This window comes from Rana temporaria, chromosome 4, assembly GCF_905171775.1.
Source record: "Rana temporaria chromosome 4, aRanTem1.1, whole genome shotgun sequence".
NCBI lineage: Eukaryota > Metazoa > Chordata > Amphibia > Anura > Ranidae > Rana > Rana temporaria.
In genome coordinates, this window is record NC_053492.1 from 423507149 (window position 1) to 424020360 (window position 513212).

General features: G+C 43.0%; 3 protein-coding genes and 1 non-coding gene across 4 annotated transcripts in view; 1 reads left to right on the forward strand and 3 right to left on the reverse strand.

Moving 5' to 3' along the window:
- Positions 1–49652: 49652 nt before the first annotated feature.
- Positions 49653–88163, forward strand: LBR (lamin B receptor). Its single transcript, XM_040351379.1, has 14 exons — positions 49653–49718; positions 65656–65835; positions 68751–68945; positions 69074–69295; positions 73587–73737; positions 75807–76000; positions 77089–77143; positions 78592–78786; positions 80749–80852; positions 81873–81998; positions 84053–84221; positions 84868–84948; positions 85056–85178; positions 86941–88163. The coding sequence occupies exons 2-14, from the start codon at positions 65671–65673 to the stop codon at positions 87099–87101; spliced, it is 1941 nt and encodes a 646-aa protein (XP_040207313.1). The 5' UTR covers positions 49653–49718; positions 65656–65670; the 3' UTR covers positions 87102–88163.
- Positions 88164–90686: 2523 nt separating this feature from the next.
- Positions 90687–431476, reverse strand: DNAH14 (dynein axonemal heavy chain 14). Its single transcript, XM_040347836.1, is given in 90 exon segments — positions 90687–91496; positions 91626–91772; positions 94246–94385; positions 98132–98277; positions 98577–98689; positions 100449–100645; positions 108114–108295; positions 110732–110931; positions 118039–118236; positions 125729–125956; positions 127949–128051; positions 129886–130096; positions 133553–133709; positions 137896–137972; positions 139252–139461; positions 142026–142218; positions 143266–143684; positions 146068–146312; positions 151031–151152; positions 152043–152273; positions 154252–154467; positions 155870–156010; positions 157540–157635; positions 159124–159255; positions 162468–162627; positions 164030–164124; positions 164756–164881; positions 165039–165147; positions 167142–167323; positions 171125–171334; positions 172179–172253; positions 172255–172316; positions 172319–172340; positions 176546–176581; positions 176583–176632; positions 176635–176743; positions 180397–180483; positions 182471–182644; positions 184241–184411; positions 187716–187883; positions 195130–195270; positions 196349–196477; positions 201618–201796; positions 202801–202880; positions 206742–206874; positions 206978–207118; positions 220405–220521; positions 224695–224924; positions 226759–226873; positions 227828–228080; positions 229776–229993; positions 232767–232869; positions 234344–234523; positions 235697–235816; positions 240346–240435; positions 249060–249231; positions 257908–257987; positions 261716–261902; positions 264836–264904; positions 268352–268497; positions 272264–272317; positions 272412–272643; positions 274957–275207; positions 280004–280091; positions 283249–283323; positions 283409–283527; positions 284934–285038; positions 291728–291899; positions 301083–301204; positions 306068–306313; positions 311859–312049; positions 318209–318611; positions 321171–321512; positions 347036–347383; positions 350458–350624; positions 358222–358325; positions 358799–358862; positions 359885–360140; positions 363031–363127; positions 367153–367397; positions 369576–369707; positions 374342–374480; positions 376376–376438; positions 381557–381669; positions 396021–396188; positions 397085–397212; positions 402852–403036; positions 406490–406617; positions 409565–409714; positions 431364–431476. Coding segments are annotated over 90 exon segments (13926 nt in total). The 5' UTR covers positions 431367–431476; the 3' UTR covers positions 90687–91283.
- Positions 113111–113182, reverse strand: TRNAA-UGC. Its single transcript has one exon. It is a non-coding gene; the product is annotated as a tRNA-Ala (tRNA).
- Positions 431477–473049: 41573 nt separating the features above from the next.
- Positions 473050–513212, reverse strand: part of CNIH3 (cornichon family AMPA receptor auxiliary protein 3) — a 206115-nt gene continuing 165952 nt past the window's right edge. The window contains exon 7 of the mRNA XM_040351380.1: positions 473050–473741. The gene's annotated coding sequence lies outside the window, so the exon portion shown is untranslated. The remainder of the gene's footprint in view (positions 473742–513212) is intronic.

A 513212-nucleotide genomic window follows, 5' to 3' on the forward strand; every position in this document is an offset into this window, starting at 1 on the left:
TATGACCGTCGGAGGCCGATGAAGTAAACAAAGCCGCAATTGCGGCTAGTAAGCATGAGATCGGTGAATTTTTTTTTTTCTTGATCTCATGCTTTCCAGCCTGGAGGAGAGATGTGGGGTCTTATTGACCCTGCATCTCTCCTTAAAGGGGACCTGTCACACACTATTCCTATTACAAGGGATGCAGGGGCGGACTGACCATTGAGTCACTCGGGCACTGCCCGAGGGCCCCATGCCACTAGGGGGCCCCATCCGGGTTGCCAGGCTCGGTAAAACCAGGGACAGTATGTAAAAATCTGTTTTTTTTTAGATCTGTCCCTGATATGTCCGAAAATGACATGCTTTTAATGTGAATATCCCAAGATTTTAGCTGCCCGCCTCTGCACTACCTCCTGGCGTGGTGGCCATCTGTAAGCCAGAGGGGCCCCATAATCTTCTATTGCCCGGGGGCCCCATGAGTTGTCAGTCCGCCCCTGAAGGGATGTTTACATTCCTTGTAATAGGAATAAAAGTGATCAAAAAAAAAAAAAAGTGTTAATAAATAAGTAAAATAAAAAAATGTAATTTAAAACGCCTCTGTCCCCGGTAGCTCGCACCCAGAAGCGAACGCACACGCAAGTCCCGCCCACGTATGTAAACGTCGTTCAAACCACATATGTGAGGTATCGCCGCGTGCATTAGAGCGTGTGCAACAATTCTAGCACTAGACCTCCTCTGTAACCCTAAACTGGTAACCTGTAAATTTTTTCAAAGCGTCTCCTATGGAGATTTTTAAGTCCCGAAGTTTGGCGCCATGAGTATGCGCAATTTTAAAGCATGACATGTTGGGTATCTATTTACTCGGTGTAACATCATCTTTCATATTTTACAAAAAAAATGGGCTAACTTTACTGTTTTGTTGTTTTTTAATTCATGAAACCATTTTTTTTTTTTTAAAAAGGCGTTTGAAAAATGATTGCGCAAATACCATGCAAGATAAAAAGTTGCAATGACCGCCATCTTATTCCCTAGGGTGTCTGCTAAAAAACATATATAGTGTTTGGGGGTTCTGAGTAATTTTCTATCAAAATAATGATGATTTGTACATGTAGGAGAGAAGTGCCAGAATAGGCCTGGTATGGAGGTGGGAATAAAAGCCCAGTATTGAAGGTGTTAAAGAGGCTCTTCAGTCCCCCCCCCCCAAAATAATTCAGTCCACAGCTTCAAATACTATAGCTGTTGATATTAAATAAAAGAGCACTTACCTGTCCAGGGATCCAGCACTGTCCTCAAGTGGGCTGATTCTTCACTGGTCTTTGAGTCCTCGGTACTAAGCGAGGCCAACTGTGACTCCTTGCAGTTTCACTGCTGGCTTCCCAGTGCATATGCACAAGCCACGTTGTGCTTTGTGAATGGTCCGGCAGTCTTCTGGGACCTGTGACGTGACCCAGAAGGCTGTGGACAAAGAAGGAAGGGGCCTACTTGCACTCAAATCGCCTAGGCGATCTGAGCAGAAGTGGGAGCAGGTGCCTGCCAAGTTGATAACCCATTGTGTTTACTATGGATCAGGGCAGCCGCTCAGCACAGGACTCGAGGAAACCAGAAAAGATCACTGTAGTAGCATCAGCTACTACAGGAGTTCGCTCCTTCCACAGGAATTGAATATGTTAATAACAATTGGTCTGAGCTGGGCCAATGTAACTGCAAAAAAAATAAAAAATCCATGCTTGGAGTTAAGCTTGAGGCTTGCCCCCAAATTTCTGCCTACTGCACATTCCTATTGGCCAGTGTGGCTGCCCATTACAGTAATTGGCCAAAGGAAATGTGTGGGGGTGGAATGAAAACTCTGCCACTATGTGAAGGGTTACCACCTAATTTCTGGAATGATATGCTGGCCCAGAAATGATACAATCATGTAAATGCTGGTGCTGCTTGCACAATTCTTGGCTGTGTTACAAATGCCTCTCATCTTGATACAGTTCCGCACACACTGCTCATGTGTAAGGTAAGATCTACAGGATTGGATATATCAGTTTGTAAATGGATAGAAAACTGGCTGAAAGACAGAATTCAGAGAATCGTGGTTAATGATTCTTACTCTGAATGGTCCAATGTTATCAGTGGTGTACCCCAAGGTTCAGTGCTGGGACCCTTACTTTTCAATATATTTATAAATGATATTGGGTCTGAGATCAAAAGTAACATTTCTGTCTTTGCAGATGACACCAAGCTATGCAGTGGAATAACGTCCTTACAGGATGTCGCCAATTTACAAGCCGACCTCGATGCTCTGTCTAATTGGGCGACTGAGTGGCAGATGAGGTTTAATGTTGATAAATGTAAAGTTATGCACTTGGGGGCTAAGAATATGCATACATCATACATGCTAGGGGGAGTACAACTGGGGGGATCTGTAGTGGAGAAGGATCTGGGGGTTTTAGTTGATCATAAGCTCAATAATGGCATGCAATGCCAAGCTGCGGTTTCCAAAGCGAGCAAAGTCCTTTCTTGTATTAAGAGAGGTATGGACCCCAGAGACAGAGATATCATTTTGCCCCTGTACAAATCATTAGTAAGACCTCATCTGGAATATGCAGTTCAGTTTTGGGCACCAGTTCTCAAAAAGGATATCGGAGAACTGGAGAAAGTGCAGAGAAGGGCAACCAAACTGATAAGAGGCATGGAGGAGCTCAGCTATGAGGAGAGATTAGAGGAACTGAATTTATTCACTCTTGAAAAGAGGAGAATTAGGGGGGATATGATCAACATGTACAAATATATGAGGTCCATACAGTGGACTTAGTGTTGACCGTAAAGTGAATAACTCAACACCGAGGACAAGGGGGCATTCTTTACGTCTAGAGGAAAAGAGATTTCACCTCCAAATACGGAAAGGTTTCTTCACAGTAAGAGCTGTGAAAATGTGGAACAGACTCCCTCCAGAGGTGGTTCTGGCCAGCTCAGTAGATTGCTTTAAGAAAGGCCTGGATACTTTCCTAAATGTACATAAAATAATTGAGTACTAAGATTTGTAGGTAAAGTTGATCCAGGGTAAATCCGATTGCCTCTCGGGGGATTTGGAAGACATTTTTTCCCCTGCTGTAGCAAATTGGATCATGCTCTGCTGGGGTTTTTTGCCTTCCTCTGGATCAACTGTGGGTATGGAGTTGGGTGTATGGGATTGTACTGTGTTTTTTATTTTGTTTGTTTATTTTTTGTGGTTGAACTGGATGGACTTGTGTCTTTTTTCAACCTGACTAACTATGTAACTAACTATGTAACTATCTTGCGACCTGTTACAATATTTCAGTCTGATCACTAGGGGAGAAGAAGAAAATGCTTCCTTCTGCTTGCAGCAGACTGATGATAAAGTCCCTGCATTGAAGATCAGGAATGTTCTTTAAAGTGGATGTAAACCCTCTCCTATAGTCAGTGAAGTGAGCGGCCTCCGATGATACACGGAGGTGAAACAAATCTCCCCACCAGGGGCGTGAAGCAAAACGCCCATCGCTCCAAAAAAGTACAGGAGTTTCTTTTTTGGCAGATTACAGGCGTTTTCACTGCTTTTATATTGGTGATTATTAGAGTGGAAGGTGGCTGAATATATTTAACTGTCCTGTGGAATTAATGACATTCTACAATTTTAGATTCCATTTAAAATGTTAGTTCATTCCAAACTTTAGAATAAATCAGTGAAGGGCAGCTTTGGTTCCTGTGCTATTAACTTAGGAACACTTCCTACCATTTTATACTGCAGGATGCTGGCTGGAGGTGATAACTAAACACTTGTTTCCTGAACTTGGCTAGTAGGATAGATGTAAAGGAAATCTATTAAAATTATTTTTTTAGTATAAAAAAGCTTAAAGGTTCACTAAAGGGAAAAAAAATAAGCTGAAATGACTGTTTACAGGGTATAGAGACATAATAGTTAACTGATTCCTTTTAAAAATGATTAAAAATAGATAAAAACCAATCATATAATGTACCTACAGTTTAGTTTCGTTTTTGCTGTTGTTACCTGGTTCTCTGATGTACAGAGCTAGAGAGCCAATAGAGGACAGTGATGCTTTGTAAAACAAAACTGGATTGGTGCTGAGGGGTTTTAGACACACAGTAATCACACCTCCTTGATTAGTCACCACAGTGAGAAATCTCCCAGTACTGTGGTGATCAGGAAACAGACAACCAGGAAGTGTCCAGAACAGAGAGGAATTACAGCAACATCAAAGCAAAAACAAACAATGAGGACATGAAACCAGGACTGCCGTAAGGTAAAGGAAGCTATTTAGCTAAAAAAAATATTTTCCTTTAGTGACCCTTTAATGTATGTTGCTATATTAACTAATTTTACATCTTTAAATGAACCCAGTGGTGCAACTCTGGGCTGAGTTTATCTTTTTGTTTGTCCCCCTTGAAGGATTAAACCTGAGCTGCTCAGGTTGCAATGTTCACTTGAAGCCTGAGCTGTCCCCTGCTATACCTCGTCTTCACCACAAGATGTCCCCAGTCTTCTGGGTTTACTGACACCCAGCTTCACTCAACCCAAAAAACTGAGGAAAGCCTGTTAGTGCAGTGCATGACCTTTCTCCTTTGAGCATGGCACCCTGCACTCACAATGTATTTATTGTAGGGTTGTGCTGTTGTCATCAGGCCAGAAATTCCTTACTCTAGAAGATGGGGACCCAGTGCATAATGTGACCAGTCAAAAGACCTCAGAAAAAGGCAAGTAACAAAATATATAACAAATAGGCTTCATTTGAGGGAGGAATCTGGGAATGAAAGGGAGAGCACTCATCTCAGAGTTGGGCTTTAGAGTATATGTCTAGCCATTACCCAAACTTACACCTAAACCTCATTTTCTCCCTGTAAATCTAGTTATTGCATTCTATTCTTCATTTCAGCCAACAGATGGAGCTATATACAACTTTTTCACAATATTTCAGTATTTCCTTTTTACAAATGATAAAAAAAAAAAAAAAAAAAAAAAAGTCACTTGTTTACATGACTCAATAGCTCCAGCTGAAATCTATGCTCCAAGTGAATAAGATAAGAGCACAAAGGAATTTCATGAATACACTGTAGCAGGAGGCAGTGTATTCATGAAAGGCTGCAGAGTGGTACTATGATAAGGGTCTACAGGCCTGCATGTTTGGGGCTGCATTTCTGAAAATAGATTTTCGAGATTTGGTCAGGATCAATAGTGTTCTCAATGCTGGGAATTACAGGCAGATACTTATCCATCATGCCATACCATCAGGGAGGTGTGTGATTGATCCCAATTTTTTTCTGCAGCAGGACATTGAACCCAAACATACATCCAATGTCATTAAAGTGGAGGTTCACCCTAAAACAATTATATACCATTACATCCAGCATACTTCCGACATGTACAGTATGCTGGTATTTTTATTTATTTTTTTCGCTGTACATACCGTCTTATAGTTCTTTTTCACCCGGCTTCCGGGTTCTCACTCGCGCTGGCAGTAGGCGTTCCTATGAAGAGGCGTAGATGATTGACGTGCGGATAAGGCGCGTTACGCGTTCCGAAAATAGCCGAACTGGGACTCGGCTCTACACGGCTCCTAGTCTGTGCGCAGGCGCCGTATAGAGCCGAGTCCAAGTCCGGCTATTTTCTGAACGCGTGACACGCTTTATCCGCACGTCAATCATCTACACCTCTTCATAGGAACGCCTATTCCCCGCGGGAGTGAGAAAAGAACTATAAGACAGTATGTACAGCGGAAAAAAAAATACCAGCATACTGTAGATGTCGGAAGTATGCTGAATGTAATGGTATATAGATGTTTTTTTTAGGGTGAACCTCCGATTTTAAGAACTGTCTTCGGTGTAAAGAAGAACAAGGAGTCCTGGAAGTGATGATTTGGCCCCCACGGAGCACTGATCTCAACAGCAACAGTCTGGGATTATATGAGGAGACAGAAGGATGTAAGGCAGCCTTTATCCATAGAAGGTGTGTGGTTAGTTCTCCAAGGTGTTTGGAACAACCTACCTGCCAAGTTCAAACACAGTGTGCAAGTGTACCTAGAAGAATGGATGGTGTTTAGAACAGATCTTCTCAACCTTGTCCTCAAGTACCCCCAACAGGCCATGTTTGCAGGTTTTTCTTTATCTTGCACAGGTGCTTTAAATCAGAGTCAATGGCTTGATATTTTGGACAGCTATTTTATCTAAGAGAAATTCCCAAAACATGGCCTGTTAGGGGTACTTGAGGGACAGGGTTGAGAACCATTGGTTTAGAAGACAAAGGGAGGTCACACCAAATATTGATTTGATTTGTATTTCTCTTCTGTTCATTTACTTTCCATTTTGTTAGTTGATAAAAAATAAATTAACGCTTCTATTCCTGAAAGCATTCCTAATTTTCAGCCCAAAACTTTCGCACTGTACTATGTAAATATATTAAAGTTGCTATTGTACCATGAACCTCCCTTCCCCTGATGGCTTTCAATCTGGAAACCAAGCAAGGGCGTAGTCTTCCTTGAATGCTGGAATAACGACGGGTCAGAGCTTTAAGCTCCTCCACCCAAAAAGTATTCTGGCTGTTCACTGATTATTGTCTGAGAGTAAAGATATGAGGATGGCATTTTTATTATGACTGTACAGGACGCTAAGCTGAATGAAACCACCACACATAGAATGCCGATGTGAGCTTTTTTTTCATAGAAAATTTAGGTATTTTTTTTTCATTACTATGATCAGATCTAAAAGATTTTTAATAAATACTTTTTAATAAATATAAAATCTTCATCTAAGTTAAGGTGTTTTTATTTATATATATATATATATATATATATATATATATATATATATATATATATATAGTAGTGAGTGTACAGCTTGTATAACAGTGTACATTTAATGTCCCCTCAAAATAACTCAACACACAGCCATTAATGTCTAAACCGCCGGCAACAAAAGTGAGTACACCCCTAAGTGAAAATGTACAAATTGGGCCCAAAGTGTCATTATTTTGTGTGACCACCATTATTTTCCAGCACTGCCTTAACCCTCTTGGGCATGGAGTTCACCAGAGCTTCACAGGTTGCCACTGAAGTCCTCTTCCACCCCTCCATGACGACATCACCGAGCTGGTGGATGTTCGAGACCCTGCGCTCCTCCACCTTCCATTTGGGGATGCCCCACAGATGCTCAATAGGGTTTAGGTCTGGAGACTGCTTGGCCAGTCCATCAAATTTACCCTCTGCAAGGGGAGGGCCAGGTGTGCCTGGGCACACCCTAATCCTGGGATTGGCAACCTGTCAATAGTGGGCAGGTGACGGGTAAACCGCAATCCTTCCTTGACGAGCCTCAGAACCTAAACAGGAGAGGTGGCGGGAGGTGGAATTTAGTGGAACCAATTCTGTATTTTCCTCCTGCAGCAGCTGAAAGTAGGCTTCTCCTCCCTTTTGTCAACATTCAACTGCTACAGGAGAAAAATATAGGGGGGTGGGATTGGTACCAATATATGCCACCCTTCCTTCCCCTGTTACTCTTCCTTCTGTTGCCCGGGTCCCCTATGTGCTCCCTTGCTCCCTTTCATCCCATTGTTTCAGGATAGAGAGCGGTGAAGAGGCCGGTAAATATTTCAAATGCATATGTGTTGGAGCTTTGGGATGCAATAGGCTGCGCACATCTATGACCCTCAGCTTCTTTTGCAAGGCAGTGGTCGTCTAGGATGTGTGTCCTTATGTTGAAATACTGCCCTGCGGCCCAGTCTCCGAAGGGAGTGAATCATGCCCTGCCTCAGTATGTCACAGTACACGTTGGCATTCATGGTTCCCTCGATGATCTGTAGCTCCACAATGCCGGCAGCACTCATGCAGCCCCAGACCATGACACTCCCACCACCATGCTTGACTGTAGGCAAGAAACACTTGTCTTTGTACTCCTCACCTGGTCGCCGCCACACACGCTTGACACCATCTGAACCAAGTAATTTTATCTTGGTCTCATCTTTAGAAGAGGCTTCCTTCTGGGACAACAGCCATGCAGACCAATTAGATTTTTATTTTATTTTTTATTTCGGGGGTTTACAACCACTTTAACAAACTCCTATTTCTCCAGAATAACAAAAGGTAGAAATATGCGTCAAAGTTTGTTACAATCCTTGCAATGTACATAGATCACCCAGAGAGAGCAGAGTTTTTTTTTTATTTTTTTTCAAAAAAGTGGAGTTACTCTTTAAAGTAATTTTTTATCTTTCCATCTATTAAATCGTGTGCCCCTGTTGTTGTTTTATCTTTGGATAGTAAAACATTTTTTTTTCTGCCAGTAAATACCTTATACAGCCCACTTCCTGTTTCTTGTCTGGAAAAAAAGCCTAGGCTTATGACATCATGCACAGCTCTCTCTCTTGTGAGAGTTTGCCGGGGAGGGGGAGGGGGGGTGAGTCATAAGAGGGCCAATGAGAGCTGCAGAGCTGGAGGTATGCCTCTGTGTCTGTGTAAATATAGGAAGTGAACAGGCAGCATCTTCAGCTGCCCACAGTTAAAATGGATGCAGCCAGACTCTGTGGAGGGAAATTTCTGCAGCATATTTGGGAAGTACAGAATCACAATATATATAAAAAAAATATGCAAAGTGGTTGGAGGGAAGCTTCAGAATGGCAAAGATGTTTTTATTACAAATGATGTGAGCAGACTGCAGTTCCTCTTTAATCACTTGCCGACCATATATAGTACATATATGGTGGCAAGGCGGCTCTCCTTTACGTAATTTTGCAGTTCCAGGTCTGGGGCGTGCAAGCGAACGGTCAGTGACCCGCTACTGCTGTAACTGGACATAGCGGGAGCAAACCAGCGGGTCTGGCTGACTCGATGTCCGCCGGGACCTGCCAATTGTTCCAGAGAGAAGCAGAACGGCAGTCTGCCTATGTAAACAAGCCATTCTATCAGTAGGGAAGGTGGTGATTCTGTGTTTATGCTAAGCAGGAACACAGATCTCTGCCTTCCCACCGTACAAGCAACTCCCCCCCCCCCCCTCCACAGTTAGCAAGGACACCCTTGGAACACATTAAACCCTTTAAAACACCCCTGATGTTAACGTTCGTGTTTGTGGCACGGCAATTGTGTAACGTTAGTATGCATGACAAGATCCTGGCACACGCCCTTTTGACAAAAATCAGACGCTCAGTTGGCCCAACAATCGTGCCGTGTGTACGAGGCTTTAGACTCTTACTCCATTACTGAATTCACAGACGGCAAGTACCATGTGAGTCCAGGCACAGGTATCTGGATCTCCTCCTATCTATATAAAATTTTGGGGTGGTAGCGCCATTACTTTTTCTTTGGATATTAACCAAAGTGGGCCGCCCTCAGGGAGGTCAAGGGAATAACTGTAGGTGAAGTTGTCATTTAGGCTCCATGCACACTGTAAGCTAAAAAATGACAGAAAAACGCTGGATGAAAAACGTTTATAATAGCATTTTTGTGCCCGCTTTTAGCAGCAATTAGGAGGCTTTTTTTTCTGCTGACAAATCCCTCACAAAAAAAAAAAAATACCCCCAAATTATTTTTTTTCTGCTCCTGGAAGCTGAAGCTTCAAAAACGCCTCTAGACTAAAAAAGTGTGCATGGACACATAGGATAACACTATTTGCTTCTGGAAGTAGTAAAAAAAAAATTCTCAAGGAGTGTTTTTTTTTAAGCTAGTGTGCATGGAGCTTAAAGCAACTCTTAGGTAGATTCACAAAGAGTTAGGCCGGCTTATCAGTAGATAAGCCGACCTAACTCCGAATCTACGCCGCCGTATGTTTAAGCGTATGCTCAAACAGAGATACGCTTAAACAAAGCTAAGATAGGCCGGCTTGCGCCGTTCTATCTTAGCTTGCAATTTTTCGGATGGCTGCTAGGTGGCGCTTCCATTGCGGCCGGCGTAGATTATGTAAATGAGCTTTTACGCCGATTCCCGAACGTACGCCAGGCCGTCGCAGTCGAATTACGTTGTTTCCGTAAGGCCTTAGGCGGAATCTGGCCCTGTAACTTTAATTTATTTTAGATTAACTTTATTGCTATTACAAGGGATGAACAACCTCCTCCCAGAGCACACTGAGCTATGGACGGTCATCCACCTATGAGGTGGAATAACAATGTTAAAGTATGGCCGCCGTTCCCCCTGCGAGGTTTGAATTTTTTACGTCGTTTGCGTAAGTCGTCCGCGAATCAGGAGTTACGTCGTTTACGTCCACGTCAAAATCAATAGGCCCGTACGGCGTACTTAGCTGCAATGCGCCCTGGGAAATGTAGGCGCCCGGCGCATGCGCAGTGTAAGAAAACGTCAAAAAACGTGAGGTCAAGCCTCATTTCCATACAACACGCCCCCCTCCAAGTCATTTGAATTAGGCGCCCTTACGCCCGCTCGTTTGAGGCTACGCCGCCGTAGATTAGCAGGTAAGTAGATTGAAAATCACTACTAGCCTAGCTAATTTACGGCGGTGTAGCCTAAACAGGCTAGGCTAGGCCGCCCTAAAGTTATTCCAATGTACCTGAATCTACCTATCTGTTTCTAAAATTTAAGTGACAAAAAGTTGCCCATGCAAAAAAATGCTATAGTGTGAGATTGTGTATCATACGTGGTCTATTTGCACTAATTAGATCAAATCCACATCAAAAAAATTACTTTACAAACAAAATATACTTTTTTTTTTTTTTTAGAACACAGCTTTTCACCAAATGACCTGTCCTCTTGCAGCAGAGCAGAATGTTCTAATACTGCAGAGGAAATGGGCTTGGTTAGTCTGGCATGTGGTTGGACTCATTGTTCTGACCTTGTGCCAGAGATGTATGATCGGGATTTGTGCACCAGCCTCAGGAGCTGCACCTGACTCCCATGTGCTGTTCCTCATAAGCGTGAGCTATTTCACAGCTACAAGACTGCCTGTAATGCATTTCTTGGTGCACTGCCATCAAAAAGACACAAGTCAGGAGCACTAGAAAGTCAGCTTTTTCTTTTGTTTTTTGTTGTTTTTTTTTAATGTTTTTTTTGTTTTTAATTTCTGCAAAAAATATAGCAGAAATCCATAAGCGGCATTAGCTTTAGAGCCGGTTCACACTGGAGCAACCCGAAATCCGACGCCCCAAGTTGCCCCAAGTCGCACGGTCGAGAAAATGAATGGAAGTGAATGGGAGCCATCTTAATGTACACTACTGAAGTCGCTCCGACTTCAGAAAAAGGTTCCTGTACTACTTCAATCCGACTTCTAGGCGACCTGTACCCATTGATTTCAATGGAGGTCACCTCCAAGTCAGATACCCGTTCACAGTGAGGCAACTTTACAGGAAGTCGCCCCAGTGTGAAACCTGTTTTAAGGCAAGCTCCTACCTCCCACAGGGCAAATCCACGCCAAATTTTTAATAAAAAACCGGCATGGGTACCCCCAAATCTATACCAGACCCTTATCCGAGCACGCAGTCTGGCCGGTCAGGAAAAGGGGTGGGGGCAGGCGAGCGCCCCCCTCCCTCCTGAGCCATACCAGGCGGCATGCCCTTAACATGGGGGGGTGCTTTGGGGCAGGGGGGTGCCCTGTGGCCCCCCACCCCAAAGCACCTTGTCCCCGTGTTGATGGGGACAAGGGCCTCTTCCTGACAACCCTGGCCGTTGGTTGTCGGGGTCTGCGGGCGGGGGGCGTATCGGAATCTGGGAGCCCCCTTTAATAAGGGGGCCCCCAGATCCTGGCCCCCCACCCTATGTAAATAAGTATGGGTACATCGTACCCCTACCCATTCACCTGGTGGTAGAAAAATGTCAATAAATAAACATTACACAGGTTTTTAAAGTAGTTTTATTAGGCAGCTCCGGGGGTCTTCTCCCGACTTCAGGGGTCTTCCGAATTCTCCCTTCTACCGGACACCCCGCTGTCTTCTTTCAGCTCTTTTACCAGCGGCGGCCCGGTCTTCTCCCTTCTTCCGACTTCGGGGGGTCTTCTTCCGACTTCTCCGCTCTCTTATCCCGCTCGCCGGTTCTTTTTCTCTTCTGCCGGGCAACAACGCTGTCTTCTTTCAGCTCTTTCACCAGCGGGGGCCCGGTCTTCTGCGTCGCCTTTTTCTCTTCTTTGATGTTGACTCGACGCTACATCCCGCTGTAATGCCGGGTGTGCGGCGATTTATATAGGCCTCTTATGACATCAGAGTCCCAGCATGTTCCGGGTGGTGACGTCACCGCAGAAGACCGGGCCCCCGCTGATGAAAGAGCTGAAATAAGACAGTGGTGGTGCCCGGCAGAAGAGAAAAAGAACCGGAGAGTGGGAGAAGAGAGCGGAGAAGTCGGAAGAAGACCAGGCCGCCGCTAAAAGAGCTGAAAGAAGACAGCGGTGGTGTCTGGAAGAAGGGAGAAGTCGGAAGACCCCCGAAGTCGGAAGAAGACCCCTGGAGGTGCCTAATAAACTACTTTAAAAACCTGTGTAGTGTTTTTTTATTGACATTTTTCTACCACCAGGTGAATGGGTAGGGGTACGATGTACCCCATACTCATTCACATAGGGTGGGGGGCCGGCATATGGGGGCCCCCTTATTCTGATAAGCCCCCGCCCGCAGACCCCGACAACCAACAGCCAGGGTTGTCAGGAAGAGGCTCTTGTCCCCAAAGCACCCCCCCATGTTGAGGGCATGCCGCCTGGTACGGCTCAGGAGGGGGGCGCTCGCCCGTTCCCACCCCCTTTCCTGAACGGCCGGAGTGTGTGCTCAGGTAAGGGTATGGTATAAATTTGGGGGTACCCCCACGCTGTTTTTTTGCCATTTCACCGTTTCGCCGTTTTTGGCTTTAATGCCATACCAGACCTAAGGGCCTGGTATGCTCCTAGAGGGGAACCCATGCCGTTTTTTTATTTAAAATTTGGCATCGAGTTCCCCTTCCCGGAGACGACTTCAAGTCGTGTTGTGGGTCGCGTTGTGATTCATACTTAAGTCGTGTTCAAGTTGCCTCCCAAAGTCGTGCTGGAAGTCGTGTTGCCCCTGTGTGAACCGGCTCTTATGGGGGCACTCTTGTGGGCTCGCTATGGGGGCACTCATGTGGGCTCGCTCCCAAGCTGCACTGTGTGTGGCTTGGCAATGCCCCCACTCTTTGCTCACTGGCTGTGATTAACATCTGCTGGAGCCGATGGCTCCCGACGCTGCGTCTGAGCCAATGAGGTGAGAGAAAAGGAGCAATGTTACTGCTCTCATGCACAACACTGGGTCACTGGTACATATAAAGGGGCTGGGTGGGGAGCTGCACACAGAAGGCTTTTTACCTTATTGCAAGTAAGTATGACCCTTTTTTTTTTTTAACAATTGCATGATTCTTTGTAGACGGGAGAAACCTGCAAATAGGTTTTTTCATTCAATGTGCTGATAGCTCAGGTCAGAGCCGCTGTACTAACAATCTGATGATAGTACAGCGATTTCCCTGTGCTTTTGTGTTCTGACAGGGGGACGGCCCCCCGCCAGAACACTCTGGTCAGCTGGACGAGATCTGGTCGGCAGACCTTTCATTGTCATAACCCGAGAAACCATTCTAGGTTATGGCTCCTGTCAGACTGGCTGACATACATTCGGGCAATGTGTATTAGGCTTTAGGTTTTCACTTTAATGCATTCTGAATTTCATTCATTGGTTGATTGAAAGCAGCGCAGCCATTGGCTTGCGCTGCTGTCAATCACATCCAATGATGGGAGCGTGCCCACAAGCACTCAACACAATGCGAGCTCGCATGAAGGTGTTGAGTCCTTGCGGGGGGAGCAGTGACAGCCACGAGGGTCCCCAGAAGACCAGGTTCGGGGGCCACTCTGTGCAAAACGAGCTGCACAGTGGAGGTAAGTATAACCTGTTTGTTATTTAAAAAAAAAAAATTCTTTAGTGATCCTTTAAGCCTCAAGTTTTTTTACCTTAATACATATGCATTAAGGTATAAATCTTTCTGTGTCACGAAGTCCCAGGAGGGGATAATGTGGTTTGAAATAAAGTCACATTTGAACATGTTATGTAGTGGGGTTAACCAGGGGGAGGCTCTGTCAAAACTGGGCAGCCTGATCAGTGCCCATCATTGCAGCCTGATCAGTGCCCATTAATATAGCCTCACCAGTGCAGCCTGATCAGTGCCCATCATTGCAACCTGATCAGTGCCCATCATTGCAACCTGATCAGTGTCCATCATTGAAACCTGATCAGTGCCCATCAATGCAGCCCCGCCAGTGCCCATCAGTGCAGCCTGATCAGTGCCCATAAGTGCAGCCTGGTCTGTGCTCATCAGTGCAGCATGATCAGTGCCTATACAGCCTTACCAGTGCATTGGGTTTTAAAGAGAAGAAAGCCGCCAGATTACACAAAGCAGGATATCCTGACCACCCAGCGGCCGATGTCATACGAAGTCCTACCTCCTGGACCAGCTCCTGTAATAGATGTCACACATCCCGGCAGTGGACCAGTGTGTTGTCTATTTCTATCATAGGAGCAGGTCCAGGAGGCTGGACTTCGTATGACATTGGCTGGGTAAGTTGGAGATATCCGCTGTAATCCCTCGGCGCTCGCCCCCGCTTCCCCTCTGAGGCAGCCCAATGAACCCAAAAGGACCCATGGTAGGACCGGCCCTGGGAGCTCCCCCCTCTGCCTCGGCTCGCAGTACCTGGGTGCCCAGTATCGGCCCTGCAAAGCAGCCACCGGGGGAAGATGGCCTACTGGGAAATTTCCTGCTATCCCTGTAGGCCAGTGTGGCCCTGGTGACAGTGCATATGTTTTTAGCACTGATGACTATATTAGTGTCACTAGTACCCAAAAAGTGTCAGTTAGTGTCAGAATGTTCACCATAATATTGCAGTCATTACTAGTAAAAATAAAAATGAGAAAAAAATATACCATAGTTGGAGACGCTATAACTTTTGTGCAAACCAATAAATACATATTGGCCTAAGATTTTTTTTTTTGTGTTTGTTTTTTATTGGATATGTTCTATAGCAGAAAGTAAAATTTTTATTTTATTTTTTTGTCAAAATTGTCTGGCTTTTTTTGTTTCTAGCGCAAAAAATAAAAACTGCAGAGGTAATCATAAGAAAGAAAGCTCTATTTGTAGGACATCAATTTTATTTGGGTACAGCATTGCATGACTGCGCAATTGTCAAAGTAACGCAGTGCCGTATCACAAAAAATGGCCTGGTCACAAAGTGGGGTAAATCTTCCGGGGGTCAAGTGGTTAAACTGTCTCTACAACAAAATGTCTGTTGTTTTCTGAATTCTGAAATACCCTATGAAATGGAGACATGAATATATTTTGTTTCTGCTTGCTGTGGAACCAGTTGTTTCCCATATTCCAGCCTCCTCTGTACAATGCTGAAGTTTGGTTTTGGTGGAGAACAGTATGTTGTTGTTATGCGGACTAGCCAGAGGGAACATGATTGAAATGCCTTTCTTGTGTGGAAGGATGAACTCTAATCACATAAGTTCCTCAAAGTCTCTGCAGATGGATGAATCTCGGCAGACATCCTGTACAGAGAGAAGTGAAACAGGTTTTTCAAAAACAACGGAGCCTTTGAAAATACTTAGGTCAATTATTGTAGTGAATAGAGTGAAAACATTGCCCTGTTAACACATGTCCTGGCTATGATCACATTTTTCTTTTGTCTGAATATTTATTTAGGTTTTCAAATAGCAGAAGACAAAGAAAGCATTAACCTCTCGAAAAGAATATGTACCGTATTTATCGGCGTATATCGCGCACTTTTTTGCCCTGAAAATCAGGGCAAAATCGTCGGTGCGCGATATACGCCGATACCCGCTTTCCCGCGCCGAGTTTTGAATACTGCGCCGACATATACCGAGCGCAGTACACTCGTGTATAGTCGGCCAGTCTCGGCTTCTTCCGCGGTCACGTCCTGGATGTACAGGACGTGAGCGCGACAGTTGCCGAGCCTGCCCGAGTGTACTGCGCTCGGTATATGCTGGCGCAGTATTCAAAACTCGGCACGGGAAACGAGCGGGGAGGACGCGAGGACGCCGCAGAAGGACGCCGGACCCGCCAAAGAGGACACTGGACCCGCCGAAGAGGACACCGGACCCGCCGAAGAGGACACCAGACCCGCCGCAGAAGGACACCCGAAGCCGCAGAAGGACGCCGGACCCGCCGAAGAGGACACCCGAAGCCGCAGAAGGATGCCGGACCCGACGAGGCCGCCGATGGACGCCGCGCAAGACACCAAAACTGTAAGTGCAAAAATAACTTTTTTTCCACCGGATTGGGGGTCACTTTAGGGGTGCGCGGTATACGCGGGAGCGCGTTATACCGCGATAAATACGGTACATGCTTGACTGAAAAATACACATACGAAGCATCATGTAAGCATAAAACAAATAAAGTTTAGAAAATTAATGTTTAAGAAGAAAAATAGAAGATGACGCCTTCTTTTGTATGACATCATAGTGTGATATCCACCAATATATTAAAAGGTTGGGGACAACATTAGGAGTTAGTGTAGTCTAATGCCGTGTACACACGATCAATTTTCGGGTTGTAAAAAATTTTGTTTTTTAAAAAATTTCATTTAAAATGATCGTGGGCTTCAGAGCATTTTTCGGGGTTCTGAAAAACGACAACATTTTTTTCGAACCTGCTCTATTTTTTAACGACGTTTTAAACAATGTCGTTTTTCGGGTTGTAATAAATGATCGTGTGTGGGCTTTAACGACGTGAAAAACCTGCGCATGCTCAGAAGCAAGTTATGAGACGGGAGCGCTCGTTCTGGTAAAACTACCGTAATGCACATTCATCACGCAAATCGTCTTTTACTAACACGAAATCAGCAAAAGCAGCCCCAAGGGTGGCGTCATCCGCATGGAACTTCCCCTTTAGAGTGCCGTCGTACGTGTTCTACGTCACCGCGCTTTGCTAGAGCATTTTTTTTTTCATGAACGTGTGTGGGCAACTTCGTTTTAATGATGAAGTTGGAAAAAACTGAAAAACGTTGTTTTTTACAAGCCGAAAAATGATCGTGTGTACGCGGCATAAGCCCTTCTGATCTGGGAGTGCAATAAAATGTCAACGCTGTGTGTAAGTTACTGACAGTCAGGGCTCAAGTCCTGCGGGAACGCGTGGGAACGGAGTTCCTGCACTTTTTTCACAGCAGGAACGCAGTTCCCTTTGCAGGACTAGAGCAGCCGAGCCGCCCGAGCCAATCCTTCACTAAGCGGCGATGCCCAGCTCGAGTCACTGTCAGGGGCAGGCGAACCTTAGTAATCCTTTATGTTACTGCCCGCTTCATGTATATGGATTCATTGGGTAGTGTGCGGGTATTCCGTCACTTCCTCGATGCCGCAATGTCTCCTGGGAGCTTTTGTCATTGTTCCCAGGAGACATTGCGGAGGTCTGCCGCGAGTTATTGCGGGATTTAGAAAGAACTTGCGGTTTAGTAATTATGCATATGAGCGTATCATTTTTTTTTTTGGGGTGGGGAAGTGGATCTTTGGTGGGAGTTCCCACACTTTTTTCCCCAGGACTTGACCCCTGCTGACAGTCCACCATACAGTGAGACAGTATTCCCTGATCAACCGGTGCGCTTCTGTGCCATGAATAACAACCCAGAAGTGATATCTGAAATAGGTAGTACAGAGGCAGTGTAGGAGTGAACAGGGAATGCTAGTTCTCTGCATCTCTTTATGGCTGTCACAAAAAAAAAAAAAAAAAACATTAATTTGGCTGTCATTAGATTAGAATGAATAAACAGAACCTGAGCCCCCTTACATTAAATGTCCCTATCTGAGTATCCCCTTATGCCAATTGTCCCCATCAGATTGCCCCCTTACATTAATTGTCCCTTTACATTAGTTGCCCCCATAAGAGTGTGTCCTAACATCAGTTGTCCAGATTATAGTTGTCCCCATCAGTACAGCCAGGGCCGATCCACCCTATAGACTCACTATGCAAGCCGCTTAGGGCCCCGAAAAGCTGCGGAGGGCCCCCAAAATTACTAGAGGCCCCGCCTGGTGAGAAGTCATTTTTGCGGCCCCTCATCCCGTTTCTTAACTCGCTGGCTGCATGGAAGAAGAGGTAAGAAGTCAGCCCCCGCTTCTCACTTTAATGTAAGATGTCTATTCCGACAGCAGCAGCGCCAGAATCCCCCCCCCCTCCCTCTTCTCAACTTTAATGTGTCATTTCATGTTCGGCAGCTCCCCTCCCCCACCGCTTCTCAACTTTAATGTGACATGTCATTTTGCTTAGGGCCCCAGGGAGGTCAGGATCGGCACTGAGTACAGCTGTTGTCCCCCGGCGCACGCCTGTGCGCAGGCGCCAACCAAGGATGCTCAGAATGGCCGCGGGTGCTTCTACAAATGCGCGTGCGTGCACCTGTCACCAGAACTGGTGCCAGTCTGCCTATTTAAACAGAGCTGTGACACTGACTTATTGCTGCTTGGTCTACAGCATTTACCTGAAATCTTGATACCTGTGTGACTCTTGATACCTTCCCGGCTTACTCCCCGACTATGCTCCTGCCTGCTGTTCTGTACCTGATCCGCCTGTCTGTTGTCTACCCGACTCGTCTGACCTTGCTTCCTGCTGTGCATCCCAGCCAGCCATCTGTCAAGTCTGCCAGCCTATCTGCCATCTCACCCTCCTGCTACCAGCCAAATCTGGCCTGCCCCTTGAGTTCCTGGCTACTACCTGCACAGACTTCAGGACTGATCATAGGCACTCTTACTCCGCACTCTTACCCCAGACAGCTGGTCTCACCATCAGCGGGGCCTCAAGCCGGAGCCGTACGAGAGGCCTTCCTCCACACGTCAGGCTCACCCACCAGGTACGTGTGACATCCACTGATTGGGACTCCCAAAAAGTGTGTTAGTGAATGCAAAGTTATGAACGTTCTAAAGCCGCGTACACACGACCGTTTTTCATCATGTGTGTAAATGGTCATTAAAAATGATCGTGTGTAGGTTCCAGAGCATTTTTCATGATGTAAAAAATGTCCATTAAAAATTTAGAACATGCTCTATTTTTTTTTTTTTTTTTACGTTTTTGAAGTTTTTCATGTCACGTCATGAAAAACGGTCGCGTGTAGGCTTTAACGACGTGAAAAAAACGTGCATTCTCAGAAGCAAGTTATGAGGCGCCAGCGCTCCTTCTGGTAAAACTAGCGTTCGTAATGGAGATAGCACATTCGTCACGCCAGGGATGGACTGGCCATTGGGACTACAGGGAGTTTCCCGGTGGGCCGATGGCTTAGTGGGCCGGCTTCAGTGACAGCAGACTGCCGCCCCCCTCCGCTCCTTTGTCTCTCCCTTCCCGCAGCGCTCACCTCCTCTCCCTCCCCGCAGCGCTCAACTGGGGGGAGCAGAGAAGCAGGGGGAAGGGGACAGACAGCTGACTCAACAGCTATGGCCTGGGTGAGTTTCTCACTTCTGCCTACTCTTGTCCCGTAAGGGGGGGGCACCGAACTGATTTTTTCCCCCGGGTGAAATAATGTCTAGCTTCCCCCCTGGTACTGCCTATAATGCCGCGTACACACCATCACTTTATGTGATGAAAAAAAATGACGTTTTTAAAAACGTCACTTTAATTGACTGTGTGTGGGGGAAAACGTCGTTTTATGTCTTGTAAAAAACGATCAAAAAAAATTGAAGCATGCTTCAATTTTATGTGTCGTTTTTCAAAAGTGCACTTTTTACTTCACAGAAATTGACCGTGTGTAGCAAAAAACGTCGTTTTCTAAGACGTTTTGTCATCCACGCATGCCCAGAAGCTAGTTATGAAGCAAGCTTCAATGGTAAAACGTGGTGGAACGTAACCTCACTTTGCAAGATCATTGTGAGAAAACGATGGTGTGTAGGCAACTTCGTCTTTGAAAATTGAAGTTTCAAAAACGTCGTTTTTTACTTCACAGAAAGTGTCGTTTTTTTTCATCACATAAAGTGATGGTGTGTACGCGGCATAAGAGTACCAGTACCAGCCGTTCTACTCTAATAAAGTAGAATGGCTAGTGAAGGGGGAGAGGGGGTTTGGGTGGCCGGGGGGGGGGGTGCGGGAGTTGTCCGGCCGCCATGGGAGAGACCTGTCAAAGTGGGCCAGTCTGGATGAAGTCCAGGGCCAAATTTGTGTCCCAGTCCAGCCCTGCGTCACGCTGTAACAGACTGAAAAGCACGAAGACTGAAAAGCATGAATCGTCTCTCACCAAACTTTTACTAACACAAAATCAGCAAAAGCAGCCCCAAGGGTGGCGCCTTCCGAATGGTACTTCCCCTTTATAGTGCCGTCGTACGTGTTGTATGTCACCGCGCTTTGCTCAAGCACTTTGTTTTTTCTAGACCATTAAAAATGGTCGTGTGTATGCGACATAAGAGTTTAGAGAGTAGGATGTTTATTTCTTGCCAGAGGGGCAAGATGTCAAGGCAAGACCAAAAGATATGATAGAGTGAGCCCCCTTCTAAATTGCATCTGCAATATACTGTAGAGTGCAAGCTATAGAGTGTCCTATTTCTGGTGTATAATACCAAAGTATTGAAATCTTATATACACTTTCTTTACAATGTATATACCGTACATATCACCCTTCTATGGGGCTGGAGCCATAACATCTTCCATACTTCTAAGGGGAAAAAAATTGTCCTAGGGTCTTCTTTCGTAGTCACAAATGATTGGCTCATTTACTGGTTTATTATTTTTTCAATGAAACCTAGAAGAACATTTTGATCCCATTCCCTTCGGTTCATCCCTGTTCACTAAACTTTAGCAATTGTATTGCAATTATGTTGAATGCTGCTACTGGTAAGTGATCATATGACCAAATGCCAAAGCATTGTGTCATGTGATGCCTTTTTAAAGCATAGCTGTGGGCATCATCTTTTTAATAGCTTTAGGGCTTCTGCATTTGATCAAGGCAGCACTTCAATGCATGCTGGATTTTGCCTGATTTGCCTTCAATGCAAACACATTCCAATAGGACCTGCTGCATGGTGAGAAACACAACGCAAAGTTTGTCAAAAGCAGACTCAGAAATGTCATCCACATTTTACCATTATAGTAAGATAAATTGCAAACTGCTGTCACAGCGTCCTCACAGGTAGTATACTGTGAGTAGGGTGACCACGTGTCCCGGATTGACTGGGACAGTCCCACATTTTGCAGGTCTGTCCCAGGTCCCGGGCACCTTCATTCCAGGACAATACAGTGTCCCGGAATGAAGATGACACAATCACCCCCCCCCCCTCTCCTCTATCTTTTGCCCCTCAAAAAGGCAACCACATCGCCGCTTTACTCACTGACAGCAATTGTCCTGGCCGGGAATGCCTGGAGGAGTACAATCCCCACCCCCTGCTTGTGATTGGAGAAATCATAAATCCCACCTCTTGTGTCTAATCACAGCAGGGCAGTGTAAAGCCAGCGTTGGAACAAGGTAAAACAGGTCTCGGCCAGTCACAGCAAGTGCTGTCAGTGAGTAAAGTGGCGATGCGGCTGCCTTTTTTGGGGGCGTGATCAGTTCTTCTGGGTAGAGCGTGCATCCGATGCCCCAGCTGTGCTGTGATTCATTACAGCACAAGCTGATTTTTGGCAAGGGGGTCCCGGAATGGCCATTTGGGAATGTGGTCACGCTAACTGTGAGTGACCATATGTAGATGGCGTAGATGGGGTAGGGACATGTCACCAGTGCCATTGTATTCCATAGAGGCAGTACTGGTGTTGGCAGGTGTAAAGCGGGAGCAATGCTATCTGGGGAAACGGAAAGTCATCTTGTTTTATCAGGAAACCTGATCTTTCTTCAAGGCAGAGGTAAACATCTAAGCTCTGGAACGCTAACAAAGGGATGCTGACCAGAGTTGACCTTTAAGGTACTTTTGAGTGTGTCTGTATGAGCGTTTATTTGCCTTTTTCCTGTTATTAATGGCAAACCATTAAAAGCAAAATACAATAAAAAAAATGCAATTTCAAGAACAAACTGTGGTTCATATCCTTGATTTTATGACATAAAGTTGATTGTTCAAAATGTAAATGTACATTTTTATTTTGATCGGATGTAAATGACAAATTAAATTATTGATATACAGTTGTGCTCATGAGTTTACATACCCTGGCAGAATTTATTATGATATCTTGTTCATTTTTCAGAAAATATGAATGATAACACAAAAACGTTTCTTTCACTCATGGTGTTTGGCTGAAGCCATTTATTATCAATCAAATGACCCTGATCAAAAGTTTACATACCCCAGTTCTTAATACCGTGTATTGCCCCCTTTAACATCAATGACAGCTTGAAGTCTTTTGTGGTATTTGTGGATGAGGCTCTTTATCTTCTCAGATGGTAAAGCTGCCCATTCCTCTTGGCAAAAAGCCTCCAGTTCCTGTAAATTCTTGGGCTGTCTTACATGAACTGCATGTTTGAGATCTCCCCAGAGTGGCTCAATGATATTGAGGTCAGGAGACTGAGATGGCCACTCCAGAACCTTCACTTTATTCTGCTGTAGCAAAGGACAGGTCGACATGGCCTTGTGTTTTGAATCATTGTCATGTTGGAATGTCAAAGTACATCCCATGTGCAGCTTCCTGGCTGATGAATGCAAATGTTCCTCCAGTAACATACTGCATTCATCTTGCTATCAATTTTGATCAAATTTCCTGTGCCTTTTGTAGCTCACACATTCCCAAAACATCAGAGATCCACCTCCGTGTTTTACAGTAAGAATGGTGTACATTTCATCATAGGCCTTGTTCACTCCTCTCCAAATGAAGCATTTATGGTTGTGGCCAAAAAGCAAAATTTTGGTCTCCTCACTCCAAATTACTTTGTGCCAGAAGGTTTAGGGTTGTCTCTGTACTTTTGTGGCATTTGCATAGTAAAGGCTTTCTTCTGGCAACTCAACCATGCAGCCCATCTTAGCTCAAGTGCCTCCTTATTGTGTATTTTGAAACAGCCTAACCACATGTTTTCAGAGAGTCCTGTATTTCACCTGAAGTTATTTGAGGGGTTTTCTTTGCATCCCGAACAATCTTCCTGCCAGTTGTGGCTGAAATTTTAGTTGGTCTACCTGACCGTGGTTTGGTTTCAACAGAACCCCTCATTTTCCACTTCTTGATTAGAGTTTGAACACTGCTGATTGCCATTCTCAATTCCTTGGATATCTTTTTATATCCCTTTCCTGTTTTATACAGTTCATCTACCTTTTCCCGCAGATCCTTTGACAATTCTTTTGCTTTCCCCATGATTCAGAATCCAGAAATGTCAGTGCAGCACTGGATGATAGATGCAAGGATCTGTCAGGAGTCCAGAAACTCAATGACCTTTTATACACGCACACTGATTACAAGCAAACAGATCACAGGTGAGTATGGTTACCTTTAATAACCATTCAAACCCCTTTGTGTCAACTTGTATGCATGTTATCAGGCCAAGTGTGGACATATATAGAGGTAATTGGAGGAGGCCAGTCATTCACTACTTTGGCTCTGACGAAGAGGGTCCTCCCTTGTAATGCATAAGCCATTTTGTGATGCCATCTGGTCCCCCCCACTATCTGGTCCGGGTTGCAGGTTTTTAGAGGCATGGTTCCACTTGCCGATGTACCAACAAGCCTTTTTTTTATCATGTTTGTGAGTATGACTATTGATGTTATATCTTTTTTAATAAAACAATTATTTGGTAATGCACAAGGTTGGTGTGCCCTCCTTTTCTCTTTATATGTATCAGGCCAAAACCACCAGGGTATGTAAACTTTTGATCAGGGTCATTTGGGTAGTTTCTGTTGCCATTATGATTTAAAATCAGTAAACACATGTAACAAGACCCTTGCTCGCTCAGTTCCACTCTCCCGACACTCCTCTGCTGCTATTGAATCAGATTGCAGATCGCAACGTCTGATGGTTCGGTCATACAAGTAGATATGTGCATTCCCGTTCGTACGAATGTTATTTTCGTACGAAAATGTTCATTTTCGTACCCGCAGAATAATGTGTACATACGAAAAAATGTAAGCACCAAAATACGAAAACTACGGGATTACGAATGAGTCGCATAACGAACAACCTCAAATACGAACGAACGATCCGACGAAAATACGACAAAACGAAAACGGCAAAAGAACGAATATGACATCTATAACAAAAGACTTGCATTCTTTATTTTGTTTGAATCTTTGTTCTGTTCGTATTTTGATTTTTCAGTCGTATGTTCATATGACATCTAACAAAAGATTTTCATTCTGTATTTTGTTTGAATCCTTTTTCTGTTTGTATGTTCATATGACATCTTATAACAAAAGATTTGTATTCTGAATTCCTTCTTTCTGTTCGTAATTTGGTTTCAAAATACAGAATGCAAATCTTTTGTTATAAGATGTAATTTTCGTTTTTTTGAATGGGCAGTGAGTGTAGTTAGTGAAGCAGCTTCTCTTTTTTGCTGAGTACAGTAGTACAGTAAAGCCAAATAAACTTTTCTGTGGATTTTCGTCTGAAGGGAGAGATCAGTTGGCTAGACTTTTGAACCTGGAACCCAAAAATGGTTTTCTGATGGAGTTTAAAAACGAACAAACGTTTTTATGTTTGTTGTTAAAAAAGTCTGACCAAGTGTATGGGGCTTAACAATAGTTAATATGGATGAGCCGCGTGTTGAAAGTGCCGCGAATCCCGCGATATATTTACGAAAGTACAAAATGATGAAAATTCACGAAAATTATTGTCTAACAAGTAACGAACATGAATTAAACAGAATAACGAACCATCCCGCATGTACGAAAATAAAACCGTAACCAAAATACGAAACGATCGGAATACGAAAAAATCGCGTCGTACGAAAAACGAACGGGAACGAACAGGAAAACGGGCGTCTTACGAAAAACAAACGGGAACGAACCTATGGAACGATACGAAACAGAACAAAAAAAAACGAAAACATTTTCTGTGCACATGTCTACATACAAGGCTCCGGGATTCGAACTACAGCCATTGTGCCATTCGAAATCCATCAGAACAAACACCAGGCAGGCTGTATGTAAGTTCAAACAGAAAACTATTTTATTGGATGCACACAACACACTTTTATACAGCAGTTTGAACACCTCACCCCCAACAACCACGTTCCTATTGGTCAATTGTAAAGTACATTGTAGTTCTCAATTAGGTCCTCTTAGCCATGCAAATGAGGACTTGAAACAGGGTCAGCAGGGATTGGTCCGATAGCTTGAATAGGAGGACTGCTATGTGTAATGAGACAGAAGCCCCAGGGGGCAATCAAAGTACACAAACAGCCAAACACAGAACAGTGCTTTTCCTCCAGACCATGGAGCCATCTGGAGGGGGGGGGTTAGCCTTAAGACAGGGCAGAAGACCCCCCACTGTTTAACAGATACAAACACTTAAGCATTCCAAGGTCCATGACAATACTCCCCCCTGAGAAACAGTCCAACAGCCACAGTGGGACCCCGAACGGGTCAACTCGAGGATGTTGGAAAAGTAGTCTTAAGGTTCCAGGTCTGTCTGCCGGGATAACCCATCCGCCTTCCTGTTTTGAGGCCCTGGCCCATAATCGGAAGGCAAGAGACTCGTATTCAGTCCTCTCCAAAAGCCTCTGTCGCAGCTAGGTCTGTCACATATCTCCCCTTTCGGCAGGAGACTAACACAGAAGGAGACCTGTTGGGGATCTGGGACAACTGACCAGCATCCCTGTGGTATACAAGTGGAGACTGAAGTCCCATCCACTTGTGGTAGGTGAAAATCCCCCTGCTGCTTGCAAAACAAGGCTGACATCCTCCTGTCTCAGTGCCACATTTTCTGGGGTTGTGTCAGTGAAGACCGAAGTCCCATTCACTACCACAGGGACTCCCTCTTCTGTTAGTTGAGAGCAGAAGCCTGTGGCACTCTGCTCTGTTGCCAGTGATTCAGCTGGGAGTAAAAGCTTTACCACCTCAGCTTGTTGCTGGAGAGAGGGGTCAACTGCCCCGGCTCCCTGGAACCCCACAGTTGTTTCCGGTGCTGGGCAGAGATTGGTAGCACTTTGCCCTGTTGCCAGTACTTGAGCTGGTGATGCATAATCCATAACATCCTCTGAACAGTCCATTAAGTCCATACATTCTGTAATCTGTGGCTGGGGAAATGAGCCAACTGCCCTAGCCCCCTGGAACTCCACATCATCCGCTTCGGCTTTAGGGATGGCAATCTTCAGATTTTTCCACTGCCGATTCATCAGCCAGGATTTCAGAGTTGTCAGCTGATATTTCCTGATAGTCCCAGGCAAAGGGCGCCCCACCCGGCTGCTGAGCAGAGTCTAGCAGCCGTATGTAGGCGATCTCCAGCTCCCATTCCTGAACGGCCAGAAACTCCAAATCTTCCTGTGCCCAGTGCACTTCTGAGACATTCAGTCTTCGCTCTCTGTGCTCCATTATTTCCTCCAAACGCCACTCCCGATCACTCCCAAAGTCAGGGTCCTCGGACAGCCTCCAATACAACAATTCCAGGCCATCATAGTCATAGCCTTCCGTAGGGCTGTCATCCGCTGACCACGGGCACTCTTGGGCTACATACCACCGGAGGGCTCTGTAGCTCTCGTCCAACCGCATCTCTGCCCGGATCAGCCTGCTTAACTCAGCTGTCCACTCCTGCTTCGGTTCCCCCAATAACAGCATTCGTACTTCATACTGTGACCAGTACCTTACATGGATGGAGGGGAGAACTTTTCCCTGGTGTTGCTGCTCGAGAGCTAGCGCTTTCTTCCAGAGTTCGCAGCGGATCGAATCCGACCATCCCAGCAGGACCTCCTCTGATACTGGCCCTCTGTGCTGTATCTGCTTCTCTCGCAACCTCCTTCTAAATTCCTCTTCCATGGTGACTGGTATCTGTACCGCTCCTCTCCTTTCATTTGGTGCTGCTTCTTTAGGCATTGATACCGATTGTCATATTTCTGCCATTCTCTGCTCATGTTGCCGCTCTCGTTCTCTCTCTTGTCGCTCTCGTTCTTTCTCTTGTCTCTCATCCTGCAGCTGGATGTCTCTAATGGCATTCTGTATGGCAGTCTCTGATGGGTTAGCACCATATAATGCCAACCGCTCTCAAACTCGTTGCTGAAACAAGTTTTCAACTGAGACGGGGTCCTTCATCACCATCCCTCTGACCCATCTCGGCTAGCTCACTGATCAGGGTGGCCTTGTTCTTTGTCCCACCGGTCCCTCCACGGCTCTCAAGTAAGTCTTTCAGCGTGGTTCTCCTGCAGGCTGCATAGCTGGTCATTGACTGTGGTGGTTTGGAGTGTCCCAGTAACTGGAGAGCAAATCCCACTGCTGCCAACCAATGTAACAAGACCCTTGCTCGCTCGGTTCCACTCTCCCGACACTCCTCTGCTGCTATTGAATCAGATTGCAGATCGCAACGTCTGATGGTTCGGTCATCCAAGGCTCCGGGATTCGAACTACAGCTATGTGTCGTTCGAAATCCATCAGAACAAACACCAGGCAGGCTGTATGTAAGTTCAAACAGGAAACTATTTTATTGGATGCACACAACACACTTTTATACAGCAGTTTGAACACCTCGCCCCAAACAACTGCTTTCCTATTGGTCAATTGTAAAGTATGGATGAGGACTTGAAACAGGGTCAGCAGGGATTGGTCCGATAGCTTGAATAGGAGGACTGCTATGTGTAATGAGACAGAAGCCCCAGGGGGCAATCAAAGTACACAAACAGCCAAACACAGTGCTTTTCCTCCAGACCATGGAGCCGTCTGGAGGGGGGGGGTAGCCTTAAGACAGGGCAGAAGACCCCCCACTGTGTAACAGATTCAAACACTTCAGCATTCCAAGGTCCATGACAATACTCCTCCCCCCCTGAGAAACAGTCCAACAGCCACAGTGGGACCCCGAACGGGTCAACTCAAGGATGTTGGAAAAGTAGTCTTAAGGTTCCAGGTCTGTCTGCCGGGATAACCCATCCGCCTTCCTGTTTTGAGGCCCTGGCCCATAATCGGAAGGCAAGAGGCTCGCATTCAGTCCTCTCCAAAAGCCTCTGTCGCAGCTAGGTCTGTCACAACACAGTTGATTGATAATAAATGGCTTCAGCCAAACACTAACCATGAGTGAAAGAAATGTTTGTGTTATCATTCATATTCTCTGAAAAATGGCCAAGAAATCATAAATTCTGCCAGGGTATGTAAACTTATGATTACAACTGTATGTGTGGTCATAAATTATTTTAGAATGACATACTGTAATGGTCGGTGACAAGAATCTCTAGCCACAGAATCATTTTTGTTTACTATGCCCCCAGAATAGTAGTACGTGTACAGTATACTATGTGGACATCTGACCATTACATCTACTATTGGGCAAAATGTATGTGGACACCTTTTCAAATAATTGAATTAAAGGCACTGTTAATTGTACAGCATGCAAAAACATTTTAGATAAATGTGTACTTTGTGGCAGTGGTTTGGAGAAGGCCCTTTTCTGTTATAGCAAGACCTCTGGCGGAACATGGTTGTCCCTTGCCCAGGGTGCGTACTTCCCTGCATGCTCTGACGTTCTCATTCTCTGCCCCCTTTTGTCCGCTGTCTACCCATAGTTAGTAGGGAGTTTGTACTGCCCATGTTTGATTATTCACTTATTCACTTTCTTTCTAACATGGTGGGTGGGCAGTTTCACATTTGCAGCGTGCCTTTCCTGAGGGCTATGGGAAGTTGGGGCAAGGGGAGCACGCTGCAACAGCAGTATAATCCCAGTAGAGGGGATGCCGGGATCCATTAGTTGTCCACCATCAATCTGGGATGTGCATATAGTGCTCACAGCATGGTGCCCCCCCCCCATTGTTAGGGTGCTGCGCCAAGGGTTTCTGTCCCTCTTACCCAACCCTTGTCCCAGCCCTGAGTGTGATTGTACCCATGTGTATAAAGCCAGCTCCATAAAGACCTGGTTCAATGAGTTTGATGTGGAGGAACTTGAGTAGCCTGCACAGATTGTTGTGTTCAGCCTTACTGATAAACTTTGGGATAAAATGGAATGAGTTAACATTTCATTTTGTGAAAGTGTGGCATGCTCAAGCGTGGATACTAGTAAATTGATCATGTCTATCCATACACGTTGCCAACCACTCCTCTGCCTCCTTAATCAATTAGTTTAATGTGGAGGAACTTGAGTAACTTGCACAAATTGCTGAGTTCAGCCTTACTAAAAAACGTTGGGATAAAATGGAATGACGATGATGAACCAGGTCCAACATCGGTATCTGATCCCACAAATGCTATTTTGACTGACTCTGCACAAATTTCCTCAGACACCTTTCAAAATCCTGTGGAAAACCTTTCCAGAACAGTAATGCCACGTACAGACGATCGAAAATTCCGACAGCAAAACCGTGGATTTTTTCCGACTGATGTTGGCTCAAACTTGTCTTGCACACACACGGTCGCACAAATGTTGTTCAAAATGCCAAGAACACAGTGACGTACAAGACATACGACGGCTCTATTAAAGGGAAGTACAATACCAGTCGTGTTAGTAGAAGTTTGGTGAGAGACGATTCGCGCTTTTCAGCCTTGTGCTTTTCAGTACGTTACAGCGTGACGAATAGGCCATCTCCATTACGAACGCTAGTTTTACCAGACCGAGCACTTCCGTCTCGTACTTGATTCAGAGCATGCGTGGAATTTTGTCCACACACGATCGGAATTTACGAGAACGGATTTTGTTGTCGGAAAATTTGAGAACCAGCTCTCAAATTTTTGATGTCCGAAATTCCGACAGCAAATATCCGATGGAGCCTACACACGGTCGGAATTTCCGAAAATAAGCTCCCATCGAACATTTGTTGTCATAATTCCGACCGTGTGTACGTGGCAATGTAGTTGTTATAGGGGCTAAAGAAAGTCAACTCATGATTTTGGTATAGGTGTGATAATCAGGTGTTCACAAGCTTGCAACATAGTTTGGGTGTATGTGTGCCTTTAGATAAATGCACTATTCTAGGAGACAATGCTATAATCAGATTCCCTATAAAGTCCTTGGACTTTGTGTACAGCAGTGGATATATGTTCTGTTGGTTCTGCAGCTCATGTTAGCTGAGATTTAGCTTTCATTCAATGTTACCCTAAAATATATGTAGCTAGATTCGGGTAGAGTTAGGTCGGCGTATCAGTAGATACGCTGACCTAACTCAGAATCTGCGCCGACCTATGTTTAAGTGTATTCTCAAACAGAGATACGCTTAAACATATCTAAGATACGACGGCTTGCGCCGTCCTATCTTAGGTTGCAATATTTAGGCTGGCCGCTAGGTGGCGCTTCCATTGCGGTCGGCGTAGAATATGTAAATCAGTAGATACGCCTATTCACGAACGTACGCCCGGCCGCAGCAGTACATTTACGCCATTTACGTAACCCATTAGCAGGCCTAAAGTTATTCCATCAAATAGATGGAATAGTAATGTTAAAGTATGGCTGCCATTCCTGCTTTGAAATTCGAAATTTTTACGTCGTTTGCGTAAGTCGTCCACGAATAGAGATTTACGTCGTTTACTTCCACGTCGAAATCAATAGGCCCGTGCGGCGGACTTAGCCGCAATGCACACTGGGAAATGTAGGCGCCCGGCGCATGCGCAGTTAAAAGAAAACGTCAATCGCATTGGGTGAAGCCTCATCATCATAAAACACGCCCCCTCAGACAAATTTGAATTAGGTGCCCTTACGCCCGCCCGCTTTAGGCTACGCCGCGGTAACTTAGCAGGCAAGTACTTTGAGAATCAAGTACTTGCCTCGCTAACTTACGGCGGCGTAGCCTAAACACGCTAAGCTATGCCGCCTTAAAGTTAAAGCAATCTTGCTGAATCTAGCTAATGGAGACACTAAAGGCAAAATATTCTTGCAAGACTGAAAAACATTCCTTGCAGCCTCTCAGGCATAATCGCTGTAATTCTTTGAGTTGGCAGCCAAATAAGGTAATCTGTAATTTTTTTACTGGAGTAGAAGGTATGCCTGTGATGATGTGACCACATTTCTCCTTGATTTGTCTTGTTGATGAGAGCTCCAGTCTTCTTGAAATAGCTGGCATTTTTCATTAGCTGTTAAAACCCGCTTATGTCTGTGCATCTGCCTGTAGTATAATGCACTTTTTTTTATCTGTAGGTAAATAAATGGACAGAAAGTCAGACATTAGTTTGTCTGTAGATTTTTCAGGTAACACCATTCTAATAATGTACACCCCCCTAGACTGCACCAGAATGATAGTCAATAAATCCTCACCATTTTTGCAGACAAAAGAAACTGTGGATGGGGTGGCAGCATATGGTCTTCCCAAGCTATTTTAATGAAGGTTTTTTTCTCATTGCCAAAATTAATACTATTTTAGTCGACTAAAATACGACCAAAAATAAAACAATTCAGGTGACTAAAATATGACTAAAACTAAAATGGCATTTTCGTCAAAAGACTTTTACTAAAACTAAATTAAAATTTGACGTCAAAATTAGCTTTGTACTACTACATAAAAATAAGTAGCCTCTACTAGGCTGCTGAAAGAAAAGAAAAAGCCTTTTCCTATTAATTTTTATTTATATTTAACATTGGTAACATATTAAGGGAATATGTGCAATGGCATTAGAGCTACAGTTGAACCTCGGATTGCAAGCATAATCCGTTCCAGGAGTATGCCCGTAATCCAAAGTACTCGCATATCAAAGCGAGTTTTCCCATTGAAGTCAATGGAAACGAAAATAATTTGTTGCGCATTGACTTCAATGGGATGCAATACCAAATGCGGCCAGAGGTGGGGGGCGCCAGAGACCACCAAAAATGTCCGAAAAGGCCAGAGGACACTTCGGCTTGTTTCCTGCGCCCCCGTACTTCAGGCCAAATGAGGTACTGCAGACCAATGTTCGGCTTTTCTCGGCTCCTGCGCCCCCGTACCTCAGGCCAAATTAGGTACTGCAGGCCTATTTTTGGATCTGCTCGGCTTCTGCGCCCCCGTACCTCAGGCCAAATAAGGTACTGCAGGCCTATTTTTGGATCTGCTCGGCTTCTGCTCGGCTACCTCAGGCCAAATGAGGTACTGCAGGCCTATTTAACTTGAATTCTGCTCGTCTTGCGAGTCAACACTCGCAAACCGATTCAGAATTTAAAAAAAAAAAAAGTTGCTCGCAAATCAAAACGCTCTCAAACCAAGTTACTCTTAAACCGAGGTTCCACTGTAATAGAGTTTACAGTTTATTTTGTTTTTTTTATATCTTAAAGTTGGACTTCTGTTTGTCAAAAAGCAATATTTGTGTTTGTTTATGAAACTTTTTTAAAGATTGAAAGATTTTATTTATAAAGACGTTGTATATCACAATGGCTGTGTCTGTATTTCATGTTCAAACCTTAATACCATAAATAATAACATGTTATTAGATTTTTACTCCAGGAGTATATAATGAGTTTGGCAATGCTAGAGAAATGTTAAAAAAGGCATTACAATTTAATTAATCCCATTACATTTTAGTCGACTAAAATGTACTGAAGATTTTAGTACTAAAATATAAATAAAACGAAAAGTATTCAGATGACTAAAATACAATTAAAATAGCATTTTTGGTCAAAAGACTATGACTAAAACTAAATCGAAATTTGACGTCAACATTAACACTGGCTCTGAGTCAGACATTTGTGAACACAGCCAAGGACTGCACAGGCTCGAGGATTATATGACTGTGATATATATGAGACAGCTTTTCGGTCTTGGCAGTAGATGGTGATCCTGGATGATGCATAAAGATGGCCTCCCATCCAGATAAAGGCATTGGAGTACTGTGATCTCCGTGAGAAGTAATAAATACTTATGCCGCGTACACACCATCACTTTATGTGATGAAAAAAAACGACTGTGTGTGGGGGAAAACGTCGTTTTATGTCTTGTGAAAAACGACAAAAAAAAAATTGAAGCATGCTTCAATTTTATGTGTCGTTTTTCAAAACGTTGTTTTTTTACTTCACAGAAATTGACCGTGTGTAGCAAAAAACGACGTTTAAAACAACGTTTTTAAACCCGCGCATGCCCAGAAGCTAGTTATGAAGCGAGCTTCAATGGAAAAAAGTGGTGAACGTAACCTCGCTTTGCTAGAGCATTGTGAAAAAACGATGGTGTGTAGGCAACTTCGTCTTTGAAAATTGAAGTTTCAAAAACGTTGTTTTTTACTTCACAGAAAATGTCGTTTTTATTTCATCACATAAAGTGATGGTGTGTACGCGGCATTAGAATTGATGCACTTACACATTATTTTGTATGCATGTGCTCAACATTATAAAAATCTGTTAGGTGCACTTTAAAGAGTATTAAAATGTATGTTGCATTAAAACACTCAACTTCCCAGCTGGGGCAGCATTAAAGTGGAGGTTCACCCTAAAAACGTTTTTTTTACATTAGAGGCAGCATAGTAAGGGCATATATTTTTGGCAGTTTTTTTTTTCTCCGTACATACTTTAATATTCTGATTTGGTCCAGGGCTTCCGCGTTCTGATGACTCCGGGACTGGGCGTTCCTATCCCTGCCTCAGGGCTCCGATGACTGCGGGACTGGGTGTTCCTATCCTTCCGTTCGATGATTGACGGCTTGTAAAACAGGTGACCTGTCGCACAACGCGCGTCACCAGATTTCCGGAAATAGCCGAGCTGCGAGTCGGCACTATACGGTGCCTGCGCCCGCCGTGTAGAGCTGACTGCGCAGGCGCCGTATAGTCCCGACTTGCAGCTCGGCTATTTCCCGACATCTGGTGACGCACGTTGTGCGACAGGTCACCTGTTTCACAAGCCGTCAATCCTCCAACGCAAGGATAGGAACGCCCAGTCCTGCAGTCATCGGAACCCGGAAGCCCTGGAGAAAAACAGAATATAAAGGTATGTACAGAGAAAAAAATAAACGCCGAACGTAAATGCCCTTACTATGCTGGCTCTAATGTGTGTAAAATAAAAAAAACATTTTTTGGGTGAACCCCCGCTTTAACTATTACCTTCCTACAAGCTACTTGGCACAGATGCTGTTCAGGGTAAGCTTTGCATTTTCTGAATAAATGCAAAGTTTTCTTGGATTGGATGCGGTGGAGAGGTGGAGCAATGATGTCACACTCTCTACCTTGTCCAATCAGAGAATGCTACACACTTGTTTTTAGGAAGCTGGGTACAGCACCTAGATGGCTCCTCCCACCAGTCATGATCTGCCTAGAGAATAGAGAAACACAGAGATCCAGTGATGACATCACTGGGGCAACAATAAGGTATGTAATGAAAACAGAAAAGTTTTTAATCCAATAATGTATTTGAATGAATGAAAAAACTTATATAGCGCGGCACATGCGAACTGAATCGCCTCTGGGCGCTGGTTGTTCGTGTCTCAAGACATCAGAAGAGCAGAGTTTTGATCTGTCTTCTGAAAGTCAGGTGGTTTTGCTCCAACCGAATGCTGGTTGGTAAAGCATTCCATAGCCTGGGGCCCTGGAAAGCAAACCTTCTTTCTCCTTTGGACTTGTATTTGGTTTTTGGAACCTTGACCAGATTTTGGTCGGTGGATCGCAGAATGCGGTTGGAATTGTGAGGTTTGATCTTGTCGCATAGATATCGCGGAGCCTTCCCATGGATGCACTTATGTGTCAGGCAGAGTGCTTTGAATGCAATTCTGTCTTTCACTGGCAACCAGTGAAGGGATCTCAGTGAAGGTGAGATTGATTCCCATGATTTTTTCCCAGTCACAAGTCTTGCGGCCGTATTCTGTACGACTTGTAGACGAGCGATTTGGTACTTAGGGAGCCCGAGGTAAAGGGCATTTGCATAGTCCAGTCTGGAATTCACAATTGTTCCCACCACGACTGCTACGTCTTCTTTGGGGATAAATGGAATAAGTCTGCGAAGTAGGCGCATCAAATAGTGCGATCCGCTGACTACTGACCCTATTTGTGCGTCCATTGTCATGAAGGTGTCAAAAGTGACTCCTAGACTTTTGACTTTGGAGCTAGGGGAGATGATTTGTCCCAGAATGGGCGGTGGTATCCAGTTTGTTGCCAGTTGACTCTTCTGACTGGCATGAAACATAAAAAGTTCTGTTTTAGAGCTATTGAGTTTAAGATAACTCTTAGTCATCCAGTTTTCTATTGAAGAGAGACATTTCTCTAATCTGAGATGATGATCCTTTTTGTTGCAGATGCGAAAATACAGTTGCGTGTCGTCTGCATAAGAGTGATAGAGTAGTTCTTGGCTACTGATAATATCAAAAAGAGGACGAAGATAGATGTTGAACAGCACCGGTGATAGGGGGGATCCTTGGGGGACCCCACATGGCACCGTGCGTTTTTCCGATGTGAAAGATCCCAGTTTCACTGTTTGTGATCGGTTTCCAAGAAAAGAGGAAAACCATGGTAAAGCAGCAATTATAACGGTGAACTAAACCAAGCAAAATATGTGAAAATGATAATGCGCTAAATCAACTGATTAAATAAGGTGTCAACACATCAAAATTACTGGAGGAGAAAGACAAATTGATACAAAGAATAAAGTTCCAAATTCTATGTGTAAAACGTCCCTTGTTGCTGTATTCCTGAAGGCAACTCAAAAACACTTTGCCACACACGCACAGTGTGTGAGATATCACCAGCTTGATGATGTAATGATCAAACTTGTCAGGTCAAAAAGTGCTTTCCACCAGGTATTCACGTGCTCAAATATGCAAAGAAAGGGAGACAGAAAAAAGACCGATAGCGTGATACCGTAAATGAAACACTAGCGTCTCACAACACTCTGAACATCACTCACGAATCCTCGATAGTATTAGGCTTCAGCGTGTGTGCATGTAAGCTGCTCAGCTTGTCAGGCTCCTCATCCGGCACCTCCGTGCGTCCCGTCACTCAAGCTCCTCCCCCACGCGTATCGTCACTAGACACGTGACTTAATCATGGATAGACCAAAAATTCCTGATCCCTGAAAGGTGATCGGATCAATCCCTGGATCAAACACTGTTAGATTGTGGAGGGGAAAAGGGTGTCACTGTTGCTGGGGTGTACCAAGATGGCCGCCAGACAAAACACAGGACCCAGGCTAGGGGGGCTAATTCTACCGATCTGGTTGCTGATCGGGGGATGGTGGGGACCTCTAGGGGTGCAGGGGAGATAGTCCTAAGAAATCTGCACTATTTGGTGGCGTGTGCAGGGTGTATGGTCGGCACGCCGGTAGGCCGCGGCTGAAGCCGCGGACTTTCCTGAGGCGCGGCGGCCGCGAAAAGGACCAGGCTGGCGCGGGCGTGTAAAGACGCCGAAAAGCGCCGAAAATTCACCCAGGGGGGGTGGCTGGGGGCCACCACAATCGTGGGTGGCCGTACGGGCGGTGATGCCGAGCGAAAGCGGGGCAGAGAGCCGCAGTGAGGGGCCTGTGTGACGGCTGTCCTGAGAAGGACGGTCGTCAATGGTTCCCCAGGATGGCAGGCCCTGAGAGACAGGGTCTTACCTGCGGAGAAGATGGAGTCCACGTGGAGAGAGGAGCTGATTCCTGGTTCCTGAGAGAGGAGCTGGTTCCTGGTTCCTGAGAGCTGCGGTTTTCCTTGTGCAGCACAAGGTATGCAGAGCCTGCCTAGCTTCTGACTGCCAGGTCTGGGTGAGAGCAGGCTCGTAGTGGAAGGTCCGGAGCGCCCTACTCCACCACTGACACTGACTGACTGACTGACTGACTGACATGTTTTTTTTTTAAAAAGGGGCATGTAGGAACCATGAAAGGCAAATAGAGTAAAACCTTGGTTTGCGAGCATAATTTGTTCCAGAAACATGCTTGTAATCCAAAGCACTTGTAAATCAAAGCATTTTTTTACAGGGTATAAAAGAGAAGAGAGGCACCTCTCAGTGTAGCAATAAGTTGCTAAATGTTGTACCGTCATTAAATGTAACCATATTGCTACACTTAGAGGCTCCTCTCTTCTATTTTATACTCAGTTGTGACATGACGCTACTCTTATATCAAGACATTGCTTGTATATCAAGGCAAAGTTTATTAAAACATTTTGCTTGTCTTGCAAAACGCTCTCAAAACAAGTTACTCTCAAACCAAGGTTTTACTGTATGTAAAATAAAACTTTACATTTTTTAATAAACTTTTTACTAGATTAAAGTTTTTTTTTTATTTTGTATCTGCTTTGAGTTAGTCATCATCTTTTTGATGTACAGGAGAACTCATTGTATGTTAAGTCTACATCAGAGCTACGGTGAGAGGCAGAAAATATGGTGTAACTGCAATATTACTGAAACAGGAAATCTCTTTCTAACGGAAACAGCAGCACAGGCTACAAGCCTCAACTAGCTGTAACTATAAAGGAACACAGTTGCACAGGCTGGTGACTCTATTGCACAAAGTAAATCATTTATGCAAGCACCTGCTATAGGGAAAATATTATTAGCCGCTAGTACACCTAAACCTAGCACTGGATATATAGTACTTTAAAAAAAAGTATTCATACCCCTTGAAATTTTCCACATTTTGTCATGTTACAACCAAAAACAAATGTATTTTATTAGGATTTTATGTGATAAACCAATACAAAGTGGCACATAATTGTGACGTGGAAGGAAAATGATAAATGGTTTTCAATTTTTTTTTACAAATAAATATGTGAAAAGCCGCTCATAATGAGGTAGGGAGCTCTCTACTCTAATAGAACCTCCATGAGCCGCAAAAAAATGGTGTAACTGTTTATATCAGCACCAGTCCACAGGGAAGCTTCCAAATCTATCTCTGAGGGCCAGGGGGATCAAATTGCCATTCTCCAAGAACTTGCCACAACTAGGGTTACCATCGTCGACCCAAGACCCAAAAAAGGCCATGCATTCCCCTGTAGGGAACCACAGGAAGCCATCTATTGGTGTCAGTGGGGACCCAGGGGGAACCAAGGAATACATGGCATTAACGCGGTCCCAGACACGTAAGAAACCAACGTTGAGAACCCTCTGTGTTCCCAGGACAACCAAGGGGCATATGATAGGTTATGGCCCACCAAACTTTTCTCCTACAGTTTGGAACGGGTATGAAAGCACCAGTTTAGAATACTTTGGAGTACTATGGCCCTATAGTAGCTTTGTATGTCCGGGAGGCCTAGACCCCCTCACCCCTTTAGATCTCTAAAGTAAGGACATGGCCAACCATGTTTTTTTATTATGCCCGATCAACATGCTCCGAAATTGGGCGAAGAAGCTTTTAGGGAGAGAAACAGGTAACACCAGCATAAGGAAGAGCACCCTAGGAAGAAAATTCATTTTAACTATATTAACCCGAAGATACTTAATGGAGGATTTAGCCCAAGTAAAAGGGAAGGCCTCCCGCAAGTTAGAGACCAGCGTTTCAGGTAAGATAATAGGCAGTACCTCAGATTTAGTGATTAAGTGATTTTAAAGTTTGAAAGTCGCACAAAATGCTGAAGTTCCTGCATAAGGTTGGGCAGCGAGACAAGGGGTCCATAAGATGAAAGAGAACGTCATCAGAATAAGCTGAGAGTTTGTGTTCAGTGGACCCCACTGTTATGCCCTTAATGTCAGTATTTGCCCAAACTGTCCAGAAAAATGGTTTTGGGACCAGAGAAAAAAGAAGGGGAGAGATGGGACATCCCTGTTTCGTGCCATTCCGTATCGAGAAACCTTAGGGAGAAGAGGCCGTTTACCCAAACCATCGCATTTGGAGTCATATAGAGAGCCATAATCCACTGTAGCATGTGAAGGCCTAAGCCCAGGGCCTTTAAGACCGTTCTGAGGTATGACCAGTCAATCCGGTCAAATGCCTTTTCGGCATCAGTAGACAAAATGAGGTAAGGTAGGGAGTCTTGGCGAGCACTTGCACAATGAATAAGCTGTGTGGCCTGGATGGAGTTATCCCTAGTTGCCTGACCCGATATAAAGCCTGTCTGAGGTGTTTCAAGCGGTTCTCCAAAATGTTTGCAAAATTTTTGAAATCCACTTTGAACAATGGTATCGGACGGTAACTTTGGGGGAGGGTAGGGTCTTTACCCTCTTTTGGGAGCAGCGTGATATGAGCCAACAAGTCTTCAGGTGGAATCGGACTACCATTGGCAAACAAGTTGAAGTACCTACATAAATGATTTAGCTGTAGGAAGAGGAATTTGGCATAGTAGGCTTTGGTGTACCCAACCCGGGCCGTAGCTTTTCCCATTGGGCAAAGACTTTACTGTTGCAGCAATCTCCTGGGGGGACATAGGAGATTAATAGCGTGTAGCTTAGAGGTTTTCTCTGCCGGGGGGCGGGCAATTTTTTCTAAATGATACAGATCTGGTGTGAGAACAACTCCCTGAGATCGGTTTGAGGGCCTCAGCATCACCCTGGTGTTTATGTTTAAGCTCGGCCTGCTGTAGAGCAGGCAGTACTCTCTGATTTGGTGAGTGGGGAGTTACTAAAGAACCATTGGTTATAAAGATGTGTGGGCATCTTGGGTGGGACTGTTGCCTAAAGTGTGTCTCCTGCAGGAACACTATCTGGGCACGTAAGTGTTTCAGTTCTAACCATAGTTTGTTGCACTTGGGTGGGGAGCAGAGACCCCCTACATTATAGGACAGTACCTTAAGTGATGCCATACTAGAAGCCAGGGACCAACAGGTTGCCTATCCTCTCCAGCGAAAGTGAACTAGAGCGACCTAGGATCAAAAACAAAAATAAAGAAAATAAGAAGAGTAACTGTAAAAAACAGGAAGGCAAATTTTTTTAAAACAAACACAATTATAAAAAAAAAGTTCCAAGAGATAGGAGTGAGATGGTCTGAGCGAGATTAGCTCAACAGGGCAGCAGACCCTAACCTCCTCCATGCTGCAGTTCTGCAATTGCACTAAAATAGCCATTAGGTCAGTCAATAGGTCAGGGGTGCAAACTCTTGAAAAGGAGAGAGTCAAGGTCCCACTAAAAGGCAGCAGGTAAGGAGTGCCTAAATGTCATTATTCTCCAGATGTCGGAGAGCTGGGGAAAGCGCATTCGGCCTGTCTCTTGTGACCATGGGATCATCTCTTACCACGGGCAGAATGCCTTGGTTGAGGAAGCGGGGGAATCCGAATATCCGGGGTGCAACGGCAATCTAGAAAATCAACAGGCTCAAGCCCCAGGGTTTGCAGGAAATGAGGGAGATCATCCTTGGTGCGCAGCATAACCCACCAGTAATTTTTGGACACCTGCACTCTGAATGGAAAATGGTAGCTAAGGCCAGCGATTTGAATCGTGGTCAGCAAGGGACGGAGGATTTCCCGCTCTGCTGCCGATGACTGTGTGGGAAGGATTCCAATGATGGTGAGTCTAGTATGATCTTTGTGCCCTGTGAGCAGGCCTGCAAACGCTGTGACATAATCAGGGGAGAATCACCCCTGTAGCTGCTGGTAAAGTTGCGGGCCGGACAGAGCTCAAGAGCGGCATGTCCTCACTTCTCCATAGTCGGACCACTCCCTCCAGGAGCTATGGGCCTGATCCACAAAAGGGATACGCCGGCGTATCTACTGATACGCCGTCGTATCCCTGTTTCTATCTATGGAACTGATCCACAGAATCAGTTTCTCATAGATAGGAAGAAGATCCGACATGTGTAAGGGACTTACACTGTCGGATCTTAGGATGCAGTACCGCAGCCGCCGCTGGGGGCATTTCTCATCGAAATCCAGCGTCGGGTATGCAAATTGGCACTTACGGAGATCCACAAAGCTTTTACGCTTCGTTTTTTCTCCGTAAGTATTAGTTTGCCGTCGCAAAACTAGGGCTGCTTTTACAAGGCGTAAACTGTTTACACCTTGTAAAAGTATACCCTTCTATCCCGCGTCGCTGTCATTTTTTATTTTTTTTTTCCCGCCGCAACTCTTTTTTACGCCCGTCGCGATTCTCAAAACCCGGCGCAACGTAGCGATTCTCAAAGCACGTCGGGAAAATAACGTCGGGAGCATGCGCAGTACGTCCGGCGCGGGAGCGCGCCTAATTTAAATGGGACTCGCCCCATTAGATTAGGCACGCCTTGCGCCGGACGGATTTAAGTTACACCGCTGAAAATTTCTAGGTAAGTGCTTTGTGGATCAGGCACTTAGGTAGAGATTTTGCGGCGGTGTAACTTAAATGGAAAAAGTTAAGTTACGGCGGGTTTTTGTGGATCAGGCCCTATGTTTTTAGCCACACTCCCAATGATATAATGATGTCACACGTCATGTGCTAATTTTTTTTTTCTAAATCAGATGTTTTTTAATTTTTATATGCAAACAACATTAAAGCAATAGAAACAGATTATTCAAACAAAATCACATTAAACCAAACACAACCCAACCGGGGTGGTTTGGTCTCCTGCTAAATGATGCAACGCTGACTTATATTGCAGAAACAGTATTGTCAACCTATGAAAAGAAGAGCAGGCTTAACTTTTTTGTCCACGTTTATACTTTTATTTAGGAAAAATAATCCTATAGGCCAGGTGCTTCATACACCAGCAAGGTCACTAGTAAGTAGGCCTGAACAATGGTTAAGAATTATGAATGTCTGTCTTGTTAAAAAAAAAAAAAAGAATTATGAATGTCTGCCTGCACTGTTTATGGGTGACGATAGGCACACTGCCAAATTGCTACATAATGACACACATAATGAAACATTTCTATCTATGTAACCAGCATGTATCCAGATCACCTTTTGTCAATTGAAGCACAGTAATAAAGCTGTAAACTGTGTTTGCCAGTTACCTGGAATGTTCTCATCAACGACCTTGTTCTTCTGTTTAGTTTGGCAATTGGCATGAGAAGTCTACATCTAGATTTCCCAGATCAGTCAACACTTATGAAACACTTATATAACTTCATATCCAGCTAAGATTATGTGTATGCTGTAGTTATCAAAAGCTTAAAGCATAATTCCTGGAGCAAGGTTAAGGCTCGGGGATTTCGAGTTAAACGTTTTTGGGAAACGTTAAATATTTTTGGTAACATTTCACATTTTACAATTTTATTTTTGCTACCATGCCTACTAGAGGCTTTGCTAACAGATAAGAGAACAGAAATGGGATGTGTGTTAAAAAATCTGCAATTCTGTGTTCTATACAGAATAATATAAATGTATATATGTCAAATGCCTATGTGGTCAAATGTTTGTGGACATCTGACTATCAACCATAATCGCGATAAGTACATGGACACCCCTCCAAATATTTGAGTTCAGGTGATTCCAAAAGATCATTTTAAAGCGGAGTTCGACCCAAAAATGGAACTTCCGCTTTAAGTGATGGGGAGCCCCCATAGGCGTGCGCACAGGGTGTGCCAGGTGTGCCTGGGCACACCCTAATTACCCTGTGCTGCTTGGCTGCAGAGAAAGAGACTGGGGAATCTCTGCCCTCAATCCCTTTCTCTGTCTCAAAGTGGGACATCAGAGGTCTGTTTAGACTTTGATATTTCACCAAAGCCCCCCAATGGGGCTCCTTAAAATTGTTAAAAAAAAATAACAATACAAATATAAAAAACATACATTAAAAAAATTGAATTGTAAAAGATCAAAAATAAAAAAATTTATAAAATAAACTACTGACACCAATATCTGCCCTACTGGCACTGTCCATTACTATCTATTGTATGTATATAATAAGCACGTGCGTTTGAGCTTTGGGGTGCACACCCTAATGCAGTAGGCTGCACACACTTATGGGACCCCCTGACATTCCACATTTGGCATGTAATTTTTTTCTTGCAGCCCTACCCCGGATCCTCGTCATTTGCCTCCTAAGGTAGGGAGGCCTTTTCGTCTGGTTTGGTGCCCCCCCCCCCCCCAAAAAACAATATTCAGCACCAGCCGCCACTGGATCCAAGGTTAGTTTTGGTAAGATCTTGCAAATTTCGTGGATGACAGATTTGTAATAAGAAACCAAAATGCTGACGCAGCTTGACCACGCCACCAAATACACAAACCTCAAGGGCTTGTTCACACCATACGTGCATGAAAACTGATGGGAAAACCGTGCTGGGATTTTTTTTTTTCAATTTCGGGGTGGGGGTTAGGATAGAAGGACTTGGTGGGAGTAATTAAAGATCAACTGCCAGTCTGCCACCTGTTGATACTAAATTATGGATTGTGCTTGCCCGGGAGAAGGACTTGGGTATTAACAAAATGTTGGACAGCTGGCATAAGTGCTACACTCAGCAAAGGAAGCTATCCAGTAACCTTAATGGAACCCTCTCTCCAGTTATTTCACAGGATATATTTAGTAGCAGAAAATATTCACAATGCATTTCCCCAACATCCCTGCCGATTTCAGAGGCTGCCCAGCCACAGGTTCAATCATTCAAGCCTTGGTCACACCAAGATGTCAGTTTTTCTGCACGTGTTCTGCAAGGGAATCTGCCACGTGGAACATCAACACTGATATGAATGGAGCACATAACTGACGCGCATTAAAACTGATGTCGACGTGCAAAAAACTGACTGAAACGCACACAATGATATAAACTGTTACTGAGTGAAATCTGCATTTTCCCATCGGTTTTAATGCACGTATGGTGTGAACAAGCCCTCAATGTTTGTATGCCAACACACATGCCTAAACTTCATCAGTGGAATTAAATAAAGTCCTAACAACTATTCTCAAATGGTAGTTTCCTTAAAGGGGAACTAAACCTCTATTGTTTCCAGCCAAGGAAGTTGCCATCTTGGCCTCTGTTTGATGTTTAACTGCCATGATGAAGGAACTGCTCTGAGGAAGGGGGCTTGTCTCCCGAAACGTGCCAGTTTCTACAGACACACTGGATTGATAGCTGCTATTCGGTCCAATAGCGGCTTTTGAATCCACCCTCTGCCAACACACTGGTGTGAATGGTCCCTAAGGCCCCTTTCACATGGGGTGGATCATTAATGATCCGCCCCGTGAACCTCCGCTTGCTCAGCAGGGATCACTCCGTTGATCCCCGCTGAGCCGGCGGATGACAGGGCGGTCCCCGCACACTGTGCAGGGGACCGCCCTGTCTTTTCTCCGCTCTCCGTCTTCATCCGATCCGCCAGGCAGATGGAAAAGTAGGTTTTTCCTCCGTCACACTTTGGCGGATCGGAGTGGGTCGGATGTCGGCGGGCATGTCACCGCTGACATCCGCGGCTCCATAGAGGAGCACGGAGCGCCCATTCAGGTCGGCAAAATAAACTGTCAGGCGGACCTGAACGGGCCGCCCGTGTGAAAGAGCCCTAAATGATTACATGTATTTATATGCGTTTGAGCAAATGATCATTTCCACCGACCTAGTGGGATTGAACTAAACATTTTTCTGACCATTTTTAACAGCTAGCCAACTCACCACAGTACATTTACTGCAGCAGGGCAGCTTGTACAGACACAATCACATACCTGTATGTCACGACTTTCTTCTGGGTCTGCTTACGCATGTGCGCATGGACCCAGAAGACTGTGCTCCCATTTGCTGCAGCACAAGCTGATCAACAGGTCCCAGCCAATGATTAATGGCTGGCACCCACCGGTGGGAACAGAGAATGAAAGAAGAGAGCCTTGTCTTGGTTTCTTTACACAGTAAACACACTAAACATTGTTAGGCACACATTTAACCCCTTGATCACTCTAAATGTTAATGCCTTCCCAGCCTGTGTCATTAGTACAGTGACAGTGTATATTTTTAGCACTGATCACTGTATTTGTGTCACTGGAGATGTCAGTGGCAGTTAATCAGTTCCCCCCCAGGATAAGTTTGTGTCAGATTGCTTGCCGCACTATAGCAGTCCCTCTATAAGTCGCTGATCACCACCATTCGTAGTTTAAAAAAAAATTACTGTATTTATACCATAATTTGTAGACGCTATAACTTTCATGCAAACCAATCAATATACACTTATTGGGATTTTTTTTTTTACCATAGACATGTAACAGAATACATTTTGGCCAAAATTTATGAAGACATTTTAATTTTTTTTTTTCTGGATATATTTTATAGCAGAAAGTAGAAAATATATATATATATATTTTTTTTCAAAATGTTTGCGTTTATATTGCAAAAAATAAAAAATCTAGTGGTAAACAAATACCACCAAAAGAAAGCTCAATTTGTGTGAAAAAAAATGATATAATTCTCATTTGCATACAGAATTGCATGACGCAATCACCAGTTAAAATAGGGCAGTGCTGAACTGCAAAAACGATCTGGTCATGAGAGGGTAAAGTCTTCTGGAGCGCCAGTGGTTAAAGCCAGTCATTTAGTCGATAAAGCAATAAATCAATTAACGAAAAAGGAATACATTAATAATAATATATATATATATTTTTTTTGCTTTTTACACATAAGGAAAGAACTGACCCTTTGTGTAGCATTGAATAATTGTTTCAGACATCTGAGTAATTACCGTATTTATCGGCGTATACGGCACACTTTTTTGCCCTGAAAATCAGGGCAAAATCGTGGGTGCGCGATATACGCTGATACCCACGCTTTGTTCGAACCACTGCGTCGACATATACCGAGCGCAGTACACTCGGGTATAGTCGGGCAGGCTCGGCTCCTCTCGCGGTCACGTCCTGTACGTCCTTTACGCGAGAGGAGCCGAGCCCGCCCGACTATACCAGAGTGTACTCCGCTCGGTATATGTCGGCGCAGTGGTTCGAACACAGCGCGGGAAGCGGGGATCGAGCGGGGATGGCCGCAGAAGGACGCCGGACCGGACGAGGCCGCCGATGGACGACGGGCAGGACGCGATGGACGACGGGCAAGACACCGATGAGGGGCATCCAAACTGTTAGTATTTTTTTTTTTTCAGGAATCTTCCTTCAAGTTCGGGGGTGCGCGCTATACGCCGGGGCGCGTTATAGCCCGATAAATACGGTAATATGATTAACGTTCAATCATCACAAACATTTTATGTGAGTACAGCAAGCTTTGCTTTGTCTCTTGTAAAAAAAGATTCCCTAACATCTTCTATAAACCAAATACCAACCAAATGGGACTTTAAAGCCTAGTACACACAGGCTGAATGCCGGGCAACATCCGCCAGTTCAATAAAAACTGGCCAACAGTTTTTGAACTGAATTGGCTAGGTAGATGCAGCATCGTACCGATCCTGCATATCTCCCCCGCTGGCTCTACACTGAAATTTGAGCGATCAAAGACCGCTGATCACTCATTTCTCGGGTATGCTCTGAGCACATAGTGGTGACTGTCAGTCGCCGTACTGTGCTCTGCCCACTCAAGGGCTCACTGAAGCGCCAGACTGTGGAGGGGGCAGGAGCTCCTGCCTCAAGCTCTCAGTGGTGTGGTGAGAGGCTGAGCCAGCGGCCATTCAGGAACATGGGAGGGTCCCGACATTATTGTCAGGATCCTTGCAAAACGCGAACTGGCTCTGTGACATCAGGCAATAGCGGACTTTAGCCTGCTGTTGGCTGAATCTGGGTCACAGAAATGCAGAATTAAGTAAACTCCTGTGACCCATGGAAGAAGTATGGCCAAAATAGCTTTGGCCATACCTCTCCTATAAGTATACATTAAATTATTAAAAAAACACATAAATATTATACATTTAGACGTTTACATATTGGGCCCATCAGATTGTATTTATTGGTCACTATGGGCCAGATTCACGTAGGCGAGCGGCGGCGTAACGTATCGTAGATACGTTACACCGCCGCAAGTTTTCATCGCAAGTGCCTGATTCACAGAGCACTTGCAATGAAAACCTACGCTGGCGGTCTCCGACGCAAGGCGGGCCAATTCAAATGGGCGTGTGCCATTTAAATTAGGCGCGCTCCCGCGCCGGACCTACTGCGCATGCTCAGTTTCGCAATTCCCGTCGTGCTTTGCGCGCCGTGACGTCATTTTTTCGAACGGCGACGCACGTAGCGTACTTCCGTATTCCCGGACGTGTTACGCAAACGACGTTAAATTTTAAATTTCGACGCGGGAACGACGGCCATACTTTAAACAGCAATACGTTTGCTGAGTAAAGTTAGGGCAGGTCAAACGACTACTAACTTTTCAACGGGAAACTAGACTAGCAGCGACGTAGCGAACGCGAAAATTCGTCGGGAATCGCCGTAACTCCTAATTTGCATACCCGACGCTGGTTTACGACGCAAACTCCCCCCAGCGGCGGCCGCGGTACTGCATCCTAAGATCCGACAGTGTAAAACAATTACACCTGTCGGATCTTATGGATATCTATGCGTAACTGATTCTATGAATCAGTCGCATAGATAGAAACAGAGATACGATGGCGTATCTCTTTGGTGAATCTGGCCCTTTATTATTACATATCTATACTTGGGAACTCATAGAAACATAAAGCTGTCATAGGTCAACAGATTCCTATGTGATGTAGATGATGATGTAGATGATGGGTCTGGGTTTTGCCTACTTTGCATTTCTTAGAATTTAGCAGATCCCTTTATGATGCATTTGCATTGCAGGCAGAGCCGGTGACACACACAATAGTGTTTTGCATTTAAATGCCTATGTTTGATTACAGATGTATTCTAATAAAAAATATGCAACATTTGGCAACACCCATGTACAGGCAGATCCCTTTATGATGCATTTGCATTGCAGGCTAATAAAGACTTACTTGGGTTTCCGTTTACAAGGCTTAAAAAAAAACTTCATTTTTTTTTCTTTTTTTTTTCATTCAACCAGCAAGGTGAACAAAAAAAAAAAACAGAAAGATCCCTGCATCCACACAGCTATCGACAGGCTACTTGTCACACTTCTGTTACACTCTCTCTCTCTCTCTCTCTCGATCTCTCTCTCTCTCGAAGTGGGCTGTATAAGGTATTTACTGGCAGAAAAAAAAAAGTTTTACTATCCAAAGTTAAAACAGGGAAGAATATTTAATAGATGGAAAGTTGAAAAAATTACTGAAGGTCCGCTTTAAAGCGGAGGTTCACCCTAAAAAAACATCTATGTACCATTACATGCAGCATACGTGCGTCAGCTACAGTATGCTGGTATTTTTTTTTTATCGCTGTACATACCGTTAAATAGTTCATTTTCTTTTCGTCCTCCTGCGGGGAATAGGCGTTCCTATGAAGAGGCGTAGATGATTGACGATTGGAAAAGGCGCGTTAAGCGTTCCGAAAATAGCCGATCCGGGACACGGTGCTATACGGCGCCTGCGCACAGACTAGGAGCTGACTGCGCAGGCGCCGTATATCTAGCCGAGTCTCAGATCGGCTATTTTCGGAACGCGTGGCGCGCCTTTTCTGCACGTCAATCATCTACGCCTCTTCATAGGAACGCCTATTCCCCGCGGGAGGAAGAAAAGAAAATGAACTATATAACGGTATGTACAGCGATAAAAAAAAAAAATACCAGCATACTGTAGCTGACGCAAGTATGCTGCATGTAATGGTACATAGATGTTTTAGGGTGAACCTCCGCTTTAAGGACTGCCCCACGTACAGTACATACATGTTAAGTGCAAAAATCACATATTTCACGTATGTGATTTTTTTTCGGCTCTGAGGTGCGCACGTGCCGCCGGGGCCCCGCTCCCACTGTGATGGGACACAACGGGAGCCAATCAGCGGGTCAGGCAGACAAAACCCGGCGCTCGTTCCGAGAGAGGCAGAACAGCGCTCTTCCTATGTAAACAAATCAGATCACCGTTCTGTGAGAAGGGGAGATAAAGATCTTGTCTTTCTGCTAAGTATTATCACGGATCTCGGTCTTTCTACAGTTAAACCATCCCCCACACAGTAAGAAAGCACTCCCAGGGAACACAGTTAACCCCTTTGATCGCCCCTGATATTAACCCCGTCCCTGCCAGTTTCATTAGTACATTGACCTGATCACTGTAATAATGTTACTGGTCCCAAAAAATATTAAAAGTGTCAGTTAGGTGTCCAATTTGTCCACCGCAATGTCGTAGTGCCGCTAAAAATCGCTAATCGCCACCATTACTAGTAGAAAAAAAAGCCCATAAATAGATCCTATAGATGTAGATGATATAACGTTTGCGGAAACCAATCAATATATGCTTATTAGAATTTTTTTTTTTTACTAAAAATATTTAGAAGAATACGTATTGGTCTAAATTGAAGAATTTATTTATTTATTTATTTATTTATTTATCGGATATGTATTATAGCATAAAGTAAAAAAATATAGTTAAGTACACCATTCTTATCTGAAGTGTTTTTAAAAAATGAATAATAATAATAAATAAATGATATTATATGTGATTTTGTTAAAGAAGGGGAGAAGAAGCAATATTGTTGAAAGAAAAATAAAGGGATGGAAGGATCCCTTGGAGTTTTGGGACTAGTCCGGACTCCAGAGATATATTTTTCGGCTGTTAGTGAATATGTTCGTGTTATTAGTCCTCCTTGCCAGAAGTCTGTTATGTTTGTGAGGTACATTTTATTTTATTATTTATCCTCTGGCTCCTATTTTATACTCATTTCCCCATGTGGGCACATATCTAGAACGACACAACCACTTTTCATGTATTTTAGTGTATTTTGCACGTTTATTGGAGACTTATAAGGTGACTGGGGACTGCGAGGCTGAGTACAGGGCGCTGTGAGGTGAGTTCCCGCCCTTCTCTGCACTCATCAACACCCTGCTCACTTCCCGCCTCCATTTTACTCCTCTCTCTCTCTCGCTCCTCTTTGCCTCAAGCGCCAGACCGCGGGGCGTGGCCAGCCTCTGCCCACAACACCTGCGCCGTCCAATCCTATCCAGGGGCATGTTCCAAATAGCTCCCAGCGACCAATCAGATTCCTTCGCGCCTAGAAACACTTTTGAGAAGTCGCCGAGAACCGGAGTCGGAACCGTTACGGGCGGGGGGCGCTGTGTGGTAACCGGAGCGGGAGGAGCAGGTAATGACCGGGGGGTGAGGGGAAGTGTTATGGCGCCGGGGAGCTAAGCGGTCGTGATCGTTATCTGTCTGGGTGTTTGTTTAGTGTCCGGGGAGGGTCGGGTGTCACTGTGGCATGCCGGGAGATCCGCTCAGGATCCTCTCATAAACTTATTATGGGAAAGTTTTGGATGTGTGTATGTATATGTTTATTACACACACATATGGGGGGGGGGGTTATATATCTTTTCAAAGGTGTATAGCGCGCTGCAGGGGGCAGTAATGGGTGCAAAGCAACTGAGTCTGAAGCTGTCAGTGTCCGAATATTCTCATCACAAGTCCGCTAGAGAGTCAGTATAAAGCTCCAAGGGCGAGGGCCCTTTATCGGTCAGGAAACACCCGATAACAATGTATGAAATATTCAACAATGTATGAAGGGGACAACAATGTATGAAGGGGACAACAATGTATGAAGGGGACAACAATGTATGAAGGGGACAACAATGTATCCGACGAGAAGTAGCAAGATATCACTCCCACCCTATAACAGGTGTAAGAAGAGATACAGCCACCAGGGGGCGCTCACACAGAGGAGGAGTACATGACTACCGTATGGCATCCATCCCATAATAACCCCAACCAGGAAATCATCCCTACACTGTGGGCTCATTTACATCAGTCTCTATATTGGCTCTGATTTTGGATGTGTATTTGTAGTGCTCTCTCGGCCCTGGAAGGTCCCCCTCCCATCACCAGGCCATCTTTATCAATATGGCACTGTGTTACTTTGACAATTGCGTGGTCGTGCGACAACGTACCCAAATAAAATGTACAGCATCTCACAAAAGTGAAATATTTTATTATGTATTTTTATGTGACAACACTGAAGACATTACAATGTACAGTAGTGAGTGTACAGCTTGTATAACAGTGTACATTTTCTGTCCCCGCAAAAAATAACACACAGCCATTAATGTCTAAACCGCTGGCAACAAAAGTGAGTACACCCCTATGTGAAAATGTCCAAATTGGGCCCAAAGTGTCAATATTTTGTGTGACCACCATTATTTTCCAGCACTGCCTTAACTAGAGTTTGATGGATATGGGTTTTCTCTGGCTGATGCCAATATTTAAAAATCGGGTAGGCTGATATATAATGCCGATTTTTGCAGTCGATATTTTAGGCCAATCCTTTTTTTTTTTCCCCCTTCCTCTCATAAACTAAACGCAAATGCTCCACTCCCACCTGATTGGTCCTGTCCCTCTTCTACACACTTGATGTCCTTGGTACAAATGGCACTGGTTGGCACTGGCAGGTGAGGCACTGGTTGGCACTGGCAGGTGAGGCACTGGTTGGCACTGGCAGGTGAGGCACTGGTTGGCACTGGCAGGTGAGACACTGGTTGGCACTGGCAGGTGAGACACTGAGCCAATAGTGTAACTGTATGTAATACTGGCATGTAACTGAATGCAGAGAGAGGAGCTGTCAAAATTCATCGGTGATGTCGGGGTGGGACCCAGCAGCTATCAAACACCAGCCGGGAAAGGGGGCAGGGCCACATGTAGCAGCCTGTCCAAAATCCCATTGGCTGGTGTTTGATAGCTGCCGAGTTCCTCCCACTCACCCCGACATCAATGCTCTATTTTGACAGCTCCTCTCTCTCTCTGCATTCAGTTTACATGTCGGTTTCACACACTCAGTGGCTCTGGCAAGCGCCACGCTGCTCTGCCAAGGGGGTGTGGAGAAGGGAAGAGAAACACTTGTGGGCACGGTCAGTGGTAAATATCGGCCTTACTTGGATAATAATCGGCCGATCTCTAGACGGGTTACTTGTAAAAAAATAAGGTACCTGCTCCCCCCCCCCCCCGAAAGGTGCCACATGTGTCACCGGAGGGGGGGGGGGGAGCAATCTGATAAGGCAGTGGGGTTTCTTAACTCCTGTCCTCAGGACCAATTAAAAGGCCAGATTTTAAATATTACCTTGTGGAGATGCAGAATGGAATACAGCAAATGGTATCACCTGTGATGTTTTTCAGTAATCTTGCAAACCTGGCCTGTTAGTGGGTCCTGATGACAGTATTTGAGAACCACTGTGATAAGCGGAAGTTCCAATTTTTGGTGGAACTCCGCTTTAAGGGCCCATTCACATCAGAAATGCCATGTTTATGGCTGGTTCACACCACAAAACACACCCCAGATCCATTTCGGATGCATTTCTGCATGTGTGTTTTTGATGCAATCCAAGTGTGCTCCTTTTTTTTTCACTGTACTTGTGTCTGGTGCATTTTTGATGGGTTTCAGTGCATTCTGGTGTGATTTTGATGCATTTTACCGCACTCCAGTACCGTGCAGTGCAGGAAAAATTCTGCATGTTCTACTTTCTTTTTTTTTTGTTTCTCTCTCTGGAACTGACTGCACTGTTGTGAACTCTGCTATTGGAAACCACATAACCTACTTTCCATGCATTTTTAAAAAAACGCACAGGGCTGCATATGCACATTTTTTGCATGTGCAGTGACATGCTTTTGATTAGCATTTATTTACGAACATTTTCAGTGCATTCTTCCTAAGCTTGCATTTCCTTTTGAGGGCACTTCTGTCATCTCTTCTTTGGGCTTTTATCTGCAGTGCCTTTCTATGCATTTATAGTGCAGAAAAATGCAGCTTGCTGTACTGTAGTATTTTGTAAACTATGCCCATAGGAGGATAATCTGCTTTTGAATGCCGTTAAAAACGCATGTCTTTGCATCTGGTGTGAATGGGACCTTAGGCCGCTATCGCACTGCCACTTTGCAGATTGGCCGCAGTGTATCCACAGTTTCCCCATTGACATTCCAATATGACCCATGTTTTTTCTGAAAGTGCGCCAAAGATGCAGCAATGCAGGACTTCTGGTGCACTTTCAGAAAACACGCCAAATATGTGGGACATTAATCCTTGGCAAACTGCTTGTACTCTGCACTGCAGGCAAAGCGCAACATTGCTGTGTAAAAGCGGTCTAAGATGTATTTTCGGTGCGTTCTGTGTGGAAAATGCAACATGCAGTAGTTTCTTTTTTTTTGCTTTTTTTAAACCCACATGGAAAGTACTACAGCAGTGTAAACTGCGCTCAGAATGCATTAATTTTCTTGCATATGCATTTTATTGCTGCATCTGGTGTAAAGGACGGTTCACACCAGAATCTCTCAGGAACGTGTTCCCATGTGATTACTGCATCTTCTCCTGCTATTCGATTTTGCAGCCCATTCATTTGTATGGGCAGCATATAGCATCAGGATGCACTAAAAATGCATTTTGCATCGGAAAACGTGGCACCACATCGCAGATCTGGTGTCCACAAACACAAGTGTGTTTTGAATGCAGTGCAGGAAATACACACAGAACACTTTACATTCACTCAGAAAATGCTAATCATTCTCTGAGTGTCACCCGTGCTGAGCGGCCAATTTTCTGTGTGCAGATTAGTTTGAGGCTGAGTAGGATGGGCAGCAGGCGCTGGCATAAGAGCGTGGCTCATGGTGACCCATTCCAAGGAGTCACCACTTCATTGTGGACCCTGCAAACCACCATTCTGCTTGATGCTGAACCACTGTCATCAGGGGCACTGCCAGAGGTGTTGGTTACAATAATACTTCCTGAGGTGGCTTCTGTCAGATATCCAGGATCCCTTCCACATGTGAAAACATGCAGCTACCCAGTGTTTGTGGGACACGGTTTGCATTTACATTTTTTTCAGCCAGTGGGAATCTCCTCCACCCTGCTGGGACATTATTTTCTGATAGGGGCACCCACAGCTGTCAGGATACCCTGATCATTGGCTGCAGCCACTAACCAAGGAAACGGAAGTTGTAAAAACAATTAACTTCTGTCTATCTGGAACAGCCACACGCTGATTTTGCTCTACTGAAAATTTGCTGAGTTTTACTTTCATTCTCTGATGACCGCAAAAAGGATAAATGGATACAATAAATCTCCATAACGGCGGCACAGACAATAATAACCTGACAGATGTTATAACCATTCTCCATTCTATCTCAATCTAAAGAAAATAAAGTTTTGCCTCTAATTAAAGTGGCTGTAAAGGCAGATTTTGTTTTACCTTGCTGCATTCTGTGTAGAAGGGTAAATAACCTACCCTTGGCTTCCCCGGCATTCCCCACCCCCCCTAAATACATACCTGAACCCGATCCATCAGTGTGCACCAGAGCTGAGGCTCTCTGGTCTCTTGCTCCTGGATGGCTTGGATACAGCAACAGGAGCCATTGCCTCCCACTGCTGTTTTTTTTAGAGCCAGTAGGGGGTGGCCCAAGTCCAGCTCTGTGTAAATTGGGCACTCAGAATGGGCTCGGGAGCGAGCATGCATAAGTGACCCCCCTCTCCATAGCAAGTGGCTTGCTATGGGAGGTGAAGCTAAGAGCACCGGGGGGGGGGGGGGGGGAGAGGAGAATCAGGGCTGCTCTGTGCAAAACCAACTGCACAGAGCAGGCAAGTATGGCATGTTTGTTTTAAAAAAAAAACAAAAAACAATCTTTTACTATTTAACTTTGTCACTGTTCTTGATGTAATTTGGATTGTGGATTCTTGGTTTCATGTGTAGTTTTGCTCTAAAAGTGTAAGAAGAGAGGGTCAGACCTACTGATAGTGTTTACTATGGGGTTGATTTACTAAAGGCAAATAGACTGTGCACTTTTAAAAGTGCAGTTGCACTCTGCAAGGGCAGTTGCTCCAGAGCTTGGTAAATGATGGAGAGCTCTGCTGACTTCCATCATCCAATCACATGTCAAAAAATGCTGTTTTTGCATTTTTCCTTGCACATGATTGGATGATGGAAGTCAGCAGAGCTCTCCATCATTTACCAAGCTCTGGAGCAACTGCCCTTGCAGAGTGCAACTGCACTTTCAAAAGTGCACAGTCCATTTGCCTTTAGTAAATCAACCCCTATGTGTTCCTAAAGGATAAGTTCATCTTTGGGAACATGTTCTACCCATTTTTAGAGAGGAACGTGTAACACGTGCCCAGTCCTGCAGCATCTCCCCGATCTGCTGCATCTAGTGACCGCAAACCTGGAATCTTCTCCCCGATCTCGGTGTCACTATTTAAAAAAAAAAAAACACCCAGCTGCGTCATTCATTCATAGAGTTCTGTGAATGGGAAACTGCAAGTACCGACAGCCTTTGCTACTGTTGGCTTGTAGTTCTCAGTGAACTACCAGGGCCCTCTTGAGCTCTCTATGTAGCTCATTGTCTATTCCTACTGGTGTGTATCAGCATGCCGGTATGAGCTGACATATACACTGAAAGTCTGCAGAAGTCCTGTATGGCACCCACCATCTGCTGATCACGGGTGCAATGCATTTTAGGCTCCTATTGAAAAAAAAATTGCACTTTATCTTTCTGCAGTAAAAAAAAAAAGATTTATTTTTATTTTTTTAAAAAGGTCAACTTATCCTTTAACTCAGTGTTCTCCAAACTGTGGCCCTGGGGCCGGATGTGGCCCTTTGCCAGCCCTGACCCGACCCTTGGGGAATGATCCCATCGACTGACACCAACAATGCGGCATAATTCCTTGCACTGACAGCAAAAAGAGGACTCAATTCCTCCCACTGACACAAATGAAAGGGCACAACTCCTCCTACAGACATCAACGATGGGGCACACATCCTTTCATTGGCACCAACGATGGGGCACTAGCCTTCCCACTGACACCAAATATAGGGCATTGTTTACTCCAGCTGGACATCAGGACATTTTCCACTCCCACTATCCTTACTCCGGCCCTCCTAAAGTCTGAAGGACAATAAACCGGCCCTTTGTTTAGAAAGTTTGGAGACCCCTGCTTTAACTGAAAGTACTTTCTATTGCTCGCAGGCTCCTCCAAATCTTCTTTTTTTTTTTTTTTGTTTGTTACTGTAATCTGATTTCCTATAAGCCTAAGTTCACACCTTAGTGTGCTCTTTGCGTCTCGCAAAACGCAGGGAAAAGGCCTGTACACCTTTTCAGAAACCTCAGCCTACATGGGAACCGCACTACCGCTGCGATTTCCAGATTAATGGCACCCACCCGCGTTTTGTGTGGGTGCTTGCAGCTGTGGGTTGAAGTGTGGGTCCCGTAGCGGCTCCCACCCACACAAGTATGAAAGTAGGCCTAGAGGGTGGCTACGTTTGTTTCCCATGGTGTAACTAAGTAGAAACAAGCCACTCTCTCTTACTCCTGAGATGGATGATGGACTGTGGGATTTGTAGCGTGCATAGAGCAGTGCACACAGCAACCAACATAGGCTACTTGTTACAATGAATGGGCGTGAGTGGGAAAATTAGAGTTTTGGTAGCTCAAGAAGGATGTTACAAGGAGGAAAAAAAGCAGTAAAACATTTACATGAATAATAGTTTACTGGGCCATTAAATACTGGATGTGTATGGAGGATTTTTGTAGTATGAGGAGGATATCCTTTAGTGTCACTTTTAAACTTACTTTCATTTTCTTAGAGATGCTTCCAGGTCTGTATGCCAGCTATGACTGCTACAAATGGACCTACTCTTAGGTTTTCATCATCTTTTGGTAATTACTGTAGCTCTAGAGGAAGAAGGTTGGCTGAGTTGTAAGGTAACAATCTGAGGGCATCTGTGCAGAGCGTTCCTCTCCCTAAACATGACCCCTTTCATCAGATTTATGGGGTTCATATTACTTGAGCGCAGGAACAAGTAAATTCTTTAAAGACATATTTAGTAAATGCACACACATAGAAGAAAATGTGTATTTGTTATGCATTTTTGCATCTGAGCCTGCAGAGCATTGCAGCCACGATCAGTGAATCACATGTGCACTGCACTGGTCCCCGCAGACTCGTCTCCCTCCCCCAGGTCTGTATGGAGATATGGACCTGCTGGTGGGTGGATTTACACATTGTGTGCAGTGACAGGCGCTTTACTGCACCGCAAGGACACAGAAAATGTGTTTTCTGTGTGTCCCATTCACAATGCAGGCAGCCTGGAGCTGTGCTGCCTTTTATCGCATTACACTGTACATCAGTGCATTACGCTGCTGTACAGCGACATGAATGAAGTGTACTTTTGTACACTTCAAGTTAAGTTTTACAAAAAAAAAAAAAAAGTCCCTCTGTGGATGTAGCAAATGAGACTCTGCCCCCTTCACCCATCAATGAATGATGTGGCTGTGCAGGTGGGGGTTGGGGTTGGGAAATGTGACCATGTTTTGTGTTGCACCCTAAATATGGATGTAACCTAGTCAGGTGGACTTGGCCTTTACATTTCCTGCTGTTGTGATATTACATTTTGTATAGGTTGTTGTTGCTAGAATTAGCTGTAGATTTGAATAAATAATTGCCATGACTGCCACCTGCGTACTACATGCAAATGATGGTGATAAAAGCTGCCAGTGCAAACAATGACAGCAGTGCTGTGTACACAGTCAGATTAATGTGCATGATATCCGAGGTACATCTCATTTTCTCAGATGCATTTTTATACATCTTAACCTGGCTGCATCAACAAAAAAAATGAGAATAACGTTTATAACCTGGTATGTAGTAAAAAATGACAGCTGATTATTTACTGCAGCTTTATTATATAGCAGTTTGGGGATGCGGTGCGCTTTACTGCGGTCCTTGATGAGAGCAACACATAACCTTCAGTATATGTAATGCTAGAGAAGACTGTCACATTGCAGATGTACCAGAGGAGACTGTGGACATGATACAGGTTTGGTTGGAGACATGTTGCAGAAGAGAAACTTTGGGGGTCATGTTAACTTAAGTCTAGGACAGTTCACTGCTATTTCCCCTTTACAAGTCAATCCTCCCATTATATACTACTGGGAACCACAGGCCACACAGCAAGTACCAAAGGGGCTGCACGTTGGGCATCAGGGGGTATATATCGGAATGACAACTGTCATTGGAGAAAAATGCTTCACTTCCCTTTGAGAATGTCTGGCTTGTATGCTGATGCTGTCTAATAGCTAGATTCCGTAAGAGTAAGGCCGGCGTATCAGTAGATACGCCGACCTAACTCGGAATCTGCGCCGACCTAAGTTTAAGTGTATTCTCAAACAGAGATACACTTAAAGCGGTTGTAAACCCTTGGCTACTTTTTCTATTTTTTAGTTATTCTATTAGCCAAGGTCATTGCAATGCTTATTACATTTATTATTTAAAAAAACGAGGCCCGCAAATACCTGTTGGCTAGCGTTCTTTTTTTCAATGCTTCCGGGTATAGAAATCGCCATTCTAGCTCCTGTTCATTGCTTCTCTTTCTGATGTCACTTCCGCCCTTACTGGGTCTCTGTTAGAAATCTTCCGCATGCATCGTACCGCCGTAACCAAGCCTCGATCTGGATTGCCGTTACCACGGCAACCAATATACTCGCTCAAATGTCTGAGGCTGCAGTGTTGTTCAGTCACACGGGGGGAGGAGTTTTCAGAAACAGGAGGACTGTAACATCGCGAGACTTCTCTTCTGAGGACAGAGGGGAAGCTCGCTCATGGAGCTCGCTCACATTTACTGCCGGAAATGTAGATGAAAACTCGGCAAGCTTCAAATGGCCGGATTTGCGGGGCTACAATGCGCAAGCGCGGTGACGTCATCAAAACGAAAAAAAAATAATTTACAGCTAATGACGGCGGTGAGTAAACTTTCACATGCAGCGATCAGCTGCTTGTGTTATGTGCTAATTTTTTCTATAATGTTGTATCCGAGGGTTTACAACCACTTTAAACCTATCTAAGATACGACGGTTTGCGCCGTCCTATTTTAGGGTGCAATATTTAGGCTGGCCGCTAGGTGGCGCTTCCATTGCGGTCGGCGTAGAATATGTAAATCACTAGATACGCCTATTCACGAACGTACGCCCAGCCGACGCAGTACAGATACGCCGTTTACGTAACGCATTATCAGGCCTAAAGTTATTCCATCAAATAGCTGGAATAGTAATGTTAAGTATGGCCGTCGTTCCCGCAACGAAATTTGAAAATGTTACATCGTTTGCGTAAGTCGTGAATAGGGATTTACGTACACGTCGAAACCAATAGGCCCGTGTGGCGTACCTTGCCGCAATGCACACTGGGATATGTAGGTAGACCGCTCATGGGCCGTTACAAAAAAATGTCAATCACGTCAGGTCAACACAAATTAACATAGAACACGCCCCCTCAGCCTATTTTGAATTAGGCGCCCTTACGCCCGCTTGCTTTAGGCTACGCCGCCGTAACTTAGCAGGCAAGTACTTTGTGAATCATGTACCTGCCTCTCTAACTTATGGCGGCGTAGTGTAAACACGATACACTACGCCGCCGCAAAGTTAGGGCGGGCTATGTGAATCTAGCCCTATGTCTCTGACACCGAACAAGTAAAAAGATGAGGAATTCTGCCACACACTCGTTTACAGCACGCTTGATCACGGTCTGTGACTCAAAAGTACTCAAGTCTAGGGCTGCAACTAACGATTATTTTCATAATCGATTAGTTGGCCGATTATTGTTTCGATTAATCAGATAATAGCCTTAAAAAAAATAATTGCATTTTTAATTTTTTTTGGGCCAATTTGTTGGGCAGATTACAAAACACAAATTGCCGCAAAAACACATTACATGCTTTTCTAAGCAGCTTTTCCATTGAAGTATATTGAACCAAAAAAAAAAAAATGTCACCTTTTGGGTTAAAAAGTCCTTGCCCTTTCCAAATACACAGCAGCTGAAAAAAAATCATGGATGTGAACGTGTCCCATAGGAAAACATGTAAATGAACTGTAGTGTGTTTCTGCAAAAAACAGAGGTGTGAACCCAGGCCTGAGATGTTTAGTAACATAATGGGGTTAAAAAAACAAGTACAAAAAGAGCAAATAATTGCTACTGTAAGGGGTCCATTTTTTTGCTGTGGGACAGTGAAAGTAATATTTACAGTAGCAATTTGCTTTTTTGTTCTATAAAGGGCTAATTTTAGTTTTTTTAACCCCATTATGTTACTGGCCGATTAATCGATTATGAAAATAATCGATTACAATTTTCATAATCGATTAGTTGTTTCGGCCCTAATCAAGTCAAACACAGACAGGAAAATTGTATTTCCAGGAAGCAAACAGCGGGTGACAGCCCCTGCACTTTGTCTCATGACAGTGACTTTAAATGTACATCAATTCTTACTGTGGGCCTTATGTTTGCCTGTCTAAAAGAAGAATTGTTTATCTGTAGCTGCCAGTCCGTTTCCCAATACAGCAATCTCTGGTATCCATATCCTAACCGGTGCACAGAAGTTGTCAGTAACAACTAGGCCTTTTTGGTGGTCACTGGTCTTAAATTCTTTCATGTCTGCATCCTCCTTGACGCTACAAAATACTTGCTGTTTTGTCTTCACTGAAATGTTTTTCTTCATTGATCTAACAAAAGTACTGAGATGCATTGCACTCCCATTCTTGTCCTTAGTTGATTTACGAAGTAGTGCGAAGAGAGCCTCAGAGTTTGAACAATAAGTTGGCTCCCATTGTTTATCTTGGCATGTTCCTTTCTTATTGGACCTTACTCAGTCCATTGACATGAGATGAAAATTGCAGAATCAACAGTTTCTTGACTAGATCAGGCAAGAATGGTGTGTCTTTGTGGTAGATGTCCATCCACTGGCTGAGATTTCATATTTATGGGGTGTTGTACAATGCCCTCTGGAAGGCTGAGGTGTGCCTGAACTTTCAACTGCCCTCTATTGTGTCTTAGAAACCTTAATGTAGGGTTCGACAATCCCGGTTGCCATTGCGACTAGAATTGGCGAACCTGGGGCAGCACAGCTGGGGTATCCTGTGCGCCCCCACCTCCCCGCGATCCTGTCGGGCCGCGCCTGACGGTATTTGAGGCCGCGGCCTTCTGCAGGCCTATGCTCCCTTCTGTGATCTGGTGCCATCTTATGATGGCTGTTGGAATGACCATACAATCACAATGCTAATGGAGCTTTCCCTGTCTGTTTTCACTGCCATCTCCTTCCCTCTAATTAGAACCCCCAAACATTATATATATATTTTTTATTTTAACACCCTAGAGCAGGGATATGCAATTAGCGGACCTCCAGCTGTTGCAGAACTACAAATCCCATGAGCCATTGCAAGCCTCTGACAGCCACAAACTTGATACCCAGAGGCATGATGGGACTTGTAGTTTTGCAACAGCTGGAGGTCCGCTAATTGCTTATCCCTGCCCTAGAGAATAAAATGGCCATCGTTGCAATGCTTTCTGTCGCACCGTATTTGCGCAGCGGTCTTGCAAGCACACATTTTTTGGGGAAAAAATACACTTTTTTTTAATTAAAAAAATAAGACGCCAGTAAAGTTAGCCCAATTTTTATTTTTTTTGTATTGTGAAAGATAATGTTACGCCGAGTAAATTGATACCCAACATGTCACGCTTAAAAATGTCACACTCGTGGGTGGAATGCCGACAAACTTTTACCCTTTACAATCTCCATAGGCGACGTTTAAAAAATTCTACAGATTGCATATTTTCAGTTAGAGGAGGTCTAGGGCTAGAATTATTGCTCTCGCTCTACCAATTGTGGCCATACCTGACGTGTGGTTTGAACACAGCTTTCATATGCTTGCACTTGTCACGTATGCTTCTGCGCGCGAGCTTGGCGGGACGTGGTGTGTTCCTGCGTTAATGTGTTATTGACTTAAGCTTTATTGTCATTGGTGAAATCTAAAATATAACGATAATCGCTAAAGTGCCACTAAAACTTATTGAAAAGTTTCTTCTGAATCCCCAACATTTCTGGATGAGTTGATCTCGAGTCCTCTGCTGCACTTAGTACTGAGTCCTGGTGTAATAACAGAGTTGATAAAAGTGTAGCTGGCCATGCAGTGTTTATTTTTTATTTATTTTATTATTGTTGAGTCTGAAATATTCCTCCATCCACTCTATAAAGCACAGGTGGATGAATCTCCTTAGGGCCCTTTCACACAGGGTGGATCAGTAATGATCCGCCGCGTGAACCTCCCCTTGCTCAGCGGGGATCACTCCGTTTATCCGAGCTGAGCCGGCGGATGACAGGGCGGTCCCCGCACACTGTGCAGGGACCGCCCTGTCTTTTCTCCGCTGTCCCCTATGGGGGGATCGGATGAACACGGACCGTATGTCCATGTTCATCCGATCCGCAGACGGAAGGAAAAATAGGGTTTTCCTCCGTCTGCAGAATCGGAGCATTGCAGAAGCGGGCGAGATCGGATGTTCATCCGCTGACACCCGCAATCTCACAGGGACCAATGTATGTCCCTTTTTCATCCGCACACGGATGGATGAAAAAGCGGACATACGGTCCGCCCGTGTGAAAGGGCCTAATTCTGAAAGCTGGGACTTGGGCTGTCAGCCTACATCAACAGTGTCTCTGTGTGATTGGATGCAGCTGCTGTTCAGATAACAATTTTCTGCCTGCCTCCATGTTGGGCGGGAGAGTGGCTACCAAGCAGGACATTTTGGCTGGTTCATTAGGAGTTGGTCAAAATGTATGTAATAAGTGGCCAGCTTAGAAACCGTTTCCCATTTACAATATTTTAAACCTAGTGGCATCCAATGTTTATTTGTAGTGCACCTGCAAAGTAAATAACGGTTGTTCTTTGCATTCTGAATATAACTGTCATTTGTGTCCAAGCAGTTTCCAGGACGTGATATTTTGTAAAAGCCTTCATATTAAATCACTGACATGTGGTTAAATGAAGTGGGGATTGATTAGCTGTCATGTGCCAGCAGGTTGGATATAAATCAATTATTTTTTTTATTTTAAATCTGCTTTTGTTTTGATTTAAATCATTTTTTTTTCAAATTTATTTTAATAAAATGCTTTTGGAGTAAAAATCTAAAAGGTGGTTTTCTATTTAAGATACATTAATAATTTAGTTTATTCAGCATGAAATGGAGCTTGGTTATGTAGCATTAGGCTGTATATTCTGCAATATTTACATTTTTAGTAAACTCACTCAATGAATCCACGCTCTGCAAGCTGAGATTGCATCAATGCAGTGCAGGTTTTCACACAATTTCACAGTAACCATGAGATAAAACAAAGTTCAGGATGATTCCTTTATCCCAGGGATCTCCAAACTGCGGCCCAAGGGCCAGATGTTGCCCTTTGCTAGCCTTTATGCGGCCCTTGGGGCACTATTCCTCCCACTGATACGAGGCACTATTCCCTCCACTGACACCAACAAGGGGGCGCTATTTCTTCTACTGATATCAATGATAGGATACTATTCCTCCAAATAATAGGGGCCCTACTCCTCCTCCTACTGACCACCAACCCTGAGGCCACATTTATTCTCACCGGTGCTGGGCCCGGACATTTTCTGCCCCCGCTGGCCACAATCAGGCCCTCCTAAGGTCTGAAGGACAATAAAGTGGCCCTTTGTTTGAAAAGTTTGGAGACCCCTGCTTTATCCCATTGTTTTGCAAATCTATGTACACTACAAACCGTATGATTGAATCTGTTCTGATATCGCGGTTTTGCTAACCTGACAGCTTATTTTTCTAAGTAGGGAACATTCATTTTGTTTGCAAATATATTTTTTTTTTTTTTTTTTTTTTTTAAAGTGTATTTTGTGCGTGTACGGAGCCGGACTGTAGGAGTTGGGAGTAGGCAGGCCTCCCCCAGAGGCAATCTGCCACCTTTCTCCATGCCCCGGGTGGCAATGGCGGGTGTGTGAGGGGGTCCTCCCACAAAGCCCGCCCTACCTGCTCCGCTTTGAAGCCCAACGGGGCAGAGGGACTCCCTATAAGGGAGTGAGAGGATCTAGCCCGCTCAACCAGCCCCGTTAGTCCTTTGCCTCTCTTTTTAGAGACCGCGTGGTCAAAGTGCGTGCATGTTAACCCAATTTCGAGTGTGTGTACGTGTAGTGGTTTTTGTGGGAGGGGGGTGGGCGTACTAAGCACAAGCTTACCTCGCATAGCACACCCACCGGGAGCCGGGCTGAGACCACCAAACTCAATTCACATGTAGCCGAGACCGGGATCCGAACCCCTAGCTGCAGAGGTGAATGGCTTGTCAGCGCAGTGCCAATCGCGTTGAGCCACCGCAGCGCCCTTGTTTGCAAATATTAAAGATTCTAATTACCAGCAAGAATAAGTCCTTACATTTAAAGAGCACCTGTCATTTTAGATCCATCATGGCAGCGCCTGTTAGCGGGCATCCACTCACCTGCTGCCACCACGTCCCTCACCTTGTTGTGTCACTGCCGCATCATCAGCCGTCCCATTAAAGTGAATGTGACTGTTGGAAGAGCTGCTGCTGGTCAGAGATGACAGTTGCTCTTTAAAAATTATGATTTAAATCAAGCTATTTTACTAGTGATTTTAATTGACTTAATTAAAATCCTATCCACCCCTGTGTGCCAGTAGGTTGTCAATGTGGTTTTGTGTCATTTTCAGTTAAGATTCACTTTCTCATTTTCAGGAAAATTGATGAACAGTTAAAAAAAAAATTGTGCAACGTTTTTAGTTCTAGCCAAAAGGTTGCATTGTGTGCATGTTGTGTTAAGGAAGCCCATAATGCACCTGCACATTTTATGATTGGCATTTATTACAGAGTTTGTCTACGCTGAGTTTTTTTCCTTTAGTTACTTTCTGGTTCCTTGCCATTCAATTTAGCCCTTGTAGTGTAGAGAACAAATTATTGGTATTTATGGGGTATGGAGGAGCATGTGACTCTCTCCCCTTCCCATCGAGACCAATTTAGTGATTGGCATTGTCGCCTAGAAATGTAGAGAGCCCTCAGCTTTATGTAAGCTCACACTAGAGAGACTTGAAGCTTTGTCACAGCAATACACCTTTAAAATGGTTGTAAGGACTCAAGGATTTTTACCTTAATGCATTACAGTAAAAAAAAACTTGTGTGCAGCTCCCTCCCCCTTATACTTGCCTGAGCCTGATTCAGCAATGTGCGCCAGAGCAATGGGTCTCTTATTTGCTCCTTCTGCTGTCTATCATGGCCAGTGTACCAATGAGAAGAGAGCAGGGATGAGGCCAAGCCACGCTCTGTGTGAATGGAAACCCAGAGCCCGGCTTGAGTTTTTACTATTGGGTTCACTCGGCAGGGGGGAGGAGCCAAAAGAGAATCAGGGCTGCTCTGGGCAAAACCATTGCACAGAACAGGGAAGTATAACATGTTTAAAAAAAAAAATCTTTCCTTTAGAATCACTTTGAAGTGATTTAAAAATGCTTCATGTCATTAGAATGTTAAAGGGGTTGTAAAGACAAAAATATTTTCCTCTTAAATTAAAGTCTGACAGTAGCTGATAAAGTAAAAAGTAATGTTTTGCATTATAACTAGTTTGATACCTGTTGAAATCGAACTGTTTTATTCACCTCCAGCGCTCCTGAATCATTATTCTCACTGACTTCCTGGTTTGCGGTGCGCATTCATTCTTGCTACATCACGGCCTAATGGGAACTACAGTTCCCATTAGGCTTAGCCTCCATGCCTGTGAGGGATAAGAGAGCATCTTCACGCAGGGCTGTAGTCATAGGGAGGGGGTGAGCACATTCTGCTTTCCACCATGCAAAACGGCTCAGATGCTGGTGGAAAGCAAGAAGAGGAGTGACAGAAAATGGCATTTTCAAACCTGAATTACTGTATTTTGGAGGTTAAAAGGAAAAACGAGGTAAGTGATATTTAAATGCTCTAGCTTACAGCAATCAATTGATCTAATAAAAAACGAACCTTTAGTGTTCCTTTAATTCACCTTGTAGCAGAGAACTGGGAATGCACAGGAGCTGTGTGTCCCCCTAGTTCTCACACCTGATAAACTGAAAAAGTATTCCTAATATGATCATCGTTTTCTGAAGCTGCTAAATTTGGTCTGGGCATCAAAAATCTTTGCACTGTAAATGGTTGACATGAAAAATGTGTTCTTTTAACAGTTTGAGTTTTTTTTTCTTTTTTATGGCGTTTGACTTTTTTTTATATTTTCTTTTATAGTTTAATCGCTTCAAAATGGCAAGTCAAAAATTTGACAATGGATCCGCTGTCATGGGCAGATGGCCAGGAAGCAGCCTTTACTATGAAGTACTGATTGTGGTATTTGATCCTGTAACGCAACTTTATACTGTGCGGTATAAAGATGGAACGGAGCTTGATATTAAAGAAAATGATATTAGAGTGAGTATTGGTTTTACTTGGTTACATTATGCAGTGTTAAGTCTGATTTTATTTTTCCAAAGTGTGTGTGTGTGTGTGCAAATATCTTTAAAGCGCTGTACATTTTATTTTTATTTTTCCCCCCCCCCTCATCTGCATTATGTGCTAGTATGCTGCACTATTGCTGTCTGAATACACAGATCACAACTGCAGTGACAGTCAAGCTGCTTTTATCTGACATGGCGGGTGAACACAATTCGAAAGGTAGATCGACTTCTGTTCAACCGCAGTGGCTGCACATGGATCAAAATTTGGCCGGTCCCTACTGAGTCAGCTAAAGTTCGATCCATCTATGGCCAACTTAAAGGATAAGTACAGCCAAAGCTAGTTTGGATGTACTTCTATGAACCACAGGAGTTCTGCACGACTGTGACCCGTTCTCAGCAGACAGCGGGCTGAAGTCACCAAGCTGATCTAGGCTCGGAAAAGATTACGACCATATGGTTGGCATCCGCTCACCTGCCTGGGCTGGCACCATGCTCAGCCTCTCAGTGAGCCACTGAGACCCTGAGCTGGCTGCTCTTGCACCTTTCCACAGCCCAGTGCTCCAGTGAGCATGCGGGGGCAGACAAGCTGGTACAGTCACCAGCCCTCTCCTCGGGGAGCTCTGAGAACCGAGCAATGGGCTGTGCTTCTGATCGCTTGGTCCTCAGTGTTGGAGCCAACGGGGGACAGATGCAGCATCGGACCGATGCTGCATACACATAAGTATTAAAAAAAAAAAAAAAATTATGAAATGCAATACTTCTCTTTAGTCATTTGTAGAGTTACTAAGCAGATAGTAAAAAATGCTTATATAAAAACAAAAAAAAAAGATTTCCATTGGGGTAAAAATGCTGTTTTTTAAATGCGTGTGAGAAATGTCAGAATTGGCCTAGTTTTGAAATGATAATGTAGAGGTCTTACACAAATGGAGGAGGTAAATGTGTTACAGGTTACATACAGCAGGCCTCGACAAAATCCGGGCACCCGATCGCAATTGCGACAAATTATGACCTGGCGCATGGGGAAGCTTAAGCCTGCAGAAGACCACAAAGCCTCAATGGCCGGCGCGGAGCGTGATCGCGGCGGGCCTGTGCCCGCCGGTAATTGAGGCCACGGCTTCTGGGCACAGCGCCGCACGACGGCGCAATTGTCAGCTAAAGCGACGCAGTGCCAAATTGCTAAAAGTGCTCTGATCACGAAGTGGGTAAATCCTTCCGGGGCTGAAGTGGTTAAATACCACCAAAAGAAAGCTCTATTTGTTGGGTGAAAATTAAACCGCAATTAAACCAATGCAGTTTCGTATAGGAAAAAATGGCCTGGTCAGGAAGGGGATGCACCTGCTGAAGTGGTTAATATACATGTCACATACAGAGACAGGTTGGACCAGAGCTGTGAGGCTGGGTTCACACTACTACACTACTTTCATCCTACTTTGCTGTGCTACATTGGTCCTACATTTATCCTACATTGGTCCTACATCCATCTTTCATGAACAGGATACTACTTTGGTCCGACTTTATTGATCCTACTTCAGGCCCATTGAATATCATTGTAGGACCAAAAGTAGTACAGGGAGCATTTTCAAAGTCGGACCGACTTGTGTAGGACGCTACAAGACGCTCTCATAGGGAAACATTGAACACAGAGCAAAGTAGGATAAAAGTAGTGTAGTAGTGTGAACCCAGCCTTAAGGCGTGAGAAGAGGCCAATTATAACAATTGATCCCACAATCAAATGTCGTGGTCCTGTGATATGCCCTGTTCATTCATTAGTTCCGCTTCTTATACATTTAAGCCCTGCCCTTCCTCTCAAAACAAACAGTGGAACTATATATATTCCTGATTCTATCGCTGAGATTGGCCATCCCATCGACCACAAGACTGGGAGATCAGCAATGGCGGGGGGCAAGTTTAGAGCATGTTACACCTAAATTATGGGTGTAATGTGTAACATGCTCCGAAAAGTGAACTTATCCTTTAAGAGGCCTGAGTTGTTCTGGATGCAAGGTTATGCTCAGACAACTTGGAAGTGAAAGGATCAGTACTTATATTTTTGCACATATCCTGGCATCCCGAGGAAGTGACTAAATGGCTCAGAAGCACCTAAACATTAGTTACTGTAACATGCAAACTTCTGTGGTTATCAGTCTGTGAGACCAAGTGTCACATTCCGTGACCATTGGCAGGCCCTGTTGTGAAATGGGACCAAGCACTGTCTTGCTAGCTGAAGTTGATGTTTGCATGCTAGAGCCGCCTAGGTTTAAAGAGGAAGTAAACTCTAAAGAAAAAAAAACAAAAAATACACCCTGCAAGACAAAAGCATAATAAGCTAGTATGCATAGCATAGTAGCTCATTATGAATTACTTACCTGAGATCGATGCCCCTGCAGCGCTTCTCGTTCCCCTCCTCCGTCGCCGCCATCTCTCTTCAGTGTATGGCGGCTCCGGCGATGTGACTGTCCGGAGCCATGATGATGTCTCTCCCGTTCATGCGCGCGGCTGCCGGGGGTGACTGCATGAGTTCATTCATTAACGGCACGCTCAGTGCGCCTGTGCGCGCCGTAGACATCGGTGCTGTATTTTTTTGGAAATGTCTCTTTAACCGTGTAGGTTTAGGAGATTTGTTGCGCCTACAGGTAAGCCTTAATTTAGGCTTACCTGTAGGTCAAAGTGGTCTGTAAGGGTTTATGAGGTTCCCTGTAAGAAGATATTTGGGGGCACCTCTAGGGTTAGGGTGACCTGATACCAGTTTACATGGGTTGACATTAGTACAATTAGAATTGATTGGCCAAGTCTCTGAATATTTTTTCTTTTGTTTAAAGCTCTGCATCCTCCACAATTTGGTACGCTTGGAGTGTTCATTTTCTAACCTTGACTTATTTACTCTTCTAGACCCTGGGTGCTTTCCGAACAAAGAAGAGAAGCTCAGCCTCTCCCTCAAGGCGGAGAAGCCGATCTAGATCACGTTCACCTGCCCGCACAAAGTCACCAGGCCGAACACCAAAGAAAAATCAGCAGTCATCTCCTGTTCCTGTCGACAGAGACAGTCGGAAGGGGGGCTTTTTAAAGGTCCATCTAACACCACTGGTATGGCTTTTTAATGCTCTACAGCTTTTATTCTATTCATAATAGAAAGTCTGTGTTGCTTGCCCAATTCATATTTTTCTTTAGGTGTGAAGGATATTGGCATAACTGACTCACTTCCTTAATTTCAGAGACTGGAAGACTATAGCATTGAAAAGAGCAATGGTGAAGCAGAGGTTATTGGAGAAACGGATCTTCTCGGAGAGTATTTGCGTACTAATGTGGAGAAAGATTACCTTAGGGAACCTTTGCGTAGTAACGTGAAGAGAGAGGATTACTTCAGGGAGTCTCTGCATAGTAACGTGGAGAGAGAGGATTACGTTGAGTCTTTGCATAGTAACGTGGAGAGACAGGTAAGCTGCTGCAGTACATTGCATTTTTCCAGCATGGTTTATCAACTCTAAACGTTTCTACTTTAGGAAGCAGTAGGTTATTTTGTCAGAACTGTTCCTTCTCACCCCCCGCTAGGATAAGGTCACAATGTGCGGTCTTATCTAAGGACAACTTGTGAAAACACTGTCAGGTCCTGAGTATTTCACATTTGAATCTGCACAAGTTATACGTGTCCCCCACTGTTTGAGCCCCATACAATAATATAATATTCGCCTCCTGTATTATGAACAGCTTTCACAAAGACAGGAAGATGGATGAAGTCACCCCAACATGGACGGCTATAGAAAAAAAAAAAAACTCTACAAAAGGTCTTAACCACTTCAATACTGGGCATTTTCACCCCCTTCCTGCCCAGACCAATTTTTAGTTTTCAGCGCTGTCGCACTTTGAATGACAATTGCATGGTTTTACTAGTAATGGCGGCGATCTGCAAATTTTTTTGGTTTTAATATTTTTGTGATTGCGACGGACATATCGTCTGCTTTTGACATATTTTTGGGACTGCTCACATTTATACAGCGATCAGTGCTGTAAATGGGCACTGATTACTGTGTAAATGTGACTGGCAGGGAAGGGGGTTAACACTAGGGGGCGATCAAGGGGTTGATTGTGTGTCCTAGGGAGTGATTTTTAACTGTAGGGGGAGGGGACTCGCAAGGGGAGAAGACGATCGGTGTTCCTCTGTACTGGGAACACAACATCGGTCTCCTCTCACCTGACAGGACGTCACACAGATCCACATCCCTGCTGTGTTCAGGGGCAATCGTGGGTGCGCAGCTGGCATTGTGGCCGCCCGGCACGTGCATCGGGTCCCGAGCGATGCGGCAGGCGCGCCCCCTAGACAGCCGGGAAGCCCAGGATGTCATATGATGCCAGCCCAGGATGGGAGTTCCCTCCTGCGGACGTCGTATGACAATACACGGGTAATGACGTGGTTAAATACTGTCTGGGGCCTCACTCTTCTTGGGAGGCTTGAAGCTTGGCTGTGTAGATTTGCATCTGTTCAGCCCAATAGAATGATTAAAGTTGTTGCCATGCACAGCTGCTCCAGTTTTGATAAATTCCCCTTGTCTGCAATGTTCCTTGCATGCTGTAGTACAGGGGTCTCCAAACATTTCAAACAAAGGGCCAGTTTATTGTTCTTCAGCCTTTAGGAGGGCCGGATTGTGGCCAGCGGGGGCAGAAAAAGCCCCGGACCCAGCATTGGTGAGACTAAATATGGCCTCATAGTTTGCAAACAGTAGGATAAGGAGTAGTGCCCCTATTAGTAGGAGTAATTGTATCTCATCATTGGTATCAGTGGAAGAAAAAGTGCCCCCTTGTTGGAGTCAGTGGGAAGAATCGTGCCTCATATCAGTGGGAGGAATAAAGCCCTGAGGGCCGGATAAAGGCTTGAAAAGGGCTGCATCTGGCCCTCTGGCCGCAGTTTGGAGACCCCTGCTGTAGTATAAGGCTCCTTTCACATGGGCACCTCCATGAATCCCAATCCGCTTGCTCAGCGGGTTATCTCTCCTCTGATCCCCACAGAGCAGATGGATGACGGGTCACAATCCCGCTCTACTCTATGGGACAATTGGATGAAGCTGACCTCCTGATTGTTTCCATCCGAGCCATCTTTGGCAGACAGGATCGGATTAGATGGCGGCGGGTGTTGGCAGACATGCATCCGCCTCTCTGTAGAAGAGACTGGGGGGTCTGAACAGGTCTGCATGAAAAACTGACAAGCGCACCACCAGCAAATTTTCTACCCCCAGGACTCAAGTGGGGAAAAAGACCTGGACCGCCAATTCAACACTACCACAAGGAACCACATACTTGGATTCACACACAAATCTTCCATCTGCTCTAAGACTCAGGAAACCAACTACAAAATTCTATCACGATGGTATAGAACCTCGGTAGTACTACACAAGTTCTTTCCGACAACATCTGATCTATGCTGGCAATGCCAGTCAAATGGACACTAGTACACATTTTTTGGTCTTGCCCCAGAATAACGCACTTTTGGCAGGTGGTCCGCACAATAGTACAAAAATGTACTGACCATACAGTCCCGGACGACCCAGCATTCTTCCTCTTGCATGTGTCGAGCATCCTAGAAACGAATATACAAAACATCTTTGATCCGACATCTACTTGATGCAGCCAAAGCCTGTATCCCACTTCACTGGAAATCCCTGCACCCACCTTCTATTGAGCTGTGGCTCATGAAAGTGGAGGAAATTTAAAAAATGGAGGACCTCGTCCTCGGCTCAAAACAGACAGGAGACATTTTCCAAAACATGGGAACTATGGAACATATTCATATACTCAGATGAAGGTCAGGCCCTGAGAGGAGGTATCCTCCACCTCAATCGTACACGCCATAGTACCCTTAACCAATTCCCCGACTGGCGCGACACACCGTCTCCTGGGAAGACGCTGAACGGGACCTCGTACCACTCCATCCTCGTGGGGACTCCCGCCCCAGCCCCCCCATCCTATATCTATTCTCTGTTTTTCTAATACAATAAAACCATGGATTGCGAGTATAATTAGTTCCAGAAACATGCTCATAATCCAAAGCACTTGTATTTCAAAGTGATTTTCCCCCATAAGAAATAATGTAAACTCCAATCATTAGTTCCACAACCATTTATTCATAAGTCCTTCCGTTTATAGTCCATATTTTTTTTTTTTTCACTTTCACATTTTTTTTTATTCAGTTTTTACATTTTACAACTCTTCAAACATACAACAAACTTAACATTAGTGTATCAAAATGTATAATTATACATGCCTTTACATGCAATCCCCAATAACATATAAAAAAAGAAAATACTTACAGGCTAACACATTAAAACATAATAAGAAAAGCAAAACCCCCTCCCCTCCTCCCTCCCTCACTCCTCTGAACTTTCATCTCCCATCCTATATTTTAACCCCCTTCATTCTATACATCATTCTATATTCTATCTGAATAGTCAAAGAAAATACAGCCAATCCTGGGGTTATTAACCACGGGCCCCAAAGCTTAATATATCCGGTGTACCCCTATTGTGATAGGCCTGTCTTTCTATTAATATTGTCCCATTTACTTGGGAACACCACTCCTCGACTATTGGTACACTGGGGGACATCCATTTTCTGGCTATTAGCTTACGGGCTATGAATAGCAATCTACCGATTGCGGTTACCACTTCCCTTGAATATAGCCCTTCTTTCAGATACCCTAATAAACAGGTTTTCAGATCTAATTCTATCCAAATATATAGTCCATATAAAAAGATTATAGCAATGTGATAAGTTGTGTAACCAAAACATGTCCATCCACAAATGGAAGGCTCCACAAGGGGATTAGAAGCAAAATACAGCAGGAGCTACAGAGCATAAAAGAGAAGAGAGGCGCCTCTAAGTGTAGCAATATGTTGCAAAATGTTGTACCTTCATTAAATGTAACCATATTTCTACACTTGGAGGCGCCACTTCTTTTTTTTTTTTATACTGAGTTGTGACATGACACTACTCTTATATTGTAATCAAGTCAAAATGTATTTAAAAATTTAGCTCATCTTGCAAAACGCTCTCAATCCAAGTTACCCTCAAACCAAGGTTTTACTGTATTTCATTTTCTATTTATTTAGTTTTATTTTTATTACATTTTTATAATAAAACTCCTTTCATGGGGAGAAAAAAACTGTGGGATCGATCCCATGGGACCACTCTACCCCACCATTGTGCCTTGGAGAGTCACACATAGTTCTTCTTCAAGATGGTAGACTCAGTGGCAATACTACAAGCATAGCACAGTTATACCTTTTGAGTTGCAACAGGATGTAAAAGACCCAGAATTTCCATATGACAAAATCATTATTGAATACGGTGTGTAGTTGTGTTACACGTGTCTCGACTGTAAATCACACGTTGCACTTCTGTAGATGTATGTCATTATCTGTATTATGTAACATTGTGGTCCATGTGGACCTCTTTCCCAATATAAATAACTTAAAGGAAAAACTGACAAGCGGACCTGATTGGATCGCCCATGTAAAAGCGGCCTAAACCATACCCTTATTTGGAAACGCCTGAAGTCGATCATTTGGCTGCCCAGGCCTCTAATGTATATTTGCAGTAACTCCGTAGCGTTTAACTTTTTATCTCCATGGTATACATACTTTCTTTTTATCTTTGTCTTTAGCTCTACTTGTGTGTGTGTGTTGTCAATATTTTTATTTTTGAAAAGCTAAAAAAATTTATTTTTATTTATTACAGGAGAAAGTGGTGGAAGAGCTTGTGAGAAGTGAGAGAGTCTTGCGGTATAAGCGTAAAAAAGATGATTACATAGAAAAAGAATCAAACAATATAGAAGTTGTTAAAGCAAAGCCAGTTGAAGAGCCTCGATTGGAGTTTGGAGGTGCAATAGGCAAGTCTTTATTAAAACTGACTTTTTTTCCCCCCAGGGGTCTCCAAACTACGGCCCTCCAGTTGTTCAGAAACTACAATTCCCATCATGCCAAGTCATGTCCGTGAATGTCGGAGTTTTACAATGCCTTATGGCAGTGGTCATCAACCCTGTCCTCAGGCCCACTAACAGGCCAGGTTTTATGTATTACCTTGGGGAGATGCAGACTAGAATACTGCAATCTCTGAGCAGCAAATTATATCACCTGTGATGTATTTCAGTTATCTTGCAAACCTGGCCTGTTAGTGGGCCCTGAGGACAGGGTTGATGACCACTGCCTTATGAGACGTGTAGTTCTGCAACAGCTGGCGGGCCGTAGTTTGGAGATCCCTGCCCTACACCATAAGAATGATCATAGCGGCTGTTCCGCTGCTTGATGATTCTTACGGGCGGCGAAAGTGGATGCCTCCCCCCGCCCTTCCAGCCGCACTCCGGTGCTTCTACCGACTCACTGGCCCCGGTTGTTGATCATAGAGATTTCTGGTGGACGAGATGGTCGCCAGAGTCTTTCTATGATTGTCAGAGGCCGGGCACAATGTTTTATTTTTTTATTTTAGGCTTCCCAGCCTAGAGGAGAGATGTGAGGTCCTATTGACCCCGTATCTCACTGTAAAGAGGTCCTGTCATGTCATATTCCTATTACAAGGGATGGTTACATTCCTTGTAATAGGGATAAAAGTGAACAAAATGTTTTATTTTATTTTTTAAAAGTGTCAAAAAAGTAAAGTAAAGCCCTCATACGCAAGTCCCGCCCACATATGAAAACGGTGTTCAAACCACACACGTGAGGTGTCGCCGTGAGCGTTAGAGCGAGAGAAATAATTCTAGCCCTAGACCTCCTATGTAACTCAAAACATGTAACCAGTAAAAAAAATATAGTGTCGCCTATGTGGATTCTTAAAGTGGAGGTTCACCCTCAAAAAAAATTCTGACATCACATGGAGTCGAGCCATCCTACCGACAGAATGCCAGTGTTTTTTTTTTTTCTCAGCACATACCTCATCACAATTTTCACCCCTCCGGCAATCCCACGGGACTGCGCTTCACAGGTTGCCAAAAAACCCGAACGTCGGTGCAGTTCTATACGGCGCCTGCGCACCGACGTTCGTGGTTCTGTCGGCAACCTGTGACGCGCAGTATGCGCCGTTCGGAAGCCTGTCAATCACAGGCAGTGCTTGGGAACGCCCAGTCCCGCGGGATTGCCGGGGGGTGAAAATCGTGATAACGAGGTATGTGCTGAGGGAAAAAAAAACCAAACACCGGCATTCTGTCGGTAGGATGGCTCGACTCCATGTGATGTCAGAAATTTTTTTGAGGGTGAACCTCCACTTTAAGTACAGAAGTTTGGCGCCATGCCACAAATTTTGCAGGGTGACATGTTGGGTATCTATTTACTTTGGCATAACTTCATCTTTCACATTTATGCAAAAAAATTGGGCTAACTTTACTTTTTTTTTTTTTTTTAAAAGCATGAAACTTTTTTTTTTTTTTTGTTTAAAAAGCATTTGAAAAATTTCTGCACGAAAACCTATTTTCTAGGGTCTCTTAAAAAAAAAAAAAAAAAAAAAAGTTTGGGGGTTCTATGTAATTTTCTAGCAAAAAAAATATGATTTTTACATGTAGGAGTGAAGAGTCAGAATTGGCCTGGATGCAAAGTGGTTAATCGTTCTCCATGTGTGAAATCCCCAAAATGTTTTCCATGTCCTTCTGACTTTCACATAATTGTACCTTGTGTATAAAATGAAAAATTTATTATGACCTGAGGAAATGTTGATGCCAATTTATAAATGGAGGACTTAAGGACCTGCTGACCATTCCATCAGAAAATGCTACCTGCATGGCTGTCAAGGATTTACATTTTTTGGGGTTTTTTCACTTTAATTTCCTGAATGCGTCATATGGACTGTGATTATGAAGTCAGATCTGGCCAGCCAATTAACATTTTCAGATTTAGGTAGCAAACCATAGTAGCCTTCTCTAATAAACCTGTTTCACAAGCTAATTTTTTATTAATTTTTCTTCTTTTTCAGGAACCTTTCTTATGACGCTGTCTTTGCTTCCATTGTTGTCCTATTTGCTGTACCATTGTACTCAGAGGAATGTGTCACTCCTAAGTTTCTACCCTCAATGGTCACTGGCTGAATTGTGGAATCCTACAGTTCTAGGATATTTTACTTTGTGGGTGCTTCTTAATGTAGTATTCTACCTGATCCCCATTGGCAAGGTGAGGACTTTACAATAGTTATGTGAAATTTAGATATGTAAACTTAATGCGGTAGTAATGTCTTTTTGAACTTGCAATCAAGCTTACCTGTAGGTACAATAAATATCCCCTAAACGTACACCGCTTAGGAGATATTCACATCGGCAATCGCAAACGACCTCACCTGCACATGCGCAGTGACACTGCATTCATGGCATGCAGTATGAAGTGGAATGCAGAGCACTGTGCCGCAACGGGTTCCCACGCTCATGCGTGGGAGAGATGTCATTGCGACTCTGGCCATTGAAACGACTGGAGCCCGCAAACACGGGAGGAAGACCAGGTGGAAACGGAAGTGCCAGGAGAGCTGTGACAGCACTGCGCTGGAGGGCTCTGTTTGCAGGGGTGTCTGTCATAATGTGCTAGTATGCGGTGCATTCCAACTTTTGTCTGCATCACATAAAGTAACTAGTATAAAGAGGACCTGAACTCTGGAAGCCAAAAACACAAGCAGACTACAAAGGACCAGTATTGTTGGTCTCCCTGCAGCCTCTTTCTTCTTACTGACTTACTATGCCTTGTTCTGTGTCTGTGTGGCAGTGGTCATCTCGGTAGAGACAGAGATTTGCTTTCTCATGTCAGAGCTGATCACTGTTATATCACCAGTCATTGGTGTGATAAAGAAACCGCACAAGAGTGGTAGGGAAAAATTTATACTGCAGACCCTCAGGTAATGCTTCCTCTCCAGCAAGCAGTGCAATAGTAACATCAGCAAATCTCACTTTAGTTCTAGCAGTCAGAGGCAGCAGTGCCTTAGATGATTTCACACTGAAAATATTCAGCTATGAGGTTCAAGGCACTGACATGCCTGGGCACAGTCACAATTTAGGAAGAGCAATGCTATACTTGTAGGAATTCAAAACAAAAGCTAAATCTTTCAGGGTACTATTTGGCACAATTGCCATTTCTAAATGTTCCCTAGAAAAGAGCAAATCTGTTTACGTTCAGGTCCATTTTAAGATCACTTAAGCCCAGTTTCCAGAGGTGGTGCTGAATAACCGTTTTGCGAACAGTTTTAATTTTATGTTGACTTTTTTTTTTTTTTTTAGATTGCATATGGTGTGCCCCTTCCAAACGGGAAAAGGCTGAAATACAGACTACATGGTAAGGTTCTTGTATTCTTTCCAGTAATTGCGCTTGTCTCCTGATCTCTTATTTTGAGCCTGTGGACCATAGACTTTTGTGTGTATGTATGTGTGTGTGTGTGTGTGTGTGTCATTATATAGAATTCTCATCAAAGGATAGAATTCTCTGGAGCCAGTCGCTGCAGAGCCTTAAGAGTAGAGTTGGTGGCTGTACACGGTTGTTTTGGAAGTTTCTGGCACAAGTTGATTAAGAAGATTTCAGTCATTTATTCATAGACCGTTCTGTTTTTAATGAAACACTGACTGGACTGCATATAAACTCTATTAGCTGGATTCAGGTAGGGTGGCGTAATTTTGACCCGGTGTAGCGTATCGTATTTAGGCTATGCCGCCGTAAGTCAGAGAGGCAAGTGCTGTATTCATAAAGCACTTGCCTCCTAAGTTGTGGCGGCGTAGCGTAAATGGGCCGGCCTAAGCGCCCCTAATTCAAATGAGGAACAGGGGGGCATGTTTTATGTAAATGATTCGTTACATGACATGATTGACGTTTTTAACGAACGGCGCATGCGTGGACATATCCCAGTGTGCATTGCTCCAAAGTACGCGGCAAGGACGTATTGGTTTCGACGTGATCGTAAATTACGTCCAGCCCCATTCACGGACGACTTACGCAAACGGCGTAAAATTTTCAAAATTCGACGCGGGAACGACGTCCATACTTAACATTGGCTAGGCCAACTATTTGTTCGACTAACTTTACGCCTAAAAACGTCTTACGTAAACGGCGTATCTTTACTGCGACAGGCAAGCGCAAATTCATGAATCGGCGTATCTCGCTGATTTACGCATTCTAGGCGTAAATCGGTGTTCACGCCCCTAGTGGCCGGCAGGACTAGACAGCCAAGATACGACGGCGCAGGCCGTCGTATCTTAGCTACATTTAAGTGTAACTGAATTTGAGAATACACTTAAATGTACGACGGCTTAGATTCCGAGTTACGATGGCGTATCTACTGATACGCCGGCTTAACTCTTTGTGAATCTAGCTATATGTATATAGGAATTCAAATTACATATAGGATGTATGAAAAACGATCTTCTAAATGGTAGTATGCTATAGCAAATGACCAGCATTGCATAAACTTGGATCCATGATAAAGAAGTTTAGTAAATGTGTTCTTCATATTTATTTCTGCTTGTTAATAATCCAAAGTTAAGGAGGCATAGACTTTATCTTGTTAATACACGTGCAGCATCACTTACCTGTCTGTGGATCCACAGTCCACATGAATACAAATGGCCCACCAATATTCATGAAGGACAGCCATGTCATAACTGTGCTGCCAGCAAGCTGAGCAAAGTATCAGATCTGAGCAGATCTTTGACAAGCTCTTTATCAAATGTAGTCCTTGGCTCTGGATTTTTTGTATTGGACACAAGTATCTAATGATTGTTTTCTCCTTACAGGACTCCATTGTTTGCTCCTGGTTTCTGTGGTGGTAGCAGCGCTTTTGTATTATCAGATCGATCTGATTTACATATACGAACACCTCCATCAGTTTGCAGCTGCAGCTACTTTATTCTCTGTCGTCGTAAGTGTATATGCATTTGCACGTTCATATAGAGTCCCAAAAGAAGATCTTTCCGAGGCTGGGAAATATGGTAGGTTATTTTTTTGATTTAACAAGCTGGTTTCTAAAGCGCACCCTTTCTTCTTTGGCTTATTAGAGAACATAAACCATAATTCACATTTAAAAGCAATTTACTGAGACTTTATTTTAACTGTCCCCATCTTGTTTTGTACTGCTGTAAGTACATATTGATACTTTTTCAAAGAGAAGAAAAACTTCCAGGTAATTTATAAATCTGTGGTCTGGAGCATGGGCAACCCCTCTTTTGGACTTCCCCTTCCTATCGGGGAGTAATCTCTGCAGGTTTATATAGAAATCCCTGCAAAGGACACTGCATGCTCCACACCACTGCTTAGAAATGTGACATAAAATGCAGGCATCATGTGGAGCAATTTACTGTGGTATTCTATGGATTGCCGTTTCTGATTTCTTATCAATTTGCCTTTTTAATGTTTGTATATGCATATTTACTCTTGTTTTTTTTTTTATATATATATTTCCCAATGTTTATGGCTTAGAAATGTTGTAAAGTGAACCTGTCATGAGAAAAGTATGTGGAAGCTGCCTTTGCTGGTTCTCTTTTAAACAGTTGCCTTTCTGTCTACTTTTGACACATAGCTCAGGACAAGTGTGCTGTAAATGTGTCCCGAAATCTATTTGTTCCAATAAAAAGACTCCGGAAGCACTAAAGCAAAATATTAGCATGACAGGAAATGAACATTCTCAAAGGAGAGGTCAGCAAAGCCAGGCTTCATGCCTTTTATCATGAATCGGTTACTTTGCTATTTCTTTGTATAACTGCTTAAAAGATGCCCAGCAACAGACAGTTATTTAAAGCGGAGGTCTGGCGACAATACTTTTTTTTTTTTGTCATTCTGACACTTTCCCAATCATTAAATACTACTCTTTTTTGGTGTTTTAAATCAGCTGCTTTTCGTTTTTGCAATGAAGATGTTATAAAATCCGAACCTGGCCGTTCCCATCTTGCTTGTGGGCATCTGAAGCCCATTCGATGCATTAGTCAAAAAGCCTTCTGTGCAGCAGCCCCCCTTTTTTCTTCTCTGAGCCCACACATTCCAGTGATGTGCACGCGCACAGCGGCTCCAGCTGCGCTGCCTGTCCTCATTTGATAGATAGCAGCAGTAGCCATTGGCTCCCGCTGCTGTCAATCAAATCCAGTGACTCTGGGCTGAGTCCTGCTGTCTGTATCGATAGATGCAGCAGCGGGATTCAGGAGCGTGCCTGCATGGGTGCCCCCAGGGAAAGTAACTCTCCGTGGGAGCAGGCGATGAAGGGGAGGAGCCAGGAGCGCCGCCAGGGTACCCCAGAAGAAGAGGATCGCGGGCTTCTCTGTGCAAAACCCTTGCACAGAGCAGGTAAATATAACATGTTTAAAAAAATAAGAAAAATGCAACCTTTACAATTACTTTTAGTGCCAGTTCACACTAGCGTGATGCAGGAACCAGCACGATTCCAGTGCTGGCTCTCGTATTGGATAGGACTTGCAGTCAGTTCACACTGCCCTATGTGAACCGCTGCGGGTGTCAGTGCCAATTGTCAAATGGTGTAGGAATCAAATTGCACCCAGTGTGAACCCCCATATCATTTAGGTCAGCGGCTGCAGGAACCGACCTCGTGGAAGACAACTCCTCCATGGACTGGGTTGGGATTGAAACACGAGGCTCTATCCTGAATAGAGAACAATTCCATGTTGGAAGTCTGCTGGTGTGAACCGGAGTATCTGTCTGGTTGTGGCAGACTAGGCGGGGATTCTGAGCTGCCAGCTCGTTCAAAAACCTCTAAAGTAGGTTGAGTGGGAGTAGGTACCCGCTCCCAAAAACAAAACACTCAGTGTTAGAGGAAGAGGAGAAAAAGTGGAAGCTCCCTTTTCAGGTGACGTTCCGCTTTAAATGCTGGAAATTTGTTTTATATTACCGATTTTTATGTTTCATTTGCTTACTGTGACTCAGTCTGACATACTTCCTTATTACAGGCAATTTCCTCTATGGTTTTTTCATGGGCCGAGAACTTAACCCTTGCATCAGGAACTTTGACTTGAAGTATTTTACCGCCATTCAGCCTACATTTATTGGTTGGGTAAGTCATGTTTTGTGTGTGTTTTTTTTACCACTTGATCACCGCAAGATTTATCCCCACTTGCTGACCGGGTCATTTTTTGCAATACGGCACTGCGTTACTTTAACTGTGAATTGTGCGACACTGTACCCAAATGAAATGTGTCCCTTTTTCCCACAAATAATTTTTTTTTTTTGTGTTATTTGATCACCTCTGCGTTTTTGTTTTTTCTTTGCGCTATAAACCAGAAAAGACCAATTTTGAAAATGCAATATTTTTTTACTTTCTGCTAATAAACATATTCTTAAAAAAAATTAAAAAATTAATGAATTTAGGCCAATATGTGTTCTGTTAAAAAAAAAAAAAAAAAAAAATGTTATACTAGTAATGGGGGTGATCAGCGACTTATATTGCAGTGGACAGACGGACAAGTGACACTAATAGTGATCAGTGCTAAAAATGATGCAATGACACTGGCTGGGAAGGGGTTAAACATCAGGGGCAAACAAAGGGTTAGGTGTTTTCCTAGTCTGTGCTTGGTTACTGTGGGAGGTGCTTTTGCTAGGGGAAGACACGGTTCCATGCCTTCCCTCCTGTCAGAACTGCAATCTGCCTTTTTTTTTTTTTTACATAAGCAGACCACCGTTCTGTCTGTGGCTGATGGGTCAGCGGGTGTCGGCTGACATAAAGTCCATGAGCAAGCCACTGGCGTTGCCCCATACCCAAAAGTGTCAGATCATGTGTGTGTGTATATGTGTGTATATATGTATGTAATTGTTGGTGCGGACATTTACCAGTTAGTCAGTCTGGCTACTTATGTTGAAGGAACCAATGTAATATGTGATCGCTTAGCAAAACTTCTACAGAAAGAAATGTGAAGTTCAGTTTCTACATGTCTGGATTGACTGTTTTTATTGAAGTATATTTAGTTTTTCTTTCCTGATATTCTCTGTATTCAGGTTTTAGCATGGTTTAAATGCTATTTTAATGCAGGAGGTCTACATTTATAATTTCATACTGTGATCTTTCATGATTTCCTAGGCTTTGCTCAACTTTATAATGCTTTTAGCTGAAATGAATGTCCAGAAGCTCGACAAGCCTTCCATATCTATGATCCTGGTAAACGTCTTTCAGCTGTTGTATGTCCTTCATGCTCTTTGGAATCAGGTAATTCAAAGTTACTTAACATGATTGCTTTCTTTTCTTTTTAAGATGCATGGTATATGATCGGTTTCTCTTTTGAAGCAAAATGTTGTTGTTTTTTTGGGCGCATCCCCCTGCATTTGGAAACAAACATGTACTTTTTCTCCCCAAGGAAATTCTGGACCATCTTGTTTGCACTCTTCTCCAGTGTTCTGCCCTTACTACTGCATTGGATGGTGTTTTTATTACGATGTGTGAGCACCATTCAGTGCAGTAGTACCATGAACTCAGGTTGGCATAATGAGGTAATTCCACTACCTATGGGCTCATAGGTAGTGAGATGGACACTGGCCTAGAGAAATACCATTTGGTGGAGGAGTAGTTCGGACCTTCTGTTGGGGGTATTGCTATGTTAAAGTGACACGGAGCAATGTCCTTAATACACATTCGAAATACACATCCACTAAATGACACTCTAATCTATTTTCATGAAATCATTTCATACTGTTTTTTTCTTACTCTTTGAAACATCCTCCTTGAGCTACCAAATCTCATGTTTCTCCTCACATTAGTTTTTTTTTTTAGAACAGACAGTGCACGTTAGTTGTGGTCATGTGCACACTACAAATCTCAGTCCATGGTCCCCAGTCCATCTTGGGAGCAAGCAAGAGAGAAGAGCAGCGTTCCTGCATGCAGTGGGTCCATGGATAATGAATGTAGCCACTCTAACAGAATATCAATAAGGTGAAAGCCGGCAACATGGTGTGCTCTTGCAAAGCAAGTGACTTATTTTCTACATGTATAAAAACATGATACAATTGATGCCAGTGCCTTTTCGGCTTTTGCAGCCGCCTTCATAGTATGAGTATGCTATCAAGAAGGCTGAAAAAGCCAAAAGGCGTTGGCATCAACTGTATCATGTTTTTATACATGTAGCAAATAAATCCTTTTCTTTGCAAGAGCATTCCACGTTGACGGCTTTCACCTTATTGATATCCACTACCTTGGGAGATGAACGCCCCAGCCAGAGCACCGGTCTCCACCTCCTGGGTATATAATCGCAGTTGAGATTGGGTAACGCCGCCTACATTTGTCTACCCTCCAACAGGATGTTTCATTACAGCAGCAAAAAAGGAATTTAGGAGGAGGCTTGGAGCAAAAAAAGACAATTGAGTGTTGTCGTATGATATATTCTCAATAAAAATTGTGATGCGAAAAAAATGTAACCCGCCATGCCAGTGATAAACTTGACTAGGTAATGGAACCGCCTCCTACAATGCGTTGTGTGTGCGCCTTGAAGTACCTGCAAACACCTGTTCTGGCCATTTTCCTTCAGATTGGGGAAAGATATTGTGCATGTAGACACCTCCACAGAGATCTAGATAAAGTTCATCTAGTCTGGTGTTTTTTCTTTTGATGTGAATTTACTTAAAGCGGATGTGCCATGGGAACAAAATATTAAAAGTCAGCAGCTACAAATACTGCAGCTGCTGACTTTTAATAATAGGACACTTACCTGTCCTGGAGTCCAGCGCCGATCGCAGCAGAGCACGAGCGATCGCTCGTCACTCTGCTGCTCCCCCCGCCATCCACGCTGAGGGAACCAGGAAGTGAAGCGCTGCGGCTTCACTGCCCGGTTCCCTACGGCGCATGCGCGAGTCGCGCTGCGCCCGCCGATTGGCTCACACGCTGTGTGCTGGGAGCCGAGTGTTCCCAGCACACAACGGGCGACAGACGGGATGTGACGGAATGCCCGTCTTTCGCCCGTATCGTGTGGCCGGAAGTGGGTGCAAATACCTGTCTTTAGACAGGTGTCTGCACCCCCCTCCCCCCTGAAAGGTGTCAAAAGTGACACCGGAGGGGGGGAGGGTTCCGATCAGCGGGACTCCACTTTAGGGTGGAGGACCGCTTTAATTGTTAATGCGTGGCTGGTCTCCTGTTTTAGGTAACTTGCCATTTGCCTCTTATGTACTTGGAGAATAAAGGAGAAAAAAAAACACCACCTGCATCATACTTTACAAAATGTTTGTGTCGCTTACTAATGTGTATATTGATTGATCCTGTGTCCTTGTTTCTAGGAGGGGATCCTAACTTCTTTGGATATTGCCTACGATGGTTTTGGCTTTATGTTGGCATTTGGAGGCTTTGTATGGGTTCCGTTCACATACTCCCTGCAGGCATTGTATCTGGTCAACCATCATGTGGATGTTTGCTATTCAACTGTGGCAGCCATTACTGCTTTGAACAGTAAGTTTCCTTTTATTCTTCTGCATTGCAAGTGCAAACTGCTAAATAGATAACGGGAGCTTTGTACATTTTTCTAAGTGTGTGTGGTGTGTTGTAAGTCAATGCAGAATAGAAAATTGTATGACTGAGCTAATCGGCTTCTAGCCTTTTTTTTTTTTTTTTAAATGGCTAGTACTGCAGTGTCTTTACATTTTTACGAGTTTTTCTTATTTTTTGTTCCTAGTTGAAGAGGGTAGAATATCTGCTATAGTGACATTGACCAAACTCTTGGTTCACAACCAGGAAATGGGGCCTGAATTAGCCCAAATTATTGTCTTTCATTTTTGGTGTAAATCCCCCCCCCCCCCCCCCCAAACAATTCTCGTATGATTGTAGCATTGAGATGCTGTCCTGGCAGACACTTTTGTATGGGCCATGGTCTCCAAGTTGGTCCAAACTATGTTACTAACTAAAGCAGTTGCTGTGTGTGTGTGTGCAGTATAAACTTTATGTAGCGTTCCGGCAGAGGGACGGGGAACTTCCAGCTTTATTCAAACTTTTAAAAGTTTACTAAAACGTGGAGTTAGGCTTTAAGCTGGCATATTTATTATGCATTCATCCATGCCTGGTCAGGCATTTATGGTGTTTTATGCTTGGTTTCATTTAGTTCTCGGATACTTTCTTTTTCGACGTGCAAACAACCAGAAGTTTGCCTTCAGGCAAAATCCAGATGACCCTAAGCTTTCACGTGAGTCCAAATCCCCATCTGTGTGTTTTTTTTATTGGTCTGAATCCAGTGCTTGTTCTCATCCAGATTACATGCAGCTGTGTAAATGTTCTCTTTTCTCTCCCTAGATCTGAAAACAATCCCAACTTCAGCTGGCAGTAAGCTGATTGTGTCTGGGCTTTGGGGATGGGTCCGACACCCAAACTACTTGGGTGATATCATAATGGCCTGGGCCTGGTGTTTGCCTTGTGGTGAGTATTAGTGTGACAGTGTTCAGATATTATAAGTTTGGTTCTTGTGGACAGCATAGATGCTTTATTTTGTAATTCACTGTTTTCAGGTTACATGTATGTATGGTTGGTTAGTACTTTGCTTGCCAAGTTATTTTAGAATTGTTAGTTAATCTAAAGCTAAAACCTGTGTGTTTTGTGGTTTTAGTTTTCCAGTTGGATGGTGAGGCTTGTTTTTGCATGGGCTCCAGTAGCCCATTCATTTGAACGAGTTGCTATCTGTGTTTTCTGCAGGGACTGCCATCATGCAGTTTTACGCACCCAACGCTGCATTTTATGATTGGGGGTACCATTAAGAATTGCACCCCACGCATCTGCAAAAGAGCAGCACATTTTGGTTGTGGAAATGTGGGCAGTTATTAATACTAAACCTAAAAATGTTTTTTTACCTTAATGCAGTGCTTGCATTAAGGTAAAAAGCGTTTTCAGCTTGCCTGTGCCCCGTGTGAAGGAGAAGAGATCAGCGCTGTGCACAGCTGCATCTATTCTCCCATTTTCTTCCTCTTCGCAGGGATTAATGGCTCCATAGACACACAGGTCGGGTGTGAGCATGCAGCGTTTGTTTACATTTTGACCATTGATGTGCTTACAATGGAATATTGCCTCCAGCCCTGCTTGGAGCCTCACACTTTGCTTGAAGATGTCGCAGTAAAACCCTACAGTTCTCACATGTGGCCTGGCCCCAATTAATCCTATGGCTGGTTTGTACTCATGAAGTACAAGTCATTCTGTGGGGTAAGGGGACAGCCATTGAAATTAATGACCTGGATGCAGCTGTGTTGTGCCAGCAGTTTGGACCTCTGGAGTGGGTAAGTATTCTGGATGGGGAAGCTATAAAGGACAACTTCACTAAAAGTGAAGTGAATAGAATCACGTTGGCTGTACTTCTGTGGATCAGTTCGTTCTTTCCCTAATGTGACATGCTTTCAGCAGACATCGGGCTGAAGATCGCTGATGTCACAGAGCTGGTCCAGGCTGGTGAAAGGTCATAATTATATGGTCAGGATCCTCCCCAGCAGCCTGGACCCGGCCCAGCCTCTCTCAGCAAACTGCTCACGGGAGCCACAGCCCAGCACTCAAGTGAGTGTGGGGAGCAGAGAGCCGGTGACTGACAGTCACCAGCTCTCTGCTCACGGAGCTCTGAGAATCCGGGCGATCCATCGGTCATCAGCCAGCATGGGACAGATGCTGCATACACCTAGGTAAGTATGATTCTTTAAAATTAAAATCCTGAACTTCTCCTTTAAGCTCTGTTTCCGTATAAGGCAACTCTGGGCACTTCCACAAACCAATACTTGCATGTCCCAGCATGCCCTAAAGCATGGGTGTCCAACCTGCAGCTTTTCAGCTTTTTCGGAACTACAAGTCCCATCATGCCTTTGCCTTTGGCAGTCATGCTTGTAACTGTTTAGCCTTGAAATGCCTCATGGTACTTGTAGTTTCCCAACAGCTGGAGGCCCACAGGTTGGGCACCCATGCCCTAAAGGGTATCCTAAAGCTAAACATACACATTTGCCAAAACAAGGCCTGTCTAATTGGATACAGTCTCAATGTATTTTTTAGTTGGGCCCTTAAGTAACATAATTTTGATTTAATCTGAAGGCATTTGTACAAATCGAATCTAAAGCAGCTACAGACTTGTAGATCTTGGCAACTAGATTGTATTTCTAATTGTAAATGATATACTGCCAGTAATAGTTGAACCCCTTTTCTTCCTTTCTAGGTTTCACCAGCGTTTTGCCATACTTCTATGGATTCTTCCTTACCGCCCTTCTCATCCACCGAGTGATCAGAGTGGAACAGCAATGTAAAATAAAATACGGCCCTGACTGGCAGAAGTATTGTCAGCACGTCCCATATCGCCTAGTCCCTTACATTTACTAGCAGAGCAACTATTGATTTCACAACTGTTACCATCTTTGGATTTTACTCCGATTTGGTGACAAGTGAAATCTGGTTGGCCATGCAGGCTATTGTAAATGTTTGATATTTTGTATATAATGTTTTAAAGTTATTTTTATGTATGCTATAGCAGTACAGAGGGTTTTACATTTCCCACTGACCAAGGAAAGCTATTTTCTACTGTAAATGTATTTCCCATGCTTTGCATTTTCCGTTAGATTGGCTTGGGTGCACATTAAGGATACCTACAAGGTAATGTGCTTGTTTTTGGAGACATGACCTGGGATGGGCGTTATGTAAACTCTTTAGAGATTCACCCTCGTTATTGTCCTGTGACCAGTGAAACAAGGACTGAAAAAGAAAACTACAAATTAGAGTTTGCACCAGAATAGGAATAAGGGGGAAATCTATCAATGGGCAGCATACTGATCTAAGATGGACTCGCCATTACATTGGAAAGAGATCCTCTCCCTTCCTGGTTTGTTTACAAGACTGGAAATCATGAGATCCCTCTAATGGGGCACAAATGCAATAAAAAAAAGGGGCGTTATCCTTCCCTATTCTAAAAAAAAAAATTGAAAAAAATAAATGGCTTTTAGATGTACTCCAGCCCCCATCCCAACTATATGTTGGTCCTCGGCACATTTAAGAAGTAATATCTAAAAAGTTTTATTACAACTTTGCAAGGATTATGTATGGATGAACATAAATTTTATAGATGTGAATATGTATATATGCTCTCTCCTTGGATGCCAAGTACTTGTGTTTTGGGAAAATGACACACATGGGCTTCTCTTTAAATGAAGTAATATATTAATCTATGGGAGAAAATCACTATTCTCTACTACTAAGCCCTGAGATGTGTTCAGTACATTTGCTGGTATTTTAAGCTGCGTTTGCAGCACCAAGATGCCATGCAAGTCTTCTAAACATCTCATTTACTACACTGCAGATGTCTGTAATGTGAATAAATGCTATCCATTCCCTTCAACGCTGCACTCAGCACAGACCTCTTAGCTACCGACTACCGTAAATATAGAAAAACTTTTTTTTTTTTTTTTTATACTAGAAGTTGTGATTGATGTATTATTACAAGTGGACCCTTTTAGGAGCCAGTGAAAACCATTTTGCAATTGGAGAATACAGCCATTCACTTTTCATGGCTTTACCAAAAAATATCACAGCATCCACCGTACATTAATGTTCAGTTTTGTAGAAGAATGCTTTAGCTGGGGCGGGTATTATTGTTTCAGCTTAAGTCCTGGTTCACACTGGTGCCATACGGGAACCAGTGTGATTCCTGTGCGGGTTTCCGTATCGCATCTCACTCGCAGGCAGGTCACACTGCTCTCTGTAAACTGCTGCGGGTGTCAATGTAAAGTTAATGACACCCCCAAATCAGATTGCAGTGCGAACTGTGAAATCAGACAGGAAACGGATCGCATGAGTCTGAGCACTCATGTGATCTGATTCCAGTGTGGACTAAGAGTCCTGCGCCATTTTGGTGTAATGCGATTTCAGGCATACAGTTTGTATCAGACACCACATGTGATCTGCAGTGTCATTGCACCAGTGTGAACCCAGCCTTACTGCCTCTGGGTTAGTATACACCTTGTGAGGTACAGGGTGGTTGCTTCCAGCTGAGCCTTCATGAGCTCTCAAAGAGCTTGTTAAAAACGTGAAACCTTATTCACCAACCCGATCTGTTGCTGCGTCTCTAATACGCAAATTGTGTAAATAAGACGCTCAGAATTTTTTCCCACAAGTTCTACGATACAATAAATGGTGGTTTGTGGGGAGCCATGCTGTGATTGTGCCCCCCTCCGCCACCAACAGCTGTGACATGCCAAGGAAGAGGTTCATTTAATTTTTTTTACTGTGTGGCTTGTTGGATACAAATAATGCTTAAGACCTTTTCTATGCCAACATGTGATCTTACAACCAAGTATTGTATATTTGTAGAAGTTGTATGTTTTATTGTGAAATGATCGCTTTCTCAGGACTTTTTAAATCTTTTTTTTTAAATCCCATATTTTAAATAGATAACTTATTATGGGTATTTTATAAGATGTGAGATGTAATCCAAAAATGTGTGTATTTATGCTACCTCTGCTATAAAGCTTTCTTGGCATAGCCGTGACTGTTTACAAAATGTATCACAAAGGCGTGAACTAGTCATTGATGTCTTCTGCAGCATTTTGTTTTCAGTTTAGAGTGACGACCACCCTCTGAAGTCACAATTGTTTCTCACACCAGTCCTACGCACAACCCCCAACTGCAGTGTAGAAGGGTGTGCGCTTTTTAGATGTAAATGCAGTGCTGCCATGGGCAGACAAGGTGCTGCCAAACTAGATTTTAAGGGTTATTTTCCTTTGTTTGCAGAGGATTGTGTAGTTTGAGCCTGAAAATTCTCTGCAGTGTTGGCACAGCGATTCCATTTCCCTCTGGTGTTGTAGGTGATATCACAGACAGTGGGGCTGATTTACTAAAGGCAAATATACTGTGCACTTGCTCCAGAGCTTAGTAAATGAGGTAAGGCTTCACCTTGCTGCAAAGAATACCCAATCACAAACTAGGAAAATAAAAAACAGCATTGTTGCTTCATTGGATGATGGCAATCAGCAGAGCTCTCCCTCGTTTGAGATCTTCCCCTCATATGTAGAGCAAATGCATTTGCCATGCACAGTATATTTGCCTTTAGTAAATGAACGTCGGTGTGTGTCATTTGGAGGGCAAACTGGGCCGATCTAGACCCTCGCTTCTCTTTTCTCTCCTCTTTGCACATGCTAATCCACTTTTATGCCCTAATGTGCACCTGGAGGTTGTGAACCTTGGACCAGGCAGCTCAGACCATACATTCTGCAACCAAAAGTACCCTACATTTAGCAGAACATCATCTGCCTGTTGCAATCATGGAATACTCAATTAATGTCCATTCACATCTTTTCAAACGGTAATGCACATAACTTGGTGCCATTTATTTTGAAGGGTACCCTGACTCGCCCGCACTGCTGCCCACCACAACACAAAGGATGGTGTTGATCATAAAAAATGGTGAATATCTTTTTTTTGCCAGTGTTGTGTAGATATTGGCTACCCCATTGCATCACGTGTTAACCATGTGTTAACCATGTGTTTACCAATGCAGCACAGATGTGAATGGACTTTTAATATTTGCTTTATCCGCTGTCTGCATATTGAAGTGTGTTTTTTGTAACATGTGAATACATTGTGTATCATAGTCGTGTTTTTTGTATTCAGATATATATGCTTCTATTTTTGCATTTTTTTTTTTTGTCTTGCACATATTCACATAAACCATTCAATTGTTCTAAGCATTATATTTCTTACAAAATGTACGATAAAATGTTTTAATAAATATTTTGTTTGGACTTTTATCAGTCTTTGTAGAAGTGTTACCTGGTAATTACTGCTTTATGTGATGTATTATGGCAGGGCTCAGGGTGGGTGTTTGCAGGTGTGGGTATGAGGCAGGATAGTGGGCATTTGGCAATGGCTTTGCCATTTTTAAAGATTCAGCAAGTGACAAATGAAACACAATGGTGGTGTGGTAGATGATGCAGTTTAGTTTATGAATTAAAAAGCCATACATTTTTACTTCAATATCATATTTTTGCACAGCATTGCTAGTGTAAATAGTTAACAGGTTATTATGGGAAATTGTAGGGGACAATCCAGAGTAATCTAATGTTTCACTTAGACCCCTTTTACACTTAGGTGTTTTTCTGGTGCTAAAGGGCTAAAAATAGCACCTGAAAAATGCCTCCCCTGCCATCCCAATATGAAAGCCTAAGTGCTTTCACACTGGGGCACTGTGCTGATGGGCACGGTTACCCCGTTGGCCACTAGCGGGGGTTAAAAGCGGCCGAATAGCGCTGCTAAAACAGCGATAAAGCTGTAAAACTAGCGGTGCTTTACTGCTAACGCTGCTCAGTGTGTAAGGGCTCTTAAAGGTTGTGTTGGCTGGCCTGGGTTACCCCCCCCCCATTGCTTCATAGATGCCAACCAGATGACCACCTTAATAGTGGATATGAATAGTGACAGGGTGTAGAAATTGCCCTCCACCAAGACCACTGTTACATTTTTGAGGGAAACCCCCAGACATGTGCTCAAAGTAAAAGGTACACCAGTAAAGGATAACGGTCATTCAGTTATTTGGCAGAGCATGGCCACCCCTCTTTGTATCCAGTGCTCGGCTCTGACCACTGTTGGTATATTCACAGATGTTACGTAATTGGTGGAATGTCCTGTTGAAGATAAAGTTCCAGCACGCAGTGGTGTTCTGTATAATGGACATTCATAAGTGAAGGCTGTGTTGTGTTCATCGGTGCAGCTGCTTGCAATCTCCAGTTCAATCTGTAGATTATTAAAAAAAAAAAAAATCATAATACTGAACTTTTGGATTAAAAAAAATAGAATAAAAGGTACCATGAACAGAGTGCAGTGTTGACCTTTCACAGAAAAATACTGCACAGTCCTGCTTACCATGTGTGGGATGAAATGGATTTGTGGCAGTGGGTAAAATCTTTGCTGATGTTCACACTCCTCCAAGACTTGTGTATCATGGCTCCACCGAGCACTGTCCAGAAAGAGGCCGAATACCAGGACGCCATGTTCAGGTGGATGCAAGCCCTGCAGAAGGCACAGATTGTAAAGTGGGGAATTGGGGGTTCTGATGCTTAAACCCATCATTGGGGGGGGGGGGGGGCAATTCTACATTCCATAATAAAAAGTAGCTCTGGCTGTTGTACTCGCCTCCTCTGTGGTGCTGTCCCCCCACTAACACACTTTCTTGCTGATGCAGCGCTGGTCCTCTACTGGGTTGAATGATACCAGATGTCATTGAAACCTTTCTGTTAGCCCAGAGCAGTAAGGTTCCACCTTCCAGAGCTGTAGTTGTAGGATACTGAGGAGTCAGATGGTGCTGCAGAGCATTTAGGATTTGCATGCCTCTGGAGGGACCTGGAAAAATGTCCATTGAAGGACACCGAAGCCTACTCCTTTGGCATAATACTGCCTCCAACAGAAGGACTGGGCACTGCCAATCTGTAGGATAAGCAGCATGCCCCACTTTATTCTGTTTTGTCTGCAATTGCCCTGTCCCTAAAAACTGATTTAGTAGACTTTCTGGAACTGGCGTCTGGAGCTCCTGCTTATTCATCAGTCAGTCCCCACAAGTGCATTTGCTACCCTGGAGGATTCAGAAATAAAATCTGTCACAGATGCGTGACACATTCTTGATCCCTGGTCTAGCCTGATCTGATTATACTTGGATTGCTGGGCTGGAGTATAGAGGAAATCTTGTATTCATTCATAAAATACAAAGCCTCCTGTGAATGGCTGAGCAGCACTCAACCCAACTTGATTTTGTTCCAGGAACTGGAAGTTTTTCTCCTGCCGATTCTAAAAAGCATCACAAACCGCTTGGAACACTTTCAAGAGAGCCAGCCGCTGGCTGAAAGAAAATAAATAAATACCGGGGTTATGGCCATCTTCAGCCATAATTCCAGTAAATCACTTGCAAAATGCAACATATATATGAACAAATTGCTGTTGGCAAGTGGTTAAAATCATATTCATTTCCACATTTAAATTCTTTCTTGTCTACTTCTGTTAATAAAAGTTTGAAAACGTTGTTTTTTTTTATGTATTTCACACTTTTACCTCCTTGCATAAAGGGACACATCGCACTAAAACCTTCATAACTGAATAGTAAAAAAAAGTCCTGTTCACCATTGTCGTTGACCACTTCCATACCAGGCACTTATACACCCTCCTGCCCAGACCAATTTTCAGCTTTCAGTGCTGTTGCACTTTGAATGACAATTGCGCGGTCATGCTACACTGTACCCAAACTAAATTTGTATCATTTTGTTTCCACAAATGGAGCTTTCTCTTGGTGGTGGTTGATCACCTCTGAGATTTTTATTTTCTGCAAAAAAAATGAAGACCGAAAATTTTGAAAAACAAATGCTTTTTTTTATTGTTTCCGTTGCAAAACTTTGTAAATATGTTTTCTCCTTCACTGATGGGGCGGCACTGATGGGCACCGATGAGGTGGAATTGATGGGCACTAAAATGCAGCACTGATAGGCGGCACAGATGGGCACCGATGAGGTGGAATTGATGGGCACTAATATACAGCACTGATGGGCGGCATGGATGGGCACTGATAGGTGGCACGGATGTACTGTATTTTACTTATGGGTGCCAAACAATGCCTGCCAATCAGTGATGCCTATTGTGGTCACTGATTGGCATCCCTGGTGGCATAGCTGGTGGTGGGTATCCCTGGTGGTCTAGTGTGGGGCATCCTCGGGGGGGCTGTGCTGATAATCGATCAGCACAAACCTCCCCTGTCAGAGGAGCAGCCGATCGGCTCTCCTCTACTCGTGTCTGACAGACGCGAGTGAGGAAAAGCCGATAACCGGCTCTCCTTGTTTACATCGTGATCAGCCGTGATTGGACACGGCTGATCACGTGGTAGAGTCTCCGTCAGAGACTCTTTACCTAGATTGGTGTTGCGGGGTGTCAGACTGACACCCTGCAACAACGATCGCTGCAATGCGCGCCCCAACATCCTGAGGAAGTCATGATGTCCAGTCAGGCTATTGAAACCACTCTACCGCCGTCATTTTGTAATAGGGCGGGCGGCAAGTGGTTAAAGTAAAAACAAATCCTGAATTTTGGGTTGTTCCCAGAAAAGTAATAGAGGGGAAATCTTCCAATGGGGACACTAATTCTAGTGACTTGGGGGTCCCCAAGGAATTTGTAGGGATTTCCTATCACTTCCTGTTTGGCTACAGAACAGGAAGTGAAGGAAAATCTCAACAATGGGAACACAGATGGGGGGGGGGGAATAAATACAAAAAATATATATTTATATAATCTGACAAGGATTATAACCCTCCCTTACAATGCAAATTGAAAAAGATTTTGCCTATAGTTGTACTTCAATATCACAGAAAATATGCATTATAGATATCAGATGTTTTAATTAGTTTAGAGCTGCACCAGGTGCTAATAGTAAACGGCTTCACCTTTCTGTACGGGTGACATTAGGAGGGGACATGCAGGGAAATTCGTTGGTCTAAAGTCTACTTACATTAAAAGCTATTTCGGCGATTCTGTTTGTATCCAGATTGGGAACAGTCGCAACAGGCTGCACATGGTGTTTAAAGGTGAGCGAGTCCACTGATAGACTTCTTTTTCGGGCATAATTTTGTAACACAGCTGTCAGGAATCCTGAGGAAAATAAAGCATAGTGAGTATAAAATTGGGAATAATGGTACTGAGAGACACCGGACACTTAAAGCGGAGTTCCGGCCACAATTTCACTTTTTAAATATAAATAGCCCTGTAATACACAAGTTTAATGTATTCTAGTAAAGTTAGTCTGTAAACTAAGGTCCGTTTTGTTAGGTTGTTACAGCATTTAGACACTTTATAAAATAGAAATTGACTGGGGCCATCTTGAGTGTGGGCATCATGAAGCCAGACTGTATGACTTCCTGGATTTCAGCCTTGCAGATCTCACACATGCTCAGTGCTGCACAAGCAGTGTAATAGGTTTCAGATCAGGTTTCAGCACCTGTACTGTCCAAGTCACATGATTCTTCGAGACTGGGGAGTGCACAGACTCCTGGGAAGTTACACCCACTACATTCCCAGGAGTCTGTGCGGTGTAGGTTAGGAAGCTTAAGCACCTAGGTGCAGGAAGTGGGAAGATTAACTATTCTGCCTAGCAACAACACTTTGAAGGCATCTAAAAAAAAAATATTTTTTCTTAAAGGACTGACATTTTTTAAAACTACTGATGTAATGTTATATTTATGGGTGGAACTCCACTTTAATTAGGTATACCTATTCAATTGCTTGGTAACACAAATTGTTAATCAGCCAATCACATGACAGAAACTCAATGCATTTAGGCATCTGGATGGAGTGAAGATGACTTGCTGAAGTTCAAACCGAACATCACAAAGGGGATTTACAGTGCCTTGTAAAAGTATTCCCTCCAACCCCCCCAAGCATTTTTCGTGCTCTTTGCCTCAACCTGGAATTAATATGGATTGTTTGAGGATTTGCATCATTTAATTTACAGAACATGCCCAGAACTTTGAAGATTTTTTTTTTTATTGCGAAGCAAATAACAAATGGGACAAAATAACAGAAAAAGTCAATGTGCATAACTATTCACCCCCTTAAAGTCAATACTTTGTAAAGCCGGCTATCACAGCTCCAAGTCACTTTGGATAAGTCTCTATGAGCTTACCACTGGAATTTTTGCCCATTTCTCCTGGCAAAACTGCTCCCTTCAAGTTGGATGGTTTGCACTTGTGAACAGCAATCTTTAAGTTTAAGCAATTATTTTCCATTGAGGTCTGGGCTTTGACTAGGCCATTCCAACACATTTACACGTTTCCCCTTAAACCACTCAAGTTTTGCGTTAGCAGTGTGTTTGGGGTCATTGTCCTGCTGGAATGTGAACCTCCGTCCTAGCCTCAAATCACACACAGAGTGGTACAGGTTTTACTCAAGAATATCCCTGTATTTAGCACCATCCAGCTTTCCCTCGACTCTGACAAGTTTCCCGGTCCGACTGCTGAAAAACATCCCCACAGCGTGATGCTGCCATCACCATGTTTCACAGTGGGGATGGTGTTTTTGGGGTGATGTCATGTGTTGGATTTTGCCAGACAGCGTTTTCTTTGGCCAAAAAGTAAAATTTTTGTCTCCTAAGACCAGAGCACCTTCCTCCATACATTTTGGGAATCTCCCACATGCCTTTAGGCAAACTCAAAATGTGCAATTTTGTTTTTTGCTGAAAGGAATGGATTTCTTCTGGCCACTCTGTACATAGGACGACAATAAGCCGTACGCTCCATAGAGCTGGGCTTTATGGCAGATACTCTAGTCTCTGCTGTGGAACTCTGCAGCTCCTCCAGGTTTACATTAGGTCTCTGTGCTGCCTCTCTGATTAATGCCCTCCTTGCCCGGTCCGTGAGTTTTGGTGTGCGACCGTCTCTTGGTAGGTTTGCTGTTGTGCCATGTTCTTTCCATTTGGTTATGATAGATTTGATGGTGCTCCTAGGGATCATCAAAGATTTGGATATTTTTTATAACCGAACCCTGACTTGTACTTCTCAACAACATTGTCTCTTACTTGTTTGGAGAGTTCCTTGGTCTTCATGGCAGTGTTTGGTTAGTGGTGCCTCTTGCTTAGGTGTTGCAGCCTCTGGGGCCTTTCAAAAAGGTGTGTATATGTAATGACAGATCATGTGACACTTAGATTGCACACAGGTGGGCATCATTTCACTAATTATGTGACTTCTGAAGGTAATTGGTTGCACCAGAGCTTTATATGGGTTTCATAACATAGGGGGTGAATACATCCGCACATGCCAATTATCAATTTTTTTATTTCTGAAAAATAGCTTTATTTATATATTTTTCTAATTTTACTTCATGGACTTAGACTATTGTGTTCTGATCCATCACATATAATTCAGGTTAAAAAAAAAAATCAATGAACTAAAGTCTGTAATGTAAAAAAATAGGTAAAAAGCCAAGGTGGGTGAATACTTTTGCAAGGCACTGAATATGTAATGGTTGTTGGTATCAAACAGGCTGGTCTGAGTGTTTTAAAAAAAAAATGCTGATCTGCTGGGATTTTCACACACAACCATCTCTAGGGTTTACAGAGAATGGTCCAAAAAATAGAAAATATTCAGCGAACGAAAGTTGAGTGGACGAAAATGTCTTGTTGATGTCAGAGGAGAATGGGCAGCCTGGTTCGAGATGCTAGAAAGGCAACAGTAACTCAAATAACCACTCGTTACAACCGAGGTATGCAGAATACCATCTCTGAATGCACAACACATCGAAGCTGATGGGCTAAAGCAGCAGAAGACCTCACCGGGTGCCACTCCTATCTGTTAAGAACAGGAAACTGAGGCTACAATTCACACAGGCTCAACAAAATTGGACAATAGAAGATTGGAAAAAACGTGGTTTGATTTGATGAGTCTTGATTTTACCTGCAATATTCAGATGGTAGGGTCAGAATTTGGCATAACCATGAAAGCATGGATCCATCCTGCCTTGTATCAACGGTTCAGGCTGATGGTGTAATGGTGTGGGGGATATTTTCTTGGCACACTTTGGGCCCCTTAGTACCAATTGAGCACAATTTAAACGCCACACCCTACCTGAGTATTGCTACTGACCATGTCCATCTCTTTATGACTACAGTGTACCCATCTTCTGATGGCTCCTTCCAGCGGATAATGCAAATCATCTCACCACTGGTTTCTTGAACTTGACAATGAGGTCACTGTACTCCAATGGCCTCCGCAGTCACAAGGGAGATTTGCAGCAACTGCGTAATGCTATCATGTCACTATGGAACAAGATCTCTGAGGAATGTTCCCAACACCTTGTTGGATCCATGCCACAAAGAATTAAGGCAGTTCTGAGGGGGGTCCAACCTGGTACTAGCAAGGTGTACCCAAATAACATAACAGAGATAACGTTCAGATGTCTATTCCAAAGGGTAATACAATACAAGTCACGCTTTCAGTACACTACAGGAAGTGTTCCTAATGAAAGCGCTAACACACCGTCGCCATCCAGGAGTAGGCAGTAAAAAACCACACAAAGAACAGCGAGCACCAATAAAATTGGAGATGGAGCCTTATTTTATTATTTTTAATTGATATGCTATTAATGTGTCAATCTACCTGAAAGTGATAGTTTATCTACAAAGGGACATGAGCCACCCACTGGTGTTTATATTTCACAGGGATTTTTTTTTTTAAACAAAATAATTCTGTATGAAGATTACAAAAACAACATACAAGTGGATTAAGTAACAAAGTATTCTCTGCCTTTGCCAGGAAAACATTGTACAAAACGGTGCAATGAGCCAGTAGAAAAGGTAAAATGACTTTCTAGTTAAATGATATTTTTGAATTCAGCCACTTGCCTACCTTGGGGGAAGAAGAACGCAGGAATCCAGTAGTTGTACGGCTCCCCTGTGAGGTGTGACCCATTCTCCGGAAGAGTGTCAGAAGTTTGGGATGAATTTGGCCTGGAGTGTTTGAATGTCTCTTTCATCCCCAGCTGCTGACCAAACCTGAAAATAACATAGTACAATTTATCTAAAGTGGAACTTTAGGCTAGAAAATGAAAATGGGCGGACAGGCAGGATTTTTAATGCAGCAGAGACATGCTTTGTCTCTTCTGTATTAAAGCTACTTGCCTGCCTGTGCTTTGTGCTCACTGCACAAATTTGGCAATGCCGAAGCTGATGGAAATCCCACGCGTACGTGGGAGTGACGTCATCTTGGCCTAGCCAATGACAGCGCCCCGCTGGATTCAATAATAGAGGACATTCATCATAGGTTTTGGGGGCCGCCATTTGAAGTCTCTCACCTCTCCTGTACACAATGAATCACATGACTGGACCATGTGGAGAAAAACTCAATTCTCTGTACAAGATCATCTACCCAGGAGCCAAGTAGTTTACAAGATTCGTATGAGCACCGCTGAAACACAATAAATAATACACATTTGTTTTAACATTCAAATAGATTATAGAATTATAATAATGTTTAAAAATCCCTTCCCTAATCACCTACTATCCCATACAGTGACGTAAGGCAAGTAATTAGCACCCCCTAACGTGTGGACTTTTAGGCTTCATGCCCACTAGCAGCTCCAAAACCTCTAGAAAAAACGCTTGATAATTTTTTTTTATATTAGCATTATAATAAAAAACAGCATGCCTCCCAAAATCCATACCAGGCCCCCAGGTCTGGTATGGATTTTGAGGGGAACTCCACGTCAAAAAATTGTAAAAAAATAAATAAAAATATGTAGGGGTCCCACCGCCAAAATCCATACCAGACCCTTATCCGAGCATACAGCCTGGCAGGCCAGTACGGGGGGGGGGGCGAGTGAGTGCCCCCCTCCTGAACCTTACCAGGCCACATGCCCTAAACATAGGGGGCCTCCCCCCCAAAAGCACCTTGTTTCCATGTTGATAGACTGCATGCTTGGATAAGGGTCTGGGTATGGATTGGGCGGGGACCCCCATGCTGTTTTTTTTTCTGAAGCCTTCATTGACGGCAATTATTTTATTTACATTCAGGTGTCAGGGGAGAACCCCGCTGACAGCTGATGACGTATCCATTTTTAAGGACGTGACAGACAGTTTTCCGGCACACTCTTTGACAACCAACTGATTGTTAAGGGCGCTGGCAGCCACTGCTCTATATAAACGCTATCAGTGGCAGTCAGATGAGGCATCGTACCCAGCACACTTGTAACGGCGTGGGACTAATTTCTATGCCCTGCTAATTTTTCACCCAGGACGACCTCCCCGGCTGCCCTCCCCCACTACACCACTGATCCTATGCATGTAAGAGACATACTAAGCTAATGGCATGGTTTAACCAGCGGAACAAAGTTATCTCAAACGCCGTTGCCCTTAGAATATAGTTCGCTGCTATCTACAGTATGTGAATCCTTATCATCAGCAACTGAGAACATAGACACTTTTTAAAGAATATATATAGATATGGCCCAAATTAACCCCTAAGCCTCAGCATGTACCAGCATTTTTTTTTATTTTCCTGTAGAGAGAAATCATTGTTTTTTACACCCTCTTGATATCATCACCAGCCTTGTAACATTCTTAAAGGGGGTGCTGCTGGTGGTTCTGTTCCTACTGTTGTAGGCACACCCCTAGAACTACCTCTCTCAAGCCCTTTTTATACACATATTGAGAGTCAAGGCATCAGCATTATTTTGGGTTTAGGTGGAGTTTTGTAGTCCAGTTCGGACTTTCACAGTAGCAGAGGCAGCATTGTCAGCTTGCTATACTAGCTCACTGGATTTTTGAGAGGATCAGCAGTTTTTGTTTTCTGTACTTGAAGCATATATAAGACTAAACATTGGGAAGTATGAATGTGTTGCAGCATTGCACTCAATATTTTTTTCCTTTACCCAGAAATATGCTTTAAAGCAGTTGTATAGTCTTTTTTTTTTACTTTTACCTACAGGTAAGCCTATAATAAGGCTTACCTGTAGGTAAAAAAAATATATTCCCCTTGCAATGAGCCGCTGAATGCAGCAGCGCATGCACACAGAGGATTCTCGGCTTAAGGCCCAGCAGACGTCGGACCTTGCCGGAAAGAAGTCTCCCTTGTGCATGTTTTTGACTATACAACCGCTTTAAATAAAACCTCTTTGGTGAGTTTGCACATTGTAAAAACCAAGCTGGATGAATCTGCTTGCACTTACCTGCCACAGCTCAGGCACCTTGAGGTTGCCCAGGGAGTTATAGAGCTCCTCCAGGACTTTATTCAGTATAATTTCTCCCCGCACAGCCTGCTGCAGAGCATTGAGTGAGCTGTGCATGACTGACAGTAGATGATTAAACCGATCAATCTCCTGATGGAGAACAGTCAGTAGAGCGGAATTCACCAGAGGGTCATAACCTGCAAACACAATCCCAAACTGTTATTACTGGAAAAATCAAGTTCTCTTGATTTACACAATGTTTTTTATTCTTCTTGTCAGTTTAGGATGATCCGGGTAATATACCAATATAATGGTACAGGAGAATAGACTTTTTGGAGGTTCCCACTCTGGGCTTCATCTTAATTATATCTGAAAATCAAAAGATGTATTTACCCTAAAACCTCAACTGAACCCCTAACTCTAAATTGTGTGCCTATATACAAAATCTCAACTCCGAATCTCTAACCCTAACTCAATCCCTAAACCTAACTTTGATCCTTATGGTAAACCTGAGCAATGCCCATGCAGTAACAGGTTCACTTAATTGCCACCAGTGGCGGCCCGTCCATAGGGACATACATTCATGCATTGTATTGCACGAATGTATGTTATTGTTGGTTGCCAGCTGCCTGGTCTATTCAGATAACCGGACACAGGGCGCCGGTTACCTGAATAACGGCAGCTGGTTGGCTGAGCGGAACTGCCAATCAGAGCCAACGGCTCTGATAGGCTTTCCAAGTACAGCCCTCCGGCTCTTGGATGTCTATCCTCGGAACGCAGCCCCCCTGCATTCCTTTGATAAAACTGACGGCCGTTTCAGCCAATCAGGTTCCCGGATTCTGGTAATCAGGAACCTGATTGGCTGAAGCGCCACCAAGGCGGAGGAAGACATCGAGGGAGGACATGGAAGCTTCAGGTAAGTGCATTTTACAGGGAAAGGGGCAATAATGGGCACAGAGGCGACAAAGAGGACAGAGAATCATTTTTTTAACCATTTGAGGTTTAGATAATCCCCTATTTTAGGAGAGACCCATATGACAATTGGCACAGTGGCAGCGTTTGATGGCATGGCACAGTGGTGACAATTGATGGCACAGCGGCTGCGTTTGATGGCATGGCACAGTGGTGACAATTGATGGCACAGCGGCTGCGTTTGATGGCATGGCACAGTGGTGACAATTGATGGCACAGCGGCTGCGTTTGATGGCATGGCACAGTGGTGACAATTGATGGCACAGCGGCTGCGTTTGATGGCATGGCACAGTGGTGACAATTGATGGCACAGCGACTGCGTTTGATGGCATGGCACAGTGGTGACAATTGATGGCACAGTGGCTGCATTTAATAGGCACAGTGAGGCTGCAAATTTTTTTTTTCCGTTTGCGCCCCCCCCAAAAAATTTGGAGCACCAGCCGCCACTGATTGCGACCCATTCTTTCTGCATATGCTGATCTCATCTCATCTTTGCTCCATGCCACAAAGTTTGGCTGCTCAGAATGAAGAGAAAGAAAAGTATACAATGCATCCAGGTATGGGGGATCATGTGACTCGCTCCCTTTACTCACATGCTGATGCTTGATGATTGGCTGCCCATGCACCCAGCATTGTCACATGGAAGCAGGGAGAGAGACTTATGTAAGCTCCACATCACAACTAAGATCTTACACAGAGCTTACTCTGCTACTAGTGGCCAAATAGAGCAGAGAAGGTGAATATGTGTTGCCAGGGAGAGTGGCACTTACAGTGTACCCAAGCCCAGACTAGGCATTTTATTTATTTATTAAAAAAAATTACATAATCTTAAACAAGTCATCCCTGGCCTCTTTAGCTGCTTGTACTGTGAAGTAATTCATCCTCAAAGATCACAATATTATAAAGTCATAACAGCTTATAAAATACATGTTGTGTGTTTGTGTGCTGTAAGCTTGCCCCCATCATCCGAGTCGTTCTGGCTGGGGGTTAGTCAGCCAGAACAGCTTACTGAGGAGGAACAGGAAGTGAGAAATTCAAACAAAGAAAACAAAAAAAAAAAAAAACTCTTAGAAGGGAAATCGAAGGAAAAGGTAAGTGAACCAACAAAGCACAAGCTTAAAGGAACCTATTTACAAAATAAAAAACAAACCTTTACAACTCCTTTAAAAAATGTCATGTCAATCAGAGTCAGCTATAGTGGGCTATTGCCCATTGCCATCTTACAAAGCAGAGATGCTGCAAGCTCATGAAGGATCCCGACCATATTGTTGGGATCCACCTAACGGCCTTTTATTCACATTGACAGCGGCTTTGAAAGCAAACTTCATCTGAAAACACACGATTTCAAAGCCGCATGTCAGTGCGACTTCGGGAGCGACATGGAAGACATCTGTGCGGCTTCATGCACAGATGTCTATGCAACTTGCACCCGAAAATCGCCAAAAGTAGTGCAAGAACTATGTTTTCAAATCGATGTGGCAACGCAAAGTTGACGGCGCACCGATTTGAAAACAGTGCGATTGCTGGCAATAGGGTGCGACTTGTCAGATGATTTGATTTGACCTGTCAAATCACATGACAAGTTGTTCCAATGTGAACGAGGGCGAATAGGAGAAGTAGAGTGATACAAATGTAGTAGACAATCAAGGTGCAGGTAGATATAGTAAATAGAAAATAAATTGGCCAGCAGATGGCAATATTGCCATTTGTATTGGCATGCTGTTACATGAAGGTGATTTCAAGAGTACCAGTCATAACAGAAACAGAACTGTCACTGCTGACCTCCTTCGGAAATGCTAATTCCTGACAGACATACAGTGGGGAAAATAATTATTTGATCCCCTGCAGATTTTGTAAGTTTGCCCACTTACAAAAAAAATAATGAGTCTATCATTTAAAATACACCTATAATAAAAAAATTATAGAGACAGAAAATCAACCAAAAATGCACAAAAACAGGATACAAATGTTATAAATTGAGTTGCAGTTCAGTGAGTAAAATAAGTACTTGATTCCCAAGCAAAACATGACTTAGTACTTGGTGGAGAAACCCTTGTTGGCAACACAGAGGTAAGACGTTTCTTGTAGATGGTGATCAGGTTTGCGCACATCTCAGGAGGGATTTTGGTCCACTCTTCTTTACAGATCTTTGCTAAATCCTTAAGGTTTCTTGGCTGTCACTTGGCAACTTGAAGTTTCAGCACCCTCTGTAAATTTTCTATAAGATTAAGGTCTGGTGACTGACTAGGCCACTCCTAATGTGCTTCTTCTTGAGCCACTCCTTTGGTGCCTTGGCGATATGTTTTGGGTCATTGTCATGCTGGAAGACCCATCCATGGCCCATCTTCAGTGTTCTGGCTGAAGGTTCCCATCCAAGATTTTACAATACATGGCCCCGTCCATTAGCTTCTCAGTTGGCCTGTACCCTTAGCAGAGAAACAGCACCAAAAGCATCACGTTTCCACCTTCGTGCTTGACTGTAGGCATGGTGCTCATATGGCCATGGTCAGCATTTTTCATCCTCCAAACACAGTGAGTTTAGTTAACGCCAAAGAGCTAAATTATGGTCTCATCTGACCTCAACACTTTCTACCAATCCTTCTCTGAATCATTTAGATGTCCATTGATATGACTGTACATGTGCCTTCTTGAGAAGGGGGACTCGCCATGTTTGGAGGAAGAAAACAGCTGACTATGACTGTAAGAACACCATCCCTACAGTCAAGCACAGAGGTGGAAACATTATGCTTTGGGTTTTTTTTTCTCTGCTAAAGGTACAGGCCGACTTTTCCACATTGAGGGGCCAATGGACAGGGCAATGTATTGTAAAATCTTTACTGAGAACATTCTTCCGTCAGCAGAACACTGAAGTCGTAGATGGGTCTTCCAGCATGACAATACTGCCAAGGCAACAAAGGAGTGGGCCAAGAAGAAGCATATTAACCACTTGCCGCCCACCAATGACGGGTGGTTTCAATATCCTTAATGGACGTCATATGACGTCCTCAGGATATTGAGCCGCTGCGCGCCTCCGGGGGCACGCATCGCGGCAATCGTTGTTGCAGGGTGTCAGTCTGACATCAACACTCCTCTGACAGGGGGGGTTAGCGCTGATCGATTATCAGCGCAGCCCCCCCCCACTGGACCACCAGGGATGCCCACCACAGATGCCACCAGGGATGCCCACCTAGACCACCAGGGAGGACAAACACAAAAAAAGAATGCCAATCAGTGCCCACAATGGATGCCAATCAGTGCCCACAATGGGCATCACTGATTGCCAGGCATTGTTTGGCACGGATTGGCATCCTTTAGTACAACACATACATTAGTGCAACACATTAAAGTGCCCATCTATGCTGCCTATCAGTGCCCATCCATGCCGCCTATCCGTGCCCATCCATGCCGCCCATCCGTGCCTCCTACCTGTGCCCATCCGTGACGCCTATCTGTGCCCATCCGTGACGCCTATCTGTCATCTTTTGCATGGGGGTCAAATACTTATTTTACTCACTGAACTGCAACTTAATTTATAACATTTGTTTTATGTTTTTTTTTTTTTTTACTGGATTTTTGGTTGATATTCTGTCTTTCAAATACACCTATGATAAAACTGATAGATCCTTAATTTCTTTGTAAGTGGGCCAACTGAGCAGGGGATCAAATCATTATTTTCCCCACTGTATAGTGAGCCTCTAATTTCTGAATTACTGACTGGTGTGTATGTTATTCAAAGAAGCCACACATTCTTATCTGCATACTAGTTCTGGCTCAGTGACTCAAAGCCCATGAGAAAGTATTGACGCCCATGAGACAGTATGAGAGTCAGAGGGAGAACTAAAGATTTCCTAAGGCCCCTTTCAGACTGGGGCGGGAGCCGCGGTGGCGGTATAACGCCGCTAAAAATAGCGGTGCTATACCGCCGGGATTGCCGCGGGAATCAGCTGCTAGCGGTATGTAGCGGTATATGTATTAACCCCCGCTAGCGGCCGATAAAGGGTTAATATCGCCCGCGATGCGCCTCTATAGAGGCGCATTGCGGGCGGTATTGCCGCGGTTTCCCATTGTTTTCAATGGGAAGGAGCGGTGAAGGAGCGGTATACACGCCGCTCCTCTCCCGCCAGCCTATTGCCTCAGTGTGAAAGGCCTCGGGCTTTCACATTGAGTCTGCAGTGAAGGAGTTTTTCAGGCGGGATAGCAGCGCTATTTTTAGCGCTGTGCCGCCTAAAAAACTCCTCAATGTGAAAGGGGCCTTATGCCGCGTACACACCATCACTTTATGTGATGAAAAAAAACGACGTTTTAAATCATGAAATAAAACAACGTTTTTGAAACTTCATTTTCAAAAACGACGTTGCCTACACACCATCCTTTTTTCAAAATGCTCTAGCAAAGCGCGGTTACGTTCAGCACTCTTTTCCATTGAAGTTGGCTTCATAACTTGCTTCTGAGCATGCGCGGGTTTTTTTTTGTCGTTTTTCACAAGACATAAAACAACGTTTTCCCCCACACACGGTCATTTTAATTGACGTTTTTCAAAACGTCGTTTTTTTTCATCCCATAAAGTGATGGTGTGTACGCGGCATAAGAGTCATTGCAATCCCTTTTAGCTATAAAACTTTGATGAAGGCGGTTGCTGAGGAGAATTGGCAGGTGTCAAAAATCAGACAAATTATCACCAGCACACTGCTGTAGCAAATGAAGATTAACCATTTATTTGTCACCACAAAATGTGTGTGGTGATGTTTCAAGCAGCAGTGACAGGTAATCATAACAGCGTTTAAATACCCAGCCTGACCAATCCGCTGTAAGGATTACTCAGGCTGGGTATTTAACTTTTCTTGTTGTGTTCACTAATCCCTGCTGCCTGAGGAAGGGGTCCTCAGTGCCCCTGAAACGTCTCCTGTGGTGGTAAATCACAGTTTAATCTTCATTTTACAACAATGGTGTCCAGAAGTAGAGATCACATCATAGCATCCCACATACAGTAAAACCTTGGTTTGATAGTAACTTGGTTTGAGAGCATTTTGCAAGACAAGCAAATATTTTAATACATTTTGCCTTGATATTCAAGCGATGTCTTGATATAAAAGTAGCGTCATGTCACAACTGAGTATAAAATAGAAGAGAGGAGCCTCTAAATGTAGCAATATGGTTACATTTAATGAAGGTACAACATTTAGAAACTCACATGGTTGATGATTAAAGCGGGCACATCTAAGTATGCAGGCATCCGGGGTAAAGCTGTCCACTTAGACCATTCTCCTCACCGCCATTGATGTCGTCCCTTCCACGGGCAGTTCAAGCCTCGCTTTCAGATCGCTCTACTGCAGGGTAGTCTTCCCGGTCACGATTGCAGACTGACAGCGGTGAGAGCCGGTGGTGAGGATGACTGTCTATGTGGATCGCTTTACCCCGGATGCCTGCATACTTAGATGTGCCTCTTTTAATCATCAACCATGTGAGTTTCTAAATGATGTACCTTCATTAAATGTAACCATATTGCTACACTTAGAGGCGTCTCTCTTCTCTTTCATACTGTGTAGCTCCTGCTGGATTTTGCTTCTAATCCCCTTGTGGATGGACATTTTATGGTTACACAACCTGGTCACATTGCTATAATATTTATATGGACTATAAATTGAAGGACTTATGAATAAATGGTTGTGGATAAAATTACTTGAGTTTCCATTATTTCTTATGGGAAAATTTGCTTTGATATACAAGTGCTTTGGATTACAAGCATGTTTCTGGAACAAATTATGCTCGCAATCCGAGGCTTTACTGTATTTCTATGATGACAGGTTTCCTTTAAAGCGGGGGTTCACCCTATGAACGCAAAAAAAAAATTTTTTTTTTCTTCTACCATAAAATCAGGCATTGTAGCGCGAGCTACAGTATGCCTGTCCCGATTTTTTTACCCCCGTACTCACCTTGTACTCGTACATCGAAGATACCGGGGAATGGGCGTGCCTATGGAGACGGAGGATGATTGACGGCCGGCTCTGGCGCGTCACGCTTCTCCGGAAATAGCCGGAATAGGCTTGGCTCTTCACGGCGCCTGCGCATAGCCTGTGCGCAGGCGCCGTGAAGAGCCGAGACCTACTCCGGCTGTCTTCGGGGAGAGTGACGTGCCAGGGCCGGCCGTCAATCATCCTCCCTCTCCATAGGCACGCCCATTCCCCGCGGGAGCCGAAATCTTTATCGTACAGGTACACAGTGAGTACGGGGGTAAAAAAATCGGGACAGGCATACTGTAGCTCGCGCTACAATGCCTGTCTCGATGGAAAAATGATGTAAGTGAGGGTGAACTACCGCTTTAAGTAAGACATACAGCCAAGGACAATAAATCACAGATACACAAATGTTGAACAATCGTGACATTCATCTAATTCAGTATCACAAAAAGCAAAGTGCACTTGAGGAATCTAAACAACCAAATTTAGAAATCATCTTTTATTAATCTGAATAAAATAAACTGAAAATCTAATTGGTTATTATGCATCACTGCTTTTTTTTTTTTTTTTTTTACTGCTACACAGTTATTTATTTCCATATTGACCCATTACATATAGAGGCTCTAGTTTTCTATTTGGTAGTGCTGCACAGTGACTGTGCTTTGCTGCTCCTCTCTGTCTCTGGCCAATGCACAGGTTTCTTTTAAGCGAAAGGGACTTAAGTTGCATATCATACCTTCCATTGATTTCACAAGTCTTTCCCAAGCAGGATCAGTGAACAAGCTGTTGACAGTCATGGCCTTCTCTGATGTAGCTGCTGCCTTGTCCTGCTCTGTCCTTCCTTCCACTGTCACTGGAAGTCTGCTGAGGATACTGGAGGCCAAGTGCAGAACCATCTCATCCCGGCTGCTGTCACCTCTGCTGGACAGTGCACACCATTAGCTAAATCAACACAGCGGATATATAAACTCAAATTACACCAGTTCCCATCTGCTTAAAAGGGGTTGTAAAGGTAAATGATGTTTTTTCACCTTAATGCAACCTATGCATTAAGGTGAAAAAACATCCGACGGAACATCCCCTCGAAAGTCCGGTGCGCGTTCACTCTTCAGTTCCCAGCCTGGCCGTTGATTGGCTAGGCTGGACAAATTGATAGCAGCGCAGCCATTGGCTGGCGCTTCTGTCAATCACAGCGAATGATGCGGCGCGCCGGGGGGCGGGCCCGAGTGATACAGTCGGCAACTATGCCCGCCGCTGTATCACGGGAGCGCGCTCGCAAAAGCTTTCCACCATGTAAGCTCGCTCACATGAAGGTGGAAAGCTTTTGAGAGGAGGAGTTGAGACAGCCGCTTTCAACACATCGACTTCAGGGACAACACATTCACTTGCTGCCTAATATATATCCCACCCACTTTTAGGTGCCATTGTAACCAGATAATCAATGTTATTCACTTTACCTGTCAGAGGTCATAAGTTTACAACTGATTGGTGTATTGTCTAAATACAAGAGACATATGAATTCTTACTTGAATCTTGGAGTGTTTTGTGTATTTCTTCCAGATCTGTGCAGTAATCCAGTGTGAAACTCAACCCTCTGTGCAGGAGCTTCTTGTAATAAAGACCGGTCACTGCTGCTCTCTTTGAGCAGGATGACTGGTCTGGTCTCCGCCCCCTCCTGTAGTCCTCTGCAGGCAGCCTGTGGTGGGAGGAGCCTTCTGTGCCCCTCCCACAGCTCTGATCTCTGCACAGACCATGTACAGCACAGTGATGAAGTAATTTTCACGTTTACAAGGTAATATCTGGGTCTGTAACGGCATTTGGAGCACACAAAGTGCGCCACAAATTCTTTGTGGCCATTGTATAATTTATATATATTCAGCTTTTAATCTTTTTTTTAATTTTTTTGCTCTATAGCTTATGAACTGTAATGACGTATATACCCAGGGGAGGGCTGGTGACACTATCCACAGCCACCGTCCGCCACTACCAAATGCTGTTTTTGCAGAGCAGGAATATGCCTGCTGCTGCTCTGTTAACACAGGTCACGGCCGCTGCTCACCTCCCACTGTGCAGCCGTGCCTGTGTCAGCTCCAAGGTAGATGGCTGCAGAGCTGAGCTATGTCTCGTCTCACACATAGCTCAGCCTCAGCGCACACCAGTGCTGACATCCCCTTCTCTCTCTGCACAGACACGAGGAGAGATAGAGCTCATCTGCTCCTCCTCCTTCTTCTGAGTCTGCCCTGCCCACACTCCCTGGGCATGTGTGGGCACTAGACAGGAAGTTTGAACCCAAAAAAGCATCAGACAGCCTGTCTGCACCTCAATCTCCATCCTGGTAAGCTCACCCTTTCTAGTCTCTCCTGCCTCCCAGTGTATAAAAAGGGGTGCTCTGTGGACTTTTTTAAAGGGGAGGGGGAGGGGGGCAGGCTTTGGTGAGCAGAGACCCTCTTTACACAATAGTCCACAGCATGAACCCTTGAATCAAGTTTCCCAGAACACCCCTTACATCAGATCTGATGTATATGGGGTCTGTGCGGACTCTGATGTAAGGGGGGCCTCTGTGCGGACTCTTGTGATCATGAAAAATCTTAGACTGTTTTCCTCGATCCATCACTTTTCCACGCTCTATGGGCCACTTGACTGGACTTGTCCCCCAGGCCTAAGGCTGCCAGTCCTCCCCTGTATATACCACACTGTAAAGGCAACTGAATAATGGGGAAAACTGCACTACAGGGGTGCCCCATTATCTGAAGTTCCAGCTTGTAGGTAGTTAATATCTTTGGGTGAACCTCTGTGAAAATAGCTTCTGACGAGGACCCGCCCCCTCCTCACTTGTCGATTTAGAAAACTTTTTAGATAATTTTTTACCACATATAACATAATCTGTGAATGCTGCAGAGAATCTTGTGACTCATCAGACTCTCCCCCATTCCTAGATAATGTAACAGTCAGTGTTTAGTCCATGTGAGTCCAATCCTGATATTTGAGTCCACCTAGGAGGTATAGGTGCAGTGTCCAGCCCTGCTGCCTGTAGCTAGTCAAAGTCTATGGCAGGCTAAAATATGCTGCGGCTGGAAGGGGCTGTACCAAGTAGTATTTGTGCTTAGGGCCCTATGCAATCAGGGTCGAATGTCCAGAACGTAGGTATTCCTTACCCTCCTCCTTAACCAGAGCAATTACTTGGATGATGCCAGTGCTGGCCTTTTGTTTCTTTCATTGTGGGGATTTGCTGCAGTATGATCCCTCTCTACTAAATTGTTTTTATTTCTGTCTTGCCATAGAGGACAAAGAAGTTTCCCATTTATAGAATAGCTCTTCATGTATTATACTAGTCAGCCTTTAGTGAATACGAACCTGACTGTTATATATTCTGCGCTGATTCTCGGTTGCATACTGACAATAGTGTCTGTGAAGAGCTGTGCCTGAGAGGTAAGGAACGCTCTTTCTGCGTCGGGGTGCATCCCAAAGATCTGAGGGGTGTCTGTGTCCGGGAGAGAGCTGATATAATCTCGGCACTCCCATAGAGTGGCATTATCCACTATGGTCCGGTATACCTGGAAACAGACACATCTGTTAAAGTACAGTATAAACCCAATCACTAAAATCTTGTATAAGCTTTAACATGTAATGTAACTTCAAAGGTCCATAATCCCCATTGATCCTGCCATGAAGTTCCTTGTGTAGGTACTTCTTGTCAAAGAGTAATGCTCTGTCCCTGTCTCCTAATCATACTCCTGTATTGTTACCCTGTCATATGGGCTTTCAATACAATACACAGGCATTGCCAGTTCACTATCAGGAAAGCTTCAATGAGAAATGCCATTGAGCCACCCGCTGGAGTGCATGTAGACAGAAGGGCCCAGATTCTCGTAGATGGGCGTAAAGCAGCGGCGGCGTAACGTATGTCATTTACGTTACGCCGCCGCAAGTTTTACAGGCAAGTGCTTTATTCACAAGGAACTTGCCTGTAAAGTTGCGGCGGCGTAGCGTAAATCCTCCGGCGCAAACCCGCGTAATTCAAATGAGCCGGGTAGGGGGGCGTAGAGCATTTAAATTAGGCGCGTTCCCGCGCCGAACGTACTGCGCATGCGCCGCCCCTAAAATTTCCCAACGTGCATTGCGCTAAATGACGTCGCAAGGACATCATTGGTTTCGACGAGAACGTAAATGGCATCCAGCCCTATTCACGGACGACTTACGCAAACTACGTACATTTTCAAATTTCAACGCGGGAACGACAGCCATACTTAACATTGGTTGCCCCTCATATAGCAGGGGCAACTTTACGCGTCGCAAATCTTACGTAAACGTTGTAACTTCACTGCGTCGACCGCGTGTACGTTCGGGAATTCGCGTATTTTGCTAATTTGCATACTCGACGGGGAAAACGACGTCGGCGACACCTAGCGGCGAACAAAAAAAATTGCATTTAAGATCCGACAGCGTAAGAGCCTTACGCCTGTCGGATCTAATGCTTATCTATGCGTAACTGATTCTAAGAATCAGTCGCATAGATACGACGGCCCAGATTAGGACTTACGACTGCGTAAATTGCGTTGCGCCGTCGTAAGCCCTGGTCTCTGTAATGAGGCTGCAAGAGATCAGCAGCACTATGATGCAACAAAGGATGAAAAAAGGCAAAAACACGTATTTTTACTAAAAATTGCAATTATTTATGACTCAGTTCTTTATTAATCTAAATGTATTTCAATTAGGGTTTATATCTACAGTATGCACATTATGGCCTGTACTGGACCAAAAAGGTTACATTGATTTAATATGATGTTGTTGTTATTATATAATTTTGATGAGCATGGAATGTCTATGTCCAGCATATTCACAATAAATATTATTTAATTTATTTATTACTATTATTTTGATGAGCATGGAATGTCTATATCGAGCATATTCACAATAATTCTTATTTATTATTATTATTGTTATTATTATTCTAATTATTATCATTTTGACAAGCATGTCATTTCTATGTCCAGCATATATTCACAATAAATATTATTTAAATAATTTATTATTATTTTGATGAGCATGGAATGTTCTATATCGAGCGCATTCACAATAAATGTTATTTATTATTATTATTGTTATTATTCAGATTATTATTATTTTGACAAGCATGTCATCTCTATGTCCAGCATATTCACAATAAATATTATTTAAATAATGTATTATTTTATTTTAATGAGCAAGCCATTTCTATGTCTATAAAGCTGTTGGTAATTGGTATATGACCGCCCTTGATACCAAATACCCCAACTGCACCTGTGAAAATTCATAAATAAAAATAAAATAAAACAAAAAGCTGTCACTTAAAAACACACACACACACACGCATTTCTATGTCTAGCATGTTCAAAATCAATGTTTTTATTTATTATTATTATCAATGATTAAAATTAGCTGATCATCAACAGTTGTTACAATACAATGCCAATATACAATATACTATTTAACTTTTTTTGTTTAAATATGTTTCTAAAATACAGACTACGGGTGACACATTTGATTATCATCTAGATTGAAATTTACAAAATGCAGAAAAGTCAAGAAATCTGTTAATATAATTATTGCTATAACAATGCAAAGATTTTTGTTGCAAAAATAAAGTATTTTTGTACATTAAAATGTCGTTAAGAAAGCCTTTATTTGGTACCTTGAATTAAATGTATCATAGAATGGTTGCAAAAAACAAAAATGTTTTGACAAACAATAAAGTGGAGATGCCGGGGATTGAACCCGGGGCCTCATACATGCAAAGCATGCGCTCTACCACTGAGCTACATCCCCTACTGATAGTCTAGGGCAGCAGACAAGGAGTAGAGTCTGAACAGAGAACAATGACTCACTTCACTGACAGAGGGATTACATCACCGTGGTTGAGCATGCAGTATAAAAGGCCTGTGTTGATACTAGCACAAATCTGTCAGTCTTTATCTCTACTTCCCAGCGAGTGTGATCTCAGTGTTACTAAGAAAATGGTGTTTATTGCAGCCAACTCCCTCTTAGCAATGTATTGTCCTGAGAATGTCAGCATACATTTATACTGCTTTTTCTTTATGCTTACATTTCTGTAGCACCACCCCCGTAGGAGCTGCTGGTTTGAATTTGGGCCTGTCGTTACCTCACTACGTTCATCTTAGGGGTCCTCCTTGAAGAGTTATTCACAAAGGTCTGCACCAACACTTATAGCTGGATTCAGAAAGCTTTACGCCGGCGTATCAGTAGATACGCCGATGTAACTCTGAATCTGCGCCGTCCTAAATTTAAGCGTATTCTGGAAATCAGATACGCTTAAATTAGGCTAAGATATGAGCGGCGTAAGTCTCCTACGCCGTCCTATCTAAGGGTGCAATATTTACGCTGGCCGCTAGGTGGCGCTTCTGTTGAGTTCGGCGTAGAATATGCGAATGACTAGATATGCCGATCCACGAACGTACGTGCGCCCGTCGCAGTAAAGATACGTCGTTTACGTAAGGCGTTTTCCGGCGTAAAGTTATTCCAACAAATAGCTGGCCTAGCCAATGTTAAGTATGGCGTCGAAATTTGAAAATTTTACGTTGTTTGCGTAAGTCGTCCGTAAGTGGGGCTGGACGTAATTTACGTTCACGTCGAAACCAATACGTCCTTGCGGCATACTTTGGAGCAATGCACACTGGGATATGTACACGGACGGCGCATGCGCCGTTCGTAAAAAACGTCAATCACGTCGGGTTTACATAAAACACACCCCCTCATCCTCATTTGAATTAGGCGCACTTACGCCGGCCCCATTTACGATACGCCGCCGTAACTTAGGAGGCAAGTGCTTTGTGAATACAGCACTTGCCTCACTTACTTACGGCGGCGTATCGTAAATACGATACGCTACGCCGCCTCAAAGATACACACAGCTACCTGAATCTAGCTATTAGTCTCTTTTTCCAAGGTTTTATTAAACAAGCTCAGTCAGAGGGATGGAGGGTTAGAGGAGATTAAGGTACCCTGCTTTGCGGATCACGGGTACATTCTTGGATCCAGAGAACAATCCGTTTCCACACTGGATTCAGCAACCACCGGATAGGCCTCTCTCACTGACCTAGCAGCCGGTGCGAAGCTCGTTTAAAAGTCTCTGCCACAGACTTGATGAGTGCCGTCGAGTCGTTGCACAGTCCTCTTTCACAGGACCGTGTAACCACACACACACTTTGCAAAAGTTCCAAAGACACAGCCACACAGTACCAGGATCTTTCATCCAGCCGCAGCACTGTGTGGTAGATTGCCCAGGATGCGTCCTCTAATTGAATCCTCAATTGTTTGGCTTCTTCCCACAGAGAACACAACACAGGACCATCCCTGGACCAGTAGGCCCCAGAAACTCCTGGCCCACTCCTGATGCTCAGTATCGGTCCCGATACTGATACTAGTATCGGTATCGGGACAACCCTAGTATTACCAGACAGCTTTCCCGACCCAAACAAACTGGTACCTCTGGCCAGGATCTCATTAGTAGTAACTGGGGGTTCTACACTAGGTGATGTCTTCCCTGTGTCCATAGCTGTGTAATCAGAAAGAGTAAAGGCCGAAACAACATCATCACTGTTTGTCCATAACAGCTCTTGTGACATAGTCTCAAATAAATCATCATCTCCGGAGACATCTGACAGGGACTCTATCTCCCAATCCCCCAGCTCTTCCGCCGTTAATTAGTTACATACAGTCCCAGGCATGTTTTTCCCCGATCTCTCACCTGTTCCTGTCGTGGACTTCTCAGGAATCAGACTTTCCTTTGGGTCCGGTTCGGGTAGGTCCTTGGGGTAGGCCTCGATCGTGGCCGCGGGAGGCTTTCACGTATCCAACATTCCTTTGGGCAGGTGCAGCGGGAGTAGAAAAAGTTGAGGTAACACCAGCGGCGATATCTGCTGATGACCCTTTCACAGAAGTAACAGCGACTTTCCCCTCGGGAACACTCACGATAGCAGATGTGGCAAGCGTAGGCCTAGCCACTGGATTATATCCAGAAACTTCCTCTGACACATTGCCCGAGGCCCAGTCCACTCTGTAAGCACGAGGTGGCATGGTGGGTTGCTCCACAGCAAAAAGGTACTCCCCGCAACGTAGACACCGAACAAATGGACGGGGGTGAATAGCCAGTCCTTCGCACCTGTTGCACAGCATACCCAATGCTCCCACATCTCCAATTGTGTACAGTACGGACCGCCCATGCGGTTTCAGACGAATGCCAGTATCCGTCAGCACAGTTCCCGGCAGCATGGCACTTGTAGCGGTACCCATGGGAAACATCTTGGGCACCATAGCAGACTGCATTGACAGAACTGAAGACATGGTGGTGTTCCGATTCTCTCCGAGTGTTGGACACACATGCGGCGTCTCACGCGGCAAGCAGGCGGGAACTCCTCCTACTTGTTCCTTCAGTCACATAGCTCGTGGGCTTTCTTGCTTTCTTGGCTCCTCCCACAGCCCAAGTGATCCACAAATTTTAACCCCTCTTTTTCCAGAAAAATAACACAGTCCAAAGCCCTCTGTAGTATAGGCCCCCGATGAACAGCTTACTTGAGTTGCAGTCAGTAACAACAAATCCTGGACGAGCCCCCACGTGTAGCACTACCCCAGTAGGAGCTGCTGGATAATTTTGGGCCTGAACTCTGCCTGTCAACCTCTGGAGTTTGGCTTGATCCCCCCTTGTCACAACTGGACAATAATATGATTGTGGAACCCGAATGACAATAGGGCACCACAATGCTACCACACAATAATAAATGTAGTTAAATATTATTACCTTGGTGTTGGTCGCATGCCACACAGTTGCAATAGACAGAGTCCCACACAAGATATAGCTTAACTAGTGGTAAGGTGTTTACTTGGCATAAAAATAAAACAATGGTTACATAGATAATATTGACTACACACAGCTCCCTGTGAAAGTCAGTGAGAAACAACTGGTTCAGGATTTCTTTGTCATCAGACCCAAATAACATGACCTGGGGGTCAGACCTGAGTGAGTGTATGGTGGAGGAATCGCTCAATGCAATGACATCAGCACTGGGACACCTCTCCACCAAGTCCCACACAACTCGCCCCAAAACAGCAAAGCAACAAAGTGATGCAAACAGTTATACCAAACACATAAATTCACAACTGTAAGCTCCCTCTAGTGAACAGTTAAACTGGTGTGTGTCCGGTCGTAGCACTTCTGAGTGAAGAGTAGAGAAGACCAGTGACTGTTCCTTTAAATGTCAGTTAATCTTCTCCTAGCTCAGTTGGTGCCCTTATCTATTTGTACTCCAATGGACAGGGTGAAGAAAAAAGAATAATCACTTGATGCACTTGTGGTAAAAAATGCTAGTTCTCCCAAGTCCTTGTATCACTCCCAAGGGCAATGTGTCCCTACTTGCAGACGCCAGAAAGTGCAGGTGGAACTATAAAAACCACACTCCTGCGACCCAGTTAACTATGCTGGTAGGCAAATGCCTTCTCACAAAATGAGACCTTGCCTCGCCGGTTTCCTCAGTCCGGAACTTCCCTTCAGTTTTCAGTCTCTCTGTAACACGAGGCCCCTGGTCCTCCGCACGGTCGCTCACTGGGTACTGGTGGATAAGTGACTCTGGATGCTGTGAAGTGTAGACCGGTCCCTCTCTGTGTTTTCTGGGTGGGAACAGTTGCCATTTCTCCTCAAAGCCATCAGAGGGGAAGTTCTGAGTCCCAATGCCCCATATCTCTAACTCTTTTAACTTCTGCACAGCAAGTGTTTAAGGTGCTTGTCATAGAAGTCTCTGTATAGGAGAGTACATAGGACGGACTCTGACATTTTGTAACAAATTCTCCAAGGACAGCACAGAGCTCTGGCCCAATGGTGGCCAGAGGTGACAGGGCAGGAACTTCTAGGTTGCTGAAGCCAGCTTGACTGGATGAGGTAGGCCCTTCCTTTGGGGCCTCTGGGTGTATCACACCAAGTTCCTCCCTTCCACAGATTAGTATAATCTGAATATGCCCTGTTCTATGGAATAGCGCAAAATAAGGATTCCTCTCAGTGGCAATATGAGAGCTTATGAGCGTTTCAGAGTCAGGGAAGGCGTCCATGTTTAAAGCAATACGGCTTTGTTTGCTAAGAGCATACAAGTTTTCCCTGCCCGGATAAGACTTTGGCCATCATTGTATTGTGTTGTATTCATGTATTGTATGTATTTAAATAACCCTGTTGGAAGGGATATCCTTGTATTGTCAGCTTGCTTAGGTGGAGCCGACATTGCTTTTACATCATTTCCTGTTAACATCTTCTTGTGATGGTGACATCACTTCCTGGGGGGATTTTAATAAAAAGGAGCCGTAAGGCTCTCAGCGGGAAGTGATGCTGGGATGCTGAGATGAGAACAGAGCAGTGCGGTGATGTTTCTTGATTTGAATGAATGGGAAAGCGAATGAATGGTGAGTGAATTTTTAACTAAGCTGCATTATATCATTGAGACGAAATGTGTTATTGTTAGAGACACGATATCTGGCTGTGTGCTCTGCGTACAGCCTAATTTCGCTAACATGTGTATCTTTATTTATTTATTTTGCACATTTTTGGAACCAAACTATTAGCTCTTCCATATCTGGATGAATAGAGACTATTCCATGCAGCCTTTATGAACTGTTGAGATTACCTTGTCCTCGGAGAAGGAATAACCATCATGTAACACGGCCGGATTACAGAAGGTGTCCAGGATGCTGAGGAGACACCGGCGGTCCCAAAGATCTGTAACACGGCCTCCATACACCACCTCCCCGGTCAGGTAATGGAGAGCCTTCCAGGGAATCTCACTGCGACCCTCAGTGAGCATCGCCAACATCTGTATAGAGACCTGCAAACAAAGCTAGTGTTATATTACACATAATATAGCTTTATATTAACAAGATGTCCATTGTCATTTTTAGTTTTGGATAGAGTGAAGGGGGGTTAGAACCCCTGTCTCATTTTCAATGCTGCCTGTGCCACCATTAGGGAGATTTACCCTCTCTATTTATCATATTTACAATTATCATCAGAAGTAAAAGAAAATCTCAGATTTTTGGTCGTCTCCACAACAGGAATAGTGGGGACACTAGTTCTGGTAACCCTAGTGAAAACCAAGGATTTCCTCACTGTGCAGGGATTTCCTTCTACTTCCTGCTTTGCCTTAAGTTATTTAACCACGTGCGGACTGCCCACTGCACATATAACTGCAGCAGGGCGTCCCCTCTGTGCCAGATCATGTACCTATGAAAATTTGTTAGAATGAAGCTTAGCCAGTAGAACGGCAATTCCAATATTGACCAATCACATCCCGAATATCCCGTTTATTTATTTTTGTATCTAATAAAAAAAACTTTCAATGTGGAGCCTGCACTTACTGTAAATATATGAACACAAAGAAAGATATTTACTTACCTAATGGCATGAGGATTTTTCCAAAACATTATGCCAATTGCCAAACCACAGGAGTTGTACATCTCCTGACCTGTAGCTGCAATTGTTTTTACGTGGGCAAAACCATTCAAAAACTATGGCAGAAACTTTATCACCATGCAAGACAATGATCCAGATCTACCACTTGGTAGACATGTCTCGCAAACCCATGGCGGTTCTTGTCCAAAGATTGAGGTGCTTGTATTGGACCGAATGCACCCTAGCTCCCGCGGAGGGGACTTTGACAAGCTCCTTCTCCAGCGTGAGCTGAGGTGGATCTCGACCCTAAAGCCACCTCACCTCCAGGCCTCAATCAAGCCTTTAATTTTAAGCCATTCTTACCCGGCTACATCTCAGGTACCTTTGATCCAGAACTTCAGAATTAATTTTCATCCTCCCCCCCCCCCTTTTTTTCCCTTTTTTTTCCTTATTGCTGTCATATTTTGTAAATATGTATTGCTTTGCATCCAAGATATTTGTCCTTGTGATGATATATATATATATAATCAGTGCTTTAACTGGGCCGGAACGCGGCGGTACTCAGTACCGCCACTTCCAAAAATGGCCCTGGAGAGTACCAGCACCTCTCCGAGCGCCCAGTACGTGGGTTTACAGTACCGGAACGCAGCCGGTGGGCTTGTCGAGTTGCGGGCCGGGAATGTGTGTCAGACAGGCAGCGCAGTCACGATAGAAACTGTATGCCGCCCCGCCGGAGCCAACTCACTGCTGCCGAGTGCGCTCCTGGCTCCCTTTCCTCTGTCCTGTCACTCCTGTCCTGTGCGTTTCCTCGACCCCCCCCCCCCCCATGGAGGAGAGTTGGTTCATTCCCCGGCGTGTGCCGCGTGATGTCACGCCGGAGGTGAGAGGTGAGAGGAGGACTCGCGCAGGGAGCTGTGTCGGCGGCAAGGAAAGAAGCCCAAGTCACGAGGAGCCTCAGCTCAGCCTGCGTCTACAGTTCCTAGTGCTGCTACTGTCTGGATCCTGGACTCAGGACTGCAACAGAAGAAAGTAAGAAAATAATTGACTGTATTGGAGGGAGGGGGGGTTGGACTGAGGTGACCATCAGTTTTTTAATAAAAAAATGGCAGAAAAAAATATTTTTGAGTTATTTTGAGCTTGCCTTCTCTAACTAAAAAACCCCCCCATTAATTGCAGCCTCACTGTGCCACCAAACGCAGCCACTGTGCCCATCAAACGCAGCCACTGTGCCATCAATTGTCGCCACTCTGCCCATCACACGCAGCCACTGTGCCACCAAACGCAGCCACTGTGCCATCACATGCAGCCACTGTGCGAACACACGCAGCCACAGTGCCATCAATTGTCGCCACTGTGCCATCACATGCAGCCACTGTGCCAACTCACACTGCCACTGTGTCATCAATTGTCGCCACTGTGCCATCACATGCAGCCACTGTGCCCATCAAACGCAGCCACTGTGCCCATCAAACGCAGCCACTGTGCCATTACACGCAGCCACTGTGCCATCACACGCAGCCACTGTGCCACCACACGCAGCCACTGTGCCACCACACGCAGCCACTGTGCCACCATCAATTGACGCCACTGTGCCCATCTAATGCAGCCACTGTGCCCATCACACGCATCCAAGGGTATTTTCATGTTCAGTATTGGGGGGGGGGGGGGCACCGGCGCCTAATAGAGTACCGGCACCTCTTTTGGCCCACTTAAAGCACTGTATATAATGTATTATATAATCTGAAAGTATATGTATGTTGTAAGACATATGTATTGTATGTTGAACATGCTTCTCTTCTGTTGTCTAACATCATGTTTCTTTATTCTACTCATAGATACTAAAAGACCAATATGGCGACATGCCGTTTGTACAATGATGAATCTGTGCCCTCGATATTGTGGGGATTTCTCTACAATACCAGCCCTCATGTCTGGTTTTTGATTGCACATTTTACGTATTATTTTTTGTTTATTCCTTTTTAAATTATGTTTTTTGTGCACTCTGTCTCTTCAAACCACTGGGCGGCCCTGCCTGGCCGACCGAGACTCCCCGGCACATGGGAGCCTCTGGTGACTTTTGTCTGCTCGAGGCAGCACTCTTCATTGAGTGCATAGGGAGATTTTCGGGCTTTTGAGAGTGTCCCTCTCTTTGGCACGCATGCCTGCGATTCACATCGGACCATGGTTCTTCTGATCCGTCTTGGGTGGTTGCCATGGAGACGCGTCAGTGTTTTGCACGCATGCGTCCTGAGGTTTCCAGTCTGTCAGGCATTCCTGCCCACCTTGTGCTTGCGGTCACGTCGACGTCTGACGTCAATGCGCGGTGCGGCTGGACGCTGCGAGGACCGAGGGTGGCCTATGACGATAGCGGTGACTAAACTTTAGGTATGGGTGAAACAGCCCGAACCATTTATTGGTCCGGGCAACTATTGGCTTCTCCTTTATCCCATCCTTCTTCCCCCTTTTTCTTGGCGCAAATTTTAAAGCCAATTCATTGGCTCAACAACACTTAGTGCTCTATTTAATCATGGCTGTGAGGCTTATACACTGCTTCACAGCCTTGATTTGGGCACAGATGAACTTTTAAATCTAAGGTATGGAAATATGGTGGGTATGCTCTCTAAATATGACAAACAATTTTTCTTTTCTCAATTGGGCTACACAGACCCATGAGATCTGATACATTTTAGTTTACTTTATATTATTTCTCTCCTTCCTATTTGTCTTAGATCACATGCTGGTTTGTCCTATGCTAGCCTTGCGAGCCTTGATCGGCTGTGTTCGGTTCTGCCCGGTGGGAGTCGCTGGTGCTCAATTACTTTAATACCATTCTAATAGGGCCAAACACTGATATGTTTATGGTCCCTAACAGTATGTGCTAGACATCCGGGCTGAATTTCTCTTAATGATCCTACCTTGGTGCCTACCTTGGTCTTCTTACATGCATACAACTCTCTGTTGTGAGATGTGAGTATACATATATATACATTTTTTATTTTATTTTTTTCTGGATGCTCAATATATCAAAATAAGTCATGCTATCTATGAGAGATTTAAAGAAATACATTAATGTATTTATTATTACTTGGATGTTATATATATTGTGAGGGGTTAGCTCGGTAGCGGGGTGTGTGACCCCTTGGATGGGTTCACCACACACTGAATTTATACAGACTGGCAGTCGAAGATGGTTGAAAACAACGTTTTTGGTTTATTTTTCCATCTTGCTGGAAAATAATTGCAAGCATCCAAACAGCATAAACAAAATCAAACATAAAATAAATCCTAGCCACTCTGGGCGTCTACCTTCCACACAGGAACCTATGAAGTCTAACACAGCCTACTGCTGGGTGGACAGTGCTGGTCATACAGCACAAACAATAGTCTTTTGATTTTGTTTCACACAGAAAAAATCAATCCCCTTCTCACCTTCACAGAAGACCTTCTGGCACTGCTCTCCTACTCACACAGCCTTAGGAGTGACACAGCCAATTAGTGGTAATCCTCTGGGCTACTTTATAGAGGCCTTTAATTGCCTCACTCTAAACAGCTGGAGTCTTCCAACGGCTCTTAGCCTTTCTGGCTATTTCTGGCAGCCGACGCCTAATAATGATTGGTGTATTGTCTAACAAGGCAGAAATGTATGTCCCGACTGTGACAACACCCACAGATTTACCCGACTTCCTGTCACAATATCTATTTTCTCTTTCTTAAATAGAAAAAAATCTAAATTAACTGTACACAATCCTGAAGAAGGAGTTACCCATATGCGCTGTAAAATGAATTCAGCCATTTATCTCCGAAACATGTCGGCTTTGGATTAACTCCCATGTATATTGATTTATTTGTCAACATTGGGGTTCTGTCCTGTTGTACTATGGCAATTCTAATTGCATGTTAGTTTTTATGATCACTGTCGATTTTTGTGATATGTTTATTTATTTTTGTATCTAATAAAATATATTTCTATTTTTTATACACTTGTTTGCCATTCCATATTATCATAGTCCAATCCACACAATCCCAGGGGCATGTCCTTCTAATTTTCTCAGATCATGTACCTAGTACGTGGTCTAACACTTCTGGGTCTAAGGCACCACCGCTGACCGGCTTCTGCTGTGATCACACACAGCGGGAGCCCAGCGGCAGGTACCATGGACTCCATGTCCACCGGTACCCACCAATTATACAGTACACAGGTAGAACAGTGATCTACCTAGTAAACTAGGCAGATTGCCGTTTTGTCAGTAGGGAAAGGTATTGATCCTGTGTTGTTGCAAAGTAGCAACATGGATCAATGCCTTTGCCTAGTCAAAGCACCTTCCACACAGTGAGAAAGCACAGGCTAGGCACACAGTTAACCCTTTGATCGCCCCTGATGTTAACCCCTTCCCAGCCAATGTCATTAGTACAGTGATAGTGCATATTTTTCTTTTAGCTCTGATCACTGTATTAGTGTCACTGGTCCTCAAAAAGTGTCACTTAGTGTCCGATTTGTCTGCTGCAATTTTGCAGTCCCGCTATAAGTCCATGATCGCCGCCTTACTAGAAAAAACAAATAAATAAACATATCCTGTAGATTGTAGATGCTATAACTTTTGCGCAAACCAATCAATATAAGCTTATTGTGATTTTTTACCAAAAATATATAGCAGAATACATAGTGGTCTAAATTGATGAAGAAATTCGATTTTTTTTTTTAAATTTATTGGATATGTTTTATAGTAGAAAGTAAAAATTTGTGTTTTTCAAAATTGTTGGTCTTTTTTTGTTTATAGTGCAAAAAATAAAAACTACAGAGGTGATCAAATACCTCAAAAAGAAAGCTCAATTTTTTTTGGTGAAAAAAGAACATACATTTTATTTGGGTAAAGCGTTGCACGCAAAAAATTGCCTTTTCATGAAGGTGGGTAAATCTTCCGGAGGTCAAGTGGTTAACAAAAGCTGCAATAGAGTCCCTGGTATTTCCCACTCCTGTGTGACAACATCAATAAATAAAAAGCTGCAGTGCATATGCTCCTGTCAGGTACAGTGGCCAATTCAAGCACTGCTCCAGGGTGCTGGGTCACCGATAAGAGCATGTCAAGTCCATACAGCCGCAAATGTTTTCCAGGACCGCACATCAATATAGTGAATCACAAAACAAATGATCACAAAATGGCTTCAGCTGGCTCTCCACCCATAAAGAAAGCCCCTCTAACATATTTCACCCATATATGGGTTAATCATAGTAATTAAGCCTTATACGGGTGAAACATGTTGGAGGGGCTTTACTTATGAGTGGAGATCCAGCTGAAGCCATTTAATGTTCATTTGTTTTGTGATACACTATATTGATGTGCGGTCTTGGGAAACATTTATGGCAACATTGTTTTGTAGCTTTGTCTTACTGAAGAGTCATGACAGATTTTTCCCACCATAGGGCACCTCCTACGTCATCAGAAGTTGTCAGAGGCTGCATGAGCTCTCCATTGTCTCTCCAATCAAATAAAATCACAATGCTGACATCACAGGGGGTGAGACATGCTGCAGGAGTAAATACAACTGTGATCATGACACCTCATATTTAAATATTCGATCTCGAGGAACCACTCACCCCACTACCTCTTAACCCCGCCCCCTCTTCCTAATCAATGTAAAGTGGGGGGTACTACATCAGGTGTCCACATTTCTGTCTGGATGAGAACATTTCTCATTGGCTGTTCAGTAGTACTGTCCAGAACACTGCAGTGGCATAATACGGGGTCATGGAGGGGCGGCAACAAAACCAGTTGACAGTCGGCCCAAAGTGCTGATCACCACCCTTTCCCCCGGGGAGAGGCTTCACAGTGGGAAACAAGATGGTGATATGCAATATGTTTTTTTATAGGGTGCCTTTTATTTGATTTTTGTACTGTATTAACATGATAACTTTAAAGTGTAACTCCACTTTTGTTAAGAAAAAATAAAAAAAACATTCCCCTCTGGGTGATCTAGCAGTATAACCAATGTTGTTGCTGTTGGCTTATTGCTCTCTACATTGCTTTTATTCTGTGATTAAATTTTTATCCATGTATGTTGATTTTTTAGATAAAAACCCATATTTTGACCTACACTATATGGAGGCATTTTTACTTTTCATACCCTCCCAGATGAGAGTTCTTTGGCTGTCCAGTTTGGTCATCTGAATTTCAGCTTGGCGGTTACCTACATGATCCTCTGGAGTCGCTTTTAGAGTTCCCTGGGTTTCTTCAATCATTCTAGAGACCTGCCGATTCGGGCAACCTTGCTTGATTGACTCGTTGTCATTGACATTCGAGTCCACCATTTCCGGTAAGAGTACATACTCCTCCCATTGGTTGGATAACATATTATCCCAGATGTTCCACATGTTTGTTTACATCACTGTTACTTATTTATAAGCGACCCCCGAGTAATGTCTGATTGGCTAATATGGGCAACACATACAGAATACTTGTGCCTCGTACACACACCCGCAATTCCCAAAGAGAAAAGTGCGATGTGAGCTTTTTGTCGCAAATTCTGACCGTGTGTATGCTCCATCGCACTTTTTCTGTGAGAATTCCGGCCAAGAAAAGATTGAGAGCAGGATCTCAATTTTCGTGACAGGAAAAATTCCTATCGGGAATCGCGATCGTCTGAATGCAATTACGACGAAAAAAAAAACGTGAATGCTCAGAATCAAGCAGAAGAGCCAAACTGCCTATTGAACTTCATTGATCTCGGCTCGTCGTACGTCACTGCGTTCTTGACGTCCAAGATTAGTGTGACCGTGTGTATGCAAGACAAGTTTCAGACGTTTTCCTGCTGAAAAAAAAAGCAAATTTTTCTCGTCGGAAATCGCGATCGTGTGTACGAGGCATTACAGAAAACAAATGCAGTTTACAGTACTCTAAGTTATGTGTATACAAAAAGGAGAGAGTACAGACCTCCAGGTCAGAAGAAGTAAACTCGTAGGGAATATTCCAGCCCAGTGCCCCGTATTTTCGCCTCTCATTTAACACAGAGTGGAAGAGGCATAGACTGAAGAGCAGCTTTTTCCAGGGCTGTCCATGGTTCTCCTTCTCAAACATCTTCTCCGTTATCAGTCCAGTTCCACTATTGTCAAACGTCTGCAGCAGTTTCCCCTTCAAACCCATAGGGGGCTCTACAGCCATCTACCAGAAAATAGAAGAAACATTAAAGTAAAACGGGAACACCTAAACATGCAGTTGGAATTAATATATGGGAACTATTTAATCTATCAGAATAGTTGTAAATTTGTTCAACCATCTTGTAATTCCGACTCTCCTGTCTCACTGCATAGCCAGCAGGGTGACACCACTGCTCACTACTGTAGCTTTGTAGATACCTGTATTACTTGTGTGCTTTTTGGGCTATAAAAGGTGATCATCAATTTGTTTAAGTCTTGCATGTTCACCTTTATCCTCACTGACATGGGATTTTTACTCTACAGATATGGCAAGAATCCAGAGTATTCCTGCAGCTGGACATGCAGGTGCATGTGGATAATGGTGGCTGCTCACCCCTTATAAAACCCTGACAGGGGTAATTTTATTGCACATTTAGAGATTACCTGCAGTTAGGGACAGAGGATAGTCACTGGATGCAAGCAGCTTTTTTTTTATTATATTCTTTTATTTCCTATTCTATTCTTTTCTATTCTGTTTTATTTTATTATATTCTTTAAAGCAACCTAAGTAGGAATCATCATTGTATTTCACTTTTATACCTTATAATTCAAATACATTTTCAAATTTGAGTTTGGATAAGTTTTGTTGTCATTTATTTCAGATTAGTTGAAATTCGTTAATATTGTGATTCGGATACACCCAGCCCCCAGTTCTTGAAAACATGTTACGCCTCGTACACACGCTCAGACTTCCATCGGACACATCACGGCCGTTGTCCGTGAACTTGTTCTGCATACAGACGGCAGAACATTTTCAACCAACATACATAAAACTACGTGTTTTTTCAGCTCTTTACCTCCACCCTTTGGGCAACTTCTGCTATTGTTGTCTAAAGTTTAGCATTGGTTCGGACAGGGCTTGACAAACTTGCTTGGAATCTAGGAGCCAGCTAAAAAAGTTAGGAGCCAGGAACGCGCCCCGACCCGCCGAGCTTGCGTGCAGAAGCGAACGCATATGTGAGTAGCGCCCGCATATGAAAGCGGTGTTCGCGAGGTATCGCCGCGGTTGGTAGAGCGAGAGCAATAATTCGAGGCCTAGACCTCCTCTGTAAATCAAAACATGCAACCTGTAGAATTTTTTAAACGTCGCCTATGGAGATTTTAAAGGGTAAAAGTTTGTCACCATTCCACGAGCGGACGCAATTTTGAAGCGTGACATGTTGGGTATCAATTTACTCGGCGTAACACTATCTTTCACAATATAAAAAATAAATAAATGGGCTAACGTTACTGGTGTCTTATTTTTTAAATTAAATAAAGTGTATTTTTTTCCAAAAAAGTGCACTTGGAAGACTGCTGCGCAAATACGGTGTGACAGAAAGTATTGCAAGGACCGCCATTTTATTCTCCAGGGTGTTAGAATAAAAAAAATATATAATGTTTGGGGGTTCTAACTAGAGGGAAGGGTTGTGCCAGTGGAATCGAACTTCCCCTTTATAGTGCCGTTGTACGTCACCGCGTTTGAGAACGATGAGATTTTGTCTTGAGTGTGTACGCAAGGAAAGCTTGACAAGATTCTCGACAAGCCTGACAAGGAACTCGTCAAGGAAAACGATGTTTCTTTTACGACGAGTTTCTCGGTCGTGTGTACGAGGCCTGACTGTTACCTTGCTGGATGAATTGTAATATGCTGTTTTGTCCTCTGTGCTGAAGTGTATCTTAGTTTTTTTTTTTTTTTTTTGTATTTTTGTACACATCTAATAAACGCTATTTTTAAAAAAAAAAGAAAAAAAGAAATAGCATACTGGATTGGTGGCTAGTACCGCTGTGCAGCACAGGGTGCATGGAATCACTTCCCAACAGGGACAGAATCTGCATAGGATTTGCATGATCTCTCATGTTTGTGGGGCTCTTCTGTGAGTGCTCCAGTTTCCTCCCTGGCTCTTCCTACACCGGCTCTGACAGGAATGCATTGATGTTGAGCCATCAAGCTGTTTAATGAATAGTACAGTCTCACCTTGAAACCCTTCTGTAGAATGGACACTGGAAACAATCGGTCTGATTTGGAGCTCAGCCACAGTCTAAACTGGGGATCTATAGATTGATTCTGCTGCTCGAATCTGTAAAGAACCCAGCCACAAATCAGTTGAGTGAAGCTAGTCATACATTGTGCTTTTTAAACAAATAAGGTACATAGGTCATACAAATCCATTATGGACGCCAAGCGAACCTAACATTATTAGCATTTGTGCTGAGTAACATATTGGTGTATTTATTACCTCTTATGCTAGCAGTATACTAGGTATTTATTACCTCTCACAGAGATCATTGTACTCCCCCTGACAATGCCTTTATCTGCTTTTCTCTCCAGAAGGACAGAGCCAGGGCCGGACTTACCATTGGGCTTGATTAGGCTCAAGCCCATGGGCCCCTGCCTGTTAAAGTCTCCTTACTTTTTGCTTTAATTATTTCTCCAGCGCATTCGCTTCCCATCCACTGAGTCACGGTATGCTCTGTGTGTGCCGTTTCCAGGGCCGATCCGTCCTATACGCTTGCTACGCAAGCTGCGTAGGGCCCTTGCAATGTACTCGGGCCCCCGCCTCCCCCTCGTGTCCTTCTCCAGACACGTGAAGTAAAAAGGTAGTGCCCGGTGTTCTGCCGAAAACGTTCCCTCGGCAGATAAGGACCCCCCCTCTACTGCGCAGGCGCAGCGTGGCGCTTGCGCAGTTCGAACCTGAACTGAGCCTCCGAAAATAGCCGAACATGTAGAGCTGAGACGGAGTCAGCTCTAGACAGCAAGCCTTGTGCCGCGCCTGCGCAATACTGGGGGAACTTATTCGGCAGAACACCGGAGGCTGTTGAAAGGTAAACCAGTAATTATTGTATAATGAACACTTGTCGCTGCTAGTTGATCGTCGTTTTGTCGCGTTTTTTATTAGGCTGGTCAGATGGTAATTACTAGGACGTGAATCATAGGGGAAAAGGGAATATTTCTGTAATGACTAATGAATGATTTTTAATATTTAGCTCTCGTTTTCCCAAAGACTCCGGTGGGTGCACAAGTGGGCCTTTTGTTTCTTTTCGGACCAAGAAATATTGGTTTGGGATATTTTAACGGCGGCAGAGTCATTGGTGTGCAGGGGGTAGCAAATAGGCGTTAAAGAGCTTGCTATATGTTTAAATGGATAGCTGAATTGATAGATCGATAGATAGATAAATACATATATTTTTATTGTGGTGTAGGATCTGGGCCTGCTGTCCCTCCATCTCTATTTCTCTCTCTCTCTCTTACTTTCTTTCTTTCTCCCTCCATCCCTCATTCATCTCAGACTCTAACCACACCCCCTTCCGAGCACGCCCATTTTAGCCACGCCCACTATTTTGCGTAAACCACCACGCCCATTTTTCATAATGTATAGAAAATAGGGCCCGGAAGTGACTCAAGCACAGGGCCCCCACCACCCTAAGTCCTGCCCTGGACAGAGCTATCTTATTTTAAAGCATCATTATCATCTACATGCTGGACTGAGATATTGGCTCAGAAATGACACAATTCTAAAAATCCTGGTACCTGTGCAGTTTTTTTTGTGTTTACAAAAGTCTGACATAGATTAGCCCTTACCTTGTTACTTGCTAGAGGTACAGTGTACAGCCTAGGTGGTCATCTGGTGAGAGGAGATTGAGGAAATGCTCTCTGCCTGCAGCAAACTGGTGACATCATCCCAGCCTAGACCACGTCACTTGACTGGAGCACTAGGTGGATTTTTACAGATAAATTGTGGAGCATTCAGAAACATGATAGTGTTTCTGTATGTTGTGACACATCAGGAGTTTATTTATGCAAAAGTGTAGTTTGGTCCACTTTAAAGTCCAGTTGATAAGGAGTAATATGAGTACATTTCTTTGAAACTCACACCATACTATAGTGTTATTTGTAATAGTGGATAGACTTACCCCTCCACAATTTCCCTCAGCCTGGGCATAAAGGAAGCAGCGAGGTGGCAGTTTTGCAGGAACACCCAATGTCCTTTCAGCCTCTTGGATTTGTTGATCAGCTCTTCTGCCTTCGCCCCCTGACCACGGCCCAGAGAGATCATGTCCAGGTGCAGCGTGCTCCCTCGGGTCTCCAGTGCCAGGCGCTCCATCTCACCAACCGGGTCACTACCTGTTATGATGTAGTGTGTCAAAGTTACATGCATCCTTCAAGCTACAAACCGAATAAAACCAGGCTGATTTTGTTTTGGATGGAGAAAGAAACGGTTAGACCTTCTGTCAGGCTTGTTTTTATACAGGAGATTTCTCTGTTCTGTCTGCCATGTGTCACCTGCACAGGAAGTGAGGAGAAATCTCCCACACAGGGCGATAGACAACAAAAATGTCACCTAGGATCTCTAAACTATCCTTGATAGTTTAGAAAATGTGTTATTGCTGCCTGTGTCCTTAGTGTGGAGAATTCATCTCACTTGCTGTTCTGTCTGCCATATGCCAAATATGTAAGGGAAAATATCTCCTAAATGGAGATGGCAGAGATAACTACTAGTGAGGGGGTGGGGGACTGACTGGAGTGATGAAAGGGGTAGAGAGCATTATTGGCAATGTTAAGGAGGAAGAGAGCACTACTGGGGGAGGGGAGTCATGTCAAAGGGGTAGAAAGCACTACTGTGGGGGGTGATGTGAAGGGGGCAGTGATGCAAAAGGGGGGAGTGATACGGGGCACTAATCTGGGGGGAGATATGAAGGGGGGCAGTAATGCAGGGGTGATGTGAAGGGGGGCAGTAATGCGGGTGGTGATGTGAAGGAGGGGAAGAGGAGGACACTGCTGTGGAGGGGGGGGGGGTGATGTGAAGGAGGGGAAGAGGAGGACACTACTGGTGGGGGGTGATGTGAAAGGGGGAAGAGGACACCACTGTGGGTGGTAATGAGAAGGGGACCGAGGACACCACTGTGGGGGGGGGGGGTAATGAGAAGGGGGCAGAGGACACTACTGGGGGGGGGGTAATGAGAAGGGGGCAGAGGACACTACTGTGGGGGGGGGGGGTAATGAGAAGGGGCAGAGGACACAGCTATGGGGGGTTGATTTGAAGAGGGATTGGGCACACTACTGTGAAGAGGGGGCTGAGAGCACTAATGTGACAGGGAAACTGTGATTTGAATTGGAGACTGATGTAAAGGGAGGGGATAGACAAGTATGGAGCCGTAGTGAAGCGTAGGTGGAGTACAACATGACAGGGTGTAGGTAACTGGCAGTGGGGAAGAGGTTAAAGGAATGGGGGTGGTCAGTACAGTAGGAGACTTACTGGATTGGAGGATGCAGCAAAGGGGAGGAGTTGGCTGGATTCGTTGGGAGAGAGGAGGAGGGGACGGAGGCGTCAAGGTGGGGTTTGCCTGCAGATTCTGTAAAGCGGATTGGCAGATGGGAATCTAACAGATATAGACTGTATGTTCGTCCTCACTTGTTATGAATATGTTGACTGATGTGGTTATGATATGTCATGTTATGTGTTAGTTGGGGCCTTTTGCTAGGTATTTTCAATTTTGTCATTTCAGATCCCCAAGGATGCCTAGTCTGGATTTTGGGACATTCATTTGTTTTTTGGGGGGCAAGGCGGGCGGATGTCAAGCCCGGGGGTAGACAGCTGGGTTTGCCCAGGGAGGAAGGAAGGGTCAGGTGGATTGGTATCCGGGGCCTGATGTGGCAGAAGGTAGTACCGGAGGTTCACAGGGGCGCAAGCTTAGACCGGGTACCGGACATTTTGGTAATACATGCGGGTGGGAATGACCTGGGCATTCGTCCCATGCGTCAGGTTATTAAGGACATCCAATGGGATTTCCGGCATCTCCGGGCCTCTTTTCCCGACTTAATCATAGTCTGGTCAGATATTGTGGCTCGTATGGCGTGGAGAGAGGCTCGGTCGCTGGAAAGGTTAGATAAGGCCCGTATAAAAGTAAACAGGGAGGTGGGCAGGTTTGTAGTCCAACAGGGGGGGGTGGCAGTTCGCCATCCAGAACTCGAAGTCGAGACCTGGAGGTATTTGAGAGGAGATGGGGTGCATCTCAACCCGATCGGGATCGATCTTTGGGCCCTGGGATTAGAGGAGGGCATCAGGAGGGCTTTTTTCGTTTGGCGGCGGGCACAAGTGTGAGGTGTCTCACTTGTGCCGCAGTGGCGGTGTGTGCCCTGACGTTTTTCTAAAGAGAAGGATGGTTGGGTACAACAGTAGGGGCACGTTTCAGGGATTGAGTCCTCCTCGGTGGTCTGGTGTCAGTCTGGACCACCAGGGAGAAGTGGGTGGGTCTGTGGTCAGCTAGGGTCCTCGAGGCGGTGGTTGCGACTGGGGACATGTTGTTAGCTACGAGGGTACCACAGGCCCAAAAAGAGTGATCAGTGGGTTGTCAGGGGGCTGACAACCAAGGAATGGTAAAAATGTTTATTTAAAATGTTGTTGTTTTATATATTTGGGATTGGGATATATATATATATATTTTTATATATATATACAATTATTTTGGTTATTTTGTTAAATAAAGGCCGAACAGGCCATTTTAATCCAGCAGGTGTCAGTGTGGTCATTTATAGAGAGTTAAGGGGTATATGTATTTGTGTTGGTTGGTGCAGTAAGTTATCCGGCTGCCCTAGTCAAGACAAGTATGGAGCCGTAGTGAAGCGTAGGTGGAGTACAACATGACAGGGTGTAGGTAACTGGCAGTGGGGAAGAGGTTAAAGGAATGGGGGTGGTCAGTACAGTAGGAGACTTACTGGATTGGAGGATGCAGCAAAGGGGAGGAGTTGGCTGGATTCGTTGGGAGAGAGGAGGAGGGGGCAGCAGCAGTCTAGGAGAGGAAGCCTGAAGGGAAAGTCCCGCCCTCCCGCCCTACTTTTAGGAGGTAAGTGGGGGGTTGTTGGTTATGGGGTAGCGGTGTGTGCCCTGACGTTTTTCTAAAGAGAAGGATGGTTGGGTACAACGGTAGGGGCACGTTTCAGGGATTGAGTCCTCCTCGGTGGTCTGGTGTCAGTCTGGACCACCAGGGAGAAGTGGGTGGGTCTGTGGTCAGCTAGGGTCCTCGAGGCGGTGGTTGCGACTGGGGACATGTTGTTAGCTACGAGGGTACCACAGGCCCAAAAAGAGTGATCAGTGGGTTGTCAGGGGGCTGACAACCAAGGAATGGTAAAAATGTTTATTTAAAATGTTGTTGTTTTATATATTTGGGATTGGGATATATATATATATATTTTTATATATATATACAATTATTTTGGTTATTTTGTTAAATAAAGGCCGAACAGGCCATTTTAATCCAGCAGGTGTCAGTGTGGTCATTTATAGAGAGTTAAGGGGTATATGTATTTGTGTTGGTTGGTGCAGTAAGTTATCCGGCTGCCCTAGTCATGGAATATGCAGGGGAGACTGAGGACACTGCTGTAAGAATGAGATTGTGATATAAGAGCAATGGGGCTGTGAAAAATCTGAGTCATCGCAAAAACATGCAATTCAGTCCTTTGCTGGAGGAAAATTTTACTAATCGGCCCCCTTGAATTTTAGTTCAATGCTCCCATTCTAGAATGTTATTTTAATAAATTTTAAGGGAATTATCATAACTGTATAAAAGATGCACTACTCACCAGAAGATAGTATGAAGATAATTGGGGAAGTGTTGTTGGTTTCCTCTAGGGCTTGTTTCAGATTCATTGCACTGCTCTGAACATATTCTTTGCCCATCTTCTCAATAATAAACTCCTGGATGGCGCTGAATAAGCTTTCTGGACGAAGGATCTTGATCTAAACACAGAGATTCAGAAAGGGGCATAGATAATGGGAAAAAATAGCTAGTAGGAGCGGCAGAGAGGGGGTGTGTAATTCAGATTTTTTTTTTTTTTTTTAATTGTGCACCAACTGTCTGAAATTTCCCCAGCCCCTGTTAAAATCCAATCCGGGGACAAAACCGGGACAGTGTCCTTAATCCGGGGTCTGTCCCTTGAAACCGGGGATGTCTGGTCACAGTAACTTAGGAGGGATTTTGACTACCACCTTCTGTGCATGTCATGTTTGCCAAGCGCAGAGCAATAGACCTCAATTCGGGAGAGGTGGCTAACTCTGGAGTAGGGTTTGGAGTCAGAGGCGTCCCTAGGGGGGGACCAGAGGGGGCCCTGACCCCCCCAACATCATGCTGTGCCCCACCATGTGCCCCCCCCCAAAAAAAAATTTTTTTTTTTTTTTTTTTTTTTTGCAATTTTTTTTATTTTGCTCCCCGAGAGGGAGAGCGTCCCCAGTCAGCTCTGCGGGGGATTCCTCCCCCTCCCTGTGCTCGCCGACACTGCATAATGCGAGAGCGCTCACACAACCAGATATTCTAGCCTGGACCGTGTCTAAGTGTGTGCACTGCAGACTGCAGTACACTGTAATCACTGAACTACATTATCTCCATCCCTTCTCTCCCCCCCATTTGTCTCTCTCCCCTCTCCTGTTCTTTCAAAACATTCACAATTTACTCTCACTTTCAGTTAGGCAGGTAATATATGGTGCAAATTTCTTTCCTGCATCCACAGATTGCAGGAAAGAAACTTGCATGATTCCCCCATCAACAGACAGTGGTGACGGGAATATCCCTCCTGCCCAGCAATTATATTCTCCCGACAAACAGTGATTATCACCAGTGGCTATACAGCAACCACTAGTGATAATTATAAGAGAATCTGCTCTTTAATGGTTCAAATCTCAGCAAGTTTCTGCTGAGATTTAAACTGTCTATGGCTGGTCTTAGCTCTTAGGCAGCCCATACATTGATTAGCACTGTGGAGTGTCGGCTTCCTGGCGTGATCGGGCATGTGGGATTTCAAACACACCCGAGCCCATCTCTATTGGTTGTAGACAGTTGAGCTCCCTGCAGGTTGCTTAGCAGTAGTGGACCCTTCTCTGACATGCTGATCGGGATGCAATACAGGTGATGCTCTTAGTCAAATCCTAGTCATAAATATCAGTGATTTTATTGATCAAAGCCCACACTTTACAGGCATAGAGCCCACATGGCTGCTGATCATACGGTTGATTATATTTATGTGGTTGTACTCTTGATGCTTGTAAATACTGTGTTTATTAGATCTGACTGGGAGCATGACCTGGATCACATGCCAATCAGCATGTCAGCAGAGAAGGTTATACAGCATTACTGCTGCTAGGTGACCAGCTGGGGGCTCGGCTCTCTATAACCAATAGTGCCAGCCTTCCCCTGCATGCACCCATAATGTCACCAGCACTAGGCTAATAGACTGCCATCGCTGCCAAGGAGACAGATGCCAGACCAGCGCTGTAAATAGCAGGGACAGCACAGCTGGGGATCCCCACTGTGGCAGAACACCAGGGCCCGGTGGTAAGACAACCTTTGCAACCCTGATAGTTCTCCCACTGCTTTGGACCCTTATATTTTCTTGGTGTGCTGGTGACATATATCTCTTGTTTTCTGCCACCCTGGGGGGCCCCAGTATAGTAGGAAGGGAGCTCACTGCAGAACATGTGAAAGGGCCCATAGTGGGATCGTAGTAAAGGGCCCCAGGATATATATATATATATATATATATATATATATAATTGCATTTTATAGTTGACCCCCCTACTTTTGTCCCTGTCCCCCCATGTGCCCCCCCTAAATATGAAAGCTGGAGACGCCACTGTTTGGAGTCACAATCTAAATAGCATGGGACTGGCTGAAATGTGAATTCTAGAGACCCCCCCCCCCCCCTATTGTCTTGACTTTATTTTAAATATAGAAACTGCCTGGGTCCCAACCTGTCTGCCCCCAATCCCTGATTCTACTTGCTCAGGTCCTAACCTGTTTGGGTCCCCATCCATAGCTATACTAGCCTGTAGGGGACTAACCCTTTATCCTTATGTGCATACTGGGTAGTATACTCAATCTGTAAAGTTTAAAGTGGATGTAAACCCGATTCATGAAATTTCAGCTGGGCACATATATCTGCAGTATTTTGTTATCTCTCTTCAATGAGCTAAGTCCTGTGGTTCTCTCCTGAACTGTTATCAGCCTAACTCCTGACAAATTCTCAGACTTTTTAGACAAACGCAGCCTGAATCTTCTTTTAGGGGAGGTTGCTCAAATATATTAGCAGAACGCAGGTCCTATTACAAAACACCTCTGAGAGTCTCTGCCTATGATGATGTATGCCTTTCCTCCAATCAGCAATGTTAGCTATCTTGGCTGTATGCCCAGACATCACACTCTGGGGGTTATTTATGAAAGGCAAATCCACTTTACACTACAAGTGCAAAGTGCACTTGGAAGTGCAGTTGCTGTAAATCTGAGGGATAGATCTGAAATGAGGGAAAGCTCTGCTGATTTTATCATCCAATCATGTACAAGCTAAAATGCTGTTTTTTATTTTCCTTGCATGTCCCCCTCGGATCTACAGCAACTGCACTTCCAAGTGCACTTTCAGTGCAATTTCAACTGCACTTTGCACTTGAAGTTTGCCCTTGTAGTGCAAAGTGGATTTGCCTTTAGTAAATATCCCCCTCTGTGTTAACCAGGAAGAGAAAATCTAACAAAATCTCAGCTTTCTAAACAGTATAGAAATGTGAAGATAGCAGATATACATGTAAAACCTATGTAGGGAGATTAGTTTCATCCCTGTGTATCATCTCTGTTCACTTCACTGGGTGTATGGAGGGTTTACATTCACTTTAATCTACTGAACGGCTACTGTTTATATGCTTTTCATTGTTCATGCTATCAATGTGCAGTATACTTAATCTGTTAAACTGGATTCACTGAACTGACTACGGCTACTGTTTTAATTGTTCATGTCATCTATGTAGATTGTCGATATTGTACCACTGTTTTTTTCTGTTTTTATTTTGTTCAAAATTAATAAACTTTATGTTAAAAAAAACTAAAAAAAAATTGCACAATTTTATTGAGGTATCCCACATTTCTAAAGGTAAATATAGATCTCAAATAAAAGTGCGATGAGCAGAGACAATTGGCAGAAGCCTTCCTCTCAAGCTTGATGCATAACAACGTCCGTCTGCTCCAAACATACATGCGCTATTATGCTTAGTGCCAGGTTATTTTAGGATTAACAATTGCAAACGGTAAAGATTTTGACACCTGTCCATAAAAAGTGGTTGTAAACTTCATACATGAAATATGAACAAAGCATATCCCTCTATAGTGTGCACTTGTCAATTAAGAGCCCTAAGTATCATTTCTGTCTGCTGCTTCAGCGTGAACCACTTCTGACAAGTTTCCCTGACAAGAAAAAAAAGGTGACAGAGGAGGGATCTCCAGCTGATTGACAGCCTCAGCTCTGTACCTGTGTGCTGTGTAAAGGGGGTGTGTCTCTTCCCTCCAATCAGCTGTCAGAGCTCTCCTTACTGAGCTGTAACTTCAGCTCTACATCCCCTTTTTTTATCATAGCTCAGACAAGCTTTAGAATTCTGGACTTTGAACAGATGTAGAGAAGAGAGGCCTGCAGATACACAAATCCTCCTACATAAGTTGTACCTGTGTATCACCTGAAGATAGTTACTTCACTGGGTACATGTAAGGCCTCGTACACACGATCGGAATTTCCGATGGAAAAAGTCCGACAGACCTTTTCCATCGTAAATTCTGACCGTGTGTATGCCTCATCGGTGAAATTTTATCGGAAATTCTGATGAATTCAATCGGAGATTACATAGGGAACATGTTCTCTTTTCCTCCGATGGAATTTTGTCGGAATTCCGATGTGAATTTGGTCGGGCAAAGGTCCGATCGTGTGTACAGGGCATAAGGATTTGTAGCCACTTTAATCAAACATTCCTAGACAAAAATAATAACCCAACAGAAATTCTATTTCTACAGCGCTGTGTCCAAAACAAAAAAAAAGTTTTATCCGTAGTTTCACTTTAAGGTTACCTATTTATGGGATATGTAACAATTAATTAAAATGATAGATAATTTCATATTTACCAGTATAAGTTTCTGGAATGAAGAAAGCGTCTCCCAGTGAAACCCAATGTCTTCTCTGTCTGAACTTTGCGTCGTACCTGTTGAACACACCAGAAAGTAGTTTTAATCAATAACTAAACAGCTGTGTACAGCTCTGAAAAACTATACTTGTACAAAGAGGAGGATCTAGTGACAGGTGCGTGGCACACAGCAAGAGGGTGGATTGAATCTTCAGGACGGGGACCGAGAGGTTGGTAAACATGTCTCTAATATTTCTTTACTGACCACTACCTTCACTTTCATGAATGAACACAGTGAGTGATCAGTACTGGGCTTCTAAAGTTTCATTGGTTGCAGTGGAGTCTGCCAGATCTCTCCGTTGATATCCGCTGAGCCGGCTGATGACAGGTCTCTCTCTGCTCACTGAGCGGGGAGGGGCTTGTCGAGCGCAGCTGATTACTATGGAGGGATCGGACGAAAACGGACAACATGTCCGTTTTCATCAGATCTCACCTGTTCCGATAGGACGGATGGCGAACGTATCGCCATACGTCTAATTTTAGCGGATCGGATGTCAGTGTTGACATTAGTCGCTCCATAGACTTGCATGGAGCGCACGTTCAGGTCTGCCGAAAAAACTGACAGGCGGACCTGAACGGTCCCTGCCCGTGTGAAAGGGTTTTAATTCTCTTTTTCTAAAATAGCAAACATGTCACACTTGCTGCTCTGTGAAACTGTTTTGCCCTCTGCCTGAGCTCATAGTTCCTCCTGCCTGCATAGCAAGCCACTAGATATGGGGGCTCGATCTCAAGCCTGCGCTGTGTGCGTCTATTGGCACCCCCCCTTTCTATGCTCTCAGGATTTGATTGACAGCAGCGGGAGCCAGTGCCAAGCCTCCTTTAAGAGAGAATAGCAGTGCTGCTGCAGATGGGCACAACGTTGGATCGAGAACAGACTCAGGTAAGTATTTGAGGGGGGTGGGGGGAACGGACTTTGAAAGTTTTTATACCTTAATGCAGAGAATGCATTGAAGTAAAAACATTTTTTAACTTTACAACCACTTTAACATGTTTTCTTGAAAAATACATTTCACAATCAGGAATTACACGATGCTTGAGGTTTAATTTGTTGGATTGCTGTTTTATGCCAACCAAATACAGTGTTTAACATCTCTTTCCTATTAGTTATATTAGTTTCTTTTTTTGTACCTTAATTTTGTTGCTCACACATATTTGCCAACCACATCCCACAGAAGCCTGTGTACATAACTGCTTGCAAAGACCAAACAGAATATTACTTTATATAGCCAGCCTATAACCACAGGACACTTGCTATAATTGGTCATGTACTCCAGCAGGTTGGTGCAGCATTGTTTACCTTCCTGTAACGAGAGGTCCTCTCCTCTGTAGGGGCTCTTGAGGAACTCATACAAGTTGTTGCTGTTGCAGAACTCCTTCCACTGTTGGTCACTGGATAGCAGAGAGTCACAGAGAGTCGAGAACGGATGCAAGTGGTGTGTCAGATACTCACACTGCCTCCAGGTGGAGCCAGAGAGCCAATGTGGGATATCAGGTGCTGCAGAGTCATCTGAAAGAATGGGGAACATCAACTTCAAAAATTGCAGATAAAAACACAGAAAAATCTGGCATTTTAGATTCTTATATCCAGTGTTTTATTTTTCCATAAATTATTTTCTTTTGACTTGCAATGTGCCTCTGAACTTTGACAACTGCAGGAAGAGTCAATGACTTAGAACAGCCCCCTCTCCTCTTCTGGGAGTGTATAATTACTGTCTCTGCTGGCCCAGCTCCCCTGCCCCTTTTTGTAGGTAGCAGGGAAATAGTGACGGGAAATACAATGGCGTGTCACTTGAGTGAGAGGCTACTGGGGCTGATGACATGACATCCAAGATGCCAGGACCCAGCAGTGTTCTCTGGGACATTAGATGTCTACATAAAGGAGGCTTTTATGGGTAAATAACATGCTTAAAATACATGCAATGCACATATATTCTTATGGGAAGATTGTTGTTGAAATTACTGGATTGGCGACAAGGGCTTTCTAGGTTATATATGTTACAATAAATAGCTCACTCCCATATCTTCCTAAACAACACATACAGTACATTTTCAATAGAAAAGGGCAACTGCACAGGCTGTTCAGGGTCCATAGTGGTCACCTACCATAACCATTATACCGGTGTAGGTATTTTAGCACCAACAATTTGATGCTTTGGCCCCGTACACACGGCCGAGGAACTCGACGTGCCAAACACATCGAGTTCCTCGGCGTGTTCAGTCCTGGAGCCGCCGAGGAGCTCGGCGGGCCGAGTTCTCCCATAGAACAACGAGGAAATAGAGAACATGTTCTCTATTTCCTCGCCGAGGTCCTCGTCGGCTTCCTCGGCCGAAAGTGTACACACGGCCGGGTTTCTCGGCAGAATTCAGCTCTGAACCGAGTTTCTGGCTGAATTCTGCCGAGAAACTCGGTCGTGTACACGGGGCCTTTGTCAAAAAACATTTGTTACAATGATTTTTTTGGCATGTGATATGCACTACTAAACCCAAAACCAAAAATATATTTTATTGCAGCTTATTATCTCCTACAAGTATTGACTGAATTTGTTTTCACTTTTAAGCCTAAAATAAACTTTTTCTGCAAGTACAGAAAATACATCATGTGAGCTGAAAAAAAGCACTAAGGATCCTATCTCTATTGTGTAAAATACCAGGAATACATGTTTAAAGTCTAGTCTGCTTATAAACCATGGCTACCCCAATAAATACAGTGGAGAAATTAGTGTAGACATAAAGGGTATTTAGTTACAAGATTATCAGGTGAAGGTAAAACCTGAGAAAAAAAATGCAGCCACCACATCTAATGCCGTGTACACACGATCATTTTTCGGGTTCCAAAAAATTACGTTTTTTAGGCTCTAGAAAAAAACGATGTTTTTTTCAACTTGATCATTAAAACTTGACGAAAAACATACACACGACCGTTTTCCTCGGCAAAAAAGCTCTGCCACCAAGTTTCTTGATGGATTCTGTCGAGGAAAACGGTCGTGTGTACAAGGCCTAAGAATGTCATGGGAAATTAAAAATGTTCGAATTGTCCCCATAAGAGGAGGTGAAGATAATCCTTCTAATGGACCTGCTCCAGTTACAGTCAAAGAAGCTGGCCTTACAGTGTTTTTGGGACAGGAAATTAAGAGAAATCTTCCCAATAGGACACAAATCGCAATGAACACCTGATAGATGTTTTAAACATTCTATCAGGTGTCAAAACTAGAAAAAATATTCAATACAGATACACTTATAGCCAGATTCATAGAGAGTTACGCCGGCGTATCAGCAGATACGCCAACGTAACTCGGAATCTGCGCCGTCGTAAGTTTAAGTGTATGCTCAAACTGAGATACACTTAAACCTATCTAAGATACGACGGCCTGCGCCGTCGTATCTTAGGGTGCAATATTTACGCTGGCCGCTAGGTGGAGCTTCTGTTGAGTTCGGCGTAGAATATGTAAATGACTAGATACGCCGATTCACGAACGTACGTGCGCCCGGCGCAGTAAAGATACGCCGTTTCCGTAAGAGTTACGCCGCGTAAAGATAAAGCTGTCCCCTAGCTGGCCTAGTCAATGTTAAGTATGGCCGTCGTTCCCGCGTCGAAATTTGAAAAACTTACGTTGTTTGCGTAAGTCGTCTGTGAATGGGGCTGGACATCATTTACGTTCACGTCAAAACCAATACGTCCTTGCGGCGTACTTTGGAGCAATGCACACTGGGATATGTACACGGACGGCGCATGCGACGTTCGTAAAAAACATCAATCACGTCGTGTCACCAATCATTTCCATAAAACACGCCCCCCCATCCTCATTTGAATTAGGCGTGCTTACGCCGGCCACATTTACGCTACGCCGCCGTAAGTTAGGAGGCAAGTGCTTTGTGAATACAGTACTTGCCTTTCTGACTTAAGGCGGCGTAGAGTAAATACGATACGCTACGCCACCTTAAAGATGTGGCGTCCTACCTGAATCTGGCTATGTGTTTGTGTGGAGTTTTTTCCTTTAGGTATAATACATCAGGAAGCACATGTAAGAAGTAGTAGATATGTGAAAAGTCAAACATATGATATTCTGGTACCGCTGTCTCCTGTAGGGTCTTTCCTGTACATGAAGTTAGTCAGCAGCACTGAGTTCAGGAAGAAATTCCATTCGGTATGTGGTAGGAACCCCAGAGGACCTGGAAGATCCTCGCTGCCATTCCTCATGATGTTCACCACCAGCAGGAAGGAGAAGCAGAGCTTGTGTTCTGTGAAGAGGGATGATGACACAATCTACAGGAACAAAAACAAAGATTCAAAATTCTCAGTGCTACAAATTCTGAATTTCTGACTCAATAAAAAATGTATTAAACACATTTATATTTGTCTTCTTTCTTATGTAGCTTACTTTGTAAAGCAAGAAATTGACTTACTCAAATATGCAGACCAATTACCTGCCTTGTTTTCCTACACCAAATGTATCCATTGCGTACAGTAGGAAATGTGTTTATTGCCATATGTGACGCAGGTGTTAATAAAGCAGTGGTTCACCCTAAAAACCAAGTTTCTACCATGAAATCCAGCATAGTAGCGTGAGCTACAGTATGCCTTTATTTTATTTTTTTTGCGCCGTACTCACAGTTTACTCCCGTAGTGAAGTTTCAGACTCCCCGCGGGGAATGGGCGTTCCTATGCAGAGGGAAGATGATTGACGGCCGGCTATGGCACGTCACGCTTCCCGAAAATAGCCGGAGTAGGACTCGGCGCTTTACTGCGCTATACGGCGCCTGCGCACAGACTATACAAACCAGCATCATACATACAGTAGGCTGTAGGCATAGACATAAAACATATCCGCTTATAAAAAATAATATAATTTTTTTCTTTAAGTTTGATTAGGTTCTCATATTCGGGTGTCACACAGCTAGTCAGGGGTGGACTGACAACTCATGGGGCCCCCGGGCAATAGAAGATTATGGGGCCCCCGGGCAATAGTAGATTATGGGGCCCCCGGGCTTACAGATGGCCACCACGCCAGGAGACATTGCATAGGCAGGGCAGCTAAAATCTCAGGATTTTCACATCAAAAGCATGTCGGTTTTGGACATATCAGGGACAGATGTAAAAAAAAACACAGATTCTTACATACTGTCCCTGGTTTTATTGAGCCTGGCAACCCTGATGGGGCCCCCTAGTGGCATGGGGCCCTCGGGCAGTGCCCGAGAGTCCCAATGGTCAGTCCGCCCCTGCAGCTAGTCACAACAAATAAGTTCTTCAGGGATGGACATCCTGAATAAGTTTAAGAGGCTTTAAAACACTGCATAATAACCACATGATTACCTTGTAGACATTTCTGGTAAGAGTGTCACAGATATTGTGGAGGTGCCTTTTAATGTCCTTATTTTCTTCATCACTGGATTCCATCTCTATAGACTTTTGCCGGCTCAGTGGGCGGATAGTGCCAGATGAGGACATTAAAGAGACGTGAGTTTGGTTTGTCTTTGAAACATCCATGGATTCCACAAACACCTTGTGGAACCAGTGCAGAGAGAACTGGTACATGTAGTTGAGATGAACAAGGTCGGCCACTACGAAGTACAGCACGGCCCCTCTACAGGCTAAAGGTAGGTAGATACCACGGGCTGCTTCAATGGTTTCCTCTGTTTTCTCAGAAGCCTTCATTCTCTTTATAATGTCCTTGGAAGTCATTTTGGATTTCTGTAGAGTGTCAATGAGGTCCTCATCATCGAGTAGGTGTCCTAGTTAAATAATTGCATCGTTATACTACAGTGGACAGTATTTTGCTATGTAGACATAAAGTTCTAAACCGTATTAAGCTACAAGCAAATATAAATTGTGGGCCTAATAATACTTTATGAAATTTATTTAATTTCCAAATAATACGTTTTACTTCAGGATTTTCCTGTCCAGCACTGTCTGCAGCCCTTCCAGGTTGGCTATAAAAGTCTAAATATGAATAGCTAAGAACATCCCCCTCTCTCCCCCCAAATTACAGTCCCTTGGTCTGCTGATGGGCTGCCCAGGCTTTGGGCATTGCATTGTTGAATCAGAACATTGGGTGTACCTAATACACTATGAGACTTTAGGGCAACTAGAGGCAGCACTTGAAGGACAAAATCTGAAGAAAAAGATACAATCAGCTACTTTTGTTTCAGTTATTTTGTAGTTCCCAAATGTTCAAAGCAACTCACAATAAAAACCCACTAACCTGCTCATATTTACAGCAGTCTATAAGCTCCACCCATATGCCCTTGTGACAAGAAAATCTCTGGCAATGTCTAAGCTTGCTCCCACTCATTCCTATTGGTCTGTCATTATGATGGAATCCCTCACTGGGCAATAGTAATGTGCAGGTGGCAGGGAGCGTTGAAGCTTTCCCCATCAAAAGGGCCTTGGACTGGAGGTGCGATTGGATATAGGCTTGGGGGATGAGATAGGTATTTGAAGAAACCTCTAGGTCAGTTATTCTGACACGGGTTTATTTACTAAAGGCAAATCCACTTTGCACTACAAGTGCACTTGGAAGTGCAGTCACTGTAGATACGAGGGGGACATGCAAGGAAAATAAAAAACAGCATTTTTGCTTGCACATGATTGGATGATAAAATCAGCAGAGCTTCCCCTCATTTCAGAGCTTCCCCTCAGATCTACAACGACTGCACTTCCAAGTGCACTTGTAGTGCAACGTGGGTTTGCCTTTAGTAAATAACTCCCACTATGTTTTTTTTTAAGAAAGGCAAATCCACTTTGCACTACAAGTGTAAACTACAAGTGCAAAGTGCACTTGAAATTACACTGAAAGTGCACTTGGAAGTGCAGTCGCTGCAAATCTGAGGGGTAGATCTAAAACAAGGGGAAGCTCTGCTGATTTTATTATCCAATCATGTGCAAGCTAAAATGCTGTTTTTTTATTTTCCTTGCATGTCCTCCTCAGATCTCCAGCGACTGCACTTCCAAGTGCACTTTCAGTAGTTCAGTTCAGTAGTTTGCAATTGTAGTGCAAAGTGGACTTGCCTTTAGTAAATAACCCCCTATGTTTTTGATGGTGAAAGTAAATCACAGTGCATGAAAGAATCCCACACAAATACAGGAGGATCATACAAACTCAATGAAGATAATGTTGAATGAATGAATGAAAACGTATATAGCGCAACACATGCAAGCTTAATCGCCTCTGGGCGCTCCATCATGTTCTAGCGACAACCAAACCCTGAACCCAGTACTACAAGGGCAGTGCTCTAAACCGCTGATCAATAATGCTGCTGATGGATGGTCAAACATCACTGAAAACGAAGGGCCAGATTCACGAAGAATCGCCCTACGCTGCGGCGGCGTAACGTATTACATTTACGTTACACCGCCGCAAGTTTTCAGCGTAAGTGCTTGATTCACAAAGCACTTGCCTGTAAACTTGCGGCGGCGTAGCGTAAATCCGCCCGGCGCAAGCCCGCCTAATTCAAATGGGGCGGGGACCATTTAAATTAGGCACGTTCCCGCGCCGAACGTACTGCGCATGCTCCGTCCCTAAAATTTCCCGACGTGCATTGCGCTAAATGACGTCGCAAGGACGTCATTGGTTTCGACGTTAACGTAAATGGCGTCCAGCGCCATTCACGGACGACTTACGCAAACGACGTGAAATTTCAAATTTCGACACGGGAACGGCGGCCATACTTAACATTGGCTAGACCACCTAGAGGGCAGCTTTAGTTTTACGTGACGTATCTCTACGGAAACGACGTAAATTTACAGCGGCGGATGTTCGTGAATCGGCGTAACAAGTCATTTGCATATTCTACGCCGACCGCAATGGAATCGCCACCTAGCGGCCGGCCTAGAATTGCAACCTAAGATCCGACGGTGTAAGTCACTTACACCTGTCGGATCTTAGGGCTATCTATGCGTAACCTGATTCTATGAATCAGGCGCATAGATACGACAATCGTATCTCAGAGATACGACGGCGTATCAGGAGATACGCCGTCGTATCTCTTTTGTGAATCTGGCCCTAAATTCTTCTTACAGAACTTGAAAATTAAAGAGATATTTTTACTATGGCTGGTAGGAATTTTTTTTCCATGGCGCAGTTTGATAAATAAACCTTGCTATTGACCATCTTACCTTCTGTTTTCTGCAGTAAAGTGAGTGAGCGTTCCTCCAGATCCCGCAATGTGGATAGATCAGAAGATATATTCTCCAGTAAATTGTTCCTCTGCAGCTCCAGGTGGGGCTGCTCGTGTGTCACCACACTGGACAACAGCTGGTCCTGCAGCCCTTTAAATGTTACTGTAAAGCTGATCACAGTCACCATGATACAAACAGCAGGCAAGAAGTGAGGGCTGGGGTTCTGGGTGGACATGTAGAGCCTAGAACAAGAGAATCATAAATGTTCTATTCATATACACAATATACATTTTTGGAGCCTTTGAGAAAGCCAATTTGGGCACTATGCGTCAGATGGGGAGTAATATCACACTGGTGGAGCTTAGACGCCATTTTGGAGGAGTGCGTTTGCCAATTGTGGAGATATGCCTGTAATACCTTGCTATATGTGAAGGCAACATTTATGTTTTTTTTTTTTATAAAAATGTAATAGTGGTCTGCACTATCCGATATCTATCTTTTCCTTCCTATCAGGTGAGAAGACACTCATAGGATGTGGTGAAGGGCACTTTGATATTTTCATTCAAGTTGAAGTATACATAATATAAAACAAGAAATCAGAAATTGACACTGATTGCACAGAGATTAAAAGTTACAGTGGGTACGGAAAGTATTCAGACCCCCTCTAATTTTTTCACTCTATATTATATTTTAGCCATTTGTTAAAATCATTTAAGTTCATTTTTCCTCATTAATGTACACACAGCACCCCATATTGACAGAAAAACACAGAATTGTTGACATTTTTGCAGATAAAAAAAAAAGAAAAACTGAAATATCACATGGTCCTGAGTATTCAGACCCTTTACTGTGACACTCATATATTTAACCACTTCCTTACTGGGCACGTATACCCCTTCCTGACCAGTTGAAATTTCAGCTTTTGGTACTGCGTCGCTTTAACTGACAATTGCGCGGTCGTGCGACATGGCTCCCAAACAAAATTGGCGTCCTTTTTTTCCCACAAATAGAGCTTTCTTTTGGTGGTATTTGATCACCTCTGCGGTTTTTATTTTTTGCGCCATAAACAAAAAAAGAGCGACAATTTTGAAAAAAAGTCAATATTTTTTACTTGTTACTATAATAAATAGCCCATTTTTAAAAAAATAAAAAAATTCTTCTACATATTTTTGGTAAAAAAAAAAAAATCCTTCTACATATTTTTGGTAAAAAAAAAAAAATCTGGTTTGCGCAAAAGTTATAGCGCTTACAAAATAGGGGACAGAATTATTATTAATTTTTATTATTATTTTTTTTTACTAGTAATGGCGGCGATCTGCGATTTTTTTTGGGACTGCGACGTTATGGGGGACCCATCGGACACTTTTGACACATTTTTGGCGCCATTCACATTTATACTGCGATCAGTGCTATAAAAATGCACCGATTACTGTATAAATGTGACTGGCAGTGAAGGGGTTAACACTAGGGGGCATGGAAGGGGTTAAATGTATTCCCTGGGTGTGTTCTAACTGTGGGGGGAGGGGGGTGACTGGGGGAGGTGACCGATGCTGTGTCCCTATGTACAAGGGACACAGATCGGTCTCCTCTCTCCCTGACAGGACGTGGATCTCTGTGTTTACACACAGAGCTCCACGTCTTGTCCCTGTAGCCAGGCACGCGCATCGGTATCTCAGGAATGCGGCGGGCACGCGCGCGCCGCCGACGGCGCTCGCGCGCCCTCTAGTGGCCTGGAAGAGCGGAGGACGCATATATGCGTCCTGTCAGAGATTTAGAACCACCCTGCGGCCGCACATATTCGTACGGCCGTCGGGAAGTGGTTAACTCAGGTGCTGTCCATTTCTTCTGATCATCCTTGAGATGGTTGTACACCTTCATTTGAGTCCAGCTGTGTTTTATTATACTGATTGGACTTGATTAGGAAAGCCACTCACCTGTCTATATAAGACCTTACAGCTCACAGTGCCAGAGCAAATGAGAATCATGAGGCCAAAAGGAACTGCCTGAAGAGCTCAGAGACAGACTTGTGGCAAGGCACAGATCTGGCCAAGGTTACAAAAAAAATTCTGCTGCACTTAAGGTTCCTAAGAGTACAGTGACCTCCATAATCCTTAAATGGAAGATGTTTGGGACGACCAGAACCCTTCCTAGAGCTGGCCGTCTGGCCAAACTGAGCTATCGGGGGAGAAGAGCCTTGGTGAGAGAGGTAAAGAAGAACCCAAAGTTCACTGTGGCTGAGCTCCAGAGATGCATCCGGGAGATGGGAGAAAGTTGTAGAAAGTCAACCATCACTGCAGCCCTCCACCAGTTGGGGCTTTTGTTAAGACCTGCAGTGGTTAAGGTACTGCGGCCTTCTTTCCGTCCCTCAATCGCCGAGCATAGGGGATTACCGCTACCATAGAAGGTAGAGGGATAGTGGAGATGAATGCAGTTTCCAAGATGAATGTTCCCCCCAAACATGAGCCAAGACTTCATGAAGGGTGTCCAGATCTAGAATAGCTTTATTGAGACTGGAGGTTACTTATATACAGCAAAAGGAATACTTGACATAATCAGATGAACAATGATAATCTCCTCACACATCATCATACAATGGTTTTACTAACGATAGACCTCTAAGGAGACAGACGTCCTGTCTCTGATGTAATCCACATGTGTTAATTACTGGTCAGTTACCCAGACGAGGTGAGATCTTCTCACCTGCTAAACTATAGAAATTCACACAATGAACGCTTCTTGAGAGACAGACGAAAGTTCATTTACATGACACTGCAGACGATATTATCACAGCAAGCTCTGCCTGGGAGATATTGATATCAGTTAAGGAATAAACCAATTATCTCCAGGCAGAGAGCACCCCAAGTTTCCCAAAAGTTGGAACACCCCTTTCCACACAAGGTATCCCTACAATTACATATGCCCTGATAGCTCCGATCTGGGGGACCAACATATCCAAATTTCACCCAGATCGGTCCAGGGGTTCTTAAAAAACAAACAGAACCTATGAGAAAATCCAGAATAAAGTCTATTTTCTTCACAGCTTTATTGAAGAGTGGCCCGACGGTAGCCTCTCCTCAGTGCAAGACACATGAAAGCCTGCATGAAGTTTGCTAAAAAAAACACCCGAAGGACTCCAAGATGGTGAGAAATAAGATTTTCTGGTCTGATGAGACCAAGATAGAACTTTTTGGCCTTATTTTAAAATGGTATGTGTGGAGAAAACCAGGCACTGCTCGTCACCTGTCCAATACAGTGCCAACAGTGAAGCATGGTGGTGGCAGCATCATGCTGTGGGGGTGTTTCTCAGCTGCAGAGACAGGACGACTGGTTGCAATAGAGGGAAAGATGAATGCGGCCAAGTACAGGGATATCTTGGACGAAAACCTTCTCCAGAGTGCTCAGGGCCTCAGACTGGGCCAAAGGTTTACCTTCCAACAAGACAATGACCCTAAGCACACAGCTAAAATAACAAAGGAGTGGCTTCACAACAACTCCGTGACTGTTCTTGAATGGCCCAGCCAGAGCCCTGACTTAAACCCAATTGAGCATCTCTGGAGAGACCTAAAAATGGCTGTCCACCAACGTTTACCATCCAACCTGACAGAACTGGAGATGATCTGCAAGGAGGAATAGCAGAGGATCCCCAAATCCAGGTGTGAAAAACTTGTTGCATCTTTCCCACACAGACTCGTGGCTGTATTAGATCAAAAGGGGGCTTCTACTAAATACTGAGCAAAGTGTCTGAATACTTAGGACCATGTGATATTTTAGGTTTTCTTTTTTTAAAAATCTGCAAAAATGTCAACAAGTCTGTGTTTTTCTGTCAATATGGGGTGCAGTGTGTACATTAATGAGGAAAAAAATGAGAGGTGAGTAGCAATCAAAATAATTTTGATCGATCAAAAAAATTAAAGATTAATCGATGAATTAATAGTTAATTTACACAGCCCTACATTTTATTAAACTACACTGTGGGGTCTACTTTTGAAAAATCAGCATACTGTACATAATCATCCAGTGACTCGGCATGTACATTTGTACTGTGTGAGTTAGGCACAAACAAATGTTGTTTACATTATTTTTCTCTTCTGACAATTTTTTTTTATTTGCAGTGGTAAAATACCACATTATGGACACTAGATGAAGCAGAGGAGCATATAAAATACATCTTTAAAACAAGAGATACAATGTAACAATTCTAGATAGCACTAGACTAGGGGGATTAGCAAATAAATGTAGCAAATTGTTATATATGCTGATTCCCTTGGGCATTTTCTAGAACTGTTACATTGCATCTCTTGTCACAAAGTATTTCCTAGGTTGAGCTCCATCTGGGGTAAGCTCCATCTAGTGGCTGAAATGTGGTATTTTACTACTGTAAATTACAAAAAGGGACATTTGTTCAGAAGAGAAAATAAGCATTTGTTTTGCCTAATTTGCTTAGACTAAATGTGCAAGCAGATTCACTGGATAAATGGCTTAAAAAAAGTTTCAGACACTTTTAAGACTTTTGGTGCCTTGAATGAAATACCAAATGTCACCTTAAGGCTACTCTAGAGGGCAAATATATGTAGAAATATAGGTAGAATTCTATGTTCATACATAGGGAGGTTAAACACAGGAGTGGTGACTGGGTCATTTGGAGTAACCATAGCCTTTAATCTATGATCTGTAGAGATACTTTGCAGGCTACTGTCCCCCAACTCTCTTTTGTTATTGATGTGGGCTAATGCCCGGTTTTGTAGCGCTCTACTACATCTATGTATAGCTTCCAGGCATTCCTGGTGTGCTACCTCCTTGATAGGTTTATGCCTTTAGTGTTGTTTGTTACATCATTTGCTTTATTATGTGAGAAATATGTAGGCTTTACAATTTTTCAATAAAACTTACACTTAAGAAAAAAAAAAAAAAGGCATGGAATCCCAGAATCCTTTAAAGTGGATGAAAAATAACACCTTACCTAAAATTCTGGTTGTACTCGACTTCAGAATCACCTAGTCGTATAAAATCTTGTCCAGCCCGACTGTGAATTTCTTTTCTCAAAACTGACTTTAAACTTGGATCCAAATCTTCTGAAACATCCTAACAAAGCAGAACCTAATTAACGGGTTGTATTTGAATACTAGTAAAAGTATTAATATATACTATTGCTACTAATTATAATTGTATTAACAATACTAAACACTCCTAAACCTTGTGGACCTTCCCAGAAGAGATGAAGCTGTTATAGCTGCAAAGGGAGGGCCAACGCAATATTGAACTCTACCGACTAAGACTGGGATGCCATTAAAGTTCATGTGCGTGTAAAGGCAGGCGTCCCAATACTTTTGGTAATATAATGTATCAGTTCGATAAGTGCATAAAAATGCCTGTTGATCCCGACAGAAATCTTGCGAGTTCCTAACCTGTGCTCTGCCTGTGCTGCACTAAATCTTAAACACTGTTATCAGTTTGGCTTAATTCTCCTATATGGACTACATAACCACTTTCCCTTTGTTATGAGGGAGAGTAGGAGATATTCTGCAGTCATGTCTTAGGATGACAATGCTGCTCCTTCATAAAGACAGTACAGTAATCGACCCTAGGACAGTAAATGTGTTAGTGGCAGGATCACTAACTGAAAATAAATAAATAAATAAAAAAGCCTGAAAAAGAAAACAAATGCAGCCACCACATCTAAAGACTGGTAAAGTGCAATATATTACATTTTTCTTCTGTGGTTTAGATACCATTTGAAAAGGTGCCCTATGTCTGGTTCTGTTGTGTGGTAGAGCTTTGTAAATCTTGGCATCAAATGGACAGGAATACAAGCCTTTCAATTTAACTCATTGATGTCACAATTCCTTCCAAATCTGACCAAATTCCACCCACTGTTTGGCACATAACTTGGCTATATTGTTCAAACAAGTACCCTTTTAACCAGGACAGATAGACACCCCATGAAAGGAGTGTGCTATATATTTATTAAACACCTGTAATAGTATAGGTTCCCCAAGGCGTATGGCATTTTCCAAAGTCTTCATATAGCCGGGGTCGGAAGCCAAAACCTTGCGCAGTTTGTTGCCTTCCATCTGGCGAATCCAGTTATAGGCTTGATCGTGGGGGTCAATAAGTAGAGGCCAGCGCCGACCATTCTTTACAAGTATGGCATTTTCTGTGGAGTACGGGTCCAGAGGTAACCCTTCACTCTGCCACCTCCTCACCTACCAGACACAGAGGGGGAAATCACAGCACTGAGAAAATGAGGGCACTATGGCATTGCATGACAATATTACAACATACAGATATGAAAACGTTACAAAATGGTAGTTACAGTATAGACATTTGGCATCTCCTGTATCTGCTGGCAAACCCTCCCCCCAGACACATTTCCCAACATACCCCTTTATGGCTTAATCTATTACCAGAATTTATCGCTATACCTGACCCCCAGAAGGGCATTACATATCTGGAACAGAAATGTGAAGGTGGAGAATTGAAGACTCGTGATACTCTAAAACAGTGTTTCTCAACTCCAGTCCTCAAGGAGCCCCAACATGTCATGTTTTCAGGATTTCCTTCAGATGAAACAGCCACTGTAATCACTAAGGCAGTGAAACTAATCAAATCACAAAATAATGGAAAGCCTGAAAATATGAGCTGTTGGGGCGCCTTGAGGACTGGAGTTGAGAAACACAGTTTGACCTTCCTAATGTATACCTTTTTAGATACCTTCAATTAAGGCATGCTTTTCAGACACAATTCAAGCAGCAACCAGTAGCCTTATATACCTCTATCCTTGTAGATATACTTGGAGATGACACAGAATATACCCATCTGCTCCTGCGGAGTGCTGGCGGTGCTCAGCAGACCCAGCAGACTTTATTCACATCTTTGGCAATGCCCTCATATTCAAACATATTGGGAAGTTGTAGCTTCAGTAATATACTATGTGACCACTATACGGGTACCCTGGGCTGTGGAAGTATGTTTCCTGGGTCTGGTGGACACTCTGGCCTATTTTAGGGCCTCCAGGACTCTGATAGTTTTTCTTGCATAGAATAATAATAATCCTATTGTGCTTCAATGGAAATCTCCATTGGCACCTTGTGGAAAAATGTAATCAACGCTAGTCTGCCATTATACAAAGCCACTTATTTAGCGAGAGGGTGACCCGAGAAATTCCACAAACTTTTGGACATTTGGGTCCAAGATCCTTCCACTAATACTAACCCTGAACCTACCAGTAAATTAATTTACTTGCAAGGCGCTAAAAAGGTATGGTATGGTATGGTATGGTAGAGAACAAAAACTAATTTCGCACCTCAGAGAACTGTGACGTCCAGCTTATCAGAACAAGGCTCAATATTAACCTTAGTAGCTAATACCCTACAACAGTAATGGCGATCCTTGGCACCCCAGATGTTTTGGAACTACATTTCCCATGATGCTCAGCTACACTGCAGAGTGCAGGAGCATCATGGGAAATGTAGTTCCAAAACATCAGGGGTGCCAAGGTTTGCCATCACTGCCCTACAACATACAAATATCCTCCGTAGCTAATGGAGCTAGCTAAGTTGTTAAGTTTCAGTGGCAATTTTGGCACTTAGGATATGTTTTTTTAATGCTTTTTTTTTTTTTTTTTGTATCGAATTGTATGTGCCGTTCCTGGGTATGCCCAATAGGCTCTGTTTTTGTATCTTAAAATTTTAAACTGAAATAAAAATAATTTTTAAAAGACAAAATCCTCCTACATATGTTGTACCTGGTTATCTGCAATCTTAACTTTTTTACACCCAAATCAAAAAGCAGAATTTATAAAGCTAGACTGAGCTCCCAGAAAACAGGGGATGGGCAACTGAAATTACACACTGCAGAGCTCAGTGAGGAGAGCTCTGAGAACTGATTGAAGGGAAGGGACACACCCCCCATTCACAAAGCTCACAGGAACAGAGCTGAGGCTGTCAGTCACAAACTCTGTGCTGGAGGTCCCTCCCCTGTCACCATTTTTCTCTTGGTGTCAGGAAAACCTGTCAGAAGTGATTCATGCTGAAATAAGAGGAACAAAGCGCCAGACAGAAATTACACTTTGTGTTCTTAATTGAGACAAGTATACACTATCACGGAATGTGCTTTGTTCATATTTAATGTCTGAGGTTTACAATCACTTTTTTACACATAGTGAGAACACATAGACCTTACCTCACTCCTTTCTGCCATTGCTCTAATGACGGAATAATCTTCTGATACTGGTATCTTGTAGTTTTTACAGAATCCCAACCACTGCTCAACCAGCTGTGCCCGATACTCTGATGTAAACATACCACAGTATGCGATAAATGCAGCTGAAACCAGGACATCACCAATGATTCCATCCAGTCGAAGGTCCAGCCTGTCCACCGACTCTTTCCAGCGTACCTATGTAGGGAAGCAGTGCTGTGATCAGGAATAAAACTTAGCCTTCCAATGGCCAAGGCCTCATGCACACTGGATGTTTAATGTTATAAAAAAAGCCAGTAGCTTTGCAGTGAGTTTTTCAACTTTTTTCAATAGAGTTTTTAGCGTTTTTCCGGTTTAGTGTTTTTTACCCTTTTTTTTTAAGATTTTTACCCTTTTTTTAAGATTTTTCAATGTAGCAAAAACATTAAACCAAGGTGAGCAAAGTTTTTGAGCGTTTATTGACATTTATCAGCGTTTTTACAGCTGAAAAACGTCTCTCAGAACCCACTGGTTTTGAGGTTTTTTTACTGCTCAAAAACGCCACTGCCCAAAACTGCTGATAACAGCCTATGTGTGAATGGACACATAGGATAACACGATGGAGAGTGCAATGACTGTAAAAAAAACGTCTATAGTCAAAAACCGTCCGGTGTGCAAGAGGCCTTAAAGTGAACATACGGGAGCTCAATAAAAAGCAGTAGACAACGGCGCGCAGGCGCACTGAGCGTGCCGCTACTAATGGCGATCACTCCGTTAGTGGCGGCTCCCGCATGCATGCGTGGGAGTGACATCAAAGCGGCTCCGGCCAATCACAGCGCCGGAGCCGCGATACCCAGAAGTCACTCCGGGAGACGTGGCGGGGACGGAGGAGGGGAACGAGGGGAGGTGAAGCCTTAATCAATCATCATCTTATATCCCGCCCACATAGTGTTTAGCAATATGAAGACATGAAGGAGAAAGGAAGGAGGGAAAGTGTTATTTACCACTGTGTATACACCCACATGTGTGTCACATGGGCTGTGCAGATAGGAAATACAAGCAAATGAACAGCTTAGTAGGAAACTGGAGCATGTTCAGTAGATGTCAACAGCTGGTCTACATAATCTCAGGCTGCAGTGGGGACACAGATAAGGAGGGAGGGACAGTGAACAGCAAGATCAACTACAATTTTTGCAGTCTACAGTGGATGCAGGGCCATCTTTAATATTGATTGGACCCTGGACAAACATTTATTTGGTTCCTCCTGAATCGACTTATCAACTATTTGCGGGCAGTGTGGGGTCAAGGGCTGCTGCTCTTGGCCCCACAACAATGACTGGGCTTGGGGCAGCTGCCCCCTTTTGCCCTGCATTTTACACAATGTAATATAGCATGTATTGACAATTGTTGATGATTTGGGATTACTGACACTTTAAAAAAAAATAAAAAAATACAAAAAACGTAAACAAATGTTTTAGCTATAGACATACTTTTAGCTAAAGGGGCAAATACAAATATCTTAGGTAATAGGCAAGCCTGAACAATAAAGGACAAAAAATGTTTAGATTCTTGCTTGAGCCCAATTGTGACTGGTTCTCTAAACAATAGTTCTGCATAGTACCTTCTCCTCCTCCAGAGCGGTGATCAGCACTGAGGCCCTTTCCAGGCGTTTGGTGGTGAGCTGTTTCCTGCACGCCAGCTGGTCTTTCTCTGCCACACTGTCATTGTACTGTTTTTGAAGTCTCTGCTGATGTTCTTCAACCTAAAGGGCACCCACAACACATTTATATATATATATAGAGATTAACACCCTCTAAGCATGACAGCCCCGGCGAGGTTAGAGGTTAGCTTCTGAGGGCTTTCTACACCTAGATAGCAAGTTCAGAAATAAAAGTACAAATATCCTTATTATTCTTGTGTAACCTACTAATCCCACCAATCCACCATGTAATGGAAATGTTACAACCATAGCTGCTCACATATGCAGGAATAACAAGGATGTATTTCTGGACAGCCGCACACTTGAACAATAGTTGCCTTTATTTAAAATAGGAACAGCACTACAAGTCACAGCAATCGAACCTCGGACAGCTGGCGCGTTTCACACTATATCTAGTGTTTAGTCTTAGCTATGACTAAACACTAGATATAGTGTGAAACGTGTCAGCTGTCCGAGGTTCGATTGCTGTGACTTGTAGTGCTGTTCCTATTTTAAATAAAGGCAAATATTGTTCAAGAGTGTGGCTGTCCAGAAATACATCCTTGTTATTCCTGCCTTGCTGATTGCATTGCTTGCACCTGGGATCTCTGTGGGGTGGATTATTGCCAAGGTCTCCACCTGGAGCGGCCATCTCTCCTTCCATAGATGCTCACATATATACAGTACAATGGAGAAATGAGACATGCTGGGACTGGAATAGTACTGTCTGCAGGACCACCAGCTGAAAATAAAGGTGATAAATGCCTGGAAAAAGAAAACAAATGTAGCCAGCACTGGTAAGCTGCAATATATTACATATATGCAGGGCCGGTCCTACTATGGGTCCAATGGGTCCAGGCAGCACTTTGAGAGGTGGCGACAGAGGCGGCTCTTTATTTGAACATCTTTTTAATGCATGTGTGTATACTGTGTGTGTGTATACGGCGCGTGTGTTCTGTGCATGCATGTCTGTGTGTATACTGTATGTGTGTATACTGCGTGTGTGTATATTGTGTGTGTGTATATTGTGCGTGCATGTCTGTGTGTATACTGAATGTTTGTATACTGTGTGTATGTATATATACTGTGTGTGTGTGTGTGTATTCTGTGCGTGTCTGTGTGTGTATACTGCGTGTGTGCCTGTGCATACTGTGCGTGCGTGTGTATACTGCATATATGTGTGTGTATATTGTGCGTGCGTGTCTATACTGCATGTGTTTGTGCATACTGTGCGTGTCTGTATAATGTGTGTGTATAATGCGTGTGTCAAATAATGGGTAAGCAGCATGCTCGCCCCCTCCCTTGGGACTACATCCCTGCGGGGAGACGACGCATGTAGGGGGCGAGCACGCTGACCAACCCCCAGCCAGAACGGCTTGGATGATGGGGGCAAGCTTACTGAGGAGAAAAGGGAAGTGAGAAATTCAGACAAAGAAAAAAAAAACATTTAGAAGAGAAATAAAAAAAAAAAAAAAACAGTAAGTGAACCAACAATGCACTAGCTTAAAGGAACCCATTTCGAAAAATAAAAAAACAAACCTTTACAACCTATTTAATGTAGAGAGCCATGATGAAAAAAGATGGCACCTTACCATGGATAAATTGGCCTGTTTCTGTCCAAGTCTTTCCTGGGCCAACTTCAAGGCCTCCTGAGCTTCTGCGACATGACGTTGTTTGGGTATCACCGTCTGGAATAAAATAGGACATGCAAAATGTCAGCAAGGAAAATTGCTGCAATCTGGTTTTTAGTGTGATTATGTAGTGCAACTTGGATACAACTTAAGGTATTTTGGTGTGATTCCAATGTGATTTTGGCCCCATAGAATACGCAATCCTATGGGGCCAAAATCACATTGGAATCACACCAAAATAGTACAGGAACCTTTTCCAAAAATCACACTGTGCTGAATCCCATTTGATGTGAATGGGCACCCATGAAAACAATGTGATTTCCATTGTCATGCAATTCTGTTTGACTCAAGTGGCATCTAGTGTAAATGGAGCCTTAATGCTGAAAGTAGTAAACTAGAACTACAGCAAAAATTTATTTATAGTTTGAATACAGTTGAGTAGGATTTTTCCCTCTATTAGGGCCTTACAGTTGTCTTCTGCATTTAATAATTTCTCTATGAAGCGAACCATCACAGTTTTGGGACATCAAAAGGGTTCAGGAAGTTGGGTTTTCCTATTATGAGACTCTGAGATTCAGGCCCAAGTTAAGGGACAATAGTGAGATTAAGGAACATGGACCCAAGTTATCAAAAACAGTGAGCTACAGGTGGGGAGCACCTAAGTTATGGGACCATAGTGAGGTGCAGGAAGGTGGGCCCAAGTTATGGATAAATAATGAGGTATGGGAGGGTGTTCCCAAGCTATAGGATAATAGTACGGCACAGGAAGGGAGACCAGCTTAGAGAACTATAATGTGGTTCAAGCAGGCTTCCCATGGCAGCTTCCCATGGGGGCACTCGTGCGTGCTCACACCCACGCCCCGCTGCTGTGTCCATTGAAACAGACATTGGGACTCTTCGCCCCCACCTGTCCTTCGTCACTGGCTTTGATTGATAGCACTGGGAGCCAATGGTTCCCGATGCCCCAGCAAAGCCAGCGAGACTCGGAAGTGAGGGGGGAGAAGAGCTGCAGACGTGCATGGCACTGGATCGAATGAGGTCTCAGGTAAGTAAAAGGAATGCAATGAGGTAAAACAAATGTAGGCTTTACAACCACTTTAAGTGCAGACATACCCAATGAATAAATTGTGTAAAAAATCTTGCAGAAAATCCAGCACTGTGAGAGCCGGTTCACACAGGGGCGACTCGTCAGGCGACTTAGCCGCCTGACAAGTCGCGCTCTGTTCTGTACTATGGAACCGTTCTAATAGGAGCCACTAAAGTCGCTCCGACTTAGAAAAAGGTTCCTGTACGATTTTGGGGCGACTTCAGGATGACTTGCATTGACTTCAATACAGAAGTCATTTTGCAAGTCACTTCTGAAGTCGTGTGCAGATCGTCTTGCCGAGTTGCTCGGCAAGTCGTGCCGCCCCTGTGTGAACCGGCTCTGAGGGTCTTGTTATTCATGGACAAACCTAAATTTTGCCATAAAGTTAAAGCTTTACTAAAATTTAAAGACATCCTTTACATTGCTTATTTCATTCTTCTAACTTGTGGTCTGCATACCTTGTGGACTTCATGATAGTGCTCTAGAGCCAGCACCCACTGACAAAGAGAACGGCAGGCCGTGGACACTAAACCAACTTTTTGCGGGTTAAAATCCGGGGTGCTTGTATATTTCTTTAACTGATGGAAAACCTGTAAGTAGATGATAGCAAAACATCATGTGACATAACACCCTTTCGTAATTTAAAGTGGAGTTCCACCCATAAATATAACATTACATCAGTAGTTTTAAAAAAATGTCATTAGTCCTTTACGATTTTTATTTTTTTTTTTAGATGCCTTCAAAGTGTTGTTGCTAGGCAGAATAGTTAATCTTACCACTTCCTGCACCTAGGTGCTTAATGCTTCCTAACCTACACCGCACAGACTCCTGGGAATGTAATGGGTGTAACTTTCCAGGAGTCTGTGCACTCCCCAGTCTCAAAGAATCATGTGACTTGGACAGCACAGGTGCTGAAACCTGATCTGACACTGCTTGTGCAGCACTGAGCATGTGCTAGATCTGCAAGGCTGAAATCCAGGAAGTCATACAGTCTGGCTTCATGATGCCCACACTTAAGATGGCCCCAGTCAATTTCTATTTTATAAAGTGTCTAAATGCTGTAACAACCTAACAAAACGGACCTTAGTTTACAGACTAACTTTACTAGAATACATTAAGCTTGTGTATTACAGGTGTATTTATATTTAGAAAGTGAAATTGTGGCCGGAACTCCGCTTTAAAGGTAAATTATAGATTTTTCTTAGTGAGCAAATATTTGATATGATCGTCGCGATCTTCTGGGTCCTGCTCAGGTTCTTTGTGAGCAGCTGACCCGTTGCACACTGACCAGAGGGAGGTAGGGTTCCATCACTGGACACTAATTTAAAGAATGCTCTGTATTTTTTCAATGAATACCAGGTGTTCTTTGATTGGGTGGTGTAGAATTCATAATTCCACTGCCCCTTCTCTCCACCTTGTTCAATCAGAGAATGCTTTGTATTCACAAAAAGATTACAAGGCTTTGTATGAATGGCACGGTGCTAGGTGAGGCACTTCTGTGGTCAGTTCTCAGTGGGGAAGCAGCTCGAATAAAACCTTAGTAGGATCTGGAAGATCGTGATTGTCACTGTAGTAGTGCGAATACTACAGAAATTTCCAGATTCACCAATGGTCCATTAGGTATACAATGGCCCGGATTCACAAAGCACTTACGCCAACGTATCTCGATGTAAATATGCGCCGGACTCTGTAACCAAGATACGCCTGAAAATAGGCTTCATCCAACCAATGTAACTTTCCTACGCCGGCGTATCGTGGGCGCATATTTACGCTGGCCGCAAGTGGCGCTCCCATTGATTTCCTATTCAAATATGGAAATGAGGGAGATACGTCGATTCACGAACGTACTTGCGCCCGGCGCATAATATACGCGGTTTGCGTAAGTCGTACGTCCGGCATAAAGTTATTCCCTATATATGAGGCGCAACTAATGCTAAGGTATGGACCAGGGAACACAGCCGTCGTATTTTACGTCGTTTGCGCAGTACGTGAATAGAGCTGGGCGTAGGTTACGTTCACGTCGTAGACAGTGATCCGTCGTATCTTAGGGAGTAGTTCCGACGTGATTCTGAGCATGCGCACTGGGATACGTCCACGGGACGGCGCATGCGCCGTTCGTTTTAAGTACTTGTATGGCAGTCGGCCCATCATTTGCATGGGGTCATGCCTCATTAGCATGGCTCACGCCCACTTCCACCTACGACGGCTTACGCCGAGGGAACCCAGCGCAGTTTGGGAGGCAAGTGCTTTGTGAATTTGGTGCTAGCCTCTCTGCGCTGCTTCGGCGTAGCGTATATTAGATACGCTACGCCGGCATAAATATGCGCCAATGTATGTGAATCCGGGCCAATATGTTTACTTACATTGCGCCAAGCTGGACTAATGTAAGTATGCAATTCAAATAATTCCTGGAGTTCAGTTTTTAAAGATATTTTTTGTTGTGACTAGCTCTTACTTGTTTTATTATTGTATAAAATACTATATAGTCACACTACTTAGAGTGGACCCAAATACAAAAAGTCAATATTTGCTATGTTATAGAACATCTACAAGGCTGCATTCACACCTGAGCGTAGGGCGTTCGGTCGTATTTTCGGGCGTTTTTTTCCGCGCGTATTCATGCTTATTTGCGCGTTTGCATACAGCGTCGTGCGACGTTTTTGTACTTCGGCGTTTCTTATTTTAGCCAATAGGAAAAATTATAATCTTTTCATCACTTGTTGCTATGTTGGTAGATTTTTTTTAATCTTCTGCATGGGCGACAAGTTCTATTGATTAAAGCGACGAAACGCCCATAGCAAACGCCCGTTGTCGCGCGATACGCTCAATACGCGCGTTTCCCATTACTTTCTATGGGGAAAAAAAAACGCTCAAACGCCGCTGTCGCGCGATTCGCGCGACAAAAAAGGTCCGGGACTTGTTTGAGCTTCGCGCGACAGGCGTTTGGGCGTTCAGGTGTGAACAGTCACCATAGGGAATAATGTTAATTCTCCCCTCTGGCGTTTATGAGCAGTGCGCTTCAGGCGTAAAAACGCCTAGGTGTGAATGGGGCCTAACTGTACCACGATAAAGCTACATTTTCTCTTGATTTTCTCTTGACAGAACTGTGCCTTGAGTCTACATTTTCTCTTGATTTTCTCTTGACAGAACTGTGCCTTGAGTCTCATAGCTGTTAACCTGCAGTAAGGTTATCTAAGGCATGGCTGTCTGATTTCTAATCTCACCATCTCATCTTTGGAGAAGGATTTGGTGATGCCATGACTGTGTTGCTCTGTTCTCTTTGCTGGAGAGGAATCTGTACCTGAGGACTTGTAGTGTAATAATCTCCCTGCTTTTGCTTTATTCTGTCTGTGGATCTATGCTTCCTCTGCCTCATCTGCTGCTTCTTTATCATTACCCCACAAGTCAGGCTGATCTCTTTTACATAGTTACATATTTTACTTTCTATTTAAAGGAAGCCTGCCATCGAGAAAGATGTAATTTCTGGGGATCCATACTAACATAATTCAAAATATCACCTATATATAACAACTTAGTACAAAATACAAAATTCGGTGTGGGTGGGGCCAATCTATAAACATCTATGCAATGCACAGGTATAAGACAGTAAAGTCATAGTATGGTAAAGAATCCAAGATATCCAAAAACGACATTTAAACCTTTAAATTTCCACTGCCAATTGCTACATTTCACTTTAACTTCACATTTTCACTTTTACATTTTGTAACATGTAATCATTTTACACATTTCTCATTTTTTGGTAAACCAGGATGCAGAGGGGTGTGGCTTTTAATAACAATACCTTCTCTGGCACGCTGTCCTTGTCGAGGTTGACCAGTCTCTTGAGGAACCCCTGGTCTCCAAGGAGTAGCTTGGCTGTGGCCCAATCAGGTTTCTTCTGTAGAAGCACGCACACAGCATTCATGACCGTCAGTACCAGGAATGGAGGATTTGTGTACACCCTGCATGATAGTGTTCAACAGATAGATGACTTTTGTTTTTGTTAATGACAAAGGTTTCATATTTGACTTTTGTTATCTGTCACAATTTTCTGATATCTGTTAGTATTACAAGATAGCTGCTAGCTCATACAACATGCCTGGTTAGAACTAGAACAGGGAACCTTTGGCTTGGGGGAGCCAGGAGGAACAACTGGTAGGGCTGGTGCAAAACCTAATTTTGTTGCCCCCCTCCTGGCTCCACCCCTGAATCCACCCCCTTTGCCCTGCCCATGTATACCCCACCTTTTTAATGAAGCGCCCATCAAATGCTGCCTACCAGCGCCCATCGATGAATGTTTGCTTGCTTACATTCATTCGGGAGTCGGGACACAGACACAGTCCTCCACCGCCGCTCCACCTCTGACACTATGTGTGAATGGAGCGGCGGCTGCCTGCTGATGCTGAGACTTAGTTGCTTGCTGCAAAGCGTAGGAACAACAGTGGCCGGGCGCCCTAGGCGGCTTCCTAGTTTGCCTAGTGGTAGCACTGGCCCTGACAACTGGCTCTTTCATGGCAGGGAAAGTTTCGTATGGGCTCAAAAAATTGCATGTGATGGTAAAATTGGATGATTGGTAGGCCTGGCAAGTAGGTGGTGTTGCAAAGGACACGGCTTATTGCGACACATCTTTTCCCACTTACTTGCTACATATGTTAAAAAAAGAAAATATGAAGGATAAATTGTATACAATGAAGAACTTTATGGGTTAAACAAGATAACTAGTCACAAATCACATTAAATGAAATCAAATCAAATCAAGAAATCACATGACACGAAACATCTCAGATCTAGTTTCACTCTGATTTGATTGTTGCTCCAGTTTAAGAATGCCATAAACAACCCAGTTAGGCCTCGTACACACGACCGAACATGTCTGCTGAAACTGGTCCGCGGACCAGTTTCCGCGGACATGTGCGATCGTGTGTACGGCCTAGCGGACCGGATTCCTGGGCTAGCGGACAGGTTTCCAGCGGACAAACGTTTCTTAGCATGCTAAGAAACTTGTCCGGTGGAAACCTGTCCGTCGGACATGTCCGATGGTTAGTACAACTCATCGGACATGTCCGCTGGCCCGAAATCCCGCGCATGCGTCGAAGTGATTCGACGCATGCGTGGAAGCATTGAACTTCCGGGTTCGCGCACATCGCCGCATCATTGTCGCCGCCACGTCACCCCGTATTTTGTCCGCGGGGAATTTGGTCTGATGGTGTGTACACACATCAGACCAAATGATCCCAGTAGACATGTCCGTGGACCGTTTTCATCGGACATGTCTGGTCGTGTGTACGAGGCCTTACTGTCTTTATAAGTCAGTACACAATGAATTTCAGGTAAAAATGACACAGCTTTTCTGACGTCACTTACTTGACTTCTGAAATGTCAGATTTGTCCAGGGAATCCAGGGCAGACACAGCCACAGCTAGAGCAGGGAGGACCTCACTGAGGTCTTTCTGGGATTGCTGCAAAGCAACACAGGAAATAAAAAGGCATAGATATTCAAAAGGGACTCTTTTATTATCTTCATATTTTTACTTAAATAGGTTGCAAAGAATTTATTTTAAACTGTCATGTTTGCCATGTTACGCTAATGAGCTGCAGCATGTTAGGCAGACATGCCCTAAATCTGCTGGGGCTCCTGATATAACATCCAGCAGCAGTCTCAGCTATTTTGGATATCTACCCACTGGAGACTTTTACAGATAAATAACATGCAAAAATGCATATAATGCACGTATGGTCTTATTGGACCCCCTCTCTTCCTGGCAAACTCTCACGAGAGTGAGAGACAGAACTGTGCATGATGTCATAAGCCTAGGCTAATTACCAAACAAGAAACAGGAAGTTGGCTGTATAAGGTATGTACTGGCAGAAAAAAAAATGTTTTCCAGAAGATTTAATAGATAGAAAGTTGAAAAAATGACTGAAGGTCCTGCTTTAAGCTTCTTAGAGATGACTATTTCTACCGATAATGAGACAATATACTGTATGTGGCAACCATTTTACTGATGGCACTTTAAGGCACAGACCTTTTACGCCTAACATTATATCTGGTCTTGCATACATGCCAAACCTCATGTAAAGACCTGTTACCTCAGCATATTCTTGTACGATTCTGGTTTCTTGAGCCATCACCTCTTCTTCCTGCTTTACAATGGTGCGAACTTTCTCCACCACAACTGAGTCTCTGTGGAGTTTAGCCATCAATTCTTCTATTTTCTAAAGGAAGGAGAAACATTACATGAATTACAATACAAAATAAGTTATACATCAGTTTGGTGTACATCAACTTTGAGGCATAAGGCCTTCTCAGCTGAGGAGAAATTACGAGTTCCTAGGTGATGTATGTAGCATAATGATATCACAACAACCTTACCTTTGTTTTTTGCTCTATTTGTGGTCCCAAAGCCACCAGTTCATGCTGCATGATCTCAATGGATGAGGAGGCCTCCAGCAGCTTAGACAGCCCAGTATAGAAACGTTTTCTAAGAGAAAGAACAATTCACTATAACAATGCTGATTGGAAGGTTTGAAAGTATGCCAACTGTGATACCCCCATCACAGAGGCAAGAGAGAAACTGCCTATGTATTTTGATCTAATGCAAAGTGATAGAAAATGACTAAAGGGCTAATCAGGATAATACCACTAACCCCCAGAGATAGAGCTGAAGTCAGCTCCGTTCCAAGCACTGCAGGGCTACCAAATGTTTAAAAATAAGAGTATACTTTACTATAAAAAAAAAAATGAATTGCTTGTTTACCTGTAAAATTATTTTCTTGGATTACATCACAGGACACAGAGGACTTAGAAACATAGAAAAGTGACAGCAGAAAAAAAGACTGAGTAGTCCATCGATTCTGGGATGTAGGCTTCTGCTTAGAGCCCAAGGCTGATTGCTCATGAGAGGAGCATTTATTAGATTCTGAAGAAGTCACAGGGTTCTAACCTGTCACCTTTACCTTCCTCTTTAGGGGTAAGACCTACAGTCACTTTCTGTGGAGGAGGACAGTCCAAACAAGCATTTGCCATCAAAGGCCAGCCTCTTGTTTTTCTTTTTGCAGAGATGTTCTGCTGGCCAACATTTGAGCCATCGTGCCCACTCTTGAAAGCTCAAAGCTCTCGGGAAAATCTTTCAGGCGCTGCCAAACTGCAGGATCCTCCGAATCGGACTCTCTGGGGACAAATCCACTTTGCACTACAAGTCCAAGTGCACTTGTAAGTGCAGTCGATGTAGATGCACATGTGCCACCCCACCCCTTTTGAACACTGCTACTGTGGTGAAGCACTCCACTCTAGAAGCAACCAGATACAACTCAAAAGCACATGGACAACACAGGGACACCAGAGAAAAAACTGCCACAAGCTCCACAAATCCCAGACTCAATCCTCAGGCTTCGCAGGGATGTTCCCTGCAGAGCCTCAAGGGACTCAATTCCCCTCCAGGGTGATCAATGTCCTGGACCTGTGGAGCACCCTGCCAACAAGGTCACATAGTACACGTAACCAGGAGACCTGCAGGATAGAGCACCAACCGGCAGTGTTACAGGCCGTATATGCTCTTGCATGCTGGGTTCAGATACGGTTCCTTTTTTCCTGCTGGCCATAGTGACTGATCTGGGTAAAGCCACCTCTGTCCCAGCAGGGGTGTAACGAACAATCCAGGATTCATGGAGCAAAGCCCATGTGAGAAATATTCTATGGTAAATATATTATTAAAAGCATTTTGTTATAGCCCTGCCTCATACACAATCATACACAACTGACTTTTTAAAAATAGTTTTCACCTATTCTATATCTTTTGCTGCATCATGTTGCTGATCCCCTGCATTCTCTCTGCAGCCACTGCCTGCATGACAGAGTAACAACAAAGATGCACAATTGGAAGACAATTAGGAGACAGGGATTTTATTACATGGGTCTCCAAATTTTTTAACATTTATACTGAAGCAGCATCGTTATAATTGTAAGAACCAGGGGCGGACTGACCATTCGGGCACTGCCCGAGGGCCCCATCAGGGTTGCCAGGCTCAGTAAAACCATGGACAGTATGTAAAAATCGGTGGTTTTTTTTTTTTACATCTGTCCCTGATATGTCCGAAACCAACATGCTTTTAATGTGAAAATGCAGAAGCTGCCCTGCACTGCCTCCTGGCATGGTGGCCATCTGTAAGCCCAGGGGCCCCATAATCTTCTATTGCCCGGGGGCCCCATGAGTTGTCAGTCCGCTTCTGGTAAGAACACAAGATTATAAGAAAATGGCACATATAGTCAGCCAAAGCAGATCAAAATGTTATTTGCTTGCAGGACATTTGTGGCTGCAGATGTTTGCTATCCAGAATAACTGTCATAACAGCTAGACTCATTAGGGGTCCCTCACCCTCTCAGAAGCAGATCTCCTTTATAAAAACATAATAAGACACATTGCCAAGAATGGAAGTAAACATTAAATTAGTATTACTAGTTACTAATGTCCTTTACCTGTCTGTGGTCAGTTTTTGTCTCTTGGTCTGTAGGATGTTTGAGAAAGTGTCTATGAAACTCAGGTAGCTCTGAGGGGTCACATAATAATGTCTTCTGCTCTCCTTCAAATATTGTTCTGCTTTGCTGGAAACACTTTTATGAATGGTGACACAGGCCTGAGCGATCCCCTCCTGAAGACTCTGCAGAGGACAGCACATATCTACTTATTAAATGTTCTACAGCTACTTTGAAAGTTCACCTCATGGAAAAGCTTCATTAAAGTGAAAGATAAAGTGTAGCCAAAACCTTCATTTTTAGTTTTGTACAGACACATTTTAAACCCCTACACTAAGGTGACCAGATTTTTTAAATGAAATCTGGGGACATCCTTTTTTTTACTAGTAATGGTGGCAATCAGCGACTCTCTGCCCGTCGCCGCCGCTGCCCGCCTCACAGCCTGTCAAGTCTTACTCTCCCGGCCCTGGCTACTACTGGGTGGGGAGCAGAGGAATATTACTCAGCCAGGGAAGGCAAGGAGATAAGCAGGCAGGTGGCTGGCCAGGGCTTGAGCCAAGGCAGAAGAACATGCGAGTGGAGCTGAATGGGCATGCACCCGAAACTGAAGAAATATTCCCTCTGCTCCGACCAACACATGATCATCAGAAAGGGGCACAGATAATGGTAAAAAATACACACACCCCGCTCCGCCGCTCCTACTATCTTAGAGTCAGATTTTTTTTAAATTATTATTATTCTGCACTGACTGTATGAAATTGCCCCAGCCCCTGTTAAAATCCAATCCGTGGACAAAACCGGGGACAGACTTGGTCCGGGACAGTGTCCTCAATCCGGGGACTGTCCGCGGAAACCGGGGATGTCTGTTCACCCTACCCTACGCATCTTACAAGTATTGAGTGTTTTACTCATATAGGATGCTTCTATGCAACAAGACTGTGATTTTGATACTGGCAAGGAAAAAAAACAATGCCAGTTTTGTATAACCCCTTCTACAAAGCATGCTTAGTTTTGTGGAAAAACACACAGAGAAGGGTGGGGCATATGTCCCTCAATAAATTACAACAATTTGCGGTGACTAATTCAATGACTATTGGGAAGCCCCTAAAAAACAGTCCAACTGGAGGGTAGGCAAAAGCAACAAAACACTAACAGACCAACAGAGCAGCACAACTGGGTGGGTGTGGGTGTGTGTGTGAGGTCCACCTAGTAGAACCTGTAAATATGTAGATGATCAGATGGTATCCTTACAAATGTGGAAACAGTTGCCTGATGTGGAGCCCTCACAGATCGAGTAGAGTGTGCCCTGACATGAAAGCGTGAAATATAATTCTTAAGCCCACAGTCCTAAATGATGATTTGTCTGAGCCTCTGAAACATAAATGAGAAGCAGGTTCCACTTTATGGGTACCAGCAGGAGTGACAAAGGAAGAGTCAGTCTTGCTAAATAAGGTATGTGAGGTAGATACGCACAGCATAAACAAAATCCAGGAAATGAAGGCAGGTTTCCTTCTGATGAACTGGAGATGATGTCATGGTTGAGGCCAAAGCTACATTAGGGAGGCAGGAAGTTTTAGGCCTCAACACCACCTTGACCTTCACAAGATAAGGCCAACCAGCCACTCGTCCGCTCAGACACATATCCATACCTCCCAACTGTCCCTGATTTCGAGGGACTGTCCCTGATTTGGAGCAATGTCCATCTGTCCCTCATTCTCCTCATTTGTCCCTCATTTTGGTCTGATCTATATAGTTGTATATAAAATGCACCTTTTATCTATCAAAAAGTGTTTCCCAGCACTAAACTTTCATCTGATTTCTAAATTGCTGCATTTGTCAATTCCAAAAGCCAATATAAAGAAATAGTAGTGGTAAAAAAAGCACTTCTGGGTTTAACCAATCTTATTTTTTTGTACAAATTTCCTTTAAGGGGGCGTGGCAAGGGGTGTGTCCTATGCCTGCATACTTTTGCTGATAGGTGTCCCTCATTCCCATCTCAGAAAGTTGGGAGGTATGCATATCCCTCATAGGTTCAAATGGCATTTTCTTAAGTGCTAACTAAATTTAGACCACACTGAGTTACTGGGGAAAGCACAGGAGAGCCACAAGGAAGACACCCTGTACAAACTTAATTAAGGAATGGGAAGCTAATGGTTGCACAGAGCAGCCCTGAACCCCCTCTTCTGGTGTACCCCAATGGCCCCCCTGGCTCCTCCTGCCATTCAGGCTGTGCCCATAGACACAATGGGACTCGCTCTTTCATCATAGGATTTGATTGACAGCAGCAGGAGTCAATGGCTTCCATTGGGGGAATCCTGGACACAGAAGGTGTTTTACCTTAATTCAGAAAAAGTATTTTAAAGTGTCACTTATGAGCAATTTTAGTTACCATAGTTTAATAAAAACGGGGGGTATTGGGGCGCTTACTAATAAAACCAATAATTAAATAAATTGCATAAAAAATCCAGTGAAAATTAAACATATGACAGTAAACTATTACCTGTAAATACTTAGTGCAAATTAGTGCATATAAATTAATAATAAATTAATAATTAAATAATTGAATGATGTGAACCAAATATTGTGAACACAATATGTGCTAAAAGTGTATAAATGAATTAAATAATAGTGAAGATGAAGCAGTCTTCATGCAATGTGCAATAATACAGTCTTTGTGCAAAAATAGTAATCAGGGCCAAACTCCAAACATGCAGCCCAAAAGGAGGTAAATGTGTACAAATCCGTCAGACTAAAATTCAAAGTACAAACACGCATGCTCCGAACTAATGCTAACCATCAGACAACATTAACAGAAGTTGCACAAAGGGTGGCGCTAAAGAGCAGAAAAAACACATAGTGTAAGATGGGGGTTGCTATCTCTCGTGATAGATGCGTTTTTCCAGTGATTCAAGCCATTCAGGAACTATATTTAAGGGCATGGTAGCCTATTTTTATTAAAATGAAACAAAATAAAAGGCCAAACAAAAGGTTTCCCACGCAGGGGGTTCTTCTCCATCAAATACACAGAACAGAAAATGCTAGCCCATCTGGCTCTCTGTAGCAGTATCTGTAGCAGTACTTCTGCACTTTATCCTGGTCACCCAGACCAGCGGACTCCTCAAAGTAGACAGCTTCCCTTTAGCGTCTACAGCTCTGCCTCTTGCAGTCACCAACGTTCTGGCTGCCTCTTGCAGTCAGCAACATTCTGGCTGTCTCCTACAGCCTCTCTGACTTCTGGAGACCTCCTGTCTTAATGTGGAGCTGTCTCCAACTGGAAGCCATGAGGTCTTCCCACACTCTCATTATAAGGGCTGGTCATCTATAAAATCTGGATACAGGGTCGGAGATCCCGTCCCACCCCAGACACTGTGGAATCTCCAAACTACAGAGCCCCATGTCAAAATACCAAAACCTGGAGAAAGATGCAAAAGCAGTCTTCCTCTCACCTCTGGGGCCTTGCTAGATGGCATTGATTTAATGGTGGACTCTAATTCTTCTTCTGTAATCGAGGCATTAAGAGAGGACAAGTCCTCGGGCCCAACCGGGAAACCCCACTATTCTCCAGATATTGGGCCATGCGTTGGGCTACGTCGGGAGGGAGAGGGCTGCTTGGGATGTCCGGGTTATGAAAGAGGTGCGTATAATACTCCGCGAACGAGTGGGCTATATCCCTTGGGTGTGTAAGCAAGGTTCCCACGTCAGATTTAATTTGGTGAGGCGTCGAGGCCTGGGTGCTGTCCCGCAGCTTCCTGGCCAGGAGGGAGTGGGCCTTGTTCCCTTTATCATAGAACAACTGCCTGAGTCTGATTAAAGCCTTTTCCATCCGACCTATCGCTAGGTCACTCAGGGTCGCCCTCAGGGAGGCGATCTTTTTAAGGAGTGCCAAGGTGGGAGAGCTAAATCCACCAATTTTAACCCATAACAGACACATACATTTTTGGTTGAGAAGCCTTCTAATGAAAGCATAAATGGAATGAGTAACTCACCAGATTGTCTTGCAGCAGATGATGCTCTTGCAGCAGATGATGCTCGGTGATGTAACTGTTGACCACACTGCAGAGGGCTTCCTCCGGCCACTCGTCATACCAGTCTATAGTACAGCAGTTGACCAGAGATGGGTGAGATCGGCAGTGTTCACGTAATGTCTGTCCTGCAGGACTCAGGGCAAGGACCACGTGTAGCTTGGAACGAACCCGCTGCAGCCAAGATTTTGTAATGTTACATTAATGTTACACAGTACTTTGAGATTCAAAATGTGGAAAGGCAAAGATGGGGAGACACTAACACTAAAATTTCTCATATTTCTAAAGATCTGATCAATAGGCATCCCTGACGACTAACATTGTCTAATTCAGGCTGGGTTCACACTATTTGTGGAGCGGCTTGCAGCCAGGGGTCCCTATTCAGCGGATTGCCTAAAACTGAGCCAAAGACGCACAGTCACACTCTCCTGTCATGAGAATTGGTTGAAAACCAATTGCGGGAAAACCATGTGAACCCAGCCTAAATGGCAAACAGCTCAATCAGTTTATACCCAATGATGTGCACATGGTGGTGACATGAGCGTACACCTGCGCCTCATCAGGAACTGTGTTCATTGATTGTATGTAGTATTCATGTTGTATGTAGTTTTCATGTTGTATGTATTTAACTAACCCTGTTGGAAGGGTTTCCTGTATTTTCACATCCTTATATGGTCAAATCATTATATGGTCATCTTCCTGTCTGAAGGTCACATGCTGTGACATCACTTCCTGTTGGTAATTTCTTTTGTGATGGTGATAATTAAAGAGCGAGACAGAGTGCTTCCAGGCAGTCATGCTGGCGGAACTGAGAACATAGGATGGTGATGTCTTTTTACTTGGATGAATGGGAAATCGAATGATTGGTGAGATGCATTATATTCATTAAGACGAAATGTGTGCTTATTAGCACAGGAAAAATGGCTGTGTGCTCTGCGTAAAACCAATTTTTCCACCACAGACCTTATACAGCACTGGATCAACATTATTCCCACTTCTACACAGAGGATTTATCTACCTGTAGGAAGAAGGTCAGCATAGACTCTGTACTGTCAGACATGTTGGCCTCTGCAGCCTCTGTTTGGAGCTCCACCAAAGAGACCATCCAGTTCCTCTTTGTCAAACAGGTCAGGAACTTCTCCCGAATTCAGGATGCGTTAATATCCTCCAGGAAAGAATCCTGTGCAAAGACAAAAGTATAGCATATATATCGTAGTTACCAAGTGCCTAGTGTCAGTCTATTTGGTTGGATCCTGAAGAGTGGATAAAGAGGACTCTTGAAAGGATCATATCAAACAGAAGGACACATATATGAATAGTGTCTGTTGAGACCACTGCGTCCCAGACTTATCTTAAGTCTTATCTTAAGTCAAAATATTTTTTCATTTAAAAAGAGAACAGTAATGATCCACCCCGTGAACCTCCGCTTGCTCAGCAGGGATCGCTCGTTGATCCCCGCTGAGCCGGCGGATGACAGGGCGGTCCCTGCACACTGTGCAGGGACCGCCCTGTCTTTTCTCTGCTCTCCCCTATGGGGGGATCGGATGAACACGAACCGTCCGTCCGTGTTCATCGATCCGCAGACGGAAGGAAAATAGGGTTTTCCTCCGTCTGCAGAATCGGAGGCATGCGAAATCGGTGTCAGCGGATGTTCATCCGCTGACATCCGCAATCTCTTAGGGGACCAATGCATGTCCCTTTTTTCATCCATACACGGATGGATGAAAAAGCGGACATACGATCCACCCATGTGAAAGGGGCCTTAAAGTGGCGTTCCACCATAAATATAACATTACATCAGTAGTTTTAAAAAAAGTCATTAGTCCTTTAAGAACATTTTTTTTTTTTTTTAGATGCCTTCAAAGTGTTGTTGCTAGGCAGAATATTTATTCTTCCACTTCCTGCACCTAGGTGCTTAAGCTTCCTAACCTACACCGCACAGACTCCTGGGAATGTAGTGGGTGTAACTTTCCAGGAGTCTGTGCACTCCCCAGTCTCGAAGAATCATGTGACTTGGACAGTACAGGTGCTGAAACCTGATCTGACACTGCTTGTGCAGCACTGAGCATGTGCGAGATCTGCAAGGCTGAAATCCAGGAAGTCATACAGTCTGGCTTCATGCTTAAGATGGCCCCGGTCATTTCTATTTTATAAAGTGTCTAAATGCTGTAACAACTAACAAAACGGACCTTAGTTTACAGGACTAACTTTACTAGAATACATTAAGCTTGTGTATTACAGGGGTATTTATATATAAAAAGTGAAATTGTGGCCGGAACTCCGCTTTAAGGGTAGAATGCATTTTTGACTGCAGCAAACGCAACAATTTTTCACGCAAGATTGCTTTTGTTATTTTTGCGCCGGTGGCTCACATATTCTATCTCTTATGCCGTGTACACACGATAATTTTTCGGCATGAAAAAAAACTACGTTTTAAAAAAATGTAATTTAAAATGATCGTGTGTGGGCTTCAAATCATTTTTCGGCTTCTGAAAAACGACAACATTTTTTTTCGAACATGCTGCATTTTTTAACAACGTTTTAAACAATGTCGTTTTTGGGTTGTAAAAATTGATCATGTGTGGGCTAAAACGACGTTAAAAACCTGCGCATGCTCAGAAGCAAGTTATGAGACGTGAGGGCTCGTTCTGGTAAAACTACCGTTCGTAATGGAGTAAGCACATTCATCACGCTGTAAACAGACAGAAAAGCGCAAATCATCTTTCACTAACACGGAATCAGCTAAAGCAGCCCCAAGGGTGGCGTAATCCGCATGGAACTTCTCCTTTATAGTGCCGTTGTAAGTGTTGTACGTCACCGCGCTTTGCTAGAGCATTTTTTTTTTTAAACGATCATGTGTGGGCAACGTCGTTTTAATGATGAAGTTGGAAAAAACAAAGTTTTTTTCTACATGCTGAAAACGTTGTTTTTTAAATGCCGAAAAAATGATTGTGTGTACGCGGCATAAGAAAATTATATTCTGTCCATTTTTTTGCCATCTATATCACAAAAGGAGATGTCCCTTCACTTTCTCAGATAGGACGCAGACCTCAATAAAAAAAACTTTACAGAGTTCCTAACCTTTACTTATAGGTCCATTTTAGACTGCCCTGTCTCAATAAAGGTGACAACGATTTGGTGTGATTTTACTGCAGAATAAACAGCGTTATTTTAGGAAGAGCGTCGAGATGACAGATCTACTAGCAGGATCAACAGTTAATTAAACAATTCCACAAGTGGAACTCAAACAACTGATGTGGTAATTCTAGCGAACGACTGTATCACATACAGTGGGGATCGAAAGTTTGGCACCCCGGGCTAAAAAATTGTATTAATGTGCATAACGAAGCCAAGGAAAGATGGAAAACATCTCCAAAAGGCATCAAATTACGGATTAAACATTTTATAATATGTCAAAAAAAGTTAGATTTTATTCCATCATTTACACTTTCAAAATTACAGAAAACAAAAAAATGGCGTCTGCAAAAGTTTGGGCACCCTGCAGAACTTATAGCATGCACTGCCCCCTTTGCAAAGCTGAGACCTGCCAGTGTCATGGATTGTTCTCAATCATCGTCTGGGAAGACCAGGTGATGTCAATCTCAAAGGTTTTAAATGCCCAGACTCATCTGACCTTGCCCCAACAATCAGCACCACTGGATTCTTCTAAGCAGTTGTCTAGAAAACTGAAACTGAAAAATAGTTGACGCTCACAACGCCTAAGAGAAGCGCTATAAGAAGAGAGCACAAGCGTTTTTCAGATGTCAATATCCTCTGTTCAGAATGCAATTAAGAAATGGCAGTCATCAGGACAGTGGAAGTTAAAAGCAAGATCTGGAAACAAGTTCTGTGGACCGATGAGGTTAAAATATAACTATAACTTTTGGCCGGAATGAGCAAAAGGTACGTTTGGAGAAGAAAGGGCACAGAATTTAATAAAAGAACCTCTGTCCAACTGTTAAGCATGGGGGTGGATCAATATGATTTGGGGTTGTATTGCAGCCAGTGGCACAGGGAACATTTCACGAGTAGAAGGAAAAATGGATTCAATAAAATTTCAGCAAATTTCGAATGGTAACTTGATGTCATCTGTGAAAAAGCTGAAGTTAAAGAGAGGATGGCTTCTACAAATAGATAATGATCCTAAACACACCTCAAATCCACGGGGGATTACATCAAGAGGCGTAAACTGAAGGTTTTGCCATGGCCTTCACAATCTCCTGACCTCAACATAATTGAAAATCCATGGATAGACCTTAAAAGAGCAGTGCGCGACAGACTTTTGTAAGAAAGAATGGGCAAAGATACCTCAAACAAGAATTGAAAGACTCTTGGCTGGGCTACAAAAAGCGTTTACAAGCCGTTATACTTGCCAAAGGGGGCAGTACAAGATATTAACACTTTTCTGTAATTCTGAAGTGTAAATGATGGAAATAAAATCTAACTTTTTTGACATATATAAGAATGTCTAATCTGTAATTCTGTATGCACATTAATACAAATTTTTACCTGGGGGTGCCCAAACTTTCGATCCCACTGTATGTCATTAATTGATTTTGCACATAGTTTTATTTTACACTATATAAATAAAAGTTCACCCACTGTAAGCATATATGGTTCCAGTCATTAGAACTGTGACTTTTGATGAACAGCTTGGCCTGCATGTAAATATGGAGAAAATTATAACCAAGGCATGTTAAATTAAAAAGGAAATCCATATCTGGAAATAATATCCCTACATGTTTTCTTTTTACTCCATACAGTTACCTGTTACAAAATCTTTCCCAATAATGAGCCCTTGAATAAGTTAAATGTGAACTAGGTCCTTGTCAAGAAGGGGTTAATACGTAAACACGTAATAATGTAATAATTAAATCTTGCGTGCATTACGATGGTATAATGTCATGGTGTATAATTATTAAGCTTTTTGTATACTTTATATTCTAGTCCAATATTGTTGTATTAGCCCTGCTTATTTGCCTTGTCTTACTGATTGTATGGCATTGCTGATACTGTTTCGTATGACTTTGTACTGCAAAATCTTTAATAAAATGTTTATAAAAAAAATAAAAAAATCTTGCGTGCAAATGCGCCATTAACCACAGTAAAAAGCAGTTTATTTGTTAGTAATGATTAAGTAGCTTGATTGATACATAGGATACATCTCACCGCCATATGTGAGCTGAGAAAAGATAGTTTTTTCACTTTGTGAGGATAATTGGCGGTTGAAAAAGCTCTTTTGTTTTGCCTCCAGATAGAACATCAGAATTCCAGTCGTTTTTAAAGCTGAAAGTGTCATTCTTTTTCAGCATTTCTTAATAATCATAAAAGATGTTGCTTTGGGAGGACTGGCTAAACTACATATATTGATAGATGACATCTTACCTTAATGATGTCAGAGCCTCTAATGAGGAGTACCACGGTTCTTGCCTTGCAGTCCAGTTTCCTTGAATACTTTCTTCAGCTCCTCCTGAATTCCGAGTGGCTGTAACTCTGCGTTATGGACAACCGAAAGAGCTTGCAATCTGAAATGTAGCAGGCCAAGGCTGCACTGCTAACTTTCCCTATTCCGTCCAGCCCGACCTGCACAAACAGATCACCACAATGTTATTATTCATTTATAAAAATCATGGAGTTTTTTTGAAGATAGTCAGGCCCCGTACACACAGTCGGACCGAACTGATGAGAATGAACGAAGTGTCAGTTTCATCGGACCAAACGACCGTGCGTATAGGCCATCGGTCTGTTTTCCTTCGGTCCAAAATTTTAAAACATGCTTCAAAACCGAACCGATGGACCGCTCGGACCAAACCGATGGTTAGTACAGAAAAGCATCGGTTCAAAACCCGCGCATGCTCAGAATCAAGTTGACGCATGCTTGGAAGCATTGAATTTCGTTTTATTCAGCACGTCGTGTGTTTGACGTCACCACGTTCTGACCCGATCGTTTTTTGGAACGATGGTGTGTACGCATCATCAGACCATCAGGCCACTTCAGCGGTGAACCGATGAAAACGGTCCGTCGGACCATTCTCATCGGTTTTGTCCGACCGTGTATACGGGGCCTCAAAGGCAAGTAAATACCTACACTGAAAGAGCACCCAGCCGTTATGGTACAGTGTTCTGCCCATAATGTAAACAATTTCTAGAGCACTGCTCTCCCAGCCTTTTTCGTGGCCAACCAGCAGGGCCTGTTGCCGCCTAGCTGGGCTGTTCCTGGAGCCCGCGGCTGCCCTCTCAGCCTCTTTGCAGCCACCCATTCAGTTCACAGCATGGGTGTTGGCGGCAGAGACTAGAGGTCAGCTGACTGGTGAGGAATGTGAAGTGGGAGGGGCTGGAAGAGACCCTATCTCCTGATTTCAGCATAGGTGTCACTGCTGCGAGACATCACAGAGCTGGAGACAGAGTGAAGCCGGAGACACAGTGAGTAACACTACTGCTGAATTATAGTTGCCATTAAAAGTCCCCACTATAGTTCTCAGAACGGCAGAAAACCTTGATCAAGAGCACTAAGTTGGCTGATCGGAATTCCCCCAGCACTGCCACTGATCCCACACACCCCCACCAGCACTTGCCGACTTATCAAACTGCCGCCCAGCTCTGCCACTCATCCTATTCCCCCCACCAAGGAGTAAGAGAGAGAATAAAAATAAGAGAATAATGGAAGGGAGATGAAAAGAGGGTGAGGAACAAAGAAAAAGGGAGAGAAAGAATAAGAGAAATAACAAGAAAACCACCTAGAGAGAGGGATGGGAAAAAATAAATAAAATTAATTAGGATAGAGGGAGATAAAAGGGAAAGAAAGGAGAAAAAAGAGAAAGAATGGTATATCTTAAAATGTACATAAAGGGTTTAATTCTGTACGAGTGGAAGGGACTCGGGGAATGCTAAATAATCATGGGCTTTCGGCCTCACCCATTGGGGTTTCTGCCCTTGGAGAGAGAGCGTTCTGACCCAGATCGGTTCAATATCCTGAGTGGAGCGACCCATCTGAACCATCCAACAGAGCCATCCATCTGCACAAAACCCAGGGTCCGCTGTGACCACCACGCTTTACCTGACTTGGCGCTAGTATTAGCACGCAAGTCCACCACAGCTGGTAAAGAGTACCCTTCTTTATTTCCTATACCAACGTGGAGATTGCCTACAGACAAGCCATTACCACTGTTTGTTTGAATTACATCATCTGTGAAGTGCATTCACCTTTCAGCTGGAAGCAGTTTCATGAACTCTCCACAGATCATTGAACTTTGATTGCTTTTTTGCATTTATCCAGTGTTTTCCACTAGCTTGATCGCTAGACACATATACTTTGGCTCTCATGAGCTAACTTCCCATTTACCATTCACTACACAAGTGTTTCTTCAATTGTTTATGTTTATATAACATTTTTTTCACATTAATGTTTTTTAGCGCTGCACTTTTTTGTATTTATTTGCCTGGACTTTGTTTGTTTGTGTGCTGGCTGCTTTTTGGGTCATACCTCTTATCACTAATTTTTCTAGTTAGCGCAATTTTTCCCCCACATATCTGATTGACAGCAGCGCCAGCCAATGGCTGCGCTGCTCTCAATCCATCCGCTCTAGCCAATCAGCGGCCAGGCTGAGCGGCGAAGAGGATCTCGGGACCGCGCCCGGGACTTTCGACGGGTCAGGTAAGTAAAACGGGGGCTCGGGGGGGGGGGGGGGCTTCAACATCAGATGTTTTTTCACCTTAAAGCATAGATTGCATTAAGGTGAAAAAAAAAATAATGTGACAAGCAACTATGCTTAATCACTGTGGTTGCCTGTGCTTGGTGCATGCCGTTTGACTTTTTAGGGGGGCAGAATGATTTCTCAGCAAAATAAAGCATGGAGATATGAATGGATGGGGGAGTTTGGTTTACATATTAAAAATAAAATAAATAGCATTTTTGGTTTGTGGTGCTCAGATGCAGGGTAGTCCTGCTTCAGGCTTGTAACAATGTTTGCTAAAGTTAATGCTCCATGTCCTTTACAGTCTAATAATGCCAGTGCCGGCCCAAGACATTGTGCTGCCTGGGACCAAGAATGAAATGCTGCCCCCCCCCCCCCCAGAAAAAAAATCACGCCAACCAAAAGGCCCCCACATTCATTATTTTATATCATGATAACTAAAGGGGACCCGTCATGGCTCTATACATGTATAAAGGAGTATAAAGAGGACCTGTCATTGCTCTATACATGTATAGGAGTATAAAGAGGACCTGTCATGGCTCTATACATGTATATAGAGGACCTGTCATTACTCTTTACATGTAAAGGAATATCAAGAGGACCTGTCATGGCTCTATAAATGTATAAAGGAATATAACGAGGGCCTGTCATGGCTCTATAGATGTATAAAGAGAACCTGTCATGGCTCTATACATGTATAAAGAGGACCTGTCATGGCTCTATACATGTATATAGAGGACCTGTCGAGACTCTTTACATGTAAAGGAATATAAAGAGGACCTGCCATGGCTCTATAAATGTATATAGGAGTATAAAGAGGACCTGTCATGGCTCTATACATGTATAAAGGAGCATAACGAGGGCCTGTCATGGCTCTATAGATGTATAAAGAGGGCATGTCATGGCTCTATACATGCATATAGGCGTATAAAAAGGACCTGCCATGGCTCTATACATGTATCCAGGAGTATAAAGGGACCTGTGAATTGCCGGCGGCCACAATGTCTTTTGCGCAAACTAATGAATGTATGCTAATTGTGTTTTTTTTTGGTACCAAAAATATGTAGAAGAATACATATTGGCCTAAACTGAAGAAAATAGTTTATTTTTCAAAATGTTGGGGATATTTATTATAACAAAAAGTTAAAAAAATATATATATTTATAGCACAAAAAATAAAAACCGCAGAGGTGATCAAATATCACCAAAAGAAAGCTCTATTTGTGGGAAAAAAAGGACATCAATTTTATTTGGGTAGAGGAGCTGGCGGAACGGGCTGGCGGGCATCAGTATGCTGCCCCCCTAAAAGTGCTGCCTGGTACCCATGGTACCACCCGGTCCCATCATAGGGCTGGCCCTGAATAATGCCACTGTTTAATATCTTGGCAGGATATATTAATTGGGTTCTTTACACAAATTAGGTGTAAAATTGATTTCATTCCTGATTAGCAGTAAAAAAACAAACAAACTGGGAATTGTTATTATATATCTGAGCAGTACACATCCCAAGATGAATTGATGTACAATAAAAGTTTTCAATACCAGCATCATGTGACCTCCAGGCTGTCTGAAGACTCTAGCTGCTCTTATGATGTGCTGTACAGCTTCAGTGAAGAATACGTATGTATCCTGTATAAATAGAACAGAAAGCAGATTTAGCATAGGCACGAATATATCCATTAACTGTATACTGTACTTCATTCATTACTATAGTTTGTTTGCACTGCGTAAAGCTGTCTATAGTGTCCAAGTGTACACAGTTAGCTATTCAAAATATAAACCGTAGGACCCATTCACACCACCATAGGAGAATGCGTTATGCATATAGGGGCAATCCCGCACCACCTGCCTCAATGGCAGGCTAAAACCTTCCAATCATACTTGGTTTGTAGCGCATCGCAACATGTGGAAACATACTTAAAGTTAAAGTCTTTTTTAATAAAAATTACATAAAAATGACAAATATGTTATACTTACCTGCTCTGTTGCAGTGGATTTGCACAGAACAGCCTGGATCCGCCTCTTCGTGGGTCCCTTTTCTGTGATCCTGGCCCCTCCCCTCCTGTTTAGTGCCCCTACAGCAAGCAACTTTCTATGGGGGCACATGAGCCGAGTCACAGCTCTGTGTGTCCATTCATACATGGAGCCCTAGAATAGCTCATGTACGAAGAAAGTATTAAATAGTTAAAAAAAAAGAAAAATTAGAGGTCAGGACATTGATATACTTGCCTCTCCCCATTCTGCAGCTCTGTGACACCGGTGGACATCGAGTCCGCGAGTCCCACAGGCACGGTCATGGAGCTCACGACCGGGGCGCGTGTGCTCGCCCAGCGGGAATTTTAAAGTGAGGTAAATATATGTTACTTTGCCCAGCCCTGCCATTCTACCAACGTAAGTGTACAGAACCCGGTCCTTAACTGATTAAGGGTGGATTTTATCCGCATTAGATGCACAATATTTCTGCCAGAATAAACAGGGCTTTTTTTTTTTACTTATTCAACAGACATAACAAAACACATTTAATGGGATATTTAACAGAATAAAAGAGATCAAATTTGAAAAGTTCATTGTTAGGCCTCATTCACATGAACATAAGCCCTTGCCAAGGGCTGTTTTACCACCATGGATTGGATAGGTGTTCTGTACACCTTGTGCAGGCAGCTTGTTCAAATCAATGAAAGGCTATACAGAATTCCAAGTGCATCCATGTGAGTCAGCAGACTGCGATCTGATCTTTTCATCGAACCCATATACTGCCAGAAATATTGTCAGCTAATAACCTCCTGTACACTCTGCCGGACCTGCATATTCTTCCTAGAAATCTCTCCACTAACCTCTCCACTTCTGTAGATAAGAGAAGTGTTCTATAGTCTGTCCTAGGGCAGGGGTCTTCAAACTACGGCCCGGGGCCCGATATGGCCTTTGGGGCACTAATCCCCCCACTGATACAAGACACTATTCTGCTATCGAACACCAAGCACCATTTCTCCTACTGACACTAATGGGGCACTATTCCTCCTTATGATACCAACGATGAGGCACTATTCCTCGAAACTAATACCAAATGTGGTGATGTTTACTCCTACTGATGCCAGAAAAATTTCCACAACCGCTGGCCAAGGATCCGGCCCTCCTAAAGACTCAAGGACAGTAAACAGGCCCTTTGTTTAGAAGCTTTGGAGACCACTGTCCTAGGGTAACAATGTTGCTCCTCCATGGATTCAACAAAGTGAGTAAATATTGTTATTCTCGGACAGGAAGTGTGTTAGTGGCAGGATCACCAGGTGGAAGTACAGGAAGAAAAGGCTAAAAAAATTAAACAAATACAATGGTATTATTTAATAACTGGTAAGCTGCAATGTATTCAAATTTTGTTCTTGGGTTTAGATGTTCTTTACAGAATTTAACACGACAACACTGACTGTGTCTGTTTATCACTATAAGAGGAGAATATAGAGGCTTTAGAACTTAACAATTGGATTGTGAATGGCCAAGCCATGGAAGAGCACAGGTTACCTGTCAGTGCAGAAAGTTCTGTGTCAGAGGTCTATTTTGTCAGCACAGCAAAGAAGGTGATTCCATAAAATAATAGAAAAACACAGGGGAAGATACTTACACCAGAACTGGGGGAGTTCATTCTCATCTTCATCCGGTATTCCTCCAGCTTAGATACAAGCTGTCTCTGGTTGGTGACTGGTCGGTACACCCTGCTTTTTGCTGTCGGGCTTGTCTCTAGAAAGTCTACAAACTGAACTGGCTCTTTCATCAGCTTCTCCTTTGACCAGGTAATCTACAACAGAAACATTTGCAAATGAAGATAAATTTTTTCAGGGGGAACTTCTGGCTCAGACCCTTTGGTGCCTGCTCACCACAATCACTTGTAAACACAGAAGTCTGGTTTTTGTGTTTACAAGTGACAGCTCTGCACTCTGTGTATAACCCCCTGAACTCTGCATTCTGTATGTAATGTAATCCTGGTATTTAATGCCCCCTTAAGAACCTTCTACTGTTTTTGAAATCTGAACGGGGTCGTGGTTGAGTTCCTGCACCTATTTTCTGAGAAAAAAAGCTCTGGTTAAATGTGTATCAAAAGGTGTGCACAATCTTATGCCTTGTACTCACAATCGTAATTTCCTTCTGGATAAACTCCCACGGATTTTTCAGACGTAATTCCGTTTAAGCTGTCTTGCATACACACTGTCACACCAAATTCCGACCGTCAAGAATGTGGTGACGTACAACACTACGACGAGCCGAGAAAAATTAAGTTCAATGCTTCTGAGCATGCGTCGACTTGATCCTGAGCATGCATAGTTTTTTCAGTCGGAGTTCCATACAGACGAATGGAATTTCCGATAGAATTTTTTTCCATTGGAAAAAAAGAGAACATGTTCTCTTTCTAAGTCCGTCGGAAAACTCAGATGGGGCACACACACGGTCGGAATATCCGATGAAAAAATTCCGTCTGACTTTTTTCATCGGAAATTCCGATCGTGTGTACGCGGCATAACCCTGCCGTTGAGAAGGACCCTTGCCCTCTGTGTGGAAGGAGTGGTCCATCTGCAGAGTTTGGACATACCCCTTACTGAGTCACAGCTAGAGCTGCTCTGCAAATAGCAAAGCCAATGCTCCCTGCTGATAACCTGTAGATACGACTCAGCAGGGGACGTGTCAGAACACTGCAGAGAGACTACCTCTTCTACACAGAAACCCCTTTTCTATTGGGGCCAGGCTTTTTAAAGAAAACAAACTATGACACAAATTGCACACATTTTTGTTTTAATGTATCCATGATGTATTTTGCTGATTTACATTGAAAGTTCCTCTGGGGATTGAAGAAAACTTGTATTGAGAAAAATATGAGAGCTGTCATTGCTGACCTAATCTTCTGCAGATTCTAGCTGCCTGACCTAGCCACTGGATTGTACTGATTTAGTGGCTTTAAAACCTTTTGAGTCACTAAGCTGGAATAGATCAGGAGAACACGCATGGAGATCTGGAGTTTTGGGCTCACTTTGATATAACTTGTCAAATATAACTTGTAGGTTAATGACGCAAAGTTGAGATTGAGACAGCCAGGCAACTGGCATTTCTAAATGGTTGTCAGAAATGGAAGCTCATATATTTCTCCTAGTACAAATTTCTTTAACCTTAAGTTTTATTTATTAAAAAGTTTTACTGTTTTGGGCTTTTCAGTTAACCTAAGATGCAGGCTGAGGATGCCATACTACATACAACTGGCTGCATGGATTTTCTACCCAAGCATAGTTCTGTAAACCAGTGTGATAAAAGATAAAGATTTGGCTCACATCCCATAAAACGTGTCCCTTAACAGGGTTTTAAAGTCCCTACCTGCTTCACCTCTTGCCAGATTGTTCTTTTTTACCTTGAAATAATTGTGCAGTTCATCTGACACACACTGATAGAAGCACACTCTGTCGTCTTGATCCACAAGGCGATCGTAAAAAACACGTGTAGCTTCATGAACAAGTAGCTGGGCCGCCATTTCCTTTGTCACAATAACTGATTCGCTCGCCTGCAGCAAACCTTGGAGGACCTGTTGGAGTTTGAGGCAGTGATATAAGAAGATTACATTAGTTTGTAAACTGACCACAGATCAAAATTGATGATAAAACTTGGAAACATGACAAAGTCATCACAATAAGGGATTTTGCCAATGGGCCTGCGGAGTCTGTTTAGTGTAATTGTAGCCATACTTCCTCCGCCAAGGCCCCCCCCAGACACAACATACAGCTATCACTAACTTGTGTATATGGCGGTGCTATCATAAACACAAGTGCAGTGTATGCGCATATAAAAAAAATAGCAAAATGTCTATTTTTTGCATGCACCCGCTGCCAACTGGGCAGATGAAATACAGCTGCATTTATGCTGAACAAGCTCAGCTAGTCCGTATGCAAGAACCCTGGGCCAGATTCACAGAAGAGATACGACGGCGTTTCTCTGAAACGCCGTCGCATCTCTCAGAGTATCTATGCGACTTATTCATAGAATCACGCATAGTTACGCATAGATAGCCCTTAGATCCGACAGGTGTAATTGTCTTACACCGTCGGATCTTAGGATGCAATACCTCGGCCGCCGCTGGGTGGAGTTTGCGTCGTATTCCAGCGTCGGGTATGCAAATTAGAAGTTACGGCGATCAACGACTGTTTTCGCGGTCGTTACGTTGGCGCAAGTCTTAGTTTCCCGTCGCAAAGTTAAGCAATCTTTTTCATTGCTTAACTTTACACCAGCCATGTTAAAGTATGGCCGTCATTCCCGCGTCGATTTCGATTTTTTTTTTCAGCGTAAGTACGTTCCGCACGTCGCGATTCACAAACACGTCGCGCCGCCATAATTTCGCGCAAAGCACGTTGGGAAAATTGCGAACGGAGCATGCGCAGAACGTCCGGCGCGGGAGCGCCTAATTTAAATGGTACCCGCCCCATTTGAATTGGGCGGGCTTGCGCCGGACGTGTTTACGATACACCGCCGCAAGTTTACAGGTAAGTGCTTTGTGGATCGGGCACTTACACTGAAAACTTGCGGCGGTGTAACGTAAACGGGTTACGTTACAGGGCCGCAATTCTACGTGAATCTGGCCCCCTGTTCCTGCTGTGTTTCAATGGAGAACATCAATGTGACATGATATCCAGTTAAGGCCTCCTAAAGTTTGTTGAATTGAAATTGAACCTTTGCTTTCAGGGCAGCCATCAGAAATTTTGATGCCCCTTACACAGCTTTAAGCCTGCCCCCCCCTGACCTGACCACCAACATTTTCTAGGGCCTACCCACTGGCCGTACCACCGAATCTGCTCACTGACATCCCATACCAAGTCCCACTCCTCCTCCTCCCCATGTCCTCTTCCTCCTCCTCCTCCTTCAGTCCCATCTTCCCATATCATGTCCTCCTCTTACAATCTGATCTCCCTCATCCCATGTTGTCTCCTCCTCTTCCATCTCATGTCGTCTCCTCCTCCGCCCCATGTCATCTCCTCCACCTCCACCCCATGTCGTCTCCTCCTCCTGCACCCCATGTCGTCTCCTTCTCCTCCATCCCATGTCGTCTCCTCCTCCTCCGCCCCATGTCGTCTCCTCCTCCTCCACCCCATGTCGTCTCCTCCTCCTCCGCCCCATGTCGTTTCCTCCTCCTTCACCCCATGTCGTCTCCTCCGCCCCATGTCGTCTCCTCCTCCTCCATCCCATGTCGTCTCCTCCTTCTCTGCCCCATGTCGTCTCCTCCTCCTCCGTCCCATGTCGTCTCCTTCTCTTCCTCCGTCCCATGTCGTCTCCTCCTCTTCCTCCGTCTCATGTCTTCTCCTCCTCCATCCCATGTTGTCTCCTCCTCCTCCATTCCATGTTGTCTCCTCCTCCTTATCCCATGTCAGTAGGGCAGTGAACTGTGTCAGTCATTTTTTTATTATTGTTTTTAAGACCCCCCGGTAGCAGAAAGGAAGTAATAAATCAGCAGAAATCAATAGTAGCAAAAGCTGATACCTTGGGGGCCTGAGTTGCTCAGGACATCTGGGCCCCTTGGGATGTCCGGGCCACTTACATGAGTGTGGGCTGTACCCCCCTGATGGCAGCCCTGTTTGCTTTACCCTTGCAACTCCCAGCTCATATAGTAATTTTCTTGTTGCTCGAGTGAGTAAACAGTAGAAGCCCTGTAAAATCTGACTTAAGAGTTTACACAAGTTTGAGGACTCCCTCCCGCTTCCATGTGACAGCACTCAGGGACTGAGTGGCCATTTACCAAGAAAAAGCCTGGCATGTGGGAGGAAATGGAATAAGTCCTTTCCATAAGTCCCATAACTGGAAATACCAAGAATGTCACTTTGCTTTCCTTGGTTAACAGAGTATCTGGGGAGAAAAGGCAGTTGTGCGTGCAAGCATCAAAGGAAACCTTTTGCTTTTTCTTGCATAGGCAAAGCACAGGTTCGATTTCAAGTGTAAGATCACCTTTTTTTAGAAAAAGTCAGCTAACAGCATACACCCCCTATCTTCTCCCTCTTCTTTCTGCAGCACTTCCAGGACAGATCAGAACGATTCTGATTGGTCACAGCCACAGATCATTGCATATCACCCATTGAGGTAAGTACAATTGAGATCAGATGGTGTGATTGAGGGTGCATGGTGTCAGTTAACCTTTTCATTTTACAGAAAAGGTGAACTAACCCTTTTAAGCAGGGGTCTCAAACTGGCAGCCCTCCAGCTGTTGCAAAATTACAAGTCCCCTCATGCCTCTGCCTGTGGGAGTCATGCTTGTAACGGTCAGCCTTGCAATGCTTCATGTGACTTGTAATTTCGCAAAATCTGGAGGGCCGCCAGTTTGAGACCCCTGCTTTAAAGTATGTCTAAAGCATACACTTCTTTTTTACTGTTTTATATCTCGGATAAAGTAAGTAATGGTTAAAACCAACGTCAGATTTCTACTAAAATTTTGTATCATTTCAGAGATTTGTCTTCACTTCCTGTACTGTACACTCAATAGGATGTTAGAAAAATTCTCACCAAAGTGGGGAAACTCTCCTTTTACAATGTTGTCACCAGAAAAAGTGTCCCTATTGGAAGATTTTCCCTTTACTCCTGTTCTGGTGACAATTCAAAACTCTGCCTTTCTCTCTAACTTTTAGTACCAGCGTGGTCATCAGGACAAATAGAAACTTTACATTTCACTAATGGGGATATAGAAAGAAATAAAAACCTAACAGAGGTTCTAATAATTTCTTACTTTATCCAAAAAAAAAGAAAAAAAAGTTTTGCCTTTGGATACACTTTGGGATATTTATGGACAGTAGGAAAGTAAACTGGTCCTGTAATATGAATATTTGTGGGGCAGTAGGAAAGTAGACGGTTACCTTAAACAGGTCCCTGAGATTGAAGGTGTATTGACACTTAGTGGGGGTAGGTAACAAGCTCTGACACGTCTTGTAGTAGATGGCAATCGCACAGGATGACAGTAACTCTCTGCACTTCTGGATGTCCACTAAAAAGTTCTGGTTCAGCAGAAATGAACCCAGCTGTACCTAATGGGAGAGACATACATGCATTAAAATACGTTTCCACAGTTAAAGCAAAATTCCAGCCTGTAAATTTTTTTGTTTTTTAAAGTTAGCAGCTGCAAATACTGTAGCTGCTAACTTTTAATATTAGGACATTTACCTGTCCATGGATCCCGCAATGTCGGGACCCCAAGCCGATTCGTCAATCACAGTTGGTTTCCTACTACTAATGCACAAGTCATGCTGCGCTTTCTGAATGGTCCCGTCATCGGAGGAGGAGGGGCGGGACATGAAGCAGATCTTACCAGGAAGTGGGAGCGGTTACCTGTGGGAGGGGTACCTCCCCCAAAAAAGGGTGCGAACAAACGGAGCTTCCCCCTTTGGGTGCAGTTCTGTTTTTATTGAAAATAGAAACAAGCTATTTCAATAAAGCCCAATCCCTGGCTATTTTTTGGATTTCAGTTGGTGGCTGGAGCAGATGGCAGGTAAGACATTAGGGAGATGTCTCTATAAAGAGGACCTGTCACTTGCCAGTGCACATAGGGGGTTGCTAGCCCGTATGTGCACAGACACATAAGAAATAAAGTTAAATGAAAAAAGTCAAGAAATAAAATAATAAAAAAAAAAAAAGTAAAAACAACTCCTATGCCCTGCACACGCCTGCAAATGTAAAAATGTAAATGTGTGTGTAATTATAGGTCCCTCATGATGAACTGTAAAGGCATTGCTTACTGATAATTTTGGGTACCTTAGATTTTTGACGTTTCATAGGCGTGTGCAGTTTTGAGGCTGGCACATTTAGTATCTATTAGACATGTACACACTGAAATATTTTGTTTTGTAATTTAGTTTTCGTCCAAAAAATGTATTTATTTAGTTACTCCCGAAATTAGTTTTTATTTATTTTGTTTTTCGTTAAAAAAATGCATTCGTCCGAAAATCCAAATTAAGGTCGAAACTGTCATTGAAGGCTTATGGTGTCTGTCGAATGTTCGCAGAAGAAGAAGAATAAAAAGAAGAAGAAGAAGAAGAAGAAGAAGAAGAAGAAGAAAAAAAAAATTTGACTCTTCATGTCTCTCTATGGCCCCGTACACACGACAGAGTTTCTCGGCAGAATTCAGCGAGAAACTCGGTCAGAGCCGGATTCTGCCGAGAAACTCTGTCGTGTGTACACTTTCGGCCCGATGGAGCCGCCGAGGAACTCGTCGAGAAAATAGAGAACATGTTCTCTATTTTCTCGTTGTTCTATGGGAGAACTCGGCCCGCCGAGCTCCTCAAGGGCTTCAGGGCTGAACTCGCTGAGGAACTCGATGTGTTTGGCACGTCGAGTTCCTCGGCCGTGTGTACGGGGCCTAAGTCGAATCTTCATGTCTCTCTATGTCAAATCTTTTCTCTCTGTGCATTGTGATTCCACCCACTAGCCCCTACATCACTACTGTGTTCCTGCAGAGCTGTATAGCCATCTTGGCTAATGGGAGGAACCACACCCCACCACACAGATTCTTTAATTTTAGTAGCTCTGCAAGACAGTGACCAAGAGTCATAAGTGACCAGGACTGGAAAGTATTATTCCTGATCTTTTCAGAGTGTTTTTTTGTTTTTTTTTACGTTTTTATTCAATATTATTTTTTTAATTCTTTTTAACCACTTTTTTTTTTCCCTCAGTTTAGGCCGATACGTATTCTTCTACCTATTTTTGGTAAACAAAGAAATTACAATAAGCGTTTAACGATTGGTTTGCGCAAAATTTATAGCGTTTATAAAATAGGGGATAGTTTTATGGCATTTTTATTAATAATTTTTTTTTACTACTAATGGCAGTGATCAGCAATTTTTTTCATGACTGTGACATTATGGCGGACACATCGGAAAATTTGGACACATTTTTGGGACCATTGTCATTTTCACAGCAAGAAGTGCTATAAAAATGCATTGTTTACTGTGAAAATGACAATTGCAGTTTAGGAGTTGTTTGAGAGCATGTCACACGACCACACAATTGTCAGTTAAAGCGACGCAGTGCCGAATCGCAAAAAATGGCCTGGTCGTTTGACAGTGGTTAAACAAACTAGCCATTTTAACAAACATGGCCCTACAACTTTTCTGAGAGAAGTTGTTTTATGTTCCACTTTACTTATGCCCACAAGATGTCAGCAGAGCTTCATAAAAAAATAAATGAAATTACAAATAAAAAAAAAAAAATTGGATTACACTGCACTAGGCAAGATAGTACTGAACAAAGAACAAGTACAAACCAGAATCCCTTCCAAGCAATCACCCATCATTTTCAAAAAAACTTTTAGGTATGAGTGTCTTCTGGAGTTGGGTTATGTTCTCAGACATACAAATGTAACATATTTGTCCCAATTCAACCTAAGGCCATCCCATCCTTGTTTTATATCATTGCAGGTTAAAATCTTATGCAAGTTTTAATAGTGTTCATTTGGATATTATCGCCTCTTTCTCTTGCCAATATCTTGCAATGTTACTTTACTGTACTATACTACACTGAATGACCAGATGGATGTGTGCTTTAAATTGCAAAAGCTGATGCTTAGGAATGGCAATTTTTCCATCTTTGCCAAATTTCCCAAATTATACCAATGTAAGTATGTATGCACCATACCTATGGGATCCCTGTGGAAGCTGGAAATCACTTTAGTAGACCGCTACTCCAGGGATCTCTACTGGTTACCAGGTCCTGTGCTGAGCGCTGCCCTGCTGCATTGTGAATACAGGAGGCCGCTCGCTTGGCACAGGTGCCATTCAGTGAATGCAAAGCGTGCTCTGAACAAAGTGCAGAGGTGAAGCGGTGACGTCACAATCTTTACTTCATCTAATCAAATAATAATACTATTGAGAAAGTTTAAATAATGCAAAGTTCTCTAAATGGCATTTGTACTGAGCTGAGCTGCATGCAGGGCAGCTGCTTAGCACAGGACCTGGAGGCTCGCGGAGATCACTGTAGTAGCGGTGTCTACTACAGTGATTTCCAGCTTTCACATAGATCCCACAGGTATGGCACATACATACAGTGGGGAAAATATATATTTGATTTCCTGCATATTTTGTAAGTTTGCCCACTTACAAAGAAATGAAGGATCTATAATTTTTATCATAGGTGTATTTTAAATGATAGAAACAGAATATCAACCAAAAATCAATGTATAAATTATATAATAAATATGTATTGATTTTCAGTTCAGTGTGAAAAATAAGTACCGTATTTGCCGGCGTATAAGACGACTGGGCGTATAAGATGACCCCCTAATTTTCAGCTAAAATGTTGGTTTTGGGATATACTCACTGTATAAGACGACCCCCTTCCTACTAGTCATGCCTCGCCTCACCTCACTGTGCCATTACATGCCAGACTGTGCACCATTACATGCATCACTGTGCCCAATTACATGCATCACTGTACCCAATTACATGCATCACTGTGCCCAATTACATGCCTCACTGTGCCCAATTACATGCCTCACTGTGCGCCACTACATGCCTCACTGTGCCCAATTACATGCTTAACTGTGCCCCACTACATGCCTCACTGTGCGCCACAACATGCCTCACTGTGCCCAATAACATGCCTCAGTGTGTCACCGATTACCTTATCCGTGACATGCAGACCGCGTCCGTCCATTTTTCAAAAGCCGCGCCCCTCTTTCTGCTGTTCCGTGATAGGCCGAACACTCCGCTTCCCAGGAGACACTGTGTTTAGTGTTCCGCCTATCACGGATGCCCTCTCGTCCGAGACCGAGGACAAGAGGGCAGTGTTCGGCCTATCACGGAACAGCAGAAAGAGGGGCGCGGCTTTTCAAAAAAGGACGGCCGCGATCTGCATGTCACGGTCCCGGATAAGGTAAGCATTAGGTTACCGGCGTATAAGACGACCCCCGACTTTGAAGAAGAATTTCAGGGGTTAGAAAGTCGTCTTATACGCCGGAAAATACGGTATTTGTTCTCCAAGCAAAACATGACTTAGTACTTGGTGGAGAAAATCTTGCTGGCAACACAGAAGAAAGACGTTTCTTGTAGTTGGTGACCAGGTTTGCACACATATCAGGAGGGATTTTGATCACTCTTATTAACAGATCACATGCTGGAAGACCCATCCACAACTCATCTTCAGTGTTCTGGCTGAGAGAAGAAGGTTGGGTGGGTCATAGATGGGTCTTTCAGCATGACAATGACCCAAAACATACCGTCAAGGCAACAAAGGAGTGTCTCAAGAATAAGCACATTAAAGCGGAGTTCCGGTGACAATTTCACTTTTTAAATATAAATACCCCTGTAATACACAAGCTTAATGTATTCTAGTAAAGTTAGTCTGTTAACTAAAGTCAGTTTTGTTAGGTTGTTACAGCATTTAGACACTTTATAAAATAGAAATTGACTGGGGCCATCTTAAGTGTGGGCATCATGAAGCCAGAATGTATGACTTCCTGGATTTCAGCCTTGCAGATCTCGCACATGCTCAGTGCTGCACAAGCAGTGTAGTAGGTTTCAGATCAGGTTTCAGCACCTGTACTGTCCAAGTCACATGATTCTTCGAGACTGGGGAGTGCACAGACTCCTGGAAAGTTACACCCACTACATTCCCAGGAGTCTGTGCGGTGTAGGTTAGGAAGCTTAAGCACCTAGGTGCAGGAAGTGGGAAGATTAACTATTCTGCCTAGCAACAACACTTTGAAGGCATCTAAAAAAAAAAAAAAAAATGTCTTAAAGGACTAATGACATTTTTTTAAAACTACTGATGTAATGTTATATTTATGGGTGGAACTCCACTTTAAGGTCATGGAGTGGCCTAGCCAGTCTCCAGACCCTAATCCTATAGAAAAAGCATGAAGGGAGTTAAACGTTGAGTTAGTAAGCGACAGCCAAGAAACCTTAAGGATTTAGAGAATATCGGAAAAAAAAGCGGACCTGAGATGTGTGCAAACCTGGTTACTAACTACAATAAACGTCTTACCTCTCTTCTTGGTCCTGGATAAGACCCCTCAGGCTGATGCATTTTGAAGGACTGGCCTTCTTCAGAGCTCTTTGAGGCTCTGTAGTGTTTAGAAGAACTGGTCTTCTTCTTTAGAGCTCTTTGAGGCTCTAAAGAAGAAGGTCAGTCCTTTGAAATGCATCAGCCTGAAGGGTCTCATCCAGGACCCCCCATTCTTAGGTTCGATGATTCAAGCAACCGAAGAAAGATAGACATTGTTATGATTTTATTCATATCTTTTAATAAATCTGTTGGATAATGCACTAGGCCAGCGTGCTCTCTTCTTTTTCTATTCTCACAGCACTGTCAGGATGACCCCAGTCCTAGAGGTCAGCAAGGCATCGTATGTCGTATGCGTATGTTTCCAATGTCCGTGCCGGATATGACGGCTTCAGAATCCTGAAGTCCCTATACGTCATATACGGCACGGACGTTGGAAACATACGCTGGCCTGCAGACAGCACCATTCCACAGTTACTGACAGCTGCACGGGGACGTTTTACATTAGAATGTTTTACTAAGCTGATCACAATTTTAAAAGGAGTTTTACCATATGATGCATGAGCTGAATAAAGGTTTTTAAAGGCTCCTACACTATGAAGAGTCTTCTGTTTATGTATTTCATGCTTGCATACCTTGGATTGCCAGTGTTACCATAGGAAGTCCACCTACACAGGGAAAGCGTCCAGAGACCACGGTAGAGGGATAGGTCCCCCCCTTAAGTGACCTCAAAGCACAGCTGACTCTTTCTAGCCATATGGTAGAGAAGTCCAACTCATCTGGTGAGTGCAGACCCGCTAGCAGTGGAAATAAAGTCACTTTTTGAGCACGGAGCACCAAGCACTTTATCTCCGCTGTATTTGCACAGTTTACCACGAGTCACTTCATAATTTATGTAAGAAGTCACCAATAATCAGACATTGTTGTAATTTTTGAGTCACCAAGTCACAGATTGTCACTTAGAAACGTTTGTTTATTGAGCTAGTTACTGTGTTAGTTACCAGTGTTTGCATTCATTTTATATATATAGTTTTCTTTGGATGTAGTGGGGTCAGCGCTGTTTAGTCTAAATCTAATGTCACATTTGTCCCCCAGCCAGGGGACAGTATATACAGCAGCGGCCGGATACAGTCACACTACACTACCAAGGCACGAGTATCACTTAATTTATAGACATGCTCCCTATACCTTGGAGGTTCCAGGTATTTTTTTTTCTCTGAGGGCAGCTCTGAGGAACTTAGTGACCAATTGCCAAGTGCCAGTGCTGTGATGTAAGAGGAAAAGAAGCTGGTCACGTGCTCTGCCATTCCGTGAAGTTCTCTTTACCACTGATGGTTGAATGTAGTGTGAGAGCAAAGAGAAAGCAAGTATTTGCTGCTGGTGTGGCTGCAATTAAAATGATCTGCATGGGCAAAGCATGGGTTTGCTTTGAATTCCAACCATAGTTTAAGTAGACACCCCTACTGGAGCTATTTTTCCCCCACAGAGAAACCTCCCTGCATTTCATTTTGTGACGTGGGATCTGTGCATTGCTCCCTGTGATCCATGACAACAGGATCGACTGATCATGTTATCTGTCAGCTCTCCTAAAGCTGGCATGGGATGGTTGCAGTGTTACACGGATGCTGCATAATGGAGGTGAGTATGTACATGTGCCCCATATTATCACAGACTGTGGTCCAGAGTCTTGAGGAAGAGTGGAGAGGCACAGAATCCAAGTTGCATGAGGTCCATTGTGAAGTGTGGGGTATTGTCAAGAGGAAGATGAGAGACACCAGACCCAACAATGCAGAAGAGCTAAAAACCATTATCAAAGTAACCTGGGCTTCCATAACACCCCAGCAGTGCCACAGGCTGATCGCCTCCATGCCATGCCGCATTGATGCAGTAATTCATGCAAAAGCAGCTGCAACCAAGTATTGAGTACATACCATACTGTACTTTGACATACTTTTCAGTAAGCCAACATTTCTGTATTAAAAACCCTTTTTTATATTGGTCTTATTCAATATTCTAGTTTTCTGAGACACTACATTTTGGGTTTTCACTATCTGTAGGCCATAATCATTCAAATTAAAAGAAAGAAATGCTTGAAATATATCACTCGGCGTGTAACACATCTATATAAAATATATGAGTTTTACTTTTTTAATTGAATTACTTCGAATAATTAAACTTTTTGATGATATTCTAATTTTATGAGATGCACCTGTATGTTTATTATTTTGCATACTCCATAATTCTTCTTTAAATGTTTATCCATACTGTATTCTTGTTTACCTGGAATATATGCTGCAGTGCCTGCACAGATGGGTGAGGCAGGGTGAACATGCAGAAATGTTTTAGAAGACGGGGGCTCAGCTCATTCCTTCCTCCACCAGGGGGCGCACAAGCAGCAATGAGAGAGACATCCTGGATGTTCTGGAAGAAACAGGTAGTTGCTGAATTAAGATTTTATAATATTTTGGTAAAATGTTTAAAAATACCCACTGACAAAAGAAGCCCCCAGTCAGTAGAGTTTTGCCCGAAAACAAAACATGAGGCTATTTCTCTAGATACCAAGCAAAACAAATGCCCTAGGTGGGGTGTTTTAAAAAAAAAAATGATAACTATTGTTATACTGATATGGCCAGGGCATTAATATGTCTTTTCTAGTATATAAGCAAGACATTTTACACCTATTGCTTAAGGCTGGGTTCACACCATTGCCGCATCCAGCTCACAGCAGGGGTCCGGTGCGTCCTGGTTCAACGTTTCAGGTCTGATTTCAGCCCGATTTGGGCAGAATTCGGACCTGAAACAGACCAAAAGACGTACCGGACCTGCTGCAGAGATTTTTGAACCGGTTTCCTTAGAGAGACTGTCAAAATCTCCTGCTATTGCGAATTGGATGCGGGGAACCTGTATCCAATTCGTAATGGTGTGAACCCAGCCTAAAACAACTGTTTTCACTTTAGCAGATACATTCGGAAATGAGCAGAACTGGATTATGAGCAACAGAACATTTTCCATAATTTTTTGAGCCAACAAATAAAAAATAAAAAAAAAGAATTTTGCTATTAAAGTCCCACTAGGATCAATTTAAAAAGCTACTACACCTGCATAAGGATCATTAGGAAAAAGTGACAGATATTTTAAATCAAGTTTAATGAGAGTTAAAAATTACAGTCAAGTGACTGAAATAAAGATCCATTTCTTTGTTTAAAGCTTTGTGAACCCTATGTTACAATAAAACACCAGCAGTAACTAAATCATTGCTCTAACCAATGCCTAAGCTCCTCTAATTTTTTTGCTTCCATTTTTTTTTCTGACATTTTTAAAGTGTCTGTCCACCTAAAAATAATATTTTAGTTAGGCCCCTTTCACACTAGGCGGATCCATCTCAGCGGAGTCCGCCAGCTCAGCGGTAGATCTCTCCGTGGATCTCCGCTGAGCCAGCAGATGACAAGAACTAGTACTAGGAAGCATAATCATATAAGGAAAAAATAAAGATACCTACCTTCCAGGTAAGTGCTTTAGTGTCATAGAAGCCACCCAGTTCTAGTAACTGACGAATCAGCTCTAGTGGTGGCTGAGCGCCATATTGTTCAGGGTTTGGCATGTTCAGGTCATCAATAAATACGGCCATCTAAGAAAAGCCATGAAGAAAATAAGAGACATTCAGTTACCCCAGTTAATTTGGAAACATTTCTTAAAATCTATTGCCACTTAAATTGTATTTGAACCCAAAAAAATACTTGCTCACATTTGCTTCTTATGTATAGCAGTGAATGATTATTTTTAAAGAATAAAAGTTTATTTGCATTTTAACAAAGCATAGTACGGAAACAGCCATCGGACCAAATAGTAGCATAGACCTTGGCCACAGCAAAAGACAAAGTCAATCAGTCATATTAAAGTTCCCAATTATACAGTAAACCCGGAGACTAGGCCATATAGGAAAATTGGTGAGGTTAATCCCCTGTCAGAATAGGAGTAAAAGTATATACAAAACTGACTAGGACGGTGGCTTAACCATCCTGTCAGGCTGATAGGCTGATATACCTAATGATCCTGACAGTTTCTGCTGTTGTCTCCCTGTGAAAGGGTGACAACGCTAACCATAGGTTCCCAAGGCTATGGTAGTGGTGTCATTCTCACATATGTTGTCCTTCTGCATCAGAAGTACAGAATGCTGTGCATGTAGGCAGTGGCGTAGCGTGGGTTGTCAGCGCCTGGGGCGAGGTAAGTCATTTGCGCCCTCCTGACCCATGGACTTACCTATTTTCAGCTAGCTCCAGTCTGGTCATATGATCCACTGTGTGAGACAGCGGTGGCTGTAGGGTAGAGGAGAGCGTGCTTGATAATGACTGGAGTGGTGACATCATGCAGATGTCCCATCTCTTGTTGGCGCTCCCTCCTCTCCACACTCATGACATCGCCCCTCCAAATTTTGCGCCGGGGGCGGTGGCCCCCCTTGCACCCCCCACGCTACGCCACTGTATGTAGGGTCCTGTTAGTAGGATCCCCTGCTTTCCTTTAACCACTTAAGGACCGAGCCTGTTTTTCAGACTCAGTGTTTACAAGTTTAAAACAAGTTTTTTTTGCTAGAAAATAACTTAGAACCCCCAAACATTATATATTTCTTTCCTAACACCCTAGAGAATAAAATTGCGGTCATTGCAATACTTTTTGTCACACCGTGTTTGCGCAGCAGTCTTACAAGCGCACTTTTTTGTGGAAAAAAAACTATTTTTTTAATTAAAAAAATAAGACAACAGTAAAGTTAGACAATTTTTTTTTATATTGTGAAAGATAATGTTACGCCGAGTAAAATGATACCCAACATGTCACGCTTCAAAATTGCGCAAGCTCGTGGAATGGCGTCAAACTTTTACCCTTAAAAATCTCCATATGTGACGTTTAAAATATTCTATAGGTTGCATCTTTTGAGTTACAGAGGAGGTCTAGGGCTAGAATTATTGCCCTCACGCTAATGATTGCGGCGATACCTCACTTCATATGCTACTCACGTATGCGTTCGCTTCTGCGCGTGAGCTCGTCGGGACGGGGCGCTTTAAAAAAAAAAACATTTTGTTTTCTTATTTATTTTACTTGATTTTATTTATTTTTACACTGATTTTTTTTTTTTTTAAATGAGTCACTTTTATTCCTATTACAAGGAATGTAAACAATCCTTGTAATAGAAAAAGGCATGACAGGTCCTCTCAAATATGAGATCTGGGGTACCTCAGATCTCATATTTAGACTAAAATGCAATAAAAAAAAAAAAACACTGCCCAAAGCCAACACTAACAATACTAACAATTCCCCCACCCCCTGCCCCCACACTGACGGGAGAGGATAGAGGGCTTGATCTGCACCTCTTTCTTCCACCCCTTCCCCTCTGTGTCTGCCCACACTCCAATCCCCAGCGCTGTGCCTCAAAAAAGGATAGTGGAGGGGTCAGAAATTGGGAGTCTAGCAGCCTCAGATACATCTGGATGAGAGGTGCTGACTGCCAAGGGGTGAGTGAACTCACCATCCATTCCTGTCTGGTGGACAATCTCCAGTTTCCAGGCAGAAAAAAATGTTTTTATAATATAAAAGTGCATGCAGGACACTGGACAGACCACTATGGACAAAGGGGGTGTGTAACTATCTTATACAGTACTGTAATCTGTAAGATTACAGTAAACTGTATGTGTACTGTGTTTTTACTTTTTTGAATTTGGCGCCAATCACCGCCTCCGTGCGTCGTAACGTCGCAGGGAACGGAGCTCGTAGGCACTCGGGCACTGTAAATCGAGCAGAGGAGGACACAGCTCGATCACACAGTGGGGAGACATCGCAGGATCCAGGGGACAAGGTAAGTAAATTCTGCCTGGATACTGCGATGCAATCCCCAGTCTGGCTCGGGGATACCGCTAATGGTACTGGAATTCCACCCCGAGCCAAACTCGGGATTACCGCCAGGGAAGTTGAGGTGATAATTAAGGGGTTAGTAGGGTTTAGGGAGCAATGTGTATATATAAGCCTTTTTCACTAGTCGAAATTTTAAGGTGTATGTATATGGGATTTAACACCTTTTATCCCAATTGTAGTTTTGATATGGTGTTAGTGGCTAATGTTTATTGCATTGCAATCTCCTGTATACTCTTATTCTAAGGTTTTCTGATTTTGTTTTGCTGATGATTGTTATTCATGGCATTTTTGTACCCATTCATATTGTCTTGTTATTTTGTGTTATTTTAATGCATACCAATAAATAAAGAAAAAAAAGAAAAGAAAAAAAGGCCTTGATCGAAAAAAGGTTGAGAAGCACTGGTCTATACTACCATGGAATCCTGTAATTGTAACTATATTTTGTGACATTCACCCAGTGACGGGACAAGGTCACCCAGTGTCCAGGGCAAAGAAGCCATACTGCGCCCCCCCCCCCCTTAATTATGTGAGAACTTAGGGGATGCTACCCCCAGCAGTCATCCGCTTGTCAAAATGCCTTGTATTAGAATAAGCTCACTGGTGGTTCCCCCCATCCATAAAGTTAACTGATGTGCCCAGGGAAGCCATCCCCTCCTGCCCACCCCTTGTCCTGGCCCTGCATACACCAGATAACTGGATGTAAATGTTCTACTTGAAACAATAAACAGATACAAATATAGTAAAGAAGCAGGGAGAGGAGAGAAGGCATCAAATACACTGCAAATTATATTATAACAATCAGGTAGCAGATGTGTGAGTAAAATTCAATAATAAACATATTGAAGTGTAAAAATTTGGATGTTGAAACATTTCTGTTATTTAAGCATAACGTTTTTAGCAAGGAACAGAACAATCCTTTATGTGTATGGGCATTCTGCTGTAGTCATTAACCTCTGATGTCTCTGCCTTGAAAAAGCCACAAATATCACCTGAGTTGGGAACAGAAAACTGCAGGCTGCACAGGGAGCCCGGTCATCATTCAGGGAGTGTGCAGCTATTGGGACATTTATTGTACTCTCCAAGCTTCTGTCAGTGTAGGGCAAATGGATAAAACAAACAATTACAATAAAAAGTAAGAAAGATAATCAATACGAGATATTTGGAATGTAAAAGTAAAGGCCTCTGTCCATGGACTTTTGGCTTGTGTCAATGGTATTTGAGAAGCATCTAAGATCATTTAGAATTCGTTGATAGGCACATTTGACTTATGTGGGGCAGGGCCGCCATCAGGAATTATGGGGCCCCTTACACAGCTTTAGGTATGGGCCCCCTGGAGCAGAGAACCAGGGGGGGGGGGGTGCTGCTGCCTCAAACTGAGAAGCGGGGGGGGGGAAGTGAATTGAGAAGCGGGGGGGGACACAAATTGTGGGGTTGCCCTGGGGACCTCTGGGCCCTTTAATAAAAAGAAAAATGAAAAAGAAAGAAAGAAAAAAAATATATAAAAAAAATTAAAACTATTTATTTTTTATAAAAAAAAAATAGTGGGGACCCCGGGGTCCTTTAATAAAAACAAAAAAAAAAGGATAAAAATTAAAAAAAAAAGTTTTATAAAAAAATGGGGGGTTGCCATCCGGGGCCCTGGGGACCTCCGGGCTCCTTACAAAAAAAAAGGGGGGTTGCCATCCGGGCCCCTTACAGGTGTACTGCCTGTACCCCCCTGATGGCGGCCCTGATGTGGGGTGTCGATGTGGTGATAAATGTTAGTAACTGTTGGTGCCAAGGGTGAATTCCTGTGATCCACTACATGCTCCCTGCTATCATATTACGACTCACTGGAACTCTATTGTACAAGACAAAGGGGTTGATTTACTAGAACTGGAGAGTACAAAACCTGGTGCAGCTGTGCATGGTAGCCAATCAGTTTTGGTAAATCAACCCCTGTGTCTTTTAACACTGCTTTTATACATTGACCCTGTTCTGGACATCATATCATATTTGGTTATTCGAAGATTCGGATGTACCCGAAAACCGCAGAATGAAATAGTAACAAATTTTGTTGAAATTTGTTTCATTTATTCGTTTTCTAATGAATTCCGAATTTTCAGAACGTTTCGAATTCAGATAGGTCAAAAAATTATCAACCAATTTGAATTCTGTGTGAAGATTAGCTAGTTGTTTTAGAGCGGGTCGGGAAGCGGGCCCGCCGTGTCCTTAAAGCGGAGTTCCACGCAAAAGTGGAACTTCAGCTTTAGGCATTCCTCGCCACTTACATGCCACATTTGGCACGGAAATATTTGGCGGGGTAGCGGGTACCTAGTTTTGACAGGCACCCTGCTCTCAATTCCGCTCTGGCTGCCTAGGCAGCTCCTCCTCTCCCCCTCCCTCCCTGCAATCTTCTGGCACACGTCACAGGTCCCAGAAAATTGCCAGGCCACTGAGAAGGCAAAACGCGACTTGCGAATGCGCAGTGCGCACCCGGCTGTGAAGCCGCAAGCTATGGCAGCCAGGTGCTCACATTTGAAATGCCGGCACCGCGTAGAGGAGAGGGAGAGGAGCAAGGAATCAAAAAATGTGTAATTTGTTAGAAAATTAATAAACAAAACAAAATTAAAGGAAACTAAACAAATTCCAAAACAAAATTAGTAATATAACGAATCTATCCAAAACAAAACTAAACACATTTTTTCTGTTCTGCACATGTCTGTGTTCCTATTGATTATGGGAAAAATGTGTGACCAAAAGCTATACAAAGAAAAGACATCTCTTTGCTGCCTATAGGCACAGAGCTACTATGCCTTATGGTAAATATATTCCTGATGGCAATGCACGCAGCCAGTGGAAGAACATCATCTTGCTATTCTTACTTGTTTTGACTTTGGTGCTCCCAGTGTATCCCGGCCCTTCTTCACCAGCTTACTCAGGATATGGCTCTGGATTCTGGCTGGATTTGTGTGTGTTCCTAGCTGTATGGTGGAAATGATCAGCTGGTTCTGTTTCCGATTTCTCGAGTCACTGGCTGACATTCGCCCAGTGATTGATCTTTCTGTAAACGAAGGCATAACATGTTACCACTAGTGCCATATCCTCATGTAAAGCACTGGATAAGTGCATCAGCTGCCAATCGTTATGATGGTGGTACAGTAAAAATGTTGCTAATTGATCCTAATTTCCAAAAACAGAAAGGTTTCTTCACAGTAAGAGCTGTGAAACTGTGGAACAGACTCCCTCCAGAGGTGGTTCTGGCCAGCTCACTAGATTGCTTTAAGAAAGGCCTGGATACTTTCCTAAATGTACATAATATAACCGGGTACTAACATTTATAGGTAAAGTTGATCCGGGGAAAATCCGAATGCCTCTCGGGGGATCAGGAAGGAATTTTTTCCCCTGCTGTAGCAAATTGGATCATGCTCTGCTGTTTTTTTTTTGCCTTCCTCTGGATCAACTGTGGGTTTGGAGCTGGGTGTATGGGATTGTATTGTGTTTTTTATTTTGGTGTTTATTTTTTTGTGGTTGAACTGGATGGACTTTTTCACCATCTAAAAAAATACAAAATCAAAGTACCCTGAAAATAAGTGGAGGGAAAAGGGCATAAAATGATGTTGTTTTTTTTTTAAACTTATTTTTATTTTATTTTAAATGAATGTATGGGTTCTGATTTTTATGAATGGATTTCTTTATCAATGAGATGTATAGTAATTCATATTATCGATTATATAACGGAAAGCAAAATGATGTCAAGGTGAAGTCTTGACTTACCACAAACTGCAGTCATTTTACACTAAGTGCAACGAATGGCTCTGCTAATAACATAAGTTAATTGGTGCTGGGAGGGGGAATATGTGGTCAAATGAGAAATCTCTAATTTTGCAGTAAAATCAGGTTTAATAAAATTTCACAATCATCTCTAGTTCAGAGATTGGCTGGCATTGGCAACGTTTGCAGCACGCCCACTCAATCCTCCAAAATAACAAACATTTTCTGAATGTGATTGTACACGTTTTTAGAACACATGGTCAGCTGGCACCCAAAATCTGTATTGGACTTTACCTGTGCCATCAGCAAAAAATCCAGACTCTTCATCACCTCCAGAAATTGATCCGGTTATAGATGTAATATTCTGCAAAAGGCTACAAAAACACAGCACAACCAGTTATGTTTTGTGAGCAAATATATACAGATACAGATGTAAAAAAGGGTTAAGGAGACTGAGGAAACACTTCCTCCTGCCTGCAGCAGACTGATGACTTATGGCCCGTACACACGATCAGAAAATCGGAAGTTAAATTTAGTCTGATGAACGATCTGACGATTTTTTGATTGTTAGTATGGTGCTTTTGACAGCCGATTACAAATTTTTGTCAGACAAAAACTGGATGTACAGGCTCCAAAATCGTTGTCTGATGTGACCACAACATCTGATTTTCGTTTCAATAGTACGGTTTTCGGCCGGAAAAAAAAATCTGAAGAACAAGACTACACATGCATGTTTAGAAACAAAAGAACACATAAAAAACAATTTAACACATTACATCACTTCTGACATTAAATTCTGTCGTACGAAAATTTTCTTATGGTGAGTAACCTCTTCACTTTCGATATGAGACTAGCATGCAAGAAAAAACTGACGAAAATCCATCCAATAATCTGATTGCGTGTACAAGGCTTTAATGTAGGGCTGCCACCTTTACTTCAAGTCAAACCCGAACACTTTTGTGGCGCACATCAATTTTTTTTTTACATTATAAACTATACATATATTTTGCTATTAAATAACATTTCTAATCATATGAAGTTAACAACAAGAGTCACACTTTACATCAGAGTCCACAGAGTTTCCCGTTTACATCTGAACTGGCAGAGTTTCCTTTCACTATAAGCGGGGACTCTGCAGATTCTGATGTAAGGGAGAACTCTGGGGCCTCTAACATAAGAGATGCTCTGGGAAACCTGATTTAAAGGGGAACATTGAGAACTCTGATGTACGGAGAAGACTTTAAAGTAAGGGGGAAACACTGTGGCCTCTGATGTAAAGGGAAACTCTGATGTAAGGGGAGCTCTGAGAACCCTGATTTACCTATCCCCCCTTCAAGAGAGAGAAGGGGGGATATTTCACTTACAGATGGATGGTGAGCTCACTCACCCCTTGGCAGTCAGCACCTCTCATCCAGATGTATATTTTTCTGAGGCACAGCGCCAGGGATTGGAGTGTGGGCAGACACAGAGGGGTAGGAGCGGGGGGGGGGAAGAGGTGCCCTCTCTCTTCTCCCGTCTGTATGTGTTTGGGGGGGTGGGATGGTTTGTTAGTGCTGGCTTTGGGCAGTGTGAAAGAGTGTAACAGAACAGATACTCTCTACCCTGCTGGGAAGCCATAGTCCAGTCTAAATAATGTGCCCGGGTCTCAGACAGTGTGAAACCCGGACACATGATTCCAAACCCGAACTGTCCGGGTGAATCCTGAACAGGTGGCAACCATATTTTAATGTCAGACAGGCCTAGACATTATGCCTATACACAGTCTCTCAATTGAGAAAAATACAGGCTTATGAAAAATGATGCAGCTGCTATATATTGTGACAGGAATTTATTCATGCAGATTCAGTTTGCGGATATGTCTGGTTCACTGCAGCAATGATGTGCTATAACCTGTAACTATCAGAAATAATCATTCTGGAACACCCATGTCAGTGCAATAACTTTGCTAGTTCGCTATTTCCTATGGGTTACTACACAGAAGGAAAAACAAATAGCATTCTGTTCATCATATAATAGCCTTGTGTATAGGCAATCCTATAATCAGTGGTAAGCTTCCTTACTTTGCAGTGCTGGGGTTGTAGGCTCAATTCCCAGTAATTAAATGACTCATGTCAATATGTTATGCCTGTGTTTATGTTGGGTACCGCTGGGTGCTCAAGCTGCCGTACACTATACAAAAACATACTCACAGATTAAAGCTGAACTTCAATAAGTGCAGATTTACTTCAAAAGGCAAACTACTGTATTATCTGAACAGTCTAATTTCAGTTTTTGTTTTTCCAACTAAAGCTGACCATACATGGATCGAAGTTCAGCAGGAACCGGATGAATTTCAATTCATGTATGGACGTTCCACTTTATGAGAAGTTGATCTATTGATAGATTTTTCACGTGCCAGCTTGTTGGTATATTTTGGCTCGATCAGCGTATGCAGCCAATCGGCTGCAGCACTGATCAGTGTATTCTGATGGTGGGGGAGTGCCGAATGTGTAGATGGGTAAATTGATTTAGTTTTTTCGTTTAACCAGCAAACCGAGCCATGAAAGGCCAGCTTACGGCCCTTTCACATGGATGTGTCCGTGTACGGGCTCCGTTTTGCTCAGCAGTGATCGCTGAGCAGGCAGGTGACAGGTCGGTCTTGGCACACCGTGCAGGGACCGATCTGTCAGAGCGCCACTCTCCTCCATGGGGGATCGGATGAAGACGGACTTTAGAGTCAGTTTTCATCTGATCCGATCCCCCAGACGGATGGAAAAAGACCTTCAGGGCAGTAGTTTCCAGCAACGACAATCAGTCACTACTACTTCTGACCGGTCTTGTTCCTGCCTCCTTGAGCCCTGGTTCACACTGGGCTGCGGGAGTGAAGCCGTGCGAGTTCAGCTGAACTCGCACGATTTCACTCCCGCTGGCTGTCCCGATTTCGGCCGCGATTTAAGAGACATCTGTGCAGGTTTCTGCACAGATGTCAATGTAAATCGCGGGCCGAAATCGCAAAAAGTAGTACAGGAACTACTTTTTGAAATCGGTGCAGCGCCGCAGAAGCGGCGTCGCACCGATTAGGACGGTGTCATTGCCGACAATTGCCGCCGATTTGAGATGCGATTTCACAAGTGAAATCTCATCTCAAATCGAACCAAATCGTACCCAGTGTGAACCTGGGCTGAAGGGCATAAGTGCTGCCTATAGTTTGTGATCACCCTGGTTTTTCCCCTGCCCATACACACCCATAGGATGGACATGGGCACCTCAAAAGACCCTTTTCCCAGCAACCAATTTGGGAAAAATGCAAAGAGGTCGGTATCAGTAGGAAAATCTAGTGTGTTTCGGGGGCTCACAATTCTTCCTTCATCAGGACTTGTGCTGGTGGTGATAGAAGGAAACACTGGAAATTGAGAACAAAGAAACAAAAGATCAGAATGATGACGGTGCAGGCACCAGACTATAACCCCCAGAACAAGCTCTGATGAAATGGGGAACTGTGAGCCCCCAAAAATGCACTGGATTTACCTACTGATCTTTTATCTAGATCTAGATTAATAAACCAAAATAATTATAGACTTGTGGCTCATCCGTCACACTGTTATTGGATTGCTTCGGGGACTTATAGGGTTACCCCATATAATAGAGAGCTGCCTCCTATGATTGGAGACTACACCAGATCATACTTACTTTTGAGTTTAAAGCCTCGTACACACGATCGGACTTCTAGCGGACTTTTCTGTGGATTTTGGTCTGAAGGGCGTTGGCCGTGAACTTGTTCTGCATACACACGGCACAACATTTTCAGCCAACATTACCCCAACCACGTTGTTTTTCAGCTCTTTACCGCCACCCTTTGAGCAACTTCTGCTATTGTTGCCTCATGTTTAACATTGGTTCTGAGCATTCATGTTTGTACTTTGGATTTTGGTTGGACAGGTTTGTGTACACACAATCAGATAAACCGGCGTAACAGATTTATTGCCAGATAGTTGGTGAGCATGAACAGCCAACATTTGTTGTCGTTAATTCAGCCAACAATTGTCTGATGGAGCATACACACGGTCTGATTATCTGACACAACACGTACATTAGACAATTATGGCCAAAAAATTGGATCGTGTGTACGAGGCTTTATACTCCACTAACACCCATTCTGTAATGTGCTAAGGAAAAGGAGTGCTGTCTAAATGACCTAGATATGAAACTAGTTGCAGTGTTTTACACTCATAAGTGCTGTGAAGTCAGAGTAATACCTAATTGTCCTGGAATCACTGAACAGAAAGACGTCCCCCAGCACAGTCCCAGCCTTTACAGACAGTCCGCCAGGTTTCTGGAGTTTATTCAACATGTTGTGTATTAAGGTGGATTTCCCAACTCCTGAATCACCTAGAAATGTACAATAAACCAGGTAACATGAGAGGATCTGAAAACGATATAGATGGATACTGATAGAAATTGATCCACAGATACTCAGGTGTCAGGAGCTCACCTGTGAAGAGGACGGGCTGCTTGGCTGTCAGGAGAAGGCTGCTTAGGAAGGAATACCTCACACTGTCCACTGTAGAGATGAAGCGTTGGACAATGCCACCTCTGTCCTTTAAAGGGTTAAGCTCTGAGAACAGTAAGGTCTCTACAAAGGCAAAAAAAAGGCAAACAGGTTTCAACAGATGTTGATTAAATATAAAATATACACCCAAATATACAGCAGCATTTCCTAAATTGTATGTTTTTTTTTACCATATGAGCAAAAGAGAAAATTCTTGAAGCGGAACTACAGCCAAAATAGCAATAAAAAAATGCATAGTCCAATTATAGATAAAGTAAATGTGCTTTGCATTCACATGTTGTGAATGTTGTTGTAACGTGTTTCTTCAATATAGAGATTTCCCTGGCAGTATTTTTATTCTGTCGCTAGATGTCCTGAGGCCTCGTACACACGACCGAGTTTCTCGGCAAAAACCAGCAAGAAACTTGCTGGGAGATATTTTTTTGCCGAGGAAACCGGTCGTGTGTACATTTTCGCCGAGGAAACTGTCGAGAAACTCGACGAGCCAAAAAGAGAACATGTTCTCTATTTCCTTGACGGGAATGGAGAAACTTGCCTTGTCGAGTTCCTCGACAGCCTAACAAGGAACTCGACAAGGAAAACAATGTGTTTCGCCCGTCAAGTTTCTCGGTCGTGTGTACGAGGCTTCAGTCGCATTCAACCCACTTCCTCTGAGCCCAAGTATTTCTGGACCCAACCCTAGCCTGTGACTGGATAGTGAAAGGAGAAGCAGCACAGTGATAAGCTCATCTCCCTGTCACTTTGCTTGCTCCTCCTATCAGAATTCTTCTTGTCAGCGCATGAACTGACTGGCTCGTTGTGCTGTTTGTTCTTCTCATGCTCCAGTCCGGCTGTACAGGTCAAATTCAGGTACTTACAATTTTTTTTTTTTTTTAAAGATGCATCAATGATTACAGAGCTGCATTAATCTGTGCCTTTTACATCTGCCTAGAGTTCAGCTTTAAAAGAAAATGATAATGTATTTTCAGCATTTTGAGTTATTACTGCAGACTTTATTTTTTTAACATGTTTACTTTCATCTTCTTGTTGTTGTATTAAAGTGTATGTCTACACCCCGTGAAGCACACTGTCCCACTTCTTTCAGGGGAAGAACAAGTCCATGGGCTCAATCCAGGGAAAGTAGTCCAGCAGGCAGGCAGGAAGGTCCGAGGGCCTAGCAGCCCCTGAAGCACACAGTCCCCTTCCTCTAGGGGAAGAACAAGTTTGAACAGGTTCCAGCCTATTTACCCCCTATCTGACCACCTACTGGGCACCCCTCCCCAGGTATTGCCCAGAGAGAAGTAAATATTAAGGTGAGAGATTTGAATGTCCTTTCCTGAACTATGGAAGACAGGGGGAAATAATGGATCTCACCATATGGGAAACCACAAACAGACCCAAACAGACAACTGCTTCACTGATTAATCATGAGCCAAAAACGAAATTTGCCTAACATCCCAGCAACCTAACTAGAAGGGTGCTACATCTGGTAAGCTCAGGGTTTGCAAAGATTTTCGGTGCACACAAAGGGGGTTATTTACGAAAGCTCAATCCACTTTGCACTATAAGTGCAAACTACAAGTGCACGGTGCACTTGAAATTGCACTAAAAGTGCACTTTCAAGTGCAGTCGCTGTAGATCCGAGGGGGACATGCAAGGAAAATAAAAACAGCATTTTAGCTTGCACATGATTGGATGATTAAATCAGAAGAGCTTCCCCTCAGTTCAGTGGGAACACAGACAGCAATATTACCCTTGGTGTCAGAGGCGGCTCTTGGGTTCACAAGGTGACATCTCTGGGTGCCCCCAGCCCCTTAGTTATTAAAGAGCAGGATCTGGGGGCCGTCTTGTTAACCACTTCCCGACCGCCACATTTATATGTACGTCCACAGAATGGCACGTACAGGCAAATGGGCGTACATGTACGTCCTTGCCTTCTAGCGGGTGGGGGGTCCGATCGGCACCCCCCCGCTACATGCGGCGGTCGGATTCCCGCGGGGAGTGATCCGGGACGACGGCGCGGCTATTCGTTTATAGCCGCTCCGTCGCGATCGCTCCCCGGAGCTGAAGAACGGGGAGAGCCGTATGTAAACACGGCTTCCCCGTGCTTCACTATGGCGCTGCATCGATCGAGTGATCCCTTATATAGGGAGACTCGATCGATGACATCAGTCCTACAGCTACACCCCCCTACAGTTGTAAACACACACTAAGTGAACACTAACTCCTACAGCGCCCCCTGTGGTTAACTCCCAAACTGCAACTCTCATTTTCACAATAAACAATGCAATTTAAATGCATTTTTTGCTGTGAAAATGACAATGGTCCCAAAAATGTGTCAAAATTGTCCGAAGTGTCCGCCATAATGTCGGAAAATTTTTTTTTTTATAAAAATGCAATAAAACTATCCCCTATTTAGTAAACGCTATAAATTTTGCGCAAACCAATCGATAAACGCCTATTGCGATTTTTTTTTTTTACCAAAAATAGGTAGAAGAATATGTATCGGCCTAAACTTTTTTTATATATGTTTTTGGGGGATATTTATTATAGCAAAAAGTAAAAAAATATTGAATTTTTTTCAAAATTGTCGCTCTATTTTTGTTTATAGCGCAAAAAATAAAAACCGCAGAGGTGATCAAATACCACCAAAAGAAAGCTCTATTTGTGGGGAAAAAAGGACGCCAATTTTGTTTGGGAGCCACGTCGCACGACCGCACAATTGTCTGTTAAAGCGACGCAGTGCCGAATCGCAAAATCTGGCCTGGGCATTTAGCTGCCTAAAGGTCCGGGGCTTAAGTGGTTAAAGGGGGCTTCCAGATCTCGATAAGCCCACTGCCCACAGACCCCCACAACCACTGGCCAGTGTTGTGGGGAAAAGGGCTCTTGTCCTTGAATTATTTTTCTCATCATGGGGGTGTGAGTGGGGCCCCATGTCAAGTTTTGCCTAAGGCCTCACAAAGCATAGACCCGCTTTTATTGGTGTAGAAGGAGGAAAGTGCCAAAAGCCCCTGATGAACAGGGGCCCTTGGAACCCTTAAAACATGTTCACTTTTTATGATACAAGAGTCTGAATAAAATGAAATCTGGCCTTTCTACAATATGCTTTTGGCACTTTCCTCCTTGTATAACCAATCTATGCTTGGGGAAAAAACCTAACCTCTCACCACCAGCCCTCAAGGAGCTTTCTAAAGGTAATAACCCCATCCACGCTCCTGAAGTTCTGAATAAACACCTACTACTTTAAAAGTTGGCCATAAAAATAAAAAAAAATGACCCCTCAGATTTACAGCGACTGCAGTTCCAAGTTCACTTTCAGTGCAATTTCAAGTGCATTTTGCACTTGTAGTTTGCACTTGTAGTGCAATGTGGATTTGCCTTTCGGAAATAACCCCCAAAGTGTATTTATATGCTCTGTGGCCACTGAGGAATATATTTAAATGTACATTTTTGTGCCTGGAGGTGAGCTTTAATTGCAAAGAAAATATAAAAAGTTAAATGTATGGGAAACAAAACTGTACTGCCCTCCACTCCCAATGATAAATGATGCCTATTCCACAAATAACACCTACATAAATATGTAAACAAGTGACCCATGTTGACAGGAGAGAAGTGATAAATGGGCTCTGATGAAATGCACTGTCAGCACAATGGTAAAAAGTAACATTTACAAAGAATAAAAGAGAAGACAGGCTATTTTTAGCAAGTGACACCAACAAACGCAGTCATGATGTACTGAGAGAGCATGCTGTCAGCTCTGATGATCATCTGTGTTGTACGAGCCTGCAGAAATACCTCCAGCTATAGAGGATGGGTTGCAGAAGGTTAACCTCTCTTACCTATCTATAAATGATTATGGGATAATGCACACCTTACGGATAATGTGGAATAATTTGGGGGAAGAAGAGTGTCTGTGTAGCAACCTGACTTCAGCTGTTCTTTTCCACCTACTGCAGATTAGAGATGGATTTAAAGCACAAACCTTAGACCCCTTTCACACTGAGGAGTTTTTCAGGTGGTACAGCACTAAAAATAGCGCCTAAATAGCGCCTGAAAAACTCCTGCCCAGCCTTCTCAATGTGAAAGCCCGAGGGCTTTTAATCTGAGGCGATGCGCTGGCAGGAGAGAAAAAAATCTCCTGCAAGCAGCATCTTTGGAGCGGTATGTATACCACTCCTTCACCGCTCCTTCCCATTTAAAACAATGGGAAACCGCGGTAATACCGCCCGCAATGCGCCTCTGCGGGCGGTATTAACCCTTTATCGTTAGCTAGCAGGGGTTAATAACGCACCGCTATTGGCCGAATCCCGTGGCAATTCCGACGGTATAGCGCCGCTATTTTTAGTGGCGCTGTACCGCCACGCGCCTCCCGCCCCAGTGTGAAAGGGGCCTAAGTGTCCCAGTTGGAAAATTTCACCTGTTCTGGTAACAACTCAAAATTTGTGATTTTTTCCCTCATTTTACAAAGTCCAGCAGAAAAAAATAGAGAAGATGAAACTCCCCAGTGGGAACACAGACAGCATTATTAACCTTGGTGTAGAAGGAGGAAAGTGCAAAAAGCCCCTGATGAACGGGGGTCCTTTGAACCCTTAATACATGTTCACTTTTTATGATACAAGAGTCTGAATAAAATGAAATCTGGCCTTTCTACAATATGCTTTTGTCACTTTCCTCCTTATATAACCAATCTATGCTTGAGAAAAGACCTAACCTCTCACCACCAGTTCTAAAGTAGCTTTCTTTAGTCAATACATTTTTATTGGGTTTAACAATATACAACAATTGAAGTAGTTGCATTCAATATACAACATTAGTACTATAATCACCTTGTACAGGCAAACATTTAACAGAAAAAGTATTTGGTACTCAGTGACCTAGGCCAGCCTACCCCAATTGGGTACAAACTGTAGGACTGGGAGGTCACCAAGATGATTCATGGTACAACCTATACAACTAGAGTAAATACAAGTAAAGGAGGGGGAGGAAGAAGGAAAACCGAAATAAAGACTGTCATTAGTAATTGTCCACACCAATGATTCTGTATTCTATACCGTTATTCTTCAAAATGTAGGAAAAATATTAAAGTAAGGGATCTTTTAAATACTTGGAAGCTCTAGGGTGACTTAACCACATTTTCCATTTTCTGCGATAGGGGATTATAGAGTCATTCTTGTAGGCTTACATTAGTTCTAATTGAGCTTGAGTATTTACTCTGGTGATGACCATAGGTAGGTTTGGGGCATCTTTGGATTTCCATAAGGAGGCCACTGTAATTCTTGAAGCTATCAATATATGTAACACAATAGTTCTGTACATAGTGGGGTATTTGTCAAGATCTATACCTAATAATGCGGTGGCAGGAGTAAGCTTGGCAAGGTTACCAGTAAGATCAGCAACAAAGGATGAGATAGAGTTCCAAAAGCTTTTTAGAGTCTTGCAACTCAGAGCGTGTGCAGGAGATTTCCCGTTTGCTCGTTACATTTCCAACAAATGTCGGATGATGATGGATACATTTTGGATAATCTGTATTGGGTTAGGTACCATCTATTAATTTTTTTTTTGGGCATTATCCCAGTGTTCAATGCAAGAGGATGATTTATTTATTGTTTGAAATGATTTAATCCACGGATTCGGGGAAAAAATTTGGTCCAGGTCTCTCTCCCATTTCAACATTTTTTTGGTAAATAATTGAGAGGAGAACGTATCATAAAAGAAAGAGATACCTTTCCTGCTATCATTCTTCTGAAGAGTGACAGGGAGTTCGATCAAATTATTGGGATTGAAGTACTTTAGTTGGGTACACTTACCAAACTTATGCCGCATACACACGATAGGTTAAACCGATGATAATAATCTAATGGACCGTTTTCATCGGTCAAAACCGATCGTGTGTGGGCGCCATCGTTATTTAACCATCGGTTAAAAAAAAGCAAACTTGCTTTTAATTTAACCGATGGATTCCTAACCGATAGGTCAAAACCGTTAGTAGGCACGACCATCGGTTAAAAATCCACACATGCTCAGAATCAAGTCGACGCATGCTTGGAAGCATTGAACTTCGTTTTTTCCAGCACGTCGTTGTGTTTTACGTCACCGCGTTCTGACACAATAGTTTTTTTAACGGATGGTGTGTAGGCGCGACGGACCATAAGTCAGCTTCATCGGTTAACCGATGAAAACGGTCCATCGGTCCGTTCTCATCGGATGGACTGATCGTGTGTACACGGCATTACTCACGATGATATTTTTGACATAAAAGGGTAGGTTCTCGTACAGAGTATTTCCTTTACTGATCCATTAGTTTACAGAGAGTCTGATTCTACAATAGTTAATGACTTCTGTGGGAAGATATAATTTAGATTTTTTCCTTACATGTCTGGTTTTTGAGAGAATGTGTTTCCAAGCAAATAATGTGGTTTTAATGCTTATTAGGTCAGGAATTATTATCTTAGGGAGAATGGTGCTAGCTATTGCAAGGGAATAGAGGTCAGAATTGTTTGTGGCTAGACGTTCAATGTTCAGCCATAATTTATCTTTTGTGGGGGTAAACCAATGTTTTATCTGATCTAAGAAATAGTGGGCTGGATTCACAAAGAGTTACGCCGGCGTATCAGTAGATACGCCGACGTAACTCGGAATCTAAGCCCGTTGTAAGTTTAAGTGTATGCTCAAACTGAGATACACTTAAACCTAGCTAAGATACGACGGCCTGCGCCGTCGTATCTTTTTTTTTAACAGTTTATTGCGCCGTCGTATCTTAGGGTGCAATTTTCCCGCTGGCCGCTAGGTGGCGCTTCCGTTGATTTCGGCGTAGAATATGTAAATTACTAGATACGCCGATTCACGAACGTACGCTTACCCGTCGCAGTAAAGATACACTGTTTCCGTAAGAGATACGCCGCGTAAAGATAAACATGTAGCCAATGTTAAGTATGGCCGTTGTTCCCGCGTCGGAATTTTCAAAATTTTACGTTGTTTGCGTAACTCGTCCGTGAATGGGGCTGGACGTAATTTAGGTTCACGTCGAAACCAATGACGTCCTTGCGGCGTACTTTGGAGCAATGCACACTGGGAAATTCCACGGACGGCGCATGCACCGTTCGGGAAAAACGTTGATCACGTTAGGTCACCAATAATTAACATAAAACACGCCCCCTCATCCTCATTTGAATTACGCGCGCTTACGCCGGCCCCATTTACTATACGCCGCCGTAACTTAGGAGGCAAGTGCTTTGTGAATACAGCACTTGCCTCTGTGCCTCTCTGACTTACGGCGGCGTAGCGTAAATACGATACGCTTCGCCGCCGTAACAATGCTCGCCCCATACCTGAATCCGGCCCACAAAATTTTAGGCAAAGTTTGCATCTTGAAAGCAGCTATTTTACCAGCCCAGGATAAATTAGATTTTTGAATATGTAATAGGTCACGGGATATTTGACCTAAAAGTGTGGGGAAATTGGCATCATACATTTTAGTTGGAGGAAATGTGAGTTGGATCCCTAGGTATGTTATCGATTTATTGTCCCAATTGTATTTGTGTGTTGGGCGTAGAGAGTTGATTGTTGAGTCTGGTATGTTTATAGGGAGGATGAAGCATTTATCCTGATTGATTTTATAGTACGAGACATCTTTAAATTTTTCTAGAATTGAGTGTACTGTAGGCAAATATATTTCAGGCTTCGTTAGTGTCAATATGATGTCGTCTGCGAATAGTCCTAGTTTGTGTTTGTCTTGGCCAATTGTAATGCCTCTAACGTTCAGGGATGATTGAATGTATTCCGCTAGGGGTTCTATAGCTAAGGCAAAAATTATAGGGGATAGGGGGCAGCCCTGTCTGGTTCCATTAGTTAAGGGGAAGTTTCTAGCTAAGATACCTGATGTGTAGACCTTTGCGTTGGGCTGGGTATATAATGCCATGATTGCCGAATTAATAAAGCCATTAAAGCCGAATTTAGTTAAGGTTTTTAAAATGTACTCCCAATGCATTCTGTCGAATGCTTTTTCAGCATCTAAAGCTAAGAGTAGGGCGGGGGTTCGATCATTGTGTATAGAGTTAATAATATTGAGCATTCTTCTTGTGCTATCCTGTATGCCTTTACTGAAGCCAACTTCATCAGGTTTGATTAACCTAGGTACTATATTAACGAGTCTATTTGCCAGTATTTTTGCGTAGATTTTCAGATCTGAATTTAGTAAAGAAATAGGCCTGTAATTTAGAGGGGAAGTGTGATCTTTGCCTGTTTTAGGTATAGTGATAATTATTGCTTCTAGTAGTTCTTTTGCAAAGGTTTCTGAGTTTGCTGCTTGATTAAACAATTTAGAGAGATGGGGGACTAGGGTATCTTCAAAGGCCGCATAATACTCTCCTGAGAGGCCATCTGGGCCTGGTGATTTATTTTTTGGTAATTAATGTATGACCTTAATAATTTATTCATTTGAAATAGGTTTGTTGAGTGGTTCTAATGATGTAGGGTCAATGGAAGGTAGATCAATATTGTCTAAAAAGGATGAGATGTTAGAATTTGGTTAGGAGGTGAGAGTGTAACTTTTTAGATTATAGAGTGCCTCGTAGTACAATGAGACGGTATGTGCAATCTCTTTAGGATTGAGGATTGTTTTGCCTGAGTTGTGGTGGATTAGTTTATGAATTTAGTTTTTTTGTTGTCAGTGTTTTATTTGTGAGGCCAATAATTTACCTGCTCTGTTACCTTGGGTTTAGTATTTTAAGTTTAGTTTTTTTTTAAATATTTATCATTATCAGCAATTAAAATGGACCTGAGATCAGATCTAAGATTATTGAAATGGCGTTCTAAAATTATATATATATATATTTTTTTTGTGCGACTTTTCAAGGGTGGAAATTTCTTTTAGTATTGAGTTGATCGTGTTATTTCTTATTTTTTCTCTCTGGCGGTAATTTGAATTAAGAGACCTCTAGCATAAGCCTTGTGGGCACACCATCAAGTAGTGTTGTTGACAGACATATTATCTAAAATCTTTTAGACCTTTTTTCATCACACATCTATGTCTCTCCTGGGAGAGGATATATGTGTTGTTTCTCCAAAGATAATTGTTGTGGCAATTTTGGTTTGAATTAATATCAAGAGTAATTGGGGCATGATCAGACCACGTTAGGTTGTGGATACTAGCATTCGCTAATTTTGGGAGGAGATTCTTATCTGTTATGAAATAGTTTAATCAGGAGTATGTCTTATGGACATTGGAGAAGAAAGTGAAGTCCTTTTCTGTGGTATGTAAGAATCTCCAGGGATCGTACAGGTCTTCTGCTGCGAAAATGTTGGATAGACCCTTTCTGGGAGTTTTTCCTTTCTTGGAGGTGTCCATATCAGGATCCATCGGTGCATTGAAGTCTCCACAGATCAAAAAAGTGGACTTTCTGAATTGTTCTTGCTTTCCCGATCACTTTTTGGATAAATTAGTGGGGATTTTGAATGGGGGCATTATCATATACAGTATATTGACAATTGTGTATGACATGTTGTCTAAGGCGGCAACCAGAATTATGTATCTTCCTTGGGTATCAGATTTGAGTTCTATTTGTTGGAACGAGACAGTGTCTTTGATAGCTATAGCCACCCCCACAACAAATCTATTAGATTCCTCTATCCAAGTTAACAGCACGGATGGACGAATAACCACTGTTAGCTAATGTATACTGACAACCAGGAGGTCTGGCAGAATACCCAAAATGCACCTGGCTCCTTCGACAAAAGTCCATTAACTCAGCACGGTCATCCAACTTCTCTGCATTGGTCAAAATTCGAACAGAGTAGGGCCAGCTTAAAGTACAACTAAAAGGCAAAACTTTTTTTTTTTCGTTTTGGATAGACTGGGAGAGATTAGATCCCCTGTCAGGTTTTTATTGCTGTCAGTGCCCCTGTTAGGGAGATTCACCCTCTCTGTTTGTCCTGTTTACCAATATCATTGAAAGTAAAAATAAATGAAAATCCAACATTTTGGGTTGTCCCCAGAAAAGTAGTAGGGGGAAATATTTCAATGGGGACACTAGACCTGGGGGTCCCCATGGAATTCCCTTTTATCAGGGATCTCCACTTCATTCCTGTTAGAATATGGGACAGGAAGTGAAGGGAAATTTCCGCAATGGGACACAGATGGCGAAAAAAACCTTGACAGGGGTTATAACCCTCCCTTGCTCTATCCAAAGAGAAAAAAAAGTTTTGCCTATAGTTCTACTTTAACCACTTGTCGACCGCTGCGCACCTATTTACGTCGACAGACTGGCACGGGTAGGCAGATTGGCGTACAGGTACGTCCCTTTAAATCTGCCGCCCAGCCACATGCCTAGCGAGTGCGGCCGTGGGTCCCAGGAACTCGATGTTCCCGGGAGTCCCGCGGTCGCAGTCGGCAAGAGCAGAACAGGGGAATGCCTTTGTAAACAAGGCATTCCCCTATTCTGCCTAGTGACACTGTCACTGATTACCGTTCCCTGTGATCGGGAACGGTCATCAGTGACGTGTCACATGTAGCCAGGCCCCCTAACAGTAAGAATCACTTCCTAGGGAACACTTAACCCCTGCAGCCCACCTAGTGGTTAACCCCTTCACTGCCAGTGTAATTTTTACAGTAACAGTGCATTTTTATAGCACTGATCACTGTAAAAATGACAATGGTCCCAAAATGGTGTCAAAAGTGTCCGATGTGTATGCCATAATGTCGCAGTTACGATAAAAATCGCTGATCGCCGCCATAACTATTAAAAAAAATTATTAATAAAAATGCCATAAAACTATCCCCTATTTTGTAGAAGCTATAACTTTTGCACAAACCAATCAATAAACGCTTATTGCGTTTTTTTTACCAAAAATATGTAGAAGAATACGGCAAGTGCAATTGCTCCAGAGCTTAGTATATGAGCAGATGTTCCGATGACTTCTGTCATCCAATCACAAAAATGCTTTTTTTTTTCATGCACATGATTGGATATTCTTTGGAAAGTGAAGCTTAACCTCATTTACCAAGCTCTGAAGCAACTGCACTTATAGAATGCAACTGCACTTTGCAAAGTTCACATTCTATTTACCTTTCGTAAATCAACCCCAGAGTGAATGCACAAGACTGCCCCTTGCCTTGCATACCACCACAGCTCCCTGCGCTCACAGTGTGCCAATGCATGTCTTAAGGTCAGCACTGCTCCTGCATTATCACTGCTAAAGAAATTCACCTTAAAAAGTGAGCATATTATAATATATAACATACACTTGGGGGGGGGGGGTGCCTCCAAAATGGAAGGAGGAGGGTCATGGAAGGAAGCCCAGAGTGGAGCTGTGGGGCTTTAATTAAATATTAAGCAAGGGCAATTTTTATTGAAATATCGAGTCTCCCAAGCAGCTCTCCGAAACAACATCCAAGCAAAAATACGAAGATTACCAATTCAAAATCCGACAATTAAACTCAGCAAAACGAAAACACGACCAAATGGAAATAGAAAGCACAAGCATTCATCCGGTGATTAATGTGTCCTGTCTGGCATAATATTTGTCTTCAAGCGGATGGCCTTTAACAATGTGAAAAATTACAGCAAAGAGAATGACGAAAACAAAAGAATAGAATTGGAAGCAACAAAAACTTCATAATCGAAAAGTAGAAGACACACGGCGAGGGCATAACAAAACAGCCCTTTTATTCGGTGCTATAAATATTTTTTAATCCTTCAGGCCATCAGGGCATTTTATTGCCTCTGCATGCTAAAGAAATATAATGCAAATGATACAGATATAGAGCTGAAGGCTGTGCAAACACAGAGGTATGGTAAACGAGTAAGATAAATGCCCAGAGCCACAAAACAACCACCAGATGTAAAACATAAGATCAGAAACCTCATTGTGATAAAAAATGAGAGTAAACATAAAAAGACAAAGAAAATTCATGAAGGAAATGTAACCAAATAGGAAAGGAACGTCACGGTTAAATAAACTATATGAAGGGAAGGAAGACGTTATGTGAATGATCAACAAACCATTAGAATTAGTCAGAATTACAATGGAACTCCATCTAAAAAGGTAAATAAATAGTTCATAAAGAATCAAAGTATACTATATCGCCAAAACAAGATGGCACCTAACCACCACACCTACCATATGGTTAATAGAATGCTGGCACCCCTCTAATTGACTGCATTTCAATGGTGGGGAAGGCCCTTTTTTGTACCACCATGAATGCGCCCTTGGGTACACAGCAGCTCCATATCAAAACATGGTCTGAGCAGATTAGCGTGGAGGGACTCAAGTGGCCTGAACAGAGCCCTGACCTCAACCCTACTGAACACCTTTGGGATTTGGAACACCAATTGTGAGCCATATCTTTTAATCCAAGATATCTTACTCCTCTTCCATAACACTCTAATGTTTATTCTTATGTGTAAGGCTGCTATGTTTCTTCGCTTTGTATCCTCCAATTTAAGAACACTTACCTCGTTGGTTTCACCCTGCGTCTCCTCCTCCTCGGCTTCATGGCGGCTTCCTCTGCGTCTCCACCTTCTCAGCGGCCAATACGATTGCTTCTCCTATTAGCCAATCGGGTCACAGGACTCGTTTTCTGATTGGACGGGAGGAGAATTGGGAATACAATAGCGAATATTAATTTGCTATTGTCCCACTACTGGGTGTTTAAGGCGCAGTGCCTCTGGTTCTAATCACATGCTTCTGAAAAAAACAAAAAAAAACAATGGAATCCATGCGTCCGGCGCTCTTCATGTAGATTGGGAGCTGGGCGCATGGATTAGGGGGCCGATTGCCCCTGCACCCCTTATGGATGGGCCGCCACTGGAAGTGACCATGAGCTTATAGTAGAAGGAGGAATGTCAGGTCCCTACGGCGTACAAACCTGGCCAGCTGGAAGCAGTGCTGTAGATCCATACGCTGTACAGAAAGGGTTAATACAATTGGAAGAGGACACATTATAAATTTGAAGTTATACTCTGTGCTGTATGTGGACTCATCTCTGCATTCATCTGTGGTTATAAGAGACCGGAAATTGGAGTGTATATGACAATTCATGTGCTTATGACCTTCTTGAAACAAAGAGGTCATTATATTCTGATAAGTTCCCTGTGCTTATAGAGGTGGTGAAATCACTGGTTGATTGGAAGATGGCTGTGTCATTTTTTTGTATAATCAGCATGAGGTGTGATATGTATAGAAAATCTGTGAAACACAGAAGGACTTTTTGAAACATGTTACATTTGTTTGGACTTTTGTTATATGCATGATACTATATTTTCACATTTACAGTATACAGTATCTTAAAAACCCAGATAACTTCCCTTTAGATAAAACAGACAGGGACATGCTGCATACCCCATTCGCATTACGTGCAGGAGAAACATTACCTTTATGGATTAAAGATTCTGTAGATGGAACTAAATTGTGCCAAGGTAAAAAGTTGCCGGTTTTTAGATCCACAAAATAACTGAAGATCGAACTCTCTCCCAGTGGTATCTGAACTCCTAAAAAAATTTAAAAAACGAATACGAACGCTTTACAAGTGTACTATAAGTTCTACAAGCACATTCTGATAACAAAAAGTGTGAAAGGATATCCAAAGCCAAGAACAAATATGTAATATATTACGACTTACCAGTCCTTAGATGTGGAGGCTGCATGTGTTTTCTTTTTTCAAGTTAAGAACATTTTTTAGCAAGTACAGAAAATACCTGTTTTCACATAAATGCAGTGACCTTTTCACTTCCCGTGAGCTTACCATGAGACATAAAACAATCGTATTTTCCTTCTGTAAACTCCAATGTTCTCATCCCCATGTAATGGAGAGGGACAAAGGAATGCCTATCATCCTGTCCTAGAGGGTCAACCATGGCTCTCTCTATAGATACAGTATGGTGCAGGAGTGAACATGGTCACCATAGGGCAAACATTGTGTTATTCACAGTATCCCTAGGTGAAAATAAAGGATCAGAAGCATGAGAAATACAAAAGCAGCCATCACATCTAAGAACTAATAAGTTACATGCCTCTGACCAGTAGGTAGAGGGACAGCAATTCACCCAGGATAAAGCAATAGGCACACCCACTCCCCACACATGAGGAACCACATGTTGTTGCCATAGATTAAAAATAATCATTATGTGTCTGGATTTCATTGCAAAACATCTAATCAATAGGGAGACAAAAAACAATCAGACATTGGGAGTGGACACTTATGCCCTGTACACATGATCGGAATATCTGTCGGGATAAACTCAGACAGATTTTTCTGACGGAATTACGTTCAAACTGTCTTGCATACACACCAAATTCCGACCGTCCAAAACACAGTGACGTACAACACTCGACTTGATTCTGAGCATGCGTGTTTTTTTTCATCGTAAAAAAAGAGAACATGTTCTCTTTCTAAGTCCGTCGGAATTTCCGATGGAAAAACTCTTATGGGGCACACACACGGTCGGAATATCCGATGAAAAGGTTCCGTCAGACTTTTTCCATCGGAAATTCCGATTGTGTGTACAAGGCATTAGAGAGGTTCTTTATGTTCAGGCAGAAAGCCACCCCTTAATCAATGGCATGTTATTTTAAATTAAAGGACTGTAACAAAGTATTATTTGGTAATTATGTGTGCACTACAAAAATCAAAGGCAGCTTTTATTTCTGCTGAAAATGGTAGCTGTTTGACTCTTATGCTGGTCATTGGCTTAAAACTCAATTTTGGAATCCCAGACCTGAAACAGAAATGCAGATCAGGAAAGTCAGAAGTTCTTGTAATCGTCCTGAGTTAATGAATCAATGTACTATGAGAGCCAGGCATTCGATGCCTACAGAGTGATGGGTCAGAACTGGCAGCCATATTCTGACTCTTAGGAAAAGTTTCCTTTAAAGATGTCAGGACAGTAGACAAATGTCATCTGGTAGCTGCAGTTCTATTCAGATGACAATCAGGCAGAAATTGAGGTGGAAATATCCTTGGGGCACATTCGCTGTAGAGAAAATCTGAGGGTGGAGAGAAAAATGGGTCACTGCAAGGATTCATATTTCTATGAGATATATCTGCTATGAAGAACGGTAAATCTACATATTGGACAGATGGTTGCAAACTGTCACATTTGAACAAAAATCCAAGTGAATTCAGACAACAATTATATTTAAAGTTTATATAAACCCAAGGACAAAAATGTAATATATTGCAGCTTATCATGCGAGTGAGAGTGAGTGAGGATGATCCCAAAGTTCTGAGTTGGACCCAGAACAGGGACACAAGGGAAATCCTCCAATGGGGACATTTGATTCCATGACAACTGTCTAAGAGGCCCTATCCCTCCCACTGCAAAGATATCCTCTCACTTCCTGTTAGTCTACAGGATGGGAGGTGACAGAAAATCTCTCTACCAAGACACAGATTGCAATAAAAAAGTGTTTTAACCCTTCTTCACTCCATACAAAAAGAAAATAACTGTTTCGATATATCTAAAATATATATTTTTTATTTCTTGGTCTTCTGATTAGAGCCACTAAGAGAACACTATAGTAGTGATCTACCATTGCAGGGGGTGGCAGAACATGTCATGTCAAATCCTTAGTCAATACACTGGGGGACATTTGTTGAGCAAATTAGCAACACTATTAGTTGAAATTACGCTGTCTCTCAATCACCAAAGTCTATACTATAGTTATTTTTTGTATGAGACCCCTGTGTCTATAATCCTTGTTAAGGATTATAGGCACAGGGGTCTCATATACAAAAAATAACTATCGTATAGACTTTGGTGATTGAGAAACAGCATAATCAGGTTTATATAGACCCGTGATAGACTTTTAACTCCAAACAGATACCCAAAAAAGGTTTTATTCTATGACAGTGCCACTTTGGAGCATCTGAGGAAGCTGTAAGCTTGCAGTAAATCTGTTGCATAATCTGCTTCACTGCTTCTGTTTAGCATTGTCTTTCTATGCAACGGATTTGATACATGTCCCCCAAAGTGTTCCACATTGTGCTCTGAATGCTCTGCTACACAGTACACATAAGGAGCATACTGTATCAGGATCAGAAGCCCAGTCTCTGATAATTTTAGCTCTGGTACTTTGTGCTGGACCATGATTGTCACAGACAGCTGGGGGTTTGATTGCTAAAGCTTGTCACAGCTGTTGGCACTTGACGTGTAGGCCACTTTGCTCCAGACTTGATTTAAAGGAGAAGTATAGTCAAAGCTATTTTAGCTATACTTCTCCTGGGAATCACAGGAGTGCAGTTCCTTAAGTTGGGATCCATCCACCCAACCACCTTTACAGTCGGGATCCAACCAGATGCCTTGACCAGCAGCTGGCTCAACCTCTCAGAGAACTGCTAGGAGACTGAGACCGCCTGTTTCCGCCCCCACACAGCTCAGCCCTCCACACAGCTCAGCCCTCGAGTGAGCATTGGAGGGTGCTGAGCATAGAGCCGTTGAATGACAGCCACCAGCTCTCTGTCCACTATAGACTGGAAACTGAGTGATCAGAGGTGTTTGATCACTCAGTTCTCAGTTTTAGAAGATGCAGGGGACAGACTCAAACTTATTTTAAAGACCCAAGCACAGCAGTCTACATTCTAAGCACTTGTTGGCCACATGTTGGCAAGGGGTGTATTACATCTGAAGGTACCATTAAAACCTACTTGCCTGCAATTTGTAGATTAACGTTCTTCAACACAGTTGCCAGTACAGAGATAATTCTAACCTACATTCTATAATGGAACTAGGAGTTTGCACCTTACATGCTCATAGATCAAGACCATGTAGTTACTAAGATTCCTCGTCTTAAATTAACAATTGGGAACCATGCCGATTGGTTCTTGTTCATGCAATCATCATAACACTGAGTCATGGTAAGTTCATGGGTTTGTTCACAAACAAACCTACCTGACCCAGATGGCATTGTGCTTGCACAGAGGTATCCAAGTGTAATAGGTCAAAAAGAGACCAAAATAAAAATCCAAAGTCTTTATTGTTCAACTGGTTACAACAAGCAGGGCAAAGGACCTGTGAATACCAGCACTGACTGCAAATTGTTTGCTTAAGAATATTGTTGAGTCCATTTAACATTCTGCTATTTCATTCAGTCCTGATGAAGGGTGATCGCATGGTCTTTCTCCCTGCTCTGTCCTTCCCTCTAACTTGGATTTCTCAACTTGGGTGAATGGTCTCTCCTAGCGGATCCCTATGTTTGCAAATACGGGCCAATTGGGCTAAGGTAATGACTTTGTCCACATTTTGATAACGTGTGAAAATACCCGACTAGCACCCTTCTACCACTACCTTTTTGACCCTTGCACAAAGGGATGCTAATAGCTGACATGCTGCAGCTGTCACAGTGCAATACTTTGAATAAAAAAAATATGAATTTAAAAAGTTAAAAAAATTGAATAAAAGCTGTAATTTGATAAAATTTAAACTGTACACTTAAAACCGTGTACCAAATATATTTAATTAAAAATGAAAATGTTATTTAGGTGTGAAAATCTGTCAGAAAATGATATAAAGGTTAATAACATAGACTGGTGCTACAAAATTTGACTTGATCATGTAGGCATTAGGCAACATGGAGCTCAGGTTAGGGTAATAAAAGGCATGGGAATGGGAGAATTGGGTTATTGTTATAGATACTAATAACAATAGCTGTGAGTGATTTCTTACCACGGGCTTGTTCTCCTTCAAACAAATCATGAACGAAATTGCTGAAGTCATATGTCACGTTGACCAGAAGCTCATCTCTAGCCTTTAATCCGATGAGAGAATCTCCTTCCTGTTCATCTTCACGGGTTAGAACCCCTCCGAATGACCATGTATATGCAAATATGTACAACTTCCCCAGCATAGGAATTAACTTCTCTGGATGCTTCTCTAAAAACCATTTGAGTTCTTCTCTACAGATGAATGTAAAAATTAAGACAAATAAGAAAGCTGACATTGCTGACCTTAAAAAAATGCTAATTTCATGGCTGTCTCTGGATTAAATGGTTTTGAAATTCCTGAGCTGAAACAAATATACAGAAAATAGATCAGGGTGAAGTCTTGACTCCTAATCCGAGTACTTGTTCTGGATATGTGGAAATAAATATGTTTCCAGCACACAGCATGAAAGCCAGGTGACTTGTATTTTCCGAAGAAGAGTTCAACAAATGAACTCTCAGGCGTAACGTATCCTATTTACGCTACGCCTCCGCAACTTTGACAGGCAAGTGCAGTATTCACAAAGCAAAGTTGCGGCGGCGTAGCGTAAATAGGCATGTGCCGTCCGTGAAAGTATCCCAGTGCGCATGCTCCAAATTAACCCGCAAAAAGCCAATGCTTTCGACGTGAACGTAAATGACGCACAGCCCTATTCGCGAACGACTTACGCAAACGACGTAATCAACGTAAAATTCGACGCTGGCCCGACGTCCATACTTAACATTGGCTGGGCCTCATATAGCAGGGGTAACTTTAGGGGTAACTTTAACGTAAACGGCGTATCTGTACTGCGACGGCCGGGCGTAAGTTCGTGAATAGGCATATCTAGCTGATTTACATGTTCTAGGCGTAAATCAGCGTACACGCCCCTAGCGGCCAGCGTAAATATGCAGTTAAGATACGACGGCGTAGGAGACTTACACTGGTCGTATCTTAGAGAAATTCTGGCGTATCTGATTCTTTGAATCAGGCGCCAAGATACGACGCCTCACACTCAGAGATCAGACGGCGTATCTGGAGATACGCCGTCGTACCTCCTACGTGAATCTGGGCCTCAATGCCTAGTACAGGTTTTCAGTTACATACCAAACAACATAATGTTTTAAGGGACTTTTCAAGAGCTACAGTGATGAACCAAATTTACACAAACATATAAGTATATAAAATCATACATTTAATTTATACAAAGCTTAAAAATCAAGGATTAATGGCACAAAAAAAAGTACCACATCAATATTATTTACAACTAAAAACTACACTTATTTTGTATATGTAGGGAAGGAAAACACCAGGGGTCCAATGTTGGCAAAGTCAATCAAACCTCTAATTGTTTTTTTTTTTAGCTTTTACATCAAGGAATTACCACTGCACTCCTTAAAGTAAATCCATCCAATAATGGGGATCAAACCTCAAACCTACACTTGGCATAAATCCTTCATGCCTAGTACAAGTTTCCATTATTGTACATATTGCATTCAGTTCGGCAAACACTATAGATCTTGAGATAAATCATACCTATAATTACTAACCCTCGAGCGTCCCTTAAGACATGCAGCAGCTTTTACCAATATCATCAGTATCCTGGGCTTTAATAATAGAAACATCTGTGCCTTTACTGAAGTGGACCCAAACTCAAAAAGTGATGGTCTGCTACTTTACGGAGATTGGAACATCTAGAGATGTTAATTGTGAGGGGAAGATACAGCGCAACATACATATTGTAGTATGACTTATTAAAACCAATGAAAGTTACTAACAAGGGTAAGCATAGTGGCACATGGGACCAATATGGATAGAGACCGCATCACATTAAGGGTCCTGGAGTACAGGATAGATGAGAGCTGGTGCATAGTGTCTAGACTGTTGGGAAACCGGCCAGCAGAATGTGAGTACGGCATTCAGGATGTCATGTAGCTTGGGTGTACTCACATCCTGCTGAAAAAAACTGACATTTTAGCTTTAGATATATGAAGCATGCAGTAAGTTTGCTTGTATATCTTTCAATATATGTATCTATTGTCTTCTAACCTTTTTCGTAGGCCTTCACTCAGGCTTGGTGAGTATGATGTCCTAGTATTAGCGGAGGAGTGCGTTTCACGAGTGTTTGGTAAAGAACTGAGCTTCTCCTTTAATTCATCTGTCGCTATAATGGAAAAATATCAGTGGTCAAATATTGGGCTCTTCACCAAATCATAGTAATTTCAGTGCCATTTTAAAGAGCACCTGTGCCAAAAAAGCAAGTAGTATTCAAAGGACTAAACACCTGTGTTGCCTGAAGGCTTCTCTTTTCTGCATTACCTACCATACCTTGTTCTGCATCCTCAATATTTTCTCAATCAAATTACTACTTTATAAAACTATGAATATATCTAGGCTAGCACCAGCATAGGGGCCAAAACAAGATTACAAGCAAGATTTCTCTGTAACTCCTAATTCAATGTTAATTATGTACAAAGGGCAAAATATAAAACACTATGGGATACATTCTTGATGAGTATACCCTTAAATAAGATGGCAACATTGAATTGTAACATGGAAGTTTAGGCACAATCAGGAATAGTAGATAACTGAAGTACACACTGATTGTGGAAAGTCAGTGTGCATGTGCGGCATGCAGAAGCAACATGTTGTGTATGCATAGTGATGACGTCATCGCATCAGTAAAGGTGCCGTTATAAATAGAGGGAGTTTCTTTAAATGGCCACCATTATACATGTGAATTCATATACGCTGCACTATTTCAAACATGACAAAGCCAGTTAAGGTAAAACATGTTGAGTTTTAGGTAGCTCTGCATGGTAGCCAATCGGCTTCTAACTTAACTGAATGGGTTGTTTTACAAGGTGATCGTTTAAAATCACTTTAAGTCTGAGTGGATTAGGTGCACAGTGATGGAAACAGCACCCCCTTGCTTGCCTATATCAATGGTAAATCCCACAGTAAGGCTGTCTTATAGCACTGGAAATTTCAGGTTGCTGTATACTTTATATTGTTCGTTGAGCTTTCACAAAGCACATCAAAAGCACATTTTCTTCTATTGTATAACCTTAAAAAATATAATCCACAGAACCCAATATAAACAAAAATCAAAACTTACTTTGTCCGAAACCTCCATTCCTGCTCATGAAATCGATAAAGGCATCCAGGATTTTGCACAAATTCATGACGAGGACTGTGTTTTGGACAGGGAAAGGTAAGCTGCTCCTATGCCTATGGATGAATTTTATGCCCTCATCCACACTGAGACTGAACAATGTGTTAAGGTACTGCACTCCCTTGGCGGGGAGTTTAGTGGATATCCGAGTCACCCAGGTCCGAACAAAAGGTTCCCATCCAAGATCCACTGGATCCTACAAAAGATGATTCATCTAAGCTGGTCATAAAATATTAAACAAAAGTATTTTTGAACAGTTGCAAAAAATAAAATTAGAAATATGGAAACCCCAAAAAAACCTGTTACAGATATCAGCAAATAACTTTCATAGTCTCATTTAAGATTTTTGAATTAAAAGAACTAATGTGTTGTCAGTCCCTAACTGCTTTTCACTGATAACATGTTTTCAAGGTTGTGCTTGCAGAGGTGAGGTCTTGTGCCTTCTGGTAACATTATTTTATTATCACATGGGAAGTCCCCTGTAAAAACCTTGACCAGGAATCAAAAACAATTAGCAACCTTACTACACGATATGGCCAAAAGTATGTGGACCCCCCTTCAGATTAACTTGTCTGGGTATTCCCAGGAAAGGGAACTCTTACAGAAGAGCCATTTAGAAAATTGTGTGCTTCCAACCTTGTGGTAGTAATTTGGGGAAGGCCCTTTTTTGTTCCCGCATGACTGGTGCAAAAAGCCAGCTACATAAAGAATTATCTTGACAAGTTGGGTATAAAGGAACACGAGTGGTGTGCACAATGTCCTGACCTAAACCCTATTGAACACCCTTGGAATGAATCAGAATGCTGGACCGCGAACCATATAGGCATATAGTACATATTACATAGTGCTAATTACAGGGGACACTTTGGATAGGCTTTAGCTTCATAATGGATAATAGCAGAAAGAGGTTAGTTTGAGTGGCTATCCCAAGAACACAGGGAAGCAAAAAATGTGCATTTGAGCTGGCCATACACTAGTAAAAATTAGCATGAATTGCCATCCGTGCTCGACCGCAGTGATGAAGAAATCTATAGGAGCAGGATAGTTTTTTTTTCTTGAACAAATGACTTTCAAACCATGTATGTGGGTTTTGTGCAGGAAAATCCATTCACTCTAAAAGTGAATGTTAAAAGCAAACTTTTGAATGACATTTATCACGTTATCAAATGTACTCTGGATTTTTGTACAAATGTTCATATTAATGTTTGTTAGAAAATCTACTAGTATATAGCCAGCTTTAAAATGAATATACAGTAAATTGTTTTAGGATACATATGTGCAAAGTTTCCAGCATTTGCATTTAATAGTATCCAGGCATGCTGGAGTCCTGAGCAGTTTTGGATCACTCACACAATACCATATGCAGCTTAACATGTCTATGACAACCATATTACCATGATTTCTAGGCAGGTGGTATGCAAGGATTTTTGTTATGGTGGGACACATACAACTAAAGATTGGGAAGCACTGTCTCAGGCCTCGTACACACGACCAAGGAACTCGACGGGCGAAACACATCGTTTTCCTCATCGAGTTCCTTGTTAGGCTGTCGAGGAACTCGACAAGGCAAGTTTCTCCATTTCCGTCGAGGAAAAAGAGAACATGCTCTCTTCTTGGCTCAACAAGCTCCTCGTCGAAAAATGTACACACGACCGGTTTCCTCGGCAAAAAAAATAACCCAGCAAGTTTCTTGCTGGTTTTTGCAGAGAAACTCGGTCGTGTGTACGAGGCCTCAGAGAGATTTATTGACCTACCGGTTTGTTAATGGATTGTGGAAGGAAACCAGAGCCCTCAGAGGAGACCCACAAAAAAAAAGAAAGCAGGACACATAGACTTAATGAGACAACAATGCCAAACACTAAGCTGCCTGTATACCACTACAGGCTCTTACCATATACACCATGGCACAGCGGCTCACTGTAGCAGGACTGGCCTGTGATAAGTTATCCACCTCGAATATCATTCTCATTCCTTGAGGAAGACGAATTCTTTCACTGTTGGCTAAGCAGAGAGTCCTTGTGTCATCCAGAACAGTATTTAGGTTTTCCACCCACACTGTGTCCACTGGGCCATCGAGAATTATCCAGTACCAATCTGGAGCTGCGTCTCCTGAACAGACAGCAAGAATGTGTCTGATTATTTTACACAATTTGGTGTTAGGTATATGCAAATGATAACTTAAAATGAAAAATATCCAAAATAAAATATTCTTACAATTGACTGCATAAGCGTTAGATTACTCCAAGAATTGGGGATATGGCACAACAGTTATAACCGGCTTTAACAGGGGGTATCTATACCCCTTAGGTGTATCGGGAACTATATTATGAGGGCTTAAGACTTAAAAAATAATAATTCAAAAACATTTGAAATAGGATTGTCTGCATTACAGAACCCGAAATCAAAGTGGAGATCTTGACCGGATGTGTCAGATGACATTCTAGTAACATTGGCAGCTCGATCCCACTTTTTAAATGTACTAAAAACAACAGCAGAAATGTCATTAGTTGTAGCTAGCTTTCATATTTGAGATTTGGATGTTGTTATATACATATATATAATAAAAAGCTCATGATTTTCTTTCAGTTGTTCCGTTTCTAGCTATCCATATGTAAAGTAACACTAAGCTCAGTGGCGGACCATCCATTAGGTGCGCCAGGGCACCGCCCTCTCTATCTACAGCTACCACCCCCTACATGAATAGATACTAGATAAATTCCTTCATAGTATTCATATCCATGGCCGCTGTGGCCACCCCCTATTAATGCATCAAGCCCCTTTCAGGATGCCGGGCACATGAATTACAGCGGCGGGGTGCTTTTTTTTTAAAGCACCTGATTAGAGCCAGAGGCTCTAATAGGCTTCAAAATAGGGTGGGGTCGGGTCGCAGAGCATTGCGCCAGGAGCCCAGACAGGTGTTACAACAGCAAATAAATATTTGCTATTGAAACACTGATCCTCAATCCGGCCAATCAGAAGCAGATCTGAGACCCGTTTTCCGACTGTCTGAAAAGAGAAGAGTCCCAATTGACCGCCAAGGAGGAGGGAGGAAACAGAACCCACCGTGATGCCCGTGGAGAGCAGGGGAAGCCACTGCCGAAGTCCACTATAGATGGGGTAAGTGCTCCAAAACCGACCGACCGTTGGTGGCACTGTTTGCCTCCGCCACCCCAAAAGAAAATTACCACCGGCCGCACACTGAATAAACTATTAACTGGAACTCCATAGGACTGATAATGGTGGTGATAGTTGGTGATTTGAACAATTTCAGAAAGAGGGTATGGGGCATAATTGGCAATCCATTGGGGGTTTGTCATCATAAAAAGGCTAAGAACCCCTGCTCTAAACTTCCCTTAGAACTGGGGGTATCAACAAATGAACAATGCACATTATCAATGCATTGAACATATATATATGAACTAGCACCATTCAAAACAAAGGTTAATCATTATTCCCATGCACTGTACCTGTACTGTGTGCAGGTGTGAATGGGTCCTTGGAACAATAGTTCTTGTTTTTTTTATTCCTATGTGGCCTGCTCACTTTTGTTCACAACAGCTAAAATTGGTTTCACACTAAAAACGGATGCGGCTGACAGAAGGGGCCCAATGCATCCCTGTTCTCTGTTTCAGGGACAAATCACCCCAGAATTTTTGCCTGAATTCGGATCTGAAACAGAGCTAAAGACGCACAGGACTCCTGTTCAATCCGCTCCGCAGCCACACTGGAGATGTGTGAACCGGCTCCATTGAGAGGCGGTCACAATCTCCTGTCATGCGAATTAGATGCAGAGAAACCCCTATCCAGTTCACACTAGTGTGATCCCAGCCTTAAGCCGCATACACACGACCATTTTTAATGTCCTCGAAAAAACAACGTTTTTCTCTACGTTATTCTTGTCAAGCCTGCCTTGCATACACATGATCGTGAAAAAAAAATGCTCGAGCAAAGCGCGGTGACGTACAACACGTATGACGGCACTGTAAAGGGGAAGTTCCATTCAGATGGCACCACCATTTGGGCTGCTTTTGCTGATTTTGTGTTAGTAAAAGTTTGGTGAGAGACGATTCGCGCTTTTCAGTCTTCGTGCTTTTCAGTCTGTTACAGCATGAGGAATGTGCTATCTCTATTACAAACGCTAGTTTTACCAGAACGAGTGCTCCCGTCTGATAACTTGCTTCTGAGCATGCGTGTTTTTTTCACCCTTGGTTAAAGCCTACACACGACCGTTTTTCACGACGTGAAAACGACAACGTGAAAAACGAGGAGAAAAATTAGAGCATTTTCTAAATTTTTAATGCCATTTTTTACGTTGAGAAAAATGCTCTGGAGCCTACACACGATCGTCTTAATGACCATTTTAAAAAATTCCTTTTTTCACGTCATGAAAAATGGTCGTGTGTACGCGCCATTAAGGTGCTTCTAAAATCAAGGGCTTGTTGCGTTTTTGAGCATTTATGTGCTTCAAACTGGCCCATAAAAATGAATGGTATATGCACAGTTTAATGCCGTTTCAGTGCACCCTGGAAAATCTCTATTTAGATTGTTTCTCCTTCTGTAAAAAAAGTAAATAATTTATAAAATGCACAAAAAGCATGCAATTATGAGAGTCAAAAGAATTCTTTTTGCATACAATATACAAAACAGACTTGGGGGGCACACCCTAAAAATGTGTTTACATGCAAGATGGTGCTGCTATAAGACTGCAAACAGAACAAAATAGATTATAGCGCACACATACAAAAATTTTAATTCTGCAAGGCTATTTAAAAACACCTGAATATATTCAAAAATATGGGGATTTGTGTGCGCTATAATCTATTTTGTTTAATTATTTTTGCATATACAAGAATGTGAAAAGGGTTCCTAAGATTACCCTTACCTATAGACTGCGGCGTTGCATTATCAGGATGATCTTCAGCTGTGTTCATATTCACAAATTTGGGCACCTCGTGTAAGTTTTTCTCCTTGTCTCCATCATTGTGCTATAAGGTAACAAGCATTAGAGACAATAACGTTTTATTTATTTCCTTTTCACAAATAATAATGCACACATGCAGAATTAATCACTATAATGACATAGGAGGAAAGGAAAGTGTCTGTCTACGGTCTCTGTTTTCTTTGTCCCAACTGAAGGGACATTGAAAAAAGAAGAGAAGAATGCAGACAGATTAACTTCTCTATTGGATTTCTTTTGTCCACTCACAGTAGGCTCAGTGAGAAATAAAAGCTTGTCTAAACCCAATAATAAAATTGCATTGCAGCTTACCAGACCTTGAATGTGGAGGATTCTTTTTATTTTTGTTTTGTTTATTTTTTCATTTATTTTCACCTGGTTCACCTGCCAGTAACATTTACTATCCTACATTAATTACCCTATGACAGAAAGTGTGTTGGGGCTACAAAAAATCCTCATTTCCATTACATAGGGGGAGGTATGATGTAGTTTAAAAAAAGAACTCAGAAAGCTGGAATCATTGTTTGAGGTTTCAGTTCACTGCACAGGACGTTACAAGGACACTGGATTTCTGGCAGGATTAATGGGTATTTTGCTTGCAGAAATGTACTTTGTACACCCTCTGTCCTGAGATGACAACACTGTTCCTTCATAGATACAGTGCATGAAGTGAGTGTTGTCAGAACGTGTGTTACTTGCAGAAAATACAAAGATATATATCATGTGCCGCGCTACTAATACTAATCAATAAATAAAACCTATGCTATAAAACAATACAGGTTCAGATGCATAACATAAAAATGTGACTTGCAATTTTTTTTTAAATATAGACAATATGAAAGTGCCCATGCTCCGTGAATCACACACAGCCCTTAATATTATAAATGATGATTAATGATAAAAATATATGAAATAATGATTAGCAAAAGTCCATAAAAGAAATGATGAATAAAGGTGTCTACATGCAGTGTACATTCTGCTGTTAACTACCATAGGTTTATTTTTTAAACCCTTATGGTGAGGGTACACCCGGTGGGGGACGAGAGCACACTGCATGAAGACACCTTTATTCATCATTTTTTTATGGACTGTTGCTAATCATTATTTATTATATTTGCATCATTAATCATCATTTATAATATTAAGGGCTGTGTGTGATTCACGGAGCATGGGCACTTTCATATTGTCTATATTTGAAAAAAAATTGCAAGTCACGTTTTTATGTTATGCATCTGAACCTGTATTGTTTTATAGCATAGGTTTTATTTATTGATTAGTATTAGTAGTGCGGCACATGATATATATCTTTGTTGTGTTCACATTGTGGGAAAGTGTGGGAAGTGCAGGCAGCTGATTTTTAGTTTTTTAGTTCAGTATATGGTATTTCTTTACTTTTGAACTGGCCCCCTGTTTAAAAAGTTTGAGGACCCCTGCTTTAGAGGGTTAGTAACTGGTCTTTATATATAGTGATGAGAATAAGAGGGTGACAGTATTATACATACATGATGGGGAGAATCAGCAGCATTAGCCCCTTCCTCTTTAGATGACTGCTGAGTAAAGGTGCGCACAGCATGAGCCAGGAGACCATCCGACCAGTCCATGGTATTGGGGTTGATTTCTCCGTAGAGTTCTCCAAGGGTCACACATTTGGGGTTGATGATGAAAGTGTCCACCTTTCCCTTCTTCACAATGTTTTTAAAGGTATAGAAAATAAATATACAGTTGTGTTAGTACACAGCAAATATACTTTAAAGTTGAACTTCAGGCAAACAGGTAAATGTTACCATTACCAGTAAATAAAATAAAATAAAATAAAATACAAGTCCCTAAATTTATCCTGTAGTTTGTAGACGCCATAACTTTTGTGAAAACCAATCAATATACATTTATTGGGATTTTTTTACCAAAAATATGTAGCAGAATACATATTGGCCTAAATTGATGAAGAAATTAGTTTTTCTTTAAAAAATTTGGATATGTATTATAGCAGAAAGTAGAAAATATTGTTTTTTTTTCAAAATTGACGGACTCTATTTGTGGGGAAAAAAGGACATATAATTTAATTGAGTACAGCGTCGCACAACTGCGCAATTGTCAGCTAAAGCGACACAGTGCCGTATCACAAAAAATGGCCTGGTCGGAAAGTGGGTAAAACCCTCTGGGGCTGAAGTGGGTAAACAAACATCCCCAACTATTACAGTATGGTGCTTCATCCAGTAGGTTTAATAAGTGGATGCTGCATAAAAAAATTATGAGACAAAAGAGTCCAGGTGTGGCAATGCAATAAAGCTCTCCAAAGGCAAAATACTGTATGTTGCATTTAGAGCCGGTTCACACTGGGGCGACTTGGGATCCGACTTGAAGTCGCCTCAAGTCGTCCCAAGTCGCGCTGTCGAGAAAAACAATGCAAGTGAATGGGAGCGGTGTTAATACACACGACTCGAGTCGCTCCGACTTCAAAAGAAGTTCCTGTACTACTTCAATCCGACTTGTAGGCGATTTGTACCCATTGATTTCAATGAAAGTCGCCTCCAAGTCTGATCCAAGTCTGATCACTGTCTTAACTGAAGCGACTTTCCAGGAAGATAACATATATTTCTCAGGCAAACCTCTCCCTCCCCCTCCCTCCCCTAGAGCTGATTGTTGTTTGATTGGCCAATGGAAAGTCTCCTGTCCTGGAGACGACTTCAAGTCGTGTTGTAAATCGCCCCAGATCGCCCTGTGGTTCATGCTCAAGTCGCGTTGGAGTTGCCTCTGAAAGTCGCGCTGGAAGTCGTGTCTCCCCAGTGTGAACCGGCTCTTACACTCTACATGATAAAATAATTTGTTGAACAAGAAAAATACAAAAAAATTACTGCTAGAGTGGGTTCTTCTTTTGAACTTGATGGTAAATGAACCAATGCTTTTTCCAAAATTCTTCGTACAGTTGTCTTTCCTCCCCCGCTGGGACCGACCAGCATCACGCCATGACGAGCCTGAAAAGAAAAAAAAATGCACACTGCAATTAATGATTCTAAACCTAAACTATTTTTAGCTTAATGCATTCCCTACATTAAGGTAAAAAACAAAACCCCCCCCCCTACCTGTCCTAGCCCTTTCCTGAGTCCTCTATTAATTCAGTGCTGTGCCCAGCTGCAGCTCTTCTCTCCCTTCTTCTTGCTCTCATAGACTATACTGGGAGCAGTGCGAGCCAAAAAGCTCCTACTGAGGTCAGTCAAATCCTGTGAGGAGGGAGCAGTGGGGTGTGGCCGAGCCGTGTTGTTTGTTTTTATGGACACACAAAGCTCCGCTCGGGAATGCCTCTGCACAGGTGATTCAATAAGACATACCAGTAGCTTGCTGGAGTGAGGAGGAGTGGACAGCGCTGGTGGGGGACCACCAAACAAAAACAAAAAAAAAAAGTAAGGGACTGCTTTGTGCAATATCATTGCACAGAGCAGGTAAGTATAACTTATTTTAAGGAAAAAAAATACTTTTCAACCACTTTACCTTTCTATATGCCTATATTCCTATTTGTTGTATAGCAGTGGTGGCGAACCTTGGCACCCCAGATGTTTTGGAACTACATTTCCCATGATGCTCATCTACACTGCAGAGTGCATTAGCATCATGGCAAATGTAGTTTCAAAACATCGGGTGCCAAGGTTCGCCATCACTGTTATATAGTGTTAAAGCCTAAGTGACATTTCTACTTTATCAATGGGTAATTCCGCTCCAATGCTGAATTTAGCTGAACAGGACATGCCCCACTAGTGAGCTCCCACCCCAAACACACACCATGGTCTTTTGCCCATATCACATACTCCCAAGTTTGTCCATAGCACACACACACCTATCTTCCTAGTATCCATGTTAGAAGTGAGATGGCCCCTTCGGAATATAGATAATTAGCTAGCCTTCACACAAGCATTATATGTACATTGTGAGGTGCTGGTTGGCAGGATTGTGGACAGTATACAGTATGCATCACGTAGGTTTCTCAGTAATACATAGTGAAGGGCTCCAGGATTTGTATCTGATATAGAGAAAACAAACCTGTTATTTTTTTTTAGATCTTATTAAAAGAGAAGTAAAGTATTATTTTTTTCCTTACCTAGGTGGATGCAGCATCGGTCCGATGCCGCATCTGTCCCCTGGCGCCTCTACACTGAGAAACTTGCGATCGAACACTGCCGATCACTCGGTTCTAGAGGGCTCCCCGAGCAGAGAGCTGCTGACTGTCAATAAGCAGCTTTCCGCTCTGCCTCCTCCTCGCTCACTGGAGCGCTTAGCTTTGGAGGGGTGGCGAGCGGCAAGCTCAGTCTCTCAGTGGCTAGCTGAGACGGTGTCAGTCCAGGCACCCGGCGGATCCAGACTCCAATTGTCGGGATGATGCGGTGCCTGGACTGATTTCTGTGACGTCAGAAGAGAGCAGACTTCAGCCTGCTCTCTGCTGAAAACAGGTCACAGGAGTGCAAAACGAATTGCACTCCTGTGATCCATAGGAGAAGTCCAGCCAAAGGAGCTTTGGCTGGACTTCTCCTTTAAGTTCAGTTCTGGGTCTTGACGTCTGTAGGCTTGGTAAAGCTGGGCTCTGGAGCACATGGAATTTATATAACTGGGTCCTGGAGCTTGTAGACTTTGTAGAGCTTTGTACATGGGATAAACCATATATCTCATGATCCACGTTTTACCTATTAGCCAGGCGTTACTAGTTGCACAGGCCTTAATATTTGTAGGTTTCTAGCTCTCAGCGCTGGTGGGTAAAAAGGGTGACTACTGACAGAATGCTAAAAATTTACATTGCTGGTTCTTTTGGGGAACCCATTAGATAGCACCTGTTAGTCAGGAACTGATATAATGGTTCGGATGAGTAGATGTTTTGTTTTATATACTATGGACTTGCTCTACAAAGCTCACTTGCATTTACAGCAATACAGACCCGCTTGGACTGCTCCTGGGTGCCACTGTGTTATGCAAGGTTTACTTCCGCCACAACCAGTTGAGCCTAGCACCTTCAAAACATTTAACCCTCAGTACCAAGCCTACATGGTATATGCATTTACCCCTTCCGGGATATGTACCTTACCACTCGACCTACAGTTCCCGGCATATGTGTGCTGAACCACTCAACTGCTAGTCCCAGCATATGTGCATTCAAACTTCATTTGCGAGTCCTTAGCGCATTAGCTTTAACCCGTCAGAGGCTAGCCTCAAGTGTATGTAGATTAACTCCTTAGTGACGTAAACCTACAGTAGTACATCCCAAGCATAAGTGTCTTAACCCATCAGTTACCACCACCCAGCAGTGGTCAGTATCTCTGTTTCCAATCCCCAACATATATGTGATAGGCTAAGTTCACAGCAGGCATTTGACAGGCGTTAAAAGCCCCCCCTCAAACGCCCATGCAAATGATACAGTGGAAGGCATATAGGCCCAGATTCACAAAAGAGATACGACGGCGTATCTCCTGATACGCCGTCGTATCTCTGTTTTAGGGTCTTCCTAACTATGCGACTGATTCATAGAATCAGTTACGCATGGTTAGCCCTAAGATCCGACAGGTGTAATTGAATTACACTGTCGGATCTTAGGATGCAATACCTCGGCCGCCGCTGGGGGGAGTTTGCGTCGTAAACCAGCATCGGGTATGCAAATTAGTAGTTACGGCGATCCACAACGGTTTTTCGCATTCGCTACGTCACTGCTAGTCTAGTTTCCCGTTGCAAAGTTAGTCGTCGTTTTAGCTGCTCTAACTTTACACAGCCCACGTATGTGCTGTATAAAGTATGGCCGTCGTTCCCGCGTCAAAATGTAAACATTTTTTGTTCTTGCGTAAGACGTCCGAGAATACGAAAGTACGATACGCACGTCGCCGTTCGAAAAAATGATGTCACTTCGCGCAAAGCACGGCGGGAATTTCAAAACGGAGCATGCGCAGTAGGTCCGGCGCGGGAGCGCCTAATTTAAATGGCACACGCCCCTTTGAATTACGCGGGCTTACGCCGGAGGCTGCCGGCGTAAGTTTTCATGCAAGTGCTTGGTGAATCAGGCACTTGCGATGAAAACTTGCGGTGGTGTAACGTATCTACGATACGTTACGCCGCTGCAGTTCTATGTGAATCTGGGCCATAGTGCTGTTCACACTATTAAAACATGAAACATTAGCATTGCATTGCTTGAAAATTTAAGCCTTTCAACACCTCCCATTCAAGTCTATGGTAACGCTACACACACGCTCTGGCAGGCAGTTGCAGTGTGGTTGCGTTGTGTTAAGATTTGTTTATTTCCTGTAATAGAATAGGCATTTGTGGAGCGGATATAATGTGCCTCAGCGCTCATCAAACGCTTCAAAATTGCCCATAGGGCATTTGGGGAGCATTTTTAACTCATCATTAATGCTTGTGAAACGCCAGTCTAACATCCACACTAATGCTACGGGAGCTTTTTTTAAGCGTTAGAAACGTAGTCAAGTGTGAACAAGCTCTTAATCCCTCAGTGGCTAGTTACCAGGAAATGTGCAATAAACCCACAGTGGCCAGCTCCCAATTTATATTGTCATTCAGGCGAGGTTCACGCTAGGGCGAATTGGATGCGGTTTTCCTATATCCAATTCTCATCACAGGAGAGTGTGCCCAGCTCTCAATGGAGCTGGTTCTCTCATCCCCGGGGTGGCCGCAGAATGGTTTGCACAGTGGTCCTGTGTGTCTTTGGCTCTGTTTCAGGTCCGAATACAGGCAAAATTTGGACCTGATTCGTCCCTGAAATGGAGAACAGGGATGCACTGGACCCCTGCTTTGAGCCGCATCTGTATTAAGTGCGAACCCAGCATCAGCAAGTGCTCAGCAGATGTGACTCCTCACACATTAACTAGTAATATAAAATACATTTTAAAAAATCCAACAGTGATGGTGGGATCCCCTCATAATGGGCATAGTAGGTGTGTAGACCTGAGCAACTCAGCACAGCGATCTGACCATAAGAATGCCATAGTTATACTGCATACACATGGTCGGAATTTCCGAAAAGAAAAGTTCGATGTGAGCTTTTGGTCAGAAATTCCGACCGTGTGTAGGCTCCATCAGACTTTTTGTGTAGGAATTTCCGACAACAAAAATTTGAGAGCTGGTTCTCAATTTTTCCGACAAGAAAAGTTCTTGTGGGAAATTCCAATTGTCGGACGCACAAAAAAACACGCATGCTCGGAATCAATTTGACGCATGCTCGGAAGCATTGAACTTAATTTATCTTGGCTCGTCGTAGTGTTGTATGTCACCGCAATCTTGACGATTGGAATTTTGTGTGACCTTGTGTATGAGCCACATTGCGTCGGAAAAAAAAATCCACGGTTTTCTTGTCGGAATTTCTGATCGTGTGTACGTGGCATTAGAGTAGAAACAGACAGCCGATTTCTAATAATAATGGAAATATCACTTTTGGGTAAACTGTTTTGTTGCGTTGCACTGAACTACATTTTATTATATTACATTATTATACAAATATCTACCAAGCTAATGCACTCACCAGAATCTGATTATAGAACTGAATGACCTTCTCTGTCTGGCTCTCCCAGGGCTGAAGGCCTAATTCATTTGTTGCCAAAGATATAGCTTTCTATAACAAAACAAAAAAAACACAGACATAGTGCTTCATGCTGCAGAAAATACACAGACAAATATTTTTAATAAATGCTTAGCCCATTGTGCCAGGTTCAGCGAACGTCTGTTAATGAGGCAGGGGAACCAATTAGAGAGAAAATGGCAAAACTGCTTAAACAATCAGACACAAATAACTGCTGTAAAATCAGGTTTTAAATGCGCTGAGTCCCTCGCAGGTGGAATAAATAAAACAGATGCATGAGTAAGATAAATGACAAAATTAAGACTAAAAATACCAAAAAGAATTTGCTTTGTAAATATTGTTCTTAAAGGGATACGTCCTTGTAGTGATGAAGAATCATCAGCCACCTGTGCTCTAAAAATCAGAATATCTGCTGCAACGTCCACTGAAGTAGAAAGTATTACCGTATTTTTCGCCATATAAGACGCTCCGGCATATAAGACGCACCCAATTTTAAAGGAGGAAAATCTAGAAAAAAAGATTCTGAACCAAATACTGTAGTAAAATATTTGCCCCCCACTCGTCATCACCATCACACTACCCCCACATTAGTAATAGCCAGTAACATTGCCCCACATTAGTAATAGCCAGTAACATTGTACCCACATTAGTAATAGCCAGTAACATTGCCCCCACATTAGTAATAATAGCCAGTAACATTGCCCCCACATTAGTAATAGCAGCCAGTAACATTGCCCCCACATTAGTAATAGCAGCCAGTAACATTGCCCCCACATTAGTAATAGCAGCCAGTAACATTGCCCCCACATAGTAATAACAGCCAATAACATTGCCCCCACATTAGTAATAGCAGCCAGTAACATTGCCCCCACATTAGTAATAGCAGCCAGTAACATTGCCCCCACATAGTAATAACAGCCAATAACATTGCCCCCACATTAGTAATAGCAGCCAGTAACATTGCCCCCACATTAGTAATAGCAGCCAGTAACATTGCCCCCACATAGTAATAAGAGCCAGTAACATTGCCCCCACATTAGTAATAGCAGCCAGTAACATTGCCCCCACATAGTAATTATAGCCAGTAACATTGCCCCACAACTCACTGTTGTTGCAGATGCATGGCAAGATAGCGGCGCGCGCTCTGCTAGGAATAAACAGATCCACGAGCAGAGCAGTGATGACGTCAGCGCGCCGGGTGTACTAAGATAGCCGACCGCTCCGGAGCTAGGCCAAAGCCGCGGTCTTTCCTAAGGCCGCGGCGGCGGTGCATTCTGCGGAACGCGGATCGGTCAGGCGAAACCGTGTATTCGCCGTATAAGACGCACCAACTTCCCCCCCAGTTTTGGGGAAGAAAAAGTGCGTCTTATACGGCGAAAAATACGGTATATATTTTTCTTTGCCGGCAAGTTTTTGGGACTTTTTGTATCACTTTAAATAGCCTTTGTGACTGTACCCATTCAGGACCAAGTGACAGGGTCTCTTTAAAGTTTACCCCAATCCACTTTCACTTACGGTACCTTTGCTTGACTCTGTTCCTTCCTAAGCTCCATGTCAGAGGGCAATAGAGCACATGCAAGTTTGATTATACCCCTCATCTGTTAATGAAAGGAATTTGGCCTTTTAATAAGCTACTCAGGCCATCATGGTTGTAGACCAGGGGGCAGATTCACAAAAGGATTACGCCGGCGTATCTACTGACGCATCTGGGATCGATCCGACAGGTGTACGTCTTCGTACGCCGTTGGATCTAAGATGCAATTTTTCGGCGGCCGCTAAGTGGCGTTCCCGTCGTAATCCGCGTCGAGTATGCAAATGAGCTATTTACGGCAGTCCACGAACGTAAGCCGGCCCGTCCCTTTTTTTTTTCGTCGTTTGTGTTCGGCTTTTTCCGGCGTATAGTTAAAGCTGCTATACTGAGGTGTACTCAATGTTAAGTATGGCCGTCCTTCCCGCGTACAATTTTAAATGTTTTACGTCGTTTGCGTAAGTCGTTTGCGAATAGGAATTTGCGTAGAATGACGTCACCGTCGTACGCATTGGCGGGTTCCGGTTTAATTTCGAGCATGCGCACTGGGATACCCCCAGGGACGGCGCATGCGCAGTTAAAAAAAAACGTTGTTTACGACGGGTCACAATGTATTTGCATAGAACACGCCCCCATCACTCCCATATGAAATTGCGCCCCCTTACGCCGCAATAGATACACTACGCCGCCGTAACTTACCGCGCAGATTCTTTGAGGATTCACAAGAAGAAAAAGTAAGTTACCGCGGCGTAGTGTATCTTAGATACGCTACGCCTGCCTAAAGATAGGAAGATCTTTGTGGATCTGCCCCCAGGTGTTCTTCCATAATCCAAAGCATTGGAAATTTTGCAGCAGTTGCAACAGATCAACAAAAAAGAGGAAAGGGGGCCTTTATGCCTCGTACACACAATTGGAATTTTCGATGAAAAAAGTCAGACGGTATAATTTAGAGTTTGGACTATTTACCTAATAGATTCCTTTATTAATATGACCCATTTTTTTAGGGTCAGTTCAGGTATTTCAGAAACAACGCACAGGAGATGTATGCTCCTTTTCTTGTATGTCACGATAACTATATTTATCTTCTTGGGACTTTAGCTTTCTCATATTTTATTTATTTATCTTTCCTCTCACGTGCCCCCTCCCATCCACAGTTTGAACCCATTAGGGGTGGATGGGTGGTCCGGAGGCTCGCTAAGCCTGATATAAGGTTTAGTCCTTTTTTTTATTATTTTCTTTAGTCCCTTATACCTGACATTTGCATTTTTTCAGTATTTATCTGATAAATATGAACATGCATTTGAGCACCAAACTCTACCGATATTTCAGTCATTATTGTTATGATCTTTATCCCATATTTGCATTCTTTATACTGCATTTGTAACTTGTTTTCTTATGCAAAACTCAATAAAAATATTAAACAAGAAAAAAGTCAGACGGAATTTTTTCATCGAATATTCCGACCGTGTGTGTGCCCCATCTGAGTTTTTCCTTCGGAAATTCCGACGGACTTAGAAAGAGAACATGTTCTCTTTTTTTCAGACGGAAAAAAATCGGAAATTCCGTTCGTCTGTATGGAACTCCAATGGAGAAAAAAACACGCATGCTCAGAGTCGACACATGCTCGGAAGCATTGAACTTCATTTTTCTCGGGTTGTCGTAGTGTTGTACGTCACTGCGTTCTTGACGGTCGGAATTTGGTGTGACAGTGTATATGCAAGACAGCTTGAATGGAATTCAGTCTGAAAAATTTGTCGGAGTTTATCCAGACGGAAATTCCGATCGGCATTCGACTCTCTCACTATTACCAAAATAGGCAAAATTACATAATCTTTTGGGCTAATTCAACTGAACTCAACTTTTGGGGATAGACCTATACTTGGACTGGGCCTCCTTATACCTAGCTAAGAATGTAAACTGTACCAAATAGAACAGGTCTTATGATACCCTTTCCCCTTGTTGCTAAGGGACAAAGTAAGGTCTTCCATTTTAATTATCTCATTATCTCATTAACTGCCGCAACCAATTGCCCCACTGAGTTATATCCTTCCATTTGGCTTGTAAACAGGCTCTGGCTACATTTAGTAAATTAATCAACAGGGAGCAGCTGTAGTTCCTTTTGAAAAATGGACTGAGATGAAGGAGGCAGGCTGTCAGGTTATCCGCTAGGAACAATCCAGTGAGTTCTTGAATCAGTTCACATACTGCCAGAAGGCCTGAACCCATGGATCGGACCAATAGACATGCAAGTTGATGCCCTCGGATTCTCCACATCTGCAACAGTTAGGATCGGCCGCAGGGAGTATCCGATGCAGCCTTGCAGGGACCTTTTTAACACATTAAAGTGTTACTAAACCCAGAAACTTGCATTCACTATATCTGGTCTTCACAGTACACAGAACATGGACATGCAATAGTTTTAGTAAGTAAATATAAACTGCTAAATGGAATCGGTATGAGTCTCGTGCCACGAAAATATAGTATGTTACCACAATATCAAAATATGTGAATAATTATATTTGAAAATTAAAGGGTCACTAAAGGAAAACACATTTTTTTGCTGAAATTACTGTTTACAGGGTATAGAGACATAAAAGTTAACTGATTCCTTTTAAAAATGATTAAAAATAGATTAAATTCAATCATATAATGTGCCTCTAGTTTCACTTTCGTTTTTAAACTGGTTTCATGTTTCTGTGAAGTAAAGAGACCCACAGAACAAAAACAAACAAATCCAGGGCAGTGTTTTGTTTTTAAAATTAATCTGATTGGTTCTGAGGAGTTTTAGACACACAGCTTGGACCACAGTGAAAAGCTGCCATGAGATTTTTCATAAGGAGCCAGACAAGCAGGAAGTGTGGAGATCACAGCAGAATTACAGCAACTTCAAAGCAAAAACGAACAATGAGGACATGAAACCAGTACTGCAGTAAGGTAAAGGAAGCTATTTAGCTAAAAAAAAAAATTCCTTTAGCAATCCTTTAATTGTGTAAAAAATTATTAAATTAATAACATATGTTGGAAGCAGCCTCCCTAAAATCAGTGGCCTGAACAGTATTTTGAAATTAGTAGGGTAGGGGGCGCTACGTGCTAATATTTAGTAAGTTGTACCCTAATAACATATTATTACAAAAATACAGAAAAGTCCATGCATAATAAAGTGCAAATGTGCAAAAAAAGTCCCAGAATAATATATTCAATAAATTCCAAATGTAAACACTGGGTATGTGCAATAAACGTTGCTTGATGTGAAGACGATCAGTGCTTATAGAAGACCTTCACCATATAGTAAACATTGCACCTGACGTGATCAGAAATAAGATGGCTCCTTACCAGCATTTGTTGACTCTTTAATTAAAAATAAGTCAAATGCGCTTGTGTAGGAAACTAGTAGATGACATTAGACATGGACTGATAGGCCGTTTATCTGTGCATGATGTTATCTATATATTTTATATTCTATGTTTTAAAATATTTTTTGCCAATTGTGATCCAATGTTCAATCGTATGTGGGTTGCATAGCGCCTATTGTTGTGATAATTCACATACTTCCGGCGCTTGATAACAGGACTGAGGCTGCGATTCGTCTCCCTACCCATCACTCAATTTGGTTACTGGGTATTTAAATCCATAATCGACGTGACAGGTTACGCTTCCTGATGACGTAATCCAAACGAAACGTACGTTGAGGCGCATACCAGTCACGCACACCAACGTAACTTCCGGGTCTGCTGGTTGTCGGCAGTGAAACGCACGCTACCTTGCTGCAGCACACTACAACGGAGACCCTCTCTCAATACTGACCCACGCTTTCAGCCTCAGTGCCGGGATCGAGGCACCAGATTCAGTAAGGAGCCATTTGGCTATTTTCTATGTTTTTAAAAGTTTTAATAAACAGTATCACACTATTATGGTTTCTCATTCCGGTGTATATACCTCCAAATCTGACTGCATTACTGGAACCCTGGCTTTTTGGATAGAGTTTCCTACACAAGCGCATTTTACTTCTTTTTAATTAAAGAGTCAACAAATGCTGGTAAGGAGCCATCTTATATCTGATCACGTCTGGTGCAATGTTTACTATATGGTGAAGGTCTTCTACAAGCACTGATCCTCTTCACATCAAGCAACGTTTATTGCACATACCCAGTGTTTACATTTGGAATTTATTGAATATTGAAAAATCTATTTTTTTGCACATTTGCACTTTATTATGCATGGACTTTTCTGTATTTTTGTAATAATATGTCATTAGGGTACAACTTACTAAATATTAGCACGTAGCGCCCCCTACCCTACCAATTTCATAAACTGCTAAATACCCTTTCTCCTCAGCAGTATATAGCAGTCTTGAGACTTCTATCAGTGTCTGGTTAAAGCTTGTAGGAGAAGTTTTCATTCTGCTCTGACTGTAGGACCCCTGACCCTCTGTCTGGACAGTGCTGATTTGCCCTGACTGTGCTGATCACATGCACTCTCCCAAGAAAAAAAAAACAACTCTCTAGCAATACACATCAAACTGAGCATGTGCAGCTTGTCCCCTAGCCTCTGTCTTATTAGGAGATTAATTGGGGACTGTGTTAAAAGGGGAGGAACAGAGAAGACAGGATCAAACTGCCTTCTTACACAATGCAGAGGATTAACCAGTGGCGGCTGGTGTTTTTTTTTTTTTTTTGGTGGGGGGGATGCAGCACTTAACCACAAACCCCCCGCCAGCTCGCCGGCCTGCCTGCCATCTGCTGGTCAGTCCGGCACTTACCCAACTAGGTGGCGATCGTGGCGGCTTCCGTGCATCTCCTCCTCACAGGCGTTCAATAGGATCGCCTGTCCTTTCAGCCAATCGGGTGACCAGTTTCAGACTCGCTTCCTGATTGGCCGTGAGGAGGATCAGTGTTAGAATAGCGAATATTCATTTGCTATTCTTACACACTTGGGTGGGCTGTGAGCACACTCTCTGTGCCTGAACCCACCCTATTTTGAAGCCTATTATAGCCTCTGGCTCTAATCAATGCTTAAAAAAAAAATTGAGCCATGGATAGGGGAGGCGGCGCCGTGTGCCCTCAATGGACGGGGTGTCACTGGGATTAACTCCCTTAGGTTCCACAGTGAGTATAAGAAGCATGCTTTACTGCATATACAGACTGATTTTACTGTTGTGGGTTTAGTAACACTTTAACTTCATGTTTTAAATGGAGCTAGTGCAAATATTGAACTTATTTTGTTATCAGCCTCTCGCAATCTCCAGCGCAGCCACACTCTGACTGGGAGGGAGGGTATGCAATCTGAACCAGTCAAGCACTATTGCATGCACATGGGCTGATTAGCTCTGACTCAACAGGTTGTGTCAAACCTCTGCAGAGAAACCACTGCTATTACACAGAGCAAGAGGACAGGCTTTATTACTCAGCTTGTGGCAGCTTTCTAAAGAAAACTGTGCCTGTAATATATGTCACTAATTCTTGAGTCCCAAGTATTTGCTCTAACACAGCACTAGGACAGCGGCTATTTGTCCTAGCACTGTTTTAAGACAATACTGGGAATTAGTAGCTCTGGCAGGTTCCGGATGATGTTCAGGCTGAAACCATTGGCTGTCAGCTCCTAGATCACTGCACAGAGTGTTTATAGCAGATCCATGTAAACTTTAGTAGGTCAGCTATGTTGCTTTCACAAAGTGAAATATTTTCAGCAAAAATTTTGGGAAGATTAGCTTTCTTTCAGGCAGTAAAAATAATTGGTGCCTCATTGTCAACAGATAGGCAATATTTCTTCTCTGTAGGAATGTAGTTACTTTGTGGCACTTCCTCTTAGTATGGAGACTGGGACAGAGCTGTTTCAGCTCTGTCCAGCATCTCCCTGCTGCAATAGATCCCTGCTATACTGATCTATTGCTGGCTGATTGCAGCCAGCAATACATGACTGTTAGTGATTTGTTGATGCAAAGTTGCATAGGAGGGATCTATATTATTTTCCAGGCCCCAACAATGACGTTGGATGACATTTGCATTTAATGCACAAGTGCAAAATGCTAACAAAGTTTGTCCTTGCCAAACCAACTTGGTCTTATCTTAATGTTATCCTACCAAGTTACACAAAAATATATTTTTCCCCATGTGCGTCGCAAGATAGCGTCAATGGAGGAATACAGCTTACCTAAAGTAAAACACATAGGATTGTTTTGAGCTTCACTCTTTTGTTATGTCACATAAAAATCTTGCTTATGTGATATAAATTTAAGACTTTGTAACTTATATGTTTGGCTTAGTACCTTGAGGTGACTAATTTGTGTACATTTTGTGTTTGGGGGGGGGAAAGTACAGGAAAATGCTATTTTGCTCATTTTTATTGTTTCATTTAAATAAAAAGTATATGTTTACAAATCCCCTACCAAAATTAAAGCCCTATCTGCTCCCCTCCCCAAAAACAGAAACTAAACATCTCCAGAAACGAATAAAACATTCTGAGATCTGAAGAAGACTAAGGGGGAAAGGGTCTGGAGATTCAAGCGGTTAAACTGAAAATGTAGTTACATTTTTTTTAAAGAAAAAACTCTCCCCTGGGTGATCAATGTATATTGCACAGATTTTAATAAGTTTTGTTACAGATTAGATATTGTTGCACTAAAGTAAAAACTGTTTGTCCAACTATGTTTCCTGGATACTGGTTCTGAATGGGAGCGACTAATTAATTTTAATCAGCTAGTGCACTTGGAGTGCTTTGATGAGAAAAGCCACAGTGTCTGTTTACCTTTAGATGAGATTAAGCCTTTGGGAGTATCTCACCAAAAATTGTATTTTTGTTGCAGAGGATGCCTTATACCTGATTTGTATTTTATTGCAGAGTTCTTTGCATGAGCAGGAACTGTACAAAACACCTCCAAGAGCCAAACTGCACTGACTTTTTAGAGGATTACAGTGGCTACAGTTTGAAAAAGGGCAATTTTTTATAACATTAAATTACAATAGGGCTTGTATAGCAATGGTATATGCAATATTTTTTTTTTTTACCCACTATATTTTGTTTTCACTAAAGTAGAGTTAATCTTTACCAAATAACTTTTACCATTTATGTGCAGTTGTGTATGGCAGCAGCAATAGAAACGGTTTTAATATTCAGAAATTCTAATTACTACCTCTAATCTCTTGGTATTTGCTTTTTCAAAAACGACACCCGGAAACAGGTCAGCCATGATGCTTTCAAAGAGTGGAACGTCTTCAGCCAAAAATTTGGGCAGATTAGCTTCCTTTAGCGCAGTAATAACAATTAAGGCCTCATCATCAGCAGATAGGTGAGATTTCTTCTCTCTGGTTGTGATGGAAAAGAATGATTTCAGTTAACTGTTCTCCTGCAGGGTGCACATGGGCTTTCCTCAGCCCTGCAAATACATTGCTTATATATTGGTGGAAACAAAGCAATTTTTCAACAGTCATTGCATTTTGCAATTTATGTGTCATTTCACATTTCTACATCTTTGATTTCCTGTATTGCCTATACTGTCTTAAACAAATTTAACGGGTCCCTCTCTAGTGCAAATCCCTTAATTTTTTACTGGTGTAACTATAGACATAGCAGACCACAAGACTGTCTACACAGTGAAAAAAGAAGAATACTGTATGTGCTACTTTAGTAATGGAAGTAATGACAATTTATGGCCTAACCAATAAGTCAACAGCAGAATTGTAATATCTGTTCTGATCTATGAAGGGCGTATGGACGCAGGAGCTCAATCGATTAGATGCAGAGGTTCACAAATTAATCATTAGGAGTGCATATTCTCTTGACAGTGGTTGATATAAATCCATTAGGATATAAAGCTTTGGCAGCTGGAGGTGCACATTTCTGCTTTCATTATTTCTGCTATGGCCAAAAGTCAGACATTTTGAACTGGAAAAGCTGTGGCATTTCCTTTTAACTCTGGTTTACATTGGTGTGATTTGACATGTCAAATCGCATGTCAAATCAGCGGCATTTGCCGGCAATGACACCATCCTAATCGGTGCGACGCCACATCTGCGGCGCTGCACAGATTTAAAAAAGTAGTTTCTGTACTACTTTTTGCGATATCAGGATGCGATTTACATTGACATCTATTCATAAACCTGCACAGATGTCTCTGTTATCGCGGCCGAAATCAGGACTGCCAGCAGGAGTGAAATCGTGCGAGTTCAGCTGAACTCGCACAGCTTCATTCCCGCAGCCCAGTGTGAACCTGGGCTTAGTGTCAGAAACCTGTCTGCTCAGTTCTGTTGCACACATATTCCTACTGGTCAAGAAGGCATCATAGTGATGAGCCAATCGGAAAGTGAAGACAGAGTAGCCTTAAAGTTTCTCTGTTCCCACATTTTTATTGGTCCATCACTATGGCTGGCCATACATTATACAATTTTCTTGTACAATTTTTCTTTAGCTTTACCAAAACCATATAATATGGAGGTCAAACCTAAACACTTTCAATTTGCATGCAATCAGACAGGTCCTTGCACTACATAGTTTGAAGGCAACGCTGAAGGAAATCGAGCAAGAAAATTGTATAATGTACAATATGGTTGGCCTATGATGGGTTGCCTCCTTGACCAATACAAATGTGTGTGAGGTAGAGGAGAGCAAACATGCTCCAACACTAAAAGGAAATGCTAGAGATTTTCCAGTTCTAAACTTAAGCTTTTAAGCAGGTGGAAAAAAACCAATTTAAATACAGTTTCTCCGGTGGTCAGTCTACAAATATTTTTATTTTAGTGTATCTAAAGTCAAAACACAGATGCAGGAAATGTTAAAACCCCTGTCCGGTTTATATTGCTGTCTGCTTTGCCCCGGTGACTGTTGTCTTCAGCATAGACAGTGATGACAAATCCAAGATGTTACAGTTGTCAGCAACGCAGGAATAGAAAAGAAATCTCATGGGGACACCTGTCCCGGTGAGACCTAAAATTAGAAAATCTTGGGCGTTTTAACCCTTTCCTTCTCTATTCAAAACTAAAATAAATATTTTGGCATTAGACACACTTTAATTATATAGTTCTCAGATTATTCTACAGATTAGGCATATGGCACAACAGTTCTAATTATATTCCTTGCTACTGCAGGCTTGCTCCCAATCAGATGACTGATTCCATGAAGCTGCTGCCCTTTGTCAGTTGTGCGACCATCCCCTTGCTAACATCATCTTGTACAGTACCAGCAGGCCTGCAATATACATGGGGACCCAAAGGGCCTGTTCACATTCTGGGAGTGGAGGAGAGCCCCAGCTGTCAAGGTCAAGTAAAGTCGGCCATAGATGGTGTAATATATATTACACAGTTGTGCGCATAAGTTTATATACCCTAGCAGAATTTATGATTTCTTGGCTATTTTTCAGAGAATATGAATGATAACACAAAAACTTTTCTATCACTCATGGTTAGTGTTTTTCCTGAAGCAAGTTAATATCAATCAACTGTGTTTACTCTTTTTAAATCATAATGAAAACAGAAACTACCCAAATTACCCTGATAAAATCACCCTGGTGATTTTGGCCTGATAACATGCACAAAAGTTGACACAAAGGGGTTTGAATGGCTATTAAAGGTAACCATTTCGCCTGTGATCTGTTTGCTTGTAATCAGTGTGTGTGTATAAAAGGTCAATGAGTTTCTGGACTCCTGACAGACCATTGCATCTTTCATCCAGTGCTGCACTGACGTTTTTGGATTCTGAGTCATGGGGAAAGCAAAAGAATTGTCAAAGGATCTGCAGGAAAAGGTAATTGAAATGTATAAAACAGGAGAGTGATATAAAAGGATATCAACGGAATTGAGAATGCCAATCAGCAGTGTTCAAACTCTAATCAAGAAGTGTAAAATGAGAAGTTCTGTTGAAACCAAACCACGGTCAGGTAGACCAACTAAAATTTCACCCACAACTGCCAGGAAAATTGATCGGGATGCAAAGAAAAACCCACAAATAACTTCAGGTGAAATACAGGTCTCATACTTGTGGTGTGGCTGTTTCAAGATGCACAATAAGGAGGCACTTGAAGAAAGATGGGCTGCATGGTCGAGTCGCCAGAAGAAAGCCATTACTACACAAATGCCACAAAGTATCCCGCTTACAATACGCCAAAAAGCACAGAGACAAACCTCAAAACTTCTGGCACAAAGTCATTTGGAGTGATGAGACCAAAATTAAACTTTTTTGGCCACATCCATAAACGTTACATTTGGAGAGGAGTCAACAAGGCCTATGATGAAAGGTACGATGGTGGAGCCCTGATATTTTGGGGATGTGTAAAACTACAAAGGCACAGGAAATTTGGTCAAAATTGTTGGCAAGATGAATGCAGTATGTTATCAAAACATACTGGAGGAACATTTTCATTCATAAGCCAGGAAGCTGCGCATTGGACGTACTTGGACTTTTCAACATGACAATGATCCAAAACACAAGGCCAAGTCAACCTGTCATTGGCTACAGCAGAATAAAGTGAAGGTTGTGGAGTGGCCATCTCAGTCTCCTGACCTCAATATCATTGAGTCACTCTGGGAAGATCTCAAACATGCAGTTCATGCAAGACAGCCCAAGAATTTCCAGGAACTGGAGGCTTTTTGCCATAAAGAATGGGCAGCTTTACCATCTGAGAAGAAAGATAAAGAGCCTCATCCACAAATACCACAAAATACTTCAGGCTGTCATTGATGTTAAAGGGGGCAATACAAGGTATTAAGAACTGGAGTATATAAACTTTTGATCAGGTAATTTGGGTAGTTTCTGTTGCCATTATGATTAAAAAAGAGTAAACACCAACCATGAGTGAAAGAAAAGTTAATTGTGTTATTCATATTCTCTGAAAAATGGCCAAGAAATCATAAATTCTGCCAGGGTATGTAAACTTATGAGCACAACTGCGTGTATGTATATATATATATATATATATATATATATATACACACATACACTGCTCAAAAAAATCTAAGGAACACTTTTGAATCAGAACTCCTGGGATATTGATCTGGTCAGTTAAGTAGCAGAGGGGGAGGGGTGTATACAGAGGGGGTTGTTAATCAGTTTTAGCTGCTTTGCTGTTAATTAAAAAGAGGTGCAGTAGATGGGCAATACTGAGACGACCTCCAAATCTGGAATCTTTTCTGGCGGTTTTTCACTGGTTTTGCATTTGGCTAGGGTCAGTGTCACTACTGGTAGCATGAGGCGATACTTGGACCCTATAAAGGTTGCACAGGCAGTCCAACTCCTCCAGGATGGCACATAAATACGTGTCATTGCCAGAAGGTTTGCCGTGTCTCCCAGCACAGTCTCAAGAGCATGGAGGAGATTCCAGGAGACAGGCAGGTACTCTAGGAGAGCTGGACAGAGCTGTATACGGTCCTTAACCCATCAGTAGGACCGGTATCTGCTCCTTTGTGCAAGGAGGAACAGGATGAGCACTGCCAGAGCCCTACAAAATGACCTCCAGCAGGCCACTGGTGTGAATGTCTCTGATCAAACACTCAGAAACAGACTTCATGGGGGTGGCCTGAGGGCCCGACATTCTCTAGTGTGCTTTGTGCTCACTGCCGGACACTGTGATTGGCATTTTCCATTGAACAACAGAATTGGCAGGTCTGCCACTGGTGCCCCATTCTTTTCACAGATGAAAACAGGTTCAGCCTGAGCATATGTGACAGACGTAAAAGGGTCTGGAGAAGCGGCTGAGAACTTTATGCTGCCTGTGACATCGTTCAGCATGACCAGTTTGGTGGTGGGTAAGTGATGGTCTGGGGAGGCATATACATGGAGGGACGCACAGACCTCTACAGGCTACACAATGGCACCCTGACTGCCATTAGGTATCGGGAAGAAATCCTTGGACCCATTGTCAGACCCTACACTGGTGCAGTGGGTCCTGGGTTCCTCCTGGTGCATGACAATTCCCGGCCTCAAGTGGCGAGAGCATGCAGCCAGTTCCTGGAGGATGAAGAAATTGATACAATTGAATGGCCCCTACGTTCACCTGACCTAAATCCAAAAGAACACCTCTGGGACATTATGTTTCGGTCCATCCGGTGCCGCCAGGTTGCACCTCAGTCTGTTCAAGAGCTCAGTGATGCTCTGGCTCAGATCTGGAAGGAAATACCCCAGGACACCATCCGTCGTCTCAAGAACTTGGGGGGCCATACAAACTACTACCTTTTTGAGTTGTTGCAATGAAATTTCAGCAAAATGGACTAGCTTGCTGCATAATTTTTTCACTTTGAATTCAGCCCTCTGTAGGTGGATAATTTTCATTTCCATCAAATGATGTGCCATCCTTTCATTCCGAACACATTACCCAGTCCAAATCAGTATAGATATCCAGCATGAGATTTTTGCCTGTTGAGATCTGATATGTTTTCAAATTGTCCCTTTATTTTTTGTATATATATATATATATATATATATATATATATATATATATATATATATATATATACATATATATACACACACATGCATACACACACACACATACAGTGAAGGAAACCCTTCTGTTTATAAGATGCCCCATGACATGGGAAGAGATGCAACTATGTGGGATAGCTCAGGCAGCACAACCCCCATATCATGTCAGACCATATTCTAGTCTCAGCTGATCCTCATTTGTCCGGATTTTTAAGTTATTTTTAACAGGAGCAGTTTCCCCTCACATACATATTAATATTTCGCTTTGCTGGCACATTTGTGGTTTATTGCAGTATCAGCTTTGGTTTGACTGCTAAAACCTAGATCACAAAGCAGTAGCCTCAGTGGAACTTTTTTTCTGCTATTTATGCTTTTGATGGAATTAGCAGGTGTGCAGACCTTGACGTTTCCCTCTATGCCACAAGCTGATTATTCTATTAAACCTGCTCATCACTATTAATTTTTTTTAAAGGGATGCTGGAAGGAAAGCTGTTATCTGTTACAGCCGAGGAGTGGATCCGATGCTGGAGGCTACCACTGAGTCACTGAGCCGTTAACCTAAGCTAATGCAAGTCTTGGCTGTGCCAGATAATAGCTATTTTGATATGGTTCCCTTGAAGCAGGCCGCCTTGAGGCTGCTATTGAAAAAAAAGCCTTCCAGATACCTACCTCTGTACCAGTGGCATTACTTTTGTTCAGTCACCCATGGCAATGGACCAGATCTGTGTGAGGTGGATGCTTTGACTGGCTGTTTTAGTAGAGAAAGCCAATCAAAGGAAATGCACCATCTCACACAGTCCCAGTCTTTTGTCACAGCTGAGGGAACAGGCGGGGAGTCCGTATCTGCCATGCATTGTAGTGCACTGCGATAAAAAGAAAAAGGGGGGGTCTTGTCTATTTTTAAAGCGTTAGGGTGTGCTGCCAGCCCATTCAAAATGAATGAACTTTCTTAATGCAGTGCATCTAAAAGCAACAGAACATTAATACAACCCATGATGTGAATGAGGCCAAAGTCAATTTAAACTTCAGGTCAATTTTCAAAGTCCAATCCCAGCCAATATTTTTGTTTTTAATGTTTGTACAGTGCATTGAAAAAGTTGTCATACCCCTTGATATTTTCCACATTTCATCATGTTACAGTCAAAAACATAAATGTATTTTATTGGGATTGTATGTGATAGACCAACACAAAGTGGCACATAATTGTGAAGTTGAAGGAAAATTATAAATGGTTTACAAATTTTCTTTATAAATAAATATCTGAAAAGTGTGGCTTACATTTGTATTGGTGGAACCAATTGCCCTCAGAAGTCACCCAATTAGTAAATAGAGTCCAGCTGTGTATAATTTAATCTCAGTATAAATACAGCTGCTCTGTGAAGCCCTCAGAGGTTTGTTAGAGAACTGTAGTGAACAAACAGCATCATGAAGGCCAAGGAACACACCAGACAGGTCAAGGATAAAGTTGTGGAGAAGTTTAGAGCAGGGTTAGGTTATAAATAAATATCCCAAGCTTTGATAATCTCACAGAGCACTGTTCAATTCGTCATCGGAAAATGGAAAGAGTATGGCACAACTGCAAACCTACCAAGACATGGCCGTCCACCTAAACTGACAGGTCGGGCAAGGAAAGCATTAATCAGAAAAGCAGCCAAGAGGCCCATGGTAACTCTGGAGGTGCTGCAGATATCCACAGTTTAGGTGGGAGAATCTGTCCACAGGACAACTATTAGTGGTGCACTCCACAAATCTGGCCTTTATGGAAGAGTGGCAAGAAGAAAGCCATTGTTGAAAGAAAGCCCTAAGAAATCCGGTTTGCAGTTTGCGAGAAGCCATGTGGGGGACACAGCAAACGTTGAAGAAGGTGCTCTGGTCAGATGAGACCAAATTTGAACTTTTGGCCTGAAAGCAAAACGCAAATGTGTGGTGAAAAACTAACACTGCACATCACCCTGAACAAACCATCCCTACCGTGAAACATGGTGGTGGTAGCATCATGTTGTGGGAATGCTTTTCTTCAACAGGGACATGGAAGCTGGTCATAGTTGATGGGAAGATGGATGGAGCCAAATACAGGACAATCTTAGAAGAAAACCTGTTTGTGTCTGCAAAAGACTCGAAACGAGGCAGGGGTTCACCTCCCAGCAGGACAATGAACCTAAACATACAGCCAGAGCTACAATGGAATGGAAAAGCATATGCATGTGTTAGAATGGCCTAGTCAAAGTCCAGACCTAAATCCAATTGAGAATCTGTGGCAAGACTTGAAAATTGCTGTTCACAGACGCTCTCCATCCAATCTGACAGACCTTGAGCTATTTTGCATAGAAGAATGGGCAAAAATGTCACTCTCTAGATGTGCAAAGCTGGTAGAGACATCCCCAAAAAGACTTGCAGATGTAATTGCAGCGAAAAGGGGGTTCTACAGAGTATTGACTCAGGGGGCTGAATACAAATGCACCCCACACTTTTCACATATTTATTTGTAAAAAAAAATGAAAATCATTTATCATTTTCCTTCCAATTCACAATTATGTGTCACTTTGTGTTGCTCTATCGCATGAAATCCCAATAAAATACATTTATGTTTTTGGTTGTAACATGACAAAATGTGGAAAATTTTCAAGGGGTATGAATACTTTTTCAAGGCACTGTAGTTTAATTAAGTTTGTTCTGTCTGTGACTCCCCTAGAGAGATTAGCACTCACTCAATGAATGGGGTTTTATAGCACATGAAAGGACTGATAGCAAAAAGAGAGAGATTTAAACCCTACCCCTGTTTACTAACTGTTTTCAAAAATTAGAAAATTGATTTGAAATCTAGACAGAAGAAACCAGCAAAAGCCAACAGGTTATTGTATTGCAAGTATGAAGCTGTTTGCAGCCTATATAGACAGATACATCTCTTTCTGTTTAAAGCGGAGGTTCACCCAAAAAATACATTTTTAACATTACATTCAGCCGAGTTGTCATAATGACAATCGGTTGGTTTTTTTTTTTCCCCGTACATACCGTATTTTCACCGCTGCTTCCGGGTATGTCTTCTGCGGGACTGGGCGTTCTTAATTGATTGACAGGCTTCAGACTGTCGCATAATGCGCGTCACGAGTTGCCGAAAGAAGCCGAACGTCGGTGCGCAGGCGCTGTATAGAGCCGCACCGACGTTCGGCTTCTTTCGGCAACTCGTGACGCGCTGTATGCGACGGTCGGAAGCCTGTCAATCAATTAGGAACGCCCAGTCCCGCAGAAGACATACCCGGAAGCGGCGGTGAAAATACGGTATGTACGGGGAAAAATTTAAAAAAAAACAGCCGATTGTCATTAGGACAACTCGGCTGAATGTAATGTAATGTTAAAAATGTATTTTTGGGTGAACCCCCACTTTAAATATCCACAATGCTGGCTTCCAATCTGTATTATAAAAGTAAAAGATAATAAAGTATGTATGTTTGATAGCATTATATTGAACCGCAATGTATAGATTAGGGATATAAGCTATCAATTACACAAGTGTGACATGGTCTATTTAAATAAAGCTCACAGTACAATAGTCATGTTTCTATTCCAACCTGGTCTCCAAGTCGTGTTTTTTCTGGCCAGCCACAACTAGAACCGTCTTGATGGCTCTCATCCCAAAATCATAGTGATTCTAGAAAACAAGATTTACTTCATTTATATTTTAAATAACAGGGTGCAAGTATTCAACATCCACCCAACATAAAGAAATGTGAATTGCTTTTGAGTCTGCTTTAGCATTGGACCAGTACTAATATACAGTATAATGTGTCCCATAGTGATAAATGTAGATCCCCTAATAGCTGATGACAGTCATCAAAGTCAGTAGAGGTTTGTGGGTTTGACAGTCTCCTTGCCCTTCTAAGATACTTTAATGTTGTGTGTACATGGCATAATCGGAGCATTGACTGTAATGATTGGATGAGAACTGGGTATAATAGAACCTCTGCAGAGACTGCAGAGACTTCAGAAGTTCTCTCACACAATGCAACTTAAAGTGGAGTTCCACCTGTTCCCCCCCCCCAAAAAAAATCTTAAAAGAAATAGAAAAAAAATAATTAAAAAAAATAATAATTGTATACTCACCAGAAAAGGCGGTTGCTATGCGGAAGTAGCTCTTCTGCCTCTTCTTCCACCGCGGTGGATCTTCTACCTCGTCCTCTGTCGCTGTGTCTTCTGGTGAATGAACCGCGCTGCCTTCTGGGAACTGTGTGCATCCCAGGAGTCAGTCGCCCAGTCACAAAGCGTTGCGCATGCGCAGCAGGAAACGGACAGTGAAGCCTTACTGCCCGTTTCCCTGAGGCCGCGTACACACGATCAGTCCATTCGATGAGAACGCCTCGAAGGACCGTTGTCATCGGTTAACCGATGAAGCTGACTGATGGTCTGATGTGCCTACACACCATCAGTTAAAAAAACGATCAAATCCAACGCAGTGACGTAAAACACAACGACGTGCAGAGAAAAATGAAGTTCAATGCTTCCAAGCATGCGTCGACTTGATTCTGAGCATGCGCGGGTTTTTAACCGATGCTTTTGCATACTAACCATCGGTTTTGACCTAACGGTTAGTCGTCCATCGGTTCAATTTTAAAGCTAGTTCTAAAACTTTTGACTGAAGGATAACTGACCGATGGGGCCCACACACGATCGGTTTGGACCGATGAAAAGGTTCTTCTGTCCGTTTTCATGGGTTTGGACCGACCGTGTGTACGCGCCCTTAGTAAAGATGTAGTTGCCAGGACTGAGCGATCGCCGTTGGGGGACCGACATCGCAGGCGACTAGGACAGGTAAGTGTCCTTATTAAAAGTCAGCAGCTACAGTGTTAGTTGCTGCTGACTTTTAAAAAAAGAATCGCGGGTGGAATCCCACTTTAAGTAAAATATCTGTCCACCAATCTATTTCTATTGGAAAATCCGTTCGTCTGTATGGAATTCCAACTGAGAAAAAAAAACACGCATGCTCGGAAACAACTTGGCGCATGCTCTGAAGCGTTAAACTTTATTTTTCTAGGCTCGTCGTAGTGTTGTACGTCACTGTGTTTTTAACGGTCAGAATTTGGTGTGTCCATGTGTATGCAAGACAGCTTGAGGCATTTGTCTTTTATATAGACCACCTAGAGGGGATTGTGCTTTTAATAAAACCGGAGTTAAAATCCAATCTTGGAATGTGTCAAGACAGATGTTGATTGAAGAATATTACGCGAGAGGTGAAAGTATGTAAAATCACCATAGAAATAGCTAGTAGTAGTTAGTCACATACAGCTGGCCTTGTTCTGTAATGTTGAAGACATTTTGTAGCTTCTTCAAGCCACTTCTTCAGTTCTAATGGAAATAGTATAGGGTGGTTCCAAAAATACAAGATGGCCAACCTTAGTAATGTTTAGTGTTCCATAGGTGGAAGATTATAATACAACTTTACTAGAGTCCCAAAACAAGGGAGGACAGGTGGGGTCCTAGAGGCACGATACTCTACTTCTTGTTATTCCAACCTCCAAAGGTAAATAGCACACACATAGATCACAAACATTTAGAAAATGCTGTTATATTGAGCCTTTTTCTTAAAGTAGACCTAAATTCAGGCAGCTTTAATCTTTAGGCCCACTTTGTCATCCATTTCACAGTGCTCTTTGGCAGCTAAGCAACTACCAAGAAAGTGCAGGGACTACTGCAAAGCAGGTACAGTAAAACCTTGGTTTGAGAGCGTTTTGCAAGACAAGCAACATTTTTTAATACATTTTGACTGCCATTTTATTCCCTAGGGCAGTGATGGCGAACCTTGGCACTCCAGATGTTTTGGAACTACATTTCCCATGATGCTCATGCACTCTGTAGTGTAGTTGAGCATCATGGGAAATGTAGTTCCAAAACATCTGGGGTGCCAAGGTTTGCCATCACTGCCCTAGGGTGTCTGCTAAAAAAACATATATAATGTTTGGGGGTTCTGAGTAAATTTCTAGCAAAAGAATGATGATTTGTACATGTAGGAGGTAAGTGCCAGAAAAGGCCCGGTATGGAGGTGGGTTTTAAAGCCTGGTATTGAAGTGGTTAATTGTTTTGTCACATCACACTGTACTAAATAATATACACCCAAGTGTTTGTTTTTAAGGACAAGTCAGCTTTAACTAGACTATGAAATTAGTGTCGTTTATCTACAGCAATTCTTCTTTCAACTTCACGCCTGGACTAGAAAAATGGTTGAATTTACCTGATCTTGGGAAAAAGTGACCCTTGCAGTGGAGCTCTCCCTCAGGACTGCAAGGGTAAATTCAATTTTTTTCCACAGGAAACAGAGAAAGCAATTATAGTTATCTTATCCTTCTATTCTCCAGTAGCCAGCGCTCTGGGTTGAGGGAGGGCCATCAGCGTCCTCACTTATAGTGCTGGACTGCTGGTCCGGCATTGTTTGTGATGTCAGAGTGCCTGTGATTGATGGAGCAGCAATCAGAAGAAGCTTCACAGGACTGGTTGTACAGCGGGGAGGAAACCCAAGGCAGTGAGAAACATAGTAAGTACAGTATGTTCCTTCTATATAAAACCCTTGAAGTGGAGGGATCATTTTCCCCCCTAAATTTTAGCTATAAACATAAGTTCCGCCATGGGTGTTGAAATCCTCTAAAGGTTAGTTGCCATCAATACATTTTGAGTCACATGTAGACATGTGCACTGCCGAAAAATTTGTTTGTTTTCATTTCATTAGTTTTTTTGCTTTTCGGAAATTAAAAAATTTGGAAATTTGAAAAAATTTGAAAATCTAAATTTTCAGATTTTCTCATTTACGAATTTTCTAATTCTGAATTTTTAAATTTTAGATTTTCGAATCTTGTAATTTTCAAATTTTTAAATTTCAAATTTTAGATTTTCGAATTTTAGATTTTTGAATTTTCGAATTTTTGAAAATCTGAAAGAAAGAAAGAAAATCAGTAACATTTTCAATTTTCAAATTTCCTAACTTTGAATTTCAAATTTTCGAATTTAGATTTTTCAAATTTTCGAATTTAGATTTTTCAAATTTTCTGATATAGATATCTAATTTTCGAATTTCGAATCTTAGAATTTCAAATTTTTGGATTAACTCTCAAATTTCCGATGTTCGAATTTCCGAAATTTCTAATTTCCGAACTTCAAATTTTCAAATTACCGAAATTTCAAATTTCAAAATTCCTGAAATTTCGAAAGTTTGAATTTTCGGAAATTAGAAATTTTCGGAAATCCGGAAATCTCGGAAATTAACAAATTTGTCAAAATTTGTTAAAAAAAAATAATTTGGAACTAAACAAATTGCACATGTCTAGTCAGATGGATCATTCTGACCCTGTCTAAATGGATAAATAAAAGGTAATACAATGATAAGGGTCATACCTGCTGGGAAAGCTGCTTACTGGACAGCTGGTACAGATTCACCAGCTTCCCTGACAGAGGTTTTGCTGCTTTGAATCCCTCAGAAAAGAGCATGATCTCTGCAATGAGCTGGTAGTCCGGGACCATCATGGAGACAGGTCTGAATAGGGATTTCAAATTGTCTGGAAGCTCCACTCTGCCACTATATCTGAAAGGACAAATATTGAGTTTTTCAGAAGAAGGGGTCTGAAGGACAGCAATCAACTAAATACTTTGTTCCATTCTCTCATACCGCACAAGGAGAATAAAATGAAGAGCCATGTACTTCAAACAGCGTTGCTTCAAGCTAGATCTTTTTCCAGCCACGTATTTCATTTTGGGTTGAGCTAAGTAGAATTAGATCTTCTGTCAGGTTTTATTATTCTTTAGTACTGCACAGTAAGGCCTCATACACACGATAGGTTAACCAAAGGACAACGGTCTGAAGGACCGTTGTCCAAGTTAACCTATGAAGCTGACTGATGGTCCGTCGTGCGTACACACCATCAGTTAAAAAAACGATCGTGTCAGAACGCGGTGACGTAAAACACAACAACGTGTTGAAAAAAAACGAAGTTCAATGCTTCCAAGCATGCGTTGACTTGATTCTGAGCATGCGTGGATTTTTAACCGATGGTTGTGCATACTAACGATCGGTTTTGACCTATCGGTTAGCAATCCATCGGTTAAATTTTAAAGCAAGTTGCCATTTTTTTAACCTAAGGTTAAATAACCTATGGGGCCTACACACGATCGGTTTGGACCGATGAAAACGGTCCTTCAGACCGTTGTCCTCTGGTTAACCTATCGTGTGTACGAGGCCTAACTGTGCTTCATTGTTCTACTCTTTCTGTGAATCTTTTCATACATGGCTTGAATTTTGGCTGGTTTCTGCTGAGGCAGCAACACGTGTCTGGACACACTTTGACTAAAAAATCAAAGAAGTTGGTTGGAAATTTTGAGGTTAAACAGTGATTGCAGCTAATTAGGTGCAGTCAATGTGCAGCTATTCAGACAGCGGCAGGTGCTGCCGCTGTCTGAATATAATAGCCCTACACAGAGGATATTATTTCATCCAGTTTTTGATGAACCAGCCATAATTCATACAATCAAATCAGTAGGGTGGAATATTGTCAGCTGAACAGCTCCTGCATCCAGTCAGATGCAGGCACTGTTTTAGTAAACAATAGCCACAGCTGAAGATTTTTCCTCCTGTGCTGTTTACCATGACTGGCGGAGTCTGACCTGATGGAAAATGCCTGGTGCTTTATAAAGCTGACCTTATCTCCCCAGTCTTTGATGTCCATCTGATATGACAGAAACTCAGGGGCTTCCTTTGCTGACTTTCTTCTGAAAATGCCTGTTACTATCCACCCATGCTTGGCCTCAATACTCTTGGATCACAGATCCAGAACAAGCATGCAGAACAGGAATGCCAGAATGCCTCATCTGTAGAGGCTTGATTAAGGTCATTAATTCAAGAAATACTGAAGCCAAATCATCAGCATAACAGGCAGGCAACTGGCATTTTCAGCCTGTTCTCTAGCCCAGTCATGGGATCCTGTGTCAGCTAGTGCCAGCTGCAGGGGAGAAGAGAAATCAATCAACAGCTGGGAATTGTAATCCAAAAGGGTAAAAGGAGGAATAAACTCAGTTAAACAGGGTATGATAAACACCAATGCAGGTGAACTGATCTCCGGTCAGCGTCAGTAAGTCACTAAGTTATAAGCTGACGTAAGGTAGAAAACTTTGGGCATGTGCCTTCTCACCCGAACAGACTTGATCCGCCTGAGTACTTCACAAAGACAAACGATCAGTCACTGCTCCGTAACACACGGTCTCCGGTATCTGGCTCCCCACTGCTCTTCAATCGTCAGCTGGCGAACTCTCCGGTCTCCTGGAACACAGGCTGGACACCCTTGGTCTTGCTTCTCTCTGGATGGTCGGCCTTCCGGTGGATTCAGGCCCAGGCTTCAGGCCTAATGCCGCGTACACACCATCACTTTATGTGATGAAAAAAAAAACGACGTTTTTAAAAACGTCACTTTAAATGACCGTGTGTGGGGGAAAACGCCGTTTTATGTCTTCAATTTTATGTGTCGTTTTTCAAAACGTCGTTTTTTACTTCACAGAAATTGACCGTGTGTAGCAAAAAATGACGTTTAAAACGACGTTTTTATATTTCAATAGTTTTTATTGAATGAAGGAATATTACTAAAACAACGTTTTTACACCCGCGCATGCACAGAAGCTAGTTATGAAGCGAGCTTCAATGGAAAAACTTGGTGAACGTAACCTCGCTTTGCTAGAGCATTGTGAAAAAACGATGGTGTGTAGGCACCTTCGTCAAATGTGGCTGGAGCTCCGATGAAGATTCAGGCTATAAATAGTCTCTGATAGGATGACCCCTCTACACTTATAACAGACAGAGGGGAGACATTTGACAGGTAAGGATACATGCAGGAGTCATGTATATCCTTATAGATCAGCACTATGGCTGTAGTTTAGAAAGGATGAGAGTGGGTGTACATCCACTTTAATACAACAGCACCATGCATTAGCATTTAGTCAATGAAAAAAATAGCAAAAGTCAATAAAAACCTATAGCAACCAAAACATACATGCTCTGTAATCACATTCGTACAAGATCATTTTTGAATGGCTTCTGTACTTTGCACTGCCTTGCTGAATGAGTCTGTAATATCTTTAATGAAGAGTAAAACTTTTACTGTACTGTAAAAAAAATTGCCGCTAAAACCAGCCTATACTGAGAACTTCTGTATATTCCAATACATAACCCCACAGGGACGGAACTGAGAATCTTAAAATAGTAATGGGTTCTACCATCCCATAAAGGCACTCCATGTATTATGCACACCATTCTATTAAAAACACACCAGCCACAAGCCCTGTTTTGATCCAGACATTTGATATGAATGGGGGAAGCCAATTAGGAAGCCAAAAAGAAAAATATTTCTCATTACCTTGGGGAGGGTAGTCCCACTACTCGTTAATTCTGAATGTTCTACCTATATGTATAATTTATTGGGAAGAACATTTACTATTCCCTGTGTCAGGAAATGGTGTCGGCTTTGCACCTACCCCGGATTCATGGTAATGAAAATTCCACACGACATATTCAGACGGATCTCTCTTCCTTCGAACATAAACCTACCGAAAACACAAGAACAATTTAAATCCACAGAAATAGAAGTACAGAGATTTATCAATAATTCATTGCCCAAGCGTATACTTAAGTCCATTTATGAGTGAACATTTGGTCATTACATTTACAACTAGGATTAATGTCAGGAGGACACCAACCAAATTTTGTTTTCTAGATGTGTTGAAGTGTTTTTTTTCCTGGTTGAATTTTTTATAAAATAAAAAAAACCCTGATTAAGTTTGTCTGTTTGATATATATCTACTGTATTTATTGGCGTATAACACTCACTTTTTTACCCTGAAAATAGAGGGAAAACTGTGCCTGCGTGTTATACGCAGGGGGCTGAAACTTCCCTCTTAAAGTTAGGGTGCGTGTTATACGCCGATAAATACGGTAACTTTGGGGTTCAGAAATTATTAATTAGGAATCATACTGACAAGAAACTCTTGTTAACGATCCCACACACAATTTCGACTGCATGGAAAATTATAATTCTTGGTCCTGCTCAATTGCCTATTTTTTTAATTTGTCTTGGAAAAAATTAAAAAAATGAATTAAATATTCAAATTTTGATCTGATTGTAATGTGTGTACATCACATACTAATGGAAGGCATACTATACATCAACAAAACTTTTTTTCTATGCAAATGAACAAACGTGTTAAAATGGAACTAAGCTCCAAAAATATTCTCTCCGACTTTTTTCTTTGGCCATCTTGAATGTCTGGTATGGGATGACCTCACTCTTGCACATGCGCAGGAGTGCAGTCATTCAGGCACTGTGCACATGCGCAGCTCAGTGAACATTTTACAGAAGACGGGGCAGGCAGGTAGGTTTGTTTGATTGCAAAAGAGACATTCCATGTCTCTGCTCCAATAAAGCACCTGCCTGCTCCAAGTTTTTTCTTTTTAGACTTTAGTTCCACTTTAAGACACATCAAACACAAACTACCAATGTTATAAACCGCTGACAATATATTTCAAAAGCCAGCAGGCACTCCCAGCAAACAAACAAACTCTTTACATCTTCACCAACGAAAAATCATCAAAACAGGATATATAATGAACAAAGTCCACTATGTAAAGTTCTACTTAAGCCCTGGTTCACACTGCACACCACATGTGATTCACACAGGAATCGCACCACATTTCTGTGCAAATCACATGCGATTCTGTGTGGTGCGATTTGAGCCCATTCATGAGCAATGGCTCAATGACTCAAATTGCAATGCATCTGCATGAAAAAGATGCAAGCAAGTTAACCGCTTAAGGACCGGCTCACGCATATATACGTCAACACAATGTCTCCTGTGGGCAAATCTACGTGTATATAGGTCGCCAGGGCCGCCATCAAGGGGGTACAGGCAGTACACCTATAAGGGGCCCAGAGGTCCCCAGGGGCCCAGATGGCAACCCCCTTTAAAAAAAAAAAATCTTTATTTTTTTATTTTTTTTAGGGCCTCGGATGACAATCCCCCTTTTTTATAAAAAAAAAATATTTTTTTAATATATTTTTTTATTTATTTTATATATATATATATATATATATATATATATATATATATACACCATATTTATCATGCTATAACGCGCCCCGTCGTATAGCGCGCATTCCCGAACTTGAAGGAAAATTCCTGGGAAAAAAAAAATACTTACAGTTTGGATGCCCCTCGTCGGTGTCTTGCCCGTCGTCCATCGCGTCCTGCCTGTCGTCCATCGCGTCCATCGGCGGCCCCGCGCTGTGTTTGAACCACTGGCTCCTCTCGCGTAAAGGACGTACAGGACGTGACCGCGAGAGGAGCCGAGCCTGCCCGACTATACCCGAGTGTACAGCGCGGGAAGCAGGTATCGGCGTATATCACGATTTTGCCCTGATTTTCAGGGCAAAAAAGTGCATGGCATACGCCGATAAATACGGTATATATATATATATATATATATATACATATATATATTTATTATGATTATTATTATTATTAAAGGGCCCAGAGGTCCCCAGGGCCCCGGATGGCAACCCCCCTTTTTTTATAAAAAAAAATATCTTTTTTATATATATATATATATATATAATTATTATTATAAAGGGCCCAGAGGTCCCCAGGGCCCCGGATGGCAACCCCCCCCCTTTTTTTTTGTAAAAAAAAATATTTTTTTTTATATTATTTTATTTCTTTTTTTTCTTTTTATTTCTTTTTTTTTATATATATATATTTTTTGTCATTAAAGGGCTCAGAGGTCCCCATGGCCCCATGTGGCAAACCCCCCTTTTTTTATATAAATGTTTATTTTATTTTTTTATATATTTTTTTTATTAAAGAGCCCAGAGGTTTATTTTTTATTTTTTATTAAAGGGCCCAGAGGTTTATTTTTATTTTTTTATTAAAGGGTCCGGAGGTCCCGGATGGCAACGCCCCTTTTTTTAAATTTTTCTTAATTTCTTCTTTTTCTTGTAAAGGGCCCCCCCGCACTTCCCCCCCGGATTTCTGCTCCAGGGGGCCCATGCCTGAAGCTGTGTGAGGGGCCCCTCGATGTCCGCGGGGTTACCTGCGATCGTCTCACTGAGAGGAATAACGGGGAAATGCTGATGTAAACAAGCATTTCCCCATTCTTCCTGGTGACAGGACACTGATCACAGCTCCCTGTAATCGGGAACGAAGATCAGTGTTGTGTCACACATAGCCCATCCCCCCTACAGTTAGAACACATCCCTTGGACACACTTAACCCCTTCAGCTCCACCTAGTGGTTAACCCCTTCACTGCCAGAGTCATTTTCACAGTAATCAGTGCATTTTTATAGCACTGATCGCTGTAAAAATTACATTGTTCTCAAAAATGTGTCAAAGGTGTCCGATGTGTCCGCCATAAAGTCGCAGTCACGATAAAAAACGCAGATCGCCGCCATTACTAATAAAGAATAAATAATAGTAAAAATGCCATAAAACTATCACCTATTTTGTAGATGCCATAACTTTTGCTCAAACCAATCAATTTACGCCAAAAATATGTAGAAGAATACATATCGGCCCAAACTGAGAAAAAATTTGCTTCTTAAAAAAAAAATTGGGGGATATCTATTACAGCAAAAAGTACAAAATATTGCTTTTTTTTCAAAATTGACGCTCTATTTTTGTTTATAGCGCAAAAATAAGGTGATCAAATACCACAAAAAAAAACTATGTGGAAAAAAAAGAACGTCAATTTTGTTTGGGAGCCACGTCGCATGACCGCAAAGTTAAAGCAACACAGTGCCGAATCGCAAAAAGTGCTCTGGTCTTTGGCCAGCCAAATGGTCTGGGGCATAAGTGGTTAACAATCTCCATCACAGACCAAACTAATTATTTTTCTTTCTGTTAGCACTTTGCAGTTAACAATGTGTATTAGTTTTTTTACAACCCATTTAATTTAGGTTTGCGGCACTGCAGCGGCAGAGTACTACATAATGATTGCTTACCTTATGGCTTGACTGTCTTTTGCCATTTTGATAGCATGAACCTGCGAAGCAATTACGGACAGAACTTCCACGTCAATACGGTTGAATTCATCAAAACAGCACCAGGATCCAGACTGAGCCATTCCTGAGAAGAATTTTCCCATCATCTATAATAGAGTATAGGAGATTACTAGCCATCTGGCTTTGTTGTATATGTATATATCACAAAAAAAAAAAGCTTTGGAACTTGGAACTAACTTTTGAACTCCATAAATGAATCTAAAATCAATTTCAAACAGCATTAAAATCATGGATTCAAAGTTAACTGAACTCCCTTAGGTCAGGCACCAAAACGAACTTGCACATACTTTTTGTTAGCAGCTAAATGTTGTTTGTATGCCAGGAGAGACCCTGAACCAAAGTGTACTCTCTAGGCCAGCCTTTCTCATTCAGGGTACCCTGGAACTCTAGGGTGCCTCCAGAGGGTACTAGGGGTTCTTTCAGCAGTGTAAATTGTTCAAGGACATACATCACTCAGTCGAAGCATCAGCATGGGACCAAGGTAGAATCTTTTCTTCTTTCAGGTAGATTAGCAACCACTTCCACCAATAATATTTTTAAATGTATGTAAAGGGGTCATTCTTTCTGATCCAAAATGTAAGGGGGCACTACACTAACCACCAATGTAAGGAGGCATTTTTCCACTGACCACCAATGTAAGGGAGCTCTTCTCAACTGACTATCTATACAGTGGGAAAAATAATTATTTGATCCCCTGCAGATTTTGTTCGTTTGCCCACTCACAAAGAAATGACGGGTCTATAATTTTTATCATAGGTGTATTTTAAATGAGAGACAGAGGGGTTGATTTACTAAAAGCAAATATACTTTGCACTTTGCAAAGTGCAGTTGCCCTCTGCAAGTGCAGCTGCTCCAGAGCTTAGTAAATGAGTAGAAGCTCTGATGACTTCCATCATCCAATCATGTGGAAGCAAAATTGTTTTTTTTTTTTTTTTCCTTGCACGTGATTAGGTATCCTTTGCAAAGTTAAGCCTTACCTCCTTTACCAAGCTCTGGAGCAACTGCACTTGCAGAGTGCAACTGCACTTTGCAAAGTCTATTTGCCTTTAGCAAATCAACCCCAGAATATCAACCAAAAACCCAGAAAAAAAACACATGATACAAATGTTATAAATTGAGTTGCAGTTCAGTTGGTAAAATAAGTATTCGATCCCCAAGCAAAACATGACTTAGTACTTGGTGGAGAACCCCTTGTTGGCAAGCAGAGAGGTAAGACGTTTCTTGTAGCTGGTTACCAGGTGTGAACACATCTCAGGAGGGATTTCCATCCAATCTTCTTTAAAGATCTTCTCTAAATCCTTTAGGTTTCTTGGATGTCGCTTGGCAACTCGAAGTTTCAGCTCCATCCAAAAAAATTCTGTAGGATTAAGGTCTGGAGACTGGCTAGGCCACTCCATGACCTTAATGTGTTTCTTCTTGAGTCACTCCTTTGTTGCCTTGGCGGTAGGTTTTGGGTCATTGTGATGCTGGAAGACCCATCCATGGCCCATCTTCGGTGTTCTAGATGAGGGAAGAATGTTCTCTCTCCAAGATATTACAATACATGGCACTATCCATTGGCTCCTCAATGCGGCAAAGTCGGCCTGTACTTTTAGTAGAAAAACAGCCCTAAAGCATAATGTTTCCACCTCTGTGCTTGACTGTAGGGATGATGTTCTTAGGGTCATAGTCAGCATTTTTCTTCCTCCAAACACAGCGAGTCGAAGAGCTAAATTTTGGTCTCATCTGACCATAGCACTTTATCCCAATCCTTCTCTGAATCATTTAGATCTTCACTGGCAAACTTCAGGCGGGCCTGTACATTTGCCTTCTTGAGGAGGGGGACCTTGGGGGCGCTGCAGGAGATATCAATTCATGGCAGCGTATTGTGTTACCAGTGGTTTGTTTGGTGGCTGTGGCCCCAACTGCCTTGAAATAATTCACAAGCTCCCACTGTGTAGTTCTGGGCTTACCCCTCACTTTTCTCATGATCATCCTTATGCCCAGAGGTGAAACCTTGCATTAAGCTCCAGACTGAGGGAGATTGATGGTTATTTTGTATTTCTTCCATTTGCGAATAATCTCTTTAACAGTTGTCTCCTTCTTACCAAGCTTATTGCTGGTGGTCTTGTAGCCCGTTCCAGCCTTATGCAGGCCTACAATCTTATTCCTAATGTCCTTTGGCAGCTCTTTGGTCTTGCCCATGATAGCGGGTTTGAATGGCAGAAAAAGTTTCTATGGACAGGTGTCTTTTATACACCTAACATGTTTTTGTTAGGAGCATCTTCTTAAATTGACAGGGCTAATTTGTGTACCACATGAGCACATACTGTAGCCAGACTGTGGGAGCCAGAATTATTGTTGGTTGGTAGGGGGATCAAATACTTATTTTAGTCACTGAACTGCAACTCAATTTATAACATTTGCATCCTATGTTTTTTTCCTAGATTTATGGTTGATATTCTGTCTATCATTTAAAATACACCTGATACATGTGTGTTTTCTAGGCAGTGCGGTACGAATTGAAGACACATATTCTTCTATGGGAACGAATCTGATTCGCAGATGTGTTCTGTTGTAAACAGGCATTCGCTTTCCCTCCTCACTACACCTCCCCCCTCTCCCCGCTCAGCTGATCCTCACCTTTCCAATGGAGAGAAACCGATGAACAGCTGTTTTTTTCTCTTTGCAGAGAAAACTGAGCTGGAATTCGTACCACACATGTGTGAATCCAGCCTAAAAGGGGCAAAACACTAACCACCCATATAAGGCGGCCCTTTTCCCACTGACCACCAATTAAAGCAGGCCTTTTTCATCTGGCTGTCAATGTAGGAGGGCCCCTCTCTACCAACCCTAATGCAAGAGTCCTAAAATGATCACCAGTGTGAGGTGATCATTTTCACTATCGGTGTATCTATTCTGTCCATTATTATTCTTTGTTTTTTCATTATTACTCTTTAAATTGCTCCAAAAATTATCCACTTTGGTATAATAGATATTATTATTTTATTTATTAACATAGCTACAACTGGCAAAGAAAAGAAAGGAGGGAGCAAACGCCTAGTGCATTACCTTTAACACCATATTCAATTTATTAAATTGATATTAAAAGATATAAAAGCCCATCAAATCACCACTCCAGCATGGTGGATACCCAATATCTGCAGTTAGAATCTGATGTATTTTGGAAGACAAGTACCCATCCTCAGAGCTAATAGCTACAACTAAACACGCTAATGTACCAATAACTGTAGATATAATTATGTGTATATAATAATTTGAAACAGGGGGTTCCCTTAGACCTGAAAAATATTTCAAGGCCTCCTACAAGGTAGTAAGGTTGAAAAGGCTGCTTTAGAGTCTAACAGATTTGAGCTCTTGAAATGCCCGCCTTATCCCCTTTTGCTTCCGACAATTTTTGAACTGTAAACCTAAAGACAGTTTCATTTAATGCCAAGTTGTTTTCAAAAATTGCAAAAGTACCAAAACTAATCAAGGCCCTGGTCAGCCCAACCCTCCTACTATCCTTCATCAGACATTCTTAAAAGGAAAATTAAAAGTTTACTTTTAAAGAAGATGACCCATGCACCGTACACTGCACTAGCACCCCTGGACCCTGTTAGCATCATAATGCTCATTGGTCAGCACAGCCATGTGACCATGCTGATCAATAGGAACCAATTATTTCTTCTAGGATGGATGAGAAGGCTTACTCGCCATTGGGAGCATTATGATGGATACAGGCTTCAGGGCTGCAAATACTGTGTGCCGCGTCAGATCATATTTTCTAAAGGTAAACTCACTCTGCCATGCTTTCAGGGTGAAATAGTTAAATCTTCATGGAAAACCATAAAAGCCATTTACTAAACGTACCTTGTAGTCCAGGCCTTCTGAACAATTAAACACCACACACTGTTTTCCTAAAGCCTGTTAATAAAAATAAAACAATATGAACAACAATAATTTCTTATCAGCATAAAGACTTATAAAGAAATGTTCCCTGTTTCAAACAGTGACCTACTTTGGCCAGATCCTTGACGGTTTCTGTTTTTCCAGTCCCAGCTGGCCCTGCTGGGGACCCTCCAAGGTGCAAGTCCAGAGCTCCGGTCAGGGTCAGCCAACAGCGATCAGTGAGAGGTGTTATAACAAGGCGCGAAGAGCAGCCCAAATACTCATAGCCATAGATAAAGGAGGCACTGCCCTGCACTACATAGCATGAGTTATTCTGGTCATTCCACTCATATCGTAGTTGCCTGAAAAGAAAACCGAGGTGATAGCAAGTCATATGTAGTAAAAATTGCGGAAACCCTAACTGGGGTTTAATTCTTCTACAGTAGGCTCCCATCTCTGTTAAATGTCCTTATTGCCCCCCGGTCCTTCAAACCGTTGTCATCGGATTGACTGATCGTGTGTACGCAGCCTAAGGCCTCTTCCACACAAGGTGGATCCGCTCAGCGGAGTCCACCAGCTGAGCAGGAGCTTGCTCCGTTGATCTCTGCTGAGCTGGCGGATGACAGGTCTGTCTCTGCCCACTGAGCAGGGAGAGGCCTGTCAGAGCACCGCTGATTCCTAGGGAGAGATCGGATGAAAAACGGACAGCATCAGATCTCATCCAATCCGATATCGTATCGTTTTTCAGTGGGGTTCCGAGCAGGCCATCCATTGAAAGGGGCCTAAAAGTCTAAACAAGAGTTAATGTTTTTTGCATTGCTGTGCCAAAGCCCCTCTGTAAAGTGCAGTACTTAACGCCAGTCTACCAGAGCTTGCATCTTGAGATATACTGCATATAGAAATAGAAATGCAATAGAAATGAAATCGGTATGCAATGGAGGTAACCCATTTCTGATAAAAAAATAAAGTTGTTTTTCTTAACTCCAAAATGTACCTTCTATTGCTGCTGCGATCTGACTTTATGTTAGAGGTTGGATTCCAAGCCCAACCCCTGAAAAACAACCCCACACCATAATCCCCCATCTACCAAATGATTTGGACAAATCATAAAATAGATTACATGGGCATTAAGTAACAGATGTGTATGGATTACTTTTGGAGAATAAGGATATTGTTTGGTATTACTTTATATAGGTGCAGGGACACATCAGAAACCCAGGACAGCTCAGTGGCAGGTAAAGACCCAGTTCACTTTGCAGAAAATAGAGAATGTTTTTTGTACAAAATTTAGACGAGTTTATGAGAGTTTTATTTTTATTTTTCTGCCAGTTAGCTCCAATCAGAAACGCAAACCAGAAGGGTTTTCTTTTCCTGCCTCTAAACATTGAGCCCAAAATATGCCCGTAATCGTCCTAATGTGCATTGACAGATAGGATAACATTGAGCTGCTTCTACAGGCTGCTTTTACAGGCAGCAAAGTTTTTAAGCACAATGTGCAGGGAGCCTAAGCGTCTATCCACATAAACACAAGCAAAATAAAAATGGTACACCTAGAATAAGTTGGGTTCATATGGGTGGGGCAATTCACATAAATGTATTTTAATTTTGGGGGTTATTTACGAAAGGCAAATCCACGCTGCACTAAAAGTGCACTTTCAAGTGCAGCTGCTGTAGATCTATGGGGGACATGCAAGGAAAATAAAAAACAGCATTTTAGCTTGCACATGATTAGATGATAAAATCAGCAGAGCTTCCCCTCATTTCAGATCTTTCCCTCAGATTTAAAGCGACTGCACTTCCAAGTTCACTTGTAGTGCAGAGTGGATTTGCCTTTCGTAAATAATGTCTTTGCCTGGAGCCAAGCTTTGCTCTACAACATTACCATCGATAATCATTCCATCTATGGACCTTGATCACATAGGATTCTTAAACCTTGATTAAACAGTCCTATAAGAACTACACAATTTATTTGAATCATTAATTAAAAAACTGACCGTTTTCTACAGCATTCTAGGAAGTATTAACATCAGTCTATATATACTACCTGTATGTTTTTGAATTGTAGGAGGAAACTGATGCATATAACAGGGAGAACATACAAACTCCACTCAGAGGGGTTGGTTTACTAAAGGCAAATAGGCTGTTAACTTTGCAAGGAAGGTTACACTTTCAAGAGAATTTGCCCCAGAGCTTAGTGAAGGTGGTAAAGTTTCAATTTGCAAAGAATACCCAATCATGTGCAAGTATTTTTCTTGCACATGATTGTATGTTGGACGTCAGCAGAGCTTTGCCTTATTCACTAAGCTCTGGGGTGAATTGTCTTACAAAGTGCAACTTCCATTGCAAAATGAACAGCTTATTTGCCTTAAGTAAATCACCCCCAAAGTTTCCTTATGCCTCATACACACGGCCGGACTTTCCGAGAAAAAAAGTCAGACGGGCTTTTTTTGTCGGAAAGTCCAGCTGTGTGTAGCCTCCATCTGTTTTTTTTTTTACAGAAGTCCGACGGACCTTAGATAGAGAAACTGTTCTCTTTCTTTCCGTCGGACTTCCGACGAACTTACGGCAGACTTCTGCATGGTCAAAAGTCAGACCGTGTGTACAAGGCATAAGAGGAACACAAACCCTAACTAATTATCCACTCTGATGTCCAACAAAAGCCTAGTTAACAATACCTTGCCCATTCAAAATCTTCTGGAATGAACACTTTGTTCTTTATCAGTTCAGTCAGTACATCTCTACAATGTACATAGATGGTCAAAAGGGCTTCCAGAGTTGTTTTCTGGTGAGGAAGGGGAATATCCAGAGCCATTTCAGCCAGTTCACCAAGCTGATTTATTAGATTGGACAGGACGATCTTTAGCTCCTTCTCTGGCTCAGGGGCAGAGAAACTTCTCATACAATCCTTACTGAACATTATTTGGCTCTAAAATAAAGAAAACAAAAAACAATGCAGCCTTAGCTAAAATACTGTATGCCTCAGTAAACATTATAATTTATGTAAACCCTAAAGCTATGTTTCAGTATGTTATATCATGTCTCACTGCATAAAGGAATCATTTTTAGTAAAGCTGGTGCGAAGTTTCTTACCTGAAAATTCTGCCAAAATCAGTAGGAATGTACTCTACCTCCTTTACTTCGTAATGATTAATCTCCCTGATGGTATGATTATGTCAAATTTTTGCGTTTGGCATTTTATATTGTAGGCCTGTAATTCTTAGGAATAACTCAATTAAATCTGTCCAAACAAGAGTCTAGTAGACATCCCAGATATTATCAGTGCCTAAACCTTGTGGACAGCCTTCCCAAAACAGTTGAAGCTGTTATAGCTGTAAAGGGTAGATCAACTAAATATTGAACCCTACGGCCTAAGATTGGGATACCAGTAAACTTTGGGTAATATAGTGTACATATATGATTATGAATACAAAAACATCACGAATATAAAAATAAATACATAAGTAAAAAATGGCGAATATAAAAAATCAAAGAATGCATTTGTATGATGTTCTAGACATAGTGATTATCAGAGCATGTTCATTTAATATCACTGACAAATCTCATTTAGTTAATGTTGACTGTAATTTTCATCCTGTTTTTTTTATTGAAGATGTTGCTTATTGTAACGGCTACCCACTGGTAGTGAGGGTCTCAGCCGTTGGCGACGTCCTTTTCCCTGGCAAGCTGCGATATGCAGGTACCGCCGGTATATCCCATCGAACGCCCTTCCAAGAAACGAGACGTGCTACGTTTGAAGGGTCAAGCAGACTGACTCTATTTTCCACATTTTTCCTCCTTATATCTGGTTACAACTGTACAGAAACAAATGACACTCCCCCCTCATCACACACTAAGGCTAATTACTAAACCTTCTTTAATTAATAACAACAAAACCTTCACCCACTCCGTCTCCTAGGCAGACGTTTCGCCTCCGCATACAGAGACAGTGTTATCACACATAAACAGTTTTTAGCATGCATAATTATAGTTCTGAGAGCAGACCTGGGATTAACACCTGTCCATTACAACACCTTTTCACCAGGACAATGGACTGCCTCCCAGGCCCTGACGCAATTAGCATGTCACTAGACTGAGTCATAGAATATTGACTGGTTGGGGTCACAATTAACCAACATCTTGTAGTCTCTCAAGATCCTGCAATTATTATCAATGTCCAGGCAGAATAGTCCATAATCCGTTACACTGCCCCCCTTTTGTGGAACACTCCGGCAGACCCGGATTGATCCTTTTCGGATCAACTTGGGGATGTCCGGTCTGCTGTTAGGGTAAAAGTTCCGTTTGCCTGGACAGTCCGTCGGCCTTCCCATTGGCTTACCAGGTCGGTAGCTGATGGTGACGGTGAATAATAGAATTCAGTTCTGGAACAGTCACTTGCTTTGCTCTCTCAATGGCTCCCAAAACCTGTTGCTGATGCTCTTGGGACAGATACGGCACCACCTGGATGCAAATCCCATTTAATCTTTTGACAATTTCCGCCTGTTTGTGCATTTCAATGTTCAAGCCACGGGACATCTCATAATACGTGACATAGTGTCGTTGCATCTCTGATTTCTCACTGGCCAACTTGTCACATTCCCATTTTAGACTGTGATATTGTGCCGGATCTACAGTACATGTCGGGGAAGGTAGTCTTACCCGGTTCTCAGCAGCAAGTGGGTTGATTCCAGCAACGCGGGTGGTCACGGCACAAGCAGCAGCAGGTGTAGGTAAATAAGCCGAAGTCAGAGGGCCAATGTCGTTGCCCAGCACCACCTCGGCAGGTAGGTTGTCCATGATACCAACTGTGGTCTTTCCTGACCCGGCTCCCCAGTCTAAGTGCACCCGGGTGGTGGGTACGCGAAATACAGCACCCCCTGCGACCCGGACGGCAACTGTGCGAGTGGACACGTTCTCTGGCTTTACCAGATGTTTTTGAATCAGAGTGATAGTAGTCCCGGAATCTCTTAGGCCTTGTGCTACTTGTCCATTCACTCGTACCTCCTGACGGTGATGCTGACGGTTATCCGGAGAGGCCGCTTGTATTGGGTCTGCCTCATACCAAATTCCCAGACATTCCTCAGGGCCCCCTTCGGTCTCCAGGCAGTGGGCCGCAGAGGGACGTGATGGAGTGACCTCTGTGTTGGGTGTTGTGCGTCTCCAATTGTTATTTGTAGCTCTCAAAGGGCAATAACGAGCAATATGTCCCGTGTCGCTGCAGTGATGGCACGTCACCCTAGGCGAATCCCGGGGGTAGTTGCTAGGCCCCTGAGGACGTGGTGGGACTGGAGCCCGAAACTCTGGGCATGGGGTGACGGTTGGAGTACGCGGTTCTACCTTCTGAGCCAGCCGTGTAGTACCCTGGCTTACTTTCCTTGTCTCCGCGTACTCATCTGCTAGCCGAGCCGCCTCGTTTAAGTTAGCGGGACGGCGATCTCGTACCCAGTCTTGTATGTCTGCGGCCAGGTCTTGGAAGAAATGTTCCATTAGGAACAGCTGCAATACTTCCTCCCCGGTGTTGGCCTTGCACCCTTTGACCCAAAGGGATGCCACCCTTTGTAACTGGTTGGCCCATTCCATGTGGGAGTCCACAGCCATCTTCTTGGACTCCCGGAAGCGCCGGCGGTAGGCTTCTGGAGTTACAGCGTATCGGGTTAGCAGCGCCTTTTTAACTTGCTGGTATTGTAAAATATCCTCTGGAGCAAGAGCCCGAAAGGCTTCATTGGCTTTGCCCGACAATTTCCCCGACAAAATAGTGACCCATTGGTCTGGTGGTACCTGGTGTAGTGAGCACTGCCTCTCAAAGTCCGCCAAATATCCATCGATTTCCTCCTCACTTTCTACAAAAGCTTTAAATGCAGTGAACGGTATTTTCTTTCCTGTAGCAGCAGGTGGGGGGGTAGGAACTGCAGGTGTAATGGGCTGTCTCGCTCTTACCAGTTCCAGTTCTTGTCCCCTCTTCGTTTGTATTTCTTCCCTTGCTTCCCGGAACAGCTGGTTGATAAGTTCCACGGACGTTTCTGGATACAAGGATAATCTCCGCTGTACAATCCCAGTAATTACATCTTCCTCGCTGACCGGTGCAATGGGCTCCGTTCCTTCCATGGATCCATCCATTTCGTCCAGCTCCAGCAGTTCAGCTATCAGCTCCCTCCGTGGTCTGTTGCTGGCGCTCCTACCACGAATCTCCAATAGATCTTTCAGTGTGGATCTTTTCAGCCTGGCGTACTGCGACTCCATTCAGCACTTGCTCTTTGGATAAAAGGACCATCCCACTACTGCCAACCAATGTAACGGCTACCCACTGGTAGTGAGGGTCTCAGCCGTTGGCGACGTCCTTTTCCCTGGCAAGCTGCGATATGCAGGTACCGCCGGTATATCCCATCGAACGCCCTTCCAAGAAACGAGACGTGCTACGTTTGAAGGGTCAAGCAGACTGACTCTATTTTCCACATTTTTCCTCCTTATATCTGGTTACAACTGTACAGAAACAAATGACACTCCCCCCTCATCACACACTAAGGCTAATTACTAAACCTTCTTTAATTAATAACAACAAAACCTTCACCCACTCCGTCTCCTAGGCAGACGTTTCGTCTCCGCATACAGAGACAGTGTTATCACACATAAACAGTTTTTAGCATGCATAATTATAGTTCTGAGAGCAGACCTGGGATTAACACCTGTCCATTACAACACCTTTTCACCAGGACAATGGACTGCCTCCCAGGCCCTGACGCAATTAGCATGTCACTAGACTGAGTCATAGAATATTGACTGGTTGGGGTCACAATTAACCAACATCTTGTAGTCTCTCAAGATCCTGCAATTATTATCAATGTCCAGGCAGAATAGTCCATAATCCGTTACACTTATCATTTTATTTATTGTTTTATTTTTTCTGTTTGCTAATGAAGGGTTGTGACCTTTGGTGTCTGTATTTAAGTCGGTTAAGTTTATTTTTGAGTCTGCTGTTTATTGGAATCAGATATTATATACCAATGGTTATTTACCCTTTGATTTTTATGTTTCATTATTTTTTACTTAAATATAATTTTTGATATTTATGACCTTTTACTTTTATATTAATGACCTGTATATTTGTACTTGTGTTGTAGCCCTGATTAAGGGGGGAGATTTTTTGGCCCTCAAAAGGTGTTGTCGTTTTTTCTGCCATGAATCAAATTTATCATTAAAAACTTTGGACTCTTGGATGTTTGTTTGGCCCTCACATGAGACGATATTTAAAGGGTCTAATACTGTCTGTGTCCGCTTAGAAAGGTTCTTGTCCATCCCCTTCTGCTGCCTAGGACAGGAAATTAGGGAAAATGGCCCCAACAGGCACACTGACAGCAGGAAAAAGGGTGAAGGGTTAGAGCCTCTTTCAGATTTTAAAAGCCCTCACATTTTGGACATAAGTGTATTTATCAAAACAGCCACTTCAGGTCTCACGGGCTGCCCCCAGCATGGAGGTGTCCAAAGTAGACATCTTTTATAAATCTTTAATCTTTGATTTCCATACTTTTATGTATTTTAGTTTACAGTAGTTCTGCCCCTCTCTATTTATAGTAGGTTATAGCATATGCTCTGTAACTCTTCTATGGCTTTACGTACAAACGATATGGACAATGAATTGTAATAGGAAACCCTTACTGATTACTATTTGAACCCTATCTCTAGGAAAAAATAAGATTATGGGCAATAGCTGATGTTAACTGTACTTACCACAACAAGAACAACCTGCCCTGAGTGGCTAAGCATCCATTCTTTGAAGCCTGACTTGCCCCAATCCTGCACCCCAGCTCTGACCAGTCTATAAAAAAAACAGGACTTTTGTTATTAGTATTAAAACAAGCATACAGTGAACTTGTTGTACAAATGTAAAGTATCACTGCTGATTTTGTATGATGTACCAGTTCTCAGATTTAGATTTATTTTTCTATTTTCTTGCTACTTCAGCTGACTATTTCTATTGAACAGATCACTGTTTGGCAATTTGGGTGGCAGTAGAGATAAGGATTTTTTATACTTATTTATAGGCACATCATTTATTGGCACCTTTAGTTAGGAGACGGAATCACTTGAAGGGCCCATTGACAATTGTAAGTGCATTAATATTGCACTTTTTGTGTGCAGCTTTAAGTAAACCTACTAAGCGGCGTAACTAAAATAAAACTGCATCTTGCGTGCTGTTGTGCGCTATAGCGCACCTGCATTGCCATGTTCTGTAAGTACAATTCCCAATTCTCCAGAGATTTCTACAGATTCTCTGAATCTTTTGATGATATTATGTACTGTAGACAATGGTATATGTAAAGTCTTTGTAAGTTTATGTTGAAGGACATTATTCTGAAATTGTACGACGATTTTTAGATGCAGCTTTTCACAGGTTGGTGAACCTCTATCCACCTTTACTTCTGAAGCCTCGTACACACGACCGAGGAACTCGACGGGCGAAACACATCGTTTTCCTCGTCGAGTTTCTTGTTAGGCTGTCGAGGAACTCGACAAGCCAATTTTCTCCATTCCCGTCAAGGAAATAGAGAACTTGCTCTCTTTTTGGCTCGTCGAGTTTCTCGACAGTTTCCTCGACGAAAAATGTACACACGACCGGTTTCCTCTGCAAAAAAATATCTCCCAGCAAGTTTCTTGCTGGTTTTTGCAGAGAAACTCGGTCGTGTGTACGAGGCCTGATACTCTCTGACTCTTTAAAGGCCCGTACACACGATCAGAAAATTGGAAGTAAAATTTCGTCCAATGAACGATCTGCTGATTTTCTGATCGTTAGTATGGTGCTTTCGACAGCCGATTACAAATTTTCCGGACAACAAAAACCGGATGTGCAGGCTCTAAAATTTTTGTCAGATGTAAACACAATGAAGGTTATTTAACCACTTAAGGGCCATTTCACGCCCATATACGTTGGCACGCTCGCGGCCCGGTCCGAAGCTCCGTGAACGTGCCCGTGAGACCCGTGGACCGGATCACTGCTGGTGTCCCGCGATCGGTCACAGGAGCTGAAGAACGGGGAGAGGTGTGTGTAAACACACCTTCCCCATTCTTCATTGTGACAATGTCAGTGATCGTCTGTTCCCTGAAATAGGGAAAGACGATCACTGATGTCACACGTCCAGCCCTGCCCCCCTACAGTTAGAAACACATATGAGGTCACACTTAACCCCTTCAGCGCCCCCTATTGGTTAACTCCTAAACTGCAATTGTCATTTTCACAGTAATCAGTGCATTTTTTATAGCACTTTTCGCTGTTAAAATTACAATGGTCCCAAAAATGTGTCAAAATTGTCTGATGTGTCCGCCATAATGTCACAGTCACGAAAAAAATCGCTTATCGCCACCATTAGTAGTAAAAAAAAAAAAATATTAATGAAAATGCCATAAAACTATCCCCTATTTTGTAAAAGCAAAAATTTTAGCGCAAACCAATCGATAAACGCTTATTGCGATTTGTGTTACCAAAAATAGGTAGAAAAATACGTATCGGCCTAAACTGAGGAAAAAAATGTGTTTTTATATCTTTTTTGGGGATATTTATTACAGCAAAAAGTGAAAAATATAGATTTTTTTTCAAAATTGTCGCTCTATTTTTTTTTATAGCGCAAAAAATAAAAACCGTAGAGGTGATCAAATACCACCAAAAGAAAGCTCTATTTGGGATGCCAATTTTGTTTGGGAGCCACGTCGCACGACCACGCAATTGTCAGTTAAAGCGACGCAGTGCCGAATTGCAAAAACTGGCCAGGTCCTTTACCTGCATATTGGTCCGGGTCTTAAGTGGTTAAGAAAGGCAAATCCACTTTGCACTACAAGTGCACTGCAAGTGCACTTGTAAGTGCAGTCTCTGTAGATCGCTGTAGATCTGAGGGGTCGATCTGAATTGAGGGTAAACTCTGCTGATTTTATCATCCAATCATGTGCAAGCAAAAATGCTGTTTTTTATTTTAATTGCATGTCCCCCTCAGATCTAAAGCGACTGCACTCGAAAGTGCACTTTCAGTGCAAAGTGGATTTGCCTTTCGTAAATAACCCCCAAACCCCAATGTCCAATTTTCGTTTATTAGTACAGTTTTCAGCCAAAAAAAAAGAAACGAAAGAACACATAAAAAACAATTCAACACATTACATCACTTCTGACGTTGAATTCAGTCGTATGAGAATTTTCCCATGGTGAGTAACCTTTTCACTTTCGATATCAGACTAGCAGCATACAAAAAATGGAAAAAAAATTGTCCGATAATCTGATTGTGTGTATCTGGTTTAGGATGCTGTTTTTATACCTAATCATGTTACTGACCTGCCAATTTACCCAATTAGTTGCAAAATGTTCTTCCAGCTCTTTTAGAACCACTTACTTTGCCAGGTTTTTGTTGCCCTGTCCCATTTTTCTCATATGTGTTGCTGCCATTAATTTCAAAATTACCAAATTTTTTTATTAAAATTCTTAATTTTCTCAGTTTAAACATTTCATATGTTTTCTATTGTAAATAAAATATGGGTTTACGAGATTTGAAAATCATTGCATTCTGTTTTTATGAAGATTTTACACAGCGTTCCAACTTTTTTGGAATTGGTATGTATTAGTGTGCCATTCTAAATCAATACAATGCACATATACTCCTGTCATTACCACAAAGCATAGGTGTGAAGCCAGCCTAAAAGCCAGTGCAGCAAGTTGTCATATTCCTGGTTAGTAGAATAGTGAAACAAATAGTTGACAACTTTGGCTGCGATTAGTAGAAATCATCCCGGCACTTTTCCTACAAGTTTTGAAAGGCCATTTATTACCTTGAGAGGTGATTATATTTTTAAACAAAGAAATATAAGAACATTGGAAGCAAAGGTAAAATTATGATCCAAGATTCTGGACAGCGTTCACTAAAAACTAGGCTTCCGCTAAGGCATTATGAAAAATGTTTGGTAATTACTCTGACAACAACTAGGTCAACACTTACTTTTTTACCACATCAAACATGCTGGTCTCCAGGTTTCCCAGCCATTGCTCCACTGGGCCCCTGACTCGAACATTCCTACGCAAAGCAAAAAATGTTAATAAAGCTGTATGTGTTACGCTCAGTTATTTGTAATGACAAAGACTAATGAAAGCACATGTACTTAGGCATGCAGATTTTCTCTCCTTCCGCAGATATAATCATCTCCACCTCAGGGGGACTTTTGATGGGGTATTTAATGTCCAGGTGTCGGATGTTCTCAAAACACTTCACTAGGTGAGGCTACATGGCAGAAGCAAAGTTGCATAGTCAAAATAGAAAATATAACCTTCATACCTGCAATCCAAAAATATATGTCCAACCAAACTTTTTTTAGATTAGGATAGAATGGCAAAGGGTGGAACCCCTGACAATTTGTAATGCTTTCTGGGGATCCATTAGAGCGATATCCCACCCCACTTCCTGTCCAGGGTCAAAGGTTTTACCAGACAGGAAATCCAACACTTTACAGCTGTTACCGAAACAGGAGATCTTTCAATGCGGACACCTTTTCTGGTGACATCTGTTTAAGGGACTAGTCCCCTCACTTCAGAAAGACTCTCACTTCCTGTTGTGTCTGTGGGACAGAAAGTAAAGGGGAAATCTCTCCAAAGGGACACAGAATGCATGAAAAATTGGTTTATATAATTCCTACTATCCAAAACAAACAATAGCTGTAGATTAATTTAAAACTCAGTTGTGGAGAGCTTCTTTAAAGCTGAACTCCGATATACGTAAATATTGTCTAAATACACAGCTCCCAACTGTCCCTGATTTTGAGGGACTGTCCCTGATTTGGAGCAATGTACCTCTGTCCCTCATTCCTCCTCATTTGTCCCTCATTTTGGTCTGATCTGTATAGATGTATATAAAATGCACTTTTTATCTGTCAAAAAAGTGTTTTCCAGAGCTAAACCTTTCATCTAATTTGCTGCATTTGTAAATTCCAAAAGTCAATATAAAGGAATAGTAGTGGTAAAAAAGCACTTGTGGGTTTAACCAATCTTGTTTTTTTTTGTACAATTCTCCTTTAAGGGGCGTGTCAGGGATGTGTGTCCTATGCCTGAATACTTTTGCTGATAGGTGTCCCTTATTCCTATCTCAAAATTTGGGAGGTATGTAAATATAATAGTCATATTTATTCCTACTTGAATCTTGGTGTGCTTTGTGTATTTCTTCCAGATCTGTGCAGTAATCTAGTGTGACACTTTTCCTCTGTGCAGGAGCTTCCTGTAATAAAGACTGATCACTGCTGCTCTCTCTCCTTGTGCAGGGTGATGGGTCTTGTCTCCGCCCCCTCCTGTAGTTTTCTGCAGACAGCCTGTAGTGGGTGCACCTGCTGGGTCTGCTCTCTGCACAGGCCATGTGCAGCCCAGTGATGATTTAACTCCTACTTCCATAAGGTAATCAATGGGTTTGCAAATGCATTTGGTGCACATAACATAGATTTATATTTTTTTGTGACTATTGAGGAAAATATTTAAATTAAAGTTTTTGTACCTGGAGTTCAGCTATAAGCTAATTTCAATGACTGTTCTGTTAAATACAGCTGGTCATAAAAACACAACCTTAGTTTGAAATGTAAGGCTTTTTCATTTTATGTGTTTGAAGAAAAACTGCCACTGTGTGGCAGATTATTGATCTTTTACCTGGACCACATTGGGATTCCTGCTTTCTGCCAAGATGGCCAAAAGCTCGTCATTACTGAGAAAGTAGAACCTTGGAAAAACTCTTCGCTTGATTTCTAGAAAATCCTGAAAAACAACAGTTTGGAGGTTATAGACAATAGAATGAACTTAATGTACGACATCAAGGGAAAGTGAACTGGTGGAAACCAGGGCTCAAGTCCTGCGGGAACGCGTGGGAACGGAGTCCCTGCACTTTTTTCATAGCAGGAACTCAGTTCCCTTTGCAGGACTAGAGCAGCCGAGAGCAGCCGAGCCGCCCGAGCCAATCCTTCACTAAGTGGCGATGCCCAGCTCGAGTCAATGTCAGGGGCAGGCGAACCTTAGTAATCCTTTATGTTACTGGCCGCTTCCTGTATATGGATTCATCAGGTAGTGTGCGGGTATTCCATCACTTCCTCAATGCCGTAATGTCTCCTGAGAGCTTTTGTCATTGTTCACAGGAGACATTGCGGAGGTCTATCGTGGAATTTAGAAATAACTTGCTTAAAAAAAACATGCGGTTTAGTAATTATGCATCTGAGCATATCATTTATTTTTTTTGGTGGGGGAGTGGATCTTGGGTGGGAGTTCCCACACTTTTTTCCCCAGGACTTGACCCCTGGTGGAAACCCTCAGTGTCCATACCACAGCTAAATGCAACCTAATACAGGACCCTGCACTTCTGCATTGACAGTTTTCCACCGAAAAAACCCTTTAAAAAGACAGAAGTTTTGCAGTTAATAATGAAAATATGTTGTGTTGACTACATTGATTCAGTGTAATGTAGTGGCACAGGCAGATTTAATGGACCATTTGTTCTGCCACACAGAAGAAAATTTTATGCAGCGATGGAACATATTAAAAAAATAATCAAATCTTTAACTGTTTACATTGAAAAGTTAAAACCCAACCGGTGGTTGTAGGTTGTGGAATTGATTTAAATTTATTTTGTAGCCTGTTGTATTCCTTTAATAATTGTGCTCCATATAGAGGGAGTGTATATTTGCATTGCAGCTCATGGTTACTTCTAGGCTAAATGGCGTCCGTCATTATCCAACCCCTTCTTCAGTGTCCTGGGCATCATGAACATGCCTCCTAAATTTGGTCATGCAGGCAATGGCATTACATGGAGCTTTTGGGAGTTCCTAGACATAATGAAGACAGGGCTGACTGCAGGTATGTGAACAGTTTTATTCTGCTGCCATAATGTCGCTGTTCCTCCAGCTGCAAAAACACCAGGATTTTCACAGAACATAAGGAAACAGGGAGGCAGTGAAGGTAAGTATAGACACCAAAGAACATCTAATATGCTACTGGTCCATAAGCCATAAATAGTTGAAGTACAGTATATGTAAACCCTATACTATACCACCCAATCACCGCGCTGTGTACAAATGAGTATTGAAATATATTCCTAATCAATAATATAACAAACAGAGCAAACAAAACAAATCAGAATTCATCGTTCTGTAGCCACCTTTAAGCCTCGTACACACGGGCCAGAATCTCGTCAGGAAAAAAACGCTGTTTTTCCTGACGAGATTCTTGTCAAGAATCTCTTGCCGCCCCAGTGTACAGACTCTCCTTTCAAAAGAACCACGGTTCTCTTAAAAGGCAAGAACGCTCCCCGCCGGGAGTAGTTCTGGTTAATCCCCCCTTTTTTTTATTTTTTTCCTATATATCCGTTGACAGTTTTGTGGTATAAACTTGGGTAACTCTCATACGCTGGTTATACTGTTGTATTCTCATTGACTCGTACCTGTAACTTGAATTATACTGCATGGACAGATTATACCTGTCCTATTATTGTATTTCTACTTGGAAATTTAATAAAAACATTGGAAACAAAAGGCAAGAACGCGGTGACGTCATTGCGTATGACGAGCATGCGTTTGTCTCATTCGATGCCGTCGCCGCCATCTTGCTGCACCCTACCTATGCCTAGGAAGCTACAGTGCATGCGTCAAAGTCATTTCGAGCATGCGCGGGTTTCCACGGCGACGGGTAAGTATACAGACGCTCGGGTTTCTTGTCAGGAAACAGGCCGACACGAATCTCGACGAGAAAATAGAGAGCAGGATCTCTATTTTTCTCGTTGAGATTCTGGGCAGATTTCCAGACGAGAAACCTCAAAGCCTCGTACACACGCTCGGTTTACTCGGCAAACTAAGAAAGCTCTGCCAGCAGTTTTCTTGCTGGTTCTTGTCGAGAAAACTGAGCGTGTGCACGGGGCTTAACACTTACGGTTTGTATATATATGATATATATCTATAAATGCGCCGGGCCGACGTACGTTTGTGGATCGCCGTAACTAGCTAATTTGCATACTCAACGCGGATTTAGACGGGAACGCCACCTAGCGGCCGCCGAAAAATTGCAGCTTAGATCCGACGGTGTACTAAGACGTACGCCTGTCGGATCGATCCCAGATGCCATCGTATCTTGTTTTGTGGATACAAAACAAAGATACGACGCGGGAAATTAAAAATTACACCGGCGTATCAGTAGATACGCCGGCGTAATCCTTTTGTGGATCTGCCCCAAAATGTTCAGAAATAAGTTCTGCTAGTAGATCTAGTGGGCCAGATTGACAGAAAAAGTACGCCGGAGTACTTTCAAATTTGCTGCGTCGTATCTTTAGTTTGAATTCTCAAACCAAGATACGACGGCTTCTGGCTTCGATCCGACAGGCGTACGGCTTCGTACGCCTTCGGATCGTAGGTGTAATACTTTGGCGCCCGCTGGGTGGAGTTTGCGTCGTTTTCCGCGTCGGGTATGCTAATTAGCTGTTTACGGCGATCCACGAAGGTACGCGCGGTCGTCGCATTCTCTTACGTCGTCGCTAGTCGGCTTTTCCCGGCGTAAAGTTACGGCTGCTATTTCGTGGCTTATATTTAGACTAGCCATGTTAAAGTATGGCCATCGTTCCCGCGTCGAATTTTACATTTTTTTTTTTCGTAAGTCGTCCGTGAATAGGAAAGGACGTAACGCACGTCGCCGTTCAAAAGATTACGTCGGTGCGATGTCATTTCGTGCAAAGCACGGCGGGAAATTTCAAAACGGAGCATGCGCAGTACGTTCGGCGCGGGAACGCACCTAATTTAAATGATACACGCCCCATTTGAATTAGGCGGGCTTGCGCCGGACGGATTTACGCTACGCCGCCGCAAGTTTACAGGCAAGTGCTTTGTGAATCAAGCACTTGCCCGTAAAACTTGCGGCGGTGTAACGTAAATGCAATACGTTACGCCGCCGCAATTCTATGTGAATCTGGCCCAGTGTATTTAATTAAGTCAGACCTCGCCAAAAGTCTTTCACTAAAATAGTGGAGTAATAAAGCACAGTCAACGTGCACAGTCAACTAAGCAGGAAGCAGAGCTTCTAATAAGCAAATATGTCTTCCTCCATGTTCACATATAATTATAAACGATACAACTATTTTTAAAACATTAGCATGCAACCCTAATGTTGTTTACATTAAAGCCCAACTTTACAAATATAAAAATGTAGCTTTGCCAGCAACACTCACCTTCAATCCATACCTGGCCTCCACAGTACTTTTTTCCCCCCACAAGATGTCCTCAGACTTACCGGCTGAATGATGCCCAACATCACTCAACTCTGAAGACTGAAGAGAAACTGTAAATACCGGGAGTCAAGAATCAGCCTCTAAGGAGGTGTCACCAGGGCACCATTTATTTCAAGTATAACAATGCACTACTGGCTCCATCACATCAGCGTCACTCTTTATACTATCCTGCCCAGTGTTGCAGCAAGATCAGAAAACAAAGAGGACCCTGAGTGACTGCCATGAAGACTTAAGAAAAGAGTGAGTAAAGAATGTGGGGAAACGGAGGGTGAGTGGAAGGTTAAAGGGGCTAGACCTGGAGTTAGGCTCATATTAATTTAAATATATAAAAAGAGTGTCGTTTTCTTTGACGTACAATTACTTATATTCACAATAATCAAGGATATTAAATATAGAATTCTGTGATCATTTAGGCAAAGCAAGCTGTGCAAGTCTCACGCTCTGAGCATATCAAAGCCCAGTACAATTACAAACCTCTTATATAGTATAGAATCAGCACATGCCAGGCAGGATAAGCAAAATACAAGGGCTGGCTCAGTGGGTTATATATATGGATATGAACATTAAGGCACACGTTTTTAATAGCACAGCACTGTGAGGCCACGTACACACGACCGGTCAAAACCGCTGAGAATGGACCGAGGTTCAGTTTCATCGGTCCAAACCGACCGGGTGTACGGCCCATCGGTCTTTTGTCCTTCGGACCAAAATGTTAAAACTTGCTTTAAAATCGAACCGATGGACCGCTGACCGATCGGGCCAAACTGATGGTTAGTACACAAAAGCATCGGTTCAAAACCCGCGCATGCTCAGAATCAAGTCGAAGCATGCTTGGAAGCATTGAACTTCGTTTTTTTCAGCACGTCGTGTGTTTTACGTCACCGCGTTCTGACCCGATCGGTTTTTGAACTGATGGTGTGTACACACATCAGACCATCAGGCCACTTCAGCGGTGGACCGATGAAAACAGTCCGTCGGACCATTCTCATCGGATGAACCGGTCGTGTGTACAGGGCCTCACAAGTAAGTCAGGTCACTTTTAGTGAAACTGTGATAATTTTCTGTCACAATAGTTTTTATTCAGTTTGGTAACACGGTCAACAATAAAGGCACATACACTACTGTATAAATTACATTAAGAACAAATGTCAACATAATACGAGGGGCGTTCAAGTAAAAACCGGGACTTTTGAGCTTATATAATTTTTCGATACACTCCCCTGCTACATTTATGCACTTATCCCAGCGTTTAACTAAAGTTTCGGCATAGAAAGATTTGTCAGTACGCCTGGACCATCCTAGGACAGCCTGCTTCACTTTGTCAGCAGTCCGAAAATGCTGACCTCCGAGGAACTCTTTTAGGAGTCCAAACAGGGTAAGGTCCGGGTTGTAAGGAGGATGTAGCAATACCTCCCAGCCGCGTTGCTGTAATGTGCACCTAGTGTGATGAATTGTATGAGCTTGTGCGTTGTCTTGGAGAAACAGGACGCCCTTATGCCGCGTACTCACGATCGGTCAAACCGATGAGAACGGTCTGATGGACCATTTTCATCGGACCAAACCAATCGTGTGTGGGCTCCATCGGTTATTTATCCATAGGTTAAAAAGAAGCAATCTTGTTTAAAATTTAACCGATGGATACCTAACTGATAGAAAAAAAAACGATTGTCTGTAGGCACGTCCATCGGTTAAAAATCCACGCATGCTCAGAATCAAGTCGACGCATGCTTGGAAGCATTGAACCGCGTTCTGTCACGATCGTTTTTTTAACCGATGGTGTGTAGGCACGACTGACCTCGTACACACGAGTAACTCGTCGGGCGAGACACATCGTTTTCCTCGTCAAGTTCCTTGTTAGGCTTGTCGAGGAACTCGACAAGCTTGCTTTGCGTACACATGGTAAGGACAAAATCTCCTTGTTCTCAAAAGCGGTGACGTACAACAAATACAACGGCAGGGGAAGTTCGATTCCACTTGCACAACTCTTGGGGCTGCTTTTGCTAATCTCATGTGTTTGCGTGTTAAGTAAAAGTTTGGTAAGAGACGATTTGCACTTTACAGTCTGTTGCAGCTTGAAAAATGTGTTATCTCCATTACAAATGCTACTTTTACTCCCGTCTCATACTTTATTCTGAGCAAGCGTGGGTTTCTTAGCATAAACACGCTCGAGTTTCTCGTTGAAAACCAACCCGACGAGGAACAGAACGAGGAAGTTGAGACTCCCGTCGAGGAAAAAGTGAACTTGCTCTCTTTTTTCCTCGTCGAGTTCCTCGACAGTTTCCTAGATGAAAAACGAACACACGACCGTTTTCCTCGACAAAAAAGCTCTCCCACCAAGTTTCTTGATGGATTCTGTTGAGTTTCTCGGTCGTGTGTACGAGGCCTCAGTCTGCTTCATCGGTTAACCGATGAAAACTGTCCATCAGACCGTTTTCATCGGATGGACCGATCGTGTGTACAGGGCATTAGTGATCAAAGTAGGCCAGATGCATATGCACATCACTCAGAACAGGACAGTAATATTCACTGTTGATAGTGGCACCACGGGGTAGAGAATCCACATGAAAAATACCACGTTTGTAACAGAAAACACTTGCCATCACTTTACCTGCAGACGCAATTGAACATTTTTTGGTGGTGGTGGTGAGTCCACATGCTTCCACTGCTTTACACTCCCACTGCACTAACACTGTTGTCTTCCAACTTGATTAACGGTCTCTGGACTGGCCCGCGACATGTGCGTCGCCTATCAGTAATAGGACACACTTGCCACTTACTACTGCATGTAGTACTGCCACGCTAGCATCACTTTTTATACCTGTAAAATGAAAAGTCCCGGTTTGACTTGAACGCCCGTCTTAGATCTAATGAGCAACCTCTGTTAAACAGTGGTGGCCACACACACTGATCGAAATTCATCCTGCCTCTGCTGAACCATCTGGATTTCGATCTGTCTCTGGCCAGCTTAAAACTCAAAAGTCACAGGAAGGCAAAATAAAAACACTGCAAACTAGAAGAACGAATATTCAAGGTAATTGGCTGACAAGACAACTGGCATAAATAGACCTAAAAACAGTCAGTGCTCAATCTCAAGAAAGACACCGACTGGTGACAATTTGAAAGTGGAATGCCACCAGCAGGAGAAATACGGGGCAGCAAACACATGCCAGCTGCTTCTTTCACCTACCTCCAGACATTTTAGTATCTTCTCCAAATGAGCATTGTTAGTCTGTAGGATCTCAAGGACCCCTGGTGCAGTAGCAGCCCGTAGGGCATTGAGTCTATCCTTTGTGTGGCTCATTAATTCTTTCCAGGAACTGTCCACTTGGGCAAAAAGCTTGGCCTCTGCTGGGAGCTGCCTATAATGAGAAATCAAAGTCTAAATACTGAAGCGCTTTCTTTTTCATGATTATTTTGAAAGATAAGTCACCCCCAAAAAGTGATAATTTAGAGGGATATAAGAAACTGTCAGCAGGCTAAGCAAACACTGCCTAAATGTAATAAACATGAGTATTCTTAATCTTGAATCTTGGCCTCATTCATGTATTTTTTGCAGATCTGTGCAATAATCCAGCAAGAAAATCCCTTTTGATTTTGTACAGGAGCTTTCTGTAATACAGACGGGTCACTGCTGCTCTCTTGTTGTACAGGGTGACTGATCTTGTATCCACCACTTTGTAGCATTCTGCAGGCAGCCTGTAGACGATGGGGACTGCTGGGTCCATCCCATAGCTCAGCTTTCTGCACAGGCAGTCCAGTGAGGATGTCACTGGTACATTTATCAGGTAATACCTGGGTTTTTAAAAGCATTTGGTGCACACAATATGGTCTATACCACATTGTATTGCAATTCCTTTCTCATAGGCCTACCTCTCCATAGGTTATATCCTTGTCAGTCTATCATGAATGCTGCTGCCAGACTCATCTACCTTACTAACTGCTCAGTGTCTGCTACCCCTCTCCACCAATCCCTACATTGGCTTCTGATTGCCCAGCAAATTAAATACTAACAACATCATACAAAACCATTCACAACTCTGCCCCAAGCTGAATCACCAATCTTGTCTGCAAATATCACCCAAATCTTCCCAAGACCTCCTCCTCTCAAGCTCCCTTGTCTCCTCCTCCCATGCTTATCTCCAGGACTTATCCAGAGCCTCTCCCATCCCCTGGAACTCTCTACATCAATCTATCCAGCTATCTCCTACTCTGGCTGCCTTTAGGCGATCCCTGAAAACTCATCAGGGAAGCCTATCACTCCTGCAACTAATCTTTTATCACTTCCATCAGCTCATCCAACAGAGTTATAACCTTTTGTACCACTTGCCACACCCTATTAGATTATAAGCTCTTATGAGCAAGGCCCTCTTAACCATGTTGTATCTTATTGTATTTCAACTGTACTGTCTCCCTTTTTAAATTGTAAAGCGATGCGTAAACTGTTGGTGCTATATAAATCTTGTATAATAGCAATAATAATAATTGTATTAAAGCTATAAGGCAATATTTTTTTAATTAAAGTGTTTATACCCAGTGTTCAGTTTTGACAGGTGTCTACAAAAAAACTGTAATATAATTTTTGATTGGGCTGACCCTGAGATATGTTGTATAATGTCTCTATAGTTATACCATGTAAATACATGAGGGAACAGACAGTGACATGCAGAAGAACATTATGAATAAAACGAATCAAAGTAGAACAAGTTCTGTATACGGTGTAAAACTTGCATTTTAAACAAATTACACTTTAAAGTTTTCACATCTCAGAGTCAGCTAAATTCTGTACTAGTATTGGCCTACATATTATCCTATAATATGCTAGGCAATAAAATAAATTGTATTGTTTTGTAATAACAGAATAGTCAAGTGTCACACTGAATTTCTTTACACAGGCTACAGAATTACATGTAATCGTGTGAAGATGACATCAATGAAAAATATCTAGAGCTTGGCTGGCCCCAAGGGCAAGACAACTGCATCAACTGTCTTAGGCTGCAAAAAGTTTAAGACCAAAGCAGCATCTATGAAAGTTTTAAAGACCAGCGGCCTTCTTTTATTTGCAATATGTACGTCTATACAGTGTATAACCCCAATTGGAATATATTACAGCAGACCCAACAACAATTACAATGTAGTTCAATCATTTTATGATATTTCCAAGTCTACTTAGTGAATTAATTGAATAAAAGGAAGTTTCAATTTTCAGAAAACTTTAATTATGGGGCCCTCTGATGGTCAGTGACATAACCTATACCAAGTCAATGGTCGTGTGATCTCTGCGGTACACTAATGTTTATATAAAGCAGTGTGGGCAGATGTAATTTAGGGTCATGCTGTTTGGCGGTCCCCCGTGCAGGGAAGGTGGGGGACAAGAGGGTAATCAGGTTCCTCTGATGCCTCAGTAGGTGTCATCAAGAAAGCAGCTATCCAATTGGACACTGCTGCCCTGACTGATCTGGTGGCCATCTTTGATGTGGGAAGTGCTTATAATAAACACTGTCCCCTTCGGGTCGGCATGCAGGGAAAGATTCACCGCTGGTAGGACAGTTGGATTAGGATAGGGCCAGGTTCTTGTGGAGGAGGGACAGAGTAGGGATTGTCACTGTGTCTGGAGCAGTAGCCGTCCTGATTAAGGGGCCCCGTTTCCGATCTAATTTCCAGCCGCCTCCACTGTCAGATGCTATTGAGCAATCTACAGTGTGCACCACTACTAGTTGTCTGGTTCATTGTAAGGCCCCGTACACACCATAGAATCCATCCGCAGATAAATCCCAGCAAATGGGTTTCAGTGGATAGATCCTATGGTGTGTACACGCCAGCGGATCTGTTTCCGCGGATATATCTCCCCTGGGATGGATTCCAGCAGATCGAATATTCGCTGACATGCAGAACATATCCATCTGCTGGAGTCCATCCCAACGGATGGATCCGCTGGTCTGTATAGACTCACCGGATCCATCCGTCCGAAGGGATCCCCCGCATGCGTCGTAATGATTCGACGCATGCGTGAAATTCCATATATGACAGCGTTGCACACGTCGCCGCGTCATAATCGCGGCGACGGCGCGACACGTCATCGCCAGAGGATTTCGGCGCGGATTTCAATGCGATGGTGAGTACACTCCATCGCATTAAAATCTGCTGAAATCCTCGAGAGGATTTATCCGCGGAAACGGTCCGCTGGACCGTATCCGCGGATAAATCCTCCCGTGTGTATGGGGACTAAGTGTTCTGGTTCGAGGTGGCTGAGTTTGTGGAGCTTGTGATTCTCTCTCAACATTACCATGTTGAACTATAGGCAAATGTGTTTTTGTTTTTTCATTTTAAATAGAGTAAGGGAGGGTTATAACCCCTGTATTTTCTTCTTGACATTTGTGTCCTATTAGGCAGAGATCTCTTCATTCCCTGTCTCAAAGTCAAAAAAATAAGTGAGAGGAAATCCCTGCAATCAACTTTGAAGTGCAATGGCCTCCCTGATTTGACACTGATTGAATGGCTTGTTCAGGTGTGTCCTCCTATTACATCGTTTTGGTAACTCTAAAGGACACTGTACAAACATTGTAAACAGGACGTGCATTACTGTCAGGATCACCAGGTGACAAAAGTTAAAAAAGGCCTAGTTAGACTTACCGGTGACGGTATTTCTAAGAGCCTTTCAGGACAACCTTGGAGAGAGCGCAGCTCCGCCTCTTCTGTAGGAAACACCCACAGGCTTTAAATCCCTCCTCTTCCACCATGGCTTCAGTTATTGTGTGGCCTCCGGCACTGGAAAACAAAGCACAGAGAACCACAACACCATGATAGATACATACTTTACTTTTTTATATACATTTTAGGGAGGGAAATAGCGGTTGTCCTGAAAGGCTCTTAGAAATACCGTCACCGGTAAGTCTAACTAGGCCTTTCTCAAATCGCCTTTCAGGACAACCTTGGAGAGGATAACCAAGTAACTTACCCTAGGGTGGGACTACTGCCTGCAGTACCTTCCTGCCGAAGGCTTGATCTGCAGCCGACAGCAAGTCCAACCTGTAGTGCCGAATAAAAGTTGAAAAACTGGACCAAGTAGCAGCCTTACAGATCTGATCAGGCGTAGCACCGGCCCTTTCGGCCCAGGAAACTGCGGTTGACCTTGTAGAGTGAGCAGCGATCCCAGAAGGAGGAACTTCTCCTTTTGCTTGATAGGCTTCAGAAATTGCTTGTCTAAGCCACCTACCGAGCGTACTCTTAGAAGCTTTTTCCCCTTTTCGGGAACCGGAGAATACCACAAAAAGAGCGTTTGATTTCCTGAACTCCTTGGTGACGGAAAGGAACTGTAACAGACATCTCCTTACATCCAGTGTATGGAAAGCTTCTTCTCCTGCATTAGCCGGAACTGAGGAAAATGTTGGTAGAATTATTTCTTGCGACCGATGGAAAGTTGAGGCCACTTTCGGTAGGAAGGCTGGATCCGTTTGAAGGACCACTCGGTCTGGCAAAACTCTAAGGAAGGGTTCCTTAATTGCTAGAGCTTGGAGCTCACTGATTCTCCTTGCTGATGTAATGGCAACTAAAAAAATTGTTTTGAGAACTAAACTTTTTAACGATGCACTCTGTAAAGGTTCAAACGGAGCTCCCGTGAGACCTTGCAAAACAATAGATAAGTCCCAACAAGGGAAAACTTTGAGGGCTATCGGTCTATTTCGAGCCAGAGCCCTAAAAAAATCTAGAAATTAAAGTCTCTTTGGATAAAGATCTTTCAAGATAAACTGAGAGAGCCGCTACCTGTGTTTTCAGGGTGCTGGCGGCTAGACCTTTCTCCATTCCTTCATGGAGAAATTCCAGAACTGAAATAGTACTCTTGATTTCGAAATGTTTGGAAGAACACCAAGAGTTAAATTTCTTCCATACTTTGAGGTAGATGGACCTAGTTACCTCTTTTCTACTTGATAGTAGGGTTTTAACTACTTTATCAGAAAGTCCTTTAGATTTTAGAAGGTCTTCTTCAGAAACCAAGCACTTAGATGTAGCCTGCTTGCTTCCGGATGGCACACAGAGCCCTGTGTCAATAGATCCTTCCTGTATGGTAATCTCCAGGGAGGTTTTGAGGCCAGGTTCAAAAGTGTTGCAAACCAAGGCCTTTTTGGCCAAAAAGGAGCGATCAGGAGCAAGTTGGTGTTTTCCTCCCTGAATTTCCTTAGGACCAGAGGAATTAGTGGAAAAGGGGGAAAGGCGTAACACAGCCGGTAATTCCATGGGTGTGCTAGGGCGTCTATCCCCACTGCCTGATCCATTCTGTGAATAGAAAAGAATTCCTGGACCTTCGTATTTTGCTGACTTGAAAACAGGTCCACTTGGGGATGTCCCCATTCCTCCGATATCATATCGAACACCTCCTGGTTCAGACTCCATTCTGCTTCCACCACTCTTTTTCTGCTTAGCAGATCTGCTAGGAGATTTTGTGATCCCTTCAGATGGACTGCCGATAGGGAGGCCACATTTATTTCCGCCCATGACAGAAGTTGATTGGCTAAGTCCATGAGCCCTTTGCTCCTGGTTCCCCCTTGTTTTAACACATAGATCACTGCTGTCGTATTGTCTGACAGAATCTGTACATGATGTCCTTTGACCTCCTGTTGAAAAGCTATCAGACCCAAATGAATGGCTTTCAATTCTCGCCAATTTGACGATTTTTTTGCCTCTATTTTTGACCACGTGCCTTGAGCGGTTTGACCCTCCAGATGGGCTCCCCAACCCCAGGAGCTTGCGTCGGTTGTTAGACGCTTGTCCAGGGGAAAAATCCATGGGAGACCCTTCGTTAGATTGGAAGGGTCCCTCCACCACCATAGTGCTCGTTTCACTTTCGCAGATAGTTTGAAACGTTTTTCGAACGGCACCTGGTGTGACCAGACCTGCAAGATGTTTTTCTGGAGTGGTCTGGAGTGCAGTCTTGCCCACTGGACTGCTGGAATTGTAGCTGTAAGGAGGCCCAGAACTGACATAACTGTTCTGACTGGTACTGAAAGGTTCGTCTGGATCTGACCCACTGCTGAAAATATTTTGTCTATCTTTTCCTGAGGCAGGAACACCTTTTGCACTACTGAGTTTAGGGTGTAGCCTAGAAACCTCATCTCCTGAGAGGGATCTAGATGCGATTTTTCTAAATTCAAAATCCAACCTAGATTTTTGAGATGAGTCTGTGACGTTTGGAGGTTCGTTACAAGCTGATCCCTGGAATCTGCGAAAAATAATAGGTCGTCCAGGTATGGCACGACCGAGATCCCTCTCAGTTTTAGGGGCTCCAGGGCTTCCGCCATAATCTTTGTGAAAACTCTGGGGGAAGATGACAGGCCAAATGGAAGGGCCCTGAATTGGAGGTGCCATACTGATGTTCCCAGATTGATGGCCAGGCGAAGGAATTTTTGGGAAGCTGGTGCTATTGGCACATGTAAATAGGCATCACTTAGGTCCAGGGATGCCATGAAGCAGCCTGGAGACAGCAGTTTTGTGATGGAGTAAATTGTGTCCATACGGAAGTGTTTGTACCGTATTGATCTGTTCAGGATCTTTAGATTCAGAATCAACCGGTATTTGCCTGAAGGTTTTTTTACAAGAAATATATGGGAATAAAACCCCCGACCCTCCTGCTGTTTCGGGACCTGGACAATGACTTCTTGTTGAATCAGATCCTGTAAAAGGTTCGTCATGGCTGAAGCCTTTTCCTGGTCTCTTGGAAGGGCTGTAATGTAAAACCTGCTTGGCGGACACTCCGAGAATTCCAGCTTGTAACCTTGTAAAATGATGTTCTTTACGAAAGGGCTTGTGGATATTTGACTCCACTGAGGGAGAAAGGATGACAATCTTCCCCCTACTGGAGTAGTTTTGTCATTTGTCTTTAGGGGTTTGATCTGGAGGAGATCTGAAGAGAACCCCACCTCTTCCCCTACCCTTTTGAGGAATCCAACGTTTTTTGTTGACATCTTCTCTATTTTTGTAGGGTTGTTGAACAGCACGAAAATTCTTTTTAAACGTCTGTTTCTTCTTGGCTGGGAAAGCCTTCTTTTTATCGGCCGTTCTATCTAAGACTGTTTCCAGGTCTGGCCCAAAAAGAAAATCCCCTGAAAAAGGGATGCCACAAAGTTTAATCTTTGAGGCTGTATCCCCTGACCACGTTTTTAGCCAGACTGCGCGCCTAGCTGAATTGACAAGTGCTGAGGATCTGGCTGCCATTTTAATTGATTCGGCTGATGCATCAGCCATGTACTTAATTGCATTAAGGATTAGAGGAAAGGAGTCTAAAAGGTCTTTCCTATGGGTGCCTGCTTCAATGTGGCCCTTCAGTTTCTCTACCCAGCATTCCAGGTTTCTTGCTACCACCGTGGAAGCCATGGCTGGTTTAAGGCTGGCGGATGCGGAGTCCCAAGCTTTTTTAAGGAGAGCATCTGCTCTTTTGTCCATCGCATCTTTCAAGACCCCCATGTCTTCAAAGGCCAGATCTGTCCTTCTAGAAACCTGTGAAAAGGCAGCATCCACTCTGGGTTTCTTATTCCAAACCTCGGTTTCTTTATTTTCAAAGGGAAATCTTCTCTTAAGAGATTTAGGTAGGAAGGGACCTTTTTCCGGATCTTTCCATTCTTTCTTAACTGTGTCAGATAACACTTTATGAACAGGAAAGACTCTATGTTTGGAGTCATCCATACCCTGGTACATTTTATCATGGACTGATAGTTGTACTCTTTCCTCCTGAATATCAAGGGTAGTGTAGATTGCACCTAAAAGTTCATCCACATCCTCCAGGGATAATTTATATTTAGAGGTTCTGCTTGCATCCTCTTCTTCCTCTTCCTCAGAGTCTACAAGTGAGGGAAGAGTACTTGTCCCCTCATCCCCAGAGTCCACCACTACTGGCCTGGAGGTGGAAGCTCGTGGGCTTGCTGGTGGTTGCTGGGGCTCAGTATGGACCGAACTCTGTACTAGCATGGATTTAACTGAACTAAGTGAGTCCGAAAGTTCCCTGACTGATGAAAATAATTCTTTAATTTGTTGAGAAGATTCCTCTTCAACTAGTTCTTTAATACACGATCTACACATGGCTTTCTGCCAAGAGTCTCTCAGAGGGTTTTTACAGGAAGGACATTTCCTTTGGCTTGGTGGATTTGCTGGTTTAGTTTTACTAGCAGTTTTCTCCTGAAACGAGAAATTAAACTGATTTAAATCAAAGCTCTATTAGCTAAGCAAGGGAAACCACCACCGTGCTAATACCACCACCAGAGTGAAAAATGTCCCTTTTAAGAAGAAAGATAGAACATAGCAACCACCAGAGTTTCTGCTAGATGGCCCAGCACAAGCTTCCATCAGAGCAGAGCAGGCTCCCATAGGGAGGAAACAACAAAAACACAACAATAGTAAGCCCATAAGGATCAGAATAAAGGCACCATTGTACCCCTCTTACCTGGGCCTGACCGGTGCTGACGGCGCCTGCATCCGCCATCGCTGTAACTCTTTCCTCCATTGCAGAGAGACAGCTGTAGAGGAAAACGCTGGGTTTTTGAGTTTCCCGGGCTCCGCGTCATCAATAGGAGCCGGAAACGGAAGCGCCGGTCAGAGAACCCGCCCTCTAGTCCCTGCGTTCCAGGCGCCAGGAGCCACAAGCGCCACGCCTCCACAGGAAACGCTGCGTCGCCGGCGTGACGTCACCCGCCAGACCGGGACCCGGAACCGACATGCAGGACATGTTTCTTTGAAAGAAACGGTACCTGCCCGACCACCGGGGCCAAAACCTGCGGACTCCGGGCACCAGACGCAGCATCCCCCATGGATCCCAAAGCTCCCGTGAGCAGGCGAGACCAGAGGACTCCGGAGCATCCCCCCTTAAAGGTACAGTGGGGGAGCTGGGATGGTTAGTCACAGCCTTTAAAAAAAGGAAAAACAAATGAGGGAAAAGCCTGTCTCCAGCCTTGGAGAGAACGCAGCTCCCTGGCTCCAACCTGATGCTTCCACCATGGCGGAGGAAACACAATAACTGAAGCCATGGTGGAAGAGGAGGGATTTAAAGCCTGTGGGTGTTTCCTACAGAAGAGGCGGAGCTGCGCTCTCTCCAAGGTTGTCCTGAAAGGCGATTTGAGAAAGTAAAACTATTGTATCCACCACATCTAGGGTGAGCTTACACACCCCATGCTAAGTCAGAGTTATAACTCTCTAATCAATTAGGAGTATTAATGGGGTGTGTCGAACATTTGTAGAAAGCACTGTTTCCACAAGGGTCCTTCTCTACCATATGCTGGCAGGGGACAGACTTTTCTACTCAGGATGTCACTACTTTAGAATTAAAATTAACTGTAAGACCTTGCACACCTTCTGTTTTGATGCACTTGGAAAGTATTTAGTTGAAAGTTAGATAGGGCTTCAACAACTCCTCCAGTCAGTGAATGAAGCAACTAAACTTCATTATTAGAAAAGTAATAATGAATGGGACTCTGCTTAGATTATCTAGTGAGATGTCCCAACCCCTGCCACTTATAACTGCAGCATTAAACTAACAGGAAATATTATTATAGAGCCGGTACCTCTGGATGTCAGATGCCAGGAAGATTTGCTCAAAGTACAGCCAATTTCTTTGGCACATCATCCACTCCTCCATGGTACGGGAAAAGAGGTTAAGTTTTCTGTCCCATTCATCAACAATGTTCTGAAAGACATATAAATTAAAATATTATTTTAAGGAGAACTAATGTCCAAAAACCAAAAACTGCTGGGTGGTAGAGTTTTTATTTGGCAGAAAAGACTTTGCATGTTCTTCTTTAACATGCTCTCAGCGTTTTTTTATTTTATTATGTGTACACTCTGGGGAGATTATAAAATAATGGGCTGGAAAACTACATGGGGCGAATGGGGCAAATGAGATTTGAAGCTAGCAGAATGTACTCCAGAGATAAAACTATAATTCTGCCTCTTTATACATCTTATGTTTGACCACATCTGGAGTATGCCGTTCAGCTCTGGTCGCCAATCTTCTGGAGGGAGGTATGGGAACTGGAGAGACTCCAGAGAAGGGCAAACTAAGTTAACAATGGGACTGGAGGACCTCAGCTACGAGAAAAGACTACAATTCTCTCTGAAGAAGAGACGGTTGAGAGGTAATATGATAGCGATATATACTGTAAATACCTCAATGGAAATTCTGGCATAGGGAATGTTTATTTAGTTTATTTAGTCTCAGGAAGTGTAAGAAGATATGGGGGCCACTCAATAAAATTGGAGGAGAAGTGGTTTATCCTTAAACTGCATAGGGGATTTTTCACTATCAGGGTGGCAAGGCTATGGAATTCATTTCCACAATTTGTGGTGTCAGCGGGAAGTATTGATAGTTTAAAAAAAAACAACTCTCAGATGAGTATCTTAGCAAACACAGTATACAGGGATATGGGAAATTATTTTTGACATGAACACACACACACAGGTTCAACTGGATGGACTGATGTCTTTATTCAACCTTACCAAGTATGTAACTATATCTACTGTTAAAGAAGGAAATGGTTTGGTCATGTTACCAGAACAGCAAGTCATAGTAGTTATGGTTGGTAACCATTGCCAACTAAAAATCAGTAGAGGTATACCCAAAACTTTATTTATTTTGTTGTCTTTAAATTGACTAGAAAAGGGTTAAAACATCTTTCAATTTACTTTTTGCAGTCTGGGTCTCCTATGGGAGAGACTTCCTACCCTGGAGACAATACAGGAAGTTAAAGGAAATCTTCACAAAGAAGGAAGTACTCCTCTTAGACAGTTGTCACCCAAACGGCTGTCCTCAATAGAAGACTTTCCCTCACCCCTGTAAAATTTTGGATTTTCCATCACCTTTCAAACCAGTAACAATGATCACAAGACAAACAGAGGGGTGAATCTCTCTAATGGGGACAGAGACATAAGAAAAATCTCTGGCAAAAGGTTACAACCCTTCTAAACTGTATTCAACACTAAAAATATTCTAACCTTTTACTCTTCTTTTATAATGTATTTATTGATTTATTTAGCTGTTGTTTTTCCTCTTCTTTTTCCATCCTTTCAACCTGTGACATTATTCTTAATTTACCTTATTACCCAACCTAAAGGCATGCCATTATATAATGGTCAGCTAAATTTTTTCAAAAATAGGTTTAGTAAGCAATATTCAGATCCCAAAGTTGAGGGGTGAAAACCGTATGTCTCAATCACAATTTTATACTGATTATTGAATATACAACTTTGTAATCAGATTCAGAAGTCAATAATTGGACCACAGAGGTAAAAGATAAAACTGATGTTAGTATCAAAGGGCCAGATTCACAGAAGAGATACGCCGGAGTATCTACTGATACTCCGGCGTATTTTCAAATTTGCCGCGTCGTATCTTAATTTGTGATTCACAAACAAAATACGACGGCTTTTGGCTAAGATCCGACAGGCTTACGGCTTCGTACGCCTTCGGATCTTAGGCTGCAATACTTCGGCCGCCGCTGGGTGGAGTTCGCGTCGTTTTCCAGCGTCGGGTATGCAAATGCGCTTTTACGGCGATCCACAAAGGTTTTCGCATTCGTTACGTCGTCGCTAGTAATTTTTTCCCGTCGCAAAGTTAAGCATGCTTTTACATGGCTTAACTTTAGACGAGCCATGGTAAAGTATGGCTGTTGTTCCCGCGTCGAACTTAAAAAAATTTTTTTTTGCTAAAGACGTCCGGGAATACGAAAGTACGTTACGCACGTCACCATTCAAAAAAATGACGTCACTTCACGCAAAGCACGGCGGGAATTTCAAAACGGAGCATGCGCAGTACGTCCGTGCGGGAGCGCGCCTAATTTAAATGGTACACGCCCCATTTGAATTAGGCGGGCTTGCGCCGGACGTCTTTACGTTACTCCGCCGCAAGTTTATACTCAAGTGCTTTGTGAATCAGGCACTTACGAGGAAAACTTGCGGCGGTGTAACTTAAAGACGATACGTTACGCCGCCGCAGTTTATTCTGAATCTGGCCCAAAATGTCTAATAAATACTGAATATATAACACCTTGCTGTCATAACAAAAATTGTGCCATTTTTTAATGAAAGAAAGGGCTGGGACAGCCGCACTCCAAAATTTGGAGTGCGGCTGTCCCAGCCCTTTCTTTCATTCAAACCTGCATTCTGATTGCATTGCCTGCACCCTAGGTTCGGATTCTAGGAGTTTGATTCTCTGGTTCTCTTTAGCGGTTACCTCTTTTCTCAAAAATTGTGCCATTTTATCATATATATTCCGTTATATTTTATACAATGTCTATTAATTGTATATGTTATACATTACACCTTATAAAAAAAAAAAAATCTAATTCAATTTATTTTTTAGATACATTTCAAAAGTTATGCTTACTTTGCCCACCTTCCCCCACCAGTGACCTTTTTACATATTCGGGTCTGTAAGGGGTTCAAACCATTTTGTGCACAGCAGAAGTTTATGTTCTCAACATAAAAACTCATGTTTATATTTTGTGTTTTCAGCAGTGCTACCGACACCATAGTAAGTTATGCTCTTATTAAAATGCAGTAGTAGTTTCGCCCCTCTTTCACCACTTCTAATTTTGTTCATTGTTGCTCAGGCAGGCTTGCAATTCCCCAAAAACTCATATGCCGAGTTGCTATTATTATAATATAATTTTAATGTTTTACATTAAAAGACTCATTAATTGTAAATGAGTCCCAAAATAGTTGCGCAGGTATAATGAACACACAGAACACTTTTCAAAATTTTTGCTGTATATGTCACCTTTTACTGTACAGAATAATTTTGGGTTCTGTAAATGTTACAAGCCAGAACTAGGCAACAAAAATATATATGTATATATATATATATATATATATATATATATTAGGGCTGTTACTGATCAAAATTTTTCTGTTTGATTAATCGTTTTTTTTAATCGATTAATCGACTAATTTCGATCAATTATAACGCACATACAGATCCAACTACTTTTAGCTGATCTCCTTACAGGCTGATTCCCAGTGCAGCTACCAACCACTGGAAAAATGGATAGCAGGATACAAAAAACACACAAAGGCAGCGCTCGATGGGAATAGCATTAAAACTTTTATAGTCTTCAAGTAGGTAACCAAGTAAATATTGCACTGGAGATAAAATAGATGTAGCTACATAAACTGTAAAAATGGTGCGAGTAATACCAAACGGTACCAAAAGCAGTCATAAAAACATGTAGCTAAGTATGATACTGGTGTAAAAATGTGTACAACGATACCACTGCTGAATCCAGATGAGGAGAGGTTAAAATCAGTCCGTCGGCATGTAGATGTCCCATGAAGGGAACTATCACAACTCCCAGTGGATGGTTGTAGAATCCCAGGTTGATAGAGGGAAGTGATAGAGGGAAGTGATAGAGGGAAGTGTAACAGCCCTTGCGTGTGGCAGATAGTAAGGTCCCGCCGGCATGCAGATATGAAGGCACAGCAAAGGAGCCCTTCAGATGGACACGGCAAGCCCCGCCGGTGTCCGTGACGTTACTGGATCTCCGACGGAACTCCCTGAAGGCCCAGAAGCCGGCGGAGAGGTGAGTACCAATCAAAAGAATTTTAATCGATCAAAAAGATTTTGATCGATCAAAAAAATTAAAGATTAATCGATTAATTAAAAGTTAATTTGCACAGCCCTAATTATATATATATATATATATATATATATATATATATATATATATATATATATATATATATAGTAAAAAAGACATTTAAACAAAAACCCCCACTAAAAGCTATTGATATGAAAGTCCATAAACCAATATCAGGTAATTTGTTCACCAGCAATTGGAAGCACAATCTCTACACCTAAATTCCTGAATCTCAATATGGAACCACAGCGTGGAATAGGAATCCTCAGAAGCCGTTACAAGCCGCCAATCCACAAATCATATGCAAGTAAAAGTAAAAACCTACTTACACACATCAGTGCGAATCAGGCAAGTAAAAACAAATGCCGGCCGGCATACACAGGAGCCATTCCTCCTAACGTAGAATGTGTGTAAGCAGATTTTTACTTTTCTATTAAACCCGTTTTATACATTATGCGCTTTGATCTGGTCTCCTTTATTGCATATGATTTGTGGATTGGCGGCTTGTAACGGCTTCTGAGGATTCCTATTCCGCGCTGTGGTTCCATATCCTTTGATCCATCCCGCTGTGGATTCCGTCTATGGCTGACACTTATTTGTGATTTGGATCCTAATCCTACGCTGTGACTCCATAACCCCGGTGCCTTCCTGCTGTGGATTTCGTATATTGCTGATATATATTTGCCATCTGGTAAGCTGCAGTCCATGTGGTGGTGGTTCACAAGGCTAACTAGTGCACCAGGGTGTTGTCTGTCCTGAATTTATCAATTACATTGGACATTATCTTATATGGACTTGGTTGTTCACAATTTATGTTGGCGCAGTCTTTTTCCCTCAACACCTGTTTCTTTTAACAAGGAAAAATAATATAAATACATTTTGGGGTTTATCACCCCAAAAATGTCAACAAGAAAGGTTACCTTGATTGGTCCACAGTAACGAGAGCCCTTCACAGTGGTGAGAATAACCTGACTTTCCTCTAATTGAGTCATAATATCCTCTGCAGAGGCAATAATCAGGATTTCGGACAGTTCAGACTGGTGCACCGCTAGCTTGAATTCAGTTTTATTCCAGAGCGTGACAATTTTATTTAACATCCCCTCCAGGGTGGCTTCATTTGTTGCTGTTGTGGAAATTTCAATTATTTTATCTTTATGCTGAAATATCTAAATTGCAAAGAAAAAAAAAACAGAACACAATCAGGAAATATAATCATAAATAAGTTTCTTAAAAGATACTTTTGGGAATAAAAAAAAAAAAAAATCATACTCACCGGGAATATAAAAAAATTAACAATCATACTCACCTAGATGGCTGCTGCAGTGATCCCATCTGCCGTTGTCCCTCGTTGGCTGTACACCATGAACTGAGCGATCGAAGACCACTGCTCAGTGCTCAGGTCATTTAACACTGGCAGGGTCACCTAAAATAATCAGCTTTATATTATGTAAGACCTTTATCCCAAAAGAAAAAAAAATATTTTCTGTAACTGGTTATAAAATATTAGCTGGAGTTTGGCTTTAATTTGTTAGTGTATTTAAATCTGTTAGTACTTCTAAAACTCCCCCCCCCCCCAGACTGACAATGCTGATGTCCAAATCTGCCCCCTGTTCTCCTTCATCCAGAGTGGCACCTGTGTAATACAGGAGCGGTGTTACTGGACAGATCAAGAGGTAAAGACAGAGGGGGGAAAAATCCTAAAATAAGGTAACTGAGGCAGCCACCACATCCAATGATTGGTAAGCTGCAATATATTACATTTTGGGGTTTAATACCACTTTAAAATGCATAAAACCAGTTTACAGGACTTTTCAATACTTCTACATGTCATCATCCCTGAAAGATGCAACAAGGAGTAAAAAAGGAGGGCAAACAGGACTTTGAGGGCACAACATATACTGAAATTTACAACAATGTGTAAGAATTCCAAGAAAAGATTTACTTAGCAAAAAAATATATATAAAAAACGTTCACAAGGAAGGCACGTGGCTGACATTTTGTATTAGTACCCTTATTTACAAAAGTATCAAACAAACACTCTTTTGTTCACATGGAGTCAAAATACAGACAGATCTTGCCATGAATTAGACATATTCACATGGATACATCCAACAGATTTTGACAACAATCTACCTCAAAGGATAGAGTTATATAGAGGCATAGGTGTGCGCATAGGGTGTGCCGGGTGTGCCTGGGCACACCCTAATCACCATGTACATTAGCATTATCCAGGGGTGGCATCAGGTGGGTGGTAGGGGGTGCCAGTGGCTAGTGTAAATGCCCCCATTATATTAAAGGCTAGGTTCAACCTTAGGAACACATTACATCTGTATTTAGGGTGTAATATAATATAGTTTCAATCAACTGTCTTCCACCACCAAAGCCTCCTCCCTGTGACTGCAGGTGGCATTCATGTGTGTTTAAACTTTGGGGTGCACACCCTAATGCAATAGGCTGCCCACTTAAAATGTTACTAAACCCACAACAGTAAAATCAGTCTGTTTATGCAGTAAAGAAGGGGTCCGCAACCTTTTTCCACTTAAGGGGCAGATTTAATGTATGTGAATGCATGGAGGGCCGCAATCACCTGCTAATAAATGAAGATAACATTACACAGCGCCGGCGCCTCTGGCCCCCTTTACATTACACAGCCCTCGCACCTCTGGACCCCTTTACATTACACAGCCCTCGCACCTCTGGCCCCCTTTACATTAAACAGCCCCTACCTCTGGGCCCCTTTACATTACACAGCCACCGTGCCTCTGGACCCCTTTACATTACACAGCCCCCATACCTCTGGACCCCTTTACATTACACAGCCCCCAGCATATTACATAGCCCCCTGCACATCACACAGCCCTCTGCACATCAAACAGCCCCCCTGCATATTACACAGCCTCCCTGCTGTGTAAGCACAGGGTTGGGCGATTTGATATTTATTATTTGTTTTATTTCTTTATTTATTTATTTACTGTGTCCCTTTGGATAAAAAATTCTGATTACTTACTGTAAACATCCCTTGTGACAGTAATAGGCAGTGACAGGTACTCTTTATGGAGGGATCAGGGGTCTAGAAGACCCTGAATCCTTCCTTTGCACTTAAAAGCATCCAAAACTCCAAGTTTGGCTGTTTTGAATACTGTATTTTTTTTTTTGTTGCCTTTATGTATTCTGTAAACCGGATGTCATGACATCGCTTCCAGGTATTTCTAGATCCAAGATCCGATTGAAGCCTATTCCGGCTTTATTTGGGTCTCTGGCCAGCCGGTGGGACTGGAGAGCCCGGGCGAGTGGCGGAAGGAGGTGGGGGGGCTTCTTAGTTGCATCGGTTATGCCAAGAATGCCAACCGCCAGCTCTGAAGGGGTTGAAATGTCCACGGGCCAGATTCACGTGAATTTATCACGTGCACTGACGGGCCAGACATTTAGCGGTGGCGGGCTGGGTGCGGCCCGGGGGGTAGGTTACCGACCCCTGCAGTAAAGCATGCTTGTTATACTCACTGTGGAACCTAAGGGGTTAATCCTTTGCATTGTGTAAAATGGCTGCTTGATCCTGTATGCACAGATCCTCCCCTTCTTTCACTGAATACAGAATGAATAAGACAGAGCCTTTGGAGTCAGGCTGCACATGCTCTGTTTGGTGTGTATTGCTAAAGAGTTTTTTTGTAATCTTGGGAGGGTGCATATGATCAGTACAGGGCTATTCAGCACTGCCGAGACAGAAGGTCAGGGGTCCTGGATCCTGATAGGACAGCTCAGTGCAGTATGATAACTCCTCCTACAAGGTTTACTAGGAACTGATAGAAGCCACAAGGCTGCTATATACTGCTGATGAGAAAAGGTATTCAGCAGTTTATATTTACAAAAATAATTGCATTTCCATGTTCTGTGTACTGTGGGAGACCAGATATAGTGAATACAGGGTCCAGGGATTAGTAACACTTTTAAAGAATTCCCTCCAGTTAGCGTCTAGGCCAGTAGCGAACAGTAGGGATGAGCCGCACACCCCCCGGTTCGGTTCACACCAGAACAAGCAAACAGACAAAATATTTGTGCGAACACTGGTAAAGTCAATGGGACACGAACGTGAAAAATTTAAAGTGCTAATTTTAAAGGCTTATATGCAAGTTATTGCCATAAAAAGTGTTTGGGGACCTGGGTCCTGCCCCAGGGGACATGTATCAATGCAAAAAAAAAGTGAAACAATAAAAAGGAAAAATATCGTGCCTGGGGGGGTCCCCTTATGCCGCGTACACACGGTCGTTTTTTGTCTTGTAAAAAAACATTGTTTTTTCTCATGAAAAAAAAAAAAAGTTTTTCAAACTTAATTTTGAAAAATGACGTTGCCTACACACCATCGTTTTTTCAAAATGCTCTAGCAAAGCGTGGTTACGTTCAGCACGTACGTTCCATTCAAGCTCGCGTCATAACTTGCTTTTGAGCATGCGCGGGTTTAAAAACTTTGTTTTAAACGTCGTTTTAGCCCACACACGATCATTTTTTATGACACAAAAAACAAAGTTTTGAAAATCGACATGAAAAATTGAAGAATGTTCGAATTTTTTTTTTTGTCGTTTTTCAGAAGACATAAAACGACGTTTTCCCTACACACGGTCATTTTAAATGAAGTTTTTAAAAAAAAAAAAATTTCATCACAAAAAACGACCGTGTGTACGCGGCATGAGTGTGCCTGTAAAGTGGTGCATTTTTCCCATGTTTATAACAGTACCGCAGAAAAATTACATTTCCAAAGGAAAACAATTAATTTAAAATTGCTTGCGGTTTTAATGTATTGCCAGAAACCAGTAATATACATAAAAAAATTATTGAAAAAAACAGCAACATTTAAAAAAAATGGCGTGGTGGTCCCCCCCAAAATCCATATCAGGTTCTTCCAGAAGTGCATTTGTGAGGTCAAGCACTGATGTTGGATGAGAAGGCCCGGCTTGTAGTCTCCGCTATAATTCATCCCAAAGGTGTTCTATCGGGTTGAGGTCAGGACTCTGGGCAGGCCAGTCAAGTTCCTCTACCCCAAACTTGATCATCCATGTCTTTATGGACCTTGCTTTGTGCACTGGTCCAAATCATTTAGTGGAGGGGAGATTATGCTGTGGGGTTGTTTTTCAGGGCTTGGGCTTGGCCCCTTTGTTCCAGTGAAGGGAACTATTAAGGTGTCAGCATACCAAGACAATTTCATGTTCCCAACTTTGTGGGAACAGTTTGTAGATGGCCTCTTCTTTTTCCAACATGACTGCGCACCAGTGCACAAAGCAAGGTCCATAAAGACATGAATAAGCAAGCTTGGGGTAGAGGAGCTTGGCTGGCCTGCACAGAGTCCTGACCTCAACCTAGTAGAACACCTTTGGGATGAATAAGAGTGGAGACTACGAGCCAGGCCTTCTCATCCAACATCAGTGCCTGACCTCACAAATGCACTTCTGGAAGAATGGTCAAACATTCCCATAGATACACTCCTAAACCTTGTGTACAGCCTTTCCAGAAGAGTTGAAGCTGTCATAGCTGCAAAGTGTGTGCCAACTCAATATTGAACCCTACAGACTTATGCCGCGTACACACGATCACTTTTTGTGATGAAAATTTTTTTTATTTTTCATCATGAAAAAAAACGACATTTTTCCAACTTCATCATTAAAAATGATGTTGCCCACACACCATCGTTTTTGAAAAATTATGAACAAAGCGACGGCACTCTAAAGGGGAAGTTCTATTCGCCTTGAGGCTGCTTTTAGCTGGTTACTTGTTAGTAAAAGACGATTTGTGCTTTTTTGTCTGTTACAGCGTGATGAATGTGCTTACTCCATTATGAATGGTAGTTTTACCTCCCGTCTCATAACATAGCTTCTGGGCATGTGCGGGTTTAAAACGTCATTTTTGCCCACACACGATCATTTTTTACGACACAAAAAATTACATTTAAAAAAAACGACATAAAAAATGTAAGGTTTTTTTTTGGTAGTTTTTCAGAAGACAAAAAATGATGTTTTGCCCACACACAATGATTTTAAATGACGTTTTTAAAAATGACATTTTTTTTTCATCACAAAAAGTGATCGTGTGTACGGGGTATAAGACCAGGATGCCATTAAAGTTCAAATGTGTGTGTGTAAAGGCAGGTGTCCCAATACTTTTGACAATTTTGTATATCTAGTATAAGTCTAATATGAAATCCTTAGTCCTGCTGAGTGGAAAACCACTGTGTGTTTGTCTAGCATAGCTTGAATTAAATAATTAATCTGCAGGTCACAGAAACCAATTTAGGTTTTATGGCCCAAGGCAGGACAGCTTTTAAATCCAGATCTAGTTTCCCAAAATATATAATTAAAATCCAACTTTTTTTATTGCTCAAATATTTTTGCATGTTTTCCTATGTAATGATTTTGCTAACTGGCACATACAAAACGCGAATCTCTAATTTTGCCTCATGTTAATGGATAAATATAGACAGTTTATCCACCAAGCAGGAAATTAGCAATCAGACAAATAATTCTGTGGCAAACTGTAAAAACAGCGAGATAATGAGAACTTCTACATTTTTATTTTATTAATATAATTTATTTCCCCAGGGAAAGATTATCTCAGCTCAAGGGGCGTTGCTGTCCAGGTACATAATTCCATATTTGTATTTTCTAAAAATCTCAGAGTTGGAACACTTTTTGCTCAAATACAGTAATTTAGTTAGATTACACTTACTCTAAATTCCAGAAGATTTCCCAAGGTGAAATTCTTGTCTCTCGTAATCATTCGACCAATAGTGAAATGTATGGCATCCCAATGTCGAGCTTGGAGACACGGATTCCTTAGTGCCACCACAATGGGTAAACTTTGTTTAAAGTCCAAGATGGATTGCTTCAGGCTGATCACAACATCATTGGGCGGTAATCCTAAAAAGGGTTCAAAGATTGGTTTCAGCTGGTTTTAGAAGAAATTTGGCTCCAACATATCCTACTTATCAAGGTAAGAACATACAAGAGCTGTGAATGTAAACCCATGCAGTAAAAATTTTTATAATCTTTCCTGTTCAAAACTTTTAGTTGGAGATTTTGAGTACAGCATAAAATATTTTAGAAGCTTTAACATCCATTATTTTTATAGCTGCAGTTTTCATTAAAATAATATCTACCATGTTTCACAGAAAATAAGCCCGGGTCTTATATTAATTTTGGCAACAAAAGACACAGGGGCAGATTCAGGTACCTGCGCGCTTAGTTACAGCGGCGCAGCGTATTGTATTTACGCTACGCCGACGCAACTTACAGGAGCAAGTGCAGTATTCACAAAGCACTTGCTCCGTAAGTTGCGGCAGCGTAAATGGGGCCAGCGTAAGCCCGCGTAATTCAAATGTGGGGGCGTGTTTTATGCTAATGTGTGATGACCTGTCGTGTTTTACGAACGGCGCATGCGCGTCCGTGTACATATCCCAGTGTGCATTGCTCTCAAGTATGCCGCAACAACGTATTGGTTTCGACGTGAACGTAAATTACGTCCAGCCCTATTCGCAAACGCCTTACACAAACTACGTAAAAAATTCAAATTTCGAAGCGGGAACGACGTCCATACTTAACATTGGCTGCGCCTCCTAATAGCAGGAGCAACGTTACGCCGAAAAAGCCTTACGCAAACGACGTAAAAAACTACCGCCGGGCGCACGTACGTTCGTGAATCGACGTAACTAGGTAATTTGCATATTCTACGGCGAAAACAACGGAAGCGCCCCTAGCGGTCAACATAATATTGCACACAATTATACTCCGCCGCATTCAAGTTACGTCGGCGGAGGAAGCCTATTTTTTAAGCGTATCTGCCTTTGAGAATCGGCGTAATGATACGCCGGCGCAGATTTCAAATTACGGCGGCGTATCTCCAGATAAAAGCTACCTGAATCTGCCCCACAGTAGGGCTTATTTTTGGGGTAGGTCTTACCATGTAATGTGCTGTCTTCTCTCCCCCTCTCTCTCCCTGCCTGAAAGGAATCCCCAGTGTGAACTGAGTTAAAATCAGGGCTTTTTTTCAGGGGGAACCTGGGGGAACTTTTCCACCACCTCTAGCTCGGACCCTTTGGTGCCTGCTCACCACAATCACATGTAAACACAGAAGTCTGGTTTCTGTGTTTACAAGTCACAGCTCTGCACTCTGTGTGTAACCCCCTGAACTCTGCATTCTGTATGTAATGCAATCCTGGTATTTAATGCCCCTTTAAGACCCTTCTACTGTTTTTGAAATCTGAACGGGGTCGTGGTTGAGTTCCTGCACCTATTTTCTGAGAAAAAAAGCTCTGGTTAAAATGCTTGTAAAATCCTATAATCCACTCTATTACAGTAGTATATAATGTACAATGTGTGTTTCTGTAATATAATTGTGCCAAATACCTTTGTTATAGCGCTGCTCTGCACTTCTGTGACCCGCTGGAGCTCTCTTCCCCACAATTATATTACAGAAACACACACATTGTACATTATATACTACTGTAATAGATTTTTAAACTAGGGCTTAATTTTGGTGTAGGGCTTATATTGCAGCCTTCCTGGAAAATAACGCTAGGTCTTATTTTCGGGATAGGTCTTATTTTCAGGGAAACACAGTAGCAACCCTGCCATGAAGGTCTTTGTATAGGTGCTTTTTCTTATAAGATGCCAATGCTCTGACCCTGTCTCCTAATTGCCAGCCTGTCACAAACACCCTTGATGGAGACTAAAGTCTAGTACACAGGGGCCAAATTTTTGGGCGAAATCGGCTGGTTCAATAAAACTTTTGGGCCGTGTGTATGGCAGCCAGACCGACTGAAGTCGACTGTTCAACCGGCTTCTGCCAAACCAGTATGCTGTAAAAACCAGCAGCTGACCGGCGACCGATCAGCACTCTCAGCCAAAAGCTTACAATCTACAAAGAGATGTAAAGGAAATTTGTCAGCAAAAATTGTGATAGGCTGTTTAAACAGAGCATTTGATGAAAAAATACAGCAGCAGAGGTTACCTTCAGTGAAAATTGAAAGAAAAAAATTATCAGTAGATACAGAGAGTAGGACAACTTAATTAGTATACAAGTCTTTGATTTCAATGTGAATTTCAAATCCCCCGCCCCCTTACACCTTGTGTGCCAATAGGGAAGACCTGAGGATGAGGTGCCTAAAAGCTTAAAATTTTAAGATAAAGTCAAGCTTTCCATATAACTTCATATATCTGTATAATTGGACCCACTCATTGCTCTGATAATCAATTTTTGATTCTATTCATGATAAGCACAGCTTGCATTCTTTAGGTTTGTGGAAATTGTACTTTAAAATCCATTTACACTTGTGCAACTTGTCACACAACTTTGGACATCAAAGTTGCATGACAAGACTTACCCCATGTTTTCCAATGATAACCATTCAGTCGTAGCGACTTCAAAGTAGTTCATGCACTACTTTGGTCCGACTTTCATGCAACTTGAGGGCCATAGAATTGAATTTCAGAAAAGAGAAAAATGTGGGACTTTATATGAGGCCTCTGAAATGTGAATCAGGAGTGCCTCCATCCCGGGTTTTGCACAGCAAAAAGAAAAGGAGAGGATTTTGGGAGATGTTTACATATGTGGATATATTGTCAATGCATTTATACTGTATTTTATTATATGAAATCCAACCAATATGGCTGAAAGTATATGATGCAATCTGTGCTAATTGAGGTACTGTATGGAATGATATACCGTATCTACTCGAGTATAAGCCGAGTTTTTCAGCCCTTTTATTTAGCTGAAAATGCCCCCCCTCGGCTCATACTCGAGTCAGTGCCACACTTTCTGTTCTCTGGTGTCTCCGGGCCGCTCCGGTGTGTGCAGGTTTTCTAGGGGCCGATCCAAGTGCCGCCTCTCCTCTCCCTCCCTCCGCTTTTTTAATCACACACAGCAGTATATGTCTCGCGCTGTGTCACGGAGCTGGAGTGTGAATTGAACTGTTAGGCAGCCGTCCACTCTCTGTAAAAAAGCCCCGCCTCCTAGATCGTGATAGATGAAACACTGATTCAATGAATCAGTGTTCCGTCTATCAAGATCTAGGAGGCGCACACACCGGCTGCCAAACAGTTCAGACTCCAGCTCCGTGACACAGCACGAGATATACCGGTATAATGCTGTGTGTGATTAACATGCCCTCACTATGGGTACTTTTTGTGATACATGTAAAACTAATATGCAGATGAAGGTTCAGAGTTTGACAATTTGTATCCATCATCATCTATTGCTGCTGATGGACTCTAACACTCAGCATGCTTTGCCTGTGACTTAAAACTATATTTCTGTATAGGCTAAAGTCTAGACTAAAAAGTTTTTTTTTGCCTTACTTATCTTTTATTTTGAAATTTACCGTACCAGTAGCTTCTGCATTCCCACCCTAGGCTTATACTCGAGTCAATATGTTTTCCATTTTTTTTTGTGGTAAAATTAGGTGCCTCGGCTTATACTCGGGTCGGCTTATACTCAAGTATATACGGTACTCATGAAATAAAAATGTTTATAATAGTGTCTTGTTGCTCTCCAGCTGTATGCTTCACTCAAAATCCCAAAATCCTCTCATAGAATTAAATTTTACCCTCAAAAGTTGCATAAAAGTCATTACTGTATGTTGGTCCGTCTTTGCATAGGGACAACGAGTCACATCCAAGTCGCACCCATCCAAAGTTGTGTTAAAGTTGTGTCAAAGTTGTGTCAAAGTTGCAAAGTCATGCAACTTTGGAGTATTACAAGTGTAAATGGAAACCTAAAGTGAACACGTTCTCCATTTTAAACTCTGAAAAGTCCTGCTCAAAGACACCCTGTCAGGGAACAAATAATGTAAATAAAGGTGCCCTGCAAAAGAAGACACTGCATACTCACCCCTCTGGTAGTCTGTGCCTCCTACCTTCCCGCTGTTTCAGTGCTGCAATCTCTGCCTGCCCTTATCTTCAACATTTGACACTTCCAGGAGTGGTGAAACTTTGTTAAATGGTCCCATCCTTAGACCCCTATGTCATTTAAAAATACAGATTCTGCACAGACTGAGGGATGGTAGGACACAGGAGGTTGCAAGAGAGAGAAAAATATACAAAGGGGATACTAAATGCAAAAAGGCAGCCGATCACTTTGCAAGGGAAATTGCACTTTTCAAGGGAATTTACCTCAGAGCTTGGTGAATGTGGTGAAGTTTCACTTTGTAAAGAATACACAATCAGATGCAAGGGAAAAAATATATATTTTTGCTTGCACATGATTGGATAATGGACATCAGCAGAGCTTAACCTTATTCATTAAGCTGTGGGGCAAATCTTGCAAGCTGCAACTTCCCTTGCAAAATCAACAGCCTAATAAATAAATGAGTACTCCCGCCCTATGGGGACAAATGTTACAGCTGTCTTTATAACCCAAAATGGATATGAGATTATAAAAAATTATATACAGTGGTGTAGCGCCACTATATACATAAAAATCAACAGGCTATTTGCCTTTAGTAATTCAATTCCAATGTCTTCTTTTTCAGTGCACCTTTGTTTTCATTATGTTTACCATGACAGGCAGGGCAGCCATCACAAAATTACCCCTTACACAGCTTTAGGCAGGACCTCCCAGGAGCAGAGAACCGGGGGGGGGGCCCTCCTCTCCTCCTGCCGCGAGATGATAAGCGGGGGGGGGTGGGGGGTTGGTGCTGACGAACAAAACAAAGTCAAGTCCAGTCTTCTCTTCTCTCTCCTGCCGCGAGTTAAAGGTGGGGGGAGTCAGACAAAATAAATAAATAACTAAAAATGTAAAAAAAAACGGGGGCGGGCCCCTGCTGCGAGTTTCTAAAGGTGGGGGGTTAAACAAAAAAAAACGGGAGGGGGGTGTTTGGCGGGCCCCTTACAGGTGTAATGCCTGTACCCCCTGATGGTTAAGACATGTCACCTTGTCGATGCAGGGCAAAGTGAAAGTGTCTCTGTGTTAAAGGCCGGGGGGCAGGGGGGAAGAGGTGACAGAGATAGAGAAGACATATGCCTCTAACGCGTGTCATGCGATGTGTCAAAACCTCTCCCTTCTCCAGGCGTGTTCTTTGTTCCAAAATATTCAGACATAACTTCATTATACGATGTTTTATTCTTCCAACGATTATGACAGCTAGACAGTTTATGCTTACATTGTTACGTTGTTACAGACATCATGGCAGGGTGGCAATTCAGAAACAGGAATTAGATGTTACATCTTTGGGTTCCAACTCCCATCTCATCTGCAGAGTCCGATGACCCCGAGACCCCCGTGGGTCAGGTGACCCTGAGGATTCCTTCCTACTATGCTTACCACGTGTACATTTATACAGGTTTAACAGCTAACTAAGCACAATTGGCTTGTTTCCAAAGAAGGTTGCGATGAGCTTTAACGCCCACTTATGTATATTTAACTAACATCTCCACCCACCTTCTTGACGTAGGACCTTCAAGAATAGATGTGGCCTATGCTATAACACCTGTTCTGTCGTCATAACTAACCTTGTTTGCCCTCAAAGCTACCATGTCTAAACCAAATGCTTCAGAGACCTTTATAACATAATATCAATACATTTAAAATCTAACACTCTGGAATGGCATCCCCCAACCTCTTGATACTCATTTGGATTCATGAATGTCTTTTCTGGTTGTGTTAGCGAATACAATACTCCCTTGGTAAAGTTACAGTATTTTTAGCCAATTGCTAGGCCCTGGCACCATCCATCACACGGGAGAAGATCACAAATTCCCCCATTCCCAAAACTGCTTGGTATTAATTCTTGTTGACTGTGGAAGAGCTGTGCGGAAGTACCGGTAATCTGAGAATAAGGGGGTCAGGGGCCCTTTTCAGAGACATTGTCATTGTGCCCGTTTGTTCAAAGTGTCAGTGTCCTTTTAACTGCAGACAGCACAAGATAGCTCCTATTACCAGGGAAAGCCTCTTTTGTACCTCTCTGTGATTTATTTCATTTTGGTATTGTGGCATTGGAATTTTGTCAGCTTTGATTGTTATGCTACACAAATAAACAGTGCTTTAAGAGTACTTAAAACTTGCAAACAATAATGACATACTACCTTTTTCAAGCATAAACAACGTGTGGCTGAAACGATTGACATCTCGCTGTATTATGTCCACATTGAGGCTTTCGAATGAGGTGAGTCTCCACTCTGCCGACAGCCTTGCCCATTCTTCTTTGGCTTCCCAAAGGAGCTTCCTCAAACTCAAATCAGACTCAACCTCTGCAAGTTCGCCATTGACCATCTGGGTGGTGATGGCATCTCCAGAGCTCTTCTGCGATAGCAACACATCCAATAACCTTGCCTTCATCTGAGTGATTGAACTGCCAAACCGCTCCTGGTATGAGGAGTAATATTTGGCCTTGTTGGCAATAACTTCAAACTCTTCCAACAAGTTGACGATTACTTCTTTGGCTTCCAGAGGGAAAGTGTCAACTTCTAGAAGTATTGGGTTCCTTACCTACCAATATAAACAGATTTTAAATCCACAACAATAGTGGTGGTATCATTGTCAGTTACAACCATGTGTACAAACATCTGTGTTCACATACAGTGCCTTGAAAAAGTATTCATACCCTTTGAAATGTTCCACATTTTGTCATGTTACAACCAAAAACGTAAATGTATTTTATTGGCATTTTATGTGATAGACCAACACAACATGGCGCATAATTGTAAAGTGGAAGGAAAATGATAAATGTTTTTCATTATTTCTTTACAAATAAATATGTGAAAAGTGTGGCATTAATTTGTATTCGGCCCCCTTTCCTCTGATGCCCTTAACAAAAATCTAGTGGAACCAATTGCTATCAGAAGTCACCTAATCAGTCAATAGAGTCCACCTGTATGTAATTGTATCTCAGTATAAATACAGCTGTTCTGTGAAGCCCTCAGAGGTTTGTTAGAAAACCTTAGTAAACAAACAGCATCATGAAGGTTAAGGAACACACCAGACAGGACAGGGATAAAAATGTGGAGAAGTTTAAAGCAGGGTTAGGTTATAAAAAAAAAACTCCAAGCTTTGAACATCTCAAGGAGAACTGTTCAATCCATCATCCAAAAATGGAAAGAGTATGGCACAACTGCAAACCTACCAAGACATGGCCGTCCACCTAAACTGACAGGCCAGGCAAGGAGATCATTAATCAGAGAAGCAGCCAAGAGGCTCATGGTAACTCTGGAGAAGCTGCAGATATCCACAGCTCAGATGGGAGAATCTGTCCACAAGACAAATATAAGTTGTGCGCTCCACAAATCTGGCCTTTATGGAAGAGTGGCAAGAAGAAAGATATTGTTGAAAGAAAGCCAGAAGAAGTCCCATTTGCAGTTTGGGAGAAGCCATGTGGGAGACACAGCAAACATGTGGAAGAAGGTGCTCTGGTCAGATGAGACCAAAATTGAACTTTTTGGCCTAAAAGCAAAACCCTATAAGTGGCAGAAAACTAACACTGCACATCACCCTGAACACACCATCCAACAATGGTGGTGGCAGCATCATGTTGTGGGGATGCTTTTCTTCAGAAGGGACAGGGAAGCTGGTCAGAGTTGATGGGGAGATGGATGGAGCCAAATACAGGGCAATCTTAGAAGAAAACCTGTTAGAGTCTGCAAAAGACTTGAAACTGGGGCAGAGGTTCACCTTTCAGCAGGACAACAACCCTAAACATACAGCCAGAGCTACAATGGAATGGTTTAGATCAGGGGTCTCCAAACTTTCTAAATGAACGGCCAGCTTACAGTCTATTAGGCTTTAGCTGGCATGTTTAGAAAATGCAATGCTGTCAATGGAAGTAAGCAATACCCCATCTTTGTTTTTAATAGGGGGAATAGCAACCCATTGCTGGCATCAGTGGCAGTAATAGCGCCCCTTTGTTGGTGTCATTGGGATGAATTACTGACATTAGTGAGAGGAATAGTGCCCCAAGGGCCAGATACCCAGTAACCAGATACCCTGTAATGCAGGGTAACATACAACATACAGCTGATGAGTGAGCAAAGTATTATAGTGGCGCATGACTGTAGGTGGGTGTAGAGCTAATGGAATTGGGAGATCGGAGAAGGCGGGGATCATTCAGAATAAGCAAGTGCAGGCTGAAGGCAGAAAGAGGACTATTGGTTACTTTGATCCAAGGGGGAGCATTGGGCATGCACAGTTGTAGTGAAGGTACAGGGTGACATTGGCATGCTGCTGGGTGATGCAAGTTGGACAGGAGGCTGCTGTGGAAGGCAACTTGCCCCCCACAGACACACACACTTTTACCCCTTGCAATTTCACAGCTCTACCAACCCCCCCATCCCCCCTTCATCCTCCAACTGGGTCCTCCCAGCACATCCATGTCATGTTTCTTTCTTAAATCAGATATTTTTTATTTTGGTCAATATAAAGGTAAGAAACTACCAGTACTTCCTATGATTATCAAGCCACAACTCCCAGTGCCCATTCACCATTTAGCCAGCAGACTCACTACCTGCCTGTCACGCTGCATCCCTTCTCAATTCTCCCTACATTGACTGCACACGGCCCTTCAAAATCCTAGATTTTTGTTGTATAAAATATTCCTCTTTAGATTTTAGTTATGTAAAACCACTTCTAATATCAGCTTTATGAAGCAATAAGACCCATCCAGGATTAGAGTCAGCTGTGCTATTTTGTTAAAAAAAAATGTTTAAAGATGATTTATAATTTTTATCTTAATTTCTAGATTGGTAAAAAAATCTTTATTAAGTCTCCATCTTTAGGGGGTATTAGAATGCAGGGGAAATTCAAATATAATGCAAAACATTTTCCTGATTGGGTGAGGTTATACTGCTACAAATTTTAGTTTTAGTTTTTAGGGAAATACACAGTGCGTGTTAAAGTAGAACCAGCACTTGCTAAATATGATACGTTCAACTTTCCTTTCTGAGCTATAATCTGCTTTATAGCAGCCTCTGCCTTCAGAAAACCCTTTCATGGAATGCTTGTACCACACTGAGCATTACTGTACATGCACAACACCAGTGCAGGCAATGAACTTACTTTGATCTTGAAATCCATTAACTCAAAGTGCAAGTTAGAAATATACTTGTCCAAATCCCCGCTGAACTTCACAATGTCCTCATCCTTCTTAGCTTCGCAGTAGAGAACCATGGATTTCAGCTGCTGAAAGCAGGGAGTTAGGCTCTGATACATCGCCGTTTCCTCTGAAGGGATGTTGATACCATAGTCTTTAGCAACAGAGTACAGCTGGATGATGGTATTATATTGTTTCTCAAAGGCAGGAAGGTCCGAAGAGATCTGTCCCAGGAACGTCAAGTGCTCCACGAACTCTTCCACATTGGTCAGCACCAGGTTTAGCCTTTGCAATGACTTATGTATGACCTGGAAGAGAGTAAAGATATGTTCACAATATAGTAGGAAAATAAATATAACGGCCCGGATTCAAGTGGGACTTACGCCGGCGTATCTTCTTATACGCCGCGTAAGTCCACGGATGCGCCGTCGTATCTATGCGCCTAATTCACAGTACAAGATACGCCTGAATTTTGACTTCCTACGACCGACGTAAGTCTCCTACGCCGTCGTATCTTGGGTGCAGATTTACGCTGGCCGCTAGGGGCGCTTCCATTGATTTACGATCGAATATGTAAATGAGCAAGATACGCCGATTCACGAACTTACTTACGCCCATCGCAGTAATCTACGCCATTTACGTAAGGCGTATGTCCGGCGTAAGTTTACCCCTCATAAAGCAGGGGTAAGTCATGTTAAGGTGTGGACGTCGGAAACGTCAGAACAGCCGTCGTATTTCACGTCGTTTACGTAAGTCGTACGTGAATTGGGCTGGGCGTAGGTTACGTTCACGTCGTACGCATTGACCCGTCTTATCTTAGGGAGTATATGCGACGTGATGCTGAGCATGCGCGCGCATGCGCCGTTCGTATGGCCATGCATTTACATGGGGTCACGATTCATTATAATACAACACGCCCACTACCCGCCTACTTTGAATTAGGTGGGCTTACGCCGGCCTATTTATGTTATGCTGGCGTAAATATGGGAGCGAGTGCTTTGTGAATACTCGGCTTGCCCCTCAATGTTACGTCGGCGTAGCGCTTATGAGATGCGCTACGCCGGAACAAAGATGCGCCGAGCTACGTGAATCTGGGCCAACATGTCAGCTTGGAGACCTAGTTTACCTTGTATGTATTTTTGATTGGTAGCATATTTGTAACTAAGAGTCTATGATGAAAAGTAGGAGCAGTAGCCAATTACTAATTCGTGTAATTTATACATTTTGATAAGGTAGCTTCAGGCTGGGTTCACACTGATCCGACAAACGCTCCGACATTGGGAGCTCATGTCGCATGACGTGTGAAAATTAATGTTTCCCTATGAGAGCTGTCTTAACTGGTCCGACTTTGGTCCAACTTTTTATTTATTTTTTAAAGGTAAATTTTTTTTTTTTTTTTTTTACGTACAAAACATACAATACAACAAACACAGATACGGAGCCAACATCGCCCATTACATTATTTCACAAAACTCTGGTAGCTGGTACACATTGAGCACATTCATAGAAACATACAGAAAATAAGGGGAGAGAAACAATAAAACTATCAATTTACTCACTCATGTCTACACAACAGGCAGAGGTATCAGTCAAATTTCAAGGAGCAGGTGGTATGGTGCTTTCGGAGTCAACCCAAGAGCCCCAAACCTTCAAGAGTTTTTTGGACACCCTCTGGCCTCATATGTCAACTTATACAGCGGTATAGCATGATTAATGGTGGTGAGCCAGAAGTCAATGGTAGGTAGGGATGGAGACTTCAAGTGGAAGGTTATAGACTTCTTAGCATAAAACAATACTATCCGTAGGAAGGTTTGCGTATTCTTAGATATACTCTCGTCATCAATATGGCCCAGTAAACACCTCAGGGGATTACATATATTGGGTATCTGCATCAGCAAACTAATGAAGGCCGTGACCTCCGACCAGAACTTCCTAATCGGAGCACACTCCCACATTAAGTGAAAAAACATGCCATCAGCCACGCTGCATTAGGAGCATAGCGCCAAGGGGATTCTGTTCAGCTTAAACAATAAGCATGGTGTAAAATAGGATTTGTATAACAGTTTGGTCTGTATTACCTTGTCACGGAAAGAAATGACTGAGGGGACCTGGAGGGGCAATACCTCCTGCTAGATGTCCTCCGTCAGCTCAGGGATGTCGGCTCTCCAGCTAGCATCCGCTTTGCTCAGCCTTAGAGTCGTAGTGTGCAGGAGAGACCCATAATATGTGGAGACTAAGTTGGCGTGAGAGGAGTCAGTTAGCAACCGTTCCAGCGGGGAGAGCTGGATGACTATGTTACGAAGGCCAAACTGCGTTGCTGCAGTGTGGCGTATCTGCAAGTAAAGGAAGTAAGCTGTGCGTGGCAGATTATAGTCTCTACGAAATTCATCAAAAGGAAGAAACACGTTGTCTGAGAACTGATGAAAAATAGTTTTCACCCCCCTTTTAGACCAATATCCCCCATCCGATCTAAGGAAAAATTCCGGGAGATTCAGATTCCCCCATTGTGGAGTGTTCGGGGAGTATGTATTACTGCCGGAGGGGGTTTGCAATTTAGTGAGTTTAAGAATTCGTAGAGTCATTGCCATAATACTCATCCCCTCCCGCCCTCTAAGGGACATACGATGAATCAAATTTTGCAGGGATTCATAAGAGGTAGAAATGGCTTCATTATTGGCTTCGGGGTAAAACCACCAATGTGCCAATTGTGAGGCAATATAATAAGTTTGGAGACAGGGCAAGGCCAATTCAACCTCCAGTACTGGTAACTGAAGGGTGTCTTTGGCAATCCTGACTGCCCCCCCCCCCCCTTCCACAAAAAGGAGGTAAGGATGGAGTCTATTTCTTTGAATTTATTTTTAGTGACATATACTGGCAAATTACCCAAAACATATAGAAATCGTGGCAGAAAATCATCTTTAAAATATTAATCCTACCCATTAAGTGGAAGATTGGCCCAGGTTTTGAAAGTAGATTTCATGCTCTCTATAAGGGGGTCCAAATTAATTTTAATGTAAGAGGCCATGGGGTATTGTATCATGACTCCAAATTATCGGAAGGAGCTAACTATCTGCAGTGGGCAAGAGGGTGGTAACCGGACCAATGTTGCCTGGTCAATCATAAGCAAAATGGACTTGTCCCAATTAACCTGGAATCCAGAAAATTGGCCAAACCTCCCAATGAGGTCCAGCAGGGCCGGGAGGGACGACTGGGGGTCCGACAAGTATATTAACATGTCATCAGCATAGAGAGATACCTTCTCCCCTAGACCCCCAATCGTCAGTCCCACGACCGCCCCCGCAAGATCTCACCAACGCTACCAGAGGCTCTATCGCCAGCGCAAATAGCAGTGGCGACAGAGGACACCCATGCCTGGTGCCTCTCTTTATCGGAAAGGGGTCAGATATGGCTGCGTTCACTCTTAGTCTAGCAGTGGGTTTTAAGTAAAGCAGCTGCACCCACCTGATAAAGGTATTGCCGAAACCAAACTTCGCCAAGACCTCCAGCAGATAAGGCCATTCGACCGAGTCAAATGCTTTATGTGCATCTAAAGACAAAACGGCCCTGGAGCCCATCTCATCATGGGTGGCCTGCAGATTGGTAAATAGTCTACGTTGATGGAGGTCAATCGCCCCGGGATGAACCCAGTTTGGTCTGCACCAATAATGGTAGTAATGACTGTGTTCAGTCGCCGGGCGAGCACCTTTGCTAAAATTTTGAAATCCAAATTGATGAGTGAGATCGGCCTGTAAGATTCACAAAGGAGGTGATCCTTATGTGGCTTAGGAAGGAGGACAATCAGCGCCTCTGACATAGAAGGCTGTAGGTGGCCCGTTTTTATAGCAAAATCATACACCCTGCCCAGGTGAGGCACAAGCAGATCCTTGTATTGCATATACCACTCGATGGGGAAACCATCCAATCCCGGTGTTTTGTTTCTGGCAAAGGATTGGATAGCCTCCCCAATTTCCTCAGCCGTCAGAGGAGCATCAAGGAGTGTCGCCTGTTGGGTCTGAAGCCTAGGCAGTGAGATTTCAGATAGATAGTCATCCAATTCCACAATCGTGTAATGTGCTCTAGTAGCATAAAGGGAGGAATACAAAGTGACAAAAGCATCCATGATCTCCTCATTTTGTTTTACCACAATTCCCCCTGAATTCTTAATCCTAGGTATGCTACAAGGCTGGTAATCCTGTCTGGAGAGATACGCCAGCAGCATTTTTATCACCAAACTCAAAGATCCACTGATTCTGATACAGCAGCTTCTTCTAAGTACGCTCCGAAAGCACCAGGTCCAGTTCCCTGGTCCCATGCTTCCAGGCGGCCAATGGCCGCAGCAAAAGAGCCACGTGTGGTGGCCTTAAAGGCGTCCCAAACCACCGGAACGGAGGCGCTCTGCTTGTTAGTTACCCAGTAAGATCCCATCTCTGTCATACACTGGTTCACCACAACCTGATCCGCCAACCATAGCGAGCTCAACCTCCATACCGATAGGAGGAGGGGGAGGTGCCCAGGGCGAGGTCCACCAGCAAAGGGGCTACTTTGGTCCAACTTTTATTCTACTTCAGCACATTGAATATCAATAAAGTTGGATCAAAGTAGGATCCTTGTCCTTACCATCCAACATTTGACATCCAACATGGTGATTACAGCAGCAGTAAAATACATTTATCTCACACTAGGATTGTTTTGATTGGTCAAAGAATAAGTCAGACTATCACAGAGTTGGATCAAAGTAGTATCCTGTTCATTCAAGTCAGATGGATGTCGGACCAATGTAGGATCGATGTAGGACTGATGTCGCAGAGCAAAGTAGGATGAAAGTCGTATGACTGTCGTTTAGTATCAGTGTGAACCCAGCCTCAATCCATTTTGTGTCCATCATCATAGACTGATTTAAATATTGGGTAACTTTATAAGCATAGAATGTTATTCCCCTGCACAGTGGTGCTCAGACTGAAATAAGGAGGGAAAAGCACTAGGATTCGATCAGGTGTACTGCATTTATGTGTAAGTAGTAGTTAGTGAGGTCCCTCCCCTGGGTGGGTATAGGGGGTGGAGTATGCTTGGTCCGCTTGCTCCACCGATCTTGATTTCATGAAATGTCTCAGACTAATCTCCTTAGATCTCTACCAAATGCCTTAAAAACTCTATGCACCAATACCTTATTTGAAACGCTATGCATGGACCAAACTCCAATCCATGATTCAATATCCCTACTTTACTCTATCTTAACCAATCAGGTCCAACAACTAGAGTTACCATTCTTGCACAAATGGGAGAAAGACCTCAAATATATGTTTACACAAGCCTGAAAACACTCCATCGTTCTTATTGTACACAAAGCTTTCCTGGCCAACAAATACCAAGAGAGTGGATATAAACTACTGACACTCTGGTACAGGACACCACAGATACTGCACCAGATATACCCCCAGGTCTCCCAACTATGTTGACGTTGTGAAGCAGAGTATACATTTGTCCATAACTTTTAGGGCCTAGCATTGACTACAGCATTTCTGGAATACCGTTAGATAACATGACAGGAGTACCTCTGGTAAACAAACCTTCATGCCGCGTACACATGATCTTTTTTCGGCATGAAAAAAAACGACTTTTTTAAAAACGTCATTTAAAATGATCGTGTGTGGGCTTCACATCGTTTTTCGGCTTCTGAAAAACGACCAAAAAACAAATCGAACATGCTGTATTTTTTCACGTCGTTTTTTAAAATGTCGTTTTTCGTGTTGTTAAAAATGATCGTGTGTGGGCAAAAACGACGTTTTAAACCCGCGCATGCCCAGAAGCAAGTTATGAGACAGGAGCGCACGTTCTGGTAAAACTACCATTCATAATGGAGTAAGCACATTCATCACGCTGTAACAGACAAAAAAGCACGAATCGTCTTTTACTAACAAGGAATCAGCTAAAAGCAGCCCAAAGGCGAATAGAACTTCCCCTTTAGAGTGCCGTTGTACGTCACCGCTCTTTGTTTATCATTTTTCAAAAACGATGGTGTGTGGGCAACATCGTTTTTAATGATGAAGTTGGAAAAACTTTGTTTTTTGGACATGCTGAAAAACAACGTTGTTTTTTCATGCCGAAAAACGATCGTGTGTACGCGGCATTACAGTCTGCAAAAGACTTAAGACTGGGACGGAGGTTAACCTTCCAGCAGGACAACGACCCTAAACATATTCATGTGTTAGAATGGCCCAGTCAAAGCATAGATCTAAATCCAATTGAGAATATGTGGCAAGAGTTGAAAATTGCTGTTTACAGATACTCTCCATTCAATCTGACAGAGCTTGAGCTATTTTGCAAAGAAGAATGGGCAAAGACTTGCAGCTGCAATTGCAGCAAAAGGTGGTTCTACAAAGTTTCGACTCAGGGGGGCTGAATACAAATGCATGCCACACTTTTCAATTTTTTTACAAATAAATATCTAAAAATCATTTATAATTTTCCTTCCACTTCACAATTATATGCCACTTTGAGTTGGTCTATCACATAACATGACAAAATTTAGAAAATTTCAAGTGGTATGAATACTTTTTTAAAGCACTGTAGCACTGCACAGCCTTACAGGCCTCTTCAGATGACAATCCAGAGAACTGTGTAAATTACAGGCCTCCTCAGACCACTGTCCAGAGCACTGTGCAGCATTTACAGGCCTCCCGACTATCCAGAGCACTGTGTGCATTACAGGCCTCCACTCCTCAGACTATCTAGAGCAGTGGTTCTCAACCCTGTCCTCAAGTACCACCAACAGGCCATGTTTTGGGAATTTCTCTTAGCTAAAATAGCTGTCCAAAATACCAAGCTATTGACTTTGATTTAAAGCACCTGTGCAAGATAAAGGAAAACCTGCAAACATGACTGTGATACATTTGCCTATATGTCTCAGTTTACTGCTCCCTGCTAGCCATATGGGTAGAGGTAGAAAGGAATTTCATGTGTGATTCATTCCTCTGACAGGTTATTGACGTGCTAATGTCCCCTCACTATTCTAAACGTTAATTGATCTATTGTGTTGTGTGAAGAAGATCTGTGTTTACCCTTAAAAGATGTGTATTGTATCATCAGGCTAAATGATTAGAGAAGTAGTATGTTAATTATTCTGATTGCTTCAGTGTATTAATTAACTCCACTGATGTCTTTATCTAAAGAAACGTGTCTGCATGGTCGGCTCCGACTTGTCTCCTATAATCTGTATGGGAAACCCCACTGTGTGAGGGGGGCGTTCCTAACAGGCTGTAACCACATATAAGCTGAGTTTTTGTGTCATTAAAGTGTCTTGTTCTAGCAGTAAGCTTGGCATGTGTGGCTTTCTGGGCGATTCCAGGGATATCCCTCCTCGTGGAATATTGGGGTGATTTTCGTTATGGGAAGAAGGGAACGTTGACGGGGATATCATACCAATACCGTCACAATTGGTTGGCAGCGGTGGGATTTTTCCCTTCTATTCCCCTTCACACCCGGATTCCAAGCAGACACTGGAAGAACTACTGGAAGTTCGTGGAAGGATTGCTAGCAACAAAACCAAGCGGGTCATCATAGCAGAATCAATGGAGATAGACCAGGAGGACGGGATTGCAGCAACGCCAGCAGTACAAGAGATGGAGACACCAGTGATTCAGGAGGAGGAATCGCCAGCCAACAAGCTAATGAGAGAGAAGCTAGCGTGGTTCGGCCCGAACCCAACGGCAGATGTGGTGCTGAGAGTGATGGACCTGTTAGCGAAGGAGGCTAAAGAAATAAGGGACGCAGAACTACAGTTAAAACTGGCAGCAGTCCAACAAGCAGCCGCACCTTCTCCGAACAGTGAGTACAGCACAGCAGACGCAAGGAAGATTCCGTTTAGCGCTTTTAAAGCTTTTGATGAAAAGGACTGTGAAATTGATAACTACCTGGCGGATTTTGAGCGACAATGTAACCTGCACCGAATAGCTAGAAGAGAGTGGGTTGCAATATTGTCAGGCAAACTGTCAGGCAAAGCTTCTGATGCTTTCCGGACCGTGCCAGATCAGGATATCCATAGCTACGCCAGGGTTAAAGAAGTGCTCCTGGCTCGTTATGCGGTAACCCCAGAGTCCCACCGACAGAAGTTCAGGGACTCACGCAAAACCACGAAAGACTCTTACGCAGAATGGGCATGCCAGTTGTCCCTGTCGGCCTCTAACTGGGTTAACAGCAGCCAGGCCACCACCGCAGAGGACATTTTGCAACTAATGCTCCTGGAGCAATTTTACAATCACATCCAGACGGACGTCAAGGATTGGGTGAGAGATCGCAGGCCCATGACTCTACCAGAGGCCGCGAAGTTGGCGGATGAATATGCGGATACTCGCAAGACAAACCAGGTCACACCACGGGTACAACCCCCACAACCAACGGCGCCCTCACACCCACCAGCCGCTAGATACCAACCGCCTAACAGACCGATGACATATACCCCTCGCTACCCACGCCAGGAGGACAACGAACAACGCTGCTTCCGGTGCAAACAGTTGGGTCACTTCAAGCAGAATTGCCCCATGAATGACAACACCAGGTCAAATTGGTCTCAACCTGGGTACCGCCCACCAGCAGCAGCCCATTGTGTAGACTCGGCTTGGGATCCCCAGGAGCTGGGTCAGGAAGAACCATTGGGCACCCCTTACGAAGCCCTCATGGTACAATCTGTTATTACGGACAACAGGGAACACCATTGTCAGCTGGTCATGGGCGACAGCCATGAGCCGGAGGGGCCTTGGAGGGAGCTGGGCAGAAAGAGGCACCGCCAGCTACCCTCCAAGAAGAAGAGGTCCTGGAAGTCATATAACCAGCGGACCTGGGAGGAGAAGAAGCGACTGGAGGAGATGGAATCGCAGCGGGTGCCCCAGATGCGGGCCGAGATGTTTGCCAAGGGCCCACCGGTGGCCCCTTACACCACCACCCAGTTCCTGATGATGAAGGACCACGTGGAAAGCCTGCAGGACATGAGCAAGCAGGATCTGATCCGTGAGTACATAGAGCTGGAGGAGTGCATAAGCCGCATGGAGGAGGAGAACAACCACCTGAGGTCACAGCGGGCTGACCCCCCCAGGCTCCATGAACTGGAGATGGAGCTGGAGAAGCTCAAAGAGGAGAACCGGCGGCTGCGGAGGGAGCAGGGGGTGGCTGACCTTATGGGGCTCTGAGTCCCCTCTCCCCCCCCCCGGACTCTGAGCACCAGTGCTACAGCATTTCAACAAATATAACTTTTTCTTTTTATGAATCTCCTGTGATTGTCACTTCAGAGCCATAACCTGCCCCCTCCCATAGCGGGACACCTAGACGGCGGCGCACAGACCCATTCGCTGTCTTCACACTGACTTCTGGTGACTTTGCAGATCGCACAAAGACTTGGGGACTGACCGGCGTGTGATCTGACGACCCGGTGACATACCTGAGTCTGAAGCAGTTGTCAAGGGAGGTCAGTCATGCCAAATGGAGTTAACCTCGGACTAAAAGCTCTGAACCCGTCAACCCTACTGGACCAGGGAAGGTCCAACCGGGTTTGCCGGAGCAGGGAGCAAAAGGGGGGCCATTGTGATACATTTGCCTATATGTCTCAGTTTACTGCTCCCTGCTAGCCATATGGGTAGAGGTAGAAAGGAATTTCATGTGTGATTCATTCCTCTGACAGGTTATTGACGTGCTAATGTCCCCTCACTATTCTAAACGTTAATTGATCTATTGTGTTGTGTGAAGAAGATCTGTGTTTACCCTTAAAAGATGTGTATTGTATCATCAGGCTAAATGATTAGAGAAGTAGTATGTTAATTATTCTGATTGCTTCAGTGTATTAATTAACTCCACTGATGTCTTTATCTAAAGAAACGTGTCTGCATGGTCGGCTCCGACTTGTCTCCTATAATCTGTATGGGAAACCCCACTGTGTGAGGGGGGCGTTCCTAACAGGCTGTAACCACATATAAGCTGAGTTTTTGTGTCATTAAAGTGTCTTGTTCTAGCAGTAAGCTTGGCATGTGTGGCTTTCTGGGCGATTCCAGGGATATCCCTCCTCGTGGAATATTGGGGTGATTTTCGTTATGGGAAGAAGGGAACGTTGACGGGGATATCATACCAATACCGTCACAATGACCTGTTGGGGGTACTTGAGAACAGGGTTGAGAACCACAGACCTCCTCAGACCACCGTCCAGAGCACTGTGCAGCATTACAGGCCTCCTCAGAACACCATCCAGAGCACTGTACAGAATGTCAGGCCTCCTCAGACCACTAATGACAAAAAGAGAAAATACCGCGCTTACACACTTAGAATAACTAACTTAGCTGCAACACGGCAGTGTCATACAAACACAAATCACGTAAGGAACAGAAAAAATGTTGCGCTATTAATAAAAACTAAGCTAAACAAACAGTTGATAACAAAAAATATTGGAAATAATATAAATATGCAAAAACCCCTAATTTAAAGAGGAATAAAACAAATAACTGGCAAAAGAGTCTTTGTGTCAATCAAAAATCATTGCAAGCAAGTTCTTCAGTATTGAATAAATTGTTGAAAACATATGCGATGACCGACACCACTAGATAGAAAGGTGGAGGCTTACCGGATGGCAAGCAATGACAAGCTTGCGGCTGCAAACCCCAGCCAGGGCCTTTTGATGATCCTCGCAGGGGGATGACAAGGGGGTGGATGTTGAAGCTTCCCGCACCAAGAGCCACAAGATCACGGCGTGTCACACACAAAAAGAAGGAACTCAATGGTGAAGTACAGCAGGACCAGCATATACAAGGTATTCGTGACTCAAGGGACCACCACCACCAAAACACCCTAAATTTGAGAGGCTTACCAGAACGTAAGGCAGTATAAACATGTGGCTAAACCCCTAGCCAGGGCCTTTAAAATCCCACGCGGTGATATATCCTACGGGTCCTCCGGTATGTTAAGGTCAGTGGGTGCATAGAAAAAACGATAATGCCCACATGGTGAAGTATGTAAGTTCAGAGGTTTAATATAAAAGGTAATACACTTACAGATTAAAAGCAGAAAATAGATAGAAGCCGGCCGGCTCTAACAAACGCCCGTCCACACGGAACGAAGAAACGTCTTGCGTCAGCACGCTACCTTCCCGACGCACGTTTCGTCAAAAGTTGACGTCATCTGGGGCACGGGCGACGTGCTGACACTACACATATAAATAGGCTAAAACCAAGCCTCGATCTGAGTCACGGGCTAAGTGACCGCCCATGGAGGCCATGCTGGAACGCATAAACAAAAACAAAACCAGGGAAGGTTTTTGCATAACACAAGCTAGATGGCCATCTTGTGGTGAAATAAGTGAATAGCGGTATAGGTCCAATGTGTAAAAAACTCATTGAGCTATACCGGTTAAATACAAAATTGTATTGGATGGGGAAAATAAATCATCTTAGGTGAGAAACTTTTGTGATTATTCTCTAGTGATCAAGAGAAAAAGGCCACTAAAAATATTAAATATATATAAAAATATAAAAATATGTTAGTGAAAACATGTGAGAAAAAAATATAAAAATAAAATTAAATTGAAAATGTTAAAAAATATTGATAATATCAAAATTCGGCATGGAAATAGCCAAATATTATATACAAAAATGTGAATAAGATGCATTAATTAGATGCAAATAAGTAGTGCGTAAATGTAAATTGTGATAAAAGACATAAAAATTGTGCTGTGAGTGCACGAGCTCCAAGAAAAGATTAGATAATGATTATAAATAAAATAAAAAATTGTATATAATGTAAATATATACAAAAATTATAATACAATATGGTATAGATCTAGTGGTGTATTGTGAAGAATATACCAATAAAAATGAATCTTGATGAATACAAATTATACTGTAAGGTAAACACTGATGTAAACCATCAGTGAATACCGTAACCATCTCTGGTCAAGTGTATAAAATGTTATATGAAATAAAATGGGGAAAAAAGGAAGGGGAGGGGGGAGGGGATGGAGAAAATAAACTCCCAAAAGGCCATCATGTAGATCACCCCGTCACTCAGATCGAGTTCACAAATGACAGGATAAATCAAACAGAATAAACAATAATAAAAACAATAAAAATATTCTATTTAGGAATTGTCAATAAAGGCATTAACATCAACCTCTATATTGAGTCCATAGGGGGTATAACTCTTAATCCTATGGATCCACTGCATTTCGGATTTAGAGATGCTCCTCACTAGTGGACTACCACGCCAATGGGGAGCATATCTATCAATCCCCAAGAAAATAGTTTTTGAGGGGTCCCTGTTATGAACCAAACGGTAATGTTTTGAAACCGAATGGTTCAAATAACCGGCTAAGATATTGCTAACGTGTTCATTAAGTCTCACTGAGAGGGCTCTCTTGGTTCTGCCCACATACTGGAGCCCACAAGGGCACTGGAGTAAGTAGACCACCCCTTCGGTCGCACACGTAATGAAAGGTTTAATAATGTGTTGTTCACCTGTGACCGTGGAGACAAAGAGGTGTGTTCTTCTATGTTCACAACCACTAAAGGAACACACCCGGCATTTCCTACACTGGTAGAAACCAGTGAATGAATTAAGAAAGGTAGTTTTAATGACAGGTGGCTCAAGAACATTGGGGGCCAATTTGTGTCTCAAGGCCGAACCCCCCTTAAAAATCACCTGTGGGTTGTCTGGCAAGACAGGGCCCAGAATTGGGTCATTTTTAAGGATGTGCCAATGTTTTTTTAAAAGTTTTTTGACACTAAAATGCTGGGTAGAAAAAGTAGTAACAAAGGGAACAACAGGCATTCTACTATTGTCGCATGGTTTATTCTTCAATAAATCAATCCTATTAATACCTTTAACCTCATTTAATGTGGATGTGAGGGTACCCTGGTCATAACCTTTTTCCAAAAATCTATTCATCAAGATATTGGATTGCACCAAAAAATCTGACTCATTGGAACAATTGCGTTTAATACGCAAAAACTGGCTTTTAGGCACAGATTTCAGCCAAGAGTCATGATGGCAACTATCCGTGGGGATGTAGGAGTTTCTATCTGTGCCCTTAAAGAAGGTGCTCGTACAGAAACCATCACCCTGGACAGAGATTGTAAGATCTAGAAAATTGATGCTAGATTGACTTGCCTCAAAATTGAGGTGAATGCCTCTCTCATTGTTGTTGAGAAATGACATAAAAGATTGAAGCTCTGTAAGGGGGCCATCCCATAGGAGGAGGATGTCGTCGATGTACCTGGCCCACAGCTTAAGCTGGGGTTGTCGGCAAACATAGACGACATCCTCCTCCCACATGGCCATAAACAAATTGGCCAGGCTGGGGGCGTATTTTGCCCCCATAGCCACGCCCCTATCTTGCCGGTAGAACTGGTTTTGAAACCAGAAATAATTTCTAGTCGCAGCAAAATGCAATAACTCAAGTATGAAAAATATTTGTTCATCAAAAAGACCAGAGTCCCGTCGAAGGTAATACTCTACTGCTGATAAACCTAGATCATGGGGAATCACCGTATAAAGTGACGTAACGTCAGCTGTGACAAGCCACATATTTGGAGAAGGTTTGAGATTAGATAATAAATTAATAACATGTCGGGAGTCCTTTAAATGAGAGGGCATCCTGGAAACTAAAGGTTGTAGAAAAAAATCAATATACCTGCCCACCCGGGAAGTGAGGGAATCTATCCCACTTACGATAGGACGTCCCGGGGGGCAGGTAAGATGTTTGTGGATTTTCGGTAAATAATAAATAACTGGTGTTCTTGGAGCCTTGGGTACAAGGTACAGTTTCTCTTTTTTATTAAGAATACCGTCCTTGTAACCTTTAGAAATAAGTTTGGTTAACTGATTAAGGTATGAATTTTTAGGGTCACACGCTAAGGGAGTATAGGTGTCTCTATCTCCCAAAATTCTGTCCATCTCGGCTAAATAGTCGGTTCTATTGAGGACCACTATGCCTCCCCCCTTATCAGCGGGCCTAATGACAATTTGTTTGTTGTCACACAAAGAGTCAAGGCCAGTTTTAAGGGTATGGTTAGATTGTGTTTTTTTAATAGGGAGACGATCCAAGTCTCTAAGGACAATGTCCCTAAAGACTTTGATTGATGGAGCCGTGCCCCCGGGAGGGTTGTACAAAGATGCATTAGAAAGACCTGTATGTCTAAAGTCTGTGGTAATCGGCTGGGTCTGGGCAATGGGGTTGGAAAGCATATACCTTTTGATGACAGGATGCCCTCTCATTTAAAGGACTCCCGACATGTTATTAATTTATTATCTAATCTCAAACCTTCTCCAAATATGTGGCTTGTCACAGCTGACGTTACGTCACTTTATACGGTGATTCCCCATGATCTAGGTTTATCAGCAGTAGAGTATTACCTTCGACGGGACTCTGGTCTTTTTGATGAACAAATATTTTTCATACTTGAGTTATTGCATTTTGCTGCGACTAGAAATTATTTCTGGTTTCAAAACCAGTTCTACCGGCAAGATAGGGGCGTGGCTATGGGGGCAAAATACGCCCCCAGCCTGGCCAATTTGTTTATGGCCATGTGGGAGGAGGATGTCGTCTATGTTTGCCGACAACCCCAGCTTAAGCTGTGGGCCAGGTACATCGACGACATCCTCCTCCTATGGGATGGCCCCCTTACAGAGCTTCAATCTTTTATGTCATTTCTCAACAACAATGAGAGAGGCATTCACCTCAATTTTGAGGCAAGTCAATCTAGCATCAATTTTCTAGATCTTACAATCTCTGTCCAGGGTGATGGTTTCTGTACGAGCACCTTCTTTAAGGGCACAGATAGAAACTCCTACATCCCCACGGATAGTTGCCATCATGACTCTTGGCTGAAATCTGTGCCTAAAAGCCAGTTTTTGCGTATTAAACGCAATTGTTCCAATGAGTCAGATTTTTTGGTGCAATCCAATATCTTGATGAATAGATTTTTGGAAAAAGGTTATGACCAGGGTACCCTCACATCCACATTAAATGAGGTTAAAGGTATTAATAGGATTGATTTATTGAAGAATAAACCATGCGACAATAGTAGAATGCCTGTTGTTCCCTTTGTTACTACTTTTTCTACCCAGCATTTTAGTGTCAAAAAACTTTTAAAAAAACATTGGCACATCCTTAAAAATGACCCAATTCTGGGCCCTGTCTTGCCAGACAACCCACAGGTGATTTTTAAGGGGGGTTCGGCCTTGAGACACAAATTGGCCCCCAATGTTCTTGAGCCACCTGTCATTAAAACTACCTTTCTTAATTCATTCACTGGTTTCTACCAGTGTAGGAAATGCCGGGTGTGTTCCTTTAGTGGTTGTGAACATAGAAGAACACACCTCTTTGTCTCCACGGTCACAGGTGAACAACACATTATTAAACCTTTCATTACGTGTGCGACCGAAGGGGTGGTCTACTTACTCCAGTGCCCTTGTGGGCTCCAGTATGTGGGCAGAACCAAGAGAGCCCTCTCAGTGAGACTTAATGAACACGTTAGCAATATCTTAGCCGGTTATTTGAACCATTCGGTTTCAAAACATTACCGTTTGGTTCATAACAGGGACCCCTCAAAAACTATTTTCTTGGGGATTGATAGATATGCTCCCCATTGGCGTGGTAGTCCACTAGTGAGGAGCATCTCTAAATCCGAAATGCAGTGGATCCATAGGATTAAGAGTTATACCCCCTATGGACTCAATATAGAGGTTGATGTTAATGCCTTTATTGACAATTCCTAAATAGAATATTTTTATTGTTTTTATTATTGTTTATTCTGTTTGATTTATCCTGTCATTTGTGAACTCGATCTGAGTGACGGGGTGATCTACATGATGGCCTTTTGGGAGTTTATTTTCTCCATCCCCTCCCCCCTCCCCTTCCTTTTTTCCCCATTTTATTTCATATAACATTTTATACACTTGACCAGAGATGGTTACGGTATTCACTGATGGTTTACATCAGTGTTTACCTTACAGTATAATTTGTATTCATCAAGATTCATTTTTATTGGTATATTCTTCACAATACACCACTAGATCTATACCATATTGTATTATAATTTTTGTATATATTTACATTATATACAATTTTTTATTTTATTTATAATCATTATCTAATCTTTTCTTGGAGCTCGTGCACTCACAGCACAATTTTTATGTCTTTTATCACAATTTACATTTACGCACTACTTATTTGCATCTAATTAATGCATCTTATTCACATTTTTGTATATAATATTTGGCTATTTCCATGCCGAATTTTGATATTATCAATATTTTTTAACATTTTCAATTTAATTTTATTTTTATATTTTTTTCTCACATGTTTTCACTAACATATTTTTATATTTTTATATATATTTAATATTTTTAGTGGCCTTTTTCTCTTGATCACTAGAGAATAATCACAAAAGTTTCTCACCTAAGATGATTTATTTTCCCCATCCAATACAATTTTGTATTTAACCGGTATAGCTCAATGAGTTTTTTACACATTGGACCTATACCGCTATTCACTTATTTCACCACAAGATGGCCATCTAGCTTGTGTTATGCAAAAACCTTCCCTGGTTTTGTTTTTGTTTATGCGTTCCAGCATGGCCTCCATGGGCGGTCACTTAGCCCGTGACTCAGATCGAGGCTTGGTTTTAGCCTATTTATATGTGTAGTGTCAGCACGTCGCCCGTGCCCCAGATGACGTCAACTTTTGACGAAACGTGCGTCGGGAAGGTAGCGTGCTGACGCAAGACGTTTCTTCGTTCCGTGTGGACGGGCGTTTGTTAGAGCCGGCCGGCTTCTATCTATTTTCTGCTTTTAATCTGTAAGTGTATTACCTTTTATATTAAACCTCTGAACTTACATACTTCACCATGTGGGCATTATCGTTTTTTCTATGCACCCACTGACCTTAACATACCGGAGGACCCGTAGGATATATCACCGCGTGGGATTTTAAAGGCCCTGGCTAGGGGTTTAGCCACATGTTTATACTGCCTTACGTTCTGGTAAGCCTCTCAAATTTAGGGTGTTTTGGTGGTGGTGGTCCCTTGAGTCACGAATACCTTGTATATGCTGGTCCTGCTGTACTTCACCATTGAGTTCCTTCTTTTTGTGTGTGACACGCCGTGATCTTGTGGCTCTTGGTGCGGGAAGCTTCAACATCCACCCCCTTGTCACCCCCCTGCGAGGATCATCAAAAGGCCCTGGCTGGGGTTTGCAGCCGCAAGCTTGTCATTGCTTGCCATCCGGTAAGCCTCCACCTTTCTATCTAGTGGTGTCGGTCATCGCATATGTTCTCCTCAGACCACTGCCCAGAGCACTGGGCAGCATTACAGGCCTCCTCAGACCACCATCCAGAGCACTGTGCATTACAGGCCTCCTCAGACCATCCAGAGAACCGTGCAGCATTACAGTATTACAAGCCTCCTCAGACCACTGCCCAGAGCAGTGTGTGTATTACAGGCCTCCCCAGACATTCCAGAGCACTGTGCAGCATTTACAGGCCTCCTCAGACCACTGTCCTGAACACTGTGGGCATTAAAGCCTCCTCAGACCAGAGCAGTGTGTGCATTACACTGCTAAATCTGTGTCTGTATAGTTGGTTTAGATCCTAATACCATAACTAATAACATGTTTTTAGATTTTTTTTACTTCAGGAGTATACAAGGAGTTTTAATAGTATGTTATATTTGCTATATATTGTATGCTTTATATATTGTATGGCACTTAGGGGAGCACATCCATTGCCATCGCTGTCCTATTTAGTATATCAGCCTTATGGCTGATTGTTTCAGTTATGTGAATCGTTGCTGCAGCGATTTATATGTAGACTGCATTTAGATTGCGACCACACGCAAATGGCACTGATTTCAACTACAACAAAATGGAGGAAAATTCAAGTATAAATAGATAGGATCTATCCCACCCAATAGACATCCCCCTGAGTAAGACACATGACCCTGTGTCGAACACACGTAGGGGAGGGGCTAGAACGGTGAAGGCACTCGGGCTGTATAGTAATTTAAGGAGGTGATCGACAGTTTGGATGTGCGGCTCTATGTTGCATTTCCGTATTAGTGTGGTGCGCTGGAAGCACCCGCATATTGTGCGTACACTGTACATTTTAATAAACGCATGTTAAAGTGTTTTAAACTATTCAAGCACTATTGGAGTCTTTTTCTCTGCCTATACTCTGCTGCTGACATACTGAGGAGGAGATCTTGGGAGAAGTTTAGGAGCCAGCCTGTGTTGGAGATCTCATTGAGTACTGGGGTGGCTCACAGGCGTTTTATGACCCTGCTTAGTTGGGGGGTTGCACCCCCAGAGGTGAAGGCGGGTACGAGTGAAGCGATTCGTTGGTGGTCTGGAAGTTTTACATAGGATTTCAATATTTTTAGTTGTATATCATATATATATATATCACCAATATTTGTGGAATTTTCATTGTTTTAATATGGACTTTTTTGCACTTTATTGCATGGACATTTATTTATGCACTTTAAATATTGTTTAATTCAATTATTTTTGATATTTGTTTATATTTCATGATTCATTGCTACACTCTTATACATTGCTCAAAACAATAAAAGGAACACTTTGAAAACATATCAGATCTCAACGGGCAAAAATCTCATGCTGGATATCTATACTGATATGGACTGGGTAATGTGTAAGGAATGAAAGGATGGCACATCATTTGATGGAAATTAAAATTATCCACCTACAGAGGGCTGAATTCAGACACCCCGAAAATCAAAGTGAAAAAATGATGCAGCAAGCTAGTCCATTTTTCTGAAATTTCATTGCAACAACTCAAAATGGTCCTCAGTATTTTGTAGGGCCCCCAAGTGCTTGTATACAACATCAGGGCATGCTCCTAATGAGACGACGGATGGTGTCCTGGACCAGAGCATGGACCAGAGCATCATTGAGATCCTGAACAGACTGAGGCAACTGAGGATGGACCGAAACATAATGTCCCAGAGGTGTTTTTGGATTTAGGTCAGGTGAGCGTGGGGGCCATTCAATGGTATCAATTTCTTCTTCCTCCAGGAACTGGCTGCATGCTCTCGCCACATGAGGCCGGGAATTGTCGTGCACCAGGAGGAACCCAGGACCCACTGCACCAGCATAGGGTCTGACAATGGGTCCAAGGATTTCATCCCGATACCTAATGGCAGTAAGGATGCCATTTTGTAGCCTGTAGAGATCTGTGCATCCCTCCATGGCTATGCCACTCCAGACCATCACTGACCCACCACCAAACCGGTCATGCAGAATGATGTTAGAGGCAGCATAAAGTTCTCCGCGGCTTCTCCAGATCCTTTCACGTCTGTCACATATGCTCAGGGTGAACCTGCTCTCATCTGTGAAAAGCATGGGGCACCAGTGGCAGACTTGGAAAATGCCAATCGAGCTCCACAGTGTCCGGCAGTAAGCACAGAGCACACTAGAGGACGTCGGGCCCTCGGGCCACCCCCATGAAGTCTGTTTCTGATTGTTGGGTCAGAGACATTCACACCAGTGGCCTGCTGAAGGTCATTTTGTAGGGCTCTGGCAGTGCTCATCCTGTTCCTCCTTGCACAAAGGAGCAGATACCGGTCCTGCTGATGGGTTAAGGACCTTCTACGGCTCTGTCCAGCTCTCCTAGAGTAACTGCCTGTCTCTTGGAATCTCCTCCATGCTCTTGGGACTGTGCTGGGAAACACGGCAAACCTTCTGGCAATGACACGTATTGATGTGCCATCCTGGAAGAGTTGAACTGCCTGTGCAAACTTTATAGGGTCCAAGTATCGCTTCATGCTACCAGTAGTGACACTGACCCTAGCCAAATGCAAAACTAGTGAAAAACAGTCAGAAAAGATGATTAGGGAAAGAAAATGTCAGACACCTCCAGCTGAAAAAAACACTCCTGTTTTGGAGGTTGTCTCATTGTTGCCCATCTAGTGCACCAGTTGTTAATTTCAATTAACATCAAAGCAGCAAAAAGTTGCTGCTTTGAGTTCTGATTCAAAAGTGTTCCTTTTTTTTGAGCAGTGTATATTGATTTTTGTGCACATGCATATGGGGATGTGATCAGTGCTAGCAGATGGTCTTTTGAATACCTTTCACACACAGGTTATTTACTAAAGACAAATCTACTTTGCACTACAAGTGCAAACTACAAGTGCAAAGTGCACCTGAAATTGCAATGAAAGTTCACTTGGAAGTGCAGTTACTGTAGATCCGAGGGGGACATGCAAGAAAAATAAAAAACAACATTTTAGCTTGCACATGATTGGATGATAAAATCAGGAGTGCTTCCCCCCATTTCAGATCTACCCCTCGGATCTACAGCGACTGCACTTCCAAGTGCACCTTCAGTGCAATTTCAAGTGCACTTTGCACTTGTAGTGCAAAGTGGATTTGCCTTTCGTAAATAACCCCACTGTGTTTCTAGTACATATATAATTTGTTTTGTTTTTTGGGTAGCTCGCAAGACTCTATCACATATATATAACCTGTTTGGAATTTCTAGAGAAATGCATAAATAATTCATTGCAATTTAACTAAACCCATTTATTATTGATCAACTAAAATTATTTTAGTCTACTAAAATGCACTGCATTTTAGTCAAAAAATTTGGACTAAAACTAAATCAAATTTTGATGTTAAAAGTAACACTGGTGTCATTGAAAGGAATGGGGTGTGATTTTGATGTGAATTGACCCTTAACCTACAAAATAAAGAATTTATAGACAGATCTTCATTTTAAAAGGATATTCTGATTTAATTACACTGACGTGTTTCCTTAATGGCTTCTACATAGTACTGTATATGGGAGAAACAAATTATTATAAGTTTTAATACTGTTCAGCTAACTTCCTGCATCAAGTTTTTAAGCCAGTAATAACACTTTTATTAATATTAAGATATCATCTGTAAGGCCCTATGGATAATTATGAGCCGGGCAAGGGAGCTATATAAAAAAAAAATTCTGCTCCACAAATCATTACTCGTTGGTGTCTCATACTTTATTTCAGAACTCCTTCCCTCTGCTGCATTCATAAAATATAGAAAAAAGTACATGAAGAACTTCATTATTTGCCACATCATCTGTATCTGTTCTACTTATAGATAACTTGTCTACAAAATGGACAAATGTGCTGCTTGGAGATAATAAAGTGCTGTAGAATATTTAGGCACTGTATAAATTAGGAATATGTATAAAAAATAAATATCCTTGAATTTTGCCCTCAGGCATACATGCTAAACAGGTGAAGTCAGTGGCCCGGATTCAGAAAGATGAGCGCATCTTTCTTCCGGCGTAACGTATTTACACCGCTGTAACTTTGGACGCAAGTTCTGTATTCAAAAAGAACTTGCGCCCTTAGTTACGGCGGCGTAACGTATGTGTGGCGGCGTAAGCCCGCCTAATTCAAATGGGGATGTTGGGGGCGTGTTTTATTAAAATTTTGCTTGACCCCGCGTTTTTGACGTTTTTTTTGAATGGCGCATGCGCCGTCCGTAAAATATCCCAGTGTGCATTGCGCCAAAGTACGCCGCAAGGATGTATTGGATTCGACGTGAACGTAAATGACGTACAGCCGTATTCGCGAATGACTTACGCAAACGACGTCAAAATTTCAAAACTCGGTGCGGGAACGACGGCCATACTTAACATTAGCTACGCCTCATATAGCAGGGGTAACTATACGCCGAAAAAAGCCTAACGTAAACGACGTAAAAAATTGCGCCGGCCGAACGTACGTTTCTGAATCGCCGTATCTACCTAATTAGCATATTCCTTGCGTAAACATACGGAAGCGCCACCTAGCGGCCAGCCTTAAAATGCAGCCTAAGATACGACGGTGTAAGAGACTTACACCTGTTGGATCTTAGGGAAATCTATGCGTAACTGATTCTCTGAATCAGGCGCATAGATACGACCTCCCGCACTCAGAGATACGACGGCGTATCAGGAGATACGCCGTCGTATCTTGTATCTGAATCTGGCCCACTGTGTGCAGACTTAGAATACACCTAGAATACTCCTGTGGTATTTGTTACTACCACTCCACGTATACTATTTGGACAAAAATTGGGGGAAAACCTGTTCATTACACTATATGGGCAAAAGTATGTGGATACCAGTATTGAGTACAGGTAAAGTGAAGGGTACTGTTAACCACATCCATACCGCGTCATTGTAAAATGACCGCGGCAGGAACCCCTCCTCGATCCGGGTGGACGTCATATGACGTCCTGTGTTCCCGGCGATCTAGGGCGCGCGGCGACGCTCGTGACCCGGCGTGGGTGCCCGGTGGCCGCGATTGCCGCCAGGTGCCCGTGATTGTCGGGAACATATTAACCCCTTCAATGCCCCCTAGTGGTTAACCCCTTCCCTGCCAGTCACATTTATACAGTAATTAATGCATATTTATAGCATTAATCGCTGTATAAATGTGAATTGTTCCAAAAACGTGTCAAAAGTGTCCGATGTGTTCGTCGCAATGTCACGGTGACAGTAAAAAATCGCAAATCGCCGCCAATACTAGTAAAAAAATGAATAAAATAAAAATGCCATAAATCTATCACATATTTTGTAGACGCTATAACTTTTGCGCAAATCAATCAATATATGATTATTGCGATTTTTTTTTACCAAAAATATGTAGAAGAATACGTATCGGCCTAAACTGAGGAAAAAATATGTTTTTTTTTTTTAAATTGTGATATTTATTAAATAAAAAAGTAAAAAATATTGGCCCAGATTCAGGTAGAATTGCGCAATATTTGCGTGGGCAAAGAGCAAATATTTTTCTCTGCGCCCACGCAAATATTGCGCTTTGCCCGCGATTCACGGAGCAGTTGCTCCGTAAATTGCGCGGGCAATATGCTAAACAGCCGGGCGCAAGGCTGCCTAATGTAAATGATCCCGCCGGGGCAGGAATCATTTAAATTAGGCGCGCTCCCGCGCCGAGCGAACAGCGCATGCTCCGTCGGGAAACTTTCCCGACGTGCATTGCGGCAAATGACGTCGCAAGGACGTCATTTGCTTCTAAGTGAACGTGAATGGCGTCCAGCGCCATTCACGGTTCACTTACGTAAACTACGTGAAATTTAAATTTCACGGGCGGGAGGCGCAGCTATACTTTAGCATTGGTTGCCCCTGCTATTAGCAGGAGCAGCCTTATGCTAAAGGCGCCGTACGGAAACTCCGTACCTTGCGTGCGCAGGGCCTGCGCAACTTTTGTGAATCGGTGGTAGTATGCAATTTGCATACTATACGCCGATCACAATGGCCGCGCCCCCTAGCGGCCAACGCAAGAATGCAGCCTGGGATGTGAAGGCATAAGGAGGCTTATGTCTGTCACATCCTAGGCTGCAGTCGGTGTAACGAGGTTCCTGAATCAGGAGCACTCGTTACACCGGAGCAAGTAAGCCCTTGCGCCGCGCAACCTATGGTTGCGCGGGCGCAAGTGCTTCTTGAATCTGGGCCAATGTGTTTTTTTTAAATTGTCGCTCTTCTTTTGTTTATAGCGTAAAAAATAAAAACCGCAGAGATGATCAAATACCACCAAAAGAAAGCTCTATTTGTGGGAACAAAATGATAAAACAATTGTTTGGGTACAGTGTAGCACGACCGCGCAATTGTCATTCAAAGTGCGACAGTGCTGAAAGCTGAAAATTGGCTTGGGCAGGAAGGTGCGTAAGTGCCCGGTATGGAAGGGGTTAATGGTACAGCATACAAAAACTTTATAGATAATTATAATTCCAACTTTTTTCCACATTTGGAGAAGGCCCTTTTCCACTCCAGCATGAGTCCTGTGCCCCGGTGTACAAAGCCAGCTTCATAAAAACATGATTTGATGAGTTTGGTGTGGAGGAACTTAAGCAGCCTGCACAGAGCCCTGACCCGAACCCCCCAAAACTCTTTGAAAAATTTAGAACGCTGACTGCAAGCCAGGTCTTGCAATTCCCACAGACACGCTCCAAAATATGAAAAGCCACTCCAGAAGAGTGAAGACTGTTATATTTGAAAAGCAGGCATCAAAAACACATTAAAAGAAAAATTCAGGATTTAAAAAAAAAACATTTATTCTCACCTAGGTGGATGCAGCATTGATCCGATGCTGCATCTGTCTCCTGCCGGCCCTGCAGAGAGAACTGAGCAAGCAAATACCACTGGTCGCTCAGTTCTCCCCCTCCGCTCTGAGCAGAAAGCCAGGACTGTCAGGCAGTGGCTCTATGCTCTCCCCTCCAGTGCTTACTGGAGTGCTGGGCTGTGGAGGGGACAGGAGGGGTGGCTAAGGGTCTCAGAGGATCCTCTGAGAGCCTGAGCCAGGTGGCGGTCCAGACTTCTGGGTGGATACTGACTGACCATATGGTCAGGATATTTCCAGAGGCTGGACCAGTTAAGTGAGCTCAGTCAGTGGTGGAACTACCAGGGTTGCAAAAGTCGCACTTGTGACCGGGCCCTGGTGTTTCGCCACTGTCAAGAAGGGGGGAAGTGCTCTGTATTGTGGTTAAACAAGTCTGTAGATATATTCAGACCCAGGAGGCAGTGTCCACTTTGGTCATTGCCAAGAAAACAGCGTCCTTTTCAGTCATCACCAAGGAAAAGTCAAAACCACCCCAGCTCTCATTTTTAAGTAAATATGATTGCATAGAATATTAATAATTTTTCAAAGGGAAATTGTTAATTTTTAAAGACAAGATCCGATTGTGTACTGTATGCATTATTTATAGCTCAGTGAATCGAGAATACGGTGATGAATTCTTCTGTAATATATTCCTTTCAAACACAAATCAGCTAAATTAACACATCTGTTACTCCTTTATTTTGTTATAAGAATCAGGCACATTCGGCTCTCAACCAATGCAATATGGAATTAACCACTTGTGAAATTCCCCTAGACAGCAACTTGAGCAAATCTAATGAACAGCATTGGTACTTTTCCCAAAAGGTTTTATCATCCTTTTCCTCTCACATGACAGTGATGATGCTCAGGCACCTAGCGAGTGAGAGAGTCCTCAGTGTAACTCCAAATTGCAATCTTACACAGGGCTTTTTTTCTTCCTTGCTCCTGGTGGCTGAACAGAGTGGAGGGTGAGTAAAAGAAAGTTAAGTGAGTGCAATTGGTGGAACTGACACGTGCAATGGTGCTGGGGTGGTTCACAGGAGCTCTTGACAAAATGTGCAAGTATGCATAGGTTACTTGTCCATTATGGCAAACTTATGCCACGTACACATGGTTGGAATTTCCGACAAGAAAAATGTGAGCTCTTGGTTGGAAATTCCGACTGTGTGTAGGCTCCATCTGAGCTGGTTCTCAATTTTTCTGACCGTCTGTATGCAATTCCGACGCACAAAAAAACACGCATGCTTGGAATCAAGTCAACGCATGCTCAGAAGCATTGACCTTCATTTTTCCCGGCTCGTCTTAGTGTTGTACGTCACCGCGTTCTTGACGGTCGGAATTGTGTGTGACTGCGTGTATGCAACACAAGTTTGAGCCAACATTCCATTGGAAAAAAATCCACGGATTTCTTGTCGGAATTTACGATCGTGTGTACGTGACATTACTAAGTTTACCCTCCTCCAGAAATGAAAAGTGTGACAAGTGTTGGACCATCACTTGCAGCTGCTGCCATCTTCTCTGCTACTCCAACAACTTATTTCTTCAGCAATGGGCAAGCCAATGTGATGCAACTCCTGTGTATGAGCACTAAACTTATAGAACTTAGCTTCACTCTCGACATCTTACAGATTCATCCGCCACTAAACTCGGAAGCTTAGCTACAAACCACTTGAAACTCGTATTGAGTGAACAGCACTTACCTCCAGAAGCTGGAAGTTCTTGGCATAGGCGATGGTGGGCAGCGAGGCGTGAATAATATCAACAACTGATTGCAAATGCTGCAGACAGGCTGCTTGGAAGTCTGAGCTCTTCACTTTAACAGCACCAACTCTCCGCTCTACATTCATCTGTTCACAGTCCGTGATGAAACCTCTAAACATGGACAGAATGTTTCGGTATTCCTCAGGTGACAGCTCAGCTTGACCACTGGATATTTTGCCTTTCACCTTCTCTGCAGTTTCCACCATGGAGCAGAACTTGTTAAAATTCCTGCTGTAAGCCTCAACTTCCTCCATGGAGAGTTTGACAATTGAAAAGATCTTTTTCACCTTAATATAGAAAGATAAACATTGAGAAAACAAAAGATAAGTGGATGTTAACTCAATTTTTTTTTTTTTGATGTCACAATGTACAGTATAAGATTTCCTATCATCTGTGCCCCGTCTTGCCACACAGAGTTAATCCAGCTCTAAGCAATCCTCTTTTATTGTTCAGTGAAATAAAACGGACTTACAGAGAAAAACCTTAGTCCGTTCCGCCCCCTTGCTGTGAGTAACAGGTTATTTACATATCTCATGCACTAGCCTGGAGACAGCATTATTTTTTAATTCCCACCCCCACTCCTTTTCTGAAGTCATGTGGTTACTTTTCTGGATTTTGACTGGATGTTAGTGATCATAGCAGAATTTAGCGTAATGAATACATAGGAAAAAATGCATGTTGACAAGGGGAGTGTAGAGGAGGGCATGGAGTCTACTGACATCACGACTCCACCCACAGAGCTCCAGACAACAGATCCACCCACAGAGTCTGCAGTTTTTCAGTTCTCATAACAGACAGAGGGGAAACATTTGACAGGTAAGGATACATGCAGGAGGCATATATATCCTTATAGATCAGCACTATGGCAGTAGTTTAGAAAGGATGAGAGTGGGTTTATATCCACTTTAACCTTTAGGCGATTATTGGCCCTACATGAAGAGACACAACAAAGGGAAGTTTCAGTGTTTTTTTTGAAAACTGTCTTTTTATTGAGAATATATTTTGGTTTACAATAGAGAGAGAAGGTACACTGTGAAACCATAGATAAGTAACAGTGATCATAAAAACAGCATTCAAGTATACAATGATGATTCCGGAAGGAATTGGGAAGTTTCAGTCTTTTTATATATCTATAAAATTAAAGCTGGCGACTCAGAGTGCTCTTGAAAGAAAATTATTTATCGGCTACATGTATAAAAGCATGGAAAATAATGATTAAGGCTGCAAATAAGAACATATACTAATCAAATATAAAATTTTAAGTGCATATGTGCCAAAGTCCAAAATAAAGGCAAAAATATATATTTATATATAAACAATATAATAGTTTGGGTCTTCTATATAAACTCCAACACCATGCTTTCTAAAGTGCAATGAGCTTCAACTCTTGTAACAATTTTTTTTATTGTTTATATACAAATATATATTTTTGCCTTTATTTTGGACTTTGACACATATGCACTTTTATTTTTATATTTGATTAGTATATGTTCTTATTTGCACCCTTAATCATTATTTTTCATGTTTAATTAGTTATCACTAATTTTTGGTGCTGCATTTGAATATTTTTTTTATATAATTTGCGCCGTTTCTTATTTTCATTTGTATTATATGTGTAAAAGCATGATACAAAAGATGCTAACGGGTTTCGGCTTTTGCAGCCTTCCCCATGCAAAAGCTGAAATGCATTAGATCTTTTGCATCATGCATTTATATATGCAGCCAATAAAGAATTTTGTTTGCACTCTGGGTTGCCAGCTTTAATCTTATTGATATCTACTACCTTGGGAGTTGAACGCCCCAGCCAGAGCACCGGACTGCAGCTCTTGGATATAAAATATAGCGTTTGAGCTTGGGTAAAACTTTTTTAAGTCTTATTTATTGTGTTCAATACTAAAATATACTCTTTAATATTTCTTCTGTAAATATGAAATACTATTTATGAATGTTTTAATAATTAATCACCACTTTCAGCTAGTAAAACATCTGAATTACAGACACCTACCTTTCCCATTAGAGACAGAAATGTTTGCCTTTTATTATAAACACCTGAACGCAATCATTTGGAGGGGAGTCCACACATTGTTGGCTATGCAGAGTCGATGTGCTGGTCAGGTGTCAACAACATTTTTGCCATACTGTATAGTTGTAGCATCCTCTAGTGTGTGCTACAAGAAGTGAGAGTAGGTAAAAGCATTTGCTGGCCCAGGGATAAACCACTGAATATGGATCAGGGTTATTAGAGGTCAGAGCTGGATGACTCATTCTGTCAGCTCTCTGGTGTGCCTCCCCTTTTCTAGGATGTTGGAGAATATTCTAGACGATAGTGAGCAGAGGCTGCCTTGAATATTTATGGGCCCTCAGTCAATCCCCAGGAGTGGGCCTGGAAAATGGAGAAGCAGTGCAAAGGGGAGGCTGTCGTGGCCTTTGAGGGACCCCTAGGGGGGTTTTACCTCGGGCTGGAGCTTGGGAATGCTGACCTGAAGGATATCACCACAGGAGGCAATTGGAGGAATTCATGCCGAAGAGGCAGCAGGACAGATCAAGTAGAGACAGTAAGTAGATCAGCACAGTGCAGGGACAAGAAAAGGGGAGAGACTGTCAGCTGTAACAGTGCTCTCTTGAAGACCACTGTGTGCCAAGCTTTCATCTACCCTTGCCCTGGGGAAGCTCTACTATGTGTGTTTGCCAGTCAGGAGGACTGGAGGAAGTAAGCAGCCAGGTGGGCTGGTGGCAGCTAGGCAGGCTGGTAGTCTTCTACCATGAGTACAACAGTGCTCAGTGTCTACAGGGAGGCAGAAGGAGCTGCTGTTCACTTAGGATGTTTCAAGCCTCTAATGGGCTGCTGCTGAATTGACAAAAGACTGTTAATTCCATCCAGAGTGATTAGGTGCTGTGCATGGTGAACCAAGTTTGTGCAGGAGGAAGGCAGAAAGAGCATATCTGTGTAAATAGAGAGGAAGTTGTCCCCTTTTTGTTCTGTGTTCTGGACATTTTCATGTTGAGCATTCCATAATTCTCTACCCCATCCAAGTTATCATCCCCTAATAAAACAACAAAAACAAGCCAAGGACTGTTTACTGCAATTAAATGAATGAAGGAAATGCTGTGTGCTGTGGAGCAGTAGGGACCCGTACATCAGCGACTCCTATGGGGGCAGTGCTACATAGTGTTTTCAAATAAATATGTACAGCAAGTGCAAGTATGTAACAATATACAAACTGACATAAAGAAAAACATGCATGTGTTCTAGGTTATGCACACAGAAACTAGGATGGATGTTGGAATATCTTTGGTTGCTCCCGACAACAAAGACAAATTTCACACATGCCAGAGAGATGAGCATGACACCTTTACACACCTGGATTATGTAATCTTTGTCTGTTCCGAGAAGGAGGTCACAGTCAGGCCAAATCTTATGACCACTTCTTTTACTTTCCATTTTGTGAAGCAACATTTTCATATCCTCGTGTGGTTGGCGGCAAAAGTTAGAGAAATAAGGTTCAAGGCTGGGAGGAGACATTTTACCTGGAATAAAACAAAAGTAACAGTTTAAAATTTGGTATTGAATTCATTTTAAAGTACTGGTCCCTCTAGTACTGTATAAAGCGGGAGATGCAAAGGGATTTCTTCTAAAGGACAAAAAACAGTTCCAGTTTCCTCTGAATGGTCTAAGGTTATCAGTGGTGTACCCCAAGGTTCAGTGCTGGGACCCTTAAGCCTCGTACACGCGATAGGTTAACCAGAGGACAACGGTCTGAAGGACCGTTGTCCTAGGTTAACCTATGAAGCTGACTGATGGTCCGTCGTGCCTACACACCATCAGTTAAAAAAACGATCGTGTCAGAAAGCGGTGACGTAAAACACAACGGCGTGCTGAAAAAAAACAAGTTCAATGCTTCCAAACATGCGTCGACTTGATTCTGAGCATGCGTGGGTTTTTAACCGATGGTTTTGCATACTAACGATCGGTTTTGACCTATTGGTTAGCAATCCATCGGTTAAATTTTAAAGCAAGTTGACATTTTTTTATCCGAAGGTTAAATAACCTATGGCGCCCACACACGATTGGTTTGGACCGATGAAAACGGTCCTTCAGACCGTTGTCCTCTGGTTAACCTATCGTGTGTACGAAGCTTAACTGTTTAATATCTTTATAAATGATATAGAGTAAGGATGAGCCAAACACCTCCCGGTTTGGTTCACACCAGAACTTGCGAACAGGCAAAAAATTTGGACGAACACGCGAACACCGTTAAAGTCTATGGGACGCGAACATAAAAAATCAAAAGTGATAATTTTAAAGGCTTATATGCAAGTTATTGTCATCAAAAAGTGTTTGGGGGCCTGGGTCCTGCCCCAGAGGACATGTATCAATTCCCCAAAAAGTTTTACAAACTAACGTTTTTCCGGGAGCAGTGATTTTAATAATGCTTAAAGTTAAACAATAAAAATTAAATATTTCTTTAAATATCGTGCCTATCGGGCAAACTATAGACACCCCCCAGGCACGATATTTAAAGGAATATTTACTATTGTTTCACTTTAATCTTTATTAAAAACTTTTTTTTTGCATTGATACATGTCCCCTGGGGCAGGACCCAGGTCCCTAAACACTTTTTTTAAATTAGCACTTTGGTTTTTCATGTTAGTGTCCCATAGACTTTAACGGTGTTCGCAAGTTCTGGTGCGAACCAAACCGGGGGGGTGTTCGGCTCATCCTGTTCGAAAACACTGCATAATGTTCGTTGTTAGGCGAATTTACAGGCTCATCCCTAATATAGAGTCTGGGATTAAAAGTAACATTTCAGTCTTTGTAGATGACACTAAGCTATGCAGTGGAATAACCTTCTTACTGGATGTCGCCAATTTACAGGCCGGCCTCAATGCACTGTCTAATTGAGCAACTATGTGGCAAATGAGGTTTGATGTTGATAAATGTAAAGTTATGCACTTTGGGGCTAAGAATATACATGCATCATACATACTAGGAGGAGTACAACTGGGGGAATCAACGGTGGAGAAGGATCTGGGGTTCTGGTAGATCATGAATGAATGAAAAACTTATATAGCGCGGCGCATGCGAACTGAATCGCCTCTGGGCGCTAGTTGTTGCTGTCTTTCTAGAGCATCAAAAAAGCAGAGTTTTGATCCGTCTTCTGAAGGCTAGGTGGTTAATTAATAGCATAAACTTAATAATAGCATGCAATGCCAAGCTGCGGTTTCCAAAGCAGACAAAGTCCTTTCTTGTATTAAGAGAGGTATGGACAGAGAGAGCGAGATATGATTTTGCCCCTGTACAAATCATTAGTAAGATCTTATCTGGAATATGCAGTTAACTGGAGAAAGTGCAGAGAAGGGCAACCAAACTGATAAGAGGCATGGAGGAGCTCAGCTATGAGGAAAGATTAGAGGAACTGAATCTATTCCCTCTTAAAAGGAGATTAAGGGGGATATGATCCACATGTACAAATACATAAGTGGTCCATATAGTGAACTTGGTGTTGAGTTATTCACTTTAACGTCATCACAGAGCACAAGGGGGCACTCTTCACATCTAGAGGAAAAAATATTTAATCTCCAAATACGGAATGGTTTCTTCATAGTAAGAGCTGTGAAAATGTGGAATAGACTCCCTGCAGAGGTGGTTCTGGCCAGCTCAGTAGATTTATTTTAAAAAGGCCTGGACTATTTCCTAAATGTATATAATTTATTTGGGTACTAACATTTATAGGTAAAGTTGATCCAGGGAAAATCCGATTGCCTCTCGGAGGATCAGCAAGGAATTTTTTCCCCTGCTGCAGCAAATTGGAGCATTCTTTGCTGGGGTTTTTTCGCCATCCTCTGGATCAACTGTGGGTATAGGTTTGTGTATATGGGATTTTGCAGTGGAACCTTGGATTACGAGCATAATCTGTTCCAGGAGAATGTTCGTAAACCAAAATACTTGCATATCAATGCGAGTTTCCCCATTGAAGTCAATGGAATCGAAAATAATTTGTTTTCCGCATTGACTTCAATGGCATGCAATCCCGCATGCGGCCAGAGGTAAGAGGGCGCTGGAGAGCCTCGGAAATGGCCGATAAGGCCCGAGGACGCTTCGGTTGACCTCGGCAAACCTCGGAAAGACTTAGTTCCCAAGATTTGCAGAGGTCAGCCGAGCTGTCCTCGTGCCTTTTCATGCATTTCCAAACGGCGCCGATTGGCTGTGGTCGGCGACGTTCTGGTCTTGTCGGCTCCGGCGCCCCCCCCCCCTCAGGCCAAATGCGATAGTGCAGGCCCCATTAGCCTGAATTCTGCTCGTAATGCGAGACAACACTCGCAAACCGAGTCAGAATTATTTAAAAAAAGTTGCTCGTCTTTCAAAAAGCTTATTAATTCGTAAGCCGAGGTTCCACTGTATTATTATTATTATTATTATTATTTTTGGTTGAACTAGATGGACTTGTGACTTTTTTCAACCTTACCTAACTATATAACTATGTGTCAGACGTGGGAACGTGTTCTTATTGAAATAAATCTTTTGTATTCTTTTACCCATGACAACTGTAACATTTTGGATTTTTTTCTCTGTTGCCACCAGAGTAAACAATGGGTGTGGATCTCTCCAAAGGAAACAGAAATAGAACAAGTTCTTTTAAGAGCGTCTGACTCCCCCTCAATCTAAATGAATACATGACTGGATTAAAAAGCATTTTTTAATATCTTCTTCAAGGTTTTTAAAGGATCACTATAGGTAAAATTTTTTACTGTATGCTAAATGTCAGGAGTGTGTAAATGATCCTGTTTTTTGACAGCTGGTGGTCTCATTCCAGCATCCTGGTTTTGGTTATGATGCATCCCTGTCTGCTTGTCCACCTGCAAGGTGATTGATGTGGCCAGTCTCTAGGTGGAGACCAAACCTGATTTAAGCCAGCCAAACCTGCAGTCTCATACTTCTGATTGAATTTTAACATGTGCTCCAAGCTCTTTGTTTGCCCTGCCTGCTTTGAATACCCTTGTTGATGACCTTGATGACCTGCCTTTTGACTACGTATTTGACCCTGACTATTCGGAACTTTGCCTGCCTTGTACCTGGACTGTCATTGAACAACTCTGCCTGTCTGCCAACCGCAAGAACCTACTGTGCTCAGTTTGCGCCTGCCCCAATGTGGTAGCCAGGCACTAAAGCTTTGTGTATAAGTCCTGGGTGCAGCCAAGTACCGGTAGGCCTGCTTGCGGAAAGGGGGCTGCTATAGATGAAGACCACAGAAGCCAGCAATAATGCCTGACCACCTATGTTATGGGTAACCATGACATACAGGTAATGATAGCATTCAGTATATAAATTCCTTTTTTTATTAAACAGGCCTTTATTTACATTTAGCTCTACATTTATGTACAGGTCAAGCTTTTCAGTAAAGGTGACAGTTAAACTATCTAGGACAAAACATAAAACACTTATGATGGTCAGCTTTTATTTATTTAAAATAAGAGAGAAGAAAAAAAACTGTTGCTGTAACTGCTTAAAGTCCAACTCCACCCACAGAATGACAAAGCCAATGAACACACCCTGTAAGCATTTAGGGAGCCGCACCCGCACTAGCACACATGTCATATTAGGAAACAGCGGCTGAGTCCATGCAGCCACTTGTCCCAATAGAAATGAGTGGGAAGTTTGCACTGTGCATCCCTGTGCAGGGAAAATAAGGACCTGCATGGAGCCCCCAGTGAAGTACCCCGTGTGAGTGGCCCCTTATTCCTAAGCAAAAAGGTTTAAAAAAAATAATATAAAACTGTTAGAATTATTTGCTACGAAGCTAAAACTCTGAAACCTAATAAGATTTTTTCTGATAGTGGCAGCGACATTTGAGGAGCCGCCCCAATAAATGATGTGGATCAGGATGAGATTGTGGTCCAGTAATATGCAGAGCAGTGACAGGCATATAAATACAATGGATGTTATGTCAATGGCTGAGATGCTTAGCTGCCATAGCCTTCAGCTTCTCATTAATGTGGCATTATCGTTACACATGACAGTCTTGTCACTCACAAATTTCACTGCCAGATGGGATATGCTGTCAAATGACAGTGCAAATACATCTCCCAGAGTCATTTATATAAATACATGCAGGCTCTCTTTTCTAATATGCTAAAAACAAATGAGAGAAAATCATCATTAATTTTAGCTGAAACAGAGACACTGGCTTGGTTTGCATCATCATCTCACCAAAAATTGGTGAACTACCAATACCACAGACAATGAGCTCAATTCACAACACAAGGATAATAGGATTTTTGTAATGGGTGTCAAATCCTTTGAGGGTCACAGAAATTCTTTGAATTCTTAGACTGTCGTCCTGGGCCTCGACCCTCAACCCACCAGGAACTCCTGTGTCTCTCAATGGATATTAAAGAAATTGGATTTTTGCACTGTAAAATATTTTTTTTGGAGTCCATTGAGGTTCATGGGAATTCATAGAATTCTGAAGCCCCATACACAGTATTAGATTTTTTGCAAATTTTTGTCTTCAGATTTACCAAAACCATATAATATGAGGTCGAACCTTAAGGACGCGTACACACGGTTGGTCAAAACCGATGAAAACGGACTGAAGGACCCTTTCATCAGTCCAAACCGATCGTGTGTGGGCCCCATCGGTCAGTTAACCTTCAGTCAAAAAATTTAGAACTTGCTTTAAAATTGAACCGATGGATGCTTAACCGATAGATCAAAACTGATGGTTAGTATGCAAAAGCATCGGTTAAAATTCCATGCATGCTCAGAATCAAGTCTATGCATGCTTGGAAGCATTGAACTTCGTTTTTTTCAGCACGTCGTTGTGTTTTACGTCACCGCGTTCTGACACGGTCGGTTTTTAACCTATGGTGTGTAGGCACATCAGACCATCAGTCAGCTTCATCGCTTAACCGATGAGAACGGTCCGAAGGACTCTATATTGTATGGCCAGTGACAAGTAGGCAATAAATATAACATGCGAGAGAGAAAGAGAGAGAGAAAAGTATTTGGATAGCAGCTAACCATCACACCTATATGAGTTTGTTTGATATCCCCTTTAAAAACCACTGGCATTAATATGGTGTTGCCCCCACAATCCCCCCCCCCCCCCAATACAGCTATAATGCTTGGTTCACACTGGTGCGATGTGGGAAACCCTACGAATCCTGTGCGGGTTCCCGCATCGCACCTGAATCGCAGATGGTTCACACTGACATTGGCAAACCCCTACAGGTGTCAACGTCATCGTTAATAACACCCCCAGATTCGTTCGCAGATCGCAGTGCAAACTGTGAAATTATACAGGAATCAGGTATGAATTCAGTGCGGACCAAAAAAAGGGTCCTGTACCATTTTGGTCTGAATGCGATGTGAATTCAGCCATACAAAATGTACGGCTAATATTGCATTGCACAGACATCGCATGTGATCTGCACAGCAATGCAATGCGAATTACATGCAATATCTGTGCTTGCACCAGTGTGAACCCAGCATAAGGCTCTGTTCACATATGCTGTGGCCGCATGTCACAGCAGGGGGTGCAGTGCATCCATGTTCACTGATATTCAGGTGCGAATCACATCTGGATTTTTGGAAAGACATGGTCGGCACTCAGGATTACATCCAAAATAGTATTTCTTTATTAAATGCATGTATTTACAAAGCTGCAAAACAGCCAAACCCGAGGACTGGATTTTTGCCTGAATTCGCACCTGAATTGGACCAGAAGATGCACAGGACCCTTCTTCAATGTGGATCGCGGCTGCCCCTGAACTGTGTGAAATGGCTCCAATGAGAGCCGGTGTTCTATCAATATGGGTCCCCTATCAGATAGTGCCCGGCCTTGACTGCGCAGGTGCAAAACATGCGCAATAGAAGGTCACGGAAATCTCAGAGAATGAATATCTAATCCATCAGCTGTAGTTGGAGCATGCGCAGTTAACACGCCGCTCGCTCTATCAGATGGGGGACCCATCTCGATAGAACAGCGCTGCCCGCGCTCACTTAATACAATTATTGAGCACTGGCCATCATAAATTTCTTGCATTCAGTGAGCGGGCCCCTTATAATCATATGCGCCCCTTTGATAAAACCATCTGCCCCTTGCTGTATTGAGTGAGCATGTGCAGCGCTGTTCTATCTTGATGGGTCCCTCATCTGATAGAGCGAGCGGCGTGTTAACTGCGCATGCTTCAACTACAGCTGATGGAACAGATGTTCATTCTCTGAGATTTCCGTGATCTCCGATTGCGAATGCGCAGTCCAGGCCGGGCACTATCTGATAGGGGACCCATAATGATAGGACACCGGTCACACTCTCATATCATGCGAATTGGATGCAGGGAAACCTGTGTGAACCCAGCCTAATACCTATTGATTAACAAACAGAAAACAAGTGTTTTGTAACCATTATTACGTCACCACATCCCAACTCTTTCTTGTTCACTTGTTACATAATCTTATCAGGTGAAAGATTACTACCAGCCATGTTCTCGATAATAAAAACTGTAACATTTATTAAAACCACATTCAGTATTAGAAGACTACAATCAACCCTTTTTGTTACTATCTAAAAGTTCACATGAACTGTTACTAAAGGCAAAACTTTTCTGTTTAGTTTTGGATGGAGTGGAGAGGGATTAGAGCCCATGTCAGGTTTTTATTTCTGCTTGTGCCCCCATTAAGGAGATGCACCCCCTCTAGAGGTACTGTTTACCATTATCATTAAAAGTGAAAGTAAAAGAAAATCCAACATTTTGGGTTGTCCCCAGAAAAGTAAACGAGAAATCTTCCAATAGGGACACTAGTTCTGGTGAGCTGGGGGTCCCCAAGAAATTCCCTTAATTTGCAGGGATTTCCTCTTACTTCCCGTTTGGCTATGGGACAGGAAGTGAAGGGAAATCTCTGCAATGGGACAGGGGTGGCGAGAAATTAATCTGATAGGGGGCCTTAACCCCCTCTTCTCTATCCAGTTTTGCCTATAGCTTTACTTTAATAGATGTTACAAACTATTTGTTTTGTGTTTGTTAATCAAATAACTGACCAGCACTCCAAAGGCTTTATTTTCTTTTTGGAATACAATGATTCTTGGATGTGGAGGTAATAAAAACTGACATACAAACATACCTATTGTCTGCTCAAATCCATTCACTATGCCCCGTATGTGAAGGTCAAAATCATTTTTGGGGGGAGACACATAAACTTTCTTTGAAACACCTGCAGGCCTACAAAATAAAAATAAAAACATAATTTTAATGGATCAGTGTTTTGTCAAATGGCCACACAGGTGTGTGCTTGGTAGTCTCTTGCCACCTTCCTGTGCTCTGATGTAGGAAGCACTGTCATTGGAAGCAGTGAGTGGACAGTTGGCTACCAACCATGCTGGTACTAAATATTGAGGGCCAGTTCACACCACATGCAGTCCAGTGCATTTTTTTCAACATCAAAAACGAATGGAACTGGACCGGACCCCAGTACAGTAAAAAAAAAAAAATCAGGAAAAAATAACAAAAAAAGCATCTGCAATGCATCCGCAAATGCATTAAAAATGCACCGGAATGCTCCAAAAACTTGTTAAAACCAGGCATGTAGAAACGCATCCGGAACAGCCCTGGAGTGCATTTTTGTGGTGTGAACCAGCCCCGAGTCCAAATCTTTATTTTTAGAGCTAAATATGATGACTTTTTTTTCAGAGGGCCTTCACCTTGCAGAATCAATGTCATTCTCATCATCGTCCTCATCTTCTTCTTCACTCCATTCTTCAGAATCTAAAATATAAAAATATATACACAATATAATGGATAAAGCAATCAGCTCCATTATGCAGCTTCCATGCAGAAAACGAGACATGGGAACAATTGGGCTTGTTAACACATGAAGCTAACAGAGATAAGCCATATGAGAACCGTACAACCAGTCTTCCTCAAATATGTTTCAACTAATGAGATTTTACTCTGCGTCGGTTGAGAGCGGGCAGTAGAATAGGAGATGTTTTCTGATTGGATGCTAAGGGTTAATAATCTATAGAAGATTGTGTTTAACCACTTTGACCCCGGAAGATTTGGCTGCTCAATGACCGGGGGGGGGGGGGGGCATTTGGGGGCAAAGATTTGTGCTGAGAGGGGGGAATTTCAACAGGGGAATGGATTTGTACTGGGAGGAGGGGAAATGTATGTTTAGGGGGTACGTTTGCAGATTAGCACTCAGTGTTTTTGTGGGGGATTTTTGCTGACACATAATGCTCATACATCTTTAGGGGTGCAGTTTGGCATGTTCACCCTGGGCTCTGGATGAACTTGCCCTGGCACTAGCCTAAGAAAGTCCACTCCTTCAGACTGACATACACACATCGAGGTATTTTGATATGTGCTCATATCCTCTTGAGAGCAGTACTGAGGCAGGGTGCCCTGATATTTCCAGGAAACTCTGTACAGCGCCCTGCTAGTTCCTTCCACCAGCAATGATCTGCCTGCCCTGTAATGTATAGAGAAGCACAGGTACCCAGGGATGATGTTGTTGGGTCTAAAATAGAGTATGTAAGGAAAATAAAAAGGTTTTATTGAAAATTGTGTCCGCAGGATGATGAGGAGGGTTATTATAGTGGTGCACCTACCTCTGGATTATATACAAAATACAGGTAGCCATTTTGTAAACTGAATCCATATTTCAGATTTACTTCAGCGAAAACTTTAGAAAACAGTCAATAGTGTCCATAAAATGGCTGACATGTGTGATGATGACCAGTATACTGTATATTCTTTGACTGGAAACAAAGTAAAATAAAGTTTACCTGAGGACTGCGCTTCTTTTTGTTGAAACATTACTCGTTTCTTCTCTCTCGTATTCTTTTTTGTTGTTTTAATGGTTCTTAACGCCGGCTGTTCATTGTCTATTTCACCAATCCCATATGGAAAAGATGAGGTAGGTCCATAGCTTGTGCACGCCGGCTGCTTCAGGTCTGACAGAGAACACAGGCCCAAACTCACCTCAAAGACTGCCACTGCTGTTTGCTTTCCCTTTATATTCCTTTGAATTTGACTCAGAACCTAAAATGAACCCAGAAAAGTTACTTGACTACATAAAAAGCAAAATTAGTATTGAGGAAGAGTAAGAAAAAGACTGCTTTGAAGTAGAATTCCAGGCTAACCCAACCTGTCCCCCCCCCTCCTAATACTTATGCTGACTAACCTGCAAACCTAACTAGTGTAAAAAAGATGTATATATCTACCTATTTTCAGGCCACTCATGATCCAGCTCCCCGTGTCTGTCAGAACCGATGGAGGGGAGGGGATGGAGCTCCAAAAGTGGATGGGTTATTAAAGCCTATGGGTGACATCACGGCTCCCAGGCATTACCAGCCATTGTCAGAGCACTCCCTCCTCTCCCCTGCAGCTGACACTGACTGACACAGGGGAGCAGGATCATGTGACAGGACTGGAGCAGTCTGACAATAGGTAAGTATAGAGTTTATATACACACATGCACAATATTTGATGTTTTGTATACATCATTGTTAATACAATGTTAATGATAAGCTGATTTATGGTTGTCACAATCAATATTTTATTGTAAATGTTTAGAAATTTTTACTTTGTAATAAAAATATTTTACATTATAAATTTGACTGTCTATCAGTTGCTCATATGATGCCATCATAGTCCAATACAGCCTCCCTTTTCTTAACAATATTTCAATAGCACTTTAATACAGTTAAGTATATAGGTCTTTCCTACACAATTTAGTAGGTGTTAGGAGGGGGGAGGGGACAATTTTAAGAGTTGTTAGGGTAAGCCCAGAATTCCATGATATTTATCACTGGAGTTCCGTGTAAAGGGTAACTTCCCTTTCATGGGAAAAAAAAAATAGCAAAAAATATTGTATACAATTGCGACACAAGTCATACTGTAATTGAATGCTATTATCCTTTTCAATCAGCAGCGCTATCATTTTCTGCAAAGTGAAATCCAATGGAGGCTTTCTGTACACACACTACACAGTGTTGCCTAATGTGGGTTGCATTTAAGAGGGACACAACAGAGCCTCTGCCCACTCCACCAGTCCGCGCACCTCTGTTACCTCCCTCCCAGTAACAGAATAGGGTCTCGTCATGCGCATAGCGCAGACCTTATGCATGCACTTTACTCTTTAACTCCTCTACTCTTGTACCATGTGACAAGGTCAGGGCCTTTTGGCTAAGATCAAGTATAGTATCTGTTCCTATCAATTACCAAGTGGTGGTGCTGTGTTACTGTCCCTGATCCACGGCGGTGGGTTAGGGGTGGTGGTGGCTATGCAAATCCACTTGGTGTAATGTATTAAGGAGAGCCGAAACAGGACTGCTCGATGAACTGAGGGCCGTTAATAGGTCTCTTTTAGAGAAAGACGGAAGGGTTGCCTCCTGATAGGGATGGAGAGGCACTGGGTCTGGTCGAAGAGTTGGGTCCCTGGACTTCTGGCCTGGATTGGTGCAGTTCCTATCCTTGACAGTTTTTCGGCAAAGAACACTGGCCCTCCTTTTTCCTTGACTGGTAGGGTGTAGGTCCTTGGGCCTGCCCTGACCGTCCTGGGAGGGGGTGGACATGGCCTTCTGGCTTAGTTCACCCTCTCTCATGGGGTCTCCCTTCGGGGGAGCCCCACCTAGTACTTGGGTGGATCTGTTTCGGCAGACCTTCCAAAGAATGGGGTCTGTCTGGTTTCAGCCAGATGGACCCTGTGAAGTACCCTCAGGCTCCGTCTGGAGCCTAACACCTGGGGGGATCAGGATCAAGGTCCTTTTCCTTTGGATGACTATGTGTACACCCGTTGCACATTTTGTGTGCACTTTTTATGGCACCGGGTGGAGTTTTTGAAGTGTGTTCACACACCACAGGCTTTAAAAATAAAAATGGATCTGCGTAATGTGGGTTTGGTTCAGGTTGCTACAGGAAATACAGGGGTGTTGATGAACATTTACAATCAATTTAACAGTGCCTATAGCATTTATGGCGTGTAATGCCGTCGCCCACACGACCGGTTTTCCTGCCAGGAAAACTGCCAAGAGAGTTTTTAGCCGGGAAAACCAGCCGTGTGTATGCTTCCTTACAGTTTTCCCATCAGGAAAACTGCCGAGAATCCCGGCGGGAAAATAGAGACCTGCTCTCTATTTTCCCGCCCGGATTCCCGGCAGTTTTAAACCCGGCAGTTTTCCTATGGGGAAACACTGTGAGGGAGCATACAAACATCCGAGATTCCCGGCCAAAGCTCTCCCCGCAGTTTTCCCAACGGGAAAACCGCTCGTGTGTACACAGGGAATGTTACCGAGCAGGTTCTCGTTTTCCCGTCGGGATTCCTGGCGGACTTTATACCGGTCGTGTGTTCAGTGCTTTTGTAAAGCATTTATAAAGTGTTAGCTGGGTAATGGGGGAGAGGCAGTGGAATTTCCTGTATCCCATGCACTGGGAAATAACAGAGAACAGGACAGAACAGCTTGAGATACTTCCTGTTTGTATAGAACAGCTGTGTGGTAACTCCATTTGCTTCTGTGTTCAGGCAAAAGCATCAAGCCAGCAACAATACTGACAGTGCCAGGTAGGAGCAGAGGCATTGAGCATTATTGCCAGCAGAATAGCTTTTTGTTTCAGCAAAAGACCAAGCTGGACCAAGCCAAGTGTCAAAGAAATCAAATCATACAAATCCATCTTGAAGAGAATTCACAAAAAATGTCTGCTATAACACTGCAACCCAACCATGTCTCAAAGAACATTGTGGTTTACCCACTGTGCAGCACTAAGTAGGAAACTTGGCCAGCAAATGTATTGAGTACAAATGGCTGCCACAATGTACATATGTCATCATAACTTCCTCTAACCTTACCCACTGTCCCTTTCCAAAATGACAACGTTTTGGCAGAAAATACACTCTAAAGAACCATGTTCAATTACATTTATGTAGACCTACCTTAACAATATCAAGCTCAGATGCCAAGGGTGCTTGTTGAATGTTAACAGCTCCATTATTTCCTTTTGTTAAATCCGAGTCAGAGAGTTTCCTGTCACTGAAAAAAAAAAAAAATTATCGAATACTTCAACTAATCATAAGGAGACTTAAAACCACCATCCAGACTCATTTAAAATCCTTGCATGTAAACTGAACCTGTCCATGTAAACTGAGTCTTGCAGGCCAAAGCAGAAAATTCACGTTACTGTATTCGATAAGTGGGTTTCACATTGCCATAGACTTGTATGGGAATACAAAACATTAAGCGAATGAAGACACATCTACAATAATGAAGATATCCCCTGTATCAGCATATACCAACGTCATCTGCACATAGGCAATGAAGCAACGGCTCGTGTGTGCCGTTGCTTCAGCTGGTGTGCCATTAGAGGTGGCTCATGCACTATGCATACTAGCTCATTATGCATTTCAGGTTTTTGTTTTTTTTGTTCGGTGGGTTTACAACCACTTTAATGCATTCTATGCATTAAGATAAAATGCTGTGTGTAGCACCCTCTAATACTTACCTGAGCTCCATCTCTATCCAGCGATTTCCACGAATCCCTCGGCTGTCTGAGACTCTCCCTCCTGATTGGCATAGACACAGCAGCGGTGCCATTGGCTCCCGCGGCTGTCAATCAGAGTCAGTTAACCAATCAGGAGAGAGGGGGCGGGGACAAACGGGTGCCCCCCCATAGCAAGCTGCTTGCTGCGGGGGCACTCAACAGGAGAGAGAGAGAGAGAGAGAGACTTGTAAAGCGCAACACATGCGAACTGAATCGCCTCTGGGCGCTGTATCCATTTCATGGATAAGGAACCCCTTGACCTCAGAAGAGATGGGTTTTAATCTTTCTCCTGAAGGCCAAGTGGTCCGACTCCAGTCGGATGGTGGTTGGTAGTGCATTCCACAGGCGAGGTCCCTGGACTGCAAATCTTCGATCTCCTTTGGACTTGTATCTGGCTTTGGGTATCTGGAGGAGGTTTTGATTGGTGGATCGCAGAATGCGATTGGGGTTATGGGCTTTTATTTTTTCGCATAGATATTGGGGGGCGTTGCCTTGAATACACTTATGTATTAGGCAGAGTGCCTTGAAAGTGATTCTGTCTTTTACTGGCAACCAATGAAGGGATCTCAGAGAAGGTGAGATTGATTCCCATGTTTTTTTCCCAGTCACTAGTCGAGCGGCCGTATTTTGAACGACTTGCAGACGAGTGATTTGGTATTTGGGGAGTCCTAGATAGAGGGCATTTGCGTAGTCAAGTCTGGAATTGATGATTGTTCCCATCACGACTGCAATGTCCTCTTTCGGGATAAAGGGCGTGAGTCTGCGTAGTAGGCGCAGCAGATGGTGGGATCCGCTGACTACTGACCCTATTTGTGCATCCATTGTCATGTAGGTATCGAAAATGACTCAGAGACTTTTGACTTTGGTGCTAGGGGTGATAGTTTTACCCAGAATGGGTGGGGGAGTCCATGTTGACGCGGGGTGATTTTTCCGGTTAGCGTGAAACAGGAGAAGTTCTGTTTTCGAACCATTGAGTTTAAGATAACTGTTTGTCATCCAGTTATCTATTAGAGTGAGGCATTTCTCTAGTCCAAGAGAATGATCCTTTTTGTTGCAGATGCGGAAATACAGTTGTGTGTCGTCTGCATAGGAGTGGTAAAGTAGCTTCTGGTTACTGATGATTTCAAAGATAGGGCAAAGATAGATATTAAACAATACGGGCGATAAGGGAGATCCCTGAGGGACTCCGCATGACACCGTACGTTTTTCAGAAGTGAAAGACCCCAGTTTCACTATTTGTGATCGGTTTTCCAAGAAGGAGGAGAACCAGGATAAAACACCTTCAGCGACTCTGGCTACTTCAGCTAGCCTAGCCAGTAGTAGTCCGTGGTCTACAGTGTCAAAAGCCGCGCTTAGGTCCAGCAGTATCAGGAGACAAGATTCTCCTTCGTCTGAGGCCTCTAGAGCGTCATCCCATATTTTAAGCAGCGCCGTTTCTGTTCCGTGACCCGGACGGAAGCCTGATTGAAACGGATCGAGTAATTTATGGGTGTCTAAATGCAGTTGCAGCTGTTGTACAACTACTTTCTCCATTACCTTGGAGAAGACATTTAGAGCTGTTATGGGCCTCCGGTTGTTTGGGTCTTTGGGGTCGAGGGTAGTTTTTTTTAGAATTGGTTTTATTGTACCTTGTTTTAGCAAGGTGGGCACCATGCCCTCCTTGAATGATTGGTTTATGAGCTGCGTGATAGCTGGTGCCAGTATATCGGCACTTTCTTTCAGCAGTTTAGTGGGGATGATATCATTGGGTGCTGTGCTATTACGCAGAGTCCCGATGATGTTTTTAGTGGCATCGATGGAAATGGGTTTTAGAGTGAATTTTGGTGATTGCGGCAGATTTATGTGGGTATTAGGTTTGTGATTTGGGGGGGAGTTGGTGACGGTTCCATTTTGCTGAATACTTTCACGGATTTTTTCAATTTTATTAATGAAATAATCCGATAATTCGTTGCAAAATTCTTGTGAATCAGAATTGGGGGCCTCTAAACAAGCTGGATTCATAGTCTGAGTGACCAGCTTGAAGAGTTCACATGGGGCGGTTAAGGGCATTTGCGATGATGTTGGAGAAATTTTTTTTTTTGGCCGTGAAAATTTCATTGTGATATTTCTTTGTTATTATCTTGTAAATGCTGTGGTTTTTATCTGAAGAGCACCTTTTCCACGCAGCTTCTGCTCTTCTACGCTCTTGCTTTAGCAAAGTCAGCTGGTCATTAAACCAGCTGGAGTTGTTTTTCCGGATGCAAGTTTTGCGTTTTGGTGCTACTAAGTCAGCTGACTGTAGTAGCGCCTTGTTGATGGCGTCAAGTGTTTCTGTGGCTGTTTGTTTTTGTTGGGTTATTTTTATTTTGTTTCCTAGTGTTGTTTTGAAGAGTTCCGAGTGGAGCTTCTTCTGAGATCTAGTCCAGTGAGTTGTCACCGGTTTTGTCGTTTTTTTTGGGCTGGCATTTTTGGTGATTGTGAATTTGATGGCATGGTGATTTGCCAGGACGTCAATTTCCAAATCTTGTTTGAAAATGAGTTTGAGCGTATGGCCTGAGGCATGAGTGGGGCCTTGTATTAGTTGCTGCAGACCTAATCCTTCCAGATGGTCGATGCAAGCGTCGGCTACGGGGTCCAGCGAGGAGTTGGCCCAGAGGTTGAAATCCCCAAGCACCAAAAGGTGTTTGATGTTTAGGGTATATGTGGAGATGAATTCCGTCAATGATGTGAGAAGGTGCGTTTTTGGGCCTGGTGGTCTATAGCAAAGTAGCATGGGGATTTGTTTGCAGCTGCAGAGTGAGGGTTTCCATGAATGGAAGCGAGTTTTGAAGGACTGGTTTGGTGATCGAGAGGTGAGTCTTGTGGATCACCGCCAGGCCCCCCCCTCTTTGCCCCACTCTGTTTTGCATTTGAATGTGATAATTTGCTGGCACCAATTCTGTTAGAATGGTGTTGCAGTCGGCTGTCAGCCAGCTTTCTGTCATGAAGAGGCAGTCTAGATCGTGTTGAAGGATGAAATCATAGATTTCTTGTCGGTGTTTTACTGCCGATCTTGTGTTGACCAAAGCGCATATTATGCGCTTGGGCTGGGGTACATGCGCGTAGTTTTTGACTGTTGATCGTCGATTGATTCTCAACAGTCGCTCATTCCTTAGAGCTTTTTTGGTGACAACTGGGAGTATAGAGGCAAATGGTTTTAGTTCCCGGATGGTTTCTGCGGAGTATTTTATGTAACCCATGGTTGCAGAAAAAAACGCAGGGAAGTAATGTTGATTGGGGGGTCTTATATGGTGATGGGCGGAAGACTGTCCAAGTGAGCCGTCACTCGTTGAGTCTTTTATCCCCGATTGGTCCAGAGGAGAGAGGGGTCAGGAGCAGCGAAGAAAGATCCAAGAAGAGGTGGATCTGGGCTGTCCTGAGCAAAACTGCTGCACAGAGCAGGTAAGTATATCATGTTTGTTATTTTTTTTAAAACGAGACTTCACAATCACTTTCGGCTTTCATTAGCAGCAGTGCTATGCTTAGCGAGGCTGATTACCTTAAGTTATCATTTTTCTTCTCATCTGTTAATATCACATTGTGGGAATTTTCTAAGAATTTTGCAAGTATCTGGACAGAATTGGTAACGACATATCGCAGCATCTCCTGGAAAATGAAGTCCGCGAGTTTTAGAAATCGATCAAACCTCTCTTGCAAGTTCCTCCAATCAGAGAGCTGCGTGTAGTTTGGTTTCACAGTTGAGTCAGATAAGAAAAGGTCTTTCAACCCTGCAGATTCCGCCACCTGAAAAATGAACAATACAGCCTTTTGGATTTGTTGGCAAAGAGATGTAAACACAGTATTTATCTCACAAAATAATGTAGCAGCAACAGGGATACTCATTCAGGGGAATTTAAAATAGCACCAGCGACAGATTCTGGTGGTAGTTCATTTAAGAACTACTTGTGCCTATTTCAGGCAAGAACTTGCACATGTGTCCATAACATTACCTACACAAAATCAGTCAGGTCTTATGGTACTACCACTGCTTTAAGAATTTGTGCTATGGTAGTGACAAATTCTTAGAAAATTGCTGCCAGTTCTCAGTTTGCCATTAAAAGCGTTTTGTTATATCTGTTTGATAAGTAGGAAAAAAAAAAACCTATTGATGCTGCCAGAAATCTTGTGAGGTTATAACTTCTTGTGCTTTTGGCCTGTGCAGACTCTCATTAATAACATTGTTGTCTGTATCTTTTGACACAGAGGGGTGAGTAAGGCCAGCCATACATGGATCGAAATTCGGTTGCTTCAGCAGCGACCAGACAGATTTTGCAGTGTGTATTTAGTTAGCACTAGCTGCCCAGGTTGGAAGGGAAGGGGTTAATGCTTCTGCCACCTTTTCTTGTGTGTTTGTGTTTTTTCCTATGGGGTTCAGCCTCAATCCTGTGTGATATAATGTGAAAAGACCCGGATCCTGGAGGGGGACTTAGAACTGTCTCATAAGCACACACGGAAGCTTAGAGGTATGCCTTAAAAAGCTTGATAGTCAGCTTGGAACGCCGATCCATCGCCTTTGCGCAAGTTATTTCCAGTTTGGACACTTCCCAAAGATGCTACACTCACACTCGTAACCTGCGGCAGCCACAGCTAGGTTTAGGTAGGGAAAGGACATTACTGCAAGTTTTACATGTTCTGCCAAAAGTTCAGTTAAAGCGGAGGTTCGCCCTAAAAAACAACTATGTACCATCCCATTTAGCATACTAGCGTCAGCTACAATATGCCTTTTTTTTTTTGTTGCGCTGTACTTACCGTTTAATCCTTCAGTTTTGTTTCAGACTCCCGCAGGGGGTAGGCGTTCCTATGAATAGGGGAACATGATTGACGTCCGGCTATGGCGCGTCACGCGTTCCGAAAATAGCCAGAGTAGGACTCTGCTTTTCACGGCGCTATACGGTGCCTGCGCACAGACTAGGAGCTGACTGCGCAGGCGCCGTATATATCCGAGTCCTATTTTGGCTATTTTCGGAACGCGTGACGCGCCATAGCCGGACGTTAATCATGTTCCCCTCTTCATAGGAACGCCTATTTCCCCGCCGGAATCTGAAACGAAACTGGACGATTAAATGGTAAATACAGCGCAAAAAAAAAAAAGGCATACTGTAGCTGACGCTAGTATGCTGGATGGAATGGTAGATAAAGAACATTTTTTTTTTTAGGGTAAACCCCCGCTTTAAGTTGTTTCTACTGCTCAAAGCCTGGTCTGAAGTTACTCAATGGGTCCATATGGGGTCCTGGTGTCTCTCTAAGGAACCAGGGTCTGAAATGCTATGGGTAACCAGAAGGAAGAACAGCATTCATTGGCATTGGTACCTTACTAGGTGACAGGTCCCTCCAGTAGTGAGAGGGTTTGATGTTCACCTCCCTCCCTAGCTGTTTGTCTCTGTTGGTCACCAGTAGCAGGTTACCCTTACAGAGATCTAATACCTGGTCACTTGGTACGGAAAGAGAAGTATTAAGTGGAGCACACATGAGGTCCATGCTATGTGCTCTATGGAACCCCATTCTGTTACTGGGAGTGAGGTAACAGAGGCACTCTGACTGGGGGAGTGGGCATGGGCTGTGTGTCCCTCCTAATGCAACACATACACCTGTTCAAGTGTGTAGGACAAGGGACAACATCTTCAGGAGGAACGCTGCATATGACACTATACACATTTTTTTAATCTCTGAGTTGGGGGAACTGTCTTAATGTTTGACTTTCACATGACCGTGGCCCCTGCCTGGTTCCGGGCAATGGTAAGCATGCCTTCGGGTAAGGTGTTAACTCTGTGCTAAGACAAGTGCCCTCGTTCTTCACCTGGTGTAGCCCAAAGAACCCACCCCTGAAGGGGCATGAGTTAATAAGAAACAGAGATGTCACCTATAAATTTTGTATGCGTATGCCCTTATATTCACAAGAATGGTTTAGAGATAAGATCTGACCTCCAAAAAAGTTTTGTTGATGGCAGAAATGGCTTTCTCCCGAAGCGTCTGAAGCCTAGCCAGAGCTGTGTCACATTGTCTAGTCTGAATGTCACAGAACTCTTTCAAACAATAACTGCGGGAGTCATCCACCTGTAGGATTAAAATATACATCAATTAACTCTTATAAACTGATTGTAAGAAAAGGTTCCAAAATGTTTTGTATATGACCTCATGCTTTATTTCACAGCATATTTCTGCACTGTTCAGTAGCATTCATTCTAATGACTTGCAATATTCTGGATGGGATGAGTCTAATGCCGCGTACACACGATCGTAATTTCCGATGAAAAAAGTCCGTTGTTGTTTAGAAATAGAACATGTTTTAATTCCGATCATCTGTGTGGAACTCCGACGGAGAAAAAAACATGCATGCTCAGAATCAAGTCGACGCATGCCGGAAGGATTGAACTTAATTTTTCTCGACTCGTCGTAGTGTTTTACGTCACCGCGTTTTGGACGGTCGTAATTTGGTCTGACAGTGTGTATGCAAGACATCTTGAATGGAATTCCGACAAAAAATTCCATCAGATTTTAGGCCATCGGAAATTCCAATCGTGTGTACGGGGCATAAGAGCCAATCTAAAGCTCCACCCCTGCGGAACTTTAGCTGTAGTACTGCTATACATTATATTCATTAGAACTTTACTAAACAAAGTAAACAGCTACTGTATGAGATATTTGTCATTTATGTCACCTCAATGAGATTACTGAACAGGAAATCAGTAGTGTATTTTAATATATCACCCCACTATGGTACTTTAACTTTAATTCTTTTATATCCTGATATCTTCTTGAAGCAAAGCTTTGCCATAGATTTTAATAAATGTCCTAAACCTTCTTTGAGTGATGCAACTGTTGTAAAATGAGCATTTAGCAGTGACTGCAGTAATACCAGCAATACCTTATAAAACAGAAAAAAGGAAAAATACCGCGCTCCCTAATGGTGACTAAACACAATAAAAAATTCCAATGATGTATATATAATAATTAAAATGCATCTGGCCTACCAGCAAGTGCAATAATAGAAATATGAAGCAGCAGTTAAAAAATGTGTGAAAACACAAATGATTAGACAAAAGGAAATATGAAAACTGCGCTATAAACCAGCATGTGAAAAAAGAAACTGTGGAAAGTATCTTGACTAAAAAATATGTAACGATATGAATACCACACTAAGGCCCCGTACACACCATAGAATCCATCCGCTGAAAAATCCCAGCAAATGGGTTTCAGCGGATAGATCCTATGGTGTGTACACTCCAGCGGATCTGTTTCCGCTGATATTTATCCCCTGGGATGGATTCCACTGGACCGTATCCGCGGATAAATCCTCTCGTGTGTATGGGGCCCAAGAGTCGGTTCACACAGGGGCGGCACGACTTCGGGGGCGACTCGGCCAGGCGATCTGAAGACGACTTCCAAGGCGACTTGCAAAATGACTTCTGTATAGAAGTCAATGCAAATCGCCCCGAGTCGCCCCCAAAGTCGTACAAGAACCTTTTTCTAAGTCGGAGCGACTTGCATCGCTCCTATTAGAACGGTTCTATTCACTAGAATGGGACGCGACTTGTCAGGCGGCTGCGTCGCCTGACGAGTCGCCCCAGTGTGAACCGGGTTAGCGTGCATAAGTGGGAATATAAAACATATAATATATAACATAAAGAGTCCAGTTGCCGACAATAGAAATGTCAGCAAAAAGTCCTAATCGATATGAGACAAAATTGAGTCCATAGTGGTGGAAACGTGAAAGGAAGCCAGTGATGACACCAATATCAAACGTGACCTACACCAGATGTACAGGCCTGCTTACCAGAACACAGACAACTTATAAAACACTGTGCTAGCAACTATAGGGTTTCAAAGAACTACTCCAGTTACAATGAAATTATCCATTGTGGTCTGAACAAGGCAAGGTTTAGACATTAATGCTTTGTGTTGATTTATTTTGAGGGAACAGCAAATTTACACTGTTATACAAGCTGTACACTCACTACTTTACATTGTAGCAAAGGGTTATTTCTTTAGTGTTGTCACGTGAAAAGATACAGTAAAATAGAACATGTTCTCTATCTAAACTCCGATGGAATTCATCGGAATTTCCGATGGGGCATACACACGGTCGGAATTTCCTATGGAAAAAGTCTGTCTGACTTTTTCCATCGGAAATTTCGATCGTGTGTACGGGGCTTAAGAAGCCCAGCTTCTCAGCAGGGCTTAAAGGGGTTGTAAAGGTTTGTCTTTTATTTACTAAATTGGTTCCTTTAAGCTAGTGCATTGTCCATTCACTTATCTTTTCCTTCGATTTCCCTTCTAAATTTTGTTTTCTTTGTTTGAATTTATCACTTCCTGTTTCTCCTCAGTAAGCTTTCCACCATCATCTGAGCGGTGGAAAGTCATTTAGAACAGCTTACTGTACACCTTACTGAGGAGGAACAGGAAGTGAGAAATTCAGACAAAGAAAACAAAGAAGAAAAACATTTTGGGGCAGATCCGCAGAGAGAGTACGCCGGCGTATCTACTGATACGCCGGCGTACTTTCAAATTTCCTGCAGAATCCTCAAACCAAGATTACGACGGCATCTGGGTTAGATCCGACAGGCGTACGGCTTCGAACGCCTTCGGATCTTAGATGCAATACTTCGGCGTCCGCTGGGTGGAGTTTGCGTCGTTTTCCGCGTCGGGTATGCAAATTAGCTATTTCCGACGATCCACGAACGTACGCGCGGCCGTCGCATTCTTTTACGTCGTCTCTAGTCGTTTTTTTCCGGCGTATAGTTAAAGCTGGTGTTTTGCGGCGTATAGTTAGACTTGCCATGTTAAGTATGGCTGTCGTTCCCGCGTTTATTTGAATTTTTTATTTTTTTTGCGTAAGTCGTCCGTGAATCGGGATGGACGTAATTCACGTCTATGTTAAAAAAAATGATGTCCTAGCGACGTCATTTAGCGCAATGCACGGTGGGAAATTTAGGGACAGCGCATGCGCAGTTCATTCGGCGTGGGGACGCGCTTCATTTAAATGAAACACGCCCCCTAATCGCCGATTTGAATTCCGCCGCCAGAGATAGACTACGCCGCCGTAACTTACGGTGCAAAACCTTTAAGGATTCGAAGATAACACGAGTAAGTTACGGCGGCGTAGCGTATCTCTGATACGCTGCGCCGGGGCAGATCTTTGTGGATCTGCCCCTTTGAAGGGAAATGGAAGGAAAAGGTAAGTGAACCAACAATGCACTAGCTTAAAGGAACCTATTTAGAAAATAAAAAACAAACCTTTACAACCCTTTTAACATACGGCATTACACTGTTATACAAGTTGTACACTCACTACTTTACATTGTAGCAAAGGGTTATTTCTTTAGTGTTGTCACGTGAAACGATATAATACAATATTTCCAAAAATGTATGGGATGTACTCACCCACATAGGGAGTTATCCACCCTGCTGTGGCATAAATTACTCTGCCCACTCCATCTGAAATGTATACTTTAATCACTTGCCGCCCGCCAATGACAGATTGACGGCGGCAAAGTGGTTGTAGAATCCTGACTGGACGTCATATGACGTCCTCAGGATTCTGAGCCGCTGCGCGCCCCCGGGGGAGCGCATCGCGGCTATCGTTGTTGCGGTGTGTCAGTCTGACACCCCGCAACACCGATCTCGGTAAAGAGTCTCTCACGGAGACTCTTTACCATGTGATCAGCCGTGTCGAATCACGGCTGATCACGATGTAAACAGGAAGAGCCGTTGACGGCTCTTCCTCACTCGCGTCTGACAGACGCGAGTAGAGGAGAGCCGAAAGGCTGCTCTCCTGACAGGGGGGGTTCGCGCTGATTGTTTATCAGCGCAGCCCCCCCTCGGATCGCCACATGGACCACCAGGGAAGCCCACCCTGGACCACCAGGGAAGGGCAGATAAAAAAAAAAAGGCTAAAAAAAAAAAAAAAAGGCTGTAAAAAAAAAAAAAAAAAAAGGGCAGTTAAAAAAACAAAAGGCTAGAAAAAAATCAGTGCCCACAAATGGGCCCTGACTGGCAACATAGGTTAATCAGTGCCGCCCCAGTGTCCATCAGTGCCACCCTACAGTGTCCATCAGTGCCACCCCACAGTGCCCATCCATGCCCAGTACCCACCTATCAGTGCCCACCTGTGCCACCCATAAGTAGCCATCAGTGCCACCCATAAGTGCCGCCCATGAGTGCCCATCTGTGCCGCCTATGAGTGCCCAGTGCCGCCTGTGTGTGCCCATCAGTGCCGCCTATGTGTGCCCATCAGTGCCGCCTATGTGTGCCCATCAGTGCCGCATACAAGCGCCGCCAATCAGTGCCACCTCATCTGTGCCCGTCAGTACTACCTCATCGATGTCCATCAGTGCCATCTCATCGGTGCCCATCAGTGCCGCCATATCAGTAACCGTAATTACTTATTTACAAAAAATGTACAGAAAAAAATAAAAACGTATTTTTTTTCAAAATTTTCAGTCTTTTTTTAGTTGTTGCGCAAAAAAAAAAAATCGCAGAGGTGATCAAATACCACCAAAAGAAAGCTATATTTGTGGGGAAAAAAGGACGCCAATTTTGTTTGGGTACAGTGTTGTATGACCGCGCAATTGCCATTCAAAGTGCGACAGTGCTGAAAGCTGAAAATTGGCTTGGGCAGGAAGGTGTATACGTGCCCTGTATGGAAGTGGTTAAAAAAGACTGCAGTAGCAGGAGCAGCTTTTTTTTACCTTAATAAGCAGAACGGGTATGTCTCTGCCGTTGTTATCTTCACGGACGTCCACAACACCCTCACACAATGACTGGAGGTATAGCAGGCAGTGCTGGGACAACTCATCAACCGTAAACAGCTGCTGAAGAAGTATTTCCCTGAAATGGAAGACCACAGCATACTAGCATAGTTATTTCCAAGAAAGCTTAATGTCCAATACCTGATATCTAAAAATTACAGGAAGTCTGGACAACCATCAAAGACAGTCTAGGACGAAGATTCTCAAGCAGGTGTTACTCTTAACCCACTGGAGTTTCTGACATGTTCACATACTTACCAACTTCCTGAGATGAGAACGAGTTACACCTTTCCACAGCAAGTCAGTTATTTAGGACTGTGGTCCCGAGTAGTGTCACTTGACCCTTCAGCCCATTAAAATCCACCCCTACCATAACAGGGCTAAATAACTGTGTTTGCCCCTAGGCTGAAGGTTTCCAGAACTCCCCTTTGTCTATACCAATTATAGAGGAATGAAGGGGAAAGGGTAAAGGCAGTCTCTAGCCCCCCTTTTCCTCATGGGAAAGTGGCGGGAGGGCAGTTTTTAGTTCCCCCTAGGGAGCCTGTCGCTCTCAGGGGGATTTGGGCGGGGCTTGCAGGTCTGAGGGGAGCAATTCTAGGTGACCTCTCTCTGACCTGAAAGAGCCCGCTCAAAAAATCAGGTTTAATCTGGTTATAGGTGTCCTTTCTCTGGCCGAGTGTAAAGCCCGCGCAAAAGCGGGTTTGAACTGGCCAGATCTAGCCCGTTTTTGGGCTATAAAAAGAGGGTTCCGCTACAGGAAGCTCACTCGCCTCAGAGGACAGGAGCTGTGGTGTTCTCCCCCCCCCCCCCCCCGTTTTTTATTTTTATTAATTTATGTCGCGGTTGTTGTTATGTGGTAGGGTCACCTTTGTGTTTATGCAAAGGGAGACAAGCTATTGAACGTTGTTAATAAATAATGAATACAAAAAAAAAAACTCATTAATTATTATATATATACTTATATGGTTTTTATTGCTCGTGTTTTTTTTATTTATAATGCTACGTGAGTCCTTTGTTTGAGTTGGAATTGGGTAATTTGTGTTTGCAGCCTGAGCCGTAGTGGCTAGGCTTGCTAAAGCTTATTTATGTATTTAATTTATCTTAATCTATTTTGCTTACCCACTAGTTTATTTATTTATTTATTTATCTATTTATTTAAACCAATAATAAACAACCGCGGCCTGGCATAAGTCTCTTACGCCGTCGTATATTAGGGTGCATTCTCACGCTGGGCGCTAGGTGGCGCTCCCGTCGTTTTCCGCGTAGAGTATGCAAATGACCTAGTTACGCCGATTCACAAACGTATGTGCGCCCGGCGGTAGTTTTTTACATCGTTTGCGCAAGGCTTTTTCGGCGTAACGTTGCTCCTGCTATTAGGAGGCGCAGCCAATGTTAAGTATGAATTTTTTACGTCATTTGCGTAAGTAGTTCGCGAATAGGGCTGGACGTAATTTACGTTCACGTCGAAACCAATGCCGTCCTTGCGACGTCATTTGAAGCAATGCACACTGGGATATGTACACGGACGGCGCATGCGCCGTTCGTAAATCACGTCAATCACGTCAGGTCATAACATATTAGCATAAAACACGCCCCCCTTCCACATTTGAATTACGCGGGCTTACGCCGGCCCCATTTACGCTACGCCGCCGCAACTTACAGAGCAAGTGCTTTGTGAATACAGCACTTGCTCCTGTAAGTTACGGCGGCGTAGCATAAATACGATACGCTGCGCCACCGTAACATTGCGCGCCCCTACCGGAATCTACCCCACTGTCTCTTGTACTGTTAAGCCATGTCTACTTTGAATATGACAGCTATTGGGAAGTTAGGTATTGGTGTCTATTGGGACATGCTGAATAGCTGCTGTGTTTTTTGCACCTTCCTAATTCTTTCCTAACCTAATATGCCATAGCAACAGGTGAACAACACGGAGGTCCATTGCAAATATGATAATATGTGCCAAATACAAACCTGCTGTTGTCTGTCTTTGATCGATGGACATTCATTTTCCAAATTGTAAATGCTTTCCAAAGTCTTTAGGAAAAACAGAATAATGATGACATCAATATATATTGAAAATATTAGCAACAACAATAAAAATGTATGATTTGAATGCATTTTGAGCAGAATATGTGTTGTGTCTGTTCATACCTTAAAGATCAACTATATCCCAAACATAATTTTTTTTTTTTCGTTTTGGGCAGAGTTAGAAGCTCAGTTAAGTGTCTTCACTGGGGAGCTATTTTCTGGCAACTTTTAATGCATATATTTAAGCCCCGGACCATTATGCAGCTAAAGGACCTGGCCCCTTTTTGCGATTCTGCACTGCGTCGCTTTAACTGACAATTGCGCGGTCGTGCAACGTGGCTCCCAAACAAAATTGACGTCCTTTTTTTTCCACAAACAGAGCTTTCTTTTGGTGGTATTTGATCACCTCTGCGGTTTTTATTTTTTGCGCTATAAACCAAAATAGAGTGGCAATTTAAAAAAAAAATGCAATATTTTTTACTTTTTGCTATAATAAATATCCCCCAAAAATATATAAAAAAAAGTTTTTTTCCTCAGTTTAGGCCGATACATATTCTTCTACATATTTTTGGTAAATAAAATCGCAACAAGCGTTTATTGATTGGTTTGCACAAAAGTTATAGCGTCTACAAAATAGGGGATAGTTTAATGGCATTTTTATTAATAATTTTTTTTTACTACTAATGGCGGCGATCTGCGATTTTTATCGTGACTGCGACATTATGGCGGACACATCGGACACTTTTGACACATTTTTGGGACCATTGTCATTTTTACAGCGACCAGTGCTATAAAAATGCACTGGGTACTGTGAAAATGACAATGGCAGTGAAGGGGTTAACCTGCAGGGGGCGCTGAAGGGGTTAAGTGTGCCCTAGTTTGTGATTCTTACTGTAGGGGGGCGTGTCTGGGCGTGTGACGTCAATGATCGTCGTTCCCTAAGACAGGGAACAGACGATCAGTGACAAGCCATGGAGAAGAATGGGGAAAGGTTTGTTTACACTTACCTCTCCCCGTTCTTCAGCTCTGTGACCCGATCGCGGGACACCGGCGGCGATCGGGTCCCACGTGCGGTCACGGAGCTTCGGACCGGGTCGCACTCGCACGGCTGGGTTCTTAAAGGGGACATACGTGTACGCCCTTGTGCCAAGCCGTGCCATTCTGTCGACGTATATCGTCGTGCAGCGGTCCACAAGCGGTTAAACACATGAAGAAAATTATTATCTATTACAGCTTGCCACTCTATAGATGTGGTGGTTGCAGTCGTTCTCTTTTTTCAGGCTTTTTTTCTTCTATTTTTCTTCTATTTTCACCTAGTGATCCTGCCAGTAACACTGTTCTAGAGTAACAACACTCACTTACTGCACTGTATCGATGTAGGAGTAGCCCTAGCACTCCACGCCAAGAAAGGTGCTAGGATTTCAGAACACGTACCTTCCCCTCTCCTCATCTCATAACATTGGAGGAGGTGTTTTGTAATCGACAGAAAGAACCAGACATGTTGTTAGTCTGCTGGATTTTATTATAGTATCCTGTAGTGATGGGGATGCAAGAGATTGACACTCCAAGAAATGTTGGCTTCCCAGTGGACTTTTGGAGATGATTTCTTAGGATCACAGTGGTGTTCAATGGCACAGTTAGTGAGAATGCCAAGTATTTACAGCCTTCTTTTTCAGGTATATCTTTGGGGATAACCTTTATATAGCAACAGAGTCTCTTTAATAGTAGCTTAAAGCGGTTCTCCACCCTAAAGTGGAGTCCCGCTGATCGGAACCCTCCCCCCCTCCGGTGTCACATTTGACACCTTTCAGGGGGGGAGGGGGGTGCAGATACCTGTCTAAAGACAGGTTTTTGCACCCACTTCCGGCCCGGCATTCACGGGCAAAAAACGGGCATTCCGTCACTTCCCGTCACCCCCCCCCCCCCGTTGTGTGCTGGGAACACTCGGCTCCCAGCACATAGCGGGAGCCAATCGGCGGGCGTGGCGCGACTCGCGCATGCGCCGTAGGGAACCGGGCAGTGAAGCCGCAGCGCTTCACTTCCTGGTTCCCTCAGCGTGGATGGCGGGGGGAGCAGCAGAGAGACGAGCGATCGCTCGTGCTCTGCTGCGATCGGCGCTGGACTCCAGGACAGGTAAGTGTCCTGATATTAAAAGTCAGCAGCTGCAGTATTTGTAGCTGCTGGCTTTTAATATGTTTTTCCCATGGCACATCCGCTTTAACTATTCAGAAAGGCTGAGACTAAAAAGAAATAAAAAAATTCTGTGACAACTAGCCTGCACAATGATCTCTCTGTTTTAGGTGCACAGAACGTGACTTCCTTAAGGCTTCTATTACATTAGCAGTAATGCCAGGGCCGATCCTAGGCAGGGTGCACAGGGTGCATTGCACCCAGGCTCCTGCAGAGGTGGGGGCGCCGAAGTGCCAGAGTTATCCCCTCCCTCCTTCTCTCCTTGTTTGTGTACTATGTCTGCAGTCTCTGACCATCTCCTGTATCATGTCTGCAGTCTCTGACCGTCACCTGTATCATGTCTGCAGTCTCTGACCGTCTCCTGTATCATGTCTGCAGTCTCTGACCGTCTCCTGTATCATGTCTGCAGTCTCTGACCGTCTCCTGTATCATGTCTGCAGTCTCTGACCGTCTCCTGTATCATGTCTGCAGTCTGTGACCGTCTCCTGTATCATGTCTGCAGTCTGTGACCGTCTCCTGTATCATGTCTGCAGTCTCTGACCGTCTCCTGTATCATGTCTGCAGTCTGTGACCGTCTCCTGTATCATGTCTGCAGTCTGTGACCGTCTCCTGTATCATGTCTGCAGTCTGTGACCGTCTCCTGTATCATGTCTGCAGTCTGTGACCGTCTCCTGTATCATGTCTGCAGTCTCTGACCGTCTCCTATATCATGTCTGCAGTCTAACCGTCTCCTGTATCATGTCTGCAGTCTCTGACCGTCTCCAGTATCATGTATGTAGTATGTCTGAGGGCTCTTTCTAACAGACTCTTAAACAGAAGCCCTCTCTGTGTCCATCGGAGAGGCCCCCCCCCCCCCCTACAGGTCCCAATAGTTCTCTGCTTCTCTTCCTATATTTTGTTTATTGTTAAGAGATCATGTAAGGATCCCAGGTTAATGAAGACTTCGTGGGGGAGCATTTCTGTGGTTGAGTCATTGCCATAGAAACATTTGTAAAGGGGAGGAGTTAGTAAAATGACGACGCCCATGTGGGGGCGCCAGAAATATTTTTGCACCCAGGCGCCTGTGATCCTAGGATCGGCCCTTAGTAATGCTTAAAAGGTAAAAGGTCTGTGGACCTGTGGTCAACAGGTGTTCAGGAGGCGATTGTCAGGGGATGCCCACGCAGGCATCCGAGTACTGGGTACAGGTCAATGGGCTGCACTAACGGAAACAGGCACCAAGATAGTGAAAATATATATATATATGTTTTATTAAAGTTAAAGCACACGTGAAAAACAATCAACGAAAGCAAGCGTGACACAGCAACCAAAAACCACTAAGCAGGTAATGCAGGGATAAGACATACGCAAGTCCGAGGTCCAAGCCAGGGGTCAAGGATAGGAGAGAGCAGCAAAGTCCAAAAATACAAGCCGGGGTCAATAAGCGACAGGGTCCAGGGCAGGGAGCGAAACAGGAACAGGTGGGCAACAGCTAACAGGTCAGGCAGGGAACAGGCTGACAAGCAAAATACTGAAGCCCTGAACTCCAGTTTAGGGCGGGCTTAAATACCTGTGCAAATATACATAGGGAGACACCTGCTGGTGGCCACCAGAACTGCACCCCTGTTACTGGAGGGAACAGTGCCACCAGCAGGTGACCAGAGTCATGACATGGATCATGACAGCGATCCTGCCGTCTCCTGAACATCTGCTTTTCTTGTTTGGCTTGCAGTTGTGGTGCACTCCCAATTAACTCAATGGGCGAGCTTGACAGGCAGTGACTCCTGTCAAATTCTGCAACCCAAGTTAAAATTGCCATGGCTCAGGCTCTAATGTTACAATTTGGGTGGGTGGACAGGGGCATAAAACCAAAATCAAGGATCAGCTGCCTTTTTTTTACCACCCCCAGATGCCTATGTGAAAAAATCCCTCAGAACCATGGCCCACTAGCAATTCTGATGCTGACAATGACTAGTCAGTGACAGGATAGCTATAAAAGAAAGAGAAATACTAACCTGTTTCCAAGTGGTGCTCCCTCACTGGCTGCATGAGCGAGGCATTGCTCAGTTGCTAGCGAGTGACATTTCGAAGCGCGTCCGTCAGAGATGCCTTGCTTTGAAAATGGCGAGATGGCACCAGCAACAGAATAACAATGTGCCATGAGCCTAAGCAGGGCTGGTGCAAGGATTTTTGACACCCTAGACGAGACCTCATTTTGCCGCCCCCTCTTGGCTCCACCCCTGACTCCATTGCCCTGCCTCTGTATACCCCACCTTTTTCATGTCGGGCCCCCTAAAATGCAGCCCACTCGCACCCATCAATGCAGCCTCACCAGCGCCCATTAATGCAGCCTCACCAGCGCCCATCAAATGCAGCCTCACCAGTGCCCATCAACGCAGCCTCACCAGCACCCATCAATGCAGCCTCACCTGCGCCCATTAATGCAGCCTCCCCAGCACCCATCAAATGCAGCCTCACCAGCGCCCATCAAATGCAGCCTCACCAGCGCCCATCAATGCAGCCTCACCAGCGCCCATCAATGCAGCCTCACCTGTGCCCATTAATGCAGCCTCACCAGGGCCCATCAATGCAGCCTCACCAGCGCCCATCAATGCAGCCTCACCAGCGCCCATCAAATGCGGCCTCATCCGCACCCATCAATGCAGCCTACCAGTGCCCATCAATGAATGTTTGCTTGCTTCCATTCATTCAGGAGTCGGGACACAGACACAGTCCTCTGACACTGTGTGAACGAAGCGGCGGCTGCCTGCTGATGCTGAGACTTAGTTGCATAAAAGCTACTTATATATTGTATAGCATATGTAGCATTTTTTAAACAGTATATAAAAAAAACGTTACTGTTACATAAAGTATTGGAGAGTTAAAAAATGATAACAATACCTTTAGAAAATCAATCACTTTTAAAGACGCACAAAGGTTTGGGCGCCTTCTTACCTGAACTTGGCGAACACTTGCATATTCCTAATTGCGTAGTATTTCTGTTGCTCATGTAACCATTCCATAACAGGTACAGTCTCCATTATCTCTGCTCCATTCACCTTATATATCTAAAGAATGACGCAAAAAGTGAAAATAAAAAGAGACTGCCAGCCAAGAGACAAATCAACAATAGCTTTAAATACTTAAGTCACAGTAAAGGTTTGTGGAGTCAGATGGACATTGTACTTGACAACCTCCATGTCCCCAACCTTACCCTTCTATTGGTTTTCAATATGAGACTTTTTTACATACACTAGCTTATTAATAACACATCTTTTTGTCATTATTTTTATTCATTATCAACACTATGCCAAATTCTAATATTTGCATACTCTTCACTTGATCCACTCACACTTCAGAACACTCGTTCCTCCTATTTTTATTTATATTGCACCAATAACATTTATAACTATATTATATTTAAATCTAACTTTCTCTTTATCAATATAGACACATCCAGTGTCTAGTCCAGGGGTGTCCAAACTTTTTTCAAAGAGGGCCAGATTTGATTCAGTGAACATGCGTGAGGGCCGACTTTTTTGCCTGACATTCTTTAAACCATTAAAATTCGGTCTAAGTGTGTTCGTCTGAGCACTAATACACGGCCTTTGTGGCTGTGTGTGGTGAAGAGATGAGCTTGGGCGTGTTATTTGGATATACTGTATATATTTATTTTGTGGCCCCAACGAATCCCAGAGCACTGCTTAGGACTAAGGATAAACTTGGGCGTGTTATTTGGATATACTATATTTATCAGCGTATAACACGCATGGGCTTACCATTGTCATGAATGCAGCCTCACCATTGCCATGAATGCAGCCTTACCATTGCCATGAATGTAGCCTTACCATTGCCATGAATGCAGCCTTACCATTGAAACCAATGCAGCCTTACCATTGCAACCAATGCAGCCTCACCATTGCAACCAATGCAGCCTCAGATGTGCCATAAATGCAGCCTCACATGTGCCATAAATGCAGCCTTACCATTGCCATCAGTGCAGCCTGAACAATGCCCATCTGCAGCCTCGGAGGGCAGAGGGAGGGGGGTGGTATGAGTGCCGACATATTACAAACAGGAGAATCTCTTGTTTACTCTGTGACCTCTTTAATACAAAGTCCCGCCTCCTATGATAGACAAAACAGTCGTCCAATGGCATCCCAGGAGACGGGAATTCCAATAGAGACGCTGCTGAGTAAACAGGAGATTCCCTTTATGTAATCTGACAGCGCTCGTCCTGCCCCCTCCCTGTCCCCTTCAAGGCAGTGCCAATAAATACAGTATATATCTTTTGTGGCACTGGGGGCCACAAACAATATATATCCAAATCCCCAGGGGGGCCATATCAAATCATCAGGGGGGCCGCATTTGGCCCCCGGGCCGGACTTTGGTCATGCCTGGTCTAGTCTTACTTATTTAATCCAACGATCATGTAATGCAATCTACAACTCCCCTTCCCTGTCTGGCATTGATAGAGTGGGACTTATGTGCACGCCTGGTGTCACTGGCACTTTAAAAGATCATAATTATATATCCAAAATACAATATATCGATTATCAACAATTTTCATTTATACTCTTTAATAGGTTACTGTTTGGCAGTCGCTCTGTTGGGATCCCCCTCCCCCACCCGGCCCGGGTTTTCATTTGGCTGGTGTGTTGGATCCTTCCCATTTTTTTGCTGTGGGCCCTTGTAGGCCGTTACATATGGCACACTTGGAGACCGTTTGGGGATTTTAGCCATCCTTGCGGAGATGTTCAACCAGGGGTCCTCCTGTGGATTCTAGTTCAAACTCTGGTCTAGACATAACTGAAACCTACACACTGTGAGTGGGTAACTATATATGCAAAACGTATTTTGTTCCATAGCACCCATTATTATGTGCTAAGACTGTTTTACTGGTATACATCTACTTTTGTTACAGTTTGCACCTCAACTTCCTCCGAAGAAGACCCCCATATGGGTTGAAACGCGTCAGGAATCACTTGACCTACATATTAACCATTTATGTTAATTGATGTCATGTACTTTGGTGCAACACTCTATGTGTAAACGTTTTTAGTGTAAACTATACCAGAGCTTATTGTTTTATACTTTTTTTTACCAATTAAATAATTTTTCCATTTTTTTATACGATTTGTATTCCATTGCATTCTTTATAGCTTTTTGCTGCCAAAAAAACCCACTGGGGAGCCTTTCCATATACACTATTTTCTAGGGGTGAGCAGCACTTTCCCTACCCCCTTGTGTCCTTTTCCGTTCATGTCCCCAACCTTACCCTTCTGTCACAGCATAGTTACATATCCTATTGGTTTTCAATATGAGACTAGCATGCAAATAAAAATGAATGATTATTCGTCTCATATTCTTACAGTGTGTGCGAGGCATTACAGTCTGGTTGAGAAAAGTCCATCCTGTTCAGCCCACAGAGAAAAAACACACACACATCCAAAACCTCCATATAGGAAGTTTGAATCAGAGAAAAAGCTAACTCCTGTGAAGGTGAAGGTAAACACTAAGACCCCTTTCACACTGCCAGTGGGCCGCGTTAGCCCATTCATTTCAATGGGCAGGGGCGGTGGAGGAGCAGTGTTTACACCGCTCCTAAACCACTCCAAAGTTGCTGGTTGCAGGACTTTTTCTAACGTCCTGCAAGCGCACCTCTCCAGTGTGAAAGCCCTCAGGCTCTCACACTGGGGCTGCAGGGAAGGAGTTTTTTCAGGCGCTTAACAGGTGCTATTTTACCTAATTGCACCCTTACATTTCTTGTTGCATTTTTTGTAAAGTTTGAATGCTGATGGTTAACCCTTAGGCCCCGTACACACGACCGAACATGTCTGCTGAAACTGGTCCGCGGACCAGTTTCAGCAGACATGTTTGGCCGTGTGTAGGCCCGAGCGGACCATTTTCGGGCGGATCGGACAGGTTTCCAGTGGACAACTGTTTCCTGGACTTGCTTTAAAACAGTCCGCTGGAAACCTGTCCGCCTGACATGTACGGTCGTCTGTACAGACCTACCGTACATGTCCGGCCGCCCGGCATCCCTCGCATGCGTCGAATGACTTCGACGCATGCGTGGAAGCATTTAAAAGGCAGGCCCGCCCACGTCTCCGCGTCATTGTCGCGGCGACACCGCGTCATCGACGCGGCGACACCGCGGACACGCCCCGCGTATTGTTTACGCGCGGACTTCTGTTCGATGGTGTGTACAGCCATCGAACAGAAGTCCCCGGGCAGACATGTCCGATGAAACCGGTCCGCGGACCGGTTTCATCGGACATGTCTGCTCGTGAGTACAAGGCCTCAGCCTTGTATTTTTTAAAAGGCCTTCTCCTTTGCATTTATATGCATTTTTACATTGAGTTAAGCCACCCAGGACTTTTGTTCGCTCTTTTAAATGAATTTCCCAATGGGATGCACTGGCTAATGCCCTTATTTAATATGCTCTTAAAGCAAACCCGTTACCCATCTCTCCTCCGTGTTCTTTGTTCCTAAGATTTTATCCCAATTTATATCTTCTAGTAAGGTTGGCAGTTTAGGGAAGTTGGCTTTTTTTAAATTCAGTGTCTTTGTATTCCCCTTATGTTTCCTATTTGAGTGATTTATACTAAAGCTAACTGACCTGTGATCGCTGTTTCCTAAATTTGCCCCATATTTCTACATCCATGATCAGGTCTCCATTGTTGGTAATCAGTATGTCTAGTAACGCTTTGTTTCTAGTTGACGCATCTACCATCTGACCCATGAAACTGTCCTGCAAGACATTTAGGACCTGGCGAGCCTTAGACGAATGTGCGGTTCCTTCCACCCAGTCTTTGTCTGGATAATAAAAATCCCCCATTATGATGACCCTCACCATCCTTGCCGCTAATCAAAAGTGTGATAGGAGGTCCCTCTCCCCTCCTCCCCCAGGTTAGGGGACTGATAGCATACTCCCAGTATTACTTTCCCCTTAGTTTCATCCCTTTGGAGTTCTACCCATAAGGATTCCACCTCCTCCCTAGCTACCTTAGTGACGTCATCTGTCACATTCCCTTGTACATTATTCTTGATATACAGACATACCCCTCCCTTTTTTTTACCCTATCTATCCCTGCGATAAAGTACCCTTGAATGGTTGCCAGACAATTATGAGAGTTGTTGAACCAAGTGTCTTAATTTCCCACAAAATCTAAATCCTTCTCGTACAACAGTATCTCTAGTTCTCCCATCTTGTCCGCCAGGCTCCTGGCATTGGTGAACATGCCACATAGTTTAGACCAGTTGCATACTGTCTTCTTATTCGGTGTTTTGAGGTTGCAAATAGGACTTGTTATACTTACCTCGGGTTTATGTGATTTAGTCAACCTACCACTAATGCCCCCAATACTACCCTCTGGAATATGTTCACTGACCATCTCTACCTCTGGACCCTCCCTCCGCCGCCTAGTTTAAAAGTCCCTCTAACTTTTCGTCCATCTTCACTCCCAGCAGATCTGCACCCTCCTTATTTAGGTTCAGTCTGTCCCTTCTATAGAACTAGTGACCTTCTGAGAAGTCGGCCCAGTTCCCCAGGAACCCAAACTCCTCCTTTCTACACCAGCTCCTCAGCCACTTGTTTACTTCCCTAATCTCCCTCTGCCTTTCTGGTGTGGCTCGAGGTACCGGTAGTATTTCTGAGAATACGACCTTGGAGGTGCTTTTACTCAATTTAGCTTCTAATTTTTGGTCCCTAAAATCCTTCTTTAGGACACTCAATCTTCGTTTTGACTTTGTCATTGGCGCCAACATGTACCATGACAGCCGGGTCTTCCCCAGTTCCTCCCAGTAAACTTCTGCATGGTGGTTCCTGGTCAGTAACTCAAATAGTACTGAAGCATGTGTAGCGCTCACCCCCGAAGGAGCCGCTGAATTATCGGGTCTTCTGTCTCACCTCTGTGACACACCACAAACAATGAATCCACAGCACACCAGCACACCTTGGGAAGCTTTATAACAGATTTAATAACTGTGGGATAGAGCAAAAGCCCTTAACGTCTCCCCACTCTAATATGATACAACTAATAAACAGGATGAGATAATACGTTTAGATTGAATGCAATGAACAGTAATATATATATATATACTTAGCAGTATCTACCCCACCCTAAACTACTGGCCAGTAGTACTGTCCTAGGCTAGCCAACGTTGGGGCCCTGGTGTAGGAAGTACACTTGTTGCAATGGCCAAAGGCCGCTCACCACTTCCAGTGTCTCTTTGGGAAAGGAGGATGATTGTCTGCGGAAGCGAATGTCCCTCTCTCCTCAGACCGACGTCTGTGAAATGGATGCAGTCTTTTAAAGCCTCCGGCAGGACATCTCAGATCGTCTAGGGGCCGTCTGGGGAATCTGGCAATAACCTCCGTCAGCTCCACTCACTCAGTTGGGCAGGCTGGATTACTCCGGTGGCTGGATCGGCCCTGCGACCAGGCCTCAGTTCGATCGTTTCAAACACAGTCTCTCTCTGTTTCAGTAGACGAACATCAGTCTCTCCAAGCACTACTGCATAGAGCCTGTGTCTTAGTGGCAAACACACAGCTCTGACACAAGCCGTCTTAAATCACCCTGTGATGCAGATCTGTATTCCCTGGATCACTGTTCCAGACTCCCTCTCCTCACTACTTCCTCCAGACTCCCCTCTCTCCCGGAACTTCCTGTCTCACAGCCTCCTGGGAAATGCAGTTCTCCAGCCCCTTGCTGTAGAAATGTATCTCTATGTCTGCTCTGTACTGCAGTCCCCAAATCTGTGCTCTCTGGCTCCACCTGCTGCAATATATATATATATATATATATCTACATCCTCTTAAATGGCTGAAAATCACAACAGGGCTACATTCTCCCCCTACTTAAAGTCTTTGGGGTCCCCCCCAAAGGGTAAACTGTATTTGTAAGTTCTACAGACAATATATACAGTATGAAAGGCACATATAAAGTTTATACTAGACCATCTAAATACCTTTACTGCGCATAGATAGATGCAGTCTATGACAACGTCTAGCAAGTAGAGGGGGCAGAGGAACACTCCACCAAGGTGTGCTGATGGTCGGGATTGGACACAAGTCCTTTGATACCTCTGTGGTTAGGGTGGACACTTTGGGTGATCTGCGTACAGTAGTGATAGCTTCCTCTGTGCTGTTCCCTGGTGAGTCATAAGTGAGTCTCTGAGGAGGTCGCACCAGTCGTTTGGACCTTGATTCTAAAAACCCGGATGGGCCTTCATCTGCTGAGTCCTCTTCTACTTGCTGTGTTAACTGAGGGAATTCAGTTTCCTTTTGAACTGGCTGAACAGGGGCATCTTCTAGCACTGAGGTTTCCGGCAAGAGACTTTCCACTTGAGAGGGTACAGAATTATCCTCGTTTGCTTGAGGCACAAATTCAGGGGCATCTGGTCTCAAATTGCTCAAATCCGGCTCAGGAATCATAATAGTTGGATGAACATCCATAGGTTCAGATGGCCACATCCAACTCGGACACACATCTTCCTCATCGCTGTCGTCCTCACTTTCTCTTGTAGAAGGTGGCTGTTGGGACCGAGTAACAGGTGCTTGATGGGAAGTGGATGGAATGGGTGAAGGAGACTCATCTCTATCTGGTACCCGCACAGCTTCACTCAGAGGTAGGAGATGATTCCGATGCCAATTCTTCAGTGGACCGGTCTTCCCCTCTGGTCGAATCTGGTACACTGGCAGGCCAGGCAATTGTTTACAGACGATGTAGATCTGAGAACTCCATCTATCAGCTAGTTTGTGCCTGGCCGAAGCACCCAAATTTCTTAATAGAACTCGATCACCTGGCTGTAAATCCTGTACCCGAACCCTCAAGTCATAGTTCCGTTTGTTTCTTTGTTCTCTACTCCCGGATGTCAAACGGGCCTTCTCAAATGCAGAAGCCAGGTTTCTCCTCAGTCTATCCACATAACCCTGGTGAGAGGCAATAGACGTCTGGTCAAGGGAGAGGCCAAAAGCTAAATCTACTGGTAATCGGGCTTCTCTTCCAAACATGAGGCGGTACGGTGAGTATCCTGTAACATCACTTTCTGTGCTATTGTAAGCATGCACAATGGTAGAGATATGCCGACTCCAGTGCTGTTTCTCCCTGATCGACAGTGTTCCCAACATATTGAGTAGAGTCCGATTGAATCTCTCCGGTTGTGCATCACCCTGGGGGTGATAGGGGGAGGTTCTTGACTTCTGAATCCCCAATAGATCCAAGAGCTGCCTGATGAGTCGACTTTCAAAGTCTCTGCCTTGATCAGAATGGATCCTCTGAGGTAGACCATAATGAACAAAGAACTTTTCTACTAGGACTTTGGCTACAGTAGGAGCACGTTGATCTTTGGTTGGAAAAGCTTGAGCATAACGGGTAAAGTGGTCTGTCACCACTAGGATATTTCCCTGTCCACTAGTGTCAGGCTCTAAGCACAGGAAGTCAATACACACCAGGCCCATAGGCCCTTGACTCTGCAGATGGCTCATTGGAGCAGTCCTAGAAGGTAAAGTTTTCCTCTGGATACATCTTAGACAGGAATGGCAATAGCTTTCAACTTCGGATCTCATGCAGGGCCAATAGAATCTGTCTCGGACCAGTTTAAAAGTTCTCTCTGCTCCTAAGTGACCATGGTCATCATGCAAAGCTTTCAGCACATTTTCTCTATGCTTCTCTGGGAGGAACAACTGCTGCTTTTCTTCTAAGTCATCAGACGGGCCCCGTCTAGCAGTTTCAACCGTTCCCACTCTTTGTGGACCAGAAGAGCCTCTTTTGGTGAATCAGTTAGTAGGAGCCCTTTTTGACCCGCTTTCATTGCTCTCAGAGTTAACCCGATCAAAGGATCTTCAGCCTGATCTACTCTCAGGTCCTTCTTCGTGAAAGTAGGCAGGCCCTCACTCCTCAGCTGTGTAGGGTTACAATACATTTTAGGGACACCGGCAGCCATGACTCCTATGGCCTCTGCTCCAATCATTCCTTTGGTTCGGCACTCCACCCCTTGGCATAGGGCTTGAACTCCATCTGGAGTCAAATGAGTCCACTCTGTTTCTGGGACCCCTGTGCTATAGGGTCTCCTGGATAAGGCATCCGCATCTTGGTTATTGACCCCAGGGCGATATTTGAGGCTGAAGCGGAATCCTGACAGGGCAGCCAACCACCGGTGCCCAGTGGCATCCAGTTTGGCCGTAGTGAGAATGTAAGTGAGTGGGTTGTTGTCAGTTCTGACCACAAAATTGGCCCCGTACAGGTAGTCTTTTAGTTTGTTCACCACTGTCCACTTCAAGGCCAGGAACTCCAACTTGTGAGTGGGGTAATTCTTCTCAGAAGGGGTGAGACCCCGACTCACATATGCCACCGGTCTCAGGAGGCCATCATATTCCTGGTATAGTACTCCTCCTAGCCCTTCTCTGCTAGCATCCACATGTAGTTCATAAGGCTTGGCAGGATCAGCGTAGGCAAGGACAGGAGCCTGTGTTAGACTTCCTTTCAATTGGAGGAAAGCTCTTTCACATTGGTCGGTCCATTCCTCCTGGATTGATTCACGAGGCTTCCTAGTTCCGTGGGCTGATGAACCCGGCTCAAAGGGCATTGATTCATCTTCTGCTCCTTCCATTCTTAGAAGCGTGTTCAGAGGCTGAGATATCTTGGCAAACCCCTCTACGAACCTCCTATAGTATGAGCAGAATCCTAGGAAGGACCGGAGTTCAGTAATATTACGAGGTCTCGGCCATGAAGCCACAGCTTCCAACTTCTTAGGATCAGTTGATATGCCTTCTGCTGAAACAACATGTCCCAGGTACGTGACTGAAGGCAGACAGAACTGACACTTCTCTAAGGAAAGTTTCAATCCTTCTTCGTGCAGCCGCTTCAAGACCTTTTCCAACCGCTGCTGATGTTCTTCCAGTGTTCTTCCGAAGACTATTAGGTCATCCAGATACACTAATACCTCGATCAGGTGCATGTCTCCCACCGTCTTTTCCATTAGTCGTTGGAAAGTTGCTGGGGCTCCTGTGAGGCCTTGGGGCATTCTATTAAACTCAAAGAATCCCAGTGGACAGATGAAAGCAGTCTTCTCTTTATCTTCAGGATGCATGGGTATCTGGTGATATCCACTTTGCAGGTCAAGTACACTAAACCACTTTGCTCCAGACAGACACTGTAAGACATCTTCTATTCGAGGAGTAGTGTATTGGTCGGGAATGGTTCTTTGGTTGAGTGTGCGGTAGTCTATGCACAAACGGATGGAACCGTTTTTCTTGCGAACTACCACGATGGGTGAGGCATAAGGACTCCTGGATTCTTGGATTATCCTGGTCCTTTTCAATTCAGCCAGCTGTTCCCTTAGGTCATCTAGATCTCCCAATGGGACTCGCCGTGACCTTTCTCGAAAGGGCTTGTCATCTTGGAGGCGAACGCGGTGCTGAGTGCTCCTAGCACACCCCACATCAAACTCATCCTTGAAGAATAAATCTTGCCACTTGAGGAGCTGAGACTGAATTCGCTTCTTCCACTCAGGCGAGATAGGGGCATCTTTAGGATAGAATCGTTCAGCTGGGATCTCTCTGTCTACTCCCTCTATCAATTCAGTGGGTGAGAGGGGTGTGGCAGTGGCCACTTGTCCAATCGGCATCCGTGCCTTCAAGGTCACTGGGGAGTCTGACACATTGCATACACTTACAGAGACTCTCCCACGGGCCCGCTGTAGAGCTCTGGTGGATATTATCTCAGGCACCAATTCCACTCCAGATCTCTTCATATTTCTGGGATCAGTTTCCAGGACCACATAGGGGCCTGGTTGTGACCAGTTCAACTTGACTGAGGCCCGGAAACTAGTAATTTCTCCTGGCTGTAAGACCTTCTCTGCTCTTTCTAATCTCCAAAGCCGTCCCACTTCTGCAGGGGCCCTCTGTTCTTGAATAATCCGCTGGTAGATTGGCCGCAACATCGGGTGCATCTCCTCTGAAGTAGAACTCTCTTCCGTCGCTAATGGAGTTATAAGGCGTCTCACCAAGTCAGTATTTGTTCCCACAATCATAGAACTTCGATTAGCTCCTGGTGGGCGGGGACATACAATGGCTAAGGCGTCACAGACCCCTGGTTGTCCAACAGTTGCCGAACTGAACTCCAGTTTCACTTGTAGACACCCATCATATGGAAGCTTCTGAGTCCCAATACCCCAGATTTCGAGATCCTCTAACTCCATCAGGGGTAGATGCTTCAAATGCTTCTGGTAGAAGTCCCGGTAAATCAGTGTTACTTGAGCACCTGAATCGAGGAGAGCCTTCATGTAAACCCCTTCTACTTGAACTGGGATAATGGGTGAAGGGCCTATCAACTGGTCAGGGAACTTCTTCGGAGTAGTAGAAGGCATAGACCCAGTCGGCTGCACTCTAGCCCTCTTCCTCGCTTGTGGTGGTTGTTTTCTTCCCCCTTCCGGGTGTTTAGGTTGTGGGTGTGCCTTGCCTCCCTCTGACACAGGACCAGATGCCAGGGGAGGGGATCTTTTTGTCGTAGCAGGTGAGGCTCTGGGTAAAGACTTGGGTCTCTTATTGGTATCTTGGGAATCAGAGCAGTCTTCAGTAGTTGGGCACCCAGTTTGCTCCCTCACTGGGGCCCTCTGTAGTTTCCCGCCGGTCGATAACTTCCTCTTGAATTCGATGGGCTCGGACAGGTATTTCGGTAATGACCCACTCCTCCGCAATTATAGCAGATGTTTGACGGTTTCTTGATAGGCACCACCTGAGTAGTAGATTCAGGAACTGGTTCTGAAGTGACTTTTTCAAGGGGCGACTTGACACCTGCAGACAATAGGGTTAGCATTTGCGTCAGCTGGGAAACTTGAGCCTTTAATTGCTCCACTTCTGAATTCCCATTCGACACATTGAGCGTTCGAACCTCAGCAGGAAATGAAAATCCTGAGCCCTTCTTTTTCTCCTCTAGGATAGCCTCTTCCTCCCTTACCATCTTAATGAGATCAGAGTATCGCAAAGAGGTACCCCCTTGTAAGGTCTTCAACTGGATCCAGATAGGATCGGAACTCAGAGCACCTCTCAGGATCTGTTTCATTCTAACTTGATCCATATCCCTGGCTTCTATTCCTTTCTTTAGTACAATCTGGTATAGCATTTTGTTTAGTCGTCGAATATACTCGGAAAGCTGCTCATTTTCCCGTTGAAACATGTGTTCAAATAGGAAGATTAGATCTGTAGCTTTCTCTGTGCGCCCAAACTCATCTTGTAGCATGCGAAGATAGTCATATGCTGTACAAGACTCCTGACTGAATTTCAAATTTCGGATGGCTTCTGCTGCAACGCCTTTCAGACTTTCAGTAATGCGTTGTTTCTTTTGAGCCTCTGGAACATCCCATTCTTCCAGTGCTTGCATAGCCTGTTCCATCCAGGTTTCATACTCTTCTTCTCCAGGAGGTACAGGCTGCACTCCAGAAAAAATTCTCAACTTCCTGTAGCCATAGTTCACAGATGGCGAGGACATTTTTCTAACGCTTTTCCTATGTCCATGAAGAAGGAAGCTGGGGGGTAGTTAGTGGTTGGTACAGAAGTGGTAGTTACTTCCACTGTGTCTGACATGGTCTGGCTTGGTCCCTCCAGACAACTTGCTGAGGTGAGTAGAGGGAATAACCGTGCTTTAACTTCTCCGGCTAGCTGGATGCTATCACCCTGGAAGCAGGTTGGGACTCCTTTCTTCCATTCTAGTAGGGCATAGGTATGGGAGACTTTTTGATCTATTTTCGTGTCTATTACAAACACTTTCTGGTCAGGTGCTAGTGTAGTTACTGCTTGACGGATCTGTTCCTCTGTCCATTTGTCAGCAGGAATGTCCATTACTATACTCAGCCCTAATTGGCCATTTTGTTCTTTGCACCACTCTGCTGCGGTGTTTGGATCCATTGCTGGCTCGTTTGTGCGGTTATCACTTTGCGAGAGGTATCAGAAGAAATCCCGGACGAGGCCCCCACATGTAGCGCTCACCCCCGAAGGAGCCGCTGAATTATCGGGTCTTCTGTCTCACCTCTGTGACACACCACAAACAATGAATCCACAGCACACCAGCACACCTTGGGAAGCTTTATAACAGATTTAATAACTGTGGGATAGAGCAAAAGCCCTTAACGTCTCCCCACTCTAATATAATACAACTAATAAACAGGATGAGATAATACGTTTAGATTGAATGCAATGAACAGTAATATATATATATATACTTAGCGGTATCTACCCCACCCTAAACTACTGGCCAGTAGTACTGTCCTAGGCTAGCCAACGTTGGGGCCCTGGTGTAGGAAGTACACTTGTTGCAATGGCCAAAGGCCGCTCACCACTTCCAGTGTCTCTTTGGGAAAGAGACACTGGATTGTCTGCGGAAGCGAATGTCCCTCTCTCCTCAGACCGACGTCTGTGAAATGGATGCAGTCTTTTAAAGCCTCCGGCAGGACATCTCAGATCGTCTAGGGGCCGCTTGGGGAATCTGGCAATAACCTCCGTCAGCTCCACTCACTCAGTTGGGCAGGCTGGATTACTCCGGTGGCTTGATCGGCCCTACGACCAGGCCTCAGTTCGATCGCTCCAAACACAGTCTCTCTCTGTTTCAGTAGACGAACATCAGTCTCTCCAAGCACTACTGCATAGAGCCTGTGTCTTAGTGGCAAACAAACAGCTCTGACACAAGCCGTCTTAAATCACCCTGTGATGCAGATCTGTATTCCCTGGATCACTGTTCCAGACTCCCTCTCCTCACTACTTCCTCCAGACTCCCCTCTCTCCCGGAACTTCCTGTCTCACAGCCTCATGGGAAATGCAGTTCTCCAGCCCCTTGCTGTAGAAATGTATCTCTATGTCTGCTCTGTACTGCAGTCCCCAAATCTGTGCTCTCTGGCTCCACCTGCTGCAATATATATATATATATATCTACATCCTCTTAAATGGCTGAAAATCACAACAGGGCTACACATGATTCCCAGGATAGCAGCATTTTTAGACGAGGATCATAATACCAGTCTCCATATTTTCTCATTACAGGAGTCCACTTAACATCAGCCCCAGATATCTGGAGTGTTAATCACCAGTATCTCTAGTTTCTGCCTGTTCCACTGATCACCTTGGTTAAATGTGGGGTATATACATTCTGCCCCAATGCACCCTTAATTGAGAATATTGTTTTGGGTGATGTTGTTTTTCACATATTTTTTTCCAAATAGTACTCACAGCAAAAATTATGCTTTCTCTATGCCTACAGGGAACCTGCCAATATCAGTACACAATTGCTACCATATGCAAGAGTGTATGATGGAAATATTTGGAGACACACAAGCAGATGGTTTATAAATGGCAGTCGGGTTTAGTTATACAAAAAGAGCCGCATAAGCTGATGTTTCATGTATAGAGCCGGCTCCTGTCACAATCAATACCAAATACACTCTGCTCGGGGCAGCAACAGCCGGAAAAAACTGAATGGAAGACTGTTATTAAAGGTAAGTTTATTATTGAAATCACAGTGTATATTTGGGCAAATCTGTTCGGCAGTGGTTACTAGGCTGCTTTCAAACGAATCCACGGGTGCAGCGCAGTGAACCTTCGGGTTACCTGCACTAAGTCATAGACTTCTGTTATAACCTGCGGGTTTGGTGCGTTTTTAGAAAGTGCATCACACCTGCAGGATATAATAGAAGTCTATGGCAAAGTGCAACTAAGCTGCAGGAAAGCCACAGGAGCACGTGGCGCATCAGTGTGAAAGCAGCCTTAGGACCCAATCGGATCCTCCATTCAGCTCTATGCCTATTTGCACCTGCTTACCTCCAATCTGAAAAAAAAGGGGGATCCGTCCCCTTCCCTCTGGCCAGATTTAAGCCTGTGAGCTCAAGGAGAGCCGCTACAGACAGGCACAGCTCTGGACGCTAGATCAAGTGATAGAGAAGGTGTATTCTTCCACCTAACTGTGCTGTCTGGCAGAGGTGTATAAATGACAAGCGTGGCTGGACTGGGTTACAAAGTTCACAAAAGTGTATTTTTACTGTGTTTAGCTGTTTGCATGGAGTTCAGCTTTAAAAGCAAATTTTCAAACACTTTTGGTCAACAGAAAGGATACCTGATATGGGGCCTGTTCTATCTCATATGTGGTCTATAGACATTAGATGTGGTCAGTTGTGCGTGCACAATCCAGCCACCAAATGCTCTTCCTAACAAAAGATCTGCAAAACTGCTGGATTGGGCGCAAGTCTGTAAAAGGCTGAAGGCAGCAAACGTAATGTTTCTGGGAGATGGGATAAATATGTGCTCCATCTAATACACACAAACATTAGCTTCTCCAGCATATGTCTGTGATGGGAAGCAGAGCCACAGATGGTGACTCCAGTGGGACAACCCTGATGCAGAGTTAGTTTTGGTTTCTGAAAAGTGTACCTTTGACATCCATGAGGCACTAACAGTCCAGTAAATGCCAAACTGTACAGCAGTAGAAGCTGGAACCACTTGGAGATCGTAGGGATCATATCGCATAGAGGGATCATCATGACACCTGGGCAGACAGTATACAAATTTTCCATTGTCTTCCTTTATTAGTGCTTGATCCTAAACAGGGAAACCATAGACACATTATACACAGCAGTATCAAAAAACAAAACAAAAAAACACCGCCCTCAATATGGGGGGGGGGGGGGGGAATGCTGCTTAGCTTGTCTCATTACCTAGGAATTCTGTCGTTATTTATAGCTTTAACGTTTAGTTCACCCGCCACGTACTTAAAATTAAAGCGCAACAATAGTCAACATTTTTCATTTTGTTTTGAATAGAGCAAGAAAGGGTTAGAGCCTCTGATTATGTGTACATCTAATAGAGACTTGTCCTCACTTCCTATCTAGAAAGGAAGTGATGGGCAATCTCTCCAATGGAAACACATGAAAAAAAAAAAAAAATTCAATAAGAAACGGATGGGTTAGAAACTCTAGCCATGTTTTTATTTAAGTTTGCGGCTTCCTGTCCCTGAAATGCCCACATGCCATATTTCTTATATAGGTGTCAGAGGGGCAGTAAGTGTGGGAAAATATCACCATTGAGGTCACATAAAGAAATATAAACAGGAAAAGTATTCAGCGCTCGATTCAAAGCAAAACTATAGAAAATTAATGAAGTTAGGCTTTAAATCTTTTTGGATGGCTGCGATTACGTTGGCCTGTACACTTGAGGGATTCGCTGAATAGAACGACAGTTGCAGAGACAGATTTGTCAGATTTTGAGAGGTCTCCTCCTCTGTTCTACTTGGCTCAACACAACCTTTAGATCTGGGAGTCTGGGGAATGCTTGACGGGTGTTGTCTGGAACCCAAAAGCGGTTAGGTATAGCAAAATTAGCGATATGGCTATGATTCTTCCAAAGGTCAGATGGAGTTAGCAAGGCACAGACTGACTTCATTTTTGATAAAAACAATTTAAGAAGCAAGAACATTTGCTGTTAAAGTTTAACCTTACCTCAATGAGCCTCTTATATTTATCAGTGTTTGACAATCTGGTCACCTGCTGGACACTGGGAATATGTGTTTTCCATCCAAGCCTGGCTCTCAGCCTGTGGATGTGCAATATGACACTATCATCTGGAACTGGAAATGATGAAAACAAGTCACAAAAGGATACTACAGATACTGAATGATAGTACATGTTACTTCTAGTAGTATTTGTGGCTTAATACAGTATGTTAGTGTCTAAAATAAAAACTACTTGGGTTGCCTAACTGCAAACTGTAACCCATACCAAACTCTATTGTACCATTCATTATTGCTTGGGATAAGCAGTGAGGAGAGCAGATGCCAAAACTCCTCTTCTTTATACACATCCCCTCTCCAAAAACTCAGAAGCATACTGGAGTGGAGTACCTCCATCTTTTTTACCATGTCTACAACCATTCTTAGTATTTAGATTGAATGCTTTCCATTATGCACTGTCTAGCAGCCCATTGCTATGACCTAAGCACCATCAAATGACAGAGGGGGGTGATGCCACTTCTTCCTCTAGGAAAACCGAGTATTTTGATGGTGGCAACAGAGTGCCAGAAAAAACCTAGAGAGAAGTAAGCTTTACAAGAATTCCAGAGAGGCAGCTTAGGCCCCAGTGGTGTCAGGATGCCCCAATGCCATAGCCCTGGTTTTGGCATTCTCCTTGTCTGTCTGTCCACCTGCAAGGTGATTAATGTGGCCAGTCTTTTGGTGGAAACCAAACCTGATTTAAGCCAACCAAACCTTTAGTCTCATGCTTGTGATAGAGTGTGATAACATCTGACCAAGCTCCCTGTCTGTTTGCCCTGCAATTCTAGATTGTATTTCCCTGCGTACAGTGTTGCTCATCTTCCTTTAAAAAAGTAATTAGTTACAGTTACAAGTTACTTGTCCGAAAAAGTAATTGAGTTAGTGACTCAGTTACTTTATTGGCAAAGTAACTAGTTACTCGGCAAAGTAACTGAGAATTTTTTTTTAAATATTCTACAATGCAATTACGTTTGCTTTACCCCCTCTGGAATAATATTTCTTACTAGGCCTTAGGCCTGGTGTGGCGAAATTATATGAACTTTGTGCTATACTGGCTGAGCTGACTGCAGTGCTGATATTGCTTGTAAAGCTTAAAAGACTCCAATTATCTGTCTATAAATATATAACAGGCTGTTAAATTATATAGACAGATAATTGGAGTCTTTTAAGCTTACAAGCAATATCAGCAGTGCAGTCTGAGTCAGCTCAGCCAGTAAGCAGCAGCAGTGCAGCACAAAGTTCATATTTCGCCAATCGCCACACCAGGCCTGAGGCCTTAGACTAGGCTGCTCCCCCCCCCCCTCCCAATCCAATCCCCGGCTCCTCACCTGGCTCTGGCTGCGCAGGGGCCACAGTCGGTCGGTCCCGGTGCTGCTGTGTGTCGTTAGACTCATCACAGGAGTCAGTCAGGACTGGAGGTATCCCGGACCGCGGCGCCGACCGAACGGTGGTGGACCGGAGCCTCCGCGGGACTGCTGGGGACGGGAGATGTCGGCGACTGGATTGTGACTGAGTGACTCACCAGTCACCACAGGTGAAGTCACAGCTGGTGAGGATGACTCTGAGTTGTGTCGGACTCGGAGTGAGGAGGACTCGGAGTTGAGCGCCAGACTCCCTCGGCGACACTGCAGGTGGCCGCGGGTGGGAGACTCCAGGCGCGTGCATGCGCCAGCGCCACCCATCCACGACGACCAGTCACTCACGGTCACTAGTCCGACACATGACCCGCGGCGACGAATCAGAGACAAGAAGAACAGTGTGCAGTCATCATGTGACCCTCCTCGCCCAATCACAATCCACACTGGCCACTCCATTCCGCCGGCCCTGACAGTGACTGAGTGACAGTGATCATTCATCAATCAGCATCACTCAGTCAGACGACAACCCCAGAGTCTGCACGCCCGGACTGCCCCCACCCGCGCGCTCAATGTAATCTCGGTAACGCCACCCATGTAGTGGGAACGGCGTTGCCGAGAGGGTAAAAGTAATCAGGTAGATTACTAGTTACCCGCAGGACGCCGTTACTTACAACACTGCCTGCGTATGACCTCGGATCGGATGACTATTCTCAGAACTCTGCCTGCCTTTTACCTTGACTGTCATTGAACCACTCTGTCTGCCAACTACAAGTACCTGTTTGCTGTGCTCAGTTTGCGTATGCCCTGGCATAGTAGCCAGGCACTATAGATGGTAGACCTTATGGAAAAGGACACTGCTATAGGTGAAGAACACAGTAGCCTATTCCTGCTTGATTTTGTTCTATGTATAAATATGTGTCACTTGACGGTTCTCAGAGGCTGGAACTCTTGTTTTTGTTGTTTTTTTTAACTTTTATTTATGTTTGAATTTGGTGCACTGGGCAAGGTTCAGCAGTTCTTCCTTCCCACAATCTTTTTGTGAACCTGCATTGCAGCCAATCACAGAGACGGTTAGCAGTACTCAGGATGGGAAGCAGTGAGCGCAGCTGAGGGGCATGTCATATGATAACAATGCTCGCGCTGCATGCAGGGCATCAGTGGCGGCTGGTGGTATATTTTTTTGGGGCTGTCAAACAATCCACCCGACGAAACCCCCCCAGTCGGACAATTATCCCATCTAGGTCGCGGGCAGCGCCTCCTCCTCCTCCTGGTGCTTCATGGCAGCTTCTGCTGAGTCTCCTCCATCCTCCGTCTCGGCGGTCAATAGGATTGCTTCTTCTCACGGCTAAGCGGCTGAGAGGTCTCAGGACTCTGCGCCCAAGCCCACCGTTTTTTAAAGCCTATTAGAGTCTTTGGTTCTTATCACGTGCTTCTATTGGAATCCATGCATCCGGCGCCTCGCATGTAGATTAGGGGGCAACGCCCCTGTGCCCTGCATTATGGGTCGTCAATGCAGGGCATATAAAGACAGCGTTATCACCCTTATATAGGACAGAATGTATTTTTTTTAATATTCTGTGGGCCTAGAGAGAGAGAAATGAGCTCCAATTACCAAATCTGAGGTCATGTGACACGCTGAGTCAAGCATCTTCTTTATTCTGCACTGAAGTGCTTCTCCAAATGTCCACATCCCTCCCTAGTGACATTTATATTGTCTCTCCATAAAGAAAAGAAAGAAAAAGGAGGGCGCACCACCCTCCTTTTTCTTTCTTTTCTTTTTGTAGTTGCATGAATACCCATGGTTCTGAGGAGGGCTGCAAGATTCTAGATTTTGCCTTAAGATTGGACTACTCTACCCTTTAGCGAAAACAACAGAGCGCAGGAGAATTTTGTGTTATTGGCTCTCCATTACAGGGTTTTTAAGACTACAGTTGTAGCATGATTACCGTATATACTTGAGTATAAGCCCAGTTTTTCAGCCATTTTTTTTAAGGCTGAAAATACCCCCCTCGGCTTATACTCGAGTCAGTGTACCTAAAATGATTGAGAGGCTGCGCGCGTCCATTGTTTAAAAGTCGCGGTCTCCTCCTGGTCCCTTCCATGATAGGCATTTCTCAGCAGACACAGTTCCACCTATTACGAACGTTCTCTCATCCTCTGACTCAGTTTCCCAGCAGACACTATGTTCAGTGTTCCGCCAATCACGGACTTCTTTTCATCCTCGGACAAGAGGATGTCCGTGATTGGCTGCATTCTTACCCCCAGGCTTATACTTGAGTCAATAAGTTTTCTCAGTTTATTGTGGTAAAATTAGGTAACTCGGCTTATACTCAAGTATATACAGTATATCACAACAAAGGGCGTTAACTGCAGTTGAGGATCACCTGTATTTCCTTGGAAGAGGTGCCAAGGAGGGTAATGTGCTTTTTTAGTGGCAAATTGGTGGGGGCAGGGTGGGTGGGAGAAGTTGATGTGCTACATCTGACACAACACTCTGCTACTAATATAATGAAAAATATAGAAGATCAAGCTTAACAAAATGTGAACCTGGTGGGCTGAGTCACATGCTGCAGGGAAAACCGGAGGTGAGACCTTCCAGCATGGTTCTCACAGAAAAGAACAACATACTCCTGGGCTAGTGTCAGCTGACTGTGTAGTGTCACAGGTGCTTGGTCATATTTTAAGGCTCTCTCTGATAACGAGATCCCTTCATCTGAGTTACAAGGTCAGCAGACCTTCTGTGTTAATTTAATTCAGTTAATTCATGTTATGCTGAATGAAGCAGGAGTCAAATGTAACGTCACACCAATAACTGTGCACTAAGTACAACTATAGTTGCTTCTTTCCCAGTCAACTATCTTCCTTCTTTCTGAATAGCCTCTCACTTCTGCAGCCTTGCTCCCCACGGTGGTTGCGGAGGTGCGCCACCTAGTGGTACTTTCTGGTTCGCTCCTGTGCGGCCTATTTAAACTCCCAGCACTGACAGGAAGGTGTTCCTCTATTGCTGACAGAACGCCACTGTCAGCTGGGCTTCCAGACTCACCTGAACTGAGCTCCAGCTTCCTGAACTTGATCACAAGGACTCCTTGTTTGCAGCTACCGCTCTCATCAACCAGGTCTAGGCTCCCAGGACGCACATTCATGCCCAGCTATCTGTAACCGCAAGTACTCTGCTATAGAAACCAATTACTAGACGCTGATCCCATACTTGTCGCTTGCTTCCAAGTTATGTTCACTGCTATGCTAATCTTATCAAATACTATGGAGTCTCACTAAAGTCAACTACAGCACTCATGTTTAAGTTCATTGCTATAGATATCAACTACTATGTTCTGCTTGCTGCTTTGCTTCTATGCCTGTGTTCATTACTGACCTCTAGTGTGCAGTCCCAGTACTGCGGCTACATTTATTCCTATACCTGTGCTATACCAATAATACCAAGATTTACTTTAATGTTGCTTATGCTGGAATAAGCACTATTTACTTTACTGAGGCTGTGATGATAGAACCCAAACTCTTAACTGAGTTAAGAGTGAAACATGGGTTCGAACCTGAGAAGTCTCCGCAGTTGCGATCCATAAACCTGAATCTAATTTGGCGTATTGTTACATCAAGATAACAACTTAAAGGCACAAACACCTAAAACTCCAAGGTGTGCAGGAACAGGAGTGAGAACTATGGTTATAGAAAAAGAAAAGAAGGCACATTGGCCTAGTGCATTATCCAACAGATTTATTAAAAGATATGAATAAAATCATAAAGATGTTGACTCACAAACATAAGCGCCTGACGAGCGTGGTTTTAACTTATGTTTATGATTTTATTAATATTTTTTTAATAAATCTGTTGGATAATGCACTAGGCCAGTGCGCCCTCTTTTCATTTTCTATTACCATAGTTCTCACCCCTGTTCCTGCACACCTTGGAGTTTTAGGTGTTTGTGCCTTCAAGTTGTTTTATTGACTCCTGCTTCATTCAGCATAACATTGAATTAAATGAACACAGCAGGTCTGCAGACCTTGTAACTCAGATGAAGGGATCTTGTTATCGGAGAGCCTGAAGATATGTGAAAATGTTAGATGGTTTAACTTTCCTTCCAAAAACGAAACTTTAAGTTTAGAGGGGATTGTTGTTTTAATTAGATGCCAAAAGCAAGTTGGCTTCCCACACTGCAGCCTGTGCATGTTAATATAGAACAGTAATAAACAACTGACTGTTCATTATACAGAGCATATGAGTCAATAGAGTGAGACACTGATGTTACATTCAGTGAAAAACTGTTTGCCTTGTTCTGTTATAATAAACACCACAAAATAATAAAAATAATCTAGTGTGGTGGTTGATTCTTGGTGAATCCTTAATGTTTACCCCAGGCTTTGTCCTGACAGGTGTCACTCTGGAAATGGACAGGCTGTGTAGGAAGATCCCCTCTAGTTGTATTCGCCACTTTAAGGTAGGTCTGAGTGTCTTCCCTCTCTCTTCCTCCTGAGGACCACATTGTATCCTTTGGGCTTATACCACTCATCACTTCTTTCCTGTGTTTGCTGGAAGGAATAAGAACACAAAGGTCATGGATCTAGCAAGACTAGTTTCCAAAAAGCAGTTGATTTATTCTATACTACACTATAAGCTAGAAAGTAACCTGCATGCCAATCATTAAAGTGAACCTGTGACTATAAACCACAGTAAAGCCTGTCATAACAGTGTGATGGAGAAACTGTATATTTTTCTATTTCCTTATTAAAAATGTGGCCCACTAATAAATTCTAAGCCTCCAAAATCTTGGTTAACCACTTACCCCCCGGACCATATTGCTGGTCAAAGACCAGAGCACTTTTTGCGATTCGGGACTGCGTCGCTTTAACTGACAATTGCGCGTTCATGCGACGTGGCTCCCAAACAAAATTGGCGTCCTTTTTTTCCCACAAATATTTTTTGCGCTATAAACAAAAATAGAGCGACAATTTTGAAAAAAATGAATATTTTTTACTTTTTGCTGTAATAAATATCCCCCCAAAATATATAAAAAAACATTTTTTTTCCTCAGTTTAGGCCGATACGTATTCTTCTACGTATTTTTCGTTAAAAAAAATCGCAATAAGCGTTTATTGATTGGTTTGCGCAAAAGTTATAGCGTTTACAAAATAGGGGGTATTTTTATGTCATTTTTATTAATATATTTTTTTTACTAGTAATGGCGGCGATCAGCGATTTTTTTTTCGGTACTGCGACATTATGGCGGACACTTCGGACACTTTTGACACATTTTTGGGACCAGTGGCATTTTTATAGCGATCAGTGCTATAAAAATGCATTGGATTACTATAAAAATGCCACTGGCAGTGAAGGGGTTAACACTAGGGGGCGGGGAAGGGGTTAAGTATGTTCCCTGGGTGTGTTCTTACTGTGGGGGGGGTGGCCTCACTAGGGGAAACACTGATCCTCTGTTCAAACATTGTAGGAACAGAAGATCAGCATTTCCCCTGCTGACAGGACCAAGAGCTGTGTGTTTACACACACAGCTCCCGATCCCCGCTCTGTAACGAGCAATCGCGGGTGCCCGGCGGCGATCGCGCCCACCGGGCACACGCACGGGAGTCGGCGCCCCTAGTGGCCGCTCTAAGAGCCGACGTAGTATGACGTGCTCTCGCCCAGGAGAGCCGGCCTGCCGCCGTAGAATGACGGTGGCTGGTCGGCAAGTAGTTAAGGAGGCCATATAAGGACATAAGCATAGCTTTACCGTATACCAAAGGAATATTATTGTTAACTGAGCAGGATGTGGCTGATCCCACTTTCTTCTCTACGTTTGGCTATTTTCTTACATTCAAGATCTATATTACCACAGCCAAAACTGGTAAGACTTTAGTCTCATATCCAGAGCTGCATCATGCATCATGCAAGAGTCTGATCTGATTATCTGGCCACGCCTTTATGGTGGACTCCGTGGCGAAAAAGCATCTTCAGTATTCTTGTCATATTTTCTTTATCTTTAGCTTTATCTGTCATTATCTTTAATAAATGTTATATTTACTGTATAAGTATTTGTGTGATCTCTCTTTTCACATATCGAAGGAAAATCCTAAAATCTTAAACTATCACTTGACCCTGATACAACAATATAGCCTGTCATAACAGTGTGAAAGTGGGCATGGCATAATTTTGATCTATAGCATCCCATATCTTTTTTTTTCAGTAAAGTTCCCTGGCATATAAACACTAAGGGCCAGATTCACATATAAGTTTTCAGCGCAAGTGCCTGATTCACCAAGCACTTGCGTGTAAACGTACAGCGGTGTAACGTAAAGGCGTCCGGCGCAAGCCCGCCTAATTCAAATGGGGCGTGTACCATTTAAATTAGGCGCGCTCCCGCCCGGACGTACTGCGCATGCTCCGTTTTGAAATTCCCGCCGTGCTTTGCGCGAAGTAACGTCATTTTTTTGAACGGCGATGTGCGTAACGTACTTTCATATTCCCGGACGTCTTACGCAAAAAAAAAAGAAAATTTGAAATTCGACGCGGTAACGACGGCCATACTTTAACATGGCTCGTCTAAATTTAAGCCATGTTAAAGCAGCCGTAACTTTGCGAGGGAAAAAACGACTAGCGACGACGTAACGAACGCGAAAACCTTCGTGGATCGCCGTAAAAGCTAATTTGCATACCCGACGCTGGAAAACGACCCAAACTCCACCCAGCGGCGGCCGAAGTATTGCAGCCTAAGATCCGAAGGCGTACGAAGCCATAAGCCTGTCGGATCTTAGCCAAAAGCCGTCGTATCTTGTTTGTGAATCACAAATTAAGATACGACGTGGCAAATTTGAAAATACGCCGGAGTATCAGTAGATACTCCGGCGTATTTCTTCTGTGAATCTGGCCCTAATTATCACCACCCCTGTTTATCACTTTATTATTCTCAAAGCACAAGTCATTTTCTAACATTCCAATAAAATGAAATAAAACAGTAGTCATTGAGTTGCGCTTTAATCAGCATATTGGCACTGTCTACTCCACATTGTACATCAGACGCTGCACTGCAATGCAGCTGCTGGTTTGAAAGAGGCATCGATTCCTACTGTCTCTAAATCAGGGGTCTCAAACCGGCCGGCCCTCCGGCTGTTGCAAAACTACAAGTCCCATGAGGCATTGCAAGGCTGACAGTTCCAATCATCACTCCCACCGGCAGAGGCATGATGGGGCTTTTAGTCTTGCCACAGCTGGAGGGCTGCCAGTTTAAGACCCCTGCTCTAAATAGATGTGGTTCCCATTTTTTTTGTACACTTTTTATTGATCTCAAACAGTTGTACAAGATTCCATATGTACATAGGACCAACACATATTGCAATCCAAAAAAGACTGTACAAGAAAGAGTATTCATAAAAAAAAAAAAAAGGTATATGAAAATCTCGGTTAAAGCATTATTTTTTGCTTAGTAGTTATGTTAAGATAAGGTCTTTACGATACAGAAAAAAAAATCACAATATACAAACCAGGGCAGTTTATCCTGAGCTCAGCATAGACATCAATTTACACCACAGATCCTATATTTTATGGGACATAAGGGGACAGTTTCATCTTTCATACATAAATTCTAATACAGAATTATCAAGAACTAACAACTTCCACTGAGATGCACGAGGAGGGGATGGATTCATCCAACTGACAGCCATGATCTTGTAGGCCATAAATAATGATCCCCTTAGGAACATTCTCGTATAATGAGACCAGTGGTCTTCATCCAATAAACCCAACAAGCCTATTTCGGGTGTGCAGGTAAAGTGTTTTATAGTTGCTGGGAAAAAAAACTACTAATTTTCAAAAGTCAGATATAACTGGGCAGATCAACATTAGGTGGACAAAATCTGCCCTACGGTTGGCCATACCACTTGGTGGACATACAGTACATCCCATATGGTTCTCCTTCTTTAACATGACTATAATGCTATTCACAAAGAAAATAAATATATCAAAGTATTTTGAGCAAATGACAAAAAACTTACACCATAAGTTTATTTTTGTCTTCGTTTAGCTTTCCTAGGCTTCTTCTTGTCCTGTCTTCTTTGCAGGTGAAGGTATGGATTGCAGAATACTTCTCCATGTTTCCTGAAGGTGGCTTCGGAATAAAACCCTGTTAAAGAACATAATGAAAAACACAGGGATATACAGTACTTTTAATAACAGGATGATTTCTTCATGAATGACTGATGTGTATCATCCATGGTCAACTAAATGTTCCTAAAGCCCTTTCTTCTTGTGAGTCTGTAGACCAGTGTTTCTCAACTCAAGTCCTCAAGGTGCCCCAACAGGTCATGTTTTCAGGCTTTCCATTACTTTGCACATGTGATTTGATCAGTTTCACTGCCTTAGTAATTACCACAGCCGTTTCATCTAATCCTGAAAACATGACCTGTTGGGGCGCCTTGAGGACTGGAGTTGAGAAACTCTGCTGTAGACCAGTGTCAGGACAAGGTCATCCATCTCCCAGGGAATATATTCCAAACTGTGCCCCCCTCTTCCGCTCATGATGTGCAAGCTTAAGGGATCCTACCCCAGGCAGTCAAAAATACTGCCGCTGTCACTACTGTCAGTCTCGCAACAGAAGGAAGGCGCCCCCAGTAAACCATTTTGCCCATGACAGCTGCCCACCCCTTGTCCCGGCCTTGCTATAGACAGTTCAGCTTATAAAATGTGATAAAGCTGAACTTCAGGAATTAGGAAAAATGCCCTCTTGCAGTGCCCACTCCCACACTGCAAGGGTTACCTGGTCATTAAGTTTAGGGGTGACAGAAAAATAAGAAATACTTACCTCACTACCTGCTCCAGCAGACTCCCTTGTTCAGTGCGGCCTCCTCTCTTAGACACTTCAGCCATGGTCACAATTCAGCCTCCTTCACACACAATACAGGGTTAATAGACTTGCATTGTATGTGATGATGCTGAGGGACCGCCTACAAGGCTCAGAGCGCAGTTGCTGGCCAGAGTGGGGGTTAAGGTAAGTAATAAAGCCTCTTCTTCTACACCCTAGACTAAATGAGAATTTGCCCTTGCAGTATGGAGGGAAGAGGACCCACTGCTAGGGTACATTTTGCCTTATTCTTGGAGTTCAGCTTTTAAAGCGGAGTTCCACCTAAAAATGGAACTTCCGCTTAACCCACTTCCCCCCCCCATACATGCCACATTTGGCATGTCATTTTTTTGGGGGGGGAGTGGGGGCTTCAGGAGAAGGGGACTTCCTGTCCCACTTCCTCCTTCCGCCGAGGGGCTGGAAAGGCGATTAGCTTAATTGCCTTTTCACAGCCCCTCCCTGTCGGTGAGCGCCTGTCCAATCAGACGGCGCCGCTCGCGCATGCGCAGTGGGTGCCCAGCCGTGAAGCCGAAAGCTGTCACTGCCGGGTGCCCACACTGAGAATGAAGACGCGAGGAGCGGAGCCCCGGCCGGCGCGTCGTTGGAGCCGTGGAGCAGGTAAGTGTCTGCTTATTATTATTTTGTAGCGGCTGACTTTTAATAAACTTAAAAAATGGGTGGAAAACCCCTTTAAGCATATATCAAACGTACGTTTGAGAATCGGCATATCTAGCTCATTACCATATTCAACGCGTAAACCTACGGAAGCGCCACCTAGCGGCCAGTGTAAATATGCAACTTAGATACGACGGCGTAAGAGACTTACGCCGGTCGGATCTAAGACAAATCTATGCGTAACTGATTCTAAGAATCAGGCGCATAGATACGACGCCTCACACTCAGCGTTACGACGGCGTATCTGGAGATACGCCGGCGTAACTCCTTTGAGAATCTGGGCCTTAGAGTCTACAATCTATGGTATATATATTTGAAAATTGATCAGTCCTGATGTACTGAAGCCTGTCTCATTTCATGAGGCCTTAAGATGCCAGAACAGTACAAATACCCCTAAAATAACCCCTTTTTGGAACGTAGACACCCCAAGGTATTTAGTAAGAGGCATGGTGAATTTTTTGAAGTTGTAATTTTTGTCCTAATTATTTGAAACATGAAGAAATGTAATACATTTTTTTTCTTTTTCAGGTATTTTTTACGTACTATCACCAGAGCAATACAGTGTCACCATATGACTGGTGTGTCAGTGATCAGGGACACTGACTGGTTACAGTATGTAAAAAAAATATATATAATTTTTTTTAATCTTTTTAAAAAAGTTTTTTTCTATTTTGCAATTTTCTTTACATTCTGTCACCATAGTGACACTGAACTGCTCTGGTGAGTTGATGAGGATTTTAATATTTTTTTTTACACTATGATTGCTTATTACAGCTTGAATGGCATCCATTTATGTGCCATTGTGCACTATTGTGATAGCTGTGATTGGCCACAGCTATAACAGGGTGCATGTCTGTTGTGAGTGGCCCTTTGCCATGTGATCACTGTAACCAATCACGGAGATCACAATAGTACACATTGGCTATGAATGACAAGCCATTGTTTGTTTACAACTGACATGTGATCGCTGTGATTGGTCACAGTGATCACATGGTACCAGGGCTGCTCATAGTGGCCCAGTACATGATGACAGATTGCGCCGTTGCACGGCCCCTAAAGCATGCACAAGGCTTGCAGAGATAACAGAGCACCTGCCCAGCGGTATTATTACAATAGGCCAAATGAACCCGTTTCTTTTTCCAGCATTGGCTAAGTACAGGTTTCATACAATTCGATTTCCCTCACATGAATAGTTAGAAAAGTTAAAAAGGCTGCAGTTCCCTTTAAATTAGGTCAGCCTGGGCCTCAACAATCTATTGCTTGTTTAAAAAAACTGTCAAAAGAGGACCACTCCAAGCCAAGGTTGACGCGTGGATATTATGCACTTGCAAGTGCATTCGCTGTAGATCCGAGGGGGTCATGCACGGAAAATAAAAAAACAGCATTTTAGCTTGCACATGATTGAATGATAGAATCAGCAGAGCTTCCCCTCATTTCAGATCTACCCCTCAGATTTACAGCGACTGAACTTCCAAGTGCACTTGCAGTGCAAAGTAGATTTGCCTTTTGTAAATAACCCCCTTTGTTTTCATGCTGGAAAAAAAGGAGTGCTCACCAGTCTGTGTTCATTAGGGCTGACAGGCTGTTTATGCATGGCAGTGTTTCTGGATACCATCTGGAGAACATCTGAATTCTCTGCTGTGAAATGTAAGCGAGAGAGCAGATCTCTCTTGCGCTCTGTGGCGTACATCATGTGTCTTTCTTCCTGAGGTCAAAAGAAAGAAAACAAAGGTAACAAATAAAAAATATTTCCCAAATATTCTTTGTATTTAATTTGAACACAAAACATAGGCAATCTACATTATGCCAGCCACAAAGGATCAATGCCAGCTTTATTCAACCTGTATTTGCATCAACTTTCAAAAAGTCTGACAACACTGCTATTTTTTACTGTATAAAGTAACCCCATGACTTGGTCAGTCAGAGCAAAGAAACAGGCTTGCTTTCATCACCTCTTCTGATCAGTTTTACTTACCGTATATACTCGAGTATAAGTTGACCCGAATATAAGCCGAGGCACCTAATTTTACCACAAAAAAAATTGGGAAAACTTATTGACACGAGTATAAGCCTAGGGTGTCCATCTGCATGCCTCACTGTGCCTCACTTTGCCTCACCGTGTCCATGTGCATGCCTCACTGTGTTTATGCCTCACTGTGTCCATGCCTCACTGTGCCCATGCCTCACTGTGTCCATGCCTCACTGTGTCCATGCCTCACTGTGTCCATGCCTCACTGTGCCCATGCTTCACTGTGCCCATGCTTCACTGTGCCCATGCCTCACTGTGCCCATGCCTCACTGTGTCCATGCCTCACTGGGTCCATGCCTCACTGTGTCCATGCATCACTGTGCCCATGCCTCACTGTGCCCATGCCTCACTATGCCCATGCCTCACTGTGTCCATGACTAGACTGACATTTAACACGGGAGTCTATGGAAGGGGTGCCCGGCTTTGAAAAATCTGTGCTCCCTGGCTGTAGGTCCCCCGGACAACACACTTGTAGAGGAAGAGTGGGGCTACATGTGTGCCAAGTTTGGGGTCCAGGGGACCTACGGCCGGCCGGTACAGAGTCCCCAAAGTCCGGGATATCAGGCACAAAAAGGTGACTCGAGTATAAGCCAAGGGGGGCATTTTCAGCACAACATTTTTTCAAGGGGTATTCTATTGAGAAAGTCATGTGACCTGTGACGCAACACGTCGGGAGGAGTCAGTGACGACACTCCGGTGTTTTGTTACACTGGATGTGCAGTGAGGAGGAACAAGCTGCTTGTGAGCCTGAACATTATTATGCATTTATTCATTGAACTAATGCGAGTGCAATAATTTGATTACTTGATTCAATGATGTTTCAGCAGACTTGAGCGATGTTATCAATCTTTTTTATTTGAGAATTACGACAAACTAAGAATTCTAGACACTACTACAGGCCATCACATGGAGTCTGAATATATGAACTGATCGCAACAAGGATAGTTGTTGAAAAAGTGACACTTTATGCAATTTGTTTGCTTGGAAGGTGAGCAGGCAATCCATATATAGGTGGTGGTGAACTTTTTATCTTCACGGTAGAAGGTTTTTTCACCATTGTTTTGTTCTTTACTATTATACAAGTGTATGTAGTAGTAAGCATTGTGCAATATTATTAGGTTGTTTTTAGCGCACTATTATTCATACTTTAAAAATGTTTGTGGTGTCAGATCACTGTTAAATGGTTGCAGCAGAATTCGTTTAGTAATCGTTTTAATTAGAGTTGAGCGGACACCTGGATGTTCGTGTTCGGGTCCGAACCCGAACTTTAAAAAAGTTCAGGAGAGGGGGGGGCGCACTCTGTCCCCTCCTCTTTTCTGCGGCCGGCCAGGTCAACGTGCTCGGATAACGGGTCTGGTTATGGATATTTAGGGGGAACCGCACGTAATTTTTGTTTTAAATTGACGGCGGGGTTCCCCTGAATATCCATACCAGACCTGAAGGGTCTGGTTATTGAATTTGCGGGGACCTCCGCGCATTTTTTTTTTCCCGAACTCCGATCACGGACCCAAACTTTTTTCAATTATTCGGGTCCGGGTTCGGGAAAAACCCAAAGTCCGTACTGAACCCGAACTTTACAGTTCGGGTTCGCTCAACCCTAGTTTTAATATATCCAGGTTTTTATTCATATCAGCGCTTGAGCTAATTCACTTTATCATTCTATCCAGTAGCACCAGCTATTATGGACTTTAGTTCCAGTACCTTGTAGGGACCTAGTGAGATCCACCACAAATCTGATGTCCTACACACATTGGGGGTTATTTACGAATGGCAAATCCACTTTGCACTATAAGTGCAAACTACACTTGAAATTGCACAGAAAGTGCACTTGGAAGTGCAGTCACTGTAAATCTGAGGGGGACATGCAAGGAAAATAAAAAACAGCATTTTAGCTGGCACATGATTGGATGATAAAATCAGCAGAGCCTCCCCTTATTTCAGATCTACCCCTCAGATTTACAGCGACTGCACTTTCAGTGCAATTTCAAGTGCACTTTGAACTTGTAGTTTGCACTTGTAGTGCAAAGTGGATTTGCCTTTTGTAAATAACCCCCATTGCATCCACTGTTGTATTGTTGGAGGGGTGGTAGACTTCTATTGAGTGGGAATGCGTGATCTGGCTGTGGTAATCAAATGTCTATTCGCTGACTTTTTACACAACTATAAGGAGGCTGTGTTGTGATACAGCAGGAAGTACACCAGTGTTTTTGGAACATCACAGTAAGTGAATTTATGTGCAATGGTATGGAGTCCAAAAATTCTGGAGGGCTGGACAGGACCAGAAGATTTGGTGTACATATACAGAGGTGTAACTACATCTCCAGGTCTCTGGTACAGACAGGAACATCTTATGCAGGGCTGCTGTTAGAAATCACGGGGCCCCGTACAGCCTACCTGGCAGGCCCCCCCCCCCTCAAATATATAAAAAAAAATGTTTTCACAATAAATATACTAAAATCATTCTTAGCGGACACACAGATAACAGAGAAGCTGTGTGAATTAGCCCTTTTTTAAATAGTTTTAAAAAAAAATTTACAAAAACATTTTATAATTTTTTTTAAATAAATACATTATTTTATTTTACAATTTTTACAAATAATTTTTAACAGGACAAGGAAGCCGGCAGTTGTGTCTGTGTCTCTCCCTGCAACCGCTAAAAGTCGGCGGGAGAGTTTTCAGCTGCTGCCGAGTGCCGCACAGGGTATCCTGTAATTGCCCCTCCTTCCCTCTGGTGTTTGGGCCCCCCTGTGTGCCGGGCCCCCTACAGGAGGACTGGTGGTCCCCCCTATCAGCGGCCTTGATCTTATGCAATACATTTGATATGCGATACCATTGGGTAACTATCTTATAGCCCAAGGTAGAAGGAACGTCCCGGAACGGCTGCACTCCAGTCTCAATCCTCTTTATTGACAGATAATCCAAGGCAGTACACCATACAGTGGGGGGTTAAACCTTTATTTTTCCCCCACTGTATGGTGTACTGTTGCATTTGGTCTGTTGTTATCCAGGAGGAGTTTCTAATAAAGTGCCCAACACTGTGTTTGTTATTTTGTCTAAGTGATAGGTAGGAGTTTTCCTGCAACCCAGGTGGCAAGTTTGGATTTCTCAGTATTGGTCATAGTGTGGAAGCAGTGGTGAGGTCCCATATGTCTCAAATGCTAATTTGGCTATGTTCCAAGTTGGTGCAATAGTCAGGTGTTTATGTAAGGTAAAGGTTGGTATAGGAGCACCTTCCAATTAATATTCATAGTTTTCATTGTCCCATGTCTGCACCAGTCAATTACCCTAGTAAAGTGTGAGGTGAGCTTGTATAGTCTTATGTCATTGATGTCATCCTATAAGGAACTTTGGTCTGTGGAGAGTAGAGTGTTTTATTCAGGCTGGTTTGGTCGGTCATATGAACTTGTTTAAAACTGATTGGATTGAGTGAAAGTAGGGCTTGGGTATATGTATTCGGATCATCTGGAGAAGGTATAATATGCAGGGAGGAATATTTTGTTTAATTATGTTGCATCTTCTTATCAAATAAAAGCTACCTGTTTACCACCTGGTCATTCCACATGAAAATTTCATATGAGGGGTGCAAAATTTAGCATGCAAAGCTGGGAGAGGTCCTTAGACAGTTGGATGCCAAGGTATCTGACATGGGAGCCATTTTTTCAATTGATAGTGGGGAAATATCCACTCATCTGAACCCTCCCCCCCACATTTGGCACCTTTCAGGGGTAAGGGGGTGCAGATACCTGTCCAGGTATTTACACCCACTTCCAGGAGTCCATTCTGTGGGGACCTGCGGGTAGTGCGTAACCCCCCCCCCCCGTTGCGGGGACCAGTAAGCACGGCACAGCGCATCTTGCGCATGCGCCGTAGGGAACCGGGCAGTGAAGCCGCAATGCTTCACTTCCTGGTTCCCTCACCGAGGATGGCAGTGGGGGCAGCAGAGTGATGAGTGATCGCTCGTCTTCTGCTGCCGACGTCGCTGGACTCCAGGATAGGTAAGTGTCCTAATATTAAAAGTCAGCAGCTGCAGTATTTATAGCTGCTGGCTTTTAATATGTTTTTTACGGCGGAGCTCCGCTTTAAAGGGTAACTCCACTTTTGTGGAGAAAAAATAGCAAATAAAAAATAATAATATAGCATATACAATTCTGACACAAGTCATATTGTAATTGAATGTTTTTAATTACCTTTCCTTTTCAATCTGCAGCACTGTAAGTTTCTGTAAATGCAATGCAATATGGCTACCTGGAGGTGTTCTGTACACAGAATGAGTACAGAACACCCCCCAGAAACATTATTTTCTGCTTGTGTGATTGGCTCTCTGATTTTCCCAGAAGTCTGCACTAAGTTACAAGTCAGGCCGCGTACACACATTTGGACAAAACCGATGAGAATGGACCGAGGTTCAGTTTCATCGGTCCAAACCGACTGTGTGTATAGCCCATCGGTCTGTTGTCCTTCGGTCCAAAATTTTAAAACATGCTTCAAAATCGAACTGATGGACCGCTGCCCCATCGGACCAAACCGATGGTTAGTACAGAAAGCATCGGTTCAAAACCCGCGCATGCTCAGAATCAAGTCGACGCATGCTTGGAAGCATTGAACTTAGTTTTATTCAGCACTTCGTGTGTTTGACGTCACCGCGTTCTGACCCGATCGGTTTTTGGAACGATGGTGTGTACGCACATCAGACCATCAGGCCACTTCAGCGGTGAACCGATGGAAATGGCCCGTCGGACCATTCTCATCGGTTTTGTCCGACCGTGTGTAAGCGGCCTCAGATTTCAGGCATTCCCTGCAGCAAAAAATGTCATTTTTGGTGAGATATTACCAGTAGGAAAATCAAGTCTAAAGGGACGCAGACCCTGCAGTTTTCCTCATTAGAGCCCTGCAGATGCAGCAGTAGCTGATTGATAACTATGAAATCACTTGGATTAGATTCACTTACCACATGGACACAGACAAACACACATGGATTGCTTCAGAACAACAAAAGGTAGGAATCTGCAACAAAGTTTGTTAAAATCTACAGTACATTGAACACAGAGGGAAATGTTTTTTTCTCAAGAAAAGTGGAGCTACTCCCTCGTCTTAAAGGCTTCCAAAAATATAAAACCAGCACTCTCCTGCAGGACTCTTCTCTCTCTCCCCTATCCAGCCCTTGATTTGCACCCTTCTCTATTTATACTTTTTCTATTTTCCTTTCATAAAAAGAGTAAAAAGGAAGAGTCCCAATGAGTCTGAGACATATAAAATGTGCACATTTTTTATATACAGTATTAGCTAGATTCACATAGATGGCCGCAACTTTAAGGCGGCATAGCTTAAGGCATTTAAGCTACGCCGCCGTAAGTTAGCGAGGCAAGTACATGATTCACAATGTACTTGCCTGCTAAGTTACGGCGGCGTAGCCTAAAGTGGGCGGGCATAAGGGCGCCTAATTCAAATTTGTCTGAGGGGGCGTGTTTTATGATAATGAGGCTTGACCCGACGTGATTGACGTTTCTCTTGAACTGCGCATGCGCCGGGCGCCTACATTTCCCAGTGTGCATTGCGGCTAAGTCCGCCGCACGGGCCTATTGATTTCGACGTGGACGTAAACGACGTAAATCCCTATTCACGGACGTCAATTTTTTTGAATTTCGACGCGGGAACGGCGGCCATACTTAACATTACTACTCCATCTATTTGATGGAATAACTTTAGGCGGCCTATCTCTTACGTAAACGGCGTATCTGTACTGCGTCGGCCGGGCGTACGTTCGTGAATAGGCGTATCTAGTGATTTACATATTCTACGCCGACCGCAATGGAAGCCAAAATATTGCAACCTAAGATAGGACGGCGCAATCCGTCGTATCTTAGATAGGTTTAAGTGTATCTCTGTTTGAGAATACACTTAAACTTAGGTCGGCGCAGATTCTGAGTTAGGTCGGCAAATCTACTGATACGCCGACCTAACTCTTACTGAATCTAGCTATATATTCTCAAATAAGAAGTCTCAGTAGCTACTGTATGGATCTTGAAAAAAGACAAAACAAGCAATATTTGGACTTTCTCAGTACCCCATGCACACAAAACTCCAATATGCAAAAACACATGAATATTATTTTACAGCATTATTTAAAAAAGAATTTAAGGTTACAAAAAAAAGATGTAACCCTATTTAACCCCATACAGAATCCAATAGTGATCACACTTTTAGAGTAGTATGGGGGGGAACATAATCTCCAACAGTTTTGTGTGCATGGGGTACCGAGAGAGTCCAAATACTGCTTGTTTGTCTTTTTCCAAGATTACCATTAGGATAGGATAGGGTACCCCCTAACCCCTTTTTGATTACCCACACTATTTGTTGTGTTTTCTATTAAGCCACTGTATGTATTAATAATTAGAAGGGATAAAATATTTTTTAGATGTCCTGTAATGCACTGACACAAAACTGTTTAACCACTTCAGCCACGGATGAATTTACCCCCTTTCTTACCAGAGCACTTTTTGCGATTCGGCACTGCGTCGCTTTAACTGACAATTGCACGGTCGTGCGACGTGGCTCCCAAACAAAATTGACGTCCTTTTGTTCCCACAAATAGAGATTTCTTTTGGTGGTATTTGATCACCTCTGCGGTATTTATTTTTTGCGCTATAAACAAAAATAGAGCGACAATTTTGAGAAAAATTCAATATTTTAAAATTTTTGCTATAATAAATATCCCCATAAAATCTATAAAATTTTACTTTTTTCGACAGTTTAAGCTGATATGTATTCTTCTACATATTTTTGGTAAAAAATCGTCATAAGCGTATATTGATTGGTTTGCGCAAAAGTTATAGCGTCTACAAAATAGGGGATAGATTTATGGCATTTTTATTTATTTGAATTTTTTTACTAGTAATGGCGGCGATCTGCAATTTTTTTTTGACCCTGACATTGCGACGGACATATCGGACACTTTTGACACATTTTTGGGACCATTCACATTTATACAGCGATTGATGCTATAAAACTGCATTGATTACTGTGTAAATGTGACTGGCAGTGAAGGGGTTAACACTAGGGGGCGCTGAAGGGGTTAAATATGTTCCCTATTTGTAAAAATTCAATAAAACTCAGATTGATTCAAATATGTTCCCTAGTGTGCGAAACGCGTCGGCTGTCCCCTTATGTGACTGTATCTTTGGATGTACATGTCTTACTTTTATCAATAAAGACAACTTTCTCAAGTTTATTCGGAGTGCGGCTGTCCATCGATTTCCATGTTTTCCATGTTTGCCTAGTGCATTGCCAGCACCTTGGACTCCTGGGAGGTTCCTCCAATTGTCTGCTAAAGATCCACCTGGAGCGGTGACTCTCTTTCCTTAACTGTAGGGGGAGGGGACTCACAAGGGGAGGAGACCGATGTGTGTTGCTTTGTACTGGGAACACAACATCGGTCTCCTCACCTCTGACAAGACATGAATCTGTGTGTTTACACACACAGATCCATGGTCCTGCCATGATTGCGGGCAATTTCGGGTGCCCGGCGGACATCGCACCGCCGGGCATGCAAACCGGGTCCCGAGCGATTACATCACAGAAACCTGCCATTTTAACAGGAGTGTGTAGACTTTATATTCACTGTATATTCCTACTGCCCTTCTTTTAAATCTTTTTTTTTTTATAATTCTTTATTTTTATGTCTTTTCTCTTTTCACATACAAGAAAAATAACATGTACAGCTCTTTCAATATCTTCAGCATTGTAACCTTCGTTTATATCATCACCTAAACATCTCACAATCTCTATGTTACTACCTCCTGTTCCATTTCTGATCTCCCCTATACTGGCCAAGGTGCTATCTCCTTCACGGCCCCGGGGCCTTCATCTACCCCCTCGGAGCAGCGCCTTGGTCTCGAGGGAGTGTTGGTCACTCATCCTACGTCCCCCCTCCCTACCCCAAAAAACAAAAACAAAAAAAAAACGCACCGCGTCATCCCTAGTCTCTCCCCCTCACCCCCCTAAGGGTTACGTTCCCTATATTCTATATATGGAGTCCAGGTCCTCCAATAAGTCTCCTCTCGTTCCTGCATTCCCATTTAAATCTTGACAGAGATGTGTACGCTGAGGAAAGGAGTGCAATATGTTATCAGAGAATGCTGCTCTGTAATAGGTAATTCTGCAATGTTTTTTTCTTGGGAGAGTGCAGAGTGCGTGTGATCAGCACAGGGCCAATCAGTACTGTCCATACAGAGGGTTAGGGGTCCTGCATCCTGATAGGAGAGCCAGTGCAGTATGAAAACTCCTCCTACAGGCTTTAACCAGGCAAGACTGCTATACACAAGTTGATGAGAAAAGGTATTTTGCAGTTTATATATTAACTAAAATAATTGCATTTCAGATAGTCAAAGATTGCAGACATGCTACAAGTGATGGTCAGAGATTGCAGACTTGATCGAAGAGATGGTCAGAGACTGCAGATATGATACAAGAGATGGTCAGAGACTGCAGATATGATACAAGAGATGGTCAGAGATTGCAGATATGATACAAGAGATGGTCAGAGATTGCAGATATGCTACAAGAGATGGTCAGAGACTGCAGACATGGTACAAGAGATGGTCAGAGACTGCAAACATGATACAAGAGATGGTCAGAGCCTGCAGACATGGTGCACGAGTTAAAAAAAAAGTGGGTAACTAAAGCGCTAGCCAACAGTGAAAAAAATTGAGTGACCAGTGAAAAAAACAAAATGCTGCTCAAATCTAAAATGTGCTAACAACAAATGAAAAGGTATAAAGTGAGAGTGATGAGCGCAAACTGAGAATCTAAAAGTGAATATAAAGACAGTCAAAAGACTGATACCATCTATTGATCAACTTAATACAATTTCAAGGCTGTGAACCATAAATTAAAGTCCAAAAAACATAAAACTAATGCAACTAGTGCATCAAACATATGAATAAAGTCCAAAATGAATGGATCTGGTGTATCAACGTGTGTAAAACTTCTGCCCTTGGACATCAATGTAGACAATCTAGATGAGTCTTCACAAAGATTGAGCTCACAGAGCGCTTACCTCCAGTCAATGGATAATGCGTGTCAACGAAATCCTCCAAATGCTGGGATGGAATCCAGGAGCATTCGCTCCAGTCAATGGATAATGCGTGTCCACGAAATCCTCCAAATGCTGGGATAGAATCCAGGAGCGTTCTCTGTGTACAATAGCAGTACAGGTCCAGGCACAATGGAGTCAGCTCACCAGGACGGCCACAAATGTTACCAGGAGCAAAAATGGAAATAAAAAGCTCTCATCATGAAGTATGTAAGCACTTTAAGAAGTTTAATAAAAATAAAATTGTGCTTACAGCAAAGAAACGAATAAAACGCCAAACAGCGGCACTTCCGGTGGACGGTCAGGGTATCGCGTCACTTCCGGTCACGTCTAACTTTACGCGTTGCATCACGTCACGTGACTTTATCAGAGGTTCAGAGGCCTCTGATGAAGTCACGTGACGTGACGCAACGTGTAAGGTTAGACGTGACCGGAAGTGACGCGATACCCTGACCGTCCACCGGAAGTGCCGCTGTTTGGCGTTTTCTTTGTTTCTTTGCTGTAAGCACAATTTTATTTTTATTAAACTTCTTAAAGTGCTTACATACTTCACGATGAGAGCTTTTTATTTCCATTTTTGCTCCTGGTAACATTTGTGGCCGTCCTGGTGAGCTGACTCCATTGTGCCTGGACCTGTACTGCTATTGTACACAGAGAACGCTCCTGGATTCTATCCCAGCATTTGGAGGATTTCGTGGACACGCATTATCCATTGACTGGAGAGAACGCTCCTGGATTCCATCCCAGCATTTGGAGGATTTCGTTGACACGCATTATCCATTGACTGGAGGTAAGCGCTCTGTGAGCTCAATCTTTGTGAAGACTCATCTAGATTGTCTACATTGATGTCCAAGGGCAGAAGTTTTACACACGTTGATACACCCGATTCATTCATTTTGGACTTTCATATTCATATGTTTGATGCACTAGTTGCATTAGTTTTATGTTTTTTGGACTTTAATTTATGGATCACAGCCTTGAAATTTTATTAAGTTGATCAATAGATGGTATCAGTCTTTTGACTGTCTTTATATTCACTTTTAGATTCTCAGTTTGCGCTCATCACTCTCACTTTATGGTTCAAGAGTTGATCAGAGACTGCAGACATGCTGCAGAAGACTGTGAGAGACTATAAAAGTGCTATAGGAGTTTTTGGCAATTGGGGAAATGTTTCAGGAGACAGTCATTGATTGGAGACATATTACATTTGACTGTTAAAAATCACTGCTATAACAGGGCAATAGGGAAAAAAACATTACAGTCTGCAGGGGCGTATTCTGTATTAATATGTACTCTCTTAAGTATAATGCAGCACTCTCTTATATGGTTTACCACTCAAAGCACTCTCTCATGTACATTCTGTAGCACAATGCAGCAATCTCTGGTAACAATATACAGTGGGACCTCAGATTACGAGCATAATCCGTTCCAGGAGAATGCACGTAATCCAAAGTACTCACATATCAAAGCGAGTTTCCCCAATGAAGTCAATGGAAACTAAAATAATTAGTTCTGCATTGACTTCAATGGCATGCAATACCGCATGCGGCCAGAGGTGGGGGGTTACCGGAGAGCCTCTGGAACACACGGAAAGGCCAGAGGACAGTTCGGCTATGAATAAGCACTTTTAAAAGTTGTTTGCTGTGGCTTGTGATTTTTGGATTATTACCTCTTTTTAATAAAGGCACTGATTTTGAGTGCGGCTGTCCAGAATTTTCTCCTCACCCAGCAGCTCGGTTGACCTCGGCAAACCTCGGAGTTCGGAAATTTCCGAACTCCGGCTCCGACACCCCCCCACCTCAGGCCAAACGCGGTACTGCACAAGGCTTTGGCTTGAATCCTGCTCGTTTTGCGAGACAACACTTACAAACCGAGTTAGGATTTAAAAAAATACAATGCTCGTATTGCGAAACGCTCGTTAACAGCCTTACTCGCAATCCGAGGTTCCACTGTACTGTATATTAACTATTTGCCGACATGTACAGCTCCTGTATCACAATGCAGCACTATCTTGCAGTATTCTGTAGCAAAATGCAGAATGATTCCATGTACACTCTTTAGCACCCTGCAGCATTCTCTGATAACATTTACAATCAGTAGTAAAATTCAACCACTCTCTGGTCATATGTAGCACTATTTTGTAAAATATAGTGTTTTCTATTACCAATGCAACATTCTCTGATAACATGGAGCATTGTCGTGTAAAATCCATTACTCTCTGCTAGCATGTAGAACAATTCATGTTCTGAGAATATACAGCACTGTCTGGTGTCATACAGCACTGGTGTCATACAGCACTGTCTGGTGTCATACAGCACTGGTGTCATACAGCACTGTCTGGTGTCATACAGCACTGGTGTCATACAGCACTGTCTGGTGTCATATAGCACTGTCTGGTGTCATACAGCACTGTCTGGTGTCATACAGCACTGTCTGGTGTCATACAGCACTGTCTGGTGTCGTACAGCACTGGTGTCGTACAGCACTGTCTGGTGTCATACAGCACTGTCTGGTGTCATACAGCACTGTCTGGTGTCATACAGCACTGTCTGGTGTCATACAGCACTGGTGTCATACAGCACTGTCTGGTGTCATACAGCACTGTCTGGTGTCATACAGCACTGTCTGGTGTCATACAGCACTGGTGTCATACAGCACTGTCTGGTGTCATACAGTACTGGTGTCATACAGCACTGGTGTCATACAGCACTGTCTGGTGTCATACAGCACTGTCTGGTGTCATACAGCACTGGTGTCATACAGCACTGGTGTCATACAGCACTGTCTGGTGTCATACAGCAACCATTGATAACATGGGAGCAGGCCGGACTGGCCATAGGGCTTGCCAGGCATATGCCCGGTGGGCCGCGGCTGGCCACATGTCACGTCTCCCCCCGGTATAACATGCAGGGGGTCCAGAACTGTTAGGGGGGGTCTGTGTAACAAACTGTGGGGTGCTGTGTAATGTAAAGGGGTCCAGAGGTGCAGTGCTATGTAATGTAAAGGGGTCCAGAGGTGCAGGGGGTTGTGTAATGTGAAGGGGTCCAGAGGTGCAGGGTGCTGTGTAATGTAAAGGGGTCCAGAGGTGCAGGGGGCTGTGTAATGTGAAGGGGTCCAGAGGTGCAGGGTGCTGTGTAATGTAAAGGGGTCCAGAGGTGCAGGGTACTGTGTAATGTGAAGGGGTTCAGAGGTGCAGGGTGCTGTGTAATGGAAAGGGGCCCAGAGGTTCGGTGCTGTGCAATGTAAAAGGGTGCAGAGGTGCAGGGTGCTGTGTAATGTAAAGGGGTCCAGAGGTGCAGGGTGCTGTGTAATGTAAGGGGTCCAGAGGTGCAGAGGGCTGTGTAATGTGAAGGGGTCCAGAGGTGCAGGGTGCTGTGTAATGTAAAGGGGTCCAGAGGTGCAGGGTGCTGTGTAATGTAAAGGGGTCCAGAGGTGCAGGGTGCTGTGCAATGTAAAAGGGTCCAGAGGTGCAGGGTGCTGTGTAATGTAAAGGGGTCCAGAGGTGCAGGGGGCTGTGTAATGTGAAGGGGTCCAGAGGTGCAGGGTGCTGTGTAATGTAAAGGGGTCCAGAGGTGCAGGGGGCTGTGTAATGTAAAGGGGCTCAGAGGTTCGGTGCTGTGCAATGTAACGGGGTGCAGGGTGCTGTGTAATGCAAAGGGGTCCAGAGGTACAAGGTGCTGGAACCCCACATCCCATCATTAATGTTGCCGACCCCCCTCAGGCTGCTCAGTCTAAAATGCCAGGGCCTATTTTTTGTCCCAGTCCTGGCCTGCATGGGAGAACATTTTGATAACCAGTGTGACCCTTCAACCTTGACCAATTGCAAGCTTAATGGTCAAGCCGAATGTTTCAGTCTCTTACCAGCCACAAACTAATAGTAGATAATTCCTATACCAATGCAACAACAAGCCCCATCACTTTTTAATCCTATAACAAGCCCAATGCTCTTTCTCGCTGTGCAGATCTAATAAATACAAATGAAAAAGAAGCTACACACAGAGTTTGCGGAAGCTAATGATACTTCTCATACCCAGAGGGAAGAGAGGCTCAACCGTCTCATTTCACTGCTGAGATAATACCCAAACACTCATAGATTCATAAAATACATGTAGTTGCACAGAAACCATCTGCATGATGAATAAACTGCTGACTAGCCACAATATACTGCATTTTTTTCCCAAAGCTCCCTCTTTTACAAATGAAAAAGCAATCTTTGAGCTCCTGTCAGGGATTTGACCTAGGCTGCAATGATGTCATTGGTTTAGACGTGAACGTAAATGGCGTCCAGCCCCATTCACGGACGACTTACGCAAACAACGTAAATTTTTACATTTCGACGCGGGAACGACGGCCATACTTAACATTGATTGCGCCTCATATAGCAGGGGCAACTTTACGACGGGACAAGACTAACGTAAACGTCGTAACTTAACTGCGTCGGCCGCGCGTACGTTCGGGAATTCGCATATCAAGCTAAATTGCATACTCGACGGGGAAAACGATGGCGGCGACACCTAGCGGACAAAAAAAAATGCAGTTTAGATCGGACGGCGTAAGAGCCTTACGCCTGTCGGATCTAATGGTTATCTATGCGTAACTGATTCTAAGAATCAGTCGCATAGATACGACGGCTCGGATTAGGACTTACGACGGCGTACACGGCGCTGCGCTGTCGTAAGTCCTCTGAGAATCTGGGCCTGTAACTTCGAAGCAAGACCCGGTTTAAGAGGCTGCAGCAAGAGCTGATCTGTGTCAGACATTTGTGAACACTAATGCCGCGTACACACGGTCGTTTTTTGTCTTGTAAAAAAAACGTCTTTTTTTATCATGATAAAAAACAATGTTTTTCAAACTTAATTTTAAAAAACGACGTTGCCTACACACCATCGTTTTTTCAAAATGCTCTAGCAAAACGCGGTTACGTACAACACGTACGGCGGCACTCTGTTCCATTCAAGCTCGCGTCATAACTTGCTTCTGAGCATGCGCGGGTTTAAAACGTCGTTTTAAACATTGTTTTAGCCCACAGACGATCATTTTTTATGACACAAAAAACAAAGTTTTGAAAAACGACATAAAAAATTGAAGCATGTTTGAATTTTTTTTTTTTTTCGTTTTTCAGAAGACATAAAACGACGTTTTCCCCACACACAGTCATTTTAAATGACGTTTTTAAAAATTTTGTTTTTTTTCATCACAAAAAACGACCGTGTGTACGCGGCATAATTCATTAACTCATTCACCTCTTTAAGTGGTTGTAAACTCTGTTTCATCACTTGTACCTACAGGTAAGCCTATAATAAGGCTTACCTGTAGGTACTCTATAATAAGGCTTACCTGTAGGTACTCTATAATAAGGCTTACCTGTAGGTACTCTATAATAAGGCTTACCTGTAGGTACTCTATAATAAGGCTTACCTGTAGGTACTCTATAATAAGGCTTACCTGTAGGTACTCTATAATAAGGCTTACCTGTAGGTACTCTATAATAAGGCTTACCTGTAGGTACTCTATAATAAGGCTTACCTGTAGGTACTCTATAATAAGGCTTACCTGTAGGTACTCTATAATAAGGCTTACCTGTAGGTACTCTATAATAAGGCTTACCTGTAGGTACTCTATAATAAGGCTTACCTGTAGGTACTCTATAATAAGGCTTACCTGTAGGTACTCTATAATAAGGCTTACCTGTAGGTACTCTATAATAAGGCTTACCTGTAGGTACTCTATAATAAGGCTTACCTGTAGTTACTGTAAATATCTCCTGAACCTGCATGGTTTAGGAGATATTGATCATATACGCTTTCACCAACGTCATCGGCACATGCGCACTGGGGAAACGGCTCGACCGTGCCGTTTCTAAAGGGCCTGTGCTGTGACCGGCGGCTTACGCGTAAATGTGCAGGAATGATGTAATCGCGGCTGTGGCCAATGACAGCGCCGCAGCCTGCGAACCTGGAAATAACTCCGGGAGACATTGCAATGGTCACAATGGTGTACATTGACCGCTGAAACAGCTTCATTCTAAGGTAAGTATTTCATAATGAGCTAGTATGCGATGCATACAGGCATACCCCACTTTTAAGTACACAATGGGACCGGAGCATGTATGTAAAACGAAAATGTACTTAAAGCGAAGCAATACATTTTTTCCCTTCTAGGCTGTAGTGTGGGTACCAGAGGCTGTAGTGTGGGTGCCAGGGGCTGTAGTGGGGGTGCCAGGGGCTGTAGTGGGGGTGTCAGGGGAACACTCAGATGTAAATAAGCTCATCGAATGCAAGGGGGGACGCTCCAATCCTTCCCCCGGACATCGCGCTGTGCACAGAGGACAGTGCTGTGGAAAGGCTGGATGGCATTCTGTGGCTGACAGGGAAGCCGGTGCATTGCCACGAAATGAGATTTGCCATGGGATGAGATGGTCCGCCTCCATCACATCCTATTGGCTCACTCCTGTCACGTGACATATTTAAACGTCAAGTATCGACGCAAACATCAGTCTCAGCTAGGCTATCATAGGGAGAGGATCTCCTCTCCCTGTGATAGCTGAAGCTGCACGGAGCTGGTGCACGGAGCTCGCTGTCATGCCTCCCCGTGAGCGCGATAGATCCACAGCGCTATCGGGATCCCAATGCCCGATAGCGCTGTCAGCGTGCCTCCCGCCAGCGCTAACTACACCCCGCGCCCGCAGCTCTACTCCTTTTTGGATGGCTCTAATCAGGTGCTTCCAAAAAATACCCCACTGGGCATTTGAATAGGGGTGGCAGCGGCGACCATAGATAGATTCTTGCATTGCATGAATCTATTGGTGATAGAGGGAAGGCAGGAGAGAGGGAGCGCACCACGCATGTACAGCACCTGATTGTATCTCATTTGGCTCTGGATTGTCTCACCAAATTTTTGGTGGTTGTGAAACACTAACTGCCCAGCTTTGTTACAGATAGAATTATGTGTAGAATAATATACTAATGGCATAATTAAAATAACAGAAATATGAGTTCCAACAGTGTAATTACTGATCTGAAAATGAAGTTCATTATTGGACCATTAATTGGCAACTAAGAAACTGAGAGATAATTAAAAAAAAAATGAATCTCAAAAAACATAATTATCTTCTCTTCTATTTTGTATGAATTATCCTATTAAATAACTAATGAAGGCAATCGGCTAAATGAAGCTCCTAGGCAAAAATATAGCTGTGTATCATTTAAAAATACAGCAGATAAATATATAAAGAATTATAATAAAAAAAATACCCTTTTCCTGTAAAATGCTTAAAGCGGAGTTCCACCCAAAAATGGGACTTCCGCTTTAAGTACTTGAGTCGTAACCCTCTGAGATGCATGTCTTTTTTTTTTAGGGGGGGGGGCAGGTCCCTAGGTACCTACCCAGCTACCACTTCCTCTCCTGGCACCATGGTGTCAGAAGAAAGTTCTTCTTTCCCCCCTTCCTCACTGCAATCTTCTGGGAAACTTTACAGGTCCCAGAAGATTGCTCAGCCATTCATAATGCGCAGCTGAGTGTGAACTCCCCGTGCATTCTCAGCACAAAGACCGAGCTGCCAAAGACAACTTTTGGTCCGGGGTAAAGATATGCAGCCCGTGGGACCAGCAGGTAATCATGTAACCACTGTCACAGTGGTCACATGATTGCCGATCCAGCCTTTCCAAATTATATGTAGGAGCACCGGGGCAAGCTGGAAAGGGTTAAAGCTAGGGTTGCACTGCTACCATTCCTCGTATCGGTGCCGATACCGAGCATTTGGACGAGTACTTGTACTCGTGCAAATGCTCCGATGCTTGACCCGATACTTGGGCAGCCTCAGAGATGATCAGTGCGGCGGTGGGAGTGAGTTACCAACGCCGATCTTCCAGTATAGCTTCTCTGACAGCCGCTTCTCCTCCTCTCCCTCCCGTTGCTGTCAGGGAGATCGGTGCCTGTAACTGCCCCGCCGCCGCACCAATCACCCTTGGCTGTCCCCCTCTGTGCTCCCCGTGTCCTCCTCTGGGTCCCCCTCTGTGCTCCCCGTGTACTCTTCCGGGTTTCCCCCTGTGCTCCCCGGGTCATCCTCTGGGTCTCCCTCTGTGTCCTCCTCCAGGTCCCCCTCTGTGCTCCCCATGTACTCTTCTGGGTCCCCCCCTGTGCTTCCCAGGTTGGCTTCTTACGGGTCCCCCTCTGTGCTCCCCGTGTCCTCCTCCGGGTCCCCCTCTGTGCTCCCCGTATCCTCCTCCGGATCCCCCTCTGTGCTCTCCAGGTCCTCTTCTTACAGGTCCCCCTCTGTGCTCTCCAGGTCCCCTTCTTACAGGTCCCCCTCTGTGCTCCCTGTGTCCTCTGCCGGGTCCCGATCTGTTTTCTCCTCCAGGTCCCCCTCCATGTCCTCCTCCAGGTCCCCCTGCATCCTCCCCAGCTCCCTGTCAGTGGCATCTTAAGAACATTATAGGCCCCCGGGCAATACAGTGCACTGGGGCCCTGTCTACACGATCGTGCACGAGAATTTACTGACAAAAATCATGAAATTTACTGGCAGAACCACGTTTATTTTACTGGCACTGCAAAAAAAAGTACCTAAAATTACAGTTTTACAAATTTCTTCATTGACATGAAGGTTAGGTTACTATAACCCAGCCTTCTCAGGGTTTCCTCTTACATCAGAGTCTGCAGGATTCCCCCTTACAGTGAAAGGGAACTCTTATGTAAAGGGGAACGCTGCAGATCATGATGTAAGGGGGAACTCTGGTGACCAGAGACTACCTTATATCAGAGTTCACTGCTTTCTCTTTACACCAGAGTTCCCACTTACATCAGGGTCCTTGCACTGTAAGGGGGAATCCTGCAGACTCTGATGTAAAGGGGAACACCAGGAACTCTGATGTGTGGGGCACTCTGGTGACCAGAGACCACCTTCCGTAGAGTAAATACACTAAGGTAAGGGGGGGTCACTAATATTTTTGTATTCACTCCCCCCTTACATCAGCAACCACCTGCCCCTTAGACTGGCCTGGCGGCGCTATTACTGACCTCCTCTCAGGTGCAACATGCACGGCTCAGTCAGATGGCTCCAGCTTGGCTGCTCTGGTTTTATCCTACTGTCTCCTCATGTCTGACTTCTCCCGTGACCCCCATCCCGGAGGCGCTCCCACTCTTGACTCCTCTTCAGACTCTTCCTCAGAGACTGTAGACGCGATACAGTTCTACAGTTCTGACCCGCAATGGAAAAGACAGCCCTGCTCCCCGTATCCTGATCCATTTCGTCCTTCCGGTCCCCCTCTGTGTCATCCTCTGGGTCTCCCTCTGTGTCCTCCTCCAGGTCCCCCTTCCTCCTCCCCGGCTCTCTGTGTTGTTCTCTGTGTCCCGATCCGTTTCGTCCTTCGGGTCCCCCTCTGTGTCCTCCTCCGGGTCCCCCTGCCTCCTCCCCGTGTCCTCCTCCAGCCCCCCCTGGATCTTTCAGGATGGAGAGTGGAGGAAGGAGCCGGTAAATCTGTCATTTACCAGCTCCTTCCTTTTCCAATACACAGAGTCAGTGATAACTGACTATCCATTCATAACTGAGCATCGTAAACTCTGTTTAAAAAAACATTTTAATAAATATTTTATTGTAAAAAAATACTGACAGAGTCCCCACCTCATCAGTGCCACCTATCAGTGCCCATCAGTGCTGCATATTAGTGCCACTGTCACATAACATTAAAAAAAAGTATCAGTAATCGATTTTGGCGAGTACTTGAAAAAAAGTATCTGTACTTGTACTCGGTCTTAAAAAAGTGGTATCGGTGCAACCCTAATTAAAGCTATTTGGGGTTGGGATTGGGGTGGGGATATAAAAAAAAAAGCAAGGTAAGACCACTTTAAGGGCCAATTCACACCATAGAAACGCAGTCTGGATGCATTCCAGGTGCTCTTCTGCATGTGCGTTTTTGGTGCGTTTTTGATACATTCCAGTGCATTTTTGAGTCGTTCTAGTGTGTTTTTGTTGCAGTCCACTGCTTTTTTTCCCCCTCTTTTTTCTTAACCTTAAATAAGGACATGTATGTTCCAGTGCGTTTTTGGTGTATTTAGGTGCATTTCGATGCGTTCCAGTACGTTTTTGATACGTTTTACAGTGTTTCAATACATTCCACTGCAGGAAAAATGCAGCATGTTCTACTTTTTTATTCTGGAAGTGGAACGCACTGGAACTGTAAGCACTGATGTAAACTATGCCATTGAAAGCCATATAACTTACTTTCCATGCGTTTTTGATGCAGAAAAAAAACGCACTAAACTGCATGTGGTGTAAACTGGCCCTTATAGAAAACTACTTTTTACCGAAAAACAGATGACGACTTTACAATGCTGTGGCCGGCTTTCTTTTTACCCTCTGTCCTGAAATCACAGCAGAAGATCAGAAAAACTCTCCAAAGCAAGAAAAAATCCCCTCGTAGACAGCTGTCCTGATGTGTCCCCATTGGAAGATTTCCGCTCACCTCTTTCTGTGACAACTTGGTTGGACTTCCCCTCTTCCACTTTCTGTCTAGGTGACAAACCTCCCAGGACAGAGAAGGCGAATCTTCCCAGGGAGGACGCCAACAGCGATAAATCCTAATGATTCCTAAACCTTTCCTACTGTATCCGAAATCAAAGCAATATTTTGGCTTTAGATAGATTTTAACCACTTAAGACTCGGACCATTATGCAGGTAAAGGACCTGGCCCCTTTTTTCGATTCGGCACTGCGTCGCTTTAACCGACAAATGCGCGGTCGTGCGACGTGGCTCCCAAACAAAATTGGCGTCCTTTTTTTCCAACAAATAGAGCTTTCCTTTGGTGGTATTTGATCACCTCTGCGGTTTTTATTTTTTGTGCTATAAACAAAAATAGAGTGACAATTTAAAAAAAAATATATATATTTTTTACTTTTTGCTATAATAAATATCCCCCAAAAATATATAAAAAAAAAACATTATTTTTCCTCAGTTTAGGCCGATACATATTCTTCTACATATCTTTGGTAAAAAAAAATTGCAATAAGCGTTTATTGATTGGTTTGCGCAAAAGTTATAGCGTTTAGAAAATAGGGGATAGTTTTATGGCATTTTTATTAATATTTTTTTTTTACTAGTAATGGCGGCGATCAGCGATTTTTTTCCGCGGCCAATCGTTTTTGTTTTTTTTTGTGCATACACAAAGCTTTTAGATCACAATTAGGTACTCACTTATTCGGTGACAAAGAGCATTCCCCGTCCATTTTCTTAGATAAGATAAAGTTATAAAACCCGATGCTGGCATTTCCCATTTTGCTTGTGGGCATTGTGAAGCCCACAAGCACTGACTTCCTGGAAGCGGTGAATGCACGGCTCACGGCATTCATCGCTCTTTTCTGCGCATGAGCCGTGTTTACGGCGACCTGCGCCATAAACTTCCTGGTTGCTATCAATAACGGGCAACGTCATTGAAAGTACAAGCAATGTTGTGATGGCATTCGCTGGACGGCATTGTCTCCTGGGAAGCATGACACCGTCCTCCCAGGAGACATTGCGGCGCTGGGGAAGAGTGGAGACGCCTAGTCCCGCGGGAGAAAACTCTGGAAGTCAAACTTCAAACAGCGAATTCACGGTATTGTAAACACCTAAAAAAAAAATTTGGCTTATGTAGATGTATGTGGTGCGATGATCAGCATGATATAGTGTTGTAATTTAGAATGAACCTCAGCTTTAAGCCCTCATTCACATTGTAGAGATTTGTTATGCGATTTGACCTGTCAAATAGCGCAAGAAAGTCGCAGCCTATTTCCGGCAATGGCACCGTTCTAACCAGTGCGACGCCGACTTTGCAGCGCCGCTCCAGTTTGCAAAAATTGTTCCTGCACTACTTTTAGCGATTTCGGGTGCGACTTCAATAGACATCTGTGTATGAAGCTGCCTGATGTCTTCCAAGTCGCACTTAAAGCCTGACAATGCTTGTATTGCTGCCTGTGCCTGGTCCCAGTGACAGCTGCTCCCCCCCAATTCTTGTCCTGGTGTCACAGGGACAGGAAGTGAGGGGAATCGCTCCAATGGGGTCACAGACAGAAATAAAAACATGACAGAAATGTTAAGCATGACCCACGTTCTCCAATACTCTAGAGATGGTAGAAATCAGAGATGGCAGGTCTATTATAACGACATACAGTAAATGCTTGGCTTCAATGATTAGAAATGCAGGGAAATAAGGACTATTGGACTCTAGCACGGCAGGAGCCCATGTATTAGGAAGCACTCACCATGTGCTCAGCTGGGTGACCTGTCCACGATCTCTCCTGTGTGTGCTGAGCAGGGAACACTCACATTGGGGTTTGTTGTGATTTCTCACTCTCAGCAGGGAGACGCCGCCCGGGGTTGCCGTGGGGACGGGGGCGGGGCTCCGCAAATGAAAGGCCCGCCTCTTTTTCGGGACTTGTCAGTCAAGAGCAGGCATTGTAAGTTTGGAAGGCGGGGTTGGGGCGGAGTTCATTCAGATGACGGGCACGCCCCCTGACAGAGTGGACCAGAGTAAGCATCGCACAGCACAGAGGCAGCAGGCAGCGGTCACCTTCTTCTACTGCTAGAAAGGATGCTCGTCCTAAGATACATGAAAGGGCGCAGGACCTTTCTTCACCCCATAGACTTTATTGGGAACGCATGGAAAGTACATGTAAAAGGCATGTACACGTGTTTTTAGGACCATCGAAACACAGTCTGGTTGTTTTTCTGTATATGCTTTTTATGCGTTCCAGTGCGTATTTTTAAAGCATTCCAGTGCATTGTCTCCTTTTTTTTTCTTCACCTCGATGCCCGGTTCACACTAGTGCGATGCCAGACATCACATGTGATTCTCACTGCATTGCTGTTCACATCGTATGCGATGTCTGTGCGATGCGATTTCAGCCATATAGCCATGGCTTAGATCGCATCTCATTCGCACCAAAATGGTGCAGGACTCTTTTTTTGGTCCGCACTGGAATCGGATCGCATGAATGTTCACACTTATGCGATCCGATTCCTGCGAACCGATCTGGGTAACTTTATACCCACATCGGTTCTCAGATCTCAGGCCAGGTTCACACCTATGCGAATTGAGTGCGGCTAAAACCGCATCCAATACGCAGAACATTTCTAAATACATTGTTTTCAATGAGGCTGGTTCACATATGTGCGATGCATTCGCACTGCGCATTGCAGTAAAACCGTGTGCATCTTTTAGGCATTGCGGTGCGGCTCAGGTGCGAATTCAAGCCCATTATCTTCTATGGGTACGCAGCTGATTCGCAGATGTGTTCAGTTCTCTTCAGGAATTTCTCTCATTCAGCTCAATACACTCCTCCCCCACTCTCCTCTCACCTGCAACTTCTCCCAGGTCTCCAAATTCGCATCTAAAATGTTGCTAATCTGCTGAACACTTCTCTTATCTCTCTGCAGAGATAAGAGAGCTGAAATTCGCACCGCACTAGTGTGATTCCGGCCTTAGTGTAAACCACTGTGCAATTCAGGTGCGATGCGGGAACCCACACTGGATTCGCAGGGTTCTCGCATCGCATTAGTGTGAACCGGCACTAAGCCCTGGTTCACACTGGTGCGTTTTGACATGCGACTTGACATGTTAAATCGCGTGGCAATGGCACCGGCCGAATCTGCGGCGCTGCACCGAATTAAAAAAGTCGTTTCTGTACTACTTTTTGCGACTGCAGCCTGCGATTTACAGTACATTGACATCTGTGCAGAAACCTGCACAGATGTCTCTATAATCGCGGCCGAAAACGGGACTGACAGGCAGCAGTGAAATCGTGCGAGTTCAGCTGAACTTGCACGGCTTCATTCCCGCAGCCCAGTGTGAACCTGGGCTAAGGGCCGCTTCACACCAAACACAATTTGTATGCATTCTGGATGCTTTTCTACGTACGCCTTTTTGACATGTTTTCCATGAGTTCCAGTGCGTTTTTTCCTCCTTTTTTTGGTTCATGTTGATGCTACTTTGAAATTTCACAGTAGCAAGGTCAGCACGATTTTGGGTGCTACATGATAGACATCTGTGTGGCTTCATGCACAGATGTCTATTGAAGTCGCACCTGAAATCGGCAAAAGTAGTGCAGAAACAACTTTTGCAAATCGTTGCGGCACCACAAAATCGGTGTCGAATTGATTGGAACAGTGCCATTGCCTCCAATAGGCTGCGACTTGTTATGCGATTTGATCTCTCAAATCGCATGACAAATCGCTCCAATGTGAACCTAGGCTAAGCCCAGGTTCACACCAGTGCGATCACAGACATTGCATGTGATTCGCACCTGCAGTGCCAATCATATGAGATCTCTGAGCAATGTGAGTTCAGCCATACAGTTGTATGGCTGAACTCGCGTTAGATTCGCACAGAAAAAAGCGAAGCGCCTTGTTTTTTCCCGCACTAGAATCGGATCGCATGTCGCAGGAGACATACAGGGGTTTAGAAGGGGTTTAGAGGAAGACAAGATATCGCTCTTTGCGGACGATGTCTTGTTCTTTGTAGGAAACGTGGATAGCTCGCTGACCACAGTGGTCCAAATGGTCAGGGAGTTTGGAAGGTTTTCGGGATTAACTGTCAACTGGGATAAGTCGGCCCTACTTCCAATAGATCCGTTAGGCGACCAGACAATAGCCGAAATGCCCCAGTTGAAAATCTCAACAAAATTGAAATACTTAGGGGTTTGGATCACTAGTGAGGTCAAGGAGTATACCAGCAATAATATAGCTCCACTGTTGTTGAAACTGAGATTAAAAAAAGATATCTGGAGCCGCCTCCCCCTTTCTGTAGCTGGGAGATGCAATCTGATAAAAATGATCTGGCTCCCCCAGATATTATATGTTCTTCATAACTCTCCAATTTGGGTGAACCAAATATGGTTTAAACGAATGGAAACACTATTCAGGGAGTTAATGTGGAAGGGCGGCCAGGCCAGAATCAGATTGCAGACCATGCAACTCCCAGTGAAGGAGGGGGGGATGGCGGTCCCACACCCGAGAACATATTTCTTGGCATCTCAGCTACAGCATATAGTGGGGTGTGGTTCCCAAAATCCGGGCAATAACGGTTTTAGATTAATGCTATCAAGGGCCCCACATAAAATTCTAATAGAAGCCCTGGAGGCCAACTCATTCTACCATCAGTGCCCAACTGTAAAACTAATTAATAAAGTGTGGCAGACCACGAAAGCTCTGCTGGGATATACTGGTGTAACTGAGTTTGCCCCCCTTTGGCACAATGAGAACCTAACAGAACTTAAAGATATAGAAATTCCTAAAATCTGAGAACCAAGAGATAACACGGTTATTACACATGTATGAGGGAAACTGTATTAAAACGTTTTCGGAACTGAGAGATGAATTTAACATACCAAATAAAATATTTTTTAATTATCTGCAGATTAGACATGCCCTCCAGACCCAGTTTAAGATTCATCTGATGGTCAAGACTCATACCCCTGCGCTTCTTAAATTGATTCAGACTAATATCACGAAAGGTCAAATCTCTGTACTATATGATAAATTGGGGGCTAAAGCTATAAGTCAAATCGGGGTCTCCAGGAGCCGAGAAAGGTGGGAAAGAGACATTGGGTTGTTAACCTCAGAGCAGTGGAACGAAATCTTATACAGAGGAACATTGGTGTCAATTGCCCCAGCACAGAGATTGTCCCATCTATTTCTACTGCACCGGGTCTATTATACACCTAAAAAAATGTTTGAACTAGGCTGGAACCCAAGAGATGAATGCCCCAGGTGCAAGGCAACAGGGGATCTTATCCACATGTTCTGGAGATGCCCCAAGCTTTTTAGATATTGGATAGAAGTGATAAACAGGGTCAATAAAATATTTAAGACTTCCTTAGAGCCGGAGGCCAGAACTTGCCTGCTAGGAGTTATCGAAGACCATAGAATCCCCGCAAGAGCTTTGGAAAGTGTGCTTAGGTGCCTATTCCAAGCTCGGAAGCTAATAGCACAGAGATGGCAAGCACATGCTCCTCCATCAATTGAGAACTGGGTAGAAACCATCAATGCATTGATTTGGTGTGAGAGGGTGGCTTTTAATAAACAAGGGAACTATAATAGATTTAGAAGAGTGTGGGGGCCTTGGTTGGTAGAAATGGGAGTTCCCTTGGAGAGATAGCCTCTATATGGGGTGTGTAAATCTCCCCATCTCAGAAATTGTTAATGCCCTCTAACGACAAGGAGAAATCAAGCTCCCTTTGTTCTCTTTGGCTCCTGATCGGCTCAATTCCTTTTCTAGGTCTCTTAGACTTGAGTTTTTTCTTCTTCCCTTTTTTTTTTTTTTTCTTTTTGTTTTTTCTTTCTTCTCCTCTCTATTAACTAATTAAAAGATAAGCCCAGATGAAGATACCTGCTCCTATTTCTCTACAAGATTAGCAGAGGGGGGGGGGAGGGGGGGGGGGGGGGGGTGGGAGGGGGGAGAAGAGAGGGAGGGGATATGTTAAATTAATGAATTTAAACAATATATGCTTGTTTACATATATCAATAGAATTGAACTACAATATGTACATTACTGATATGTAAACATATAAATCTGCTTTTATATTTATTCTTTGGAAAACAATAAAGAGAAATTAAGATAAAAAAAAAGAATCGGATCGCATGAGTGTTCTTACCTATGTCATCCGATTCATGTGCGAGTTCACAGTTCGCACTGCAATCTGTGAACCTATCTGGGGGTGTCATTAACAATGTAATGACACCCGCAGCGGTTCGCAGAAGGCAGTGTGAACTGCCCTCAGGACAAGAGCGATGCGGGAACCGGCGCTGGAATCGCACTGGTTCCCGCATCGCATCAGTGTGAATCTAGGCTCAATAAGGATATGTGTGTTCCAGTGCATTTTTGGTGCGTTCCGGTGCATTTTTGATGGTTTTAACCACATTCCTGTATCCTTGCGAGGATCATGACATAAAATCCATGTCTTGACTTTCCAACTTTTTCATCCAACACACCCTCGCCTCATTTAAAGTCCCACAACCACCCTTTTTTTGTTCACATTCCTGTACAGTTCAGTGCAGAAAAAATGCAGCATGTTTTACTTTTTTTTTCTGGAACTAGACGCACTGGTGTGAACTATGCCATTGAAAACTATATGAGCCACTATCCATTCCATTTGGATGGCGCCACTCTTTGGGCTGCTTTAGCTGATTTCGTGTTAGTAAAAGATGATTTGCTCTTTTCTGTCTGTTACAGCGTGATGAATGTGCTTACTCCATTACGAACGCTAGTTTTACCAGAACGAGCGCTCCCGTCTCATACTTGCTTCATGTGCATTTTTTTCACGTCGTTAAAGCCCACACACGATCATTTTTTACAACCTTAAAAACGTTGTGAAAAAATAGAGCATGTTCGAAATTTTTAATGCCCATTTTTTAGATCGTGAAAAATGCTCTGGAGCCCACACACGATCGTTTTTGATGACTTTAAAAAAATACTTCATTTTTTAGAACCTGAAAAACAGTCGTGTGTATGCAGCATTACATTTACCCAGTGAAGTGACTGGCCTCAAGGGATACACAGAGGTGAAACAAATCCTCATGCATAAGTTGTACCTGTTTAGCTGTAGTCTTCACTTCTCTACATCCATTCAAAGTGCAGAATGTACAGTGCCTTGAGAAAGTATTTATACCCCTTGAAATTTTCCACATTTGGTCGTGTTACAACCAAAAACGAAAATGTATTTTATGTGATAGACCAACACAAAGTGGCACATAATTGCGAAGTGGAAGGAAAATAATAAATGGTTTAACAAATAAATATGTGAAAAGTGTGGCGTGCATTTGTATTCAGCCCCCCTGAGTCAATACTTTGTAGAACCCCCTTTCACTGCAATTACAGCTGCAAGTCTTTTTGGGGATGTCTCTACCAGCTTTGTACATCTAAAGAGTGAAGTTTTTGCCCATTCTTCATTGCAAAATAGCTCAAGCTCTGTCAGACTGGATGGATTCCATTGTAGCTCTGGCTGTATGTTTGGGGTCGTTGCCTTGCTGGAAGGTGAACCTCCGCCACAGTCTCAAGTCTTTTGCAGACTCTAATGCCGCGTACAAACGATTGGATTTTCCGTGGATGGTTTTTCCGACTCAAGCTTGGCTTGCATACACACGGTCACATAAAAGTTCTCTGAACTTTCGACTGTCAAGAAGCGGTGATGCACAACACTACGACGAGCCAAGAAAATGAAGTTCAATGCTTCCGAGCATGCGTCAAATTGTTTCCGAGCATGCTTAGGAATTTTGCACGTCGGAAATGCTACAGACGATCTGAATTTTTGATTGGAATTTTTTCCATCGCAAAATATGAGAACCAGCTCTCAAATTTTTGTTGGTGGAAATTCCGACAGGAAAAGTCCGATAGAGCCTAAACATGGTCGGAATTTCTGACCACAAGCTCACATCAGACTTTTCTTTTCGGAAATTCCGATCGTGTGTACGGGGCATAACAGGTTTTCTTCTAAGATTTCCCTGTATTTGGCTCCATCCATCTTCCCATGAACTCTGACCAGCTTGCCTGTCTCTGCTAAAGAAAAGCATCCCCACACCATGATGTTGCCATCACCGTGTTTCACAGTTGGGATGGTGTGTTCAGGGTGACATTTAGTGTTAGTTTTCCACCACACATAGCATTTTGCTTTTAGGCCAAAAAGTTACATTTTGGTCTCATCTGACCAAAGCATCTTCTTCCACATGTTTGCTGTGTCCCCCAGATGGCTTCTTGCAAACTGAAAACGGGACTTCTTACGGCTTTCTTTCAACAATGGCTTTCTTCTTACCTCTCTTCCATAAAGACCAGATTTGTGGAGAGCACGACTAATAGTTGTCCTGTGGACAGATTCTCCCACCTGAGCTGTGGATCTCTGCAGCTCATCCAGAGTTACCATGTTTTCATATTTTTTTATAACCTAACCCTGCTTTAACCACTTGCCGACCGCCGCCAGTAGATATCTGTCAGCAGAATGGCTGGTGTGCGCAAATTCCCACCTTGTGGGCACACTGCTGCCTAGGGTGCCTAGCCACTGGTGTTCCTACTCTTTTCACTCATCTCAGCATCAGCAGGCAGTCGCCACTGGGTTCGCACATAGTGTCAGAGGCACAGCAGCGGAGGACTGTGTCTGTGTCCCGACTCCTGAATGAATGGAAGCAAGCAAACATTCATTGATGAGCACTGGTAGGCTGCATTTGATGGGCGCTAGTAAGGCTGCATTTGATGGGCGCTGGTAAGGCTGAAATTATGGGCGCTGGTGGGCTGAAATTGATGGGTGCTTCATTAAAAAGATGGGATATAGATGGGCAGGGCAAAGGGGGTGGAGGCAAGGGGGGTGACAAAATGAGGTTTCGCCTAGGGTGTCAAAAATCTTTGCACCAGCCCTGCATCCAGGTGGCACAGGCCCCCGATCACCTGACTCCACCCAAATAAATAGGATCTCCCAGTAGGCCAAGGGAACCAAGAAAATCCCTGCCGATTGGCTGAGACACCCCATTCATTCCTAATCTGTCCTTGCATTGCCCTGGTCTTATCTAATGCCACCAGATACCCGGCCATCTAGTGACAGAAGAGAGAAGTGCAGCAATTCCAGAATTAGGGTGAAATCAATTGGCCAAGGCAACTATCACTTGGCAGATACATTTAATAGTTATACTGCCTAAACACCAGGGTGCTACATATATATCACATATATATATATATATATATATATATATATATATATATATATATATATATATATATATATATATATATATATATATATATATATATATATATATATATATATATATATATATATATATATATATATATATAATGTGTTGCGGTTTGCAAGTGGTTTATCAGGATTATGGCTGAAAATATCAGCCATAACCCTGGTATTGTTTTTTTCTTCTTTCTCATGAAAGTGGTCCAAGTGGGTCATGAGCCGTTGAAACGCTTACAGAAGTGGCGGGAGGGAAAGTCTTCCCCTCCCTCCCGCTGCTCGCCAGTGTTTCTCGGTCTTTCTGTCGGTTTACCCGAGAAACGATCCGATGGTGCCGCCGAATGGCCACACAGGCATTAAAGAGTTGATCCGCCTTGGTCTCCTCTATTGTACAGTAGACAATTTTTTTTGTTCAAAAATATTTTCTGATATATCTTTTGATCTTTTGCTTTTAAAGGTAAAGGAGAGATTTGGGGTCTTTTTGACCCCTGTATATCTCCATAAATTAGACCTGTCATCTTTATTTCTTTTACAAGGAATGTTTACATTCCCTGTAATAGGAAAAAAAATGATAAAGAAAAACAAAATTGAGGGGACAGTGTAAACATAAAAAAATAAAAAGTTAAATAAATAAGATTTTTTTTTTTAAAGCGCCCCCATCCCTCTTTGCTCGCACACAGAAGCATACCTAAGTCACGTATGCATATTTAAACGGTATTTGCACCACACATGAGGTAGCATCGCAAACGTTAGTACGAGAGCAATAATTCTAGTGCTAGACCTCCTCTGTAACTCTAAATAGGTAACCTGTAAAGGCATTTAAAGTGTCATCTAAGGAGATTTTTAAGTACCGTAGTTTGTCGCCATTCCAAGAGTGTGCGCAATTTTAAAGCGTGACATGTTAGGTATCTATTTACTCGGCGTAACATCATCTTTCACATTTTACAAAAAAATAGGATAAATATTGTGTTTTGTTCAGTTCATTAACCTCCCTGGCAGTATGATTATTTCCGATTTTAGGTGCTGAAAGCGGTACCATTATTTTGCAAGGAAATTTGGCGTTTTATACTGTAGGCCTGTAATTCTTAGGAATAACTCACTTAAATCTGACCAAACAAGAGTCTAGTAGGCATCCCAGGTATGCATTTTTTTTAAAAACAAAATGATAAATTATAATATAATAAATAATTATAAATAATTATAACAAATAATAATATAATTATAATAAAAATGATTCAATAATGTAATCAACTCAAAATCACTGAAATTTGCTCAGTTGCAGAATTGTCGCTGTCATTACTTTAATTTTTTTATGACGAATTTCCCCACAAATCGCTATCGCTCAATTCTGCAAGTGATTATAATTTATTATCGCTGTTTTCTAGCTGCTCTAAAACCATTTTTGACATAAAGGGACACTTTTGGTTGCTATGGACAATCTACAGTTTGCAGGCAGAAAGAACCGTTTTTATTATATAAAAGTACATGTAGGGCACTGGGCAGACCACTAGGGACAAGGGGTGTGTGTATTTTTTACATACAGTACTGTAATCTATAAGATTACAGTATACTGTATGTAAGGTGTTTGTTTACCTTTTTGAATTTTGCGCCGTTCTCGGCTCCCGTGCGTCGTAACGTTGCAGGGAACAGAGATCGGAGGCACACAGAGGCACTGTGTGAATCGCGCGAGCACCCGCTCGCTCACACAGCGCGGTGGCATCGCTGGGTCCAGGGACAAGGTAAGTAAACTATATGAAAAAGAGAAGTTCCCCAATGGGTCTATAGGCAGCGGATGAGACAGTAAAAGTGTGTATAATAAGTATTTATTCCGAGATTTCTCGGGTAGCAACAATGAGTAAAACATTACATTACATATGAACCAATTACAGATTAAAAGTCACATTCCTTATTGAGGAGAGTCACAATCCTTGATACAATATAAGTAAAAGTAAGTAATGATACATATTACAGCTTCACATGATACAGTGTTGAGCCCCGACGCGTTTCGACCAATAGGGCCTCTTCAGGGGGACAGGATTTCTGGGAAATAATAATTACATGGATTCAAACATTAGATGAAAGGACACATGTCAACATACATCACAGTTGATTATCCAGCGGCATCACAAACTACTGACTCCTTGATCCAGTGGTAATTATAACAATATGGTCAATTTAATATGATGGTTAATTCAACTGTGATGTATGTTGACATGTGTCCTTTCATCTAATGTTTGAATCCATGTAATTATTATTTCCCAGAAATCCTGTCGCCCTGAAGAGACCCTATTGGTCGAAACGCGTCAGGGCTCAACACTGTATCATGTGAAGCTGTAATATGTATCATTACTTACTTTTACTTATATTGTATCAAGGATTGTGACTCTCCTCAATAAGGAATGTGACTTTTAATCTGTAATTGGTTCATATGTAATGTCATTTTTTACTCATTGTTGCTACCCGAGAAATCTCGGAATAAATACTTATTATACACACTTTTACTGTCTCATCCGCTGCCTATAGACCCATTGGGGAACTTCTCTTTTTCATGCAATTTTAGGGTTAGCAGCTCCTTCATCTCTATCATTTTGTGTCCCTTCCTTTTCTAGGTAAGTAAACTATGCCTGTGTATTCAGCGAGACAAGCCTGAGTCTGATTCGGGGTTACCGATCGCAGCAGAAAAATGTAACCCCGAGTCAGACTCGGGAATACCGCCAGGGGGGTTAAAGTGTATTTTTTTCCAAAAAATTGCATTTGAAAAACCGCTGCGCAAATACCATGTGACATAAAAACTTGCAACGATCACTATTTTATTCCCTAGGGTCTCTGCTAAAAAAATAAAAAGTATAATGATTGGGGGTTATAAGTAATTTTCTAGCAAAAAAGTACTGATTTAAACTTGTAAACAAAAAGTGCCAGAAAAAGCCTGGTCAGCAAGTGGTAGATAGAATTTATTTATTTTTTAACGTACATAATTGGGTAAAAATAGGAGATTGTAATGTTTGGATTTACATATACCCGAAGATCAGAGAATTTAAGATATATATATTTTTTTTTAATAAGAGGGTGAACCAGGGATACGTCTTTAAAATCAGGCGATGCCCCTGGATATCAGCGAACAGATGGAAAATACAGTGGTTTTTAGTTCTTAGAAAGCATCAGCCAATAGCTGAACATTTCCCGCTGGGCACAGTGGGTACTTCAAAACCCTGTAGAGGAATAAAGGGAAAAAGGTAGGTAATGAGAACTACTTACAAAGTTAATTTCATTGCTCTGCTATACAATATCACATCTGTACAAAGCCAAGGGTGAAAAATAACAGACTTAGAACTTTATAATGAGCTTACTGAATGCACCATGTTTCCTATTTCTCTGCTGGGAATCAGTTCACAAGTTTCAGAAGTCTGTATGTTCCCTGGCACCATTATATATATAGTGTTTGATCCGAACGGTCGGATAGATGAACATAGGAAGTGAATTAAAGGGCAGTTAAACAATGTGTTTTAAATATACGCGCCACATGTGGTGCGTTTTTCAGACATGGAGGAGTAATGAGACTGGTTCCTGTGGGAGCCATGACTATGGGAACATATGGTCACAGCGGAGGATGGAGATGAGATGGCCACACTTTTCTTTTATTTATTTGTTCTTTATCAATGGAATAAAAAAAAAGAGATAATGCAGATAAGACCTATAGGCCCAGATTCACAAAGGACTTACGACGGCGCAGAGCCATGTACGCCGTCGTAAGTCCTAATCTGGGGCGTCGTATCTATGCGACTGATTCTTAGAATCAGTTACGCATTGATATCCATTAGATCCGACAGGCGTAAGTCTCTTACGCCGTCGGATCTAAACTGCAATTTTTTTTGCCCGCTAGGTGGCGCTTCCGGGTCAAGTATGCAAATTAGCTAGATACGCGAATTCCCGAACGTACGCGCGGCCGACGCAGTAAAGTTACGACGTTTACGTTAGGCTTTTCCCGGCGTAAAGTTGCCCCTGCTATATGAGGCGCAGCCAATGTTAAGTATGGCCGTCGTTCCCACGTCGAAATTTTAAAAAGTTACGTTGTTTGCGTAAGTCGTCCGTGAATGGGGCTGGACGTCATTTACGTTCACGTCGAAACCGATGACGTCCTCGCGACGTCATTTGGAGCAATGCACACTGGGATATTTTACGGACTGCGCGCATGCGCAGTTCGTTCGGGGCAGGGGACGCGCTTCATTTAAATGATATACACATATTCGCCAGCACACCAAGGATCAAAAAAACGTCCAAAAATTAAATGCATATTAGCAATCCAGAAAAGCAACGTTTCGAGGTCGCGCAGGACCTCTTCATCAGGCAAAAGATCATTTAAATGATACACGCCCCCTACCCGCCAAATTTGAATTCCGCTGGGTGATCTACGCTACACCGCCGCAACTTTACAGGCAAGTGCTTTGTGAATAAAGCACTTGCCTGAAAAACTTGCGGCGGCGTAACGTAAATCGGATGCGTTACGCCGCCGCAGAGATACGCCAAAGGTACCTGAATCTGGCCCATAACATTCAAGAGCAACTATGAAGCTGCGTACACACGACCATTTTTCAGGTCATGGAAAAAAACAAAGTTTTTCTCGATGTGATTCTTGTCAAGCCTGCCTTGCATACACACGATCGTGAAAAAAAAATGCTCGCGCAAAACGCACTGACGTACAACACGTACGACGGCACTATAAAGGGGAAGTTCCATTTGATTGGCAACACCCTTTGGGCTGATTATGCAAATTTCCGTCTCATAACCTGCTTCTGAGCATGCATATTTTTTTCCCCGTCATTAACCACTTAAGGACCGCCTCCTGCACATATACGTCGGCAGAATGGCACGGCTGGGCACATGCACGTGCTGTGCTATTGTCCAGCCGTGGGTCACGGGCGCGCGCCCGCGACCCGGTCCGAAGCTCTGTGACCGGGACCCGATCGCCGCTGGAGTCCCGCGATCGGTCCCTGGAGCTGAAGAACGGGGACAGCTGTGTGTAAACACGGCTTCCCCTTTTTCCTCACTGTGACTCCGTCATCGATCGTGTGATCCCTTTTATAGGGGGACACAATCGATGACATCACACCTACAGCCACACCCCCCTACAGTTGTAAACACACTTCAGGTCACACATAACCCCTACAGCGCCCCCTGTGGTTAACTCCCAAACTGCAATTGTCATTTTCACAATAAACAATGCATTTTAAATGCATTTTTTTGCTGTGAAAATGACAATGGTCCCAAAAATGTGTCAAAATTGTCCGAAGTGTCCGCCATAATGTCGCAGTCACAAAAAAAAACGCTGATCGCCGCCATTAGTAGTAAAAAAAAAAATAATTAATAAAAATGCAATAAAACTATCCCCTATTTTGTAAACGCTATAAATTTTGCGCAAACCAACCGATAAACGCTTATTGCGATTTTTTTTTACCAAAAATAGGTAGAAGAATACGTATCAGCCTAAACTGAGGAAAAAAAATAGTTTTTATATATTTTTGGGGAATATTTATTATAGCAAAAAGTAAAAAATATTGCATTTTTTTCAAAATTGTCGCTCTATTTTTGTTTATAGCGCAAAAAATTAAAACCGCAGAGGTGATCAAATACCACCAAAAGAAAGCTCTATTTGTGGTAAAAAAAAGGACGCCAATTTTGTTTGGGAGCCACGTCGCACGACTGCGCAATTGTCAGTTAAAGCGACGCAGTGCCCGATCGCAAAAAGGGGCAAGGTCCTTTAGCTGCATTTTGGTCCGGGTCTTAAGTGGTTAAAGAAGCCTATCCTACTTCTAACTAATACACTGTTTTACTTTCCCCATCAGCTCATCCCCCACAGCTATTACCTTTTGTATCAATTGACCCTCCCTTTTTAGATTGTAAGCTCTATTGAGCAGGACCCTCTGATTCTTCTTGTACCAAATTGTAATGTCTGCCTTTATTTTGTTAAGCACTGCGCAAACTGTTGACGCTATATTAAACCTATATAATAATAGTAATAATAATCAGTAATGATACTAATGACACTGGTTGGGAAGGGGTTAACATTAAGGGGCTATCAAGGGGTTACTTGTGTAATGTGTGTTACTTTTACTAATAGATCTGGCTGTTTTTTCCCCTGCTTTGCAGGGAGAAGGAACAACCAGAAAGCTGATCTGTGTACAGTGCCTGTGTGTATATGTAAACACATGACTCTGTGCTGTGATTGGCTACAGCCAATCAGCAGATCTTAACCATAAATAATTGTCCAGGACCTGCTGACAAAATCCTGGAACAGCAGTAAATGTACAATGTGCAGAGAGGAATTAGCTAAAATAAGAATAGACCAATGAAAACGAACGAAAGAAAGACATTCAGTCATATAGACAATGTAATAACATTTTCATAGCTTTCCCTTTACTCGAAAATCTTTTTTTCTTTTTTTTTATGTCACATATACAGTATAAGATTTCCTATCATCTGTGCCCAGTCTTGCCACACAGAGTTAATCCAGCTCTGAGCAATCCTCTTTTATTGTTCAGTGAACTAAAACGGACTTACAGAGAAAAACCTTAGTCCGTTCCGCCCCCTTGCTGTGAGTGACAGGTTATTTACATATCTCATGCACTAGCCCGGAGACAGGCATTATTTTTTAATTCCCACCCCCACTCCTTTTCTGAAGTCATGTGGTTACTCTTCTGGATTTTGACTGGATTTTAGTGATCATAGCAGAATTTAGTGTAAGGAATACACAGGAAAAAATACATGTTGACAAGGGGAGTGTAGAGGATCCCTTTTTTTTCTCCACTGTACAAGCCTGTGTAAGAACATGATGAGGGGTGTGGCTGTTACTCAGCTCTGCCAGCACAGAACATTGGAGTGGGAGTGCAGAAAGCCTATTTCCTCTAGTAGAAAAGCATATTTGAAGTCATTCCAAGTGAAAATCTGCTACAAATTGTAATATACAGCAGTACAGGGCTATTGGTTGTGAATGTCACCGGCGCAAAAGAAAATAAATAAATAAATAAATGTGAACCGTGATCTGCTGCAGTACTGTGTGCCCTTAGTGGGGGTCAATAGTGCATGAGGAAGAAAAGTGTTACTGCGCTGATCTAATTATCCAGAGGTATTAAATCTCTGGGAGTATGGACATAAGTGAAATATCAGGGCCACAATGTACCCAATCTTAAATGTGAATAACCTGGATACAAACAATATATAAAAAAAATATGAGAAATATATGAGTCATACAAATGTGACACAGTGATTTCAAACTTGAATCGTATATCTAGATCAGTGTGTCAGCATACAATCCATATGCCACAGTGCTTCTATGAGAAAAATGGCTGTTGCTGCTACTGACCAACCAAATAGTGAAAACAATACGAAAGATATTACAAAAAATTGTGTATATATGTGTATAAAACTACAATATGCAGTATGCCAACTGCACCGTGAGTTGTCCAATAACCGATATTGGAACAAAATAAATATAAAAAAAGTGAAATAATTATCAAACAACCATACAAATGTGCAATGTGCTGACTGCACTTAAAAATAGTCCAAATGTCAGGCAATCTTGCGCTTATACAATAGGTTCCAGCAAACACAAGGTTCAATGTTGGTAGTACTGTGTAGAGGAAAGTGCCGCTATCTCTTCCACCCGACAAAGATGTGCCACCATCACCAATGGTTAAAATCAACACTCACCAGACCCCAGATATTATTAGGCTCCAAAGTGGTGTCTTTTCTTTGTCCGTCAGTGGGTGTTGCCTCCTTTTCCCTTTTACAAGGTGTCATCAATTCCTCAAAAACAAGGGGCTCATCATAGTGTAGTATATTAAAATATGTATTTATTTAAAAAAGGTAAAAAAATAACACTTACAATATAAAGTGCCTCTGACCGGCACTGAGTGTCTTTGGCAGTGTCAACCGTTAAAAGCCGCTGACCAGCATTTAAATGGCGTCCTAAGAGGTGTGCTTGCCCCGCTGTGCTCCGCATGTATTGCTACAAGGGGTCCGGGCGCGCTGGTGTGCTGCACCCTCTATGTGCGTGTCCAAACAGCCTCTACGCGTTTCGCTAATTGCGTCGTCAGGAGAGCTGTGGACACTACTGTTTAAGCTGTATTTATACCCCTGTGGATTCCCTGAAATGCTGCAAGGTAGTCACAGGAAACAGGAAGTCTTCCGGCCACCATCTTGGCTGATGGCACAGGAAGTTCCTGTTCCACCATTTTGGTTACTGGATACCTGGCTATTTGCCAGTCCTGGCTGTTGTTACTGGGTGTCAGCAATAGGAATATGTATATACCCTGTGGATTCCCTGAAATGCTGCAAGGTGGTCACAGGAAACAGGAAGTCTTCCGGCCACCATCTTGGCTGATGGCACAGGAAGTTCCTGTTCCCCCATTTTGGTTACTGGATACCTGGCTATTTGCCAGTCCTGGCTGTTGTTACTGGGTGTCAGCAATAAAAATATGCCCAGCAGCCAGGGTGGCTGTATGTGTGGGGCGCTATGTGCGCTGCTACCTCCGTTCGTTTGTGCACCTCCCCCCCCTCCGTGTGCGCGCGCTTATTGCCCTGTGTGTTATTCCCTGTATTATCGCCGCAACCGGAAGTGCTTGTGCGGCCATCTTGCCTCCGTCACCGGACACCTTGTAAAAGGGAAAAGGAGGCAACACCCACTGACGGACAAAGAAAAGACACCACTTTGGAGCCTAATATATCTGGGGTCTGGTGAGTGTTGATTTAACCATTGGTGATGGTGGCACATCTTTGTCGGGTGGAAGAGATAGCGGCACTTTCCTCTACACAGTACTACCAACATTGAACCTTGTGTTTGCTGAACCTATTGTATAAGCGCAAGATTGCCTGACATTTGGACTATTTTTAAGTGCAGTCAGCACATTGCACATTTGTATGGTTGTTTGATAATTATTTCACTTTTTTTATATTATTTTGTTCCAATATCGGTTATTGGACAACTCACGGTGCAGTTGGCATACTGCATATTGTAGTTTTATACACATATATACACAATTTTTTGTAATATCTTTCGTATTGTTTTCACTATTTGGTTGGTCAGTAGCAGCAACAGCCATTTTTCTCATAGAAGCACTGTGGCATATGGATTGTATGCTGACACACTGATCTAGATATACGATTCAAGTTTGAAATCACTGTGTCACAATTGTATGACTCATATATTTCTCATATTTTTTTTATATATTGTTTGTATCCAGGTTATTCACATTTAAGATTGGGTACATTGTGGCCCTGATATTTCACTTATGTCCATACTCCCAGAGATTTAATACCTCTGGATAATTAGATCAGCGCAGTAACACTTTTCTTCCTCATGCACTATTGACCCCCACTAAGGGCACACAGTACTGCAGCAGATCACGGTTCACATTTATTTATTTATTTATTTTCTTTTGCGCCGGTGACATTCACAACCGATTGTTTTCTCCTAAATTACCGCACGGGCAGCATAAATGGAGGTATTCTCATTCCTGGCCAGTAGAAGGTTAGAAATGGGAGACCCATTTGAAAATACAGATGATATCCCCACAGTCAATCTGGAACAAGGGTTCAAACAGTTAAAAAACTTAATGGACAAACAAACAAGGGTGTGGTGGGACATTACAACCTTGGAAAAATACAAACAAGCCCACATAACACCACGTAGGTTAAGGTGGGATTTAGGACCCAATGATGGGCTAACAGAGGAGGGCCTAACACAAGCTTGGTATAACTTTTTTAATGGATGTGAAAACAAACTATTGGACATTATTATTGACAGAAGAAAGATAAAGCTAAAGAAAATTGAAACAACCATTAACGGCCTTAAAGAGAACATGACCCCACATAGCAGCACTGATGATTACAGCACCAGAGCTAAAAAATTGCAAGATTTCCTGACTAAACTAGATAATGAAATCAAAAATAAAAAGGTTAAAAAATACCAACGAGATAAGAAAGATTATGTAGCAGGAAAAATTTATAGCTGGCAAGAGAATGATATAATACCCAATTCGAATAATACATCCCTCAATGACGAAATGGAAACGAACAAAACGCAGGGTGCAAGCACCTCCCAGGGGAAAATTGAGACTACTAGTGTGAAAAAGAAAGCAGCCACCCCGGCTGTTAAAAATATTGCACATAAATCCACCCCAAATAAAAACCAACAAGGGGGACCACCTCCACCACCACCACCCCAACAACACTCCTACCCCCCATTATTATGGCCAATACTCCAGACCCTGGAGGGGAGGCCAAAGGGTAGAGGGAGAGGATACTATGGCCAAAACTATGGGCCACCCCAATGGCAGGGGGAATGGAGGGACTGGGGGGAGTTTTTCAGACCACCTATGCCGGTTTTTCAGACCGGCAGAGGGGGGTGGAATCACATCCCCCAAGAAGGAGAGGGTACAGAAGGTGAAGCAAAAAGAAAAAGGGTGGGTTAGGTGAAGGGATCTTCAACCTAACTAACATTGAATTCTCCCAGGAGGAACTACTGGTATTAGACAAGGGCATTAAGTTTGCGCCAAACAGGGACTTTAACAGTTTTGAAACTTTTATAGATTTGCAAAAAAATTATAAGAAAATTAAACCAGTAATAACACACACTGAGAAGTGTTTATACAGTAAAGTCAAAATATAGCAGCAGAAAAATGAAAACTGTATTGTTTCCTGCTGCTTATGGCCTCATGGTGTTTGATTAATTTTTAGTAAATACATTTTTTTAATAAACACAGCTTTTGACCACTTAAAGTAATATAGGTGATAAAATGTTGTTTTTTGTAAAGTGTCCCTGGCAGCGTCAACCAGAGACGGTGACTGCTACACAGGGACCATTGCCAGTAGCTAAAATGACTAACATTACATCCTGTGTGGAGAATTAGCCATTACCCAAAACAGGCATAGACTAACATAGGATGCTAGTAACCAAAATTGGCGGAACGGACACTTCCGGTGACGGAGGCAAGATGCCGCACAAGCACTTCCGGTAGCGGCGATAATACAGGGAATAACACACAGGGCGATAAGCGCGCACACACGGAGGGGGGGGAGGTGCACAAACGAACGGAGGTAGCAGCGCACATAGCGCCCCACACATACAGCCACCCTGGCTGCTGGGCATATTTTTATTGCTGACACCCAGTAACAACAGCCAGGACTGGCAAATAGCCAGGTATCCAGTAACCAAAATGGGGGAACAGGAACTTCCTGTGCCATCAGCCAAGATGGTGGCCGGAAGACTTCCTGTTTCCTGTGACCACCTTGCAGCATTTCAGGGAATCCACAGGGGTATATACATATTCCTATTGCTGACACCCAGTAACAACAGCCAGGACTGGCAAATAGCCAGGTATCCAGTAACCAAAATGGTGGAACAGGAACTTCCTGTGCCATCAGCCAAGATGGTGGCCGGAAGACTTCCTGTTTCCTGTGACTACCTTGCAGCATTTCAGGGAATCCACAGGGGTATAAATACAGCTTAAACAGTAGTGTCCACAGCTCTCCTGACGACGCAATTAGCGAAACGCGTAGAGGCTGTTTGGTCACGCACATAGAGGGTGCAGCACACCAGCGCGCCCGGACCCCTTGTAGCAATACATGCGGAGCACAGCGGGGCAAGCACACCTCTTAGGACGCCATTTAAATGCTGGTCAGCGGCTTTTAACGGTTGACACTGCCAAAGACACTCAGTGCCGGTCAGAGGCACTTTATATTGTAAGTGTTATTTTTTTACCTTTTTTAAATAAATACATATTTTAATATACTACACTATGATGAGCCCCTTGTTTTTGAGGAATTGATGACACCTTGTAAAAGGGAAAAGGAGGCAACACCCACTGACGGACAAAGAAAAGACACCACTTTGGAGCCTAATAATATCTGGGGTCTGGTGAGTGTTGATTTTAACCATTGGTGATGGTGGCACATCTTTGTCGGGTGGAAGAGATAGCGGCACTTTCCTCTACACAGTACTACCAACATTGAACCTTGTGTTTGCTGGAACCTATTGTATAAGCGCAAGATTGCCTGACATTTGGACTATTTTTAAGTGCAGTCAGCACATTGCACATTTGTATGGTTGTTTGATAATTATTTCACTTTTTTTATATTTATTTTGTTCCAATATCGGTTATTGGACAACTCACGGTGCAGTTGGCATACTGCATATTGTAGTTTTATACACATATATACACAATTTTTTGTAATATCTTTCGTATTGTTTTCACTATTTGGTTGGTCAGTAGCAGCAACAGCCATTTTTCTCATAGAAGCACTGTGGCATATGGATTGTATGCTGACACACTGATCTAGATATACGATTCAAGTTTGAAATCACTGTGTCACATTTGTATGACTCATATATTTCTCATATTTTTTTTATATATTGTTTGTATCCAGGTTATTCACATTTAAGATTGGGTACATTGTGGCCCTGATATTTCACTTATGTCCATACTCCCAGAGATTTAATACCTCTGGATAATTAGATCAGCGCAGTAACACTTTTCTTCCTCAAGTACAGGGCTATTAACCTCTTCCATACAGGGCTTTTATACACACCTCCATACCAGGCCTATTCTGGCACTTCTCTCCTACATGTACAAATCATAATTTTTTTGCTAGAAAATTACACAGAACCCCCAAACATTATATATGTTTTTTAGCAGACACCCTAGGGAATAAAACGACGGTCATTGAAACCTTTTATCTTGCACGGTATTTGCGCAATCATTTTTCAAACGCCTTTTTTTTGGAAAAAAAATTGTTTCATGAATTAAAAAAATAACAAAACAGTAAAGTTAGCCCAATTTTTTTGTAAAATATGAAAGATGATGTTACACCGAGTAAATAGATACCTAACATGTCACGCTTTAAAATTGCGCACACTCATGGAATGGCGCCAAACTTCGGTACTTAAAAATCTCCATAGGCAACGCTTTGAAATTTTTTACAGGTTACCAGTTTAGATTTACAGAGGAGATCTAGTGCTAGAATTGTTGCTGGCACTCTAGCGCACGCGGCGATACCTCACATATTTGGTTTAAACGGCGTTTACATATGTCGGCGGGACTTGCGTGTGCGTTCGCTTCTGCGCGCAAGCTACTGGGGACAGGGGCGTTAAAAAAATAAATTTTATTTCTTTTTTTTTTTTATATATTTATTTCTTTTTTTACACTTTTTATTTTTTTTTATTTTTTTTTAACAAAAAGATTTTTATTGATGTATAAACAGAGCAAATATACAGTTGCCAGACATTGGTTATACATAGATCAGCAGTAAATGCAGTTTAGATACCTGAAAGCAAGTTAAAACAACACATAAGGTGAACGTCCATGTAGGAGCACGCACTCCCTGTACCAAAATTGACAAGAAAAAAAAGGGTACACAGACAGAGATAAAAATTGAGAAAGAGGGAGACGGAGTGCATAGCCTAGATTCAGTAAATACGTCAGCACTTGTATACCCCAAGTAACCCCCGAGACCCCCCCCATACAGAGACACACATGTTGGGAACAATAGCAATAATACACATTCTACACTTGAGACGGATATAGGTTTCCCTAACAGGGCAAAAGGGAAGACCTCCATGTAAACATCCCTTGTAATAGGAATGTGTGTGACAGGTACTCTTTATGGAGAGATGCTGGGTCAATAAGACCCCACATCTCTCCTCCAGGCCTGAAAGCATGAAATCGGTGAAAAAAAATTCACCGATCTCATGTTTACTGTTGCTTAGCAGCCGCAATCGCGTCTTTGTTTACTTACGGGGACCGGGGCGTGACGTCATCACATCGCGCCCGGGTCCTCCGATGGTCATAGAGATGACTGGTGACCACCTGGTCACCAGTCATCTCTATGCTTCCTGCGAGCGCCGGACGATTCGTTCTCCGGGCCCCCGATGGCACGGGAGAGCCCGAAGAAGCACCGGGTGGCGGCGGGAGGGGGGGGGGTGTCCCCTCCCGCCGCCTGTAAGAACGATCTAGCGGCGGAACCGCCGCTATGTTCGTTCTTCCGTTGTGCAGAATCGCCGGCACAAGAGAAGGATATCTGAATGATGCCTCTAGCTGCAGGCATCATTCAGATATCCCCCCCACAAAGCCCAGGACGTCATATGACGTCCACTCTGAACGGCAGAGGTTCTTTGTGGACGTCATTTTACTATGGGCCGGTAGGGAAGTGGTTAAACACAATTGATGGTGTTAGATTTCAATCAGGCTTTAGGGCCATCGGGTGTATTTCACTACTTAAACATAATGGGGCAGATCCACAAAGATCTGCATCGGCGCAGCGTATCTAAGATACGCTACGCCGCCGTAACTTACTTGGCATAAGTTTGAATCCTCAACGAATTTGCACCGTAAGTTACGGCGGCATAGTGTATATCTCGCGGTGTAAGGGCGCGAAATTCAAATGCGGTGGGTAGGGGGCCGTGTTTCATTTAAATGAAGCGCGTCCCCGCGCCGAACGAACTGCGCATGCGCCATCCCTAAAATTTCCCGCCGTGCATTACGCTAAATGACGTCGCAAGGACGTCATTGGTTTTGACGTGAACGTAAATGGCGTCCAGCCCCATTCACGGACGACTTACGCAAACGACGTAAAATTTTCAAAATTAGACGTGGGAACGATGGCCATACTTAACATTGAGTACGCCACCATATAGCAGCTTTAACTATACGCCGGAAACAGCCGAACAGAAACGACGTAAAAAAATGCGACGGCCGCGCATACGTTTGTGGATTGTCGGAAACAGCTCATTTGCATACTCGACGTGGATTACGACGGGAACGCCACCTAGCGGACGTCGAAAAATTGCATCTGAGATCCGACGGCGTACGAAGACGTACGCCTGTCGGATCTAACCCAGATGCCGTCGTATCTTGTTTTGAGGATTCAAAACAAAGATATGACGCGGGAATTTTTAAATTACGCCGGCGTATCAGTAGATACGCCGGTGTAATTTCTTTGTGGATCTGCCCCAATGCCATATACATCTTCCTTGTTTATCTATGCATAAGCAACTGAAACACAACAATCAGTTCTTCTTGATTACAGGGATGGAATAAATTCCTGTCTTACAGCTTCTCCTGCAGTAATTACAACGCACATTATGAATATTTAAACACACAGGATACTCTAAGTGATTTCACCAAAGATGATAGCAACAGCTGCCTGTGCGCTTTACCGGGGCAGGTATTAAATCTTATGCTGCGTGAACCGTAGCGGTGATTCTTCTCGTATGCAAACGCACTAGACTGGAAAAAAGAGAACATCTGTAATCATACGGCTCTTGGAAGTGCACCCAAGGGTGTTGTTAGATGGAAGAACACTCAAAAACAATTCTAGAAGTGACTTTTGCTGCCCATGTAGATGCAAAATAGGACATGACAACTTTGGTATCTCTGTGTGTGTGTATAATATTAATTTACTTATTTTAGATTGACAATATACATTCAATTAAAGTGGATGTAAACCCGATTTATTTTTTTTATGTCACAATGTACAGTATCAATCCAATTGTGATAATAATTCAAAACCCTGAATAGGGGATTAGTCGTGTTGCCACAGTGGGGTGAAGCACACAAAATATATATAGATGAGGAAAAAAATGAGTGTATAAAAATTAATAAATTAATACAAAGCTAATTAATTCAGAGCATCAAATAGTACTCAATCTCAGAATACCGTCCCTATAGAGTAGATGGTAAAATATAGGGTTAAACAATGTTGATTAGCAGCAGCGTGAGAGTGTCACTGGATACAACAGCTCTGTGAAACAGGTGCCTTATACTCAGCTTCAAATCACTTCAGTAGCTCCAACGACACAGCCTTGGTCATTAGTGATGGTGCAAAAAAACAGGCTTCAGGCCCCCTCCTCAATATACCACAGCAGGTGTGGGACATGTAAGAAAAGGGGAAACACAATAGTGTAATACAGCCAGACACGACAATACCGCTGCCAATGCTATGCGCCGATCCACTCACGCTCTCCCCGTCTTTGAAACAAGCCACTCAGTAACGAAAAGTGTAGAGGTCCTCACTCGGGAACTTCCGACAGATCTCGTACAGCAGACTCCAACGACACAGCCTTGCCATGTGACTTACTCATGGGTAATGTCCATAGAGCATAAATGCTCTATGGACATTACCCATGAGTAAGTCACGTGGCAAAAGACGCAACGCGTGGGGGAGGAGTCTGCATCACTAATGACCAAGGCTGTGTCGTTGGAGCTACTGAAGTGATTTGAAGCTGAGTATAAGGCACCTGTTTCACAGAGCTGTTGTATGCAGTGACACTCTCACGCTGCTGCTAATCAACATTGTTTAACCCTATATTTTACCATCTACTCTATAGGGACGGTATTCTGAGATTGAGTACTATTTGATGCTCTGAATTAATTAGCTTTGTATTAATTTATTAATTTTTATACACTCATTTTTTTCCTCATCTATATATATTTTGTGTGCTTCACCCCACTGTGGCAACACGACTAATCCCCTATTCAGGGTTTTGAATTATTATCACAATTGGATTGATCTTAGTAAGGTGTCACATAAATTAGTTGTTTTTAGCGCATATGTTTATATTTTTCACATTTTGTTGTTTGGTTGGTAACCCTTTTCACATACTGCAGCTTTTTACATTTATTTATTAATTGTGTGGTGTATTTTGGATTTAGTAGCGCTGTAGTTTATCAGTTATAATTACAATGTACAGTATAAGATTTCCTATCATCTGTGCCCAGTCTTGCCACACAGAGTTAATCCAGCTCTGAGCAATCCTCCTTTATTGTTCAGTGAAATAAAACAGACTTACAGAGAAAAACCTTAGTCCGTTCCGCCCCTTGCTGTGAGTGACAGGTTATTTACATATCTCATGCACTAGCCTGGAGACAAGCATAATTCTTTAATTACCACCCCCACTCCTTTTCTGAAGTCATGTGGTTACTTTTCTGGATTTTGACTGGATGTTAGTGATCATAGCAGAATTTAGTGTAAGGAATACCCAGGAGAAAATGCATGTTGACAAGGGAAGTGTAGAGGAGGGCGGGGAGTCTACTGACATCACGACTCCACCCACAGAGCTCCAGACAACAGATCCACCCACAGAATCTGCAGTTTTTCAGTTCTTATAACAGACAGAGGGGAGACATTTGACAGGTAAGGATACATGCAGGAGGCATCTATATCCTTATAGATCAGCACTATGGCAGTAGTTTAGAAAGGATGAGAGGGAGTTTACATCCACTTCAAATTGTTATATAAACCCTAACAATGAACTTCTCTTCTTTGTTCCCCTTTAATCAGTTAAATATACCATTAAAACATTTTGTATTCTCTTGCAGATTTTACACTGGTGGAAAGCATATTGGCAGTCACACAACCTTCACGGAAAACTATCTCTTAATTTTGTATAGCACTAATGGCACTGGGATCCACGTCCTGCCCTAACTTTTTGTTGAAGTGGGAAAAAGGCTTACGTCGTCCTTTGACAGATGACCAACGCACTATTGGACTATTATTTATGGGAGGAGTTGGCGTGCTGACGTCATCACATTTGAGTGTCCGAGCGGACGGCTGTTTCGCTAGCCGGCCAGCTAATTGTTGCTTTTATTTATCTTACCGCTGTAAGTGTGATTTTGTCTGAATAAATGCCATTTTTTATCGGATGGTGATTTCCTCTCTCCCTTTTGGTAACATCTTCGTATGAGACCTGTATGATCGAGATATCCAGCCTCACTGCTGTATACACATTCCATCCATTGGTCCATCCGAAGTTGCCGCTCTACAATATCCTCTGGATTAAGGCCCTGGCTGGGTTTAGCCACAAGCTCACATCGCTTGCCCTGTGGTAAGCGCGCATTCCATGTGGTGTTGGCACATTTATATGGTGGGTGGAACACGTCACGGATTTCATTCCATTTATGTACTTTTATGTTCACACGATTTTTTTTCTATCATTGGACATCTTCTATCTCTTCGAGGATTGCAGAGGTTAACTATAAGATGTATGTAGAGGATGCTGCATACCTGCACAATTACATAAGTCTTTCCCGGACATATATGAACTCTGTTGGAGAGGATGGTGAAGTTGCTACCCATGCTCACATATGTGTCACTGCCCCCTTATCTGACCCTTCTGGTTCTCCATATTACACTGGATTGTAGTTATACAAGGCCACCCTATACTTATTGACCCATGAGTTGTGTTATTTAATTGTACAGGAGAGCCAGTTGGCTGATATCGGTACTCTATCGCACCCCATCTTTTAATTGCTGAAAAATCTCTTATTCCTAGTTTCTGGAAACAACCTACTATTCCTACAATACAGCAATGGCTAAAAGTAGTTGATCACATATACCATATGGAAGATCTTACTTGTGAACTTTGAGACCTATCGTCTACTGCGCATAAGATGTGTGCCTGCTGGTTCGCCTTCACTTTCTCCTCCAAGTACAAAGATATTGGTCCAGATTCTTGTACAATGGGCGTATCTCTGCGGCGGCGTAATGTATCCGATTTCCGTTACGCCACCGCAACTTACACGGTCAAGTGCTGTATTCTCAAAGCACTTGCTCCGTAAATTGCGGCAGCATAGCTTAAATCACCCGGCGGAATTCAAATTCGGCGGGTAGGGGGCGTGTATCATTTAAATGAAGCGCGTCCCCGCGCCGACGAACTGCGCATGCGACATCCCTAAAATATCCCAGTGTGCATTGCTCCAAATGACGTCGCAAGGACGTCATTGGTTTTGACGTGAACGTAAATGACGTCCAGCCCCATTCACGGACGACTTACGCAAATGACATAACTTTTTAAAATTTCGACGCGGGAACGACGGCCATACTTAACATTGGCTGCGCCTCATATAGCAGGGGCAACTTTACGCCGGGGAAAAGCCTAACGTAAACGTCGTAAATTTACTGCGTAATTGGCCGCGCGTACGTTCGGGAATTCGCGTATCTAGCTAATTTGCATACTCGACGCGGAAATCGACGGAAGCGCCACCTAGCGGGCACAAAAAAAAATTGCAGTTTAGATCCGACGGCGTAAGAGACTTACGCCTGTTGGATCTAATGGATATCTATGCATAACTGATTCTAAGAATCAGTCGCATAGATACGACGGGCAAGATTAGGACTTACGACGGCGTACATGGGGCTGCACCGTCGTAAGTCCTTTGAGAACCTGGCCCATTATGTCTAAAATTGATTGATTAAGCATACACCTCTTTGGATACCTAGGATTACTTTTCCCGTTTGTTTGAAGGTGCAGGAACTTCCTTTACCCCTTCCCCCTATCCATTTTCCTCTCTTCTTGTAACTTCTTTTCTTTCTCTCTCTTCCCACTTGCAGTGGGGAAAATTTGTATTCGATCCTCTGCAGATTTTGGAAGTTTGTCCACTTACAAAGAAATGAAGGGTCTAAAATTGTTATTATAGGTGTATATTAAATAATAGAGACAGAAAATCAACCAAAAATCCACAAAAAACAAATGTTATAAATTGAGTTGCAGTTCAGTGAGTAAAATAAGTATTTGATACCCAAGCAAAACATGACTAGTACTTGGTGGAGAAACCCTTGTTGGCAAGCATGGAGGTAAGATGTTTCTTGTAGTTAGTGATCAGGTTTGTGTGCATCTCAGGAGAGATTATGGTCCACTCTTCTTTTGCAGATTGATTGATCGATCGATCGAGAGCCCAGTCTGCTTGATGCCACCCCCAAACTTTGGCCACCAGCAGCCACTGTTATTGAGTAAAAAAAAGCCAAATTACAGGCCTGAAGAAAAGAAATGCAAGATGGTTCCGTTCAGGGAACAAAACATCACATTTCACATAAATACAAACAAAACACTTTTTCAAAGTTTAAAAGCGAATAGTAGAAGCATCTGGCGCAAGTGCCAGAAGTGATAATGATAACTGGACTCAAAGGTCCAAGACATGGTGAGACTAACAAAGAAAAAGGGGGGGGGGATTGTCATCCCTTGGTGGAGGGGAGAAGGGGGGAAAAAAGGGGTGGTGCTGGGGCGGTAGAATAGGGAGGGACAGGGTGGCAGTGGGTGGAATGGGAAGAGAAAAAGTGAGAGACAAGTAGGATAAAAAGTGAAGAAAGAAGTAGAACTAGGCCGGTAGAGAAAAAGAGAAACAGTCAAGACAAGAATGGAAAAGGAGGAGGTGTAGGCTTAGAAAAGAAAAGAGCGTGGGGCCTGCGGGTTGGATGGTATATTAGAATGGTCTGGAATACCAAGCTGGTCGGGGGCAGAGTGGGGAGAGCATAAGACCACCATGGTTCCACACTTTGAGAGTCATGAAGTACACTGGTCATCTTCTCATGCAGCATGAGGGTAGTCAAACTGTTTTTAAAAGTTAGGTTGCAGTTCAGCCAATGCCTTGTACACACGATCGGAATTTCTGTCGGGATAAACTCCGACGGATTTTTCAGACGGAATTCCATTCAAGCTGTCTTGCATACACACTGTCACACCAAATTCCGACCATCAAGAACGTGGTGACGTACAACACTACGATGAGCCTAGAAAAATTAAGTTCAATGCTTCCGAGCATGTGTCGACTTGATTCTGAGCATGTGTGTTTTTTTTCTCCGCCGGAGTTCCATAGAGACAAACGGAATATGTTGGGGCAGATCCACAAAGAAATTACGCCGGCGTATCTATTGATACGCCAGCGTAATTTCAAAATTCCCACGTCGTATCTTTGTTTTGAATCCTCAAAACAAGATACGACGGCATCGCGGCTTGATCCGACAGGCGTACTTCTTCGTACGCCTTCAGATCTTAGATGCAATTTTTCGGCGGCTGCTAGGTGGCGTTTCCGTCGAAATCCGCGTCGAGTATGCAAATTAGCTATTTACGGCGATCCACGAACGTACGTCGGCTCGGTGCATTTTTTTTTCCGTCTTTTGCGTTCGGCTTTTTCCGGCGTATAGTTAAAGCTGCTGTTCTGAGGCGTACTCAGTGTTAAGTATGGCCGTCCTTCCCGCGTACAATTTTGATTTTTTTGCGTCGTTTGCGAATAGGAATTTGCATAGAATGACGTCACCGTTGTAAGCATTGGCTGGTTCCGGTTTAATTTCGAGCATGCGCACTGGGATACCCCCAGGGACAGCGCATGCACAGTTAAAAAAAACCTTTGTTTACGTCGGGTCACAACGTATTAACATAAAACACGCCCCCATCACTTCCATTTGAATTCCGCGCCCTTACGCCGCAACAGATACGCCGCCGTAACTTACAGCGCGGATTCGTTGTGGATTCAAACAGAACAAAAGTAAGTTACAGCGGCGTAGCGTATCTTAGATACGCTGCACCCGGCGCAGATGTATGTGGATCTGGCCCGTTCTCTTTCTAAGTCCGTCGGAATTTCCAAAGAAAAAACTCAGATAGGGCACACACACGGTCGGAATATCCGGTGAAAAAATTCCGTCTGGCTTTTTTCATCAGAAAATTTGATCGTGTGTACGCGGCATAAGTCTCATTATTGTCACATTGTGCAATTGTGCTTTGCAAGCCAGAGATGGAATAATTCAGAGGCGTTGGAAGAGTCCAGCAAAATCCATATGGAGCTCCATGCTTGGTGATTTGGAAAGAGTAGTCCAAATCTGGCACCACCATTCATATAAAAGCCTCCAATAGATGCAATTTTGGATGATTGTACAGCGTCCATAAAAAAAACATCAAAGTCTGTTCATATGCTAATAATTCATGGCAAGCATAGATTCAGCACTCAAGCTGTTTTTAATGACATTTTAATGCCTTTTTCCTCCACCAGTTTTGTCGTAAGCAGTAGGAGATCGTGCAGATTCAGATACTGCATTGTAATAGCGGAGTGGGGTTCTGAAAGTTCGTTTTTTTTTTCTTCTTTGTGTGTCCCGCTCTGCGTGGTACAAACTGCGGGGTTCACTCCTCAACCCAGCAACAGCAGCGGGAGAGCAATCTATCACGCTCCAAGTTCTCCCACCCCCAATTAACTAATTACCATGCAGGCAGTAGGTAATAATCCGAAAACAAGTAATAAGATAGAATATTGTGAATTGACTTGCAGGCGATCATTTGTCTGCGCGACACAGCTCATTTATCCTTGCTATTTCTTGTTTGCCCATTTATTATTGCCGAGCTGATAATGATAATGTGGGGGCATTACATTAAACATGTTTATGAGTTACACTGACTGATGATAAATCTGCCAGGACTGTGTCATATTGTAGAAAATACAAGAAATATGTTTCCCATCTCTGTTTTTATCAAATGAAGGTGCTGTGCGCTTTGAGTGTGTCCCAATAAAAAATGAACAAAATCTTCAAAAATTACTGGAAAGCTATATTGGTTTTGCGATCAACTTTATTATTTCATAAAACTTTTGGTAATCTTTTTAAACTGATGTCCGATATCGTAAAGAAAAAAAAAAAAGATATGGCATTTTATTTATTTATTTTTCATTTTAATTTATTAATTATTTTACTTTACAGGTCCTGAGAACAATATGGCCAAAAGTAGGTATACAGCACTGATCGGGTCATGTTTGGTCTCTAAGGTACAACATGCCAAGAACCAGTCCCTGACACTGTTTCTCAAAATGTTATCTATTAACATTGCAGATGTAGCACCATTCCAGCGTAGGAGGCTAGGCAAATTTAGCTTTGGCTACTTTTACACTCGGGGGGAGCAGTAATTGTTTGATCTTGCCTGTTCAGGGTCTCACAGGTTGTGAGTTTGATTTTTTCCTTCTTGCACAGATGCTTGTATGGAGAATTAGCCACAGGGTGGAACGCTGCACTGAGTCTCACACACCTATCAACCACTGTGGAGCAGGGTTGGACTGGCCATTGGAACTACAGGGAGTTTCCCGGTGGGCCGATGGCTCAGTGGGCCGGCTTAAGTGACAGTGGACCGCCGCCCCCCTCCGCACCTCTGTCTCTCCCTTCCCGCAGTGCTCACCTCCTCTCCCTCACCGCAGCGCTCACCTGGGGGGAACAAAGAAGCAGGGGGAGGACCAGAGGAGCAGGGGGGATGACAGAGGAGAATGGGGGAGGGGACAGACAGCTGACTCAACAGCTATGGCGTGGGAGTTTCTCACTTCTGCCTAAACTTGTCCCATAAGGGGGGGGGGCACCAAAATGATTCTTTGCCGTGGTTGAAATAATGTCTAGCTTCTCCACTGGTACTGCCTATAAGAGTACCAGTACCAGCCGTTCTACTCTAATAAAGTAGAGTGGCTAGTGAAGGGGGAGAGGGGGCTTGGGGGTGCGGGAGTTGTCCGGATGCCATGGGAGAGACCTGTCAAAGTGGGCCAGTCTGGATGAAGTCCAGGGCTAAATTTTCGTCCCAGTCCAGCCCTGCTGTGGAGTCTAGTCTCGTCACATTCAGTAAAGGAGCCAGAAAGAAAAACTGACCATAGTGTAATATTGTCTGTACTTTATTAGGTAAAAAAAGTAATGCACTTACATAAATTTGTGTAAAACTCACATAGATAGAAAAGCCGGCCGGCTAACAACAATCACCCGTCCTCCGCTTTACGAACTGCGTGGTGACGTCAACAAGTCCCTCCTGCCGTCGCATTTCATCATATGGTGACGTCGTCTTGGGGAACGGGCTCCGTGTTGATTTACCAACTTATATCACAAAGCCACACCTCATTCTGCTGAGTGGCTGGCCGCAAAGTGCCATTTTACTTATGGGCATCCCTCACGTATTGAAGATCACGGCAGCTCGAACCCTTTTTTAAAAGTTACAAAAATAAATTAATTTTAAAAATATAAACTATAGCGCCATTATAAAGTCCATTTCCATAATGGGACAGAGCAGCTAAAAAAGGCCAAATAAATCGTAACCAAAACTGGAACCCCAGTCTAGCATATTAACCCCTTACCAGGCTAAGATAGATTGATTAACTACAGAGAATAATAATCAAATATTTTTGTGTTCTTATTGTTATTGTAGTTAGAATTTAAGTTAGATAGGATGTATGTCTGTTTTATTTCAGGATCCTAAAAGCCAACAGTGAGTCAAGATCATTGCTTTGTTTATATTTATTCCAGCTGGGGGTGTTGTGATGTTTTTTCTCCTGGCTACTAGGTGGCGGTACAGTTACAAAATGAATTCACAAACATTAGAACATTATATTTTCAGAAATGTGGTTTTTGTCCCTTGTTGTTGATATGTTGTAGGGTCCTCTTTATGGAGATGGTGCTCCAATCCCGAGTTGTACTACCTATGTTGCTCAAGTAACCCTGTTATTTTGTTGTATAGGTGAAAAGCATCAAGAGATATGCACCTTGATTAATATTTTGAATGTACTAACCATTTATTAGCTAGTGGTAGGGCTCTACTTTGAAGGCCATATTTGTATGTGTATGTATTCTACTGAATTCTGTCACTTGAGGTCCTTATCTGATCTGGTGACAGTCTCTCCAAAGGTAAAGTATGAAGTTACTCTACCTCAGTCGCTCTCAACTCCTATCCTCAGGACCCACTAACAGGCCAGATTTTAGGAATTACCTTGGGGAGATGCAGGTCATAATACTGCAATCACTGAGCAGCAAATTATATCACCTGTGATGTATTTCAGTTATCTTGCAAACCTGGCCTGTTAGTGGGTTCTGAGGATAGGAGTTGAGCTCTATCTCAATTACAGAATGTTCTGCCACGTATTTATTGTTACACTGTTATTCTTCCCTATTCCTCAACCTTGTTTCCCTATGGGATACTTCGATCTCTGTACTCACTCTGTACTCAGAACAGGTTGAATCAGCGTCCCTCGTAGGGGTAGCGCTACACAACATTCCTGGTTCCTGTCCCGACAATGTGATATTGTTTTGTCTCTTAGGTGCTCAAAATGTCCTCTATCAACATTGCAAAATTCTTGGTTTCTGTCCCCAACACTGTGACACATAGTCACACAGGTGTTCCAGTTAGCGTCATTGTCCATCAATCCTTGTGAGATTAACTCCTTCAGTTCGTTCACTATCGAAAATGCTTACTACATCCCAACAGAAGAAGTCCATAGGTGTCCAAGGGTGGGGTGGGGTGGATCCATGAATATGAAACTACAACAGAGAAAGATCAGATCTCCTCCTCTGCTAGATACAGTGGAGCTGTGCTGTAGAGAAGAACTGTATACATCTCAAGACTAACTGGACAGCCACTGTTTGACACAAGACATGAATATAGTATTGGACACTAAAGATTGGTCGAACATCTGGTTAGCCACTAAAAACTCTTCCCCTAACTGCTTTGCTGTGGAAACAAATTACAAGGTTCTGACATGCTGTACATAATACCAGCTAGAATAGCAAAATTTGCTCCTGCATACTCACCTTATTGCTTTAGAGGCTGCGACACACCAGGCACTCACTTCCACATATGGTGGCAATGTCCGGTTGTCAAAGAATTCTGGAGGAATGACTAGAGCTCTTGTTCACGCAAAGATGTCAGCCATTGATGATAATAAAGTTAACAAATATCATAAGATATGGCAACCTTGGGTAAAAAAATCATCTCCCCTCTGACTTTGGCAGTCTCTATTGTCTCCTAACTAGGATGCATAAAACCATATTCAGGATGTATATGTTAGATTGTTGCGAGCCAGACCACCACCCCGGGTGTTTATTTATTTACTTATTTGTTAATATAATTTTTTTATTTTTTTTTCCCTTCTTTCCCTTTCTCCTCCTGATATACAGTTTGTGCATATCAACTACTGTAAGTTATTAATTGTAATACATATCGTACTAGTACATGATACAGCAAAATTTGTATGTACCCCATAAATAATGGACTATGTACTTTTATATATTCTCCCTTCCTTTTCTTTTCTGTTTCCCTTATGAAATACTAATAAAAATATTTGACAAGAAGACTAACTGGACAGACATATAAATGCTTTGGTAGGTAAAACAGCTCTCATAAATAAACGTCATCCCTGTGTTTAGCCGTTTCCCTGGAGTTCAGGTTTAAAGGTGTGCACTCCAGAAGATAAAATTGAAAATGAAGTCTTCAAATGCATACAATGGATGCTTCCCTGCGTGGGGCTTTCGTTTTTGCTGTGGTGCACCAGCCCACCCTAGTCCCTTTTGTTGGCAATATGGTGACCTGGGAACACCTTTTTCTGACCTGTTTATAGCACAGAACTACTCTTTTCTCACAGGCAGTATGTTCATAAACTTACAAAGACTATTACCCAGTAAGGATGTGTATCGATGGACTTTCTCGGTACTGATAACATGAGTCGGTATAGTAAAAAATTACATTTATTATACATAAAAACATACAATGTTCCATATATAAAACAAGGCTAGGACTAGCAACCCCACATAGAGATACAGAGGTGTTATTTCAAACGGAAGGAGCCGTGAGGTATCAGCAGTTGTGAGGGGGAGTCCTAGAAGAACCTCTACCGGTTTCGCGGCGAACCGCTTCTTCAGGAGGTATAGTCCGGAGTCAAGGACCGTAGTGCAAGTTTCGCTGACCAAAGTCCACCGTAGCGAACAAGGGGGAACAAAAGTAGGTAAAAGTCTATGCTGGTAAAAGCAATAGAATAGGGGCAGCTAGGGAGCAGGCATCAAGGCAGGTAATTGATGTTAAAAGGCAAACAGCTGAAGATAATCAGCTGAAGACTGCAACAGACTCTCCTAGGGCTGAACGCTGGGACGCTGCATGGCAGTGTGGTAACCTGACTGTTGGTTCCCCTATACCTCCACTGTTTAAGTGCTGGGGAATTCTCTGTTGCAGTCTTCAGCTGATTGTCTTCAGCTGTTTGCCATTTAACATCAAATACCTGCCTTGATGCCTGCTCCCTAGCTGCCCTTATTCTATTGCTTTTACCAGCATAGACTTTTACCTACTTTTGTTCCCCCTTGTTCGCTACGGTGGACTTTGGTCAGCGAAACTACGGTCTACGGTCCTTGACTCCGGACTATACCTCCTGAAGAAGCGGTTCGCCGCAAATCCGGTAGAGGTTTTTCTAGGACTCCCCCTCACAACTGCTGATACCTCATGGCTCCTTCCGTTTGAAATAACACATCTGTATCTCTATGTGGGGTTGCTAGTCCTAGCCTTGTTTTATATATGGAACATTGTATGTTTTTATGTATAATAAATGTAATTTTTTACTATACCGACTCATGTTATCAGTACCGAGAAAGTCCATTGATACACATCCTTACTAGGTAATAATCTGTGTGAGTCTGTGGTACTAGCAGCCGCTACCCCTCTATTCCTGGTGCCCCTTTATTTCCTAATTAATTTCGGATGATGGTACATTTTACTTTTTCTAATTAAATCAATCTGAGGCTATACTCAAACTCTTTGCAGTATGTTCATAAACATGGGGAAATTATGTTTTAAAAAGTACAGCTGCTCTTTGAAATTAATTCTTTCCAATTTCACCTGTTTGAGTCTCGATAACAATGACATAAAAAAACTTGTTTATCTTTGCAAGGTTCTTGCCATTCAAAAATAGATCTGTCGCACAACTGGAAAGAGCAGATGACGCAGGGAAACGACTTCTTACCACAAACAATAAATAGGTCAGAAAACAAAGCTCTAGGCAATATATATTTCCAAGATCGCAGCCAGTATTTGCCGAGACAAGACAGTTTAGCATCATCCATGAGCTCCAGCTGGCTCAAGTTTCCACAGTGGAAGGATGGGGGGGACGTGAAATGCCGACATGATTGAATGTGATAGGGTGGCTGCAATGATCTCAGGACTGAGTAAGGTTCTGTGATGAGATTGGACATGACGGGTGAGAAGTGACGGTAATAGAATGTGTTGCAGAGCTGTTCTCCAGCTTAGTCCTGAGACCTTTAACCAGACAAAGTCAAAGGTGATTATCATATAACTAGACATAGGCTGCAGGTGACCCTTGTGCAATGGGACTTTGGGTTCCGCCATTAAACTAATGCTTGAACAGGGAGATGATGACAATACCTTTCCAATTTCATATTCTTGGGTTTCTAACTGGAAAACAAAAATGATTTACGATTTTTTTTTTTAAAGTATGGTATTTGTTATCAGCCCCATTCAGTGTATTCATAATATCTGACATATATTCTAGTTGTAGCCAGCCTCCAGCTGATAAACTATGCTTCATATTTTCCTGCAAGAGGGACCTTCAACTGCACTCTAGACAACTAGCACCAGGAGCATGTGTTGACGGGTGTTAATATATTTAGCATTTAAGCTGCATAAATGCATATTTATAAATACAAACAGTTGCAAATGGCTTTGTTTGAACCAGTGTTAATTTCGTCGACTAAAACAACTAAAACATTTTAGTCGACTAAATGAATACTATTTTAGTCAACTAAAATATGACTGAAACTAAAATGGCATTAAGACTTATGCCGCGTACACACGATCGGATTTTCAGATGAAAAAAATCCGATGGACTTGTTTCATTGGAAATTCCGATCGTGTGTGGGCCCCATCGGACTTTTTTCCATCGGAGTAAAAAAATAGAACATGTTTTAAATTCTTCAGATAGAGAAAAATCCGATGGGAAATTCTGATCGTATGTGTTGAATTCCGTCTGAGGAAAAAAACATGCATGCTCAGAATCAAGTCGACACATGCTCGGAAACATTGCACTTAATTTTCCTCGGCTCGTCGTAGTGTTTTACGTCACCGCGTTTTGGACGGTCGGAATTTAGTCTGACAGTGTGTATGCAAAACAGCTTAAACGGAATTTCGATGAAAAAATCCATCGGATTTTAGACCATCAGATACTCCGATTGTGTGTACACGGCATAAGACTAAAACTAAGTTGAAATTTGACTTAAAAATTAACATTGGTCTGTAGTGCATGTTCATACCTCAATACCATAAATAATAACATATTCGATTTTTCACTCCAACAGTATATAATGAGTTTGGAAATTGTAGAGAAATGTTAACTTATGAATTTAGGGGGCTCTGTCTAGAAACTGTTGTGCATCCCTACTACACCATATAATAGTGAAATAGTGCTTGAATATATTGTGAACACATTGACATTTGAATCAATAAATCTCAGATGAAAAAAATCCCGTGTGAGTGCAATTTTGAAGCGTGACATGTTGGGTATCAATTTACTCGACATAGCATTATCTAAATAAATATATAATGTTTGGGGGTTCTAAGTAATTTTCTAGCAATAAAACCTGATTTTAACTTGTAAACACCAAATCTCAAAACAAGGCTCTATCCTTAACCACTTAAGGACCCATTCACGCCGATATACGTCGACAGAATGGCACCACGATCGGCACCACGACCGGTCACCAGATCTGAAGAACGGGGAGAGGTGTGTGTAAACACACCCTCCCCGTTCTTCATTGTGGCAGTGTCAGTGATCGTCTGTTCCAGCCCCGCCCCCCTACAGTTAGAAACACATATGAGGTCACACTTAACCCCTACAGTGCCCCCTAGTGGTTAACTTTTTAACTGCAATTGTCATTTTCACATTAAACAATGCATTTTTATAGCACTTTTTGCTGTGAAAATGACAATGGTCCCAAAAATGTGTCAAAATTGTCCAAAGTGTCCGCCATAATGTCGCAGTCACGAATAAAATCACTGATCGCCGCCATTAGTAGTACAAAAAAAATTATTAATAAAAATGCAATAAAACTATCCCCTATTTTGTAAACGCTCTAAATTTTGCGCAGACCAATCGATAAACGCTTATTGCAATTTTTTTTTACCAAAAATAGGTAGAAAAATACGTATCGGCCTAAACTGAGGGAAAAAAAAAGTTTTTTATATCTTTTTGGGGTTTATTTATTATAGCAAAAAGTAAAAAATATTGCATTTTTTTCAAAATTGTCACTATATTTTTGTTTAAAGCGCAAAAAATTAAAACCGCAGAGGTGATCAAATACCACCAAAAGAAAGCTCTATTTGTGGGGAAAAAAGGACGCAATTATGTTTGGGAGCCACGTTACACGACCGCGCAATTGTCAGTTAAAGCGACGCAGTGCCGAATCGTAAAAAGGGGCAAGGGCCTTAACCTGCATAATGGTCCGGGTCTTAAGTGGTTAAGTGGGCACCTTTCCGTACATCACCTTAAGGGGAATTACTTCCACTAACTACCAATGTAAGTAGACACTTCTCTAATGGATTATAGTGTAGGGAAACTCTGCAGTCTTCATTGTCGATTTTTCTTTTTTTATTATTATTATTATTTGTTACATTTCAGGATGATTACTGAAGATTATATTATAATAATTTACACTTTAGGATTATTACTGAAGATAATTTTGTTGTAGAGAGCAGGAGGTTGTTAAAAATTATCTGGTAGTCAAACACACGACTAAGGCCACATTCTTTTTATAGTTTTCATTAAAACTTTCTGCAACTGATCATGTTAATTTACCTTGCGCTGCAGATACAATCATTTTCAGACTGGGATTGCTTGAGCTGGGGAAGGTGGTAATTATACTTGCTTGAAATTTATTTTCCGATGTTCCCATTTAACATTCCAGGTACGTGATAAATATATGATAATTTAATATAGACTTGAAGATGACTTAATGAAATACATGCGAGATTAGAGTCAGGCTAATGAAAATGAAAAATTGTCTGTCATCACTACAGCGCAGCCCATCAGTAGGAAATCACCTTACCGTTCGGGGAATCCGCTTCTGTACATTGAGTGACGGTAAGTGATCCAAAGGAAAAAAAAAGAAACTAGGGGAAAATGTTTCAGATATGCATACTTAATCATTAAGGCATCAGTCACAATCAGCAGCATGCACTGACTATGCATACATTGAATACTCCTCTTGGAGCCATTTTCCACAATCTAACCCATTGAAAGGCACCATCATCACATTGTGGGATGTACAGTAGGGTAGAGTGTGCTTTAGATCCAATTTATAGGAAAGTCAGTATTTGTTAGAACACCTGCCTGCAGTTGAGGGGCTTCCAGGGCATGCAGAAGCCATGTTTTAAAGTGGTTGTAAACCCAATTCATGAAATTTGAGCTGGCCACATATAACTGCGGTATTTTGTTATCTCTCTTCAAATAGCTTCAAAGTCCCGTAGCTCTCACCTGTTATCAGCCTGATAACTCCTGACAAATTCTCCGACATGTCAGATCAAAGCAGCCTGAAATTTTTGTCAGGGGAGGTTACTAAAATAGATTAGCAGGGAGCTGGCCCTGTTACAAAACACCTCAGAGTCTCTGCCTATGTGGAGAGGGGGCGTGTGCCTTTCCTCCAATCAGCAATTTTAGCTATCTTGGCTGTATGCCCAAACATCACCCTTTGTGTTAAACAGGAAGAGAAAATTTCCTAACATAATCTGAACATTATAAACAGTATATAAATGTGAAGACAGCAGATATACATGTAAAACCTATGTAGGGAGATTTGGTTCATATCTGTGTATCATCTGAGGCTGTTCACTTCACTGGGTGTATGGAGGGTTTACATCCACTTTAAAGGGAATTTATAGTGTCTCTCTCTCTACTATAAAGATATATACCATATAAAATCAGCAATGTATATGGTCACCGTAAAGTGTCTCTGAGTCAATAAAGGAGTTCCCTGTCAGGAAGACAGTAAGTACATGCGTTTTCTAGTACCAGCCCTTCTGCACACACTGAACATTTCTGTAATACAGAGAAATCATCCACTGAGGTCTCTTCCAAAGCCGACTTTTCCAGGGGTATTGATCTCCTGGGTCCCTTTTACACTACACTTCCTCCCATAGACCCATACGTCAGTACAGAATGCAATGGTGACTTAAAGGGATTGTAAAGGTAAAAAAAAAAATCCTTAAATAGCTTCCTTTACCTTAGTGCAGTCCTCCTTCACTTACCTTATTCTTCCATTCTTCTTATTTCTTCTGAGAAATCCTCACTTCCTGTTCTTTTGTCTGTAACTACACATAGTAATGCGAGGCTTTCTCCCTGGTGTGGAGAAAGCCTCTTGAGGGGGGAGGGGGCGAGCAGGAGTGTCAGGACGCCCACTAACACACAGCTCATTTCTCTATCTGCAAAGTAGAGTGTCCTGACTCTCCTGCTCGCTCCCTCAAGAGGCTTTCTCCACACCAGGGAGAAAGCCTTGCATTACTGTGTGTAGTTACAGACAGAAGAACAGGAAGTGAGGATTTCTCAGAAGAAATAAGGACATTTAAAAGCAAAATGGAAGGATGAGGTAAGTGAAGGAGGACTGCACTTAGGTAAAGGAAGCTGTTTAGGGAATTTTTATTTTGCCTTGACAACCCCTTTAAAGATGCGGCAGGGGATCAGGAATCCAACACTCCTGGACCTTGCTCGCGTTTGTCCTGCAATTTTTATTTAACTCTTGTTAAATTATCACAAGAAAAATATGGAAGCTGCTTTTGTTAACCCCCTTCAGAAAATGTAATAAAGGGGCACCACTAATGTATCACAATCAAAAATGTTTTCTAATCGTCTATGCATGATTTCAATGGACTTGCTCAAAAAAATAATGTTACAATACTTTATTAACATTGATTAAAAAAAGTGGATCTCCTTGATCCTAAAAACTCTGACCATGTAACTGTTGAAAAATGTAATTATATTTGATACATATCGGCAATGTTTGAATTTTTTTTTTAACATTTAGTGCTCATTATTATCTTCTCATTGGATCCTTGGATGGTCCTGAAGAAGCTTTATGAGAAACACTAAGGGGATTTACCCTTTTAAAGAGATATTTGTACAGTAGAATATTCTTGCATGGAATATACATGTAACAATATACAGCGGAAAAAATATGTGCATATGTGCAGTGCTAATGAGTGACAACTACCTATAAACAAACAAGGTGCTAGTATACAGTGAACATGGCTGCTGCTAACCAGGTCAATGTGACTCTTAATAGTACAAGTGTAAAAATGCTGAGTCAATGTAAACAATAATTAATTAAGGACTGCTTGGTGTGCAGAAAAATATATGAAGTGAACCAAACAGTTGAAGGTGTCCAGTGCAAACATGATATTTTACAGAAACTAACATAATCAACCAGAAAATTGCAAATATATGGACTTATGAACAATTGATTCATTAATAAATTATATAAATAAAAATATCCAAAACATCAATGGTACAACGTGCAAGAAAAAAAAGGCTAATAGGTCAAAAAATGAAAAAATGTCAAGATAAATAGTTCATATAGAACAGTGAAATCCCAATGCCGGCAAAAGATGGTCATATGAAGTGAGAAGATATCCACCCTTGATTAGGTGAAGGCTTACTAGAGCGTGTGGACTCAACTAGGCTTATGCCCAATGAGCCAATTGAGCTTGAGGTGCACCCACAACAATGGGGGGAGCTTCTAGGCCACTCTATGTTGGCCACGATAGAAGGTGATCCCTCAAGTCGTGAATCGGCTGGATCTTGGTAGGTCAGCAATGGTGGACCAAAAGGGCTTGTTTGTATCACTAAGTGGAATGATATATCCAGAAGAGACAAAAAAAGGCTCTACATAGTGTAAATCCAAAAAGAACACTCACATGTCGATAGTGATAAAAGCGCTTAAAAAAAATATCATAATGCAATGACAGAAACCGATCCGACGCGTTTCATCTAATACGAAATCATCTGGGGATGTCTTATTACACACAATTTGTTTATTGTTGTGCTGACTGCTACACCATTACCTTGGGGCATCAGCACTGTATAACCCTCTTTATTCCATTTATCAATATACAGTATGTTGTCAATTCAGAGGAGATATGCATTACATGGTCAGTGTTTTTAGGATCAAGGAGATTTGCTTGTTTTAATCAATGAGAATAAAGTATTGTATAATACCTGCCTTATGGAAAAGGGGGCTGCTATAGGTGAAGAACACAGAAGCCAGCTATAGAGTCTGACCACCTGCGAAAAAAGGGGTAAGGGTGGCATCTTCATTTATAGGTATGGCATACTTTTTCTATAGCAACAGGGTCGCTTTAAGAAAAGTGGCACTAAGCCTGTTGTCACAATGTAAGACGGCAATTTAATATATAAAGGTGATATTCCATCCATCATTACAGTTCATAGTTTTGGTGCTCATGTTATTACCCTGCTTGCGTTTTTTTTTTGGAGAGCAAAGGTCACATAACTTTAGTTCAGTACATCATATATTGCAGCCATTTGGAAACGTGCATCTTCCTTTGTCTTGTGAGGTTGAACAGTTGATAGAGAGCAGAGACACTGGAAAGCAATAATCAATACGCTGAATCACTTTTATAACTCAATGGTGTATAAGGTATTCCATTATTATAGCTTCTTTTAGGTAACAACAAATGCATTACAATGTATTACCAAACAACGTGGCATAAACTAAAATTCTCGAGATAATCGAGATAAATCGAGATAAAGTCTAGAAGTTTTTTTTTGTTACTAAAGTTTCTTCTTAAATTTAAGGACCTGCGTGTTATTTCCACATGTTATTGCAAGAGGGAGTCCCCAAATTCATATTCCAAAAAGTGTGCCTTCTTAAAATAATAATCCACAAATGATAAATCCCACGGCAACCACCTTGTCCATCACCCACAGCTTCTGACCGCCATCCAATTCAACGTTTGGTAATTTTGATATTCAACTTACAGTTAAAAAACTTCCAATGTACAGAGCAAGTAAGGCTTTAAAGTCTCCATCTTCCCAGTCAGCGGTGGATCAGCCCATCCACTGTAATGCTGGGCGAGAAAGTTCTAATCTTCACAAATTCCACAATAACTTTCAGAGACATTTCAGCTGGATCTCCAGGGCTCCAAAGTATCATCCAACAGAGGCCGCCCACAACGTGCTGCAGGTGGTTCGGTAATGTCCAGCTGCGTATAATAGCCAGACAAGTGTTTGTTTTTATACTGGCATAACCTTTTCGATCTTCTGCTTCTTCTTCTTCCTTAGGAACTCATTAAAGTATATATCATACTGAAGAAATACGAAGAAGATTTTGTTAGGGATAACTCACAAGAATTCCTATCACATTCAATTCAAGTGAAACTCCAGTTATGTTGAGGAAAAAGATCCCTTAAAGCGGGAGTTCACCCGGAAATTTTTTTTTAACAATAGATTGGGCCTAATTACGGGAAGCAGAATCGGGTGTTTTGTTTAAAATCAATGCAGTACTTACGTTTTTTGAGATAGATGTTCTCCCGCCGCTTCCGGGTATGGTCTTCGGGACTGGGCGTTCCTATTTGATTGACAGCCTTCCGATGGTCGCATACAGCGCGTCACGAGTTGCCGAACGTTGGTGCAGCGCTATACAGCGCCTGCGCACCGACGTTCGGCTACTTTCGGAAACTGGTGACGCGCTGTATGCGACGGTCGGAAGGCTGTCAATCAAATAGGAATGCCCAGTCCCGCAGCCCATACCCGGAAGCGGCGGGAGAACATCTATCTCTAAAACGGTAAGTACTGCATTGATTTTAAACAAAACACCCGATTCTGCTTTCCGTAATTAGGCCCAATCCAAGGTTAAAAATTGAGTTTTTGGGTGAACCTCCACTTTAACCTGTCAGCTATATACAGGCATACCCCGCTTTAAGTACACTCACTTTACATACACTCGCAAGTAAGGACATACCCACGAGTGTATGTAAAGTGGCTTACAAGTACTGTACAGACATTCTGCAGCCACAGTAGAAGGAGCTGAAGCTCCGAGAGCATAGCCCGCCCTGTTCCAGTGTGCCCCTAACACCCCCACTAGAGCCCCTGAGACCTTAACTACAGCCCCTGACCCCCCACTACACTCTAGAAGTGAAAAAATGTATTGTTTCACTTTAAGTACATTTTCGTTTTACATACATGCTCTGGTCCCATTGTGTACTTAAAAGTGGGGTATGCCTGTATATTGCAAAGATTTTAGAAAATGTCCTAGCTGTTTCTTTGTTGGAAATATTAACCCCTTCGCACCTAAGCGTAAAACAAATGTTAATGCCTAAGCACAAGCACAAGCACAAGCACAAGCACAAGCACTTTAACAAAATAAAACTGTACATATCATCACAACTACTTTGTGCATCCAGGTGGATTATACCTTGTTTTTTTCAGAACAAATTGGGCTTTCATTTGGCGGTAAATGGTAATGGATGACTACTGATTTAATTTTTTTATTATCAAAAAAAATATGGCCCAAAATAGTGAAAAATATATATTTTTTTAAATTTAGCAGTACATTTCTTGCTACTAGTATAACCTTCCATCAAAGGACAACCCAAAATAAATTCTTCTGCTCCTGACGATCTCAATAGCAATACCACATACGTATATGTTAGTTGTTGTTTGTACCCTTAGTACAACCCACAAACAATAGTGCCTAAAACATATTTAGGCAGATTCACAAAGACTTACGATGGCGTATCAGTAGATACGCCATCGTAAGTCCGTATCGTATCTTTAAGCGTATGCTCAAATTGAGATACGCTTCTCTGTTGCTAAGATACGACCGGCATAAGTCTCCTACGCCGTCGTATCTTAGCTGCATATTTACGCTGGCCGCTAGGGGCGTGTACGTCGATTTACGCCGAGAATATGTAAATGAGCAAGATACACCTATTCACGAAAGTACGTACGCCCGTCGCAGTAAGCTACGCCGTTTACGTAAGGCGTTTTGCAGACATAAAGATAAACCACCAAAAAGATGGCGCAGCCAATGTTAAGTATGGACGTCGGCACAGCTGTCGAATTTCACGTCGTTTACGTAGTTTGCGTAAGCCGATTCAGAATGGGGCTGGGCGTAGGTTACGTGCACAGCGAAAGCATTGACTATTTGCAATGTGATTTTGAGTATGCGCACTGGGATACGTCCATGGACGGCGCATGCGCCGTTCGTTAGGCGCGTCATTTACGTGGGGTCAGGATTCATTACCATACAACACGCCCACTACAGCCTACTTTGAATTAAGCATGCTTACACCGGCCCATTTACACTACGCCGCCGTAACTTAGGACGCAAGTTCTTTGTGAATACTGTACTTGCCTCTCTAACTTACGGCGGCGTAGCGTATATGAGATGCGCTACGCCCGCCTAAAGTTAGGCACAGCTACCTGAATCTGGCCAATTGACACTATGGGGGTTATTTACTAAAACTGTATTCAACTGTGTTGAGCAGCTCTGTAGAGAAACCAATCAGCTTCCAGGTATTATTGCCAAAGCCTAATTGAACAAGCTGAAGCTGATTGGCTACCATGCACAGTTGCACCATCTGATGCCCTGTACACACGATCGGTTCATCTGATGAAAACGGTCTGATGGATTTTTTCATCAGATATCCGATGAAGCTGACGTTCATCAGTCTTGCCTACACACCATCAGTTAAAAAAACGATCGTGTCAGAACGCGGTGACGTAAAACACAACGACGTGCTGAGAAAAATGAAGTTCAATGCTTCCAAGCATGCGTCGACTTGATTCTGAGCATGCGTGGATTTTTAACCGATGGACGTGCCCACAGACAATCGTTTTTTCCTATCGGTTTTTTAACCATCAGATAATTTTAAAACAAGTCCCTAGTTTTTTCACCGATGGATAAAAAAACTGATGAAAACGAACCGATCGTGTGTACGCGGCATGAGTGTTCCATTTTTTTTTTTTTTTTATATAAACCACGTCAGACTCAACCACAGCAAGAGACTTGCTCATGATTTCATTTTTTCATAAATATCGCCTCTTTTTCGGTTTCACATCATTTGTGGTTTTCCATATACTATTTTATATATTTATCTTTTACTTCATTCAATTTTTTTTCCCCCCTTTCCTTTCCCTTCCCTTTTTCTTTTGTTACTATTAGTTTACGTGTCAAATTTTATTTTAGACTAAACCCTGCCCCTCCCCCCGCCCTCCCCAGTCCCATCATGGTTTGTTCCTTCCTCTTTATTCCTCTATTATTTTCCCCAAATATTCCTCCGATGATTTAAAGTCTTTCCACTGTCTCCATTTTTTATTATGTTTATTAAGTTGGCCCGCGTCACAACTACATAGATATTCCATTTTGTTGTAGTTTTCCACTCTTTCAAACCATTCTTTTATATCTGTTTTTTTTTGTACTTAGCCAATTTTTTGGTATCAGTCCTTTTGCGGAATTTATTAATGGTGGGATTAGTGTTTTCCTATATCTTATGTTTGATTCATGGAACACACAAGCTTGTATGCTATTAGATATCTTTTCTCCAGTTATTACTTCCACATATTCCCGAATTTCCTGCCAGTATTCCTTTATCTTTGGACAGTCCCACCGAGTGTTCCAGTTTTAGTACATCTTCCCCTAACTTACAGTGATACCAATTTAAAAAAAAAGTCTTGCCTAAAAAAAATACTAACCCTGACATTTGACCTTTGACCCTGACCCAAACACTATCCCTGGCACTGACCTAGATCAAACCTTAATCTTGGTATTTTTTTAATTTAATTTTATTATTATTTAAAAAATGTACACACAATTTTTTTCTCTCTTCAAGGAGAGAGAGGTATGAGCCCAGGTTCACACTGGGTACGATTTGGTACGATTTGAGATGCGATTTCACATGTTAAATCGCATCTCAAATCGGCGGCATTTGCCGGCAATTGTCAGCAATGGCACCGTCCTAATCAGTGCGACGCCGCTGCACCGATTTCAAAAAGTAGTTCCTGTACTACTTTTTGCGATTTCAGGCCGCGATTTACATTGAACCCTGCACAAATGTCTCTTAAATCGCGGCCGAAATCGCGGCAAAAACGCAGCCACAAAATTTTACTGCGATTTTGATTTTGAATTCGCAGCAGTGTGAACCTAGCCTGATCTATCTCTCTCCTCCATTCAGAGAGAAGCTCTCAAGCTTTGTGCTGGGAGCGAGCCGTGCGGCGCACTCCCAGCACAAAGACAGATACAGAAATATGCGGCCCAGCCGAAAAAATGCCCAGTTCAATGGGGCCAAAAGCCTCGTACACACAACCGGTTTTCCCGGCAGGAAAACTGCCAGGAGAGCATTTGCCCTTTAATCCTGGCCGTGTGTATGCTCCCTAGCAGTTTGCCCATCAGGAAAACAGCCGGGAATCCTGACAGGAAAATAGAGAACCCTGCACTCTATTTTCTCGTTGGGTTTTCTGGCAGAGTGTTTCCTGCTGAGAAAACCGGTTGTCTGTATGCTTACCTGTCCGAAGGTAAAGCTTGATAAGCCTTCGACGCATGCGCGGTAGCATACAAGGCATAGTGTGGGATGTAGCAAGATGGCGGTGACGGCGTTCTTGCCATTCAAAAGAGCGGGACTAATTCAAATTAGGAAGGTAGTGGCCGTGTTGTATTAAAATTAACTGTGACCCCATGTAAATGAAGGGCCGAACGAACGGCGCATGTGCGCGCATGCTCAGAATCACATCGCATATACTCCCTTAGATACGACGGCTCAATGCTTTCGACATGAACGTAACCTACGCCCACCCCTATTCGCGTACGACTTACGCAAACGACGTAAAATCCGACGGCTGTTCCGACGTCCATACCCTAACATGACTTACCCCTGCTTTATGTGGAATAATTTTACACCGGACGTACGCCTTACGTAAACGGCGTAGCTTACTGCGACGGGTGCAAGTACGTTTGTGAATCGGCGTATCTAGGTCATTTACATATTCGACGCGTAAATCAATGGAAGCGCCCCTAGCGGCCAGCGTAAATATGCGCCCAAGATACGACGACGTAGGAGACTTACGTCGGTTGGATCAAGCCGAAATTCAGGCGTATCTTGTATTGAGAATACGGCGTATAGATACGACGGCGCATCCAAGAACTTACGCTGCGTATAACAAGATACGTCGGCGTAAGTCGTTCGTGAATCTGGGCCTAGGTTGACTAATGCTATATAAAAAAAAAATTTGCTGCCCATTAGACTGAGGACATCTTGTGCTTGAAAATAAGTACTGCGAGGGGCCGCTCCAGATTGAGAATAAATACTGCACCAGGGGCTTGTTATGTTTGGCTGAAGTTTTGCTTTATAGTGGTCCTTGCAATCCAAACTAACTATTACCTATATGCTGTGATTAACTGTACTGATTAGCTGTCTTGCTCAGGGCTGTCTTAATAGCATCATGGGCCCCTGGGCAAAGTAATGCTCTGGGGCCCCTACAATGATGACAGTGCAGGTAAACAGACATTACGTAGGTAGGAGGCAGACTGCCTCCCCTTTGCATCTATCACTCTCAGTGCCATCATGGGTCCCCCAATTTCAGGACAGTGTGGGCTCAAGGACCAGCTGCTTTGGGAAATGTGCAGGGGCCCCCCATGCAGCTGGGGCCCCTGGGCAGTGCCCAGGTGTGCCCTCTCATTAAGACAGCCCTGGTCTTGCTGACTGGTTTTCATTTAAGAAACTAAAATTTGTGGCCGTTTGTGATAGCTTGGTCTGAGAACTACCAGGATGCACTGGTGTGTAGTCTTTAGATGAACAATCTGTAGATTCAAGTGGTATTAAACTAATAATGTAATATATTGCAGCTTACCAATCATTAGATTTGGTGGCTGCATCAGTTTTCTTTTCTTAGTTTTTTCCCCTCTGCTTTCACCTGGTGATCTGGTCAGTAACACACCTCCAGTATTAGTGAGATACAACTCTGGATGAATGAGCACAGGAGGTAAAGCAGACAGCAGCATTGTCAGTTTGGGGGTAGGGTAGTGTTAAATGTACTAACAAATTTAAATACACTTACAAATTGAAGCTCACACTTTCTAATCAGTTACAGCAAATTAGAGCTGCACGATTAATCGTTAAGAATCGTTATTATGATTTTTCCCCCTTGCGATCTTGACAAAGTATTTTCCCGATTTTTTCTATGCAGAGAATTCTCTCTGCTCTGCTGAAGCCGTCAGCCATCAAAAGAAAAAAAAAACGGGCAGTCTGCCAAGTATCACAACATTCTTTAGCAGTGGAACTAAGTATAAACATTGTAACAATTTGTCCTTTAGATCAAAGAAATACACTTGGGGGCAGATCCACAAAGCGAGTACGCCGGCGTATCTACTGATACGCCGTCGTACTTTCAAATTACCCGCGTTGTATCTTTGTTTTGAATCCTCTGGGTTAGATCCAACAGGCGTACGTCTTCGTACGCCTTTGGATCTAAGATGCAAGGGGAGGGGATGCGCAGGACATCTAATCTTACAGATACAACCGGGCCTTTTGAGGACAATCATAATGCTGATGCGGCCCACGAGGAAACTGAGTTTGACACCCCTGCCCTAGAGAATAAAATGGTGGTTGTTGCAATATTTTATGTCACACTGTATTTGCGCAGCGGTATTTCAAATGCATTTTTTGGGGGGAAAATAAAATAAATAACCAGTAAAGTTATTTTTTTGTAAAATGTAAAAGATTTTACGCCGCGAGAATCGTGATCTTTATTCTAAGCAAAAAAAACTGATTCTCAATTTGGCCAGAATCGTGCAGCTCTACAGCAAACATTTATTTTCCTTTTTGGGATAAAGGTTTTACATGAATAAATAAAAGCTGATAATTTTAAGCACCCCTGCCAGTGTTAAAAAGCTTGTGCTTTTGAAAAATTACAGACTTGGTGGCTGGATCACCAGATGAAAATAGAAGAAAGAAAGCCTAAAAAGAAAACGAATGCAGCCATCACATCTATTATTTGGTAAGCTGAAGTATAATAAATGTTTGCTTTTGGGTTTAATACTGCTTTAATCTGTAGATTAATGTTCTCAAAATACAGGAAACAGATTGCAGATGCTAAGCACTTAAGGATGAATTCCAGGTACATACCGTGCTTCCCCGAAAAATAAGACCTACCCCGAAAATACAACCTAGCATTATTTTCCAGGAAGGCTGCAATATAAGCCCTACCCCGAAAATAAGCCCTAGTTTAAAATGCTTGTAAAATCCTATAATCCACTCTATTACAGTATTATATAATGTACAATGTGTGTGTTTCTGTAATATAAATGGGGAAGAGAGCTCTGGCGGGTCACAGAAGCGCAGAGCAGCACTATAACAAAAGTATTTGGCACAATTATATTACAGAAACACACAATGTACATTATATACTACTGTAATAGAGTGGATTATAGGATTTTATAAGCATTTTAACTTGGTTCACACTGGAGATTCCTTTCAGGCAGGGATGGAGACCGGAAGAGAAGACAGCACATTGCATAGTAAGACCTACCCTGAAAATAAGCCCTACTGTGTCTTTTGTTGCCAAAATTAATATAAGACCCAGGTTTATTTTGGGGGAAACATGGTATAGATAATTTATACATAGTTACTATGGTCCAGTTTGAACCAATGTAGCTATGCATGTGTATCATACCTGGCCAATGCCCCTGGAAGTTGAAAATCACTGTAGTAGACACCGCTACTTCAGTAATCTCCATTTGCTCCATTTGGGTTCTGTGCCAATCGGCCAGTGTAAAAATGTATAAACTATCAATACATGGATTTCTTCTTAACCACTTCAATACAGGGAACTTTTACCCGCTTCCTGCCCAGACCAATTTTCAGCTTTCAGTGCTCTCGCACTTTGAATGCCAATTACTCAGTCATGCAATGCTTTACCCAAACAACATTTTTTATAATTTTTTTCACACAATAGAGCTTTCTTTTGGTGGTATTTAATCACCTTTTATTTTTTGTAACATAAGTGAAAAAAGAGCGAAAAAAAAAACAAACACTTTTTTTAGTTTCTATGATAAAATTTTACGAATAAGTCATTTTTGTTCATAGACTTGGGCCAAAATTTATACTGCTACATATCTTTGCAGGGCTGTGGAGTCGGAGTCGAGGAGTCGGAGTCGGGGGAAATTTTGGGTACCTGGAGTCGGCAAACAATGCACCGACTCCTACTAAATTTAGATTGGAATTAAAAAAAAAAAAAAGCAAGTTTAAATGTCCCAATTCACAAAAAGTTATAATTAATGACTTCTCTACTGTAAGAATAAAGACCAATGCATGCAGTGCCTCACGTAACCGCAAAACGAACACGTTAAGTGACCGTGAAGAAGCATGCTTTTCATGTGCTTCACTATATGGCACGCAACGCACAATTAGGAGCTGCAATACTTATACTTTCCATAGTGTTGTGTTCTGCTTTTACAGGGAACGCATGTTAGAGAACCAGTAAGTGTCCAAATAAAAAAATTCCAACAGGAGTTTTATAAAGCACTAAAAGAAGTTGAAAAGTACGATCGCTCATCAAAACTTACTGTTGAAGAAGCCATCCTTGTTTATCCAGAGATCGTTAGTGATGTGGCCAGAATAGTTACTGCAATGCCACCCACCCAAGTCAGTGTCGAAAGATTATTTTCAGCCCTAAAAATAATAAAGTCTGACTTAAGAGCCTCTATGAAAGAGGATCTGGCAGAGGCAATTCTCTTCCTTAGAACTCTACATTGAATTGATTTGCATTTGCTAAGCCTAGAACTACATTTCAAGATTAATATAAACCATTTCTAGGTTTTACAGATTTTGTTTTTGGTTCATTATAGATAAGCTTTGTTTTTGTTCTAAAACAACCAAATAATGTGGTTTGTATTTTTGAACTGGTAAAGATCCTGTTCCTGATGTTTATGCCTGCTGCTACTATCCAGTCACTTGATTGTTTTCATTGTGTTTGTCTTTTGCTTAAACTGTGCAATACAGACAATTTGAACAAGCCAGACGCAAGTTATTTTTCGCCAAACAAAAATTATTCGAACACGGGGAAAAGGCGGGCAAACTTTTGGCCTACATGGTACATAGTGAAGATAGACCGCCGGTGGTCATATCTCTGCATGGTCCCGAGGGACAATGCATCACTGATCCGTCGGCAGTGTCGTCCGAATTTAAAGAATTTTTCGCCAAACTCTATACGTCTCTGAGCCCGGCGGACGACGGCCCGATGCAATCGTTCTTCGAGACTATCACCCTCCCCTCCTTGACGGTTGAACAGACTACCCTCCTCGAGGCCCCACTGACCTCGAAGGAAATAACTGAGGCTATTGCTTCATTTGCTCGATCCAAAACCCCAGGCTCAGATGGACTCCCAATCGAATTTTACTCACAGTATAGTCAAATTCTCTCACCCAAGCTGTTACAACTCTATAACTCCATGTTTGAGACACACGTCCTTCCCCCGACCATGAGAGAGGCAACCATCGTCCTCATTCCGAAGCCGGGAAAGGACCCTGGATACCCGGAATCCTATCGCCCTATCTCCCTCTTGCAGGTAGATATTAAAATACTTGCAAAGGTGTTGGCAAATAGGCTCAACAAAGTTATACTCTCATTGATACACACTGATCAGGCGGGATTCATGCCAGGCCGCAATACCTCTTTTAACCTTCGACGGTTGTATATCAATCTACAGGCCACACACGACAATGTAGGTTCTAGAGTTCTAGTAACACTTGATACAGCTAAGGCCTTTGACTCTGTGGAGTGGAGGTATCTGTGGCGTTGCCTCGAGACTTATGGCTTTGGCCCAAAGTTTTGCAAATGGGTTAGCCTACTGTACCACAACCCCACAGCCAGAGTAGTAGCGAACGGTTGGACCTCCCCATTGTTTGCCTTGAGCAGAGGCACGAGGCAGGGGTGCCCCCTCTCCCCACTTTTGTATGCCTTGGCGGCGGAACCCCTCGCAATATCTATTCGCACTAACCCAGAGATAGATGGTTGCAGAGTGGGTTCATTAGTAGAAAAAATCAGCATGTATGCGGATGACACCTTACTGTATTTGGCAGATTCAGGTCCTTCCCTTCATGCGGCGCTTCAGACGATTGAACAATTCGGTATTTTCTCGGGCCTAAAGATCAATTGGGGGAAATCACAGATTCTACCGATCGATTGCTTCCCACCCCCTGAATCCCAATCCAGTATGCCACTACAGAGAGTAGACATTATCAAATATTTAGGGGTACACATCTCCAGACGCCCAGCTGACTATATTGCCCTTAATGTGGAGCCCCTTTTCGAACTTGTTAGGTCTAAAATCAGGGTATGGGCCCAACTACCCTTAGGGGTCTGGGGACGCATCAATCTTATTAAAATGGTCCTTCTCCCCAAACTATTATATATCCTTTGGCACACCCCAACCTACCTTCACTTGAAATACTTCAAATCATTGGAAGCCCTTCTGAAACCATTCATATGGGGATCAGGCAGGCACAAACTCGCGTGGCAGGCAGTTAAGAACCCGACTGATATGGGAGGCATGGCTCTGCCAGATCTAAACCTCTACTACATAGCCGCACAGCTCTCACAATTATACCACATAGATAAAACTGACAGTCAACGCTTCCTAACACTATTATGCCCGCGAGTGGCCCAGCTCACCGGGGATGCAATTTACGCGGTGTCGACGGGATCTGGGAGTATCGGTCCAGGGAGGGAGACGACGTCTACCCTGGGTCACTACAGACGCATTTGGGAACTTGCTTCCGCCAAACTTGGAATACCCGAGTATACTGATTATACACCACTGTGGCAAAACAAGGTTCTACGGGAACTCTCTAATGATCAGGGAGCTGAGCTCTGGGCCGCGCGGGGTATCTATTACCTTCACCACTTGCTATCTGAGGGTAACCTTAAAACCTACCAAACACTCAAGGAAGAATTTACACTCCATGACAATATGCGGTTCAGGTTTTTTCAAATTAGACATGCGATCCAGACACAGTTTTCACGCACCTACCCACAACCAACGCCGCACCCGATCGTGGCCATAGTAAAGGGAAAAGACCCCAACAAACTGATCTCTGCATTCTACGCTATGCTCTCTACCCCTGTAGCCACTAAAATAGCATATGCCATAAAACCTCGGTGGGAAAGGGAGGTGGGAATTCTTGAGGACGAGGAATGGGAAGAGGCTCTGGAGACTTGCAAAGCGGTGTCCCCTAGGCTATCGGATAGACTGACTCAGATATACATCACTCACAGGACGTACCTGACTCCTATCCGCGTAGCCAGGTATAAACGCACACAGTCCACTCTATGTGCGATGTGCGCCCAAGAAACAGGAACATTTTTCCACCTTATCTGGGCCTGCCCAAAAATCCAGGACCTCTGGAAACAGATCATAACATTCCTGCACGATACAATGGGCACGCCGGTTACCCTTGACCCCAAACAGTGTCTGCTGGGAATTTTCCCCACAGACACAGACAAATTCACCAAAATATTCCTCCATGAGTCCCTATTCTCGGCCAGAAAGATAATAGCCCGCAAATGGATGAGACAGACCCCCCCTACTTTCCCTGAATGGAAAGCTGAAATAAATATGACCCTACCCTATAAAAAATGCGTTTACATAAATAGGGCGTGCCCTGAAAAATATTATAAAATTTGGGATCGATGGCTGAACGACTCTGAAACCTGTAACTAGTTCTCTCCTCAGCACAGGATATGGTCTCCATCCCTCTTGACTTGGTCTACTACCTCCTATTTCTAATATCTAATATGTTCTCTTAACCTCTGGCTGAGCTGGTTCAAAAGGAAGTAAATGGAGTATAAATTACACATGCAAACCTGTACTGATTGTGTGTCATCTTTACTAATGAGAGACCTTGTAATGTTCTATACCCACGAATTACTGATTTATTTATGTATGTAACTTTTACTCAATAAACAGTTTTTGTTTGATTAAAAAAAACTGTGCAATACAGTAGACTGTTGGCTTCCCAGCCAGTAGTCCTGTGGTAGGTTGTGTTTCTTTCCCTCAAGGAATGTATAAAATAAGGGGGCCCGGGTACTGCCCTGGGGGACATGTATCAATGCAATTTTTTTTTCTAAAAACAATAGTATTTCGAGAGCATGTAGCCTGGTATCGCTCCCCCACCCCCCTTCCTGGCCTGCCAGACTGCATGCTTGGATAAGGGTCTGGAATGGGTTTTGGGGGGGACCCAATGCCATTTTAAAAAAAAAAAAATGCATGCTGTTCCCCTTGAAATCCATACCAGATCCAAAGGGTCTGGTACGGATTGGCAGGGGACCCCACATAATTTTTTCTATTGTCTGCAACATTTTTTTATTCATCTGTGAAGCTGATGACTGATCTGTTAAGGACACAGCTTCAGGCTTCTCAGCTCCTTAACAACAGCTATTCACTGTGCCCTTATTGGGCACAGTTTTGACCAATCAGGGCTTAGAATGTGTGCAGACTAAACCCCTGTTTTAATACATACTGTTAGACAGGTTAATTTGGTTGTCCGCAGGCTGGTCGGTAAGCTTATAATTTATTATCGCTGTTTTCTGGTCTTCTAAAACCATTTTTGACATAAAGGGACACTTTTGGTTGCTATGGACAATCTACAGTTTGGAGGCAGAAAGAACAGTTTTTATTATATAAAAGAACATGTAGGGCACTGGGCAGACCACTAGGAACAAGGGGGGTGTGTATTTTTTACATACAGTACTGTAATCTATAAGATTACAGTCAAGGCCGCTTATAGAAATCACGGGGCCCCATACAGCCTACCTGACGGGGCCCCGTGCACAAATTTCCAAACAAAAATCCCCCTCCCAGCACAACCCCCTCTAAATTCCCCCCCAGCCCCCCCACAATCTCTCCTCCCAGCACATATCCCCCCATTCTTCCTCCACACACATATCGCCCTACCCAAATCCCTATTACATTTGCCAATGCCAACACAGCCAGGAAGAGGTGTGTTGTGTTTTGTTCTCCCCTCCTGTCAGAAGAACCCTGGTCTTTATAGTACATGAGACCGGATCGCTCTTACTGTAGATTGCATTGCACTGTACACACACACACAGAGCGCCCCCCATCTCCTCCAAAGGCTGCTCAGTGCTCACCTCCCAGCAGCAACAAATGTGGATAGGGGGCGGTGTGTGTACAGTGCCATGCGATCTACAGTAAGAGCGATACAGTCTCATGTACTGTAAAGACCAGCGCTCTTCTGACAGGAGGGGAGAACAAAACACAGCACATCTCCCGCTGGCACTTCTTCTCTCACCGCTCCAGGCTCTAAGCCGCCGTCTCCTCATTCCAGCTGTGAGTGCGGGCGGAGGAAGGGGGCGGGGGAAGCAGCTCAGCAGCTGCCAGCCAGGGGGGCATAACAACCCACTCCGGCATCCCCTAAATCCAGCCCTGTGTCTCTCACCTAGCAGCTGAAAGCCGCGGGAGCGAGATGGAGAGAAACCGGCGTTGAGTTGCTGGGCGTGAGACGCTGTCATTCTTTATTCTCTGCTACAGGAGGGCTGGTGGTCCCCCCCTATCAGCGGCCCTGATTACAGTATACTGTATGTAAGGCGTTTGTTTACCTTTTTGAATTTGGCGCCATTCTCCGCTCCCGTGCGTCGTAACGTCGCAGGGAACGGAGATCGGCGGCACACAGAGGCACTGTGTGAATGGAGAGAGGTCCCGCTCGCTCACACAGTGCGGTGGTATCGATGGATCCAGGGACAAGGTAACTAACTTTGTCTGTGGCTGCAGCGAGGCGAGCCCGAGTCTGACTCGGGGTTACCGATCGTAGCCAAAAAATCTCACCCGAGTCAGACACGGGAACACCGCCAGGGGGGTTAATATAGCCATGCACTGTTGTACCCTTAAACAAACAGTACTTCTTTTAGATTGAAATGACATGCATATTTTGAAGACTTTTTGGAGCAAAATTATAGTAAAGTGGGAAATTTCAAAGTAAAATTAAATGACTATGATATTTCCGATGAAAGAAACATTAACTAAGGTTTTAGGGTAGGGTGGTGGGCACTGTGAAAGGCACAAAAATATGCTTGCTTGTTTGTTTGTCTGTTTTACTCTTCCATGTCATTTGAAAATTTAAGCTACTTTTTTTCTCATATTGATGTTGAGTAATTTTCAACAGACCATTGCTTTAAATTGCTACTTTTGTGGATGGCAGAAATGATCATAAATTATGAATATTTAGCTGGAAGCACACTGCAATATCTAAAGAAATGTTAACAAAGGTTTTAAGAAGCTGGGCACTGTGGAAGGCAAAAAAGGCAAACTATGAGAATTATTTTTTTTCTCTTCCATGCCATTCGGAACTATGGGGTTGATTTACTAAAACTGGTGCAGCTTTGCACCAATCAGCTTCTAACTTCAGCTTGTTTGTTCAATTAAGCTTTGACAATAAAACCCAGAAGCTGATTGATTTCTATGCAGAACGACACCAGATTTTGCACTCTCAGGTTTTAGTAAAACAACCCCCATGGGCTAATGTTCTCCAACTTCAAAGTGATCATAGATTTATAGCATACCTCTCATTCCAATTTCATTTGTGGTTAGCAAACATGATGGTGAGTATTCAGCACCTGCAGTCAGTAGTGGATTTACTGTATGTTTGGCCCCTGGCTGTTTGCTGTTCCTGTACCCCCATCGCAATGCATTTAAAGGGTTCATGCATGAGGATTGTATTGGAAGTATTAATAATGGGGCCTGCAGATTTTTTAGCCATCCACATATAACCTCTCAAAGGCTGTTGTCCTAGGCAGTAGCCCCTTATGCCCTCATTATAATTTGCAACTGCCTGCAATAAGTGTAGGAGGCTAAAATGCTTTGTATGTTTATTTGGACATCTATCAATGTATAAAAATTGTTCCTCAAAGTCATAGTGATGATAAGTGATTTTTTCTCCAGCTTGCCAGAATTTGTCCCCAACTTGCCAGAAGTGGCGGTATAGCAGCTTCTCTGGGCACTTGATAATTGTGTAGAGGAAAGAGTTGTCTTGGAGAGTAGAAGCCTCTAGCAGCTAACATCATGGCCAGTCAGTAAATTGGTTTTGAAATTTCCAATTTCCAGTCTCTCCCAGTTGAGTGTCTCTCAGTCAAATGTTTCTTGGTTTATTTGTATGCATTTTTTTTGTTTTGAAAGCATTACCCTGATAATAATATATATTTTTCCCTTTTCTCTATTTAGCTAGGATAATTTGCCACTGTATGCAGATCATTTTTTTTTAATCTAAGCCAATAACCATGTTTGTTTTTTGGAATATAAAGAAGTTTAAATACCTTTTCCTTGAACACTGAGTTATGGTAAATACTCAGAAATGTTATTATGAAATGTGATTGATGCATGTAGGAAATAATTAATGCATGGCTTTCATAACTGGAGGTTCACACAAATATTTAAATCTTATTGTTCCAAAATCAGTTTGTTTTGTATCAATTATGAGATAATTTTGATATTCTGATCATTATATAAACGTAATTTAAAATTGAACTGCATGACTTACTTGCAACTAATAATAATCCAATTGATCCAAATTGAACCCCCCGACTAAAAAATGTTAAAATATTTGCCCAGTGGGTTTGTTTACCTTAAACTAAACAAAAATTTCAGAAATGCATTTTGTCTGTTTTATTTTCCAAAGGGATTGTATTTCTGCCCATCCAATTCTAAGATTTACACAGCCCTGCCACACAGTACAGCCCTGACCGGTGACATGAATCTTCTATTGAAAAAATGAGCAATGCAACTAGGTCACCTTCCTTCTCTCAGCATGTGACTCGTTAGTGAAGAAACAACAAAAGACTAACAAGGCCATCTCTACACTATCTCCCCCTGTAAGCATGCTTTTTATCAGAACATATGAATGCAGCTCACCTGATTGGCCCATAAGTGCTGTCCCTCCTCCTCCCAGCCATAGAAGGTGATTAGAAGAGACTGAAATTAGTTGGATTCAGATATAGTTTTTTGTATTTAAAATACATTTAATGATTCCTTAATAAATACAAATTTGCATTTATTAGGGTTGTTAAATATCTGTCTGTACTTCAGTTTTAACTTATTAAAATTAAATATAATAGGTAAAAATTGTATTAAAACTGTCATAATTGTCATTGTAATTACAATCATTATTTTGGATTGCCTTTGACAATGTCAGATCTCATACCTTTACACTAGAGCTGCACGGTTCTGGCTAAAATGAGAATCACATTTTTTTTTGTTTAGAGTAAAGAGCACATAATTTTTCACATTAAAATTGGGCTAACTTTACAGATTTTTTTTTAATTCATTGAAGTGTACTTTTTCCCCAAAAATTGTGTTTGAAAGGCCGCTGTGCAAATACAGTGTGGCATAAAATATTGCAACAATTTTTTTCTCAAGAGTCTCTGCTAAAAACACACATATATATATATGCTTGGAGGTTATAAGTAATTTTCTAGCAAAAAATACTAATTTTAACTTGTAAGTAACAAGTGTCAGAAAATAGGCTGTCTTTAAGTGGTTAAACTTACCTCATTTACAGACTGAAGTTCATCCCTTTCATCTAAAAGAACCAAATGATGCAATGTTTATAGTTATCTCGGCGCTTAGGAATGTTGATTGACATTTTCCCGACTTCCTTTTTTTTTACAGCTCTGAGCAGGGAACGGCTCTGTACTTGTTACATAGAATCGTGGAAATGCTGGATTAAGATAGTGCGTCTCTACCTTACACTCTAAAATTCGATTTCCGCTATGGTCTGTTTATTCGGCAATAAATTTGTAATAACATAAAGTGATAATAAACCTTTATATAAGCTACTGAAATTACAAGTCTCAGGTGATCAAAATGAAGCAAATCCTCTTGCATAAGCTGTACCTCTTCAGCTGCTAACCTCTCTTCTCTAGCATTCTCTGAAGTGCACAGTACACACTTCACAGCACAGAGCATAGATGAGTATCTCTGAGACCTGAGTGGAGGAATGTGCACACCCTACACAGCCTCACTGGAAAGCATGTACATTATCAACTACGCAAGGCTGCCAATTGCCTGCTGTGTGCTGGGAGTGTAGGGCCTTGTGGGTAATCACCATGGATTGCCTGGTGTCAAAGAAAACTGCCAAAAGTGACATATGCATATTGCAGAGAAAGGAGAGAGCTGCCAAGATCCACACTAAGTGCTATGGATTGAGGAAAATACACTTTTATAAGGATATACTTCGTTCATTTGAATTACAAGGGTTATAACCACTTAGAATCAAACAACAAAGTTATTAATATATTATTTGGGGGGGGGACACCTAGCTGTCTTTCAAAATGTATTTGTTATTTTCTAGGTAATCTATAAATTACATCAAAGGGGGGTTGATATAGTTGTAGTGGATATGATAAAAAAAATGGTCAAAGTAAGATAATGAAATGCCTATTTCAATGCGCAAACACATGCTCTATATCTCATATATATATCCTATATACTTTATATGCATATATGTTATTGATTGCTATAGGAATAATCATACATGAAATCATAGTTCATAATTACTATATACAACCCTTGCAACCCTTGCTCATCAGACATCAGCTATCAGATATGTGTCACATGATCTGCAGGAAAACGGGAAATGGGTCTGCAAAGCAAGCTGAAATTAGATTGGTGTAAAGTCCCTGAAAACCGCAGAGCAGAAGAACCAGACAGACACCAGACATCAGACATCAGCATTGCTTCACCCCTCGCACCATCCTAACATGAAATAGTTAATAGCTTACAAATCAGAACGTCACAAGATTAATATTACATATTCATGACCATGTTGAATATTCATGTGATTAACCGTATATAAATGGAGCTTGAAATAAAAAAAGAGGAAGTATTTCAAACTGCAGCTTGTCAGTGAGAATTTAATTTTACTTTGTGTGCGCACATACGTTTCTTATTAGATTTGGCCAAGAAGCAGATGCCAAAAACCGGACACTTGGGTCCTTTCCAAAACATAGTATTTAACCACTTCCCGCCCAGTGCGGCGATCGGTGATGCGGGGTGTCAGTCTGACACCCTGCATCTCCGATCTCGGTAAAGAGCCTCCGGCAGGGGCTCTTGACCACGTGATCAGCCATGTCCAATCACGGCTGATCGCGATGTAAACAGGAAGAGCCGTTGATGGCTCTTCCTCACTCGCGTCTGACAGATGCGAGTAGAGGAGAGCCGATTGGCGGCTCTCCTGACAGGGGGGTTTCGTGCTGATTGTTTATCAGCGCAGCCCCCCCTCGGATCGCCACACTGGACCACCAGGGAAGGGCAAAAAAAAGAAAGGGCAGTAAAAAAAAGATGCCAATCAGTGCCCACAAATGGGCACTGACTGGCAACATGGATGCATCAGTGCCACCCCACAGTGTCCATCAGTGCCACCCCACAGTGTCCATCAGTGCCACCCCACAGTGCCCATCCATGCCCAGTGCCCACCTATCAGTGCCCATCTGTGCCACCCATAAGTACCCATGAGTGCCCATCTGTGCCGCCTATGAGTGCCCATCAGTGCCGCCTATGAGTGCCCATCAGTGCCGCCCATGAGTGCCCATCAGTGCCGCCCATGAGTGCCCATCAGTGCCGCCCATGAGTGCCCATCAGTGCCGCCTATGAGTGCCCATCAGTGCCGCATACCAGCGCCGCCAATCAGTGCCTATCAGTGCCACCTCATCAGTGCCCATCAGTACTACCTCATCGATGTCCATCAGTGCCATCTCATCGGTGCCCATCAGTGCCGCCATATCAGTGCCCGTAATTGAAAGAGAAAACTTACTTATTTACTAAAAAAATTACAGAAAAAAAAACGTAATTTTTTTCACAATTTTCTGTCATTTTTTTAGTTTTTGCACAAAAAATAAAAATCGCAGAGGTGATCAAATACCACCAAAAGAAAGCTCTATTTGTTGGGAAAAAAGGATGCCAATTTTGTTTTGGTACAGTGTAGCATGACCGCGCAATTGCCATTCAAAGTGCGACAGTGCTGAAAGATGAAAATTGGCTTGGGCGGGAAGGTGCGTAAGTGCCTGGTATGGAAGTGGTTAAAGTGTAAGTGCACTTTTCCCTCACAACCTTATATTCACCTGTCTTCAATTCGGCAACACGTCGCCCATAAAGCAATCAAGCCGCATATCAAAGTCTTTTAAGCTAGACCTGCACATGCCCAATGTATTTCCCAACTTGTCCATTGTTACAAACAAGCCTACTATTACAACGTCTATATTTTTGTTGTGGCTTCCCCCTTTAAGAATAAACTTCTCTAGGCTAATTTAAGTCTACATAAAAATGCTGCCTCCCCCCTCCTCATTCTGCACACTATTTGTAACAGAAATTAGTGTACATTCTTTTTCAAATCAGTTTCAGTGCATGATCAAAATCTCAAAACAGCAGTGCAGCGCAATAACATATAAAATCAATCTATAAAAATAAGTTCATGATAATAAAAAGAAAGTTCATGTAAATCATGATGATCTCCTGTAAAGTTGATAACAGGCACCAGCAAGTGTCCAAAGTGAAGTAGATATACTTTCAAGTGACTTTGTGACAACCTCCACCAATAGCAGCAATGGCAGCTCACTTTAAATAACAGACCCCTGAGTAAATCAGTCAGGTCAAATGATCAAAATTGGGCACTCAGGATCAGATAAAGCTTGCTAGATCAGGTGGGATTGCATCAATCAACTCCAACACGATATGCATATAAAAAAGCAAGAACAAAATCTAGTGCTCTCCGTTTTAAAATACAATTTATTAAAAGAAGATGGAAGATCCACTTACAAATCAAGAACTGTGCCTCAGTGCAAGGGATCCACAGCATGTAAACTGCATATACTCCATGAGACAGTGTAGTTAGATGCGGGCGAAATCACGATCTCAATCACGTGTTCCGTGCGCGTTACGTCCCTAACGGGGCAGGACTTCTTCAGCGGAGGCCCCCTGCCTTTGGCCAATCGTGCCTCTCACAGCACATTGTGCTTTGATTGGCCAAAGCATGCAGGTCGAGTCGAACATCAGGACCATCCTTAGTTTAAACTGATCTTTTTATAAACTATATACAGCATAGGTATAGGGAAGCAAGAGGTAAGACTTTTAGGAAGACTTATATTAGCCGTTACTTCCACATGTGAACATACAGCATATTCTCTTGCACTAAATAAAGGAATTTGCCTGGAGAACTTTCAAACAGCACTTTAGTGTCATCAATACTTTCTCTTAGGCCCCATACTCACGACCAAACATGTTTGCTGAAACTGGTCCGCGGGCCAGTTTCAGCATACATGTTTGGTCGTGTGTAGTTACGAGCGTACAGAATTTCACCGTACATTTGCCCGCCGGGCCGTTTTTCAGCAGACATTTATTTCCAAACTTGTTTTAAAACCGTCCGCTCAAATCCTGTCCGAACGTACATGTTTGGTGGTGAGTACACAAAACCAACGTACAAAAACCCCGCGCATGCTCAGACTAAATGAGGCCACGGGAGCGCTCGTTCAGGTAAAACTCACGTTTCTTTGGGATATGGCACATTCGTCAATAGAAAGATTAATTCTAGCAATAGAACACTGAAGCAAAACACACAATAACCAATGCTTGATGCCGTCGTTTTCTTCATTCTTCTCTTGCTATAACTAATCAGTTATTTAGCTCATGTTATTTCAACTGAGTTGTTCCATACTCAAAAGTGACATTTGTTAGCTGTGATGTAGTAAGATTTTTGCAAAATTTTATTGGCCCGACGTATCATATTTTTAGTGGTCCTCCACATTTCAATTTTTTTGCTTTTAATGTTTAATGGTTATCTTTCCCACTTTCTTTAGGTGTTTATAGTTATGTCACCATTTAGAATATTTTAATAGGAAATAGTTTTGATTTAGCTTTTGTTTGTATATTTAACATGATTTTGTTGAAGGTTGTTTAAATTGTCTACCATGTTGGCACACCAAATGACCCCCCCCCCCCCCCACATGAGTTAGTGAATATTTTAGATTAATCATTTTATTTATTTGTAATGTTTGATGCCTAAAATAATACCCACAGTATTACAAACAATAGGCACGTTTTTCAAATCAACAAAAAGGCTTTTATTTGAGCAAATTATAAAAAGGATCAAAAACAGAATGGCAGCACTTGAACAGCTAGCAACATACATGCAAACTTGCATTTCAAACATGGTGAAGGATAAACTAGCCAACCTCAGGAAGCACACAAAATAAAATCTGAAGCAGCAGCACATAACCAAAGCAACCCAAGCTGTGGTAGTCCAAACAAGATGCCATTTGTGGGGGATCAAATGGAAGGCAGGGCATCAACGTCTCCTCTTCCTTGCAACCTTCCTTCCAGGCTGCCTTCCAGCGGGTCTTCCCTGGGCCCTTGCAGGTGGGGATGATGTGGCAGCAGGAGAATGGTGTTCAGCAAGCCGGGCCGGGTCACATAGCCCAGTGTCTGGGGTCAGCAGCTCCCTCTGCATCCACCAAAGGGCCTGGTTGATCACGCCCTTTGCCAGTTGCCTCTGCTCCTCCGTGCCTTGATTCAGGTCATGTGCCACGGAGGCACTGTAGGCCTCAGTGGGGTTGAGGGGGGCCCTCATGATGGCACTCGCCTCCTGAATCATTTTCAGGCTGGCTTCCTCCACTGCCCCCAATTTCTTCTTACGGCCTGGTGGCCTAATATAAAGTGGAGGAGCCTGGCTGGTGGTGGTTGTCCTGGGGAGCTGCTGAACGCCACTGGGCCCGGCCTCCTCCTGGCTGCCACTGACCCCTTCGGCCTGGCTGTCAGTGAGGAGAGGATCTGCCACCTCCTGGCTGGTCTCTTCTTCCTGTGTAAAAAAAAGGGACATGTTGTAATATATTTAGGAATATACTCACTCACATTTTCATGCTTGAATCTTATTTTTTGCCTTGAATTTAAACTTGAAAACAGACTCACCCTCTGACCCCTGCAGTTGTCATCCCTGACACCTATTTGTTTGCCCACGATTTTAGATTTTTACTTCCCAGCTTGTATTTTATTAACCAATATCAAGTCAAGAATCAAACAATAATTAATATTATTACATAAATAGTTATGAAACTACTATACCTCATCATCGTAGAGGCGCAGATCTGCCTCTCTGTCAGCCAGGCCCTCTTCATCCGACTCTGCAGGGCTGTGGTGATCTGGGGAAGTCCCGCTGGGAGGTAGCGTGGAGGAAAGGTTGGGATTCAGACTCGACATTGATGGCCTGCCTTCCAGTTGATCCCGCAAAAATGACATCTGGTTGTAATACCACAGCTTGGGTTCCTTTGGTGGTCTTGCTGCTGCTCCAGATCTTAGCTGCTTTTGGTGAGCTTTGTACGCTCTCCTATATGTGCCCCTGAGGTTGGCAAGTTTATCCTTCACCATGTTGGCACTGCATTCTGGCACCCATGTCCTCATGTATGCTGCTAGCTGTTCAAGTGCTGCCGCTCGTACGTCCTTATTGTGGTAATGGTCCTGCTTTGAATCCACAGGATGGGCATTTCCCGAAATTTATCCAGCAAATGCTGGATAATGTCTTGGCTCTGCAGGAGATCCATTGTGAATTTATTTTTTTATTTTTTTTTCTAGATAGAAAAAATGAAAAGAAACCAAAAACACAATTAAAAAAAGCCTCAGCATTTACATTGATAGAATATGTTGTTAAAAAAGTAGTACCTATATAGAAATACAAACACAGTGTCTCTTGTTTTGAAAATGCTGGCCAGCTCTGCCCCATTGGTTGGTTTTAGCTAACATTTTTTTTTAACATGCCGCCCCTTTGGTTACATTGCAGGAAATAATATAAATCTACAACCATACACAATTCTTACAAATGACAGCATTCATCAAGGCACTATTGCATGTGTAGATATCCTGCCCCTCAGCATTGATTACATGAAAGAAACTTCCTAATGACCTCTGTCCAACCAACACAGAACAATACTTGGCCTGATCTGAATACACCCTACATAATTACTAATGAGTCACAGCATTTTTGATCTCTCTATTTTGTGATGTCTACAAAAGCATTTGGGTATGAAAATCACATTCTGGTATCCAAGAGACATAATAGCTTAATAAAACTGTGCAACCAACAGACCAAACCCCCATCCCATTGCTCTACATTTTAGAGCCCGCTGCTGATCCCATGTTTAAATTTCTTACCTGCCTCTCTCACAATCCTCGTTTCTTCCGCTCGCTGAATTAAACACGTAACCTACGTAATCACGTCAAGCGCCTTTTATCCACTCCGCGTATGTATGAAACGCCGCCCTCGTCACCTTTGCCATGCCCCTAATCAATTGAAAAAGTAAATATGGCGTTAACTGTGTAGGTTCTGGAATCGCGCGAATATTCTCCGCGTAACCTACGTCAATACGTTGTTGGCATTCGCGACACTCCGCATATGCAATAATCCCCGCCCTCATCTCCGCCCCTGACGGGACATTTCCTCGTTTCCACGCCCCTAATCTCTGTGGGAAGGAAAGATGGCGATGTCACACGAGCGGGCACGGAGCTCTCATGGCGCAAGTGAAGGGACAGAGGCTGGACCGTCCCGATCCAGGCCTAAAAGATATAAAGCCACTAATATGGCGTTCGAAGAAATGGTGGAGTTGGTTTACATCATGAGGAGGAAGGATTATGATGGTGAATGTGGGCCCTACAAAACACCGAACCGTAGGAAGTCACACATAATGGACAAGGTGGCAAGGAGAATGAGGAGAATGTTTGGTGTCACCAGGTCAAAGGAGCAACTACGGAAGCGTTGGTCCGATTTAAAATTGAGGGAGCCACATCACATGAAGAAGATCCTCAAAATTCTGCGTAAAAGTAAGTCCATATTATTTAAGGGGGGGGGGAATGTCTGCAATAATGTGTTGACATGTATTTTTTCACATCTGCCTCCTTGGCCTGCTTTTACTTTTGAACACGTGTAGATACTGTATTGTGTTTATGTCAAATAACAACCTTAAACAAATTTTGTGAAATAGTAAACACGCGTAATATGAAATTGTTTAGCAAAAATGTGACGTTACTCCAGGAACAACACACCTGGACATGGCTGACTGGCCCCAAACTTGGTTTTCCAACATTGTTGAATAGCAAAATCACAGAAATTAAATTGAGTGAATGTGACAGGCAAACAAGATTCATTCTCCAAAATGCAAATAAAGCTGATGTTTTAACATCTTGAAATGCAAAGCACCTGTGTCTCAAAAATCAAAGTATATTTATTTGGAGGGTCGACGAGAATTAATGTTTTGGGGGGACATCCATTTGTGTCACTTCTTTGCAAAAAAGGGGCAGGATCAGAGCTTGGCCTAGAACTACGCCAAAAATGGAGGATTGCTGAAAGAATAAACAACCAAAAATCATCATAAATGTATCGTCTATGCAATGTGTGCGATTTATGATATCCAATATCAGTGTGCTGATGAGTATACCTTTTGTTTTTTATTATTTCTTATAGGGGAAAGAAGACGCCAGCAATTGGAGGAGGCAGAGAGGGCCAGACACCCGGAAAATCAAACACCTCCACATGTTGAGCAGGAGGAGGCTGGGGAAGGAAGAGAGGAGGATGTGGAAGGAGAAGAGGATGTGGAAGGAGAAGAGGATGTGGAAGGAGAAGAGGATGTGGAAGGAGAAGAGGATGTGGAAGGAGAAGAGGATGTGGAAGGAGAAGAGGATGTGGAAGGAGAAGAGGATGTAGAAGGAGAAGAGGATGTGGAAGGAGAAGAGGAAGGAAGAAAGGAGGAAGGAAGAGAGGAGGAAGAAGTTATTTTGGACTTAGAATTTATATCAGATGAAGGGCAAGTGGCGGAAGAACAATTTGGCAAATTGCAAGAAGGTGGATTGATGGATGAAGGAGGAGTCGAAGATGATGGGGAGGTGGTGGAAGAAGGAGGAGTGATAGAAGATGATGGGGAGGTGGTGGAAGAAGGAGGAGTGATAGAAGATGAAGAAATTGGGGATGTGGAAATTATCAGGCCATCAGGTCAGTGTCACCCCTATATTAATAGGGCCAAACATATGCAGATAGGCTGGAAATTATTTACATATTTTGAATGCCAATTTGTTTCTTTTTAGGGGATCAAGATGGAGTAGCACATTTTTCACGTGCAAGTGCTTCTATCATTATACAGCAACTAATGGAGTGCAGCACGGAAATGGACATTATGCAGGAAAGGATGCTAGTCATGGAGCAGAATGTGCGAAATGTCATTTCAGAGTGTAGCACGGAAATGGAGAACATGCGACAAAGGATGCTAGTCATCAACCAAAATTACAAAAATATCATGGACATGATGGGCCGTGTCAAAGACTGAACCACAGAATCCCATCCCCCGCCCATCCCCCGCCCACAAAACCCTTTTTAATTTTTGTACTTTATAATACGCCAAAATTTCTAAATGCACACACAGTGTGCCAATATGTGCTAGCTGCCATCACAGACTATCTATTGTCTGTGCTTTGTGGGTACAAACCCCTCCTCGATCCTCAAGTAGTTGAGAGGAAGGGTTTGCTCCCACAAAACACAGACATTGATCACCCATGATGTCAGATAGCACATGTGGCCATTTGTCTGTTTAACCAATGACATTTGGCGAGTTTTCACTGAATGTGTGCATTTAGAAATTTTGGCGTGTTCCAGTGTGAAAGCACACCATCCATATGACTGACTGCTGTTCATTTTTTAAATTTTTGTTTGGTGTTGATCTTTTTTGGTTTGTAAATGTTTCCATTTTCAGATCACAAAACGAACAATAAATCTCACCTAAAGAAAGAAGTTAACTAATTTTTGTAAAAAAAAAAAAATGTTTTGTGTTGTGTTAAAATCTTGTTAAAAAAATTAGACACAAACAAATGACAAGCCCAAAAATTCTTGCGTATAGTTTCAGTGAAATTATTCTTACATTGTGTTTCGATCATTATTATTGATAATCACTGTCAATAAAGACAAAAAAATAAATAATTAAAAGCCAATATTTTGTCTCAAGAATTTGCAGGAAATGTTTTCTGCCTAAAAATACACATTTCTTGTTAAAAAATGACTAAAATAAAAAAAAAAAATGAGACATCAAAAGCAGAAAAAAGAGTGGCTTCTTATTTCTAGACTGAATACCCAGTTAGTAGATGAGTGAATAATGTGCAAATGTGGTTAGTTAATACATCTGAGTAAGTAAATCTGGCACTAGAAGTGCACTATTTTTGGAGATAACCTGGAAGACAGAAAAATAGAGAAAAAGCAGTAATGACAAACAACTGTATAAAGTCCAATGGTCTAATTATTTATTAGTTGTGAGAATATTCCTTTCTTTGGGGGCCGAATTAGAAAGAAATATGATCTGGCATAGCAATGGCCCCCCGACCCATGAAGTACTCAACATATTTGTCGCGTACCTCACGAGCAGATTGGGGGGCCAAGCCAGCGCGACCAGTGTCCAGGCCAGGAATGTTCTCTGAGGGTAGTCCTGCCTCAGAGCCCATGGAGGCTAGGTACGTCTGGGAGTGCCTGCGTAGAAAATTGTGCAAAATGCAGCAGGCAAATATAATGGTGTTCAATTTATATTCCGCCAAATGTATCGATGTCAGGAACAGGCGGAACCGGTTGCTGAGGATCCCAAAGGCATTCTCGACTACCCTCCGAGCCCTGGACAACCGAAAATTGAACACACTCCTCTCTGAGGTGAGGGTCCTCTGGGGAAAAGGCCGCATTAGGTGAGGTCCAAGGCCAAAAGCCTCGTCCGCTAGGAACACAAACGGAAGTCCTTCCACATTATCTTCATCTGGTGGCAATGCCAGACCACCAGTTTGGAGACGATCATAGAAATCAGTCCGTGCGAACACTCCCCCATCTGACATCCGGCCGTTCTTCCCCACGTCCACATATAGAAACTCATACTGTGCCGACACCACCGCCATCAACACGATACTATGATAACCCTTGTAATTATAATAGTAGGACCCCGAGTGGGGTGGGGGCACAATGCGGACGTGTTTCCCATCTATTGCTCCACCGCAGTTAGGAAAATCCCACCGCTCGGCAAATTGGGAAGCCACAGACTGCCATTCCTGTGGTGTGGAGGGTAGCTGTGGGGACAAACAAAAAAAGAGATTTAGTACTTTGGCACATAAACATTGCAAACATAATCATACAAGCATCCTTGTGCAACTTTACATTTTTTAAATAGCATTTGCAAATTATGAAGGGAGAATTTCGGGGCACAAATATATAGGGCCAATTAATTAATAAGAGACTCCACAGCCCTCTGATGGGGACAAAAACACTTTGAAGGGGGGTGGGGGGTGTTTAAACTGTTTTTAGAAAACCAAAAAAATAAAAAAATAGTGGCATGGTGGGGGTTGGCCCGAAGATAGCATGCTGGACAGGTTAATATTGGGTAAGATCAAAATATGCAGGTAGGCCAAAATAAAAAGAACATGTAAAAGCTGATATCAACATGCATAGTGAGAAAAGGGAACGTTAGTTAAACACACAGCATATCTGGGAAATAAAATAAAAAGTTAGTTTGCCACATTATTAAAGACACATTGTGAGGTTAAAATGAGGAAACTTACCTTCATATACTCCTCGTGCATAACTTTAATGATGGCAGCACACGTGTCCGGTATGATGACCCCAAGCGCCTGCGGAGAGATGCCTGTTGAGAACTTGAGGTCCTGCAGGCTCCTCCCAGTCGCCAGGTACCGCAACGTGGCAATAAGCCTCTGCTCGGCCGTGATGGCTTGGCGCATCACAGTGTCCTGCCTCGTGATATAGGGGGACAGAAGATCCAGCAGACTGTTGAATACGGGGTCCGTCATGCGGAGAAAATTCCTATAGTCATTAGGATTATTCTCCTGGATTTCCCTAAGCAGAGGCATATGTGAGAACTGGTCACGCTGGCGCAACCAATTCTTGGTCCAGAAACGCCTCCGCCCCCTGTTTCTGGCCAAAGTACTGGAATAATGAACATATCCAGCAGCCATCCCATAAACAGCACCAACTCGCGAAAATTGACGCTGCTGCTCCATCATGGCTTCAAACCGGCCGGCTGGTCAGTCAAGAACACACTCCAACAGAAAGCACAATCAAATCCAGTGGTACCTGCAAAGAACGCACGACACACAGATACGAACGCACAGTACGAATCTGCTAAGCAGAACGAACTGCACGCCTGTACCCGAATGCCAACTACGTACCCACAAGCACACGCACTGAACGAGAAAATACTACCTGCTAAAGCCTGGAGACCGAGAAGCGCGAATCAGCTCTAACCAAACCTTCACTAACACGAGCAAAGCCGTAACTAGCAAAAGCGGAACAGAGGGCGTCGCCATTGACTTTGGCCTTTCCCTTTATAGTGACGTCAAACGTGGATTACGTGCACGCGTTCAGGTCCGCAGGGAAATATCGTCCGCTGGTGTGTACAAGCCAGCGGGCCAAATGAAAAAACAGCCTTGTACGCCGGAAACAGCCCGTCGGACATTTCGAACGGACATGTTTGCTCGTGAGTACTCGGCCTTACACAGCAACAATATAGTAATAATTGTAAGAATAATTATTGAAATACAAAGTCCACCCAACATTACATTTTTGGGAGAGATTTGAAGTGTTACAACTGCCAACAAGCTCATAGCAGGAATGTTGATTGTTCTTAGTTACACTTGCTATTGTGCTATAGAAAACAGACTGGTGAAATCTAATGGTCGCTACATGTAATACTCATACATATTCTATATTCCACTGCAGCCATCCAGCTCATGTTCTAATACAAAGCAAAGGCTTGAGATTATTTCCAAAATTCCTCGCCGGAATGAAGAGATGAGTTAAAGGGCTGTCCAGTAGTGTCTAGCATTGTACATGCCTTACTGATTATTCTTAAACCAATGAGGTTGGCAAGGACCTGTATCGACAGGCATTTGTTCACTTAAAATTGGTTTTGCATTCCCATACAATACTTCTCAAATTAATGTAAAAATAGATGCCATCAGCACAAGCCCAAAGATAAAAATAAGCCACAAAGGGCCAGATTCAGGTAGAAGTGCGGCGGCGTAGCGTATCGTATCGTTACACCGCCGCAAGTTTTAATCGCAAGTGCCTGATTCACAAAGCACTTGCGATGAAGACTACGCCGGCGGCCACGGCGTAATTTATAATGGGCGTGTGCCATTTAAATTAGGCGCGCTCCTGCGCCGAACCTACTGCGCATGCTCCGTTTCGTAACTCCCGCCGTGCTTTGCGCGAAGTGATGTCATTTTTTCAAATGGCGACACGCGTAGCGTAATTCCGTATTCCCAGACGGCTTCCGCAAACAACGTTAATTTTTAAATTTCGACGCGGGAATGACGGCCATACTTTATACAGCAATACGATTGCTGTGTAAAGTTAAGGCACCAAAAATGACGACTAACTTTGCGACGGGAAACTAGGCTAGCGGCGACGTAGTGAATGCGAAAATCCGTCGTGGATCGCCGTAACTCCTAATTTGCATACCCAACGCTGGTTTAAGGCGCGAACTCCCCCCAGCGGCGGCCGCGGTACTGCATCCTAAGATCCGACAGTGTAAAACAATTACACCTGTCGGATCTTAGGGATATCTATGCCTAACTGATTCTATCAATCAGTCGCATAGATACTCTGAGAGATACGACGGAGTATCTGAGATACTCCGTCGTATCTCCTTTGTGAATCTGGCCCAAAGTGTGTAATTTGTGTAATTTAGCATACCAAGTACCACCCAATATTACATTTTAAATTTTTGTTCTGCTTTTGTGCTTTTCTGTCTAGATATTATACATGAACTCCAAGCAGAAAAAAATGATTGTACAAGGAATAATACACAATTGTCAAATTACTGCCATGGCCAATCAATGCAACAAAGTTGAAAATGATCAAGTTGAATCATTTGAGTGGATGGTCTCTTTTTTGTGATATTTATTAAATTCAATACATTTAGTCACATGAAAAGATTAATTTAATATCCATTAAATATTATATCATACTGTTATGTTTGCCCAATATTAGAGGGGATGTCTTTTCACTTTTTAGAGATTTGCACTCTATTTCAGTTGTGCTTTTGGGAAAGGAAGCAAAGGAAAACCTCCCCAACAGGAAACAGGGGTTTTAACCATTCCCAATTCTGGCGAAAACTGAACAAAAAACTGGCAAAATAAGCAGACTTTGGTTTCCTGTTAGATGTCCCACTAGAGAATCATGCATATACAGTTCTCCATTTCTTGTAGGCTGGTAGCTCTGTCAGTCAAGCTCCTGCCTTGAACCTGTAAAGTAACTGCTTGATTCTTTTGCTTAGTAATCATATTTATATAAGTGTAAAAATTATATCCGCGCATAGAAACTAAAACAAAACAGCAGCTGTGCACTATAACCCAGATACCAGGCACAAACAATATGTAAATAAGAAGTGCAGCACTAAAATTATACTTGCAATATATAACACAATACATACAACAGGTACAACGATTATTAAAGTGCATTCAGTGCAATCAATAGTGTATGAACAATATGGAAAATTAATAGCAAAATACTGCATATAAAGGAATATGCAAAAAATAAAACATGTACTTGTTAAAGTGCAAAGAGCGCAATCAATTGTGCAAAACCTAGAATCCAACTAGAGATGAATTTCAAGCATAAACACAATATACACAAAAGGGTGCAGGTCTCTGCAAAAGATCATATGGGATTAAACGTAAACTAAAACGTGTTGAAATGATGATCAAACACCCAGCTTTGTGACACCCATCACCAAAGTAAAAATGGAGGCTTACCAGAAAACCTGCGACCACCCTTACTCAGGGAGGTCATACAGTGCTTGACAGGATCTCTGATCCACTGAAGAAAAGCCCAGGTGCTCTCTCAGCTGTCCTTAATTGGTATCTTTAATTAGTAAACCAGAAGGCTCTCTACAGACCAGGAAGTAGTGGCGAAAATCAGCAGTAGATCAGCTAACTGAAGTATATATGGAACAAAAAACTCCACATAGTGTGGTACTGTATCAGCTTAGAATTTAATAAAAAGTGCACTTACATCAAATTAGTAGAATGCAGGCAGATAGATACATAAATCCAAACAAGTCCCTAGTAAATGGCCAGATAGCGTGTGTATATATCAGTCCCGGCGATCATTCCGTCATAAATAACGCCATCATGGGTACTAACATCATCACCCTGAACACACCATCCCCACTGTGAAACATGGTGGTGTCAGCACCATGTTGTGGGATGCTTTTCTTCAGCAGGGACAGGGAAGCTGTTCAAAATTGATGGAAAGATATATGGAGCCAAATACAAGACAATCTTAGAAGAAAACCTGTTAGAGTCTGCAAAAGACTTGAGACTGGGGTGGAAGTTCATCTTCCAGCAGGACAACAACCCTAAACATACAGCCAGAGCTACAATGGAAAGGTTTAGATCAAGGCATATTCATGTGTTAGAATGGCCCAGTCCAAACCTAAATCCAATTGAAAATCTGTGACAAGACTTGAAAATTGATGTTCACAGATGCTTTCTATCCAATCTGACCGAGCTTGAGCTATTTTGCAAAGAAGAATGGGCAAAAATGTCACTCTCTAGATGTGCAAAGACATCCCCAAAAAGACTTGCAGCTGTAATTGCAGTGAAAGGTGGTTCTACAAAGTATTGACTTAGGGGGGCTGAATACAAATGCACACCACACTTTTCACATTTTATTTGTAAAAAATTTCGAAAACTATTTATCATTTTCCTTTCACTTCACAATCATGTTTCACTTTGTGTTGGTTTATCACATAAAATCCCAATAAAATATATTTATGTTTTTTGTTGTAAAATGACAAAATGTGGAACATTTCAAATGGGTGTGAATCAGGGCTCAAGTCCTGCGGGAAGGCGTGGGAACGGAGTTCCTGCACTTTTTTCCCAGCAGGAACTCAGTTCCCTTTCCAGGACTAGAGCAGTCGAGAGCAGCCGAGCCGCCCGAGCCAATCCTTCACTAAGCGGCGATGCCCAGCTCGAGTCACTGTCAGGGGCAGGCGAACCTTAGTAATCCTTTATGTTACTGGCCGCTTCCTGTATATTGATTCATCGGTTAGTGTGCGGGTATTCCGTCACTTCCTCGATGCCGCAATGTCTCCTGGGAGCTTTTATCATTGTTCCCAGGAGACATTGCGGAGGTCTGCCGCGAGTTATCGCGGGATTTAGAAAGAACTTGCGGTTTAGTAATTATGCATATGTTCGTATCATTTTTTTATTTTTTTTGGGGGGAGTGGATCTTGGGTGGGAGTTCCCACACTTTTTTCCCCAGGACTTGACCCCTGGTGTGAATACTTTTTCAAAGCACTGTAAATGTTTAGTGTTGCTTGTTTCCCTGTTGCAGATTTTACCTTTACCTTTCCTGTCCAGTAAAAAGTTGTCCCCAGAAGAGAAAGCAAGTGGAAATCTCTCTATACTAATGGATAGCAGTATAGCATATTGCTTGCTTCAGTTCCAATCATTACACCCCTCTCTGGTCTAATCCACTTTACCAATTCTCTGTTAGTAAAATGCATCCTTATGGGACTGAAGACAGAACCTGAAATAAACATTAAGGAAAAAACAAATCATATTGTTGGTGTAAATAACATATATAATAATATTGATTAAAATAGCACATTTCAAATTATATTAAATATTACATTCAAAACCAAACCAGTTATTTAACTCATAAATGAGTTCAGTCATTAAAGCTCAAACTAAATAATAATAAATAAATAACAAAAAACTGTCCCCTTCTGCCGAAGAGACTAAAATCGCACAATAGGAGACCCGTGACAGATGGGTGGGAGGGAGGGGTACTTCTTCTTAGCTGTCTCTGTCTCTTCTAAATGGCTAACATCGCTTTGTCTTCCTTTTATAGGCTCTCCAGGTCACCTGACCAATGGATGAATGTTCCAGAAGGTTAGAACATATGACAGGTAAGTAACCAATCAAGGTAGGGGGCACTAAAGTGTTCCCCTTCCTTTCATTGTAATGAAACCTATTCAATTTGGTAACTACAGTATAAGGAAAATTAACGTTTTTTATTTTCCAGAAACTGAATTTGTGAAACAGATTTTCATCTTTACAATAATTATCCTTACAGTTGTGAAATTGAAAAAAATTGGAAAATATACTGAAACAAGGTGTTGTGTTTTGTATTGTCATACATAACATGAAACATCTCATAGCTTTTCCATGAATAAAGAATGTTTCATATACATATAAACCTGTACCATAAGGAAAGTTCTGTGATACAATAACCACATTTTACAGTGCAAGAAGAACTTACATGTATCATTAAGCTTATTGGCATTTAGGGCAGTTCACTAACTAGGTTGTACAATTTAAAAAAAAATGCAGTCCACCAATTTTCATTTTGTTTATAGTGATGTACTGGAGACCTAAAACATTTAGGAAACTGTAAGATTAAGTTTGTATTCTCTCTTTAAGAATTGGCTGACTATCCCTTTTCCAAGATTATTTTTTTTATTTTATTTTTTTATAAATCCTAATTTTTTTAGTACTGGGTGGTAGATTTGACCATTTCAGGCCATCTATCTGATTTGCGCACCAACTATTCCATAAGATAATGGCTTTCAGTTATGAGAGTACATGACGGAGCACTGTGGGCAATAGTGGCCACAGATTATACTGATGCAGTAGATAATAATTTTTACTAAAGGTGATGATGAGAGGGAGTATAGGTTTACCATTATTGGCCACCAAACTTTGATTTTGGTTGGGACATTGATAGCTTCTCATATACAGAATGATAGCTGATCTTTCTAAGTTTTTATAGTATGTTGATATTGTATCAGTTATTATTTGGGGTGGTGTTAGAGAAAGTGATGTATTATTTGTATTTGTTAGTTTGCCTGTTATTTTATTCTGTGTTGTTTATTCTGTTGTATTTAATTGTATAAATGTTTTATTTGTAGTGTAGTTTTAATTTTGTTATTTGGTGTTAATGGCTGTTATTGCTAATTTTGTAGTCTTTTTGCATCTTGTTCAGTCTATTGTTGTGATCTTGTGTTGTCTTTGTTAAGTGTGTCTGTGTCATAACAATTTCCCAATTTCTCTTTGGGATTAATAAACTATTCTGTATTCTGTATGTTTGTGACTTTGCCCATATACTTATTATTCACATTAGCCACACCATAAGTTATTGAATTTGTGCACACATATTTCTTCGGTTCTGTTATACAGTCCAGATCAGTGATCAAGCTGGATCTTAGTTCTTCTTCAACCCTGTTAGTTTAACCAATAATAGCACTATGGCCCGGATTCACATACATTGGCGCATATTTATGCCGCCGTAGCGTATCTCCTTTACGCTACGCAGCGCAGAGAGGCAAGCACTGGATTCACAAAGCCAGTGCTGCCAAATCTGCGCTGGGTTTCTTAGGCGTAAGTCGTCGTAAGTGGAAGTGGGCGTGAGCCATGCAAATGAGGCGTGACCCCATGCAAATGATGGGCTAAATCTCAGACAGATACGCATGCGCCGTCCCGTGGACACAACCCAGTGCGCATGCTCAGAATCACGTCGGAACTACTCCCTAAGATACGCCTGATTACTGCCCACGGCGTGAACCTAACCTACGCCTAGTCATATTCACGTCCTACGTTAACTACGTGAAATACGTCTTGTGTTCCCTGGTGCAGCCATTTGCATGGATGCTGCTGACTTACACCTGCTTTATGGGGCATAACTTTACGCCGGACGTAGGACTTTACGTGCACTGCGTCGGAGGGACGGACGTTCGGGAATTGGCGTATCTTCCTCATTTGCATATGTGAATAGAAAATCAACGGGTGCGCCAAATACGTCCAGCGTAAATATGCGCCCACTCTACTCCGGCAGAGGAAAGTTACGTTGGTCGGATGAAGCCTATTTTCAGGCGTATCTTGGTTTCAGAGTGCGGCGCATAGATACGACGGCGCATATTTGCACTTATGCGGCGTATCTCGAGATACGTCAGCGTAAGTGCTTTGTGAATCCAGGCCTATATGTTTATGTAAAAGTGATATTTACAGGTAGTTATATCATTCTGGCCAATCAAGATGACTGGAGGTCCCAAGCTTGGAAGAAGACCAGGCAAAGTTGTCAGCGCTGATGAAGAAGGTTGCAGAAGTTGCATTGCTAGAGGGGAGGTGAGTTGCATGTTAGACATGTTTTGCAGTATATGCAACCAGATTTCATGGTGTTGCAAATTTTGCAGATGGTTATTTAAAAATGTTTATTAAATAGGATTAAGTCTGAAAATTCTATCACTCCTTAGATTAGTGGTCAATCCACTTGGTTTATCTCATACAGTATATCTCATACTTATATATGCCCCCTATCTGTCCTTTTTCTCACAGGAGAAAGGCAATTACCTTTTTTATAATGGGGGCTTGTTACACTTTGGGTCCCATCTGTATACTTAAAGCCACTTGATTTCAAACGAAGATATTTCTTGTGTTCTTTGGGAGTGCCATTATACACCAAAATGGGTCACTGGAGACTGGGTGATGACTTTTACCTGCCAAAAGATTTGCAACTCTATACAGCCAATGACTTTCACACTGCTCAGCCTGGAAAACCACTCCTCTACTTTATGATTCAGCATTACTGCTTCCATGATCACCTTACTGCTGGAAGATGCCAGCTTATATTCACATGAATAAGTTGGAGAAAGAAAGGTGATATAAGTTGAATTGATGAACCTGAAAATAAGTCTGTCAATTGTTAGGGTGCCTTATGGCTCGTTTAGACTTGGGGTTGGGGGGGAAACATTAAACATTAAGTTAAATTTTAGCACCCAAACTGACCCATAGAGATATTCATATGCTACTGTTGTAATGCTTATTTTTTTAATTACGACCACCAAATGCTGCCCATTCAAGCAAATAGGGAAGCACCACAAACACTCCACAACCATGTGCGATGTACAGTTGCAGTACATTGGTGTAGCAAATACTGTGTTAAAAAAAAGCTGGTGAAAAGGCATCATTTCACCTCCTTGCCACCTGCCAAATGCCTCTGAAAAGCAATCCAAACATGGATCACTTTTCAGAGGTGTGGCAGTTTAGACACAAGTCTAAACTTAGCCTAAAGCCCTGTACACACAGCCGGGAATCTCGTCAGGAAGAAAACTTTGGTTTTCCTGACGAGATTCCTGGCAAGCTTTCTTGCTCCCCGAGTTTACACACACACCATTCAAAAGAACCGCCGTTCTTTTGAATGGCAAGAACGTGGTAACGTCATCGACTACGACGAGCATGCACTCGTCACATTCGATGCCGTCGCTGCCATCTTGCTACACCCTACACTATGCCTTGGGAGCTACCACGCATGTGCCGAAGTCTCATCGAGCATGCGTGGGTTTCCATGGAGGCAGGTAAGTATACACACACTTGGGTTTCTCGGCAGGAAAACACTGCCGAGAATCCCGACGAGAAAATAGAGAGCAGGTTCTCTATTTTTCTCGTCGAGATTCCTGGCAGTTTTCTCGTCGAGAAACCTTAAAGCCTCATACACACGCACGGTTTTCTCTGGAAAAAGCTCTCCCAGCAGCCTTCTTGCCGAGAAAACCGTGCGTGTGTACGAGGTCTTAGTGTATAAATCACCAAATTGTCAGCACAGAAGTGCATTTAGTGTATGCATTTTATATAGTTAGCCTGAAATTCTATTTTAATGATTATTGTCTCGTTGCTGTACTGTATACTATTTACATGGGGGGCACGTTTATAAAGATGTAAATCAGACATTCACTAAACATTTACTTCAGGTGAATCAAATACTGTAATTTAAAATGCATGAACCAAGAAGATCCATCTGGAATGAATGTTTGGTAAATATCACATTCATTTTTTTTTTATAATCAGTTACCCTAAAGTGTTAAACAAACAGTATACTATGAGTGTTAATACATATATCTATTTTAAATAATAGTGAAATAAATACAAATGTAAAACACCCTAGAAATAAATTTAAGTTTATTTAACAAAATATATACAGTATTAGGTCTTCTTCTTTTAAAATGGTTGGCTGGCATCCATATATCATCTGTTACGACGTAATAGAACTTCATGGAAGTGAAGCAAACACTGGTCTCCTGGAAAGAAACCGGTCATGTGAAATTGTGAGTGATGCTACAGCACCGTTCTAATTAACAATCATCACCAACAGAGATGCTCATTTTATTTTTATTTCCCTTAGTACTTTCATTTGTAATAGCTTGGCACTTCAAACTCACAGAGTTCCAGTCATATCTATCATCTGGTTGATATACAATAGGGCTGAGACAAGAATTCCAATGACTGGTGGTTATAAAGCAGAAAAATGGAAAGCCTCTAATGCTTCACTCTTTATACGTAAGCCTTTATTATTGGTGTTTTCTTTGTATTACACAGCTTAACTGGATAAACCAAATTATACTCTAGCTTTGATAACTATGTAAAATGTAAAGGGTAAGTTCTTCTTTAATTACTCTTGGCAAAACAGACAAAAGCATCCTCAGAAAATTAATATGCAGTGCATTGTATACTTATTCCCTCCCCTCTCCATCCTGCAGATGGCAGGACATATTGAGCATTGGATGCACAGCCCACAAACAAGCACTCAGCTTTGCTCCCCACCCTGATGACATCACATGTGATGAAACGCATTGGAAAGAGTTAGATGTACTGATGTTATTATACATGATTGCAGTTGTGAGCAGAGTCCTGGATACATCCATTTGAATAGTGCTATATTAACAAAATACTTGTGAGTGTTTGTAACTTTTTAAAATAAATAATTGTATCTGCATTTCACAATTGGGTGGACCCTTGTCTCTACTTTCTGCATAAACCTCTTATGAGATCTATCTTTGTGGATGCTGGTGGAGCCCTGTGTTTCTCTTGTAGGTCCCTTGTAATGATGCACTTCCCATGCTGTTTTTGACCACACAGGGTTTGGAGGTCATTACTATCTGGTAAGCATTCATTTTTTAACACAAAAATGGTGTAGATATCACTTGAAAAAATTCATATGCTGGATGGATACTTCATCTGAGCAGCATTTGGCCCTTATATTGGAGTTTTTGTACTTTGAAATAACCTTTGTGCTGCTACTTAGTGGAACAAAAAAACTTTTTTCCTTTTGCCAAAACAGCTGTCCACACCTAAATGTGTTTCTCACTCATACAGGTATGGACTCCAAAGAGAGAGATATAATTTTGCCCCTGTACAAATCATCAGTAGGGTTGAGCGAACCCGAACTGTAAAGTTTGGGTTCGGTACGGACTTTGGGTTTTTCCCGGACCCGAACCCGAATAGTTGGAAAAAGTCCGGGTTCGGAGTTCGGGTATGTTTTGGCGCGCTGCACGGCAGCCAATCGCCATTCGTGTTATTACTGTGACTGGGAACTGATCACAGCCATGCCTACTTATGGCATGGCTGTGATTGGCCAGTGCAGCATGTGACCCATCATGTGACGTGCCTCTATATTAGATAGAGGCACACAGCACAGATCGTCACTCTGCTTCGCTCTAGATAGGGAAAGGCTGCTGGAATCTGCTGCTTAGGGAAAGTCTTAGGTGTATCTGGCTCGTTTTCACTGTATTTCACTTATGTGAGGGAAAGGTTGCTGAATCTGCTCAGGAAAAGTGTTAGGTCTATGCTGTTATACTGCTCCAGAAATATCAAGAAGCACACTTTATTTCTTTGATATCTGCATCATCTTATGGCATCTGGCTCGTTGTCACTGCTTCACTTATGTGAGGGAAAGGTTGCTGAATCATAGGGACAGTTTTAGGTGTATGTTGCTCCAGAAATATCAACAAGCACTCTATTCCTGTGACATCTGCTGTGCTTCATATAGTTTAGGAATTTTGTTCAACTATAGGGGCAGTTTGCAATCTATAGGTGACTCTGAATATTTCAACAGCAGTACACCTGCCACACCAATTGTGCACCTGTCATATACTGTGTTTCTGTCAAGTACATAGTCAGGGAGAGTTTGCTGAAATATTTTTTCAAAGGTCAAAAATCATTATATTTTTTATTTTAATTTGTTTTATGTTATTTTAAGTTATTTCCCTATCCACATTTATTTCCAGAGTACTTGCCATGCTCTTCCCGACATTTTGCTGCCATTTGCAGCCCTCCAGCCCTTTCCCTTAGTTTTTTAGAGACATTTTTGTAGTCAAAAGTCCGGGTCCCCATTGACTTCAATGGGGTTCGGGTTCGGGTCAAAGTCCGGGTTCGGGTTCGGTCCCGAACCCAAACTTTTTTTTCAAAGTCCGGGTTCGGGTCCGAACCCGAACATCCAGGTGTCCGCTCAACTCTAATCATTAGTAAGACCTCATCTCGAATATGCAGTTCAGTTTTGGGCACCAGTTCTCAAAAAGGATATTGGGGAACTGGAGAAAGTGCAGAGAAGGACAACCAAACTGATAAGAGACGCGGAGGGGCTCAGCTATGAGGATACATTAGAGGAACTGAATTTATTCACTCTTGAGAAGAGGAGATTAAGGGGGGATATAATCAACATGTACAAATACATAAGGGGTCCATATAGTGAACTTGGTGTTGAGTTATTTACTTTAAGGTCATCACAGAGGACAAGGGGGCACTCTTTACGTCTGGAGAAAAAGAGATTTCATCTCCAAATACGAAAGGTTTCTTCACAGTAAGAGCTGTGAAATAGTGGAATAGACTCCCCCCAGAGGTGGTTCTGGCCAGCTCAGTAGATTGCTTTAA

Coding starts and splice junctions, on each gene's coding strand:
- LBR (XM_040351379.1), top strand. CDS start 65,671: ATGGCAAGTCAAAAATTTGACAATGGATCCGCTGTCATGGGCAGATGG. Junction 76,001..77,088: donor ACCTGATCCCCATTGGCAAG/GTGAGGACTTTA, acceptor TTTTTTTTTTAG/ATTGCATATGGTGTGCCCCT. Junction 85,179..86,940: donor GGCCTGGTGTTTGCCTTGTG/GTGAGTATTAGT, acceptor CTTCCTTTCTAG/GTTTCACCAGCGTTTTGCCA.